Below are 576,716 nucleotides of genomic sequence, written 5' to 3' on the forward strand. Positions count from 1 at the left end.
CTGGTATTTGCAGTGATTGTATGTGCTGTAGAGTTAATATTAAATGTGAAGAGTATTTTAAATGATTATTTATGTAAAGTCTTCTCTTGCATAATTACATGCTAGTTGGCTTTTCTTTTATTTATCACGTTGTAAAAATTTGCTCTGCAAGACAGAAACTGTATTTAAGATCCTTCTTACCAATATATGTGTAGCACTGCCATTATCAGCTACCAGGTTTGCAGTAAAACCAACAGTTCAAAGCCACGTAGCTTAAGAGTGTGTAACACTGTTTTCTGCTCTTGTTTCCCATCCATGTAGAATTTCTCTCAGGAGTCTATCTGCTGATGTTGGCCAATAAGCATGGCTTATTTTGTTAGGCATGGTACAAACATGTATTTGATGATGTATCTTCCCAGAAACAGCTGTCTTTCAGTAAAAAGATGTGTGAATTCACTTCTCAAGATTAAAAGCACAGCAACCTGATTTTTCAGTATTCTCAAAATATATTAATAATAGATTTTCCACAATCTGTCAAAATCTCACCCTGACATAGTAACTGCTTATTAGCTTAATAAGAAATACAAGCTTTCAGCATTTGACTTGCATTTCAGAGAAGTGACTTACCCCATCTGAAGCTGTAGCCTTACACTTTAGTGCATTTTAATATTTTGAATTTTTATAAATATTGAAGTACATCTTAACATGCTTTAATAAGATTTAGAAAACGAGGCTGTAAGCTTTGGGAAGTCATCTAATCCATTACCCACCTCAATTTAAAATCAGCCGTACCTGAATTATTCCTAGCGGATACTTATCCAGCACAGCCAGGACAGGCAGCACTGCTGAAGCTGAAAGTACAAGGGAGAAATAAGAACTGAGTATGTATGCATATTGCAGTCTTTCTTATCTGCCATAGTAACACACAACCTGCACAAAGACGCTACTTGTAAAGTATATGTGTGTTTATAAATACGTGTATATATATATATATCTCTATATAAAAATAAACACCACATTTTTTAGACCAGGTGATTCTCTAGGTTGATACACTGGCATAGATGCTGTGTGCGCTGGTTTTGGTTTATCTATTGGGACTTCCCCATCAGTTTGCTCACTTGGCTACGAACTGAGCTAACAAAAAGGCCAGCATCTGATGCTTTCTAAGATCCAGAAGTTAAGGGATCTGTGTAACAGTGCCCATGTCCAGTTCCATCCTGACTAATGCACAGTCAATAAACTGGAAGTTAACAGTTGCTTCACATGAAAATATGACTGTGCACCTCACCCAGGACTCCAGCAGATTTGGTCAGGTTTGATCTTGGTATAACCAACCACCAAGACAACTGCATCCCTCAAAAGCTGGTTGCTGTATGAAAATGGTGAAGGTATGAAGTTACCCTTCCCCCTTACTCACTTTCAGGTATAAATACTTCATGTAACAGAGATACTCCCTGGCTGTGTTAGATGAGAGGAGATCCGTGGGCCCCTATGGCATTACTGTGCAGCAATTCAGTGCCCCCAGTACTTTCTACTTTTGCACTCCTTTAACTATGAGTTTTGAAGCTGCCTGCCAGAATCCTGGGATACTTGCCATAGTCGACAGCAGGTTTTAAAGATAAAATATAAGCCTTCACTTTTCTCATGTAAGTTTTGCAAGTTGTTTGACAAATACTCCTCTACTTTGACAAATACTCCTCTACTTTGACATATACCATTAATTTTTAGCTTTATTTCTAGCTAAAGTACTGCCCTTTAAAATGCAAACATTAATAATGACTTTGTTTCATTACATGGAAATCTGCCATGCTGTTAATGTGTCACTTTCCTATATACCATCTGCCTTGCCATTCACGGAGGACTTGAGGCAGCAATTGGTCATGCTATGAAATGTATTGCTCCCTGGCTGTGTATTCTCAGCTTAATGACCCCAAATGATTCTTCCCTCACCTTCAGCTAACCAAAAAGCTCCTCTTTTTCTTCTTAGGTCTGTAACACATCACTCCCATGCTACTCTTGAGTAAGCCTACTAAAAGGATTTTAAAAAGCCACAAAGCCACCTGAAAGGTTTCCACTTGTGCAGCATGCCTTCGGAGGAAGGTAGTCCCTGTGGCACAGAAAGATGCTGTGCAGCTTGTGCAGGATCCCCACTCCTTTCTGGATGAATACTGTTATATTGTTGAAAAGCACTGGCAGCATGAATAAGGTGATCCGTCAACATGGCTGTGTAAAATTTATGTTCATGTGATTCTAAGATGGAATTGTTCCATTTCATCAAAACTCGGTGGGTTTTAGAAAACACCTTTTCTCTGAATGGCGAGTAATTTGAAAAGGGTGCTCCAAAAAGCTATAGAAATTATTTCATTTTCCAGTAGCTCTTTTTGTGACGGTCTATTTATTTTTTACCACACCTTTCTAAGCCTTCTAAGGCTTTTAATGCCTGGATGTACTTATCCCCTGGGTAAGGTACTTCTCCCTTCACACTTGATGTACAGCCTGGCCATTTTCTGCTCAGGGAGTAGCAATTAGGCAAAAACAGGGCATGCAGTTTTTGGCAATATGTACCTGTCCCAAGAATCTGCTGTTACTAGGACTATACCCAAATCTGAGCACCTGCTATGTGTCTTCCTCGCCTGGCTTTTTGATCCCTCTTGTCTGTCATAAAGATGTCCTTGTCTCTGCTCTGCTGGGTTACAAAGTGCTCCCTATAGTGTAAAGGCTAACTGCTCTTAATCGATGGGCATGCAAATATACAGAAGAGCTGCCTCACTCCTGTCTGATAGCAGGAGTTAGAATATACATCCTTACTGAAGTATAGAAGTAGGCAATACTTTTCATTAGGCCAGCTGATGTGACAGGATCCTTGCCATGTTATACGTATGGGCTGTACTTTTGCATTCACAAGCTGTGACAGCAGCAGAGAAATCCAGTGGCTTGGTTGATTATCAAGCAACTTCATCTCCCAGTATTGTTCCACTAACTATGGCTCCAGCTAACTATGCTTGTTTACATCCATGGGAAGCCATGTGAAAATATTTTCAATTTGTTCATTTATCGGTTACTAGCTTAATAAAACATGCTGGCACCTGCTGCCATCTCCTGAGTCAACAGAAGTCCCAGGGCTATTTCCTGTACATCCAATCTGGCATCTATTATGACTGTAACTAGATTTGCAGCTCTTTAAGAACTCATGAATGGGTAATGAACCTTCAAAGCTGCGTATGGGTGCCAAGTTTTGGTTCACAAGGAATTCAGGGGCATTACACCCAGGGCTGGCTTCACATGCCTTTCAGGCATAATTGGAGAAGAATGTTTAATCCTTTCCCAAATAAGCAAGGGAGAGGGCCCTAGCACAGACATCCTCCAAGTCCGCAGCAATTACATCTGTACAGCTTTCAGCACTCCATCCTTTTCCAACAGCCTTCTTCCTTCCTAATGAGGGGGAGAACAGGAAAGCAAGAAGAAAAACATCTGCAAGGCTCAATATGTAGAGCTCTATGTTATCCCTTGTAAATCCACACAACTCTGCAGGCTTCAGCAAAGAATTAAGGTGGATTTAGCTACCTGTGGAGACACTTGGCTTCTGAATCTTTTTCAGCAGTCTGTTCCTCATGCGACCAAGGAGGATCTCTTTATATCAGCAACATTTAGTGACGAAGCTGTTCTGTAATGTCAGCAGCTTTTGTCAAAGGCTATGAGGAAATGTGAAAACTCAGAGCAGGAGTGTTTGATGGACCTTATTCAAGGTGGAAGTACTGCAGCTGGAGGCTTAGTTTCCCTGGTAAATGAATATAGTGAAAGAATTTCCTAGTATCAGTCTCAGTGTGTCTCTCCACTCAACTTGGAAACTGGTAAATCATGTAATATCAGGGGCACTTGCTAACCCATGAGGTTAAAGAGAAAAAAGTTATTTGTCCAGGACCAGGAAAAGGTAATCTAATTGAATCAACATGAGCTAGATTACATCAGACCTGATTCTAGCTTAAAAGAGGCTCATCTGTACTGCATATCCAGAAAAGCATACATGGATTTTTCTGTGTCTGAGAAATGTCTCTGTGATACAAAACTGAACTGGTAGCAATTTGCTCTATTCTTAGCTGAAAGTTTCACAGGTGTCAGTTATTATAGACTGACAAAACTATAATTCCATACTTGAAATTAGTACAGGTGTTATGGATGCAAACTGTTCTGTACAGATGGGTAAAATCAAGACAAACACAGGGGTATTTCTGTGTAGCAGATTAGCATGTGGAATTAAAAGTGTAAGTGGCCTGGTGAAACCGCTGTTCCCCAGAACTCCCAGATGCCCTGAGATGTTGGTAAGTGGTAGCAAAGAGAAATCTGCCTCTATGTAATTTCTAATTTCTTGGTCTTTGGAAGAACCTCAGTCAGCCTATTCCGTACGTCTCAACCTTGTCAGAGGACATAAGTGACTCAGACGTCGTCAGAGGCAATATATTTGTCACCTGGTTGGAATTAAGGCACAAATGAGGCCAGATGTTGAAACTCTTTTATAAACTCAAGTGTTTATTCCTGGAGAAAATGCAGGGAAAGAGAGAGAGAATGATCAAAGGAGTTGCAAGCAGATAGCCACCACCCATGGATCCAGCGACGTCCCATTGATCCTCTTCACCCAGGGTACTGCCGGTGGTGGGAGCTCAGCTCTGACCTCTCTGCCCTGTCCTTTTGTGCTCATGTTCTTTGGGGCATTATTGATAACTCACATACAAACCGTAGAGAGATGGTACTCTAATGATGATTGGCGTAGTTTAGCGAACACATGCACAGTTCCAAAGAAGGAGTCCCACGAGGGTCCTCCGGGTGGTCGTTATCTCTCATGCCCCTTTTTCACATACTCAGTCAGCTCAAGTTATACAAGTCTGCTAAGTGTGTTTCACAGTCTGTGGAAGCTTATCAGCCTCGAACAGGGAGGTCAGAATGGTCCTGCCTTCATGATATCGAAAGATAACATCCTTGTTCTTTGCTCCATTCACAGTTATTCTTGCAAATCTTTCATGGTCGAATGCAAGTGGTGTTTGAGACAAGCTCTATTTCTTGTTCTGACTCTCACATCATGATTATCCTGGTAAGCAACGTGGTTAGAAGCATCATGCACCATTGCAGAGGGACGAGGGGTTTCCCTGGCATGAACAGTCCCTCTGCTCTGTGGATTTGCCTTGAAATGCTACACAGCCTCAAAGTATTTTAACATATGTGAGACTCCAAATTGTTTATATATTATTTTTCACTACACATTTATGAGTACTGAAAGTAATTATGCCTTTCCTTTTCCTAGAGATGAGGAAACAGGAAGTAAAATGTGGCTTATCCACAGCCATCACATCTGGGTCAGGATTAGAAGTCTTTAAGGTAAAAAAACCTCAGCTCTTCAGACAAGAAAGGAACTAAATGGGAAGTTTCCTGTCTCCAGATGTGTTGTCTGTTACGTTGCCCAAACTCCTTTAAAAAAAATTATTGGCATGTGTGATCCCTACGCTAATGAATTCTGCCATTATCTATGGCAAAAAAAGGGAGTATTTCCTTTCACTGGTAAATGACAATTTTCATTAAATGTCTCATTTATAATGAGAGATAGTACAAAGTGAAACAAAAAAAAAAATGACTTTATTACTAGCATAGCTTTGTATGTAATGCTTCTCAGGACTCAGGGAAGGATGAAATGACAAGGCTGAAAAACCTAAATCTCTTTTATGGGCAAATCACTTTTTTCTGTCTAAGCATTTTCATTATCAATCTACACTGTTCATGTTATTTCAGAAGTGACTGAAATGAGCAGAATAATCCAAAACAAGTGTCTTTTGTATGTATGATGCCACGAAAATCTTTTCATATGACTAAAGTGGCTGTTTCTCATAACGCTATGCAAATGGGCACCCTTTGTAGGATCTGGTAACATAACATTCTCAAGTACTTCAGGGTCCTTGTTTGCCAAGTGTGAATTTTTAGCTACCAATTGATATAGCTTGATTAGCTACCTGTCTCTGAAAGTTTTCAACCTTCTTTAACCTTATCTAATCTAAGGTGACAACATTTATAGAAATAGTAAAGTCTTCTCACTCTCCATTTCATCTCTTAGGAGGTTTATAATTTAGCAATATTGCTACCTTGCCTGCTACTCAGCTGCTAAAGCTGAGAGGACTGGGCTTGGTCCAGGGACACCTTATTGTGGCCTTTCAGTTCTTAAAAAGGGCCTATAAGAAAGACGGGGAGAGACTTTTTTTAGCAGGGCCTGTTGCAATAGGACAAGGGGTGATGGTTTTAAACTAAAAGAGGGGAGATTCAGTCTGAACGTGAGGAAGAAACTTTTTACAATGTGAGTGGTAAAATACTGGCACATGTTGCCCAGAGAGGTGGTGGATGCACCATCCCTGGAGACATCCAAGGCCAGGCTGGATGTGGTTCTGGGCAACCTGATCTAGTTGAAGATGTCATTGCTCATTGCAGGGGTGTTGGACTAGACGAGCTTTGAAGGTGCCTTCCAACCGAAGCTGTTCTATGATTCTATGAAACTGTACCCAAAGTCTCTCCTGAAGCAGAGAAGACTTGCTGCTCATCAATGCGGTCTTCTGTACCCTCCTCACAAATTACAGGGACGATACCAGATGTTCCTAGACAAGCACTTTGCTCTTTACTGGATAGTCACACATATTAATTGATGCACCCACAGTTCTGCCTGTGCTGCAACAACAGCAGGTTAATTTGTGATTATTGTTCCATGCCATACAAAGCAGCCTATACCTTTGATTACCTGCGAAGTGACATTAACATGCAGCTTTATTTTCAGCCCCACTTGCATTACCACCACCAAAGGACCATTTTCTTTCTGTGCTTCACTGGCAAAGAGGAGGCCACCTGCAGATGCCACAGCTGGTCTCACAAAGCAGCAGCTTGGAAGCGAAGACAAACCCCACCCATCATTCAATGCTTTCAAGTAGTTTTAAATTCAGCATCAGCATCAAGGTGTAAGAGAAAAATCCCCGCAAAGACTCCACATGGAAGAACCCCGCGGTAGTCTTGGATTTTTCAAGGAGAAAGAGCCACTCCCTAGGTATATTTTTAACTGACTGTTAACACAAGTATTTACTATTGCTTAAATTTTTGTTTTATTTTGTTTGTGATGGGTAAGGCGTTTTTTTTCCAGCAATGGTCAAAGCTATCACCCAAATATGGGCTAAATTTGACCCCTACCTGAAGTACTGTGCAAAGAGCACACCTCTTGCCCACAGTGAACCGCAGCTATCTGTTTGAACTACGCTCCCAGAACGTCCTTTAACGTCCTATTTCATGCACGCACGTCTGAAGCCAGCAGGACTGGACAGACGTTGCTGCATCAAACAGCTGGGGGCGCTGGACCGGACCGGGGACCAGGACGACGGGAGGAGAGGACGGGACAGGATGTGCCCCTGCCCCGCTGAGGGCCGTGGCTGGCCCTTGCCCTCTCCTCTTGTACTCCCCCTCGGGTTTAGCTCCTTGCCCGCCCCGTGCCTCACTGCATCCCCAAACCGTCCCCTCATCCCCTGGCAGCCAGGCGGGGCAAGACAAGGCAGGGGCGTCCATGGGGACGGCGGCAAAGAAACGGGGCAACCACGTCGCACTCACGCTTCCCAGCACACACGGGGCGGACTTTCCCCCCCCACGCCCCGGTAGGAAGTGGCGTGAGCGGAGCGCCACCCGACGGGACAGGGGAGGAAGAGAAGGAGGAAGGGTACACGGTGTACAGCCCCTCCATCCTCCTCGACGGCCGGGGCGGGGCGCCGCTATGCAAATAACCCCTCCTGTCGCAGCCAATAGGAGGGCGAGCCGACCGGTGGGGGCGGGACTTTGCGCGGGGACTAGTGCTTGCCTCGACGGCGCGGGCGCTGAGCTGCAGCGAGTCCCAGGAGTAGCGCGGGGAGCCGGGACGGGTCTGCCGGGCTGCGCTGCCCTGCCCTGCACTGCACTGCACTGCACTGCCCGGGGTAAGTACCTGCGGGGCCGGGGAGGGCGAGACGGTGCTTTCTTCAGGGTCGTGCTGTACTCCCTCAGCCCGGGCACGCCGGTGTTGTCTCCCGCGACGGGAGCCCTGACGTGCCCCCGAGCGCCGCTCAGCATCACCTGGAGTTCGCGGGCGCCGACCCACCCTCAGCGGCTGCGGGACGGAAGGAGGGCAGCTCCGGGATGGGCTCCGCCAGTGATGGTCAGCCCATCCGTTCCCCTGCTGTCGGGGCGAGTCCCGGTGCGCGGCTAGTGCTCGTCAGCCGGCCCAAAGCAGCCGGCGAGGCGGGAAGTGCCGCGAGGCTTTCGGAGCACCTTGCACCTCGGTTTTGCGTAAGAGTAAAGGAAACTGCCCCGTATGAGTCGAGAGGGGAAGTCTGAAGCCCGGCGGCAGAGGATGGGGCTCGGGCTTTTGGGTCCAGAGGCACCTGGGCTGTTGTCGGGCAGCTCTGGTCCCTCAAAAGAGGCGAAAGGGATAGCTGGAGTTTTGCAGAATGGGGGAAAGCCAGGGGCACCTTCAATTATCAGTCTCCTCATCTAGTCCCAACAGGCATTTACATTTCTATCTGCCTCATTTGTCTGGCTTAGCGAGTATTAACATTTCATTAATAGTGCTCATATGTGGTTATGAATAGCTCCAGAGCAGATTTTGAAGGAATTCGGGTTTATATGCAAAATATAATAGCTTTTACCCCTTCTTGGGCATCATAATGGCCAGATCTGCGAGTGGGTGTAAAAGTAGCTGTTCTTTGATTGCTTCCTATTAACTGATATTCATTTCCTTTCCTGCCAAGAAGAATTCGTACTTGTGTATGTCTGAGATAACTGTATGTAACTGTGTGATACCAGGAAAGGAAATGACTAGAAGAGTATCACTGGCCTAAAACGGACATTCACACTTCTTGTTCCTGTTCTTTAGATGGTATTTTAGGAACCATTTTTTTAAGCTGTCAGGTGTCAAAATGGCAATATATGACTTTGTAAGAGAAGAATGCAATTTGAAGGGTGCTGCTTTCTTACCAGTGGTGTTACTTGCTATTTAAATGATTTTTTTTTTTTTTTATATTGAAGTGGTGAGACTACAAGATGACCATAGCTTTTTGTTTTATTATTCAAAGGTTTAACAGGCAAACAGACTAAAGATCATCCTTAAGAAAGGATGGTTTAGATGCCCAACACTTCTGATTGCCTTTTTCTCGTCTTGGTTTTTAAATTGCCTGCCTTGTATGACCACTGCTCTGAAACTGAAATTGCACAATAGGTCATACGGCAGATGTATCTGGTGTTTTGGCTGAAACTAAAACTGCAAGTTAACCTCTGTTCTCATAAGAGATCTTCATGAAGCATGGTGCATAAGTTCTCTTGAGACATTAAAATGGGGATAATGTGATAACTATCATCTGGGCAATGCAGATAAACATGATGCTGTGGAACACACAACTGCGTATTATATCACAGTCATGGAGATTTTGGGTGCTGTGGGGTTAGGCTTCATGCCTGACACCTTCCATTATAACAGTAACCAAGGTCTGCTCCAAAAGGAAAAATGGTAGCTGTTTTGATGCAGATAATATTAATAGAGAGGGAAGATAATCTGCTGGGTGAAAAGAGTCATCTGCATTGCTCCCCAGCATAGGCAGTGGGCCTGTGCTTGCCTGTGCTCACACATACACGTGCTGGACACAGTGAGACTAGGAGCAGCTAGCTCAACATAGATCTTGTGTGAAACAAATGGATTACTTCATGTTTCCAGTGCCAACACAGAGAACAAACTAATAATTTCTCTTTTTATAAATCTTTTATACATCGGAGTGCTGTGTCTCTCTCCCTGGTCTGCTGCATGAAATGAATGTAATTCGTCCAACTCCCCTTCCTCCAGGGCTGTATTTTCTGAACCATTTGGAGACAATGCCCAGTATGCTCCGACTTTCCCAGTGTGATAATGGGTACAGGATGCAGTATTCCAACTAAGGGCATACCTATGCCATGCACAGTAAAACCAGTCCTTCCCATGCCATCTCTAATATAAGACATTTCATTTTTTACAGTGGCATTATATTGTGAACTTGGTTTTTGGCTTGCAGTCAGCTATAACCCCACCAATGCTTTCCTGCTACCAGGAACTAGGTGTTCCCTACTATGTAAATCTATGTGAATAATTTCTTCTAAATGAACTGTACCAGGCTCGTCTCTATTGAATATCCTTTTACTTTTTTGTTGGTATTTTTCTTACTTGCCAATAAAATTTATCCTCCCCTCTGACAGCAAATGCTCTCTTCTGCTCCCTTCCAGTCCACTATCACCTGGAGACTGTAAAGGCTTATGTTTGATTCCACTCTCCAAGTCGCTAATGGAAATATGGATAACCTCTGAGTGTGACAGAAACCCATCACAATTCTGGCATATTCAAAAGCAGTTCTGACAGTGAGAAGACAACTGCTGTGTCAAACATGAAGGTGCTGGAACAGATACATTTTCCAGTATCTTTTACTTGTCCCCCTTATTTGCTTTGACTCTTTGGTCATCCCTGTAGTGCAGGGATGACAGCGCCTGGTGCAGAAATTACTGAGGCAGTGTTAATTTGAGCAAATAAGCTCATCTCAGCACCAAATGCAGGGTTACCACTTGTTTCCAGTTTTGCAGAGAAGCCATTTCTGGTTACACTTGCACTTTGGGCTGCCCCCAAAACTTGCTCTCCATATGAGCCATCTCCAGTGAGAAGCATTATTCCCAGCAAGCAGCAGCACTGCTCCTGCCTAGGGCTGTCTTTTGGTAACCCCTTCTTGGGGAGTGGGGGAACTCTGTGTGAGGGAAGCAATGTGGTTCTGCAGTTTCTACATCTGTTTTGATAGCTTCTGCTGATTGTGTTTGAGTATCTTGGTATCTCACATCTGGCCTATCATACACAGTGTTCAGCACTTCTCATCTAGACCATATTTCTGCAGTTTGTCAAGAGGGAAATATGTCACATCTCTTGACTTCAGAAGGCTTATCACGTGTGCAGCTTTTGGTTTATCAGCTATGATAGTTAACATGTTAATTGCCAAGATTATTCCTGGAAAACATTTACAGAAGCCCAGACAGTGCTGAACTCTACAGCTTTTCCTGCTACACCTTCCCTCTGTGCCATATATGGGTTAGCGTCAAATCACTTATTTTTGAAAGCAAGAATAAAGCTTGCTTGAGTTTTGTATATGCCCAGTCAGGAACACATTCTCTGAGTACCACTGGCTGGTGTGTCCCTAATCTATATATTGTCTCTACTTGTCTGGTACCTTGAACAGGCCTGTAAACACCCATGAGCTGCAAAATATGTCAAGTAATTGCCATAAAGCCTGCCAGCGCCTGACATGTCTTGGGGCTGAGCTGTGGGTATGTATGTGTGGCTGTGGGGTTATTTCCTGACTGAAACTATTTTGGTCCAGTTACAGTTGTGTAGATTTTGCAGTAGGATCCAGAACTGAGCCTCATGTGTACTGGCCCACATGAACAAATACCAATAAAACACCCTGTATTTAACGTTAAAGGGATTTTTTAAAGAGCATTTAATGTCAGATATTAACACTGCCTTACAAGCTTTAAATATATGTGTATTTTAAAAGGTAATGCTGTTGTGCTGATTTAAAAATGTCTGTAGAATGTGTTGCTTCTGACTGATGATCACATGCAGCCTCATATTTCTACTTGGATGCCAGCATAATGTCTTAATCACTTATAAATACCACTGCGTGGTAGCAATAGTAGTTACATAAATGTGGTATGTACATAACTATTTCACTGAGCCAATGTATTTCAGGGAAGCTGAGGTAATTAATTAGATAGATAATGTATGTACTCACAGCACTGTAGTGACAGCACTGCCTGTGAGTGTATCGTGTGATTTCCTTGTGCAGTGACTTGTAATGATCCCAAGCTGTAGTAATTGCCAAGAAATACATGGATGGCTGTCTCACTGTTTATGTTAGTGGCATGGCTCTCTCTTAACCATTTGCCAAGCCCATGGAGGTACATTTTTTGCTCCCCTAGCCTCCAGATCATTTTTACCTGATGACCTTAGTGTTCCCTATGGCAGGAAGGATGGGCATGCTGCAGTACTCAGCCTAAAGCACACTGCGCGTACTGGAAAACACTGAACGAAGAGTGATGTGGGATTGGTTTTCTCCCCCTCTGAGTAAAATACAATCCCGTGCATGTTCAGATACTTTTTTGTAATGGTGTTCTGGTTTTTGGCAAGCTGTGCACATTAAAACTGATCGGAGTCAGATCACAGGTCTCAAGGATTTCAAGGATTTAGCCGGTTTTCAATGTCTGCAGTTGCTAACTTTATATTATATATATAACATAACAGAATATATAGCTATATATTCTGGTTTTAGCATCCTTACGAAAAGGAAGTGGCTAAATTTGGGGTGTGCATTAGCCTTTCCTGTCCTTAACTTCCATTTGTACACAGAAGCATGATGACTGCTGGAGAGAGTTCCCAGTTTTGGGAAGGGTTCAAACAGCGCAACTGAAGACTTAACACTTTTCAGTGGGCCATCTAGTGAAGGTGGAGAAACTTTTTTTGTCTGCTGCCCTAGTACAGTCTAGTTTTGATACTGATGTCTGCAAAACCTGATGACCAGTCTATGGAAAGCACCAAGATGGTTAATCACATTGAATACATCTGGGAAGTACAAGATGCACCCTAGATCCTTGAATTTGCAATATGCTGTCATACAAAAATTGAGAATTACTTTATGTGGAAGAGATTGAGTACTGGTAAAGAAACTGAGTGAAGTCAAAGAAGAACCTTCAAAGCTATCAATATTCAAGCAATTATTACCTCATTACTTTAAGTTAGAGGCAACAAACTATTTGAATGCTATTTTTTTCCCTCTAGGCCTTTCCTAGCCTTTAAAGTAGGAAAGGAACCACTGGAGATGTGGAGATTCTGGCAACTGCAGAAATAGCCTGCAAAGAATAAATAACTTTTTCTGGCACAAATAGAGAAGTGGACACTTCATGTAAGCTTTTGGAAAAAGAAACCTGCCATGAGACATTTACAACTGCATACATTTCTCACTAGGGTAACTGAAAGTATAGAAGAGGTATCCTGCTCTATGCAGTCTTTGACAGCAACATGAAGTGGGTAGTGTCTGTTAGTCTTCAAATACATTTGCAGCTTCTTGCTGTATTTCTGTAGCTTTGTAACTGGTGCCTTGTGTTAACTGATGTATTTTCAGTCCTGAATATATTTTGTCTATTTTTAAACACTGCCCAATCCCAAAAACTCCGATAAGTTCCTTTCAGTGCAGCCGCAAAAAGACTTTGAAATGCTGATCTCTGTCATAGTTCTTAATATTGGAGTTTATATACAGATATGATCTTACAACAGCTCCAAAAGGGAATCTGTCCTAATAATTAGATTATGATTTTTGGTGTTTCCTTAAGCTCCTATAGATGAAAAGAAAGAAAAACGAAATTTGAGAAATTCAAGCCTGCTGTTCCACCAATGATGGGCATGATTGGGAAATCAGGGAATTTAGTCTGAAAAGATGACTAGAATTCTGCTGTAAGCCAATTAGAAGCTCTTGTGGAAAGAGGAAAACCTATTGTAAAAAATAGTCTGTTTTCCAAGTTAATTAATGTTATCAAATCTATTACTGGACAACACATAGCAGGCAAAATTATTAAATCTGGTCTAAGACCATTGTTTCCAAAACAGAAAGATACTAGAAAATTATGATTAAATCTGAGATTACAACTCTTAAATTAACAGTTTCAGCTGCATTTAACACTTCTTTTACCTATATATTACTTGAATTTTTGCTGCCACAGCAGCACACTATTTCTTTGTAATGGAGTGTGTTCAACTTAGCTAGTCCATCTGAGTGGATTTCCATCAATACTGCATCCTCTGCAGGCAGTATGGGAAGTTACTGGAATGTGCTGACGCACACTTGGCAATGAAGTAATTCTGCTTAGGAGCTGGTTATTCCCCAGTTGTTCATCACTTGTTTCTTGGGTCACGTTTATTGTGTGTTATTCAACCAAGAGCTCATGTCATTCAGAGATAGGATGAGCCATGTGGGTTTGTAGTAGAGCACAAAAGGACTTCTTCCTTCTGAGCGAGAGAATTGCTGTGATGATAAATTATTTTTAACTGGCTTCTTTTGGAATATCTGTTGTTCCTCAGATAGGCCACTTCAACTGAAGTGAAAGCTTCATCTTGTAAAGCCCTACTCAAGGATCAGAATGATTACTGACTAGACTCCTGGTGATCCACAAGCTAGTGTTAACTAGGAGCAGCCTTTTATGAGTGCTGTAAATAGGAAAGAAATAAACTGGCTTCCTTCCCAATGATGAAATTCGGATGATGTGCTGAAACTGCAGCGTTATTTCACCATTTGTCCCCAAACTGAGGTGTGGATGAAATATACAAATGTTAAAGCTGAAATAAAGGTGTGCAACTCTTTTGTTTCTATAGAAATAACTTTTCATCTTTATGTTATTTCATTACCACAGCAATGCAGGTATGTTCTGCAGGACTCCTATTGGTATGTGTGTTGGGCTAACAGAAAGGGGTTTTATGTGTATGCACAGGTACAGATTTTCAGAGCCAGATTTTCCTTTTCCATCTGAAATCACATGTCGCACACAGTTGTATGGGCTGCAGTCTTACTGCAACAGGACAGCTCATGTCTTTCTCATGCATCATGGAAAGCTAGTCATTATGGTAATTAATACCAAGAAGTAGCATGCCAACATGAAGAGTACTGAACACATCCTCAGCTGACTGTATGTACTTGGTGCGTGTCTGGCTTTAAAGTTGTAACCTCTACAGTCATTACCTAGCCTGTATTTCCTGTGTGTGAGAGTGTGTGTTTGGGTGTACGCACCATGATGGACTGCAGAAGGAACCCGGTTTTTACAGGGATAGATTTAGCTAGCTCAAAAATACAAACATGGAAGGATATGTTCCAGTTTGAATATGCACAGTATTTTAGAAGAAAATCAAACTAGCAGCTAATCTATTAAAACACACACTTTTAGAAATAAGGTATTTATACTCTTGGGGCTGTTATTCCAGAATACAGAGCAGTTGGTGTTTTGATATTCTAATGTGTTAGCTGTATCTTAAATAAACCTGTGTTAAATAAATAAGTCCTAAATATTTAGCACTCATGATCAAATTTGCCAACTTTCGACCTAAAGCTGAGTACTAGAACAATTTGGACTGGACTTCTGGACATTGCATAATCCAGCTCCCCTCAAAACACTCACAGGTAGTTCAGATTGCCGAGGGTCCAGTGGAGTTTTGAGTATCTTCAAGGATGCAGATTCCAAAACTTCTCCTGGCAACTTTCTAGTGTTTCTGAAAGTTTGGGAGGGTTTTTTTTCTCTCCTTTTTTTTCCCTACTATGTGGTTGGCTTTTCCCTTGTTCTCACTTGGGTCTGTTGCCTCTTGTGCTGTTGCTGTACATCTCCATGAAGGGTCTTCCCTTGCATTGCACAGTTGGTGCAACAAGATCTCCCTTAAGCTTCCTGTTTTCCAGGCTGAACATTCACAACTGTCTCAGCCTCTCCTCATACATCAAGTGCTTCAGCACCTCTGACCACCTTGGTGTCCTCCCCTGGGCTCACCCCAGTGTGTCCATGTCTCTTGTGCTGGGGAGCCCCGACACCCACACAGCACTCCAGATATTGACTCTCAGGTGTCAGATGGAAGGGGTCACTTCCCTCCACCACTCTTGCTTCTCCAGCCCAGGATGCTGTTGGCCTCCATTGCCACAAGGGCGCATTGCTTACTCATGTTCAACTCGATGTCCGCCGACACCAATGTCCTCTGCAGAGCTGCTTTCTAGCCTGGGAGCTCAAGTTACACTGCTGCGCGAGGCCCTATATGAAAAGAGAGATTGTTGCTCATTTTAAAGAATTAGTGTTATCCTTATATATATTATCCTTATTATTATTATCCTTAACAACTAGTAATGCACTATATATTAATACATTGCTGTTTTAATGACAAGCAATGCTATCAACGTGTAAGCAGATGTAAACTTTCCTGAGTAACAACAGCATCTGATAAAGGAGGTCAACCTTTCTAAACACTGATCTGTTAAACTGAAATTCTTCAGATATCTGTTCCCCCCTCCTTTCCCATGCTTGTTTGTGCATTTGTTTCAGCTCTTTAGTGTCAGTTTTGTCCCTGACACTATCCAAGGAATGGTGGGAAGTTACTGTCCTCTCTTGGGAAGCTCTGGTTCCCCTATGTTTGAAATGGGAATTTGAAGTGGGGAAAGACCTCTGTGGTGGCATTGCATTTGAGCCTGCTGTTTTTCTTATGTAAAACTCCTAAACGTTTGCCAAATTATGAGTTTCTCAAAGCAGCAGTTTGCAAGTGTCCCAGATAAATTTACTGTGTTTCTTGAGGTAAAGGTGCTCAAGAAAGTTGAAATCTAAACATTTTTGTGAATCTCACAGATCTTTTTGGGTAAATATTGCAAATGCTTACCCACAGAGTAATTGAGCATGCTATGGCACAAAGCTGAATAGCTGTTGAATTGTGTCCTCTGCAATTTGTGGTGCTTGTGGCCTAATATGATGCTGAAGTACAGGCAGAAAGTAATATTTTTTTGTCCTTCATCCTGTCCAGGAAATGTATGCAGATAAGGAAAAGCACCTTGAAAATGTGAAGTGGGAAGCTGGCTAGGTGGTGAACTTCAGAAACACAGAGAAAACAACAGGACTTGGGGAGAATAAAAAGATGTCCAAAAGTCCCTGATTTTGCAGGACTCTGAAGTCAGGCTTGAAGAGATGGCATCCTTTGGTTAGGAGCCATTACCCTGATGGGTACAGGTCCTCAGTGCAGAGTTAAAAAATCCTAATGTTGACTACCTTGAATGTAAGCTTTGGTATGTAGTTTCAAGTAATGTAGCTTTTGGAGCTAAGCACGTAGAAACTGGGAAACTCCAGGTTAAATATTCTCAGTGCAACTATAATTTGATTCTTCTATTCACATTTAGAATTGGATTCTACTGGATCTACTGGTCACGGAAGTTGTGGGTGATGCTGTATGTATCATTGGAGACAAGCTTCTCACACGTGGCCTCGATCCATGTGTTCGTTCACTGATGTCCAGCTTGTTACTTTACCATCTTACTCAGTGAAGTCCCCAAGGGTTGCAGCAGTGACCAAAGTCAGAAGGAGCTGACTTCTGAATGCACCAGGTATGAAAAACTGTGCTTCAGGTGTCTCAAGCGGGCATCATAACTCATCAAAAGTGATAATGTTGTCCTTAATCACTCTGGACTGAAACCTGTGTCTGTGGATGGGGCTCCTAGGTCTGCCTCCCCCAAAAGACTGTTATGAGCTTATGGAGCTTTCCAGAGATTTCACAGGAGAAATCCCTAAGGAAATTTACAGCAGTAACATAGTAAATGAGATTATCCCTTTATGTTGTACAAGTTTTATTCAGCACACACAGACTGTAGGCAGAGACTTGGTGGAAGTGAAAGCACATAGGCCAGTGTTTAATTGCATGATCTTCCTGTGTGTAGGCAACACCATAGTCTGAGGCCACACTTGGCAGCTCCTTTTCTTTTAATGCTTGACTTTTTAACCTTTCATGCTGTATTAAAAAAAAAAGCATTATTTTTATAGAGATGCTGCAGAATTAGTATACACATGAACTGACTACAGCATTAGTATCTTCTTGTTGTGAATTACCATGTATTTCCTTCTCCATTTCTTCCTATTTTTTTTTAATCCATCACCCTTACATAGTTGCGGGTGAGAAAGACAAGTTGCAATTTATACTTTTCAGGGTAGAGAAAAGGAAGGGTAGACCTATTCCTACAAAATCATGAGTTTATTATATGGCAGCTCTTAGTGTGTTTTTCTGTTTGTGTTTTTCAAGCACAAACAATAAACTGTAATTATTATTGAGCCAGCTGTCAGTCTGCTCTCTGTGGAAGGCTGATGAAATATAGTTTTTCTCCAGTTCAGGGAATAGTAAGCACAAAGACAACATAGTCCTGCACACATATGAGTTAGTTTACACGAATGGCACCTTGCTGCTGTGGACAGTCATTTTAAAGTCATAAAAAAACATTGTGTGCTGTTTCCAAATGTAGATGCTAAACACAAAAAGAATAAATTGCTGAATACAGCACATGACAGTTCAAGGATGAGGCTAGAAGTAGGATTGTCAGCTTTAGGGAAGCGAGTAAGAGTCATGAATGCAGTCAGATGAGCAATGTGAGTTGAACCTATGTAGCTTATGTTTTAAATTCAATTATCTTACATGTGTAGATTCCTGAATGAAGGCTATTCTGTCAGGATATTAATGGACTTTATTGATTTACATTGCTTGTAAAAGAAATGGTTTAAGTTGAAATTCACTTGTTTGCTTCAATGTAAATGTGATCCTAATCTGGATGCTTCTCAAGACCAGCATATACCCCACAATGAACTATATGAGCCCAGGGGGCTGTACCAGTGATGGCAGTCTTTCCCATCTCCTCCCTAACATCTTTAACACATTGAACAATCCCGTGAAACTGATTATAAACTTGCAGTTTTAATTCACATTAGATCTAGGCCTATTCTCCTGGGCATGTAGACATGTGACTTTTCTTAACCTGGGAATAACTGCTGATTCAATGAAGGGATGTGTTGTTCATGGCAGTAGCATGTTTGTAAATGCTGTGAATATACTTTAATTCCTGGAAAAACAAAAATGAACCCTGCAGACACAGAGATCAAGAGATGTCCTGTTTGGTGCTAATTCTTAACATGGTTCTCTTTCTTACTAATTTAAATGGGTCATGAGAGATACAGCTTTTGTGATGGGAAGTTTCCAGCTTAAACATACTTAAGTGAGACTTATGCTTTGTTACCATGTAACTGGTCTCTGCAGATTACTCATTCTATGTTTTTTTAATGAAATTTGTAGTTAAGTACATGTGAAGCAAACACATAGAAAACAGATACTGATCTGTAACACTGGTGTTACTTTATTCGTCCAGTAGGATGTTTCCATCATACAAAAAATAAGGGTTGGGTGGATGGTTTTATTTACAAAACGCTGCTAGCAGTGTGTTGTTTTGTCTGATGCTTGGTACGCTATGGTCAGTGGTTGCATCTGGAGGCCCTAAATGTGCCTTTGCTTTATTTATTTATTTATTTATTTATTTATCCTACCTTGATACTTTCCGCACCATTTCTCGAAACTTTTCTTTCCCAATGGTACCAGTAAATGCCATTTCTGGCTCTGAGAGGCATCCTAGTGTTTCCTCAGGAAAAGCAAGCTTAGAATGACAGAGGCCCTGTGACATTTGGGGCAGTTGATATAATGAAGGGTCAAGATCTAGAGAAGAGTTCTTTAATGAGCAGCGGTGGGAAGCATTCAGTTAATAACACATCTACACGTATTGATAGCTGAAGGCTTTCTATCATTTGCCCAAGAGTTTGGTTTTCTCTCCAAGTGAAAGACTAGCATTTGTGGTGGGGGACGACTGTCTAATCGAACTTTGGATTTGTCTTCAGGATTTGTTGTCTTATCTCTTGAACTTTTTTGGATTCTAAGTGTTGTAGTTTCCAGAAGAGGGCTCTAGCACCAGTGTTTTGTATCTGAGATCCATCAGTGTAAAACATACAATGAACAAATTAAAAATCGATATTTTGGGTTACCTTTCATGTAGTTATGTTATCTGTCATCCTCACTGGTCCTTTCCAGCTCAAAGTATTCTATGATGTAGTTATTAGTTATGAACTTTCAACACTTGTAAACCAATATTTTATTTACTTTAAACTTCTTTCCTTCTCTTCCTCTATTTACAGGCAGGATGAAGGACCGGCTAAACGAGCTGCATGAATTAGCCAGGTTGCACAACCAACAGTTTACTGAAAGTGAGGATGATGAAAATTCACCCCATGATGTTCTGCTTTATGAGACTGATTATGCATTGGAAATTCTCCACAACGACATACAGAACATCCGGACAGAAAATGACTATCTAAAAGAGGATGTGAAGCGGCTCAGAAAGCAAAACAACCGCTTTCTTACTTCCATGCGCCGTCTTAGTAGCATCAAACGAGATACTAATTGTATTGCCAGAGACATTAAGGCCCGTGGAGAAAGTATCCACAGGAAACTTCACATAATGAGAGATTTCTGTGAAGATGCAGTAACAAAATATGGGGCTATGTCTGTTATTGCCAGGGTAGCAAAGAACCACTACGTCGACCTAATGCACTCATTTCAGGGCGCCATGTTTGAATACAATGCAGCAGAGATGAACCAACGAGAGAACTGCAAGATTCGAATTCAGCGGCAGCTAGAGATCATGGGCAAAGATGTTTCTGGCAACCAGATTGAGGAGATGATTGAGCAAGGCAAGTGGGATGTTTTCTCTGAGAATCTCTTGTCAGAAGTTAAGGGGGCTCGCTCAGCCTTGAATGAGATTGAGACACGTCATAAGGAGCTTGTGAAGTTAGAAGGTCGCATCAAGGAAGTTCATGAGCTCTTTCTGCAGGTGGCCCTACTAGTGGAGGAACAGGCAGACACCTTTGATGTCATTGAGATAAATATGCAAAATGTCGAGGACTATGTAGGAGAAGCTAAAGAGCAAGTGAAAAAAGCTTTGGAGTACAGAAGAAAACACCCCCTCAGAACAATCCTCTGCTGCTGCTTATCCTGCTGCAGAAGATGACTGTCCCACTAAAGCTATCACAGACTGACCTGAATGTCTTCAAAATCAGGCACTCATTCCAGTGACCTTTTTCGAATGACAACCCCTAGAAATGGGGGACTATTTTGCAGTTGAATTTGTTCATCGTTTTTTAACTAAACGTGCTGAAGGCTCTTCTATTTGTGGCCTCCTAGAAATGTCGATAAAACTATTTTTAATCTGTTTTTAATTGAAATGTACTCTGTTGCTGTAACTAGAGGTGCAAGAAGATCTCTGCAGCGAGACTTGTTTCAGACAAGCAGCAACGAGGAATGAATGAGGGGCTGATAACTCAGCCTAGGGAAGATGAGAAATTTCAAGAAGTAACTTTATTATTATTTGTCTAAGTGATTCTGCAGGTGGTGCAGCCTTACCGCCTGGGGAGACACACTACACCACAGAATCAGGTTTCATTTTTAACTAGTTTGGAGCCTGCTCAATGCAAATACTTGAAGAGATTTTCACTCTGTTCATTTGAGAAAATACAAAGCCCGGTAGCAGGAGCAGGACACAGAACTAGTTTCTATTTCAACTCGATTTCCACCTGAATCTTAACAGAAGTAACTGCACCTTAAATGATAGTATGCACATTTTGCTCCATTTATGTGCAAGTGATTGCTTTTCTCGATTTTGAGTATCTACAACATCTTCAAGGTGGCTAGAAGCACTGCAACATTGAGGCATCTCACCGACTTTTAACTTGAGCCACTGTCTGCACTCTCAATTTCAAAACTGCCATGCTTTTATGCTTCTAATACATTCTTCTGCCAATAAACACTTCAGCCAGAAGAGAGGCATGCAGTGGCCTTCTGCAGCAGCACACACAAGAAGACAACTGCTGGGGAATCGAGAAGGCATTTTAGGGTTTCCTGTGCTGGCACATACACAGAAACAATTTTAGTGGAAGGATTATCCTGTCAATAGACTTCTGGTTTTTTAATAAGAATTAACATGGATTTTTTTTATGTCTATTTTTAATAGTACGAAGGATTACATTTATTAACACGCAATTTTACTGTACAAAACCTATGACTTTTCTCCCCCTATTAGGAAATCTCCACCTGGGAAGAAAGACATATTTCTTCCAAACGCCCAAAGAAGAAAGAAAACAACATTTTAATGTCATTTCAGTCCTCTTTTCAAACTTGAGAGTAATCTTTCCTTTTGTGTAAAGGGAGTCTGGCCAAACTAGATTTAGAATATGAGGAGGTAATAGAAAAATTGCAGCCCTGGAAACCATTGAAAGTCGTCAGTGAAACACGTATTCATGAGGTCTGGTGAGTGATTATAGCTCCTACTTCTGGAGGTTTTCCAAGTATTATATTTCTAGGTGGCTTCCTGATACACTGTGATCTATTGCTATCCTTTGAATTAATGCAGGACATTTTTTTTCAGAAGTTACTGATTTTTTTTTTAAACTGCTGATCCTATTTGTACCTATTTTAATAAATATATTTAAACATTTCAAATATTTTGTATTTGGGCGTTTTCCTCAGGAGATGTGCATAGCCATCTCCCTGCACCAATCACAATGAAACTTTTTTCTTCTGATCTTTTGAACACTTATTTTATATGTGAAAAAACACCCACGCATTTTGTACTGTTTATATTTATATAACAAAACGGCAAAATAAATTCAACTTCCATGCTTTCCATGACAATATCCTAGTGGGAAATGCTTCTTAGCCAGATGGGCTTTTTTACACAAATAAAGAGCTCTTCTCAGGAACTGAAAGTCTCTTTTGCTGAAGCACCTGTTTGTGATAACATGGAAGAGTGAGGAATGCCAATCTTCTAAACTAGAAGGTATTTTAAAAATCAGTGATGTCCTGATGATATCAGTATTATGCTTGCCTGAGGACCTCTCCAACAACCCCATGTTCAAACTTGAAGTGGGAGAAATGAGGGTGTTGAGCTGGCACCATTACCAGTAGCGTTGGTGCGACTCAAGAAGACAAAGTCATTTACGCCATAGGTATTGCCATTCAAGTCAATGGAACTGTGCATCTGTAGAGAAACACCCTAAACCTCCGAGGGTCAGCATGTGGGCACGAATCAATGAGGAATTAAATATGTATTTCATTTTGTCTGCATATTCTTAGCACTCAGCAATGCTTTTGATAGAAATGTGTACCTATATTTTTTGTTGGTTTCTTTTTTACACATACGTATGTCTACACATGGAATAAAAGATTTCATAAGAAAATATGAAAGTGCAGAGTGTTGTACATTGAATCAGCATCTCTGAGTAGTTTCTTGCATTGTGGAAGTTTAGTTTAAAAGCTGCTGGACTGATCTCTGAGTTGATGAAAGGAGATTAAACAATGCCTAAAAAAAGCCCTCCTAATATTTGTTGCCACAGTAAATCAAACGTGTTGCATATTGAGATAGACTTACTCTATTTTTTCCTATAAACCCCAGGAAAAAATTAGTTTCATATGTTCTAAAATGATTCTCTACTGCAAGAAAAAATAAAATCTATTCTGGCACTTCTGAGAGGTCTTGATGATTTCATTAGTAGATATGCAATGCTTATACTCGAATCTTTAGTCTGATTTGAGGCAAAGGGAAAGAAAGCAAAAGCATGAGGAAAATGTAATTGCAGACCTTCTCTGCAGCCTGTTCCTGCAAGGAAGAAACTGAGAATTATTGAAATACCAGCCTGAGACCCTTTAACTAGTTTTAAGTCACACTGTGAATAGAGGCACTTAAAAAATTATTTCCAGTAACTGAAGAAATGGTTCTCTTCCTTGCAAACATGCATTCATTGCTTAATACTATGTGGGGTTTTCTATCCCTCAGTTGTGTAAGAAATGAAATGTTGCCAGCCCACGGACTTGCCTAGTCACAGTTAAACAGACTGTTGAAAAAAGCTGATCACACTATAGTTGCAAAGCCTCATGCCACACAGGATGAGTGGAAGAAGATCATAAAAGTAGCTTGATGATATGTTAGCATACTAATAACAGAAACTGCAGAATGAACATCTTCATGCTTGCTGAGGAAAGCTGCCTTTTCGCTCTGAAAGTCAGCACAACTCCTATGGAGATGTGTGTGGCATATTCCATGGGTTGTTTTTTAATTTTCCCTCATGTGGCTGACCCTATAAGTGGGTTTGAGGGGAAAGTAGTTAAAATTTAAGGGGCTGCTTCAGCTTTTAGGGTTGCTGTTAGTTTGGCTTTGTTTCCTACTGAAAGCAGTAGAAACTTCACAAACCTCCCCTATCCCCTTCAAATCTCAGCCCTTCCTGAAGAGAAGGAAGGAGAGAAAGGAGAATTGGAAACCAGGCACACCTGGCTCCTTCTAAAAATATAAGACAGAATTGCATAAATATAAAAGAGAAAAAAAAAAAAAAAAAACCAACGTATTACAAAATATAATGTTTAATATATAACGGTTAACTTCCTGGATATGTGTATGAGTCTCCATTTCATCCTTTGTTTTGTTTTGGCTTGTTTGTTTTTTAGTTTGGTTTGGTTCAGTTCGGTTTGAGCTTTTTGCTGTTATTGAGCTTTTTGTTTTGTTTTAAATGGATTTAATCTTAGAGAAATGGCAGTGAAACGATCACTACTTCAAAGCAAGGGACTCAGACTATTGACACGCTTGCACACTGTAGCAGGCATCTCTCTGCATGTGTTTTGGGAGAAACTTCTTGACGTAAAGCTATAGCTCTAAGTTTAAGACATCTTTGATCTGGAGGCTGAACTGAGTAGCCAAGCTAAGCCTTTCTAATCTAATCTGCATTAAGGACGTTTTGATAGTTCTGCCCAAGTTGTATTTTGTAATTTCTTGAAAATAAAACAGGTTCTCTAGATTTTTGAACCATGGGAGATCTCTGGAATTTATTTGAAAAGGAGAGCTACATGTGGTTGTGTTTCCATCTCTAGGGAAGTATCACAGATATGATGAAGGCAGGAAACAGTATCATTTAACAGATACTGCATGTGATGATTAATCTATTTCCGACACAATGTGATTTGCACATGGACCCACGGTATTTGTTTGTCTAATATGTAAGAAGGCAATAGCAGATCTTTCTTCTTCCATGTTTTTAGCATAGTGTCTTTGTAATAGCTGGGCTGAAGCCAGCAACAGCTGGTGGAAGACTGCTCCACTGTTACACTTTACCTTACAGTGCATGCATTGTTAGGGCACAAAGTCTTGACAGGAAAAAGTAACATTTTCCTATGTTTCTGAGAAATAATGTTTGATAAGAATACAGAATGAGATAACCTAACTGATGATATTTCTCTACCCAATGCTTTGCTGCAAGACACAACCCTACTGAACAGGGAGCAGTGCTAGCCATGCTATGATGCCCATTCTAAGCACGATACAGCATGGTAAGTTCCAGACAAAGAGCTGTTCGTTCATTCATGGGCTCCAGCGAGTGACTAAAATTAAAGAAAAAGAAGGTGTGAGTTTCACATTTTTTCTTCATCTACGCAAAATGTTAACAATTCACTTTTTATTGTATGTGAGTATTTTCCTTCACAGGCATGCCTTGTGTACTGGGGGTGTCTGAGCAGTAACAGAGCTGGTTAGGTGGTTAGGCACCACCTGCACCCACAAATTCACAGCACAGACCACTTACAAAGGGCCAACTACAGCCAGGGTGTCCAGCAGCCAAGCAGGGTTATGTGCTCCTGTTCTTACCGGAAAGCAGCTGGCCTCTGTGGGCCTCCTTCAGTTTGCCAGAGGCTGCCAGTCTAGCCTCCCCAGCCTGTGTTGTACTGAGTTTCTCAACCCTTGGGGACAGGTTCGAAGGTGGCAAAGTTTAGTGGGATGCAGGATGACCATTCTCTCCTCTGGAAAATGGTCAGCAAAGATGGCAAGAGTGGGAGCCTGCGTGGTGACAAGGCCAGTGATGGTCCACTTCCTTGTTCCCACTCTTAACGCAGGGAGGAAGGGCAAGCTCCCAGTGCAGGCACTAACCCTGAGCATTGCAGTAGGCACTTTCACAGATGATGCATATAGTGGTGATTGGCAAAAAAAAAAAATCTTTCCTGTGCAGTATCTTTCTCTAATGAAGCACACTTGATAGCTTCAGTCTCCCTTGTTTCTGGTTTTCTTCTATGAGAAAGGGAAGAGCTACTGCGGGAAACAGCTGGCCATAAATAAGCTAAACGCCAATAGCTAACACCGCTTTTCCAGAGAGCACTTCTCAGTTGGTATTTCACTCGGCAGCATCGCTCGAGGGAAGGGGAAGCGGGCAGAAAAGCGCTGAGCTGTTTCACTTTTTGGTGCTTTGATCCTTATAGACGTAAATTCTCCCCAGCCCTCTCATTCCCCCGACCAACCACGCCGGCACCGCGGCCCTCCCCGGCTCTCCCACCCTCCTCGCTTCAGTGCGCCCATGGGCCCGCACGGATCGGCCCTGGGCCGGCAACCCCCATCCTCCCTCCGCGCCCCAATGCCAGCCGCGCTCTCCCCTCAGGGCCGGGCAGCGCCGCGCCAGCGCCGCGCACCTCCCCCGCCAGCCCCCAAGCCTTCCGCTCCGGCCCTCGGTCCCTCAGGGACGCCACGGCGGAGCAAGGATCCCGGCCCTGCCCGCCCGCCCGCCCGCTGCCGAGAGGCGCCGCTCGCGCCCGTCGCCCTGTGCGTTCTGCGCCCTCCGCGCAGGAAATCAAGGCGGGAGGGAGCCGGCCGAGGGTCGCGGGCAGCGGCGGGGTGGGGGTGGAAGGTGGGGGGGGGAAGCACCGCGTTGGATGTAGGAGCGGCTGGGAGCGGTTTCTGTATCTGCACCAGGATGGCCGAGTGGTTAAGGCGTTGGACTTAAGATCCAATGGACGTATGTCCGCGTGGGTTCGAACCCCACTCCTGGTAAAAGTCAGGTTTTTTTTTCCCCGGAGCCGTGCTGCTTCACCGGGTGTCCAGGCAAAGGCGCGGCCGCAGGGAGCTACTGACCTCGGCGGGAGGCAGCGGGAGAGCGGCGCTGAAGTGGGCGGGGGCCGGCACTCGGCCTCAGGAGCAGCCGCGCCGCTGGGCAGGCGAGGGCGGTGTGAGCCGGCTGCGGCTGACGGGGGCCTGCCTGCCCGGCGCGGCCGGCTGTGCTGGGCCGCTGGGCTCTGCGTTGAACAGCGTAACTTTAGCTTAAAGTTAGTTGGTTTCACAACTTTGAAGAGTTTATACAGTATATGTATACATTATATAAGTGTGTGTGTACATACATACGTTTTTTCGTGTCTCTGGCAGGCCGCTCGGGCCTGGCCCTCGGTGGCACCGCGAGTGTCACAGCCACGCTGTCACCGGCGGCGCGACAGGGCCGGGGGTGACGGGCTCAGGTCGCTGGGTCCCTACCGCGCAGTGGAGGCTCCCGGGCCGAAGGAGCCGCGGCGCGTCGGAGGCCCGTTCCCGGCGGCGGTGGCTGCCGCAGCTCCGCGCGGCGGGACAGGGCGCTGCCCTTCGGTTTCCGTTTGTGTAGTTCACGGCAGTTCTCCACACGGGTGCCTCACAACGGAACTGCACCCGCCCCTGTGATACCTCACGATGACTTGCCAGGCAGCGGGACTGGCTCTCCGGGGGCCTGTGGCACGCTGGGTGGATGTTAGCCCTCTGCCTTCGCCCACCCCAGGTGATCACTTGGTTGCTCTAAAGCGTAGTTTATATATTTTTGTGTAGCGTATTTTTTCCCCCCTCCCCAATTCCAAGCACTTTGAATGCTTTGAAGGCTGTATGACAACCTGACACAGTGCTTTTGTAGCGTGAATTGAGGGTAAGTACGTCATGCACCAAGGTATGGGATGAGGGTATGAAGGGTGTCTGCAGGTGTGGAACCTGCTGAGGTGTCCTCAGCCAACCCCAGTGTGTGGAGGGAATGCAAACCCTGCTTCTGGGATAATGGTCCCTTAGTGCTGCCTCTGCACTATACTTTGCCGGGGGTTCGACTGGAAGTTAAGCAGAGAGTGAGAAGGATTTCCAGACTAGCTTCCTGGGTTTATTTTATTTAGGAGGATAGATGTAGCAGCTGTAGTATGCGTTGCAATGTCTAACTTTCTATAGCACGCTTTTGTGGTTTGTTTGGGGTTTTTTGACAAGGTATTATCCTTGTGTTCTAGTATTTTGAAAATGCAGGAAGCACAAATCAAGTGCAGGCTGACACATTCTAAAATATTAGTGTTTGCCAGAGCATCTGGGTCAAGTCCTAATACAGGTAAATAACAGTTGTTCTTAGCCACTCTGTTCCCCAAAATTTGAGCTGACTAATTATAAACTTTCAGTTCAAATGTATCATGTGATGATACAGGCTAACTAAAAGATGAACTCTCAAGAAAGAGATAACTTGGGGGCCTTCATTGCAATAGGAAATAGAAGGTGAAATGTTTTAGACGGGATATTTTATTTCATTTGGCATCACAAATGTGGAAATATTATAAATGCAGAAATACGATAGTCAAGAGGGAGTTGTGGAGAGAAGTGTGGTCTGGTGGTGAATTTCTAGGTACATACGTTGTCTTTTTTGACTGTTTCCACAGTTAAATTGTAAATGCAAAACTTACTGTGCTTTCCAGAACTGTTCATTAAAAAGCAGTACTGCCAGGTTCAGCTGTTTTATTAAGTAAATGTTTGTTCCTATTCTTCACTAAGGTATGAATTAGTAAAAATGGGTGCATGTTTGAAGGTACATTTTATTTGTAATATTGTAATGGAAAAATGCTGCCCTTCAGAAACCCACATCTTTGAATACAAATTGTGTAGTCCTGCTTATGTACTTATTTATGAGCATGTGTACATATAGTAAATGCTCATGTAGATTTTGTGGATGCAGTGCTGATCTTGATGAAAGGTTGGCCCCAGCTATGTCAGTTACAGAATGAATTATGGCTATTCAGCATTATGAGAAAGAAAAAAGAAAACTAAAAATTACCACAGTTTGTACAAGAACATTAATCACTGACCAAACTGAAAAAAAAAAGGCAGTTTTTATGCTAAAGCAATATACAAAACTGGAGTTCTTGGTTAGAAATGCTTCTCTTACAGGCACAGCCCTTTCCTGACGAGATTTGTTTTGCGGAGAACTTCCCTCAGTCCTTTGGTGAAATCGTGTTCCCTGCTTTCTGTAATGGCTTGTTAGAGCACATACAGCTCTGGAATGGAACAGAAGGCTTTTGAAACTTTCCTGCTCTCAAGAAATTTCCATAAAATCTACTGGCAATGCGTCCCAACCCCTTTCTACACTTCTTCATAAAGAAAAGGATAAGTTGCTGGGGTTATTGATTTCTATTTTAAGTGAAGTGGCAGGGTGGTGTAATGTGTTTCAGCTCTGAAGCTGACTGTGATTTTGATTTAAGATTTTTATTTTATCAAGCATGTATTTTTCTTTGTTTTTAATAGCTTCCTTGTTAAACCCTCATAAATTATTGGTGGTTGGCTTTGTAATTTGATGTTCTTATATGCACTCGTTACACTGTGGCCTTAGTTCAAAACAATATTGCTTTCCATTGGGCTTCATTCTTGTTTTTCTACGCAGGTCATCATCTGTTGGATCTTTGCCTCAGTTGTTGAAGAAACTGGAAAAAGTATAGTGACTAGTGCTAGAAACTGTAATAAATGAAAGAGCTTCATAGGCACACAGTTGAATGATACCATGATGAATCAGGGGTGTTTCTTCTGCTACTGCAGATTTCCTGTCTCATGAGCAGCCAGTCAGTTCAAATAGATGATTCATAAGCAGTCACTCATTTTCATGTTCCTTATTTTGTGGTATCCATCTTGAGAGCCTCAGTCTGATTTGAAGGAATACAGAGCTTTTGCAAATGTAGGTGAAATCCATGTACCACCCTTATTTTAAGCAGTGTCTGAAAAAAACCCCACATATGTTTCTGAGCAATCAATGTCATTTGAGATACTTGTCATTAATATTTTCATACCTCAATTTCCAATTGTGTAAAATAGAGGTTAATAGAAATAGCTGTGTGGTTCAGTTGATACGCCGGAGGGAAGGGATGCCATCCAGAGGGACCTCGACACTCTTGTGAGGCGGGCTGATGCCAACTTTATGAAGTTTAACCATGCCAAGTGGAAGGTCCTACACCTAGGTCAGAGCAATCCCAGGCACGGCTACAGGTTGGGCAGAGAAGAGATTCAGAGCAGCCCTGCAGAGAAGGACTTGGGGGTGTTGGTCGATGAGAAAATGAACATGAGCCGGCTTCAGTGTGCGCTCGCAGCCCAGAAAGCCAACTGTATCCTGGGCTGCATCAAAAGGAGCGTGACCAGCAGGTCGAAGGAGGTGATCCTGCCCCTCTACTCTGCTCTCGTGAGACCTCACTTGGAGCATTGTGTGCAGTTCTGGTGTCCTCAACATAAAAAGGACATGGAACTGTTGGAACAAGTCCAGAGGAGGGCCACGAGGATGATCAGGGGATTGGAGCACCTCCCGTATGAAGACAGGCTGAGAAAGTTGGGTCTGTTGAGCCTGGAGAAGAGAAGGCTGCATGGAGACCTCATAGCAGCCTTCCAATATCTGAAGGGGGCCTACAAGGGTGCTGAGGAGGGACTATTCATTAGGGACTGTAGTGACAGGACAAGGGTAATGGGTTAAAACTTAAACAGGGGAAGTTTAGATTGGATCTAAGGAAGAAATTCTTTACTGTTAGAGTGGTGAGGCACTGGAATGGGTTGCCCAGGGAGGTTGCGAATGCTCCATCCTTGGCGTTGTTCTATGATTCTAAATATAACATTGGCAAAAGGGACTGTTTGAATAAATTCTTTCTTGTTCTTGAAGAATTCGGGTAGACATGTACATACTCTGGTCATGTTAGACAAGCCCATGAGTAGAATATCAATGAATTTGGATTATAACATATAATAAATAAGCTACCGATGCATGCTATGAACTGTGAAGGCAGTATTGAACAACCTGTTAGTCAGCAAGCACCACAGGATATGTGCTGGACATGATGGGAGTCTTATAGGAACACAGCAAGCCTTAGTTTAAAGGGGATCTAATCAGTAAGAAGGCAACCTGTTCTTGAAATATTATTTAGGTGATAGTTCAGTATAGTTTAATACTTTTAAAAAACTTTCAGCAGCTTTTTTTTCTTCAGTTACATTTTAGTATGTGATGGAAGCATATGTTATTAGTATAATACTATATAATACTATATAATTTGTTACTTCAGTTAAACCATTTTTCCATCAATCCCAGTGACCAGTATCTCATATTGGGGAAAAAAGTGTAAAAAGGCTGTGAAGTTCTTGGTCTATTATATAATGCTGTGTGTAAGATGATCAGTAATCTCTCTGATTCTTACTGAAGACTAGTTTAAAGTCTCTAAAGTAAGACTAGTCTCTGATGTCAGTGGGAACGACTGCATGTGAAGTATTTGGTAATTCTTGAATTCTTCTCATTTTGGGGCCTTTGTGGTAAAAAAAAGAGGGGTAGACTCCATTTTCTGGATTCTTGTTATTGTCATGATGCTTGATCAAAGATTACCACTAAATAGTATAGACAGTTGTGTCACTGTTTGTACATGTGCCTTTATACAGATTCATTCTCAACAGCTGCTGGGCTGCTCATCTGCTGACTGCACCTGATGTTACTTGCAAGTTCTTACAGTCATTTCTCAACAGACTCGATAGCCACAGCAACCAAGTGTCATTAGCAATGTTAGCTAATTCTGCCTCTTTCTCCAGGGCATTCATTACAACACACACTCCCAAACAGATCCTTGCAACATTTTATTGCTTAATTCTTTTTCTTGATTTTGATACAGAAAGATAAGAGATTTTCTGCTAGGTTAGGTCAATCCAAGCAGTAAGCTCTGGGGAATTGTACGGTGGTAGTAGCTTGACCGCCCTGACCATGGCATTGATAGAACAGAATGAGGCTCTGCATATCACTTAACTGCAGCACAAAGCCCTGCAATTTACTTAAGGTGCTGATGGAGGTAGGTTTACTCTTATGATGGACAGATGAGCCCTGCAAGCCTTGCCATGGTCACTTAAAGCATCATCACACCCAGCATTACCCTGAGGATTGCTCTGCCACAATTAGGGTGGTCTAACATAGCCATCAGAAGAGACCATGTGCCCATCCTTCAGCTGCCAGTTAGTGTCTTAACTTCAGTTAGTGTCTCACATTTAGCTCAAAGCCACCTTCAGCAGCAAAGGGCAGTAGCTTTCCACTGGGGTAAAGGGCTGTGGGTATGAATTGCCTTTTGCCAGTTCCCTCTCATCAGGAGTAATATGTGCAGGTGGTAACACTTTAAATCAGCACAGCATTATTACTGAAGGATGTTTCTGAAAGTGTTAAAAGACTGGTCTGTGCACTAAATCATCTCCAGTTTTGGGTTATTTTCACTTCTGATGGCTTTGCTCTGATGGCAGTGGCCTCTGGAACAAGGACAGAGCAGACAAGTCATAATTTACAGTACAGCAGCAAGGTCCAACAGAGTACTTTCTAAAATGCCTTAAAATGAAGCCAGCATAATGCAGAACGTTCCAGCCAAGATCCCTGGGATTTTAGAGCCTGGGCTTAAAGCACGCTAACATGCATTTTGGGGGGATTTTTTTGGTTGCATTGAACTTGTGTAAATTAACTGATTCTTTCTTCCTGCAAGGGAAGAGTTTTTGTCTGGAGACTGTAGAAAATGTGCACACTCTTCTGGAGATGGTCTTCCTAAATGTGTAATTACAAAAGTGCCTTCCTTTACCTATTGATTTTAGGAGAAGAATGCACTTTCCGGTTTCCTTCGTTTTCCTTGATTGCTGCTTCTCCTTCACCATCTGCACAACTGTCACCTTTCTGGGTTGGAAGTGCTACAGGATCTTCCCTTCAGACCTCATCTGCCTCATTTTTAAGCATTTGCTGAAGTGGTTCAAGCAGTTCTTGGCAAGAGATTACTTACTCCCCGACCGTGTGACTTGGTGGATTTGTGACACCTGTCTCTTGCTATTTCATCATGTGTTGCATACTTTGTCATATGAGAGTGGAATTGCTGGTGGGAAGTATGGGCTTCATTAATGAGTTCTGTTTCACAGCTAATCCATGTTTACTGATTGACGTGCATATGTATTTTAGTTTCACTTGTCCTGTCTTATACCTCTGTTGCTATTTTCTGTCACACTCCTACCTTTTGCATTTTATGTACAGATCCAGCTGGACTAGGAGTTAACTGTTGCTGAAAGAGGCAGAGAAACTATCTCTCCCCTGTCCCAACTGTATAGCACATTCTTACAACTTCCGTGTTGTGTCACTCGGTTGTTGATTATCAAGTAATATGTAACAGACAAACCAATTTATTTAATGTTATTGGATCTAAAATTAATCTCTGAGATTCATTATAAGAACCCATTATAATTCTCATTATAAGAACTTTTCTGTGAAGAAATGTGGAATTTGAGAAATTTTCTTCTGTGTTTTGAGCTTCCTAGTAGAGAATACAGATCCACTAACTGGTTTTACACATCACAGAGTGGCAGAGCCTGGAAGACCCCCCTGGAGATCATCTAGTCCACCTTCCAGCTCAGAGGAGGGTCAGCTTGAGCAGTTGGATTTTGAGTATCTCCCATGGATGAAGACTTCAGAACCCCTCTGGGTAAGCTGTGCCAGTGTTTGACCACCCTCACAGTAAATATAGTTTTTTCTAATGTCTTAAAAAGAAGTGTTTTATTTTGGTTAAGGCATTTTTGTATGTTTAAGCTTATCTCAGACTTACAGATCTGTCTGCTTGTAAATGATAAATGATTGTATGTTTTCTCTGTGCTTAGGCTTTTTGTTTCTGAACATCCCAAGATAAAATGAAGGAACTACAAATGCCACAACACCCACAAGGACACCTTCTGGATAAATGGGTTTGCTACCATGTGCATTTCATTGAGAGCTGTATTGGGAGAACAAAACCCCTGCAAAGATGTAAGCAAGTATTTCATTTTAGATACTGAAAGCAATTCTCCAAAGTTTTGTTGTCCAAATAAAGACCAAGGAAGTGCAATATTTAGGTCATAAATATGTAAGGTTAGTTTCCTGTAATAAATTAGTACCTGTGTCTGGTCTTAGCTTATTGAAAGCCAGAATCCTGTTACAGCATTATTTATTGGAAGACCATTCCGGTATCATAGAATCATAGAGTGGTTTGGTTTGGAAAAGACCTTAAGATCATCTAGTTCCAACCCCCCTGCCATGGGCAGGGGCACCACAATTAAAGTTCATGATCTACATGTGAGACTACTGTAATTTGATCTGAATTTTCCTTTAAAATGGTCTGGGAGCTCTAGCGTTAACAAATGACATCTGTCTTGTTGAGTTGAGGGAAGGTAATGCAACTGATAGTACTCAACTTCATTCAGTGCTATTGTCTGGCAACCTGATAACTACAGGTAAAAATTCTTATTCCTGTATTTACATAGGTATTAGTAGTCTCCTTCCTGAACAATCTTTGCTTTCTGGCTATGGCTAGTTATTCGTTGTCCTAGATCCAGAGGCCACCTCCAAATGAGGAGCTAGAAAGAGTCAACACAGTTCAGAAATCCCATTTATGTAATGCTTTTCAAATCCTTGTTAACGATATTCAGAAAATAAATAATTGATTTATTTAATTACTATGGCTTCTCTCTTTTATCATAATATTTTGGATTATTTTTTATTGTTTGCAGGATGATTTGCTTTGAGAATAGCTGATTTCTTGGCTAAATGTAATTTTAATTTGTATGTAGCTAGCTTAATGGTTTTCACAATCTGTATTTTGATATGACAAGTGCAGGTTATATTTATGCCAGTTAACAAATCATACAGTTTTCTGTGACTGAAAACAGACTGAGACATGCCTAACCTGTTGTACTGCATTCATTCAGGTGACCTGCCCCAAAAGTTACTTGACACATCAGTAAAGAAGAAATACTGAAAGCAACTGGATCCAGTTTTTGTGATGTCTCTGCCTGCCTAGCCCCTCTGAACAAAATATTTTTCTACCAAAAAGAACTATCAGGTAGGATAAGAATTGTGTGGTATGAATGCATGAGTCAGATGTCTGCACAAGGAGAAAGCAGTTGATGCCTCCCAATAGTGGATACACAGAAACATCATGAATGAGATAAGGTTTCTGCTCAGTAAGAAATTGTTAGGGTGAAAGCTCAGCCATCAACACAAGAAAAAGGATGTATATGGCAGAGAAGGTAGGGTGACTGTTATCTAGCTGAAATACTAACAAACTTGAGAGTGTTATGAAATAGAAGCTATGAATGAGATGGGATTGGGCATCTCAGAATTGTCATTAAAATGCTCTAAGACCAGAAGATGTTGTGGTTAGAGATTCTTTGCCTGTTTCTCTTGCTTTTCATGGTAAGTTGTCTCAAAGAAGGGTTTCATTAGAGTTTCAGCATGCTGCTGGCTTAGGTTGGGCCCTGCAAAGATTGTGTTAGGAGATCTTAAGGTGCCACAGCCCCATACAGGAGCCTCTGGGTCCTTTAGAGCCAGAGTTAGGGACAATGCCTCATATTCATCTGGAAGTCCTTAACAGACTTGCTTTTATAGCCAGGAATGGGCCTAGATTGTAATGTTAACTATATCAGAATGTGGTTTTATTTTTTTTAACAAAAATTATCATTCCAGGGTAATCTTAACTGTCAAACCAGGGTGTGTATACTTTGCATTGTGCATTGTTTCTTTTTATGTACTGTTTGTCATTAACGGTCTTGGCATGACTGCTTCCCAGGTAGTAAATATATTCTGGCATAATTAAAGCAGTTCCACTTCCTTTGCAGGCAAAACCTCAGAGATGGTATCTCTGGAGAGGGACGGTGGAACTGACGAGAAGTTGCCAACTGCTATTTAACTGTTTACCAGTATGCCAGGTACCATCTTTCTGAGTCACCATCCCTGACCACCTCTGCATTAACATTTACACTGGCCTGCTCTGGTCCATAGGTCATTATTTTGGCAACTGTAAAAATTGAGTTATAAAAAATTACTGTGTTTTTTCACCTTTTTTTTTTTTAGCTCATTATATATGTTCAGCTAAAAATAAAATACATTGGAGAAAGCAGTTTAAAGACTTGTGTTTCATCTATGTGAAAATCCATGTAACAGTATAGATAATTCTTAACAAGGTAGCTAGCTGACTTCCGTTAGTAAGATATCCGTATGGGATGCCCTTCTGAGGATATACCAAATTAGCTCTGCTGCTGCAGCCAGTGTTCATGGACATAAATTCATGGATGCTGAACTTGTTGCTGCCACTGTGTAAGCAGATTGTTTATCACAGAAGTTTTGGACAGGCACAGAAGCTTACTTCTATAATTAAAGTTGTAGCATCTGCACAATAGTTACACACTTTAAATTACTGTTCCTCAGCATCACCTCCCTCTATTGATCTTCAAATCTGCAGAAAGTGAAATTGAAAATACAAGCAGTTCAGGAAAAAAGATCCATTAAGGCTTGTAAAGAGTACAGGATACTGCATGGTTGCTAATGCAAGGGTAGGGCTACTATATTTTTTCCTATCTCACAGGAATATTGTAAGAGGCATCTTAATACTGTATGATAGAAAGGGACATAAATCTTTATGGAAAAAATGAAATTATGCATTAGTAGTTAGCCTCTGCGGCAGAAAAGACATAAGTTGTAAAGTCTTTGGAAAGCCCTTGTCCCATGGCACCAAGTCATTTAAATCACATTGTATTCTTTGGGGAATATTAGAGCTGCAAAAACTAGCCTGGCCATAACTTTGTGTAAGGGATAAATTAAACACAGCTATTGACTGTTTGGAAAATAAAGGCCCAGTTTGCATTAACAAGGTTGAACTGGATGATTCTATTTCTTTTGGAAAAGCACTTGGATCCTTTTTTCTGTGTTTTACAAACAAAAAAAAAGGGATGTAATGTTTCAGGTGACTGCTGCATTCTATATTTGAGCCTTTACTTGAAGAAAAAAAAGATTCAGGGATAACATTCTAGTACAAATGCTGAGGATATACCTTGTTTATTTCCAGGACCAATATTATTAAATGGATTTGAAAGAGAACCATCCAAAGATGATTTTTACCAGTAACAGAAAAGCTTTCTTGAATGGAGTGCTTCACATCGAGCATAATCATACTGCCTAAACAGACCCTATTTAATGAGATGGCTGACCTTAAATCTAGACATAACAGAAACTTGGATTCTTCAGTTACTTTGATTTGATTACATACTTTATTTATGATAAACTCCTTTAGGAGTGAAATAGTAGAAAATGAGCCCAGGGAAGAGATTGGTCTGTACCCAGCCTCCCAGTCAGGGCTGGCTATGACAGCACTGCATTGCTGGGGAGGAAAGATTTTTTGGATGTGCAAGAACAGTGAAATGCCAGCCTGGTGCAGAGCAATTGGGAGCCCTTCCTGGGGCCACAGGGCATGTGGTGGCCTCACCATACTATGGGGGTCCTGGGAGTACCTGTGCAAGCTGCTGATCCTGGATTGGGTCCTTTAGTGGCATCACAGTGCTTTCCACTTCCTCTTCTTCTACCATGCTGTGTACACCTAGGAAGTGCAGCAGCGAGTTTGGTTCCTTTGGCACAGTGAGGGGGAAAAAAAAAAAAGGCAGCAGCTGGGGGAAAACAGGTTAGTTGTGGCAAAGTGGTGTCGTGTTACACAGGGGGTAGGAGCCCTGGAACACCAGTTGCTCTTCGGAGGCCTCATGGAAGTCTCCTCCTGCAGCAGAGCCCAGCCTGCCCAGATGCAGTGGGTGGGTGGGCAAGTGGTGCTCAGCCACTGCCCTCCTGCACAAATGGAGATTAATACAGGCTAGTCAAGGGTAGGAAAGGTCAGGCTCTGAATGGGCAAACAAATCCATATCCTGCACCACTTCTGAGAGGGGATCCTTCTCTTTCTCATTGCTTGCTTTGCCTTTCGAAGGATTTATGTGTCCTTTCTGAATCCTTGTACTAAACACCAGATAGTGTGTGTAGGTGTGGAGAAAACTTTTGAAAGGATTGAAGTGGCTTACAGTCAGCAATGCTACCTTCTCCACAGGTAGAACCAACTCCTGTATAAGAAGGGTGGTAGAGCTGAGCAAAGAGTGGAGCTGAGCTGCATGATGTGACCACTTTAGGACTTACACTTCTTTATGATTCAGTTACTGAATCATGCCCCTGTTTCTCTGTTAGGAGGCAGAAGTCTACTTCTGTGAGTGATCTGCATCAGGAAACAAGTGCTATACTATAGATACCATGTCTAGGGAGAGCTTTCCAGACAGGCTTTCCAGGGAGAGGTACGATTAAAACACTAATGTGCTTTATATCAGTTCCTCTCTTTTTGTATGATACTGCTCATACCAAAGTCAGTGGGGGAATTCATCCATTTAAATGGTGCTTTCACTGACATGTCTGGCATTCATTTTTGTCGTGTTGACGTGCCTTCTGTTTTTTGCCCAGAGGCCACCTAGCTGCTGGTTGGTGGACATCCTCAGGTGCAGTAAGCAGACAGCACCCGAGTCTAAAGGAGCTTCTGATAGTCCAGCAGTTTCATGGTCAGTCTGGGTGGCCCCATAAAGCTGGGGTCAGGTCATGAGTAGAAAGCACTGTCAAGCTTCCAGCCTTACTGAATGGTTTATGTTTTGTAGTTACTTCATGGGAGAAAGGAGCAGGGTGTGGGAAGGTGGTAATGGCAACATCACCTATGATTAGGGTTGTCAGGGGGTCTGAAGGCTATATGAAGACTATTGGCACAAAGTCTGGGAACTGTGCAGAGCTTCAGGCATGTCCCGCCTTATGCAGAGCTGGAGAGCAGCCTGAGGGCTGTGACAAACCAGTCAGACTCAACTAAAAGTGGAACTATTTATGGGTGGTTGTCTGTTTTCTCTTGTGACTCGTGGATGTTGTCTCTTGTTCACCGAGGCTCTGAGCCCTATCAGTTTGCACTTAAATATAGCTTTCCCAGGTTTTCAAATCTGCTGTTTTCCCAGAGGAATGTCTGTTCATGGCATGTAGCCCTCCTTCTCTTTTATTGTACTGAAAATCATCTCACTCACTGAGTGTTGGTAGGTGTGGTAGACGACCAGCAGCCCTCTCTGTGTTCAGGTTAAGGGCATAGCGATTCATTTGAGCCTCTCTTTTCTGATGCCTTGTGCCTCCAGTTTCTTCATCGCAGCCCTTGCCATGATCCTGAAATATCTTGCCAAGTAGAGAGCAACGGAGGAGGTTTGCCTTCCCTGCAGTCTGAGGCAGGTGGTACTGGGAATCACAGAAGCAAGTGCATGCAGAAAGGGTAGTGTTGTGGCATGTGACGCCTACATGTACCCAGTTGTCATATATCTTTCTGTCACGGACAATGCCTAAGCGCATGTGCCAAAGCTGTCAAGATCAAGTGCTGGTTTGCATGTAATCTCTAATTTAGCCAAATACTGTGCTTGCAGGGAAATTTTATCAAGAAAAACCCAAAAGATTAGGCTAAATAATATCCATAAGTGACATTTTAAATAGAGATGTACAGCATTTTGTTTAACTTCATAATTAGTTACTGATATAGGTACTATAAAACATAACTTTATTGCATTTTTTTAATAAGAACATAATTTTCCACTTCTGAAAAAACTTCATTCTGTATGATTCCACTCTCAAAGCAAGCCTTACACTCACATAATTCTTTGAATCATTCAAAACTGCAGTACATTTATGCATTTGTTACTGCAAGTGTGCTGTGGCTCATGACTAATGGCTAATTCAGCTGTTGTCTCCTAAGTTCTGTTACTGTCACTTCAGGTCAGAGAGATCAAAGGTCTGGTATTTTAAGGAATTTGGTGCTTCTAGATAAAAACATTCTGCATTCCATGCATGTTCAATCTCTAAAGATAAGTAGGGAGGAATATGGTAAGCCCCTGCTATCTCTGTGGAAAGGATAGTCAGAATGTAATTTGTATAATTACCTTGCATGGTAGTTTGAGTTCATCAGCATACCTTTATTTTCCTTTTCTAATTGTTATAAAGCCTTTCGTACTTATTTTTTGTACTGAGTACATGAACATCTGATGCCTGCTGCTGTGAAAATTTTGTCACTGGAACAACTGCTTCTTGAGCACTTGAGTTCTTCAGGCAGAGTCCTATCAATGATTATAGCTTTGGGGCTTTAAACTGAAGCTATTTTAACATACGGTAATGTTACTTGATAGTTTCCTCTGGGAATCCCACCCACTGTGTTAGCTGCAAACAGCTATATGAAGAATGCTGTTCTCATGGCTCAAACACTTGTAATGCTGTCCCACCCAAACTAACCTCAGCCCGAGAATGACTTCTAATCCACAAATGAAATAAGCAATGGATTTTATGTTACTCTCCCTCTGATTTAAATCTACTTCTTCCAAACAAGTTAGTATTTAACTTTCTTTATTTTACTCTTAACAAAAATATAATCATATAGTTATAAAAAGGACAGGTATTGAGTCTGTTATTGTACAAAAGAAACACATCACTAATTGCTCTGAATTCTGTTAGTGCAATCAGATGGAACATGGAGTGTTTAAGGATACATTTTTCTAAGTGAAGGAGAAAACTGGCTCACATTAGGTGAAACATTAATGGCAATTTCACTAAAATGAAATCCTCTTGGTGCTGCAGTTCTTTCTAGCTGCACAGTAGTTTTAAAACTAGAAACCATCCTAGCCATTCATCCTAGCATGGTAGGAGGACTGTTTGTAAAAAGCATCAATTTCATCACGCATGTGCATGGATCACAAAATTCCAGAAGTGTCCCAAGTTAACCCATCATGATAATGAAGGATTTTTAATTTTATGAGAATCTCTGGGTAATTTCTTCTGTAATGCTTCTCCCCTCATTTCCATACTGCTGCTGCTAGCATTCTGTACCAGATGCTGTTCTGTGTGCATGAAAGCAACAGCCTCCTGATTGTTTTGTGACTGAAAACTTGACTACCTTTCCTAAATGTACAGTTAGTCCAATAAAATCTATTTCACATTTCTTCAAATCTCACTCCTTTTCTATCACTAGGCCATCCCTCTGACATTACTATTACAGACACCTTTACATGCTCTGTGCCCCAGATACTCCATCCTTTATTTTTCTTGAGTACGATGCTGTCCTTATGTGTGCCAGATGTGGTTAATACAGGTGTGTGACATGGATTCAGTGCTGTCTTATTCATTTGATATCTCTACCTCTTGGGGAATGTGACAGCATTTATATTCCTGTGGAAAATCTGTAAAAGTGGGGTCAGGTAATATTACTGTCATGTGCTGGCCTCATTGTCTATGCATACATAATCAAAGAGAGAGAGAAGGCCTGTTCCAGTTCAAAGAAATATTAGGTATCTGCCTTCTCTGTAGAATTAGAGAGAAACCTGTGCATGACAGGTAAGAAAAAGATGAGCTTGCTATCAGCTAGTAATATTGCTGTTTCTCTCCCCTCGCATACAGCAGCAACCAGATGGATGGAGGCAGTGGCCCTTCCCCTGTTTTCAAGGGAACTTGCTCTGTCCTGAGCAGTCTAGGTGTTTGACAGTTTTAAGTTGGTGTCTGAAGCTGCAGGTGGGATTCTGCTGTTTAAATGTAGCCCTTTGGTGCCACCTGAGATGCCTTGGGTGCCTATAAGTGTCTCATCAGCCCCATATGTCACCACTTCTTGAGTGACTAAATAGGACTGGATACCGATGTGTATGTTATTAAATCCTTTCTCTCTGTCTCAAAACAATGTGCAAAGACAAGAGCAGTTTGAGGTCACCGCCACTGGTTGTGTTGCCTGGATCCATTCAGCCATCTGCTTTTGGCTCTTGTTCTCATCATACTTATGCTGTGGTACAGGTTTATGCTTGAATGATATACTGGTGGCCAAAAGGGGCAATGCTTGCCAAAGGGGCAATGCTTTGGCAATTTTTGCCCTGGCATCCCACTGCTCCCCTTACTGCTGAAGCAGTCTGCTTTGGAGTCAGCTCAGCAGTGGTACTGGAGCAACAGACCCAGTAGGAACACTGAAGAGAGCAAGGGAAGTGTCTGGTCAGCTGGCAGCTACCCTGTGGCTCAGCACTGTCACAGAACTGCTTGGTTGGGCACCCACTTGTTCCTGCAAGTTGTCTTATCTTCGGCTCTACACATCCAAAGTAACGGAGCTGTTCCAGAACAAAGTGGATCACAACTGCCACAAAAGGCAAATATCGTCTGAAGATAAATCATGCACAGTCAAAGGAGCTGGGGCTAAGAAGTTAAATTTCAGGAAAGATAAAATGAATCAGAAAGCAAGCCCTTTTGAGGATGCATTGCAACACACGTTCTTTGACAGAATTCTTGCCCTAGAGCCCTCTGGCAGTCTGCAGACCTCCCCAGACTAAACCTAAGAGTTCCTGTATATAAAGACAGGACAGGCTCTGGAGGAAATCTGGACCTCTGTGAAAAGCCTCTTTGTGCCAGTCTGCAAGGGCTAGACAATTCTTAGGCAGCAGAACCATTAACAGGTACAACTCCTCCAGTGGTTTGGCTCTGATGGAACAGCAAGTGGCTGTCTCTGCTGGTGGTTCTGAGACCCCCACCCTGCAGCAAAGGGAGACTCTCAGTTACTCAAGCATCTGGCAAACATAAAGCCTTACGTAGCACTTAGGGCTCACTCTCCCTGACCTCTTTCTGCCTCTCCTGGTGCAGGAAGGTGGATGGTTTCCAGCTGAAACAGTGGATGGAAAATCCCTGCTAAGGAAGAAAAAGTAGAGGCTTGACTTTGGTAAAGACTGTATTGATGGGCTGGGGCCAAAACTAGTAAGGCCAGGGCATGGGCTGGTGCTGTCCCACTGTGCCTGATGCATGTGACGGATGCAGAGATTCTTCTGCTGCTGTCAGGCTGTGGGGGTGTGGAGCAAATCAAGGATCCTCACTGCTTTCTGTGGTTGTTCATTCTCACTGCACCAAGTGACTCTCAGGAAAAAAGCAGAGCTCAGCACTGAAACCAAGCTGGGCACCGTTTGTGTTTGGAGAGGTCCTTTAAGGAGAATGCAGAGAGCACCTGAATTACTTCACCACCCACAGAAATACTCTACAAATAAAGTTGTGTCATGTGGGAATGGTATAATCTTGAATGTGTATCGGGGAGAGCACCCAAAAATTAGTGCTACATTAATTATTAATGACAGCTTTGGCTGAATTTGAAAGCATACCCTAAAGATGAAAAGCAATCTTAGATTAGCAGTGTTTGTGGATCAGCCATAGGACTTGTAGGCTTCTTCAGGCATTGTTGAGAAGGTTTTGTTTTCCTTTAAATGTGGGTAATGTTTCTTTCCTGTTGCTAGTGTTACTCTGCCTCTGTTTATTGGTTGCTGAGTAGCAAATACAGGCTTCGGCTATCGTGGGAAAGAGACGTGGAGTGAGGAAACAGAGGAAGGCCCTTTGGAAAATTTGTGCCATTTGACAGTGTTACAAATGAGGCCAACAGATATTTTAAAAAGAGCTATTAAAGTGGTTTATTTCTGGCATCCAAAGAAGCCCTTACCCACTTGTTCTAAGGCTTGGGATGTTCTGCCTGTTGTGTTTCTCCCTCTGCCACAGACTTCATCTTCTGCAGGTTCCAGTGGAAGGTTTCATAACATACTGTTTGTTTCAGTCCCTGGCTCTGAGATCTTGGTGCAGCTTTGTACTTGGCGTCTTTATAAATAAATCAGTTTTCACAAATGAATCAGCTATTGTTTGAGGTGGAAAGAGTATTTTAATGGCATCTAAGTTAAAAATCATGATCTTTAAATGTTTTGTTTGGGTTTTTTTGACCTGCTGTAGTTACAATTCATGTCCAAGGAGATATAAAAAGAAATAGAACAAAAAGCCTCGCTGAGCTGCAGTTGTAACATGTATCCTCGTTATTATTATTCAGGACTCTTGGTGTAACCACAGGACGGAGGAGTCACGTTCTTTGGCAGCTGAGGTCTCGGCACTTCCGAAGCACAGGACTGAAATGGCCCAAAGCTTTTACCTGACAAGAAATAACAAGCGGAGGTATGTAATGGAGCACAGGGAAACAGCAAAACGTTAGGATGTGAAGAGATGCGTATGTGCCCAGATCTTGCTGGTCATCTCAAAGCTGTTCCCTGCAGATCTTGCCATAACAGTCCTGGAGGCAGACTCATTTGCAGCACAACCACCTCTATGTTTACCAGTGTGGTGGGCTGTGGACATCTCATAAGATACCTCTCAGAGCCTGCTGTAATGCTCTTGCCTATGATATTTTAATAGCTCTCTCTGTTTTGTTAAGAATGCACAATTGAGGCTTTTCTGATCCTTTTTGGCAAAGAAGACCCCTTTGGGCTCAGTCCCATGCTGGGAGATATCCAAGGTTTTGCTTTACTCTCTTTTTTGGAGTGAGACCTCCAGGAGCAGTCACACACCTCATTTCACACTTAAAATAGCAAAGCCCTTTCTGTGGAAAAGTAAATTCTCCCAGTTCCTGAGGAAAATAATGCTACTGAATAGTACCTTGTGGGCTTCAGTACCACGCAGATGACAGGGAGGACTCGCTTCAAAATACAAAAGCAAGAATGTAAAGATTGCATAAGAAAAAGCTAACAAACAAGACAGATTAAACACAAGTAAAAGCATCTCCCCTGGCTTGTGCCACCAGCTTGGCTGAAGTCAGGGTGAGAGGCAGGGTTGGCTATAGCAGGAGGGCAGAAGCCTTTACCCGCAGGTAAAAAACGTAGGGGTGCCTGGGATTGCAGGGTCCCTGGCTCGAATGTGTTTATTGAATCCCACCCAGACAGTCCAAGTAATGGGTGCCAGGGAGTTTAAAACACACAAACACTTGAAACAAGCGCAGTGATGAAGGGAGGAGGGTGGAGAGTGAGCCCACAGGGGTCTTTGCGGGGAACTGCGCTCTTGTGTTTGGTAACTTCCAAAGACATTTGCATCCCTAGCATGTCATATACTTGCTGAAATCCATCCTCGACTGCACTCCCCTTCTTCACATCCTTTGTCAGGAGTGTTTCTGGTCTGATGCTGACAGAATGTTGCTAGCTGGTGATTGCTACTTCAGGGCAAGGACACGATTTTATATTTCATGGTGAATGTTTTGCAGGATGTGCTAAAATTAAGTTTCATTCCCAGCTAGCTTTCAAAATCATACAGTTCAGTTTGCTGTTGTCTTTTTATTCATGTTCACAGCATCATATTTCAGACTAGATTTAAACTCTGAGTTTGCCAGAGCTTGGATACATTTGCGTTTTAAATATACATTGGTCCTTTTGACAGTAGTTACCGCATTTGTCAGATCATATTCACAGAGTTCTAAAACATACCTTCTGTCCTGGGCCAGGCACAAGCTCTACGGTTGAGGGACTTTACTGCTCTGCATTTACATACTGTCGAGCCCAGTGGCATTTGATCCTGACAGAGTGAGCCCTTTGTTACCTCTGTGCTATAAATAATACTGTCGTCCTATACCTGGTAAAGGTTTTTAAGATAAGTCTGTAAGTGCTTGAAGCAGAAGTGCTGGGATATTATGTTACACTTATGTTATAATGGCATAATATAGCCAATACTCTTAAGAAGATACTTGTTCTCACATGGTTGGAAATTTCTCTGGAAATGCTAACAAGGCTTTATTTTCTGAAATGCAAAGTCCATGTACGAGTTCTTTCCCAGCAAGGACAAACTCCAGCACTGCTCTCTTTTCAAATGCTTGGCCTCTGCGGGTCACCTCCAGCTAGATACATCAGTGATTTATTAAGGGTTTTCATTGCTCCCTCATTTTCTTCTGACAGTAACTCCAAAAAAGGATTTCTTTTTAGAGTAGGAAAATTGTTTCAATCATCTTTTCATTCAGTTTTTGGTCTCTTTCTTCGTTTCAGTGATTAAGGACTTGGCAGGGCTGGACTTCTTTTTTGGTTTGGAAGATAGCTTTGGAACATCCCAAAATAAATGATGTCCAAAAGTTTCCTCTTTGTCTGCTGTGATTTCAAAGCAATTTTCGTGGCTCAGTTCAGGACTGCCTAATAGAAGAAAATGGAGCAATAATTACTGCCTGCAGAGCTTGTAGCACAGCAGTTATTTAACTAGCTTATACGAGGAACTGGCAAATGTCTCTTAGAAAATTTCTCGTTCCCCGAAGAACTGTGTACTTTGAACCGAACTCTTTTCCTTAACTGGGCAGGTAATTCCTGTGGCAGTCAGGAGTCAGCCACCGCCATTTGCAGTCCTGCCTATCGTAGATGTGAAGCTCATCCGTGTCAACACTGCCCAGTGTGCTGGGTGTTGTGTCTCACCATCGCTTCTGGAGATCTTATCCATGTTCTCCTTTCAAACACTCCCAGTGACTAAAACTAAGTATCAGAGTACTCATCCCACAGTGCTCACTGGGTTCAGGACTCAGTCTTGGCCCTGGCTGCACAAAGCAGACAGAGGGCTGCACACACGGGGAAATGTCTCAAGAGGCACCCCAGCCATCACCTCCCTGCCAGTGGCACAGGGAGCAGGGTGGCTAGGCAAAGCAGCTGATCTCTGCCTCTGGGGCAGCCCCACTACTGCCTGCTCCAGGAGGAAACTCAGGAAGGGAATGAGCGGCTTCAGTCAAGATGATTTAAACCATTAGCTGATATAACTTTAACTGTACCTTGTGATAACTGACTTCATTAGGCTGAATTTTCATAAAATGAGTGTGAAAATGTGGAGTGGCACAGAGTGAGATGCCCTAGGCTGCAGAAATGGGCCACAGATGCCACAGCTGGCAGAGCATCTCCTTCAGCCACAGAAAACCAGACACTTCAGAACTAACTCATAACTAAAGTCTTTGGTGGCTATAAAACTTGGTAATTGATTCTGTATTCTAATAGGAGCTATTCATTTGCTCAGAATTAAAAATGTAGATACACATAAGCTTCATAACTAATGTTATCATTGTGACTTTGTTTTAGTTAAAAGCCAAAATCCTTGTCATTTCTAGGAAATAAAACCCCAATTAAAAGTTATTTAGGATTTCAGCACATAAAAACACTCTACATGCTTTGTAAAACAGGTGGCTAATGGTAATCTTGTAAGCCCAGTGATGCTTTCTAAAGGGTCTAAGGGCACACTCGTGATGACAGGTATGGCAAAACCTGGTCAAGCCTTCTCCTGGCCGTAGGCTATCTGTCTCTGGTTAGAAGCTGAATATGTGAGGGTTTGCTCAGGACAGAGAGTGTGCTGCTATGCAGCTTCTGGATTGCAGCTGTCTTGCAGCTGGAGAGATCAATGCCAAAGCATTTCAAGCCTGGCCCCTGTCTCAGCCTTGGTAACAACCCATGTCCACGTGTCATCTGGGGAGGCAAAAAACTCCACAAGCTGCCAAGTCTAGACTATGGGGGAGTTTAATCAGATGGAAAGTGTTTCCTGGTTGGGAAAATGGGACACGCCGTCCACAGCACAGGTTTCTGCTGGTCTGCTGGTGCTTTTGGTGTCTCAGGGGGTGCCATTATCCCAGTAAAGATGTTAATGAATAGTGTTTTCCAGCAGAGAGGGATTTTATTAACAATTGTGCAATCTTGTATGTAAAACCTTGAATTCTATTTCTAATTAGGGAACTTCTGAAGGGGTCAAGTACAAAGCATCCACATTGATCATTTAACAAGAAATGGCAAAGAAACAGTGACATGTACCTAATTGTTTGATCTAAAGTGAGGCAAATAAATGTAAAATATAATGATGGTTTGTGAAAAATTGTGAGGTGTTTTGTTCGTTTGTTTTTTTAATTTCTGATTTGGTTTGTGTTCATTCCATATTGGGAGCATTCACAGAGTACTAAGGAGATACTTTTAATTTTAGTAAGACAAAACTGCATCTTCTCCCACTGCCTACCCTTAAAATGAATACTTACAAAGAAACACCCTTTCAACTGGGAACTATTTTTATACAGTAGTGAGCGCTGTCATTTTTCAAGTGTTTCCAAATTGTTTTTGTCTAACTACTGTATAATTTCACCCAATAAATAATGTCCATATGATGGAAGATGTTATTTTTTTTCCCTACTGTATAGAGTAAACCAAGTTACTAAAACCAGCCAAGTTACCCAACTTTATATATTGTGTTAACACAGGAATCCTGTTCCCTATTCTAACCACTAACTGATAAACTTGCTGATGAAGTATACTTATTCTATAATTGTACAAGCATTAGGTATTTATGTGTCTAGCCACAAACCTATGCCAATGTATAGCATATCAGCTTTTCAAATGAGAATGGAACAGCACTGAAAAATAGCTATGAGTGAAAGAAAGATACAGAAAGACTGAAATAAACAGAAACAGAAAACAAGTTGTACTAGGAGTGACTTTGACTAGCAACTTACGGCTGCCCTTGCAGAGGATTGCCTCGCGGTGTTGGCCACAAGTTCATATATTCAGAGGTATTTCTGTTGTTGATGGTTTTCTTCTTTCCAGTCGTCTTTGCTGCAGTTAAGAGAGTTATGTTGAGAGGGTAAATTGATTAGTATAATTGCTCATTAATGCACTCTTATTTAATGTACTTTTAGAGGTTATATTCTTCAGAATGATGCTAAATTATGGTGGCTTCAATTAATGTAACTGCAGCCAAAGGGATGTCAGCATTTCTATTAATACAGTTCAATTTTCTGGGGTTTTATAATGAAGCTATAAAAAACCACTGAAACTTAAGATACACAGTTTTCATGTATTTTATGCACATAATAGTCCCTTGATTTTGATCTAATCAATAGGTATATCGAACCTAATGAGACAAAAATAGTGGAAGAAACCTACTGAAGATACAGATGTCCCTGTCTATGGCAGAGCTGTTGTATCTAAGTGATTTTAAGGTCCTTTACAACCCTAACTATGAGTCTGTGATTCTATCCCAATTTGTAGAAATGGAGGTACACTAAAGGGAATACACTGCTTTCTCTTTAGGTTAAACAGAAAGAGAAGGACAGAGAATGATAATGCAGGAGCAGTCAGGTGGACCTGTGGCAGTGCAGGAGATGGGCATTTTGCTCGGAGAGTATCTTGCACCCTAGGTCACGTGTTTATCATGATTGCCCCAGTCTGCCCCTCTTGTTTTCTGCACCTGGTGGCCCTTAATTCTGTGTGGCAAAACAGCCTTGAGTTTCTTAAGATGTGTTACAGTCCCTTCCACAACAGGGCTTTAATTCTTGGGGGAGCTCGGAAGGAGCATGCACACAAAGGCAGCTGAGCTTGGAATAAAAATAAGCAATCTAACATTAAAATCACATCCCAACCTAAGTAGCTTGAGGGTAGAAAATACTGTGTCCCCGTCCCCCTTTAAAAATTGTGCTAGGGCTGATTTTGAATATTTTTGTATAATGTAATTAGTTAACAACAAAGATAATTCCAAAGCACTTAGATTTCAGCAAAGAAAGGAAAATGAACAAGCTAAATATGTCTGACTAGTGTACTGAAGCCTTTCAAAGGTGCTGCCAAAGAAGTTGTAGATAAACCCGACCCAAGCTTTTAGAGAAATGTAGTCATTTTGCTCACAAGAGGAACATACAGAGAGAAAATGTTCATTTAATATGTCTCTTTACATATTTTCTCCTCGGATTAGAGATAATGAAAATAGTAAAGGGCTTGCAGTGCCTGGTTAGTACAGTACATTGGCACCAAAGCACCAAGGAGCTGCTACTTGAATTCAGATGCAATTTCTGCAGGAAAAAACCTCACGTGTCTGCTGCGTAATGGCCTGCCCAATCTGTTAACTGCGAGTAACAACATGATGGGCTATGTGGAAAGGAGAAATAAAGATACTCTACTTGCAAAGTATCCATTTGGTATCTCATGTCATCTTGAATATGGAATGGTTTCTGAAATCATGACAAAACATTGATGAATGGTCACATGCATTATTATAGCAGTCAATCTCAAGGTAATGAGATACATGAAACTTCTAGTTATATTGTAATCCTATCAACTATGAGTGCATTCTAAAAACAGAAATGCTAAGAACAAAGAAAAGACAAGGAGACAAAGTAAGGTGAGCTCAGAGCCTCACAACAGCATTGTTTTCATGTACTAAGGAATAAAGTATTTATCTACTAAGGTCAAAGCTCAAGGGCTCTACATCTACTCAGTCCATTTCTTCACTGCTTCTTTTTCTGTATTCCCCTTGTCCTTCCTTTCTTAACGTTACCTAAGGGGTTCATGGACTTTTCCTTTCCTAATTTATTCTGCATTACACAGAAAGGTAAAGTGTGCACCACATTCCACATGACATTAATGGTTTGCAGCAATCAAGATACTCGTAGATGAATGTAGGTTTTAGAAGTACAACCATGTGGGGACTTCGTTGTTTGACTTTAAAATTGTGCTAGTCATTATTGTCTCATTCTGTCAACCGCTGGGGTACAAAATTAGAGAGACCTATAGCATACACATGCACAGAATATTGAAGAGTAGGATGGGGTTTTCCCCTGATGGACTTGTGCCGAAAGACTCAGATATAAAAATTACAGCTCTTACATTGAGAAGCCTACAGTCTAAATAACTAGCTTGGAAAACTCAGGCTTTGATCAGCAGCTGAGTGAAGACGGCTCTGGAGAGGGGCATGTTTGAAACATACCAGGGAAAGAATTCTTCTGCTTCCCTGAGGTAGTGTGCACTCTTTTTATTCTATCACTCTTCTGCTGATGCAGTTCAAAGAAGATAATGATGTTACTTCTGTCTAAAACAGGAAAAAAAAAAAAAAAGAAAAAGAGGAAAAAAGTAAAAAAAAAGAGAAAAAAGGAAATGCCATCAGGTTAAACTGAAATATGTTTCTTTTTGGGAAATAATTCGTAGGTGCTTTTGCAGCAAGATTATAAAATCAGGACCTTGGGATTACACAGGGAGATTTGAAATGCGATATACCAGCTCTCTGCTCCTGTTTATCAGCTTGACTGCAGCTTTTAGCGATCAAAGTTATTGCTACCCGATAGCGGTCTTGTGTAACCTCTGTAATGACTAATCCTCTCAGTACAGCTTACGAAAGAAAGGGCTTTCTTTTCCACTTAGCATTTCCTTGCATCAGGCAAGCCAATGTGGTGATTTTGGATCCCTGGGCCCCGCATTGCTGCGAGATACCCAGCAGTGAGAAATTATGATTTTTTTCTGAACTGACTCTTGAGCAGCATGGGGTTACATGGGTCAGCACATCTCTTGTCCTGTTTATGGAAGACCTGTATGAAAAGCAGCTAGGTTACATTTGGAATCTGGGCTTCCTGCATTGGGGTGTGTTTTTGCTGACTGGGCATTGAAAATCCAGCATGCAGAGGGGACACGTGGGCAGAGAATCATGTTCATCCAAAGAGCAGCAAGGCAGAAGATAATGAACAAGCGGTGCTTCTCTAACCACAAACGCTGTTTCATAGTACAGGTGTCATCGTAATGTAAACAAAGAGGCATAAACACAGACTGTATCTTTCCAACACTACCAGCCTGCCACTCAGCACTGCCTTACACTAATGGGTATTGACACTGGTGGTTTCATAGAATGGTTTGGATTGGAAGGGACCTTCAAAGGCCATCTAGTCCACCCTCCTCTGCAATGAGCAGGGACATCTGCCACTAGATCAGGTTGCTCCAAGCCCCATCTGACCTGACCTTGAGCTTTCCAGGGATGGGACATCTCTTTGGGCAACTTGTTCCAGTGTTTCAGCACTGTCATGGCAAAAAATGTCTTCCTTGTAGCTAGCCTGAATCTAGCCTCCTTTAGTGTAAAAGTGTGAGCCCTTGTCCTATTGCTACAGGCCCTATTCAGAAGTCTGTCCGCATTCTTCTTTTAAGCCCCCTTTAGGTACTAGAAGGCTGCTATAAGGTTTCCTGGAGCTTTCTCTTCTTCAGGCTGAACAAGCCCAACTCTCTCAGCCTGTCCTCATGGGAGAGGTTTGATGGTGTTTGTCATCCATGATCTGCGATTCTCAACAGATTCACATCTTCAGCCACCACAACACTTTGCTTGCTTTATTATTATCTCTTTGCAAGTAAGAACCATTTAGACATCATGCAGGGGTTTGAATTAAGCAGATCAAGGATGAATTAACTAATTTGCATGGAATCACCCAGGAAACCTATTGAATGATCAGAACTTGGCACCTTCATCTTCAGGGCTTCTCTGAGGTGCAAAAATGTAGTGCACTGTCTGCGAGGCCTTCCATCCTGGGATGCAGAACAGTAAGACCCAGTCCCTGTTACACAAGTACTGCATAGATTAAAGTTGAGGAAAAATGTTAAATGCAGTTAAAATTATGATAACAACAATTTACAGGTAGCCTGTTTTTTTCTTGAGAAATCTTTTCTTTCCTTGGGGGAAATAGTGAAGTATGGGTAAATATAAAGGTTAGCTTGGTCTAAAATACACATAATTGTTGTTTATTATTGCTGTTTGTAGTATCTTGTAAACTCATGAGCTGTATACTAGTAAGAAAAGATACTTCTGAAAACAAATCTTCCTCATTTTAATGCTGCCAGCTTCTGTTTTTCTGGAGATACAAAATAAGTATGTTGCCAAGCCTGGGCTCCCTTCTTTCTTCTAGCTAATAAATTCTGAACCTTCTTTTCTGCAGACTGCTGGCCGGTATCTGGTTTTGTTATTAAGGCAGTGAGGCACTCAATGCTGGCAGTGCACCTAACTTTGGAAGCATTTTGGGCCAGACTGCTGAGGCCTGGTAGGTAACACTGAGGAATTACTGAGCTGCAGTGTCTGATAGCCCAGAAACTTCAAATTGATGCCACCACGATAAATACAGGCCATGTGCTCAGCAGCCTTACAGTGCAGGTGAGTACAGACTACTTGCCTGAGAAAACAGGAGTACGTTCATTCCCAGATTGCAAATGCAGCAATAAATTAATTAGTGTGAGTTAAATATTTTGTTAATGTGTGTGCCTGTTCATACACAGAAACTGACGAGACACCCAGCACAGCACACTTTTACTGACCCGTGCTGTTCCATCCTTTCCAGCATTGAAGTTCCCCTGGGGATGGGGGCCATCAATGACCCCCTGAGGTGGGGCTGGGGTACTGGGCCAAAGTAGGAGAGTTTTAGGAGAGCTATTTCCTGCTGTTAATCACAGAACAGTTTGGGTTGGAAAAGACCTTAAAGCTCATCCAGTTCCAACCAGCCTGCCATGGCAGGGACACCTTCCACTAGACCAGCCTGTCGACCAACCCGGCCTTGAACACTTCCAGGGATGGCGCATTCACAGCTTCTCTCGCCAGCCTGTGCCAGTGCCTCACCGCTCTGAACGTCCTGAGCGCCCCCCACACCTTGTCACGCCCCCTTGCCGTGCCACTTCGGAGTTAATGAGAAGCGACGGGGCGACCGAGCAGCGGAGCGCGGCGGTGCAGTGCCGTGCTGTGCCGTGCCCTGCCCACCGTGCGCTTCATTTCGAAGCGCTGCTCGACCGCGCTTATGCGCGTGAGGATAAAGGAAGGAGAGGAGAGGCGGGAGCGCACAGGTGAGGCCGGGAGGGCCCGAGGGGCGGAGCACAGCCGAGCGGAGCGGAGCGGAGCACCGCCACACTCACCGCACCGGGCAGCGCCGCCGCTCTCCCGGACGCGGCCCCGCCTTGCTCCGCCCTCTCGGCCCCGTCCCGCCCCGTCCCGGCCGGGGCCTCCCGCCCCCTCGGCGAAGGGGCAGCTCGGAGCTGGCCCGGCTGACAAAGGGGGCGCCGGGGCCGAGGGCGGCGCCGGGTGGGGAGGGGCGGGGAACGGGCAGAAGGAGGAGGGAAAGGCCGGGCAGCGGCTCGCACGGAAAGTTGTGGGTCTCCCAGCGCAGCTCCGCGGGAGCTACCGCTGCCGGCCCGGGCCGTGGGGAAGCGGGGCCGCCTCCAGCCGCCGTGTCCGAGGGGTGAGTGGCGGCGGTGCTGGGCTGCTGCCGGCGGTCCCCCAGCGCCCCTGGGAGCAGGGAGGGGCGGGGGGGGAAAGTTTGTTCCCCAGCTCCTGGCCGGTAAAGGGGGGCCGGAGCGCAACGCCCGCGCTGGGCGCACCTGCGGGCGGGGCGGGGGTGCCGGGGCGGGACCGGGCGCTGCGGGGAGCTGGGGTGAGGGGCGGCCCCGCTGCGGGGGTGCCAGGAGCCGCGCACCCCCCGGGTTCGGAGGTGCCGGCACGCCCGGGTCAAAATCCCCGCCGGGGGAGTGGGGACCGCGGCTCTGCGGGGGGCCGGGGAGCTGCGGGGCCGTGTGCGGGGCCCGTCCCTCGGGATCGCCTCCCCGCGCCCCGCACGGGGCTTCGTGGCTTCTCCCGCACGTGTCTCTGGGTCCCCGGGCCGGCCGGAGGGGCATGGCGGCCCCTTGTCCCCCGGCGGTAGCGGGGATCCCCAGCTTTGCCACCCCGCTCAAGTGGGGGTGTCGTGCTTGGTGCCCGCTGAGTGGTGAGGGTGTCACCTCCCGGGCTGTGTCCTGCCCCTCGGGGTTGTACGGATGGGCACGAAGTGCCCTATCACCCAGGGGTGGCCGAGGCTTCACCTTCATGGCTAGGGAACAAAGTGGCCCACAGCACCTCTCTATGCCTTCTTATTCTTTAAGTCCCACACGGCATCCCTCTACAGGGGCATGCACAGGAAGCAGCCGCTTGGCCACTAGCCAGTTGTCCAGCTGGTCCGTGGCTGCGCTTCCCATGTGGAGTCACGCCTGGTGTAGCCCATGGGGTTACGGTGTCTCTCTGTCCCTGTCTTGTAGGTGCTGGGCTGAGACCCTCCATGGGAACCCTCTCCTGACAGTTTTAGGCTGCGTCCGTGGCGTACCCCAGCCCATGAGCATGGCCCGTGTCTCCGACCAGGAGGAGGGACCTAATGGGGGACATAGCGAGTTCAGCGATATCATAAAGTCCCGATCAGGTAAGCTGTGGAGAAAAACACTGTTTTGCCTTTTTCTCCTCTCTGCGTAGCTTCTTCCATCAGCTTGCGTTTTTAAACAGCTTCTCCAAATGTTTTTCTGTCTGTATATTGGTAGTACAGTGAGTGACTGAAGCTGTTTGTGCAGCTGTCCTACAATTAAGTAATAGTAATTGTAGATCTCTCTTTTCTTTTTTGGACAGTGTTAGTCAAGTCTGTTTGTTTGGGATCCACCTCCTGCATTATAATTACCTCACTTTTGTAAATAACCACGCGCTTAAAGTGCTCTTATGCAACCTAAAGTTGGCAGCTTTTGTGTTTATTCTCAAGCGCTGAAAATGGCAACTGTGGCCGCAATACTGTACCTCCTAAAAGTGCATATTGCGGTAGTACTCGTGCAGTAAATTAACGTGCTTCCTCCTTAATGTAAAACAGTTGTCTAAGGCTACTCACTCAGGCATTTCCTCTAGCAAAATGTTCATGTAACGGAGCTGAAGGTTATTGGAAAAACATGGGGGGTGCTTTTGTTTGTTGTATATTTGAGTCTTCAGAGGCTCAGACGGATGCTGGGGTGGGTGAGGAGGTACCCTCATTTTAGCACTTCGGAGGGCAGAAGTGAGTTGTTTAAACCTTGATTGAAATTTGTGCTGCATCAAGAGACTGGATGCTTGCTTCTTTAGCCTCAAAGGCTCTTTTTTCTCTCTTCAATGCAAAGTGCTCCTACTGTCAGAAGATTTTCCTTCAGTACTGGAAGCCTAACTGTGTTTTTTTTTTGAATGTTCCATACATTAAGAACTGTAGCTCTTCAGTTGGTGGTGATCTGATATGTCATATTAAGTGGGACGTGGGTTTGAATCTGGACCCCACTGGTGTATGAATAGCTTGTTTCTTAGACCTCCTCTTTTTGAGGCAGTCTTCTTCTCAACTTCTGGAAGTGCAGTTTATGAAACAGAAATTCTTGTGGTTTTCCATCTTGAATTCTGTAGTGCTGGTTTACATTTACTGCTGTTATTTTGAAACCTTTGGACATAACTTTACTTGATTGTAAGTGTATAGTCAGCACCTCTGAGGGCTTCAAGTTTTGGGGTGGCTTGCAGACAGCTTGTATGCCTGTATGTACCTAAGTACTACAGTTCTATAGGATGTCTGAGGACACATGGCTGTATTTGAGGTTTTCCTTGGATGAACAAATTGTACAGTAAGTTCTGTTGTTTTGGTTAGGGCAGACGATTGTAAATCTCCCGTTACAGCCCCTTTAACTTTCTTCTTCTCTGTTAATGAGAAAATGATGTACGTTCTAATACTCCCAAGGCTAAAAGACTTGCACATTGAATTAAAAATGGCATATGAAGATTGATCTTAAATAATTCATCTCTTCTAAATAATACTCTGGTTTGGATCTGGATGTTCCATTCCCTATGAGTAAACCTGTGGGAGGGATTTCTTAATGAAAGGGCTGAGGTTTCCTGAAGTATAGATGGCAGCAAATTAAAGGCTAGTTGGGAAAAATATTATAAGCTAGTCTTCCATTTTTCCTAGATATCTGGAAAAAAGAACACTGATTTTGATAGAAAGGAAAACTGTTTTATTTTTATTTCTTTTTTTTTTTTTTTTTTCCTTGGGAAGACTTTTCCAGCACGGGATGTTCCTTAGAGTGTGACTGGAGTACAGTAGAAGTGTGATTACCTTATAACATACTCATACTTGGGGTAGCTAGGGGTCTGTTTGGGTTTTGAGGCTCTGGATAGCAGAACCAGGCTAGGTTTAGGATCTACACTTCCTTTCTTTTGTCATTAAAAATGGGCTGTTGTTCTGTTTCTTGCTACTCTATGCATTTAGTACCTGTGATTTGGGAATTCTCTAACACTTTGATTAAAGACAGCATGCAAATGCACATTTAATATTCTCATTTTTAAGTAAGATACAAACCCCACTTCTAGTGATTTAATATGTCATAATATTAACATGTGTCATAATGTTTTTTGAGTGCATATTATTCCTTATCATTTTTAAATAAGAACACTGAAATAGAGTTGACTGTATTGTTGTAAATGAATAAAGAGAGAGATGTGTAGTGTCCTCTGTAAAGATCACTTTCCCCTTTCTGTGCTCTCCTGGGCAATTGTCTGTGCCCTTTTCAACACGTTCTTCATCTTTTTGGGACAGATCACAAAGCTGTCAGGATATTGTGGCTATTTAAAAACATTCATCTTCTGAAAGTGATGGTTAAGATTCATGACTGAATCTTGTATTTTGTTGTTACTTGGAAGGAATTTCGCTTTTGGAGGTCAGGCCTTGAGGAAGAGTGGCACTAGGAAAAATGTATCCAAATATTTGGATACAAATGTAAACTTTAGTCACTAGCAGCCTGTGAAACTGAGTATGTTATCTTTTTTTGTGGTCATTGCTTTGGAAAACTGGAAAGCACCTAAAAAGCCATAAAAGTGACACTGTTAATACAGTGATTGGTTATTGAAAACTTGAGCTTTGATCTAAAGTTACTCTTTCAAGACTGTAATAAAACATACAAAGTTTCACGTCTGCTCAGGGTAGTGTGGTGCACATCCATGCCTGTTTTTATGAGCAGAACAAGCTATGTAACTTACTCATGATGACCTGTAACCTGTTGTAACCTTATCTAGGTGTTCCTGCTCTGGCAGGGGGATTGGACTAGATGATCTTTTGAGGTCCCTTCAAATCTCTAACATACTGTGATACTGTGTGATACTGTAATTGGGAAGCTACCAGCACACCATGTGAAGGATGTAGGAAAACTGCCAAAAGTCATATATTTTTCATAGAGCAGTCAAAATCACTTAACAGTGCATTGGATTTCTGTTTGTTGCTTGTACAGTAAAACCCCACCAAACCCCAAATGTGTGTGTGTCACAGGATTTCACAGATCGGGGGGGAAGAAGTAATTTTGTAAGTTTTCAATTCATCCTTTAGGGAGTTCAGACTGAGAGGATGAAGGATAAAACACTTTGAACAGAAATCCCCAGGTATTATTGATTATGTTGGAAATACCTTTACCTTGAGCAGTCAGCAAGAAAACTTTCTGTGGATGTGCCATATCTTGTAGCTGTTCTAAGCAATAAATGCTTGATTTTTTTCAAAGCCAGACAGTCGTGTGTATGTGTGTCCAGTAATACCGGGTTTGTGACTTGTGGTACTGAAAAAAGAAAGACTTATTTCTGTTGTCCAATTAGCATTTCCTATTTTCCTACTTTGGATGTGGCTCTTCTTTGATTAGATAGTTTGCTAGCACTGATCTACATGTAGCTACAAGTTATTTTTGAAGATCCATCTTCTGCACTTAGAATAGAATATGATGGTGACCCAAGCTGCCTTTAAAATAACTTTTGGCCTTGGTAATTATAAGGGAGGCTGCCTTATGTTCGCAGAAGAGCTAAGTGCCTCCATTCCTCCTGCAGCAGTGGTGGATGCTGATGGCTCCAAGTGTCTGATGTTTAAAGGGTAGGATTACTTGTTCTTGAGCAGTTATGTTGGGATTATATATTTATAATTAGCATTTATTTAGCATTATTAGCCTATATGTCTGTATGATTGCTTGCTGTGGAAAAGTGGTTTTCAGTTTTTTACTTCCCTAAAGTATGAAGTAATATATATGGAGCTGATTTATATCTTCGAAAAGCATCTTGTGCAGATAGGTGAGCTTTTCTTGTTGCAGTAGCTTTCAGGAAGGAATGCAGTGGGATGATTGCCTTACAGTGGTGAAAACAGTGCTGTCATCACTGGGCTTGAAGAACAGATGAGTCTTTGCTATGATTAATTATGGAAAAAAGACAAACTCACTTAAAATCTGTCATGTTAGCTTGGAATGGTAATATATAATTAAACAGTAAGATGTGACAGGAAAAACATTTCTGGAAGATTACTCTACGCCTCTGGTGCATTTTAAGATAAGAGTTCCTGTCTAAATTGAGGGGGACTTAATTCTGCTCATCTACCTTTCATTTTTAATTGCATTAAATATATTTGACTGAAAGACTGCTTTGAGAAATTGCAACTTATTTTTGGAGTTCTTGGGCAAGGCTCGTTCGTAGAATCTCTGCTGTTGTCTCTCTCTCTGTCTGTCCCTATGAAGAACTGCTTGCTTGGCCAGCAGCCCGCTTGCTTCAGGATCTCCCTGCCACACAGTGCCCCATGTTGCCTTTGAAACCAGTTCGTATGGTTGTGCCTCTTGCTGATGGGTCACTACAGGCTGAACATACTGCTTCTCATTTGTCCTTTTGGCTCCATCAGCGTGAAATGACGACCAGAAGTCCTTACAGTTGCAGGCAGATCCTTAGGATTCTGTCGAGCAGGTGCAGAGTTGGCATAGCCAGTTTTGCGTTGCGTGAACTCTTCAAGGATGTATGTGCAGGCAAGGTATGAAAAATAAGTGACAAGTTTGCTGCTCCTCATTTCTAGCCACTAAAATGTCTGTTTTTCAAAACTGAACCTTTAGGTTGCTGTAGCCTGGCTTCTTTCCATCGTTTGTATCGCCTCCTTTTCTTGGGCTGTCTGCTGGGGACAGATTGGATGCTGCAGTGAAGACAGTTCTAGGGTATTGCCTAGCATTTATGAAATGGCAGATATATAAGTACCAGGCTGGTTTCTTCTAGCCTCTTGATTGGTAGGTGAAGAAATAACATATGCTGCTCCATGTGTTTGAAGCACGATTTTGCCTTGGAATAGAAATTCATGCTCCCCAGGGAGGGAAAAAAAAAAAAAAAAAAAAAAGAAAAGAGCCAAACCATAAAAGCAGCCCATTGATTTGCGTGTGCTCTGCCAGGAAATGAGGGTATAACCCTGGGCAAGAGCTGCTATGTGAGGCACTGCATGTAGTGTCTTAAGTATTTCTAAAGAGGTCTGAAAGCTGGGCTGCGGAGAGGCAGCTGCAGGTGGTGTGAGACTCTCCATGGATGAAGATCCCATGGAGAAGGGGTGCCTAGGTGAGGGGCAGATCAGTAGCAATGGGAAGTTCCTGGCTCCACCTACCCCAGCGTTCTTTAAAGCTCATCTCCTCCTCTTAGCCCTTGAGTCTGGGAGAAGGCAGACTCTCATACATTATAGCAAAAATATTTGCATGTGCAAAGAAATTCTCCAATTTCACTGCATTGGGCAGCTTAGCAGAGAATTAGCTATGCTGTTGTAACACCTCTCGGTAACTGCTCCTAATCTGCCTCCTTGTCTTGACTATTCCTCCTAGCAGAATCAGTTGTCTATGGTGTGTGCTTTTGTGAGCAGGGAAGAGTAGTGCAGTATTATTATTAAACTCTTTCAAATGTGAGTGAAGTGAGGTGATGGGCTGGATGTGGGTGTGGAAAGGCAAGGGGGAAGAGCACGTGGGCTTGAGATGAACTGATGTTGCTTCAGGCCAGTATAGCTGCTCCACAGGTAGCAGCAATGGACTGCTGTGCTTAGAGCATGCATGGTCTGCTTTTCATGTGTTGTACAGTATCCCTCCTTCAAAGGAAAATGCACAATTAGAAGAGTGCAGCTGTTCCCACCCATCCTAGGAGCTGAGATGCTCTTAGCGCGAAGCTGGGGAGAGCTGCATTTATTTGGATGCCTTAATAACAGTCTGAAGAATGAATAACAGGGTTTAAACATAGTGAGGTGGGAGGGAGCAGTTGTGTTGGCTGACTTTTTATTGTGCTGGTGAAAGAATAAGTTTTAGGGCTCCATACTTTGTCAGAAGTCTGTTTCACATCTTTCCCCCCCTCCCCCAGTGTGTTTCTGGAATGGAATGGGGAAGCAAGCTGAGCTGTAATTTCAGAAAGTGACAGTATATCCTCAGAAGAAAGCTGGGAGTTTTAAAGGTAGCAACAAAAATAACAGGCTAAGAAAATAGAAGAGCCCTCTGGCTTCTGTAGGTTTGATAGAAGACAGTGATACAGCTCTTGCAAGCCATAGTTTTGGGAATGAGGCAAGAAACTACTGACTTGAAAATATACACAGCTGCAAAGTCAGCGAAACATCTGCCATCAAGAAGGAGTCATCGGAAACTGCCATTTATTTATTTATTTATTAGGATATTATGTCTTTGAGCCTCTTATTTGAAAGGACATCTGTACCACCTGACACTGTCTGTGGAGAGAGTGGAAAAAAAACTTACTTTGATTATTGGATGTGAGTTGGGCTCAGGCCTAAGTGGAACAAAAAGCCCAAACCAAACCTGAACCAAAATACAAACGCTTGTAGTTAAATTTTAGTCGCTTATTTGTGGGACCAGTGGGCTGGTGCTGGTACAGAGTCACTGGCTATGACTCCAGGTGCACATCCAAGCAGCCAGGAGGTTCTGACATGGCTGTAGATGGTGCCTGTGCAGGCTGGGCTGGGCACTGGCTGTCATTGGGAGGCTGCTGGGACGTGGTTGGCTGTAACAGGGAGGATGCGGGTAGTTACAATTCCTTCTGCCTGTGTGTGTTATGGGCTGCGTCTTCCCTCTGACTGTCTGGCCAGCTCTGGAGGTGAGCCTCAGCAATCAACAGTGAGCCTTGGTTAGTGGGGACCCATCTACAACCATGGCAGTGACCTTCTTCTGAAGGTTTCTTATGCACAGAAACCTGTTCACTCTTTGATAAATTGCATTTTTAGATGCTCATTCATCTGTTGAGTGCATGGGACAGATGCATTAAACATGTTGAGGTGCTGGAGAGGAATAACTTGACCATTGCCTAGCTTCACTGGGAGTTCTCTTGTAATGAGGCAGTTCCAGTGCTGGAGAAGCATTCCCAAGCAGCCTAGCCTTTTTCAGATTTGGGTTCTCCTGATGGGTGAAGAGCTGCAGAGTCTTTAGCTGGTGGGAGATGTGTTGACTGCATGTTTCAGTCAAAGACCAACTTCTGTCTCAGAAACACTACTTACATGCTGCTAGGAAAAATATGGCTACCTGACAGATAAGATACGTATCCTGAAGGTTATTTTGCTAATCAATACAGGGATTGTGCAACAATACTTTTAAGCATAAATTATTGGTAATGAAGGTCATTTCAACACTTTTTCCCCTCACCTTGTGGAAACCCAGGAGGACCCACCATTCAAAACCTCTTTAGAGACTTTGTAGAGGAATTAGAAAACATAGAAGGACACTCACTGGTTTATGCATTTAGTTGTGGAGAAACATGCACTTAAACTGTGAAAGAACATGCTTTGATGGATCTATGTAATTCATTCCACAAATAACTTCAGTTAGTTCCTTTGTACTCTTCTTTTACTGCCTAGCATCAAATGTGAGTTTTGCTCCCCTCTTAATTTAGGTCATGGCAGAGGACCAAAGGTGGAATATGCTCCTAAAATGTTATGTTACAAATTATTGATCAGAGAAGAGTGGTGTGGTGGAGATGTTCTGAAGTGTTTTTCTAGGTTTTATAGTTGTTGTTAATTTACCACACTGTCCTGGATGAGCAAAGAAGAGTAGTCTGTGCCTGAATAACAAATGGAGATTTATTCAAACATTTTATGGGAGCTTGCTGGGAATTGTGAAACCTTTTGGTTTCTATGCTATTTTAATAGCTATATTATAAAACATGATTGTATTAAGAGAAGAGAATAAATAAAGTAGTATTTCAATGCCAACAGACCTTTCTATTCCCTCTTTCTAGGTTTTCACTTCTGTTACAACTTTATAGTGCTGACCAGCTACGGTCAGCATAAATCATTCCCAGAGAGAGTTCATTGCTCTCTTTCTGGTTTCTACATGTACATCTTGTTCTTGGATGAAGCTTCTTGTGGAAATTCACGGGAACACATTGCGTTAACGCTTGCCTCTTTCTTGAGAAAAGACTTTGTGGAAGTTGAAAGTCTGGTAGTGTCCTTCTGGATATAGTTTTGCTCTCTCTGGGATAGTGGTGCATAATCTCTGCATGCTTTTCCTCTGTGCTCAGGAATTTTTCTCTTGGACTTTGCTGTAGTGACCAATTTAGAGCTTGCTGGTGTGGTTTACTGAGCTTTTTTTTTTTTTTTTTTTAATTAAATCAATTTTTAGCTAGTTTAATACACTTAATTTAGAATACAGTTTATTAAATTTAATCTGAGAGTTATTAAAGGTCACAGTACATGTGAAGTATTCACTCTGGTATTTCTGCTAAAAACGTGTTTAAACACTTCATCATCTGTGCAGAGGAATGGTCTGTTTGATGGAGTGTCAGACTCATCAGTACTTGGGTACTCAGGGGCGGGGATGCCGTTTCTCCCTCATGTACTGAAGATGGGAGCAAGTGCTGCAGGCTGCCGCACATCTCTAGCAGGCTGTGGACCACAAGCCCAGTGGCATCCTTGGGACTTTGTGCTATTGCCTCTAATTGTTTCCTGGGTGCCCCAGGAGAGCACAAAAGGTTTGTTTCTCCCCCATCCTCAACTTGAGCATTATTCATTATTGTTTGAATTCAGGACAAAAGGACACTTAAAGTCACCCAACCCCCTCCCTCACCCCAACCCACTGTCTGGTTTCACTGGATGTTTGAGAATTTATTAAAGCCTTGAAGCATACTTTTGGAAGATTATGTTGCTATCTTGATAGAATAAGTAAAACGTTGACCATTGTATTAATTTGGAAGTGAGTTTTATACTGATGTGCACAACTAGCTGTCCAAAATTGAACAGAAGAAGGGGGAAGGAAGAGTTCAAATGGGGTTGTGCCTATTGTCACAAATGTCATACCACCCTGCGTATTTTTGAAGGCTTTTGAAACCCAATTCAAGTTCATTATTTGCCCTCTGAATGTTGACAAATTCCTTCTTGTTTACAGGAAAAGCAGCATTAAAGGAAAGGAAATTGAAAGCTGTCTCTACTACCCTTAACTTTAGTGAGGTGCTTTACAGTCTCTGCAGGTGCCAGGCTCTTCGCTTGATGTTCTGCACTGCTGCTTCACCAGATTCCTCTTTCCCTCTTTCTTTTGCACCCGGTGAAGAGCAGTAAATGAAAAAGATTGGGCAGAGGTGCAGTTTTAGCAAATGCACCCCAGCTCTTGCAAGAAGCTTCTTGCTTTCATTTAGCAAAATGCCTGGGTGCATCATACCACTGCTGGAAAAACTCTTTATTTCTATTTATGTGTATAGGGAAACTGATGGCATCAGTCTGAGGCATGTTTCCATGGAGGTGCTTTTCTTTTCCCTTTCTGATCCAAAGAAAACTAGGATCAGTTGAGACTTACAGAGCTGTTGAGACACAGAGGTGGAGTGACTGCCGCATCAGCCACAGTGGTGTCTGCTGCTTCTCAGTCCTCCAGCAGAGCCTCTCTATGAATGACACATCTTCGGAGTTCAGAAAAATGCCTTTTTATGCCAAAAGAATTAATGCACTGTCTGCATCTTTCTTATGCATCCATGTGTGCATGGCAGGAGGGATCATGAGAACCTGCTAGGAGGTCTCAGGAATGACTCCGGGGGTCTTTATGTAGACCCTCCTCCAGAGAAGCAAGGCATAAACCTGAGAAAAAACACTAGCTTTAGATTCATTTATTTGCTTTTTTATGAAGCAGCTGTTTAGAAAGGTTTTCATTTAGGCTGTAATGAAGTAAGTGGTTCCTAAAACTTTACGAAACTTGAAGTTAATTAATTCTGTGTAATTTGTATCTTGTTGTTCATGTTTGTTTTAAGAGGGGAAATAATTTCTGTACTAGGTCAATGAAGGCTGTTCGCCTTGCCAGATCTTTCCAATCTAAGAATTTCCTGACTTCTCTGAGGCCTTTTCGTCTACCTGCAATCTGCTGGAGCAGGTTTTCTGTCACTGTATGGTAATAACCTCCTCTTCTCAGCAGGCAGTGTTAAATATTTCACCATTCAGGAGAGATAGTAGCTATTTTGCTTACATAGTGACTAACAGCATTGGGTGTGTTCCTCTCCATGAAGAAAATGCAGAGAAAAAAGCAATCTCCCCTCCTCCCCCCCCAAAATATCCAACCAAACAAAACAATATAAAAACAACAAACCAAACCCCTGAAAACAAACAAGCAGTCTTCCTAATTGAAAATCCTCAGAGCCTCTCTGGTTTAAAAAATCAGTTAATCTTGAGCAGAGCACACATGTGGTTTGGTGTGATAAAGCTCTTTGTGTGTCATAGGGTGCCATATCTATAAAGAAAGGAAGTTGCATTCATTCAAACAGTTTTGCTTCCTTACATAAGAGAAATGCAATGGGAGGAAAGAACAGTAGCTGGTCTCATGAAATGGGATGCTTTTGGGGGGTGATTACCCCTTGATGGCTAGTTTGGGAGTCATACTGCCTTTTGGAGAAATAGTCAAGTTAAAGCCAGGTGTGCAGTGGGGAAGGTGAGATCCTGTGGTCTGGCGTGTCTGAGGCATCAAGTGGGCAGTCTTGGTGGTAACAAGTACCTTTGTGTGTCACGCAGTATAACCAAGCAGCCTCCAGAATGGAAGGACCAAACTGGAACAGCGTGTACTGGAAAGAAGAAAAATCTCCACTCATCCATCTCCTGCTAGCACTAATGCTGGTCTGCTATCAGTTGTGAGATTTGGATATTTATAGCTCTCAATCTGAGCCTTCGTGTTGTAAACATACAATATGATAGTCTGCTCTCTGCCAGAATGTATAAACTTGCCTTGATGTATGCACCTGGTTGGGCTGGCAGAAATTGGGATTGAAAGAAGATGCTTTGGAGTAACTGGAGTTAAAATGTGGGATCTTGAGTGAGATGGGATATAGTCTGGTTTACACAGGAAAGGTGTTGTGGCGCATACAAACCAGAAATTCATGTAAAACATGATGACAATATAGAATGGCCACCCACTAATTTACAGCCAGGGTGACTTCACGATTGTGTATGGCATTGATTTTATTACCATTTATCTTGTTCCCAGGGATGACTTTTGACTGAATAAATGATATTTAAAAATAGATGTCCTGTTCAATTCCAAATATGATGATAATGCTTTCTGAACATGTTATGCAGTTAAAAATAATCACCGAAAATAAACTAAAAAGCCCCAAACCTTGCTTTTTGAAAAAACATACTTCCGTTCTTCCCAGCAGTTGCTCTTTTTATCTTTCTTTGTGTGTGTATGTATGTGCACACTCTTACTTAGCTGAAGTTCTTACTTGATCTTCTTCAGCTTCATGGTTTTTCTTCTGGTTGGAGGAAGACTGCAGTGACTGCCTCAATGTGTGCCCCACAGCATGTTGGGGGAAGAGCAGAAGAGCTAGAGAGGCTTTTTTCCTTCCTTGTGTCATCTCAGTATGAAGAAAGGATAGAAGGACAAATGTGACAGTGCTGGGACATGTCCTGGCTTGTGGTAGGGCTGTGTGCTGACACCTGGATACCCCATGCTCCTGTTTTTCAGGCAGCATCTCCCCTATGCTGTGAACAGAGGGCAGTTTGAGACAGTCTAAAAATCTAGTGAAACAGGTGGAAAATATCTTAATACTTTTTTCCTGTTGAACTCTGTCACCTCCCTGACCTAGCAGGCATTTTCAGGAAAGGAAAAAAACTTTCCTTGAGGATTTAGCTGCTGGTCTAGATCGTCTTCACAGAGGATAACTCCAGTGAAGACAGGGTTGTTTGCAGATACCTATGTGAACAAAGAAGACAGTGAAAGGTAAGCTGAAGGCAGTAACTGCTGATGAGAAACTCGGGGGCTTGGTGTACCAGAGCAGTTGGAAGAGAGCTTAGCTATGTACCAGAGCAGTTGGAAGAGAGCTTAGCTATCTACAAAGGGACTAGACACTGTAAAGCATCTTTCTGAAAAACTTAATTGAACAACTACAGTTTGCTGCTGAAGTCACTGAGCAGTTTGCCCAGTGGGTGCTGGTGGAGAAGGTCTGTAAGGTCTTCCAGTACCTAAGGGGTGCCTCCAAGAAACCTGGAGAGGGACATTTTACAAGGGCATGTAGTGACAGGGCAAGGAGCAATGGCTTTAATCTGAAAGAGGGTAGATTTAGATTAGACATTAGGAAAAAATTCTCCACTACAAGGATGTTGAGACACTGGAGCAGGTTGCCCAGAGAAGTTGTGGCTGTCTCATCCCTGGCAGTGTTCAAGGCCAGCCTGGATGGAGCTTTAAGCAACCTGGTCTAGTAGAAGGTGTCCCTGCCCATGGTAGAGGGTTGGAAATGGGTGATCTTTAAGGTCCCTTCCAACCCAAACCATCTATGAAACGCTGCATAGCTGGAGGGAGTTGTGAGGGCTCTCTGCCAGCTGAAGCCTGTGTAGCACCCTGCTTCCGTGCTGTGCCTGGGGCTTCGGCTGTCCAGCACAGTGAAGAAGTGTGCAGTGGTCACTCTTTCCAAAACACAGTCATGATGAAGGGGTGAAGTTTGTGGTGGTGCCCATCTTTACTGTAATTGTGCCTTAATTAGAGCCTTCGTGCCTTGTCGCTCTTGAAACGCCAGTTCAAATTTTCAAAGGGTTGGAACCACTGACCATTACCCCAAGCACCAGGTCACAGTGAAACGTGAGATGTGGCCCATTCCTGACATATTGCACCAAGAGAACACGTGCCGGGAAGAGCGTGAGGGGCCAGAGAGAATTGAAGGCGTATCTTAGTAAGTCAGACAAACCCCAACATGTTCGGGGCAGAGCATTTGTTCTGCATTTCTGCACTAGAGATGTACTATTTGATGACCATGTCTGAGGATGAAGGCCAAAAAACAAAGTTCAGCTTGTCCATCTGCTGCAACTGACACTGAGGCATCAGTACCAAAACTTGGTGCAGAAAAATGCTGGTCAAAGCTGGAGAGCAGGCTTGTAGTGAGCCTTGGTGTTTTTTCCAGGAGAAGGACATTGAAGGTCATTAATCAAGAGCTAGTGAAAAGGACCATTGCTCTCCTTTTCCTTCCCAAAAATAGAATGACCAAACCAAACCCTTCTGTTGCTGGTATGAGCAACCATCCAGCCACCACCCCTGTGTGTGGCTGCAAGAATGTGGTGTTACCCTGATAAACAGCTTTTGTATTGCAAGGGGGACTGGCCTGTGCACTGAGACAGTTCCGATAAATGTTTCCCACTGCAGGAGAAAGAGGGATTTAATTGCTGTAGTCATTTACCTGAGATAAGATAATGATCCTGAAATTTATGTTGGTGTCAGAGTCCAAATAAATGAGATGCTTAAAAAGAAGGGGAGCTTAGGGGTGTATAGAGGGGAATTATGTCGCCACATAGATAATAATGGATCCTTGAGTCCATGTTTGCATGGAGGAAATAAGGGGATATATTTGGTGAGCTGTTTCCTCAGTTTGTCTGGTACTATCAGTGGGTGCTGGTGATGCTTTGGCATCTGGCACTGAGGTGGCAAGTATGCTTGTAGGCTCATTATGCAGGATTATCCTGGTCAATCTCTGCTTTACATTCATTTACGTGGTATAGTCAATTGTGTGAAGTGAATGATGCAGCGTGTGAAGTGAATGATGCAGCGTGCGATGGTTGGCATGGTTAATGTCTGTTTCTTGGTGACTTCCTGGGTGAGGCTGCTGTTATTTGGGGCTCTTAAATTCCCACATGAATCATGTGCAGTGTGCTCCTAAATTCCTACACGAATCGTGTGCGTTGTGCTTTATGTCAGTAAGTGCAGCTGAGGAAGGTACCTGCCCCAGAGAGGAATGTGTGGTACTTCTGCTCCAGGGCACTTTCACATTGCAGTAACTCCTGCTTCTTGCAGCTACCTTAATGTTGCTTTTGAAACTGTCTCTCACTGGTTCATTTGATGCTACACCTAAATTAGGGGTTACTGGGTTAGGTCAGGGATCACTCTAGCGTTTAATGCCCATTTCTGAGGCAGAATAAATTTTCTTCAACAGGAACAGAAGAGGAAGAGGTGCATATAACCTGGTGGATTCTACGGTTTGTGGCTTTATGAATAGAGAACATAATCTAATGCCAATGTATTTGTGGTGTTCTGGGCAAAATATTGCATGTGAGGTAGTGGTTTCTTTGTCCATTGCCTGGGTAGGCTGCCTTTAGCACTGAGAGAATTGACATGAAAGCAGTGAATTGACTCAGAAACCCTGACCTGTTGTTGCTTTCACTCTCTGTTTCTTTTCAATATGATGTTGAAGAGGTCTTGTGCTGTTGTATTCATCCATGTATGATTCAGTGGCCTTAGTTTAGGTGATTAAACTTACTTTTGGATTAAGTCTGTGGCTGACAGTGAAATGCTTTCTGAACTAGTCCAAATCTGTTCAACAGCTTTTGGAGAAAATAGGATCAACCATGAACCTTGCTGCTGGAGCTGGCTAGGAAGAAGTAATTCATGTTGGAAATTGTACTTGCGTGAAGATTTTGGTTTTAGTGTGATTTGGGAAGAAAAATTAAAAGCTTGAAATTTGCTGCCAATTGTTGCTTTGGAAGTCCCGTTTCTTTTTGGGTGGGAGAGCTGGGGTGAAGTAGAAACCATTAGCCAGGTAGTGAAAATGGACTGTCTTTATAATGTTTAGGTAACTTGACTGAAAGAAATGAAGACTGCTTAGAAAGGTTTTAGTTATTTTATTTTTTTTTCTTTATTTTTTATTTTTCATGCTAGTTCTTGCCACCTTTTGTAATAGCTTCTTATTTTGGCCGTGCAGTCTCTGGCTTTAACTTACGCTTGTGTCTCCATATAATAAAAATACACAAAAATCTAATGTTCAGTTGCTGCATAGGAGAAGAAGGAAGGGGTTAAAGAACACAAGTTCTTCTGATACACTGCACTGTTGAAAAATGTTAAAGTACCATAGTGGTCATCTGAAATAGAAGTTTGTTGCCTAGAACCAGTCCAGTGTAGCCTGATTCTGAAAGTATTCTACAAAATTCATGTGGGTATGGGAAGGAGGAGAGACATTGTGAAAGAAATTGTAGCTCTTTAAATTTTTCTCTTTCATCAGAAAACAGACTTTTCAAACTGTATTTGGGTCCTTATATGCACTAAACTGACATGCTTTTTCCCTTTATACCAAAATGCACACAATTGTTTTCTTCCTCCTAGAGATTTGAGGACAGAAGGCAGAAAAAGGGGTTTTGTTCCTTACAAGATATTATGTCTGCCTGGCATTCTCATTTGCAATAAGGCTCCTTTCATACTATTCCAGCACTTGAAAAGGATCTTAACTTGCTATCCTGTTAAGAACCTCTTGTGCTGCCAGAAAAATGTAAAGAGGCTGTAGGCATTTGGTGCTCAACTCTCATCTGCAGTACAATGAAGAAAAGGAAATAATACATTCTTGGCTCTCCCAAATTTAGCAGAGCCAAAAGGTTATCAGCTGACAGAGTAGATGAATTGTAATTATGATAACTAATGTTACTGGAAGTCTTTAAAAAGCAATTGAATTAATTATGTTTGATCTTGGTGAGAATCTGTGGTTGTTAGGGTGGATTCTGATCTGGATCTAGTATCTGGGATGCCGTGTGGTGTAAGTGGGGAAAAAAATAATGTGTGTCAGTTGTGTGGGACTTGTCATTTTATCTGCTTTGTATCTGTATTGTGGAATACTTAATAGAGGTTATTATTTTTTTCCCCTTTCTTTTTATTCCTCTCCTTTTTGGATGAGTAAATTGAACTCTGCTACAGTTTGGAATCTGCAAGCGCTTACAAAAGCCTTTTTTGAAAGTCTGGCAAATTGTAAAATCTAGTTTCAGTGTGAATTGGCGTATAACATAGTTCGCCCTTTCTGCATATGGTGGTTATAGTTAAGAGTTATCAAACCTATTTCACAGACTTTTATTTCTATGTATGAGTATTCAGTTAATGCACAAAACAGGAACAAGGTGAAAATTTCTGGTGAAATTACTGTTTTTTAAACTAAGGCATCCTTTGACTATCTTCATCAAGGGGGACAAGCTAAAGTTTTTATTGTATACAGAGTCCCTTCCTTAACAATCTTTAGACATGTTTTTTTCTAGCCCGTTCTGCAGGACTTGTCTTATTATGAATGATTATCTGCTGTGTGTTTAAATATTGGTAGCATAGACATATAACCTGCTGTTCTACCATTCCAGTGCAAAAATAGTGCAAGCAGGTTTAATTATATCTCAGTACTAAAGGGTGGTGTATTAATAAAAGGCGAGTGGATTTTTCTTATCTAAAAATTTATCAAGAGCTAATCTAATGATTATAATTTGTTTTTTTCATCATAAGTGGAACTAGTTAAACAAGTCCTCTAAGCTTTAGGTAGTTTCTTAAAGTCCTGTTTCAAATTTCCTTCGGTAGAATAAACAACTAAATTGAATATAAATAATCACATATTTAATTTTGGAAAAGGTAATTTTTTTAAAAATTCTTGTTCATGTAAGAAAAAATATCTGCAAGAGACTGCTTTTAAAATGGCATTCTCAAGGAAAATGTATTTAACTTAAACCTGTTGAAATAGTGATGCAGAAATATCACCTTGGTCTTTGGTTCTTTGGGTTTTAATCTCTAAAATAAGATGATTTGCCTCTTGACAATGGATAAAAATTATAAACAAAACAGCGTCGGATCTTACATGTTTTTCCGCCATGCTTACCCCTGTGTCCCAGACTCTGTGTTTAGTGTAAAACAAGTCTTTCCGTTCCCAAACTTATTTTAGCTCTGAGCTGATCTGTGTATAGTGCTTGACCTGGAAGATGTGGATGGCTATCTTTAGCCTTGTTTAGCTTCCCTGCTTAGCTGGGATGTCACATTGTAAAGCTTTTGTGATGGTCTTTTGGTGTTTTGTTAGTATTTGATGGATTCTTGGAGTATAGGTGGTTGCCTTTCCATCTGTCTCCTTGCAGCTATTCATATAGAAACTCATTGTGACCTGATTTTTTCAGGTCTGTCTTCAGATTGATGGGTAAAAAATGTGCAACTAGGAGGCCAATGGAGCTTTATGCTCCATCTACAGAGAAAATTTTACTCCAGGCAGCTAAATAACATGGGATTAAAGTGTCCTCATGTCCTCAGAAGACCAACATCATGTTCTTGTCTTGGGATTTCTTTTCTTGTCTTAGTGGAACTTTGTTAAATTCTTGGGAAAATTTGTAGAACCTGACCTCTCGTTTCCATCCCAGGGCAGAGCATTAGTGCAGTGAGCTAAGCATAGATGTGGCTGTGTAGCAGCAGAAGAATGTTCCCTTGTTACTCAGGAATATCTTTGAATAGTTATATGGTGAATTAGCACCATAGTGTAGAGAAAGTGCGGCAGAAAATCTTTTGGGATCTTGTAAGCTGCTCCGTGCAAAGTTAATGGTTTCTTTCCAAAAGCACATTTTAAAAAGAAAAAAGGCACATATATAATGTGCTGAATAAGGATGTTGAGAGTTGAACCAGGCAATGTGTGATTCTGCAGAGGCATCTTGTGTATGGATTGTCATTTATTCAATCAGACCTTTTTTTTTAAAAAGTGCTTATACAGGGGAAAAGCTTTGTATCTCTTCCAATAGATGTCTGCATTTCACTGAAATTGAAGTAGTTGTGTTTTGTAGACCTCATTAAAGGTTTTTCATAAATTGCAAGTTGACCTCAGCTTTGATAAATCTGTTGGTCTGTTCGGAGTTATTGTCATTAATATGTGTCCTGGGTTCAGCAGTAGCAGTCATTTTTTCTCCTTAGTAGCTGGTGCAGCACTTTGTTTTTGACTTTCGGCCTGGAAACAAAGCTGATAACACCGATGTTTAGACTGACCAAGGTCTTTGTGAGTCTCATGCTCTGCCAGGGAGGGGGGGAAGCCGGGAGGAAGCAGAGACAGGACACCTGACCCAAAATAGCCAAAGAGGTATTCCATACCACAGCACGTCATGCCCAGGATGTAGAACTGAGAGTTCCCGGAAGGGCTAGTTCTCTGCTGGGTGGGGGTGAGTTATTGGTCGGCGGGTGGTGAGGTGTTGTATTCTCTTCCCTTGTTATTTCCCTTATCATTATTATTATTGGTGATAGCAGCAGTAGTGATTTGTGTTATACCTTAGTTATTAAACTGTTCTTATCTCAACCCGTGGGAGTTGCATTCTTTCAGTTCTCCTTCCCATCCCTCCAGGAGCGGGGGCAAGAAAGGGTGGGGGGAAGTAGACAGCGTAGTTCTAATTTACGGCCTGGGCTTAAACCACGACAATATGCTGTAGGAAGAAAGGTTCTTGCTTTTCATTTGAGTCAAATTCTTCATTTCGTGGAGATTTGAAGACTGCTCACTTTCTTTCCTTAATTTTCCTAAGCTGGCTTTCCTCTTAGAATGGCCTTTTTCTCCTGTGGCAAACTGACTGGGTTGAGGGGAGGCCTGCATTGGGGATGAGGAATAATTTCATTTGAATAACAAAGTCTGACAAATCTAAAGGAGCGATGTAGATTGTAAAAGTCAGAATAACCGTGCTGGCTGTTATAAATTACTTGATTTACAGTGGCCATGGTATTGCTAGGTAGAATTCTTCAATTGGGTAAGGGCAGAGTAATTCCAGTTTAACACCCACCTCTGCTCCTCCATGTGTGGATCACACCTGACCCTCTGCTCCACTTCACCCACCGCAGGATGCATGGCAGGGAACTCATGGGCCCAGCAGTGGAAGGGCTCAGTGAAATGCGAGCTGAGCTGCTTAAGGTTGAGGGAGAAATTATTGGTGTGGATTTTTTCAGGTGGGAAGGTAGGGCTAAGCTTAACCATCTGTAGGCAATTGAAATTCATGACAGAATATCAGGATATTATACTCTCCACCAGTCATTTCTTCATTAACCAGAGCTGTGCAAATATAACACAGTCTGTTAAAATTTAATCCCAAGAAATGACTTGTAAGCTTTCCAGCCCACAAGGCTCAGTATTGATGCATAAAAATGGGGAGTAGGTGGAAATGCTTGAAATGCCTTAGAAGCTTCTTTCAACTTAATATGAAAGCACAATAGCTGGGGAAAAAGAAAAAGGCAGTTTCTACACATAACATATGAGGAGTTTAGTAAGCAGTTCTGTCCAGCAGGTATTGGGTGATGGATTTGCTGACAGAAGCTGTGTCTTGTGTGCTTAAAATACCTGCTAATGAAGTTATTATTTAAGTATCATGTTGATTTGTTTGGTATTAAAATCTAATCCAGGTACTGAATTTTAGTATGGCTGTTCTTTCTTTTTACCCCCTTGAGTGTGGTGTTCTTCCATCCGCCTATCCTAGCCCTCCTTGTTATTTCTTTTAGCTATTTCTGCTGAGATATAAGAGTAAAGAAGCAGCTGTAACTTTCCATGTGTTTAGTTTTCCTGAACTTGATTCCTAGTTGGTGGAATTTCTTGAACCACTGAATCGCTTTTAAAACCTCCTTATTTCAGTTGGGTGCAATCTGTCAGTAGGGCTGACTGCTTGCAATGGTTCATCTCTCCTATTATCAGTCTTAGTGCTGTGTCTTGTGTTCCCTTAGTGAATAACCCTATATGTTTCAAAGTTTTAATGTTTTTTTGACTATGTTTTTCAACCTATGCAGCCTAACATCAGAGCTGCCTTACCAAATGGATCATTTTGCCCTCTTAAGGGAGGATGTTCCTTAGGATACACATACAGCTGATATTTGAAGTGCTGAAGACCTCTTTATGCTATAATTACCATTTTATGTCATTGCATCACGGTAGCCATGGAGTTTTAAGGAATTGTTTTCTCTGCAGGTGAAGCCTGTTTATACTGCAGCATAGTGGGTTTTATTCCTTCTTAATCAGAAGGAAAAACTGTAAAATCGGTGTTGTATTTGCCTCTTTTCTGCACTACTGATTGTCACAGACCTTGGGCTTGACACAGATGCATGTAACATTTAGGTTATCCATAGCTCAGATCGGTGCCTTTGTCAGGGAAATATCAAGAACATTCAGGAAGATCAGCCTTGATCTTTAGCGCTACAGCTTAGTTATCTTCGAGAAAACAAACAAATCATAAAAGAAAACACACAAAAAGCTTACCCTGACTTCCTGCTCCTTTCTGTTTTTTTTTTCAGTGCAGATGTGGACTAATGCTTTCAGAATTGGAAGATGGTAGAGCTTTCAAAGATTAGTATGTTCCTATAAGTTATTTTTTTCGTTGTTGTTGTTAAAACTAGTAACTGGGTATGTAGGTGTCACCTGTGACTAACTTCAGCAGAATGGCAACACAATTTTTGTTCAGTGGCAGAAATGTCTCAAGTAAAATACTGAATACTTACACACCTTAGTCTGGGATGAGCAAGGGGATGGGTTGTACCCACTGAAGTTATTGTAAGGGTTGGGGACTGGAGATGAGAGAGCTCCAGGGAAAGAAAGACTGTTCCTGAAAAAAACCCAAACCAAACCATGTTTAATGAGTTTCAGCCCCCAGGGAATGACATATTTTAAAAAATACTCCTGCTCTTACCCCTCCCCCTTGTAAAATGAATGGTAAAGTAAATAGAAATGTAATTACACACCTGTAGCTTGGATGTTTCTTCCTGATGTACAGAAGCACAGCCACTAAATAAGGTGGTAGTTTCTAACTGGTGGGAGAAGATGCAATGGGGTTGTTTTTTTTTTGTCATCATTGTTGTGTATGCTTAAAGATAAGACAGACAGGCATATAGGCATATGTATATGTAGATGTATATGCCTATGCCTGTGCACACATTTATGTACATAGACTTGTTTGTATTTTCCCTTCTGGGACTTCCATTTGGAAATGGTGAAATTCCTGAGAAATTATGCAGCCCTTTCAAGTTGAGAATAATTATACAGCGGTGTGCAGATCTGAGATTGTTAAAGTCTGTCTTTAACAAAACATTTCCAGTTGGTGGCTTGGGAGGATGGTAAATCCTCAGTTCATACTAAAGCATGTGTCTGTGCTGCTTCAGCCATGTGCTGGGGTGGAAGTTCTTGCATCCAGTCCTGTCACACCCCCCAGTATTCCCCTCCGCAACTTTACCTTCAGACTTGAATGGTACTTCTTTAGGTTGTGATGGGAATATTTTCCCCAGAATGAAAGAATGCCATGTGAAGAAAATCTGTTCTTGCTCATTCACTTATTATTAAAAAGCAATGCCATAACTTAGCTCAAGATAAATTATAGAACCATAGAATAGTTAGGGTTGGAAAGGACCTTAAGATCATCTAGTTCCAACCCCCCTGCCATGGGCAGGGACACCTTGCACTAAAACATGTCACCCAAAGCCCCGTCCAACCCAGCCTTGAACACCATCGGGGTGGAACATTCACAACTTCCTTATTATTATTAATCTCCTTATTCACAAATAATCTGAGTCAGTCACAAAAAGGCTCATAAGAAGGGAGAGAGATTCAGAACAGAAGTGTCAAACAGAGGATACATTCTTGTTGCCGAGTGCTAGCTTCGTGTGCTCAGAGACTGCATGTAGTAGGTACCAACAAGAAAGAGTACATCTCAGGCAAACAACTGAGAGAATTCAGATATCCAGCCTCTTGAGATAATATTTATTGCTGCTTCTTTCCTGCTTCCCCTCCACTCCCAACCCACCCCCTTTCCTGGCCAGCTCTGACAACTCAAATGAAAAACAAAACAATTCTCATTACTATTTATGGATATTGAGTTCCGCTACTCTGCATGGTTGGTAAGGTTAATTCTCAAGGTTTTCTCATGGGTACCTTGATTATCTGACATCTGCCAGTTTCTCTTGTATATATGCATTGTCTGGACATTGGGATCTGCACACTGGAGAGGCAGGTGTATTCACTGCTTCCTTCTAACTCTGCTGGAGAAAAGCTGGTGATTGTTTTTCTACTTGATCCAAGATACACTACCTCTCTTCTGGTGGTCAGGGTATGACTATGGAAATGCCTAGCTGTATTTTCCTGTCTTCCTGTATGTTTCTGTCTCCTTCCTTGTGTTACTCGTGTATGCGAATGTGAAAGTTGTGTTTGAGCTGCTCGACTGAATGAGCAGAAATAGTGGTGATTTCATGAACTTGGTGGAAAATCTTAGTTTCACTCTCAGCAAGAGGTCCCCACCCAGCCGGAGAGGCTTGCGCAGTTCTGTGCTGGTGGCTGTGCTGGGCTTGCTCCTGTGAGCTTGGCTTTGTTCTAGTCAAACTTTAATTCAGCCTGTAAGCATAATGTATATGGTTTCCTTATGGTTTCTGTTTGTACTGAGCTGTAAGTTCACTGCCATGTGCCCAGCTTTTTAGACAAGAGATAATTGCTTTATGATTCTTTTTAAATTCCATTTCCTGCATGCATTGTTTGTAAATCCTAGTCAAAGTTCTGGCAATGACTCGTTAATGCAAATATGAGACACACACAGTTCTAGTCTGCCTGGCTTCCACTTTCATAATGTGTTTTGTATATAAACACAAGGGATGTATATGTCCAGTGATCCATCTCTCCCCCTTCTTCTTTGTCTATCATTTGCTGTTGTTGGCACAGTTCCAGAGCCAGAAAGGGAAGAGAGACTGATAGAGCTGAACTCTGCAGTGCTTAGCTGGAAGGTACTTGGGTATTATAGTGGTGCTGTCTAGAAGACCTTTTGATGAAGGGGATCTTGGAAGTGCATGTTTTCTAACCTGGATTATATTAAAACCTGGCTTATTCCAAAATAATTTTGGAGAACTTCAGGCTGACAGTGCTGAAACATTTCTGGTGCGTTTCTTTGAAGCTGTTGTGGGTGTGATCGCTATTTTGTACTTGCAATGTTTACCAGGCCTTTCTAACATTATCCTGATGCGTGTGGTAGTTTGTTTTCCCCTTCTTTTTCTAGGATGATACAGCGCTGCTAAGAGTGGAATTTAATATCTGCTCAATTTTTTACAGATTGTGAAGAAAGCCTGTCACAGCTGGCTGTGATTATAGACTACTGCCAGCATGCTGGAATGGGAACTTCTAGGGCAAAGCAAGTTGAAGCAAATGAAATGGAAACTTCCTTATTTTTATAGTGGTATTAGCCATGGAGCTTAATTATAAAGTTTGAACTTTTTACCTTCAGAAAAAAGCCTGAAGCTGTGAAACATCTGGTTCCTGCAGGAGCCCTGTGTAATTTCTGTAGTCAGTGGGCTGGATTGGAAGTGATCACCTTCTTCCCCATTGCCACCTCCCAGTTCCTGCATGGTTTTGGGATTGCTGCTGCTTGAACCTTCTGCTCCCCAGCAGCAGCAGAACCTGACCATACCTTGTATCCTCCCAGTTCATAACAAATCTTTTTGCTCTTCTGTTCTGTAACAGGATGTGGGGTTTAGGGGGGAGGGGAAGTCATGCACATAAGCTCTGTGATCTGCTTGCTTTGTCTAATCCATCCTTGGGCTTTGATGGATGGGCGGGTCAAAGGATTGGTCATGGTGGGTGCTGTGGCTCAGAAGAGAGACAGGAGGAATTCTCTCCTGTCATCACTGCATGGCTTCCCAGCAGACTTCCTGGTTGGAGCAGTGGTTTTAGTTTGGAAATTGGCTGGTTTTGAGACTGGTTTTCTGAAGGAGTGGAACAAATGTCAAACTGGCTAAACCATTAGAGTGCCCTCAGAGGTTTTGACTGGAGCTAGCTGTTGAATGAATGGTCATGATAGTAACTGAAAGGAGCTCCTGCTGTTCCTATAGTAGTCATGAAGTTCTTGCTGTCTACAGGTGGACACATATCCCTGTACTGTCCTCCTCCATCTCTACCAAATTCTGAAATCTGGAGTTTGAAGTGTGCTGGAGCAATTCCACCCAATCTCAGGGGAGGCAGTGAGGGCTGGAGCAGGCCCTGGCCACTTCTGTAGGCTTGTTTTGTCAGCCAGAAACCTCGTGTTGTGGGTGGCTATGAGTCATGGTCTAGCTGGCTGCTAGAAATGCATTGCAGGGACGTGTAGAACTTAGATTTGCTGTGACAATGTTCTTGCCCCTCATGTTTGCCTGTACCTGCTTTTGTGTGCTGGTGGGAGGAGTTCAGTGGTCTCACCTGGTGCTGCTTGTAAGAGACAAAATGGGGCATGCAGTGTTTATTTTCAGTGTTGGTAGAGATTTATACTCACTTCACTAGGACTGTACTGGGATGCAGTGAACTGGCCTGCCTCATTGAGTTTAACCTCCCTTGTTGGAGGTTCAAACAGCTGATTAACAGCTGTATAGCTCATGGGTAGAGCAAGGGAAGGAAGATGAAGTTAATTATGGTGGAATAGGAGGTACAAGATCACAAGTGTGACAGCACCTGGTGATTGTGTGGGAGTGAGAAGACTGAATGAACTGTCTTGTTATTTGCTTTGAGAGCTGATTATTTTTTTTCTTAACAATATTGAGGTTTTTGTTGCTTGCAGGAGGAGTAATTGAGTAAATGGAGGCAAGTGGGGAGAAAAATAGGTGGTGGAAAACAGCAGGGCTGGGGGCAGTTCATTGGATCTAAAGAATTTAGGGTCAAAGTAGACTTCTCAAAACTGCTAGGTAAAATAGCTTCTTGACTCTTTGTGATTATTTGGCTGCATTTACACTACAGATACTTTTCAATGATCCAGGGCCTCGCATACACTCAGTAGCACAAGTTTTACCAAAGGCAGAGATAATTGTAGGTTTTTATGTTATTAAGCACTACTGCAAGCAGTTTAATTGCATCTGTATGAAGTTCTGTTTTTGAACCTTGCCACCCTTCTTCTAAACTGCTCCGCTTATCTTGCAATCTAACTTGTAAAGGTCTTTATCATGGGGATCCCCTTTATTTGGTTTTTTTCTTCTAACATGTTTATGATGATAATATGTAATGGGGGTTTGACTTTTTTGGTGTGGCTGACCTGAAGTGCTTTTGTGATTAGAAAGTGATTTTTTTTTTTTTTTTTTTTTTTTTGAGACAAGCTTCGTTATAGGGAGTGGAATGTGTCAGAGCTCAAAGTTATTTTAAAAACAAACAAACAAAAGCATCTACAAGCAGATTAAAGAAAACAAACAAAGCAAAAGGATTAATTCTATGATCATAGCACCAAGTAAAAAGAATAAAATAGCAGCAATTAAGTTTTTTAATGCTTCATCTGTAAAACTGTCTTAAACTGGCACAGTTACAGTGCATAAATAATGGAAAAGTTTATATGACAGTATAGCTGTCTCTCAATATGAATTGGATATGAAATTATTGTTAATAAAGACAGCCTGATGTCTGGTTGAATACAGGTATTATAGAGAACTGCTGAAATGTAGGGCAAGCTGAAGGCAGAGTAACAAAGAGCCTGAAGGGCTGCACACACGTGTGTGTTTTGAGTGAGTTACAACTGCCATACAACAATTAGCACGTTTTGCTGTTGTTCTCCTCCTCCTGTATTTGTATTGGAGTTTTACCAACCTATACGTCTAAAAAAGCTTAATGCATTTTGCCTCAGTATTAGCTTTGTGAAATTTAAGTGGCTTTTGCCTGTGTGTGCTGGCAGGCCTTCAGAGAGAGAAACAAGGTGCTGCTTTTCAGTAGGCACCCTGTTGCAGCTCAGGAACAAGAAGTTAAGCTAGTAAGGAAATCACTCTATGAGAAAACCCACTAAGGGCTTGATAAGCAGGAGCAAGAGCCAAGAGTAGGGTGGTAGGAAGGACAAGGCAAAGCAAGGAACAAACTGGCAAACTTGGAGTGCCATTCAGAGCTTCACGTGCTAGGAAGATTGTGGGGTTATAAAAGCCCATCTGCTGAATGGAGCGAGGGTCCTGAACACACAGATGGTGCATGGTGTTTCAGAATCTCAATCTATCCACTTTGGCGTAAAAACTTTTCTTCAAAGTTACTTATTATGTACTCATGTACTCCTAATCCTCAGTGTACTCACTATGTACATATGTTTAGAATACATGAAAGCAGTTGAACAGTGGAGGGATAAGACACTGAAACTGAAAGGGAAAAAAGCAAATTCTTGAGGGCTTCAGCTTCCAAATGTTTTTGTAAAAGTAATGAAATTTTATCGAGCCTGTTGTCAGGTTGTTGCAGTAAATATCAGGTGAGGGAGGGAGGAACAGTAGAAAAGCTGCTGTTCAGACTGTGGATGAGGCACTGCACCAGCTCACACTTCAGGTTTAAGGTGTGATGCTTCAGTAAGGTGACCAATAACATCGTTAGTATATGTGGTGTGTACATCTGTTTTTAAATCTCAAATTGCTTTATAATAAACTAGTAAATGTATGTGTTGTTGACATCAAATTGTTATGTGGGGATGCTGTGCTGCATGTGCTGCATCACAGTAATTGTGAAGGGGAAACTGTGTTTTGGTGCTTCATTTTTCTGGCTGGGGAATGTGTGTGGTGCCAGTCAGTCTTGCACAGAAAGACTTCTTTGAATCCTACTGTACCTGTGGCTTTACGCTTTAAGTTCGACTAATACTTGCTTCCATTGCTAACAAAAGCCATACTGTTGTGGCAGCAGTAGCAGAGTTCCTCATTTAACCATAGTATTTTGAGAAGTACAGATAGTTTTTGGGATGGATAGTATGAGATTGCAGGTTAACTTCTGCACAGTGCATGCTGGCTTTGCTTAGAAGGTTTCTGGGAGTTTTATTGCGATGTCTTAGTGGGTGGTGGCATTTGGAGAATAAAAGAATGCAATCCTTCTGTCCAGTGGAGCTTTGGTAATTACTCCTCCACACATTTGGGCTTAAATAACTGAGTCCAGTGTTTTCCATTCGACCTGGCAGAAGCCTGCAAAGTATATGCACAGAAAGCTTGCTAAAAACTTCTTGAAAACAAGTGAGGGTGTAAACATACAACTTTTTGCTGACTTGCAAAACTGAATCAGTTACTGCCCTTCAGCTGCTTGCTACTGCCTAGTCCTATTTCCACCATGTCTCCACTGATGGTACACACTGGTGGTTTGTGTGTGGAGCTGAGAGGGATGTCTCATAACCAACCTGCTACTTAATCTCTTATGCTGATGTGTGCACTGGGCTGGTCACCAGCCTCTGCTTGGGAACATGGGCAGGTGGCTTGAGATGGTCTGCTTTATTTGGTGACGCATGTGCACCTCTTCAGTGTGCTGGTTCTCTGCTTATCAGGCTGTGTGTAGGGTTACTTTTAGAGAGGCTTGTTGCTTTTTTGTGTGTGTTCAGTTGTGTGGGTCTCTTCTGCCTCTATGTAATGGTTCAGTTGGGCTGTGTGCTTTGTTTCTTCTACACTCTTCTTCCCTAGTCTCTTGATAAACAGATATGCTGTGCTAAACTGAAGAACCCTCCCTCTGAGAGTTTTAACTCTGCTTCTGTAGCCCTGAGAAAGCAGGTTGATGCTGTTTGTTGCTTTGCTCTTTGTTCTTACCTGATTTCCCTTGCTAGTTAGCAGTACAGCATGGTGGCTCTGTGTTGCCATAGCTGCTGCGTGATGGCCTCTGCAAGCTGACCTCAGGCTAGCTTAATAATCAGTTAATTTGCAGGTTCCAGTGGATTCAATATGTAACAAAGGACATGATTTTACCTCACTCTTTTTCTTGCCCTGATAATTGGTGAGGGAAGGGAGAAAGAAGGCCAGTAATTTTTAACAGTAATTTTAATGATGCACTTCTAGTATCTGACAACTGAGATGCAACGATTTTTTTTCCCTATGTATATATATACAGTCTTTGTAGATTATTATACAAACCAAAACATCTGATGTTGGATTATCTATTGAAATACACTCTCTGCACTCGTTGCAGTCTTGGCAACCTTAAACAAAAACACAATGATTTGCAGTTTGTAGCTGTTAAAAGGAAATCGGTGGCTGAAGGTTGTGAATTGGTGTGTAAGCTTTTAGCAGTGAGTGCAGTTTAACTGTTGGGACAAATTAACAAGAGGTACAGTAAGTCTGCAGTTAACTGGAGGCTTTAAAGAGGATTGAGCTGGAGCATGTGTTTTGTGTGTAGGTTTTTGTGTGTTTTTTCTTGTTTGGTGAAAGGATCTTCCATGAAAGTAAATCCTCGTACTGTGGCAGCAGGGTAGATAATTGCAAGATAGGTTTTCTGTAGTTTGAAAAATCATGAGGTGTCGCTCTGGCACTGTGCAGGAGAAGGAACAGTGTGGCACCCCCCATCATCAGCCGGACAGTGCGTGGTCCCTAGGGACCGTGGTGCAGCTCTGGACCATTGGCTGGGTGCTTGCATGCAGCTCTGTGCTGTGTCGTTGTGCTGGGTCCCCTACACTCAGTGCAGCCTTCCCGTGCTGCGTGAGCAGGCAGGTTTTGGTATGCATTTTTATTTCCTTCTTTTCTTTTGTCTGTAACTGCAGTGCTATTTCAGAAAAAGGGATGCTTGCTTTGGGTCCTTGGCAGGAGATAAATTTATCCTCTGAGGAGTGGAGAGTTTAACTGAAGATGTAATTGTGTTGGAAGTGTAACTGTGTCCTCTCTCTGCAGTTGCTCTATTTATTCTTAGACTAACTCCAGTCAACACAAATGAGTTGGAGTTCTCATGTATTTGTCAAAGTGTGCTAATGGACAAGAAGCTGTTTGCAGGAAGGCTGTCCTGAGCTGCCTATGGTCAGCTATATAACTAGGGAACATCTATTCTTCCCCCTCACCCCTTTCCTCCCTTAGTTTTAGGGTGCCTCTGATAGTTTCTTGCTGACTTTAAGCTTTCTGGACTAGGAAAGGACACTCTGTATAGCTTAGGGACCTCTCTACAATACTCTTGCTATTTGAGGATGGAATGGGGACGTTTGGCGCTTCTAATGCAGGCTTTCTGCAGGTGTCTTTTTGAAGTGAGCAAAGCTCCCCATCCCCAGCATGGGGATGGTGGGAACAGTTCCTGCAGAAGGCAGAGGAGCTCTGCACAATGCTGTCCCTCTCTTTTGCCTTCTGTGGCTTTTGGTTTTGGAAAAGGATGAATAAAATACAGTGCTGCAAACGGGAAGGGAAGCAGACTGTCTGGTGGGAGATGTTTAATGCTAGTTTTTAAAGTGACTGGTAATAAATATGTGTACATGTAACAGTTTGGTGGCAGTACACAAATAAATAGTGTGCTCTAAATGGTACAGGGGAAGAGTTAATGTCTTAGTGGGTGCTATCTGATCACCCATGCATCATCTCAAGGCATTAAAAAAGAAAAGCAAACTCCTAGATGTTTGGAGCTGCAGTTGGTGGTGGCACTCTGCTGACCACTGATGCCTCAGTCATTGGTCTGACTATGCCACTGTGGAAATAAACTGTGATAAATTTACCTATGGTTATCTCCCATCCTTCTCCCCAGCAGTAGATGACTGTTTTAGCTTTCAGGATGAAGGCTGGGTTTGCAGCCTTAGCTGTCAGAGGCACCCTCAGCAAAGGCCTGAAGGCTTTGCCAAGTGTAGGGCTGTATGCTTGCTCCAGAGTTGCTCTCCAGGCTTCCTCATGTGCTGTCCTTCCCCTCTGCCCAGCCCTGCTGGGTCAGGAGGATTGGCTGCTCCTGTCAGCTTAGCAAGGACTGGTGTTCAGAGGGTGTATATAGCATGTGTGTATATACATATATATGTATATTTGTATAGAGAGGGGACAGGAACATTGCATACAAAGCTTGTAGCCCCTCCTTCATCCCATTCTGTGGTACCTGAAGCTGGAAGGTGATTAGTACTTTGCTGCTGTAGCTGGTGAAGAGGAAGAGGCTCCTTCCACAGAGGAGCTGTCTCCTGTGGGGCTTTGGGTGTTTGATATATTCACTTACAGGCTTTGGAGTACTCTGAGTTGCTCTTCTCCTGTTGACAGGACTGTTCTTACTTTTTATTAGTGTGTACCCTGGCCAGGGTTTGTTAGCAGAAGTAGGCTTAACTAACACAAGCCAGAAAAGATACCTATGGAAGTGTGCTCAGAATTCAGTCAACCTACATGATTGCAATTAAGAATGAAATCTTGTAGGTTTCCCATTTTTCCTGCCTACATCTTCTAGTATGAAAAGAAGGCATCAGAAGATGCTTTCTAAGGAAAAATCCCTATGCAGTTTAGAAGGAAGCTTTGAGAGGTTTCTGTTCTTGGAGGCGCAAATATACATTTGTGAAATGTGTGACAGGAAAAGATACAAATAAATTGCTTTATTCCTATGCTTGCCTATGCCATTTGTTCCCAAGTTTTGGATTGCATCCTGGCACATGGAAGGCAAGGGAGCAAGATGTGTTTTGGAGGCAGTGCCTTTCCCTGCAGCGGTTTCTGATGCTGCTGAATGTGCTGAGGGCAGAGGTCTGTCCTGAGAGTTGTTCACCAGTAGCTCTCACAGCCATTTGTCTGCTGAGCTAAGCCCAGGCCACTGCAGCAGGGCAATGCCTGCTGCCAGGGCAAGTGGTATGGGCAACCAGGATGGCTGGTTGGAGAGGTGGGGGCACGGAAGTGATGGTCTCTCTCTTGTGCCTGGGCTTGCACATTGCCACTTAGGCTTCAGCACAGGGCTGTTGCTGAAGTGCATGTTATTTCACAGCATGCAAGCACACAAGTGCTGAGCTGTGCATCTGCCACGATTGTGATTTGTTTTATAAACGTGCCCATGAATGGGCAGGAACCTTGTTTCAGAAGGTGTGCTCAGTATCTTAAACAAGAAGCAAAATGCAGAAGGCTCCTGTGGACCTGTTGCCACTTCCCTGAGCTGCTGGAAAGAGGTGGCTCAAGATGCTTTGTGAAAGAGGGGGGTGATGGCTGTGTGTCATGGTTGGGTTTCACAGGTTTAACTAAAATGTAAGCAATGCTTTTGGAAGAATGTGCTCCACAGGTTTTCTCAGTATTTAGATTCAAAGTATTCCCTTCAGTATCTGTATACCCCCTTCCCCAAGACAGAAGAGGAACTTTGAAAAAGGCTAACTAAAAATCATGGAGATTCTTGAAAGCTGTCACAGTTTGTCATTTGCAGTTGCTGGTGTTATTTCTTTTGCAGGATGAGTCTCTTTTGCAGGATGAGTCAGTGAGTAATTTGCAGCAGCCGCAGACATGCTGTTTTACGAGAACCATGTGTGTGAAGTGCAGTGTGGCTGAAAAGCTGCATGCTGGAAGAGTTTGGTGTTGGAGCTGCCTGTGTGAGCATTGAGAGAATATCTGTATGTTATCTGTACTGCAGTGATTCAGCAGCTGCTGTACTCAGAATTATGTTCCTTTTCCACAGTAGCAAGGTCAGTTGCTGTACTGCTAATTCGCTTTTCAGGAGAAAGCATTATTGCTGACAGGAACCTGCTGTGTGAAAGGAGGTTTCAATAGAAGTGCTAAAAACTTTGTTATCCATCTGAAGTTGCTGTTGCTGTGAGTTTCCTGGAAGTGGGGGAATAAACAGATGACTAGTTTCCATCAAAATGCATCAGGCACTTGAAACATTACTTTAAGTTCCTGTCCTTGCCTTTTCAGCATCCTTTTCCTTAGCATTATCCTCTAAGCTCTCTTGCTTGCTTGCTTAAGCAAGCATTGTGCGATCTGCTAATTCAAAACGTGTTTGTTAGGCCAGCAAAAAAAAAAAAAAAAAAAAAGGAAAAAATCTTGTCATGTTGTTGTGGTGAAATAAAACATCCTGAACAAAATTATGGGGTGTTAATGTCCCAAAGCATGAGAAGCACTTAACTAGAAGCTCATTATAGCAGTGTTATAAAGGGTAGGGCTAAAGAGGTAGCCAAGCAACCCTACAAAAGAGTGTGCTCCTCTAGGAAGAAGGCGGCTTTTGGCTTATGCCTGATAGAGGAGAAAGGTGAAGGAAGAGCTCTTGTGTGTCCTTATTCTGCTCCCATAAGAAATTTTCTCAGATGGGGTTTATCCTCCTCCATGAAACAAGCTTTTTTCTGCAGGCTTGTCTGGAAGAGTGCAAGTTCAGAGCAGGGTTAACCAGGGCCTACTTGGAACAAAGCTAGAAGGAGGGAGGCTGTGAAAAAGGAGCCAGTTTCCTCTTCTCAGAGTCAAGGCATTCAAGGCTCTTGGAAGGCTCCCAGAAGGTAAAGAAGAAATGGAAACCAATCTCATTCTGGACTGCCTTGCATACAGGGAATTTTTATAATTAAAGGATATTGCCCTCTGCTCCCATTGTTGTTTGCCTCTGTGAACTTTAATTTACTTTGAACCTAGTACTGACTTCATATGTGCTGGGGCTGTGATAGAGAAGTGATCTTAAGTAATTATGAGCTCACCTTCAAATGAAAGGATATAGTTCGCTGTTGTTTTTTTGTTGTTGTTGTTTTCCCTTCTCTCTTTTTTCCTTCTCTTTCCCGCAGCCCCAACTCTACACTTCTTAACTTTCCCACTCCTTGCTGCATGGACTGAGCTGTTGATGGGCAGTGTTTCACATGTGAAGTGTGGCATTCAGACCTTCTCTTCTACAAGTATTGAGTTGCTATCTAAGCTCTAGTCCTGAAAACTGTGAAAGTAAGCTTATCATTTGTTGAGCCTAGCCTTGAGCTTCTCAACGCTTTGTAATACACAGGCAAGCATAAATCCATGCGATTTCTACTTACTAGACTTCTACTTAGGCTTCACTCTACTTCTGTCTTCCTGCTGTAGTTTCAGCTGGTCTGTTTGGCTGCTCTTTTTTATCTTACATGATGATAAGAAAACTAGGCCGTCAGCCAGCTGCTGTTGAACTATAATAGAGCCAGTGGTATGTGCAAAATTTGATTACTGCTGTCAACACCAGCGTGAATAAAAGAGAGCACGTACTCCAGCGGCAGAGCTGCTAAATAAATGACCTATTGAATTCGGTAGTAGTAGGGAGAAGACCATGTTCTGCTAATGAATGGAGTGGTTTATGGGTATAGGGTGTGCTAGTGAGTTTGTAAAAAAAAAAAAAAAAAAAAAAAACAAAAACAAAAAAAACCCAACACAACCAAAAAAAACCCCCACCAAAAACCAACGAAATGACAAAAAAAAAAAAATCCTCTTTTGCCTTCTTTGAAGGTCACTTTCCCCAAAAGCTTCCATTTCTGTCTTATCAGCTCTTGTGGTTAATGCATGGATTTCACAGCCAGTACTTCAGATTTTGGCAGAGGCCATAGCTTCACTTTTTAAAATTTAGCTTAAAAAATATTCCTGCCATCCTAAAGCTAACTTTTTTCAGATAACATTAGTTTCATGTCTGAACCTAAGAGTTCTGTCTCTATTTAGGCAAGAGATGCATTATGTTTAAATTAAAAACAAATAAAACCCTGCTTTATTAGGTTAATATTCTCATTGTATATTCTTATGTTGGGTTTTCAAAGTAAAACTTGGTGTTAGATAGAAAAGGTTTCTCTAATGTATGGGATAAAGTTGCTGGTGGCAGGAAGAGCTTGAGAGCTGAGTGTCTCTAGAAGCTCTCTGGTGAATGAGTGGTTTCCCTCAGCCCCTCCAGTATCTTATTGTTGAAGTTCAAGAGACTGATGGAGGCTCAGACATTGGTGTTTCTCTGACTGCTCTCACTGACTGCACACCCTTTCTTCGTTCAAGGCCAGGCTGGACGGGACTTTGAGCAACCTGGTCCAGTGGAAGGTGTCCCTGCCCATGGCAGGAGGGTTGGAACTGGATGAGATTTAAGGTCCCTTCCAACCCAAACCATTCCATGACTGAGGAGTGGGAAACCCAGAAATGTTGCAACAAACTAGCTAAATCCTGGAACTTGTACATATCCTTCAGTTTTGGCAAGTGTCTGATGGAGGGCATCTTAGTTCGTTTGTGTATGGCCTTGGAGTGGCAGAGACCAAAGTGAGATAAGGTTTTAGACCAACAGGAGGGTGCTTTTATGGAATGCAGGCAAGTCTTATCAAGACCTGAAAAGAGGGAGTTTAGGTGCTGTTGAGTAAGACTTCTGAGGTATGTGCATGGCTGCCCTCTAATTGTCTTTGTATTCTTGGTAGAGTTGACAGCATCTTTTTGTTTTGTGCTTGGCACAGTAAGGTTTATATTTGTATTTGCTATGGCAAAATGCATCCTTGTAGCTTGTATCTAAAAATAAGAATCTTAGCTTTAAAACTTTATTACCTTTCCATGTTGATCTTTTTTGCGTGGTCTGCAGAAATATTTAGATACAAATGTCTGTTTTAGCCCCCTGAATGTATGGTTGTCTTTATTCACAGAAACAAATCTCCTTTTGTGTGTCTTTCAGGCTTTAACTTTGAGGAATTCTCAAAACTGGAAAAACACCCCACCATCCACAACCCACAAAAAAAACCAAAGTAGGACCAACTCCTGCCCCCAGTAAAATGTAAAGAAAAATCTTATATTGATTTCCACACCACCCTCTCCCCCTCTGCTCCCCTCAGTGTCTGTCTGGTATGTGACACAGTAAACTGTCCCGATTGAATATTAATGAATGTTTGAGAGCTGTATTTAGAACAGTTGTCTGATAGCATAATACAATGAGACAGACAAATAGCATCTGTCTTTCTGCTTTTGAAACTAGTCCTCATGTGTACAGTTCCTCTCTGGTCATAGTGCCTATACTTCTGTGTTACAGTTAATCTCCTCTTGCATTCCTTTTTTCTGACTATTGGAGTTCTATGCAGTTCAATATCCTAAAGCATGTAATCTGGAATCACATCTTTCATAACTACAGAATTCAAAATCCTCTCAATTTGATTATAAAGTTGGCAGCAGGCTGTTGAAGGTCAGTCGATTGGTTTCGCCTTCTGCATTGGTGGTAAACCTAGTGTAAGGGCCCACTTGCAAAATAGCTCTGATGCTATAATAGCTTTGGATTATTGATCTTCTGCTTTACTTGGCTGTGGTCTGTCTTGTTTGAAATTGCAGGACAATGGAAATGGCATGCCTAATTGGAGTTTGTAATTTTTAACACGGAGGTTGATTTGTAGAATTTCCTTTTTATGCTGAAATCTTGCGTTAAAGTTTTCTTGTGCTCTTCTGAAAGGCCATTAAAAGATATTAGATGCTCACATTGCAGAATTGTTCTGGTTTCACATTCTATTCACTGTATGGAAAAAGTGTTATGGTAATACTGCAAGCTTTTTGCAAAGTAAATGCTGAAACCATCTAGGATTTTTGAAAATAGTATTGTATTTGAACGGAAGAGGAAAGTTTCCACCTTCTTTCCATTTTCTGTATGTAGAATTTAATTTGTCAGTGCTTTCAAAGCTAAAGGGTTCTTCTGTTTTCACAAGGAGTAACACAGCAGCATATTCATCTGCTCTTAAAGAGAAAAAAAAAAACCCAGCCCTCAGTTAGCTTGAAGTCTCTTACTTGTTTATGTGCAGCCTTTTAAAAAGTGTGTTTCCTGAATGGTTTTGTCAGTCACTGTGTGGCTGAATGTGTTGAACCCTCTGAGGAAAACCAGTGCTTTCCTCCCCCCGCCGAATCCCGGCATGCAGTTCTTGCACGGGTACTAGCGTGTACTTCCTCTGCATCTTCACTTTCCTGTTTTTCAAAGAGTGAGCTTGATCATGAGTGTTCAAACAGCCAGAAAAGTTGTGTGGAAAAAGCACAAGGTTGCTGCACCTCAGGATCCCAACAGACAGACCTGCTGCCCTCCCCTGGGTGAGTACATGCTTACGTATGATTTCAAGGCTGTGGTGAATGAAAGGGTCAGCCATGTGGGTCTCTGTTTATCTTCTACACCTCATGCAAGCTGCGGCTCTTTAACTTTGTTAAAGTTTGCTGGCTAACAGGGGCAGGTTGTGGAAGGCTTGGCAGGACACAGCACAGGGAAAGGCTGTTTTCTGTGGTGCTGCCCATTGCAAGTGCTGCACAAGCCCTGGCTGTGGCACACCTGCAGCCAAAAGATCCTCTTGGTAAAGCTTGTGTCACGGGCTTCCCTTTCACCTATAGCATGCTAACTTTTTCATGGCGCAAGTTTTATTGCTGTTCTGTCTAATTGAAAGTCCTAATGTCCACAATTTTCTTGAACTGTGCATTAAGTTACAGTGATTTCAGTATTTGGTTGTGTCTTGATTCTCTACAGTTCTGCTTACTGTGTCTTCTGAGACTTCTGAATGTGCAGTGCCTTCCCCCCTCACACTTTTTGTATTTTTCACACTTTGGTGATACCTCCATGGAGCAACATTTCCTGTGATTTGTATGCTTTGGAGGAGAAGAAATTAGGGATGTTTCTCTTTCTTTTTCTTTCTGGCATCCTTTTCTACCCGTTCCAATTGAATTTTCATGGATTGACTTCTGCTGCTTTGTGACCAGGGCCAAATAATATAGATTTGCATGGAAAAGGCAATTTGAGGATTCCCAGTACCTGTGAATATACTGTCTAGACACAATAATTGGCAGATGGAGGCTGATTATTTTGTGAGTTGATGTCAGAAATTCAGAGATGGAGAACCTGCTGACCAATGGAGAATTTGGTCCATTTGACCTGGCTTTAGATGTGGAGATTTTTTGGTACAAATTTGGAGTCTCAATATGGGTTTTTAGAAAAAGAAACAAAATTCCTCTTAAGATGTAGCAGTGCAATGGCTAACTTTAGAATAAAATGATGGGCTGGAACTCTGATCTCATGTATGTTTCCTTCTAGAACAATGAGTTGGATTTGGATATGCGCCAGTCTAGTTGAGAGCGGAAACTTTCCCTTTATGTTCCAGTCCAAACTCTGTTAAAACTGACAAAATTGTCAAGAAAGCTCAGGAATGTGAGTGGAGTTGCGTTCGGCTGACTCTGGAGAGGTCACTTAAATCACAGGTTGCAGAGATTTGGTGTTCATCAAAATCTGCCTGTATTCGACCTGCTAATGAGGTACAGCTGCAGTTGATCTCTCCTGGAAAAGTAGAAGTAGGAGGAAATCAGTTTGGTTTTTACCCTGGGCCATTGTTCAGGAGAAATGTTTTTTCTGGCTCTGTGTATATTGGTGTGGGCTTTTAGGACAATTTCCCAGAATTTTTTTCCTTTCTTCTTTTATCACTGCATTTTTAGAAAAGTATTATCTCAGCGAGTATTATAACCAGTCATGTAATCAACTGATGAACACTGCTATTGTGAAGGTTCTGAAATGTTCATCTATGGTATGATGGTGTGTGTATCTCTGAGTTTTCCTGTCTGTCTTTCAGGTGTTTTTAATGTGTAAGTGCCAGTGTGTGTACACAGGTAATACTTGGTGAAGTTTGTGTTTTTATGGATGGTTTCTGTGACTGGGGCTAGGCTAAGGTGTAAATCTAATTGAGTAGAAGCTGCTCAGGTGCTTTATATGATTGAGCAGGGTGCTTTTCATGATAGGCTCTTAAGAGCCGTTTAACTCCCTATGAACTGAGAGCTCTCAGTTTTTGAAGGCATGCATATCATAGCTGGTATATTGCAATTATAGTTTTTTTTAATCAAGCAGCAGGATTTTCCCAGAAAATTCCTTGCATTATAATCGTAATCTTAATTCTTTTGTAGAGTATAAGACCGTAGTTTTGCTTTTCAGGAGTGTGATGGTTTCTGATTCACTGCCATCTGCTCACTTTTCTGTTTTTAATACGATGTATATGGAAGCTGTGAGGGACTTGTGGCTCAACACTTTTTAGTATGACTTGTGCTGGAAATTCAGATCGGAGAGCCAAAAATCAGGAAAAAGGTAAAAGAAATTGAATCTGGGGAAGGGGGGGAGCCTTTCTATGAGAGGAAAGACTTTACAATGATGCAGTACTTAGAAATATTCAAGCAGGAAAAAAATGTGTGGAAAAGTTGGGAGGGGGGTGTGTGCATGTAATGATTTCTTCTTCACGTCCTTTGCTTTCAGACAAACCTGGAATGTAAGTAACAGGGAGATTTTTGAGAAGTTTAGGAAGCACCTTGTGCGCAGTGCTCTGGCTACAAGGTTTAGGGGTGGTTATTGGCCTGTAAATGCTGCAGAGTTAGCAGAGATGTGTCTTTGGTTTTATTGAGTGCCTGCTTGTTGTGAGAATTGGTGGGGGCTAAAGGAAGGGAGGCTGAAGCTCATATCTGATAAAGTGCGTGAGTGTAAATGCATCAGTTTAGGTGAAACCAAAATGGATAAGACTCTTCTGTCTTCTGAAGTCTGAACATGAGCATGTTTAGTCAGAGATTGGTTTAGGGCCTAAAAGATACTAAATAATAATTTAGCTTGTCTAGTGGGATGTCCTTCTTTATAAAAATCTAATCTTTCTTAATAACCTGGTAAGGTCTCAAGTCAGTGCTGAGTGCTGGGAGTGCGGTGGCACAGCTATGAAGGCATAGTGCCTAAGTGGAACCAGAGCTGGCTCTTTATCAGGGAGGGGAAAAATGGGATCTTGTCCTTTCTTCACCTATTTAAACACAATGGGTATTCTTTTTCATAGTTGTTCCATAATTGATATTCTTCCAGGAAAATTTCTGAAAGTCTTCCAGAAAAACAGTTGAGCTTTTTTTTTTTTTTTTTTTTTGTATTTATACATATTCTACTGATAGCAGTATTTGATGTGATTATTTTTATTTATTTTTTTTTCCCTACTTCCATCACCTCATTGCCCAGATGGATGTCACCCTGTCATTTGAGGCAAGGCTACTTACCCTATATTAAGGAGGTAGAAAAAGATGCCAACTCTGTGAATTCTTCTGAAAGAGTTTTTCTTGTAGTACTGTTTCTAAAAAAAAAATCAACTAGAAGCCAATAAAGCACTTTGCTGTAATTAAGCAATCTATGTTGGCATCTTAGTAACGTGCCACTAGATATTATTTTGTTCTGCTTTCATACAGGTATTAGCTGAAGCAAAAGAGATAATTTACATTATACTGTGTGAGCTAATTGTGCAGCCCCCACCCGAGTGATTAAAATAAGTGTTGGTTTGGGGTTTTTTTTTTTTTTTTTTTTTTATAGCAGTAGGAAATAATGGTAATGACATGATGGAGGCATTTTGCAAACTGATAGTTTAAGAGCATGTATTTCGAAGCTCCTCATTTAACTTCTGTTACTATTTGAGGCTCCCTTCTTGTCTCCCTTTTGGGAATCCCAGGAGCACCAGCCTGCAACTGCAAAGCTTCCTGTCAGGTGGGAAGGAATCTGTCCATGTTTCCACAAGATATATGCGCTGATAGCAACTTGAAATTATTTAATCATGAGACCACAAGCTGTTACAATAGTAAAAAATATTTACTATATTGTTCATATTACTGTAAGCTCTGGGTTGGTTAGTTTGCTTAGCAGAGCTGTGCTGGACCTGAAATCTGTTTGGTTTGAAACAGCTCTGGCTTTTAAACATGTGAAAATGGTGTATTTCCTTTTTGGCAGCAGGTGATGAAGGATGCGTTCTGAAATACAGCATAGTAGATGAAATGCATAAGAACAAATTATGAAGTAATTGCATCGTATTACATGTTTGTTTTTTGTGGCTTCACAAGAATTGACTTTCAGGTTCTGAAGGACTTCTTTTAAGCTCTTCATATGTATATTGAACTATTAAATACACATGCATACTGAGAAAGTGGAAAATATTTCTCTGCAGCTTTTGTAAACTGTCAGGGAGTGTTTTGCTATGGATGCAGGCTGTGCCCCTCCACATGGTGTTGGATGGACTGGTGCCCATGACTCACTTGAGCCGTGTGGAGAAACCATGTTCCCTCTGGCTGGTGAATAATCTGCTGCTGGTTCACTTTTATGTTTCCACTGAAATGTTCTGACCCTTAACTGGAGGGCTCCATATGCTTCCTGCCTTCGTCCCTGATGAATAGGGCAGGAATTGGCAGCAGTATGGCCTGTTATGTGACCTAATTTGTGTGGCGTCTGGGTGGAGCGGGGCTCTAATCTTCACTAAGCGGGTGGCTGAGAAAGTGAATTGCAGTAATTCCCCAGCTGATCCTCCAGCCGGTAAAAAGCGTGCTTGTGCTGAAAGGGAAGGACATGCCTTGTACTCTGACACTTGTTACGTGCTGTGATGAATTTCTATGTAAGCATTCAGAAAAGCAGCAAACAGTTCAAGGGTTCTCCACATAAATTCAGAAATGTGGTGGCTGACTTCTGTACTGTGCAGGGTGACAGTGCCCAGCTTTCCTTGATGTCTGCCTGGTTCAAACCTGGCACACAGCGCTGTGCTCTGACAGCTTTCTGTAATATTTGACAGATAAAAGAGCATTTAGTATCACTTGTGCAGATGGAAGCAGGACGGTTGTATCTGTCTTGCTAAATTTCAGTACAGAGTGGATTTTGTACTACAATTGTGAAATATCTCCTCTTTATTGAGGCACAATATTGCTCAGGCTTGCTTAACTGTTCTGGCTCTGATTAATTTGAAATTAGGACCTGAGATATACTAACTTGTAGTATATAGATGTGATGCTCAGTTGTATGCCTGGGATGTAAGGAGAGCATCCCAGATACTGGAACCGCAGCCATGTCAAAGATCATGTATTTCCCACTGTTCTGGTAAACTGGCTAAAAGGAATGCATCAAGTTTTTTAGCAATGAGGCTAACTTCTTAAAGAAATAGCCTGTAATGACCAGGCAGGTCCTGTCCCTGATTGTCCCCTCTTGTGCTAATACTGGTTCTAGCCCAGTGCTTTTGCGTGGTTGCACCTCAGCTGTCCCCTGACACCAAGGCTTCAGGACTGCCTGCCTTGGTTTGAAAGAGAGCATCCCGCTGGGCTTCCTGAGCTGGTGAAGTGGAGACTTTAATATCACTTTTTCTCTCAGCTATACTTTCCTACTGCTAGAATTGTATGGCTCAGTCATTTTAAGCTTCACATTATTTTAAAAGGTTCTTAGTGGTTTAATACCTTGTAATGTGAAATATTTTTAAAGCAATTCATAAAACATGCTGCACAGACCACTGAAATTAACTTCTGCTCCCAGCTTAACTATAACAAAATCAATATTTACTTGGCTTGTTTGACCTAAGTCTTTTTATATACAAGAAAAACATTTATTTCCACTGCTGCTTTTAAGGTAGCAAAGCGATAGTAAAGTCGATGCTTTCTGAAAGTAGAAAAATGGATCTGCTCTAAAGCTACTTTCTTTCTCGTATGTACAGTTCACTGTCAAATGTGTTAGGCACACCCCTTTGTAAAAAGTTAGTTGCTGTTTCTCCACTTCCTATGCATAAAACAAACATTATGAGCTGTTTAGTTGCTTAAATAAATATAAACTTTTGAGTTGAATATTTGAAAACTGATCTGTATAAATAGCATCCATTTCCTTTTATCTGATTTTCCTGTAGTGTAGGCCTTGCATTATACTTTTTGACTAAATAATTTGTTAATAATGCTTGTTGCAGTTTTCAGTGAATACATTTTAAGCTTCAGTTTGCTGATGACAGTTTGAGATTGAAGGTTATACACTGAGATTCTTAGCACTGTGTACAAGAAAGGCACAAAGTGCTGTCACCTGATGTCTCACCATCATTCCTGTATCTCACGCCATGAAATCTCATGTGAGCATTGCTTATCTAATCTATAAGCAGTAGCTTAAAAGAAAGGTTCAAAGAGTGGGTTATGCAGATAACTTCCTTGCAGGGACATGCCTCAACCTTTTATTTATGATCTTGAATGCATGTGGAGTCTGTCATGGTGATCAAGCTTATTTCTTAGTTTAATAAAAATGAGAGAAACTGTCATCGATGAACTTCAGTATCAAATGATGACTTAGTGCTAGTGTACTTTGCCATAATAAGCAAGCAGTAAATGTGCTGGGCAGTTAAATGGAAGCAAGCATTTTACCCTTGTTGTTTTTGACCTCTGGACAGAATTGATTATTCAAAAGTTAATGTTAGCAGCAAGAGTTGCAAATGGTACTATCTATACAGGATTAAACTGATTACAGTATACCTCTTGTATTTTTAGTTAATTCTGATGTAGTTTCATTCCTGTCTTTAATACAGTCAAGTGGTGTATTCTTGAAAAGAATCAAACAGCCTGTGATTCCCACTTCAGTGCGCAGAGCCAGTCTTCTATTGGAGGTTCTTTCAGTTTTGAGTAATTTATCTATTGGTGACTGAGGAAAAAAGTGCTTGTTTTAACCATTTGATTGATTTTTGCAATTGAAAGAGAAACAAAGATATTGCTGACAATGCAAGATACATAATCTTTCCAAGAGATACATTTTAGCAATGGATTAACATCAAAAACCAGTGCGGTTTAAATTCACTGTTAGACTCAGATGATTATGAGTGATAGGGTACAATACTATAATACACTTTTCTCCTATGTAGAGCATCCATTTTATTGATCTGGTTTGGTGTTTTATTTTTTTTTAATGTATTTCATGGTTTCTTTGAGGGTTTCTTGTGGGTTTTTGTTTGTTTGGTTTTTGTGGGTTTTTGTTTTGTTTTGTCTTTTTTTTTGTTGTATTTCTGGTTTTGTTGGGGATTTTTTGTTTTTGTTTTTTTTTTTTTTTTTGTGTTTTTTGATTTTTTTTTTTGTTTGTTTGTTTGTTTTTTTTTTTTTTTTTTTAATAGCAATAAAAACAGCTTCAAGAGTTTGCCCCCAGGAGCTGAGCTGGAATTATTTTGTGGCCAGGTATATTAATTCACTATCTTATCTGACATTCTTCCCTGAGCTAAGGGGAAAAATTTTTCTGTATAAATTGCAGTAAGTTGTGCCTTATCGCATTTGGTATTGTCTTTATTGATTCTGCAAAACATGTTTGCCATTCAGCCCCTGAGATGGGTTGACTTTGGTTTCTGCCAGATGCCCACTCAGTTCCTCCCTCACCCCTACCTCAGCTGGATGGGGTGAGGAAATAAGATGGAACAGCTCATGGGTTGAGATGATGACAGTTTCAGTCATGGGTGAAGCAGACTTGTTGGGGAGAAAATTGATTTAGTTTATTGACAATTAAAATAGAATAAGATGGTGAGAAACAAAGAAACTACAGTGCCTTCTTCCCTACGTCTCCCTGTTTTCCCAGGCTCAACTTTGCTCCTTCCTTCCCAAATCCTTGCCCTCCTCCCTGCCATGGGAATGAAGAAGTCTGCTTATATAAATTATATCTTCAAATAGATTTCTAAAAATTATTATTATCTGTGAGACAAGCTGGCTTTTCTTGGCAGACATGTGCAGTCAGTGCTCAGCAAGAGCATGAGCTTAAAAACCTGTGGTCTAAAAATTTCCAGATAGTAAAAATGGACTCTTGGTCTGAAACAAACTTAAGTATATCTGAAAATAAGTCAAAATATGATTTAGCAAATATGTTAATGCTTGTTGGGAGCAAGGTTTGGCTGAGAGTGTTTTCTTGTACCTTCCTTTATGGCGTGTGACTCTAAAACCAACACAAATGAAACCCATGCTGGGGCAAGTAGACTTGCATTAAGTATTTGCAGCATCTTGAAACAGACTTGATCAGTTGCTAAGCAAGTGCGATATTCTGCTGCTCTATGTGTAAACACTACTCTTGTTTTTAATGGCATCAGCTGAAGTAGTTTGCAGGAGTAAAAAGACTAGTTCACAGGCAGCTAAGCAGAAGTAGTGGATGTTTTCTAGCCCCTTTTGATGAAGGCCTGCCATGGTGTTCCTTATTCCTGTGTGCTGCCCCATCTTGTGCCCCCTCTGCAGCAGTCACAAAACTGCATGCCTTGAAACTGGCACTTCCCAGTGGCAGATTGAAGGTTCTAATAATGTTGTCCTAGTGAATATCCTTAAACATTATACACAGCAGAGTCATTGCAGGTAAATAATTAGCTATTGTTTTGACAGTGTTAAGGTGGTCTTTATCTGTAAGATATGAAATTATTTCCCTAGCCTAAAAATATTCACTCTAGCCATTTGGGGAAAAAAGCCTAAACAAACCCACCAAAACCAAACAACAGAGCCAAACATATCTGAGCGTATAAACAAATTATCAGTGTCTGGAGGAATTAAGAAACATAAGTATTCTTCATCAAGTTCAGTAGCTGAGCAGGGTGTCCTTCCACAGCTCCCAGTTCAATTAAACATCAGGTGTGGCACTATGATTAGATCCATAACCCCCTTACTTTTCATATAGCCTGTGGGAGCAGAGCAAAACTGATGCTGGCATTGGTAGAAGTTCTGTAAAATGGCTCAGACAGCCTGCAAAGCAATTGGTATTGTGGGAAACACTTTACTGGATCTTGAGGACTTTTGAGGCAACTAAAGCATCTTTGATTGGCTTGTCTTACTGTTGACTGCTTTGCAGTGGGAGAGTGCGCTCTCATGTCTTAGTAAGCCATGGAAGTTTTTTTCTTGCTTCTCTGTATATTCATTTTCCTGTTGTGTTCTTGTGCCAGCATAACTAAATTATTGAGCCCTCACCTTTTCAACAAACAAACCAAATGTGCAGTTGAGGAAGAGTTAAAACAAAGCTCTGAAACGATGACTTGGGTTGTCGAAGAAGTATTTTTTTTTTATTTGGGAAAGCTCCCTGGTATAGCTAAGTGATGTGGTGTGTGTTTTTAACTTAGAACAAGTATGATTTGACTAATCGTGTGGTGGTTTCGTGAGTGACCTTCATTTTCCTCCCTTTCTGTTATGCTTAAACATCTCTTTGAAGTTCTTTGATAAATATCTTCCGTTTCTCAGGCTCTTGTTTCATCCACTCCTTCCTGATGTCACTATAGTATGACGCTTCTGTATTTTTCTCTTAAATCCGATATTTTTGTGTCTTCACTGCTATCTGCTTTCTGTCATCATCTTTCTCCCTCCCCTTTCTGTTGTCCTGTGGCTTGGAAATTGACATGATTGAGGTGATGAATGTGTATCATAAGGTTGGAGGTGACACAATAAATGCAAACATCTGTGTTTCATCCTTGCTTACTCTTAATCTTTTGCAGTTCTTCCTCTCCCAAGAATGAGTGTCCTCACATACTGCCTTCTTGTATGGCTTTTCCCATTCTGCTAAAGGTAGAGAATTAAGGTAGAAGTTCATTATTTCCTGGAACATCTCCATTTTTTAACACAGTGTTCATGTCCCGGGGTAACAGGTAGTACAGCTTGGCAGCTGGAGTTCTGGGTCTTCTTCTGATGCTCCCTTACTCAGCCCAAATTCTGCATTTGAAAGGTGAGAAGGCTGGTAGTCACCCTTTGTTGCTGTTCCTTTTTGCAGCCATGCAAAGACTTAAGGAATAATAGTGAAGCATTGTGACATGAATAGAAACAGTGAAACAATGTGACTTTGATTATAGACAAGACTAAAGCTTCTGAGCTTTTATTTGTTTAGGTTTTGGGAAGTTGTTGGGTTTTTTGATTGTATACTTATCTCTGCAGGACTGGAGGCAAGTCTCTTGCATGTAGAAGGTTGTAATTAAATGCACAAAATTCAAACTAGCATACTAGGTTGCTAAGTCAGTTCTTAGTCACATTAATTCCTTTGAGAGCAAAAATCTTCACGTATATCTTCACGTATATCTTCACGTTTTTCTAGCCTCCTTAGAAGTCCTCTGTCTGACACTCTGGTGATTCTTCCTTTACTCACTTTCCTTTCACTCAGTTTTCACTTGTCATCTATAAAATTTCAGTTTCGTTTCAGACAGTTCATAGCTGGACTAAAAAGGTGCTGTTGGATAAAGCCAGAGAACTGTCTATCCTGCCTTTTTAGCACTTCCAGAGCCTTTGTTAGCTGGGCTGTGAAACTTCAAGGGGGACGTTAGCAATATTTAATAGAATAACTGCATAAAAAAGGGAAGACTGTAGCTTCTCGCTGTTTGAGTTATCCTTCAAATGTGAATTATCATTTCCAGGCCTATTAGACACTGGTAATGTTTCTTGTGCTGTTTGAGCAAGTAGCAGGTAGGTAGGTGACTGACATTCCACATGCATTTGGTCCTGCTACGCCAGCTCGCAGATATGTATGCAATTGCAGGAATTCTTTCTTTACCACTTTGATGTGGTAGGCTTCATCAATACTTGGGTTTTGCAAACAATCCTACTTCTTCCACGAGTTGGTCATATGAGTCAACAGTGGACAATCTGAAATATGAACAGTGCATTGCAGCTTGCTCAGTGGTGTGCATGAACTCATATGTCCTTCCATACACTGTTACTACTGTTTCATATTTCCTTGCTTTTTTGCAGCTTAACAGGTTTTATTTCATTTTTTATGCTGTTGCTTCGCTTATGTGTTCTGGTTAACAAAATATCCTAACTTTTAAAGATCAGCCTTAAAGGAGCAATAGTGTGGACAGTCAGAAGTGGTAGGTGACATCAAATTAAATATTAATAGATATTGAGATCTAATCCATATTATATTAGTTAAACTTCTATCATTGTGTTGTGGATGAAAATGTTTGTGGTGTTTCTTAAAAAAACCTGAGTGTTTTTGTGATTTAGTTTAGGAATTGTCATCCAAAGGAACAGGTGTAGAAAAATATCTTGGAATAGCTGTTTAATATTAATCTGTTTAAGGTTTTCAACTTTATTCATATTACAACGGTTTAAGAGGATGTGTTAAAGTGGAGCAGCTTAAAAGACCTGTGTAGGTGGGAAAGGGAATCTGACTAAATTGCAGCCATGAGAACATTAAGTGTCAAAAGTATTTGGTGGTTACAAAGCAGCTAGACACTAGTTGACTCTTTGAACATCTTGTGTCATATCCTCCTCTCTGCATGTCTTTGAAGGCAAAAGTACTAACTACCCCCAGCCAGTTGAATTGCCTGATCTTTGCCCGATGTATACATCTGTGTAATTGCTGCAAATTCACTGATGTGAATTTGAGTTAGAAGTAAGAAAAAAATGCCTGCCAATGAACTAAAGAAGTCACAGAGTATTACACACTCATTGTGCTGCCCTCCTGAGTATATATGTGGGGGAGAAGCCTTGGTGAGAAGCTAATTCAGGGCTAATATATACTTAGTCAAGGTTCTTGGGCCTCTTGCCATAGTAAGACCAAGCATATTTTATATATTGATCTTAGTTTTGCCTTGTGATGCAGATAAGACTGGCAGAAGTACTGAAGTTACTTGTGATAGTTAAGAATGCAGAATGTTGAAAATAAACTTTTTTTTTTTACATTTGTAGAAAGGATCTAAAAATTGAGTAGAATTATTTTCTAGATGTGTTCCCCACTTTCTCCCCCACACCTAGTTTGTAATATACAAAACTAAAGATTCAAAGACCAGTCACGTGAGGACTATAATGTCTTTAGGCGATTACCTCTGATTTCTATCTCGTAGCTATTTCGACTTGTTCATACCACTTGTGCTTTCTGTGATCGTAATGTTATTTTAATGTTTCAGAAATAACAACCTTCCTTTTATTGCTTCCTTTAAGGTGTTATTTCTATTTGCATAACCTGAAGAGTGTGAAATGCATTGTTGGGTTTTGTGTTTTTTTTTTTTTTCTCTTTACTACTGAGTTTTGTAGTTTGCCATAAGTGCATCATTTTATTGAGACTCTGAAATTTGAAATTCTTGTAAATGTGTATGAAGTTAATTTGTTATAGTAGCTTTCAGTTGGAGAAGTGCAAATGCATGTTAAATAGAAAGCAAGTTTCTCTTAACTCCATTGGGGAACCACATGAAAAAGTTTTGCTTTTCTTTGATAATGAGCCAGTCTTTTTGCATGCTTCTGGGATTGCATCCCTGCTTTATCCCCATGTCATTTCTTATTTGACCTTTCACCTCTTAGCAATTACACATTAATCTAGACCCCTCACAACCTGCTCAAATGTGTTGAAGCAGTTGGGCTTTGATTCACCATTCTGGTGAATCAAATGGCTGGTACTTGGGAACATTTACATGGGCCGGTCCGAACAAACAAATGTATGGTTGATTCTTGAGAGAACTGGGAATGTGCAGATAAAGTGCTAACAGCCAGCCTCAGACTGGGATGTCATACTGAATCCTGCCTTTGTACTTGAACAGCTCTTGTACTATCTGTGCTTGTATATAATGTACTTTTTCTTGGGGGGAGATTGGAAATGCTTGTTGAGTGCTAGTTGTTTATAGTAAGAAACGTTATTTGATGCTACTTGCAAATCATTTTTCTTTTGGGGTGGGGTGAAGGTGGAGGTGTGAAAGCCTTGGAAAAAAAAATCCCACTTGCATTTTGTGACCCGGCAATTGTGATCTTGTCCTGGCTTTTCCTGGGTGCTGATCTTACTTTTAATCCAATATGACACTGGAAATGCATAAATATTTTTATTGATCAAAGGATCTAAGACAGTATCCTCTCAGTTTCAAGATAAACCTTTGAATTGAGGAAATGATAATTTTATATTGCATCAAAAGCTTGTGTCTGCTGCAGAGATTGTACTTTGTATTTTGCTTTTGCTCTGCTTTATAGCCTCTCTTTTTACTAGTAGAAAGAGTTGATCTGCCATGTACTTACGCGTTCTTCCTCAAAATAAGTGAATTAAGCCAATAGAAGCCCTTCTTTGACACAGCTTTAGGTTATGCCCAGGAGGTTTTGTTAGTGATGCTCATGTTCCTTTTTCATATACCAAGCCAATGTAGTTGTGCCAGCAAAACTCAATAATGTATGCCTGTGTTTAGATGCTGACTTATGCCCCTTGGTGGTAAAAGCCTTTTCTTCAGACTTAACCCCAGTGATTTTTCCTGTGTTGCTAGCTAGTTTTCATTTTAGAGGTATCCAGAGATACAAGAGCCTTACGTATGAGGGGGAAATTCCTAAGCATTTGAATTTAAAAAAATTGCTGTCTAGTTAAGTGAAAGTTGCATCACAGGTCTGGTTTTAAAAGGTCTTGAACACTGGTACCAGTCTAATCTGTTAATAATAATCTGTGTTAGTTGTTTTCACATTGAATATCTGATGAACTTGTTTATGCCACTTGCATCTCTTCAACCTGGGTGCTTTGATTCACTGTTCCTATTTGATTTAGCAGTGGTTGCTTAGGGGAGTGGGTTTCTGTATGGAGGGCTGTGCTGGGTTTAGCCTAGCATGATACAGCTAGATACCATGTGTTTATACTTATTCCATAAGCACATCTTCAGTGGTGCTTCCTCTAATATACCTTATTTTACAGTGGTTTGCAGTTCAGGGATTTCTTCAGCCATAAATTGTATCCATCTTTTTATGGACTCTTAATTCCATAAGCTTATCTCTGCTTTTTTAGCCTATTTATACTAGTGCTCTCTTTTGTCTTGCTTTCACTGTGGTTACCATCATTAATTTAGCTGCTCATGCTAGTCATATTTAGGCTGCAAACTCCGTCCTCACTGAGGCATAGACACCACATGCTCTGCTGCAGGGACATTAACCTTCTGCAGAGGGCAAAACAGAAAGTCCAGCACTTGAAGCTCTTAAGCTACTTCAGCTGGGCAGCAGTCCACTGGGCAAGGGCTGTGAATCCTGAGCTTGTGTGGTGCCTGATTCCTTAGCACCGGGAAGGCATGCAAGAACCCATTCCAAAAATGCACTCAGGACAGGATTACACCTGTGAGTACAACTGATCTACTGCAGTTGTTGCTGGAGGCAGCAGTAATAATCTAACTTGTCATTAGGTGATCTTTCTTTTTGCATAGCCAGTTTCTAGGAAGGTGAAGGTGGTGTGCCTCTTCTGAATTTTACATGCCCCCACAAAACCATTTGATGTGTTAAAGTGACGGTAATCAAACCCCACATTTGCACAGGTTCCATCACAGTCCTCCTTAAAGTTGGCCACTAAATAACAAAAGCACAGGAATTGAGATGTGTGCACGTAATTCTTTTGCCTAAACAATGGGCTGCTGAAATCCCTTGGCTCAAGTTCTGCCAAAGGCCTGACAGACTCTGAACTTTGGTTGCTCTCCTTTTGACTGCCCTGTTGCTGTATGTTCTCCAGTTTTGATCACACTGCTTAAAGTGCCGTATCCTGAAGGAGATTTCTGTACCGAAGTCGGAAGTCTTCTATGGGCGCACATTGATGGTGATCAGTGGCTTGCTTGATTGCATAAATACATATTTTAATGCATTCTAGATATTTATTCTGCAATTGCCAAACAGAATTTATGTACTTCTTTACAGTTAACAGCAGTTAGTCGGGGAGGGGGTTCAACTTTGGGGCTAATTAGTTACTAAGCCAGGGAAAGAAACGTGAGTTTAATTAGGATATGGGATTGGCAGTGCCTCGACCTACTGCTGTTCTGATTAAATGACAAAAGAAAGGCCTTATGTTTGCCAGAAGCCTCAAGGAGGGGCCATTCACAATACTTTACTCCAATTTCTCTTTTATTCTTTCCTCATTAAGGAGTCTTGCTAAATACATGAATTTGATAATACACTCTTATGACTGTGTTTCTTATTGTCTCTAGAGAAAGTAGTTTCCTCAGAGTGCTCAAAGCTTTGCTTAGCATCATGTCTTTCTGCACAAAGGTTCCTCCTTTGTCAATGGTGCAATATTTCTTTTCCTTCGCCAGCAAACGAATGTGACTTGGAAATGAAATATGCAATATATCTCAAGAAATTGACTTGCCTTTTCCTAAATTTTCCTCACTAGGGCTTGATGACAGTACAAAACTCTTAACATTCTTTGGGTGAGTTGTGTGAAGCTAAGAGCAGGTGAACATAGAGTGATTGTTTCTGTAGTGAACTTACAAGAGTATTTTAGGCATAGAAATGAGAGTACTATGTGAAGCTAAGAGCAGGTTCACTTACAGTGATAGTTTCTTGATAGCGAACTTGCTGGAGTACTTTAGGGATAGAAATGAGAGTATTTGGTTTGTGCTACCAGATATTTTGGATTTAAATTCTTCTGTCATCCTGTTCATTCTTTTTGCTTGCTTCTCCTTTATGTTTAGAGCACCACTAGACCACATGAGTTTTAGGTACTTCCTTTAAACCTTCTGCATTTTGAGTTTCATCTTAGTCATTACAAAGGTTAATAGGCTGAGGTAAATAATTTACAGGCATCAGTGTGACTGATCCTTGACAAAGGAATGGTATAGCTAACAAAGCTCAGGCTTGGCCTGCCTGGAAACAAAATAAACAATTTATGGTTTTCTTTAAACTTTATTTGCCTGTTTTATTTCTGTACAGACAGGGCTCGACTTTGCTTCTAATCAGTATGCAACAGTTTGAGTTAGGGAATACTTTGTATTTGGGCTTACTCCACTTAGCACTGGAAGGTGTATATTATCTTTTTATTACTTCCATGGATGAAATGCAATTACCTGTCTGCTATATGTTTAAGTCTTAATACTACATTTCTAAATACCATCAGAGATTTGAGGCAGTCAAACCCAGAAAACTAATACCTTGACTTTGCATAGCTCAGCTGCCAAAGTTGCTGTGTTATGAATGTTTTCTATACTGGACTGCTAGGAAAGACTTAAATTCCATGGGGTTATACATTCCATTTGTTTTTAAATAACTCTAGTCTGCATGCTGCTGTCACTGAAATAGCACCTATGTGGTGTGTATAGGGAGGTACACAGTTAATGTGCTTGCAGAAACATTTGAATGTAACCATGTAATCTTTTAAATATATTACCAGTGCACACTTTTTCTTTTTTGGAAATCTGTTGATTAATCTGTTTCCACAAGGGAAGTAGGATACTCTGATTATGTTTGTCTTTCAATCTCCAGTACTCTCCTCCTCCGCCCTCCAAACTAGTTCAATTTGGATTAACTAGTGGGGTATTTAATCAAATTTTCATGTCATACAGCTAATTAAATAACTGCAGGTTGTGTGAAGATCAGTGGCTGGAAGAAGGAGAGGTCCTGAATGCAGTGCCTCCACTAAAGGAGAAATGAGAATACAAAAAAAGTAAAGATGTCTTTCCTGCTGCCTGATAGATGTCCAGTCAGCATCTGCAAGTGGGGTACGACTACCTATGGCCTGTACCTTGTTTGCTGGAATGGAATGAGAGCTTGCAGTGAGAGGCCAAAGAAGTCATGGGGAAGAGCTGGTGCTGGTGGGGTGTATACTAATATGGGAAACCAAGCATTATTAATCTACTTGTTACTAAACTGGAGCATGTAGTAATACGTAGGAGCCAGGTATTATTAGTTTACATCTCAGGAATTGGTTTCTATTTGTGGAAAAACCGTTGACCTGCAGAGGTTCTGAATAGGAATGACAATGGACTGTGGTGGAAGGTGATTTGAGCCGAGGTAGGAGAGAAGAATGGAGAAGCCTGGGAAACAAATGGGCCTCTCTAAAGGAATGGATCAGGAAAAGTTTTAATATTTGGGAGTAAAAAGACAGAGAATAGGGGATGAGGATGATTTGGGGTTGCAGCCTTTGGGTTTTTGGAAAAATAAGATAAGAAAGCCTCTGGCTGAACAGAGTTGAGATAAAGATTCTGGAATATGAGGGGACAGAAGTTCATTGTTGTGAATAAGAACTTTGCAGAGTGCTACTGTCTTTACCTGCCTGTCACAGAGAACAAAATAACTTTACATCTTTTGTACTGTGAACATTGTTTCCTGAAAATGTTGAAACAAGGTTGTTTGTGATGTCTGCCTGACTTGAAACTCTGCCATAACTGAGGTACTTGCACTTGCATATATAGAGTTTGTGGCTTGGCTTTCTTCTCTGTCCAAGTGATATTGCTTATTTGGGCCTGAGCATGGTCTCTGACATCTGTTGTGTCTCTCCTTCCTTCTGGTATGCAGATGGGCTTTTTGTGGGGACAACTCCTGTGTTATGCAGGAGATTATGCTAGATGATCACAATGATCCCTCTGACCTTGTATCCCATGAATCACCTCCACAAATGCAACTCAGCCTAATAATAGTTCCAATTTGGGCAGAGAAAAAAGAGCAGATGGCTGACTACAACTTGTAGAAAGCAATTCTGTTTTCTTTGTAACCACTTAAAAATTCAAAGATGTAAGCTGTGTTCATAAAAAAAAAAAAAAAAAAAAAAGCTGAAGTAAGTCTAGTTTGTGATTCTTACCTTTTATTTGTGTCTCTGAATGTACTCTAAGCATCCTCCTATTTGTGTGCTTAGAAACATCTTAATCACCAGATTTTTGACAGGTGTTACCTGCTTTTCTCTTCTCTTTACATGTGTCAGTCTTGTTGGTTGGAACCTCAGGGAGATGGCATCTTCTTCCTCTCCCTGTGGGTGAAATTTGCTCTTTGATATTTATGGAGGACATATAATCTAATCCACTCTCTCTCATCATAGAGGTATTTCTGATCTTTGATCATAGGCTTGCAAAGCTGGTGAAGAGGGCTAAAGTTGCTGGGGGAGGGGAATATCAATCCATCCTGCTCCTGTCAGTTTGGTGCCAGAGCCAGCAAGAGATGCCCAGAGCCTGGAGAGGGATCACAGGTCTGCAGGAGAGCACCTGAAGAGCATCATAAAGGAATTCCTTCCCCTCTGTCCAGTCAGTCGGGTTCACTGGGGGCCCAACTGAAATGCCCCTGTGCAAACGCATGTAGCATGGGGAATAAACAAGAGGCGTTAAAGACATGCACACCCCTGCAGGGCTATGATCTTATTGGCATCATGGAGACATGGTGGGATGGCTCTTCCAACTGGAGTGTTGGAATGGAGGGATACAGGCCCTTGAGGAAGGACAGATGGGTAAGATGAGGTGGGGGTGTCACCCTCTATGTCAGTGACCAGCTGGAGTGCATGAAGCTCTGCCTGGGGATGGATGAGGAGCTGACCAAAAGCTTATGGGTCAGGACTAAAGGGAGGGCAAGGACAGGTGATGTTACAGAGGGGGTCTGCTACATGCTGCTTGACCAGGTGGACTGAGGTGATGAGGTCTTCTATAGACAGATAGGAGCAGCCTCACATTCACAAGCTCTGGTCCTCATTCTGTATCTTTTAAGTTTTAGGGTTTTTCCTGCAGTGCACTTGTTGATAGCTGTAACCCTTTGCTCTAAAGATTTTGGCAGAATTTTCTTGCAGCCTTAGACCTTGATGTGTGGTCACTGGCAGGTTGCAAAAATATGTGCACAGATATATTTGTATGACACACTATGGCTTCCAAGGTCTGTCTTGCAGTGGGAACTGATGCTGCTTGGTTTGACCAAATATTATGGAGCCATTGCCGGCTGTTGGAGTGAAATGTGATTTTGCCAGGCTGTGGAGACCCCTTGGAACAGCCCTGTGTGGGTGTCGGGACACTGCCTCCAATACCTGGTTTTGTATTGTTGTCCTGTGAAAACAGCAGGGTTGCTGGCTGACCAGTGTGGGTCACCAGGCCTGTTGCATGGTGCTGCACCATTATTTCTGTCTCCTCAGAGCTTGCTATTCTCTCTAGCTTCCTTTTAAACATCATTCCAATGTGCTGAGACTGGCAGTGTGGCATGTTAGATTGCTTTTGCTGGGAGGTATGGAAACAGCTATTTTAATATTGCTTCAGCTGCGAGGTTGCTGTCTTCCAAGTTATCAGTTGCCGAGTGATTTGTTTTTTTTTTTTTTTTTTTTATTGTGAAATAAATGCAGTTTAGCTTAGGCTCACAGCATGGTTCAGTGAGAAACAGGGGTGTTCCTCATTACTCACCTGTGGTGTCTTGTTTTTGATGGTGTCTGCTGTTGGGAAACACCAGGGAGTTGAGGTGCAGGGGTTGTTTTTTTTGTTTTGGTTTTCTTGTAGTGCTGTATTTCATAGTCTGGTCTATACAAAGAATTTACAATTTGGGCAACTGCATTTTGTGTGGTAGTTGCTGTAGGCAGGTGTCATTACTTTTTGTTAGAAACGCTGTTAATATAACTGTGGTTCTGCCCAGCTGCTGAAGTTTGGAGAGGGAGAAGGAATGAAGGAAAAGTTTGTGCTCACCACTGATTGTGACATTGAAAAGGCAGTGTAAAGGTGAAAGCTTACAAGAGAATTACTTGCTGCTGAAGCCATTTGTTCTACCATGGCATTGCAAGAGAAGAGGAGACCTGCAGAGCAATCTTAACTTTTACTTTCTGTTTCTTTAAAAAAACCCCAGACATTCTTCCCCCTAAAAAAAGCCCAACCCAAAACTTCAGGGATGCTGATAAAGATTGCTCTGTGTTAATGAAGTCGGGGTCCTGTAGTTCTGATGAGCATGAGAGTGTCTTCTGTGAGCCTGGTGGTCATGAACTCCAGTGCTTTGTGGCTTCCTTAGCTTTTTGCTTCTTGCTAGTGTGGATAAAACCCATGCTGGTTTCCACCTTCAAATTTTAGACGCTTATTTTGTGTCTCTCTGTATGTGAATTAATCTGAATTTGGCAATAAGATACCTGCTTTCAAAATGCTTTTTCTATCCAGAAAATCCTGCACCTAAGAGTACAAAACTTCCCCCTTTCTTTTTAATGTCGTCAGGCTTTCAGACGTGCTAGTCCTGGGTGGGGCAATATCTGCAACAGATATTCTTGCTTGCCTACAGGCTTAGGCAAAGGGTTGTTTCTAACTTCGTTACATTCCAAGTGTCTTAATTGAAACCCACAGGGTAATTCCTTCTTTTATTTCTAAATTCTTTTGCTGAGAACTTAAGTAATGAGGCGGGGAAGGCAAATCTAAGTCTTAAAATGTGAGATGACCTTTGGTAACTTGTGCTGGAATGGTTGGGAAATTTCTGTGCTTTATTTGCGAATCTACTCTCTGTGCTTCTCCAGGGCACCTTCATTATAGTGCTGATCTGCCAGTTGTTTTGGGTGTGATAACTTCCATCTTTCAAAAACTAAATAATACAGTTCTGCCATGGAAGCATGTAATGTGTTTTGGGGAAATATGAAAGCTGGCTCTCAGTATGAAGCAGAGGTTGAGTAAAGGACAAACTGCAATCCACTGAGGCTTTTTTTTTTACCCGTATTTTCAGATCTTTTAAATTCCTTTTTGCCCCTAAATGTGATATTCACAAGGTAATAGACTGGACTTGAACTGAGGTTTCAAGGTGTCCCAATAAAATTAAGGGACAGTATTGAGGATGGAAGAGGTACATAGGCTATAAATGCGACTGTTGGGGGTGACTGAATGCCAGGACACAGGCTGGGCATCTGATCACAAGAGCTGGTTGTTTTGAGTATACTCCAGTTGCACGGACATACATCATGTTGTATAACAGAAACAGGCTTCAGTAAACAAGCATCTGGGATAGGAAACTTTTCTTCCCTCTGTTGTCATCACAAGAGTTTAATTTTGCATGTGTGTGTGTTTAGGTTTCTTTTTATTTCCTCTTAAAGGAACAAACTGTTCTGACATTGGCCATTACAAGTCCATTAAGTGACCGGAGTGCAGGCAGAGCCATGCTGGCAAGAGGAAACAGTCAGTAGGTGATGAAGCGGAATCTGGCCCTGAGTCAGTCCTTGGCTTGTATTGTCAGGCTGCAGCACTGTGAAAGGAAACACAAAGGGTTTAGCAACTTGGTGAATTTGTTTCTCACTGGGCTGTGACTTGCTGACATTTTTAATGTCTTGTGTGAGAATTTGACTGGCTGGAGTACCATGTGCGTTGCTGAATGGTAATATTGGATTTTTTGGCCAAATGTGGCTAGTTTTATTATCCAAATTATAATGTCAGCCCCTGGGGGTTAGTTTTACAGACTCATAGGAATCTAAAGAAAATTAATCTGAGGGATGAAATAACTTGTCGCTGTTTTGCTAACAAAGCACCAGTACTTCAGTTACAAATTTCTTACCAGCGATTTATAGCAGAAAGCTTGACACAACCCTAGCTCTTTAGTGGCCGGTTACAAAATACTAGTTTTGGAGGCTTTTATAAAGCAAATATGAAAGCAGAGCCTGACTGGGCAAGTGTCATCTATGGGTTTTATAACTGAGCAGAATGTTTTTGAAAGTTTGGAGTTGTGGGAGTTCAGATTCCTGGCTTATCTGAAGTAGAAAGGATGCTCTGATACTGAAGAGATAGTAGGGGTATGTACCTGTTCCTATTCTTTCTTTCACAGTTAAAGACTAGGCTGTTCATGTTTCTTGAAGTCATGGGTGTTTTGGTTTCTTAGTTGGCTGATTTTTACAGATTTCTTTTTTTGTTCGGTTTTTTTTTTTTTGTTTTTTTTTTTTTTTTTTTTTTTTTTTTTTGTTTTTTGTTTTTTGTTTTTTTGTGGTTTTTTTTTTTTTTTTTTTTTTTTTTTTCCGTCTCTCTTGGAAACCCTCTTATTGCAAAGAGGGAAAAGAGGCTATAGTTTTAGTAAATGTGACATATGCTACTGCAGCACACATAGGAGGACTACTTACACAAACTGGACCTGAGGTGTTGAGGGAGCAGCTGTAGGAGCAAGGTCCCCTGATGGAGTCCTGGCAGGCTGAAGCTGGTGTAGTGCTGAGAAGAGCTGTCACCTCCTGCCATGTGCGTGCCTGTGAAGGGGCTGAGGGCCCCAAGAATGGGGTGTCTAGAGCTCCTAGTACATAGGAGTTTTAAATACATTCCCTTTTCATAACTGTTGTTATCCTTTTACACAGTCAGTACAATTATTTTTGGTCTTTTTTTGTGCTTTGCCTTTATCATCTTAAGGAGTAAGCACATTAAAATAACACAAGACCTCAGACTTTGGGGCTATTGATTCTACTAGAAGCCTAAGGAAGGAAAAGGCAGAACGAGCCTTAGGAAAGCATCCTGGTATGTAGTTATGTACCAGTATGGGAGTGTTTGCAGAAAAGGGATAGAGGTTAAGGAATGATATTTAGAGAGAGAGAAGGATATTTAAATCTCAATACATTCAATACAAATAGTATTTGCAATTAATGTAAGACATTATTGAGAGTTGGGCAGAGTATGGGATTGACTTTTGTACAGAGCTAACTTTTTTTTGTCCAGCAGTGGCAGTTAATCATCAGTCTGTTTAGTTTGTTCCTGTCTCCTAAAAACAAGACAAAACCCACCATAAAAACCCCACAAACAAAAAACGGGAGGTGAAAAAGGTGTAAATATATTCAGTGTATTTGGAATTTGTATCTTGACTGCGTCAGTCTCCTGTGAGAATGGGTACTTGGTACCTGCTACCTGCTGGTAGATCCTATCTGTCTTTGGAAAGGCACTCTCATTTCACTGAGGGAATAGAGCAGGGTTAATGAGATCTTCTAGGTAATTGTATTCTTCAAGAACAACACCTTGAATGTCAATGAGCTGTTTTAAGCATGGCTTGCTGTGCATGCACTGTAGGTATCTTGAAGCTCTTTCAGAAAATTCTTTTTCTGCATTGGGCGTGAGATGCTTCTGGGTGAGCTCGAGGTGCAACTGAGGAGTAGGCTATTTTGGATCAGATTTGGATGGCAAAGAGGAGAGGCACAGAAGAATGAAACAATGGCTGCTGGCTGCCACATTGCAGCAAACGTGTACTCTTCCACATACCCTAGGGAAGTTTTTCAGCCATAGCTTAAAAGGAGCCCAGAACTGAGGTGTCACATTAAATTGATATGAACTTTTCATAAAGCTTATTCTTGCAGCTGTTGTGATGTCTCATTTACCAGTGTGGCTTCTTTTGTCTAGACTGAGCCATTGCTGCTATCCCTTGTTCATGTCTGTTGGGTGAGAAACCTAGTCATTTGTTCTGCTGCCCCAGTAGCCTGAATATAACAGATTTATGGCTAAATGTAGTAGACATGAATTGTATTAGTTTCAGATGCATGCTGGGCCAGAAACAGGAAATTTTGAGCTCATCTACCTAAAGAATCTTTCGGTAGTATTCTGTGATTTTTTTTTTTTTTTATTTTTATTTTTAATAAATGGGGTTTTAGGTACCCAGTGGGAAGCCTGGGAATTTAACGCATAGGTATCCTGCCCAGAATGTGCTGTAAGGCTGATTCTAATGCAAAGGAGCTGCTGTGGCCGCTAGCAAAGTTGAAACATTTGTGTGACTCTGCAAGTACCAAAGTCTTGTAGAGGTTTGAATGGCTTGACAGATTAGGCAAAGAATTCTCCCACTCAGTCAGGATAGTGTTTAATATGACCTATTTTGAGCAATCTAGGATTAAGAAGAATGCATTTTCACTCATTGTTTTCTTTTTATTTTCTCTCTTCAGATGAACACAATGATGTACAGAAAAAGACCTTTACAAAATGGATAAATGCTCGGTTTTCCAAGGTAATGTTGGGTTGAAAGTACTGCTTTATTTTGATTGATGGTTTAGAACAGCATTAGTTAAATGTACTTTTACTCCTGTAGGATACTCCTAATAAAATGTGTGATAAAACCAGATAAAATACTGTAGTGTTTGTCCCTCTCTGTTTCCCTGTGCACATAAACGTTTGATACTACGTGTCTCATTTAAGAAAAAGTGAAAGATTCTATTTATCCATATATTAAAACACAGTTATTTGCATGATGGTGTCTGTTTGTGTTTGATCCTCTTTATATAGTTTATTTCTACATGCAGTTTTCTGAGGGCATTGCAGGAAATTTTGAACCTTTGTTGCTGTATTTACTCTGTGCTGCTGAGTCAGCTTTACTCATTCAAAATACTCTGCAAACCTCCAGTTGAAGCCACCTGGTTTTGCTACTTGAGTCTTGGCTGTGAAATTTTGTATAATTACTTTCTCATTTTGAGTTTTCCTTGGTTCTCTTGCTTTAAAACGTTTCCTGTTTTAATTCTCTTTACTGACTGGAAGCTTATTGAGGATCTTGTTTTGGGATGAGAAAGGAAGTGATGGTTGCTTTGGGATGCTATTTAAAGCCTGGGTTTTATGCTGTTCTGCTGATAGTGAAAAATGACACTTAGCCCAGGAACACGGTGGCTGTTTGAAGTTTCCTTACTTTATAGTTTGAATGCATGAAGGAACCTGGGCTATTATCAAAGTAAACTCATAGTTGTTTTCTAGCCAGTATGGTGCTGCAAGTGGATAACTATAGTTTGCACTGTGTTAATGAAAAGAGGCATGTATGTGACATCCTGAAAGCAGGTATAAATATAGAAGCAAAGGAGTGCGTATGTGTAGTGTTTGGTTTGTTTATCTTCTTAAATACAGCAATGACAGTGCTATAGCAATGAAAGGCTGCCTCTGAAGCGCTGCCCTTCTGAAGTTCTTGGTCAGCAACGTAAGAAATTTTTGCCTTCCTTCCGTTCCTGTGCAACAGGACACTGGGCAATGCAAGGCTTGTGGCCTTGGTTGATTCACTTTGGCTTAGGTTTGTCTTGGTTGAAAGCTGATATCCTGCACTCTTCATCCAATGCATTCTTGGCTAGTTTGCTCTTCAGGGAGGAGTGTGTATGCATAACTGGCTGCTTTACACTTTGCTTTTGGCTACTGCCAAGAGGAAAGACAGTCCTTCAGGGGGAGGGTTAGACAGGGCAGGATTTTGTAAGAGGTTAAAATGTGGCGAGAAAAGAAGGCCTGTTTGTAGAGACTCTGACATAAAGATGGCATAAAGATGGAAATGACAGTGATACTGCTGATGTGCTGTGACTTGTTTGTATGCATTATGGACATCATGTTGAAATAGGTAAAATTGTTTTCAGTCTTTGCACTTGTACACCCATAGATATATTTTATAAAGTGGCATTTCCTTTTATACCATGTATTTGGACAGATCCTCCATAGCTCCTGGATTTCCCTGCCATATGGCATGTTCAGATACTCATTTGGTTTGAAGTAACTCTAACTTCATGGCCCATTAAACCACCTAAAGCTATGAAAGCCATGCTAATGATTAAAGAGACTTGTATAAAAGGACATATTCTGAACTACTGCACATCCAATTCAAACTTGAGCATTGCTGCTTTGCTATGACAAGACTGTGATTTATGAAGACTGGCATGTTCAGATTGCAAGAAAATTGCTGGTGTTAAATAGAAATCACCTCATGTAAGAAAGTCTGTTTTCAACTGTGCCTTGAAAATACAGAGAGACTGATTTCAGTCTTATTTGAAGTTTTTGCATTTATCAAGTCATTTGGGTTGTTTAAAATTCCTGTTCTGTAAACTAGATTGATTCAGCTGTGTAGTGGGATAGAGAGATTTTTAGAAGCCGGGTAAATGTAATCTGACTTACCATTTTCTTTTCTGCAGTGCAACTGAGGATTTTGTATGGAATTACAATGTTTGCTCAAAAAATTTTGCTTGTCCTTCCACAATAATTATATTGTCATTGCCCTTCATTTAAACACACAAAAAATAAGCAGCAAAGCCTCTATAAGGTAGCTTGGCATACAAAAATCCAAAAATTGCAATTGCATAATGTACTGAAATTTGCTGAATTTGATTTAAATCAATTAAATAGGGCTTTAAAAGGATCTAAAAGAGAGTGATGTCTTTTCCTTTTCTCATCAGAGAATAGGAAGATGAGTGAAACACAGTAAGTATTTCAAGTATGCTGTGAGGTATCTGCTTTGGGCGCTATTATCTCTATTCAGTATATTATTCAGTGAGATGTTCTAGTTCACAGTACAGTAACGTGTTTGTGTTCTTCATTTGAACTATGCTAGAACAAAACACATCTTATTTACATGTATTTTTTGAAATGAAGACCTGAATACATTTGAAGTGGATTGAGTCTTAAGGTCAATAAATGTACTCAGCCAAGCGTCAGTGCTTGCTGTAGAAATCTTTCATTTAGTAGAGGCATATGCAGTACAATTCTACAAGCCTATGATGGTTGTGTAGTAAGGATATTTTGTTAAAATTAAAGAAAATTAAAATAATTAGATAAATAGTCTCTTGTACCAAGCTTTAAGCAACAAGGAAGTTTGCGTTCAAATCAGTATTAATTCAGAGAATCGCAGTGCATCTTTACATTAAACCATGTGATGTTTTTCCTTACTGTGTTTTCCATTGCTCTGACCAGTCTAATTGTGAGATTTAGCTGTTTTCCTGTTGTACAGCTTAATTACCAATTAAGGCATCTAGTTGTATGGATGTATGCTCTTCAGAATCTTCAGAATTGTGTTTTCCATCTTTTTTCTGTCCCTTTTGGCCTTTCTATTTTTGTTCGCTTACACTTGGCAGTTCATAAGTATTAATGGATCTATTTTCAGAACACCTTTCTGCAATGTAAGAGTTCTCTTTTCACAGCTTACAGCTGTTGCAAATAAAGGCAAATAACACAAGTAGCTACTAATTTTAAGAGCCCACTCTGGGATTTAGGTTAGATTATCCAGAGGATTTGACATTTCTGTAATATCCTCATATAAACTAGAGCTCTTGTGATTCTTATGACAGAGCTCAGAGGGTTCATCTCTTCTGCAAACTCAAGCAAACCATCTAAAATACCTAGTTGGTTTTCAGATAGAGCTTGATCAATGTAGAGAAGGGACTTCAAGGAGATGCCTGTGTCAGCAAGGCCTGGTCTTAATGATCTAAGAATGTCTCTTAATCTGGCACACAGTGATTACCTGTAAAGTTGAGCTTTAAATGGTTCTGATTAGTTACAGGGGAACTCTTGGCTAAAGGTAGAATTTGAATTTAGGTCTGCAGGATAACTTACTGCTCCATTAACCATATGTTATTTGCTACACATAAGTAAAAGGAGGGTGACCAAAGATTGTGCAATCAACCCTAGTTTTGATGTTTCTAAATGTCTAAATAGTTTTAATCTGTACCTGTTTTCATGGCATATCTGCAGGCCTGGGAATTTTAGATCCGTCATACAGACCTTTGGACACTTTCACAGATAATTACACAGCATAGTAGCTGGATAGTTTCACTCTCAACTCTAGAAGCTTCTAGACTTGATAGGCATGTTGAGGGAATCAGGAGTGTTGTGTCCCACTTTATACTCTGCAAGTACAGTATTTTCTGCCCTGTTTACTTTCTTTGCTCCTACTTTCTAACCCACTTCTTTTCCTTGCCCCCCTTACTATTACACCCTGTCATGGCAGAAAGCTTGCCTGCCCAGCAAATCCCAGCAAATCTGGGGTTTTGATCACCCTGCCTGTCTCATTCCCACTTCTGTCTTTGCCACTTAGTTGCTTACCCAGCAAGACCCAGTTTTTCTTGTTAAAGCACTAGACCTGCTCTGTCTGTCCTTCCTTTTCCCCTTCTCCCACTCTACATTTCCTCGCCTTCCCAGCCCTTACAGGGTTTGATGCTTGTGTGGTCAGATTTGATTCTTGTGTGGTCGTGGTCAGTCCTATTTTTGCATCTCTTCATCTAATCAGTCCTAGCCTTGCCCTCCCTTTACCTTCTTGCAGGAGTGTTTGCTGGCTTTCATGTTCCCATTTTCCAAGGTGATACTTTTCCAAGTTTGCTTTCAGATTGGTTACTCTCTTCTTCTGCTATTCCTGAACTTGGCAGGTAGGACCCAGAGTCAGCTCTGATGACTGACTAATAAGAAAGATGATGCCCTAACTCTTAATTTAGACCCATGGAATCTGTCAGAGTCTGTTGGAGCTTAGGGCTATCACTCTAGAGGAAGCTCACATATCCAGTATGGGCAAATTGAGGCTCTTCCCTTTCCCCAGAGAATTGTGTCTTTGTTACGATATGGGAAGTTTTTCCACAGGGATGGCAGAAATGCTTTGTTGCTATGAAGGTTGTGCTCTGTAGAAAGAACATAAAAGCCTGGAAATGTTTGCAGTATTCAGTGAAAATGACATTGGATTTCACAGCCCACCCTAGTCACAAGTCTTGGGTATGGATGGCTGTTGAACAGAGCCAGCTGGGACATTGTTCCAAGGTGTCAGAAACTGCATTCAAAGTCCTTTCATGCCTAAGAGCTGTGCCTCCCATCCTTTTTTGTCATGTACTGCCACCTTTTGCAATCCAAGCTCTGAATTTCATTTCTTTTATCTGCATTTGCAGCATTCTCGTTGCATGTATTTCTGTGATACTGATCTTCCAGGTCCTGTGCTTGTGCCCTGACATCTGCATTGGTCAGCAGCTGCAGCACTGGCAGGACTTGAAGATATGACCTACCAGTATGGGTGAAGCCAGATCTCTCATTTTTACAGTGTCTTAAGCTTTCTCCTGCTCTGAGATGTTCCAAAATGCATTTCAGTTAGAGTTAAAGAGCAAAGAGGCTGAGGTGCAGCTTGGGAGCAGACTGCATCCTCCAGGGCTGAGCTCCAGGTTAGCCTGCAAGAAGACAAATGCTCAGCGCCGGGGCTGCAGTGTGTTTCCTCTCCTGAATCTGTTGGGTCCCCTCCCCTGGAAGGACACCACATAAAGATGAGAAAAGACAGGCAGTAGGCAAACTAGAGAGCTGTAATTGGAGCATTTTGTGCTGTGGTGGCTTTATATGCATTTTAAAATTAAGCCAGCCTTTCTCTCATTATACAAGGTATTAATTAATTTGCTAACTGCAAAGTCTTATCTAACTTTCTGGGTGGTGTGCTATAGAGATCTTTTCCAGCTTTTTTCTTCCTTAATTTTCTGCTTTCCTCTAAGGGTTGTTTTACCATTAATAGTAAGTGTCAGACCCCAAACTTCTGAGGGCAATTTGTTGCTCTAATGCTGTCTCTTAGCAAATGTGGTAAATCTTTTTAAAGACAAAAGCATACCTATTCAAGATAAGTAATTTCACATGACCTGAGATACCTGAGGCCAAAGACATTTCAGAAGGGATTTTTCTGGGGAAGGAGAATTATGGAGTTGAATGTGTTAGTCATGGAAGAAGAGAGATCAAAAAGATTGATTAGGCAATTTGCTCTGTCGAAGGAGACACCTAAGATGGCCTGTAGTCCTTTTTCCAGTTCAGTTTTTTTGGTGCAAGCAAGGAAATAATTGACTGCTGGTAAAATATTCTCCAGTCTAATTACTCCTGCTGTTTTCCACTGCTGAATTAAACCTTAAAACGTAACGTCACTCAGAGATAGACAGACCTTATGAAAAAATTTGGCCTTAACCTGAGAAACAACCTGGGTGGACAAGAATTAGTATTTGTATGAACCGGCCTTGAAAAAGCCAGTTTTGGTCTCCTTTTTATTTTTTTTAACTGGATTACTCAGTCCCTTCTTCTGAGAAGAGGTCAAATAACATGTGAATTAACCAAGATGCAGGAAAATAAATCTTTTCTTGTCTAATAGGTTATAAGATATGGTAAAAATGACTAATTTCTAGCATAAAAGCAATAGCAGTTCAGTCTCTCCCAGATTTAGTGACAATGTGAGAATTGCCTGTTTCCTGCCCTCCTTTCAGCTGTTCCAAGAATAGGGTGTGGACAGCATCTCCCTTGCTGGACTTCAAAGCTTGCTGTGGTATTATAGGCTGTAATTATTGCTGATTTTCTGGGCACTGGGATAGAGCTTGACTCTGATTTGTGGTCTCAATTATCATCCCAGTTGTTGGAGTATTTGTGTATTTGTGTTTGTGACCTTTCCAGCCACTAGAGCTGACCCTTGTAGAGGCACTGAAGCAAATCTGTCCCTTTACCTGTTAATCACTAACGAGACCAATACCTGGTCAGCAGGATTATTATTTTTTTTTAAGGAACCAAGTTACAATCTGTTTAGCTGTCTTAAAAAATAAAAGGGGGGGGGGGGGGGGGCGGGGCATGTGAAGAAAGGAGAAAAGACCTTCTGGTTTTAGAGAGAAATCACTGATATTGATAAGAAGTATGGTCCCAACTTCCTCTGCTGGTAATGATATATAATGAGGCTTAATTGCAAGCTGAGGTTAGTACCGTTACAGTAAACGTATTATAATAATATAAACTTATGTAAATACATTAATTGATACACTGAGGAGAATAAAAAGGACCCAAAAAGTTACTGATGCCTTGCATTTGATTTTGTTGCCTTGCTATGTCTGATGCTTGCTTTTATCTGTTTTCCCTCCTCCTATCATGTTGTCAGTCAAGTATTTCAGGTATTTTGTGGATTGAGCTATCTTTAGCTTTTCAGCTTTGCTGCTTCTTAACCTCACATCTTTCATCTAGTAGAATCAAACTTTCCAGCATATCTCTGTGATGAGTCTGCCTGCCCCTCCCCCCCCCCCCCCTCCAGTCTGGAGTTTTAAATAACTATTTAGTTTTTTGTAATTATTTTTAAGCAGTAGTAGTGATGTTTGGTCTATAAGGTGTTTGCCTCCTGTGATTGTAACATCTTATTTTTTACTTGGTATTTGAATTCCTTACTCTTGGTACTAATGTCATGTATAGATGCCACAACTACGTGGGTATATTCAGCATAGAGTAGAGCATACTCAACTAAAATACCATATGTCACGGTATAGCTAGTATTTATGTGCACTGGGCTGTAACTCTTGCATGTAAGTGGAAGCAGAATGGAAAAAAAGCATCACATTTGAATAAAAATACTTCTGTAAACAATGACTATGGTCTTAAATTAGAAATTGGCAGGATTATTTGTTGACATAGTTGTTTGCTTTTTCAAATGACCTGGTTGCTTTTGGAATTGTTTCCTGCATTGAGTTTCCATATACTGGCCTCATGATATAGCAGCACTTGACATGTTTCTTACTCTGTATTAGTCATAATAAAATGTAGTTCTTACTCCTTGTGTTGTTTGTAATCGAGTTTAAAAGTAGGTGGTTACCATGAGTTCCCTGGGAATGAATTTGAACACTACAAATGGTTCATGTTCTAGTTTAAGCACCCAACCTGTTCAGTATTTCCCGTTTCTCAAGAAGAAGGGGGGAGAGAGGTCTTTGCAGCTCTATTTTGACCTATTTATTGAGCATCTTATTGGACATTAAAAATAGCAATCTGTAGGTTAAAAATAATTAAAAAAAGACAACTCTGACTCTCATATAAGATTGGAACAATCTGGTGGAAAATCAAAATGTACTGCTTGTTATATCATTTTGGGGTGTTTTCGTGTTTCTGAGGTGGCAGATGATCTAAATGGCAACTAGGGCTTTTCCCAATACTGCTCTAAGCAGCCAGAATTCTGCATTCCGTTGGTGGCTGGTGAAGGTCATATGTATGCTTTTACAATATGTGTTACTTCCCTGGTGACAACCAGCATGCATTACTGTGAAACTGAGAGGACTTTTCATCCTGTTTTTAATGTCGTCACTAGGAGGTCTGAATCAGTATCACTGAGAAGGATGGGAAATAGAGGTGGATTATCTCTTACTGTCAGATATCTTTGGCATTCATTTGTTGGAAAAGAGTCTAATAATGTATCTTCAATAATTATAGATTTAAAGAACATGTAAATTCTTTTCAGCAGGTAACTATGATGACGTAAGACAAAACTGCATGTTTCTAGTTCAAAACAAGATAGACAGTAAAATTTCTGTAATGGTTAACTTTGCATATAATTTCATGTTCAAAAACAATATATAAAGAACATAAATGGCTGTAATAAAGTGATAAATAATAGCTTGTGGTTAAAAAAAAAAAAAAAGAAGCTTTGTGTAACTGAGAATTTGTGACTCCTGTTAATTCTCTGTAACTTGGTCTAATTAGATACAGTTCCCCATTAGTAATAAAAGAGAATTAAGAACGTTCTATTATAAAATGAATTTAGGAAGATTGTTGCTTTGCAGCTATGTGTGGCTCAAGTAGAGCAAACTGTGAATGTCGATGTCTAGTCTTTCTACTGTCAGTAGCATTGGATGACTCTTAAAAAATCTCAAAAATCTGATCCGGATTTTGTTTATATCTTCCTCTATTTCCTGGGAACGCTTTCTGGCAGAGAGAAGGAATGATTTCTGCACAGTCATATTGGCTGGCCTCGATGACCCTTCTTTGCAAGTAATCCTAGATGCACACAAGGAAGTGTGAGTCACCCTCTTAAACCTGATCCAGGTAGAGGGGTTGGAAGATGGCAAACGGGCTGCTGTAAGGAGGGGATCACTGCGTGTGGGCTGTCCTTTCGAAATGTGCTGATATCTCGCTGGAATATGCAGAGCCAGTGCCCGTAATGACTGGTCTTACCACATACGAGACCTCATGGTCACTACTCGAAGATCATTCAGACACCACTGCTGCTGGCTGTTGCCCCGTAAGAGATGAATCAACAGAAAAAGTGTTTTCTGCTGTGGATAACTAGCTAAAATTGTTCTTTGTCTCTGCCCTCCGCTGCTCAGGTTAGCACAAAGGCGGGCACCAAAATGTTTGTTGGAATAAATGTAACATGGTGGATTGGATCTGGTTCTGATCCTTATGCATGAACCCTGTGGTAGATAACAAATATGTCACCACACAAAATACATAGGCATACAAGCAGGCCTAGACCCAACTTCTGTCTCCAGCTTCTCTTTCTGTACTTTCCCTTGCTCTTCTTTCCTTTTCCTTTTCTCTTCTCTCTTCCTCTTTCTCTTATGCCAGCCCCTGTTGAAGTGAATAGTCTCCTTTCCTGCTGTCAGTGCCAGTTTACAGCACTGGGAAACCCACATGGCCTCTTTCTAAGCCTGTTGCTGTTTTCTTTTATCTCTTATCAAGCCCCTGTCTCTACTACGGCAACACTGTGTGCAGCTCTGCTGGCAAAGCCTCTCTGGCAGGCTGTGAGGGGAAAGGTTTCAGCCAGTGTTGGGTTTTTTTTGCTGTCACAGCAAACATAAGCAAAGCTGAGGAAAAACTACCTTCTGTTAACTGATAAAAGTGAGGGGGATGTGGATGCTTTACACCCTGAACTGACACAGTTCTCCTGTTATGCAGGGTGTCCCTGCCTGTCCTTTATCTTATCATTGTAGTATAAACTGGACCCTATTTTGTCTTTGAGGAAGGACCCATTATATGCCTCCTGTTTGTACAGTACTTAGCACAACTTAGGCTGCTCCTTAACTACTAAGCAAAGCAACCACGACTAGCCATTTGCCCTTGCTGAAGAGCTCAGTATGCTTTGTCGCTCAATCTTATGAGGCAGATACTTAGATTACTTGAGCCATTACGCTCAGTGATGGACTGCTGCTCCTTATGGGATGCTGGCAGGGGCTGAACTGCTTTGTACTTGTGTAGTCCTGAAGTGTGCAGAAAGTGAGTAAAATACTGTGAGCTCTGAAAAAGAGAAATTTAGATTGGCTTAGCATACTGTATACCAGGCTGGACTCTACAGAGGAAGGGAGAGAAAAGCATACCTTTTATATACTGCAGATACATGTACATATTTTTGTGTGTGTGTATCTGTGGGTACAGACTTTTTTTTTTATTTCAGGTCAGATTGCTTTCTGGACCTTAGGAGTGAGCAGTATGGGTGTGGGCAGGGGCGATGGGGGAACCGATCTGCACAGCCCCATGCCTTAACCTGTAGAGCGGGAGAGGACTTATGTCCTCCCTCAGAGCCCTAGCCCGTGCTGCAGCATGCCAGCCTGCCCCAGCACAGAGTCAGTCCCGGGGCCTCCTACTCCACCCCAGTGCAGCTCAGGGATGTGCTGCCTCCACAGGTGCCCTGTGATGAAAGTTGGGGCAGTGGACCCACTGGAACATGGTTTGGCTTAGGCTCCCTCACTTAGAAGCACAGGTCCAGCTCTATTGGCCACGTGTTGTGTTCCCAGATTGCCTCTGCCACAGCAGCCTCCCTGATAGCCTCGGTGGTGGGTCCTACACGCAAAGAGATGGGTCTTCACATCTGTTTTTTCCCAAGGAGATGGAGGTGATGGCAGCAGCCTGGCCTGCCTCTGGGCTGGCCTGTGCCTGGTGCGGGAGGGCATGTGTAGCTCTTCTGCCAGCATGGCCAAAGATCTTTTCCTTGTCTTCTCTTGGGAAGTGGATGTATGGGACCATCCCTTGGGTTGCCATTTTATAAAATTATTTTCCAACTCCTTTCTAAGCTGTTTAAACTCTAAGATAGTCACATAGCTGCCAGAGGCTGGGATACATAGCTGTTTTGCCTGGAAAAGAAAAGTAAAAGACTTCCACAAGCACATCAGGTTGCTAACTGCATCCCAGGAAAGCCCGGTAGCATCCAGCTGCACTGGGCACTGGAGGAGAGAGCAGTTACATTCCTGATTGGAGACTGTGTCTCTCAGATAGCAGATCATGTGTAGAAATGAGTGTGAAGGTGTGAGGAAAATGCGTGGGTGGGAGGAGGCAGTGTGAGCAGAGGAGAGTGCAGCACGTGCCCAGTCTCCTCTCCCATTGCGACAACAGCACTGAGGGCTGGCTCTGTGCCCTGATGGGACAGCTGGGGCTGCCTGGGTGGCCGCTGCCACCAAGTGCCTGCATGTCCCCCAGGTGAGCATGGGAAGCTGGAGGAGCAGGTTTCCCACCTTCCTGACAGATTATGCTGCAGTAGAGGTGGTGATGGGCTTGGCAGGGTGGGTGCTGCAGCCCTTTCTTAGCCAACATCAGTCACCCTGTAAGAGTAAAGTGCTTCCCATGAACTGAATTCCTTCCCATACAGAGCATTTTGCTAGACTTCACTAAATACAGAGGCTTTGCATATTGCTGTGTCTATGTTTTGAGGATAGCAGATAGTTTAATAAACCAGGAAGGAGTTGCTTAGATTGCAGAAATAATGTAATAGTTGTTAGCTGACTGTTTAAACTGACAGCAAGATGTGGTGCTCTGACCTGTGAAATGGAGAAACCATTCTCCTGAGAAAGCAAATCTGAATTATTTCTACTATCACAGCAGGGTGCATTGCAATGGGCTGAGACGTACCATGACCTGTCGGAGTGAGTGAAAGCAGGAAGTCATTCAGTTTGTTTTCATGTATGTGAAGTGAGGGGATGGGAAACGAAGAAAGGCTGTATACTCAACACTCTTGTAGCACTGTATTAAATGAGGCATCTTTCTACTTTGTCAGCAGATCCAAGTTTAAAAAAAGAAAATAAATCTGGACCTAAGACAATAAATTTGAGGATATGCAACTATAGCATTCTCAGTTTTGGTGTTATTAGTCGGTTATACATATGCTTTTTTTTTTATTCTATAATTATACAACTATAAAGGCTTTATTGCTCTTCTCTGGGCACATGAACAATTTCCTCATGCCCTTACCAACTAACTTTTAGTATCTTCCATGTGCTGATGCAAACCAAACTTGAACCAAATGTTGCTGTCATCTGGAGTAGCTGCACTATGGATAATCTTCTCCTGTTATACACCGTAAACTGTACATAAGGTTACCTGCATCTACTCTTAGGTATTCTAGTTCTCCTGCTCAAGCATGATTTAAAGGTTTGGTTATGTTGCTGTGCAGTAAAGCATCTGATTCATCTGCGAAAAACACATGCACTAGGAGGAATGCCTTGTCCCTTACTTTGCTAGAAAGGGTATAGCTGAGCTCAGGAAGTGGCAATAGGTAAATGGCAGAATGCTGTCAAACATTGATATTTAATGAATGCTCCTATTTGGTAGTGGTCTGACAGCTACATAGCTTTATACACCCCTTACCAAAGTATGTGTCTGCATACATATATACACATTTTTAAGCATGACTTGTAAAAGTAATTGGAAAATAAATTTGTCATAAAAATTAATCTCAAAACTAATTTAATATCAGATACTGGGGCTTTTAAAGTGTGTATTTTAAGCGACCTTAGTTATACAATTATTCTCAGCACTGTTTAGTTGGTTGCTACTGAGTTGAGTTACATAGGTATGTTTCTGTACAAGAGATTAAAATATGGCTCTACAGCTATTTAACTCTGGTTTCTTGTGATTAGTTTTAGTAGTATCAAATCAATTTAAAGTGTGCATTTAGGAAAAACTCTTATGAATTTTGGGAAAAAACAGGCTTGTCAAAAACTGATGCTCGGTGGGCAATTCAGCACTCATTCTGATTTGTTAGCCAGCATTTGGTAATTACTAGCAGCTGTCAGGGCAGGAGGAGATAAGTGAAAGTAGGGGAGATCTATGTCAGCTAAATCATGTCATGTGAGATGGGCCTTTGACAGCCTTCTTTCTGAAGAGTGATGTTATAAAGCCAAGGTGGTAAAAAAAGGCAGTACTGCAGTTTTAGGTGGTACTTAAAAAATATTTTTCTTCTCAAATTGGCACTTCAAAAGGACACTGAAAGCAGTAACTTAATTGATCTGGCAGCCAGCAGATGAATATTACAAAGCATATGCACTTACTTAGTTGCTGGCTGCCTGTGTCTTCTCCCCCTGCACTATAACGCTTTCCCGTGTTAACTGTGTTATGGTCCGAGAAGACAAACAGACTAAAAGGGAGGATGGAAAAGGATAACATGATTCTGCTGTCATCTACCACCATTCTTGTACAGGGATTCTCTACCCCGTAAGAAAATTAATATTAGAAATGTATGATTTAGAGTAGCTCTGAGTTTCATATCTTGCTTCTTTGTCCAAGGTAGACAAAATGATTAATTTGTTTCAATGTATATTACACCTTTTGATCTACTCATCTGTGAGGAAGAGTAGCAGCTCCTTACACAGAGGTCAATTCCAAGTCCTTTTTAGTTTTGTGGGTTTTTTTTGTTTGTTTTGGTTTGTTTGTTTTGTTTTGTTTTTGTCTGAGAGAATTTGTCCAAGTAGTTTCTTTCTGCAAAGCCTGTTTATTCTTCCTTTAGATGCAGCAAGACTAACACGTCCTTTCTCAAGTGACTCCTCAAACTTGCCGAGTTTTTGCTTTGCCATCCTTGCAAAGCAAATGTTAAGGCTTCTCCCCTAACGTGAGCCAGGATGTGCTGATTTGGTTTTGCAGTGCCAGGCTGCTGATGCACAGAACCATAGAGATGCAGAGGTGAAAAAAGACTGAAGAAGGGAAGGGTGCATTCCTGATCAGTATCACAGTCCCTTAGCTTTCATTTACTGCATTCAGTACCAAATAAGAGTGATTTGGAAGACAAAAAGTACCTTTTTCAGGGAGGTTCTGCTTAAACACTATTTTCTTACTGCTTTTGTTTCTTCCACAGAGTGGGAAGCCCCCAGTTAAGGACATGTTCACAGATCTGAAAGATGGAAGGAAGCTTTTGGACCTTTTGGAGGGTCTGACGGGGAAACCTCTGGTAAGAGAAATACATATAAGTTATATTCCCATTTACTGGAAGAAAAACCCAAACCAAACAACAAAAACTCCAACAAATAAACAAAGGACAAACCACAACCTGTGACATGTGATTTCTTAAATTTATTTATTTAAAAACCTATTCTTCTTGTCGTGTGTACTTGCCCTCTACAGTTCTAGCAAAATTCGCATGAGCTCCACTCATGGGGTATAGCGTCAGGCTGAAGTTAGCTGTGTAACCCTCTCTTGAGGGGTAAAGTACTGTTTAGCCATAGATGCAAAACCAGTGATGTTATTCACATAGTGTATATTTTTAATAGAGATCTTTTAAAGGTCTGCTTCTGGATGATCTGAAAGAGTAGCATTTATCTGGATACGTGTGTACTTTTTCTCATGAGCTCATGAAAGATCCCTCAAAGAAAAAAGAAAGTAAAAAAGATAATAGCTAATAGGTGATGCAAAGATCTGCATCCCTATTGAGAAATCCTTTGTGATCTACTGGTAGAAAAGGGCTGAAAACTACTCAAGTCTTGTTTGGAGAAATGTGTGTGTGAAAACTCTTCCCTTGCTAACATTCATGCCTCTTCAGATATGAGGCATGGTAAAACCTGTGCCATCACTTGGAGTTAAACTCTTGATTTCATTATTTGGAATAAATCTCAAATTCATTTATTTACATTATGGGGGACCTTGAGCCATTTAAAATTTAACCTTGCAAGCTTGCCTTGTTTTTTTAAACAGGTGCATTTCACTGGTACTAATGATTTGTGGTCTGATTTGAAGCATACTGAAGGCAACAGGATTTTTTTGGTTTCTCATTTTGATGTTTACCATGGTCCAAGTTCAGCTCTATGCTCTTGCATGGTCGTTTGCTGCCACAGGAGTTAAATTGAAGTGATTAAAAGCAAATGGAGTGGCAGGTATTGTCAAGAGTTGCAGTGTGGTTTTTTTTTTTCCCTGGTAATAAAAGGAAGGGAAAGTCAGGAAGCGTAACTTCTCAGTATGCAAAGATTTAGCTGGCTTTTGGTGCCAGGAAAGCAAATTGCTGCTTGTTCCCTCTTGGGAGCCAAAAAATTTCAACTACTCTGGCAAGCATTCAAACCCCGCAGATTTTCCCCAGGAACTCCCACTTTGCTGTTGTGTTGCCAGTTGATAATTCTGCAGATGCTGGGAATAAAAATTCTGGATGGATTTACTGAAAATGAATGGAAACACATTTTGAATCCAAGGCTTGTCCTGTGCCTTGAATTGGTGAATAATGTTCTGACCGTTTTTCATTTCTATACTGTTGTGGATGAACTTGTTAGACTTTTGTTCCTACCTAAAGAAAATACAAATTAAACTCTTGAGGAAAATCAAGACAAATTTCCTGTTTGGTCTGTCATTTTTTTGGCCTGTCAAGTTAATTCAGATATTAACAGATGATAATTTTTATTTTCAGCCCAAAGAACGAGGTTCCACACGTGTACATGCCTTAAATAACGTCAATCGAGTACTGCAAGTCTTGCATCAGAACAATGTGAGCATGTTTTTCCACAACTTTATTGTTAGATTCTTTAATTTATTCCTGCATGTAAATTCAGAATTAAGAGAATAAAGATTTTGGTAGCTAAAATGAGAACTCAGTGAGGTGGGTAAACTGGTCTCAGTTTTCTTCATTCGATGTAGAATTTGGATGTCTGACAATTTTGTGAAATCTTGAAATGCTAACTTACAAATGGTATTAAGTAAACTGTATTTTGCTGAGATATGACTGGAAGCTCTGCTCATGAACCTGGCAGGACAAAAAACTGATTTCAAGTGATGATGTATAACTTGTGCAAAAGTGCATGAGGGTCTGACAGGTTCTGTGTCCTGCGCTCAAAATGCAGGAGAATCTTTGCATTGAAATCTGCCAGCTCTGTGTCAAATCTGTGTTTCTGATTTGGAGCTTTGGTACCTGATCAGAAGAACAAACAAGCAAGCAAACCCCAATCCTTGAAAAACGAAAATTGTTTTACTTCTTTTAGATGGCTTTACTGCCTGGAAGCCAGTAGTGCTGTAGTAAAGTGATTTTGTTTTTTCCCTGAAAAACAGTTCCTGATAAGCGCGTCCTCTCTAGGTAGAATTTTTATTTACAAATGTCAGGTCACTAAAGTAACTTAGTAAGAACATTCTGGCAGTAAAATACATCAAATGCAAAAAGGGACTGACATGTTTATGTAAACTGCTGATCGAAGAGTGATATGAGCATGCTGTATAATACTGCAATTTCCCCTCCTTGTTGGTGGGCTAGTGTCATATTTCTAGAAAGTAACAAAAGTTAGTGGTGGGTTGTTTGTTGTTTTTTTTTTTTTTTCTTCTTTGAGGCACTGTAAATATTGACTCACTTTTTTCTAAGGATAAGTAATGAGTCTTTCCAGCTTGCAATTGACTGATTTTATGAAGATAATAAATGAAATAAAATTGAGTTGCAACGATTAATTAGTTCTTCCTTAAGCTGGCAGGATTCTGGGTTTCTAGATGTAAACAGATGGTGTTAGCTGAAGGTTGTTAGGGTCACATATGTGATTTATACCTACTGCTTAACTTCATTAGAAAGTGTGTGTGTGTGTGTGTGTGTGTTAGGCATTCACTGAGAAGTAGTTATGTTCTGTTGCCTGAGTGTTTCTGTGCTATATAGTATTAATAACTTGTGAAACAATTTATTAAAAGTATTTAAATATATATTGCAAGGATCAGACAAGCCTAGTGTGTAGATGTTCAAGTGATCCTGTGAACCTCATCCATCTGATGAGCAGAATGGTTCTAAGTAATTTGGCATTTTGCTACCCATTTTCTTCTATTACAGGTGAAAAATTTTTGCAATGGAATTATTTGCTTTTTGTGCCCTTGACCTTCAGTCTTGGTCTTGCTTTCTGCTCCTTGTGTTCTAGAGTGCTTTCCAGTGTGGTGTTTAATGATCTGCAATGGTGATTCTTTTGTCCTGTTTTTGCCAGTTTACCTTACAGTTTTCTTAGAATACGCGTCCAGTACTTGCAAAGAGTATTGCTGTAAGACTGGGAGGGAGCAATCCACAAATCTATAAGCTTCAGTAGTATGTCAAAGTGTAATTTGTGGTTCTATGTTAATTTTGCAACACAGTTTTAATTTGATTCTCCTAACCAAGAGACCTATAGGGAGCTGAAATAGTCAAGATATCTGAAAGCAATGAGGTTACAAGTACATTTTGCAGAACTTAAGCTGCTTGTTTGTGATTGCGTGATAAGAGGAAAAAACATGCATGGAATACCATTATATTTGTATGTGTCAGCAATATCCTCTAAAGCAAAATGGAATTTTATTATTGTCTATTCTGTCATTGTAGGCTACATTCACTGAAAGCCAGAATATGGGCTCGCTCTGTAACTGATCCTGTGACTGTCCCTATTGTTTAATTGCGTGCCACCTCCTTGGTGCAAGTTTTGTCCCTGTGACTAGTTCTCATCCCAATTGATATACAGATACGGTTCTTTGTGTAAGCTGAGGGGTGTTCCTGGTAGGCACTGTGGATAACAGTTTTGAAACAGAGATGAGAAAGGGAGAAAAAAGCTTCCCTATCAAAGTGAAATGCATGTGTTCTTTGCCTCTGGGAGTGGAGATGCTCCTGGCTCCAAGCTGTTTACAAGAACCAAGCCCCACCATCTGCCCTGTGTGGGAGTGTGTTGCAGCATCTGCTATACATGTAGATACCTCCCTGGGTGTATGTACGTCTTCTGTTGTAGACAGCTGTCCCTAGCTGGGTTTGTAGAGGCATGGTGGTAATTAGTGCAGTGCGCTGCTGCTGACTCCTCTAAAAGGTGCTTCAGAGTTAGTGCTGCTTTTTCTGTGTTGGCGGAATGGAAACTTGATGCCCCAATTCAGTTTAGACTAAAGTAGCACCAGGTGAGTAGTGTGGTGATGTTTCTAAGCTTTGCTTCTTCTGGCAGCTGAGTACCTGATGCAGGAGCAGGTAGCCTCTTCTCTCACTTACTAAAGTAATTTCCTTGTCTCTCTGTGTTTTTATGTTTTTGATGATCAATTAGATCATCACCAAGTCTCTGTGGGGTCCTATGCCAATAGGAAGCTTGAAAATTTAATTTTTCCCTTGAACTTTTGATCTCCTTGTATAAACTTGTTCCATTTGGATGCTGGTTCATGCAAAGAAAAAGCCTATTCTTAATTACAGAATTTTCATGGTTCTATAATATCTCTAAGTGTGTCTAGGAGCAGGACTGCTTACCTGTTTTTTGTTTTGCTTTTGTTTTTTCTTTAATATCAGACCCTTCATGTTTGCATTTCTGCTGACCATTTTTGAATGCTGGTATGAATCTGTATATTAGAAGAGAGGATGAAACTCTTCCAATGAAGTATTTTCTTTGGTGTTATCTTGTCATGTTGTTTAAGTGGTTGTTATGACAAATTCAAATAGACAGTACTTTTGTCCTCTCCAGTTCCCTCTTTCTAACTACTTCTTATTTAAGAGCACTTGATAATACGTGGCAGGACAGCCACGAATATCGGATGCGGTTGTGACTTGAATCTGTGATAACAGTGTTTAATATAGAGTTGATCTGACCTCTCCAGGTGGAGTTGGTGAATATTGGAGGAACTGACATAGTTGATGGAAATCACAAGCTGACATTGGGGCTGCTCTGGAGCATTATCTTGCACTGGCAGGTGAGATGCTGCTGGGAGATCTCTTCCTTTCCAGGAATCGTGCACATTGATCTGCTGGGATTCTAACAAACCTTCCTAGGGTTCTGGTGGCAGAATATACTGCTTCTATTTTGGGCTGGCAAATAAAGGCAGGCCAGTGTTTGGTTTCTGATCTCTGTCTATTGGCTGCCTCTTGTGATACGTATTCTCGTATGTGCTCAGTTGTACTCAGCCTCTCAATTTAGTTCCTGCTGGTGTTTAATTACAGAGAGGGTTTTCAGGCTGAAGCATTGTATTTATATTCCACAAGGCTTTTATGTACTTCTGTTTTACTATCTAGGTAGCTGCGTTGGACTTGCATCTTACATGCTGCTTTATAGGTTTGTTATTCAGTCTTATAGGGTGAATTTTGATCATGGTTTATCCAGGTACCTGGAAGGGTCATTGAGTTGACTTGGAGGGAATTTGGCAGATGCTTATGCATAGTACCCAAACAGCAAACTGCATTTGTTAGCTGAGCATATAGCCTCATCTTGCAGAAAACCTCTGCAAGCTGTATTTTTGGGGGTTGCTTACTGATGGAACTGCAGCACGAGACAGTGAGAAATACTATACCTCATGCTTAGTGTAGGCAGCACTGGGGAGCAGAGGAGGATTATAACCTAAGAGTAATGTGTCATTATTGCATGCAGCATTACTGGTTCTTGTAATCGGTAGAGGGCAAAGATGGCCTGGAGACTCCTATTCCCAGATTTCACGTTGGGAGTTAGATTCATAGCTTTTCATAGGAAAGATAATTTCATGATTTGTGAATAGCTTGGTTAGAAGGTTTTGTAAGCAGGGAAGTGGAGAACATGGCTGTAAGGTGTAGTTGTCGCTTTCTTGCAGGTGAAGGATGTCATGAAGAACATCATGTCAGATTTGCAGCAGACCAACAGCGAGAAGATCCTGCTGAGCTGGGTTCGGCAGTCCACGAGACCTTACAGTCAGGTCAATGTTCTGAACTTCACAACAAGCTGGGCAGATGGACTTGCCTTTAATGCTGTCATCCACAGACACAAGTAAGTAGCAAACATTTTATCTTAGACCTAGAGAAGTAAGCAGCTTTTTCCCCATGTCTTCATGCTTGAGCATTTGACAGCTTCTGTTTCAGTGTTTCAGTGATTCATTGTTTGTTTTGGGTTTGGTTTTTTCTGGTGATAACAATAACAGTAGAAGGATATTACCAGAGCCTCACAAAGACTGGAGGCAAAGCAGCAGTGTAACACTCTCAGTTCCTGTACATGCATGCACATTTGCTAATTGAGGTGGATTTACATCCCACTTAGTATGCATTACACAGTGAATGTGCTGAACTGGTCTCTGCAGGGGGGGTTGCCCACCTCCTTCCCCTGTACTTCCTTCCTCCTGCTCTCTCTCCTCTGCAAAGGGTAACATTTCTTCAGGCAGAGTTTGCCATATCATTTTAGTAGGAAGATACAGAAGCTTCAAAACGAAGGAGTAAGTCAACCTCTGTAGCTTTTCTTAGTTTTTGAATATACCTGGCTTGAAAGACAATATATGCAGCTCTTTCAGAAGATCTGTTGAGCAAAAGAATCAAAAGGTAATAGAATACTTCAGGTAGCTGTAGAGCATTCATTAGTTTGTTCATTATACTTTATAAGGAATATTGTTAAAGCTTCTATGCATAGATCTTTTGTGTTCTTTCTGATTTTTTGAGAACTCTTCAGTAGTTTAAAGAAATCATCCTTACAGACTCCTATGAAACTTTCATGCCATATTTTTGCTTTCTTGTTTTGAAGCTTTTTTTGAGATCTACCTCTGAGCAATCCATTCTAACCCAGCATACCTTAGATGAACTCATCTCATTGCTTTGCAGGAGATGACGGTTCTAAACCATAAATAACCATTTTAACATGGTAATGGTATGGTAATTTCTAGAATTTATCCAGACCTCCTGGCCACCAGGTATCTGGCATGGCAAGTGCTTAACAAATACCCAGAATATTTATACGCAGCAGATACAAAGTGTTGGCAAACGCATGTGCTGGTTTTGAGCCTGATGTTCTCTGCTGACAAGTGACCATCTAGCCTGTGCTGACTGAAACAGTAGGTTTCTGTCACAGGCTCGCAGGCTTCAGGATGTGTTTGCCTTGACATACCCATGTGCCTTGTGGACCAGTGCTGGCTTATGTTTAGTTTTCATGGAAGCGTAGGTTGTGCCTGCACCATGCTGAGGCCTCCTGAAAGTTTGGAAGGACTGTTCTGCAAAGGCAGAACAATACTAGCAGAAACTCTGTGGAGTTTCAGAAGTATTAACAAGTCCCTTCTCTGGATGATGTGGGCTATACTGATAGCTTTCATACCTGCATAATTGCCTGTGGATGCATAGCTCTGCTGCTGAACATGTGAAGCTTTGTGATGGAGACAGTGCCAGCTTTAGACACAAGTGAGACCTGGGAGAGCTGAGGGAAGCAGAAGCAGAGAGGTAGCAAAATTGCTTTCAAGTTTTTTGTTATCCTTAATGTGTTGTGACTATGTGCTTGGGCTTTGTGGGATCTGAAGTCTGTGAGCTCTGCCCTTTTTCAGAGCACTATTAAGTAGCAAAAGCCTCTGCTGAAAACTGTAGCTTGAGTAACTGTGCTTTCCTCTGGCTTCCCAAAATTTCGTGGTTACCTGGCTCTGCTGATCTCTGAGCCTTTTATTCCCTTTTCCTGGGAGCCTGGCAGCTACATGTCAGAATTCAGCTTTTCTGTCTCAGGGCACCAGCCGTTTAGCCAGGGAAGCACCATTTCCCCTACACGTCTGAGAAATCTTGAGCTGGGTTTAAATTTAGGTCAGCTTTGACAGAGAAGCTTTAAAGGGCACTTGCAAAGAACAAGGGGATTGGGGCAGGCTGCAGAAGGACAACAAAGCTATTTAGCTTGCCCAGACAGTAGTGCTTCCCTGCCTAAGGGCATTTTCAGTATTGCTTTTTTAATTTAGCTTAATGTGACACTTAATATAGGAGAATTTTTGTGGATCCCATTAAGAGATTTAGTAGTTTGCTTTCCTCTTTATGTATCTATCAACAATTGTTAGCCGTGTTACCTCTTGGCTATAATATCTAGTAACTTAGAAACACTTTCTGTACTTAATAAAATTATATGAGGTAATAGGACATTTAACATTTTACTGTGCTGGTCCCTTTAATTTCCTAATATTAGCTTAGTTCCTCTTTGAATTGAATTCTGGTCTTTGGTGTGATTTTCTTGCTTATAATAGGTAAACGACTAGATTGCATTTCATTAAAATTTGTGCTACTATGTCATTGTACAGGTAGCACATGTACAGTATACTTACTGCAATGTGCTTCTGTTTTCCACATTCACCCTATCTTTTTGCTTCTCAGACCCTGCTAACTTATGGCTTTGCTGTTTTACAAAGTGTAGTGACTTGACAGATGTTAAAGTGATACTCTCAGGTCAATTTACAACTGAATTAAGTATTAAAAGAATTAAAGGCAAGCCCATCTCTTCCTCCCCAAGTTCTGTAAAACATAGAATTGATAGCATTGTTTTAACGAGAAGCCACTATTACAGAGGAAAGGAAATATTTTAATTGCAGCTGTGCTGCTGTAGTACTGGGCTGATTGTGCCCTTTTGGTGTAGCTACCATTAGGAGGGGGCTCTGTTTGCTGGCCCTGTTTCCTGCTTTATGCTCTGCTCTTTGCCCCTGAGACCTGCCAGAACAATTTGGGCACATAGCTGGACTGGAGATTTGGTTTGGGTAATGCTGCTGTGAGATGAAGGCTGCTGGCATTGTAAATTGATCAGCTCCTCAGCCTGGTTTGCATTATGACTTTCATAAGCACTTCTAATGGGGTGTTTTTTTAATGAGGAGGAAAAAGGCCATGGGAAGGGTGAGTGAGCATGAGTGGACACTGCTGTTGCTCCTAGCTGTGATGGTGTGGGGTGGTCACTGAACTACATCACAAGTTTGGAATGAGACTGTCCAGGGGCAGTGACTCTTGATTATCCAGCGGAGCCTGATGCAGAAAGCATGTAATATGAATTAAAATGAAATAACAGTAATGCTGGGAAAGAAACAGTTGAAAAAAACCTGGGTCTGGAATAAATCTTAAATGGAGTTTGGTGATTTTCTGGTTAGTAATATTTAATGTCCTGTTGCAGTTGATGAGTATATTTATAGAATGCATGGAATGAAAGGTTGATGTTGTAGTGGACATGCAGTCAGTTAATTGATTTCTGCTTACCAGCTTCTCACCAATAAAAAGAAAGCACATATTTGTGTTTATGCATTTGTGTATGTGCACTTCTGTTTATTTTTTATATGTATGTTTATCTTTAAATTACTTGGTCAGCTACTTTCCTATCCATAACTTCACATTCTGCATGGTATGGAATTTTTTCTTCAGATAGAATTTACTATTTTCTTTCCTGCTTGCTTTTTTTCTTTTAGACCTGAGCTTTTCAGCTGGGATAAAGTTACAAAGATGTCCTCAGTTGAGAGACTGGAACATGCTTTCAGCATAGCCAAGAACCACTTAGGAATTGAGAAACTATTGGATCCTGAAGGTGGGATATGGTTATTTTACTTAACTAGAAGCTTTTTTTGACCTCTCCTGAAAAAATTTCTTGTATTGACATTTACTATGAATACGAATTCTAGCAGTTTTGTGCAGTGATATTTTCTTTCAAGTCCTTAAACTGGGGTTTAAAAGAGTGCAATTTGTAGGGTAAGAGTATGTCCGTGTGTGTATGCTTCAACTTCTTCAATGTGCAGGTTCAGGTTGACTTACCATTCAGAGACAGTATGCAGAAGGTGAAGGTGGTGCCCTGGCTTTGTTTTATTTTAAATAAGAGTTCTATTATGCAGGGGTCTGTGCTTCTTGAGATGAAGTAGAACATTATGTAGAATGGAATAGCTTAAGAGCTCACAATCTTTTGTTCCTTATATATACATGAATAGCAGGAGCTGCTAGAGCTGTGAGTACTTGGAGGATAGGAATGCTTACCAGGAAACTTTTATGGCTGCTCTTTAAAGTCCTTCATACTGACTTCAACATGTCAAACATGGCCTTTAAGTTAAAGCTTACTAAACGCTACTTAAGAGAAGAACCTATGATTTACACTATATGTAAAATCTTACTATTCTAAGTAATGATTTAGGAAAGCAGCATCTTCATTTATCTCTCCCCAATTTTATCTTTTTGATGCAGATGTTGCTGTACAACTTCCAGACAAAAAGTCTATTATTATGTACTTAACCTCTTTGTTTGAGGTCCTTCCTAAGCAAGTCACTATGGAAGACATCCGGGAGGTGGAGACTCTTCCAAGGAGATACAAGCAGGAATGTGAGGATGGAGAGTTCAACATGCAACAGGTGTGTTTGTCATCAAAGTTTGTCTGGCTTTTCCTGAGTTGTAATTTTAGCTGCTCTTCAGGCTTTGTCTGGAGAAGGCAGTGGAAACATGCCTTCTATTTTGGGGATCACAGTTGGGAAAATGTGAAAAATCATAGCATCTTTGTGGTTGACTTCAGTTGTTCTTCCTTTTTCTTCTTTTCTGAATCATTTACAAAATCCTGTGCGTTTAGGTATGAACTTGCGTTTTTGTTATGCTTTTTCTTCTGCGTCTCTTTCTTATTTCTCTTAGCAAGGTGGGGAAGGTGGCCCAAGTAACTGATTTTGCCACAGGACTTGGGGTGGTAGTGGTAGTGATGGGTTTTTGGGTGTGGGATCCACTCATTAGTGGTGACCGTGGCTTTTCTCATTAAATGTATCCATTTTAACATCATGTGAAGGATTAAAAGGCACCTTATGTTCTGGTTTTAGTATGATTTGGGAAGGCATCTTCCATGCAGTTCTGAGACATCACTCTTCTCTTGCTGTCTAGGCTGTAGCAGTTGAAGAGGAGCAGGGCAGTTCTAGAGCAGAGACTCCCAGCACGGTGACAGAGGTGGATATGGACTTGGATAGTTACCAAGTTGCTCTGGAAGAAGTTCTTACATGGTTGCTGTCAGCTGAGGATGCATTTCGGGAACAGGAGGAAATATCTGGTGATGTTGAGGAAGTCAAAGAGCAATTTTCCACTCATGAAGTAAGCTTCTCTTGAAAATTCATTGGGTTTTTGATGGGTGCTGTTTCTTTCATCTTTTTCTAAATTAAATGCACCTCTAACTGAATGTGGTGGGGGGCTTCTTGTTCAGGTGAGTTTTGATTTGGGTTGTGGGTTTCTTCTTCTTTTTTGTAGGGGGACTGGGCAGGCTTGAGGATTTTGTTGTTTACAAATAATAGCTTTTTGTAAGTGTAACAGAAGATTTATTTCCGAAGAAGAGAAACTTACAGTGAAACATGCTTTGAAACTTCAATTTTTTTTTTTTTTTTTTTTTTTTTTTTTAATCAGCTTTCAATGGCTGGCTCACTGGTGTCTATAATACAGAGACAGTCTGATCCACTTTGATTCATGCTTCTCTGCCGCCAACTACTAAAAAGCTTGGTCAGCCTTATGTCACTTGCTGTTAAATGAGGGCAGTGTTGAAAACGATAATCACGTCAATTTAATTCAGTGGTCTCCCTGTCCATTAGTATAGTTTATTTCAGAAGCATATGCTCTTGTTTCCAAATTATTCTGGTTTCCAAATTATTTTGTTTTGATTTTGTTCCAAGTCTGAACAAATGTTCTAATGGTGCTAGAAGTTTCAAGTGTCATGTTAGATGCTTTAGTTTTACCTTGTGTCAGCTTACTGTGTACAGTTGAATTTAAAATCTGAAAGCTAATCAATATGAAGATTTTAATTTTTATGTTGGCTTTTTTTTTACCTTGTGCTACAGTTTTAAACCCATGATCCAAAGGAAGAGGTGTTCTGGATTTATAGTAAATATGTAAATCTTTAATGTTGTTAACTCATAGGGATCAATATACTTTCCTATGATGTATTTCAGGTCTTGTTTTATGTTCTGTTGGCCGTATGTAAGTTTGTTTTATTCTCTTGGTGCATTTCTTCAAAGGCTCTTTTCTGACAAACGGCTTTTTCTCCAAGGTGGTCAGCTTTTTTGCTTCAATTATCTCTATTTTAGTGACTCCAGAACTTCTGTAGCTCGTTGAGAATCTATCAGAGAGGAAGAGGTCTGCCATGCTTATGTATTTGATGATGCTAGCTCATTCTGTAGCACTACTTCAAATGTGACAATTTATTAGGAAATTTAGAAATTCATAAACTCCCTTAGGAGCTCATACATCATGGTGACATGGCTGGTTGTACCATTTCCAGGGTTTTATGATGGAACTCACTGCGCACCAGAGCAGCGTGGGCAATGTTCTGCAGGCTGGAAACCAGCTGGTGGCCCAGGGAAATCTATCACCTGAAGAGGAGTTTGAGATCCAGGAGCAAATGCTGCTGCTGAACTCCCGCTGGGAGGAGCTCAGGGTGGAGAGCATGGACAGGCAATCCCGGTGAGTTGTGCCCACATCCTCACCTAGAGCTGCAGGACCAACTTCTGGTTTGTGACATGAAATCCACTTTTTTCATACTTTCCAAGGTGAAATAAAAGAAATTATTATAACTGGGTTTTTATTCTTATATAAAAGTATTTTGTGACTGTTATGTAAATGCGCCAGACTATATGTATGGTATCTACATATAGTAGTTACATAAACATGTGTTTAATATTGTTTCAGTAGTTTAAGTTCCTCAGTAAAGCATACAGTAGACATGGATAGCTATGTGTGTTTTACACAACCAAAAAGCACTTAAAAGAATTTTTATGGCCTGTGGTTTATTAAGCTACAAGCTGCATGTCAAGGGAGAAACCACATTTTGTTGCAGCCCTCAGCACAGGTTCTATTAGCAGCAAATTTCTGTTGCAATGAAGAATCCCTGATATAAATGGTATAGCTCACTAGCTTTTTGTTGAGGAAGGATACTTAACTGTGTTCCTTAGCTTAATGGGGAGCACTTCATTAGGTGATAGCTAACTGGTTTATGAATGGCCTTGCTCCTTTCCTATAGGAGCTAGAACTTAGTCTCTTTCCTTGGGAAAACTGTTTCTGAAATAACTCTGCCTACACTTCCCCCTGCAGCCTGCATGACATGCTGATGGAGCTCCAGAAGCAGCAGTTGCAGCAGCTGTCTGACTGGCTGACAGTGACAGAAGAACGCATTCAGAAGATGGAAACTCAGCTCTTAACAGAAGATTTGGAGTCACTTCAAAAACAGCTGGAAGAACATAAAGTAAACCTTTTTGTCTGTTATGTAATACATATGGGAGAAGTATTTGAAAGGTGTACAGTGGTGGGTTCCTTCGCTGAGAAACTTGATTGCGTCAGAAGTCCTATCTGGTTGTGAGGCTGCATTTGATGTGTGAAGGATGATGATGGGGTAGAAAGGAATTGGAAGTTTCTGGAAGTGCTTTCTTAACACTTGAGCACAGATGACTATAGCAGAAACTGTTATCTTCCTACTTCATGCAGGAAGGGAAACCTGTAAGGCAAACTGTGTTACCCTCACTTCGAGCAGGAAGTGAGGCCTCTCCAGGTAAATTGTTGGTGTGAGGGACAGTATAAAACATACTGTGGACAAACTTGCCTTTAATGACCAGCAGGCTGAAGACTTAGGGCAACTAAGATGATTAAGGGAGTGGAGCATCTCCCTTATGAGGAAAGGCTGAGGGAGCTGGGTCTCTATAGTTTGGAGAAGAGGAGACTGAGGGGGGACCTTATTAGTGTATATAAATATATAAAGGGGGAGTGTTGTGAGGATGGAGCCAGGCTCTTCTCAGTGACAAACAATGATAGGACGAGGGGTAATGGGTACAAACTGGAACACAAGAGGTTCCACTTAAACTTGAGAAGAAACTTCTTCTCAGTGAGGGTGACGGAACACTGGAACAGGCTGCCCAGGGAGGTTGTGGAGTCTCCTTCTCTGGAGACATTCAAAACCCACCTGGACACATTCCTGTGTAACCTCATCTAGGTGTTCCTGCTCCGGCAGGGGGATTGGACTAGATGATCTTTTGAGGTCCCTTCCAATCTCTAACATACTGTGTGTGACTGTGTGACTTGCACATTAAAATAATGCAGGAGTTAAAACTATTAGGAAGGGCCTCCCAGGTCACTGATTCCAGTCCCTGCTTTTACAGGGATTGCATCCTAAGGTAATGCATAGATTCTGCTCTCTGATGTGGCACAAAGTGTTTGAAGTGGTTTGTCTCTTAATTGAGTTTCCAAATGAGAGTTCAGCCTTTCTAGCTTGCAGTGGGGTTTTTTGAAGGAGAAAGATAGCCTTTTGAGACTTGTCATGGTTGAAGCTTTGGTTTTCGTAATCACTGCTGAGGTCTGACCTTCTTCCGAGCATGGGACATATCTCACGGGGCAAGAACTGTGGGGTATTTTTAGTCTCTATAATTTCCTGTGCTGCATTTGCATTCTTTCCTCTGTCTTCAAAGTCTGGGGAGTTTGAGGTGTGTTGTTCATAGAATAACTTAGGATATTCTGGGATGAAAAGTTATATTTACAGTACTGTAAAAGTATATTGATCTTGCAGAGATATTTTAGAGGTTGGCTTTAACAATGGAATCTATTCTTCTAGAAGTTGTATGAATACTTAAATCTACAAGTGATTTAAAACTCATTAGAGCTGCATGCTTTCTGCATTTTTCAATTATTCTTTTTTAATATCATGATCGGTTACAGCACTGTTGATACTTACAAGAATTACATTGTCAACTATTGAAAGACAAATGTTCTTAGTGATTTTTCCCTGTTTGACATGCCCTATGGTACTTGCTTATTAAGAATAATAGAATAATTATTCTATATAATTATTTTTTTTACATTAGAATAATGTTTCTTTTTATAGAAAACACTTAAGCTCTTTTACCTATAACAGTAGATGCATAGAAAGTCAATGCAGTTGTCATATGATTCTTCTAGTCAAGTATGGTGCATACAGCTTAAAGCACTCTTGTGTGTTTTCCAGCATTTTAACAGGATTGTTTTGAGTGCACTTCTAGCAATCTTTTGCTTACATTTATTTAAACTGTGAAGTGATTCCCAGTGGTAAAAATCTGTGCTTAACTGTTGAATCTCAAGTACTTTGCCACAGCAGTTGTGTTAGTCACTGTGGCCAAAACAGCAGACTGGCAAATGTAATCCAAGTTGGTAATCTCTGATTTGTTCTTCTAGAGCCTGCAGAGTGACCTAGAGACAGAACAGGTGAAGGTAAACTCCCTAACACACATGGTTGTCATTGTTGATGAAAGCAGTGGGGAAAGTGCAACAGCTATTCTGGAGGAACAATTGCAGGTAAAATGTTGGAGCCCTCTTTTTTTAAATCTACTAGCAGGCACTTAAAACTTTTGCATGTAACTGTATTCAAAATGTTCCTGTTCAAAGACTGTTTATTTTAGAAAAGTAATTTAATATTTTTTAAAGTCATCTTAACCTAAATAATTTTTAAATTTGCATATGGTAGAACCTGCAGAAGTGCTGTGGTGACTTTCAGCTCAATTACTGATGAGTCACACTGCTTGTGTTCCCACTGACCTGGGTGGTTGTATAGTGGATCCTTTCAGCAGTTTCATAAAAATGGGAAAATGCACAGTACAACTCTTTAATTTTCAGTAGGAAGTTAAAATCTGTTGGGGAAATACATTTAAGGGCATGAGCACAATTTAGCTAGGGAATGTCATTTGAAGTATTTTTCTATTTTTGTCAGAAGTTAGACTGTAACCTGAAGTATAGGGAGTGTGAAACAGAATTTGTTGAAACAAAATTCATGCTACTTTGTTGGCTCCTTTAGAAGTCAATCATACAGCTCACTGACTTCAGCAAGAGCAGAGAGAAGGCCTAAGTTGAATGCCCTTGAAAGTTTTAATGCCCGGCTTTGTGCAGTATGACGATGGTGATTACTGGCAAGGAGGTGGCTATAATGTAGAAAGAGGTTATTGTGAAGTAGAAATTATGCTTTTGAATATCTGGGTTTTGGGTTTTCTTCTGAGACTTATGAGTGTTCATGAGTTTCTTGCTTTTGTAGAGGCTTGGTGAGCGGTGGACAGCAGTATGTCGTTGGACTGAAGAACGCCGGGTCAAGTTGCAAGAAATTCAGCTTTTGTGGCAGGAGCTGCTGGAAGAGCAGGTTAGGAGCTCTTTAGTTACCCAGAATGACTTGTTGATTTGTGGAGGGGAAAACCAACCAACCAAAAAAACCACAAGCCCCTTTAGTAGGCTTTAACAGCTTTCAGAACAAACCCTTGAAAAACTAGATTTTGTGTCAGTGTTTGGGCTCCCAGTGTTTCTCGAGGAGTAGAGTAGCTGTGTAGTGCAAGAGGAGTATTTTCTGAAGGTTAAGTTTGAAAGTTTAGAGCTACTTATAAAATAATTCCAAAGGTAGCTTGCAAAATGGTCAAGAAGTGGGAATATCCATGATAGCAAAATGGCAGTGAATCACTAAGTGTTTGATGGTTTGGTAATTACAGAAATTTTCCTAATTAAGGTATATGTGCTTCCAGCATGGATACATGTACACAATTGTGCAATCAAATTAATCAATAGATGCTGTTTTCCAATTCAGTAACATAAACCACTTGGTCAATATAGTGAAGCATGCAGCTCATCTCTTCTTGCTGAGTTTAGACCAACAGTTGAATTATGAAGAAGGCAGCATTGTGGGTTTTCTGCCTTGGTATCACACATTTTACATATATATATTAAATGTACTGCTCAAACACTAACTGTGGGCATAAAAAGATATGCTAACGCAACTGCATGTGTTAGGTTTGCATGCCTAGTATGAGAGCTTGTTTTGTGTCTCAGCTTTAAATATTTGATGGCTTCTCCTTTGAAGGTTTTTCTTAAATATTTTCTTAAATGATGGTATTTATTGCTGTAAGCTATTGTTTAAACTCTTCAGTATACACACATTGTTAGATAGTTGAAAGAAGTAGAACAATACTGATATAGCTGTTGCTGTCAGTTACAGCCTGGTTTCTTTGACAAGGTTGTTTTGTCTGCATTTCTGGGGCTGCGTATGTATTTCTCCCTGACCCCTTCCATATCTATTTGCAGTATATTGATAAGCTGAATTTGCAGCTGATGTGACCTTGTTTTTAATATGGATCTGAGATTCAGATTCTTGTTCATATCATGCCAAGTAACTATTTATACATATTTCTTTAAAATACTGTGTTGACATATGTGTACATGCATACAGAAAATGGTGTGCTAACGTTTTCTGGCAACTGTTGGGCAAGATAAGTCTCTGAGTTAAGAAATAAGTATTCCTGAAAAGTCTTTGCTCCATATGTCAAGATACAGACAGTACCTCTCAGTCTGTGCTCTCAGTTTTGATGACCCTATGTGAACATGCTTCTGTCCACTCTGAATATTACACTACAGTAAAGAGTGTCATCTGCTGTTGGAGTTGCTTTGTGTTCATCTTTTTTTAATTTGTATATAATTACTATAAAAGTGAAAAAAAATAATCTGTGTTTAATGTAGAATCTCAGATAGCAAGTAATGAGGAAATAGTTTATCTTAGGTGGTTTAGATCAGCCTATGTTTGCATTCGTTCTTCAGCTATGAACAGTGCATTTATTGCTAACAGGTATGAATTACAGTTCTTTGTCCTTGAGAATTATCAAATGAGCTAAAAAAATTGCAATTTGAAGCTAATTAAAACCTTCAATACAAACACTCTGTTAACACAAAAGTAACTAAAACATTTAGGTACTATCATTTTCCATTTTGTCCAACCAGATGGAGAGATGAGCAGCAGTGATGCATTGGCCTTTTTGTGACTGCCTAGAAAATTTTTGGAAACCACATTGCCAAGTCAACACAATTCTCACCACTCGGGAAACAAATTCCTCAGTCAGTGCCAGATATTTCTTAGCACTGTGATAATTATGTTTCAATTTTCTAGGGACAGTTATCTTTGACTGCTGATTTAGCAGAAATTAATTGAATACATTGAAGGGTTTTAAGCTCCTCTTATGCATAAATATGTTGGCTGGAATACCAGCGTGATTTTTGCTGGGAGTATGTGGTGTTACAGTTTTGTTTCTCACAGCCTTATGGCATTTCCACCACTGTTATATTTGCTGTCTGTACATTTTGCGTATTAGTTTACATTGGCAGTGTAAACTGCCTTAACCCTTTGGCCCAAAAGTTGCTGTAGTCAGTTCTGGGACAATGCCAAAAATGCACAGCTAGACTGAGGAGCCTAGTGGGTGTTGTAGTGTGTTGTTCAGAGAACAAATAGGTCTGCCTTCCTGTATAATTTTATTTTCTTAAAGGCAGAGGCATACCAGTGTGCCAGTAGCTGTGCAACTGAGTGGGATAGAGAGCTGAGTATTCTACTCTGTGGAGATGGCTGTGCAGCAGCAGCAGTATATGTTGCAACATAACATAAAATTCATAAAATACTTTCTGATACCTGATGCCAGTTATTGCTGGAGTTCCCATAGTAGTGCTGTGTGACTGAAGAGAAGTGAGACCCAGGACAGCTTTCTGAGAAAAAAGTGGAAAAACTTCAAGACCCCTGAGTTTGTGCCAGGCAGAGCAAGCCACTCCAGCTTTCAGTAGTTAATGGATAGTATTTGCTGAAGTTATTTTGCAATTGGATGTAGGTACAGTAAACTACAGTCATTACATCAGTAAACAGTACAAATTTAGACTAATTAATATCTGAGTATTTGACTGACACCCTAGACTAAGAGCTCTGAATTATCAGTGGTGTAGCTTCTGTGAGAAAATGTTTGTAATCACAGAGGAAGAAGGGTGAATAACAGAAGAAACTGTATATACCATTTTGATATGTTTAACTGTAATATAAGTCCTACAGCAGTTTTATGCTGGATATGTGGTTACTATGAATAACTTTGTGTGCATGTGTGCACTCTGATATATTGCGAAATGGTTTTGTTGAAATACTTTTGCTGGAAAGTATTATTTAGTACTCTGATCTGATATTCCCCACCCCCCTACTCCCTTTAGTGTACTATTTTTGTTAATGCCAAGTGGAATATAATGACTGCAGAACTGTGCTTTGCATGCAGAGATCTTAAAGAAAGAGTTACCAACAGTGGTTTGACAAACTTGGGGTTTTCTTGTGCTATTTTTCTTATGATCTGCAGTGCTTATTGAAAGCTTGGTTAACTGAGAAAGAAGAGGCTTTGAGTAAGGTCCAGACAAGCAACTTTAAAGATCAAACAGACCTGAGCGTGAATGTTCGAAAACTAGCAGTGAGTATCGCTGTCCTGCTTTACCCTGTCAGATTTCATAGACTAAATGAATGGCAAATTACCAGTTTGACCCCAGCAGGAGCTGTGAATGCATGACACTTTGGAAGCCAGGCCAATATTCTCTCCTTGCCAGATTCTTTCACTTTAATTTAAAAAAAAAAAAAGTGTGTGCAGCTTGCTCCATGGTTATTCCAGGTTGCTGTGCCAAGCTTTGGGACAGCTATCTGGGATTTTGGACAGGGTTTTTTTGGGGCTTTGTTTGTTGTTTGTGTTTGGTTTTGGTTTTGTTGGGTTTTTGTTTGTTTTTTTTTTTGTTTTGTTTTTGTTTTTTTTAATAGTGTTACTTGTAACTGAGCTAATAATTTGTAACTTAAGAGATGCTGCTGATTGCTACAGGAGCTGTTTCAGCGATGTGCTCTTTTTAATAGTGTCTGTTAGTGCTTTGTTACACAAGGGAACTGTCTTGAAATCTATGATGAATCTGACTCGGGTGGTATATTCCCCGGCCCCCACCATGGAATTAAAAGCTAAGAGGCAGCGTAATACTTGATGTCATCTCTTAATGCTTTCTTTTAATTTCAGATTTTGAAAGAGGATATGGGTATGAAACGGCAAACACTAGACCAGCTGAACGAATTAGGTCAGGATGTGGCCCAAATCCTTGGGAATGGCCAAGCATCAAGTAAAATTGACCAGGATCAAGAAGAACTAACTCAGAGGTGGGACAGTTTGGTTCAGAAGCTAGAGGATTATTCTAACCAGGTACCTAACAAGGCTTTATTACTTCTTAGTTTAGATGTCTGTGTGTATGCAAATCTCATTGATACTGTCAAAAAAATTGTCCAGGCAAGTGCTTTGCATCAGGCTAGAGAAGTAGGTGAGTGCTCTTCCACATGGGGCTGACTTTATTTGCTGACAGAGCTGTCTGTGTTTTTTGGTCTTCAAAACCCCAAGTTGTTAAGCTGACTAGTACTATTACTCCTTTCTCACACAGATTAAGCTTCATTTTTCTGATGAATAAAGCAGGCTTGCCATGTATTAATCAATACAAATGCCTTTAAATATTGTAAGAGTGCTGGGACTGGATTAAATCTGATACTAAAAGAAAGCAAAGACAAAACCCAAACCCCAGAATAGATAAATAAATGGGAGTCATACAAGCATTTATGCTCTGTGAGTATGATTTCTCATCTGTTGAAAATAGATTAGTTGTTTGTTTGATGTGTCATGATGATAGCCGAGCTGGATTGTTAAATGTTTATTTTAGTATTTTGAGTGCTTGGTAATGTTTTTATTTAGGCAGAACGCCCATTGACTTCTGTGAGAGTTTTGACAGTTTTATGACTCATAAGCCCCTTTTTTGTGATATTAAAATGTTAATATGGTGAAGGCTGTGGAACCGATTCATGATCCACTTAGGATAGAGTGAATGTCTGAGAAGAGATCCATTTCAGCCACATGGCTTTAATTTGTTTTTCGTTTGAGTCAAAGCACTGGAGAGTGCCAAATCCTGTCTTCATCCTTTCACTCCCTCTAAATATCAAGCACATACTTAGAACTTACAGGTTGATTCCTGTGGGACTTACTTTATAAACCATTAAAGAGGTTTTCTATTGACCTGAGTGACTTTATAGGTTAAATCCACTGTGTATCAGCTGTTTCTGGGATCTAGGCTTGGTTTCATGAGGTATGAGTATAAAATATAGAATTGTATATATATGAGTATAAAATATAGATCTCAAAGGATCTTGTTTCTTTCTGTGAACCAAGCAATTATGAAAGAAAACAGACATAATGCTTATTTTGTTGGTGTTAGTTCATTTGGACTAGAATGAAATTCTGGTGAGCTGAGAACTTTGATGCTTGGCTTCCATCCATAAGAAGTGAATAATGAACTTTTTCTCTGAAATGTGTCTATGATACAGGTGCTTCATGACGGCTAGGTGTGATCATTTGTAGGAGTGAATGAATGGGCTTTTATGATTGAGAAATAAAAGGAACTAAGCAGTTTATGTTTAAAAATGGCATTGAATTCTTTTGCTGAATTATTTTGTATAGGTAACTCAAGCTGTGGGAAGCATAGGGATGTCACAAGTTTCACAGAAGACTGCAGTGGAAACACCATTGAAGGAACAGGTAGTGGTTAAACAATCCAGACAGGAGTTGCCCCCACCACCACCCCCAAAGAAAAGGCAAATCCCAGGGGACAGTGAAGCAAAGAAAAAGTGAGTATATATCACTGCCATTTTCCCTTGCTTACTAGATACCACATGGACTCGTGACTTTTGGTCTTAGCTTTTTACACAAGTAAGGAATACTTAAGTTGCCATTGTGAGTTTGGGCTTGGGGCACAGGAAGGGAATGTTATGTGCAGTCTTCTTTTTAGAGCAACAGAAAGTGTGCAGCTGATGTTGATTTCAAAGGGGAAATGGGTGTTCTGTTTCTCAAAAAATGCAAATCTTCAATCCTTTGTACCTCAGCTCCTTTGCTGAAAGACAGAATTAATTATATTTACTTTATTTTGGAAAAACATCTTCTCATCTTTAGTTAAAAGGTATTGTGAAAGTGCCAAGTATTTTGATTTATTTATTATTTCTTTTGATTCTCCATAAAATATATATGGAGAAATGGGAGAAACTGCACCAAAAAAAAAAAAAAAAGGCTCAGAAACCTATTCCATCTCCCTCATATTTAGTACCAACATTAATATTACAGTGGTGTTTCCTTTCACAAGTATACCTAGAGTGGCTGTCTGACTTGCATGTATAGAATCATAGAATGGTTTGGGTTGGAAGGACCTTAAAGATTATCTAGTTCCCTGCCACAGACAGGGTCACCTTCCCCTAGACTGGGTGGGGGTTGTGTGTGCACATGGGTGTCCAAGGCAGTGAAGCAGTTCAGCAACCCATCTGTTCATTCTCCCTGCGTGTCTTGTGAGTTGTAGGAATTAGACTTAGAAAGCGAAAGTGATTTGATCTTTTATCACTGTTTTCCTACAGTTCAAACTGCATTAAGGACAGGGTCAGTTAAAATAGGCTAAACTTGCTGATACTTTTGCCTGATCCCAGTTGCTTATGTTAAAACCAACAAATGGGCAGGAATTAGAATTTTGCAGGTTTTCCCATGAAAGCTTTGAGTGACCCTCAGCCACTTTTGCATTTGTTGGTGGGTTGTTACTGCATGTTAGGATTTACACTAATTAAGTAGTATGTTTGTATTGTGGCTTGACTTGTGGTCTGTATAGAATATCTGACCTTCTCTAAAGTTATATACAGTATTGGTTAATTTGGGAGTTGGGGCTTTTGAGTTGGTTTTTTTTTTTTTGTTTGCTTGTCTGTTTTTATTTTTTGATGGTGGTGAGTTGTAGCTTAGTGGCTTTAGGTGTATGTTAATATAGACACAGTCACTGTAGCCAAAAATATTAAGCTATAAGCTAATCTTTAGTCACCTAAGCACTCAAAAATGTTTGTCTACTGTCACTGCCATGAATGCATAAGCTGCTAGGTTTTTCTTCAGACTGAAGCGTGGCAGACTTTTACAAGATCTAGAACTGTTATTTGTCTTGTCCCTGACATTTAGTTTATTACTTTAAAAGTGCTCAGCATTGAGAGATCACTTTTGTGACTTATGAAAGAAACAGTAATAGTTTGCATGAAGGTATGTATAAAAAGGTTAAGAAATAAATTGCACCATGCATTCTCAATTTGCTCCTAAAAGTTAATACCATGGACATAATTATTATTATGGCAGGTTTTGGGAAATCTGTCTCTGTCCTGCTGCCTGTGAGCAGTAGCAATATGAGAAACATGAATCTTATGTGCAGCCGTACTGTTTTGGAATTGAGTAATGTGCTGAACTTTCACACTGTGTCTTAAAAATCAGAAGTCCTACCAAATAGGGAAAAATGACCAAAAAAATTGTCTGACCTTTTAAACCAGGTTTGATGCTGAAAGTGCTGAGCTCTTGAACTGGATTTCAAAATCAAAATCTGCCATTCAGGCTGCAGACATCAAAGAGTACAAGAAGATGAGAGAGACTTCAAACATGAAAGAAAAGCTGAAGGTAAAACGGGGAGATAGTGTTCCAGTGAATAGTATATTTTGTCTCTAAGCTGGCTGTCAGCTGGAGGTGTGGGCTGATCCACATGCTTTGAGGGGACTAAGTCCTTTAGTTAAATAGTTTCAGAACTGGGCATATATGGAAATCTGACTAGCTGGACACAAATTTTTGCTGGTGTTGTGTTGCACAGTCCACAGGAAATTTAAGAACATCTTACAGAATTCTCCTTTGGAGTTCTAATAAATGTCTGTCTTCAGGATTAGTATCTTTTCCACTAAGCAGCAATGTTTTGGTTCCATGTTTCACAGTTGGAGATGGGCTTGACTGACACCACTTCTGTAATTTGGCAGAGATGGACCAGTAGGTTACTTAGAGACTCCTTGAATCATGCTGAGACACTGCACACATTGTGCAGGTCCAAAGGGGTCTATTGTTATAATGTTTGGTCATGTTGTTTGCCCTATTAGTTTTTGAGAAAACCTGTTGGTTATGACTCATGTATATTACTGACCTGCAAGACAGAATATATAATATTCCAGGATTCTGTGGGATCCATGAAATAGTCATTTTATCTTTTATTCCTTCTGTCTCTGGAATATATTCTTGCCTTTTTTTTGTTCCATGAGCATGTTTTGCCAATGAGGGCTGAGCAGGCTTTCCTAATGAAGCCTTAGTGGAGCTTCAGCCAGACCTGAACCTGTTCTTGAAATCAAAGACAATACTTAAAAATATCTATAAGGAGACTCCTTCTCAGTGGTGTAGTACAAAATGGTGCCAGTAGGAATGTTTGGAACGGCAGTGCTGGTGGAAATAAAAACCAAAACAACCCTCCCAATAGTTTATTTATAGATCTTTCTGAATGTTTGTAGCCTTTAAAATAGGCTTCAAAATGAACACCAAGTTCCCATGAACAGCACTGCTTTTAAATGATTGGGTTCTAAGGGGGTAGGACAGTGTTTGTTCTTCCCAGCTACGCAAATAAATGTATGCTGCTTCTGAATTTGCCATAATAAGTCTAAAGCAGGGTAACGATCTGGGACGTTAGTTTTGAAAACATTTTAGTTTGGAGATACTTTGTTGTAATCACAGAGGATACTGAAGTTGTGGCCTTGTGAACAAGGAATGTATCTCTCCTCTGTGGGTGTATTATACCCATTGGCTCACACAGGAACATCCATCAATACTTATGACTTCAGGGAGGAACTTCTTCCTCTAAAAATCTTGGTAATCATATAGAATTTCTCTCACCATTTCCTTATGAAGGAGAGTGAAGCACTATGAGTGGATTACTAGCATGCTATAGTTCTTGTTATTTGGTCTTGTAGAGAACGGGTTGTTCCTTTCTACTGGAAATCTCAGCAGAGGCAACAGAAGTGAAGGGACTATTTAAAAATGTCTTTTTTCGACTGGTTCACATTAAATAATTACAATTTTTGGTCACAAGTGACTTGTTTCAGCTGGTGTCCCAATTCTGATTTCACACAGCAGAATTGTCAACCCTTTTATTCCTGCTGTTGCTGTGACTAGTCTGCTTTCCTGGTACTTGAGAGAGCTAACTCTTTTTGTGTTTGTTTTCTGAACAAACAGAGCTAGGATGCATCTTAGAAGGAGCTGTATCTGAGAAAACTGGAATGTGTTTTGGGTAGTAGTAGGAAAACACATGTTACTGGGGTGAGGGGGTGTGTGTGTGTCAAGAAAAATTACCTTTTCGATACTGTTTTGGTGTTCACTTTGTAGGTGATTGAAAAAGAAAGAGTTGAAAAAAGCCAAAAGTTAGATGAACTGAAACGAAGTGGACATATTCTTTTGGATCAAATGGGAAGGGGTAAGCAACTTGAAGGTTTTTCTGTTTTGTGATTTTAATCAGATGGCTTTCTGGGAAATAATACTGGAATATGCTCTCTCCAGTTAAGCATCGCAAAATATTCCTTTCCTCTCCCTCCATTTTCTGTCCTTCAGAGACACTGGTTATTGTTACTTTTGCTAGTTACTGATGTGTGTTTTGTTTTTACTGAAGCTTATAATGAAACAATATTCTTTGTTTAACGTGTGCGTGTTCATTGCAATCTTTTAAGGATTATTTTTATAGAAATAGAAATAATTTCTTAAAATGGCAGTAACAGGGTTTCTGAGGGTAGGAGCTGGTTTAATTCTAATTGTTTGGAGATTTTAGGTGTAAAGTTTTAAAATATAACTGCCCTGAAGTGGAAATTTTGAACCCAAATTTAAGCTTGATAAATGTGTGTATATCTTTTTATTTGTAGCTTGTTTTATTTTTGTAACAACTGTCAGTATGTTTTGATGATAATAGTCACAATTTATGGCTCAAAGGAAGAGAGAAGCCTTTGAGCCATAAGAAAATGGTTGCCTAAGAAAATGATTGATTGTCAATTAAAACACTTATCCTGGAAACTTATAATTAACATCAGTGAAAGTTGAATCTTTAGGTCTTGCCAAAATCTCGCTTCATAATGTGACAAAACTTCATCAGTGAAATGTGACTTTCTCAATAAAAGAACTTTCATATCATCCAGAAACAGTCTTTTAGATCTGCTATGTACTTGGCTTCTGGTGAAATTGCTATGACTTGGTAGCATTCAGACAAGTAAGAGGATGGTATCACTGCCCTGCATACTGACCAGCATCCCTTCTGGAAAATACTGATTTCCATTGGATTTTCCAACTGTCACATTTTTTCCAGCCAGTCCTTTTGCCTGGATGCCCTGGTCTGCTAAGCATCTCCAATCCTCCTCTCCTTGCCTAATGCAGCTGAAGGTTTTTACAGTGTGTGCTGTTGCCTTGAAGCTGGTGGCTGGAAGCCACTGATTTAACCTGGAGATTGGGTTGTAAATATTAGTAGCTGTTGCTTGTCTTCAACCCTGGACAGAAGTCCTACCTCCCCTGTCTCACTTTTATAAACCTGTTCAGCTGTAATAGGTCATGTCTATGAAACCAGTATCTGTTGATCATAATGAGAAATACATAGTTCAAAAACTGCTTTGTATCAGCAAAAGAAAAAAATACAGAAATTGCTTCCTAATTATTTGCCATTGTAAAGGTTGGGATCTATAGAAAATAACCTACAGCCCCTGGCTTTGTTCAGGTCTGCTAGTATGTTTTGTCCAGCTCAGAATGACAGCCCTTCTCTCCAAATCCAGGCCAAGCTATGCCTGTGTGGAATAATGTACAGCACTGGCAACCATTTCTGTCTTGGAACATGTACAAGGCCGTGCCATAGTGGCAGTGATCTATCGTTGCATGTATGCTCCTCTTATGTGGCTGGTTGCAGCTGCTGTGCTTCTGTATTATAGTCGTGCCAAGTATATGGCCAGTGTTAAGCACAGGGAGGATCTATGGAACAGAGCCTTCAAGCTCCCTTGTTCCAGCTTTGGCTGGCTGGCTGCCTTGACCAGAGCATTGGGCTCCACTTATGCTAAAGGAGTGCAGCAAAAATCCCTCCGACTCTCTAATCTAAATGATAGAATTGTTAAGTATTCAATTGACCCAAATATGCCTTATATAAAGAAGGTAGTACCTTGAAAGAGAATCTGCATCATAAACTTGCAATGGCAAGAATGTACATAGCCATGAAATTTCTTCATACGTAACAGAATTGTCAGTACTTCTGATGCTTGAGGAAATAAGCGCAGGAGGAATGGTTGGGAGGTCTGTTCAATTCTGCCACTGCATCCTCAAGTAATGCATTGATTTGTCAAAAAGATGGTGTAGCAAGTGTTTCATGTACTCACTGTGAGTGGGAAATAACCTCGTGTTTTCTTGTCTTGCTTTTTTGCTGTTCATATTAATCATGTCTACATTTCTCCCTCTGACTCCCAGGCTGACAGGATTTCCATCTACCTTTTTAATGAATTTATTGCTCCCTTCCATCTTACTGCTTCCCTTTTTCTTTGTGGAGTATAGAATCATTTCAACAAAAAACTAATTCACTGGAAGCTTCCTTAAAGCTTATTTTACATAATTCTACATTATCAGCATTTAGACAAAAGTCATGATGGTCAAGAGTCAGCTCATTGTTATGAATTCAGAAGTTATCAAAGGGAAAGAATGGAAGTGGAATATTGTGCTCTATTTTACTATTAATGTCGAAATAAAAAGCGAAAACACTGTTAATAATAAATACAGTTTTATGGATAGTGTACTTGGAATCAAAGCATTTTGCATGTTAATACAAGTGTGCACCTGTATTTGAAGAGAGGAAAGGTTAAATGCCTGTTAATCAAAATGTGTTGCAGTTAATATAACAAGTTGTATAATCTTTTCAGAAGGTCTTTCTACAGTGGATATAAAAACTGTGATGGAGAAAACATTGTCAGGCTGGAAAGATGTGGTTCAACATTTGGAAGAAGTGACCAGAAAGATAAAGTACCAGGAAGATATAAATGCATATTTTAAGGAAATGAATGATCTTGAAAAGACTGTAATTGAGAAGGATGGCTTGCTTAAAAATTACACTTCTTCAGCCTCCCAGCCCTCAGCAGTCCTGAAAGACTTATGTCAGGTAAGTCTGGCAAAACTTGGTAATTTTGATTAGAAGCTGTTAGGAGCACAGAATGCCCCAGAGGAGCTTAGCCTAGTCAGTAAGGTAATGTAAGGCAACTCAAAATTTGAGACCTCCAGGGCACCAGATTTGAGACGGAGATTTTGGACCCTATGTCACTTTAATGTTCTTGCCCTAGTAGTGTGGAAGAGCTATAGTGCAGCAGCTTACTAAAATCCTTGTGTTAACAAGGCAAGTGAGATATGATTTTGTTTTTAATCTTTCACAGCGAGACTTGACTCATCTTGCAAGCCTGAGTCCACAGTTGGAACACCTGAAAGCCACCTGCAAGACACTCACCTCTCAGCCCATGCCTCCAAACTTCATTCAGGAGAGCTTGAATAGCTTTCTTGAACACTTCAAGTTCACTCATCAGAAACTTGAGGAATGTCACCAGCAGCTGAAGAAAGGTAAAATGAATATATATATATATGTGTGTGTGTGTGTGTATACATACATATGTATTTTTTGAGCTGATGGAAAGCTCACTGAATTCTAGTAGAGTTTTACCACTGATTTTGGGAGGCTTTGGGTCAGGCTGACAAAATCTTTTTGTTCCCTAGAAGGATATTTGTATCACCTCCTCTGTGCATGCTACAAAATATATCGTTCCATGGTATTAGAAGTGATTATGCAAGGATGCAACATTCCTGAACTGACATTTAAGGAACTGGCAAAACATATTTAATGTGGATAATTTATTCTGAAAAGCTGTGTATCTCTGGCACTTAGAGAAATAAATAATAATGCTAGAAATAAAAAAATGGAAGATTAGGAGAACCTTGTAAAATTGAAGTGTGCATGTGAAATTTATTCTTTTTCATAGATGCTTTGAGCACATTAGTCATACATAATTCCTTTTGGAAATTTCATCTTTGAAGTGATTTGGAATCTGGCTTGCTTCTCAGGCACTTTTTGCTTGGGTTTTTGTTGTGTTAAAAATTTCATTACGAGCATTCAAACCAGTCATGCTGGCTTCTAAAGGATTTTAAATGTAGTGCACAAAATATGTAGCGCTGTTAATATTTTATAGCTGAATAGCAAGACCACAGATCTATAAGGATATTTTTTCCTTAGTTCTCATTTTCTTTCTGAGGAATTTGAAGGAAGTGTTTTGCTAACAGCCCAAAATGGAAGAGCATTAATACTTTATTCTGTGTTTTATAAAAATAGGCTCAATTACTGAGTTGTTAGGCCATCTATATAATGTGTTGCACGAAGCCTGCATACTTTTGATTATATCCATACAGAAAACTGTATGAATAATGTATCTGTCTGCCATGCTCAAATTATAGGGTATGATTTCATGCTTACTGTGAGGAATTATTATTTTATGACTGTTCTATGTTCATGTACTTTTGAATAATTTTATTGCTATTGTCTGTTCTGGTAATGATTACATGATGTGACAAAATACTCCGTAGTTTTTCATGCCGTACATCACTTTAGGCATTACTAGCATGTTTGAACTAGTCATAAAAACACCTTGCATAGTGTTATGTGTCAAATTTGTATTTGTGTGGGTTTTTTAAATGATCATTTCTCTGCAGATTGAGTATTGATAAAGAACAGAGGCAAATTTCATTTCAGGGTTTAAGCTGTTTATTTACAACACAGCTTGAATTGGTGTAAGATAAAAGAACTTCCAGAGCCATGTAATTGGGAGAAACAATTGGTGGTGTCACTTGAGCGTTTGTGAACCTGGAAGGCTTTGACTGACAGAAGTCTATCCCTTTTCATGGCTCTTCTATGAGCCTCTGAAAATGCCCTCATGGAGGGCAACTCGGCAACTCTGGCAACTCAGTCCTATCTCTACCGGCAGCTTTATGGGAATTGTGACTTTTTTTTTTTTTTTTGGTAAATGGAAGGCTTTTAAAACTATTTTCTTCTCCTTTGGGTTTTGCTGTAGGTTAGTGACAGTGCACCTATTTGCTTTTTTTTTTTCCCTTTAATCCTGGCTTTTTAAGAAGAGGAGGCTAGATAACTCTGATTCTCTTTAGAAATGCTGACTTATTCCTTAGTTGTACATGGTATGACAGTCCTGACAGTAAGCTGTTGAAAAGCTACCTGGTGAGTCACAACAAAACTTAGATTAATTTTTACTTGCGGCAGTAATGAAATTGCTTAGGAATCCAAGGCCAGAGAACATGCATACCACAGTATGGGTCTTATAGCCCAAAGCCTGTTTGCTGAAGTTTTCATTTTGAAATGCCAGTGAGGTGCTGCCTCCTGCCTGGGATTCCACAGAGGGGTGGCTCAAGCAAAATCTGAGATGAGAGTCAAAGATTGCAAGTAGAAGATACGCCATTCAAAGTTGAATTCTCTTTTCAGTCTTCCCAAATAGTGTATTTGTTCTGGCAACAGGCTGAAAGCTGCTATTTTTATGGTTTTGTGCACGTGTGTATATAAAAATGCCCAAATAAATACAACCCCAATCTCTACTGCCACAGTAATACATATGTTTATATATATATATAAAAATACTAGCTTTTATACTTACTGTATGTAGTGTGTATATTTAACTTCATAAGTAATATATGGCTATTATATAAGCTCTACTTTATATTCTATATGTAGTAGGTATCTGTGTGTGGTTGCATATAAATGGTAGATATGTCTAAAACCTCTTTAAAATGAGAAATACCAAATTGTGGGTATTTAGGCATGCAGAAGCCTGTGTACTGTTGATTCCACCTACCCCAAGAGATTTAGGTGCTCAGGTGTTAGAGAAAAAACTAAAGATGGGATTAAGTTTTTAACATTTTTTTCTTTTTTTTTTTTTTTTTTTTTTTTTTTTCGGAGGGGCTCTCATTGGATGTTTATTAATCTATTATTTATATTACATATATTTAACATTCTTTAAAGTAAAAACATTGCCACAGCAGAAGAGTTTTAGCCCTTGGAAGGTCTCATCAGGATTCAATCAATGCTTCACATGATTTCTTTTCTCTAAATTATTTTAATAACTTTGATTATGTCCACGTCTCTTGTAATTTGGGTCTCGTGTCTATTTTCTAACCTTGTATTTTGTTCTGTTACTCCTTTTAATGACACCAGAGACAGAAAGCCAGCCGAGCCAGGACTACATGGACTCTCTGCAGCGGCTGAAGGACACGCTGAGAGAGCTGGAGTGCCAGCAGCAGTCCATCACCAGTGGGCTGAGTGAACCCAGTAAGGTTGAGAAGGCCCTGCAGCAGGCAAAGGTAACTCTTACCTTTGCAGTGAAGTGAGGAAATTGCTTATTCAGCTACTGTCATCCTCCTTTCTCTTGCCTTGTTTTCAGTGCAATAACTAAAATGTTACTTAGGGGGAGGTTCATTAGTAAATGCTGCGTGGAAGTGGGATCTCTGGGGGTTGCTTACTGAAAGCTGCGTTACAACAGGCTGCTGAGGGACATGTCCAGGTTCTGCAAGCCTACAGACATCACAGCTTCCCTTGATGCCTGTGCCAGGAGATGAAGCCAAGAGAACTGGGTTGACTCACCAGGGAGAAGAGGAGACTAAGGGATCTCTGAAGTGTTGCAGCACCATGGACCACCCTGGTAGTCTTCCCAGTCTCTCTCCAACGTGCTTAAGTCTCCCTTGTGCTGAGCTGCCCTAAAATGGATGTCAGGACACTGGGTGAATCCTCTTAGGAGCTTGGTTGGATCAGGGTGGTGATCCTGTCCAAGGTTTGCTCCTTTGCTGCTGAGTGTGGTTGTGAGGAAAGCCGGGAGCCAGCTGCCCTTCTCTCCCTTGGGAGCTGCCTTTCAGCTCTCTCTGCCTGAGCTGCATCGCAGCCACCTGGTTAACAAATCATCTGTTTCATCCTGCTTGGCTGTTATGGAAGAGTAACTATTCTCTGATCTCTAGCTTGCCTTTCAAAGGGAAACAGTACTTTCAAGCCATAAAGGTAATTGATGCACAAATTCTGTCCAGTAGAGAAAGTATTTTGTTTCTGAATATTAACCAATAAAGTAGGGGGAAAATGTATGGATAACAGTTGCTTTGTAAATATCATTTACAAAGTGATTTGATAAGTGAAGGCTGGAGTGAGGAAATAGAATCCTGTGGCAGTGGTACTTTTTTTTTTTTTCCTTTAAAAAAACAAGACAAATATTTTGGCATGTGGAATCAAGCTTAATTCAGAAACACGTATTTTTCTCTATGTGGCATAAGGCAGTTGCAGGTGACTCTGGAAGAGCTCTTGAACTCCAGTTGCTGGGTAAGAAGAGGCCATGCGTGTCTTTATATGCTTCTGTATTCAGCAGAGAGTGATCAAATATGTATTTTAAAAGCCCAGTAAACAGTGGAGTTAATACTTTGGGGTTTTTGAAGCAGCAGATTAAAAAAAAACCAAACAACCCAACAAACAAACAAAAAACCCCCCACATTTCTGAGTTCTTTGTTTTTCTCTGTTAACATTGCTTCTGTATTGTTTAAAGTTGGCAGAGATTTTTCTGGTCCATGTGCTGGTTGAATTGCAATGGCATTTATTCTTTGGAGGCTTGTTGTTTCCCGCTTCTGCCCAAATCCCCTACTCTCCTTTTCTTCAGAGACTAATTGACCTGAAAGTACATGGTATGCCAGTGTGGAAGCTTTAAAGAGTGTGATGGGAAATGGGAACAAACCATGAATAATGACCTGCTTGTGGACCTGGGATTGCCCAGCTCGTTCTGTACTGTAGCAGGCACTGCTAAGTGCTTCAGGCATAGACGCAAGCCAGGGATTGACTCTGTTTGTGGCCCAGTGCACAGAAAGCACTTGCTTTGTGGATATACATCCCTCTTCTCAGTCTCATTGATACCTCACTATCTTTTTAGAGGAAATGGTACATCTTATCCTGTTTATTTCCTGTAAATACAAAAGAAAATTGAAAATATAAACATATCAAAAGAAGATTCAGTATAATACAGTAAAATATGCGCATGTCCCACATGTACACGTTAAATATATCTACTAGCAAAGTTAAATTAATGAAATTAGTAATGGTTTCATGTGTTCATTCAAAGTATCTCTCTTTAAATTTAAAGCAGGACTTAAATGACCAGTTTAATGAAGTGGCAGCGTATTTCATGTCTTGGCTTATACCTTCAGCTGTTATTTTTTCCTTAATATTAAGAAATCAGGTATTTTGGCTAAAGTGACTTTTCATACCAGCAATGCCCTAGTAAATATATTCCGATTGTATCCTCCCTGTATTCCAGTTGGAAGAGTAACTTTCAAAACTCATGTATCCAGTGCTTTTAATGCAATTAGATGTTACAATAATGTTACTTTACACAATTCAAAGGACGTGCTGAACCTGTTTGTGTGAGCATTAATGTTTGTTTTCTTTTGTTATAAAAATATATATATATCTCTGTGAAGGGAATAAAAAAAAATCCAGACCAACCTGAACACCTGAGATCCTGTTGTGTCTACACTGCAGTTTCTTTAATGACCTAGGTGTAGTATAGCCATTGCTTTGCTAACTTGACTGCTATGACCCTACAGCCCAGGAGAGGTGCGTGAGTGTGTTTAGCTATTTGTTCAGGCTTTAGAGGCCATTCTGTAATCTCTGCTACTGCACTGGTAGAGCAGCTGAAGATTTTGCTGCTTAAAAGGTTTTTTGGACATCTCTGCTGCAATAACTTTAGTAACTGGAATATCACTTTTCATTGCATCTGTTCTCTGCACAACAAAACCTTTGATGCACTTGCACTTGTATGTGTGTACCTCTTGTATGGCTAATACTGGAATCAGACATACTGTTTTTTTTATTTTTTGTTATAGGTGGTTTATGAGACACTGGAAGCTCAGAAGCCCAGGATAGATAAACTTGCTGAAGAAACAAAGGCTTTGGAGAAACATGCTCCTTTGGATATAAAAAAGGTCTGCACACAAGAGTTTAAGTATGTGCAGGGACACTGGGACAAGTTAAAGCTCAAGATTTCCAAAGATGTTAAACTGCTGGAGGAAATTACATCCAAGTTGAGAATATTTGAGGTAAAATGAAAGGATTTGTTTTGTTTTGGTTTTGTTAGATAATTGATTTGTTTTATAGCTCTTTGTGTTCTTGCAGGAGTCCCAGTGATACTGATTGAGAAGTGAAATGTTGGTGGGCCACTATAGTGGCAGAGGCTGAAAGCCTATATAGTGTATTTGTAGCAGGGTAGCAGAGGACTTTTAACATCCTAAGATATTATTTTATGTTCTAATAGAATTACTTTTCACTTAAAACTAGGATTACTTGTCTTTCAATCAGAAGCAAAGGTTACACTGAGGTTAAGTCAGCTGTGCTGTTGAATGCTCGATCCCACCAGTAGCTGTGTGCTCTCTAATGTGGTTGGTGTCAGATGCCCAGTGCCTTTGACATCTAAACTTGAAATTCTGTACCTGCTACAAAAAAACTGCTCCTTCAAGTGGAATTTCTGTCAACAGTAATAAAAAAATAGTACAGCCTGTTCAAGAAGGAACTAAAGAAAATGCTTATATAGTACAGTGAGCTTTCCAGTTCCAACAGATGGCCTCTGAAGTGTCATGAAGGAAGGTTAAAGAATTAAGATTAATCAACACTCTTACATATTTTTAGATATTTTTATATACACACACATGTGAAATCCTGCATGACAAAAAATCCCAATGGTTTAAAAATGAAGGGATTAAAAGCAGGGGTATTCAGATGTTTAACGCATTGATAGAGGAGAGAAAATTGCTTAAGTAATTTAACTGACATTGACTCAGTACTTCCTGGTTAGATGGTTTCTTTGTGTTTCCTATTTTCATGTTCCTATTGTATTTTAAGCTTCAAAAAGCAAGAAGGTGCTTTTAGAGATTCTCCATCTCTTGGGGTGAAGACACACGTGCATTAGCTTACAGAAATCTGTATTTTTCACATGCATTAAGCATCTTAATGTGTAGAATTATTTGCATTCTTTTCCATTTAACAGAGTGTGTATCACACAATTTGTAAAACAAAAACAAAACCCCAAAAAGGCAATTTGCTACATGCACCTGTTTTAGAACATTAGTGCCATGCAGACACACTACCACTTTTTCCCAAAGGTTTATTTCAGTCTTGCTCTTCCTTCTGAAGCAAAAAGCTGTTTCTAGTGGATATTGGATTCAAACTTGAAACCAAGCATTGGGGTTTTTGTTTGGTTTTAATTTATCTTAAGCCAGACAGAATTTTTAATGACTAGGCAAGAACAAGCGTGTTTAAGCTGAAGTTTGCATTAGGAAGGCCAGGTAATTGACATGCCTGGCATTGTAGTTAAAATTGGACAAGCCATTGCTGATGATAGTTCAGAAGTAGTAAAAGCCTTGTCTTGTCTTTTAAATACAAAACAAAAACCAACCAACTAACCAAGCAAACCAAACCCAAAGCAAAACAACTCACCCCCTTCCTATTCACCCTACCCCCAACCCCCCAACCAAACAAACCTTAAATCTGGAAGAAGTCATACTAAGGTAACAGATTGTAAGGTAATTTGTTTACTAAAGTAAACAAATGACAGTGAAAAGCAGAGTGGACACCCAAGTTTTACTTTGGGGAAAAAAGACTGGGAGGAAAAACTTGCTCCTGCTCAGACATGGTTTTCATTAATTGTTCTTTTCAGGACTTGAGCTGCTCGTAGCAGTGTGTGTGTGAGATGTGTATGTATGAATAGTGTGTAGTCCAGTCTAGGCTGGTGAACTTGTAAATGGAAGCTGCAAACCAAGCTATGAAGAAGAGGAAGAATTTTATGTAGGTTTTCAGAGGAAAAAGTGTGCATTTCTTTAGTTAGGTTGTATTATGTGAAGCATAAAGATAAAAGCTGTCCACGCCCCCCCTCTTAAAAAACATGTTCAAGAATATGTGTACTTGTGCACTTACATTTGAAAGAGTTTCTGCTTTTAGTCTGATTTCTTCAGACTCATCCTTCCATAGGTGATTGCAGCAGCCTGTGGGATGATGTGGAATTGTGGAGGAGCTGATGCTACTGTTCAGCAGGAGCTGACTGCCCAAAGTGAGCTGGCTTGTACAGGATCCTAGAAGAAATTAGCTTCTAAGGCTTAGCTAAGCCCTTCGTGATGAGTTTCCAGCAACCACTTCCTCATTAATTTTCTTCCTGACTTGACCTAAATGTACAATATCCCACTGTTTCTCATTCTCTTCCCTTCCCTCTCTTTCTGGTTGCACTTAGTTATTTAGCATGACAGAATAAATATTCTGCATGTAAGCCTGCCTCAGTTCTTCGTGCAACAACTTTCGATCTGTCTCTTTTGTTCCAATGATTGCAGCTTTTCAGTTGGCTTGATTGTCTATAGCTATATTGAGGAAGACCTACTTATATCATTGGTTTCAGCAGCACTTTTTTCTCCCTTTATTTCTTGTAAGTGCAGAACTCTTTCTGCACTTGAATCAAGTTCAGTTGAGTGGTCTGTACATGCACCTACTTTTCTAAATCACATCTTTAACTGAGTGAAGAATAGCTCCTGAAAACTGAAATTCTCTGTCATGTTTAACTTGAGAGTGAGGTACACACTGTGCAGTATTAGCATAGTAGGTTTTTAATTTAGTAATCAATTATGTAGTTTTTCTAGCCAAAGGTGAAGTGCCCTGTTCTCTACAGCTGTCCAAAGCGATGTTGTTTATGAAACACTCACTGAGAGATGGGGATTTTTATGCCCATGTGAAAAGCTATTGGAGAGCAGAGCATTGAAGCCTCATTCTATTGTATAGATCTGAGGATGGAATTTTGTGCTGAGATGTTAAAACCTTTCCTGTTACCTTAAAAAAAGTAGAGAAGCTGAAAAATCAATTAAAGCAGAAGAAACAATAGAAGTCATTATTAAATAATTGAAAATGGAAGAAATGCGTAGTGATGCTAGCTGTAGAAATATGGGGGTGTTTTCTTATGAACTGAAGTTTTAAGTGCACAGTTCCTGTATTTTCTAAATGTTTCATAAAGCTCTCAGTGATGGGCAGTCATGTATTTATATTCCCTGATTTTTCCTTTGGAAGGAGTGGTGCTAATCTATACAGAGATTTTTGCAGTCTAGCACTGTATGACTGAAAATGAGAATGTAGAACAAGTTGAATAAAAATGTTGTGAACAGTACTGGCAGATCAGGATGGAACTTGCACTGCAAGAAACACTGATACAGGAGACTCTGTATATGGTCCTGGTGCAGGCACTGAATAGGTCAGTACTGGAGATGTAATACCATAGACACAAGATTAGTTTGGAGAATGGCTGGACAGTATCTCCTTGATTATGAGAGGAGATGAAGCATTTGGGTATTAAAGGGTGGAAAAAAATTACAAATAGGGGAGAAAGGAAAAAAAAAAAAGAGTAAGTGGATGACAACCCTTGGAAAACGTAGTTATGCACAACTACACTCGAGTGTTGGTTTACTTTTAATGTTTCCTTTTTTCCTAATTCACCTTTAAAAGCTGGCATTTCCCAAAACAGCATTCCCCACATTTAGGTTTTTGAAAATAAAGTGAGTGTAAGTATTCTAATTTTAACAGTGAGCAGACAAATGAACAGTGCTTAAAATGTCCTTGTTAGCCTGATGAGCAAGTCTCTGGCAGATCTGCCTGTGGGTCCTGCAGCTCAGGTGGCCCTTCTGTGATTTGTGATGTGACAAAGGCTCCCCCAAGCTGACAACACATGCATTAGTGACACGATCTGTGTTTTACTGTGAGACTGTCTGTAATACTCATGTGATGGGAAAAATAGACAAGGCTTATTTTATCAGTTTTGTGTCTAATATTTTCTACAAGAAATTTTCTATATCTCTTATTCTGTGTTATCACAGCTCTAATACAATGTGGCTTGCTATGTCTTTGATTATGTATTACCTTCAGTTCCTTGAAATCTATTGCATGGCTGTACATCATGGTTTTTCTAGGTGCAAACAGGTTAAATTTCAACACATTTGATTTTTGTTCTCGCCAGAATAAATTATAGAAACTGATACAGTTTTTTAGTTCATGTCTAAAATTTGTGAGCTCTCGTACACCAACAACCTACACTGGGTATTTGACCATTCGTAATTATTTACCTGTGCAGTGCAGGAACATTTACTTCACTAAACTTTTACAGTCTTGGTTTGTGGTTCAGCAAGTCATTTAAATGTATGCCTAACTTTGTGAGTAATCCCACTCAGTTCACTCCAGCTACTTAGGTAAGTAGCTTACTGTAAGCAAGCTAAATTAGTTATATACTAAAATGCCTTTTCAAATGGCAACCTCTATAAATATGTATTATTTTACATTAAGCCATGGTTCACTGTTAAGCCTCCTGGGGTCTGGTTTTTTGGAAAATTATTTTCAGGCTAATCAGCTGCAGGAAATTTCCCCAAATGGAAAAGGAATGAAGAAAATGTCATGACTTTGACCTCTCATGGTAACATTGGCCTAAAAATAAGCATGATCTTAGTCTAATGGGGTTTCATTAGTGCAGAATTTTTTTTGAGAAGCAGTGTGTAGTGTATTGATCTTGAAAGAACTGTTATTGCAAGGTTTTTAAGGAAACTCTGTGCTTTCCTCCTCGGTGACATGCAGAGTAGAAGGTTAAGCTGATGAGCTTTAACTCAGCTTCTCAATAACAGTGCTCTGTGATGGCAATTGTGGCAGAATAAAAAGGTGCCATCTCTTAAACCTAACCAAAATGTCTTAAACCTAGTCCAAAAATGTTGATTAAAAAACCTTCTAGCTATGTTAGTAGAAAACGACAGTCACATAACTCAGTTGAACCAGAACAAAGAAAAGCTTTCTCCCTGCTCAAAGTTTGTGATTGTTTTGTTTGTAAGGATGATTGACGACCTCCATAATTCTGTGGGAAGGAGATGTCGACCCTCCTGTCTCCCTCCCCACCTACCTCATCGCAGGATAAATGGCAATTGCCAGATGTTAGGTCAGATAACTCTGAAATTGTGTATGTGCTTCCTTTTTTCCCATGTGCATTGCCCTGGAGCTGGTATTGGCCTCAAACAGCTAGATTTTTTTTTTTATGGTTAGTGTAATCATCTGTGGCATTCTTCTTTTGTGCCTGTGTTTCTCTGTAAGGGAATGGCTTTCCCAGCATAGTTTCAACCTGTCAGATATGTTCAGCATTACCCCCTCCTCTTCTCCCCACATATATGTATATATATATATATATATATATAGGGCCCTGTCTTTTCCTTGGAGTGCAGTGTGTCTCCTGGGCAAGTGTGGTGGAAGCAGTCATGTGGTTTCTGTTGTCAGGAAAATGTTATTCCCAGCCTTCAGCCAGGTCCTTCATATGAAGAGTAACCACCTACTTCTCAGAGCCATGCTTACCTCCTTGCTTGATTCTGTGTTTCTCTGTCGTAGACAGCCTGGAGCAGTGCTGTGTCAGTTAAACAGTGCTGCGGCATGGATATGAGAATATCACAATTGTGAATTTAATTTTCATATAAATTTGAGAATAGAAACTGGGAAGAAAAAAACAAAACCAAAAATTAAACCAAAGGTGGTCTGATTCAAAACCAAGGTGATGCTAGAAGCTTGTAAAATATTCTTTTGACATGGCTAGAAGTTGAAATGCAACAGCCATACATTCTTCATCATGATATTGTATCAACTCTTCATTACTATTTTTGATTTAGGCTGATTCAAAAGTCATTCAGAAGTGGATGGATGGTGTGAAAGACTTTTTAATGACAGAAAAGGCTGTACAAGGAAATACTGAAGGACTTCAAAGGCAACTTGACCAGTGCACAGTAAGTTTTGCTCTCTTGAGAAATCTTTTGAAATAAATAATGACTTTCTTCTTTATTATTTTGCTTGCTTTGTCCATGAAATATTCCGCAAAGCCCCCCAGAAAAATTGTCTTATCTTTCCTCAAGGCACATTTTAATTGGTTCTTTATGTGTAGCCATAACACTTTTTAGTTTTCAAAGGTCTTTATCATGTTTACAAATACTCATCTACAAGTTGACATTATTTCCACAGAAAATGTTTATATATTTTTCCCAATTTTACGATAAGGGAATTGAATTTGTGAGTGCTAAGTGCTTTCTGCATTAAACTCCCAAAGGCAGTAAAAATAAGCAAATAACTGTGATGAAGCTCCTATGGTTTAGGGATTGCATGTGCCTTACAAGTAAGGTTCCTTCCTAGCTAGTGGCACGTGATGATCACAAATATGCAGAATTTCTTCTTATAGTAAGTAATTACAGTGCACCTTCAAATGTTTCTTTCTGGGAGAAGAATGTAAGTGAGGTATGTCCGAAACATGAGGGTATTTAGTGCACATAATCTTCAAACTTGTATTGTTCTGGTGTTGACACTTGGCATGTGAGGATGGTTGTGCTGCATATATATATATATATTGGTTTTTAGTCACATAGTTCTGATGTTTTGGGCCACTGAAGGATTGTTTTAAACAATCTGGTTTTGAACACAGCATTAGTCTGTTTTTATACTAAGGTTTCTCTGGAATAATTAAGAATTGCAGAACTATTGATATTGTATAAATGCATGTGATTTCTTGCTAAATAAGGACATTTATTTTCTCTGTGTGCTCAGATGTTTGTCAATGAAATGGATACAATTGAAACATCTCTGAAAGAGATGAAAGAAGTGGAGTCTGCTTTAAGAGCCCAGCCTATTGCAAGTGTAAATACTTGGCTAAAGTCTAGGCTAGTGGACTGCCAGACTCAATGGGAGAAACTGAGCAAACAGGTGAGTTCTCCATACATTGCTGGTGCTCTTGCTTGTTACTGGTATTGGTAGGATGGTGAGGAGGTGAAGTGGTGAAACAGTGGGATGAGTATGTTTTACTTGTCCCACTGTCAAAATGGCTGAAATACAACTTGACCCAGTGAATCCTTCAGAAGTTCAAATATGTTAGGGAATACCAGCACAACAGTAGTTTTGTTTGAATACATGAATTTCTTGGTATCTAACTGGAAGGAGCACAGTGAAACTCTTTAATTGTAACTAAAGATTAATTTGTTCACTTTGCCTTATGCTGCTCTTTCTGGGGTGGGTGGGAAGGAAGACACCTTCTAATTCTGTTATTCCTGAAACCTGGAATATTATTCTGGTCCTGTGTAATTTCTGCCTGCTTTCAAGCACCTTTAAAAAATAAATGGTGATAAATAGACAACCACTTCAGTCTGGTGTATTTGGTTGTATCTTTTGGGTGCAAGGTTTCTGCTGTTTGTACAAACATACTTTGATTGCAATGCCTGGCAAGTATCTGTGTTAGAGAACCTGTTGATATAGAATCCAGATTGCCTGGGTTGTGGAAAGACAGAGGGGCCTGAAGGGTGTGTTAGTGAGCTGTATAAAGATCTACCTAACCATGTGATAATTGGGATCAGAAGTTTTCCTTCCCTCTGACTTTTTCCAGGGATTTTTACCAGCTTACATGCAATGAGGAAAAGGAAGTAATTTTCTTCCTTCCCTCAGCTCTAGATTTTGTTGAGATGCTAAAAAAGGGAGCATGAATTTGTGTGCGTAAAACACTTTATTAATTAAAAAAGCCTGAAAAGGTTTTGGTAGTTAAATATTTTAACAAAGACTAGTGTTTTTTCACCTATACAAGGATATTTAAGTAACAGAGCTGCTGTTTCTTTACCTTGGATTCTAGATCGTTAGTCAGAAAAATCGCCTGTCTGAAAGTCAGGAAAAAGCTGTAAATCTGAAGAAGGATTTGGCAGAGATGCAAGAATGGATGACCCAAGCTGAAGAAGAATATTTGGAGAAAGATTTTGAATACAAGTCTCCTGAAGAGCTAGAGAATGCTGTGGAGGAAATGAAGGTCAGGAATGCCAGGTCATTGTAAAGACCTGATTAAAGAGAAGCAAAACTTGATGGCTCTGGGGGCTGACCTCTGTGGAATTATTATCCATGTGGAAAGGAGCCCAGGTCATGACAGGAGTAATGGTATTTTTCAGCTTTGTGGAATTTCTGATTTTTAAAGCACAAACTGTAAAAGCAGATGTTCTATTTGGCCATGAAGGATAGGGGTTTCATAATGAATAGCAACTTGCTCAGCTGTTGAGCCAGGCTTACTATGTTCAGCACATGAAACAGTAGGAATATGGAAACTTATTGCAAGAGATGGAATTCGAAAAAGAAAGAAAAAGTGGTATTATATTATACCTGTATAAATTAGTGTTTGTGAAAACATTCTTCTGCTTCTAGCTGTTGTTGGGCTTCAGTTTCTTGTCCCCTAGATACAGCAACTCCACATTTAGAAAAGCAGTTTAGAAAAGTTCTTTTGTAAGGTCATCTTCTGTTCCTCATATGTTGCAAACAGTGATGCTGGTCCCTGCTTCTCTAATTTTGGGACTGGTGGCCAAAGAAACTGAGAGGAAGGAGCTATTTTTGTTTCATTATAAATTGTCAGTTGAATAGATAGTTTTCGTGGATGTATGTATAAAGTAAACAAAAATGCTCTCTGCTTCTAAATCTGAGAGTTCAGGCGTATCTTCACAAATGTTTTGACTTGTATGCCCGTTATGTAAATGAGTATCCACTACACTATTACTTGGTGGAGCATAAAACGAAGATTTTTTTTTTTTTTCTCTCCCTTACAAGTACTTTGGCAAATCTGTTTGAAGTTTTGAATTGTTCTTTTCTGAAGAGGCTTTCTGAAGCAGTCTTTAACAAGTGTTTTAATATGTCTATGTCCTTTGAAGCCATTTGAGATCACGTAGTCTGACAGCCTGCTGGACACAAGCCAAGAAAAGAAAGAACCCTCTTTTCGCTAGCAGATCGGAGAAACTTTGAGTGTATTTACCTGTGTCAAATCCAGATTACATTCTATACTTTTAAATCTGGCAGATATGTCAGCGGGACAGTAAGCTGTACTGTAACACTTGCATGTCCTCTTTCATTTGCAGTAAGGATATTATGCTGGGAGTACTCTCAGGACTGGGAAATAACATTCTTTGTATATTTGACCAGGAGCATTTTTGCATAAGGCTTTGAAAAATTTCTGGCCTTGCCTAATTCTGCTTTCATTTGAAAGAGAGTGGAACTCATGCTGACATCTGAAAGAGTAGACTTAAAATGAGGCTAAATGGTTTTTGATAATCCTGCCATAAAATATGTTCCCCAGATTTTTTCATTCTCTGCTTTTCCATTAACGTTTTTTTTTTTTTTTTTTTTTGCCTTACATTTAGAAGACATCTTGAACAATATGTGCAACAATGATGCTGTCATGTACTAAATTCTACCATAAAGTCTTATATATCAGAACTACTTCAGCTCCATGAAACTGTCCTTGAAACCTGAAAAGAAAGAGATATGGGACAGTCTCTTTTTCTGGAGATTTTTAGTTGTCCTGACAGAGACAGGCTTGGACTTTTCTGTGTGACCTGTCTTCCAGCTATCCTTCTTCCAGAATTCTGGTTAGGGCAAAATTCAACAACTGATAATGTGATTTCTCCAGGTCTGTGTGTTGGGAGTTGTATTGTGCTTATCCTTTGTATTTGTTACCGAGCGCCTCTCAGTGCATTTGAGTTGAAGGAATTCTTCTAGCAGTCCTTTTTGCATGTTCCTGTAGCTCATCCAACAGCTGTGGGAAAGGTCCTAACTTTGTAATTGCATGTGTCCTAGTAATTGCATGATCTTTCCTGGATAACTCTAGGAGATAATTACTGAGCTCTGAGACTCATGACTTCCTTTTTGTCCCCAATATGCTTGTTTTTAGCAAACCAACTTTTTCTTTTTTTTAATAGTTTTTTTTTTTCTTTTTCGTATCTGTATGCTAGTGTATAAATAGCACTGAACTTCATCTTTTTTGTTTTGAGTCATGAATGTTTAATGAAAAAAACATAAGTAGTAAATGTGACTCTATGTTTAATGCAATAGGATTTTTCAATGCTTACTAACATAAGCTAAATTCCATGCAAGTTCGTGGCATATGTTGTTGTGCTGAAACTCAAGAATACTTCAGCATCAACACTTCCAAGGCTAAACTGCTGGTCTTTGATTTGAGTGATGAATAACTGACCATATGGCACTTGAGTGCTGATTGTGTAATACATTCCTTTGGGCAGAGGGCAAAGGAGGATGTGCTGCAGAAGGAGGTGAGGGTGAAGATTCTCAAAGACAACATCAAGATGCTGGCTGCCAAAGTGCCGTCTAGCGGTCAGGACCTGGCAACTGAGCTGAATGTTGTGCTGGAAAACTACCAGCTACTGTGCAACCGGATCCGGGGAAAATGCCACACGCTGGAGGTAAGAATGGTAGCTCTCAACTTAGTAAAGTGGAAGCAAGTGGCACAAGAAGAATGGAGAAGGACACTGAAAATGCCGAATTTTATCACTGAATCCAGTGGCTTAAGCATAAACACATTTTGCTATGGCTTCTTTCCAAGATCACTTTCCCTTGAGATGACATCCAAAGGAATCCATGAGACATCATCTAGCTTTGCTTTTATAATCTCTATTGTAGTCAACACATGCAAATAAGTAACCTTGTCCTGCAGCTCTGTTATCAATCTGTGTTCTTCCAAAATGACGAAAACAAACTTCTAAAAAAACTTCTGAGATTAAAACTTGAAATATGATAATAAGAACATGTTGATTATAGATTGGGGTAGGTTGTGTATGTCCTGTCTTTCAAGAAGAGTGGATGCATTTTGTTACGTTGTTAAATCATTGTAAAAATCTGATTGTTAGTGATAAATTTAATGTTAATTTGGAGACTCCTATGTGTATTTTTCTTGTTTCTTTTTATGTTGCTGTTATAGTTGAAGGTTTTTCTGTTGACAGCTTACTGACCCATCACATGTTTTTGAATATTTTCTCTTTGCCTGTTTCACGCAAACATCTCAGAAACGTAATTTCTTTAAGCTGTTCATAGGGTGCATGAGCTATGCCTGGCATTCTAAGCTAATCTGTGTGTTTTTTCTGTTGCTCCTAGGAGGTGTGGTCCTGTTGGGTTGAGCTGCTGCAGTACCTTGATTTAGAAACAGCTTGGCTAAACAATCTGGAAGAAAGCGTGCAAATGACAGAAAGTCTGCCTGATAAGTTGGATGCTGTCAATGATGCTCTTGAGGTATTGTAGTCATTCTGTTGGATCAGTAACTGTTCAGATAGCTTTGGTTAAAAAAAACCCTCATAAATTCTATATTTCAATAGAATACTGAAATACGTGGAAAGTGGTGAAATCACCATCCCTGAAAGTGTTCAGAGGCTGTGTAGACAAAGCCCTTAGTGGCATGGTTTAGGGGTGGACTTGGCAGTCTTGGGGTAACGGTTGGACTTGATCTTGAAGGTCTTTTACAACCTAGTTGACCCTATATGTTGAATATTCTGGTTCTTCAGGTTAAATGAACATATTACTCTGAATCTGGAATGGGTATTTGTAAGATCTTCTATCAAAAGCTGAGTTTTGCTGTTCATGATTCTGCCATACTTGGTACCGTGATAAAACTGTATGCTCTTTCCTGTCCTGTGTAAATTGATTAATTCCTTCCAGCACTGTAGTGTAAAATGATGTGAATAGATGAGAAGTGCTGTGAAGCTTAATTATCTAAAGGAAAATGTCCACTGTAGTTGCCTTGTGCCGTCATGGATTAAGCCATAACTAATTCATGCTTTTAGAGAACTCTCAAGACATTTGAAGTGTAAAACTTCAGTGCATAGAGCCAGATTTCCACCTCTGAAAATGCAGTAATACTCAGTGTCTTGACCTTTAAAATTTTTTCTGTTAATTAGTCTCTGGAATCAGTCCTGCGTCATCCAGCTGATAATCGAACCCAGATTCGGGAACTTGGGCAGACACTGATTGATGGAGGGATTCTTGATGATATCATCAGTGAAAAATTGGAGGCTTTCAATGCCCGCTATGAGGAATTGAGTCACTTGGTAAGAATCTGGGGCAGGGTTTGAAGTAGTCTGGGTTTTTCAGCTCAGTGGTCTGAAATGATTCTTATTAGCTAGCTGAATTCGTAGATGCAGGACTGCAATACAGGAGAAGAGGGAAAACCTTCAGTGTTGTCAGCTGTTTTCAATTGAAAATAATGCCCTAATAGCAAGATGCTTTCTCCACCCTCCTGGACTTGAGTCAGGTTTTGTTTTGCATACTTGCACACCCTTGCACTGTGAGGAACCCCTGGTATTTTTCCAAGTAATTTTGACAAAAAGGAAATTCCAGTTGCAAGGGGGACAGCTCAGAAACTGAGGTTAATATTCACCTCCTACTGCCATAAATACTGATGAGCTGCTCACTGACTGTAAAAATAAGAAACATAAGTGACATTTTCACCCTTTAAAATAGCTAGGAAGTAGTTGCACTGAAATAAGGAACAGAAGGAAAAAATTATTTTCATTGCCCATGTATTATGTTGTCTCCTTCTTGTATTTCCCTATCCTGTACACCTAGCAGCAGACCTCTACTATGCCACTGTTTTTCAGTTACTAGTATGAATCACTGCAGGCTTCAAAAATTGTTGCCTTCTAAGGCTTGCTTTTGCCTTTTTTTTTTTTTTTTTTTTTTTAGGCAGTCCTCCTGGCATAGGATTTTTTGGGTCTCCCCTACCTTGGGTGGAAAGTTTAATATAATTCCTATTGAATTACTGCTCCATTTTGTTTCACCTTTCTGTCTCACTCAGGCGGTGAGCCGGCAGATCGCCTTGGAACAGCAGCTTCAGACCATGAGGGAAACGGACCACATACTGCAGGTCCTGCAGGAAAACTTAGCAGAGCTGGATAGACAGCTGACATCTTACCTGACTGACAGGGTAGATGCTTTTCAGATGCCCCAGGAGGCCCAGGTATTGCAGCATAGCTTTTCACTACAAAAAATACTGAAATATCTCATAATAGTGCTCAGCCTAGACTCGGTAATTCGAAAAGGCTTCATTTCAGTCCTGTGCTGATGCACTAGGTGATATCTTTTGTAATCTGAATTGGTTTCCTGTTTTAAGAAGGTTGTATTGAATAACAATCTTAATGGCTTTCAGTTTAGCAAGCTGTCACCAAACCCAGAATATTTAAAATCTGGTAGTGTTTAAATTTTACAGAGTGGATTTACTTCTGGTGGATGATAGGTGGTAAGCAGGTTCCTCTTCCCTTCCCTGCAAACGACTTGTAACGTTTTTTTCCTGTTTCTATGATGTGGCAGAAAATTCAAGCTGAGATTGCAGCTCATGAATCCACCTTAGAAGAGCTCAAGAAAAGTGCTCGCACTTTCCCTCCTGCTTCTCCTGAATGCAGGTCTCCTCGGGGTGGAACTCAGCTGGATGCTCTGCAGGTAAAAATGAGAGTCACACTAAGAATTCAAATGTGAAAAGCTTCTGGTTTTCAATTACACACTGCTGTTGTCAGCCTATAAATTGCTTGGTGCGGTCAAGCGAACCTCAGAAATAAATAGTATATGCTTTTACATGTTTTCATTAGGAAACAAGCAGTACTGGATGAATTGAGTAAGGAAGTTTAAGTTTCATAAGTATGTTTAAGTTTCATAAGTATCATGGGATAAAAGCTGCAAGTCAGAAAGTTTATCTGTTTTAGTAGAATGGATATTTTGAAAGTGTATGATGCAGAATTATAGCTCTCTTGCACCTCAGGTGGAGAGTAGGAATAGGTGATAAAATTTGGCTTGGCAAATAGCATTGCCATGTATACTGACTTGTGGTGGCATGAGAGGTGGGTTAGAATCTGGGGGGGGGGGGGGGGGGAGATGCTTTAAATGTTATTTTTTTTAAGTGCAATGTTAATTTAAGACATTCTATTAACATGATGTTCATTAAAATAGAGAAAACTCCGAGAAGTATCTACAAAGTATCAGCTTTTCCAGAAACCAGCCAATTTTGAGCAGCGCATGTTAGATTGCAAGCGGGTGTTGGATGGCGTAAAAGCAGAACTTCATGTCTTGGATGTGAAGGATACTGACCCAGATGTAATCCAGGCTCATCTGGACAGGTGCATGGTAAGTATGCAGTGCTTGGGAGTGTTTCTTTCTTGTGTGATTTTTCTTGCCTAAACTCTCTCCTGAGGAAATTTTTCTGAGAGTCCTGATAGAACTGTTACAACTCTTTGCAAAACACCAGCAAAACAATCGGTAACTAAAACCCTCTAATTCTCCTGTGTGAGAATGGGGACATAGAAGAAGTGGACTGTTGATCACAGATAGAGTGGAACAGCTGAGGTTTTATGAACTCCCTTCCCTGGTTCATTCTTATGTTATGGAGAAGTATCACTCCAGGGGCAAGTCAGCTTCGGTTTCAGTATTCGAACAAAACAAGTACTATGTATAATATCAAGTAGAGATCACAACGTTAGCCTTGCTACACGTGGTGATGCTACAGAGTGCTAAATTATTGGAATAATTCTTTTTCTCGGTTGGTGAAAATTAAAACCAGAATAAAATGCGGAACGTCGGGAGTTTGAAATCTGAGCAGACACTGCTCTTAATCCATGGCTCGGAGTTTAAATGCAGTCAGGGTCAGGTCCCCAAATGAAGCAAAGTCTGAAAATCTGCACTACAAATTGATCACTAACATACATATTTGTGTTTTTAGAAACTCTATAAGACCCTCAGTGAGGTGAAGTTGGAGGTTGAAACTGTCATCAAGACAGGAAGGCAAATTGTACAGAAACAACAGACAGATAATCCCAAAGGGATGGATGAACAGTTGACAGCATTGAAATTTCTTTATAATGACTTGGGGGCACAGGTAAGAAAAACAAATGTATGTATGAACATTTGTCTGCATATAAATTCCCTTCTTTATTGTTTTGATCTCAGATGCTGTTATAAGTTTGATTATGAAGCTGATTCCGTATAGGCTAGTGGCTATAATCAAAAGCAATCAGTTGAGAGATTAAGTATTACACTTAACAGTTCTTTAGTTGTGCAATGCCCCTGTGCTCACAGAGTGTTCCTGAAGAGAAGGTAGCCTCAAAGAAAGAAAGGGTCACAGAGGTTTCATCATTCAAGCAAAACTGGTCTGCTAGTCATTGAAGCCTTTGAGCATTTTTGTACCTTCTCTGTGAAATAGCCTGCAAGATAATTTGCTATCAGATTGTCATATGAAGTTTGAGTTGATGTAAATGGTCAGCATGAATTGTTTTAGGACGTGTCATGCTGGTTTGTAATTGTAATCCATCTAAAGGGTTGCCTGCAGAGGTTGTGGAGTCTACTTCTCAGCAAATACTCAATAGCCACCTGGACAGGATACTGTACAACCTACCCTAGGTAAATTTGCTTTGGCCAGGAGGTTTGGTTTAGATGATCTCAAGAGGTCCCTTCCAACCACAACCATTCTGTGATTTTGGTTGCCCTTGGTATGAAAAGAGAAAATGCAGGCAAACATGTATTTCCCATGAACTGCATTAAATATGATTTGAAAAATTTTCTTAGTAATGTGTAGTTATTTATCAAAGCATTTAAAAATGTTTAAACCCTTAGGGGATGGGGGGAAATGGGGGAGGAAATATGATTCTTTTCCTACCTAAATTAAGGCAGAAGTCCAAGCAGACTTATGCCTTTTCAGTGCTCTGTGAATGAAGCTGTGGATAAGTGGCCAGATCACATTGTTGAAATGGGCTCTAGGAAATTTTATTGTTGTAAAGTGGAGAATGCTCACAAAGGTGTGGATTCTAGTGGAACCTGTACATCTATAATGCAGAAAGCATGTAGACAAGAAATTGGGGAAAAGATAGAAGGGCAGAGTTACTTGCAAACTGATGTTATGATTTAGCTTATGAGCTGAGACAGAGGGCATTTTTTTGAAATGTCAGTTGATTCTGACTGCTATGGTTGGATTTATTCTCAGGTCTGTGTTAGTTTTCCCAGACTAATTGTGTAGCCCGTACGAAATCAAATTGATTATATGGCAGCAAACATCAAATTTCATATTCACTTTACTGAGATGCTTCCATGGGCAGACTAGATGTTCAGTGAATTTTTCTTTGCAGCTTTCTCCTAACAGGTCTATCAAAATAATAAAAGGAGAACTAAATTTTACCTGTGTGACTGACTGGATTCTATTTCCCCTTGAATTTCAGTTAAGCGATCATAATAAACAAAGTTTAAACATCAATTTGGTTATTAGAAACTACAAATAGTTGGTATGCAGGTTTCTTTGTCTCCTTTAAGTGTATCTTAATTTAAAATTATTCCAGTTTTATATGTTCTGCTTTATTCTGCTCTGTATAGTAAGATGTAGATATCTATGAATGATTTTTCTTTTCAGTGTGCTTCCCTAATGCAAGATAGTGTTATGATACAATGATTTTATATATTTGGGAGGATATTTCTGCTAGCTAGCACTTTTGGTTTTATTATCTTTTAAAATCTAGGTTTGTTTTCTTTTTTTCTCCCTTTTCTTTTTTTTTTTTCCTAGGTGACAGAAGGAAAACAAGACCTCGAAAGAGCATCCCAGCTGGCACGCAAAATGAAGAAAGAGGCTGCCTCTTTGTCAGAGTGGCTAGCGACCACTGAGGCTGAGCTGGTGCAGAAGTCCACTTCAGAGAGCTTGCTTTCTGATCTGGACTCAGAAATTGCCTGGGCCAAAGTAAGCACACTCTAAATGTGTATAGAAGAGATTTTTAACGTTATGTCAATACTGTGTAGAATAGTACACGGTATTTAACATAGGCTGTTAATTTAAATCCCTGTAAGTTGTTTCTAAACCTTTTCTATCATGAAATTTTAGAAGATCTAGTAGATGATTTTTCAGTACCGTACTGACACTTATCCGTTTCATCTCTGACATCTTGCCTCAAACTCTTAGTGAAATGTTAAAGGTCCTACTACATATTTGGTATGTATTTACATATATGTGGTGTATCACAACATGGACTCAAGTTGATGAGGAGATTCAAATCCAACTTTATTACAATCAAGCCCTTTTTTTCCCCTTTTTCGGTACTTTCCCAACCTGCACAAACATGCCGTGTTCAATCTCATTGGCCCCTGTAAAACCCTCCAGGTAAATAGTCCAATCACAATGCTGAGCGCATGCTGTCCACACGACAGCAGTTTTGCTCCCCTGGCACAGACCCTCTCACAACCCCCACATCGTCTGGCTCCAACTGAGACTCCCACCACAACGACATCCCTCCAAGGCTTGTTCTTCGACCTTCCCTGTCCTTCAACGTTCCAACTTATCACCCCAGGGCTTCTTAAGCATCTAGGCCTCAGAGCTCATTCCCAAACTGTTTTTCATGCAAATCTTATCGCCTTCACTCTCCACACATATATATTAGGTAGGTATTTAAGCAACTTTCTATATCTCTAGCACAGTTCGTAAATGTAATAACTATAAGCAAATATAATTTTGGGCAGGGTCAAATATTTTACTAGCAGAGGAAACTAGTCAGTGGCAATTTAAATGAAAAATTGAGTGTGTAACTTTTCATTGAAACAACTTTGTCTTCATAATTGTGACTTTGCAAAACAAAAAGCTCCTATAATTCCTTATTTTCTTTCATCTATATATTGGAACTATTCATGGAAGCAGGTGAATATGTTATAATTATTCTGAAGCAAAGTATGTATTTTCTCACACTATATAAACTTGTGTATGTAGTAGGTTGAGTTAGCAACACATCTCAGTTGATGTGGTTCAGTAATACTGATCTTTACAGTCGTTGTTTTCTATCACTTTTTACTTTTGGAGTAGGTCTGTGTACAATCTTGAAAGCTTACCAAATTACGAAACGATCTAATTATATCTTGTTCTCATCATTTCATTTGGGATTAACAATTATTATCATTGTACTTCTGCTGTGGCAGTATTCCTGAGATTTCTTTCCAAACAAGCATGTAAATACTTATTGAAATATACTTACTATATATTTGAAGGCAGTGGAAATAGTTCATGAGCTCTTATGCTGTGCCACCAGGAACCCTTTATGTTGCATATGAAGTTGTCCTTCCTGTCTTAAGGTTTTCTAGGCGTGATTTTAAGATGTAGTAACTTAGGTGTTTGTTTCTGTTTGGAAGATAAGAAGTTACAATAATATAATAAATTATTTACTTCACAGCTAATAAGATGCTCAAGGAGCTCCAGATGCTCGTTGTGATTAACTGCATTCTTCCCCACACTGTACACTCTTTGATGCTTTCTAAATAACCAGATATTATCAATAATAATATTATTGATCTTTTATGGCAAGAAGTGCTATTTTCCACATTGAAATCACATACTGATATTGAATAGATGACACAGTTGATTTGTATGTTTGTACACCTTTTTTTCAAAGAAGATTTTTCAAATTTTTTTTTTTTTTTTAGATTAAAGCTATTTAGAAACAGAGATGACTTTGAAAAATTATTAGAGCTAAAGATACATATATTTACATGTCTTCATGTAGGTATGTAACACTAGGGCTTCTGTAATACGTAGCAAGTGAATTGAACATCTGCACTAACGAGTGGTAGTGGTGGTTCACAAGAACATTCAGCCTTGGCCTACCACTTTTCTCATTGACAACTGTAAAACTACTTTAATAGAAAAAAACAGAGAAAACTGAAGTGTCTCTCGAAAATTGCATTCTCTGGTGCTTGATGGTGCAAAAACGAACCTTTTAAAATTGGACCTGTGATATGATGTGTTTGCTTTGCCTACATACTGAAAAGGAACTGAAAAGATATTGTAAAACAACAAAACGGAAAGGTCTCAAGCTAAGTTATTCAGGACACTTACATGCGTTGTGCATGATCACTCAAAAAGAGATCAGTAAATACATAGAGTGTGTATAAACAGAAAGTGATTCTACTTGGTTTATTTTTTTTTTCGTCAGGTGGAGATCATTTATGATACTATTTGTTTCCTATGGAAGTAAAAACCTGTCTCCCTTGCTCTTGTGATTTGTGATAGTGTGCAGTGCTGATGGCTCCTCTTGTTTCAGAATGTGCTGAGGGAGCTGGAGAGGAGGAAAGCTGATCTGAAGAGCATCACAGAAAGCTGCACTGCGCTCCAAGCTCTGGTGGAAAGGAGTGAGACTCCTTTGGAGGAGAAGCTGTGTGTCCTTAATGCTGGCTGGAGCAGAGTTCGGACCTGGACCGAGGACTGGTGTGACACCTTGTTGGTATGTTGCACATTGGAGAGAGATCCAGGGTGGTTCTCCCTGCACACCGTTGGAGCAATTGCAGTTCTTACTTGTCTCACTTAGCTGTGATGTGAGACTTCCATGGTCCCCCATAGACATAAAAGAATGTAGAATGAGTATCAGGTTACTCTGTAGATGGGAGATATGAGTTGAGGTTATAGATAATGAAGAAGATGAGAAACTGTTTTGCAAGTGTTAGATGTGCCGTTAGGCATTGGTGCCATGTGGTTGGTAGTAGTAGGTATTGTTGAGATGAAAATACAGAATCTGGATGTCAGGGTGATGAAACTAAGTAAATATCCCAGGCAGACAGTTAGTTTGACCTACTGGGAATAACCTGTTTAGTTGTAGAGAGTAAAACTAGCTTTAACTTTATTTTCCTTTTGCCTTTTTCCTGGCTTCAGTGCTAGGATTCTTTTTCTGGGTTCTTACTCTCCCTATACTTTGTGATGTAATTCCTCTTTTCTATAGAATTACTAAGCATATGGTTAGTAAACACTTTTCACGCATCTGTTTTAATTTTTCTTTCCTTTCTCCCTGCTTTTTATGTGCCATACATTGAATTTTTAATCTTTTGTCCTTACTTACAAATTTTGCTCCTTATACCTCTTTCCTGCTAATGTTTCATTACGTTCTCTTTTGCTACACCAATAATGCTAGCCTTTTGTGTTCACTTGTCATTTAGCTGTTAATACAATTCTTGCTACCCTGATGCATAGAGGTAACTTTTGAAATTATCCTGAAAGGGAGCCTCTATCATCACATATAGACTCAGCAGGTTGTGAGGCATACAAGCCTTCATGAAACTATTAATGGGCTTATTCATTAATTTGTAGTAACTGATTCTGACAGATTAAAATGATGGGAAAAAAGCCACCAGTTTATAAAGTGTCATTTGTTTTGTAACAGGTTAATTAGAGCCCAGCTTCTCTTTATGTAAGTTTCTATAAGCTCATGAATTTATTAATGTAACTAGAAAACAAAAGGAACTAGCCCCAAAGGATTGGTTTCCATGAGACTGCTCTTTATTCAGCCTGAAAGAAACCTCTGTGCCAGCTCCAGCATGAACAGAGTGTTTTTTGTGCCGATGGATTTCCTTGAGACCCTGATGATGGCTGTTTAATGGACAATTGGTAACTCATTAGTGGTGCTCAGCAAAGCACTTGGGGACCCTCTGTCAGCCTATTGCTCCTTCAGACAGCCCATAAAAGCAGGTGTTTAAGAGTATGCCAAGTCGGAGTTGAGGCTAATAGCATCTGTTTGGCTAAATAAATGGAAGAGTAAGTGTACTGTACAGTCTAAAGCTGCAAGTTTTGCTAAATGGACATGAAACAGTCTACAACTGGTGCTAGTACCACACTGGTGCTTTCAGATAGATAAGGTGTTTCTGTTTCATTCAGATAGTTATGGCAGTTCACATTCAGAAGCCCCTGAAATGGGCTGAAAAAGTGGAAACTTTGGTGTTATACCTACATGATGAGCTCTCTGCATCTTATCCAGTCCTACTGCGAGTCTGATAATGCAGTGATGTCCACATTAGTAGTCAGGTAGTTTACCCTTATTTGTAAATGCTCTAAGGATGATCTACAACTAAAAACATTCTAACTTATGCTCATGTCTGGTGATGAATGTCCTTGTGCTGACTTTTTAGGTTGAATTGTTCTTTCCCTAGGTGAAACTTCAAGTTTCTTGTTGTTATAGAGTGCAATCATAAGGCTGCTTTCTCTTTCCTCCTCTCCCCTAGTTTTGTTACTCTAAAAGATCAAAGCTTAGCAACCCTTTCTGGGATAAGAAGCTCTGCTTAAGCAGGATGGTACTTCTCTGAATCTGACAGTGTTGTTTTGTCACTAAGAATAATATGTTGTTTCTGTCTCTGGCACCTAATATTATAATTTCCAACTGCATATGAAAGCAGACCTAATTAACTTGTCTACAGTGTGGTGATTTTTCTTAAGAGGAAGAAGTATTTTAACGTAATCGGTAACATATCAAAACCAGACTATTACAACTTGTCGAATTTGGTGTAACCTCTTTTCAATAAAAAAAAATAAATGCAACATCAACTGCACATAACACACAGTATTGTATCTGCTAGTGAGAGCTGAAAAAATGGTGGGTTTTTGCTTGGCTGAGATGTGGTCTGGCTGTAATGTTGTAATACATTGTCTGTCTTTAGTTGGACAAACCACCTCAGCTATTTCTATTTCCCTTTTTGTGAGTTAGGAACAATATCATCAAAGCATCTAGAAAGAAAATTGAATTCTTGTAGATACTTATTGAAGGTGAAAGGTACAATCTAATTTTTGGTGTTCTTTTCCAAGGTGTATGCATAACACTTTATTCCATTGTTCTCCTTTTTACTTACAGTTGTGGTTTTGGCAGGGTTTGTTGTTGGGGCTTTTTGTGGATATGAGGATTTTTTAGAGTTTCTCTCACTGATGTATTTTTTAAATCTTTTTTCCAGAATCATCAGAGCCAGCTGGAAATATTTGATGAAAATGTTGCCCACATAAGTACCTGGTTGTATCAGGCTGAAGCCCTGCTGGATGAAATTGAGAAAAAGTCAGCAAGCAAAAAGGAGGAAACTGTGAAGGTAGGAAATGCTGCTGTCAAGTAACCACTTCTGGGTTCTAAGTGACATCAAGTCAGGTTTGTTGCCATATTTTATATATATATTTTTTCCTTTCCTAGGGTAATCATTTGCATTTTCTTTCAATCCTTAGCGCTTAACATCTGAATTGGATGATGTTAGCCTTCGAGTGGATAATGTGCGTGATCAGGCTATCATCCTGATGAACGGTAGGGGGGTGTCATGCCGTGAACTGGTTGAACCCAAACTCGCAGAACTGAACCGAAACTTTGAGAAGGTCTCTCAGCACATCAAAAGTGCCAAGGTGAGGATGAGCAAGCCCCAAATCATGCTGGCGTGTGTGTGTGTGGGTGTATCTATGCCAAAATGATGGCAAATAGCTGTGTTAGAACAACACTTCACTGCTTTTGATTCTCTTCTAAGTGTAGATATTTATATGCAAAAATTGACAGACTGATTTTAGACTGCCTTTTTTTTTTTTTTTTTTTAATCTGAGTAACGAGAACTTAAGTTGCAAGGGAAAATGTACTGATAACTGTGTTATAAAGATTCAGGAAAATGTATATATTGCAGTACATATCTATATGAGCTACAGAACAACACCATAAACTAATGTGATTGGAGGTTTTTTGTTTGCTTTCAGACCAAAATGCTGAGATTGAAGTTTGAAGGTAGAAGCTTAGTAATACCTATCAACACTGTGTCCAAACTATCTCTCAGTGTCAGATCAAAAACTTGCAGTTTGTTTTTAATGCTGATATCTGCTGGTCCTACAAACTGTTCTGCCTGTTCATGGAGAATTGGTTCAAATCATTAAACTGTGTGACAGCTCAGACAAAATTTCCAGCTTGAATAAAGTTTTATTTTGCTTTGCAGATGCTTGTTGGGCAAGAACGACTTCCTGTCACGTCAGAGCCCCGCGAGGTCAGAGTAGTTTTTCCAGACCTAGAAAAATTTGAGAGTGACATCCAGAGTATGTTAAAAGTTGTGGACAAGCATCTGGAGTTGAGTGGGGAAGACGAAAAGGTTTGTGAACTAACTCCCTTTCTATTTTGTCCATGTGTTACATTCCTCAAGACTGAGAGGGAATTCTTCTAAGAAAATCTTTTTAAGACAGGAGTAGAAAAATGAAAGGAATTGCTAGGTTGTTGGAAACACTGCACGATTCTCCCATAGTTTTTCCATAGCTGCTGCCTCTTGGTTGGTGCACTGAGAGTAGCTCATCATACTTCGGTCTGCATTTTCATCCTTTTTTTTTTAATTCAGGTGGTAAACTTGGATTTTCATTTATCTTCTCTCTTCAACTCAAAGTTGTTTTTTTTTATCAGGAATCCTTCCTGTAAAAATAAGAGTGCGCGAACTTTTTTTTTCTTCCTTATTTCTTAATGTCTGACTGTCTGAACTTGTGTTGAAATGATTACTTAATGCTGCTAAGACTCTTACTATGTGTTTGGCAATTTTGGGCCTCTTTTACACTGAATAGATTTTATTTCCCTTTAAATTTATACTTGTATGTCATATTGAATCACTGTTCATAGGTCAGGTCAGTGGATGCTTGTGAGATGAGGTACAAGTAAGAATGTTGTAATATAGTTTATAGGAAGTTCACATGAAAACTTGGAACAAAATTGGACTTTTTTTGACTTTTCCTAGATTCTTATCTAGTCTCTGCTATTCACCAGTATAAAATTGTTTTATTTTTGTTCATATCTAATTGCCTATGGTTCGTATCACGATGTCCTTGTTGCCTACAAAATTGGGTGAAGTCCTGCCAGGCCACTCTAGCTGCTTTCCTTTTAAGCACATGAAATGCTATAAACTGAGCTGGAAAGCTTAATATAAGTATATGGAAAATGGCATGTGTACTACAGAAAGCAATTTTTAAAAGTTCTGTAGGGAAGGACCTATTGCTATAGAACATATGCTTCCCTTTGTGCTGTTTTTATATTATGCTTTTCTGCTCTGAGCTTGCTTATTATTGTCAAGGAATGTTTAGAAAAATGGAGCTGAAGTCACAGCATCCTCTTGATGTGGCTGTCTACTGCTGCCTCATTGACTGAGCTTCAGGCAGGGCATCTCTTTATGAAGTTTATGGAATGACCAGGTTGGATTTTAGGATTTGGTAGTTGTGGTGGAGAATCTCTGCCTGAATTTGGCTCATGTTTGGATAATAAGCAGTAGTTTGGTACCATTGCTGTTAATATCTGAGCAGGTAATAAATTCATTTTGGAAACCATAGCTGAGCTTTCTGAAGATAATACAGAATTGTATCTTTTAGTTGGATCAAGAAAGAACTCAGATTGAAGAAGTTTTACAGAGAGGAGGGCAGTTCTTACAGCAGCCTATGGAGGACCATAAGAGAGAGAAGATACGCATACAGCTGTTGCTTCTGCAGAAAAAGTACAAGAGTTTGCAGGTATGATTATGATAGTAACTATAGCTAAAGCTCTTTTATGCATTTGTCCCTTTGTCATCCCACTTGCAATCTGGTTATGGCTTTTTTAGTGTATAAGATTCTCTGGGAAATAGCTAAATGTGCTTACAAATAGTGTGACTCTCTGAATCTTTGCAATCCAGAGTATGAATTTTGTCATTCCAAAGTTTTAGGGGAGTGGTTTTGATTTTTAAAGTCCTTTTCACAGCTTCACAGAGGGCCACTCTGTATGTATTTACGCAGATGGGTACAGACATTTGGACATTTGCTTTACTTGCTGTGTAAAGAGTGACTACATAGACACGTGTACACAAATATATTCATTGAGTTCTCAGCTGAAGAGGTTTCTGTGATGAATAAGTCTGCTTCTGAACTCCTCTTACTTCCTATGGAGAGGGTATTATCAGCAATTGTGGACTCTAGAATGTTGTGGTACTTTCATACACATGCTGTATCAAAAATGTTCCTGTGTAGAACAATGGGGATCTGTATTATACTGCTTTTAGCTCACCTGTTTGTATCATATTGGAGATGGTCAGGTGAGCTGTAGCTCCATAGGCAGGGTAGGACCCTCAGGCTACCTTTGATTACATGTCTGTGCAGATAAATAGGGTATAGCTATTAAAAAAGAAAAAAAAGGCTGCTATTGCATATTTTGTAATTTGCTTCTTCAAATGGATCCCTCAAGTATTTTTTTGATTTTTTTTTAATAAATAAGATCTATTCTGTTCACTACTTCCTTCTTGCACTATATTTTCCTAATGCACTGGACTGTAGGAGTGCAGACCATTTCAAAGGAGGCAGGTGTTGGAAATATCTCCAGTGTTTTCCCAGTATAAGAAAGAGCACGACAGTCTAATGAAGTGGCTGGATGAGGCTGAGCACCGTCTGCCAGGGCTGCAAGGTGTGGAAGATGAACAAAAACTACAGGTAAATGAAACTTTTTTAGGAGCAAATAGTGAATGCTCTGTATGAGCTGTAGAGATCCATACGTTAGGGTCTTACGGCTGTTTGATACATACTCGGACACAAGTGTTTTCAAACTGTCAGCATTCATTTTTCATTAGGAAATTGTCTGTGTATACTAGTTTGGGATTTCTCCATAGTCATCATAGGTCCAGAATGTCCCAGCCATCAGGCCCAAGTTTTAGAATGTGATCTGGGCAGTGTGGTTGACTCAGGACAGTTTCTCTTGTTAGTCTTGCTCATGGGGATTATGCTTAGCTCTTTCTGACACCCTGGCTCAAGCAGGGTATCAAATGGGATCACCAACCTTATTCAATGTCTGGTTGGTGCAGGTATGACAAAAGCCTTGTTTGAAGCTCAAACTCAGTGTCTCTGCAGCCTGTGGTCTGGATTTTTTTAACTTCTCTAGTGCTGCCTTTCATGGCCTTGAGTGCTTAGGGAGTGATAACTACCCTCATGATTGATACTACTGTATACAACAATTAATAAAAATGACAAAGGTTGAAGTATTTCTAATAATGCGTGTGTGGAGTTCTTGACAGTTTTACAACTGATTTAATAGGATGTCAGGGTCTGATAAATTTTACTGCCTAGAAAGCTGTATGTCTTTATGTCTTAATTGTTGAGACTACAGATACTTTCAGTGTTTCTTGTGGGGTTTCTTGGTGTTTTTCATTTTGGTTTTGGCTTGGGGTTTTCTGTGGTATAGTGGTTGCGTGTAAGGTTTTTTGGTGGTGTTTGTTATTTTGTTGTTTCGGGGTTTTGTTTTGTTTTGTGGTTTTTTTTTTTGTAATATTTTTTCTCCTTTTCATCCTTCAAAACACTTTGGCTGCATGATAATTACATTAATATTTTAGGCAATAACAGTGAGGAACCTTATGAAGCAGTAAGTAATTTCTTGGACAAGCTTGGGGGCTAGGCAATCTGTCAAGTACTTCTCAGCTTCTGGGTATGAAGCTTCATAATTAAAACTAATCAGTCTCTTTTTGACTGCTCTGTAACTTTTTAACCCCACACCAATTAACTTGGAGGCATGGGTAAAGTGCTCCAGTTCCCTCTAAGACTCACACCACAAAATCATAATGTGGTGCTCTTCATTAACAGCTGTAGCGCTATGTGGCTTCAGGTGCCTATGACAGCTGTAAAGCTATGGCAGACAGTCTGCTTTCCTTGGTCATGCAGTTTTAGCTATGAAAGCAAACCTTTTCAATCTGCTTCTCTAAAGAGAGGCTTTTTCAAATATAAGCCTCCCGTGCAGAGCTGGGCAGCAAAGATGGCTTCAACGTCTGTTTAGCTGTCTGACATATGACTGCTCTGTTGGGTTTCCAGCAGTTGCTCCTGGTGTATTGTGGTACTTGCACGAGCTTCTTGGGACTTGACTGATGCCAGGGAATTTGTTTGAATGAAATGGGGATCCATACCCATCTAAAGTAAACCAACATGATTTACTGTTTCTGTTTGACTATCAGCTGCTTTGAATGAATCAATTACTGTATTGAAAAGAGTGCATCTGGATGGTTTCTTTGCTGATGGGAGCAGTCCAGTTGTGCCACACATGGATCTTCCTTGTTGCTGTTGGTCTCACTGCAGTTTGACTGGTCTTCTTTAAGGAAGATCCTTTGCCTCCTATAAAGCCTTTTCTTTAGGGATATACTGCAGCTAATCCCTGGCACTGCTGGCTCCATTCCTGGATTACTGCATTTTTGCTATCTGGTTGCTGAATGGAGAATATCATGTAAATATGGATTACCAGAGCAATTACAATAAACTATTGATGGAGAAACGTTACCTTTGCTCAGAATTAGTTAATAATGTGTAAAAATACCCTTATAGTTCCAGATATAGTTTCTAAGTCTGGCTGAGTCAGCTAGAATTTCAGAAAGGGACCACAGCAATTTTCATTACTGTTGTGAAGCTTGGAAACTGCTGCTTTTGCTTCATGTGTCTGTACCTCCAGCTTTCTGCTATTTGAGTGGTAAGCTGGCCTGTCTCAGGTGGCCTTATTTTACTTTTATGGCTTGTTCTTTCACCTGGTTTGCTAATTGATCTTGAAGACCAAAAATGGCACCATACCATTTCTAAAGGAGAAATAAAGGGAGAAATATTTACAGATACCATCATTGTTTTAGATGAAAACAGTTGCTCCAGAAATTTCTTGGAGCCACCAGACTCGCATTATCCTCAGCACCAAGGGGATCCCTACTGCTAAAATTCTGCAACAGAAACTTCCCCCGTTTTTACCAGCTACTTGAACCCCTGAAGCTCGATGTACTGAAGGTGCAGTGAGCAGAGGAAGAGAAGCCAGTGTTCAAAATGAACAAACAGGAAAGGGGGGAAAAAAAGATTTCAGCTGCCAAGCTGGGGAGTAGACTCCCAGCTATGGTTTTAAGTAATATGTTGTTTGTTTTTGTAAATGAGTCTGGAGGAGAGGATGATGCTTGAAGGTCATATATACCTATATATTGATTTGCTGGATGTAGCTGGATCATACATATTCCTCATTCTGTATGCTTCTAAGGATTATAGAGTTAAGTGTCTCTGAAATATTTGTAACCCTTCTGCATAGCAGGTACTTCTTGAATAAACTTTGTTTTGCCACAGATCCTAAGCTAGAAAAGCCTGCAATGGAAGTCTGCATCTCCTTAAGTTGTCTTCTTCTCTAACCTTGCTTTAGTATTGATTTAAGTTGCTCTATTCTGATTTGGCTCAGAATGAAGGAATGGAAAAATTAAACGTTAAATTGCAGAGGTAATTAGTTGACTACAGTTCCTGAGAGATTTTCCCAGGTTTTAGAAAATTGTTTTGAAGTGGTAATAACTTTGCAGATGGTGAGTTTGCTGTTGCAGGCACAATGCAGTTTTTCCTATGAACTGAAACACAGACACCATCTTGAAGGCTTTTAAAGTATTATTCTTGTAATAAAGAAAACATGTTTGCTTGCCTACTGGGAAAGGTTCTGGATTACTTAAATATGAACTATAGGTTACATTGCCCACGGATATGTTGCTTACTGACTGCATTAATTAACCCAGAAGAAGAAATAAAATGGATACGAGACGTTTAGCTTTGGAAAACGTTTTTCTAGCAAGCTGGCTATGCAATATTTTGAGTGTGAGAGAGAAGTGGCAAGGAATGGTTGAAAAGTGAGAATTTTTAATCAAAAGGGTATTTATTTGCACAGATAACTAATGTGTGGTGATCTGAGATTCGACTGGGTAAACACTTTTGGTTAACATGTTTCTGTAGTTAAACATGCAAGGTAAATTATTTAATTTTATATCAATTTCTTGGGCAATGTTTTCCAAAATCCATTTGGAAGTAAGTCAGAACATCTCCTTGAGTTGAAGCTTTGGTAGATTTTGTGTAAAAGAGGAAAGGGGAAGAAAATCTGAAACCGAATTCTGAATTGCAGGTTAAACTGGATGCTAAGTATAGGAGGAAAAAATTTTTATTTGACCACTGAATTACAATTATTTTTAGGAGTTCTCATCAAGAGGCCTTGTTTATAGAATGTAAACTTGTAACTGAGTAGTCCTCTTTTTTCCCTTTTTCCCCTTTTCCCTTCACTTTTTCTAGGATTTAAAGCAAGATCAAATTTAATCAACATTCTCTGTCACCACTGAAACTAAAGTAGAAAAGGGCAATTGAGTCATCCAGTCAGATCTCCTCCTAAATAACCTTTGATTAACTTTTTTTTTTTTGTGAGTACTTAAGAAAAGAGTTTGCTTGCCTTCTTTTTCTTTGATTGCCAACCCCCCCCCCCCCCCAGCAAATGAAACCCTAGAAACCAGCTGCTGTGACATTGAGGTGTTTGATTTGTGTGAGAGGGTTGTGTCAAACTTCTGCTACTCTGTTTTTTTTAGTAATTATGCTGCATTTTAGAAGCTTCCAGTCTGCAATGCAAGGTAGAGAACAGCTGAACAATTAAAACTTGGCTGTAGTAAAGCACTAATGTGTTTGTAACACATATGTTCACCTTTCAGAAGGAGGATTGTGAAAGGAGGAAACATCATCTCAGTTATTGGAGGCAGCTGGAAGAGATTAGTGGTGGGGTGTGCTCTGCAGGAGCATAACCAGGAATTCACTGATTTGGAGAAGAGCAGCAATGTGGCTGGGGATGTTGCTATTGGGGAACCAGAAAGTTTCTGTCTATGTCAGCATTGGCAACAAGGGGAGAACAAGTTTGCTGCATGCCAACAGATGCTGTTTTCAACTTGTGCAAGTTTTTTCTAATAGGAGATAAAGCAGTGTGTGTGAAGTTGAAAGATAATAAAATGCAGTGACCTATTTGGGTGAAATCTAGATGATGGACTGTTACCTCTGTGAGAATGGGACTTGTGAGATGATGGAGAGTTAGAGGAAACACCTTGTGAAGATGTGGGCTGCTGTGCTGCAGCAGGCATCCTGGTGTTTATTCAAACCCTGGCTTGTTCCACGTTGCTGGGGAAAAGATACTTTGAGTTGCACAAGCTTTGTCTGATTCTTTTGGAGCTGGGACCTCTCCTTCCACAGGAAATCTTACCACTGTCTAAGCCCTGGGTTTTGCTCCAAATTTCAGTGATGGAAGCTAACAAAATATACACAGAGCCTCAAGAAAATGCGTTCAAGGAGCATCAGGGGCCAAGATGCTGGATTTGTAGCTAAAGCATATGGAATAGTTTATGGGTTTTACTGTGGTCCATGCATGCTGTACTGTTACTGCATCAAAAGCAAGGCTGAGTATTTTACGATGCTAGTCTGTAATACTTGTTTTCAGTAGACTAAATTTACACTTATGTGCCTGTACATCGTACTGCTTTGGTACGCAATAATGACTGAAAGCATGCTATGTTTGGTGGTAGAGGTCTTGTGGAAGTACAGCTGTGTCCCCAGTTCCAATACAGGGCTATCTACTTTTAAAAAACAAAACATAACCCCCCCCAACCAAACAAAAAAGAAATAAAATTCTTGAGAGCATTCAGTGCATGAGAGAAAATCCTGAATGTTCAATAAGTGAACATACCTTCAGTACTGCAGTCTTTTTCCTTCTGCATTACATATGCTGCATATGATAGATTCCAGTTAATTTGAGTGACATATTTGAAATGATCAGAAACATGCAGAGGAGGAGGATACAGACAGGTGTTTGCAAACAACTTGGTTAGTGGGGCTTGATATTTTACTGATTGTCAGCTGTGCTAGTGATTTGTATGTGTGCACCCAGCCCAGACTAATTGCAAAGTAAAATTCATTGGCTGAAATAGCTGTGAGCATAAATTTATTCTTTACACTCTTAAGTGTATTCTCAGCTGTTAGTGACTCATACAGTTGAGTGCCTCTGTTACTGCCTTGCTTGACACAAATTCACTGAGTACAGGATGGTGGCTTAGAAGTTGCTTGGATTCTTCAGTATTTGCAGGTAGGTTTATTATTCCATTGCTGATTTTAAAAAACTGAGCTGTTTTCAGAGATGGTAACAGAATTCTGTTGGACAAGAAAACTTTACAGCAAAAAGTTATTTTCAGTCTTTGGGTTATCTGCTTCACCTGCCTCTGCTACCTTTGACAGGCATGGCAGAGTATAACTTCTTGCAGCTGGCTTCCTAATGCTTCAGATCCAGGCCGTCATTTATGATCCAAGAAAAAGCTCAATTAAATTACTGTTCTTGCTTTCTTATCTGCTAACACGGTACTTGGCTAGGTAGCTTGGACTTACAGCCAGAGCAGATAACAGTTGCCAAGTTCTTGAGGAGTTAGTGTCTCTTATTGCTGCAGAAAGCATATTGTGGTACTGGTGGAACACTAATTTGTTTAAAAACTGATTGGGAAATGTGGGTGGAGGTGGTTACTGAAAAGAATGTAGAGAGGGGGAAAAGTGTGCTTCAGTAAATTGGTAGATTCTGGGAGTCCTTGATGGTGAAGGAAGTAGACAGTAGGTGTAATTACAACTAGATACAGGCTTGATTAAGAAGTGTAATTTCTGGAAACAGCAAGGATCAAGGTGAGAGAAACATCGGCGCCCTTCCCACTCCCTGGAGTCTTAGTAAAGAGTAATACAGAATCATTGTGAAGCATGGTATCTACTGCTTTCTAACTTTATCAAAATAAATATAGAAACAGTTCTCTGTGGACTTGCAGCTTTCTGAATTTATGTAATTTGCTAGAAATGCCTGGTTTGTCTTTAAATGTAAAAGTGCTTACTCTAAATATAGTCTACTGATTTAGGATTTTTTCACAAAACTGCTTGTTCTTAGAAATGTAAAATGAACTTTTGTGGTTTTAGGCGATTCCTGCCCAGCAGAGGTTAAAAGGCCCCTTTGCTGCAGGGGTTAGGAACTTGCCTTTTTCGGCTGAATACTTGGTTGAAATCAACAAAGTCTTGCTGGCCATGGCTGATATTGAACTACTGCTGAATGCACCAGAGCTTAATACTGGCATCTATGAGGACTTTTCAACTCAGGAAGATGCATTGAAGGTACTCCATTCCTTACGCATCATGTTCAGAGTGGAGAAGGGAGTAGCAGAAGAAAGAAGACCACCTTAGTGACTGTATAGCTGTATTTGTGTTTTTGCTCAGTATATGCTGGATCAATACACACTGGAAATTAAGTAATGAAGAGTTTTGTGGCTAATTTTTCCTTTCATGCAGAATCCGGATACAACGTGGAATGGTGTAGGAGCTGGGGGGGGAGGGGTTGGGAAAGGAGGGATTTAACTTCTGTTGGAGAAAATGTGCTTTTCATCATGCAGTCTACATCTTATGTAGAGATACATTAAAGCCAATCTCCTTATGTTCCTGCTTGGTCTCCTTAATATAGCTGCTGTTCTACGTGTCATATGAAAGCAGTTGCTCACATGGGAAGAGTGAGAAAAGGAGATTCTTGACTTTTATATGAGGCCACAGGATAATGGTGCCAGTTGTGATTAGCAAAGCATAAATTTGTGCTCAATTTTAAGCTCCCACTTCTCATTGTCACCCAGTGGATTTACTTTTGTGATTAATGATGAGGAAATAGTTAAGGATTTGCCCTTCTTCCAAAGGGAATGAAGGAATTGTGTTTGAAAATACTGAATCCTGCTATCAAATGTGAGTTAAGTATGTAGAAGTCTGTGTTGTGGTTAATTTTGATCACACAAAGGAGCATGATATGGAGATTGCCACAGAAAACATCCACTGGAATTGGGAATTGCACGTGGTATGGTGCAGTTTATATGTATCAGCGTGGGTTAGGAAGCATAGTGGAGTCCAGACTTGTGGCAATCCAGCTTTTCCTCTCAGCAAAAGCTACCTAAGCAGTTTCTGCAACTGATATACAGGTCCTTTAAAACCTTTTAAGAATTTCAGTCCATTTTTCCAACCTGCTTTTCTTTATGCCGAGTATATGCTTTTCTTTTTCATTCTTTCATTTCTTTTTTTTTTTTCATTTGGTGCTGGTTTCTAGTCTGATCTTGAAATTTTTGGATGTTCTAAGGATGTTTTTAGAAGAAGCAAATGGCAGAGCATTGTATTTTTAGAAGTGTTACTGTTTTAAATTCAAAATAAGTAAATTCCACTGTTTACATGGACTCTGTCCTCCAAATACCAAGGCACTTTTACAATAGCACCTTGTTGAAAGGTATTTTCACATCATAGTTCAACGATGTTTGAGGTAGATTGTTTTAACTTTGTCATTTAAATCTAAAACTTTTCTGTAGTTTATGCTTTTGCACTTCTATGCATATGGGAGGTTACATGAAGTGTAATAAAGTCAGGTATTGTCTCATTTTTTACATGAGTAAAGAATATGTACAGTGTCTTCATGACCCAGGGGCAGATTTGTTTAATTATGAAGATACTGCAGTTTTGAGAAGTATGGTGTGCCCCTTTGCCTCAGGAACAGATTGGATATATAAAATACTTCATACTCATCATAAAAGACCGGAGAAGGACACTTTCTTGAAATTGTGATGGACTATTCAATTCAGTTGCTAAAACTGATTTAATCTGTAAACTGCTGGTGGTCACGGTGTTACTGTAGATGCTGATTTTTGGAACGTTATTTTGAAGTATTTTAACAGTATTTTAAGTTTTTTCTCTCCTGCTGGTATTGACTGTCCTGATGGCTTGTCATTACTGTGCTTGCAGAACATAAAAGATATTTTGGATAAGCTTGGGGATCAGATTGCGGTTATACATGAGAAGCAGCCTGATGTTATACTAGAAGCATCGGGACCTGAGGCAATACAAATAGGAGATGCGCTAACCCAGCTGAATGCGGAATGGGACAGAATTAATAGAATGTATAATGATCGTAAGTGGTAAGTCAAAGATGTTTGGTTCCTGTGACCATGTGGTAAATATTTTATTACTTGAATATAAGCATTTTACAAATCTAATCTAATGATGAAGATAAAATTTGAGAGTAATCAGCTTTAATATGTTAGTGTGACCCAATAATTGACAGAATTAGTGAATGTTGAAACAGTTAACGTGCTAATTGTAGTTTGGGTATTTTTGTCCTTTATAAAATAGAATATTTTGTTGATAAGACATAAAATTTTTGTTTTGTAAAGGTATTGCAAAGCAAAGTTCTAGAAGAAAAACATTAAGACATCTTTTACCAAAGAATTAAAGAATGCTTTTGAAGGAGGGAAAGAGTTTGAAAGGATGGGGAACTTTAAAATACAGCATGTATGATAGTTGCCTATAATCTTTGTTGTAAGTAATGGAAGATTAGAGATGACCAGATTAGAACACTGTGGTTGAGAGAAGAAGAGAATATTGAAGTCAGTGCTTAGGAAAAATTTATTTCCTATCTCCACAAATATCAAACAGCTGTAATTTCACTTATGTCAGAAAGGGGAGAGGGGAAAAGTTAGACTAGGCTTTGATTTCTCCCCACTCCTTACAGAAGATATTCTAAACTGAAAATGCCTTCTTATTTGAATCAACTTTAAATGTTTAAAACCAAACTCAATACCACTTAGTCAAAGTTGGAACAAAGTGTGACAGAAAGGCATTTTAAGTTGGAATTGGTGAAAGTATGAAAGTATGTGTTCAGAAAGTTACCACTAACCTGAAGGAACTGCTGCTGCTGCTCTAAACAGCAGTAGACACTGAGATTGCTGCTATGCAAAAAAACCTTTAATGACTGAAAATTATTTTATGAAACTTAAAATTAAATGCAAAGGCTCATACTGTAGTTAATTTGCTTCTGTAGTATTTGCTTTTTAATAGTAATACAAGGTAATAGTTAGTGAATAAGTTCTGTAGAGCATGAATTAATGTTTAGCCATGTGCACTTGCTTTGTAGCACCAGAAGTCTGATGTCAAACATCAGTAGTGTATTTTGAAGAGATTGCTTTTAGGGAGAGTGTGTATTACACAAGCTGATGTTTTCAACTCAAAGCCCTAGTGTATGTGTAAGGATATAAAAGTCAGTTGGTGGTAGTGTGTAAGCAGAGACTTCTAGAAATTTTAGGCCAGTATATCAGTGTCACATCAAGGTTTAAATTCAGCAGGCAGTGTTGTTTCACTTTCTTTTTTATTTTTTTAATTTGAAAACAAACGGTGGTGCCAGGTAGGTAGCACTTGCTGTGTTCTTGCTGGCTGCCTGTGGTCACCTTCTGTTTTGGACACAACTGCTGCAGAATCTGGTGCCCATCTGTATTTATATGCCTGCAGCTATTTTGTATGATGCATGCTAAGCTTTAGATATGCATTTTTTCCCTCCTGTAACTTAATTGAAAAGCTTTAACTAATATTCTCCTTTTGTAAGTATGAGTTTAATTTCATTTACAACTTAAATTTGATTTCATTAAGTAGCCAGGGTTAACCAGAAACTTCCCATTGGAAAAGAGAAGTGTATCAAAGAGTAAGTTCAATGTTTATGATTAGCTGGCAAAATGCAAGAGATTACCTCTTCAGTTGGTTCACTGAATACAAATTAATCTTCAGCTTCATAAAGCTTGTAAAGCAGTGCATCTTAATGAGAAAAATATTGGGTGTGATTTTCATACAAAAGGGACTATTGGACTAGCAATTTCAGCTAAATGGTATGTAGCTTCCTGAATATATTAAGTGCTGCAATTTTAATTTTAGTAGAAGGCTGTACTTTGATTAATGAAGACATCATTAGTATCAATATTAAAAAGCTGTATTTTCACAGTATCACAGTATGCTAGAGATTGGAAGGGACCTCAAAAGATCATCTAGTCCAATCCCCCTGCCAGAGCAGGAACACCTAGATAAGGTTACACAGGAATGTGTCCAGGTGGGTTTTGAATGTCTCCAGAGAAGGAGACTCCACAACCCCCCTGGGCAGCCTGTTCCAGTGTTCCGTCACCTTCACTGAGAAGTTGTTTCTTCTCAAGTTTAAGTGGAACCTCTTGTGTTCCAGTTTGTATCCGTTACCCCTTGTCCTGTCATTGTTTGTCACTGAGAAGAGCCTGGCTCCATCCTCATGACACTCCCCCTTTATATATTTATATACACTAATAAGGTCACCCCTCAGTCTCCTCCAAACTATAGAGACCCAGCTCCCTCAGCCTTTCCTCATAAGGGAGATGCTCCACTCCCTGAATCATCTTTGTCGCCCTGCACTGGACTCTCTTCAGCAGGTCCCTGTCCTTCTTGAACTGAGGGGCCCAGAACTGGACACAATATTCCAGATGCGGTCTCACCAGGGCAGAGTAGAGGGGGAGGAGGACCTCTCTCGACCTACTGACCACCCCCCTTCTAATACACCCCAGGATGCCATTGGCCTTCTTGGCCACAAGGGCACAGTGTTGGCTCATGGTCATCCTGCCATCCACTAGGACTCCCAGGTCCCTCTCCCCTACACTGCTCTCTAACAGGTCGTTCCCCAACCTATACTGGAACCTGGGGTTGTTCCTGCCCAGATGCAGGACTCTACACTTTCCCTTGTTATATTTCATCAAGTTATTCCCTGCCCAACTCTCCAGCCTGTCCAAGTCTCGCTGGATGGCAGCACAGCCTTCTGGCGTGTCAGCCACTCCTCCCAGCTTAGTGTCATCAGCAAACTTGCTGACAGTACACTCAATTCCCTCATCTAAATTGTTGATGAATATATTAAATAATAGTGGTCCCAGTACTGACCCTTGAGGCACTCCGCTAGATACAGGCCTCCAACAAGACTCTGCCCCATAGACTACAACTCTCTGGCTTCTGTCCTTCTCCTTTTGACATTAGTATTTTTATACCCTTTCTGTTACTGAGAAGGATTTTTAACCAAGTTTATTTTTGCTCTTCCTGGTGTTGCAATAAGTATACACAAGAAGGCTAGAAGACTCTATCTTCTTAATCTTTGGCTTTTTTTCTGTCTCTGGAGTGGGAAGAGATTTTGACAGAATTAGGAAAAACATCTCAAGTCTGTGACATAAAAAGGATTTAGTTTTTAGAGGTAGTAATGATTTTGTGATTGAGTGCCAGCTAAATAGCTAAACCTTTAATAAAAGCTCCGATGTTGAATTAAGCTCTGTTTAGCTAAACTTCTAATTGTTCAACTAAATGCAGTTCACTTCAGTTTAACTTGATCAAGAGGAATCTGTGGATGAAGTGCTCTATAGGCAGATAGGAACAGCCTCACGCTGACAGGCCCTTGTTCTCATGAGAGACTTCAACCACCCTGACATCTGTTGGAGTGAAGGTACGGCCCGGCACAAGCAATCCAGGAGGTTCCTTGATTGTGTGGAAGACAACTTCCTTCTGTAAGTAATAGAGGAGCCAACAAGGAGAGGTGCCATGCTTGACCTCGTGCTCACCAACAGGGAAGGGCTGGTTGGAAATGTGACGCTCCAGGGCAGCCTTGGTTGCAGTGACCACGAGATGGTAGAATTCGAGATCCTTGGGACAATGAGAAGAGCGTGCAGCAAGCTCACTGCCCTGGACTTCAAGAGAGCAGACTTTGGCCTCTTCAGGAGCCTGCTTAGTAAGGTTCCATGGGATACAGCCCTAGAGGGCAGGGGGGCCCAAGACTGCTGGTTGATATGCAAGGATCACCTGCTCCAAGCTCAGGAGTGTTGCATCCCAACTAGAAGGAAGTGCAGCAGGAGGGCCAGGAGACCTCCTTGGATGGATAAGGAGCTGCTCAGGAAAATTCAAGGGAAAAAAGAGGCTTATAGAAGGTGGAAGCAGGGACAGGTGGCCTGGGAAGAATACAGGGATGCTGTCCGGGAAGCTAGGGACCAGGTGAGGAAAGCTAAGGCCCAGTTAGAATTGAACTTGGCTAGGGATGTTAAGGATAATAGGAAGGGATTCTATAGGTATGTAGCGAGTAAAAGACAGACTAGGGACAGCGTAGGCCCCCTTCGGAAGATATCAAGAGAACTGGCTACCCTGGATTTGGAGAAGGCTGAGGTTCTTAATGACTTCTTTGCCTCGGTCTTCACTGGCAAAGGCTCTGACTGCACCACCCAAGTCTCGGAAGGCAGATGCAGAGACTGTAAGAATGAAGACCTTAGGCCCACTGTAGGAGAGGATCTGGTTTGAGACCATCTTAAAAACCTAAATGTACACAAGTCCATGGGACTTGAGGAAATCCATCCGCGGGTCCTGAAGGAGCTGGCAAATGAAATTGCTAAGCCACTGGCCATCATATTTGAAAAATCATGGCAATCAGGTGAAGTTCCCGATGACTGGAAAAAGGGAAATATAACCCCCATTTTCAAGAAGGGGAAAATGGATGACCTGGGGAATTACAGACCAGTCAGTCTCACCTCTGTGCCTGGCAAACTCTTGGAGCAGATTCTCCTGGAAGGCATGCTAAGGCACATGAAAAACAAGGAGGTGGTTGGTGACAGCCAGCATGGCTTCACTAAGGGGAAATCCTGCCTGACCAATTTGATGGCCTTCTATGATGGGGCTACGAAACTGATGGACAGGGGTAGAGCAGTTGACGTCGTCTACCTGGACTTGTGCAAAGCATTCGACACTGTCCCACATGACATCCTCATCTCTAAATTGGAGAGACATCAATTTGATGGGTGGACCACTCGGTGGATAAAGAACTGGCTGGATGGCCGCACGCAAAGAGTTGTGGTCAATGGCTCGATGTCCGGCTGGAGACCAGTAACAAGTGGTGTCCCTCAGGGATCGGTGTTGGGACCAGTCTTGTTCAACATCTTTGTGAGTGACATGGACAGTGGGATTGAGTGCGCCCTCAGCAAGTTTGCTGATGACACCAAGCTGTGTGGTTCGGTTGATACACTGGAGGGAAGGGATGCCATCCAGAGGGACCTCGACACGCTTGTGAGGTGGGCTGATGCCAACCTTATGAAGTTTAACCATGCCAAGTGCAAGGTCCTACACCTGGGTCGGAGCAATCCCAGGTAAAGCTACAGGTTGGGCAGAGAAGAGATTCAGAGCAGCTCTGCAGAGAAGGACTTGGGGGTGTTGGTCGATGAGCAAATGAACATGAGCCTACTTCAGTGTGTGCTTGCAGCCCAGAAAGCCAACTGTATCATGGGCTGCATCAAAAGGAGCATGACCAGCAGGTCGAAGGAGGTGGTCCTGCCCCTCTACTCTGCTCTCGTGAGACCTCACTTGGAGTATTGTGTGCAGTTCTGGTGTCCTCAACATAAAAAGGACATGGAACTGTTGGAACAAGTCCAGAGGAGGGCCACGAGGATGATCAGGGGACTGGAGCACCTCCCGTATGAAGACAGGCTGAGAAAGTTGGGTTTGTTGAGCCTGGAGAAGAGAAGGCTGCGTGGAGACCTCATAGCAGCCTTCCAGTATCTGAAGGGGGCCTACAAGGATGCTGGGGAGGCACTCTTCTTCAGGGACTGTAGTGACAGGACAAGGGGTAAGGGGTTCAAACTTAAACAACGGGGGAAGTTTAGATTGGATCTAAGGAAGAAATTCTTTACTGTTAGAGTGGTGAGGCACTGGAATGGGTTGCCCAGGGAGGTTGTGAATGCTCCATCCTTGGCGGTGTTCAAGGCCAGGTTGGATGAGGCCTTGGGTGACATGGTTTAGTGTGAGGTGTCCCTGCCCATGGCAGGGGGGTTGGAACTAGGTGATCTTAAGGTCCTTTCCAACCCTAACTATTCTATGATTCTATACGTGTAAAGTGAAATGTGTGTATATGTATGGGCGTAATACTCTGTTGAGCTGTTTGTAACAATGCTGCCCCTGCCATGGACTTTGCCCCAGTGCTGAATGTTAAATTAGAAAACAGTGTCAGAAAGGCATAAAGTAGCTTGTTTTCTATTCATTGATTGCTATGCGTTAGCATTTATAAGGCAAATAGGACTGGTTTTGTTTGTTAACACAGTAGAACTCTCATTTTAGTTAAAAGCAGCCTTCTGACTGTGATAATTCAGCCTGTTCAATGCTGGAAGTTGTTGCCCTTCATGTTAAACTACACATTCATTTGAGGCCATAAAGATGATAATAATAATGAAATGCTTGGTAAATTATTGTTTGATTAGACTGCATAAGACCTACTTATGTGGGCCCACTGGTAATACAGTCAGTTCTATATAATCAAAATCACCTTCACTTATTAAATTCCAGGCACCAGTACCCCATGGTTTATGAATAATAATAAAAAAACCCCTCAACATAGCAATTAATCGTATTTCATGTTCCACACCATCTGATATCTGAGCCATTTTATGATAAAGCAAAAAAAAGGGTTCTACAGAGCAATTTGGTTCAGCTAATCAATCTTTTTAGGTGATAGAAACAAAAGTTTGCTTAGGACTGCCATTTTTTCCTTCAGCTGGAAGTTAAAGGCAATCTGTGCTGCAGGGTGCTATTATGTCAGGAAGCCTTCGATACTGGCAGTTAGTTGACCAGCCTCTCTGCTTCACAAGGCAGTTTTCTACTCACCAGAGTAGGAATTGTAGCCTTTTCACCAGAATGGTTTGGGTAATTTTTGTATACTTTGTTTTCAACAGTCGTTTTGATAGAGCAACAGAGGCATGGAGGCAGTTCCACTGTGATCTCAATGACCTCTCCCACTGGATAACAGAAGCTGAAGTGTTACTAGCTGATGCCCGAGGTCCGGATGGCAGCCTGGAGCTACAGAGAGCTGGGCTGCATCAACAGGTATGTGTGATTTGTTCAGAAAATGAGCAAGCTGGAAAAAGTCTATATAGTTTTCTATAGAGATTTGAAATGAGGCTGTGCAATTCCACTTTAAAAAGTGGTAGCTCTTGAAATTTCTTTTTCATTTGCTGTTTAAAACAGTTCTTGGGGAAGAGCTCAACTCCTGCTTTTATAGTATGGAGTTTGATGATGACTCTTAGTATGGATGGTTTTGAGATAATTTGGTATTTCAAATGTTGGCATAATTTTGGATGTTTTATAAGTTTTGTGACAGCTTTAAAAATATATTAAACAGTTAAGAAATAAGTATATTATTTTTGCTTATTTTCTGCTCATAATTTAAAAATTGGAACCCATCAATGGTCAATTATAACTTAGCAAATTATTTGCTTAAACTGACTTTGCAAGATCCTGACTTGCTTAAGCAGTCTAGAAAGAGAAGATTACTAAAAGCAGAATTTTCTCTTTAGCTAGACTACTTTCCTTCCTTCTAAATAATAATAAGAAAACATTAAGGATCATATTTTTTTTCCCTTTGGGAAATAAATGGCTATCCAAGAGTTAGATATGTGCTGTGAAAGAAATGTAATGTTCTATCTAACATAAGGTTTGTATCTTATTCTTGTTGCTGCTTGGAGGTATGGCTTTTTTTAGGGCATTTTCCTTATTGCTGATCTAGTTGCAAAGAAATTTTTACTAACAATATAAGGTTTTTGTAGTGGTTATGGATATTTGAAGGTTTTATTCTGACATCTTCTGGCTTGCTTTTAGTTTCATGGATTTTCTGTGACATGTGGGGACCATGGCAGCATAGCCGTAATTATCCTAGCAAAAATACTGGTAAGGTGCAGATAGTCAAGGGCATGGGTTATGAGAAGAACTGTTTAAAAAGAGTCATACCATCCATTTGCACTACCAGAAAGTGCTGTGCTTTAAGGGGAAAGGAATCGGGCATGAGTGTGGATTCTAGCACTAATAGTTTAAATGAATTCTTGTGATACTAAGTAGTATCTGGCAGCCTATTCTGTGTCATTATCTTTCTGTGGCACATTAGAAAATTGAACTAGATTCAACAACAGAATTGTAATAACTTAAATCAACAGCATCTGATTTTAAGTAAGATGTCTTTAAGTGCCTGTTTCAGTAAAATAATATGCACCCAGGATTTATCCTGCATATTACGAGCCACAGATCAAAGTCTCTTTAGGTCAGGAAAAAAAATACTGTGTGGCTTTTATGTTTCTGACAGGAACTTGAAGAGGGAGTCAGCAGCCATCAGGCCAGTGTTTCAGCATTGAACAGAACTGGGGAAGGGATCATACAGAAACTATCTGCTACAGATGGGACCTTCCTACAGGAAAAGCTGGCAGGACTGAATAGACGCTGGAAAGCAATCACCGCGGAGGTCATGGATAGACAACAGAGGTAATAAGTTCATCAGAAATTTGGATATCTGACCAGATCCAATGAGGAATCTTATTTAGAAGACTGTGGGAGACAGAGTGCATTTACTGTGTGCTGTCATTAATCTGAATTTTCCTGATATTGGGAGCTATGTGTTATGAACTGTCTTCCAGACCTGATTTCTCATAAATGTACCTGCAGCTCACTGCATTGTGAGTCTGTTTTTAATACAACCCACCAAATGACAACCACAAAACTTATTTTCCTAGAATTTTTCTTTGTTTTTAATATCATTTCATTGCTAAGCCAGACTTTTTAAGGAAGAAATGCTCAGCTTTCTCTGGCTGAAGCTGAACTGTAAGTATATTACCTTGATTTCTGTTTTTGCATTGTCAGAGGTAGACAAATTGAAACACTTGTGCTGTTCTTGAATTTCCACGATACTAAAAATTAAGACCTTTATGTCTGTGTTTGCAGTGATTTAATCCATCTGATTTTCTAAACAAAATGAAAATACATTTTGATGTAGCCTTAAATTTAGTTCAGAAGATCAAAGAGCAAGGTTCTCTGAGATAAACTTTCAATATATCCAATTTTTAGTGTATCTGGGAATATAAGGTCCTCCTCTCTGTTCTTACCACTAAAAAATATAATAAGGATAAATTCCTGGAACTAATACGGGCTTTTGGAGACTATTTATAGTCTCCAAAAGAGACTATTTATAGTGCGGTTCAGTTGATAACACTGGAGGGAAGGGATGCCATCCAGAGGGACCTCGACACGCTTGTGAGGTGGGCTGATGCCAACCTTATGAAGTTTAACCATGCCAAGTGCAAGGTCCTACACCTGGGTCGGAGCAATCCCAGGCACGGCTACAGGTTGGGCAGAGAAGAGATTCAGAGCAGCCCTGCAGAGAAGGACTTGGGGGTGTTGGTCGATGAGCAAATGAACATGAGCCGGCTTCAGTGTGCGCTCGCAGCCCAGAAAGCCAACTGTATCCTGGGCTGCATCAAAAGGAGCATGACCAGCAGGTCGAAGGAGGTGATCCTGCCCCTCTACTCTGCTCTCGTGAGACCTCACTTGGAGCATTGTGTGCAGTTCTGGTGTCCTCAACATAAAAAGGACATGGAACTGTTGGAACAAGTCCAGAGGAGGGCCTCGAGGATGATCAGGGGACTGGAGCACCTCCCGTATGAAGACAGGCTGAGAAAGTTGGGGCTGTTGAGCCTGGAGAAGAGAAGGCTGCGTGGAGACCTCATAGCAGCCTTCCAGTATCTGAAGGGGGCCTACAAGGATGCTGGGGAGGCACTCTTCGTCAGGGACTGTAGTGACAGGACAAGGGGTAAGGGGTTCAAACTTAAACAACGGGGGAAGTTTAGATTGGATCTAAGGAAGAAATTCTTTACTGTTAGAGTGGTGAGGCACTGGAATGGGTTGCCCAGGGAGGTTGTGAATGCTCCATCCTTTGCGGTGTTCAAGGCCAGGTTGGATGAGGCCTTGGGTGACATGGTTTAGTGTGAGGTGTCCCTGCCCATGGCAGGGGGGTTGGAACTAGGTGATCTTAAGGTCCTTTCCAACCCTAACTATTCTATGATTCTATGATTTATATAATTATACATTTTTAACATCTGATACATTTAGAAATGCAATAGGATTTTTCTTAATTGATTAGTTTGAGAAGTTTCATTAAAAATTTTTGTGGTTTTATGGGATATTTTCCTTTGAGGGTTTTGGGATGTTTCTAATACTTTCACTAGCCTTGTAGTGGTGTCCTGGGTTAAACCATGAAAAGTGGCTTACAGGGATTAGGCCTGAAGGTGTCATTACTCTCACATTTAATGTTTTCTGCAGTCTTTTGAAAGTCTATTTTGTGATATTTTTTTTTTTTGACCTTAAATTTATCTATTTTTAAGGTTGTTGTATTAATTTGCAAGTGTCTTGCATTTTAATGATGACTATAGAATCCTTTTGTCTACCAAAATGAATCCTTTAAAAGGCTCCAACCACTGAAAGACATGGCTGCTGCATCAGAGTATGTAGGACTGATGTACTGTATTTACTGCAGAAACACATGTGGGCTTTTTGCTCTCCTTTTTAAGGCTAAAAGGAGAGAATCAACAGCTGATAGAGTACAGAAAGAAGCTTGATGAGCTGCGTTGCTGGTTGGAAAATGTAGAAAATGCTCTGGACACAAGATTTACATTCGACCATGAAGAAAACTTGCAAGAATTACAGGCAAGATTGATTAGTGTGTGTATGTGTATGCACATGCATGTCTTGTGCAAAGCATCAGAATGTGGCTTTTGGGAGGGGAATTTTCACATCATAAATTGCCAAAAAAAATGTAAATATTATGGTCGTAGAAGACAGGTTTGTGAGAGAACTCACACAGGCAAGTGGCATCTCGAAATGAAGTTGGATGAGTTGATAAGTATGTTATCTAGCCAGAAGTTGGTGGCTATTTATCAGAAAGTGAGAAATATATGTACTACTAATAAAATGTAGTAAGTTGAATTGCACTGAAGATGATGTCCCCAGGTCAACTTTATAGTTGTTAAAACTTTAGCCAAAAGCTGATAAGCTTAAAATGCTAAGTAAGCACCATTGTCCCATTTACTGGGCAACTTTAATACTTTGTTAGATGTCTAAGAATTTGTTTAACCTGCTTTATAAGCATAAGGGGCTTGGTCATTTCAGGGGAGTTGGGTGCATATATACGTGTGTATTTTCCCTTTTAATTTTGTGTCTAGCTTTGACAACAAAATACCTTTGGTCTGTAGAATGTGTGAAAGACAATGTGTCTGGAATCCTAAAAAAATGGAAGGAATAATCAATTCAACAAGACTGCTTGCCCTTTTTTTTTTTTTTTTTTTTTTGTACATTGAGTAAGTAAATTAAAACCAAAGAACCAACAAACAAGCAAAAAAACCCAAACCAACAATTCAGGTGGAAAGGCTTGAACTTCCAACAGATCTGGAATCTTCCAACTTCAACAGCTTTATAGAGTTGTTGAAGTTGTGTGTACCCAAACAAATTGACTCGTGTCAGTTGAACATTTGCTGCCTGTGATAAAAGCTTACAAATCTTGTCATCTGCCTTAATATAGATGTCTGAAGTGAAAGGTAAAACTGGAGTAAGGGGGAGAAAAGCAGAATTTGCTAGAGAAACACTGGCAGGGAATTAGGTACCCTTTTGGCCTTGCAAAAGCATGAACATCTGTGCAATTTTGTCCATGCACATTAAGGAAAGGTAAGTTTGAAATAGAAGAGGTACTGAGCTACATTGCTGGGATGTTCAGAAGGGTGAAGAATTCATCTGCAAAGAAACTCAGCTCACCGTGGGGTTTTTTTCTAGTCAAAGAACAGTGAGAAGGGGTATGATGATGTGAGTAAGGAAATGTAGGGAAGGTGAGCTATTATTAAAGGGTGGTGTTAGGGAAGTAGGGATGAAGATGTTAACTGATCAGTTAGCAATAAATAGTCTGGGAATGAGAAGGAGATTTCCAAGTAGTTTCTGGAGCAGTCTCCAATTAAAAAGGATATAGCATGTTGGTTGGATGGGGCTTTGAGCAACCTGGCCTAGCGGAAGGTGTCCGTGTCCATGGCAGGGGGTTGGAACCTAGATGATTCTTCAGGTCCTTTCCAACCCAAGCCATTCAGTGATTCTTTGCTTCGAAAAGACCTTTTAGAGGTAGGTCTTTGAAAATTTAGTAAAGGCACTATTTGGTAAAGTGCTTATTGTAGCAAGCTCCTTTGTTCATTGATCTGCTTTCCAGGCTTCTGTTCCTATCACTTTCCTATGCACACCTCCATAGTACTTGTGTAACAGAGATCAGTGTAAATAGTGGGGTGGATAAACATGATGTATACTTGCTATTGTAAATATTTTAATTCTAGGGGCTTGAAAACAAAATCTGTGATTCCTACTCCACAGTGCTTGTCGTCTGTGGGCAAATAATAATGCAGTTGATTAAAAGTCAGTGAGAATGCAAGCATAAGCTTTTATTTTTCTTATGCAGGATCTTGCCTACACTTTCATGTTCAAAGAAAAAGAAGGCAGTGGGCCATTGATCAAAATGAAGTTGTAAAGTTATATTGAGTTTTAAATACCTTTAGAGTACATTTCCGTAAGAAAAAAAGTATCTTGTAGTGATCTACCGTGTATTTGTATAATGCATGTCAGAATTAGGCAGTCTTCAATTTCTTTTAAAAACGAATGCAGGCAACAATTATGATTGACAGTGCGATGCCTTTTTGGATATGTATGGTACGTCCAGAATTGATCAAACAGAAGCATCTTGTGCGATAAGAATCTGTGCATGATGTGAAGCTGTATAGCTACCTTGGCTATTTGCAGTTTTGTGGATTTTTCCAGTTAGCAATAAGTGTTGATATTTGAAAAAATGTTTTAGTAATTTCTAGATAGAGCATAGGAACTGAAATAGAAGCCTTTTTGGCACATATTTCCAGGGAAATTTCTAAACATTGGAGGTAAAGGAAAACTCCCCTGCTACTTAAGCATATACACATTTTGCTGCAGTCTAAAACTCTTCTATCCCTTTTAGGTCTTAAGTGAAGAAATTGAAGTACAGGGAGACAAACTGGAATGGCTGAATAGAACTGAACCTGAAGTACTTTTGGATAAAGATGTTGATCTTCAGGAAAAAGACAAACTTTCCAATTGCCTGCAGTCCCTCAATGTGAGGTGGAATAAGGTGTGCATTTCTTCAACACTGGGTATCTGAAGTTGAAAATACAGTAGTGTATTTGGAATGGTTGTTATCCTTCACATGTATCTGTGACATGTATATAAAATGTCTTGGAAGCCATGCAGGCACAGTCAGGAAAGGTACCCCAATCTATGTCTACATGAAACACTGGTGGACATTTTTCCATCAGAATGAGTTAGTTTAGCTAGGTTAGGGTCTTTTGTATTGGTTTTCTTTTGTATTGGTTTTCTTTTGTATTGGTTTTCTTTTGTATTGGTTTTCTTTTGTATTGGTTTTCTTTTGTATTGGTTTTCTTTTGTATTGGTTTTCTTTTGTATTGGTTTTCTTTTGTATTGGTTTTCTTTTGTATTGGTTTTCTTTTGTATTGGTTTTCTTTTGTATTGGTTTTCTTTTGTATTGGTTTTCTTTTGTATTGGTTTTCTTTTGTATTGGTTTTCTTTTAAACAGCTGGATCAAAAATATTTCAGGTGAAGCAAACAGTAATGTCTTAATTTGAAACTGTCACAGTAAATCTGAGCTGTATAGGAAAGTTGGACATTTACAGCAGTTAAGAGGAAAACAAAGATGTGTTAAATCTTAGTGAACAAATCTTATCAATTGTGTCTAGTATTCTTCTTCAGTATAACTGCTGTAAATTAGAAGCTTTAGTATTCAATCTCATTGGCAAGTATATGAGAACTCTTCACTGTTTGGAGTAAAACCAGATATTTTTTATCCAGTAGAGCCTGGAGATTTAAGTGAAAACTGAGCAGAATTATTGGGATTGTATTATGGATCAGAGTGGTAGCAATTCGTTGGGGAAAGGATTTTTTGTTTGTTCAGGGAAAGAAAAAGATCTGTTTTAACCTACTCACCCATGAAAATAGGGATTCCTCCCCCCCCCCCCCCCCTTGTTTATTACATTTCCATCACTGCCTTTTAAAAACTTTTAAAAAGCAATTTAGGAAAATTTGTCTTTATTACAAGAGTTTAGCACATTTTCTTTTAAAATTAGTTCTGTGTTTGTCTACTTTCCTGTCACTGACCACAAATCATGCTTTGTGTCATCTCTCCTTCAAAATGTACTCAAATAATGAGACACAGCTTTGAAGCTTAGGCAGTAAAAAACATGTAAACCTGTCTACAACAGTTCATTTATTTCTCTCCATGATTTAGGTAAGACACTGGAATGTACTGAAATAACAGTTTTGAGTACCTCTTGGCATCTTTATTGTTTTTAAATGATACTTTAAAAGAATTCTTTGATATATATTTTGGCATTGTAGCAAGCATGGTGTAGAATATTTTGTCTTCTAGAAAGCGATGGCATTTTGCTGTTACTATAGCTTGTCTTACTGTTTTTATTCCTCTCTGCTTGACTGCAGGTGTTCAGAGAAGTGCCTGCCAGAGTGAGAGAATTGGAGGCATTTGTTGGGCAGTCTTGTCTTGTTACACAGACAAAGCCTTCCGGTGAGTGACCAGTCCTGTTGTGTTTAAATGCATTGAGTTTAATCCCATTTGTGGTCAAAAGTAATCCAAAAAGGAAAACCTTCCTCATGAACTTAGACTAGCAGAAATAGGAAATGCTGTCCATCGCTGGGCTATATAGCTTGGGCTACCTTCACATTACTGTGGGAGAAAGAAGGAAACATTTGGTTAGGGAATAAGTTGCCCTACAGTTCAGGACTGGGAGAGTCCTTTGGGATTCTGTAAGAGTCTTGAAATGGAGGAATTTTTTATAAAGCTCAGGCCTCCTCCTCTGGAACCAGTGTACTAGGAGCAGATTAAAAACCGAAACAGCTATGTTTGTGACACCCTGCGGATTTGTGCCTTGTCATGCCATTCAGTAATTAAGATCCACAAGAAGCTTTCCCCAGCAAATTATTTGTAAAGTATCTCCAGCATGCAGATTCTCTGCAATCCTATAAATAAAGACCATTCTTCATCTTGCAGCTCAGAGAAGACTCAGATAGGTCTTTCTCATCTGCTAGATACTTATCTTCTTGATTCCTGTAGGGGAAGGTGTCTAAATATGACACATTCTTGTATCAGACACTGACACTGGCTGTCTTTTCAACTTGTTGGAGGCAGATCAGCAGAGTGTGAACAAAATGCCCAAGTCTCTTTTTTAGAAAACTAGATAAAAAAAGGCAGCCTTTGCCTGAAAGATTTTGCATCTTGAACTTCAGTATATTAACTTTTTTTTTTTTTTAAATTCGGCACCAGTAAACTATTTAAAGGAGGAAAGCCAAACTTTGTTGAAGTGTTTCAAAACCTTGATTCAGCTTGTTTTTCTTTTATACAGGGTGTTTAAGTAAAGCTCCTGTATTCATTAGTTGAAACAAGTATGTAATATTCATGCTTCATCTTGATTTAACTTGATATTTTCTCAGAACTGGAACACAACCAACCACAGCTTCTGAAGTGAATCCTACTGTTCAGCTGATTCTTCAGTTTTTTGCAGTGTCAGGTTAAAAAAGGATGGGGCTGAACTAGCAGGCATCTGTCCCTTCTTAGGACAGTTGAGTATTGCCAAGTCCATGAAGCATCCTATTGCAGTAGCTAGACTTACTTGTGCTATTCTGAGCTTACTTGTGAATTCTGAGCCAAGTGTGGGGGAAACCTTTCTGCCATTTAATACAAAAGTGAAGGAGACAATTATAGACATTTATCTTAAATTAAAGGGTTGGGATTTTATGCCTAATAAGGGTCAATTCCTTTTCGTGTTAAAGAATGTTTAGCTTCACTCCATTAGATTTAATGTCATTTTGCCTTTGCAAGTTTTCTTGTTTGTTTTTTAGTTAGCCTGAATCATTTGGGTCTTTGGCATGAAGTGAAATAATTTATAGCCTTAAAAAAAAAATTCATAGCCTTAAAAAAAAAAACACAAAGGGGGAGAGTGAATGCGGGGGGGGGGAGGGGGGAAGGGAAGGGAGGAATTCCTGGTTAGTTTCTGGTGTTTAAAATGCCCCAAATACAAATGTTGCTGAGCTTTCTCTGTAGATGCTTTTGTATATTTAAAGGAATCACAAAAATACCCTGTAATTCCCACAGTTGCACATGGCCATGACTTTTTTTTCAACAAAAACCCCAAACTCTGTTCCAGATATCCAAAAGGTGGTGCTAGTATCTTCTTCATCGGAAATTCCTGTTCAGGCTCAGCAGGCTTTGGAACTTTCTGCACCTGCTGATCTGGATAAAACTACAACTGAACTGGCTGACTGGTTGGTATTGATTGACCAGATGCTCAAGTCAAACATAGTCACCGTGGGAAATACTGAAGAGATCAATCGGACTATTGCACGAATGAAAGTATGTGTTTTTGTGAAGGCTAGTGGATTGGAAAATTGGCTCACACTTTAATAGCTTGTACATTCAGTAAATAACTTGCATGTGTTTAAAGGAAAAAGAAACTGTCTGCAATAAATGCGTAACTTGAAAATTACACTTTAAATGCCCCTCTTCTCTCTACTGTTTCCTGTTAATTCCTGTGTCGCTATGTGAGCTAGGAATTGCCTTGTTTTTTCGTTTGTTTTAAACAAAGCACATAGAAAATACCCCCTGAAAATGACATCTTTTGTGGAATGTATACATAGCTCATGCTGAATCCTTTGAGCACCTTCATATTTGCTCAGAGGGTGACCTTTATGATCCGCTCTTTAGTGATTTCTAATTAGTTTTGTTGTAGTGGTGTTAGACTAAACTGATTTCCAGGGACATACTAAAACGATTAACAGTTGTACCATAGATGCTTATGATGTAATTATTTATTTCTGTTGATAGCTCATACTATGCTGAGCCATGGGCAGTATTTGAGATATATGCTGTGGGTTCATTTTATTTGACTTGATATCAATTAACATGCGTGACTCTAGAGTAAAAGCTGCAGGCTAAACAAATGTTAAACTGTTTCTGCGGGTGTCTAACATAATCTGGAATTTGAAAGAATAATTTGATGTACAGTAGCTTTGGAAACACTTTCTTCTAGTATTGTATTTGTAATGTGGTCTTCTGGTACATTGCTGTAGTGAAATAGCTATGTTTTTTATGCAATATATAGTCTAAGTGTTCCTTTCTGGTTTTTTCCTTCTCCATCTCTCTCTCCCTTTACCACCTTCCCCTTTTTCAGTATATAAATGATCAGAGCTTGATAAGAGAAAAACAAGTTACAGAAGAGTTAAAAATAGATATTGGAAAATATTGTGCAATGACTGTGGTAACTGTGTGGTTTGTACAGGCTAACCTTCACCTCCGGATTTTCAGTAACTGTAATTCAGAATAGTTTTGCTTTTTAAAGCAGTGGTATAATAACGCGACAGTTCAAGGATTAAATAATGATGGCAACAGCCATCTACTCGTAGTGACACAGTTTTTTTTTATCTACAAATACTACAGATGATGTTAACTAAATTCTGCTTTTTGTACTTAAATTGTCTCCTAATTCTCAACAGATAACAAAGGCAGATTTGGACCAGCGGCACCCTCAGCTGGATTCTGTTTTCACATTGGCTCAGAATTTGAAAAATAAAACTTCCAGTTCAGACATTAGGACAGCGATCACAGAAAAATGTAAGTTTCTCTATTCAGTGTCTGCAAATACAACATTTCCATGGCAATAAAATAATCTTCATATCTTCTTGTTAAACTCTTGATTTTGAGCCTAGCTGAAGTTGCCTTCCTTGAACAAACTGAAAACTTAAGAGATAAATACCTTTTACTCTACCAGTCTAATGAGAATTGTCACTTGTTTTCTTAACCGGCCTTTTTTTTCAAGTACAAAGGTAAATATTTTTGCTGGGATTTCAAAATATCTTATGAAGATTTTGAGTTATTTGACAGACACAGACCCAGGAATAAGGATTTCTTTTATTTATTAATGAAAAGAACTAATTGTGCAGCTTTATTTTTGTTGAGCTATGAGGCACTGGACAGTTAGTGAAAAGTATGACTGTATCAACTTAAGGCGATAACTGTGCATGTACTTTCAAAGTTGTTCACTGATATAGCTTTTAAGTCACTGATCTGTATTTGAAAATTGAGCTTCCAGTTTAAAGGTCCCCAGCCTGTTTGAATTTTCCTTTTTTTTACTGGTACTTATGGAAACAAAACATACAACTGAAAAGACTGGAAAATAAGGGAAAATTTATTATTTGGACTCTTAAGCTTTGCTGGTTGCTACTGTTAGAAAATACATGCAGCAGAAAATACAGTATCACAGAATCATAGAATAGTTGGGTTGGAAGAGACCTTCAGCAGTCATATAGTCAACCCTCCTGCAATGAGCAGAGGCATCTTCAACTGTATGACATTGCCCAGAACCACATCCTGCCCAGCCGTGAATGTCTCCAGGGATGTGGCGTCTATCACCTCTCTGGGCAACCTGCTCCACTGTTTTACTACCTTAAGTGTAAAAAAATTGCTGCCCTATATGCCAGTACTTCTCTATGCCAATTACTGCATGGACAATGTGAATTAAAAACATAGTCTCATCAAGGATTCTTTCCAGTCTTTCTGCCTATCATACCAGACTGGTGCCTGTGCTGGTTTCGGCTGGGATAGGGTTAATTTTCTTACTAGTAACTGGTCCAGTGCTCGGTTTTGACCCTGACAACTTTCTGTAGGAACCTACCTGTTGAACCCACTGAATGCTGATGATACCAAGAGTTTCACTATTTTTCTGTCCTGTTTTGGTGGAGACTAAAGGAGGGGAAGTCTGTCAACAGTGCAGAGACTAAAGTTACCTTGGCCATTATTTGGGAAAAATATATCAAGAAATATTCTTTCTGTAATAATACTATGAAAACATCAAATATCCATTTGTTGCTATTGTAGGCAGCTGTTTCTCAGGGATATTTTTTTCTTTACAGCTTTGTGGGGAGAGTCTGCACACTGAAGAGGTTTTTCTCTGCTCATTAGCCAGCACACAGGGTTATAGCCTTTTTTTACTCCTGCTGGTTTTGCTTTTGCTATTTTGGGGAAACCACTGATCTCTCCCAGCAGCTGCTGGTTTCCTTGGAACATACTTTTTTATGCAATAGAGTAACAACTTTCAACTTTATTTTAATTTTTTTTTTTTTTTTTTTTTTTTTTTTTTTTTTGTATGAAAACCAGATTATTATTTGCTGTTGGGTTACCGAAGCGTTATTCTAAGTTTTCATTCAGGATGACCCCGTGTCACACCTGAAAATTAATCCACAAGTTGCCTAAGGGTTGAAATTGAAGGTTTTGTGTTGCACAGGTTGCTGAGTTTGTCCTTCAGTAATAGTTATTCTGGCAGCTGGGCTTTACTGCCACAGTCTTTGAGAGCCTTGTGAAACTAAACAGGATATTTTAAAATGTGTTGAAGTTAAGAGATCTTCCCAAGCAGATCAAGCATAATGGCTTTGTATAATTGTAAAAGGTTAAAATCATGGAAGATTGAAGTGACTTAAGTATCAAGTGTATTAGTTTTCTAATAAAACTGTACTCAGCTGTAAGATAAATATATTGGATGTAATTTTTTTTGCTTGCTTTTTTACATTCACTTTTGTACTTTTTAGCTCTTGTCATATAATGTGTTCCTAATAACTGTCATGACAGGTAATAGGGAAACTTGTTTCCACCTCTGTAGACCTTCAAGTAATATGCTTTTTTTTTTTAGGTCTGTAAATATTAAGAAAAAAGTTATGATGCTAGTCACTTCTCTCTGAAGGCAGATTTACTGCTTTCCCTGATACACTATTTTTGTCCTAGGCTCTTGTAATGTTTTTTTTTTAACCCTTGTTTATTGATTGATAAACAGGCTTTAAGCTTTATCTGTTGTAACTACTGAGAGAGGAATGGGATACTTGAATGAAATGGGGTTATCAATAACTTCTCTCTTCTGCTGTGTAACAGAAACCTGTGGTGGAATGAAAGTGCTAAAGTAGGTTACTAGCAGTCTTTCTATTTTGGCTAAAATAGTAGCACAGGTGTCACTAGACTGCCTTCAACACACAGTGGTCTGGAAAACTTAGTTCACTTTGTAAAAGCTATCCAGATCTAAACAGTTTTTATTTCTTTGTATTGGTTTATGTTGCAGATGCATGAAGATGACTTGCTGGTATGGCCATCACCCTAAAATTGTGCTCCTTGAAGCCCTGCTGGCATATCTCTGCAATGCAACCATGGCAGATTTGCCCTCCACATATGTGTGGGTCAGAAGTAAAATAACACCTTTTAAGTATTCCAGAAAGAATTAGTTGTTACCTGTATGCTGACCTGCTTAAACAAGAAGTAGCCAAACACCTGTATATTTAATTTGCTTGTGTGAAATATGTAAACTTCATGGGAAACTTAAACTGAATATGCAAACTACTGTATGTGATAGTGAATTACATTATTGGCTCTTATCCTGAGAATTAAGTGGTAGTTACGGCTACTTGTTTGTTTGCCTCAGTTTTTTCATATTCTGTATTGTCCTCCACAGTGGAGAAGGTGAAGAACCAGTGGGACAATACCCAGCATGGTGTGGAGGTGCGGCAGCAGCAGCTCAAGTACATGCTGACAGACAGCATGCAGTGGGATGAGCAGAGGCAAGAAATGGAGTACCTCATGGAACAGTGTGAGATCCGTCTGCGTATGCTTATGCAGGCCCCAAAGGAGATGCTTGCCAAACAGATTTCAGACAACAAAGTAAGATCATCTATACTTCCTTTTTTCCCTCATACCAGACTCCTTGGTCTGTGTAATGCTACTGATTTGACAATTCTGTCTCTTTTAGAGATGATATATTCTAAATTGTCTCTTATTTTAATATGTCAGAATTCCTTAGAATGTCTTTCTGGGAGGGAAGCAGGTGTCATGTGCACGTGTGTCTTTTTGTAAGTGTAGTTGAAATGAGTATAGTGTAGCATCAAATATGTGATACTATGCAAAAGCTTGAATATCAGAACAATAAAAGTTTAATCATACAGTTCCAGAATGTAATACGTATTACTTCATAAAAACCTATTAACAGTAGCTTAGTAAATCCTGGAATGAATGGGCCAAGGCATTTAAAATTATCCTGAATTTCACTTCTGATGGGTGCCAGGTCTATTCAACACTTCTTCTTTCTTCCTCAATCCCATGCAATCTTTGCTGCTTTTCATATCACAGTAAACCTGCTGTGATAAATCAATAAGTCTGATGTTCTTTGTCCTGGTGGCTGCCAGAAAAAGGGCAGGCTGTAGGTGGCACAGGATGAGAACTAAAGAGACAAATCGGTAAGGAGCGACTCTTACAACTGCAGTATTAGAACCAGGCTATAATAGTTTTAAAAAGTGTTTGTGTATACATACACACACACAGGCATATATATTAATGAAGAGATAACACAGGAGGGCAGCTGGGTATGGAAAGAAGCAGAGAGTAACAGCAGTAAAGTTGAGTGCTTTTTTTTTGTGTTTCTTTGCATGTGTAGAAGTTTGAAAATGGACTATTAGGTCTGCTTTGCTTTCTGAAGTGAAAGTAGGCCTATGCCTGAACATGTAGTACGGAGATCAGAAGATACAACTGGACATATATATACAGAAATACATTTTTGCATTTAGAAATAATTTTGCATTCCTAATTCTGTGAAGTCAAAGCACATTATGAGTATCCTGCCACAGTAAGCAAACACATCTAATATATTTTCTTCATTTGAAAACAAAGAACCCCGCAAAACAATGACATTAAAATCTCATGCTGTGCACTTCATTTATGCCACACTTAGCTGCCGCTTTTATAATTATTATCATAATTTAAACTTATTCATGCTACTAAAAATATGGAAGTGTTTTTACTTTTGTTGCCAGTGAAACGCAGAAGAGGACTTTTCTAGCCTTTGGCAGTTCCGGCAAATGTATTTTTTTTTCCTCACCTATTGGTGTTTTGATTGGTTTATTGTCAGGATGCTTAGTATCTGTAGATGGATTTTTTTAAGATTTTTCTTGTAAATGAGAATATGCACATTTTCTTGTTTAAAAAAAGGCAAACAAAACCAGAGGTGAAAAGAAGGGCTTTATAATATGATAAAATGCATTAAAAAACAATAGTCTGATTTTTATTTTATTCTGTCTTATTCTGGAACTGCTTTTTAGCTGTTAGTACAGGATTTGCATAGAGGTGACATCACGGTAGCTGCATTCAATGATCTTTCAAATAAACTTCTCCGAGAATATCGTGAAGATGACACAAGGAGGGTGAAGGAAACCACTGACCAAATGAACACTTGTTGGGTTAATCTGAACCAAAGGTAATTACAAGATTTCACTCTTTATGTAAGCTGTTCCTATCTTAAACTTGTATCCTATTATAAATATGCATGTGTATTGCAGTCTCTGTCTGCTTTACTGCTGCATTTAGGGCTATTGTGAATAATTAGTCAATTACAGTGAAGCTGTTTTGCGTTTTGATGATTGAAATTTCCACAGTTCACCATGAAAGGCTTCTGGTATGACTTTGCTTTCATGTGGTGGTTTTTCTTTAAGGGGGAAAAAAAAAAAAAAAAGAAGTGCTTCTCATGTTTGGTCTTGGGTTTGCTCATGGCTATTATTCTCTAGTCTTTGAAGAGTTTCTCTCCTGTTTCTTGATGTTGGTATGCTTTATGTATTTTAGTTTGTTGCTGTGCTTTCTTTTCGATAAGGCTGTAAGTATTCAGCTTGGTCTTCCAACACATTAATTCATTATGGCCTTTCATCTGATGGGAACACTTCCCTGAATGGGCCTGCACTTCAGGTTCCCCAGTATGATTGTTCTGGCACTCCCATCTAGAAAATACTTGAGCTATAGGAACTGAGACTAGTTGAAACTTCATGCTTTCTATTTGTCCTCTATTAGGACATACTTGCAAATATGTCTTGATGAAAACATGGTATTTCCTTATGCACAACATTTTTTTTCCTGCAGGGTAGCCTAATCTCTTCAGAAATTCTTTATCATATTTGACAGACAATTAACATGTCTAACTCAGTGCCTGCAGCTTAAAAGATGATATGCTTTGTGGTTAGAGGGACAGAAAAGAAAATTGATCCTGTGCTTATGGGAGTGGGGGAGATGCACACATACACAGACTTTGGTTGTCATACATGTGCAAGTGAAAACTCTTTTTGTAATGAGATGGCAGCTAAGGGAATAAAAATCTTAGGTAATAAAGCCTCCAAAGTTGATGTTATACCCAGGTGAGTGAGAGGAGGAGAACTTCCTAGAATCATAGAATCACAGAATGCTTAGGGTTGGAAGGGACCTTAAAAGATCATATATTTCTAGCCCCCCTCCAATGGGCAGGAACGCCTTCCACTAGATCAGGTTGCTCCAAGCCACATCCAGCCTGGCCTTGAACGCTTCCAGGGATGGGGCAGCCACAGCTTCTCTGAGCAATCTTCAGTGTCTCACCACCTTCATGAGAAAGATTAGATGTTAGGAAAAAATTCTAAATCTACCCTCTGCCATCTTAAAGCCATTCCTCCTTGTCCTATCAATACATGCCCTTGTAAAAAGTCCCTCTCTGGATTTCTTGTGAGCCCCCTTTAGGTACTAAGAGGCTTCTGTAAGGTCTCCCTGGAGCCTTCTCTTCTCCAGGCTTAACAAGCCTGGAGGTGATTCTCCCCCTCTACTCTGCTTTTGTGAGACCACACCTGGAGTACTTTGTCCAGCGCTGGGACCCCCAACACAAGAGGGACGTGGACCTGTTGGAGTGAGTCCGTAGAATTCTATGATTCTATGACCTGTAAAGTTGAAGCAGCTTATTTTAAAACTATTGCATTAAGAGACTGAAACTCCCCAGCTTGACACTGTGTAAGTTGGATACTTTGCTTGGTGGCTATTTGTGTTCTGTTTTAATGTTTCAGGGTGAAACTGTAGTAATTCTGTGTGGTTTTTCTGCCTCAGTAATGGATTATAGTTGGTGATTGTAATGTCACAGATGTTATTTTCTGACTTTCTTTTGATCAAACACTTGTATACAATGCAGATTTTTAGTTTAAAATGCAAAATTAGTCGTGTGGAACAGAAACCTGAAACGGAGCCACTAAAACATAGAGTTAGAATTTTCTTTTTCTTGGACATGGCTTTGCTAATAGCATCTGCTTAGACGCTCTCCACTATCACTGCACTAAGCGTAATTAGCTGCATTTGTCAAAGATTTTTCAGGTTCTCCTTACATTAAATTTTTACATCATGGAATTACCCTCTATTTTTTAGGCTGTTCTAATTTTTTTAGAAATCTTTGAAAACTTGAGTCATCTTCATATAGTGTGGGGTAGTTGTTAATCTGAAGTACAGAATTCTCCATCGTTTTCTATTTTAGATTTGTGGCTTTCACTGGAAGGAAAAGGAAGTATTTGAGTTTGCTTTGTAAAAGTTTAGCTCGCTACTGCTATACTTTTTAAAAGCACCCATATAGTCTTAAAACATTACTTGTAAGTCTGTTAATTTATGCTGCTGGAGTATGTATTTAGTGAAAGGAACGTTTTTCAGCTTTAAGTCAAATATCATGATACAGTAGGAATGTAATAGGATTTCATTCTTTAATTTAAACCAAGCAGAAAGTCTGAGAAATTAAAAGTTTAGGCTGAAGACGACATTCTTCAATGAATGTTATTAGCTACAAAGTACAGGTTGTCTCAATCCCCATCTAAAGTACATCACTAGTTAAACTTGAAGATCTAGGTCACTTCCAGTGTTTCATCCTTTGGAGCTTTTCTTTTTCTATGAAGGTCACTTTTATTACGAGTCTGTTCTTCCTGTTGTCATTCCTATTCTTCCATCTTTGGCCTTAACCCCCTACTAGGGAAGAAAATCCCTGCAGAGGGACAAGGGTTTGAAGTTAGAGCTCATAACTGCTCTTACTATACTTTTTTCTTGCTTTCCCTCTTGTGCTCTAATTTTTGAGCTGGTGCTTGTTATCTTTTCTGGACAATATCTATCAAGACATTTGTAATCTCTAGCATGCTATTTAGTACTTTTTTCTCCGGAGTGGATGAGGCATTCCAGAGCTTCAAGTGAGAAGCAAGAATGAAGGCTTCTTGCCCTGCTAGTCATTTACCAGCAGCCAAAACTTGTGCAAGCATGAAGTCGGGAATAATTCATGCAGTCTTATTTTGGATAAAGCAATTATTAACAAGTAACATAATCCCTAAGCCCCTAAAGCAGGGGTTACAACACTATGTTTTTGCAAGTAGTCTCTAGAAAATTCAGTTGGTTATGCTAATACTTAGGAATGTAAGCATGGCAGAATTGGGAGAAAATAGCTTTTCCATGTATCTGTCTTTTCTGATGTTTTAGTAAACCAGAGTACCTGCTTTGAAGCATCATCCTTTATGGTACTTCTTTTCTAAAAATAATATTTTAAGTACTTTTGAAATGCATGATTCTAAACACAGTGATTCCCTAATACTGTTGAGTATTACTGTTGCCTCAGCATGGCTAGGAGGAAAGTAAAAGGAGGCAAAGGATGCACAAGCTTGATGGGCCTGTCTAGAGAAACAAGTTCAATTTATGGGAAAATATCAAATGCTGAATGTTTTGGCATTGCCATACTTGAAATTAAATATTTACCTTGAATTCTTACAATATTATTAGTGCTTGATGTTAAATTAAATTAACTTCGTACTTATTTTGCAGCAGGATTCTAGATAGTAGCCTATTAGGGATTCCTGTACAGTGAGCTGGTGTGGGACAGTTTGTTTCTTCTGATTTTGGGAAAAGGGATACTGCAGAATACAGCCTCAAATGGATGAAATTTAGCTTGTCATGCTTTAATTAACATTGTTAATCAGAGCTTTTAAAACTGCTGACTAAAACAGTTTCCCATCTGAGTTTCATTTCAATGACAAGGAAACAGTCCTCTTACGCAGTAGAATGTGATCTGGTTGTTTTTCTAGGAAATCTTTTGAAGTTGCTTACCAGCAATATAATCCAAAGGCTTTAAATGAGTTCTTTACATCTTAAAAAATCCTCTTACGAGCAACAACTTTTGTGTTTGTACCAACCAGATATTTTTTGGATTGATTGAAAATGGGAACTATATTCTGCCAGTCTTTTTTTTAGATTTAAGCATGCTGAGCATTGCTTGACTGTTACGAAGGCAATGTATTATTCTGTTTGTTTGAGTGATAGTGTCAGAAGTCTTGCCCTTTAGCAGAGAGAAAGAAATATTTGACTTTTCATCCTTCAGCACTTCAATTCCTACAAATTTAGTGAAGCGTTTCTGCTCATTGTAGAAAAGGAAGCAAATATCTTCCAGACCCTCAGTGTTTCTACTCTGTGTTTTTTGTTGATGAGGAAATGCAAGCTTTTCACACATGGGAAGAACACTTCCACCATTTGGGGTAATGTAAGTCCATGATGGTAACACTCATAAAGGAGAAGCTAGATTTTTAATTAATAACTTAGTTTCTTCCACATCCCTTTTTAAAAAAGGGCTGTGGTATACGTAACCAGTTCAGAACATTTGCCTGTAGCTATAGTTATAGTAACCAGAGGAAGGGTGATATAAATAGTGAGAAAGCAAGCTGTGACAGATGTATAGTTTCTTAATAGAGGTAACTTTCAGATTTTGTTTTAGTAGTTCCATTGTGATGTATGTAATGCTGTATGTTATAATGGAATATTCTGACACGTTTCTTGTTTGCAGAGCTGTTGATAGGCAGAATTTCTTGGAGACTGAGCTGAAGACAGTACAGGCCTCACACAAGGATCTGGAGAGCTTTCTCAAGTGGCTTCAAGAGGCAGAGACAACAGTTAATGTTCTGGCAGATGCATCCCGACGTGAGAACATTTCTCAGGACAGTGCCTGTATAAGGGAACTCAGAAAGCAGATGCAGGTAAGAAGCTAAATAATACTGTTGTTATTCATGCTTTATCTCAATGGCAAATGTGATAAAGGAATACTGTCTACTAGAGTGCGGAAACCTGCAGTGTATTGGAAGGTGTTAGAAAAGCAGGATTTTAGAAGTCAGGTTTGTGAAGGAGGCAGATTTTTCTTCCTGTGTTTTGAAATATATATTTCATGGGTGTCTCTGGCAATGAGGGCTCTTCAATGTTCTTGGAGGATGACTGTATTCAGGAAGTGTATAGTTGATTAAATCAAGTCGTGTCTTATAATTGTCCAACCAAACAATTTAAATCTACCTCCCTCCAAGTAAAGCCCTTCTGGGTTAAGCTGACTCCTGTCCCTGCTGCTGCCTTTCTCCTGTTTTTCCAACAATCCAAGACATTGTCGTACTTGGATCATCTCTTCTCCCTCTCCTGCTGCCCAGCAGCTACCCAGCTGGCCTTTCTTCCTATACAGGCCTGGAAACCTAAGAAATAGCTGAGGAGACTAGCTTGTCACTATTTATAGTGTTTTTTAATATATGGATACCCTAGCTTATCTAAAATACAGATGGGAAATTCTTTTTCCTCGTCTTAAGAAACGCAGACTGGCTGAGTACTACATCATCTGGCTCTTCCTGTGTTTGCATATCCCACACATCTCTTTTGTGTATGTAGGAGGGAGAGAGATGAATTGGTTTCAGTCTGCATCAAGGATATATTATATTGTGAGAACAGGAGGAAAGGGTGTGGAGAACTGACAGACATTTCTTAATATTGTTGGGCCTGTAGCAGCAAAGGTTGAACATCACTGGCTAAAAGGATTTTGTGTTTCTATAATATATGAATTTCCTTTGTCCTTTTTGCCTGATGTGAATGCTGTTCATGTCATCTTTCTCCTGCATGGTTTAATTTTTTTTCCCCTTCAATTAGATTGCCTCATTTAGCACAGTTATTTTGATATGCACAGAAGTGGGCAGTTGGATAATTTATTAAATCCTGCATTCTGTGTTTGGAATAATGTTGTCTGTGGTCTAAGTTCATAGGGTTTGAACAGTTTATAATAAAAAAAAAAAAAGAGCTGCTTTCAGTAGTGCTGCTAATCTTAACATATCTACATTGAATTTAAGTTAAAGAAAGTTTAAAGTATCTGATAGCAAGCTGCTTAATGTAATCATAAGGAAGAGAACAATATATTGTGGAAGCTTCTATCTGTTGGGGATGACATGTCACTCACTAATATTTATAGGATTCTGGTCAGTCAGGTAACTCATCTGTAGGCATGTGACTCTGTGAATTGCTGAGATTAGTCTGTAATGGCAACACCTATGAGTTAATAGACTTTTTATTGGCAAGAAAACCCAAACTACTACTGTGGTGGAGGTAGGGGAGCTGAAACAGGGCCACAGGAAGCTAACAACATGTGCTATGTTTAAACAGACATTTCTTCATTACCTTGAATTCTGTCTAGTCAGTCACACTAAGGTAAAGCTGTTTCACAATGTGCTTGTTGGCTCTATGTAGCTGTGAAGTACCTTGGTCATGGAACATTGTTTGCCCTCCTTCATTGTGCTTTTATCTGGTTAAAATTGCTAGAGTTGTGCTGTGTGAGGTGAGAACTTCTGGGCAAGACTGCTTGCTGTGTGAAGAAGGTCTATAACCAGCTCTTGAACATGCCCATTGCTTCTAACCATTAAAAGGGCAGATGTAGATGCTTGGGCATAGCCTCCCCTTGTTCAGCATCCCATTACCTGATATCATCCATCTTTTTTCTGTGACTATGTGCTTCTACATACTGTGCACATGAACCATAATCGCTTACCCATGACTTTAAATAATATTGTGAGCTTTTTTCAACTACCAAAGGAAGCTAAGTAGAGCATGTCAAAGGCTGGCATAGCATAATGGCTTCCAAAGTTAACTTTGTTCCATACCATTTTTCAATCTTTAAATATTTAAATATAACTAAAGATGTTCGTATCATGACACTGGCAAACACTCCAAAATCAACACTTCTGTTTTCAAGTATTTGTTGAAATGAACTTCTGAGCGCAAACTGAATATCTAACGTCTTGTGGTACCTTAAAAAATCAAGCGCACTCCCTTGTAAGTTCTTAAGCTTAATATCTGATTAAACAAAGATAGTTCTTCCTGTTCTTCCTCTGTTGAGTGGTATAAAATAAGTGTTGGGGTTTTTTTGTGCTCTTTGTTGGATATGTGAAGAAGTATTTTTTTTCCTAAATGATTTCAAGAAGTTTGTAAGGCTCATGACTTTCTTTGCTCTGTGTGAAGATGCCTGTGCTCCCAAGGCCTGTGCATTGAGTAAAACTTTACTATGAGTTTAAAGTGTGATAAATTCTAGGTGAAATGTGCTGAATGTAGATGAAACATGATGAATTTTTTGTTGTTGTTATATGTCATCCATTTTCAAAATAGAATTGTCAGTTAAACTGACATCTTTTGTGTGTGCATGGGAGGGCTGTCCTCCATTACATTTTGGGGCTAACTTGTTTGGCTGAAGCTCAAGCCATTCAACAGTAGAACCAGTGATCTGGGCATCGTCGAAGCCTTGTTTTGCCTTCTGTTGTGACATCTGAGGCTATCATCAGTACTAGGCAAATAATACAAAGCTTGAGTTGTGCTAACCTTTTCTTTTTTGAAAAGGAGGAAAATTCACAATTATATCATCCGGCTTTTTAATTCATTCTCTCAGTATCTAAATCTTGCAGAAGACTTTCCTTTTAGGTCAGTGCCAAAACCCTCCAGTCTGGAAAATGTTTAGCAGCCACCTGAAAGAGGTTAAAACCTAATGTGAAACAAGATGCAGAAAATGAGCAAGGAAATAGTAAGAAGAAATGCTGGGCTGTTGTGTGTGAAGTCCTGTGCCTACAGATATAAAGGTGTTCAAAATAATTTGGAAGTTTTGTTCTGTTGTGAATTAAAATCAACATGACCAGTGGTGGGTTGTTAGTTTACCTCACTGTTTGATTCAAACTTGTGTATCAGATGGAAATGAAGAAATCAGAATGGAAAGAAGGTGGCTGGTGTGTACTGTTGCTTCTGTCTTACACAGAAGAGCTTTGAGCTCTTGTAAAGTCTTTTCTGAATGGTTCAATGTTTTTGGACTTGTGCTGCTTCATAGTTTTCCTCAAAAGATGTTTGGTAACAGCATGCCAGCTAGTGATGGTAGGCTTGAGCTGGTAGGTTAAAGAAACAGAGTTATAGTCTGATAGAAGAGTAGACATAAACGAGGAAAATTGTAATTATTTGAATGAGTGGTGGAGATGAGAAAAGAATGTGAGTCTCTTAGGATGGACAATGCGTGTGGTAAAACTTCTATATACGGAGGTGAATGAAGGCTCTGTTTCCTCAAAATAATGTTTTTGATGTTGGACAGATAAAGAACAAAACTGTGTGTGTGAGAGAGGTTTACCTGAGGACTGGTAGAAACATTAATTCAGTTCTAAAAATAAGGATGAAAAGGCTGTGTTAATTGAAGTGGGTGGGAAGAGTTTTTAAATGTCCTGTATGAAGAACCTGTACCTGGAATTTGTACCCTCAGATTGAAAGTGCCTGAGAAGGGGCAAACCAGTGTATAAAGCACGGGCATCTCAGCTATGCATTATCTAGCATCATAAGAACTTGTGATGCTACCTGTAGTTGGTGCCTCCATACTCTGGTGATTTTGATGTGCTTGAAACAAGTATGTACCTGTTTATGTGGCAATATACATGTTAAATAATGATTACTTGTGATGGTGTCTATCACCTACTGTGCTGACAATATTCACCCTGAACCTTTGCTACAGCTACCCCTCCAATATAGTTTTAAGTACATTCAAGATAGCACCTTTGGAAGAAACAAGACCTAGCTGTCTGTGGTTACACTGCAGTACTGCCACACCTAGGGGTATGTTGGCTGTGTTGCATTGGGAGTGCCTTGCTGGTAGCACAACACTGGCATGCTCTTCAATATCCTACTGCCATCCTTGGATAGCTTAAATAAATCTGCTTTGTCATGGTGAAAACACCAAAATGAAGTTGGTCTTTGGATTCAAGGGTGGCTAGTAAAAGGGGCAATGATGCAACTATTCTTTTAATTTATCAAAACCCTATTCTTTCTTGTCCTAATAAGGAATTCAGGAAAAGATTTTAATTGAAAACGTCTCCCAAAAATCATTCCTACTTCCCGGCACAAGTGAGAATCCTTTGAGATGCCTTTGGCTAAATTAGCTTCAGGAGAGTTTTCATAACAGAGAGGTTTACCCCCTGCAGTTTTTTCTTTTGTATTGGGTAATCTAGTTTTGAGAAGTGCCGGTGTGATTTATTAGGCTTTAACGTACGGCTGATATAATTAGGGCAGGTATCCCTCTGCTCCTCTCTCAAGATTTATAACACAGTCTGTTATTCACTCACTCTACAGCTCTGCCAGAGCTGTGTTCAGTCTGAGAACGAGAGCATCCTTTCCCAGAGCTTAGCCTGCTGATAGAAAGCAGCTACTAGGGGAGAGCAACTGTTGTGATACACTGGAGCCGTCTTCCTGAAGGAATTCCTTTTTTGTTCCTTCAGCTTTCAAGCTTAAATTAATAACATTTTCTGGCTATTTAGTGTACTCCTGAATGGTGGCAGAGGCTCAGCTGTTCAGCAACTTTGTTTACCCTCTGCATAAGCAAAGCTGAGCAGTACTGGTTACAATAATCTGTGAAGGCTGTTTATTTTTTTTTTTTTTTTTTTTGCATTTTTTTTTGTGGGGTTATTTTGAGGGAGAAACTTATGCTGTATCAACCCCCTTTGCCTTTGAAACGTATAAAGCCTGTGGCTTGCAAAAGCAGTCCCGGAAGAGAGCATGCTCAGAAAGCTAGCAAATCATTGTCCAGTGACCGGGAGGAAATGATAGTTGCTCTTCATTTATAATGCAAATTCTGAGGTGTCTTCAGAAGTGTGGCAAACTTAAAATGATGGCTGTGGTGAGAACGTCTCTGCAGAAAGTTGTGGTGTTGTTGCATCGTTTACAGAGGATGGCAGTTTCTTCTCCCCGTTACCAGAAGCTTTGCAAGGTAAGAAATGGAAGCCCTAAATCTTGAGTGTCTAATGCTAACTCTGTTGTCTTTCTGAGACAAAAAGAAAAGAAAGCAAGAATGGGAGGAGAGTCAAAAGTATCTAGGCTATGTAGTGTGTTTTTAAAGCCTGCGATGCTGTCATCTGTGTTTTGTTAAAGGATGTATATGTAAAAAAACCCTTGTGCTTTTCAGTGATAACGTATTAAAAAAAAGAACCAAAAGTGATCTCTTGGCTATCATTTAAGCGTGTGTAAGGAAACTGTTCATGATCAGTGATCTTCTGAAAAGTACTACTACATTTCCTTTTGCAAAGGAGTTGGTTAATTCTTGGTAAATGCAGTCCTTTAACTCCTGCGTACCCATTATGTAAATAACTGCCTTCTTCCATGCCCAGTGTTTTTGCTTTTGAGCTTGATGAAACTTTTAATTAGGAATGAGTTCTGCACACTAATATGCAGCCACAGAATTTTGTCTTTGCCTGCCTATACTTATAGAGTTCTTTCAGAGTTAAAAAATAAGGAGAAGTTGCATGAAAAGCATGTTGACATAGGCTACCACTCATATTGGCATTTTTATTGTTACCTGTTTTGGTGGCTGATTATTTCTGCTTCCACTGAGACTGTTTACCTTTGGTTTTGCACAGGTTTAATAGTTCCAAACTTTAATTCTATGGTAAGGATCTAAGCTACTTAGTAAAATTATTTTTTTAAGGAGATTGATCACTCACCATAAAAAATAAAAATAAAAAAAAATAATTTCCAACTGGTCTGTAGAGTCCACAAGTTAATTCTGGTGTGGCGCTGGTGCCTGTGTGGAATGGTCAGACTGTGGTGTGTCACTGGACTTCGATATAAGGATCCTGCTTTGTAACTCTGGTAAAATATAAAATTGGCGAGGTCTTCAGCTGTATAATGACATAACCTGATAGAAATTCTATTTGGCTGCCTTTGAACTTGTTTTTGTTTTTTTTTTTTTCTTTTTTTCTTGTTGCTTGTTATACTTTAAAACTGTCTGTGTTTTTTGGTGAAACTATGCATGAATTTTGCATATGAGGTGTGTGAATACCGAAGTGCATGACCACGTTCTTGTTCCAACAATAAAGCAAAGCTGTTGTACCTCATCATACTTGCTTCAGTCTGAAATGTGTTTTCTATTATGAGAAACACAAAAATTATGTTAAGTAAAGGAAATCCTACCTCTATATTAGAGTTTGGAAGTAAGAAAAAGGCATAATGGAGTATCTGGTTCGCAACAGTAAAGCTTGTAGAAGTTCTGTCACATGGGGAAAATCACATTGTTTTCAAATGGATGTTTCAGTGTGCTTTTTGTTTACAAAACTGTACTAAGAGGTGCATCTTCATTATGAAGAGTGAAAGACAGTAGCTTGTGTACAGACAAGCTATTTTAACAAGCATGCCTCAGTTATTCTTGTCTTTATCAATTCTGTCACTAAACAGCCCTGTTTGCTGTTGTGAATAAGGCAAGTCTTTTTTTCATTAGACATGTTTTGTAACTGTCTTCATAAGCACTAGGAAATTAAGTGCTTTAAAACCTATTTAATCACATTTTTATGTATAATCTTGTTTGTAACTGTTTGTCAAACAAGAACTATTTAGTGACTCTTGCACTAATAGTTTGCTAATTAGACTAAGAAACTAGCCAATAGTTGGATATTTGATTTGTTAAGTTTAAATCTACCCAAGGGATAGTAAAAAACTCTTCTCAAAGGCTGTTATAAAATGGGTTTTCTGATCGGGAACCCATGCAGTGATAGCCTCAGGAATTTTTGTGTAGCTTAAAATTAGCCGTTGTATGTTTATCTCCGTTAAAAAGTCAAGCAGCTTAGTCTTTTCAGATGCCTGTGCTTAGTTTACTGAAAGTAAAATTGGTGAACTGCCTGTAGAGTTAAATCAGACACTGATTGAAGAAAAAAGGAATGGTTTACAATCCCAGTCACTTCCAGCAGGTGTCAATGTAATGCAGTGATATATGGGAGTCTGATGATGGAAATGTTAGTACTTGATGAGGAAGTGATATGAAAATCCACTTCAGTCAGGAAAGATTTCTTGTACTGCTCTGTATATTTCTGTCTTTGGAATTTAACAAGTTTGTGCATGTCTTGTGAACTCTGCAGATACACTAATATAGTTCAGTTCTGCTGAAAAGAAGTATTTACTATGGAGTATATGAATTATTGCATTGTGTACAAAGTAGTTATTTCATAAACTACCATCTAAATGTTTCATGTGAAGTTTCTTCTGAAGCATAACAGTGTGTCAATGAAATAAACATTAAAAAAGTGCCAATGAAATATTTAAGGCAAATTCTTGAAGTTAGTGTTTGTATAAAACTGCGCTGTTTATAGAAGAATGAACAAGGCTTTATTATTGAACTGTACTGTAGAAAGTCAGTTCCTTTTATTAGCAGCTCTGCGTAATAGTAAGGCTCAGCATTCATAGTCTACATTTTGCAAATTTCTTAAAAGAAGAAACAAAAATAAACACTTCGGTGACATATTACAACATTGATGAAAACCAGGAAATCCAAGGTTTAGGATATTTCTTCTTTACTCCTTTTTCTTTTACTAATTTCTTTGTGCCAAGGTGAGTTTTGCCAGGTGTAATTTTTTACTCATGTTGCTGTTTGATTCTCTTACACTGAAATTAGTAGCATACAAGGGTGAGATGTATGCACTTAGCATTGTGTTGTCAGGACAATGTGTAATAAGTTTTGCCTTGTTGTTAGCAGGTTTATCTTGTAACTCTTATGTAACATTTTGACACTCAAAGTGAACAACCAGAAAAAAGGTTTTGAAGGGGCTGTCATCTGCTCTGTGTTCTTGCTAAAATGTGATTGTTCCCTAAAGTGTGTCTTATATAAGGTATACCCAAAGACTTAGATACAATTGTAAATTATCGGGAACAGTAAAAATCACGGTAAAGCTACAAATTGATAGATCTCTTCTGAGAGACCTGAAAGACATTATTACTTATGAAAATAAGTAATGTAGTATTGCAGTGTGTGTTTGCAGCCTAGAAAGTCAACCACATGCTGGGCTGCATCAAAAGGAGCATGACCAGCAGGTTGAGGGAGGTGATTCTTCCGCTCTTCTCTGCTCTTGTGAGACCGTGTTTACAGTACTGCTTTCAGCTCTCAGGCCCCCAACACAAGAGGGACATGGACCTGTTGGAGTGAGTCCAGAGGAGGCCATGAAGATTATCAGGGGGCTGGAGTACCTCTCCTATGAAGACAGGCTGAGAGAGTTGGGTTTGTTCAGCCTAGAGAAGAGAAGGCTCTGGGGAGACCTTGTTGCAGTCTTCCAGCACCTTAAGGGAGCCTGCAAGAAATCTGGAGAGAGACTTTTTACAAGGACTTGTATTGACAGGACAAGAGGGAATGGCTTTAAGATGACAGATGGTAGATTTAGGTTAGATATTAGGAAAAAAATCTTTCTTATGAAGCTGGTGAGATATTGAAACAGGTTGCTCAGAGAAGTTGTGGCTGTCCTGTCCAGGTTGGCCAGGTTGGATGGGGCTTTGAACAATGTAGTCTAGTGGCAGGTGCCCCCACCCATGGGATGGGGGTTGGAACTAGATGATCTTTAAAGTTCATTCCAACTCAAGCCATTCTGTGATTCTATGAAAATGAAGTAGAAAATTGTGAAGTTTTCTCTAACTTCCCCGCCAGAAGTCTCTGCCAGACAGGTGAATTATTACCTTGAAGTATGCATCCTGCTTGTAGAACTTGCAGTGGTATTTTTGAATTGCTGATATTAAGGGACTGAAGCATTCATCCACTGAAGAACAGATTGACAATCATAGTTAGAAGAGGGTATATTCTCATTTCCTCTGTGATTTCTTGAGAATAACCCTCTTTAAAAATAAATAATTCATAAACCCGCTTTATATAAAATGTTTGAAACCTCAAATGCTTTCCAACATGAGTCTTCACACTTGAACATACATGGTAACTTAGGTGAGTTTCTGACTTCCTCAGCTGTGAAAAGAAGTGTGTCAGGAACATGTATCTTGTGGTTCTTGTTTATGAATATGTGGCTTAAAATGCAATTCTCTCATCTTCTGATGTTTAATTTTTTTATGGCTAATGTTAAGTTTAGAAAACCGCAGGAAGTTAAAAGCACAGGAATGCTGAGGTCAGCCAAAACCCTCTTTTTGCTGTCATACTGTAATTGTGTTCCAGAGGACATTTACATTATGTTGAATTTTGCGAGTGAGAGTAAAGGCTCTGTTCCTATGAGATTTTGAAAAATATATAAGGTCATGGGATGGGTCAAAAAAAGCATGAAAGGCTGTGTTGAGGAATAGGTATCTCAGTCCTGATTCCAGTGAATACAGCAAAGAGTTTTTAAGTGTATGTGACTTCAAGTTGATTTAGAAAATAAATCATTGGCACTTGATCACATTCAGGTATGAAATAAAAGTAACCAAGTGTAGATGAAGAGAAGGCCTTACAGCAGCAATGTAGTGCATATTTGTTGGACAGTAAAAGGGAGAACAAATGTTAATTTTGGAAGCTTGTCCTGAAGAAGGCTGCTGTATTAAACTAGTTGTTGGCTGGAAAATGATGCAGAGCCTCTGTCGCCAAAAGCACTGCTAAATTATGCAGACAGTTTCTTTTTTTAAATGAGAAAATTAAGTCCAGATTCCTCAATATTGTTCTAGTCATATAAGGGACATTCTAATTAGATCTAGATCTAAGCCTTATAGAAGGAAGGAGGCCAGAATTAAAGTGTACGTTGGATGCAATGAGTGATACCTACTGAAATACAAGGAGACTAAAAGTGCACTGGTAAAGAAAAAAAGAAAAGGCTGTTTTGAAACAGGAGATTTAGTAAATAATATCTAATGATCAGCATCTTGTGACTTGAGGATTTACCTTTTTAGCAAACAACTGAGAAATGTAAATGGTAACCACCCCAGCTCCTAACACCCACACCTTGTTTATGTTGAAAATGACTGTAGAAAAAATGGCATCCATTCTTATTTTATGAGATAGTGTACATATAGAGGTGGAATGAAACATGACTTGGATGTATGGTAAATAGAACACCATTAATGCACATCTAATGAAGACTTAGAGCTTAAAGTGCAATGCAATAGCATGATGGTGTTTATTGACTGAAAGGACAAGAAAACCTTATCATTCAGAGAAACGTGAATTGGCTAAGAATGCACATGAGTCAATGAACATTTAAAATGAATGAGATGGACATAATTTCTTTTGAGATATGGATTAAAAATTGTGAAGCTGGAAAGCTGGTGAGAGAGCACTTGAAATGATAGGCATCTAGGAGTCTTTGGAGGTGGAAATTGATTTGTTACTGGCATTTATTGTAGAATAATCACTGAATGGAAAAGCTCTTAATGGCTTTAAAAGAGAGGTAGGTGAAGGCACAAAATGACCATCCAGTAAGTCAAAATACATGAAAACTAGAATATGGACAGCAAATGAAAATGAAGTTGGAAATGCTGTAGCCATAATGGAATTTAATTTTCCATTGGTACCAAATTGCACCTTTGTATGCAATTTTATCAGTGACAGACCAGGACAGTTTAGGGCTTTAGTGTATAGGCAAGATGTCAGTTGTTAAGTGCTAGCCATCAGTGGGGTATTGGAGGGATATTTTCATGTTCTGATAAACTAGAGAGAGATGAGATTCTGAGAACCCTCATCTTCTTCCTGATGAAAGGATAAGGTGTTTCATGAAGACAAGTGATTGCCACAGATGCAGAACCTGATTGTGATTTAAGGTGGAGCAGAGAAGAATGAGCTGAATTTCAAGGAGAAACTAGCTGGTAAAGTATTGGGAAGACCTCCTGACAGTGAGATTTAGGAGCTCACTAGGTCTTCCTTTGCCTCTCCCTCCTCAAAACCCATGTGTCCTCAGTCATTAAAAAAAATGTTTTGGTAAGTCCCCAGGCAACAGTTTAGTTTAGTAAGCTCTTCCCAAGCATAAAAGAACAAGGAGGTGATTTTAAAGAGCCAGCATGGATTGTAAGTAATGTACCCAATCTGATTACTTTCTGTGAGAAAGCGGTTGATGTTTCTTTGGGTGAAGGGAAAGCAGTAACATTCACCGGTTTTGATTTAGAAAGACATTTGACAGTCTCTTATAGTCAAATTGGGGATATATGGACAGAATAGATGAGCCAAAAGGCGGGAAGAAAAAAACTGGTCGGACCGTTCTTCAAGGCTTGGGGCTGTGACTGGTACTGTTCAGTATTGTTGTGAATCCAAACAGTTGGACAGAATGCATCTTCAGCAGGTTTGTAAATGATACCAGACTTTGAAGGAACAGACAATATGTTTCCATTCACTGGGGCCTCATGTGGGAGGGATAGGCTGACAGGAACCCCATAAAGGTTCTTTTCAGTTGGTTTTTCAACCCAACCAACCAACCAGAAAAAAACCAAACAAACCCCCTCTCCCTCAGAAAAAAATCCTTAAATTCTTGCACCTGTGAGGAAATAACCCAATGTGTTGGTACTGGCTGTGCTAGGAGGATCATAGCCAACAGATAGAAGTGATTATTCCTGTCTACTTAGCACTTAACCATGGTTGGTTTCAGGCTCCCCAGTTTGAGAGACTGGGGGGGAGAGTTCAGTGCTCAGGGGCTGGAGTGATGTAGGAGTAGAGGTGGAGGGAACTGTCTTCATTTAATTTGGAGTGGAGAAGGCTCCAGGGGTTTCCGAATGCTGTCACTGTCTATGTGGTGGGTTGTTAGAATAGAATATGGCGATGCAGCCAGGCTCTTCTCAGAGGTGCCCTATGAAAGGAAAGTGGCAGTGGGAACAAACTGCAGCAGGGGAATTGGGTGTGAGAGCAACAATTCTGCACAGCATGCGTAGCTGAGCACTGGGAGTGGATTGCCTAAAGAGGCTGTTGTATTTCCGGTTCCAGAGGTATTAAAAACTGTAGTGGATAAGGTCTTTAGCAGTCAGACTTAGCTTTGAAATTGGCTTCTGAAATTGGCAGCAGGTTTGACCTCCAGAGGTCTTCCAACTTGCGATTTTCTATGATTCTCTGTGCTAGTGCCCTATTAGCTTACGAGTGGAGACTAAAATAGTCAAAACTATAGTGCAGCTGTTTTCAGCTGTGACTGTGTTGCCTGCTTTTTATCAAAAGGAACTTAATGTTTTTACCACATGTGGAAAATTGTTACTACTCTGCTGATTTTTGATCTAAATCTGGGCCTGCTACGTGTCTGCTGTGTAGCCATAGCAAGTGTTCATTTCTGAATCCTTTTGCTGTAGTAACTTCAATGGTAACAATGTGGTAGAGTCAGGCACTTGTGTGTATCTGGATTCCGTGGCTGTGATGAGAAGGCATTTAAATACAGTGTAAAACTTCCTGTCATCTAACCTGCCCTCCCCCACTTTTGCATTTTCAGAAGATGTTTTTAGAACTCAAAAAGAACAACATACCACTAGCCCCTTTCAGAGAAAGGTTGTGCACGTCTTGAGAGATTAGACTGACATAAATGTAACTGTTTTGCCATTTGTCTAGTTATGGTCAGACCAAATGAAAAAGTGTGACAAATGGGTACTAAATGGGTAATAAATCCTTTTTTTTTTTTTTTTTTACAGAAGACTGTACTCCCTAGTGGTCTGTGTATGTGTCAGACTTCTCTAGAAATAAAATTGTTTCTCTAAGGTGAGAGAGCAAGGAGAAACAAAATGGGAGAGCACATAAAGCTTTATAAATCGGGTATTTCTAACTGCTGCACCAGTCATTCCTATTTGCAAGCAGAATGCAGCTCAACAGGGGAGAAGATGAGTTCTAGGATATAATTTTTTTAATAGCATTTCAGTAATATTTTGGAAGAGGGAAAAGGAGGAAAGAGAGGAGATGAGTGAAATATTTCAGACCATGCTTATAGAATCCTGTTACATATAAAGGCAAGTCTGATTTTTGAACTGAAAATATTTTGCTATTGCAGCATGACTGAAAATGAATATAAAATATGGCGTAGTTCTTTTAAAGCGTGATGTAGGTTTAATGGCAAAATTGACTTCCATGAACTTCATGTGTTTACAGGAGCTGGATCAATATTTGATATGAGACCATCTTACCGTAGTATTTTACCACAGTGCTTTTTGATTGCTGCCATTTTTCAGGGAGCAGTTTTTTTTCTTCTTTCCCTTAGGGCTCAATTATTCTGTCTGAATTCATGAAATCCTGAAGCAGTGGGTGCCTAAAAGAGCACAGTGCTTCACCAGTTCCCATCTAGAGAACTGAGCATCTGTCTTCTGCTTCATGCAGATCATTTAAACTGATTCTCAAGAAACCTGCACTTGCTATGTAGCTGAGAAAATCAAGCTGTTTGAAGCTGTCCTGATGCTGCTAGTTATCAGGGACTCTGGAAGAGTTCTACTCTCCCTTTTGCCTTCCCCTCTGCTTTTAATCAAGACAAACTGCTATGAGATTTCATGTTCCAAAGTTATCCTACAGGCTTCCTATTTTGTATCCCCTGCTTGCAGACCTGAGTGGTCCTCTAGCTGCCCTGAGATGTTTTCAGGCCGGGCACTCTTGATAAACTTTGCAGCAGAGCATTTCATTTCAACACAGTAGTAACTTATGTGGTCCCATATAGCTGGGTAGTTGAATGTGGGTGGAAGATGTCAGTGGCGTTCCTGGTAATTGATGTTCTGAGTTGCACTACAGAAAGTAATATTTCATAGTCATAGTAGAGGTGTATTTGCTGGTGGTCCCTGGTGTATGGTAAACATGGTAGGTGCTGCAAGTGAAGTAAGAAATCGAAATGCTGCTGATGCTGTAGATACTCTTCAGTGGCTGATGAGCCCTGTGTCCATGGGCCCTGTGTTGTGCTAACAGGGGAAATGCTGGCTTCTCTGCACTGGTATTTCAAACTACTGACCTGAAGAGAGCATCCTTTCTGGGGAGAGGGCAGAGACTTTGGTTTACAATGGTTGCTCAATTCTTGGCATTTCTGCTGAGACTGCTGACCAGTTAGTGCTAATTGTGCTGGGTTTTGGGATGTGGTCCTTGAACAGTCATCTGAGGTCGCTGCTTTTCTGTCTTTGGATTCAGTTTGACCTGTGCTTTTTTCTTTCTTTTTTTTTTCTTTTAAGGAGAATGCATTATTAACCCTGAATTTCTTTTGAATGTTCCATATAAAATACTGTAACTCTCTTGGTTAATATTCTTGCTTATTGTTTGCTACAAAGAGAAGTACTCGTTTGCTAGAAGTTCCAGCACTGCAGGCCAGTTGGAACAAATGCCTTCCTCCTCTTTCTTTCTGTTACTGAAAGCAAATTTTAAACTTTGAAGTTTACACGAAAGTTACCCACTTCTTAATGTTTGGGTTTCTCTGAGTTTGGGATGGATGCATGAGAAAAGTTACAGATTACGCAAAATCAAATCATCATTGCCTCATGCCCTCCCATTTATTTATTAGCAAGCACAACTTTTCTGTTTTGGAAGAGGGGAAAAATGGGGCCAGAAAGAAAAAGGCCTCTTGGTGGAATGTGACTTCTTTGCTGTGTATTTGCATCAGGAGTCAAGAGCAGTCCCTGCACTGTTTTCACTGAAATAGTGAAATATCTATTTGCAGGACATTACCTTTCATTTCATATAGCCCAATAGTGCAGTGGTAAATTAGCACTCTGCAAAGCAAAACCCAAACACACATTTTGCAGGTGTTTCTGATGGTTGGGTGACTGAAAAGAGGGGTGGAGGGGAGGCCTGTTCTTAGCAAAGAGCATTAAAAATGGCTTCAAATTATGATTTCAACAATTTTTTTAATTGGAAAAAACCACAATAAATCAACTCACGGATTTTGTGATTGTGGAGAAATCTTTGGAAGTTGTCTTCAGATTCTGAGGACTAGCAGGCTTTATCCTGTGTCTTTATCCTGTGTTTTTCTACATCTTAGTAGGTGTAGAAAAACCTCCTATTTAAACTATCATTCAATAATGCGCTTAAGTGGAAAAGTCTAAAATACAGTCTAGCTGTCTATATTTCAGGAGTGCTTTTCCTTTTCTAAAGCAGTCCCATAAATTGAAGGGACCAAAGTTATTTTCAGCTATGGTTTAGAGTCGATTCAATAAAGGAAAAGTGTCGGAATAGCATTGCTAAAAGTTAGAGCATGGTTTCTTTTCAACATTCCTGGTAAGTGACTGCAATAGGAGGGTAGAACTGTAGCCTGCTTGTTTAATACAACAGCTGTTTGAGCTTATCTACGGCTGCTAACCTGTTCTGTGCCATAAAAGAAAACATTCATTTGGGAATGGGAGTAGCTGTTGCTACATGTGCTGGTCTGCAGTAGTAGTTGTCAGTAATGTGTTTCAGTGGAATGATCTTATAGTGTGGCTGAAGAACAAGTAATTTTCTCTGTGCATTTATAAAGAACCTCTGGTTTTAGGTTGACAGGCTTTCTGTTTATACTAGAAGAAATGTGCAAGAACAGTTGCATGGAGATTCTATGTAAAAAGTAAACAACAGAAAAAGTGAAAACTGAATCATAGAATGGTTTGGATTGGATGGGACCTTAAAGATAACCCGGTTCCAACCCCCCTGCCATGGCCAGGAACACCTTCCACTAGACCAGGTTGCTCAAAGCCCCATCCAATCTGGCCTTGAACACTTAGGTTAATGTGTGGTTGGTATCATAAAAGGCAGTTGAATTTAGGAATAAGCCAAGGTTATGCTACAGTCTTAAGAAAACTGTATGATGCGCTAGGTTAAATATGTTAATCTTTAATATTCAAGATTACTAATTAGAATTTGCAGAGGCAGTGAAGATTTTGTTAGTGTGGAAATACAGGCTTTAACATTATTGACATCCAGTGAATTCTTGAGAAGGTGTATGTTCCCTGGAGACTCAAGTTGGTTGTGCTGACGATTAATGAATATTATTATAGAAAAAGAGAGAAATTATAGGCTGAGCAAAAATATTAACAGCTGCAAATCAGAAGAAATTAAGCCCTCTAACTCTGTTAATTTTCCATATTTAATAAACTTGGCTGTCAGCATGTTCACTGTAAGACTCTTGTGCCAGGTAAGAGCCGCTAGAAATTATGCCAGTCTATGTGCAAACAACCTACAGATGTTCTTTGAAGTGGCAGTTAAGGGCCAGTTTGAAAATAAAAGTGCTTAAATGTTACACAATATATAGGTTGCTAAAGGAGGGGAAACACAATCACAAAAAAGCTGGAAACAAACAAGCCACAGCCCAAAATAAAGCTACTGAAAAAGTAGGATTTCTACACATATGATGCATGCATCATGGTATATGTATCACATATATGATCAAACATTTTTTTGAAACAAGGACAAAGGAAGACCACATATATATAGAATATATCTCTCTTTTCTTGTATGAATTCAAGGGAAAGGAAACTTAATTGGTAGTTGTTATGATGTTGTGAATGGCAGATCTAGAACAGAATATAAGAGATTTTTAATCAGAAACTGGAATGGTATAAGAAGGCTCTAGGTGACGTTTTTCAGGCTTCAGTCCAATTATACAGGACATGTGAAAGGTAACTGTGATTTAAACCATCTTAGAAAGCCCACAGCATAAAACTAAGTATAATCACTTGCCTTGCTTAGCATTGCTTAATTTGATTATAAAGTATGTTTAGATTTTATGACTGTTTTGGTACTGTCCCAGTGTCTTTGCAAGAGATAAGTCTTTGGGAATGACATTTGTGTAGTGACTTGGGGAAAAATAAAATGAAATTAAAGACACTTTAGAAAGAAAAACAGCTGGCTTAGTTTATAATGATGGCATGAATTTCATGGTCTTATTTTTTCACCTAATGGTGATTTCCTGGGATGGTTTTTGAAGTTAGGGACAACACACTGTTAGACTGAGTGCTGGCAGTTGGTAATTTCTGTAGTTGGAGTATTGAGGCTTTAGTTCATAAGGCAGCCTGGAATTTTCACAGACAAAAGGTGGTCAGAGTAAGTGAACCTACTGGAAAGAAAAAATCCCATATGAAAAAGCATGACTAGGCACCAGGCTATAGAAAACACTCATCTGCCCAGTTGCTGTAGCGCTGCCTGTTTTGTTCCTGTGATACAACATTTTAGTAGATGCTTTAAGGTGAAAAACGATAGTTTGCTTCTGAACAAAACTGTAGAGAATACAGTTGCTCTCTGCTGTAGAAATACATTAGTGTCACTGCAACAGAAGAGTGAGAGATTGGGCTGGATGAAGCAACTGCTCTGGAGAATTTCTCAGTTCAGAGAGCAAATGAGCTTTGATCCCTAATCAAACTTGACATTTGTGTTGATTTATTTTTTTTTTAACCTTCCTCCCCCTTCCACAGACCACTAAAAGTTCCAGCAGCAGAAAATGAAAGCTTCTTGTTTCTGATACAGCCCCTTTTCAGACTTTTTTCAGTTTTTGTGAGTTGACTCTTTTCAAGCAGCAAGGCTGTCAGGTTTTGCACAAAGTAGTAAGAGATAAAAGATGCTACACCTCCTTTTTGTTAGCTTTTATGCTATAAATCTATGCAGATATACAGGCCAGCACTGCCTGTGGCTTTTTATGTAAAAGAAAGTACACTTTAATTTCTGTCAGTGGCAGAAAGCAGAACAAAAGGAAGTAAATAAAGTGCCGTTCCATTTGTTATTCTCTGGCTAATTTTATTCTTTATAATTTGATCACAGCCCTAGGAATTATGAATGCTGATTTCCCTTGTTACTGTAACTGCTTCCTAACAACATCCTTTGTGTGATCATTTGAAATTAATTTTCATACATGCTCCAAGGGAAAGTGGTGACTCCCTCTTCCCTTTTTTCACCTTTTCCTTCCCCTGTCACCTCTGTAATTGTTTGGCTGCCAAATGTGCCAGTTCCAGGCCTGCCAGCCCTTGCTTTTAGGCCTTGTGGTACTGGCTATTTTATTTATTTCTCAGTGTAGAAAAGAAGGAGAGTGACAAATGAAGTTCAGTGGCTGGAATGAAAGTCTTTCAATGACTATCCATGGCATGATATTGGTGGCATATGAGAAAAAAACAAAAAGCTGAAGTGATGCTGGAGTGCTTCCAGGATAATCCCATTTTTGGGAGGAGCATTGTTAACCTGTATACAGCTCCCTTGCACACTGCTGTTGAAATGATGGAGGGTCTTCACATGGCAGCAGAGAGATGAGGTGCTGGTAGATGTAATTCCAGTGTACTTATCAGTGCTCAAACCTGCAGGAAAAATTCCCAGTTTATCCATGAGCTTTTTCCTAAGAGAGAATTAAAAAGATTTTTTCCTGCTGCCTTCTGCAAGTGAAAATGTTGAACATATATTCAAGGGCAAGCTGATTTTTCAAGTAAAATACCTTAAATGTGTAATTCAAGGGCAAGCCAGTGTTAACACCTGTTGCCACAAAGCTCGAGTGCAGTTTTCACAGTGCCTATCTGCCTTCTGGTGTGTTTGTCTGAACCAGCATCTACCGGCTGCTTCAGTCTCTCAGGCTTCTAGCCAGAGAAAAGCTCAGTGCATTCAATTAAAAATATGACACACAACATGCTACATGAGATGAAATAGCATCAGTTGAAGTGAAATGCTGGACTCTTAAGCTGCGTGTGATAACTGGTTGTAAGTGGGGCTTATGTCAAATTTCTTTACGTAATTCAGAGGCTGGGCTTGTGGAGCTGGAATTTTTTGCTATAAAGACAAAGCCCAAGTGAAAAATCATAGTGGTAGTAGTCAGGCAGATAGTCTGATTTGTTTCTATAAAGACATCACTGTACCTAAATTACTACTTCTGCCCTGATGAGTGGAGAAAGAAAAAAGTCAAGAACATTAGTCATTTCACATAACTTAGAGAAAAGATTGGGTATCTTGAGCTGGTATATTTAGTGTCAATGGTTATTGTTCCCTTCTCTCTCCCTCTATGCCTTCCCCTTTCTCCATAGTCTTTGTTGATCCCCAGATTTCCTTCTGATTAGTCACCAGAGTTATTAATCTTCTTTCACGTGAAGAAAGTTACTTTGAAATTTAAGATCAGCTTTTGAATGCTACCTGGCTAAGGTTGTGTGATGCATTGGGAAGTTCTGTTCCATAAGCTGTCATTGGCCCTCCTAAATGACAGGAATAGGCTTCATACTCTGGGGAAGAGTTTTCTAAATGTTCACTTACTATCACTATTTGTGGTTGTTTCATCTATTAATTTCCCTCATTTAAAAGACCAAGTTGTCAGTGAATAAACTCTTAGAAATTCTTCCTCAGACTGCTAAAATGTTCTTTGTCCCTTCTTCTAGCTCTGCACCATTCCTCATCCCCCATCTGAAAAAGAAACCAAAAATCCCATTCCCAACAGGAGCCGGTGATGCCTGTGTAGCAATACCAATGACTCCAAAATTCGGGTCACTTGCCAGATCTTTGCTCCAGCTTTTTCTCTGCTGTATGGAAACCAAATGCTTCAAATCTGTCCTAGATTTTAAAGAAAACCTGCTGTGCCTACTAAGATGGATGTCTTAGTAGTAGTCTTATATTGCTATCAACTCTTATTATTTTCAGTGTAATACCACGGCTTGCAGCCGTGAATGTCTACAAAACGGTCACTTGACACTTAGCAGTGAATGCATTGAAATGCCACCTACCAACTTCTCTGCAGCAGGCAGTGCTTGGGGTCCCCTTTTTGATGAAGGAGGAAGCCATGGAGGAGGAAGCCCTCTTTCTTCATCAGCACTTTCCCAGCTGATGCAATGTGGGTGGAGATGTAACTGTAAACAAAGTAGAATGAAGCATTTCATCACTCTCCATTTTGGAGAAACCTAATGATTTTTCTAATGAAGAAAGTACCATGGGATCAAAGTGGCTGTATCCTGTATTTTCTCCACTGTTACATTTGCTTCTGTCATCTGGTTACACTAATAATTATTTTGAGACTCTGAAGAGTGAATATCACGAAAGATTTTCCTGTGGCACCACTGATACACAAGGTTTTTTAGGGCTAGACTGTATATAAAGTATTAAATTCCACCATGCCTGTGTAATCACAATGAAGCTGTGCATAGAAAGCAAAGCTGCTTCCTTATCCAGTCTTGTCTGTCATGATATTTTTATAGGTTTGTGAATGATGTAAGCTACATATTTCAGTCTGAGTGATAAAATGGATTTGATTTAAAATGAGAGGCACATTGCTATGGAGGTATATGATATGACTGCACCTGAAAGGACCTTCAAAATTACAAATAGATTTTAGCAAGAAATGTTCTTAAGACCATTTGCTTCTGATGATAGGCAAATATGTGCTAAATTTCTACTGGCGTTCAGAAAAATATAATAATATTATAAGTATAATAAGTTGTGTGTACTTATCATTCTGCCCAGCATTTCCGTTTGACTTTTTAATGTGTCAAAGATACTTTTTGTTAAGATAGAACCACCAATTTTCTGGCTTGCATATGGAAAGATAAATGAGCTATTTGGATATATATATATAGGTCATGTGATGTTATAAATAGCATTGGAGATGCACAAATTTAGATTTAAAGTGAGTGACTCTGGAAGATATTTCCTCTGTATTTGGGGAACCCAGTTATACATATGAGTTCACTAAAGAGATATCAAGTAGACATTTGAGGTGATGCTGTATCTTGATGATTCTCATACATAAAGAAATAATGTGAGTGGTAAGAAAGAGTGCAGATTGGAGAGCTCAAAGACATTATTGTGTCCCCTAATCTTACCCCAATGCTGAGATCATCTATACCTAGTCAATTCTAAGGTTATTTATTTGTGCCATCTGTTTTTAAAGACAGCTTTTACAGGTTCTTTTATGACAAATTAATTCAGCATTTTAAAGTCTTTACTATTAAAGCATTTTGTTGTTGATATTTAATTCTGATGTGTAAGTGAAATTTTCTTCTTTATAATTGAGAGAAGTATATGTTGGGTCCTTTTTCAAATCACCACATACCTAAACTTAGAGTTGGAGAGTGCATCCCCATGGTAGTTGCCACATTATATATTGGAAGAGCATTGCAATTTCTCCTTTCTCATTGCTTTTTAGACAAATTATCATTTACTCTGCTCTTCCCAGGGTGATTTGCTGTTCATTTAATTTTTTTCATAAAACTCCACACCAGTTTGTCCACTTGGAGCTTCACAGAATGAAAGGTGGTGGTGTTCTTCCACGTGTTTCTGATTAGCCTTATTGGCTCACATTCAGTGTGGGACCCAGTGGTGCAGCACTTAAATCTATCTTTGCGATGCCACCTTCCTGGTCATTACTTTTCAAATTGCCTTTGTTGTGTTGATTGGTGTTACTCAGTTATGGCACGGGCATGTTTGTCTTGGAGGTGTTCCTTCTTTCTTTTTTTTTCCTGGAATAATTTTCAAAATTGCCAAAATTTTTTTCTAATGCTTAGCTTTTTCCCAGCATCTTTGTAGCTGCTCCCATCTTAGTTATCTTTGTAAAGAGCATAAAAAAAAGAAGTTGACTTTTTATTATTCTGTTGTTAATGAAAATATTCAGTAGTACTGGAGTCAAGACAAGTCCCTGTGCAATCTCTCTTTATGTGAAACGTGATAATTAAATCTTTGCTACTAAATATCATTGCATCTAGATGCTACTAAATATGCTTGCATCTGGGACTGTCTTGTAAGACTTTTGACAATTAGTGAAGTCAAGATAAATGACACTTACTACTACTCCCATATTCCAAGGCTTGTTATCCTGACACTGAAGGAAATTAAGCTAATCTGACAGTTTGATTCAGATTGATTGATGACAAATCATGGAGGCTGTAGCTAATTTTCTTGTTATGCTTAAGGTGTTTATGATGTGCTTACTACTTTTTTTCACAGGAATTAAAGTAAAGATTATGGTCAGCAAATTCCTTATCTTCTCCTTTGGCCCATAATCTAACAAGAATTATATTTGCAATTTTCTGCCATCTTCTGTTTATGCTCAGAGTTATTATGCTAATAGCTCTTAGATATTTACAGCCTATTATTTAAGTATCCTTTGGCAAATTTCTTAAGATCCACCCAATTTGGAAAAGTCAAACCGACCTAATTACCCTTTGACCTCTTCTTGCCAGTTGAAGGTCAAGTTTGTGCTACTTTATCTCTGTGGTTGACTAATTACCTGAACCACAATATTCCTTACTTGTGAGATTGGAAACAAAGGAATGTATTGAACAATCCTTCCTCCTCAGCACAATTTTTTAATAGCTTCCCTTTCCAGTCTTGTTACTGGTTTGAATGCAGAATTACTGTTTTCAGAAAGTAACTTCACAGATAAAAACAGGAGTTAAGATATTATTTACTGCCTTTGTCTCTCTGTAGAGGAAATTAACCATTTCCTTAGTGAGATGTTTAATTTAAAAAATGATGTAACAATTTCTGGTGACGAAAGCTCACTTTTGTATTGTGAAGGAGATGCATGTGCAGATGGTGAAGCAAACTTTGGCAGGGCAGTATAGAATCGAGTCTAGAAATAACTTCTGACTAGTTTGTCCTGATCTCTATTGTAGGTTTAGAACTTGAATTTAGTTTTTTAAATGCATTACTCTTTTGTATGTACACTGTACCTAGCAGATATGGGTGCTTTAGAACTGTCCTTGTCACCTTCCCCACACTGGTCTGATGTGTTGGGGGTTTTTTGTGCGTTTCTTCCTTTGGTTTTGTGGGTTTTTTTCTGAGACTGTAAAAAGTGAATGTTGTATTTTGCTGCTTGGTGCAATGCTTTTTCTTATAATCTAGACATACCTACACTATATTTACTAGGAAAAGACCTTGTTTGGTTTGTCATATTCAGATGGAGACCTCAGTACAATCACTGAAGTTGTTTGGGTAGGCTTTTCTATCCCAGAGACACAGTGGCTCAGCTGCATGACTGGGCTTAGCAAGTTTCTACTAATTCAGCCTGCTGAATAGAAAGGATCTGCAGTACTTGCTGTATGACTATAGTCTATTAGAAGTTTTATATTTAGAGGTCAGAAAACATCTGAGTAGCATTTTACTTCTAGGAAGGAACAGACATTTGGTTGTTTTTAAAGCACTTTTTGTCTGCTTTTCTAGTTTTCTATAAAAGCAAGAAGAATGGGAAATGAAGTAGCATGGGGATAAAACTTGGAAGCAGTATTGTCCTCTCTTTTGGGTAACTTAAATTATAACAATTAAGAGTGTTGCTTGGTTTAAATTTATATGTGTCATATATATTCATTTCTTTAGTGTATTTCTAACTCTGTAAACCTCCCAAATAACTTAATTTGATTTTGTTGCTAGGCAGTATGTGTCCCTGCTGCCCTCTTCTACCGTACTCAGACTTTCCTTTATGCAGTATATGCAATGGAATTAGTGTGTATCTTTATCAGTTTTTGAAGTATCCTCTTTAAAAAAAATTAGTTTATGGTGTTGGAAAGCAGAGAACTATTTGGAACAAAGTTCACCCCCGTATCTTAGCTTAAGGATTTGGCAATGTCTTCATACTTAAAGGTAAATGTAGAAATGAATGATGTCCAGTAGCAATAAGAGCTACCTATTGTTCTTCCAAGAAAGGTTGGTGATACAAGGGTGTGTGTAGATGTTTCTGAAATTGCAGTGTAATGTCCAGATGGCACAGAAATGTAGGCAAGGATAATGCCTCAATTCCATCCCCAATGGGAAAGATGGCACTTTCTGAACATTTTCAGCTAATTGGAAACAGAGCTCGGAGCTCATCATGGAACGTATGTATTCACAGTGAATGGCATGTGGAAAATCAGCATAAAGAAGAAAAAAAAACCCACAACAAAAACTCTGTTCTGATCACTTTAGGCATGGAAAATTGCGGGGAATTAAAAAGGATTATGAAATTGTACATTTTACCTTTAAATACTGTGAAAGGCTTAGTAGTAAGTAGCAAATTGTTTAAGCATATGAGAAATGTTTGAAGACAGTGTATCTTCTTTTAGGTCTTTTTAAAGAATTTAAAACAAAAAGCTACATGGTATTTTCACAAACCAGGTTTTTCTGGAATACAAAATACAAATCTGACAGGCACAACTATTTAAAAAATTATTAAAAAATAACCCCCCAGAAAACAAAACTTAGGTAAATGTTACTTCAATACCTGATAGTAATGGAAAAAAAAAAAAAAATAGGAGATTGGTTTAACGATCTCTTAAATCAGAATTATGCTTGCAAATGTGCAGAGAATACCCTCTTCTTCTATGGCAGGCAACCTACCTTTGATTTGTAACTTGTGAAGTATAATGGAAAATTTGTCTAAATTTAGTCCAGTATTGAAGCTAAGGGGGGATTACAGGAAAATATATTTATCAGAAACAGCAAAAAAGGAACAAAATATCTATTAACTTGTCTGTGCAAATACACTATAAAAATGCCTTACTGTTATTGTTGGGTGCTTCCTGCTTTCATCTGTTTTCAACTTCACAAGCTGGAAGACAATTTTTGGTGCATCTCAGAGGAGGGTAGTCTTTGGTTTTGTTTTTAACAAGTATCAGCTTTATAAACAACTATAATAACTTCAAAAAGCTTATTCTGCTAAAATATGGTTGTTGCTAATTACTGCTGCCTCTCATGCAGACTCATATTGATGGTCTCTCTTGCTCTCCCAGTTGTCTATAGCCATGTTTTACCTTCTGCTTGGGCTATGGCCTGCTTTGAGATGCTCCTGGGTGTGAGGTTAACACAATATTTAATCATCACAAGCTGATCATGCCTTGCTGAAGTCTTAGGCTTAAACCGTGGAGTGATGCCAACAGCAAAAGCCTCTCAAAGCCCTTCTGTTGGCATTACTTACCAATGTCTGCCTGCAGTCTCCCTGTTTCTGTTTTTTGTTACAGTGGGTGGATGCTTAGTGTCTGGCCAGTCTTAAGTGAGTGTTTTTGTGCTTTTATTTTCTGTGCTTTCCCTCTCACATCCTCATGTGTCCATTTATAGCACATCTGTGTTTTCTGTGTTCTCAGTGGGAGAGGACATTTACCAGACTTGAGACAAATACAGTTTTCCAGCTTGAAGTGGTCATCATTTTCAGCCTTACTAATTTGCCTTGTTGAAATTGTCATCTTCTGTTGATTTAAAATTTTGGTCTGTGATCTCATGATTAAGAAGCTTAGCATGTAGCACAATCCAATATGAAAATCTTAAGAACTATTTAGCTTTCTTTTCACTTAAGTTCCCTGGTTTATGCATTAAGAGTTGATTTATTGTTTTGTTGGTTTTAAATAACAGTATAATCAGTAATTATGTCTGAACTTGTTGAAAATAATGAAGATAATGAAATCTTAAGCATGTGTAGCTTAAATCAACTCTATGATAAATGCATGGGGTGCTTACCATTCAGATAAATGTCAGTTATTTATGTTTGAGGTGTCACTGGAGGTCACTATTTAGCATCTGTTTAATAAAATTTACCTTTTTTTATAATCATTCTGTCTCCCTTGGGATAGGTATTCGTATTTATCTGAGCAACAGCCAGGGATCAGGTTAGAAAAACTAAAGCCCTGATAGAATTAAATTTGTCCAGCGATGTCAAGGGCAACAAGGAAAGCTTCTATGTGTATGTTGTCGGTAAAAGGAAGACCAGAGAAAATGTGAGCCCTGTCTGGAAATAAATGGGAGATCTGGTTACCCCATATGTGGAGAAGGCTGAGGTACTCAATGATCTCTTTAGCCTCAGTCTTCACTGGCAAGTGCTCCAGCTGCACTGCCCAGGTCGCTGAAGGTAAAGACAGCGACTGCCTGTGAGGTTTGTGAGTCACTGGAACAGGTTGCCCAGAGAAGTTGTGGCTGCCCCATGCCTGGAAGTGTTCAAGGCCAAGTTGGATGGGGCTTTGAGCAACCTGGTCTAGTGGGAGGTATCCCTGCCTGTGGCGGAGGGGTTGGAACTAGATGAGCTTTAAAGGTCCCTTCTGATCCAAACCATGCCATAATTAATTCTATGATTTTTATAGCTTCAATAAAGAATAAATTATTTAAGTCATTCAGAAGGTAGGGTTGAGTTATGTAAATATAAAGCTTTTCTAAAACAAACAAACAAGCCACTTAGAATCATTAATTTAAACTATCTTTGCCTCCTTTTCCTCTCCTTCTGTAAATTTTAGCTGTAATAAAGCAAGGCATTTTGCTAAGATGGAATAGGCTAGCAATTGCCAAATGTCTGCCTGCACTTTATGATTCTCCTTCCTACTGTACCATGAAACATTATGATTTAATATCCAAGTAGAGCTGTGATACTGTTCTCACCAAAACCACTTCCCAAAGTTACTGATAATTTTTTCTTTTTAAAACTTTTCATATTTTAAATAAGAAAATAACTTTTCTCATTTAGAGCTATAGCTTTACAATTACTAAATACACATGATCTTGAAGGATATGAATTTCAAGTATGTGCACTTTCAGATTCTCAATTTTCTATCCCACTGCTCCTGGTTTATGTAGGTAGGTTTCTCCTTAAGACCTTTCTGATAGGTATTCAGCATCATCAGACTTGTCAAAATGGGAAAAATCACTACTCAGGCTATTGTATGAGTTTCATATATTGTAGGTCACTTGCAAGAGAGCAGGAGTTAGGTGACCTACTAGTCCCAGTATAGTTGACAGTAGAGTAACTTAAAAGACCTTAAGTCCAGGGATTTCTAGGAATTTCCTCCCAGTTATAAAAGAGTAATAGTGACAGTTGTGTTGGATGATAATAGATCTTCAGCTGGAAGACTTTTGATAGAAATTATTTTCCCTAAAGTTTCTGTAAAATTAAAGTTTAGGCCCCCCTTTTTTTTATTTTTTTTTTTTTTAAATGTGTAGGCACACAGCATGTGTCTTAATATACAAAGCTTAGTTCAGTAAAATACAATAATGAAGGACAAAGGTGATCCACTGCCTAATTCTATTATAAAGTCTCTCTATTCTGCATTGTTCAGAGTGTAACTGTATGCAATGACTAAATAATTCTGAAATGTTACTAAACTCTGGTTTTGATATTTAAATGCTATTTTTTTTTTTCTATATTCATGGCAGGTGTTCATGGCAAAAGCCTCTGCAATATTAATTAAAAGGAGGGGGGGGAAGAAGAGAAAAAGGAAATATGGTATAAATACCAGTTTGTCTTGATTGGTGTTGTCTTACCTCTCATGGCCTGCCTGCTTCTTCAGGGCATTTGAATGCAGGAAAATCTGTGGGTGAGGGACTGAAATGAGAAAGATGAGATGTGAGAGTGTATTGCACAGGAAGCCTCGGTGTGGATAGAGGCAAGTAAGCAGGAGACAAACGTTTATTAATGATGACTGGCTTAAAGCCTTAAAGTCGATTTGATTCAGGAATCTCTTAGATCATTTTAGGATCAGAACAGTCAAAGGGCTCCTGAAGGAAGTATTGCCTTCCTTGTTCATGGGCATTAAATGTGCAATGATTTTGTCTTGTATTTTAATTTAGTCCTAGATTAACTGTGTTATGCACTGAAGGGAGGGAATTTTTATTCTTTTCTCTGCTTGTTCTATACATTAGCATTTTTAATGTGTTTCTGTAGACCCAAGGTTGTGTTTCTGCCACTGTGTGATGAAGAAGAATGGAAGAAAATGTTTGAGTTATCCACAATAGGGTCTTGTTATGTCTTTAATGACTACTGCTTACTTATGTTTGTCATAAGCTCTGAACTGTATCAGAATCTAAAATAGACCATTATGAGACTCGAAGGGAAAAACTGACTGTTGTAGGTGTTATGACTCTGCCTATCAAGCAGGAAAGTTAAGTAGTGTCAGCAAGTCCTGATCCCTAGAGCTGCTTGGAGCCACTCCTGCAGTGAGAAGGGAGTCAGGCACTTGTACCTATAATGCTCCTAGGCTTTGGGAAGACAGAGACATGGTAGCCTCTGTCATCCGTTGTATTCAAATGATATTTCTTATGATAAAAGCTAATTTGTTGATATAGCAACTTTTAAAATCATGTTAATTTGCATGAAGGAAAGAGTTTCCATGTGAAACACAGACCCCTCTATAGGAAATGAAGATGCCTGTAAGACTTTAAATACATGATTTGTAGTATGCATATGTATTTGTTTAGGTAAATACTTAGCCTTTATTGAAAGTGTGCTAGTGGCATTATGTGAGGAGACAGTTTCTGCCTGAATGTCTTTATTAAGTTAATGATATATTTGGAAATAGGAATAATTGATCTTTTTTCCTTGCCCCTCTGTTAAAATAAAATTTATAAACCAGCCCAATATTAATTTGAATTAAAATATTTCTTTCAGGGAGTGAATGGATTAAATGTCCTCTGTGTCAGTATGGTTAAATGAACACATTGAAAATCTGCCAGCTTCCAATTAAAACTTTACTGCTCCTTTGTTTTATCAGAAGTTCAATCACTAAATAAATAATAAGATTTGGTTTCTTTGCCTATTTTTTAGGGTGAGCAGCATGCAAGTTTTAAATATTGTCTTTAAGTTTCAAATTAGATCTGCATCAGGAAATAATATTTGTATTTTTAATATGGAACTGTTGTTCAGGAAATATTTTTGTTGCAGTGACCCAAGTAAAACAGTAGTTCATCTGATTTGTCATCACTGTTTTTCCAGACAAAAGTGTCAGGTCATGATGATTACCTTCACTTTGACTGAAAATTTGTAGTCTGCTGTCCCATAAGCAGTTGATCTTTGATACTTTTTTGCATAGTATTGTTGGAACTTGAAAACAACATGCAAACTTCAGGGCTGTCTGTTCTAAAATGGGTAAGCACAGAGTAATGAAAGGTGAGAGCTATATCTAGATGATACAATGTGTATGCCAGTAGATTCAGCACTTACATCTGTGAGGCAGTGTAGATAGTGGTGTTGTGGAACATATAATATCAGTTCACATGTCCTGTTCTAGTCCAAGGAAGTAAGAATACCTTTAGGTCTTTTCATGTTTACAATTTTGACTATTACCTGTCAGTGTTTAAAAGATAGAATAAAATGAAAATAAAAAAATACTGGCTCTCTGAGTTTGGTTTTGTTAGAACCTCCATAAAGCTTTAGTGGCTTCTCTGTTTCTATAAGTTTTCAGTAGCAGAGATGTCTTAAAAATCCCATTTGCTTTAGTGCAGTGGTATTATAGTTTTAAAAGGGACATGTTGTCAAATCCATTTCTCCTATTTGCTACTGCCCAGTTGTTAAATAGCATCCATTGATCTGGGCTTGGATAGCAGCTGTTGTAACTGACAAATTGCTTCTACGAAGAGTTGTTGACGGTAAAGAGCTTTTAGCATTCAGGTGGATTTTTCTGCATCTTTCATTAATGTATTAGGAAATTTTTTTCCTGAATTGTGTGGTTTTCCTTGTAACTAGTGTTAGCACCTCAATTTATTGAGTCCTTTTGTCATTATGTTTCTTTCTTGATTCTTTACTTGTCTGAGCCACTCCACAATGACTGCTGCTACTTAAGCTTGCTTTGGAGGATGAGACTGGTACAACAGTTCTGTCTCTTTCACACCATCCCAGTGACCTGGATCGTGAAGTTATTGTGGGCACTCTCTTTCTTGCAATTTTCCCTTTCTTGTGGACTCAGCGCTGCCTGGCTAAGTTTCTTGCTGTGTCATTAAAGGTCAGCCGTATTCAAGGATTTTCAGCAACCTCTTTATCTTCAGAACTGTTTAAATCACAATACTTAGAGTTTCTGCATTAGATTCAAGTGCTACAGACATGCTGTTGGATGTTCTTCAAAGAGTTCTGATCTCTCCAGGCAGTAGAGATATGGAAGAAGCCGCGACTGTCATCCACAAAATATGAATAGGCTTACAAAAATGAAATTGCTGTTCTAAGTAATTATGTTTATCTAGATATAAAGCAGCTTTTAATTTAGATGTGTTTGTGTGCATGTATTTATTTTAAGTGTAGGGGAATATTGACTTTGTATATAAGGCAGTCATTCTCACCTATGTCAGTCACTTGTCTTGACAGCAACCACTTTTTAATTTAACAAGACCTCAAGAGTTTGCTGTGCCTTAGGTAGCTGTTTGTCCTGACGTGTGCTCTGCAAAGCAGCTGTGCCTGGCCAGTAGGTGGTAATGCTCAAGAAGCCTCCAGTTAGCAGTGTGCTGCCTGGCAGTCAGTGAGTGCAAATGGATTCTTTCCTTAAGTTTTGATGTTCCTGGGGGCACGTTTTGTGCCACCTCAGACAGGTGTCTGTGGTATGACCTGAATTGGGATGTCTTCTGCACTGGCATTCCAGAGGTTGAGAGGTCGATAACAGTGAGCTCTTTAATGACTATTATCAATACAGGGTTTTTCATCACAGTTATATATTATTACAGAGTGCAATGTGCTTATTTTCTGGTAAATCTGTTCTTTTCAACCTTGGTGATGAGTTGAATTAGATATACAATTTGAATGCGGTTCTTTATATACAGTTTTATAAGATAGGGCGGTAAACTTAGGGTATTTGTTGGAACAAAGATGAACAACAAGGGCAGAGTGTCTCAAGCACACCTGAGAACTGGAAAATTTAGTACTTGAGCTGTCCAATTGCTTATTAAAATCTCTTTCTGCCTACTTCGTCTTTGATAGTTTGTCAATGCATAGCTTGGAAGTATTCTGTACAAAAAGTGATAGAGCTTAAAGAAAAAGTGACTGGAGAAGGCTGTCTGAAGACTGCCCTTGAAGTCACCGCTATAGGAGGTGGAATAAGCTGGCAGCAGCAGCTAAACATGTTTGTGGGCTATCTTCTGCTTGTGGATTTTACTGATGGCTACATTTTATTGAGATTTAGCAGAATCCCTATCGTTTGCTTTGGTTCCTTCCACACTGACACCAGTGTGGGCTGAGACTTGCTCTCCTTTTTAAACCTGAACAAGACCCAAGTTAAAATAGAGAGGTTTGTCTGGGTTTTTTTCATTTCAGAGTTTTAATAAGGCTTTTGAAACACACACACTTGCAAAAATCTGCTGAGAAAGTTTATGACGTTGTATTTACAGACACTTGTGAATAATATGTGCGTGGGGATGTGTTAATGTTGGCCAGCTGTACCAGAAGATCCTTGTGTATTTTGGCTTATACCGCCATGCATCTGTGTAAAGTGGTACAGGTAGTTCATGACTGCTGAAGGTCTAATGCTTAATCTGTTGAAAAAGCTAATGTCTCACAAAATGGAGTTTTAAAAATGTTCAATCTGTAACTGCTATAGTTTAGTACTTTATTCTTTTCTGTAATCTGTGGGATAAGGATAAAACAAAACAAACCAATCTAGAAATACAGCAGGCATCCTAGATACTGTTTTCCACCAAATCAACAGACCATGATGTTTAGAACAAATTAATCTACTTTAATCCAGTTGCAGTTTTCTGTTGGCAGTAGATTAATGGTTTTAATTCTCATTATGTAGCATTTATAGTGCATGATAAACATGGCACTTCACAGAAGTAGAAATTAAAACCTGAAGAACTTGCAGTTTTAAAGCAAGTGATAAATGTAGTGAAAAGTGATGAGAGAGAATGGGTTTTAGACAAGCAGTGTATGATTCTTCACTAGGTTGCAAGTTCATTTTTTGCATTTTTTTATTTTACTATTATTTTCTTAGAGAACAAAAATAGGTGATGCTAGTAGTAGAAAGCCTGTTTTAAGTAGGAAAGTTTAGTGCATTGGAAGAGAAACCTTATCCAGCCATCCATGCAGCAGGTAGGTGTAATGCAAAAAGTGGAGATTGAAGAAAGTCTCCAAACAGTATGTGAAAGTGCTTTGAAAACAAAGTTGGACAGTCGATGGTCATGTTACTTTGAGCACTAGAAGAAAACTGTTTTTTGCCAGGATTAACCTGAGTTGAAATAGTATGTCCAGAAAGGAAGAGGTATTGCAGCTAAGACAAGAAAGAAGCATGATATAGGATTGTTTTCTAGCAGCTGATGAGGAATACACACTTCATAATGTATGAGGAATGTTTGCTTCATGGGTAGACTAGACAGATAGAATAGTATTGATTTAAAACAATGATATAGGCACAGATATAGATACAGATAACTGAAAGGATGATGAGATCATTGTTTATGGAGTTGCTGGGTGGAAATAAGGTGATTGGTCTGCATAGTGTTATTGAAACAGATTTTAGCCACAGCTTTGACCTCTGTGGTAACTAAAACAATTCAAAAGAAGTAATCATTTAAACTATACCACTGTCGTGGTTTAAGCCCAGGCTGTAAATCAGAACCACGAAGTCTACTTCCCCCCCCACCTTTCTTCCCTCTGCTTCTGGAGGGACGGGTAGGAGAATCGAAAGAATGCAGCTCCCACGGGTTGAGATAAGAACAGTTTAATAACTAAGGTATAACACAAATCACTACTGCTACCACTAATAGTAATAATGATAAAGGAAATAACAAGGAAGAGAATACAACCGCTCACCAACCGGTACCTCACCCCCACCCTGCCATGATCCAGCCCTTCCGGGAACTCAGTTCTACATCCTGGGCATGACGTGCTGTGGTATGGAATACCTCTTTGGCTAGTTTGGGTCAGGTGTCCTGTCCCTGCTTCCTCCCGGCTTCTCCTCCTCCCTGGCAGAGCATGAGACTCACGAAGTCCTTGGTCAGTCTAAACATCGCTGTTATCAGCTCCATTCCCAAGCCGAAAGTCAAAAACACAGTGCTGCAAAAGCTACTAAGAAGGAGAAAAACTGACTACTGCTACTGAACCCAGGACAACCACTTGTTAAGAGAATTAACATGACTCATCAAATACAGTTCGTTATAGAATATGGTTTTCAAGCCTTTTGTACTTGAGAACAGAATTCACCCTAGTAGTACCTGACTTTCTTAGTCCCCTTATAAGTATCTTACATCTTGTCACCTCATGTGGCACTGCTACTTTTCACTCATTTTTATGTGAAGAATAATTTCTCAGTAAATTACGGGCTATTATCTGTTGGCCAAATAGTTCCAAATGCTGCATGAACAAAGGAATTATGCTGTGCTATAAATTCAATTTATCTCCTTCAAAGCCTCTAGAAGTAATTACTTCCAGCCCTGGTCAGCTAAATATCTAATTCAGTACTATTCTGGGAGTAAACAACTTGTTAAAATCTTAAAATTAAGGATAGTGTAATTGCCATAGACATAAAAATTGCTATAGAAGTAAACCCTTTGCCTTTAAACTATACCCATGAAATGAATCAGTTAATGCCTTCATCTTTTTTTTGTTGTTGTTGCTTCAACTCTTTCAATATTACCTCTGTTTTTGTTTCCCCCTTTTTTCTTGTAATAAAGCACCATCTGTTCAGTTGGCAAAAAAGAAAAAAAAGAAAAAAAACATAGAGCAGTATTGTATATTAACATCCATGAAGAAATTTGGGATGTGGGCAGTTAAAAAGATAGCAAGAACTATTGTTAATGCAATTTTATTCATTATTAACTCAGTACTTTTTCCCCATATAAAATGACTCTGGCATTCAAATGGCTAATTTTACAACTGGTGCAAAACCCACAGGAAAATTAATCAGTTGTATATAATTGCTGCATATGCAAAGAATAACTGTTCGGATGCATGTGGGCTTTTTCTGTAGGTGATTGTGCATTAAAATTCAGCAACGGTAGTTTAATGAGTTTCATCTTCTGTACGAAGCACTTCATAGTCTACCTGCTTTATCAGATGAGCAGCAGAATCCGTGAAAAGTTCCACTAAGGAAGGGAATGATCCTGAAAACTGGGGGAAGTTGTGTGAGGCAGAGGGCTGGAGCTGATAGCCACTGGTCAGTGCCAGTGGGATGTGGTGGCCATCTGTACCACCAATTCTGTTTAGATCAGAAATGGTTCTTAAAAATATCTCTCAAAGCAGGCTTGTTTCTGTTTTTTTGGTTAATATCCAAAAAGCATATTCACTGCACTCCAGTGAATTTGGAGTGCTGAAATGGGATACTGTTCTTAATGATGTGTGGATGCAGACAGAACTATATATTCAGAGTGGTAGGAGACAGCAGCCTTCCTCCTTGTTGAAGTAGACGAATAGGATGGATAATCCTTTAATGATTCTATACAACGGAAGAATGTTGCTTTCCATAGTAGTACAGTGGCATAGATCTGTTTCCTGAGATTTGAATATGGGGTGTACTTCTTGATCACTTAGGGGAACTTCAGAAATGCAAATCATCTGAGAGCATGTGTCTGTATGCAGAAATACTGATGCTCCCTGACCTGCCTTCTCTCTCTGTCTTGTGCCCCTTTATTCAAGCTTTGTGTTGGTCAACATGATGAGTAAGTTTTGTAGGGTAAATTTGAACATAAGCTTTGCTGCTTTTCACTTTGTGGTTGAAAGGAAGAAACTATAGATGTCAGAGGATTGACTCAATCTTTTTCTTACTGATTGTCAACTTTTTATTGCACAAAAATACCAGGAAAACTTTTTTAATATTGTCATGTTAAATACTGAAGTTAGGGGATGCTACAGTTAAGGTCACTTATGTAACCTTAATTTGCCTCGTTGTGTGCATGCATTATGATTCAGTCCTTAATTAAATGTTTCTGCTATCTTTCCACTCTTTCCTCTTGCTTATTTTAGTATGCAAAAGCCAGTACTTGCTTAATGAACACCTGCTCAGTGTTTTCTCTTCCTTGTTGTTCAACATGTGGCCCCATTCCTTTTTAGATTATGCTATTTGAACTGTTTTTTGAGCAGTATTTGTTAAACAAGTTTTTTTACAATGCTACAGAACCTTCTGTATGGCACTATAGTATTCAAGCGTTTCATATATACTAATGATTTTGGCTACTAGGCTGAGTAGTGTGGCCTTACCTCAATTTTGCATCTGGAAACAGAGAAGTAAAGTAGACAATAACAGAGAAGTAAAGCTATCCAATAGTTTCTGGATACTTGCGTTCAGGATAGGTTTTCTTACTTATTTTTAAGTGCTTGCACTCCATATTTTGCTTGTTCACAAAAAAGCTTTCATTGACTTCATAGGCAACTGCAAGCCCTTGACAGTCTGCAGACTGCTGCCTAGGGTCTGAAGTCTGGCATTCAAAACATGGGGAACACAGTTTTGCTTCTTTGAGGGGATGGGGGGGGGTGGGAGGGAGAGGAAGGTGAAAAAATGATTTTGACAAATGTTCCACAGGATTTTTGTCACAGAGGTGAAACAAGGTGTAGATAAGGGATCTTAATTATAAGGGTCTAGCCCAGTGGTATTAGACTAACCTTCCTTTCTTATGCTTACAAGAAAGTGACTGAAAGATGGTTGCCAATACTGGTCTTTTGTTGCAGACTTTGCACAGCATTTCTTGTTCATTCCTTTCTGCAAGTGTTGATCTTTTCAACCATAACCCTCCCAGTCCCATTTTCTTCCTAGTTCTGTCTTTTCTCCATGCTGGTTGGTTCCTATCCGCGTCATCTTCCTATGCATGTTGTCGTGGTTTAAGCCTAGGCCGTAAATTAGAACCACGCAGTCTACTTCCCCCCCCACCCCCTTTCTTCCCCCTGCTCCTGGAGGGACGGCGAGGAGAATCGAAAGAATGCAACTCCCATGGGTTGAGATAAGAACAGTTTAATAACTAAGGTATAACACAAATCACTACTGCTATCACTAATAGTAATAATGATAAAGGAAATAACAAGGGAAGAGAATACAACACCTCACCAACCTATACCTCGCCCCCACCCAGCAGTGTGCTAGCCCTTCTGGGTAACTCTCAGTTACATCCCCGGGCATGACGTGCTGTGGAATACCTCTTTTGGCTCTTTTTTTGACCTCTTTGGGTCAGGTGTCCTGTCTCTGCTTCCTCCCGGCTTCCCCTCCTCCCTGGCAGAGCATGAGAGTCACAGAGCCCTTGGTCAGAGTAAACATTCTGACCAGCAACTGAAAACATCGGTTTTATCAGTATTATTCCTAGGCCGAAAGTCAAAACCACAGTGCTGCACCAGCTACTAAGAAGGAGAAAAAGTGACTGCTGCTGCTGAACCCAGGACACATGTCCAAGACTTGCCACTGTGGATTTCTAATTAAGTCTATTTCTCTTTCAGTCATGCTTTTTTCCTCTCCGCGTTTCTCCTTACCTCTGGGTTTAAGGTCCTGTTTTCTTTTCAGGTTCGTTATTTGATTTCCATTCTCCCAACCTGCTCTTTCTGGTTTTAATATTGCAGTTATTTCCACAAGTCCAGCCTTTCTTCTGAATGCTGCACCTCCCCAACAGTTTGTTGCTCCCTTCTTTGCCGGCCATCAGTGTTCATTTTGACACTTTGGACTCTCACTACAACTCTGTGTGGAAAGCTTATGACCAGACTTGAAATGCATAGAGAATGCAAATAAATTTGGGAGAATTTAGGCTGCTAAAGCTTTAATTTCTCCTGGACAGGGATCAAACTTATTAATTTATTTATATATATATATTTATTTAAATCCTCAGAGGAATAGTCAAATTTTGGCGTATATTGTGATGGTGATTTGGTGGTGCCAGAATGGATAGAGGAGGCAACCCCTGCTTCTGAAGCATGCTGCTATAATTTCAGTACTGTTTTTAATACAGGGTGAAAACACTTTTTGTTCCTTTATTACAAAGGACAAAAACAACTATAAAAAGGGGGACATTTAGCTTGATTAAAAGTTTGGTGAAATGATGAGCAAAAGTAAAGGGTTTATAGTAACTGCAGGACCACCACTCTTACATTAAAGTCTTGTTGAATAGCTCTTCAAATAGCATAACTGGATGCAAATCTGGAATCAGCTGTGCTTTGTCAATCTTCCAGAGCTATGGGCTTTGTTCCAAAATTTATGTGAGAAGAAAATATGTAATTTGAAGAAGAGAAAAGGTGTAGTTATTTAACTAATAATTTCTGTTGTACATTTTTTTTTGCACACTGCAATTTAAACTTGTATATGCAGTTTCTCTGATCTGATTTTTTTTGAATGTGCATACTTTATAGTGAAATATCAGAGCTGTTACAGTTCTATAAAATACTTCTGTTCTTTAAGATAAACTTTTCCAATAGTAGAATGTAATTTGGCAAACCATATTACTTCCCTGCTGTTTATTATTGCTTTCTACTACAACAGTTCATTTGATCTGAACATTAATGGACATTAGGTTTTATTTGCATGTAGCTGTGTGAAGGTAAATGACTAAATCAAGCATTGAAGAGATGATCTATAGCATAGACAGCTATATGTCAACTACTCCTCTATGAAAGCATTTTTCTTTATTGCAGATTGTACTATGCTATTTCTGCTCATTTCTTAAATGCTTTTTAAGTAGGCATTTTCTAGAAGGGGGATAAGAGAGCTTGAAGATGATGACATACTATAACACTTCTGTTAAAATAACAAATACATTTTTCACTATATAATGTGAAATGCTTGAGGGAACTCTGATTACCAACATGGAATCTCAGTTTAAATAAAGCTTAAAGAAAATGATAGTTAAATTTTGTCCATCACAATTAGTCCCTTTCTTATGGGTAATATACTGATGCTCTTGTTGCTATAGTTCTTTAATATTAATCTTGATTATTGAGTTTTAGTTCTTTTTTTTGTTAAAGCGTGAAGCCTTTCCATAGTCATATGCTTCTGATGCAAACAGTTCTTGTCCTGGTCTTGCTAGATAAAACTGGCAGCAATTGTTCTTGGCATCTTTTTATAAATGTAATTTCTACACACCTGATAACATTTCTGCTGAATAATTACCCTACTCTGTAAAGAAAGTGTTCTCAATCTGTCTTTTGAAAGGAATGCCAGAGGCAACCTGGGGAGGGGGTTAATTTGTTATTTTTTTGGTATCTCGGACCTGCTGGTTTCGCTGCAAAGTGCACCTGCTCCAAAGATCCCGTGATCTGGTTCTGCATAGCTCAAAACTGGAGATCAAAGAAAAAGTTTGCAAGAAGAAATGTGTTTACGCTGTGACATTATAAAACATCTTATTAAGTTATTACTTTGCTATAAGGTTTTTGTTAAATTTTATAAGGAAAAAAAATGGTGGAGGCTTTTTTTAACTCAAATAGTCATACAGACATTATTGGCCTTCTGTCAGCATAGCTGCTCTTCTTTCATCCACCTAAGTGCCATTTGCATAGCAATAATTCACTCTAGTGGCCATTAGCTGTTGAAACCACTTCAACAAAGAAATACAAGAGCAGAATATGTGGGTTTGCCCCACTAGACTCTAGGGTTTTTTTTTTTCTCTCCTGTAGCTGCTTATTTATCTCTCTTAGCATGTAGGAGACCCAGGCACAGACTTTTGAAGGAAAATGGATACTGTGCTTGTGCACTTTGATGTAATAACAAATTTGGGGAAGTTGTTGGGGTTTTTTTAATCATTAAGTAAATTGGGCAAACCTCCAAACAAAGCAACACAAAACCAAAAAGCCAATCTACTTTTAGTGTTTGAATTTTATTTTGGAGCAAGTAAATGGTATGTGTAGAGAATGACAGGTGTGCAGGACCATGTATAGGTCATGTCACCGGTGATAGTTAAAAGTTGTGATGCTTGTGATGCTTTACAGTTGAGAAGTAGTTATACCCACAGACATTATATGGTTAATGTGAACCAAAGAATAAGGCCATATGTATATGTGAAAAACCTATGCATCAGAACTTCTGTGTTAAAATATTATATATTTATTTTTGCTACGCATGAGTATATGGAGGAGGTAAGTAAAGCTTTGCATACATGCAACGCTGCATTTGTTTCTTCATATGACTGAGGTGTGAGAGAAAATAAGTTTAAGTCATTAATGGGAATCAGTACCAGAGTTATGAGCCTGGAACAGACTCGGGTACTTCTGACTGAGGACATGTGGGCAAGACTGATAGCTGGGAAGGATTCAAGAATGCAGCTTGTTCCGTAGGCTGGGGAGCAGATTGCTACCTATGACACAGTTGTTTTACTGCTGCTGGTAGAGGTGTCCCAGAGCAAACAAGTTCAGATGGACAAGCAGAAGGGGATGGGTATATCTGCTATGTTGCAAATGCTCCTTCAGTTGAAATTAATTGTTTGAGTTTTATTTTGTAGGTGCAGTGGTGTCCCATGGACTGGTTTTGTTTCATTTCAGGTGGTTCTTCTCTCCCCTAGAGAAGAATATCAAATTCTCTCCCAGTATTTGGTATTGGCAAATAGAAATTCTCCTTTAAAAACTCTTCTTCGTTCTGAGCAAGCTTGAGGGGCACTCTCAAACAACAGTCTGAATAGAAGCAGTTTTATGAAGTAGGTACTACATGTTTTCATGTGTAGTAACCAGACTACTATAATGAGGTATTCTCATGCAAATTTTATAGGGCATTACTGAACTGGTGTTTGTGATGTACAGCATTTGTACATCATATGGTCTGCATATCCAGCTGTGGCGAAGTGGCAAATGTTATGATAGTTTTTAGGAAAACTACTCCAGTGTTCTGGAAGTTAGACCAGCAAATCTGATTTTCATATCAACAATAGTGCTGAAACCCACAGAATGAGACAGAATTAATAGGTATTAAATAGCTGTTATAAATTAAAGAGTTGTAAGCTTTTGAAAAGATGCCATAAGACAAAAATCTATCATATAAAGAGTCAGAAGGCCACTGTACAGAGCGATTCAGTCAACACAGTATGATTATCTTGCCAAAAACTGTTGATGGGTCCCTATATTAAAAAAGAAAGAAAACACAGGAGGGGAAGCCTCTGTGGTTGATGTTTTTATATTTGAAAAAAAATACCTAAAACCAACAAACAACCCCTTGAGCTGTTATAGAATATGAAGGAATATTTTTTTTGATTGTATTTCTCAGTGAGCGCTTATGCTTCAATCTATTAGTAAATGATTTGTGAAAAGAGAATGAATAGCGGGATGTTGAAGTGTACTGCAGGCACATATGTATTAAAGACACCAAAAATGAAACGGACTGTGAAGAGTTGTAATGCTTTCTAAGGTGATTGAAATGGCATATGAAAGATTGTCAGAAGAAAGGTTCCTAATTGTGTGTGAACAGTAATTGATTCTTAATTGGTCATACTTGAAAAATAAGGTCATCAGGGTAATTGTGAGTTAGAGTTTAGTGTTGATTTAGATACCTAGTTGTCTAAACAAAAACAACAACAACAAAAAAGTGAACAGAATTTTAGTAATTAAAAGTAATTAATAGTTTTCCAATAAAAGAAGAGAGAATGAAATGGAAAGTTTTCTTTATGGTACTGTGTGCCCTTAGTAAGTGTTATTACTGGATACTCTGTGATTTTTCTTTTTACCTTACCCTCAGAAGCATAGTGTTAAACTACAGAAGATACTGAGAAAGGTAAGCAGAGGAATCAGATGTCCTGGATGGCTTTTGATTGGGATGAAAGTAAATAAATTAAGATTCTCAATATGGGAAACCATGTGCCCTTACTCACCTCATTGAAGTCTATAAACTCTTTGAATAGCAGAGAGAAGATGAAGAGGGAATGATTTGTTCCGTATGTCTCCTAAGGTGAGAATGAGAAGGTATCTAATGAGGCAGCAAGTTATTAAATAAAAGGAAGTGCCTTGTCATATGACACATAATTAAATTAGAACTCATTTCTGCAAGGTGACAGAATGGCCAAATGTAAAAATGAACCTAGTGTTTGGACAAAATCATGGCAAAAGAAGTAGTCCATCAGGGTTATTAAACATAATGTTTGGGTAGCGTCTAATCCATAAAGTTTCCTGGCTCAGAAGTAGTTGAAGACAGGGAGACTGTATCAAAGGAAGGATTCCTGCTGTTGTATACTGTCCTGCACTCTTTAGCTTAACCTTTTATAGCTGCTCTGAAGTTACATTCCTAGCTGTGTGTCCTGGTTTTGGTCTTGAACCAGAAGGCAGAAGCATCCATTCATCCACCCTGCATTTATTTAGAAGCAAGCATAAAAAGCACATTCTTTCCCTGGAGAGAGACTGAATACTCATTTTTGAGTATTTGTTTGTATTTGTTCGACCTTTTCAGGTTTCCAATTGTTTACTTACTTTTAATTGATAGTATAGCACTATTATCAGAATGTCCTATTTTGATCCTCTCAAAACGCAAACTATGATTTCTTCTCAAAACTACTTTATGCTTTGAAATAATAATTGGTCAAATGGAAGTCTTCTAAATTTCAGGGGGGGTTGTCATGTTTTAGGCTAGGAAACTATTTTTGTCCTCTGAAGATGAAAAGGTCTTAATTGATATCTGCGAACTAACCACCTGAAAACCAGCTTGTAAGACAGAAGGGGAAAGAGAAAAAGGATTTGCATGGATCTAGAAATGTGTTTACAGGATAGATATAAGACATGCTTGCACAGGCACACACAAGTAAATAATGAATTATTCAGTTGCTAGAGCTGCCCCATATATTGCTCCTTACACACGGACTTACACAAAACAAAGTTAAACAGAAGAGCTAACAAAACTTGTTTGAACTTGGCCAGTTGTTGTGGGATGTTGTATCTTTTTCTATCCCCTCCAGACAAGCAAAGAACTTCCTAAGCCCTCAATTGCTAAGTGGAAGTCAGCCCAGTGTCTCTAGATCTCAGAGGTCTGTTTGGCAAAGGGGGTAGGGAGAAAGTGTGGATACGTGCATGCACAGATATTTTCAGTTAATCCCTTTCTAATTGGGTTACTGAGGAGCTCCATACTGCTGGCACCACCATGAGTTTCAAAACATTTGCACTTTTCCTATGGGAGCAGGTTATCAGGGTCATAATCTCAAGGTTTTTATTTAAAAAGTGCAAAGGAAGAAAAATTATAAAGGGAACAAAGTGCATCCTATGAGCCCTTGAAACAGAAGGCTATTAAGCTTTTATGTTTGACTCATGGGTTTTGAATCTTTAGTAGCACTTGACATTTGCAACCTGATAAAATAACCTCTTTCATTGAATTGCTGGAAATCAAAACTGAAATTGAGGTTGGTAAAAGTGATATTAAGTTCTGAAAATGCCAGTGCTCTCTTAAGCGTAATTTAGCCTTCTATGGATTGTATTCCCTGTCTTCCATGTTTTCAGTGAGATATCCACTGACTCCTTTGAGAAGGGCAAAGCAATGATTACTGGTGTGGGAATTTTCTATCTTTTCCATTGTTTTCTTTGTCTCAGTAGTTCAGACTAAGGAACTAATTTTTAATGAACACAAGTTCTTCTGATAATCCTCCCATTACAGTTTAGTGAACGGAGAGCGTAGATTTTTTAACTCCTCATCATTCTAAATGACAGCAGTTTAGTATCTAGCTAAGTTACTACATAGGAAAGGAATAATACAAATTAAGTAGATAATCTAAATAGTAATTTTACCCTGGTAAATGTTAGCATGTAAATGAAAACAGTCAAATTTTATTTTTTTTTTTGGCTTCATGATGAAACAGAGCAACAGTCTTGTCTCCTCAACTGTAGATTGAAGTCAGGGATTCTGCGTCATGAAAGAAGTTTCCCCAAGTCTTAGATTTTCTCTAAATACAAATATTTCATTGAGATCTGTGCATATGAGCTACTAAGAAAGTAAAAAGTATACTGACATATCCTGTGGAGTGAGGGATTTTTCCTGGCTTGCTCAAATGGCTTCTTGATGGAATAGTATCACTTCTTTTTACACAGTTTGCTGAGTTGTTTGTTCCTACCACTCCTATCAGAAGATTATGCTCAAATCTCTTTCCTCTGATGGTTAGAAACCTGAATGATCTATAAACCATGGTCTCTCCTATGTAGTTATTGGGAAAGAGAGCAAGCACCAGGAGAGGATAATTCTTATTCAGTACTTAGGAGCCCAACTTAATTGTTCTGGGTTGCCCTTTGAGTGGTTGTTTGTTTCCACTGGCTAAATAAATAGGTTGTTGGTTTAGTTTGTTGGGGTTTTTTTTGGAGGGCAGTGGGGAGAATTACTGGAACAGAGTATTTAAACTTGTCTCTTTTCTTCCTTAAAGAGACATAGATTTTATAAGCTACAAATATGACTATTACAGAATTATGAGCAATGTGGTAAATAGTGTTTTTCTGGAGTACATACTGCCCTAGTCTAACGTCATGCCAACTTCCACAGATGCCTCTAATGTAATAGTTGCTTAATGCTTGTGGAACACATAGTCCAGGAAAGATACCACTGGAGTCATTAAGCACCTACAGCTCCAACACGCTGTTCATTTGCTATGTTTAGCAAGAAGAATATTAATGTTTCAAGTGCAGGTACAGTGATAATAGTACTTCTGTTTGGCAGTGAAATGAAGATTTGTCCTTCAAACTGTGCAAGGGAGTCACATTAGGCACAACAAAAAAGTAGTTGAATGCTTAATTACTGCTGTAAGAAATTGCATATCTTGCGCTAAAGACTCCCAAATTATTAAATCACTTTAGCTGACATTAATCATCTCTGCTAGACTGTGACAATCATTATAAATAGGCTCTTGGTCCCTCTAGGGGTTTCCTCTAATTTCACTGCTGACTATATACAGGACCAGTGCGGAAAAGGCTATCAGCTTCAAGGGGAATAACAAAATCTTACACATTGGCTTGAATACTTTGCAGGTATTATACAGTTGGAGGGAATGTGTATATATTTTTGTCTCTCAATTTTTATTTTGCACAGTATTTTAAAATGTTTTTAGTTTCAAATCCTGACAGAAGGAAACTTGAGTATTCACAAAAAATTGAGTCACACCAATGTCTCTTCATGTTGGCAATGCTTTTGTGTGATTTCAGTAAAGTCAACCTCTGTGGGGATTGTTTAGGTGTCTTTAAAATGTGGGGTTTATAGAAATTTTCCTCTAATGTAAGGCTATTGTGAAAGTATGTCAAGGGTTGGTATATATATATATGTATAAAAGGATGCTCCAGCTGGCTGGCATTGTTTAAAAGTAAAGAAAGCCTTGTGAGATCATTAGTTTCTCTTCCTATTTTCCTCTTTACTATCTTCAATGTAACAGCCCACTATCTATCAAACCTGTTGCCCTATTTATGGAGACTTATTCTACAGAAGTACTTTGGCTATTGTCTTCGGGTTTACTTCCTTAGTATTGATTGGGTTCCTCCATATTTAGATAGATCTTTGAAATATTTGATATAGGCAGAATTTTTATTTATTACTAATAATGATTTTGCAAAATATTGGCCTGGATGATTGATCAGCCTTTTTTTTCTAGTATGAAACCATAGACTGGGGAAAACCAGTTATTGACTGCAAAGGAGAGGGCGATGCCTGTCTTTGTCATAAGCTGCTGAAATAGCAAGCTAATGGTGAAAAATGAATACACAGTTGTTCTTTAAACAGGTATACTTTTACCAGTTAAAGAGGTTTTTGTCATAATTACCATTTTTCTCTAGCAAAACTATGGCCAAGCTTCCTAAGATTGTGAAATGTGGACTTTGACTCAAAAGGCTACTTAAGAAGTGAATAAATACAAGTGCACGTAATGCAGGTGGAGTTCTGTTAATTCCAGTTCTTTCCTGCAGTAGTTGCCCATTCAGCTCTCTTCTGAGGAAGACAGTGCTTACATTTTTTGAAGCCATGACAGCTGTTTGGATGTATTTCCACCAAAGAATTTCTTAGAGAATAAGCCTTCTCATCAGGGCTCTAATCAGGGAGTAGTTGGGCTCACTGGTAATGAGATGCCTGCTGGGGAGTAGGCTCCCTTTATATGTCCCTCATAGGCCAGATTACTGGGTTCCTGTTGCATCTGGGAGGTTGGGGATTGAGAGCAGATGCTGTTAGTCACTGATGTTCCACATCCAACCCTGCAAAGGCTGGAGAGAAAAGTAGCAGGCGTGGCATGTTTGCTCACAGAAAGGTGCTTTGCTCTTTTGTTCTATGCTGAGCCTCTCCCGAGACATGAGCTGCTTTCTCAGAGTGCTGTCCTCTTTTGGAGCCAGTGGTTTAAGAATACAAGCCTGTGGCAGCAGGAACTAACCTGATCAACAAGCCTTGATGAAACAGAAGTGCTCACTGAATAAAACCTTTTGAATACCCTGTAATAGTCCAGTTTTTTACTTTTTCATAAAAATCACATTAATTTCACAAGTAAAACAAAGAAACCATTAGCTGCCTGTCAGTTGGTGTTGGTAAAAGAAGCATTTTAAGGAAATACTCACTCTTTAGTTACTTTGAATCATCTAAATTGAAATAATACTGAATAGGAAGTGCCAAGGATTTTAAGTCATCAGCAATGGATTGGGATTTTTATTCAAATCTAAATCTTTTGCCAAATTGAATTTACTTTTATGTGATGGTAAAGGGCAAATGAATCACTGAGGGTTGCACTGTGCATAGTGGTTTCATTATAGAAACTCATGTAAATGTCTCAGTCTGTGGACAGTTATTAATGCTGCTATAATCTAGAGGTCTGCCTCGTGTAATGAAACAGATGCATAATGGATGGTGTATTAATCGAAACTCTCCAAGGGCTAGTTTGGATCTTAGTCTCGTTTGTTTTGATTTTCATTAGGAAGCTGATTGTATGCGTGTGTGTCCGCATTGTGAAACAATGTTGTAAATCTCGTGTAGGGAAAGCAGCAAATGTATGTTTTCAGATGCAAGGACAGGAATTTCTCGTGTTGTAGAACATCTTACATCTTCTGAAAACTGATTTTTGGAAGCAACATTGATCAGCCTAATTAAGGGAAATGAAACTCCTGACATGACAGGCTTGATTTCATGTCTTTTTAACTAAGCTAGTTCTGATTTTTGATTTACAATTTTTCTTTAATGTCTGATGGAAATGAGAAAAGAAATTAACGTGTCTGCTGGCATAGTGGACAATATAGCTATTAATTCATTAAAGCACGCTTACCAGACTTTTTTTCTTGGAAATTCTTGCTGCCCATATATTTTCTTAATTAAAGTGTCTTCATTTCTTTATTTGAAATGCAAAACTAATAACTGGCAAAGAATATTAAATCATTTAATTTTGCCCTCTGAAGTGTATGTGCCTTTCTATATTAACAGAAAGAAAATAAGCGATTGGGTGGAATATCTTGTAATTAATTGAATTGATATTTTAATATCTGTAATATTCTTGCAATTACTGTAGTTTGTAGTGAGTAGAAATTACTGCTGGACTGCCCAAGAGGTTCAAGTAAACACAGATGGCGAGTAGGTGAAGCGAGCTGCCTTCTCTTTTACTTGTTTTGTGTCAGTGAACTGGCTGTGGCCTTCACTTGAGCAGTGGTGGAAGCTGACAGTCTCCTTCATTGCCATTTTGAAAGGAGGGGATGGATTCACATTTTTAGGAAGAAACTTTGAGCAGCTGTCTTATCTTCCACACGCCCATACTTTTTGACAGAATCAAGCACTTGCTTGAATAGCGATGAAATGCCAGAAATCCTCTACGAAAGGAAGGGAACCAAGAGACATAGTACATTGCTTGGCTCATTCATGTTGCCTTCAGTTGATTCCTCTTCTAGTCTTTGTGTATTCTTTATCTTATAATTTATTCAGGAACTCATGGTACTATATTTGTGGTGCTGCATGTAAATTGCTTACTATATTTATACCTCAAAAGATTTTGATATGCTGAAGGCTTCCAGTTCTTAGCATGATATAGAACCAGATCACAATCATATTTTGGTTGTTTCTCAAAGAACCCATAAAGCTTTATATTATTTTTTTTCTCAATCAGTATGATTTTCTTAGTTATATGCACAATATAGATATGTTAATTGCTGTTACTTTTCATTTCTACTAGCATTGTCTTACCAGCTAATTTTGAAAGGAACATAATGTAGAATTGTTCCTATTCATGTTCACTGGAGGTATTGTCAAAATCCTAAGTCTACATACTGTAATGTTCTGCAGAAATGAGAAATTCCACTTAACTTAGAGTTTGTGAATTATTTTCTCCACAATTAAACTGTAATTATGTTTTTGTATAGTGAACTGGTTTTCAGTTCATTGGTAATGCTAGATTGTCAAAAATACCAGTTGTTTGCAAAATGAATGGTAGAAGCGGGAAGGCAACTAATTCAGTCAAATAAGCTGTTACTTTGTATTTCTGCAAAGATGATTTTATATAGCTTGAAATTTTACATGTTGATACACAACCCACTGATTTCATAAAATGAACTATTTCTTGTCATGTCTTCATCATCAAAAGAATGACAGTCTTAGTGCAGATTTGCCAAGATTTTGGTAATGTTCTTTTTAATTGCATTATAGGATGCTGTTTTGCAAAAGATCATATCTTTCAAATGGCATTTTCCACAGCATTTCATTTGTTAATTGCTTCCATGGGCACCCTCATAATCTTTAAAGCAATAAACATTTCTACAGTAGTTCATATGAATGTTTTGCAAGGAGGGGAGGATGGCAGCAAATGTCAGCAAAACACTGCCCCCTTAATTTTTTTTATCAAAGTTATTTTCAATGTGTGGTATATTTACTGAGTATTGGTAAAAATCTTTGCATAAAATGCAGAATACAAAGTTATGTGGGAAAAGTTCTCTCACTTTGAATCATTATAAACTGCAAGTTAGATGTGGAGCTTGGAAAAAATCTGGACTGCTCAACAGTCTAAGCAATGTAATTTAGCTTTGCAATTGGCCCTGCCTTGAGCTGCTGACCTGCAGGGCTCCCTTCCACCCTGGGTGGTTCTGCCATTCTATGAAAGCTGAAGTTATGTTTGCTTTTCCCAAGCACTGCAGTTGCTGTCCTTATTGTAACTTTACTAATGAAATCACTGGATAAAACTGTATAAAACTGTATCAGACTGATTAGTAAGTGAATTGTAATAGTCACCCAGCTGGGTTTTAGCATTGGTTAACTGAATTCTTCAGGAGAAATTTATGTGGAAGTTAGAAGTATCTTTTGTATTTTCTGATTTAAATGAAACTTTTAAGTGGAATGACCAACTCTGTTTCTGGAACAGAGTGATCTCCTCAGCTAACTTAAACTGGCCCAGAAATGGTGAGGTATGCTAGCTCAGGATGTGTCTCATGTCTTAAACAGAACTGGATTTGTTTTTACAGCAGGAAAGAGGAGGATTCTCCCTCTCAAAGGGCCAGTCTGGTGTTCTGGACCCTGTCCCACTCCAATCACAGCACTGTTGTTGCTTGTAGCCAGGGTGTAGCTGAGCCCAGAAAGTGCTCTGTAAGCTGTACCTTATCTTCCTCCAGTGGTGAGTGCTGTCATTAGCAAAAGACCTGCTGTAGAGCGCACAGCTTGTTTGACCTAACCATGGACCTTACTGCTGAGACCTGTGGTTGTTTCTAGCCCAGGGTGATGGACAAATCGTGTTCATTCATACTAGAAAAGTCAGCCTTTGTACTTTTGCCATTCCACCCGCCATGCCTCGCTCCCACATCTTTGGATACTTGATAGGTGGAGGTATCTATGTTTGACATTTCAGAAATATTGATTGTTAATGTAAGTTCAGTGAGAGAATGAGGAATGAAAGCCCAATCTTATCCTACTCTATTCTTATGACTTATTATCTGTATACCAGAGACTGCTCTAGATGTCTGCTGTCTGTCTCCTTCCACCTCCTTTGAAATATGATTATTTTCTGAAGTGCTGTTTGAAAAGATGCTTGTAGACAGATGTTAAGAGCAAGGAGAGGTTGGATCTCTTAATGAAAGCTGTTCTGAAATCCAGTCTCTCTTGTAGAATATTTTTCTGTCCAAAGGAGCATCAATTTTCTAGATCAATGCTGCCAATGAGACCAGGAGGAAGCAGCATGAATTGTATGTCCTCCTGAAGGAGACAAAAGACATGTGAAACTATGTTTTTCTCCCTAACAAGATGTTTTGCTCCTTGTGAATCAATAACCCATCATGCTTCTGTAAAAACCCTGTGTACGGTCTTTAGATATTTTTTTTCTTGTGCAGTATATAATACAGAAACAAGCCTCACTTGAGAAGGATGGAATAAGTCTCTGTAGTACTGGAATTAGATGTAGGACTGTCCAGTGGGTTAAAATAATCTTTTCTCTAGGTGGCAACCAGCTCTTGGAAGATTTGGAATGCTCTCAGAAAAACCTTGAACAAAAATATATAACTTATCCTAAAGTTTATACAACTTGTTTTAGTAATTCACTATAATTCATAGTATTTTCTGGAGTAAAGACTTAGGAAGTGCTTAATTAGATAGGTGTTGTTCATAGTTCAGAAAAAAGGAGCAACATATTACCTGATCAGATGTATGTAAGGTGTTCTCTCTTGCAGGAGATGCATAGGTTCTCTTAAGAATAAAAACAGAAGTGTAAAATACAATATTGTAGTTATTGAAATTGTAGCTTCTGTTTATTCTATTTAAGATCATGCCACATCTCTGATGTAGTGAATGTGTTTTTTCTGCCTATGCCCTGCTTGCATAAAAAACTACCAGAAAAAAAACATCTTTCTGGCACTGATGGCACTAATGAAAGAGGAAACCAGGCATACTGCCCGAGCCTCTAGTGTTGAACAAATGGGCCTAGAAAATGGAAAAACTTTCCCTCTAAGCTCTTCTACAGGGTTTTAGAACTCTGCTGGATTGCTGGACCCTACAGTAGGGTGCATGAGTACATGCAAGATGTTTACTGAGCGAAACCAACTGAGGAGGAGAGAGTCAGAACTAAACATTGAGAAGGAAGAAAACAACCAATCAGTGGATGATACTGTGGTAAATAGCATTAATACTTTCCCATGAAGTAGACAACCATTGAATAAATACTGCATTAATCAGGAAATATCAAATACACTATATTGATGACAATGTTTCAAATTGCAAGCCTTGTATTGGCATTTTGAGAATTCTATGGATTAAGAACATTTCGTAATCAAAATAGGTGGCTGTAATAATATACTGGTGTCAACCAGGACACAGCCCCTCATTGGAATATATGATGATCTAAAATAGTAGGAATAATTTGTTTTTAAAAAGAAAGTGGGAGGAGGAGCAGCAAAAATAATTATCTTATGCTTAATACCTAAAGCATTTATTTTACAAATGGGCAAAAAAAATGAATAGTTCTAATACTGTGTTCATTTAGCTGCACACATCTGTGGAAGGTGAATTTTGGGGATGGCACATTGTAAGTAGCTTATGAGCTTCACAAGATATGATCACATTTCAAACAATGCTTATTCTGTGGAATAATCTTCTAAAGCACAAAATATTTTTTATGTCACTGGTGGTGGAGACTGTATGTTCTAAAAGAGGTATTTTCTTTTTAATATTATTCATAAACTTATACATGGAACTTCCACAGTGACACCGAACAATTTTTTCTATTCACTGTTTTCAGATTTAAATTAAATGCATTAGGAGCATTCAAAATATTCCTGGGTTTTTTTCCTTCTCATCTGCAATGCTGACGTTGTTTTGTAAGTTCATGATCTCGCTCTTGTCTTTGCTTGATCCCTGGTATAACTGTCTGGGGCTGCCTTTGCAGATGCTCATTGCCTCCACTTTACGTCTTGCATTAGCAATAATGTCTTTTTTCTCTTTGTTGACAAAATAATTATAACTCCAAATGGCATTCTCCTCAATTAATGATATATAGGAATGCAAAATACTTAGTGTTAACAGTTTAGTTGAGCTTTGATGTAGGCAACATTTTTGCTATAGACATCACTCAATAGGGTCATTCAGCTCCTCACAATTGTTAACTTTCCTGCTCTGCCAGCCTGTACTGAAGGCAGGTGGGCAGGAAAGGGTGTTTAGAGGAGGGGCTGGGAGGGATGCTCCTGGGCTGGCAGTGCCCAGTACCCTGGTATGAAAGTACCCAAGTGCTGGTGGGGCAAGGAAGGGGCCAAAAGAGTATAGTTGTGGTAATATTAATTTAATCAAGATAAATAAAGAAGGAGGCTCTTTATTTATTTTTTTTTTAAGTTGCTGTAATTAACATACCTCCTCCCCCCAAAGAACCATAGCTAGCTTTGTGTGATTGTGCTTATTTCAGCAAGCAGTTGACGTGTGCAAAGTATAGAAATTACTTGATACCTGATTATGTCTTGTGGCAGTGAACTGTGTTTGTAGGTCTATTATAAATTCATGCATTTCTTACAAATGCTGATGTATGATCAATTGATTTGGCAGTGGCTTATGGCATTGGTAAATCCAGTGCTTCTAACCAGGTGATATAGCAAAATTTTCCAGTAATAACTGAAATAAAAACCATACTAGAGCAAGAACATATTTTTTCATTGTGTTTTCAGTAATTTCTATAATTCATTTTTATAACCTCCCCATGCACAATTACTTGGTTTATCACAGTTTGTAGTGTAGCATTTTATAAAGTCTTGGGTTTTTGGTTGTTTGTTTGTTTTTTTTTTTAAATCTTACCCAAGTAGAAAATAATAAAAAAGAAACCTCCTCCACTACTTATTGCCTTTTCTCTTTTGGATTTCTTCCTTCTTTGCCCTTTGCTTTAACCATAAATCAGTATGCTAGCTGTCTCTACTGCTTCATTTGTTTTAATCATCTTTTGTATTATTTCAATTTTGCTCATCTCTGTCTTTTAATTATTACGTTGTGCTGCAGGTACTTCAGAAAATAGCTTAACATGAGCTTAATATTTCAATATGTGACCAAGAAACTTTTCTCTATATTTCTGTTATATGCGGAAGGTCCTTGAGATATCAGATGCCCTCTGTGGCCCTATTTTCATGTCAGTAGTTTGGTTGTAGCATGTAGCTCACTAAGTAATGAACCTAATTTGTTCTAAACCAAAAAACTATGGATGACTTTTGAATTGGTTTTGACTAATACATTCCCATAAATAGACTTTTTAAAAATGTGCTTGTATGTGTACAGAAAAGAATGCTTGAACCAGGTGATTAATACTGAAGAATCTCAACTGACACTATCGTTATCTCATTTAAAACTTGCATTTTAAGTTTGGTGTTTTTTAGTTTGAAAGAGCTTTACAAAATTAATCTCATCACAAGAATCTCCTTTGAACTGCTTTGAATTCAATTTATTTATGCCCTCATCATGAGCATCAGTTATGTTAGGAAGCTCATCTGTAAAAGTAGACAACTATATTTTCTGTATTCCTTGTTTAATTGGAGAACTTTGAAGTTGTTGCTGTTGCTTTTCTCTGCAATCAGTTTCAAAGAAAATTCTTTTCTGAAGGGGATTTGCGTCACAAGATCATGCATCATCTTCAGGACTGATGAGAGAACTCCCAGGGGTTCTCCCACTGTTGTGAATGAATGTAGTACTGTAATAGCTTGCAGAATCTGGAGACAGATGGCAGGTTTTTTTCTCTTTTCTGTGGAAAATAAAGATCTAGGATTTATATTAAAAAATAAATTATTGGTAAGTAACTGGCTTGTGTTCGTCTGAAAGAGACCTTTAATTGCCTGGCTGAGAACTGTTAGGTAGAAATGCTTTCCTTTGAATTAACTTACGTTATCATCATTGGTATCTTCCCAAACCATAATCCCATCAGCAAGAAACAGATTCCTATGCCTAAGTCTTCTATATGTCTTAAATCTACCATAATCAAAAGAGTGCAAAAAATATTATTGCATTGCGATTGGAGGGGTAACCTGCCTTTCTAAAACTCCTTTGAAAAGTTGGCTACTTGATTACACGTGTAATTCCTTTTACTTGATTCAGTGTTGCAGGATTTCTTTCCTTGATTTCCAGCTGGTGTCATTGGTTGATGGCTGGCTGATATCTTGAGCTTGTGACATTTTTTACTTTTCCTTCTGTTGTAATTCTTCTTTAAATATCAGATTATGCTTCTTTTTCTGGATAAATGGGACAATATTCTCCAGAGATAAATAATTCTCCTTGCTTTTAGTGATACTGGGCCCTTGGCTTGGATTCAGTTACATCTTTTCTACCTATTAATTGATCTTACTCTATCTCCATTGTGCTTCCAGCAGCTCTAAGTGGTGAAGCTTTTAGCTGCTCTTTTAGCCCGCTCTTGCCAAATGGCATTGAAAGGAATCACTGTAGGTGTGTTCAATGCAGCCTTCCCAGTTTTGATCCAAACATGACTTACATCATTAGCTCCTAATGAGGCATTTGTATTCCAGCCTGTGGTCAGTAATGTTCCCCAAATTCTGCACAGTCTCTCCTCCATGGTCATCAATCAGTGTGGTTAAACAAGGAAAAGGACAGCCAAGAAAACTCTGCTCAGTGGATATTGCACATAACTATGTTGGGGCAACTGAGACTTTAAAAAAATAAAGGCTGGAAAGAGAGGCAGATGCTTCTCATTTTATTAGTAATTCAGAGCTTAAGTGTATTTAATTTGTATGTGCCACTTAATCAACTGTGTATCCTTCTGTCAGTATCCTTTCAGTTGTCAGGAGATCATGCTTCTTGAACTTTCTCTCACTTGCTTAATCCTCAAATTTATCTCAGATTTGATGTGCTGCATGGCCTACAGTATCCTTGCCATGCTAAGACCAAAAATTTTCCTACACATGGAAGAACTTTGAAAATATTTTGAAACTTGTAAATGTTAAATAGCAGGTCCTTTCCAACCCTAACTATTCTATGATTCTATGTTTGCCTCAAATATTTCCTAATTTCTTCAGTTGTAATTTATTATGTTTTGGAGATCAATACTTCACAATTCTCACTTCCAAAAAGTAAGACTGGTAAGTGAAAGACTGCAAAAAACATTATGTCACCTTTCAAAAACAGAAAATGAAGCCACTTCTGAGATGTAAATTTGTAATATCAAGGGTCTGCATACAGAGCAGATCTCAAATGGAGCTCCTTACTTAAGATTTTTTTAACTTCTTCTCTCCAAAATACACTTTTTCTTATTGTTGTTTTAGAGTTTTGAAAGCCCATGTGTTCAGTTCAAACTTCAAGTTGGGAAGTAAATACTTGAAAAGCAGGTCAAATATAGCATCTGGCAGGCTTTTTTTGTTTCTGTTCCAAATAATTTAAATAGACTAATACAGTTACTTAAATACAGTAAACAACTGTAATTTGAAAGATTTTTTTATTTTAATTAGGCTTAATGTTTCTCATGCTCTTCCAGTTATTCCTCACTCTAGAGAATTTCTACAGAGATTTCCAGTAAGATCTTCCCTCTTCCAGTATGTCTGGCAGCTTCGCTGTTCTCAGAGGGGGAGGCTAGCTGGATGCTGCTCAAAGTGATCACTGCAAGAAAAGCATTTTTTTCATCTCATAGGATTAACTTCATCTGTGCTTTCTGATAATATGAGTCAGCCTTCAGTGCTCCTTTCTGTTGTTAGACACAATGGGAATTGGTGGCTGCTTTAGCCGAGACACTTCTGTCTGATTAACTGAATATAATTGCATTGGGTATGTTTTGGCAATTTAAGTGTTGAAAGTTTTGAAGATCTCAGAAATGAGAAAATTTAAAATATGTTATAAAGTATGGTTAAAACTTGATCCAAACCAGGTCTATTTGATTCAAATGCAGAGATGTGGGCACCTAAGAGAGTCTACTGCCATTAATAAAGAAAGTATTGTTGGTGTTGTAGTATATTTTCTATGTGTGCAGTGCTTATTCTGGTCTGATTTTATCATTCTTAGTATATACTTTAAATTATATGCATTTTCAAGTAGATTTTTCTCTATAACTTTACCTGGGGAAATATCAAATGGGGGACTTCTGCTAATAAGACAGCCTAACGCTACAATCAACAGTGTTCCGGTATTTAGCATGTTCCTGCCATTAGCCTAGGAGGTGCAGATACCCCTATGTGGTTTATTAAAATTCTGTGTGTTACTGAAAATAGTCTCATTAACTGGTGCTATGGGGAGAGAGCTATGAACACAGTGAAGCCGGCTGCAAGAAATTTAGAAGGCACAATTTGTACTCTTTCATTTCTTCCAGATGTTAAATAAAAGACGCTGTGAAGAAGGGGAGACTCCTTTGACTCCTTTCCTAGTTTAAACTTATAAGCCCCCACCCTTACTCATTCGAACTGGGATTTCAAGAGCAGTTCTTGAAGTTCCTGCTTCTGTGTTGGTATAAGACTATAACTCAAGTCAGTAATAATTATCTAAACAAGGACCATATGATGAAAATGGCATCAAGGCAACGTAGCTTACAGGAAAAAAAAAAAGTTTGGCATCATTAACTCAAATACAGTTTTTACGTTTTATATTGCAAAATTGTGCAGCCTTTTTAGATTAGGAATATCTATACTTTATGTGAACTTCTATATTTGACAGGGTTTATGAGGTTTATATGGTTTTTAAATTAAAATATCAAGCAAATTACAGCAAGGAAGAACTGTGTAGTCAAAATGCAGCTTTGCTGCAAGTGTAATTAATGTTCAATAGGAGCAATATAGATCTATTGTGACTGTATTAAAATGTGCACAAATGCAGTAATGATTAAAATTTCTAAATAGTAGAAAATAATCTGAAGATATTCAGAGAGAGATACTTTAAAGTTCCTGTAAAAGGTGTACATTTCAGTTATCGCTTATATCAGCTACTTATGCTACTCTGAGTCAGTATATGTGACTTTCCATTGATTGCTAGTGTGCCTTAAAGGATATTTTATTTCTTTTCATGGAAGTAGAGTACAGTTGTGGTACAGTTGATTGCAGACAGTTTCTGCATAATATATTCAATTATTCCATTTCAAATGCTAAAGAATTTTTTCCCAAAATGAGCCAAATTTCTTGATTGGGACAAAATAATTTAAAAGTTTTAAATAGTTTAATAAAGGTTAGAAGTTCAGTTATTAACTCCTGAAGCAAAATGTTTTTATCATTTTTCCCATTATCTGCCTGGAAAATTGCACTGTTTTCACTTGTAATTTTTAAGAAGTTTAATTGAACAATGTGTAATAGGTTAATAATTTAAAAAATAGTTAATTAAGCTTATTCTGGTTAGGCTGTTAATTATCAGCAGGATTAATTTCAGCTAAAATAAGGTACCTTTAAGCAGAGACATGAATTAAAAAATACAGACAGTAACAGCAAAGACTTAGGAGTGATTGAAAGGATTTTGCATAAACAAGGTGATAATTTTTTGGGACTTAGCATGTAAAATGGATAAAGGACTTTGATAGAGTTATCCATTTAATCCTCTTCAGAATCTATAGATTGTTACAATAGATTGCAAATGTGATTTTCTTATTTAAAAATAGCAAAAATTACTTGATACCTTGCATATTCAAGAATATTGCATGGAAATGGATCTTCACAACTTGTGTTAGTCACATGTCAAATAATATTGTGGTTGGTTTCCGCCTTTGGTTCAGTACAGATATTTGCTAGGTTGATGTACTGTTTAACAAGAATTAGCTTTTTAATTTGAAACACTGAAAGTCAGTCAGTCAAGTTAGCCCGCAGTTATGATACCCAGAAGAGGCTTTCCAGTCACTTGTATTACGGAGAATAGCATAGATGCTATTGATGCAGTAATTTTTTTTTTTAGGTTGAAGGTTTGCCAGCTGAGCTTTATTGCTTTAATATCTAACTGTTGGTGGACCTGATCTGCTTTTCCAATCCTTTTGTTGTGCACTCACCTTTGATACCTTAAAAACACAGCTGTATTTTTCAGGGGGTTCAATGTACCTACTTTTTAGAAATGAATTTACAGTATCTCAGTTCCTGTAATGCAGTGATAAATGAGAAGATTCTTGTTGCAGTTGTCCAGCAGCGTTTTCCACACAGGATGCCTATTTTTTTCAAAGCTGCCATAGTGTGGACTGTGTTTTAGGTGAATCTGTTAAAGGTGAAGAATAGTTTAGGCTGATTTTTGCTGTTACTCAGCACGTTCATATCTTGATCCGCATGGGCTTCCATTTAGAAAGCAGTACCAATTTAGCATTTTTTGTTCACTTTTTAAGGATTTCTTTTGTGCGTGTGTGTGGCTTTGTTGTTCCCATGGATTTTTGCAGGTGGATATTTTGAGAGCCATTAACAAAATCCAAATAAAAAATAAAAAAAAAATTATTGGTGATTTAGACTAGACCAGATGCTTATCTAGCCATCCAGAACATCAGCAGATGGTGACATGGGAAACATGGTGTTCATTGATTGAGGTTTATGCAGCAAGGGTGTGATGTTTGGATGTTTCATTTTCATTGTGGCAGGACAGCTGCATATCAGCATAACCATCTTTTCCATCCTGAAAAAAAAAGCAAGCAACAATCAAAGGGGCTGTGTGTTCAATGAGTATTGACTTTAGCAAATTAATAGTCAGGAAAATGTCGTACAATACTTGCAGAAGTATCAAAATGTAAATTAAATACAAGAGAAAATTGGGAAAAAAAAATCAACAAACATTCCTGTTTTCCAAGGGTCAGAGTATTTGCATTTCCTTGTTGTTGGTTTGTTGTTTGGGTTTTTTGTTTGTTTGGTTGGTTTTGGGTTGGTTTTCTTTTTTTGGAATGTCATTGCTGAAAGGTGTTAAATCTTATTAAATGACATTCTGGTTTGGTGGGGTTTGCTGCTCTCTTTCTTTGGAGTCCTTTGTTTTTGATATTAGAAAAATATTGTGGATAAATTTTACTTTCTTTTATAAGTCTACCATAGCAGCAACCTCTTCAGACGTACTGAAAATATAGCAAATAAACCCAAATTGGGTACCTGAGCCTTCCTGAATATCTTATTTCTTCATCTCCTTATTTAATAAAGCTAGCAACAGTAGCAGTTCTTCCATTCATGAATGTCAAAGTACTTTGCATGTGGTAATGAATTATGGTAGCCAAATTGTCCTTGTTTGATATAGCTAAGTCTTGAGGATCAGGTGTTGACCTAGGGTAACACAAGATCTCCCAGCAAAATTATTTCAAGCACTGAAGAAGAAGCAGGTATCATTCTTACTTCTGTCTCCTCTCTCTTGTCTTGTCTTTTCTGCATACCTTCACCTAGTGCCTTGTTTAAGTCTTTTCCAGACTGGTGTGGCTGTGTGTTGTTTGGACTTTTTGAAGAGATGGAGATGTAAATTGTCAGATGAGCTTGTCTGTGGTGGACTTTTATCCTGGTATCCTCATGCTTACTGACCTTTAGACTTCATTTTTAGTTATACACTAAAATGTTCCATAATTGCATGTTTTTCAGACATTATTGCTTTCTTGCACCAAAGCTGGTGTAAACACTGTTTTTCTTTTCCTGACAACTGGAAGTGCTTTTTCTGTTACTCATACTTGAGCTCATCTGAGATCAGTACAGCTTTTCTCCACTTTTTTGTTCTTTAATAGATATTGAGAGGCAACAGCTAAAACGGGTATAAAATCTTCTGAAATCACAAAAAAAAATTTGTGTGCTTCATAAGATATTCATGGTCCTCTTCCCACCCTTCTTTCATTCCTCATTGCAGTTTCACCAACACTGTTATATTAAATAAAAACTAATGCAAACTGATTTTAGACATGTGAATAACTTGACTTGCCATATTCTTCACTAGCAAAATTATATACTTAATGAGGGGAAAAAAGTTTTTAAATTTCCATAAGATCACAAAAGCAGTTACCTAAAAAAATGTAAAAAAAAAAAAAAAGCAGGTGTAGTGATTTTTATTCAATGAATGTAGCACCCTTATGGGAGATTGACCCTTTTATATTTGCTAAGGATACTCTTGCTTAGATTCAGCTGTAGGAAATGCAAGTGTTAATTTTCAACTCTTTTTGCAGCAACTGTTTTCAAATCTATTTTATATAGGTTTAAAGACTAGTTTATCATTGTGCAGAACTTGAGATACCAGTTTTGGTTGAAGAAGAGGTTGCTGGAAGTCTGTAGGTGCTTAAAATAACAAAGATAATTGCTGTACTCCCTCTATTTGGGGTATGCTTTCCTGATGCTTGTTTGCATTAACTGGGAGGGTAACACCCACATTTTGTGCAAGGCTGCTTTGTCAGCTTCCAGAAGCTGGAAGAGTTTCATAGCCAGGCAAGAGATTATCTGCATGTTCTGAAGCCAAAATAATTTCTGAGTGGTGGTGTGAGATTCTCTGACCAGAGAAGATGTATTTAGTTGCTACAACCCTCAGGCATGTATGTTAGCTCAACTTGAGTAGCAAGTACTTTTGGTCTTGGGTGGTGCCTGTGGCATATCACTTAGGAGAAGGGTGTTTGCTGCCTTAGTCAATAAAGAAGACTACTGTTGGGCAACTTTAATATAAATAGGGTACTGGCAGTGCAGGCTGATATAGAGATGACTGGTGGAAAGTCTTGTGCATACAGGAAAAGAGGTTAAAGAAAACTCAGGCTAAAACAAAGGCTGCAAGATCGCAGGCTAAACTCTCATTAGGGCTCAAGGAAGCCATGTGGAAGTTTAACTTGAGAGAAATTTATTGGGAGCCACACATCGCTGGGTCCACTGCTCGCAGATCACCTTTGCTTCAGATGAGCTCATCTGCAGATTAAATGAAACTTCATAAATTCCCTTTTTGGCAGAATTAAGAGCCCATTGACCCTGTCAGAGCATGGAATTTCAAACTTCCTTCTTAGACCACCAAACTCTTTTTTCCTTTTCACTGAAAGATGACTGTGAGCTTTCAGGTGACATTGTAGAATAGACTTAAATCAAGGAGAAGAACCGTCCGAGCTCAGCGTTCCTTTCTCCTTTCTCCTATGCTCAAGGTGATTTTTAAATGCCTTTTGAGTACACTGTGTTATGGACAAGGCAGCAATTATTCCTTGTCAAATTTATGGTTACTTGATTATTTACATCAGCTGAAAGAGGCCAAAATCAATGGCAGCTCTTTTGTGCTAATAGTGGAACTTCATTTTATCCCTGTCAGAGACTTAATTTGCCTCAGCAACTGCTATTGTCAAAGTAGGGCAGAGCCTCTTTCCCCAAAGACCTTAGACCAAAATTGCTAATGTTGCTCTACTCTCTGCTGTCCTAGACAAACAGAAAACAGCCATATAGAGAAAATGAACTTTAAAAATTTACTACTCATGAATGATGTCTGTTATTTTCTGGTTCTCTGTGAGATAGTTCCATCACCACCCTCGTGGATAGGTTTTAAAGTTGATTTCAGCAGGGCCCTGTTGTAAGCTCAGAAATTCTTCATTCAGTTTCAAATTAACATATGTCTTAACCTGTGATGGCTGGAGCTACCCCGAGGTGCTCACTCCCCAGGAGAGCTGTGAGAGTACTGGGGGAAAATGCACAACCTGTTATAGGGGAGAGATTTCGTTAGAAAGTGTTAGCTTGCAGTAATAACAGTGAAGGCTTCTTTGTTTTTAGAGGTGTCTGACACAATGGAAAGAAGCATATGTCGTTTACAGTGACTTTTTGGACCTATAGAATATCATTCTTTGGGCTTCATTTCCTTTCAGGCAGGCTTTCACTTGGTTTGCTTTAGCTATATAAACACTAGGCTTTGCTGAGATGCTTATTGCATTTAAGGTCCACAGTCTCAAGGGGAGTTGCAGATGGTCCAAGCTTGTTTTTTAACAAAACTGCTCCTTACAAGTCTGTTTGCTCTTGCACACCCTCTTTTTATGTATGGATGAGAAGCACAGAGGGAAGAGAAAGCACATATGCACAAATATATGGGTATTGTTCGTTCATTGGTAGTTATTGAGGAGTGTCAGAAAGCAGTCTGGAGTGGGTCTGAGATGATGACAGGTAGTACTATGGGAAATGCAAGCAACCTGAAGAACCTTATTCAGGGCTGGTATGTCTAAATATCCCTTGCTTGCATTTTGAGGAAACAATAGCTGAGCATGAAAGGTCATAATTTTCATCTTGCGTTAGTAAGCATACTGTCAATTTTGGGGTTTTGCTGTTTTTCTTAAAGTAACCATAGAACAGTAATATAGCTTAATATGTTGGACAAGTCACTTCATTAACAGAATATATTTTTATAGGTTAAAGGACAAACAAAATGCAATGAAGAGCTTTAGAGAGAAATGCAGCTTGCACATTTGCCTCATTCTTTCTGCCCTGAAATTTTTATAGCTTGATTTTACTAAATCTAACAAAGACACGGAGCTTTTCTTCAGCTGAAAAGGCTTTGAGTTTTCTGCATTTTCTCCTGACTGGTGTTTCTTCATTTTGTGTATTTTACAGTGAATTACCTTTTGCCACATTGAACCTTTTTCATGTTATCGCTGAATGGCTGATTAGGCACAAACTTCTCAAGTGGAAACTCTAGCACCAGAAGAGACCTGGAGAATTCAGTTCTTAGCCTTCATCCAACTGCATGTCATAAGTGGCGGAAATGAAAGGGGCAAGGGACCTTTGCCCTTCACAGCTGTTTGGATCAGCATATTTGAAATGTGTGTGCTCACCCATGGGTGTTACATGCCGTGCCTTACTGGTGCACTCACTCTTGGCCTTCTGTAGAAAGTGCATTTCAGTACTTATTTATTCCACACAGAGATGAACGTGCAGTGGTTTTTCCACCACCACAACTTAACAGAAGATCTTTTTTCTGTTTTATTCTTTCTGTGTGTGCTTTCTCTCCCCTTCCTTCCCTCACTGGCCCTTTAAACATGCATAAAGGGCAACAGGATTTGATCCTACATGGATCAACCACTAGCTCATGTATAATGGACTTGTATATTTCTTCTTTAACAGCATGACTGCCAAGTCTATTTTTCCTTACTCATACCAAAATTTTTCAGTGCCAGTCAATTTCTCGTGAACCCCCAAAACCAAAACTACCTTCAGGAATTTACTACCTGATCAAAAAAGCCAAAGTGGGTTGAATTGCAAATGCTATAAGGTGACCCAATGTTCTTGTGTCCTTGTGAAGCTGACTCTAACCTTCATTCTACCCTTTTATGTGCAAATTTTCAGCTTCCTTCCTCCAGCACAAACTCAGAGGCATCTGAAAAGTGGGTGGAGTCCTTGACTTTAAATGAGATTTGAATGAGAATAAAAGCATACAATAATTCAGTAGAAATGGTGCTTCTGACCAATGTTACACAATGGAAGCTCGGCCTGAATAAATTTGGAAAACCTATTTATTTCTTGTAAAGTAACTAGCAGTAAAATTGGGCTAGAAAAGCTTTAGGCATATTGTATTTAAATAAGCTTCTTGTTCAAGCCAGAGCTAAAGCTGCACTTATGGATAATGCAGCTTACATTTTATTTCGAGAGTAAATATTATATTATCATAATTTCAATTGTAAATGCTCTTTACTTCTGTCAACAGGCCACTGATAAGATCTCTCTGTGAGCCTCTTAGTTGATAAAATGGCACAGCATGCAGAAAGATAATAAACCTTCTGTGAGGAAATTTGGTTCACTGCTTAATAACTTTAGTCAGATGGGATGTTTCAAAAGAAAAGTGTGCTTGCAGCAGTAGCCCCAAGAAATGCACCAGCAAGTTCTGAGTACCTCTGCATGAGCATGCTAAAATCCCTCAGCAGTCTTCCATCTTGCATGCGTGTCTGTTCTCCTGAGCACCTTGTTTTCTGGGTTTTGGCTTACCTCAGACTAAGGAGTGACAGTGCAGCATTTGTTACATGCATTGATTTGTTGCATGGAGCTGGTGTGCGGCTGCCAGAAATGCTAGACACAGCCCGTTTTGGCCTTTGCTCTTTGCTTTGGTTTTGAGCATATATAAGAAGGTGATTAAGGCTTTCCCATTCTCTGTGTTCCTTCTGACTTCTGAATTAAACAGATTAGCAGCAGTTTTTAAGCTTTCTGAGGGTGTATCCTTTAAGACATTGATTACTACCAACAGCTTGAGTTGGAGAACATACTGAGAATATTCATTCTCATTCATCCCACAACAGGTTTGAGATTCCTGGAACAGAGCTAGTCAACATATCATATCATTTCATAGAATACCAGGTTGGAAGGGAGGGACCTCAAGTGATCATCTGGTCCAACATTTCTGGGCAAAAGCACAGCCTAGACTGGGCCAGATGGCCCAGCACCCTATTCTAACTAATCCTAGAAGTGTCCAACACTGGGGATTCCACCTGTTCTGTGGGGAGATTATTCCAGTGGCTGATTGTTCTCACTGTTAATTTTTTTTTTCCTCTAGTGTCTAACGGGAATCTCCCCAGGCGTAACTTGTACCCATTGCTCCTTGTCTTTTCCATGGGACTCCTTGTAAAAACGGGGTCTCCACAGTCTTAAACCACACCATCTGTCGTGGTTTAAGCCAGTCGGCAAGTCAGCCACTCAGTTTCTACTCCCCCCCCCCCCCCCGAGGCATGGGGAGGAGAATCGAAAGAATGTAACTCCCACGGGTTGAGATAAGAACAGTCCAGTAACTAAGGTATAACACAAATCACTACTGCTGCCACCAATAATAATAATGATAAAGGAAATAACAAGGGAAGAGAATACGATACCACCCGCCGAAAACAAGTCCGACTGAGCAGCCCTTGCCCTTCTGAGGACTCTCAGTTCTACATCCTGGGCATGACGTGCTGTGGTATGGAATACCTCTTTGGCTAGTTTGGGTCAGGTGTCCTGTCTCTGCTTCCTCCCGGCTTCCCCTCCTCCATGGCAGAGCATGAGACTCACAAAGTCCTTGGTCAGGGTAAACATTCTGACCAGCAACTGAAAACATCGACTTTATCAGTACTATTCCCAGGCTGAAAGTCAAAACCACAGCGCTGCACCAGCTACTAAGAAGGAGAAAAAGTGACTGCTGCTGCTGAACCCAGGACAGTAGCCATCCTTTAAATACTGGAACATGATGATAAGGATTGCCTTGAGCCTTTTCTTTCTTAGGCTGAACAAACGAAGCTCTCTCAACCGTTCATCATATGCCAGGCTTCCCAGTCCTTTCATTATCTTTGTGGCCCTTCTCTGGACCCCTTCCAGCCTGTCCACATCTCTTTTGTACAGCAGGGAACAAAGCTGAACACAGTATTCCAGATGTGGCTTTCCAACCACTAAGTGGGATAATGACGTCTTTATCTCTGCTGGTGATGCCCTTGTTGATGCAACCCGGCATCTTGTTGGGCTTCTTTGCCACAGCAGCACACTGTTCACTCTTATTGAGCTATTTGTAGAGTGAGAGGGCTGACTTCAGAAGTGCCACAGATGCTAAAGGTGAATTCTATAGATGCCATAGACTTAATCTTTGACATCCATCTGCTTTTCTGGGTTTTGTACTGAAAATACAGAAAATGAGTCTGGGAAACTGACTGTGGTTATTGGAATAAGTTATCAAATAGAAAGCATGATTATGTACCAGGCATTAAGGCAGACTGGGCTTTTTTTGTCATGTTCATCTAGCTGCGCTGAGCTCAGAATTATCTCATGAGAATAAGGGTGGAGTTTGGTCAAGCACCTTCCTGTCTCTCCTTCATATTCCACTGAGAAAAATCAGGCAGCATACTGAAAAGAAAAAACAAATTAATGGAGGAAAAAAGCAACCAAAAAATCTTTTTTCTAGTTTTACACTTAAATAAGCAAACACAAATTTACTACTAGCGATTATATATAGCAACTTTAGAAGAAACTAGATAGGAATTTTATGGTGTGTTTTTGGAAGGTGCATCTAAACAGGTGCTTTTTGCTGAGACCTTACATTCATTTCTCACTCTGGTAAATGCTGGGAATTATTTTCAGAGATTGACTTAGTGAAAAATAAAAAAAATAAAACAAAACCAACAAATCAAATAAACAAAATGAACAAAACCAAAAGAAAACGAAAAAGGGTGGGAGTGGAGATTAAAACAACCTGTCTTAAGCAAAAATGATAGGCCAGTCAGAGAACACTTCTTGCTGTGGGAGATGCCAGAAGTATAAGCAGTGTGACAAAAATACTGCTTTCAACTGTCCTGTTATTTAAGAGCATATGGTGGTCCCTTGAAAGCCCTTATTGTAAGTTTTAATGTGGGGATAAGATATAAAATCCAGCATATGGTGGTGCTGTATGTTCCCTCCGATGCTGTTTGAAAAGTGAAGACTTTTATTTACTGTTCTTAAGTTTTAAGGCCTTTGGATGTGGCTTGTCTCTGCTAACTGTAGGGCTTTATAACTGCTTGGGAACTGTATTTTCAATCAGAAACAGGCATTTTTAAAGGTGATCTGGGAAATTTGGACTTTACCTTTATTCTTTAACTTATTCTTTAACTTGTTTCATTTTTGCCTTACTGATTTAAGCAGGATTAATTAAGTTCTGATTACATGTGCATATAAAGTTCTAAATAGCACAACTGTCTCTCCTGCACGTGGAGATATCTCTCATGTACCTTCCGTGTGTTTTGAGTTCTAAGCAACAAATGTGAGAATGATGTTTCCTGTTTTCATGTCAACTGTGAAATAGAATGTTTTCATCTCTTAACAGCATTAAGCATTTGCGGTCCTTGATCAGAACTTACAGTTTTAAGGCTTTTTACATTAGCTGCAGCACTTAGTAGTACTTAATGTAACTTGACCTTAAAAAGTTTAAAAAAAAAAAAAAAGAGAATTGTTCTTTTTATGTGTTCAGTAGAGATAGAGGTAAAAATATTAGGTATGATATAAACCAGAGAAGCTAAAAAAAAAAAAAAAAAAAAAAAAAATCCAATTATTTCAAAAGTTCAGAAACAAACCCCAAAGAACCCTTAAAGCCTCTAACTTTCCTTCCACTTCTGATGCACAAAATAGTTGCTTTCACCTGGTAGCTCTTGAAAACACAAAAATTTAGTCACGTTTATTTGCATGTTAGTTACATTTTAAAAAAATCTAGAAGTATAGCTTGCATTATCTGACAGCTTTAAAAGCTGTTTGTGCTGCCAAACTGATAGAATGCATTTACTTAATCATCAGTGGTTGTCACAAGTCGACCCCTCTATAATGCATATTTGTGACTACTTGAAAGCTAATAAACCTCTCCACTTCATGAATATTCTATACTAACACAGATTATTATTAGGATTGTTTTCTATTCCCTCACCTTTCTACCCTGCTTTTGGGATTCTGATGCTGAGGAAGATGAAGAATAAAAAAGTGAAGAGAGAACAAATGAACCACAAAATGTCTTGCAGTTAAAATGTATAAATGTATTGAGTGTTATGAGCATGTTTAGACAATAAGATCACCATCGTTTTCATGAGGTGACATGTATGAGCTTTTGTGACCAAAGATCTAAGTGTAAATTTCCTAGAAATAGCAAGATGTGAATTTCATGCACAGCCTCTTCAATTCTGACAGAGTATTTGAAGTGCTATAGTGATTTTGTGCATCGTGTCTCTAGAGCCAAATGTTGCTGCTGTGTGGACTGTATTTATAGTGTCAAATCTAACTTCAGCAGTGGTTTAGGAGGAGGACATGAGGCAGTTCTCTTGTTGCAAAAGAACTTTCTGCAGAAAGAAGCAAACAATGTTCCCAAGGAGATGCAAATCTCTTTTCTAACTAATCACAGGTCTGCTGTGATTTCATTTTCTGGCCCCTGATGATTCAGGAATTTTATGTCCTAATCACTTGGTGGCAACTTCATTAATGGAATTTAGCTGAACTATTTTATTTATCAATGAAGCATTTACTAAATTTGGTAATAACCAGATGAGTTGCTTCCTTCTTATAGGGCTTAATCTTGAGAGAGGATTCTGAGGTAAATATGGTTGAGAGCATTCACCTAGCTGTATAATGGACACAAAGTAAATAAAGAAACTAAACAAGGCATAGATACAAGCTCAGAAACTAAATGGAACACAGTCAAGTTAGTTGGCTGAAAATGCTTGAAATATCAATTCTCTCACCTTAGTTTTGTAACTGTATTTTTCTGTAATCCCTGATAGCTATGCAAACTTATTACTGCGTCCAAATTCTGTAAAAGTAAAGATGATGGGTGTCACCTGCCAGAGCAGTCACTGCGGCTTACTCCAGGGAAAAGATTTGCCCAATATGCTAAATAGGATGAAGTTCAAAAAAGAGAAAAATAGCAGGTATTAGCATACTGGGCTCAATTATGCCTCTCCTGTAGCAAAACTGTTGTAGGTGTAGGGAAGTACTATGCTGCGAGCATAGGTGCCTGGAGGCAATTTTGAGCTTGGAAATCATAACACCTGCCAGGTACTGGGGGACAGGCAGCTGAGCAGAGGAGAGGATTTGCTGTAACTTTTAAAAGACATGCTAAATCTACTTGTCATAGTCATGGGAGGAGAATGGCTTCTTACCTTTTCATTCCCTATTTAGAAGTGCTTGCTTTGAACAGATGAAGACTCTCAACAGCACCTACAGCACTATGCATGACCTGCTTGCAGGAGTTGTGGAAATTCAGTTCTCTGCACTCTTGTCCTTCTCCGGTCTTTGCAGTACCTTCTCTCCCATTCCTACATGCTTTACACAGCTAACTTGAAGCACCTCACATCAGAAGAGTCACAACTACATTTTAGATGGTTACTTTCTGAAACTTCCAATCACTTCTGTTCTGCCTTAAGGTGTACCTGGCAGCTTCAGTGTTAGCATTACACACTAGATGTGGTAAAAGAATGTAATTTATTCATTTAAATTACATAACCAATGAGTTGGATGAGGGGATCATTACACACTTAGGGAAAAGAATTAATACTCTTTCTGAGCTACAAAATTTAAGCACTAGTCTTATGACCAGTTTTTAGAATTTAATCCCATTGTTTGAAAAAGAATTTAGATTACGACAAGGTTGTCCTATGGTATTAGTCATTAAGGCTTTTAAAATAATCCCTCCATGACATATTACTTTACTTTCTCCACTCACAGCAAAAAGTTCAGTTTGGTTGATGAGGCATTGTGGGTTGCTGCTTCCATGCAGCATCCACAGCATGAAAAAATTTAAATTAAATGTTAATGGAACATCCCTGTAGTCCAGGGTCATTGATCTTTTTTAAGTGAACTTTGGAAACAAACAAACCCTCAGTCTTCTTGGTAAATTAGTATGGTATACATTGCTAGTTCTTGATGGATTAGGAGATTGAGACCCTGTGGTTTGATGGAATTATTTAGTAGATTTCCATTTGCTATATTCACAAGAGTAATTTTCTTATGGTTGTTCCACTATGGCATGTTAAAGTTGATATAAAAGCACAATTCTTTAGAAAAGTTATGAGGATTCTGACTGCATAGACAACAAGTTATTTCAGAGAATACCAATTACACATTTTATACATCTTTTTAAATACAGATGATCATCTTGCTAATAGTTATGCTAGAAATCTAAAATGCCTTTTTATATATATATGTATATATATAGCAAATATCTGGACAATATTCAAATATAGAATTTAAAGTTCATGGCTGAAAACCTTACAGCTGAATCAAATTTTTATGACTCAGATTAGAGTTTGCATTGGATGGGGGGAGTCCAATCCTGTGGAGTGAAGAAAAAAAACAAACCACAAAAATAAACCTAAAAACCCCAAACCAACTAGATACACGTAATGCTTCTCATTCCTGAAAGATAAGGCCACTTAGTTAACTGAGAATATGAGGCAAGATAGCATAAAATGATACACAGGCAGACTGAGACAAAAGGTTGTGCTTGGGTACTTGGAGTGTGGCAAAATAGTAAATTATGCAGTATAACTGTAATGGCACTGTATCCTTGTTAGGTGCTTGAATCTAATGCCATTGCTTAGAGATAAAGTAGGAAGAGACTGTGATATATTATTTGAATGAGATTTTTAATCCACAGGTATTGAGTTAGTGCTATAGAATTTGAGATGCTCTGTGAATTATTTATGATAAACTCTGCAATTAAAATATGATTTTCATGATCTTTCCACTATTTGGGCTGAGTTTTTGTCTAAAAACTAGTAAATCAGCTTTTCATTGGTCAGGGTTTTTTTTACATGTCTTACGAGAAGTGTATCCTTTACCAAGTAATAAATATATACATAAGCCCGTCTTGTAGCAAATGATTTTTAAGATGTGTATTTAATTGAGCCATGTATTATGCATGGATTTAATGAGGCTTTTCTTGGACTAAGCTGTCAGGGAACTAGAAAACTGTTCTCATCACTGTCAAGAAAACCTTAAGGAAAACTCAATTTTCAGGTTGGGCTGAAATATTCAAAGTTCCATGTTTTTAACTTGGGAAACTGCATGCTTACTCTGAGTGTGGGTTAACACTCTATAATCTTTTCCTCAGATGCGCTGCCTTGGCAGTCTGTCATGTTACATCTCCACTAAGACCGTCACCCTCTTTTCAGTTTCACCCTGTTTAATAAAAGTGTAAATAAGTACCTCTAAGACAACTTGTTTGTTTTGTTTCTGTGCGAAGAGAGCAAAGTTAAAGATGCTGTTAAAGAGAGAAATACCATGAAGTGCCTTGTGGCTTGCTGATTTCCAGTGTGATTATCTTCTACATGAAGAGTGAAAACCAGGAGGAAAGGCACCTAACAGTCTTGGAACGTGGCTTCCCCAGCAAACTCTTTATAGACTGTTGATCAATAGGAACATTTTATTTAGTCACCAGTAATAACTAGGAAGTTACACCTGATGATGAAATACATGCTGGGCATGAAAGCCAGGTTTAATCCATACTCCCTGCTGCCTCCATCATTCTGTCAGTTAAGGTCAGGATTAAAACTGTCATGTTCTGATCAGTCAGTCCCACAAGTGTAATTTAAGTGTCAGTCTCTCATACAGTAAATTTCTTAATAGCTCCATGCCTGAAATAGGTGTAGTGATGGTGCTTCCTTGCATACTTGCCTTTGACATCTAATCTCTTCGAGATATACTCCAAGTATGAGGTGATACTTTCATTTTTTTGTGTTCTGAGTACGTTTTAAATGTTCTGGTTTTAGGGCTGGGTGTTTCTGTGAAGTTCAAAGAAATTAAACCACAACTTATATTCAGGTCAAAAACATTAAAAAATCATGGTTGATTCATAAAGCTGAAAGCCATGTGTTGTGCAAGAAGTTAAAAACAAGATGGAGGGGGGAAACCACCACAAACCACCCAGTCCTTTACTAACCTTTCATGGCAATGAAGCATTGCCTGTCACCAGGACTAGATTATCTCATCTAGAAATCTAATAAATTTTGTTCTTGAGATTGAAAGTCTTGTCTCATACCCCATTTTGTGAGGAAGGCTACAATCTCTCTGTGCTTACCTAATGCAGAACTCTGTCGCTAAATTGTCAGGTATTGCACAGGGCAGGCCACTGAATGTGATTGGTGAATCCATGCAAAAATATCTCCCTAAGGCAAACTGATACCCTCTAGTCTTAAAGACACACATGAAGAAAAAGTCAAACTGGTGCAGTGCTATGACTTTAAGGTCTTGGAACTCTGCCAACCCTTTCATTTAATTCATAATCTGCATTGCAATCACCACTGTAATAGATACCTAATTAGTAATTTGGGCAATCGTATTTACGTGACTTTTCTGTTATCTTGCTGCTTGTTTCTCTTTATTGAGTGAGCTTGATTTGTCCATCTCTTTTGATCAGTTCTTGATCCTTGGGGTACTCTTGAGTGATTTGGCTTCCAGCAGAGGTTATCAGCAAGCCTGTGCTGGAAGACTTCTGCTTAGTGAAACTTAAGTGTTGGTTCAGTTGATAATGAGCCTAAGCATAGGTCTGACCTTTCTGGAGCTATGTATTAACTCAGTATTTTAAATGCTGACCTGCTGTAGAAGGGAGAGGGCAGCTCTCCCTCCTGGTCTGATCAGATTGACACCAGGTATTTTGCAGGGCAGGAGAAAATACCAGGGTGCTTATGAACAAGCAAGTTTTTGTATTCTTGCCTGAAGCTGCATGTCTTGAATGAAACCAGGATGTATTGATTTGCTGTAACCACCTATTGACCTCTGCGTCCTTTACATCTGAGTTGCACAAGGAAACTCCATTCTTTCTATCTTTCTGTTGTTGTTACTGGTTGTTGTGAGTCACATAAGATATCTGTGTATAAACAACCTGGTTTGTTCACTCTTAAGGTTGTTGCTGCTGTTTATTTTGCCACTTTTCATCTAGAACCCCCCCCCCAACTTATTTTCTCTTTAATTTGTTTATAAAGCCAAATTGTGCTTAGTATGAGTTTTCTTGCATTTTTTGCACGTCATCTCAAGTATGAAGCAAATTCTTTATAGCATCTTTGTACGTATTTAATCTTATTTTGAAGATCAAAGTCTGAAAGCCATTTCTCATTTCTGAAATTGAACTTTAGAGGTGTGTATAAGATCATCTCCAAGTTGATCAGATATTCTTCTTTCCAGAGGTAATGGGATAACTTTTTTTCCCCCTTTTTTCCTGGTTTCAGTTTCATTGATTCTTCTGGTTCACTTGTTTCCAGTAGCCTAACATTCAGTTACTTCTGAATTTATACTTGATAGAAAAATAAGTGGAATTATTGATTCTTTATAATACTAAGTTCTTAGATGTAGAATTTTGCTCTTAGTTTTATAATGCCTGTATTGTTTTGCTAATTTATGAGGCTCTTAAGCCTGGATTGGCAGGGTGTGCAGTTGGGAACCCACACCTAAAACCAGTTGCTAGCAAATGTGATCATAGCTGTGTGTCACAGGTTGCTGTGCTGGCCTTCCTTTTTCCACCACTGATAAAAGTGCTCTTCTGTTCAAGTGCTCTTGTATTTTGCAGGCTGCTGTTAGTAACTTTGACAATAACTATAAAGTGCTGCTAGCTGGTTTTATTATTTTTATCCAGTTTCATTTTATTATTTAAGATGTGAGAAAATGCACCAAACTGCTCTAATACTAAAATGTGATGGGAAGTTCCATTGCACACGAACCTTCTGCAGCAGTACCTTGAATGTATTGGCAGTACATTGCTCTTCAGTGTCTTAAATTCCCATTTGTGGATCTTAGTATCTATAAGAGGATTTTGGAAAGAGGTTTTGTTAACATCACTGTTGGTGTTCTGCTCCTTTTCAGGTGTAGATCGTGTGTTTGCATCAGGGCTCACATATTTGCATGAGGACTTAGGCTCTCAGAATGTGAATTTCTTTGGACCCTAGCATTCAAATATTTCATCCGTGTGTAAGCTATAGTTTTCACTATAAAATTTTCCTTTCCAACAATGGTTGTAGAGTCATCTTAGTGGAAAATTCTGATAAAGCTGATCAGGAAAACTTTAGTAGTAATAAGTAATGTAAAGCTGTCTTAAAATGTACATTGTGTTTCTGGAGCTTATGATCCAACATTGTCATGTCTACAGAACTGTTGCCTTTACAAAGACTATATTCAATATGTGTCAGTGTAGAGCTTATTTCAGTTACTTTATTTTTTTGTCTACAAATTCAGAATTTCTCAAATACTGCAGCGTGCTTTCATGTGAAAGAGAGACTGAGAAAGTTGTTATTTGGTACAATTTTCAAAGCTGTTTTACTGGAAGCATTGATCCAACATTGTGTATATAGATTTGATTTCCTTTTATAGAATTCTTCAAAATTGTATCGATCTACATCAGAGGGCATTTGCATCTAATAGCATTGAAAGATCTAGAATATGTGATTTTTGATGACAAAAGAAAATTGGGAAGTACCCTATCTAAGCATGAAGCCTGAGAATAAAAGCAAAATTAATGTTGTATATTCGGTTACAGTTCTGGAGTTATGAAGCCTCATTATAATCCAGCCTGACACCCATTTTCATTTCATATGCACTAGCACCTCTGAAATGGATTTAAATGCTGTTTTCTTGCTGTTTTGCAAGGGTTTTTTTCCTGCAAGAGCAGCAGAAAGAAGCTTTAGTGTGTATAGGAATCAGGATCCAAACATTGTGTCTGCCTTGAAGGAGGAGATTCTCAAATGGAGATTGTGGTTAAATCTCTTGCAGGATAGTTTTACTTTTTCACTCCAGTGTGTTGTGGTTTTGTTTTCTTCTGTAAGTGGTTAATTAAAAAAACCAAACAGGTTTTGAATGCAGTTTTAGATACTGTCTCATTAAAAATCGGGCTTTTTGTTCTGTAAGCAGTGGAATAATTTCAGGCAATCAAACAGTTTGTGTTGACCTGTCAGTTGTGCACTGAAGCTGGTGAAGTTCTACTACCTTTGTTTGGAAAACTTTTCTCAGTTTATTGTGCAAACACTTCTGCAGTTTGTGTAATATGTCCATATAAAACATTCAAAGTACAAACAAAATAAGCAAAAATCCTGCTAATGCCAATGTTTCTTTATTTTGGTTTTTTTGTTTTGTTTGTTTTTTTTTTTTTTTTACCCTCCAGAGCTTAATTTAAAAATCCCAACCCATGGTGGCTGTATCAGCATAACCCACCAGCTGAGAATACTTTTAAAGACAATTTTGCCATTGGTGACTTTATTGATACTTCACATGACAGCTGGGTGAAAATAAACAGAAAGTAAAAGCAACACATGATACCCAGCATGGTCATAAGAGAACTGGCTGTAATGGGTTTTGCAAGTGATGGGTTGTTGGTTTGGTTTTAATTATGCATTTTCTGACTTGCTGGCAACTCTTGCTGAAGCTGGCTTTGGCGGTTGAGTAATGTGTGGTTGTACGGAAAGCATTAATAGCAGCTTAAATAGGCCTTCACATGCACACAGGGTTTCCAGTGGGAATGGTTTGAAATGGAGTGATTTCCTAGTAGCCATCCTTGGGGTGTCAGGTTTCCTGCAGGCGAGCAAAGGCTCATGTGAAAACAATCTGCCTGCACCAAGCCTGCCCTCGTGAGCAGCAGTGGGTGCATGTCGCCTTTGTGGAGCACCGATTGCTTTTACAGCTCCAAAACCTGTTTAGTGACTAAACAGCAGCCTTCCCTTTCCAGGGGAAGGAAGAGGGGCGAGTGTGGGTTCTTGGTCCAGGGTTTCTGCAGCCTTAGGGGTGATGGTGGTGGTTTTCCAGCAGGGAGGCCTCCAGGAAGGGGGAGTGTGCTTGGCTTCAGAGCAGCACCAGGGCTGCTGGAAGGGAGGATGCTGATTACAATAATAAACAAATGCTGGGCATAGATTACTGCACGGCTGTCAGAGCAGACAGCGCCAAAGGAGGAGATCCCCAGCAAATGCTTTAGAGGTTGCAGCAGGACCCTTTGCTGGAGATTTTTTTATTTCTTTCCTAAAGGAAGAAAGTGACTTTTTAGATTTTGTTTAATAGGCCTTGGCTGTTCTGTGGCACAGCATCCCGTGGGTGAAGTGAAGCAGGCTGGAGATGGCTTGGTTACTGTCATAGCAACACCAGCCCAGCTGCAAGGGAGGCAGGGAGAGGAGAGGTGGGCTCTTGTCGGGTCACACTGACGTGTTTCCTAGGCTGAAGTGTGCCTCATCCCATTTCGACTTCTCTAAAAGCTGGCTTTTGGTGCTTTCTATAAACGGAAGTTTCGTTGGGGATTTTTCGTCTTCTTTTTTTTTTTATTTTTTTTACTGTTTTATTATTTTTTTTTTATTTTTTAACTTGGAATGGAGCAACATGGAAGGACTTGCTCTTCCTCCCCACCCTCTGCATCCATCATATACCGGCGGATTATAGCTTCTCTTGCTTGGGGTCATTGAGATCAAACTTTGAGCTTGGGGCCTGCAAGAAACCATTGCCAAGGTGAGCTGGAGGCAGTCCTGGCTGGGTGTGGAGACAAGGAGATCCCCGCAGCACCATGGGGCCAGGTTAACTGCAAGGAGCATCACCCTGCATCAGCGGCTCTAGCCCAGGCACCCAGCCCATGGGAAGGAGTGGGGACAGGGAGGATGTGACAATGGTGCTGCGTGAACTGCCCCCAGGGGAGCCCAGCCCAGGAAAGGGGCACGTGCAAGAGTTCTTGGAGGGTTTTGTGACAGTATAGGTGGGAAAAAAAGAGGAACCTTTGGAAAGCTATAGACTTGGCTTGGAGGACGTACCAGGAAAATGTATGCTTCGAGGGACGCTTAATGATGATTGGCCTGAACTTCAGCTTACGTGAGTTGCTGACAAAATTGGAAAAGGTATGATAAGCAGAGTTTTATATACTCATGCCTTTGAAACAGGTTATGCTTTTGAAAACTACAACATAAAAAGGGTAGGTTGATGAGTTTTCTGTGTTGCTCTTAAGGTCCTCATGTGACCCCTGTTTGACTGTCTCTCGAATATGGAAGTCTCATGTTGCTTCTTTTCCCCATTTCAGGCCCTACAAGATTACTTTTAGAGCATGTGCTCTGATTGTGATCATCTTCTATTTTTCAAAGGAAATGATAGAAAAGTTTGGACTTTGCCAAGTTAAGGGCGTAAGGGGACTTCCAGGATGTCTGTGACCTTACTTCACTGTTGACAGAAAGGAAGTGCTCCACAGTTTTGTGTTAGATTTAGTTGAATGTTAGCTAAAATGTTAGAACTTTTTATGGCTTTTTTAAGTAGAATTGCTTCCAATGAATGCCCCACTTTTCCCAAAGTTTCATCTGTTGGTCTTCATGCTAATTATGCTTTCTCTTACCAGGACATTTGGTAACAGTAATGCTGAGAGGCAGGAGGCTTGGCTTTGCAGTGATTGCACTAATTAGTGAGACACATAAGATTATTCAAAACCAGAATGTTTTCGTCTACTTGTCAGCACTTCCAATGAAACCTGGACCTGTATGTTTGTAACCAGCCTTAGCTTGGCTTTGTATACTGTATTTTCTTTTTTTCTTTAACATTTCTCCATATAAGCTTCCTGTGCCCTGCAAGACCAGTCTGTAACAAAATATATAGTCGTTTATTTGCACATTAATATAAAAAACATAAATACTGTGGTCACAAAGCGGGAGAGCAGATTGTAAAGCCCAATCCTGTGGTATTCTTTCTTAAAGCTCTAAACTTAAGTATGTTCTTTTTTTAAAACCATACAAATCAGCACTGGTGTCCTGAACAGTAAAGAATGGGTATTACTAGGTCTCAGAAAACAAAATTAAGCTACTTTTTTTTTTTTTTTTGGATTTGTATAATTTTGGTTAATTTCAAAATCATCATTCTGGGTTGTCAGAAGACTGCTCTAAACTGGTTTGGATTTGTTGGAGTTTTTTTAAACTCTTGGATTTATACTTTCCTACAGTAGCAAACTGGAGTTAATGAGACAGATACTGTTCAGTATCCCACCAGCATGACTCTTCCAAAAGTAACAGCAAAAGCAGTTATGACACGATTTCTTCACTGTGTCGATTACTTGCTTCTCTCTTGCTCCCAGTCTGACAGCTGGGCTTCACTGTTCGCTTGTAGTTGCTGCTGGTGGCCTGTAAAGATTAGGACACATGCTGGACACTTTGAAATGCTTCATGACATGGTTAAGGCAGAAGTTTTGAAACCAATGTTTCTAATGTCTTTTGAACCATTCAAGCTTTGGCATTTGCAAATTCCAGCACTCCCCCTGTGATTTTGAATATTGCAGTGTCTTATTTTGTCTCATAGGAATTGATCTTAGCAATTCTCAACAAAACAAAACTGACAGGTCTCTCAGCTCTGCTGTGTTTTTTAGCTTGACGTTTACTGTGTCATTTTGTTACCTACTGTGCTGCAATTTGTAGCATGAAGTAGGTGCTTTGGTGCTGGAGAAGAAATTTAATGTTTTAGTTGGTGAACTCTGACCAGAGATTCTAATCTGTGCTCATGTAGCAAGGGTGGGTTTTGTTTGGTTTTGGGGTTTTTTGTTTTGTTTTGGGGTTTTTTATGGAGGGTATGAGGGAAGTCGAGCAGGTTCCCCTCCTCCTCCCCTGCTTCATCTCTCCCTCTTACTATTCCCTACACCCCCATCCTGTTCCTCCTGACGAGTTTGCTGCCAGGAGAAACAGTGTTGTGACTGATCCTGGCTTGCAAGCTACTTTCAACTTTCTGGATTTGTTAATATATGTTCTAAGGAGAGAATTACAAATACTGTTGCTGTGGTCGTAATGAAGAAGCCAGATGGCATTTGCAGAAGCTTGCACGGCACTCCCTTCCTATGCAAAGGCAGAATTGCATTACACTGGTGTGGGCAGGGCCACTTTGGCTTTGTTCAGTCACATTTCTGTAACTGCTGGAGTTAATATTGACAGATTTATGATGCCCATCAGATGTTGAGTCAATGCCGTGCGATGGAGCCGCAGAGGTTGTTGAAGGCAGGCTAGCATTCTCAGCCTTTCTAAGTGCACCATCATTCTTGTGCTGAAAGGAATCCTTACCCACACACCATTTGTCGCTATTAAGGTGCTACCCATGAGGTTTAAGTGCACATCAAGACAGCTTTTTGGAAACTTGAAGTGTCAATGCAAAGCTTTTGGTAGTACAAGCATTTGCAAATTAGATGTGAAAAATACCCCAAAGTGCTTTTTCCCAAAAAAAGTGATTTTTTTTTCTTCCTAGAATATCTGAGCCGCTTAAGTAGTAATTAAATTTCTAACATATCTAAAGCCAGTTGCTGTTTTGAATTGCTTTGATCTTATACTATAGTCTCAGTGGCTGTAGACCCAGTATGGTCTGTGTATAATGCTTTAGAGAGGTTTTATGTCTGTCTTTATATATTCTCTGGCCACTGATGGAGTTATAATAATGGCAATTCTGCCCAAGGGTTTTGCATGCATACTGCTCTTCTGAATGTGAATTCATTATAAACTGATTGCTTAACAGCAATTGCCACTGCAAGCCTCTGAAAGAGCATATTGGGATGAGTCTTTCTAAAGTTGTGACTGTTTTCTGACACTAGAAGCGAGACTGTCTGGATGAGATGGATACCTGGATTCTTCAGAGACTTTTTTTAAACTGTCTCTTTTTACAACAGCATTCCTTTCTCCCGGCTACCCTCAGCATTTGTAAAGAAGGGAGCAATAAAAGTCCTATATCCCTTTCACAATGGCCACTTTCATATGCCTGTATCATGCCTTTATTTTTATTCCCTCCTTAAGAGTCATCAAAAAGTAAAAAGCTGAGAGTGAAGAGGGGGCTAAAGGGAACATCTGACACAGCAGTGTTCCCAGAGGCAGCTGGCAGCAGAAGGTAAAATGTATCTGGTTTAGTATAGACTAAACAATATGCTATTAAAAAAAAAGAAATCCATTCCCTTGCTACTTGCTGTGAAACCTCAAAGAATGATGTTCTGGCTGATGTCGATGGCAAACAGTTATGTTCTTTGGTTGGCACTGAGTTTTTTTGTTCCAGCTGTTTCAGCTGGAAGAGTTTTCTGCAGTTACTTTGATGAGCAGTCATCACCTTTATTCCTGACCTCTAAAAGAGACGAGTGCAGCATTTCTGTAACTATGGCTTTGCTGACTTGAACATTGTCAGTGAAGGCAGTGAGCAGTCATTTTTGTGGGACTTGCAATTCCCTGCACCAAGTCTGCTGTCCAGTCAAAGGCATGATTTGTGTTGGGTGAAATAATACGAAACTTTCTTGGCAAAATAGCCTGTGGGTAACCTTTGCTGGGGAAAATGCAGGTTTTCAAGCAAATTTTCATTCGTAAGGAGTCAACCTCAACCCTACTCTAATTCCTTTTAAGATCCTCATGTGGTTCCAAAGCCACAGAAGTTTGCATGTTCTGTGGCTTGTACCTTAGGATTAAAATTACACAGCAGTCTGTGTGCCAACAAAAAACACTTCCAGTCCTGTAGCACAGCATCAGCATTGGACCTGTACATCCATTTTTTGCAAGCCACATGTTGTTTGTGTGCCATAACTTGCCATCCCTGCTCTGTGGTCAGATGTTTATTAAAAAACCTGTGAAATTCTGCTTCCTAAAACATATAAATAGTTAAAAATTGGGGTGGAATACTGAATTTGGTTGTATGTAGCGAGTTAAAAATACATTGGAATAAAACATTGATGAGTCCTGTATGTAACTGTTTTACAAACCCCATGAAGTTATAATTGGTATAGCATGCTATTGACCTTTTTCGTAAGAAACTAAATTGAGTTTTGTGTCATACCATATATAGCAAAAACTTGACTGAGGGATCCTGATAATAGAATCTATAATGTTATAGGAACATCTGCTTATTTACTTTACAGAGTAAAATAACATCGCTGTTTTAGATCTTTGTATCATAAAGCTCAGGTACTCGAGGATTCCTAATGGTGAGAATGGAATGGAGTAATATTCTGCGTGCTATAAAATGCATCATTTCTTCTACTTTAATTTTGGTGTGGAGATGGGGATTTTCATCCACTGGTTTTTACCTTCAGTGGAAGGGTTCAGGCCCTTTGAAGGGCCCTGTGTTGTTGGCAATGTACCAATGATGACAATATAAACAAATAAAATCTGAAAACAAGTGTGTGGAAGTAAATATGCTAACAACTTAGGAGGTTGCAAAGTGAATTAGACGCCCTTTGGAGCCATCATTCAGAAAAAAGGCACTAGAATGCTTGTTGTCATGGGAATGCTGTTGGTCTGGGGTTTTGTGGGGGGTTTTGTTTAATATGTTTGGGGAGGTGTGTTTTATTTGGGGTTTTTCTTGTTTTCTTGTTTTGTTTTTGTTATTTTAAAAGGAGTTTCTTTTTGCCTTTATAAAGAATTAATAGTTTTCAAAGGACAATTATTTCTACTGTTGTAACTGTTCAAATATGCTGACGGTCTGTAAGAAGGAAAAATAAAAAAAAGAAGTTTGATGGCTTTTTGACCTTGGAATTGGAATCAGAATGCTTGTTTCTGTTCAAATCTTTGTCATATATTTTCTTTTACCCTGGGCAAGTCACTCTAGTTTGCCTTTGGGCTTATCCAGTAGCAACTCCAACTGCAGTCTGCTATATCATAGAGTTCTTTTCAGAATTGCCATCTATAGTGTTACTTAGTGTCACATACCATATTTATACATTCTTTAAAGACAATTGTCATTGTATGGTAATTTAGTATTTTATTAAATTGGAATTAAAGCAAGAGATAGGCTTCTTATTATAGAGACAAGCCTTAAAATCAGTCGGGCTAGGGTGAAGTAGATACATACATGTCAATCTAGTTATTTCTTCTCCCTTCTATCTTTCAAAACTTTGAAACTTATACCTTAATTTATATGTAGGATGATTTTTTTCCTCAAAAGAATAGCTTTCTTCTAATTTAGGACCTTAAGCCTGCAAGCACTTGGGCATGTAAACAAATCTGTTGACCTCATTCCAATATATTTTCAATCCAGTTTAATAGATATCTGCACATAAATATTTGCAAAACTAGCAAAATATGGTATCTGTATAGTAATACCTCCAAAAATTAAATTGATAAAGCTATGTAACTATAGTTTAAGAACTATGAATTTCTTCTGGAGAGAAGTCCTTCTCTGTTTCCCATGTATTTCCTTAGGTTTCTTTATAGTTTGGATCACACACACACACACTCACCCCTTTTCTTTTTCCTTTGCTTTTTGTGCCATGCACCAGGGCAGCACTCTGGCCCAGTTCCCCTTTGGGCTGGACTAAGAACGAGTGCATTTCATGGTGGTATCCACCCCTCTTAGTGTGGCAAAAGCAACAGACTTCCCCCCTCCCCTGTCTTGTCCTGCATCCTCCTATGTGTTGCCCCTTTGGTTCTGGATATGGAAGTTTCCATCTGATTATAGGGAAGTCTTTATAATTGCTTTTTACGTATTGAAAAATTAAAATTGGATTAACTTTGATGAGAGTTAATTCTAGTTGGGACCTGAGCAGGGACAGTCAACTTCTTTCATTCCTTTTTGCATCATAGAGGATAGTGGAGAAGAATATAGAGAATCAATGATCGAGGAAAAGGCAGGAAACAGAAAAATAACAGATAACGGTGAACATGGTTTGGGATGTGTACAGGATGGATAAAGTTCTTCTTCCCACTTTGAAATAAGAAATTTTACGGAAGGTTAACCACAACATATTTACAAATCTCCTAAGAATTGAAAGATTATGGTAACACAGCAAGTAAAGGAGATTACTACCAGTTGCTACTAATTACAGCAGTCTTAGGACAAGATGGGAGCCCATCATCCTTGTTAGCCTTCCAACAGAGGACTATACCCAAAAAAAAATCTTGAAGACCTTTTATATCACTGTTAGGAAATAACTAACTTAATGTGTCAATCTGTTGCCATTAGCTGTCTTTCACATCCTGCATTCCTGCTGTACTTCTTTCATGCGCACATTGATGTGGGACATGTTATTTGGATTTCTTTCCCTCTTTTCTTTTGAGGACTGCGATGCACTTGCATTCATTAACTTTAATATCAGTCCTGTTGGTTTATCCATCAGCTGACAGTGCTGGGTTTTTTTCCCCTGGAAAATGGAAATCAGAAAAGAGAAGTTAATTAGCAAAGTTAATTCTTTGAACTGAGCTGTCACAACATGGCCATCACAGATGGGACTCAAGAATGTGAACAGCAGATTTACTGTGCCTTAATCAATGTAATATGATGAGTGGCAAATGCAAGAATCAAACCCATTTGGAATGAAACATTTTTAAGTGCGCATGCTTAAGTGTCCTCTCAAATGTAATCAAAGTTAGCATGTTTTGTGAAGGCTCTCAATAGCTTTAGAATGAATGTTGTGAGTGTAGAATGGAAGATTAGAGATTAGTTTCTTTTTAATTAAGTTTTCTTTTGAAGCTTTAAAGAGGCATAGAAGTGTAATTGACATGACCGGGCTTTTGTAGCACAGATCAGTGTATGATTAAAATTGTAAGTGCTATATGTGGTTGTATTTCCTGCTATGTGGTTTGAGCTGGTTTTCACTGGGTCTGCTTGTGCGTTGGAGACATAGGACAGGAGCTCCAAAAGTCTTCAGATAAGCATCTGATTTCTTGAACTGATGAAGATGCTGTCTTATTTGGGTTTGTTGATCATCAGACACTTATATTTCGGGTTTTCATTTAAAATGCTACTGTATCTGTTTTCAAAATTATTATTTTTATCAGAATGGTTTCAAGACAGTAGAAGTGTCTTTTTACCTCTTTTAAAGTAGTGAAATTCATGACAAAGAGTAGGTAGTTTTGCAAAGTCACTTAGTGGCTCAGCTGGAAAGCCAGAGGCTTTGCTGATGCCTCTCCCCGCTCCCTCTTCCCTCTTTGTCTCTCCTTCACTCACTTTTCCAGCTGTATCATCACTTTTTTTTTTGTTTTGCTTTCTTCCCTAACTGAAGAAAGCTTTCATGTTGTCTCAAATTCACAGCTACTTTCCCACTGTTTCCAGCTATTGTTTGTAGAACGTGAAACTGCCATTCTAAGATGCATGACTATGCATCTTGAGTATGGGAAGGTACAAGAGCCCTCTCCTTTCCTGCTCCTGGGAACACATGGAGATTACTGAGGAGTTGTCTGGAAGAATAAAAACCTTTCAGGGATTTCAGTTATAAGATTTCTTTTGCAAAATAAGTTCCTGTCACAATCTTCTTTGATTAATCCTGTTGAGACAGCCACTACACCTCCTGGCTCTCCACACATTTATATTGCTCTATTAGAGTATACATAGATGTATGGCCACTAGAAAGCATTGGCAGTGATGCAGGAAGTTTTGTTTTCTCTTAAAGGTAATAATGTACTTGTTTAGATGAAGGCAGCATCTATAATATGTCTCTGGAGGCACATGTTAGATCAGAAAATATGTTTAATTTCTGAGGAGAGATCAGTCAGCTGAATTGAAATCACAAGCACTTCTTTTTCTTTTCAGTATTTCATATGAAATTCAGATTATAATACATCCTGCTGGTTTATGTCTCTCTCTCAATATATTACAGGCCATGGTGTACAGTATTTTAACTGTAAAAATGGGCTTGTGGCAGCTGTAATCATTTAGCTGCAGTTTAATGAAAGCTTTTTTAGTTAAAAGCTTTCATTGCATGTGACCTAAAGCACTTCACAGAGTTTGAATTTCACCAGGCTGTGTAAAGTTTCTGCAATGTTTAATTTCAAATAGGAAAGAAACAACATAGCTAAGGCTGAATCTTTGCAGTTTCTTAGCAGGAAACAATTTCTAGTACATTTGGAAATGCTGCATTCTGTGAAATGCGTGGGAGAACAGTAGACAAATAGTTACCATCCGTTCTACAAAAACCTGCAGAGAACTCAGTGTTAATACTTCTAAGTCCAGTTTCAGTCAAGGATTTCAAACTCTTTTTCTAATGCTAAGAAAGGTGGACCTTTTATAATGATGTTAATAGGGTTGCAGGCTTTTCCCTCTGCTTCTCAGTCACCCAAGAAAGTCAGCCTATGTGCTCTGTCCTAATGCTTAGGTCTACTAATAAGAATAAGCTCTTCCCTCCTTTATTTAGAGAACTAAGATGTTTGGACTTTTCTCTTTGGTATTTCAGGACATCCAAGCTGAGATTGATGCCCACAATGACATCTTTAAAAGCATTGATGGAAACAGACAGAAGATGGTGAAAGCCTTGGGAAACTCCGAAGAAGCTGCCCTGCTCCAGCACCGTCTTGACGACATGAACCAGCGCTGGAATGACCTGAAGGCAAAGTCAGCTAACATCAGGTAAGTAATGAAAATGTCAAGACATGAATGGGGCACAGTTGCTGTCTTCTAAAAGGCTTGAGAAATATGACCGTGGCATTGAAGTGAAATTTCTGTTTTCTTCCATAAAGGACCCCTGAGCACATATATGAAAGATTGGTGCACTTGCTCACCATGAAGGCTTAATTGCTACTCTTCTCTCCAGAGATGTGCAGTTATAACTCACCAATCTGTACTAATTTTTCCAGAAAGTATGTTGAATCTTTCCTTATTGTAAACAGCTAGCAGTATTGATGTAGTAGTTTATGAATCTACAATTACTGTGAGGAGAAATCAAGGATTTGTTGTTGGTTTTGTTTCTACCACTGAAGTGAATAATTTGATAGCATTTGCATCTTAAGCGTCTTGATCCATATTGATAGTAATTTTATTTTATTTTTTATTGCTGCTCTTCAATTATGACATGTTTTAAAATGCATATTCATCAAGGAATTAATTTTATAATTTTTGACCCTACCAGTGCCAAGCACACTGACTGTCCAAGTGCAGTCATTGTTAAAGTCTTTGCAATGTCATTTTGGAAGTAGATATTACCATATTCATTAATGTGAACAAAATTCCACATTAAAATTAATTACACAGAAAAGAATTTCTGGAGCTTTGTTCTGCTTGCTTGTTGATTAAATGAAACTGTTCTTTTAATAGGACAGAACAATGTTAAACATTCATATGAATCTTCCAAATGGCAGAAAAATAAGTTGAGCTTGAAATTCAGGCACAAGAGTTTGAAAAAGTGAGAAAGAGAGAAAAAATGTGACACTTGCTTATTGTCTTCACTTATCCCAACACCAACCTGCGAAACAGTGAAGTGAAACAGGTAAATCAGCTCCACAAAAGCCCACAGGCAAAGCTGGAACCCGAGGAACTAACACTTGCGGAGACTGACTGCACCACACAAGTAGTTAAACACAAGAACTGTTAAACTTGGGCTGTTATGAACTCTACTCACAAATAAGTCAATGTGGAAGAAAGATGAAAACATGCTTATAAGATAATAATTCAGCACATGTGGAGCTCTAGCAAGAACAATTCAGTTGCTTGGCCTTTTCTGTGGTTGGTAATAATTTGGGAGAAATTGATGGCCGAAATAAAAAGGTCCTTTGAGCCATTTGTCCTGGTTAGCTGTGAGTTCAGAGGCAGTAATACAGACACAATTATTGTGCAGTGAATACTCAGAAAAGTGGGGGGTACTTGATCTTCTGAGTACAGAGCCATCTTTTCCCTTCTGAATGGATGTGGCACATGCTTCCTACTGGGCAGCATTAATGTTTGCAATGTTTGTGTTATTCTGCTGGCACCTCCAATGCTGCATAGTTACAAGTAGAAGATAGGCAAGGAAGAGAATACTGGAGCAAATATAAGACAAGTAAATAAACCTTTCAAATCTCAGTTACCACTTAGAAGAGCATAGCATTTCTGAGTTCCTATATTTTGGCCTCTTCTTTGATTGCAGTTCACTTTTCCAACTCATTCAAGAATGCTGGGAGCCTTCACAGGGAAATAACAAAGCACAGAGCTGATAGGAAGTCAGTGTGTTGATCTAGCTGCTTGCCTTCAATTTTTGCTTTCTAGGTCTACCTTTTTTTCAAAGGTGAATTGGAAGGCAGAACTGTATCGATGAGTCTTGTGAGAACAGCATATAACCATGTTAGGGGCTAGGGATGGTGATTGAAAAATCTGATTGTTTTGTTATGGGTTTTAGTCTGGGATAGTGTTTCTAAATGAAGGTTACTCTAAGCTTTTAAAAACATTTTCAGTTATGTGTACATTCTCATTATGCTGATTTTTAATTGCTGAAAGTACTGCTCTCCTGTAGAGGTAGTATGAGTTTTTCTTCATCACTTCAGTCCTCTGAGTTTGATGTTGCTAAGGTCATTGTGTTGTCTTTACTTCCTTTCTACTGTAAATAAAGGGAGTTACAAACTGGAAAAGCAGCACTCTCGTGACATACTTTTAAATTCATGGAAAGTACTTAAACCTGTACTTGTAGAGACTGTAACACCACCTGAGAGCACTCCTTGAAATTACTTGTAGACTTATTCACGCTGCTTCCTTTTTCTGTCTTTATTATCTTTACTCCCTGGAAGAAAAAAAAGCTGCAAGAACCAAATGTTTAGGAGAGATTCTTTTCTCCTGGGGCAAGAGGTGTGAGGGTGTTAGTGTCTGGGGGAGGGTAGAGATAAAAGTATGGGAGAAACAGCGAAAGATATATTTAGACCACCCACAAGTCTTTTTCATTCCATGTGTTCCCTTTTGGCTTAGCAGGAAAAATGTTACCTCCATAGAAGAAGCAAAAGCTGAGGAGGTCTCCAGATGTGAAGAGAGCCTCTCAGGGTCAACAGAAGGGGAATTATGTCAGAGCTGCTGTTCTTCTGGATGATTTTATTCAGCCTGGTTGGAGGGGGGTGCTCTCAGTCTGGTCAGCTGGATGGGAACATCTGTTTTTCAGGCTCATCCAGGATTCCCTTAGAAGTTCTTTTGGATACCAGGTCATTGATGCTGTGTAATGGTGTTGCTCCAACCAGTGCTCAAAACCAGACAATCATCTATAACTGACCTAAGATTCCTAAGCCACCACCTGACTTGGTGAATCCCTGGAGATTGCCGGTTCTTTTCACATGAGCACAAACACCTGATGCTTTGTTTCCAGGTTGTGTACAAATTCCAAAACAAAAGCCAAGAAATTCTGTCTTTGAAAGTACAGAAGCCCAAGACACATTTCAGAACTTCAAAATGTTTTATTGGCTCTCTTCAGTAATGTCTATATGACAAATACAAACTTGATACTAAAACTTCACACTGAAATGTGATTGGGAGTGTATCTTGGTTCCCTTGCTCCTGTGCAACATTTGCTTTGAATGGGGTTTACTGAATGTGTCTGTGTCCACTCCCCAGGAGAATTGAATGCTTGTGACTACTCTTCAGCTGCTGCTCCTGCGTCTCACTCTTACTTTCAGTATTGCTTTTGATAAGATTAGAAGGGTAGCATTCAGGAAAAATCCAGGCTGATGTGGTATGTTTTCCTCTTAACATCTTTCTGACCTTTCAAGAGAGGTTTGTTCACTTTTGTCTTCAGAGAATTTTCAAGTCCCTGTTAGTGTAGTCCATTTCCTTTCCACTCCTTACTGCTCTACCTCCACAAGTTTAGCTTGCACTGGACTTTGAAACCATGTGCTAGTAGTATTTTGCTACTGTCATTAATCTAGTATGCACATGGGTACTCATTTGTGGTAGATTACAGCATTTAATCTAGTATCACATGCCGCATCATTCACATAAATATTAAATGAGTGGGTTTTCACTATTAAAATTATTGCATTGTATGTTCAATTAACAGTGAGACACTGTTAGATTGTCCTTTAACTAGTTGCAGGATTTCCTTCCCCCTTAAAAAGCTCCGATTCATTCTGTATACAAGAATTCTGCTAAATAATTAGAGCAGAAACTTGAAGCCTTACAGCGTGACAGTTTTTAGAGGTGAAATCTGTTTATACTTGCTAGATACGGTAATAAATCGCGATTAACAGAGATTTCACTATCAAATGTACAGAAAGCTGTAGATCTAAACACTTCAGTTGTGGTTGCTTCTAGAAATTCATAAAGATGGCTTATTTTTAACAATCTGTGAGTCTAACAGCAAATCTGTAAATTCAAATGTGGCTTTCCTTGGCTTGACTGAGAAGAGAAATGACTCTCCTCTGCCTCATTAATAGGAGTAGAACTCTGTTTTCACTTCCAGAAAGGAGGGCTGGTTCTGAGTACTTAGTACCTGAGCTTAACATATACGGAATGCTTTGCAGCTTGGTATTTCTGAAGGCATTTTTGACAGAGTGTCAAGCTAGTTGTGAAAGGGAGAAGGTAAACATTGTACATGGACCATCCTGTGCTTTAGGAGCATGTCTGTGTGTGTGGCTGGGGGCTTCAGGGGCCAACTATAGTGAATGCTCCACCTGTGCACTGTCTTGCGGTAGAATTAATACTGTCTATGGGAAGTTGTTGATTGCCTTGAAAGTAGTTCTGCTTGGTGAGTACGAAAGCACTGAGGCCAGGAGAGCTGAGACAGTACATGTCACTCGGGAGCTGCTGGTCTGCAAACCAAGGCCTGCCAGACACTCTTCCTCAGTATGCATATAACTGCAAATGCAATAGCTTGCTTGTAATTCTCTGCAGGGCAGGATGCTGGCTTGAATTCAGTGTTGAGAGAAAAGGTATCAGTGAAAGCAATAAGGGATGATAAACAGTGATGCATGAAACTGTAGGCAGTAAAACATTGCTTCTAGCAAGTACTTAATTTTTCTTTTTTTTCATGTCAAGTAGTTACCTGATTGCTTTCCTGAATGAAGTAGAATAGGTTCCTTTTCCTAATGGTAGTCAGTTTATCCTTTCCGTAAATATGATCCTATTTTTTTTATTTTATATCTCCTCCCCCGTGCTCCTTACTGACTGATTTATTGGTTCATCTATCCTACTATCACTCGAAGATCCCAGCGTACCCAAACCTAAGCTTGCTTTGAAATTAACCTCTCAGCACATCACCCCTTGGATCCAAGTGTTGTCATAGCAGTCCCAAACATGCACTTTAAATGCCACAATGATACAAGAGAAGACAGATGATGTGAGTTACAGTGAATCAGAAGGATAAAAAACATGCACAAAGTAGGAAAAGGTAGGAAACCATAAAAAAGTTTGGTTCACTCGTCTGTCAGAAGCAGGGCAGGAAGGTGAAGAGCTGGTGTCCTACTACACTGAAAAGGATTTAGCTGTACTTCATCATATGTGTGGAGAAAGAAATTGTTGTTTACTGGTATAAACTAAGAACATGCCACTCTCAGATGATTCCATAATATAGAATGACTGCAGTAAAAGAGACGTAGTCAGTCCCTGTCAAAGATTTCCCTGCAGCAGTGTGTAGGCACTGCAGGGAGAAGCCATCAAGTCAAGGTATATTTTTAAATTAGGGAAGAAGGTGTTGTGGAATCCAGAGTTTTTGCCAATTAAACTGAAAGACAGATTCACTGTCTTAATTCTCTATAATTCACTATCAACTAAAGATGATGTATTAAATAATTTCTGTCACTGATATGTTCAGCAACAATTTACCGCTGATCACTGCTGGGAGAGCTTACTGCTTTTGCTGCTGGAGAGTCAAGGTCCTGGCACAAAAGAGTTCAGTTTTGTGGTGCTTTAGCTCACAAAATGATGATTGTACTTTGTGCGCTGCAGTGGTGGAGTCACAACAAAACACAGCATTTCTTTATGTTGCCTAAATGTGTAATTTTCAAGGTTTTAGATAAGATATACCATAAGGTATATATTTGTCTGTGTTCCCCCATTTTTCCTCTGCTTATTTGATTTGCTGTGCAAAATGTTATGAAGTAGAGGGGTTTTTTAAATGCAAAGTTACTTTGCAGTTAAACACTTGAAACATTCTTGTCTTAATAGTGGAGCAATTTTACTTGTTTATTGTATTGCTGTGCTGGTTTTGCCGTTCAGGGCTTTAAAGATTCCCTTACGTTGTTTCGCAGGGCTCACTTGGAGGCCAATGCAGAAAAATGGAACAGATTGCTGACATCCCTGGAAGAGTTGATCAAATGGCTGAATGCAAAAGACGAAGAACTGAAAAAGCAAATGCCCATTGGAGGGGATGTTCCAACCTTACAGCAACAGTATGACCACTGCAAGGTAAGTTGCTTGAGTTTCATAAATAGGCTACTGTGAATAATAGAATGAAGCAAATTTGAGAACAGAAGAAATGATAAATACTTCCTAGTTACTAATTTCTAGAAAAAAGCTCTAGCTCTCCACCCCTTTACTTCCCCACCTTGCCCACTAAAGCACAACTGAGATATTCTATTAATTTCATCTGCAGGATTTCTGATACGTATGTTCAGTCCAAATGCATCATTTTTTTTTTTTTTTTTTTTTTTTTTTTTTCCTGCTGTTTTGGGATATTGTTGGTGAAGTTAAGGAAGTTTTACAAACATAAAAACTGAACAAGAACTGTGAAAGCAATGTTGGATGTAAGTTCAGTAAAATTATGGGCTTTCTACGTGTTACTAAGTTGACCAGTAACTCCCCCACGCCCCATGCAGATTTATACTGCAAAGATGGCTCAAAACTAGTTTTGAGAGCTAAAACTGACCTGTGCCTTGTATTGTTGTATCTATAACACACTATTCCAGCTCTCTGATTTGCTAGTTCTGTTCCAGTTTTGTGCATAATAGGGTATGAATGCCCAAGTATTTTTTAACAATAACAAAATCTGTTGCATCAACAACATATCTTCATTCATGCAGAATGTAGAGTCTGTGTCACCAGCTACAATCAGTAATCATAAACAAGTTAATCATAAAAGGACATATTTACCATTAGATAAATATGTTCTAGTATGGCTGGTTCCATCTTAACATTGTATTTTTTCTTCTGTATGGTGTGAACAAGGAAAGAGAGCAAATGCAGCTTTTGTATAGCTAATTTCATAACATCCCTTTTACCAACACAACAGTGATGTCTTTTCTGCTGTGGTGTTTAGTGAGGGCAAAAACTGAGTTTAGGAAAACACTTAACTGAAATACTCACTTAGAATACTGTGAGAAACTACAGGAAATGTAGCCTGACGTGAACAGCACTTTCGAGACTTAACTCCAAAACATAAGAGGTAAAGGAACTCTGCATACTTTTCTCCTTAATTTAGTCTTTTAAAATAAAGTTATTAGCATAAACTAGGATCTTTGTTTCTTGAGAGTTCATCTCTTCCTGTTAAATCATCCACTTAAATCATCATGCTCTGTTCTCAGGCACATCTGCTGTGAATGTGTTATAATGCTCAAATGATGGATTGTTAGTGCCAAAGAGCAATAAAAGGCTGAAACAGATCCAGATATGTTTTGAAGGAGGTCAGTGGGAGGTGATAGATCTCTACAGGTCATTTTCTAAGGGCTTGCCTGTGTTTCATGCTAGATTATAGTATGTGAGTGATAATAACAAATAATAATGGCAATGCCTCACATTTGAGGATCTCAAAACAATTTATAAAAATGGGGTTTTGTAACTCATTACAAAGTAGAAAATTTTAGAAGCAATAACACTAAATGGCTGATTTGTGAACTGCAGCAATGTTGAAGGCACTTCTGGGTTGTTTAGTCCTTGCCCTTATATTTAAAGAATAACATGTTTTGTTATGTGTCGAGGTTAAAACTCTACTAAGTGCATTCAGGAGCTTAAAAGATAGTCTTCTTTTGTTTTCCAAAAAGGCAATATTCTTTCAGTGTCACTGTGAGTATTGGATATAGTCTGAGCCAGGTGTTTAATACTAGCTAAATCAATGGTCTGCAACAGTACAAAGTTAAAGCAATCCTGTGCATCACTTTGGGTATTTTGTGCACCTATGCAAGCAAGAGCACAATATTCAGTTGTGGGTATTTCTTAGATGATGACTAGTTTATTTTCTAACAGTTATTTTGGTAGGAACCAAAAGTAAGACAAATGGTAAGACTTTCCCATATACCATGTGATGATACTGTGCTATAACAAATGTGAATTATTAGCATGCTGCATTTCACTTTCTGTTGAAGTGTTGCTTATTAGTCATTGCCAGAGGAGGGGAGCTGGACCACAGCTGTCTGTTGCTTTGATTCTCCATGGCAGCACTTCACTGCTGTTTCGCTGCAGAGAAGCTGTGGATGCCCCATCCATGTAAGTGTTTAAGGCCAGGTTGAACAGGGCTTTGAACAACCTGGGCTAGTGGAAGTTGTCCCTGCCCATGGCAGGGGGGATGGAACTGAATGTTCTTTAAGGTCCTTTCCAACCCAAACCATTCTGTAATTCTTAGCAGGAGCTGTTTATTCCTTGCTGAAGCTGCAGTTTACTAATAAACTGCATCAACCAAAAACTTGTGTTTTATCAGGTTGAAAGTGAAAGCTGGAGGGGGGAAAAATTCCATAAACAAAACTCCAAACCCATTGGAAGTCCTTCTTCCTTCTTCTGCTTCCTCAGCATAGTTAAGTGATTGGTCAGTGTGGTTAGGATGTTGGATAAAGATGTGCCCTTGGTTGAGGAACACAAGTTTTATGTCTGTGATTATTTTTTTTTTTTATTGTTGTTTTCAAAACCTTATGCCAAGTCTGCCTTTTCATCAGATTCTTTATAAAATAACTTCATGTAATTCCACACTGTCAGTCACTCTCTGCCTTGTGCGGGTATCACTGACTAGTGTCACTTGCTTTGCATTTAATGTGCTCTTTTAAAAATATCCTGTGTTAAGCTGAAAGTTGTCAGTGCATATCCGAGGTGCAACTGTATCAGAGAAATACTGCAGAGAGATGACTTGATTTCTTACTCTTAAGGATGCTCCCTTTATTTTACCTCTCATTCCTGGCTGTCCTGGTACTTTTTTAAATGTTCCTCTGGCAACGCTTCCTCAAATGTTAAACCTTCTAAGCATTTAAACTTATTAGTAAGATTTGCTTTTTATCAAGTGCTTTTCTTATGATCCCACATTGAACTTCTGCAACACCACATCAGCAGGCCTGCCTGAGCAAGAGCTCTGCTTCTCTGAGGTGCTTCTGCTCTCCTCTTTCCTTGAGTTTCACCACCAAGTGTTGCTTTGAAGTTGTCCTCATGCAAACTGAGCAATTCAGTACCTCACTTCAACTTGTCTTCTCTGTGATCCTTTTGCTCTTATTTCAATTCAGTACCTCACTTCAACTTGTCTTCTCTGTGATCCTTTTGCTCTTATTTCCAGCTTGCTTACCTGATCTTGTCTTTGCTGGTACTTCAAAATGTGAAGTGGTGAAATAGCGGCTCAGCTCTGTGAGATGTGCACTCATGATAGTCTCATCTTCTGTCCTTTATTTGTCTGAGTCTTCAATCCTTCTTGTGTTAGCATTGGTTTTGCCTCTAACAATTCAACAATAATTCTTCTTATTAACCTACGTTTTCCCCACTTTTGGATACGTGAACTGACTTGTTTACTTCAGCTTAATGGTGCTAATCCTGTTGGTCTTCCCCTCTGTTAGTATCTCCCTTGCTCAGTGCTGGCTTCAGCTGTGTTAGATAAGCACGGTATTATGTGACAGTTTGGGTTAGCTCACATTGTTTATGTGCCACTGAGGTCTGTTTGGGCAGGAGGAAGTAAATGGTTTGCAATTCAATTTTTAAACTTGTTTTAGCTTTAAATACCAGTCATTCTCTTACACTTTAAAAGCAAACATTACCCACAGCAGTGTTAGTCACTTGAATCATTGCTACAGATTTAACTTATGTTTCCCACATTAACAGAAATTTTTATTAATGTAGTAAATACTTCTAAATTTTGGACTGATTTTTGTGTTCTTCAGCCAAACTTCCGTCAAGTGGTAGCAGTTCATAGTCTTATCACATACTAACTGCTATGCACAGAGAAATGAGCACATCCTGTCTGGGTATTGAGTTGTGCTCTGTGTCTTGCGGGGAAAGGGCAAGAGGAAGCTTAAATAAGGGAGCATGAATTTCCTATTTTAATTGTTCTCAAAATTTCTTTGCCTTTGAGAATAGGTTGTGGTGGCAGCCCAAGAACACTGAAAAGTTCATAAACGCGTCAGGATGCTGAGGGGAAGTTTAAAAGTACCTGAGTTAAAAAGCCATTGGTATGAAATGTGCCTATTACTTAAGGCTATGTTCACAATCCTGAAGTGTAGAACACAGGGAATAGCTTATAGGGAAAACATATGAAGGCAGCTGCATTTTCAATTTTTCCATAATCACAATTTCTCATCTTTGCCTCTTCTTACCAACTCAGGTTTTTCCTTTCATTCTGTTCTTTTCCAATCTTCCTTATAAATACTCATTTAGAGTTTTGAAGTGTGTGATGCAAAATTTTATCAGCTGCATAAACCGTGAAAGAAAACCCCAACCAAACAAAAAACCAAACCCAAATGAAAAGAAATCTCCACCTCCCCAAAAAAACAAACCCCTAAAAAACCCCCAGACCACTCATGAAAACCAACAGCAAAAACACCCAGAAGACAACCTTTATGCAGATATTTTATTCTGCCGAAAATGAAAAGCTATATAAGTAACACGAAAAATCAGTGGGTTGGTTTTGTGTGTATAGAAATACCTAGAGTCACGCCTCTGCACAAGAGGAAGAAATGCAAATGCTGACATATTGTTCTCCAGAGATGCACTGAGAGCTTTGTGTCTCTGTTCTGCTGGAAGAGTTCCTTACTGTAGCTTTTGGAAAGTATGCTTTTGCTAAAATACAAAGGCTGCCTAAATTATATAAATCACTGTGGTTTAGCTTTCAGGGAGAGAACAGGACATTTCAAATAAAGCAGAAATGGGTACCCTCTCACATAAATCCTGTTGGCATCTGTCTGCATAAATGAACAAATGTCTAGCTAATACTAAATAATGCATGTTTCTTGGATCACAGGGATGCTTAACTTAGCTTCATTTGAGCTCAGAATGAATTGGCCAACGACCTGTGAATGTTTGATTAGTGATTTTATATGTATGGATAGGTCATTAATATTTGCAGGTACTTTTCAGACTTCTGGGGGTTGCTGTCTATGTATTTTGCATTTTAGGCTTGGTTTGTTAAAGTAATCAAATGCTGAAAGTCTCAAGTATTTATTTGTTTTACTTAGCTATTGTCACTTTATAAAAAGTGTTGGCATAGCCAACTGGAAATTGCTTTCTGCTTATCCCTTCAGGGTGCCTGCAATTCCATTGTTTTCTTTTCCAGCAGAAAAAGCCTGTGAGGAAAAAACATTTTTCTAGCCTTAACTTTCTCTGTACTCTTTTGGTGTGCCTGCCTGACTTCAGGCAACGAGTTTATTCTTAAATTAGTTCCTACTTTAATTATTCTAGATTTGTTTTTCTTGGGTATTTTCTATATTCAAATCTGCTTCCATGTTAGGATTTATTAACTATTAGAATCACAATATGAGTATTCTAGTATCAGTGCTGCCCTAGTCGATGTTCTTAATTACAGTCTAGAAAGGGCTTTATTAATTTCATCATCTCATAATTAATTTCTCATGGCATAAGACATGAAGCATGTGTAGAGATGGTCAACTTTGTTGCTGAAACATTAATTTTGACTGAGATGCGAACTGTGAGGGGGTGAGAACAGAGAATTAAAGAGTCTGCGGTTGGAAGAGGAGGAATAATACAGCCTTTTGCTTAGAGGAAGAGCTGCAACTTGATCTGATGGACAAGGGTGTTTGAAGCAGGAGCTTGAATGATCTGTACCACACTGCTGTGAAGTGCCTCTTCAAAGTAAGAATGTTTTCAAAGTCTGTATGCGCTGTCATGAGGGGGAATAGTCTCCTCACTAGTAAATCAGCATTACTGAATAGTTTGAGAGCTCCTTAAGTAAGCTTGTAATGGATAGGACTTTTTAAGCACTCCTGAAGTTTTAAGTGCTCTCCATATTTGAGAATCCTGAATGTTGATTATTGGTGAAAAAGAGAGATTGCACTGTACAAAAAAAATTGTACTGTACAAGGACAGTACAATTCATTAAGCTTTAGCTGAGACTCTTTGAGGTGTGTTTAGGAGGAAGAGGTGGAAATTGTGGGTGGGTATATATTGTTACAGGAAAGGAGGAGTGCAGTTAACGCCTGAAGTTAAATGAGACTTCTCAAGGGGACCTGTCTGAGTTAAAGCCGTTGCTTGAGGATTTACTCAAACTGATTTGTGTTACATAAATGATTCAGGTGTGTATGACTCTGCTCTCCTGGGCTATTTCTCCAAAAGAAAGATGTGTAAACAAAAGCATGGCACAAAGAATGAAGTGTTAAATTAGGATGTCAGTGCAGCGCATTTTTTACTTTGACAAAAAATGTTGTTTCTGGTTGTATTGCAGCTTATTCCCAGAAGAGCAGTTGTTTTATGGTAAGTCAGGAAAGTTGCAATGGACCAGTACTTTAAATAATAAATAATCTGAATAATGAAAAAACTCTGTCAATAAGCAGAGTAAAGCAGGTTGTTTTACTGTTGAAAAAGCAATTGATAAGCATTTATTCAGTACAGTATTTATCTATTTCTGTGGCTTGGCTTTTTAATACTGTAATTTTTATGTAGGTATTTATCAGTATGTACATCTCATTTTGTCCATTTCTGAGGATCCAGTGTCTTCGTTTGTTTTAGTTGAACAGTCCTATATAAACTTTTAATACCTCACAGGATCTTTTTCAAACCACTGAATAAAGCCTATGTTTTTTTCAAAGGATAATCGTTATCCTCAAATATCTAAGAGGACGTTCTGACATTGCTGTGGAGGGAAATGTGTGTGACAGAAGTCAGGGTAATGCTGCAGAAACAGCACAGCTAACAGCATTTCTCTCTGTTCCTTAAAAGTCTGCGATGAGTCTAGTGCCTCTTTCTCTGGTATCGCTTGGCTCATGTCCCAAAAGACCACTCAGCTTCCATTATTATTAGTGGTAACCCATCTACTGCTAATGAAATCTCAGAATATCTTGATGCACCAGGGTGTACCAGACCATCTGTTTCTACTCCTCTGTCTTGAGCTGGAAGACCCTAACTGAGTGGCCTTCAAGTCAGCTGACCTTCAAGGGTGAGCCATGTGCATATCCAGTGAAGGGGGTGGAACACAAGCATATCAGTAGCCCATTTTTAATCTCTGCCCATCAGACAGCTACTATATTCCCTTAACTACCTCTGTTGTTCATCTCTCTGTGTTCTTCTGACTCCATTGTATCCTTATGAAGGTGTAGTGACTGGAATCTGCAGTAGCAATAGCATGGATATATAGGATGAAGTTGTATCCATGTTTTATACTGTAGTAAAACAATGACTCTGTGTCTTATACTTTCTGATGATGCTCAACATTTTATTGGCTTTTTTTTGTTGTTGTTGCAGCTGCATATTGAGCAAATTTTTTTCAGAGACCTGGCAGTAAAACTTCCAAGACCTTTTTTCTAAGCTGTAACTGCCCAGGAAAGTGTCGAGGGTTTTCAGTCTTGTGTATGCTTTTTTAAGATCAGATGGTTTCAATTGTATTAAACAATGCTGGGTATCACCTGAAACCTAAGGACATCAACAGATATGCTCCCACACAGGGCCACAGAAATGAGCTGGTACAAGGAAATGAGATAGGAGATTTCTCTGAATGCAAATATTTTTTTGTTGAGGTCTGTTTTTCCAAAGGCAGAGAGCTGGGAAAAAAAACCAGTGGCGCAGCAGCAGCCAATCTGTTTTTCCAAACTGCAGAGGACCACCAGAGAGCCACAATAATACAGTGGCCATTGCCTTTTTTTTTTTCCTTTTTTTTTTTTCTTTCTTTTCCTCCAGAAGTTTTCATAGCCTGTATAAGGTTTCTCCTTATACTTTATATAATGTATATTATATATTTCTCCTGCTCACACCTTTCTCATTCTGGCACTACTTGGAGATGCTTTCTGTATAATCACAGAATATTCTTGGGTGTCGTGATTTCACTGTCGTCTGTTCCAATAAATTGGACCAGTAAGAAGAAACATACTTCTATTTAGCAAAACTGCTGACTTGCCATTCAGGGCGTGGAATGGAGCTTGCAGGGAATACTTTGAATCTTTTAAGAAGCTCTTTACATAACTGACACGTTTCCATATATATTTTGTGCAAGTGTTAGAGGGCTTTATCCTCTTTCACTGTGTGTTCTCAAAGGGCAGAGTCCTCTCTGCATTGTTGTTTTGAAGAAAATTAAATGGGAGCATTAGTTTATGATGTTCTTTAATATACAGTAAGAGAGAGGATGCTGCCACTTTAAAATCCTTCTGAAACTTTGTCAGCACTTGCAGATTGGACTGGTGAAGAGTTCATTTTCTGTTAAGGATATCTTCATCTAGATCCTGCTTCTTGCTGCTGCAAGCAGACTCTTTAGGGGAGGAGAATATTTATTCCACTTAACTCCTCAACTATTGGATCCTCAATCCCTTGTTATTACAGCCAGTAATCCACCCTAGGAACGTCAGCAATAAATTGGAAGAATTGTGTTACCATGGCAGCCGCCCACTCCTGTTTTCATGCAGATTCTTCAGATTAAAGGCTAGGCTTCAACATGTGTGTACAAACTAGGGGAGCAAATGGGATTTTGGTTTTTCTCACATTTTTATAAGTTTTCCATTTTTGTTCTGCTGCTTTTTTAGAATCAGAAGAAATGAGAGTGGGTTTTTGTTTAATGACAAGATAACCTTGCAGAGGTTGTTTTGGGTGTTTGTTTACAAGAGCTCTGAACCTCAGCTGTTAGGTGTTCCTTGAAAGTTACCATAATCTCCATCTTCTGACCTGGGTTTCAGTGAGTTTCTGTCATCTGCAGTGGTTAGTCTGAGGGGCTGGGAAACTGTTGTGGAAATGTTACTAGAAGTAGTTTTGTTTTCTGATGTTCTGGTCTTCCACCTTTAGCAGCCAAATGATGTCAAAACCTAAAATGATGCTTAAAGATTTGGAGCTTTCTTTTTAGGAAAACTCTTAGAGGTTATGTTTGTGCTAACACATGCTTCCTGCAAAGTAAGCGTAGTGCTGCGCTTCAGTAAGGTTTCATACTGAGTTTAGAGTTCCCACTCCTACGCTTTGAGATTCTAGAGGGCCTTATACACTACTTAGATTTGTCCAAACCAGTTAGTTGTTATGGGGAAAAGACAACCGGGTTTTTAATTTCAGTCTGATTTGGAACTTGAATCCTTATCTTGTCAGGCCAGTAAAGATGACTCCTTTTCTAGTGTCACTTAAAGTATCATCAGTGATTGTCCACATCAGAAGACTCAGGGTAAGTAATAAGGTACAGGTACAATTCTTCTCTATAGTGCTGTACCTGATCGGCCTGCAGTATCTGAAGTTGTTCTTCACAGAGCTACTGTGATCACTTTGTTTTAATCAACAGTTTACTGATTTCTGTTTAGTACGATGTAATTAGAAAGTATTTGCTTGTGCAAGGTGTATGTTTCTTGGGTTTGTTGGGGATTTTTTTGTTTTGTTTTGTGTCTTGGTTTTGAAGTGGTTTTTTAGGCACCTCTTTTTTGGAAGGAGTGCAGTGTTGTGCTCACCATCACCCATTTATTACTGACAAGCTATTTTACATGCATGGTTGCTCATCTTGTAACTTTCTCCCTTGGAATGCGTGAGGGCATTTTAAAGCATCCTGTACAAAACCAGAGTTTGCTTGAAGGTCCTTTCTATCTTGTTTAATGATGATGTAACATTATGTCAGGGCTGGTAGTGAAGCAACTGTTTTCTGAAGTAATTGCAAGGTATATTAGCTGGCTGTGAAGTGTTATAACCCACTCTGCCAAATAGAGAATACGTGTGCAGTAACTTCTGAGACATGAGCAGCCTCTTCTGGTTCTGCAGTGAATGAGGATCGGCCTTAACTGTTTTGTGATTGTCAGAGACAAGGTACTATCATTGATATGTGATTGTGCTAATGATAGATAGTTGTTGTTTGGGTACCCCTATACCCTGTTTCTCTGCAGGACACATTTCAGGGACATATAGGAAGCTACATAGTTCTGTTGAACTCCTAACCTAACTCCTACAGCCTCATGGGGGCTGTTGCTTAAATGTACAGGCATGGCCTGTACCGAGAGAGAACAATTTAAAGATCTTCTCAAAGAAACTTAATAGCTGTTGATGCTAGTAATTTATTTTACACCATAATTTTAATCTTTTAGACCTTTCTTGTTAAATGAATGTATAAATGAAGAAAAAAAATATGTACACCAATGTTTGATGGTATAACACAATAAAACAATATTTTTTCCAGTTAGTTTCATATCACTGTTGTTGCCAATTTTGTTTTTGCAAACAAGTATTTATAAGATTTAGAAAGAATAGTAAACTAAACCCATAAATCATTAAATAAATATTCTGATACATTTATTTCACTTTCATTTGAATTTGGAGAGAGTTTTCTACTTTCCTTCTATATTACTATGTATTTTCTAATAAGTCTAATAAGACATTCTAATAAGTCTTAATGTAAGTAATACAATAGATTAAAAGAAAACACAGAAAACTTCCTCTCCCTTGAAGCAGCTGCTTTGCAACTTTCATGCTTGAAGAATTTCTAAAATGTAAAGAAAAATCTGTTGATTAAAGAAAGAGCCATGCTTATGATTGTATAAACAGTCATTAAAAAAATTCATACTGTTGTAAATGTATGATTCACTTGGGTGTAAATGAAAATTTTCAGTACCAACAGAGACTTCAATGAGTGAATCAAATCATTACTTTTAATAGTATATTTTTCATTATGTCAGTGAAACAGGTCAGCAAGAATTTAGAATTAGCTGTAATAGAAGAGAGAACAGTAAATGAGATTTTTAAAGAAACAACTGAAACAAATACAATTCTTTTTTTTTTTAGTTAAATATTACTTCAGGTCATATACTAAAAATCACCATCCCTCTTGCTCTAAGTTTTATAGTCTGTATTCATTCACCTTGGAATCAACCTGATATGAAGGGTTTTTTTACCTTTTTTTATTGTCTATTTATTTTAAAGTAATAGCACTTTGTGCATTTTCTCTGTTGTGGTTCCATCTCCTTTCCGAGTGATGACCCTGCCTCACAGTAGGTAGGTTAGAACTTTGTGTAAGCATTCATTACTTTAAAGGGATCAGATTCAAGACAGGGCAGAAACCCTCCAACTGAATAAAATGCTAAAAATATAACATTTTGATGCTCTGAAAGAAGGGGGAAGACTGGTGTGAATACATTTTTATCGTCAAATAAATGCAGGGGGTGGTAGGGTGTGATTTTTAGATAATTATTGATGGTATCTGACAGTTGCGCCCTGTGCTTTCTCTACGCATGATTTTCCATCTAGACTTCTGAGGCAGAGAGACACTGTGCAAAATGCTTTGCGCTGACATCAGTAATGTCGTTAGTGTGTGCCATCATGCTGGGTATGGACACTCAGGAGCCTTAGTGCCTGATACAGAAACAAGTCCCAAGCCTCTGACTAAAATGTAGACTTTGATTAACCCTTTTTTTTTTTTTTTCCCCAACTGCTGCAGTAGTGACTCAAAACCTCTAAACTGGGAGTAAAAACTATTACTGAACAGTTGTAACCTACGTATGCACCAGAGACATAGTATTTTCCATGTTTATTGCAATTTTTCTAGAGCTAGGTGCTTTAGTAAACGTGGCAGCTTGTATAAAAATGAATAAAAAATGAATAAAAATGAGAACTTGGGATGGTATGTGTTTATTTTAGTTGCGGGGATTTAGAAAGATTCTAGGCTTGATTCATTAAGACAGGCAGTACTTGGCTTTTTTATATAGAGCACGGTTGATTGGTTGATTTATTTTCCACAGCACTTTTAACATATGTAGAAATCTACATATTTTTCTAACTAAATACAGAGAGAAGGGAGATGTATATTCATCATAAGGATTGGAGAGTTCTGTTTCAGTATTTCAAAATCTCAGTCTGTTATGCTTTTGATGAAGTATTTAGCTCCAAACTTCTCATGATTTCAAGGCTGAGGAAAAAAGAAGAGTAGCTGTTGCTTATCTAAAGTGCCTGGAGCTAATCTACTCCTGTGAAGCTGACAGAAAACACTATTTTAATTTTGTTTTATTTACATTATGAAGCCTGGTAATGGTCTTCTGGACTCTTGGAAGAGAACGAAAGCTGAAGGAGGCTACTCTGTGAGCTACATAGGTTGCTAGAGGGAAAAGTGCAAAAACATGCAGGATTTGTTGGGGTGTTTCTTGTTTTGGTTTGCAATGTGGTTTGATTTGTGTTTTCCAGTCTTACTTGAGTGGCACAAAATGGAATGTGTTGAAACTGTGCTTCTTGTTTGTAAATATAAACCTGTATTTACAAATTATAAGAAAGGCTGGAATTAATAAAAGGTGAGGGAAGAAAGGGAATATAAAAAAGCTAAGGATAATTGCATATAGTGATAAAATTGCCCATATGGGCATCTGCTCTTGGAATACTGGATATGCTCATAATATCCTTGCTAAGTGAACTTAAGCTGGTGTTTGGGTCCAGGTTGGTTTAGTTGAGCAATGTGCTTTTTCTTCTACTGGAATTCTAGATTTGAAAATACATGATCAATTTCTTTGTGTATTGTGGCATGTTTTCCCATAGCTTAATTCCTGATGTCTTTCAGAGGTATGACAGCTGTCTATTAGTTAGCACAGCTTAACCTATTACTTTTGTAGTGACAAGATGATCAGCGCTGGAAAACACAAATGCAAGCTGGACATAAAGGTGCCTGTAGAGTTGAGCATACCAGTTTTCCATGTCAATGTGCTACACTGGGAAACCAACTAAAAGATTAACAACTATTTGCAATAATAAATACCCAAGCCGAACCCACACTGCTTATTAAAGAAAAGTCATCAACTCTGCCACGGCTTTTCTTCTGTGAGCATTGGTAGAGGTGCCCAGTGATGTGCTGTGATGGTACTAGCCTTTCTTGGAGACAGTACCCTGGTGAAAAGTTCCTTGAAAACTATCTCTAGTAATCAATGCTTAATTTTGTGTTCTCATTCTGCAAAGATCAATTCATTCAGCAGTGGTACTTGATGTCTGCATGCAGGTAGTATCAGAACTTACTATGTAGCATCTTCTCCAACATCAGTGATGTTCAAGCAATCAGCATTTTTCCCTGTCATGTTGTATTTGTGATGCTCAGAGGTGGTCCAGAGCTCAGGTGCAGCAGACAAGGCTGAGCAGGGAGGAGATGATGTGTACAGGCAGGGAGAAATTCACCAGAGTTTGAAGCTACAAGGCAGTCATGCTTGGTTGAAGTTACTAATTTTCAATAGGTCAGCCTCATTTGGGATGGTTTTCTGATGATCTTGTGCTCTTTTGTATGAGCATGCTGATAACGCCTTCTGACATTTGTGGCTGCTAAGAGATTCTTATCTAGTGAGCATGGTTGCTTAGCTGCAGTTACTGAAACCTTTTTTTCACAGGTATCTTCCTGCTTATGCACTTTGTATGGTGGTGGTGCAGCAACACTGGAAGAAGAGGAAGTTATTTATCTTAATACTGATCCAAAGTTGTGGAGTAAACTCACATGAAGTAGTGGCTGGTAGTAAACACAATATATAAGTCAAACAAACAAAATCCCACTGTATGTAAAAACAAAGATACTTTTCTCACTTCAGAGAAAACAAAAGAACAAACACAAGGCAGATGTGAATCACATTGCTTAATGCTATCCTGGAAAATGTTTGGGCACTAAGATGATGTGTGTGGTTTAAGAAACTGTATAGATTCAGCAACTAAACATGCTTACCCCATTTTGATTATACTTGTAGATGAATGTGAAGAGATTTCTAAGAAAGCAATGACTTATTTCCTGAGTTACAAGCACTGAAGCTAGAGCACTCCATGACTCAATACAATATAAATGCACTAAAGTGAAATTCTTTTACTGTTTTTAAAATCTGTATTTATGGTGTACGCTTTTGATTGAAGGGTTCTGGGGTAAGACACCAGAGTGTATGTGTCTTGCTGTACTGCATGTACACATTTTCACTTTTGGTTTTTTAATGGCTTTGGGTTGATATTTACATTTCTAGGAAATACTGTTATAAGTATGTCAGAATATTCTTTGCTACTCCTACTAGCACCTAGTTCTTGGTTTGAAGAGTCCCTGTTTTGGTTCTTAGTGTTATTGTTCAGACCTTCAGTGTTTTACTTATTGCTTCTATTTCTCACCATACTTTTACTAGATAACCTTGCTGTGGCAGTTTCTAAGTATTGAGGACTAAAAATAAAATTCGATTGTATGCATTTTTTTCTTCTAAGTGAGAAATTGTTTATAGTTTCAAATTCTTAACTATTAAGGAAAAGAAATTGTTCAGTAGATGCTGGGCATATTACATGCAAAATACTTGAATTCTTTGCCTGAGGAGCTTTAAAAAAAGCTTTTCGTGCTGGAGAAACAAAGTAGAGTAAAGGCATTAAGTGACTGAAAAGTAAGTTTGTCTTGTGATCTGGCTGATGCATTCGCCTTCTGTGGGAAATATCTGTGGAACATATCTGTGGAACTGAGTTAACTTCACTATGCTTCATGGAAGAATGCTTGTAAGTACTAGTCTTATTCACTAATTGACCCCAAATTAATGTCACTGATATTTAAAGGCTTATTTCTCATAAACAGAAAACCACTTCGCAGTCCTCCAAAAAAATGGATAATGACATTTGCAGTAAAGTCCAGTGGGGCTTTAAAAAAAGAAAAAAGAAGAAAACCCCTACACGAAACAAAACCAAAACAAACGAACAAACAAAAACCCCAAATGAAACACCCCCTCCCCCCAATTAACAATTTATCACTCTTACAGAATTATTTAAAACCATCACTGCTCAAAAAAAAAAAAAAAAAAAAAAAAAAAAAACACAACAAACCAACCCAAGCAAACAACAAAGCAATCAAAATCCCCTGATTAGATTAAAATCAAATAACACACTCAGTTGGATAGTAGGAGGGCACAACCCTGCAGATGGGTGACAATTTTTGAGCAGGTTTTACATAGTGTTTTTTAAATACATGTATACTGAATGCCTTGCAATGTTTTAATCCTCATTTCTTTTTGGTAGGGTTGACTGAAAGCAGTCTTTTTTTTTTTTTTTTTTTTTACTTATCTACTTAGATTAATTTACAGGTCCAAGCTGTGTTTTCTGTTCTGTTTTGGTTTGGTTTTTCGATCTCTTTGAGGGTATTTGAAGTTTTGTTTGTTGGTTTGGGTCAGGTTGTTTTGGGGCTTTTTTATGAGACATTGTTAGATCACTTATTTGAAAATGTAAAGACCTAGCAATGCTATTGTGTTGGACAAGTTTAATTAGATAAGACAGAAGTGGAGCTAAGAAAAAATACAGACTGTCGCATGTTGTGACATACAACACGTCACATGTTAGATGTTCCCTGTTTGACAAGGAAGAGGCTGAAACTCCCAGCTGAAGTTCTGTTGTTTGTTTTCAGTGTGATTCATGATAAAAGAAAGTCAACTGCAACTTAAGCAAACACACACCACCACAACTGTGTTGTGATACCTGCTGCATTGCTGCTGTGCCGTAGAGTATGTGACATATTACAGCTGGGTCTTGCTTTTTAATTTGCCCTTTTACTTTTCCTTCCTCCCGATGCCATTGGCTTGTACAGTCATGAGACAGGTGTCAAGTTCTGCTATTTCATGTTCCTGTAACTTGTGATGGCAGCTAGAACCATCTGAGGGAGATGATGAACCAGGGGTAGACAGTTTTGTTGCCCTTAAGGTATTCCTTCCTCCACATACACTTGGAGAATTGTCTGGAGTAGAATATTTCCCATCTCAAACACTGCTTATTTTTTTGCAGTGGTTTTACAGTATCTTTTCCCTTCTGGGCAGCTGTTGGAAATACTAGCACACGATCCAGAGAGAGGAAGTGTTGAAGTGACCAAAAGCAGAGATCCAGTATAATCTGTTATAGTAACCAGCTATATGATATAAGCTTTACAAACACTGTCAGTTTAGAGAGTTTTGAAAACGAGAAGCCATAGCAGAAAAGTGTAGAGCAAAAAGAGACAAGGGGGGGAGAGGTAGACCTTGATGATGGAAAATAACCAAGACATGGTGCAAATTTGACAGGAGAAAAAATTTCTGGGTTGAGCTCTGATAATTTTAAGCCCTTGTTTCCCCTACTTTGAGCATCATTTGGTTGACATAACTTCTGTGGCTGGTCCTGGTGACACAGGACCTTTGTTCTGAGCCAGTGTAGCTGCTCCTCTGCTGCGTAGGGAGAATCGAGCAGTAGAGGACAGATTGTTGACTGTTCAGTGATTATTCAGCTGTCTTTCTAGGCCATTTGCTTCTGAATTAAAACCAGACTGTTTCTAAGAGGAGTAATTAGCTTTGACAGGATTCTGAAATGATTTTCAGCTCCCTCTCATGTCTGTATACATGGATACATACAGAACTGAGCCCAAAAACCAGAAGAGGAAGACTAGAGGTAGTCTCAAATTGCAACTGGTCTCTAGAATTTTGCTGCTTTAGTATTCAGCTGGTCTCTAGTGTCTGTGCTTCCTCCTGCAGCGGGGAATATTCCTGCCCTTACACAACTATCAAACAGGTGATACTCCTCTGAGTCTTTTTGCAGTGATCTCACTTCTCATAACTGATGTCGTGTAGTACAACCCATTTTGTTTGATGATAGCAATTTGTCAGTGAGGACCCTGAAGTACCCTTGCACTAAGGAGGCTGACATTACAGGAATCCTCTCACGTATGGAAGATGTGGGCATGCTCACAAATGCCCATATTCATATATTGAACAAGTGTTCATAGTGCTACGTACTGTAAACTTGCTCTCGAGTGTCTTGAGTTTGAAATGCAATTACTGAAAATCTTTCTCAAGACCTCTGTAATGATGTGGTAGGTACCAGTTTATAGTAAAGTAGCTTTTGAGACCAAACACTAGACTTGTCCCATTGATGTTGTTTGAAGAAATGCAGAGGAAATTTTAGTCACCCAAAATAAGCAAAAGGTGACCAGACGTTAACTGCTCTTAACAACAATATAATACCCAACTTGTTAATGATATTATCTCAGTTTGAAGCAAGAATCTTATGGCCTGTTAATGCTGATAGTTCATCAGCACTTAGTAACAATAAAGGCTAAACAAATTAAAGCCTGTCTGTTGCTGGCAAGCAAAGAAAGATCGGGTTTTCTCTTTCATGCTAAACAGGGAGATGGTTACTGTTGCATAGTACAGGGAAATAGTGCAAGATGCTGCAGATATATGTGGTTACTAATGCTAATAGAATATTTGAGTGCTCTTGCTAAATTACATAATTATCCATTTAATATGCAGCAGCTGTTTTGTGTGTCTTGTGTCAGGCTGGAGGCATTGCATGTTAGGATGCAGAGAAAAATACTAAGTTTTTTTGTTCTTTAACCATCCCCCAGCTTTTCTTGTGAGCATTTTCTGATATGAAAAGCAGAAGTTGTACCAGTAGCTACCCATAAAGAAGAGATGTGAATTTGACACTGTGTTTGCTGTATAACCTCATTTGCTGAGGTTTATGTAACTGAGTAGTAAAACTTGTCCGAAGCTATACTGTTATATGCTCTGTACTGCACATTTTCACAGTTTGAAGCTAATTAGGGTTAGCACTGAGGACACAAATTTCTTTTGCTTCTTCAAAGAAGGTAAAACTTTGATGAAGATTGTGAAAGAAATGTAACTTCTGTTCTGTAGACAGCTCTACAAAACACTTTCATCTGAAATGGAAGGATCCTTATTTTGATGATATATTGCCTTGTCTTAAAGGTTGATTTTTAGAGACTATAATCTCTTTAAATGCCTTTGAAATAGACTCACTGCAGTGCTTTATTTGGCATTGTGCAATGATGTTTTCCCATGGGGTTGTTTGGGATTTTTTTGGCAGACAGTTTGAATTGGCATTGCATCTTTGCTGATTTCTTAATGTCACTCTCCTTTGTATGGATACCAGTTCTTGTACATGTTAAAATAAAGGTTCTGGTTTGTCCTTATGTTTCATATAAGCTGTTGTCCTGTTTCTGACAGGAGCCAGTAGCAGAAGTTGGGGGTATAGGCAAAAGAAAACGGAGCAAGTAGAGAGAGTTACTTCTCTTCCCACCTTCTGTCAATCAGAGATGTACATGAATGCCCAGTATACTTATGATGGATTACAGGATCCTTAGAGACTCTGTCTTCAGGAATTTGAAGCTGGCTTCTCCATGAAAATCCATGCTGTGTTTTTTTTTTTTTTCAGAGTTGCGGAGATAGTGAATTTTATTCTAATTCCATATACTTATAGAATGGAGAACTGTCTTAAAAATTACTGACAGTTCATTTTCATGCTGATTCCACAGATAGTGTCAACTTGCTTTTGTTTCCTCCTGTATAGCAAGATGCCTTCAGTTTGTATATGCTGCTAATATTAAACATTAAACAAATCCTTTGTACCAATAGGAATGGTACTTGGTTTTCGTATGTTCCACATAGAATGGCAGAAGGTCTCTCATTATTTCTTTTGGCATATATATCTAAAGCATCATGGTTTGTGAACCTTTTTTTTTCCTTGAAGGCAACATTTTAATTAAAAAAAAACAAAAAACAAAAACCATTTAATGCAGTTCACAGATACTACAAGGTTGTTTTTGTAATTAAAAAAAAAAAAGTGAAAGTAATGAAAGACAACAAATTTTCCTGCTTTGAAGATGGAAGAATGAGGAAACTGTTGGGATCTCCTGCATATACCATTTTCCATTTAGTTGACTTTGGTTTATGTTTTGGATTTGGTTTTTTTTAAGTGTAGTGCAGAGTTTATAGATCATACACTAATGTCAGAAGTTTAATAGTTATTAGGAAGTTGAGCTTTTTAAAGCCTTTGAGTCTCATCAAGCGATTTTTAAATCGCTTTTGCCATCTAGTCACTTGCAACAAAGAGGCCTTACTAAAGTAGTCTCTATGTCCTGCTAAAGTGATTGAGACAGGAGAGGTGGTATAAATTGATTTTGCTCTAGATCTGGATCTGTCCTCTTACCTAACTGTAAAAAATATTAGTTAGAAAATAATTGTGAAGTGTTTGCTACATTGCAGTCTGTCATCTTCCTAGTCTGCTGATATTAGTCAATGACAAAGGAATACCTGAATGCTTGAAAGGAATGACTGTTACACTGTTCATTTTTAAGATTTTTTGTGTTGTTACAGGAATATATCTCATCAGTAGCATTTCTAAAACCAGTAATAACATCAAGAAGATTGGAAGTTTCAAATTTCTCTTCAGTTTTACTTATCTATGGATTGGTGCTTAGGTGTGCCTTTCCTGGAGAAGCAGATAAGTACTGCATAGCCTGATCTTTCATAAGTGATGCAGAGAACTTGCTGGCTGTCTGGCCTCAAATGTGTTTGCAGAGTGGTAACCCAAGGACTCAATTAAACCAGGTTTCATTGAGCATATTACTGTTCTATGATGCACTGGGGCACAGTGAGCTATTTTACAGCTGTTTGTATGTGTGTGTCTTACAAAAAAAGCCCAAACCCTGTGGACTGCATAAACAATATGTAGATGATATTTTCCACTCCAGTTTGTTTTGAGCCTTGGCCTAGTGTTCAAGGATATTTCACTTTTGGAGTGCTGTTATTTAGATCTGATCTAAAATGAAGGGTTTGATCATCTGTAATTGTTAAACACAAGCATGTGTGTTAACATCACAACTTGCTGGTTGATAACCTTTAGTATGAACTATGTAATCATAGAATAGTTTAGATTGGAAGGAACCTTGAAGATCATCTAGTTCTGACTCTCCTGCCACAGGCAGGTTCACCTTCCACTAGACCAGGTTGCTCAAAGCCCCCTTCAACCTGGCCTTGAACATTTCCTGGGATGATGCGGCCACAGCTCCTTTGGGAAACCTGTTCCAGTGCCTCACCACCCTCAGAGTAAAGATTTTTTTCCTAATATCTAATCTAAATCTACCCTCTGTCAGCTTAAAGCCATTCCTCCTTGTCCTGTCCTTACATGCCATTGCAAAAAGTCTCTCTCTAGCTTTCTTGCAGGCCCCCTTATAACCCCCCTTCAGATACTGGAAGGCTGCTATAAGGTCTTCTTGGAGCCTTCTCTTCTCCAGGCTGAACAAGCCGAACTCTCACACAGTAATCTTCCTCTTCCAGAAAAATCCAAAGCAGAAGTTGCATGTTCATTTCTCTTTCTACCCTGCAAACCTAGTTATGACTTTCCTCAGGGTAGGATTTTTTTAAAAAACAAAAAGTCTCATCTTTCAAAGTTGTTGATACAGGATGGCTGTTGTTTTCCTTAGCAAAGGTTGGTGGGATTAATTTTCCTTCACCAAAAGCACATTATAGTCCTTTGATGTAAAACTGAATGTGTATTTACAGGCAGTTTGGCACCTGAAAATTGTTTCTATTGCTAGCAGGTTGATTACTGCTGTTGTGTAATAGTTTTTTTCTATTATTTTTTATTCATTTGTGTTGTCTTGTCCAAGCCATCAACTGTAATGATTATCGTAGCTTTTTTAGCTGTTTTATTACAATGGGTTTAGACCACAATATGCTCAGTTAAGTTAGAAACAGTCTGGATGAGCAAAAGAAGCCTTGTATTCTAGCAGATTTTGTTCTATTTTGTTTATATGATACTTTTATTATTTTTTTTCCCCAATAAAAACCTAGAGCACATAAAACAACCTACAGATTGGTGGCTCTTTAACAGTCCTGGTGAATATTGTCATTGATAAGAGAGTAAGTTTAGCCATAAACATAGAGCTCGGTCTTAGTACAGCAAAATGCAAAGTAAGAATTTAACATTAAAGAATGGCTTTCTTGAAGAAGGAAAAAAGGCCCAACAAAGCCAGTTCAGTGAACGTGTGCTACATGTTTAATAAACCCATCACGACAGGGTTCCACTAACCTTTTTTGAGAAACCCAGAACGGCTATAATTCTGAGGATTTCAGAAGTTCATTCGGTGGGGAATTTGTGTTAACACAGAGAGATCTCTGTCTTTTCAGATAACTTTTCTGTAAAGAGCAGTAATAATATTGTCTTAGAAAATCTGTTTTGAAGATAATGTCTTTGGCAACTGCTCAGGAATGCACAGTATGGGTTTGGTTTTTTATGGTATGGGCTTGGTTGTGTTTTTTCAATGTAGTTAGTTCTAAATCATATTAAACAAAAAATAAAAATAATTACAAAAAAATGCTGTGAGCATTCCATGCTTTACAGTGCCTAAGACTATGCTCTGTTGAGCCTTCCAAACTTCTCAGGAAAACCAAGGCTTGTTTATCATTGACCTAGAAACACAAATACCAAAGTTGCATTCTGGTGGGCTAGGAATTATGAAATCCACTTACGTAAGATTGTTGACAGACATTAATGAACTTCATTATGCCTGATTTTTTTGTAACCTTTGCTCAATTAAGCAGTGTCTCCCTTCTTCTCTAGTTGGATTTAGATCCTGTAGCATTTCTAGGGAATGCAAGACTTAGAACAGTTCTTCCTTCAGAAAAGACTACAGAAGTTTTTGGCGAATCATTAACTGTGTGAAAAAAAAAAAAATCATTTTATGTTTTAGGAAAAAATGTAGCATTGTACTCTTTAATTCAAGAATAACTTTCTATGTCTTTTCTTATGAAATCTGTATGAAAATTAGGTTTACCTCTGCCAGTACAATGTAGTATTGGATTCTTTTCTGGTGCATGAAGGAGTCCTTTCAAAGTCTATGAAAGGTTATGGTGACTGAAAACTTTCCAAACAGACTTCAAAATGTCCCTTTCTGTTTTTAAAATGCTGTAAGAAGAAATTGACCTTGCTGGTTTTGAGCTACTTTAAAAAGTTCAGAAGGAAGTCAATTAACCTTTCTTAGGGTGTCACTATATAAATTCATAGACACAGCTTGAGATTGTCAGTTTATTAGCTTTTAAGGTGCTAGTAACAGTTCATATTTCATGTCGGTAAGTCTCATCAGTAGGTGCTAAAGCATACTTTCCGTCCTCTTTCTCTTTGGCTATACTATTGTGAAATGCTTTGAGAATTAGATATAGATGCTTATTTCATGTAATTCATATCTGTTAATGCATATACAGAGGTGGGTGATATTTTGGTGAATACCCATGAGCACATGCACTCATCCATAGACCAGACTGGGAAGGAAAATTATTAGTTTAGTTTCCCTGTGCATGTAGGCAAAAAAGGAATTTACCTTGGAGATGACTTCCAGGTCTACTCTCACATTGAACCATTGTAGTTGCCACCTTGTTTGGACAGTCTGTATTGCCGCTACAGCAACAGTGATAAATGATAAACTGAGACAACTTACAAAAATGCAGCCTTTGCCACCCAGTTGTCTTTGGTCCTTTTTGAGAAGTCTTGTGAAAGTGATGTGGAATAAACCTACAAAACTTAGACTTCTGTTGGAAGTTCTTTTATTTGAACAAAAAATAATCCTCCAGCTTTCAGGTCTGTACCTGTATGAACCTCACTTACGTGGATGCAGGGGCATATCTGAGCTCCCTCCATCCTTGGTGGAAAAGCATGGGAACTGTGTCCATTTGAGGATGGTAAGACCACTGGTTGCCAAAAGAAGTTGTGGCTGCCCCATCCTTGAAGATGTTCAAGCCCAGATTGAAGGGGATTTTGAGCAACCTGATCTAGTGGAAGGTGTCCCTGCCCATGGCAGAGGGGTTGGAACTAGATGATCCTTAAGATCCCTTCCAACCCAAACCATTCTGTAATTCTATGATGATTCTATAACATACTCAATATATATTTATTATGGAGGCAAACGGCTTCCTTTTTTTCCACTCTGACTTTTGCCTTCCTTTCCTTATTCTGGTGTTGGTCACTGTTTGTCACCAATTATCAGAACATGTAGGATTGGGTCCCATGTGCTGCATGCATCTCTATATCCCCAAGTGTTAATGATTATATTAGGCACCATTTTTCTCCATTATTTCTCTTGCCACATAGATAAGTATGAAGCAATAAAAGGTAAATGTGGAGTGAGGAAGCAGGACTGGCCATCCTTGGCGGTGTTCAAGGCCAGGTTGGATGAGGCCTTGGGTGGCATGGTTTAGTGTGAGGTGTCCCTGCCCATGTCAGGGGGGTTGGAACTAGATGATCTTAAGGTCCTTTCCAACCCTAACTATTCTATGATTCTAGTGACTGCTTGCTCCAGGCCCAAACTGCACAGGGGCCTCAAGCATCCACTGTAGCTCATGGGGGAAAGAAGGAGGCTGTTAACCCAGGAAGCTGGGAAATAGTAACAACAAAAAAAGGAGGAAGAGGACAATTAAAAGCAAAGAGCTTCCTCCTAAATCTATTGTCCTCACCCAGAACTACTTTGTAGTTCTGCAGGGGCTAATGAGGAAACACACTTGCACCATAAACAACCGGCTGATGGACTGGTAAAGAAGATCACTACTGGTGCTGCCAGGAAAAAGCAATGGGTCATAGTGGTAGGGGACTCTACTTTGAAAGGAACAGAGGCAGTCATCTGTCAGCCTGACCCAGTCTCAAGGGAGGTGTGTTGCCTACCAGGGGCAGGGATCAGGGATGTTGCAGAGAGGCTGCGTGCTCTAGTAAGTCCCACATACTATTACCCACTTCTAGTGATCCATGTGGGTGCTAGTGATATAGATAGCGGTAGCCCAAAGAATATAAAGAAGGACTACAGAGCCCTGGGAGAGGTGGTTAGGGGCTCTGGAGCTCAGATGGTCTTTTCGTCAGTTCTCCAGGATAAAGGGGAGGACCTTAAAAAGGCTAGGAGGATTGACCAGGTTAATAAATGGTTAGAAGGGTAGTACCATAGTCAGGGGTTTGGGTATCTAGAATATGGGACTCAATTTAGTAGGCCAGGTCTGCTGGGGGCTGGTGGAGCTGCTCTGACAAAGAAGGGGAAGAGCAATTTTGGTAGGAGGCTTGCCAGGCTGGTCAAGAAAGCTTTAAACTAGATGTGTTGGGGGAGGAGGGCATCGTTCCATCCCAGCACACCCAGTCAGTTGCCAGCACCTATAATAAATGCTCAGAGCAATGTAGCTATATTCCAGCCACTCCAGCCAATGAGCCGGCTTCATTTGGAGCTCGGCTCAGATGCCTCTATACAAATGCCCATAGTACGGGGAACAAACAAGAGGAATTAGAGATGTGCACGTCTATGGGGGTATGATATAATAGGCATCACAGAAACATGGTGGGATGGCTCCTACGACTGGAGTGTTGGAATGGAAGGTTACAGGCTCTTTAGAAAGGACAGGCCTGGCAGACGGGGAGGGGGAGTTGCTATTTATGTTAGGGATAGGCTGGAGAGTATGGAACTCTGTCTGGGGACAGGTGAGCAGTCAACAGAGAGTTTGTGGGTCAGGGTTAAAGGGAGAACAGCGATGGGAGACATTACTGTGGGGATCTGTTACAGACCGCCTGATCAAGAGGACTGTGTGAATGAAGCACTCTGTAGACAGATAGGAACAGGTTCACGTTCGCAGGCCCTTGCCCTCATGGGGGACTTCAACCATCCTGATATCTTTTGGAGCGACGGTACGCCCTGGCACAAGCAATCCAGGAGATTTCTCGATTGTCTGGAAGGCAACTTCCTCCTGCAAGTAATAGAGGAGCCGACAAGGAGAGGTGCCATGCTTGACCTCGTGCTCATCAACAGGGAAGGGCTGGTTGGAAACGTGACGCTCCAGGGCAGCCTTGGATGCAGAGATCATGAGATGGTCGAATTTGAGATGCTCAGGACAGTGAGAAGAGCGTGCAGCAAGCTCACTGCCCTGGACTTCAAGAGAGCAGACTTTGACCTCTTCAGGAAGCTGCTTAGTAAGGTTCCATGGGATATAGCCCTAGAGGGCAGGGGGGCCCAAGACTGCTGGTTGATATGCAAGGATCACCTACTGCAAGCTCAGGAGTGTTGCATCCCAACTAGAAGGAAGTGCAGCAGGAGGGCCAGGAGACCTCCTTGGATGGAGCTGCTGAGGAAACTTTGAAGGAAAAAAGAGGCTTAGAGAAGGTGGAAGCAAGGACAGGCAGCCTGGGAAGAATACAGGGATGTTGTCCGGGAAGCTAGGGACCAGGTTAGGAAAGCTAAGGCCCAGTTAGAATTGAACTTGGCTAGGGATGTTAAGGATAACAGGAAGAGATTCTATAGGTACATTGCAAATAAAAGACACTAGGGACAACGTGGGCCCTCTTCAGAAGCTATCGGGAGAACTGGCTACCCTGGATTTGGAGAAGGCTGAGGTTCTTAATGACTTCTTTGCCTCGGTCTTCACTGGCAAAGGCTCTGACTACTCCACCCAAGTCTTGGAAGGTAGACTCAGGGACTGTGAGAATGAAGACCCTAGGCACATTGTAGAAGAGGATCTGGTTCGAGACCATCTTAAGAACCTAAATGTACACAAGTCTATGGGACCTGAGGAAATCCATCCGCAGGTCCTGAAGGAGCTGCCGAATGAAGTTGCTAAGCCACTGGCCATCATATTTGAAAAATCATGGCAATCAGGTGAAGTTCCCAACGACTGGAAAAAGGGAAATATAATCCCAATTTTCGAGAAGGGGAAAATGGATGACCCAGGGAACTACAGACCAGTCAGTCTCACCTCTGTGCCTGGCAAAATCTTGGAGCAGATTCTTCTGGAAGGCATGCTAAGACACATGAAAAACAACAAGATGCTTGGTGACAGCCAGCATGGCTTCACTAAGGAGAAATCCTGCCTGACCAATTTGGTGGCCTTCTATGATGGGGCTACAGAACTGATGGACAGGGGCAGAGCAGTTGACGTCATCTACCTGGATTTGTGCAAAGCCTTTGACACTGTCCCACATGACATCCTTGTCTCTAAATTGGAGAGACATCAATTTGATGGGTGGACCACTCGGTGGATAAAGAACTGGCTGGATGGCTGCATGCAAAGAGTTGTGGTCAATGGCTCAATGTCCAGCTGGAGACCAGTAATGAGTGGTGTTCTTCAGGGATCGGTGTTGGGACCAATCTTGTTCAACATCTTTGTTGGTGACATGGACAGTGGGATTGAGTGCGCCCTCAGCAAGTTTGCCGATGACACCAAGCTGTGTGGTTCAGTTGATACACTGGAGGAAAGGAATGCCATCCAGAGGGACCTTGACACGCTTGTGAGGTGGGCTGATGCCAACCGTATGAAGTTTAACCATGCCAAGTGCAAGGTCCTACACCTGGGTCGGAGCAATCCCAGGCACGGCTACAGGTTGGGCAGAGAAGAGATTCAGAGCAGCCCTGTGGAGAAGGACTTGGGGGTGTTGGTCGATGAGAAAATGAACATGAGTGGCTTCAGTGTGTGCTCACAGCCCAGAAAGCCAACCGTATCCTGGGCTGCATCAAGAGGAGCGTGACCAGCAGGTCGAAGGAGGTGATCCTGTCCCTCTACTCTGCTCTCGTGAGACCTCACTTGGAGTATTGTGTGCAGTTCTGGTGTCCTCAACATAAAAAGGACATGGAACTGTTGGAACAAGTCCAGAGGAGGGCCACGAGGATGATCAGGGGACTGGAGCACCTCCCGTATGAAGACAGGCTGAGAAAGTTGGGGCTGTTGAGCCTGGAGAAGAGAAGGCTGCATGGAGACCTCATAGCAGCCTTCCAGTATCTGAAGGGGGCCTACAAGGATGCTGGGGAGGGACTATTCATCAGGGACTGTAGTGAGAGAACAAGGGGTAACGGGTTCAAACTTAAACAGGGGAAGTTTAGGTTGGATATAAGGAGGTAGTTCTTTACTGTAGGGGTGGTGAGGCACTGGAATGGGTTGCACAGGGAAGCTGTAAATGGGCAATCCCTGCCGGTGTTCAAAGCCAGGTTGGACAGAGCCTTGAGTGGTACAGTTTAATGTGAGGTGTCCCTGCCCACGGCAGGGGGTTGGAACTAAATGATCTTAAGGTCCTTTCCAACCCTAACTATTCTATGATTCTATGATCTCAAATGAAATATTTCTCTTTATTTGATTATATTCTGTATCAGCTGGGGTAGATACATTATAAAGCTGACTTTATTATAGAGATGAGTCCAGAGACCAGAATACTCACTTTTGAAATTTTTTGTATATATGTTATATTAAATAGTGTTTGTCATGAAGGAGCAGATTTTAAACATGCTACACTTATTTTCTTTCTAGTTGATTCTTTAATGATGCAGGCAGCCGGTAGAGACTTTGTCACAACTTTGATCTCTGACCTTTATAAAAAAATCCCTCTTTCCATTCTTCAGGTTTTCTCAGTCATCCAACTTATTCTCCCCATTCTATTAAATGCAGCAGATGATTTAAAAAATTTCATTTGAGTGTATAAAAGTAACAGTTTTCCAAGCTCCAGGTGCAGAATAAAGATGACTAATTAAATGCTACAGGAGCTGCTGGTTGGCACATAAAGCTACAATGTGATAAACTGATATGAGTTACAGTAATGTGCATCTTTACTTCCTTGAAAGAGTGCATAATAAGAACTGATTTAAATATGTTCTGGTTTTAAGAAACATCCCATGTGTCTTCTTTGAAATTAGCTTTGCCTTCATCTGTTGGAACTATTAAGCTGATCTATGCCTTGAATTATTCTATGCAAGCCTGTACAATTCAAAAGAGAAAAAAAAGGCTGTAAATCAACATTGCATAATTTTGGAAGCCCACTTACTATGCCTGAAAGTAATTTTAAGATACAGTTGAAGGAAATAGGTGCTTACAGGATACACTAAACAGTGTAAATAATTCATGAATACCAAAAGTTTCTCTAGCTTTCTAATTCTTCAGGAGTGAAAAAGGCTGTAGCTACAAAGCATTTCCAACACATTTTGGAAGGCCTTGGTTTAGGCAAATCCCTTGTCTATAAATTCAGATGCTAAGTTAAAAAATGTTAGCTTGTGAGAAGTTTGTTTTTATATTAGAAATCATAAGCATCTCCACTGAAAAGAGGGCAAATGGTTTAGATTAACTTTGCATAACAGAATAAATGGTATATAATTTCCAAAGTTATAATGGGAAAAATATGTTTCATAGTTACTAAAAGAGGAACAAATAGATATAGAGTGTAAATAATTGGCTAATGGTTGTAAATCAGGGACCTAACACTTTTTGTTCTCTCCCTTGAGAGGATTGTGTTAGTGGGGCCCTGGGTTACTCTGCCGTAGTCAATTAACTTGAAGGATGTCCCTCATAACTGCAAAATGAATTCTGTGATGCTGTTCATAGTTGTTGCTTTGTGTGATGATGAATAAAACATTTCAAGAGTGTAGTTTTGTGAGCTCTTGTCCATCTGCCAGTGGAAGAATTCTTTCAAGTCTCAGAGGAGGATTTTTTTAATTATTCTTGGCTGGTGTTATTTAAGGTCAGCTCTGAAAACTGTTTGTGTTGACACTGCATCAGCTCACCAGATTTTAGGTTTCCAAGGTTTTCTGCTTCTTTTATAACAATCAAGAATGTCTAAAATTAGCGTTGGCTTCTCCAGGAATCTAAAATCCATGTCCTGGCTTATTTGCAAATGTATAGAACTTCTGGAAGTGTAGATGTTGCATATGGTCGTCTGTCACCTATTGGATTACTGATGGAAGTGAAGCTTGTATTTTAAACCATTACCTAATTTAGACTTGTAGTATAAATAGGGTGGTATGAATTACTGCCAAGGTTACATACAACCTGTTTTTGTATGATCGGTATAGCTTTAAAATATCATTGTACTTTTATAAATATGAAGTAGCATTATGTGGGAAAAAATAATTATCTATCTCTGTGCTCAGTGTTCACGTTTTCATTTCTCATCTGCATGCCCAGCAGGGCTCAAATAAATACTAGCATTCATGAGTTTACCTTATTAATAGGCAGTTTCAGTGACAAGTTTTCAGATGCCCCTCAAGTCTTTTGCCATATCATCACTTATTATTTATTTAATCTATGCCAAAACTCTAGTATTAATGTTCTCCTAATTTTCTCCCTGAAAAGTATAGCTAGCTACAGGGAAAGAATTCTCCCTCTAGCAGAACATGTGCTATGCTCAAAGCTCTACGAATGTTTTAACGATTTTCGTCCTTAATGACAAAAAAAGGTGTGCACCCATTCTGAGTGGCGTTGGGGAGATATCTTGCAAAACTAAATAAAACACCAAAATATGTTATTGCATTTCTTATTATATACAAATCTGTAATATGATAATCAAATTCAGTCTTGCAGCTTTTATGTTCTTTGCTGGGTTTTTATCACTTTTAGTCTGTAGTGTTCTTGTAGATGTGATTTTTTTTTCCAATGAAATCTTTCTTCAGTTCACTCAAGACAGGTGATATTTGAGCTCAAGATTAGATTTATAAGTAGGTTTCTTTTTTGTTCTGTTGCAGAGAGGTTTGCCTGGAAGGACAGGAGAGTATTGTTGATATATTTGGGTATTCTCACAGCATGTACTTTCATTGCTGTTTTTGTTTAGTGGCAGAAAGAGACAGAGAAATATATTGAATTTTGCTAAGAAACAAAGAATAAAGTTATGCAAGTCTGAGTGGATGTTTCAGAAATTATTTTTGCATCTGTGGCATAAGAAAAAAAAATATAAAGCATAATGTAGAAAGTCTATGGTGTGCTCAAAATACTCTTATTTACTACTAAATCACTTCAGTATTATGATTTCATGTACAAGATTTCTTTCATTCTGAAAGACTTCTTTTGTCAGGATAAGTTAATAAAGAATGCCATGGATGACTTAGAGTTGATGAGGGGCCAAAGTCTTAAATTCTTTGTGTTGTCAGCCTCAATTTGAACAATTTCAGTGGCAGGGATATAAAGAATTAAATACAAGGTCTCTTAGGTCAAACATGATAGAAGTTTTATTGAGGGTGATCAGGAGAAACTGATGAACACCCTATGTGAAGGTAAACAGGAGAGGGGAAAAAAGAAGTACTTCTAGAAAGATTTCCTACTTCACACTGAAGTTATCAATCCTCTCTGTTTCTGGCAACATCTTTGAAATTCAAGATTTTGCTTGTATTTTAATGATACATTCAGACAGACATTACTAACCAAAAGTCTTTAAAATGGGAAATTTTTGAGCCTTAATTGCACAGTAGTGATAGTGGCTTCCTGTCCTCCTCCTGCCCTGAGATAGATTCCTGTAGAGAGAATGTTTTCATGATTTGTAAATTATGGATGATTTTGAAGAGTCTTATTCTGACGTATGCTATGTGAAATTAAAATATTGATACATACTGTGCTGATTTGCAGGGATTCTTCAGGAATGTTACTTTTACAATACTTCAGTTTCTGTAAAAAAAATACTGTTTTTACAAAGCAGGGCTTCGTTTTAAATTGCATTTTTTGTTTCTTATTAAACATAGTATATACTGAATTCTGCATAGAATAGGGCTTAGTTGATTTATTTTTATTATTGCTATATAAAAGCATGTAGAGAGAACACTGTTCTGAAAAGGGTTATTTGTATAAAAACAGTGGTTACTGAAGATATGACTTTATAATGCAAGTTCCTAAATATAATGGAGGCTAGTGTATTTTCAGTGGCTAGTGTATTTTCAGTGAGTAGTTAATGTTAGTTTTGGTTTTTTATTTAATTTGGAGCAGAATTAAAGTGAGAAGGAATTGAAGGATTTGGGAAGATAAGGAGAATAAAGGAATAAAGCAGGAAAGAAGGTGGGGGGGATAACATTTTTCCTACTGCTAAGCTGAAGTCAAGAGGTAAGTGGGTTTTGTGTTTGTGGCAGTAAGAGACATACTGGTGAGAGAGAGAAAGTGGCATTTATGAGACATTCATAGTAACTTTTTCAACAGTTTTCTGTAGTGGAAATCACTCATTTTGTTGTATAATGTTGTGAACACTGACGAACTCCTTTTCTTAAGCTGGAATGGGGCCTGAGCAGGTTGTGTTAACAAAATAAGCCTTGATTTTGTAATGAGATCTAAAAAAAAAAATTATTGGAAAAATTAAGCATATAATTTTAATAATAGTTAAAGTACCTTCCTTTGTGTTTCTGTTGGTAGAAGGTAATACAAAGTAAAGACGCAAACCAGCTTCTTTCTAGGTGGGACAGATTTAAACTTAAAAAAACCTGAATGGAAGAAAATGGCCTGTAGGAAACATTATAGGCTACTACCTAGAATCATCGAATCATAGAATCATAGAATAGTTAGGGTTGGAAAGGACCTTAAGATCATTTAGTTCCAACCCCCCTGACATGGGCAGGGACACCCCACACTAAACCATGTCACCCAAGGCCTCATCCAACCTGGCCTTGAACACCGCCAAGGATGGAGCATTCACAGCCTCCCTGGGCAACCCATTCCAGTGCCTCACCACCCTCTCAGTAAAGAATTTCTTCCTTATATCCAATCTAAACTTCCCCTGTTTAAGTTTGAACCCGTTACCCCTTGTCCTGTCACTACAGTCCCTGATGAATAGTCCCTCCCCAGCATCCTTGTAGGCCCCCTTTAGATACTGGAAGGCTGCTATGAGGTCTCCATGCAGCCTTCTCTTCTCCAGGCTCAACAGCCCCAACTTTCTCAGCCTGTCTTCATACGGGAGGTGCTCCAGTCCCCTGATCATCCTCGTGGCCCTCCTCTGGACTTGTTCCAACAGTTCCATGTCCTTTTTATGTTGAGGACACCAGAACTGCACACAATACTCCAAGTGAGGTCTCACGAGAGCAGAGTAGAGGGACAGGATCACCTCCTTCGACCTGCTGGTCACACTCCTCTTGATGCAGCTCAGGATACGGTTGGCTTTCACAGTATCACAGTATCACAGTATGTTAGAGATTGGAAGGGACCTCAAAAGATCATCTAGTCCAATCCCCCTGCCAGAGCAGGAACACCTAGATAAGGTTACATAGGAATGTGTCCAGGCGGGTTTTGAATGTCTCCAGAGAAGGAGACTCCACAACCTCCCTGGGCAGCCTGTTCCAGTGTTCCGTCACCCTCACTGAGAAGAAGTTTCTTCTCAAGTTTAAGTGGAACCTCTTGTGTTCCAGTTTGTACCCATTACCCCTTGTCCTATCATTGTTTGCCATTGAGAAGAGCCTGGCTCCATCCTCATGACACTCCCCCTTTATATATTTATATACACTAATAAGGTCCCCCCGCAGTCTCCTCTTCTCCAAACTATAGAGACCCAGCTCCCTCAGCCTTTCCTCATAAGGGAGATGCTCCACTCCCTTAATCATCTTAGTTGCCCTGCGCTGGACTCTCTCCAGCAGGTCCCTGTCCTTCTTGAACTGAGGGGCCCAGAACTGGACACAATATTCCAGATGCGGTCTCATCAGGGCAGAGTAGAGGGGAAGGAGGACCTCTCTCGACCTACTGACCACCGCCCTTCTAATACACCCCAGGATGCCATTGGCCTTCTTGGCCACAAGGGCACAGTGTTGGCTCATGGTCATCCTGCCGTCCACTAGGACCCCCAGGTCCCTCTCCCCTACACTGCTCTCTAACAGGTCGTTCCCCAACCTATACTGGAACCTGGGGTTGTTCCTGCCCAGATGCAGGACTCTACACTTTCCCTTGTTATATTTCATCAAGTTATTCCCTGCCCAACTCTCCAGCCTGTCCAGGTCCTGCTGGATCGCAGCACAGCCTTCTGGCGTGTCAGCCACTCCTCCCAGCTTAGTGTCATCAGCAAACTTGCTGACAGTACACTCAATTCCCTCATCTAAATCACTGATGAATATATTAAATAATACTGGTCCCAATACTGACCCTTGAGGCACTCCACTAGATACAGGCCTCCAACTAGACTCCGCCCCATAGACTACAACTCTCTGGCTTCTGTCCTTCAGCCAGTTCGCAGTCCACCTCACTACCTGATCATCCAGGCCACACTTCCTCAATTTAGCTATGAGGATGCTGTGGGAGACTGTGTCAAATGCTTTGCTGAAGTCAAGGTAGACCACATCCACTGCTCTGCCATCATCCATCCACAATGTTATTTCCTCATAAAAGGCTATGAGGTTGGGCTTTCTGGGCTGCGAGCGCACACTGAAGCCAGCTCATGTTCATTTTCTCATCGACCAACACCCCCAAGTCCTTCTCCACAGGGCTGCTCTGAATCTCTTCTCTGCCCAAATGTTTGTTTTTAAAAAGGGTGGTTACACTTAACCCTTTAAAAAAAAGTCATAATTGCTGGAGAAAAAATACCTGAAATGAATTTCAAAATTTCAAATACCATGAAAATATCTTAAAGAATTTATATATATATAAAAAATTATTTATATATATATATGGCTCAATTGTTTCTGCATAATAAGGCTCAAAATATTTTTGTCTAATTTGAAGGATTTTTTTTTTTTTCAACTTATTATCATCATAGAAGTTCTAGTTATGTATCTTCTAAGTTTTAAACATATTAAATAGAGGACACAAATAAGAGGAAGTGTTTTCAAAGGAACGTAAAATACTTTTGCAGTTATTTCTAGCAGTTGTAAAATTGTCTTCTGTAGTTTCAGTAGATGGAATTTTATGTTATTCCAGCTGCCAAGAAAGAAAAAAGTGTGTTGTCGTAATCTAGGATATATTAGCAGTCCTGTTCATAGCAATAAACCCTTTAGTTTTACTTTTCTTTTTTTAGAAGTTAAATGTAGTAGTTTCTGTTATGTGTTTTTGAAACCTGCCATCACCATCTTTCTTGTGTTGAGTTCTTTAAGTCAATTCTGTAAAAATTACCCTTCTAGTCTTAATTAATTCATTGCCATTTCTGTTTTGTAAAATTTACATTTCATCTTGCATTCTAAATGACATGTTGGTTATTACTTATTCATAGATCTGGTCAGAGAGGTGAAAACAGAGAAAATGGTATGGTATCTGTTGTTTACAAGATCACGTTACAAATGGCATTCTTCTTTTCCTTCCCAAAAGGCACTGAGGCGTGAACTGAAGGATAAAGAGCAAATCATTCTCAATGCTGTGGACCAGGCACGAGTTTTCCTTGCTGATCAACCAATTGAGGGGCCTGAGGAACCAAGAAGGAGCTTGCATTCCAAAACAGGTCAGAAAATACTTACTTTTGGAAATGGTTAAAACAAGAGAAAAAGGACTTACATGTCTGTAGTACATATCTGATATCCTGATTATTTGGTTAGACTTCCGAATGTTCCAAGTCACATCTTGATTGCTTTTATTTCAAAGATTTAGCCTCAAAACATACTCTGCTTTACATGTGCTCACATTTTAATGGAACAAATAGAAAAATCTGAATTTCCTTTTCCAATTTTTGATTCAAAACACTAAAGTCATTATTTCTGTCTTTTCCTTTTTCTTAATAGGATAACATATGCACCTTAAGTGTAATCAGAATAGTAGTTGAAGGATGCACATACAATTACATAATTTTCCCCCACCCTCATAACCAAAAAATAGAAAAATATGCCAAATATCTGCGTAATTAACTCCTAGAATTATGTTTCTGATATAAGCTACAACATTATAAAATCTTACTTTCAATTACATAAGAATTGTTCTTGGTAAAGGTAGTAATCTATTTTTACAACAATATCAGTTGCTGTAAGACGTGAATAATTTACTGTTCTCTATAATTTTGCAAGATTATGCTATAGCTGCTTGTATCAGGAGTTAGGGCTTTTTTTCCTTCATACATCTTTCTATACATCTTTCTATACATCTCCATAGCAAACTTTTAAAGTTTCTTCAGTGGAAACTACTGATCTTTCCTGCATCTGTACTTTCTATTACTTCCTTGCAAATGTGGTTTCATATTCCCTAATTCAGCTTTGTAGATAAAGTTTGAATAGCTGCTGATTAAAGCAAATGAGTCATTTTTCCCTGTGATTAGTTCTTGTACCTTAGCTGCTATACTGTATCTTACTACTTCCTTTTTGAACTCCTGACTCCCAAAAAAATGATTTGTCTTTACTCTCAGACTTATTTGATACATTGCATTTCTAATGTTTTGGTCTAAATCACAAGCAACCCTGCAGTTGAAAAATAAGCAATGTTTGGTTTATATTTTCTCATTTTTTCACACAAAAGTTTGAAGTCACAGATTCTCCTCTCAAAAGCCATAGAACAACCCAACACAAATTATGCCAATCCATAAAATGTTATTAGTGTAAAATCTTAATTTTCTAGCAGGGGTTGATATAAGTGATTGAGTCAGTGCTGTCTGAAAGAGCAAAAGCAGACTTCAGAAAATGAGTTGCATCATAAATTCTTGTTTTGCAATCTATTGTAGTATTGTTGTTATTATTAGTTATACAGATGGCAGTGATAACAAAATAGCAGGGAATTTGATGACCGTGCTAAAGTGCATAACAATAATGGCCAGGCAGATGGTCTGTAACTGATGTATGAGTATCTCTTATCTAGTCATCATATTTGAAAAACGATCAAATATGTTCAGGCTGGAGAGTTTCATAGATGTGCATTGAACTTATTTTCCTCTTCTTTGTTCACACTCAGTAGTTCCATAGACTCTTGTTTTGAGCACGTGGTGTGTGGGTTAGTATGGGATACCAGCCAAACTCCCACCCCTCCATCCCCTCACTTCCTCAGTGGGACAGAGGCAGAAGATAGGAAGAAAAGGACTGAGAAAGCTCATGGGTCAAGATGGGGACAAATGTAGATCCATTACAAACTACCGCTGTGGACCAAACAGATTTAGCTTGGGGAAAATAAACTATTTATTGACATTTAAAATAAATATTTAATTATTGGTTCAATGGTGAGAATCAAAAAGAAAACACAAAAACCATAGCTTTCCTCCCCTCTTTCCTAGGCTCAACTTGACTCCTTTATTCCTGTCTCCTTTTCTCCTTCACTCTTGTTATGAAGACAGGTCTTGCTCAGCCTCCTCAACAGGGCAGCAAGTGGTGTGGGAAGGTGGTGCGTCTACAGGCAGCCTAGCAGTTTCTCACTGCTGCTCTCTTCTCCTCACCTCTTCTGGGCATTCCCTGGGAAGTATCTGCTGTGGAGCTGCTGTTCCTTCTCCTTGGACCCTGGTGTTCCCTCTGCTCTTTCTCCTTTTTGTTCCCTCCTCTTCTCTCTCTGGTGTTTTCTGCTGTATCCTAAATACATTCCCTAAGGTGCCACCAGTGTGGATGAGGGCCTCAGCTGTGCCCTATGATGGGTCAGCTGGAGCTGGCCATCCCTAGCACCTTAATTGCTGGCAACCCCAGCTGCCCCTCACAGAGACCCTGTGCACAGCACATAGCGGTACACAGCAGTGTACGGTCATGATTTGAACATGGGTTTGGCTTCTTCTAACATACAAGTAACAAAACCTTTGTAAGTCATAATCACATTAATTGGAAAATCACTATTTCTCAAGGTTAGTTCTCACCCATGTAATGGCAGGGGTGTTTAGGGGAAAGGGTTTTCTAACCTGCAGAGGGTAAAGTTGTAAATGATTTTTTTTCTGTTTTCTTCAACCTATCTCTCACCATCCACTAATTTATCTTTTCTTTTCGCCTCTTGCACTGTTGCAGGGACAAGGAATGTGAGAGATTTAGAAGAAAACTGATTAGAATCAGTTTTGAACTTGACTCATCAAGACGTATTTTAAGGACCTGTGCATACATACGTTCATTGTTCCTTCCAGAGAGAATATTAGTTATAGGATGTCTTATGATAACCCATTATTGTCTATAATATTCTTGCTAATTTCAAATATATCACAAGAATGTAAAATCAGGTTATGAGCAAGCCTTGTTTATTTTCTTCTCATCTTGGCTTTATGCCTCCTGTGTTGTCCTCTTACTGTACCCTGCAGTAACTGGCGCATTTAAACACAGTTCTTTAGCTTTCAGGAAGTGTCCTTCTAAGTTAAGCTTATCTCCCATCTGTCCTTTCTTCTGATTTTGTTTTGCCATGTTTCCACAGGAATAAAAGTGAAAAAGTGAGCTTCTCACTCTTCTTGCCTGTTTGGAGACTGATTGGAGCTGATTGATAAACCAGCAGGCCAGCTGCTGAATTTTATAGATGTTCAGAATAAGGAAATTGGAAATGCTTGCATTTTTAGCTTTCTTGTCACATGTCCATGATATAGGACAAAACTTAGATCTAAAAATTTAAATTATAATTCTCTATGGAATAGTTATATTTGTCATCTTAGATCCTTATACTGTTGATAAGGTTACAGGCTGTAGTGGCTTAAGCCCAGGCCGTAAATCAGAACCACGCAGTCTACTTCCCCCCGACCTTTCTTCCCTCCGCTCCTGGAGGGACGGGGAAGAGAATCGAAAGAATGCAACTCCCATGGGTTGAGATAAGAACAGTTTAATACCTAAGGTATAACACAAATCACTACTGCTATCACCAATAATAATAATGATAAAGGAAATAACAAGGAAGAGAATACAACCGCTCACTGACCGGTACCTCAACCCCACCCTGCAGTGATCCAGCCCTTCCGGGAACTCTCAGTTCTAAATCCTGGGCATGATGTGCTGTGGTATGGAATACCTCTTTGGCTAGTTTGGGTCAGGTGTCCTATCTCTGCTTCATCCCGGCTTCCCCTCCTCCCTGGCAGAGCAGGAGACTGACAAAGTCCTTGGTCAGGGTAAACATTCTGACCAGCAACTGAAAACATCGGTTTTATCAGTATTATCCTCAGACTGAAGGTCAAAACACAGCACTGCACCAGCTACTAAGAAGGAGAAAAAGTGACTGCTGCTGCTGAACCCAGGACAGTATCCACCCCTTATTCCATACCATTCACATCATGCTCAGATCACACATTTTCAATATACCATCAGTCCCATCTCAGTGCACTCTTTTCCTAGTGCACGGACCAATCCCTATAAAGCTGCTGAGTCCATCCGGTCCATGATGTTGGGCTCCATCTCTTGTAATAGTCTTTCAAAGCAGGAGAGGCTGTGTGCAGTGTTCACACTCATGAATAACCTGGGCAATAGTGTCTATTGATAAGTCCACCCCTCGATCATGAGTCCATCTCTATGTTGCATCTCTGCCCTGATGGCCTGAAGTGTTATGGGCCTACCAGGCTCAAAATAATTCACCCTCCCCTTCAGCAGTTTCTGCACCTTGGTGCTGGGGACTCCATACGGCTGCCTTCCATCTCCGATGCTTTCCCACAATACGGCAGGACCCATCAGTAAACAAGGCATACTGCTTTTCACTTTCTGATAGTTTATTATATGGTGGGGCCTCTTCAGCACACATCACCTCCTCCTCTGGTGACATTCCAAAATCTTTGCCCTCTGGCTAATCCATGATGACTTCTAGAATGCCTGGACGACTGGGATTTCCTATTTGAGCTCGTTGTGTAATTAGTGCAGCCCATTTACTCCATGTCGCATCGGTTGCATGATGTGTAGAGGAGACCCTGCCTTTGAACATCCAGCCCAGCACGGGCAACCTGGGTGCCAGGAGGAGCTGTGCTTCAGCGCCAATCACCTCTGAAGCAGCTCGAACCCCTTCATAGGCTGCCAGTATCTCTTTCTCAGTTGGGGTATAGCTGGCCTCAGGTCCTTTGTATCCCCGACTCCAAAAGCCAAGGGGTCGACCTCGAGTCTCCCCTGGAGCTTTCTGCCAGAGGCTCCAGGTAGGACCATTCTCCCCGGCTGCGGTGTACAGTACATTTTTTACATCTGGCCCGGTTTGGACTGGTCCAAGGGCTACTGCATGAACTATCTCACGTTTAATTTGCTCAAAGGCTTGTTGTTGCTCAGGGCCCCATTTAAGATCGTTCTTCTTCCGGGTCACATGATAGAGAGGGCTTACAATCGAACTGTAATTTGGGATGTGCATTCTCCAGAACCCCACAGCACCCAAGAAAGCTTGTGTTTCTTTCTTATTAGTTGGTGGAGACATTGCTGTTATTTTGTTGATCACATCCGTGGGCATCTGGCGACGTCCATCTTGCCATTTTATTGCCAAAAATTGAATCTCCTGTGCAGGTCCCTTGACCTTACTCCGTTTTATGGCAAAACCAGCTTTCAGCAGGATTTGGATTATTTTCTTCCCTTTCTCAAAGACTTCTTCCGCTGTATTGCCCCACACAATAATGTCATCAATGTATTGCATGTGTTCTGGAGCTTGCCCCTGTTCCAGTGCATTCTGGATCAGTCCATGGCAGATGGTAGGGCTGTGTTTCCACCCCTGGGGCAGTGGGTTCCAAGTGTACTGGACGCCCCTCCAAGTAAAAGCAAACTGTGGCCTGCACTCTGCTGCCAAAGGAATTGAGAAGAATGCATTGGCAATATCAGTCGTGGCATACCACTTGGCTGCCTTTGACTCCAGTTCATACTGAAGTTCTAGCATGTCCGGTACGGCAGCACTCAATGGTGGTGTGACTTCATTCAGGCCACGATAGTCTACTGTTAGTCTCCACTCTCCGTTAGACTTTCGCACTGGCCATATGAGGCTATTAAAGGGTGAGCGGGTCCTGCTGATCACTCCCTGACTCTCCAGACTACGGATCAGCTTATGGATGGGAATCAGGGAGTCTCGGTTGGTGCGATATTGCCGCCGGTGCACTGTTGTGGTCACGATTGGCACTTGTTGTTCTTCGACCTTCAGCAACCCCACAACAGAAGGATCCTCTGAGAGACCAGGCAAGGTGGACAGCTGCTCAATTTTCTTAGTCTCCAAAGCAGCAATACCAAAAGCCCATCGGTACCCTTTTGGGTCTTTGAAGTACCCTCTCCTGAGGTAGTCTATGCCAAGGATGCATGGAGCCTCTGGACCAGTCACAATGGGGTGCTTTTGCCATTTCCTCCTAGTCAGGCTGATCTCAGCCTCCAGTACAGTCAACTCTTGGGATCCTCCTGTCACTCCAGAAATATAGATGGGTTCCACCCCTTGACAGCTTGATGGCATCAGGGTACACTGTGCACCGGTATCTACTAGAGCTTTATACTTCTGTGGGACTGATGTGCCAGGCCATCTGACCCACACAGTCCAGTAAATCCGATTGTCCCCTACCTCTACCTGGCTGAAGGCAGGGCCCCTCTAACAGTCATCACAACGTTGGACACCTAAGTTGTGTTGAAAGGGATTATTCTTCGTTATCACAGGAGCTGGAGTAAAATCAGCTCTTCCGCTCCACCTGGGAACCTGCTCACCAGAGACTGAAGCTGCAGCTCTCATGGGATGATCAGCCTTGACCCTTGTTCTTATTTTCAATTCACGCACCTGTTCCTCCAAAGCTGAAGTAGGTTTTCCATCCCACTTCATCATGTCTTCTCCATGATCCCGCAGGTAAAACCATAGGGTGGCCCGTGGCATATGCCTTCTATATCTTCTGTCTTGAACAATAGGACGCCTGTTGTTAATAGCTGAGACATGTGTTGGTACGCGTGAGGAGCTGGATAAATCAGATAGATCGTCCCTCAATTGTTTGAGATCCTGGGACAGTTTTTCCACAGCTGAGATGATGGAAGGGGTGAGATTGTCTTCGAACTCTCGGAGTTTATGAATCATTTCATCCACTGTTAGTGGTACTACGTCATTCCAGGTTACTGTTGCCAATGAATGGGCATACGATGAGGGTGCATTCCATGTAAGTTTTCACCACGTGGGTCGTGTACATTCGACTTCATTTGGGTCTATGGGTATATCCCCGTTATTCGGTTTGATGTGATAGATCATCTCTACGATGGCTGATTCCCTCAGAGACTGGATGCCTTTGTCTAAAGTAGTCCACTTGGCCAAACGACTCATAACATCATCCTTGTATGGAAACCTTTCTTTCACAGCTGCCAAGAGCTGCCTCCAAAGACTTTTCTCTCTTGCAATTGCTTTGTCAATTCCCCCTTCTCTAGCAAGTGATCCCAGCTGCTTGGCTTCTCTACCTTCTAGTTCGTGACCATCGGCCCCATTGTCCCAGCATCGGAGCAACCAGGTGATGATGTGCTCCCCTGGTTGACGGGTAAAATCTTTTCACATATTCCGTAGCTCAGTTGAGGTCCGAGGTCGAGAAGTCACCTCTTCTTCTTCTTCTTCGTCATGTGATGATGACTCCTGATCAGATGGTGGCCTGGGTGGTGAATACATTGTTTCTTCATCTTGCTTCACCCTTCTTGCCTTTTTTGCTTTTTCTCTTGCGTACAGGGGCAATTGATATTGGTACGAATTGGTCCTCTGGTTTAGCTGCAGTCATTATCACTGTGGTTTGAGTAGCAACTGTACTTGTTGCTGGGGGTGGTGTAGCTGCTGTGCTTGGAGCTGGGGTAGCTTCGCTATCTGTTGCAGTTGAAGTTTGAGTAGCGGCTGTACTTGTTGCTGGGGTAGCTGCACTGTCTGTTGCAGTCGAAGTTTGAGTAGTGGCTGTACTCGTCACTGGGGCTGCTGTGCTCGGAGCTGGAGTAGCTGCGCTGTCTGTTGCTTCGCCCTCAGATCCAGGGACATTGTTTTCCTTTTGAAGGTGCTGGATAGTGTTGAACAAGGCCCGGTAAGCATAGGCAAATCCCCAGCACGTTGACATGATTTGTCCCTCTCTGGTATGACCAGGATGACAGCACACCTCATTTAAGTGTTTTACTAATTCTTCTGGATTTTGCACTTGTTCAGTGGTGAAATTGCAAACCACTGGAGGGGCCCACTGACCTAGATACTTGCCCATACTATCCCACACACCCTGCCACTCATGGCTGTCCAGCCTCAGGGAAAATCTCTCTGTCCCCCTATATCGTCGTCTAACCCCAGACAAGACCCAAACCTGACTCTGCTTAACTCTTGAGATCAGATGTAATGGTTGTGGAGAAAACACACTCTGTATGCGTGCCAACATGGTGATCCTCATCACAATCAGCAAACAGGTCTCAACAATATTAAAAGGCCACTCAAAAACTTCAAAACTCTCAAACGATGCTGTAAACGGTCTGGGAGGGGCACTGGGAGGGTAAGAGAACATCTCCTTCATAGGTTGACCATGCAGGAAGGAGAAAAAAGATGTGTAATTGCTAAGTACTTGTATTATATACTTCCCAAAGTATAAAGGTGGTGACCACACTGGGAACATAAGCCAGATCAGTTTCATGATCAATTTTTCTATTGTATTACAAGTCATTACCATAAAATACAATGAGACAATAACCTTAGCCCAAGCCCCACACTTGATAAACACTAACACAGCAAAAACTGGCTCTAAGTAAGCTACGGCATACTGAAACTGTGACATCAAGAGAAACAACTTTGACAGCCAATAAATTAGCATTGTGCCTTGGTCAGATCTGTCATTATCTCAACCCTTCAAGCCCCATGTTGGGTGCCAAAAAGAACTGTCGTGGTTTAAGCCCAGGCCGTAAATCAGAACCACGCAGTCTACTTCCCCCTGACCTTTCTTCCCTCCGCTCCTGGAGGGACAGGGAAGAGAATCGAAAGAATACAACTCCCATGGGTTGAGGTAAGAACAGTTTAGTAACTAAGGTATAACACAAATCACTACTGCTATCACCAATAATAATAATGATAAAGGAAATAACAAGGAAGAGAATACAACCGCTCACCAACCGGTACCTCAACCCCACCCCGCAGTGATCCAGCCCTTCCGGGTAACTCTCAGTTACATCCTGGACATGACGTGCTATGATATGAAATACCTCTTTGGCTAGTTTGAGTCAGGTGTCCTGTCTCTGCTTCATCCTGGCTTCCCCCCCTCCCTGGCAGAGCAGGAGACTGACAAAGTCCTTGGTCAGGGTAAACATTCTGACCAGCAACTGAAAACATCGGTTTTATCAGTATTATCCCCAGACTGAAAGTCAAAACACAGCACTGCACCAGCTACTAAGAAGGAGAAAAAGTGACTGCTGCTGCTGAACCCAGGACACAGGCCATGGGAAACGTAAAGGAAATGAGAAATAATATTTTCTGTCTCCAGGGTCCTACAGACTGATGATAATGGCTTTGCTGAAATTCTGTCCTTAAAATTCCACTGCTGCAGTGAGGAAGTGGAGATATTTTTTTTTAGAAGATAACATAAACTAACATCCTAGCATATTACCATAGGTCATCACACTGATTCTCACTGCAGTAGTGACTGTTTCCAGGATTCTGCAGTATTGTCAATGTCCTTCGGTAGCTTCTAGTTTTCTTACAGCAAGCAGTTTCCTAGCTTTGAAACCTGCTGTTTGGTAGCACAGGTTGTTGTCATAAACACATAATTTAAAATTAAGCATTTGCCATGTGTTACCTCCTCTTAATTGAAAGTGTAGGAAGCCCCATAAATAGCATGTGTTATAGGAGAAATATATTAGTAGATATCAATGAACTACATGCGTATACTTACTGTAAGCTTGTAGACAACATACTCACCTCTTTCAGACATAAATAAAAGTCAAACTTATTTGTTTCCCACCACTGAGCAAATTCAGGTAAATTCTCTGCCATAATTTTTCCTCTTAGCAAGGAAAATCAAAACGGAAATAGGCAGTTTACTGTTTTCTAATGTATATAGCAGTCAATTGTTCTATTTTCAAACACTTGTGTCTGTCCGTAAGCTATTGTGTAAAACTAGCTATTACACACACCTGGAATAGCTTTTTGTTCTCTGCTATGCAGCTGAGCTGAATTGTTAACAGCTGAGTATTGGAAATAGGATGGCCTGAGGCCATAGTGGTCAGTTTTGTTATGGTTTTGGTTTTGTTTGATTTCTTTTTTTTTCTTTTTTTTTTTTTTTTTTTTTTAACCATGAGGACCTCAGGATTTAAGCAGAGTTATATTAATTCCTGAACTGTATGCTCTGTTATGGTCCAGTTTTAGCTGAAATACTAGGATGCTTCCCAGGTAGAAGCCATGTTCTTCAAGTTTAACTATTGCCTTGTTCTAAAGACTCTAGAAACCAGTAAAGATTTGTCTGCAAGAGGATTTTCAGTTATGCTACTAGCAATGCAGATGACTGGTGGATGTCAAAGGTTAGGATGCTGCTTGAAAGAAAATTCCTTTCTTATACTCTAGAGCAAACATGGTTCTAAAACACTGTGAATGAGCCTCGAGAAAGCAAATTGGAAATTGCAGAATATTAAACAAAAAGTGTATAGAAGAGGAAACATGCTGAGGAAAACTTGCTTAGGATGTTCAAAAATTTCAGAACATGGGTGTTTCAAAGACCTGTTTTGTTGTTATAGGATGCTATCAAGTCAGGGAGCCCTACCTTTTATGCTGCCTGGCTATTTTCTGGTTTTATATCATTTTGGAATAAAATAGATGCCTTTGTTTTGTTCTGAAATGCTGTTAGGGGATGTATATCTGTCTCCGACAGCCTTGCTGAAGAGCTACCTGCCATATGTGCTGTGCCAGGAAAAAAATCTTTATTGATCTTTAGAAGAAATAGAAGGCTTGTCACAATCTGCAGTCACAGTGCTTTGGAAACATAGGATTAGTTCCTTACTTGGCTAGAGTAACTGGGATACTGTGGTGATAGCCTTCTTTCCACTAGTATTCTCTCTTCAGCAGGAATTGAAAGAAGACACAGTAGCTTGGTAATGCTATAACAGTACTGTTATATTTGGACTTTTCTGGGTTTGTGGCAGGAGCAGAGTAAAACTGAGTTTTATGTTTCTGGAGTAACACAAACATTGGTTGGGCTTCCGCTATACAAAAGTATTGTGAATTCATGTTGGATCACACCATTTATTACAAAATGGTGGCTTGATTTTAGTGAGAAGTATTCTGTGTGTTTTGATTATGTTAACAAATTACATTGGCTATGTTGGATAAATTCACAGTTCTCAGGATTGCTGTAATCTGTTGGGGTTTTCTGGAGGTAGATGCTATAGGACAACTTAATTATCTCTTTTAACTTGAAGCTATTTTCTCTTTGTTTCGTCCTTCCATGTCTTCCCCACTAGCATCCACTGGGAAATCAACAACCATTATTGAAGGATATGTATGTTTGCTAGCATTTTTCTCATTTGTCTTTATCTGGAGCCCATACTCCTGGGCCCTTTCCAGAAGTATTCATCATACATGAGGTTAACAGCTTTCATTTTCTATGCTTTTACAATTCTATCTTCGGCAGACTAAAGGTAATCTGTCTTTTATCCTGCAGCGACTTTCCTCATTCCCTATTTATTTAATTATGTTTCTCTAGTGTCCTGGGTTCAGCAGTAGCAGTCATTTTTCCTCCTTCTTAGTAGCTGTTGCAGCACTGTGTTTTTGACTTTCAGCCTGGGAATGGAGCTGATAACACCGATGTTTAGACTGACCAAGGACTTTGTGACTCTCATGCTCTGCCAGGGAGGAGGAGAAGGTGGGAGGAAGCAGGGACAGGACACCTGACCCAAACTAGCCAAAGAGGTATTCCATACCATAGCACGTCATGCCCTGGATGTAGAACTGAGAGTTCCCGGAAGGGCTGGATCACTGCGGGGTGGGGTTGAGGTACCGGTTGGTGAGCGGTTGTATTCTCTTCCTTGTTATTTCCTTTATCATTATTATTATTGGTGGTAGCAGTAGTGATTTGTGTTATACCTTAGTTATTAAACTGTTCTTATCTCAACCCATGGGAGTTGCATTCTTTTGATTGTCCTCCCTGTCCTTCCAGAAGCAGAGGGAAGAAAGGTTGGGGGGGGAAGTGGACTTTGTGGTTCTGATTTACGGCCTGGGCTTAAACCACGACATCTAGTTTGAAGAATGGTCAAGTTTCATAGAAGAAAACCTGAATGGATAAAGATGAAAATGACTGTGATTTTTCTCTGCTTTAACTACATGTGCAATAGATATTTGAATAGGAGAAAAAGGTGACATACTTCGTTATGCTTGCATGGTTGAGTTCTTGGAATCTGACTAATTGCCACATTTCCACACAAAAAAAGTTGCTGCTAGTTCTTTAAGCTTCCTATTCCCATCTCATCAGAACTAAGTTTTCTGTCCAGATTGTTAGAAATTCAGAGAATGCTTTTGCTGGAGTGATGCTAAAGACTTCATTCAGCGATAGTACTGCTTTTGGTTCTTCTGCTTAGGAGTTTGACAGGGTGCCATTGTGTCTGTTCAAATGCCCTGAAAGTTTTCATAATGGTTACAGTGCTGTGTCACCTGTTGTTTTTTGCTGCAAAGTTTGACTGAACCACAGAAGACACAATGTTTGACATAATGGGAGAGGGAGTAGGCATGAAATCAGGTCCAGTTCTAGTATATTTTATGAAGAATATAGCAAAAGTGAAAGGAAATTAATGCAATTTTGGCAAGATGGAGGGAGATCACTAGTTGAAGTCCACATAATGAAGATCAAGCACAGTCGCCTAGAATCAGATCTACTAGAGCCAGCAATAGTTTGAGATCTAAGATAATTTCTTAACGCAAGGAGAATTTTCTTTACTGATAACTTTCCTGGGTAAGTATTCTCCAAATACGTAAGCTTGTGAGGAAGCTATGTGCTGTAAAGTTCAGGCTTGAAAGTTTCCCATCCGTGGCACTCTGTCTCTGATAGAGACACAGAAAAGCTTTTGGTATTTTCATTATTTTGTTTGTGAAAAAAGAAAAAAGCTTATTAAAATCAAGTTTTGCCCATGACAGAGGCAGATTATGTTTTTTTGTTCTTTCTCCCTGACTGCAAGGTCAGATAATATCTTTCCTCTCTGGTAAACAGATGGTCCAGTGAATACAGGCTTTTCTTACTTTCTGCGCAGCTGCTGAAGTGGAGATAATGTAATAAGTACCATTTAAAAAAAAAAAGAAAGAAAGAAAAAAGAAAGAGGGGGCTATAGGAAAAGCTGATCTTTGGGAAGACTTTATATGAAGTGAGGACAAAAAAGCAACAACCACTGTGTAACCTTTTTTCGCACTATCTGCCACTGTGTGTAATAACAGACTGGTGAAACAAGTTCCAAACTTACAGAAGAAAATTCTCACTGTAATTTTTTGAGGCTTACAATTCTGTGCTATAAAGCCAGTGTCTTGGAGAATGTGTTATCTGCTTGGAAAAAAAGTAATATGCTGCTCATTAATAAGTTGAGTTGTCATGATGGAAAACACAAATGTTATGCAAGATGTATTTCTGTCTGAAATTAATAGATGCTGAATGGTATTATAGCTCATAAAAATGTGTGTTTAGCTCTTTTTCCCTAGCAAATGTCTTTTTAGGGCACGTTTACAAGCACTTACAAGGCTTTTATAAAATAAAGCAGTCTCACAGTGAATTAATAGTTTTGAAATAAAATATGTGGCATGTACCCTTGTACATGTACAATGACACTGATTTGACAAATGTTTTGGGTTCCAGTTCTATTGGGATACTTTTCTCACCCCTATCAATCTGAATCTTTTCCTTTCTCAAAATATGTGGCCAGCTTGTCAGGAGTAAAGCTGACTTGTTTTAACTGTCCAGACAAGTAAAGACAGGCTGCTGTTCCCCTCTTCTATTCCCATTTATTACTACAGCCACTTTTTTCTTAGTGATTCCACTGGGGCAAGCAGCATTCATTGAATCTATTGTGTCAGTACCTTTATAGATAACCAAAAAGTTTTGCAAGATTTTCAGCTCTTACTGAAGCTTTCAGTATGTCCCTTGTCAAGTGACAAGGCCGATCAAGTGACTGATCATTTTAAATAACCTGCTAGTAGTCTAGTTTAGAACTGTTAAGCCATTGTGGCTCTGGTAACGTATGATGTAAGCACATGATGTTGGATAAAAATGGTAGGTTGAAGCTTTGCATATATGTAACTTCTGCTTCAGTTTCTGGGTATAATGTCTCCTGTATTCACATGGTTGAGATGCCAACAAAGGATGCTTTCTCCCCGGGTCCGCAATTTTCTTTTGCCTTTCAATGAAGCTCAGTATTCCATTTCCTTTTGTAAAGCATTCCAATGCTAGGTACTCCATTCATCCTCATTTAAAGTCCTGCAGTTTTTACACCTGAGGCCTGGTTGTCCTCAACCTATAGCTGTATCATAGGATACCTCAACCTCAGTCTTTGCCATTTGCTGCAGCTTGCCTGCATGCTGCTATTTAGTGATGTCTAGATTGCTCATGGTCCCTTTGTAGGGACCGTAGTGGATTCTCATTCATTCATTAGTGGTATATTATCAACAGTGTGTAATTCCAAAATTACTTCCAGTAACAATTTCTTTGATATTGTTATATAAGCAATTTGTAGCTGTTGTTTTTTGTTTAAAACAACAGTTTTTATCTGAAAGGGAGTTTTGTTTAGAACTTAAGCATTATTTCTTTTCCTTTTTCTGAAATTTGTTGCAAACTTGGGCTAAAGATCATACCAGAACTGTGTTGTCCTATGATATAGTTTATTCTACTTTGAGTTGCTGGAATTCGAGAGACAAGGTATAATTTGTCACAGCATATCTTTGGTTTTCATCTTTATTTTGGTCTGCCAGTATTGCAAATTGTGGGTTACTGCCATTTCTCTATATCCCAGGGCTACATATATAATTTATCTCCCTTCACATGTGGTTAAGCATTGCAGGTTAGTTGTGAGGAGGTTGGTTTCTTTGTTTGTTTGGATATTTTTTTCCTCACAGATGGCATCTGGTTGTGTTGCTGAATACTCTTTTAGTATTTGTAGTCTAGCATGTGTCAAGACTAATATGGGCCAACTTTTTTAAAAAATACATAGATCTGGTGGGCAGAAGCTTTGATCTGAACAACTCCCTGTTACTTTTACATCTGGGAAAAATGTGCCTGCCCTTCTCAGCAACAAATTGAGCATATTCTAATGGTTTTTTTTGGTTTTTTTTTTTTTAAGTCTTGCAGGGACTGGAGATTTAAATATAAGCAATTAACTGAAATAATCAGTATCATCTGCTGTGACTACATCCTGAGGCTGTGTGTATGCCCACTTTGTCTTTGTTTAACATGAATGGGATTTCCGTGGTTGCTGAGTTGCGTGGGATTTAGACACATAAGCCTGAAGTTTGTGAGAAAGGGTGCACAGTAAGCTTGGCTCTTTTTCACCCAAAAGGTTCACTAAACATTTTCAGATTTGCTAAACCTATTTAAACCAGCCTTTTAGGACTTTGGTGTTAACATGGAAAAGTGAATGTAGAGCTGCAGAACCACTCAACACATAGTACTCAGTACACGTAGGTTTTTGCTAGTGCGAGACATCCTCGTGGTAGGGTGAAAGGTGGTGGTAAGTTATCCAGAACAAAGCACTTTTTTTCTTCTTTCTACATGAAATGGTGCCCAGATTGTCTATTGCAGTTTCTGGTAGGGAAGAGTGATCTTCCATTTCCGCCCCCCTGTGCTTTCAGAAGTGACAAACCAGCAGTAAGCTGCCTTTGCTTTGCGGCTATCATAATACATGGAAGTAAGAATAGTTTCCTGATTTCTGATCAAACTTTATTTTGTAATTAGGAGTGATTAAAGTTTATTTCAGTTATGGCAAGGTACACTGTCTTCTACCTTGTACCTGCTGAAATAAATTATCAGTTAACACTGCACTTACTGGCTTGAGTATGTACCTCAGGAGCACTGTCTGAACACTGAATAGGCACAAATAGAGCAGAAATAAACAGCGTAACTTTTCTTTCTCTCTGCAGAGTTGACCCCTGAGGAGAAAGCTATGAGAATTGCCAAAGCTATGCGTAAGCAGTCATCAGAGGTAAAAGAGAAATGGGAGAACCTAAATGCCAGTGCCAGTATCTGGCAGAAACAAGTGGACAAAGCATTAGAAAAACTGAAAGACCTGCAGTGTGCCATGGATGACCTTGATGCTGACTTGAAGGAAGCTGAAAATGTGAGGAATGGCTGGAAACCTGTGGGGGACTTGCTCATAGATTCATTACCAGATCACATTGAGAAAACTACAGTAAGTATGGAATTCCTGGGAAATATTTAGCCTGTGTGAGAGTCAGACCCCTACATTCTACTACCCCTAGTTATGGTACCTATACACATTGTACACTTAAATTCTCATGTGCAGGTTATAGTGCTTAAGTGATTGCATAAGCACATGTGATCAGCAAGCTATAGAAGTGTACAGAATATAACATTCATCAAATGAAAAAGATTGTGTTCTAGGATTTAAATATTTTCTTTCTAGAAATACTGTCTAATCCATAATTAGGCTATGGGTGTGTTTGGATCTTTGCCCGAGCACTGGATTATGATTGAGCCGAATCAGTTATCATTTTGGCAGTTGACAGTAGGCTCCCCTCCTTTTTGTAGTGGTGAGCTGTCAGATCTGTTTGGTCATCATGTATAGCTTTCTTAGAAAACATTGGGAGCTTTTTCAGTCATCCAGAAATATGCACATGATTTTAATTTCTGTTCCTTAACTTTCACAGACTTCACACATCTATTACCTATTTTAGCTTTTCACTTTTTAATCTCAAGAATGAATATAGCAAAACATTAGAGGACCCTGGGGTCATGTACTTGACCATCTATGTCTTCAGCATGAGACACTGGAGTTAAAAGAATGAAGAACTGTGGGCTACAACCAGTTTTTTTGCGAATACTCTTTCTATGTATACACAGCCTGTGGACTTATGAAATTAACACACGTCTGTGTTATTTCACGTATATCAATATAAGCATCCTCCTTCTCCAAACTTTGTTGTACATTCAGGTTTAATGGAACCAAAATCTTTAAAACAAAAACAGAGCTGACTTATATCCAGACTGCTGTTGATCTGAGAAGCGATATATCTCCTCCCCCGCTTACATTTTAGTATAGATACTAAAGCAAGCAATAAGATGTTGGTGCTGAATTGCTCTTTGTTCTCAAGTTAAGAAGTGGTTTGTCATATCTTGATGGTTTATTCTATAAAGAAGAGTAAAGCAAAGTCTTTTAGATTTTCATCGCTGCTCAAAAAACTGTAACATCTGCTGAAGTAGTATGGCCCTGCTGGCTGTCCAGAAGCCAAATGCTTCTGGAACAGAGGCTTCTGCTTGTCAGTAGGTTCCTTCTGTTCCTGGGCGGGATGATAGAGATTTTGAAGGGAGGTAAATAATTGAATTGTCTAAAGAAAATATTTTTCTAGTTGTTTTTGGCTTGTTGCATGATGTTTAATCAAGCCGTTTATAGGATTGAACAGTTAACAACTCACAGCAAGCAAGACGTTTGATGCATCTTCAACTGTAACTAAAATTTGCATCAATTTTATCTTAATACTGTATTTAGTTCCATTAAATTCAATAAACCTTTTTCTTCTTTTTAATCATTGTAATAGTTTTACTCTACAGCTGTAACCAGGTAAAACATTGTACTCCTTTTCCTTAGAAGATACATTCCTCCATGCTTTGCTAATTCAATAATAGCTTTTAAATTGATTTTTTTGTCAGCTGCTTAATCCTGGAAAACTGTAGTTACTGCATGCATTTTTTTCTTAAGAGCACTTTACACATGGTAGACTGCTAAAGCTCCTGATAGAGGATCATGTATTTCTTTTTGGAAAGAAAAGTTCTAAAACTATATGGCATCACTAAAAACTTAGTTAAATTGTTTTTGGGCACAATTTGGATATGGGCATTTGAGTAAATATCATACTCTTTTCTCTAAGGATGTATATAAAGGAGTGAAGGAGTTAATAAGAATACTGAAGTGAGTGATCATTCATTGCCAGAGAGCTGAGTTATGTACTTGAGTTGTTTAGCATAAGCTGCCATGTTGGGCAACTCAGCACCCTTTTGTGCTGCTCAGGTGTCTGTTGAAAATAAATGAATGCTTCTTACTCTTTTAGGCTTTTAGAGAAGAAATTGCTCCCATCAACTTGAAAGTTAAGACGGTGAATGATTTGTCCAGTCAGCTGTCTCCACTTGACCTTTATCCATCGTTAAAGATGTCTCGTCAACTGGATGATCTTAATATGCGGTGGAAACTTTTACAGGTATTCTTCTGAATGTGTACAGTAGGTGTGGGGGAAGGGATGCTCCTCTTAAAAAGAGGCATTATTACCATTTGTCCATTATTTCTGTCTTTAAGGTGTTACTCTAGTGGTACCAAAGCAACATAGGGAGCTGTCTTTCGTTCTGTAGCTTAAAAAAAACTTTTCCTTTCTCAGCAGTTTACTCACTGTCCCAGCAGTTTACTCACTCGGGAGACATTAATCTCTGGAGACTAAGGGGAACTATTGCTGCATGGTATTTTGTATGTCTTATAGCAGTATTTTTACTGCATAAATCACTCACTGAGAAATGGTGTACATATTTCTGCTGTGTTTCCAGCTTATGTGAATGCTGGTTTATTTTGGGTTTGAGCGTTAAGTTTCAGCAGGGAATTTCACTTAAAGTGACTTAAGTATTGGTAAAGCTGTAACAGGATGTGAGCAATAGTACATTTAGCATTATAAAACAGAAGAGGATATGCTGTATGAAAGATTCATATTGCTTAGTTATGATTGTTGTGCTTAAATGGTCTGAGAAAGGTAAATCAGTGTGCCTGATTACAGTTCAAACTCATGCACAGTTTCAGTGAATGATTTAATGAAGTTTCTTACATCAGTTAAAAATTCATTTATCAATTTTTGCACTTTGTCACTCTGTTTTTGGTAGGAAATACAGTGAGTCAGTTGCTATTTATTTCTTTACCTGGCTTCTAGGTGATATTAAGTGTTTGAAAGAATTAGGGTAAGGATGGAGGATCTGTCACCTCTCTAGCTGAGGGAAGTGGGACAGAATTTTCAAAACCTGGGCATCAGTTTCTGGGCTGAATGAGTTGCTCCTGAGGGGCAAAATTGTTGTGTCAGATCAGACCTTCCCTTTCCTAATATGGTAGTGGCTTTCTTTTTCTTTTTTTTCCTTTTTTTTTGGTTTTTTGTGTATGTGTCCTCTCAAACTGAGTTAACCAAGCAGCTAAACTGCTGCTGGGTTTGTGTCGTGGTTTAAGCCCAGGCCGTAAATCAGAACCATGAAGTCCACTACCCCCCCCACCTTTCTTCCCTCCACTTCTGGAGGGACGGGGAGGAGAATCAAAAGAATGCAACTCCCACGGGTTGAGATAAGAACAGTTTAATAACTAAGGTATAACACAAATCACTACTGCTACCACTAATAATAATAATGATAAAGGAAACAACAAGGAAGAGAATACAACCGCTCACCAACCGGTACCTCGCCCCCACCCCGCAGTGATCCAGCCCTTCCAGGCACTCTCAATTCTACCTCCTGGGCATGACGTGCTGTGGTATGGAATACCTCTTTGTCTAGTTTGGGTCAGGTGTCCTGTCCCCACTTCCTCCCGGCCCCTCCTCCTCCCTGGCAGAGCATGAGACTCACAAAGTCCTTGGTCAGTCTAAACATCAGTGTTATCAGCTTTGTTCCCAGGCCAAAAGTCAAAAACACAGTACTGCAACAGCTACTAAGAAGGAGAAAAACTGACTGCTACTGCTGAACCCAGGACAGTTTGCTAGTGCAGTTTCAATTAATAAACCAGGAGGAGACCATGTCAGCCAGTGAAGCAGTATCTTTCAAAATGGTTTCATGCTGGAAAGGCAGCTGTGAGATCAGTACAATCAAACTAAGACCTGCTGACTATGGAAATTTGGACAACAGAAGGGTTGGGAGGAGGTCAGAAACTTCAGCAGTCAGCTATAGTCACCATGAACCTACTATTATTCATTATTGATCTGCAGTACTCTCACGGAACACTGCACGAATATGAACATGACATTCATCAAGCCAATGAAAGAAAACGGTAGCCTTGAATAAGTGGATGTCAAATAAGTGCTATGACGCATGGACTGCCTAAATTTATATAAGTAAAAATTAATGTAAATAATTGGTTTTGTTATCATGGTTCTGGTGTTACAAAGTAAGCGCAATATGAATTTTGTGTATTTGTGTTTATGTGCAGATGTCTGTAGAGGATCGCCTTAAGCAGTTACAGGAGGCACACCGAGATTTTGGGCCTGCATCACAGCACTTTCTTTCCAGTAAGTTCTTTGACTTAACAGATGCATGTGAGATATGATGGCTTTCTCAGACACCGACTGCTCTTTACTCCAGATTCCCCTATGGCTTGAGAAACAGGAAGTTCCTCTACCATGTTATTGTTTACATGTTTTTCTAGGGGAGTTTCATCTTCATAACTCCACTGACATTCTCACTAGTGTGCTTCTCATTGCAATATCTTGCTGAGTTATTGTTGCACCTCTGGTTACTTCATTCTTTGTCTTCTGTTTGCTACAAGGTCTGACATTTGGCTGTTCCAGAATCTTTATGTGTTCATAACCACATCTTTTCAGCCCCTTTTCTTCAGTTTCCTTTTGCTTTGTGGAATTAGAGGCTTCATGACATACATTCCTGGAACCTCAAATAATGGGGTGCAGAAAGCATGCCTGCCTCAATTCTTCAAGCCTTGTCCTTTCATCATTTTCTAGTGAAAATTGTAAGCCTACAATCTTCCATATACTAAGAAGGCAAAAGCAGATGCCTTTGCTCCCTCATTCTCATTTGATTTGTTGTAGATAAGATAGGTTGCGATATCAAGATCTGTGTTGGCTTTCTGATGTTCTAGCTTACCTGCCGGCTTCAGAGCTCATGATATAAAACATTTGCCCAATGAGGTCTCTGGTTTTAACTGGAGGCTTCAATAATAAAGATAAATTTATTGCAGGAGTTGGGAAGTGAGCATAAAAATGAGCAGATCTGTCCCAGAGATTCTCAAGTGCTGTATGTCACTGTATAGCTAAACAGCTAATGTAATTTCAAAAAATAAATAAATCTCAATTTATTCTGGAATTGCATGATAACCATGTTTTCTTCTTGAATTGACTAGATTTTCAGTAAACATCATGGTAAACAACATGCAGTGTATTTAAAATATTAGCGCTCTTACGCTAAATAACAATACTTGGAGCCACTTTGTCTTTTTTTTTTAATTGACAAGCCAAACAACTTTAGAAGTGTGTGATATTTTTGGTTGAGTTTTTTTAAAACCCCACTAGAAGTATTGCATAGTGTTACCACCATGGTTTTGTAGCCCTTTCAATCTTGAGCTTATAACCTCAACAGTACACCAGTACACGTACATAATAATTTGTAAAAAGGATATAGATAGAGTGGTACCTTTGGCACTCTTGGAAAATGCCAGATTAATTGTTTAGGAGAGTAGTCAGTCTAGTCTGTGTAATTAAAACAGACTAGGAAGTAACATAGGGAAAACACAGTTTGCCCTGTTCTAGGTGGTTTGTGGAGTTCCTGACTTCACTCCTGTGTCACTGTTAAGTCTGTTCACTTCACCTGGACCAATGCAAATATTCAGGTGACTGGAATGAGGGAAAATCAGTGAAAAAGTCTACATGAAAAACAGGAAGATTTCCAGGCAAGGTTGGCTGGTACTATTTGCCTTGACCTGGATCATTTCCTTGATTTACCTTACAGCATGCCACTACAAATAGTTGTATTCAAAAGACTGTGTAGTGAACTGGCTTTGCTGTTAGATAAGACATTCATAGAATTATTTCCAAAGAGACTTATCAGCATGCCTCAGCCTTGCTTAGGGCATCTTCTCCAGGCTTAAGGGGACATTTGGTTTATGTTACATACAAAAGTCAAGAATGGAAAGTTAAACAGAACAGGATGCCTGTTGGTAGGTACCGCAAAGAGCTATAGCCAAGTAAGTACTGCACTCCTCCAAAACCAAATAATACGCAGTTATCCATTTAAATTATTTGCTCAAAACAAATTACCTTTCCCTCCCCACAACCTACAGCAAAAACTTCTTCAAAAAATCAAACCTGTTTTAAAAGCTTGAACTATACAGAGTTACAGAACTTAATACCTACAACTTTATATGAAGTCTGTTAAGTGAAAGTCAGGCACAGTAACTTCAAAGGAAAGTAATAAAAAAAATCATTAAATCTGGAAAAATGAAGGTTTTATCCTGACAAGTTGAAATAGCGTGTATTCTAAATGAAATTTTTCAAACCTTTTTAGCAGCCACAAATGACTTCTGTGAGGAACAAGTAAAGAAGTATTCTGAATAAAATAATCTCAAACTCCTAAACCTGTGATTATGATATGTATGTTTTATACAAATCTATATCACCAAAGCTGCACTGACAGCAGCTATTTTCAATTTACCTCACCTACCTGTTACTCTTGCTCCAAATCCTAACAAGAGACTATAGCTTGCCATCATTCCATTTTCAGATGAATAGCCCCTAGTTGTCATTTAATCTGTAAACTTTTTCTACCTGTTCATCAGATTCATTATGAAGGACCTTATAATTTCTCCAGGTTCAGCCTTTCATGGGGAAGGCAATCTAGATGAGATTATCTAGCACCCTGATTCCAGTCCCATTTATCTGAGCAGTGGCTAATAGTGTTTCTTTACTAAAAAGGCACAGTGCAGTGTTTATTACTGCTTTCGGAGCTTTTTGAACACCAATTACATGGATTCATCCAGACCATTGCTAAGCAAGTGCTTCAGAATATTTTTTAAGTTTAGCAAACAATATGATACTGGCTTTTCCTAAAGTGCCCTGCGATAGGAGGCTGAGGTAAAACAGTAGGCCACTACAGTCTATGATCCCTTTCTTATCTAAGCTATTCTTCCCCTTCCATCAGTTGTAGGCAATTGCTCTTTTTTTCAGTGCTTTTGAAATGGAAAGTGAGTTCCTTGCAAGTAAGTTAGTAATCAGTAAATTTTACGCATCCCTAATACAGGTAAAGATGAAGAATCCTTATTATCCGTGACTCTTTGCAAAGGGGTTATTTTGCTGTCTCTTGCTTTTAGATACAATAGCTTGGGTTTTGTTTGTTTGTTGTTTGTTGGGTTTTTTTGTAATTATTTTTTTTTTTTTCTAAAACCCATGATCCACTCATCTCTGTGGTGTTTTGCGTAGTCTTGAAAGATCCACGGTGCGCTAACTCCACATGTTCCCTAACAAATAGCCCAGGTCTTCAAGCGGCCTGCTCAGAGCATGTTTAAGTAGTGTCCAGCCTTACTAATATCTGCAGACCTGCTAGTGAATGCCAGAATCAGTAACTACTCTGTTCAGTTTTCATCAAGAAACTAATTTTAAATAAGAATGGGAATATCATTTTGCAGAGCTTCATGCAGCAGAGAGCTTGCAATGGTTTTAGAAAGGTTGTTCCAAAATAGGCATGGTATGACTTGGCCTGTAATAACTAATGGTTTAATTTATTATGTTGTTTAGTCTATATCAGTGTCAGTGTAAAATATCTATAGTTTGTTACAGCACGTAAATTGTATGTAAGCAAACTATGGCCAGATTTTTCTTCTTAGTTAGCTGACTTATTAGTATAGTAGTACCAGTGCCACCATAGCTGCCAAATTGCAACACTGAAGAAACTTTACCCGGTAACTATCTACCTCTTTACTGCAAATGTTATTTTCTTCTTTAAGTAGTGATAGGGAGATTTCTCTATTTTTCCTAGTGAATAATGTAGCTTCATTGGTTCCTGTAGTTTCCCAAATATTCTTCCCAGTTAATCTGTATTTCAGTAAATGAATGTTTCTTAAATTATAAGCCATGAAATTTTGTGTGGTCAGGGAAGAGGTGACAGCCATTAAACCCCTCAGGGGACAGCCAGCCAGGAGCAGGGAGAGACCTGCCTCTCTGCAGCAGCACCAGCCTATGGGGCATACACAGTTTAGAAGTCTTCACTGCAGCCTTGAGAGAGGTCTTAGGGGGAGAGGAGTTATTTTCAAATGGGTTTTTTTTAATTTTTCCTAAAGAGGGATGAACTCTAAATTGAGCCATGCTTGAAGAATATTACATTCATTGAGAGTTTAATTACTTGAGATCCAGTGTATGTCAAAGCTGTGTCTCACTTTACCAGGTTTTTAAGAAGTGGCGTTTAAGGAGTAGGCTTTTTGTCTTGGAAGTGTTGGCATGTGTGTATGCTTTAAATTCATCCCATTGTGATGATCAGTTATTCCTACCCATTCTTTTAATCTCTTCTTCTCCACTGAATCTATTGAAGTGAGTTTCTTCTGTAATAAACCCCTAATTCACCAGGTACTAGTCTGATAATTTCTGGTGGGACACATATGTACCTTTGGTTCTTCAGTAAATAGCTACTTTTAAGTTATGCATCAGCAGTCCTGTTAGCCTGAACACTTTTCCCCTATTCTCTCCTGGGATCTTTAAATAAGCAGAATCATGGTGTCATGTATGACTTCATGCCTTTTGGAACTCAGTGTGCAGAAGGCTTCTTGCTGTTATGGATGGTATTTGTGTATCAGACTAGCATAAATTCTGCAAAGATTACTACTGTTCAGCAAGGAGTCCAAGGACTGATTTTAATGCCTTTTTTGTTGGTGATACAGTGTTAATCAATATTTATTTGAGTTGCAAATGGGAGCTAAGGTTGGTAACTAATGAAAATAAGGTTGATATTTCTCCCTTTTGTTCTGTTGCTGAGCATTAATTATAGTAGTGAAAGCATTTCTTTTGAAACCTTAAACTGATAATAATTGTATTGTGGTAGGAAAACCAGTGTCTCCATTTTCATCAGATGGATAGCTTGCTTGCTCAGAATATATTATCCTTCTTTGAAGTAGAATCACCACATTTGTTTTGTTTTCCGGCTTGGCCTCAAATAGCTGCCTAGAATAATCTTGACAGATTGACATTGTTTTCTTCAGCTGATTTTCTAATTACTGAGAGTTGTCTGGGAAATTTTAATTGTAAAATAAAAACATAAAATAAAGATAATGGGTTAAAACTTAAACGGGAAATTTAGATTGGATATAAGGAAAAAGTTCTTTACTGTAAGGGTGGTGAGGCACTGGAATGGGTTGCCCAGGGAAGTTGTGAATGCTCCATCCCTGGCGGTGTTCAAGGCCAGGTTGGACAGAGCCTTGGGTGACATGGTTTAGTGGGAGGTGTCCCTGCCAATGGCAGGGGGGTTGGAACTAGATGATCTTAAGGTCCTTTCCAACCCTAACTATTCTATGATTCTAAGATAGGGGTTTTTTTTATTTAGGGTTTTTTTTTTTAAAGGTGCTTTCTAATAATCACCTTCTCTTTATTTCCTCAGCCTCAGTACAGTTTCCATGGCAGAGATCTGTTTCACATAACAAAGTGCCCTATTATATCAAGTAAGTTTGCATTGATTCTTTTCTCCTTAAGCATAACAGAGGGTCTTATTACCGCAACCTGGCAGAAAAACATAAGTACTGAATAATAGCTACAAATGTTATCAAAAGTTTCTCTACATAGTATTATGCTGCATATAACATGTATTTTTGTGTTTATTGCTTTGAAAATTGTATAAATTAGAAATATGTAAAAAGAAATCAATGGCAATCCTTAACATAAAAGCCCACTCAGATAGGAAACAGCAGAGATGCTACAGTGTTATATGGTATTGGTATTCAAGCTAGGCCTGTGCTTATGTGTGCGGCTCATCCAGAGTATAATATACTGTAGAGTAAAGGAAAAAAAGCTGAATACATAATGTATTTAAAAATGCAATGTTTATAACCTATAGCAGAACAGTGGTGACTAATATCTGTAGAGCACATTCATCATTCTGTACAAAATTCCTTCAGAAATAAGATGTATTGACTGTCCTGTTATTTTATTTACCTTAGGGAAGTTTTTATAATGCTTAATATTAAGGTAAATTTAACATTAATGCAAATATAAACAAAAATTGCACAAATACATTGGTTATGATGAGCAATGATTGAGGTATTTATTTTGAAAATGGTAGGGAATACTTAGTTGTGGAAGTGCAGAGATTTTGATGTGTTCTACTCTGAGCAGTCCTTGACTTGGGTATTCTCATTCCATCAATATTTATTCATATACTGTTTGCCAGTACTTCGAAGGTCAAAGATTGCAGCTTTGAGAGAAGGATAGCTTTTTGCCGGAGAGGTAAATGAAATTTTAAGAAGGTACAGTGTATAGTAAGCCAGACCCAGAGTAATTCGTTTAAGGCTGAAGGAAATCTGTGTTAAAATGTTATTGGTTTGAAATTGTAAAAAATGTAGGTTTTTGAAGTTGATAGGATGATTATGAGTTGGACCTGCAGATCATTCATTCTTAAAGAACATCAGTGAGGGCTTTTTACTACTGCATATTGCTCTGTCATAAATCCAAGTGTCACAATTTGTGCTTCAAATAGTTTATGAGTGCTTGAGATCTTTGAAGAGCAGGTACCAGCAAATCTATGTTGATCAAATCTGTTGTTATCATTCCTGAGGTGTGGCGGTTGATTTTTAACTATGATATGAAGATTTATTTTTTTTATAAAGGATCCAAGTAGTAACTAGAAAAAAAGAAAAACCTACTGTGCATATCCTTGGATTCTCTATAAAGGGATTTGTACCTCTGCTGAGAAGTTCTGCAAAAAGCAACAGAAAGCTGTGACACCCAGGAGGAGAGATTCCTCACTTAGTACCAGCTGGCAGAGGAGAGGGCAGAGATTGGATGTGGAGGCATTCTGACTGCCCAGACTCAAGCAGCAGCACAGTGAAAATATCACCCCTGTGATCAATGAAAATGATCACAGCAGTAATTCAAAGAAAGCACTGAAGTTTCAAAACTACAGAGAGCAAGAGGAAAACTATCCTGAAACAGTTTGGGTTTGTTGGTTGTTTTTTTGGTTTTTTGTGGTTTTTTTTTTTTTTTTTTTTTTTTGGGGGGGGGGGTGGTTGTTTTGTTTTTTTGTTTTTTTTTTTTTGTGGATATGTGCTCAGTGGGTTTTGAAAGATGGCAACTCATGTTCCTGCTTTATTTCATCAGAGCTGGTAGCTGAATTTGGGGGTGTTCACTAAGTGTGACTTGGACTGTGAGGAGATCTGTGGAGCTCCCTGTCACATTCACAGTTAGAAGACAGAGATAGGGTGGATAGTCCTACCACCACAACAGATAAAACAAGCTAAGGTTAAAGCCTCTGATCTGTGCTGAGCAAAGCAAAGATTTTTAACTACCATATTTCATGTATACCTTACTCCACCTCAGCCAGATTTCAGGGTTTGAGATATCTTTTTTTTTTATCATGATTAGTTCAGAAGAAAGTAGGTCTTTCCAGAGTGTGCAGCAGATGCAGTCCTACATGCACGTAACTTGGTGGCAAAGTATCCCCTGATACAGTGGACGTGTTCTGATAGTAATGTGTCGGCTGTCCTGGAGCTAGATTGAGAAATGAAGCCAGTCAGGGCTGAGAAACTGTCCTGGGTTCAGCAGTAGCAGTCATTTTTTTCTCCTTCTTAGTAGCTGGTGCAGCACTGTGTTTTTGACTTTCCTGAACCCAGGACAGAAACAAACCCTAGCATCTCTTAGAAATTGTTATAATGGTCTTGCACAGGAAGTTTGATAAAGGGGCACAAGAGCAGCACAAGTTCTGTGAGTGTCGAGGTCTTTATAAAACAGAGACCACTGGTTTATTTTGAGGATGAAGTGAAAAAAATTAACTACTGCATCTCAAAGAAGACTTTCCCAGTAATCTTTCCCTATTTTCAACATGATACATGCTGTTGATGCAATGTGTTGATTCTTGTGTCTTGAAAGAGAAGAATGATGTTACATGTAGCCAGTAGGATTTATTAATTTTAAAAAGCATGAGGAGGAATACTGAATTTCAGCAGCTTCGCAGTCTGACAAGCAGCATGACCTTGGCAGTTTTCTTCTCTTCTTATTGCTTACTGATCTAACTTCGATGTTGGCAGCAGCAGCTAGATAAAACACAGAGCTGTGACAAACAAAATGGAAAAGAACTGATTCTGAACTTCATTTGCTTTGGTATGATCAGGCTGGAGAGTACTCTTAGCTTTAAATATTCTTTTATTCCATTCCCAAATTTCAGATATAGTTTAAAGAAAAGAGGATAACAGTACAACACGAAAAACTTAATTGAATGTAGTGATTACATGAGCTTTTGTAATACAGTTCAAAAGAACAGTCATCAGGATTTAATGGTTTATTGATTTCTTAATATAGAAATAAATTCTGGGATAGAGGGAAAGAATAATTCTCCTTTTTGTTTAATTTTACTAACATCTTTGAATGAGGTGCCTTTATAAAACATGAGTGAAAATTATGATGAGCCTCAATAACTGTCATTCAAGAACAATTATGTTTACTGTCTTTACAGCAAGACTTGTATGTTCAAGGAGAACTTTTAAGGTACCAGTTGTTCATTTTACAGCAAAGGAGAGAAAAAAAGCCAGAACTAGGAGAATAAAAGTATCATTCAGTGATTGGCGGCTGAAAAATGTGAATTTTTAAAAATTAACTTTGAAAGGGAAATAAATGCTTACTGAAGTCAGGCTACTTTAATTCTGAATGAGAACATACACTATTCTTAGACAACCATAAATTCGTACCCTTACTTCATTTTGATTGCTTTTTATGAGTGTCTTTGAAGGAGAAATGTAAAATATTCAGAAAGTGACATAGCTGCAGATGATGATGTAGTTCTACCTCTGTTGAGTATTTAAAACAATAAATAAAGTACTGCGCTCTTCACAGTTTTATTGCACACATAGAATGGAGTTTAAAAAAAAAAGTAGGGAACTGCAACTAGAAAGCAGGAGGGGATTACTTTAGGAAGCAATGGATCTGTAAGGAGAATGTCAAAAAGATGCAAGACGGCTGCATTTTCAGATGAGCAACATTTGTCCTGTTTGTTTCCTGATACCAGAGGTAACTTGCAGTCACGCACATAGAGAGGAGTGTCTCAGGGAAAGAGGTCTTTAGCATGCCACAGCACCATGGTGGCTTTGTAGTCAGTTTGTTCTCCCCACCCATGTTTAGTAGTGGCTGGCATGTCTGCCCTTTCTGGGGTTCTATTTAATCAGGCAACAGAAGTATGTGAAAGGTTAACAAGCCACTGTACAAACTCCTCTGCCCCGTAAGTTCAGACAGAGGCAGTCTGGATTTGGGATATTTTGGAAAGAATTGCTATTCTGCTTGGCTGGAAGAAGGAGCCCAGGTTTGTCAAGGTGTGTGCGCCTGGGCTGTGGCAGATACTTGGTTGAACTGAACCTACACACATGATTTAACCTGTCTTTTTCACTTCTTGAGTTGTCTTACTGCATAAACCGCATTTTCCAAATGGCTTTGCCTCTGTTGATGTGATTTATTCAGCCTTTTTTGCGTCCTGGTTTTTTTTCTTACAACATTTGATAGGAGTTTTTGTATTTCTGTAGTCTCAGTCTTCGCTGTCACAGTAGAATTCAATCAGTGGCTACCTGAATCTGTAAGATCTCAATGCTGTTAAAAAGCAGAAAAAGCTTATTCTTCCATATTTTGTAAAAGAGGATGGGACTACTGAGTAGTATGGAGGAGAATACAGCACAGCAGGTGCAGTATTTGGTAATGCACTTTTATTAACAAAAGTGTGAAGTTTGAGCACAAGGTTTGGCAAACTTGCCATTAAATACACTTTTCATAGATTGGTTTGCAAAGGTTTGAGATTTAATAGAGTTGTCTGCTGCTCATTTATAACTATTTAAATCACACAGGTAAGTCATGCTTGGGTTCTGTAACAGAAAATTAAAAAAATAAAGCCTATATTGCATAGCACTTCAATAAAAATATTCTGAAGAGAAACAGAATAATAAAGGAAACACTAGGTATGATCATTAAACATCTTTGAGGAAAACGCAATGAACTGCAAGCAATGTGCAGAAAATATAATTACCCTGGCATTTCTCACTGTTCTTTTATCTGTAATTTAAGTGTTCTTCAGCTGTGTACCTTTCAATGCTATAAATTATTACATATTTGTATTGTGCAGAAGAAACAAAAGGGTAATACAGAAAGGGTCACAGTGAGTTTAATCTCATGCAGGGCATTATATAAGGATAGCAATTTCTTGGTGTAATCATCAAATTGATCAGTATCAAACTCCATAGTCACCCTGGTTACTTTTCTGTAATCCTGCAGAGGCTGGCATCACTGACATCTTAAAAATCCTATTTTATCCCCCTCCTATATCAGTATTTCCCTCAGAAAAGGAAAAAAAAAAAAAAATAATTTGCGGAGAAAGGTGATAGAGGTTTCAGGTTTTGAGTTTCTTCAATTACTAGTTCCTATGCTGATCTTTGTTTCCTATTAAAGAAATGCAATAGTACATTTTCTCTGGAGAGATTTCAAAATATCTGCATATAAATTGTTCCACCAACCTCTACTATAGATTAGCCTTGCAATGCATTATGCCAACTCTTTTTCATGAAACAGTATTTTCTAATGGGCTTAAAAACAAAAGAAAAAAAAAAATCTGTATCTAGATAAAGCACCATGCACATTTGTAAAGTGGAGACATTATGCCATTTGATATTTGGCAGGGGCAGCAAAGTCAGAGTTCTGAGTACTGTTGATTCATTACTGATCAGTAAAGATCTTGATTTCAGGTAACATTTTATGCAAATTGATTACAGGAGCAGAAAGCAGCTTAACATGATGATGCCAGAGTACTGCTTCAGTGTCTGATCTTGTGGTGTTTGCCAGTGATTATCAATACAGCATTAGGCCTTGCCTGTGCTGGGAAATGATAAAACCCCCACAAATCTGTCTCTAGTATTCTTTCATGTAGACAAAAAGCTAAAAAAGAAGGAATTGAATTTTATTTTTCCCCTCCACAACTCCATGGGCAGCTTGCCAATACCTGGAGACATACTACTTAGTTTCAACCAGACTGTTCTCTTGCTTCTAAAGATCAGAAGTGACAAGCTAGCTGTTTCTCAGCTCTGTATTTACAACCAGGAAGTGTTTTTAACATGGATTATCTTTGCCAATTATAATTAGAAAGCTGCCAGCAAACATAATGGATAAGAAACAGATTGCAAGGGTAAATGTTTGTCATTTAAGCTTTAGAGCACTTCATTAATATGTAGCTTTTAAAATTTGGTATATTTTATGGTTATAATGTTTATTTTTAGTTACTGAGATATGCACAAATGCATTTAGACTTTAAATTACACTGTTTCATCTTGTAAACTATTCATGGATGCATATTTTGCTATGTGGCTTATAACTGCATCAGTAAGTTTTGCGGAAGAGAGCTGAGAGACTCTGAGTAACTTCGACTTTTTATACTAGCCACTAAAAAATAACACTGAATGAATTCTCTTGTAGCTCAGTCAGTGCAACACTTTTAATTCTCCACTGACTGAATCAAGTGGGAAGATGTTAAATGTTTGCACCACTTGTGTTAATGCTCTGTAGACCTTCTCACTTCTGTCGTAGCAGAAATCCCTTATGCCACTCGCTGCACAGAATGAAATCTTGTAACTTGGGCTCCTGTGGACCTTGAAAAGTTCTTTTTATCTAGTCCCATTTGCATGCAAGATGAATAATGAGCCCAACTGTTGTTTGCTTTCACTCAGGGTAAATATCACTTCACTCTACAGGTAGTTCTTCTTGAAGTTAGTAGAGTATTTCCCAGAGAAGATGCGCCTTGGTGTGAGTGTAATTGCGACCTGGAACAGAACTACCACAGTGGTTGTAACAGAGAGGGAAGACTCAGTAGATTTGTCTGCTCCTGGCTAAATGCTAATGCTTGTTTTGAGTCTTTTCTGCAGTTCAGTGAGGTGACTAAGAATTATAAACTTCTTATATTTTTTCCCCAGTTACCCTGTCATCTTTTGTCTTTTAACTTTAGCATCATTCCAAATTTAGATTTCCGCTATTCCATTAGATTCTGCAGGTTTAGTTTTCTATCACTGGGAGTTACAGATTGTTTTCTATAGACAGATATAGAAAATGGGATTTCTTCACTTTCTTGGCAGATAACAGGGCTGGATTTTCTTAAGTTTCCTGTTGTGTCTCTGTAGTAAAAACAATCCATCCAATTCTATCTAATTACTTTCTGGGACTTATGGAAAATTATGGCCTCCTGAGGAATCAAGTTGGAGCTCTTTTCATGATGTAGTAAAATTATTTTGTCTGGAAATCTTCAGGAAATGACTGGAGCATTTTTGAGAATGGATTGCATACTGCTTTAGTTGCTTACCTTGGTTTAGCAACTCTGCTAACTTGTCAGTTTCTGGTCCTTTGTTCTAACAATGACATCTTTCACACATGCATGTAAAATACCTACAAAGTGTGTAATCTTCTTTGTCATTTTCCTTGTTTTTGTAGGTCTGATGTTATTTGTGTTTACTGAGCAAAGTATCACAGGCTTCTCTGATTCATGAGCACATCCGAGTCTGCTTTTACACTCTGGGCAATCACTGACAGGCCATCGTAGCTACTGTGATGCATGTATTTCTGAGTAGGTTGTTATGTCATGAGCTTGCATAAAAGGAGCTGAGAGATTGTGGTCAGAAAGTTTTCCCCCAGTTTCATCAAATCTGTCTCATCTGCTACAGACCACCCAGTACTGTAAAGTTTCTAAGCACATTTCTCAGTGCATCATCTGCTTGCATTAGTCTTGCGTCTAACACAAAAGATACCGTAGCTACAGCAGAGAAAGATTTTATTTCAAAGAGCTGCTTTACAAACCAAATCACCAGAAAGCACTTTGTCTTGCATGCCTCCTGTTTGGACCGCCTAATAAAATGAGTTCTTTCTCTGACAGTTTTATTTGTAGCATAGGAAAGTTGTCTGCACACCCATTTTTTTCTTCCTGTGAAAATCAATTTGCATCCACATAAAAGTCCCTACATATTACAAAATTGTTATCAAACAAAACTTTGCATTAGGAAATGTCGCTGTTGAGACTGATTCCTTCCCTCTTCTCCTGTTTTCTACAGCTCTCTTTAAATTTTGTGTCACATGTTTTTTTCCTCAGGTCTGTCCAGAGTAGTCTGGCTTGGGTGAATTTTGCCTTAAGTGAAGCTTATCCATGGAATATATTCAGTGGTGGTAGTAGCACTGCCCACAGCAATGGAGTTGCTGTCTCCTTTGACATGAACGGGCTGTTGAGCTGGTTATTCAGTCACCCTGAGCCCATTCCTCTTCTCTGCTGGATCACCGTACAGGATTGCTTAGCTGTTATGGATGGCTCCTTGCTAGGTGTTTTGGGATTAGGCTGGCACAATCATGTTCACCTTGTATAGTCATTTAGCAGCTGTCAGGTAGTACTGACTTTTAGGTAATTACAGACAACCTTGGATGAATTCCACCAAATGATGTTCATTGGGCCTCCATTCTCACATAATCCATGTGGCATGCAAAAGAACTGTGTTACAAGTTTTCAAAACCCATTAGTCTATACACAGTCTGATACAAATGTATTTCTCTTTCAAACAAAAATAGAAACAACAGTATTTTCTGGTCATTATGATGTATAAATTTCATGTTTAGTGTTTTTCTGTAAAGAGAAAATTTAGCTCTTCATGTATTTACTACATTAAATGGAGAAACATAATGATAATGCAGGATACAGACATTTTGGGTATCTCCACCTTTTCCTGTTTCATGTTAATCATGCACAAAATATAAATAACATCATTTTTGCACAGCATGTGGTCACAATTGAACTGATTTTTAGTCTTTCAGATAAAGCTGCTGCTGAAACTGGGTACTTAAAGCAGACAGTTTCAATAATGAAACTGTTGTTTCTTGAAAACCTGATTTAAGGAAATTAAGTTTGATTGGTAATGCCACCTCTTATTCATTACATATGGGTTTATAAATTACTTAGAGCCTGGAATCCAAATTGCAATTAAATCTGCCCACATCCTAATTAAGGATTACAGATGCATACTGGAGTATGTCAGTATATTTCTGGGAGGGCACAGAGAGGGAAAAGCTAGAAATTATCCAGGTATTTAAACTTCTTTTTTTTTTTTTAAATAAGAGAAAAGGTGTCTGTACCTGTCAAAATTTAAAATTTGTTGCAACGAAAAAGTAATTTCCAATCAACTTCTGCTATCAGTCCATTGTTGTTCATGTAGAGAGGCATTTGCTGCTAACAAAACCCCACAAGTAGGAAATAGATTTCTTCATGGAAACATATTTTTTTAATGCCAAAAAATAGTTAACTGAGGAATACAGGCTGTGATTCAGCAAAGTCCTTGCCATCATGGCTTATTTTGACATTATAGTTTCTAAGGCAGTGAACAGGATTCGACTCAGCTAAATTGCATATTGTTCGCATGCAGTGTTTGCACTAATATTTCAGAATTTAAATTAGTTAAATGTATTTTTACATACACCTATATTTAAAGTTTCTGTCACAGTACTGCCACCTACCTTCACATAGAAGTTTGAAGGTGTTTTAGTTCAGTCTTTTCTTAGAAAATTTTATATTTTTCACTTATGATGTTCATAGTAAAATCGCTGGACTTGGTCTTTTTGTTTGGTTGGTTGGTTTGGGGAGTATGGGGTTTTTTTTGGGGGGGCAGGGTTTTTGATCAGGTAAGTTGAGATGAAGCAATTTCCTTAAAACAGGCTTTATTAAACTGATTGCATATGGGATCCATTTCAGTGGGCAATTCAATGGGTTTTGTCAATAGAAATAAATTCTAAATTGTCACCATGATAATGGCAGCATGCTTAACATGATATTGCAGATATTTGGCAGCTTCAGGACTATTTTTGAGATCATTTAATAAATTGATCAGTATGACCCATTGTATTTTTCTATTTACTGAGGCTGTGTTTGTTGGTTTTTCTAATATACTGTAGGTTTTTCATGCCAGGTGTTTTGAGAATGCTGGACAGTCAGTTGCCTTTACCTTGGCATGGCATCACACCTAGATACATCCTTTTTTGTTATTGTCTTCATGATGATTGATTGGTGTGCCCCTTCCAGGAAAGTAATTGTCAAGCTTCTTGTTTCTCAAATTTCTTTTCTTGGCAAGGATAAACATAGTGCTGTTTCAAAAGTTTCTTTCTAGAAACTGCAGAAACACTGATTTAGATACTGGTATGTTTTAGCTTTGGAGTTCAGCATATCAGAGCCTTAGCAACCTCATTTAGAATTTGAAACATGAATGCAATTCATGTGATACTATCAAACTGAAACCAAATTAAAGTTTAAGTTCAGGAAAAATGTGTTCTCTCTTCTCCCTACTTTCAATTGTTTTAGAGAATAATCACAAAGAAGGGAAAAAGAAGATTTATACCTAAACTAAAAAAAGTTTATACCCAAAAGTTTATACCTATTTATACTTAAACTAAAAAAGAAATACATATTTTGTCTATGAACTTACATGAAGAACACCTCACAAAGTTGTGATGGTGCCAGACATACAAATGGGACCCATTTCAGAGAGTTAAGCCTAATGTTGGGGAAAAGCTGACTGTGGAGATCAGACTTAAAGCTGGAAAGGTCACACTAGTGCATGGAGTGTAAAGTGAAGATCATATCCCCTGTTCAGAGACCTATTGTATGCAGTGTCCACTAGTGAATATCAAAGAGTAATGTAAAGAAGGGCCCTCAGCACTTACTTTGCTTGGAGCCTACCTTCCCTTTGAAGTACATGTCCTGTCTCTGGCCCCTTTTTTTTTTTTTTGTTCTACCTGGTATAAAAGGGTACTTTCTTCACTGAGTTTTTAATTAAAAAAAAAAAATAATTGGTGATGGCAAATTACTGTGCACTCACTGAGATACAGCCATTTATATATTCCAACTGAAAATACAGTCCGCTACGTTTAATGGCAAAGTGCCATTAAAAGTCATTATTTGCAAACCTATGTGTGGAAAAACCTGCATACCTCTGTGTGTGTGGTGGGGAAATATGTGCATATTAACAATTTATAAATGGAAACAAAGGTGAAATACATGGTGTTCTCTGCTTACTGCTGTTAGATTTGCTAACCTAGCATCATATATTTTTCATCATTAGTTTTTAAAGGGAATGCTATGATCTTTTTATTATAACTTCCCTAATTAATTCTCTTTATAATTCAAATGTAAATACTTTGTGAGGCAAGATTGTGCAATCTTTTCAGCAATTAATATTGATAAATACAAGAAAAATGTGGCTTGTAGAAAGGAATTGGAGATTTCAGTAGACCTGACATAAGTTTTGACCCCTATAGCTGCATACTTGAAACTGTGGTGAATTGAAACAGCAGTGCTAAACGATGGGTTAAGTACTGCTGCCTATTCACTATCTATTCTGTGAGCAGTTGTGTAGAACACACCCCCTAAATGAAAATAGCTATTCATTGGGAGTGTGAATGGTGATCAGGGTTTCCATTGCCCTCAATCTTAAAGGTCCTTTCCAACCTAAATGGTCCTGTGATGTATTACAGGTAAAACTTAAAATCATTGTATGTGTTCTGATATGTGTTCAGATGTGCAAAGAAATAAAACCTCAGTGCTTTTTATTTTTACAATGATTTTACAAATACTTTCATTGTGCTACAGCACCAGGAGATTTTGCATTTTTACCTTGTTAGTGTGCCTCTTCGCTGCAAAGTCCAAGTTCAGCTGACAGAGTCGCACTTAGAATCAAAAGTAAATATTGTTAAATACAGGCAGGCTGTTGTCTGTCTAACTTTTTGGTTGAAAAATCAAGGAGCTAAGTGACTTGGATCATGCATTTTTGTTAAAGAGCTGAGGGATTTCTTGCCACTTAAACAGAAAAACAAAATATCTTTGGGGTTTTGTTCTTTGGAAGTGTATATGTGTGTTACCTGAAACTTTGATTACCTCATTGCTTTGTAGTCATGAGACACAGACAACCTGTTGGGATCATCCGAAAATGACTGATCTCTTCCAGTCCTTAGGTGAGTGAATTTCTTAAAATAAACCATTATGTGATGTTCATTCCATGAGTAAAACCTGCTTTGATTGCTGACCATGTCCCAGTTGTGTGTTACAGAGCATTACCCACCTTGCAATGAGACACATTTTGCATGAAAACTTCTGCCTTGATCATGTCATGTGTATTGCCTTTCAGTACTTTTAATTCTGAACAATATGCTCTGACTCTGTTGTTTAATGCAGTTATCTTGTTTATCTCTTTAAATCCGCTAGGAATTATCCAGTGATGCAGGCTGTCTGTGTGTTTAAAGCAGGATGCCTTCTGCAGTGAAATGATTTTTGTAATAAAGCAGAACATCTACGCTTTCAGTAAAGGCTAGCCCATATGATGGTACAACTAGTTAAATGTGCCCTGCTAACATCTACATTTACTGTGAAATGTCCCTTTCTAAAGAACAAAAGGGTAAAATACTGTGAAGTGAGGAAAAATATTACGATACTCATCTGTTTTTGAAATAGAGCTTATGGTTATCTTACTGTCCCTTTCAAAGCACTGTTTACAAAGGCAAGGCACAGAAATAGTGACTTAAATAAACTCTTTTTGTCTCTGTTACTTTGACCTTTGCTGCCTTTTGTTTCTTATATATTATCTGATGGAGCTGTAAAATATTTGAGAAACATACTGTATTTGAGCACTTGTCTGGAAAGTACTTAACACTGCTTAATATGTATTAAAACTCTTGTATATGTACTACATGCACCAAGGTAATGTTAGGATTTCTGGTGTGCCCGTCTCTGAAGGCTCTGGACTCTCAAGAGTCGCAAGGCTTTCCCTGAAGTTGGAATGGACTGAGGCCCCAACTTCTCAGTTTGTTTTACTTGTTCTATCCTACTAATTCATTGCAGAAAAGAGAAGGGATATCAAATTCCTTCCAAAATGTGAAATTCACATGTAAAGGAAACTTCCAGATTATTTTTAGGGCTGCTCATATTTCTGTTCTGCTGTTCCAGCTGACTTGAACAACGTACGCTTCTCTGCCTACCGTACAGCCATCAAAATCCGAAGACTGCAGAAAGCACTGTGCTGTGAGTTTGGCCTTTGAGACAAACTGTTTCTCTACAGTACTTGGGAAGGGAGGGTCAACTTAAATCTAACAATATTCATGTTTAACAAGGGGCCAGATACATCCTTGACAAATTGTCAACCAACAAAATGGCAGGAAGACTTGCCAATAGTATGTGTCATTGTAACAGGAGCTTGTCATCTGGCACAGTTTTAAGACCACCTTCAGAAATGCAGTCAGTGCTGTTCCTTTTGTTTGCCTAGCTGATTATTTCTTGCTACGGAACAGGTCAAATTCCCTTTGACTGTGATGATTTTTGACCTCCTTCTGTCCCATGAATGACTTCTGAGATAGCCAAAACAGCATGTGCTAGCACCTCCTCCCTGAGGAAGGGGAGAATGGTTAAGCCCTGTTAAGAATTCTGGTTTTGGCTGTTGCTTGGTGGTTTTAAGATAGGAAAAGGATCATCTTCTGTGCCCCTGCCATTCATTCTCTGGTCTGAATTACTAATCTACTACTGTAGTCTTCCATTGTATTTCCTGTAATTTTAACTGTAGATGTTTTTTAAAGGTGTTTGGATGCAAAATGCTTCAGAAAGGCTTATGTGCTAAGGCAAAGAAAATGTCAAAACAAATCACTAGAAAATGAGGTCATTGTAAACTGTAAAATGTGACAAATTGCTGTCACAGCCTCAGCATGTGTATAGCTGCAGAGGCCTTTTTGCTGAGAACTCCAAGGGCACACCTGAAGCAGGATGCACAGTCCCGCTTGCACATGATGGATTTTGACTTTGCAGTGAGGGCTGGTGACACAATATTAGTGCTATACAAGCAGGTTCAGGGTTATGTAATTTGAGAACTATACTTCGGAAAACTTTGCTGATGCCAGCTCTCCTTTCTGAGTCTTTGGTCTTGATAAGTGCCAAAACCCCATGGTTCTGGGGAAGTTACTCCCTCCCACCCCCCTTTAGAAGTGGGAAAGTAGTCAAGTTCCGTCTTGTTCTGTTTTTTGGAAGGTAGATTCCTGCAGAGACTAGTATGTGCATATGTACCTAAGTGTATTTATTTTTCAGGAAGCTGAGAAATGTTGCAGGCTGGAAAGAACAAATTCTTAGCTTCTCCCTTTCAGTTTATGTGGGACAGACATACTGAGAGCACTTTCCCACTGTGGCAGAAGAAAAATGGGGCCAGAGAGAGTATCCTGTGTTGCAGTCGTACTGGGCAGCTATATAGCACCAGACCCTGACTGTCATATTTTATTCTCATGCAGCATACTTTAGCTTGTTTTCAAGAAATTATATTGCCCCAGATACTGAAGCATAGTACTAGAAGACAAAAAGGGAGCAAAATTGTCATGTATATTCAGAATTCTGTCACTGATCTCTGCTGGGTGATTTAAAATATATGAATGCTAACAGGATTATCAGCAAGGTTAAGGAATGAAGATTAAGTCGCGCACCAGACTAAAAGCAAGAACTGTGTAGACTTAGCTTAGCCATGCAGTCTTTTAAAGGAACTGCTATCATTCACAAGGTCTTGCTGATACAAAAGCTCCATAGCAATGCCTGCCTATTTTCTGTAGAACTTCAGCAACCTCAAATCAGCTGCATGTAACTACTTGCTCCTGAGTCAGTCACTCATATCTGCTTGAACCCTGCTGAATGATGTGGTTTCTGTTTATAGTTTTTCTTTAGAAAAGTCTCCTCACTGCAGAAATTACCCTTGTGTCCATTTGGTGGTTAACAGCAAGACTGGGTGTTCGGTACATTCAAACAGATGCAAAATGGTACTGCAAAAATGCACTAAAAGCTGTGTATAGTAGGCTTCATGCCAGCAAAAGCATGCAAGTCTCAGGTTAGCTTTTCCCCATTTGCATAAACACAGTTTATTTAAAAACTTACAGAAATAATAGATTCACAAAAAAATAGTTTATGTCATGTTGTGATGTGTAGGGTTGGTGGTTTTGTTTTGGTTTTAAATATGCTTGAGAACTTTTTCCAGTATATTACATATTTTCCAGCCACTGTAGAAGATAATGGTGCAGTGTACTGTCAAATACTTTGGCTACCTCAGGTCAAACTAATGGCAAGGTGTTTGCAGCAATTAGCATTCTGCCTGTTTGGTAAATATATATAACTGGCATTTGTTTGCATCCTGAGAGATGGGCTTGAGGGAGGGAATTAAAAAAAGATAAAGCAAATGTAAAACCCCTGCAAGTCTGATGCTGATGCTGTAGAGTAGCATGTACCAGTGTCAGTGAGGGAGAGGAAAGGCAAGATCTGCAGGGTAGCAGTTCTTATTTTACAGTGATGTGAGGAAGGGTAGACTGGGTAAAAGGGATTTGGAATCATAGCATCGGCTATGTTAGAAAAAACCTTCAAGATGATCAAGTCCAGCTGTTACCCCAGGACTGCCAAGTCCACCACTAAACCATATATGAGGGCCTCATCTACACAGTTTTTGAACACTTCCAGGGATGGTGACACTACCACTTCCGTGGGCAGCCTGTTCCAGTGCCTGATCACCTTTTTGGTGGAGACATTTTTCCTAATATCCAATCTAAATCTCCCCTGGCGCAGCTTGAGGCTGTTACCTCTTGTCCTATCACTTGTTATCTGGGAGAAGAGACCAGCCACCTCCTCTCTCCTTCCTCCTTCAAGTAGTTATAGAGAGTGATAAGGTCCTCTTTGAAACTTCTTTTGACACATAACCTTATCTTTTGGTAGATGATCACTGAGTTCTTGAAAGATATGCTCATAGTGGTTAGTGTTGACTTCCTCCTACTTTTTCTGATGAACTTATTTTCCAGCCCAAGCTAGACTTGCCTAATTTGCATAGACTGCCTTTTTGGGATCCTTATTTAACATTATTGGTGGAGAGCAATTTACAACACCTCTGAGACTGTCGTGTTTCATTTCCTTTGAGAAGTGACATTTATAGTGTAGATGTGTTACTGACACTCCAGAAACAGCTCTGTATGAGCTTGGAATATACTTCAAGTTGTATACGCCGTAGCAAGGGTACTAATGTATTCAACTTTGTTTTTTTCTTTCCCTAAAGTCCCCTCTTCTATTAAAAACTGTCACAGAGGTTTATACCACCGTTTGACTTACACTATTCTTTCTTTAATATCAAAATAAGTTTCCCCTTTTCTACTTTGTTTTGTAAAAGGAATTAGAAGAGCTTGTTGATAGCTTTTTATTTTCACCATGCAAACCCCAGATTTTCACAATCATATTTGTGTGATTTGGGAAGCAAAACCCTTTTCACCTGTAGGATACCCATCACATGACCAACTGCTTATAGGAAGAATCCTGTAATAAGGGAGATCAAAATATTTTCCATGAAAGCATAGCATTAATGTTCTAGAAAACTACAACAAATAATTTCCCTGGGCCCGAATTTAGCAACCGCTGTTCAGTTAGTTAGGCCTCAGAATATTCTTACTGCATTTAAGAGAACATTGTTACTGAACAGTTTGCTCTTTTTTGATGCAATCAAAAGTGATAGTCACTTAATGGGATTCAGCTTTATGGTAAACGTGAAGAATCCTCTAAGCCAGTGTGTGTACATCTGAAGTTAGGATCCTCTAATTACAGAGATTAGTTCAGTGGCTTTTTAAATACTCTTCAGTCTGTGCAGTGTCATTATGGTGTTCTTGTTGATCCTGGTTTTTTAAATATATAGTGTCAAAATGCTGTTGACTTATCACAGAGAAGGGGTTTTCACTATAATATTACTTAATGAAATCTGTATCTTAGCTAATTTTCTGCAGCATTTGCTGCAATATGCACATGAACAAGTATTATAAGTGTTATGCTCAAGCATTTCTTATGCATCTTACACCTTTTTGCTTTTTTAATTTTTATTTTTTTTTTAATCCTCTTTCGTTAGTGGACTTATTGGACCTGAACACAACAAGTGAAGTTTTCAAACAGCACAAGTTGAGTCAAAATGACCAACTGATTGGTGTCCAGGATGTGATCAGCTGTCTCACAACCATCTACAGTGGACTTGAAGAGAAACACAGAGATATGGTGAATGTTCCTCTCTGTGTAGACATGTGTCTTAACTGGCTACTCAATGTATATGATAGGTAAGTAAGAAGTCTTTATACACAGTGTGTATCCCAGGAATTTAATATAGTATTAACAAAGTATAAACCATGGGGGCAGAACTCTGGTGATTTTTGCATATGTGATATATCAAAAATGCTAGACTTATGGGACTGTTGTCTATTTTTCTGAGTTACTTTCTTGAGGAAGTGTCCATGATAATAGAAAAATGATAAAACCTTGAGAAGTTCTTTAATGAAAAATTACATCTTTTGATATTTTTGTCTTAGTAATGGAAGTGCAGTTGCTTATAACGAAATGTTTCTTATGCTGTCCTGCTCAAATCTTTGAACTATCTTTTATACTTTGAACTGCTTTTATACTACTACTATCCTCAGAGGATATGAAAAAGGCCACTCCAGCAGCCCCTCATGATTTTGGCCAGTCCTTTCTGAGTCCCCAGACACTTCTTTCTTCTGCTGAATGTCAGACTCTGACCTCTCTGCACTATGTCAGCCTGCATGACCTAAAGTTAGTATGCTTTTATTTAGTTGTGATTTTGAGTCATGAGTTTATTGCTCATTTTTCTTAGTGATGTTCACTATTGTCCTTGCCCTTCCATAGTAAAAAAACTGGGAAAAGACTTGGTTTCTATCAGCTTCTCCATTTCATATGATGTATTGAGTTACATTGCTTGAGCAACAGAATTTCAGGACTCTTCTGCAGCTGACTAAAAACACAATAGTGCAATACATGGAGTGGTTGCTTTAGTTAGTCTAATTGGATAGGTGCTTTAGTTTGGAGTTATACACAGAATTACAAATCCAAATTTCTAAGCTGCATGAGGTTATTTACCAAATTTCTTTCATTTCTCTCTGTTTGAAGATGGAAAGGGCAAAATTATTTCTTGAATAAGGATAGAAATTCTTACACCTGGCTTTACGAGACAGCTGTTACTTGTTGATGTGTGCAATATCTTCACTATGTTCACTCAATCAGTGCCAGATTCTAACAGTTCACAGCTTTTTGCATTCTTCCCCTTCCTCTGCGCAGAGGACTACATGCCAGTACTCCTGTACTTTGTGCATATTTTTTTCTCTTATTATTTTAAATATTGTGGTAGGGGAGAGTGAAAGGGAGAAAAGAGTACATACAACAAGTTATCACTGATGTGCTGACTGTGTATTATGCTTTGGCATTCAAATATTGCTCTTTAATACCATGACAAACTTCGAAAAATAGAAGATGAATGTTTTCTGAGATAAAATTATCTTTTACACTCTGTTTCCTTGCTCCCCTTTCAAATCTATTCCAGGAGAAAAAATAATGCTGAAAGAATAGGCGCCAACTTTAAGCTGGTTTTTGTTTTGCTTTTTTTTTCAAAATTGGCCTTTAGGAAAGAGCTAATTTGTGTCTTGGCATTTCCGTTGTTTATTGCATTGGTGTTATACATATACTATGTTTCAAATCGTTAAACTGTCTACAAAAACCATGTTGGTCGCATGCTATTAACCTGAAATTTAATTACCGATTCACAGATTGATGGCAAACTAAGTAGTTCTTCTGACTTACCTATGGATGTCTTTGGCCCTTGAAAAGAACCAGTTTATTTTTAGAAAAAGTCTATTGTGTTCTGATGTTTTCTGACACATCAGGAATGATTCATTCGTCAAGCTGTGTAGATGAGAGAAACATTAAATTTATTCAGTGACTTTCACTTCTTCAAGGACTCAAAGGTTGTTCCAGGCAGCAACATCTGCCGTATAAACATTTTCCACACTTAAAGTTCCTTGGTTTTGTTAGAGATTTATTAAAAATAAATGCACTGCATTTTACAAAGATAGCTGTGAAAGAAATTGCTCTATGAAATCATTTGGCGAGGCCAGTGTTTAAATCATCCAACAGCAATAGCCAGTGGTTATTGTTCTGGATTATATACTATCAAATTTGCTAAAATCTCCAAACATCATTTATATGATATGAACTGATAGCTTTCAATATTAATGGCATATCTTAACGCCCTTGAAATAATTTGTTTCAGATATTTTAATCTGTCATACATAATATAGAATACATGTGCTAATTGTGGGTGATGACTCTATTTCAATCAGAATCACTCATGAAGAAACTTTCACACGCACTATTCTTAACATCTTGCAATGTTTGCCTGAATTCTTGTATTTCAGCTTTTAAATTTTCTCAGGATTTTTGAAGTTAGTATACTTCTGATAATGCCTTCTTTTAAATTGAATTTCTTTGGTACATTAGTCTAGGAAGGGTATCTATGTTATGGCACTAATGCTAACATTTTCCGTATGATCAAAGGTATCTTTCATGATCATTCTGTATGGCCCAGTCTTTGCCTGAAGGATTACAACTTTATTATTTCTTGTGGCACTGGTACACCTGGCAGATTCTAGCACCCTGCTGAGTTAATATCCCAGGCATTACCAGTGAGTTAATTTCAGCAAAATCTGAACCTCTGAGGGATGAGAAGGATGAGAGAGAGACCTGCTCAGTCAGCCTTGACTTTATGCCTTGGTTTTGATGGTAGCTGATGGAAGTTTTCTGTGTGCACTCCAATTGCATTCCCTGTGTTGATGATAGCCGTCTTGACTCAGAGGACTCTGCGGGAGCAGCTTAGCAGGCTGTGATAGTAGTAAGAAGCGCTCTATAAAGGACACGGCCGTAGAAAAGGAAAATTAGCTCCTTTGTCTGACTTCTCTGTGGTTGATCACGAGGAGGCAGAGATCTAACAGACTGCCTTCTGTTGCTGGGTTCTGTAGATAATCGATAGAGGCAGTCTGTGGTAGTCCTTAGTCACAATGTCAATGTTGACTAGCCTTGAGAACTCTTTGACAAGAGAAGTCTGAACTGAAGTGGGCTCATCTTTTTCCTCCTCCAATTTTCGTTGCTAGTGCCTGATGCTTTTATGCTATTACCTCACATCCCTGGGGAACATAGGGTTCCTCTGAGTTTGATATTGCTTACTTTGTTTTCTGTTGATTTGTCAGTCATCTTTATTGTGTGTTCCTGTTTGCAGTCTCTTATACTTAATCTTGTCCTCTGTCTGGCAACTTTTTCTTATCTGGCTAACTCCTGTGTGAAGCTGTGCCCATCACTGTATGCCCTTTTGGCATTCACATTGTTCACATACTTAGGTAAAGTGCTCATGTATTATATCTGGCTGTGCCATTGTGGTACTGCAGAATACTTACATAACATTATTGCTAAACAATAGTTTTGTATGCTTGTATGCAACAATCTAATATTAATTATACCCTGATTAGTACATTTATAATTTACAAGTGTCACAAGCCTCTGTTTTGACTATGGTGTAGACCGTGTTTGCCTGTCAAATAAGTCTTTGGTACTGAATCTGTTAGGACGTAAGAAAAAGGAATGAAGCTTGCATATGATGGTTGCATGATTTTGGAAAGCTTTTGGAAAGTTTGCTAAGCTAATTTTCCTGAAAGACATACCTGCTGATAGTTTAAACCCAGCCTAATGTCTGTCTTTAAATTTCTAAGGTGTTCGAACAGAAGCAGAAATGTTTGGTTTAGGATTTAGCACACTGTTCTGCAGTTGAGATATTCCTGTAGCCAAGTAGTACTAAATTGTATTATATGAATCCCAAATGCTCCATTCACCTGATGTAGAAAAGTTGGTATTGTAGTTGTCTCACTTGTTTGGAGTTCAATTGTTACAGGATTAGCAAGGGAACTGATGGGGCATAGCTTGTGTCAACTGCCACTGTTAGCTATCATGTCTTCCTCTCCTCTTCTGCATCCTGTAGTTCCAGTATCCCCTGTAGTAAGGTGTAGGATAAAAGTGGTCTTACTTTCTTTTCTGATACTAGAGCCATTTCTAACTTACCTTTTTTCCCCTCTCATTTACTTGTTGTTGTATAGTAGTGACAGTCATTAGTTTTTATATAAAGTCGCTTTTTTTGTTCTCTGCAGCTGTGTTGGATCTCTGAAACAGCTGTGAATGATTCTCTCTGCTCGGATGGAGAGTTCAAGCTATGCACCAAAGGTGTATGTGCTCTCAGTCCAGCCTCTACTCTTGTAGCATGGTACCCTCTTATGCCCCTGACCTTGGTCTGGTTAGCTGATTCTCCCACTAAACTATTCCTCTATATACTTTCAGCGCACTCTCCTACCATGCCTGGAAATGATGCATACCTTTTAACACTTATTTTGTCAGGTTTAAAAGTTAAATGACTTCTGGGTTCTGTGCTACCTCTTGACTGGCAGTGGATGAAGGCATATAAGCCAGAGCCTCCCTGAAGCATATGCAGAGGCAACAGAATCACCTAAAAAAGCATGGATTTGTTTATTTTCTCCTTCCCATCACCTCTCTTTGCTTTCCTCTTCCCCACTAGAACAATAAAATTACAGTTCATTTGAGGAAGGAGAAGAATGTCAGCATCACACTGTATGGTTAATGAATCCTTAGACTTTGTATTGCCTGTGGAAAGAGGGCTCACATATATCCAGAGGGACAAATGGACTTTAGTAAACAAGAAAAGCACCTGTGACAAGCATCTATAATGGTTTTACCGTGTTTCATCTGAAGATAGATCAGAGGTCAATAATGTGCCATTTTGATACTGCCTTTCACTGTTGTATCAATGGAGAATGGACAACTGTTAAAAGAGGTATAATGGTTCACTCTTCCCTTTATCAGGATCAGAGCAAAACGTATCTGAGCTGCTTCAGGTGGTCTTATCAATTGACCTTTTAATAGCAAGCATGCTTGTATTGCTATAGTGAATCCAAGTGGTGTGCTGGCACTTGATTCTAAATACTTGACCCATCAATCTTTTATTAATTGAAGAATTAAAAATTTTCCTGAACTTTCCAGCTGTATGGCTTTAATTTTTAAATGTTATCACACACAGCATAATTAGATGGTTGTGCTGCCAGTCAGAGACACCCTGACAGGCTAGAGAAAGGGCTTAACAGGAATCTCATGAAGTTCAATGAAGGGAAATGCTGAATCCTCTCCCTAAGGAGCAATTACCCCGTATACCAGTGCGGGCTGGGGGATGACTGGCTTTGCAGGAAAGGCCTTGGACAACCTGGTGGACACTAAGTTGAACATGAGCCAACAACATGTGCTTCTGGCAAAGTAGGGCAACAGTGTCCTCAGCTGCATTAGGAAAAGCCTTCCCAGCAGGTCAAGAGAGGCAGGTGATCCTCCCCCTCTACTCGGGACTGGTTAGACATATCTGGAGTGCTGGGTCCGGGATAGAAGAGACATGGACAAACTGGAATGAGTCCAGTGAAGTACCACAAAGATGGTTAAGGACTTGAAGTATTTTATGTATCAGGAGAGGCTGGGAGTTGGGACTTTCCAACATGGAGAAGAGACATTTCAGGGGGATCTCATCAATGTGCATAAATACCTGATAGGAACAGTAAAGAAGATGGAGCCAGGCTTTTCTCAGTGCTGCCCAGTGACAGGACAAGAGGCAGTGGGCACAGACTTAAAATTCTTCTTGAACATACAAGAAAAAGTTGTGGTTTTCTTTTTAATGTGAGAGTGATCAAAGAGTTCCACAGTTTGCCTGGAGAAGCTGTGCAGTCTCCATCCTTGAAGATATTCAAAACGCAATTGGATATGATTGGGAAATAGCTGCTTTATTTGACGGAGCAGGGGCATTAGTCTAGGTGATCTCCAGAAGTCCCTCCCAACCTCAGTGGTTTTGTGGCTGCCTAAGCTGGGCAAATTTAAGCCATTGAATTGGAAGTGTCAGTGCTACAGCTACAGGCTGGGGGGGAGGGAAATCTTGGTTTTGGTGTGCCATTTTTTACTGTGTATATAATTATAGTGCTAATAATTATCTGTTTCCAAGAAAAAGGCTAGTGGGAAATATGTTGCTCTTTAGAAAAATGAAATATTGCAGGCTTTGTAATTGTTTTTATAATTTATTGAGAAAATTGATTTTGTGCAAAGGAAGTTTTTCACAGTCCCTATAGCAATCTACTGAAATCTGGAGAAGTTTGAAGCCTCCATATATGTGTCCTGACCTGTTAGCTGCAAAGTTTTTCTGAGCTTATGCTTTTAACAAGCAAATGCTGTAGTCAGTCATGAGTTAAATCACAGCTGAATCCAGCTTTGTTTTTCCATTGAATACAAAGTTATAACACAAGACAACCTTACACAGAACTTCATCAAGGTTGCAGAATGAGCCATTTACATGTTAAGGTGTGCCAGAATGATGTAGTGTCAGTGACTGAAAAAGGTAATTCAAAGCTAGGATTGAATGTATGAAATAGGTGGCACTTTCATAACATTCTGGAAAATTGGGTCCACATTTTCAAGCTAGGCAGTAAAAGTAATGTGCATTTTTGATTAATTTGGCAATAATTTCTCTGTAGCTCTCTTCCAGCTTGTGGAATGGAAAAGATAATGCTGTCTATTCTCACTAGATTAAGTGATGGTTGTGAAGAAAAATGCATTAATATCTGTAAGGTGCTTAGCTAATTTACTGAGAGCCCAGGAGTAAATGAATAATTTTGTATTCAGCCCAACATTTGTGAAGTAAATCAGACAGCAGACCATATGTTGAATAGATAGGACAGAAAGAGATACCTAATAACCACTCCAGAAGTAAAGGATATATCACTTTTACATGACAGAAAGGAACAAAGTAATATTTGTGGTGATACTCACTGGTGAAACCTCCAAATAACTTTAAATGCAGGGTCTGTGTATAATATATACAATTTAACTACCATTCTTATGATTTTTTTTTTTTTTTTGCTATGTCTCAGCTAAAGACAAATTGCATTGTGGCTTATGATCTTTGAAAAAAGAAATTATCCAATCTCTTAAGAATGTGTTTCTGCACTGATATTTTGAACTTTAAAATTGTCCTTTTCCATGTGCCCTGGGTTTGTTGCTTTAGTACTTTTTTGAACAGTGTTTGTATTGCAGGTTTAAAATCACTTGTTTTTGTTACCACTTACTTGTTCTCAAGTTGCTTAAGGCTTGATGTGTAGTGGTTTGGGTTTGGGTTTTCTGTTTGGGTTTTTTTTTTGACATGTTGGACAAGATGAACCTGCAGTAACACTGCTTAAAAAGAACAACAGCTCCACATTATTTAATTACTGCATGTGGTTGGCTGTTTATGTCTTGGTATACATGTACAGTAAAGCATTTTAAACATAAAAGGAAAAAATGAAGTGAAAACAATGAATTACTGTGATATGAGTACACGGTTTTATTTTGCAGTCTTTGTGTTTCACACGGTGTAATAGGCTTTCCTGCTGTGTGCTTGTGTATTTTTTATTCTGTATTCCACATTATTAAATCATGTTGAGAGCTTTACAGAGCTAAATGTCTACCCTTTTGGAGTAGTACAAACTGTTTTGACATGTAAACCACTTAGAAGGCAAGCTGAGCTTTTTTAAGGGAAGAATTCTTAATGTGATTTGTAGTGTTAATTTGTTTTCAGATTTGAAGTGCATTTGAAGTAGAACTCACCAATGCCTTTGCATTTTTTAATAACTTGAGTTGGAATGAAATAAAATTAAATTGTTCTAAATTCTTATCTTTATTATTGCAGTGGCCGAACTGGAAAAATTCGAGTGCAGTCCCTGAAAATTGGCTTGATGTCTCTTTCTAAGGGCCTTCTGGAAGAGAAATACAGATGTAAGGAAGAATGTATTTTATAAAATGCTTGCTTTATATAATGAAGTCATGCACTATGACAAAACACATTGTAGAAAAAATTTGTAGTAAAACATTTCTCATGCCTGCAGGAAGGCATTTTTCTTGTAAGTAAAATAGAATTGTTGCTTTTTATTATCATCAGTGAGAGAGAAAGTAGTATTTATATCCTGACTGGAAAATATTGATGTCAGTTATGCATTGTTTAATGCATGTTATTGCTCTCCCCAAAAGCAAGGAGAATGTAACCATGTAGAAGCTAGAGAAGTATTCTCCTTGACTGATTCTATTGTCTTTTGTGTGTATGTATGTTTTGTTGGGGGAAAAATCAAGCAAGTCAATGTTGATTGGAATGGGTGAATACATCTGATAAAGCAAGGAAATACATCAAAATCCAGCAGTCATATTTTGTGATGTATGAGAATGATGATCTGAACTCTGAAAATAGTTTTCCAGTATGCATGCTTTCTGCCAGAATTGCACCACAAAAGTTTATATTATGTTTATTTAAGTAATTTTGGAAGGTTGAGAAATTCTGAGTAGTATAAAAATATTTCACAAAAATAATTGCAGGAGCTGAAGAAAATTCACGTTGTGGCAAACACCCCTGACAAACACAGAACAAGAGATTAAACACTATGTAAGAGCATCCTAGATGGACAGTTACATATTATCCACATAATCTTAAAATTGCTATTCTTTGCAGTAGTTACTTGACACATTGTGTAAACACATATAAAATATATAGAGACTGTGTTTGCCCTGTACCATTGGAGCTCTGCAACAATTTCAGCTTTTCTTAAAAGCATTTGTAGGTAATCTTGTAATCTTAGCTATTAACACTGAGCAGAAGTACAGGTATCTTATGCGTAAGATCATGTTTTGGCCATCTGATTGGTATACTGAGCCTTTGGGAGTTTTAGTTTCTTTACCTCATTTGACATATCTGTGAATAAATCCATAATTAAAGGAGCTTGGCAGAAATATCTTTGTTCAGTAATGACAATTCAGGGGGTAATCTGCCATTTGGTGTGAATTAAAAGGTTTTCAAAAAATACAGGAGTGAGGTTGTGGATTACAGAATGACAACATGCAAAAAGATGGCTGAAAAAAAAAAAACACCAAACCAAACTTGTGAATAAACACAGTAAATTGCTATCAGTAATGAATTAATGTACTTACAGTTACTGAATACAGGTACTGAAGCAGAACAAGGAGATTACGAGGTCAGATTCATTATGTTGTTGCTTTGTGTCTGGTCGTAAAATAAAAATGGTGGCTGCAGTTTTGTATAATCTATATTAACACATGGTGGTCTTTTTCCTGAAGATTGCTGTAGCAAGTCCTAAAAAATTGTACAGAAAAAGTCTCACTTCAACCTGAAATACATCTGAAATTGAAAGGGTTCCTCGGCTTCTGAAAGCCAAGGATTAATAGTCAGATAAAGCATCCTTTTTTTGTTATAACTTTTGATCAGTGGGCCAGGCTTTGATCAGAAAGAAATTTTGCCAAAGGAGAAAGGAAGTAATGGTGTCAGGTACTGGTTGGTGGCTTTGCAGTTAGCGTTTCAGGGTCCTCTGGCACAAGCTGTGTCACAGACTGATCTTTGGTGTGAGCTCTCTTGCTTGTTTTGATTTTGTCACACCCTACTACTGATCTACTGTTGAGAAATTTTCTCATATCATAGAATCAGCCAGGTTGGAAAAGACCTTTGAGATCAAGTCCAGCCATTTTAGATCTTAAAGAGAAAACTATAAATGATAAGTGGTTTCAAAAAAATAAGTCACTTGGAAGGAAGAGCAATATCCCCAGATATGGGTGCTTAATGCAAATTTTAGTCACTCAACTTTAGTGGTCTCAAATGTTCTAGGAAGGTGAAAGTTAATCATATCAGCAAGTGTTTGCAACAGTAAAAGTTCTCTGTGTGTGTGATTAGTCACAGCAGGTTTTATGCCTCGTTATGCAATCAGTAGACAAATGATGTCTCAGAGTGTGAATTTCCTAAGGAGCAACAGGAATTCTGTTCTTCCCTCCCTTTTCTTCAGCTTTAGAGGTGGAGAGATGTCATATCACTGTGTAATAACTGGGAATAAATTTGTGTGCATTTCACTCTTACCTGAACTCCTTTTTAATCCAGAAAGCCCAGGCTGACAGCAGAAACAGAAAACACACCTGGAGTTTTATTTAGTGTATTTAGTGTATAGATTTGTAGATTTTTGGGTCGTATAATTTACTGCATTAAAAATACAGGATTTGGGGTGAAATAGGGCTACTTCAAGTAGCCCAATCTCAGCTGTAAAGCAGTTCAGTTTTCAAGTGATGTAAAACATCCTTGGAATGTAATTTTTTTAGTTATGTTTATGTTCCTAATTTTCAAACCATTTGGAACTAACACTGTGATAGTTAAAAAAAAAAAAAAAAAGAATGTGGATCCTGTTTTTTAACAATTCAACATAAAACGTGTGTGTGGACATTTCACTACTATCTTATTACCATTTTTGAAGGAATCTAATAAACTTTTCAACATTTTCAAGTGTCCCCTTCTATACCAACCAGTCTGTACATTTTTACAGGTTTTTCAGTTTAAATCCCATTGGCTGTCATCCTGGAAATAGAAGTGTGAGGCTGAATTTGATTTAAGATTAACTGATTATTTTTACTTTTTTCTTGCTTCTGTTTTTTTTCTGTGGCTCAGGTCTGAATAATCTTTTCTTTCACTTCCCCAATCATTCTGTTTGCACTTTTGGTAGAGTCCCATATACAGTTTAACATTTATATGAATGTATTTTATGTGTAAACTCATGTAAGTATGTACATATTAACAAACTCCATTTAAGAGTTTGTGACTTCTGATGTTGCTGGTGGGTGATGTATGAGGTCCTTTTTCCCACTGGCATGAGTATGTTTGAGTGCTCCCTGTCAGAGGTAAAATGAGCTCTTCCTATATGTTTGCCACTTGAGAGCTGCTCTCACCTTGGCTAGGGAATATATTGCGAGGTAATTTAAGGAGGTAGGACAGAAAGCAAAAATATTTCAGCTTTCCATACCTTTAGCCTAGGAGCTTCTGCTCCTGTGTGTCATCAAAGACATTGAGGGTTATTGGAAAAGAGGATAGCATCCATGAACTCTGTTGCATATGGACACTCACTAGTCATGGCACAGCTGCCAGTGTTAAATTTTGGGGTTTTTTTTAAGTGAAGTGTTTTGATCGAGTTTGAGCTCTTCAAAGGTATTTGCTTTCCTACTTGGATCAACCCTAGCTATTCACTTTCCCTATTTCCTCTCCTGCCATGTAATTTTTTCCTCCTTTTACTACCTCCCCAATCAACCCAAGTTTTAGGGCTTAGGAAATGATTTCATCTTCCTCCCAGCTAAAGCAGTTAATGAATTGTTTTTCTTTTAGTGCCTCTTTCTGCTGTAGACTGATGCAAACAGAAAAAATGAAACAGGTTTTGTTTTTTTTTTTTTTTTTCCTATCAGGTTTTTCAAACTAACACTTAGAAACAGGAAAACTATCCCAGCCGCAGCTGAAGAAGCTAGCCAGGACCTGGGTTTGCCAGATGAGCCTGCAGCCATGCAGTACTTGTTCTGACACTGCTGTTCTCTGTGGGGCTTTTTTCCTTACCACTGAGTGCTGAAGATGCTGTAGCATTGTTTGACTAGGCAAGAAAAGTACAAGAACCTCTAAAACCTAATTCAGTCATCTGGATTTCTCTTTTGTGAAAATCCTGTCTTCTGCCTCAGCCTCCTTTGTCAAGATAAAAAGTGTGACCAGACTTCCTGAAGCACACTGGCAAAGCTTGGATATTGCTTCAAATGAAAAGCAAACCAATTTACACAGTATAATAAAAGAGTTTCTCTTGAGTGTTTCTGAACAAAGCTTTGTTTTGCAATCAGAAGTGCAGTCAGACTGAATTTTCAGCTTTCATTTATTTCTAACCTAGTAATAGTTATTATGGCCGAAAACAGTAGGGGAAAACTAGGGGAATAGTATAATTTTCTTTTTTTTCTTTTAAAATTACTTAGAGCTTTAATCCAAGCCAGCTAATGAATGCAATGGTATACATGGAAATTAAATCAATCTGGTGCCTCTTGTCGGTGTTGCAGATCTCTTCAAGGAGGTGGCAGGCCCCACAGAAATGTGTGACCAGAGGCAACTGGGCCTGCTGCTTCACGATGCTATCCAGATCCCACGGCAGCTTGGGGAAGTGGCAGCTTTTGGTGGCAGCAACATTGAACCCAGCGTGCGCAGCTGCTTCCAACAGGTAAGGTAACAAAGACCTTCATGTAAAAAAAAACACCCTCTCCCTGGAGTGTTAAGGTTCATTTTCACATGCTGTAAAAATAAGAGATTAATTTAAAAATGTCCACTGAGTTTTTGAACAGAAATAAATATGCTCCTGCAACTAAATGTAGGAAGTTATTGTGAAAATGCCGCTGTTAAAAGATGGTTTATGGTTTAGGAGAGGATCAAACAAATTACATTTAGCAAAAACATATATAAATCTTTGTGGTTTCGACAACATTGGCTGCTCTAAAAGCTGTTAAAAAATTTTGTAGCAGCCAATTATCCTGCTTTGCATCATTCAAAGCAACCTGATACTGTGAGAGCAACGTGATTTTCCCTGCTGGAACAGGACATGATCTCAGCAGAACAAGAGGATGATGTTGATAGTAATTTTTGTCCTTGTGCATCAGAAAATTATTTAGCATTATTTTACTGACAAAAGAACTTGTGGTTGCATGAAACTTCATGCATAGTTTTTCACATATTGTGAGCCTTTATGCAGCAAATCAGAACATGGAATAAAGCTGTCTTAGAGCCTGCTGTTCCGCTCCACACTACATGCAGGGGGTTAATTAGGCTGCAAGGAGTGTCTGTCTGTTTAAAGAAGATGAGAATTAAAAAGGGGATGTAATGGAACACAGCGCAACTCAGACTTTGTCAGGGATACCTAAGGCTCCGACTGTTTCCTAGTGATAACTATGCTGCTTGAGTGTGTTATTTCTGTCAAAGTGGCTGATTTTGAGTATTGTCAGAAATTATGTATAGACTAAAAATTCACTATGGCATATATAAAACTACCGAGTTTAATATTTCTGATTTTATTGAATCAAGCACTAAATGTTATAGTGAACTTTTAGAGCATTTTTCTTTTGCCATTCTTTCATAGACATTTCTACATTTTCAATGCATTGAAAAATTCAGTTGTAATAACTTTATTTTTTTTCAGAAGTATTAGATTCACTTCTGGACTCTGAGATGACTGGAAATGGAAGAGTGTTTGTCCAGATAATGAGTAATTTGGTAGATATTTGTGGAAGTTGGTTTCATCAATTAACCATGTAAAACTTCCTCTGAGGTTTTAATATTTCTGCTTCAGAGAATAAGGGATGGTTCTTGATGTATCTGTCACTGGCCTCAAGTGGCTCAAGTCATACTGAAATATATTATTCATTTGCTAGTGTCAGGCTTTTTCTGTCACAGAGGAATGATCTTTATATCTCTCAAGGATCTGCCCCATCGCCCATGCTGTTCAATTATGGGTGAGGGGCACTAGGAAGGTAGTGTTTAATTACTTTAAGTGATATTATGATTATCCTGATGGTAAGGTTGCATCCCTCATGTCACGTGAATAGCTCAAGTTTAGTCCCCGGTCATTAAAAGAGCATAGAGAAAGGCTGCAGATGCATGACAGTTATCTCAGACTAGTAAAAATGGGTATTTTGCTGGTGGGGAAATCAGTGGGGGATTTGTTTTGGGTTGGGTTGGGTTTTTTTCATGCCACTCTCTCTTACCAGCAAAATTTACTTGATCTAAGAATAGGTTAAGAAGCCTGATGTTGCTTCTTGTCACATGTTAACATTTAAGAATAACTTTCATTTTAAGTTGTGTTCTGTTACTTCCAGTGAGCTCAGAAAGATGATGTCTGTTCTTATTGCTGACAATATATCACAAATGCATTTGTGAATATAACACCTTTACAGGTAGCCTCCTCTAGTGGTTGCAACTTAAAGAGAATATGGAAGCATGTTTGCTTCTTAAAACAATCATGCTAATAATTTAGCTGTGCCATATTCTTGCAGTGATTTCCTATAAGTGGCAGATTTCTTTCTCATTATTTATTTATGTACCTGTTCATTTTGGGGGGGATTTAATGTACTGTCTTGAAAGAATACTGTGGGGTCAAACCACAATAAAAAAACCTGAATGAATGTCATGGCAATTAGTAGATTTTACTGGCTTTTAGCAGTCTGGCATAGATTCTAACTCAAAGGACAACCTGTCTGAACTGCAGAAAATCCTTCCCTTTCATGCTCCCTTACTTCTTTCTCAATTCCTTTCCTTTCAAAGATGGCTTTACTATGGACTTCATTACTCCTTTACTACGTGCTCCATCTTTGTTACCATCTGTTTACTCTGTCACAGCCACATCTGTTTAGTGCTCTATGCTCTTACTAACTTGTGTTCTTTATCTGAATTTTGTTTGAGGTTTTTTCTTGTATCCTGAAGCTGGTTTTACATTAATGTGGCATGGAAAGGATTGACACAGGTGGTTTGGTTTTGTTTGGTTTTTGTTGGTTTTTTTTAGTTGAGTTTGAAGTAAAATCTGCTTGTACGTGTTCTTTGGTTTTGTCGTTGTTGTGCTTTCCTTAATTTGAATATGGGGTTGGGTTTTTGTTTTTGTTTTTTTTTTTCTCTCCACAGAACCACAATAAGCCAGAAATAACTGTAAAGCAATTTATAGATTGGATGCGCTTAGAGCCACAGTCTATGGTATGGCTACCAGTTCTACACCGTGTGGCAGCTGCAGAAACAGCAAAACACCAGGCCAAATGTAACATCTGTAAAGAGTGTCCAATTGTTGGCTTTAGGTAAGAGGAGAGGAACTGGGTGCAAAACTTCTCTGAAAATATCCACTTTTAAGTCTTCCAACAAGTACAATTCTTTGGTTTGTTTCTCCACCGTTTTCCATGGGATCTGCCACCCATGGCAAGGCCACAGTTTGACATGAGCTATTGCCTTTCTGGCTCCTGCAGTACCACTGCTAGACACCCAATGGTCCTTTTACTGACCAGTATGTAGGGCAGGCTGTCATCAGGTGTTTTGGCATTAGTGGAACCAATAGATGGCAAATGAAGTATAAATGAACCCCATGTGTTCCATTATCGCAAGAATAAAAGGAGCTGATCAGTAAAAAACAGATGTGTCCTGTCTGCCTGCTCTCCTGCGTAAGGCTTAGGAAACTAACTCATGCCAAGCAATATTAAACACCCTTCAACACCAATCTTTCCTTGCTTAGCAGAAACATTGATATGTTACTGTGATGAGACTTGCACAGATCCTGTCTAAAGCATTAAACATAATCAAACTTCCATCTGTTCAAAGGGAGCTGTGAATTCTAAAAAATAAACAGCTGATACTAGGGATATTCTCCATGTTCCTCTCCTAAACAGTATGATTTAAATATGAATTATCATCATCGGGCATGAGATAGTTGGTACCTTTAGTACTGTAACAACTAAAATGCATTTGTGAATTGATTACTCCAGTGTATAAAATATTTTTTTTTTTAAACATCACTGACTTTTTCCTCTGCTGTGGTCATGTATTTGAGTGCATTATTTAGGAATGATATAAAGCAGGCTTTCTTGTAAGTGATTCTAAGACTTTTCTTTAGATATCTAGGCAGATGAGGTAAGTTTTGTTCCCCATACTTTCTGTTTCTCCTTTTTTCTGATGTTTTAACTGGTAACAATATGAATCCTAAGGTCAGGTTCATCTCATCTAGCTTTAGGCATGCAGGCATTAGTCTGATTGAGCTAGCAACCCTCTTCTTTTACTATAAATACAGATATGTGAGTGCTTCCAAAAGTAATTAATCTGTTCCAACTTTGTTGCCTTTCTTAAGAGGAGATGAAATGCTAAATGTTCCTATTTTTCTTAATGCTTGAGGGAGCATAGGGTGACAAAGGTCCAGCTCAGATATCTTTTAGATGCTTAAGTTTAATCTTGTACATTCTGAAATATTCTGTGTGGAGAAGGAGGACAAAGAGATAGACAAGGAGAGAATGAAAGTCAAAGGAATGGCTAATTTTAAACAATTTCTCCAACGTATTTAGAGATCTGCAACAACAGAAGCATCTAGTGTCTTAGCAGAAGGTAGATGTGGCCATTTAATAGACAGGCTCTGAGTAAAGATTATAAACAGGTGCATCAGCATCCTTAAAAGTGAATCTTTACATTTATAGACACACATTCTCTCGCAAAACAAAACATAAAACTCATCTGGGGAAAAATGTGGATTGGTACTGAAAACTGCTCTCAAGAAGCAATTTAATTTAAATTTTAACTTTCAGTAGCTATTCAATTCGGTTCAGTTATCTCATTTTAGTTTCATACAAATGATATAACCCCATCCACAGAACACCCATAATATAAAAAGCAGTGGGCGGAATCTGGAATTGAATTGTTGCTTTAGTCAGCTTTTGTTTTAAAAAAAATTATGTTCCTGGTGGCTGTATTTAATACAGAGGAATACTGGATAAGTTTGTAACCTTGTTTATACATATGCATGCTCTTAAAAAAGAAAAAAAGGGAAATAAATATAATTTTTAAAACTTATTTTTATGTTATTTTTATAATTCATGAGTTCTCAAAGAGTTTTATTTTCTGAAATTTGTTTAGAATTTTTGAGCATCAAAATTATGTACAAACATTTAAGCTAACTGGTATATGTAAAAACATATAAAAGTAAATCAGTCTGGTTTATATATGTTTTTTCTGAGATACCATCTGAATACAAAATAGAGGAAAAGGAAAACTAAAGCAGTATAGTTTTAAGTGAGTCTGAATGTTAAAGTTATAATTTTTCATGCTCCATCTATGAAGCTGATGCCTGTAAGATTTTCTGCTGTAAAGCAATTTGGGCAATAGATGATTGACATTGGCTCTCTGTATGGCTATAAGAGGCAGGAACTTCTTTTAAATACCCAGTGAGGTGACCTGTTTAGTGTAGGAAGGTTGTGTGAATTGGACTAAGAGGGCTACAGGTTTACTGTGTCCCACATAGCTGCTACTGTGGCACCACTGCCCCTGGGTCTGCAGCTGCAATGTGTGTTGGCTGTGCCATGTCCTGGTCACATACACACGCACAGTTGAAGGTGCTTCCTAAACTAATCCCAACAAACTTACTGTGTCCTTGTGTTGCTGCTGCTGAAAAGCAGATGATACCATTTCAGAGAATAATTTGCCTTCTTGAGGCTTAGTACCAGGTAAATATTAGAACTAAACTTAGGAAGCTCTAATCGCTTTGTTTAATATCCCCATAGGTACCGGAGCTTAAAACATTTCAACTATGACGTCTGTCAGAGCTGTTTCTTTTCTGGCCGTACAGCAAAAGGACATAAACTGCATTACCCGATGGTGGAGTATTGTATACCAGTGAGTGCCAATTTGTTGACTGTTCCTAAGGGGTTGTTTTTGCATTATTTGAAGTCTCAATGGTTTTTTTTTTTAGTCTTCTGTTACTTGGATGGTCTGCCAGGTTTTCTTTTTATATGTTTAGTAGGGCCTGTCTTTCTGCCTTTCGCTTTGGAAGTCGTCAGGGACTTTGCTAGTGCTGCTGATTTCATGTGGGTGGTGTGTGGATTATGTGGGAATGGGTAGAAGTATCCGCCTCCTGAGAGATTTGAACTTTACATTTGTTTTGTAAAAACAATGCTGGAATATTAATATAATTGAAGTACTTGTATACTTGCACATGCACACGCACTGTCTATATTGGTGCAAACATGTCAGAGGAAAGGGACTCACTTTACTATTGCTATATCATAGTAAAGAATATTTAATATTCTACTAATATACCTTAGTATTTTTTAAGGTGCATAATCTTTGCTTTCAGGTTCAGTATTTGTTTGCCTCATGAAAAACGTTGTTAGAAATATGTCATGTTTCATTCTGCTGAGTAATTACTGTTTACTGGGATATTTAAAAATTGGTGTGTAGCTGGGGAAAAAGAAAAAAAAAGATAACAGAATTGACAGTTTCTAATCAAAAATGGTCTGAGAGGTTTGCTAACAAGAATCAATTTTACAACACAATATTTTCCTAATGAAATTTCAGGCACAATTTGATGCTGATCACTTACTTGCCTCCTTAGCCAATGTACCCCAAACAATATGAGCATGTCTGAGACATATTTTTCTTAGATTCTTTTTTCTTTTTTCCCTCCCTGTAAAGTTCTCTCAAACCTCATCTTTAGTTTATATCATGGTCATGGAGCAGAAATAAAATTTTTTACTGCGTGTAAGACACAGAAAATTAAAGAATTAAGGTGTAAGGTGTGTCAAAATAGATAATGCTGCCAGTCCACAGAATAAGATACCCTTCCTGTTGCATGAGTCAAATACAGAGATTACATCTGGTATAGGGTATGGTACTGTCCCTAGAACAGGACAGCTTATTTCTGATGACTTCTAAGTTTTGTCTAGAAGCAGAAGATTTGATATCTGAGAGAAATTTTCAGTCCTTGTTAAACATGTTCACATTATGTAGCTGTGAGGCATTTCATTTACAATATTGTCATTCATACAGAAAAATACGTTCTGGAAATGGTTGGAATCCCCTCTGTCTCTGGGACTATGAACAGCTTGTATTATAATGAAAATTTCTGTTACTGCTGCAGAAAGAATATAGTTTTAAAGCAGTATTAAGTACAAAATAAGGTGACCTAAGGCAAAAGTCCCTTCTTTCCATGAAATATGGGAGGGATGAGGTGAATCCACTGTGAAATACTAAAGGGAATAAGATGACATTCTTGATTAAAGTGAGTGAGGGAAGGCAAATGTATAGGAGGTAAAGGAAGGAAATTGAGGCAGTTTAAAGTAGAGCAGAATAAGATATGGCATATAATTTAGGCGACACGCAAAATCAGAGGTCCAGAGGTCCAGCACCTATGTGACCCCTATTAATTTAGAAGGTTAATATGGGAGTTTATGGGAATTTTTCTAGGGTTCTGCTGGAAGTATGCTCTGCTAGCTCCTTATATGCCTGTTAAACTTCCATAATCAATACCTACATGCAGTCCATTTTAACAAATCTCATCTGAATTATGTTTGGAATAAAGAATCTATTTCACAGGAAGAACCCATTGTTTTTTGTTATCACTATTTGTAATAATGTTCTACATTTGGTGTACTTATTTGTTGCTAAACCTCTCCACATATTGAACTCATTTAATGCAAGATAATATCCAAGAATTCCAGTGAGTTACTAGAATAGCTTATGTTTAAATGGAATAATGCCCAAAAAAAGCAAGAGAGCTGCGTCTTTGGAGAAAAAACAAAATAAAATAAAATGAAGGTACCAAAAGCCAATGAATTGTTCCTTAGAATCCATTATATTATAGGACAGACAGCCTGAATAGAAAGAATGCTCTCTTTTAAACCAAATTAAAGTCTGTTGGTGTTAAAAATGTTACTTTTGTGGTTGATGTTGCAAAGCAGAGTACAAATACATGTACTCGTCAAACTGCATTGATAAAATCTAGTTTCTCTTTCTTACTGTTAATGTATATTAATGCGTTAATAACAAGAATAGTAGCAATAATTAGGGAAAGAAAATACATCCCTGGTTAATAAAGCTATCATTTAGAGCTGGAGTTTAGTCACAGATGAAGGGAAGTCATTTTAATTATCTTCAGGTAAGCATTTCAGTCTTAGTGTATAAAGGAATTTCTTAGAAGCTCAGTTACTTCTACTTAAATTTGAATTTATTTGGAGAAGGTCTAAGGAATCTGGTTTTAAAATTAAATTTGCAAGGGGACAATTCTGCATTTAAATGAGTTTAATGATAATTGCATCAAGTGAGAATTGCTTCATAATTTCAGAGTAGGACTATTTACACCAGATATATGTGTAGTTATTGCATCCTAATCTGTAATGCCATTTAGTATTTATCCTAGCTTGCAGTTTAGTTTTTTTGATGCTTGAAATGCAGAAATTCAGGAGTTTTGTTGGTTTTCTTTTCCCCATTCAGGATTTAGAGATGGGTGAGGTAATGAACTGGAAACATTACTGTCTCTAGGTAGTAGAAATGCAGAGTCATTGTAGTTATTTGGGGGGGGTTCACCTTTAAATACTCTTTCTCTGAAAAGAAGGAGAAAAAGGATTTTTAATACAGATGTTTCAAAAGATGTGTGTAAAATTTTTGTAAGATTTTCCTAGCATCTAATTCAGGAATACTGTTACATAAGTACCTTTATGATTTATTTTTAGCTTTTTTTGGAATGAAAACTATCTCAGTTCTCTCAGTAGTCATACTTCCGTTATATCAATGTGGCTTTCTGTACCAATGGTCCTTTGAATTTCAGATGGAAATAGTTATTGCACCAGGTTTTTTCTCCAGACTGTTTCCACTTCACAGCTCCTGTATTCCACAGTAAAACTATAAATGCAGCTTTTCTGAGGTAATGTACAAATATTAAACCAGCAGTTCTGAAAATTTTATCCTGAGTATTCTTACTTTCTGACCTCAGAGTATAATCAATTTTTGCAGTTCTGTACTACTACACTCACCTGGCACAGCTCCTTATTTTGAGAACTGTATTTTTGTAGCCTTTCTATAGAAAACGATGGCAGCAAAGGTTAGCCCCTTCATCTTCCAGATGACCAGAATTTTATTTCCCTGAAAGAGCTCAGAATGTGAGAGGCAAAACATCAGAAATTATTGATTGAATGATAGTTCACCCTAGACTGAAAATTTCTTTTCAGGCACAATAAAGCTTATCTGCAATTGTACCTGTTAAGACTTCTCCTCTAGGTAAGTCAGCTGAAAATTTAATTGCTACTGACATCCAGAGAAGACAAATACATCCCTGAACAATAAGCGGCCTCGGTGTTTTATAGGAAACTGACGTAAGTCAGTAGTTTCATCTTGACATGCTTATCAATGCACCAAGCATGTCGCTTCACTGTTATCAAAATGAGATTGTTCTGGGGGGAAGATGAAAGAAAGTAGCAGAGATGGCTGAATCCCTCTATTTTGCATGAGGAAAATTGCTTCTAGCTGTGGAGTTCATAGATTACCCTTTGCCGTGAGAATAGCTCTGCTGTCAGGGTAGTCTTTGATATATAGCAGCTGGGCAATGTGCTTTCCTCTAAGTCTCATTCTTATGGTTGCTTGGATAGCTGGCTTATGTGATCTGCTACCCTTTTGCAACTTAATTTGCTAAATTCTGAGATAAATTAGTTACTCTTGAAATTACAGCTTGGTTTCATTGGAGAAAACTAAAATGGACGCACAGTTTTAATCAATCTCTCCTCTTGGTGAGGAATTTCTGTGAAATGCCTCTATTTGAAAGTGGTCACAGAAGGATAATCTTCACCATGTTACACAGTGCAAACATCACTGATGTGGCAGTGACAGCCATAAATACAGTTGTTATGTCTTTTATAACCTAATTTTTGTGATATCTTCTCTCATGCCTCTAATTGAGGGATGTGAGATGCTTTGTTGAATGAGAATGAATGTATGCACTTAAACATGTATCTGAGTTATTGGTGAATTGCATTTTTAAGCATCAATTAAAAACAAAAAATAAAATTAGAGGAATGATGTATCTCCTTTTACATCTTACACTGAGGAGTTTGCCAGCCTCCATGACCTAGCTGACAGCTGCTTTAAGCTGCAGCTATCATCATAGCTGTGCATATTGTAGCTCTTACCCAATGTGGATCTAAGAATTTTGTTTTCCATCAAGAACTGTCAGGCTTATGGTACAAATTATACCAAATGTTACAGATAAATAAAATGTCAAGAAATAAAAATATGGAGATGTAAAAAAGGAGCTGGTTTGTTTGTTAAACTGCAAACCTTAAGATTTACCAATGCATTTGAAGAGTATCGAATTCAGATATCTCTCATTAGAGCTTCTATTAAAGAATAAACTAAAGTCTTTTTAAATGACATCAATATAATTTCTATTTCTATACTCATGTATATTAGAACTGCTCTTTGTTTTTATGTTAGACGTGGCATAAGAAATGTAATTAGGAGAATGATGACTTAAATGGAGAGTAGTCTTTTTACAAAGGTAGGTGCAGCGAAATGAATGGGAAATTGTTTGGTCTTTCATTATCACTTCTTATTTTTTCTTTGAAAAAAATATTATAGTAAGAAATAAATACAAGTAAAGGTATGATAAATATTGTATATTCTTTATTCACATATGGTTTTATATTTATGTTTATTATAATTTTTATATTAAATGTGAGTTAATTTAGAACTCTCTCTAGCTGGCTTATTACATTCTTGATGGTGCTTTTTTCTAACAAAGATTTGTTCTAATATATTAAAAATATATGCTAACTGGGATTTTTTAACTTACATATAAAAACCATGGCTCAGCATTTTATTTTTTCCACTGCTTTCCATGTAAATCCCAGTTTCTTAAATTTGTATTGGTTTAGAAGGAATTTTATCTGGTTTTAAATTGTGACTTATGACTCCATTTATGCCTGGCTGGTATACTGAAGAGTGCTAATGCCAGTTTGTCAGTTGTTACAGATTTTCACCTTGAGACCTTCCACTATGGGTGTTATTTTAGTTATTTGTGTGTGCCCGCCATGGATCTTAGTTATTCCTTCCTGAACTTTGTCTTGTTCTAAGAACTGACATTTTAAATCAAGTTTGAAAGCATGGTCTTTTGCTGAAATTTTCAGTGAAGGAAAGGATATTTTTTCTTTGCTTTTGAAGTAGTTGTGTAACTATGGTGGCATTTGTGCTATTGAGTTGTGTGGAAATAGTAAAGATGTCATGATATAAGGAAGTATACAAGCTACCTGTTGGTTTTAATTTAGTAGATAGATCCTACACAACAGTGCCTGAATATTCATTTTTGAAAGTAAAATATTGTAGTACATATCTGTTGGCATAATTTTGGATTTGATTATGTAGTGTGGTTATATGCAAAAAAATTAGACTAAATACTTCCAGGAGCTGCATCTTAGTTGCATGTAAATTAAAATAGTTCTTCCAAATTTGCTCAAATATCACTGGTTAGTATTTATTGTTGTAAGTCAGTACAAATTCATACTAGTCTTTCCAAGGAACTGGGTCAGGCTGTCATACCAAATAACAAATACACCAGAGAAAAAGTTTGGCAGCTCAGTAGACATTTATTTCTATAATGCGTAGGTAGTAAAACTTTCATTCCTTGGCCTTGGGACAGAGTTCCATCTGCTGAAGTTACTGTTGCGTGAGAACAAGCAGCTCTTTGGGCTGCCTCGTGTTCCTTGTTTGGATGATGCAGTGACTGGAGCAGATGCTTTCTGAGAATGATTTTGTGAGCCCTTCCTGAGTTCACCTGTATTAAAATTTGGGGGTTCAAACACATCATAGTCCCAGATTTTCTCAGTGTGTTTTTACTTGTTAAAGTCTCATGTAAGAAGTTCTTACCAACATCAGTTTGATTATCTGCTATTTTTATTGCTCGTCTGATCTGCATAATACAGTTTGTAACTGCATACATTATACATACATTAAAATATGTAGGTGAATAGGGAAGCATTTTTATGTTTTGCCAATGAGAATATAATCAGAGAATAGTTTGCCTGCCTGCTTCTAGGCCTCTTTGTAGTATGTAATAGAAAAAAATTACAAAAATGAAGTCTTTCATGCTGTTTTCCCTATGGATATCCATCCATTCTAGGATCTTTGTTAACAGGCTTCTCCCAAAGCAGAGGGTAAAGAGATACAATCTGTAGTTTGTTACAGGGTTTGGGCTGGAAATCTGTAGAAACCATTGCATATCTTCAGCCAAAACAGGACGTGAATAGCCACTTTACTGCAGTTGCAAGAGGAAATGCTTAATAGTAACTCTACATGTGATGGGAACCATTCTGTTTAAATACTCAGTACAGTCTGTAAGCACATAAACTTTAGAGGCATGCTATATACAATTGTTCCTTCCTGCAGATCTCTTTATTGCTGTTTTCACCTTGTATTTTATGCCTGCATGTTTTGCTTGTATCCTTGCTTTTGCAGCAGAAGGTAACTGAATAATATTACCAAAGCAATGCTGCCATTATTGCTGTGATTATTTCCAGTTAAATTAATTCTTAAAGCAGTTGCACTGATTTTAATTCTGTTCTAAACAACAGAAATTCATGGGTGAAGGGAAGGGATGGGGCTAAGTGCTCAGTTTTGCAAGAGTGTATTTGTAAAAGAAGTTGCTGAGGTTTTGGGTTTTTTTTTTTCTTGGTTTTTTTTGGTGTTTTTTTGGTGGTTTTTTGTTTTGTTGTTGTTGGTTTGGTTTGGTTAGGTTTGTTTGCTTTTTTGGTTTTTGTTTGGGGTTTCTTTGGTTGGTTGGTTTTGATTTTTTAAAACAAGCCATTACTGTTAGCTGGGATTTTTTCAACAGAGCCATTAACAAGTTTTTCTGTTGGTGGGGTGAGTCACAAGCTTCATGTATATGAGTAATTTGTCAAGATTGCTTTCAGTGGTATAAGTGTACCACTGAAACTGGCTTTCAGTGGCTAAGGGTGCCCTTGTATCTGGCACTGACTTGTATTTTTCTGAAATATTATTTTTTTCTGAAATATGATTTTTTTGTGTTGTATAAGACTGGTTATAAATATTTAGCTTAAGACTTGAACCCGTTTCATTTTTTTCTCTAATTTATTATCTAAGTAATCGATTCCAGTGCATTTATCGGAATTTGAAGCCTCACCGTTTTCTGGTAGAAGAGAATTTGTAGATGCATTATTATTACTATTGTACCATATTTCAGGACCCTACATGGCAGGGGGATTGGAAGTAGATGATCTTTAAGTTCCTTTTCGACCCAAACCATTCTGTGATTCTATGAATTTTAACATCATTAACATTTTGAAGGTTTTTTTATTGTATCCTTTTTCAGGACAGTAGCTCGTTAGTATATCAATGCTATTTAGCAATGTTAATTTTAATTTCTTTTAACTGTTTAAGACAACATCTGGGGAAGATGTACGGGACTTCACAAAGGTGCTGAAGAATAAGTTCCGGTCAAAGAAGTATTTTGCAAAGCATCCCCGACTTGGCTACCTACCTGTGCAAACAGTATTGGAGGGTGACAACCTGGAGACGTAAGCTTGATTATAGAGTAATTGCTTCTCGGGTGACCAGCTTATTTCGTTAAAAACAAAAAAGTGAAACCCGAGAAATAATCAAGAGCAGTTGTTCAGCCTTGTGCTGTATTATTTTCTGCTAATTGCTTTGCATTATTTGCAGATTTTCCCTGTTTTTTAAAAAGTAAAATGTTTTATACTTTGATTTTTGTAATCATTTTGTCATAAAGCCGTGGACTTTAGCAGGTAATGTTAGACAGGTCTGAATGGCTGTTTTACAGAGAATTTTGGGGGAAACTGGGCTTTTGGAACTTCATTGCTTATTTGGTTATGTTAAAGTCTCTGGAGTTAGAAATCTCTGAGCTAATTAGGTTATTACAGGCTTCAGAGGTATAGGCGGACTAATAAAAGAGAGCGCTCTCAGTGTCTCCACAGTATTATTTATGGTGCTGGCAGAATTACTCCACTTGATTTACTCATTTGGTAGTTGTCAGCAAAGGACACTCTTAAAAGAGCAAAATTAAGATGTGTTGACACGGCACTAGAAGTAGTTTCATGGATCGACTCTCCTTGACATCCTGGAGTCTGCAGTACTCTCATGTTCCCTGAACATACCACTACTTAGCTAGCAACAGTCAATGTGAAGCTTCAACATGTATGCTCTGCTTGCATGCAAAAGCTCAGTGCCATTGTACACACTTTGTTTTCATGACTGGAGGACTGTGTATTTTATTTACAATAAGTAAACAAAACCTGTGCATTAGCAGTAATCTGAAAACTGGCATTAATGGTGGCCTGGTTTCTAAGGAAGCAGCACACATTCAAATGTTAAAATGTTACTCAGTAGGGCAGTCTTCGGCTGCCACCAACACAGGAAAGCAAAGCTGCTTTGTTGCGTTGAAAGCTTGCAAATGATGCCAGAAATTGGAATGTCAAAAATGTAATCACAGGTCAGGATAAAACTCTCTTGGTTCAGTCATGTGGGAAATATACAGATAAATTGCCAGCATCATGCTGAGGAAACTGCTGGTATTGGTTCTCTCCCCTGCGGGTGGCAAAACTCAGTAATACATTCCTTTAAGTAAAAAAATAAAGGAAATAAAAAAAATCCTAAATAGTCAAGTGTCAGAATGTAATATAATATGCATTTACCTCTGATTATTTTTATGCAGAAGGAAAATAAGCACTGATAGCTTTGACTTATGGTGGGGGTTTTGTTGTTGTTCCCACACACACACAATTTTTTTATTTGTAAATATATTTTCTAGTTAGTTTAAAATGAAAGCTCTGGTACTTGAGCAGAATTCAGATGAACTCATTATGGTTTATGAACCAATAACACAAAATATTATTTTTACTTAACAAAACAAAGTTCGTAAGTCAATCTCCTGTCTCTCCGTGATACATGACAGTATCTGTTGCTGTCTCTTTTGGAGGTCTGTTGTTGCTGACTCAATCTGAGTGGTTTTCTGCTTAAAATATTTTATGTTTCTCCAGCTTTCTCTTGCTTAAATGGCACTAAAGTTTTGTTTCATAGTGTCTTTCTTTTTTTTCTTTTCTTTTTTTGGTCTTCTTTACAGTCCTATCACTCTCATCAGTATGTGGCCAGAGCAATATGAGTGAGTATGCAGAATCTCTTTCTCTGAAAGCTTAATATACTAGTTGTTTTCTTTTAGCTGAGCTGCGACTAATCTGATGTGCATGAGCTATAGGGCATGGCTGACCCAAAACAATAACCCCCTCGTCAATATTGTGAATTAATTTATTTGTCATCAGTCTAACTTACTTTAAAAATAATGTTGTTTATATCATGAATTGCTTCAGACATGTTCTTTTTATTTTGTTGTGTTTTTCTTTTTTAAACTAGTCCTTCCCAGTCTCCACAGCTGTTTCATGATGACACACACTCCAGGATAGAGCAGTATGCTACCAGGTAAGAGATTCACAGTTTCTCACCAGTAAATTGCATTTTGTGATTGATTCCTGCAGATTTTAATATACCCTACTATGGACATTATTTATTAAAATATATCCTACTGGACATTATTTATTAAAAGGATACAATTCTCTGTAATCAGAAGTAAGTAAAATGTTTTAAAATCATTAGCTTCTGAATAAAGTCATAGTAAATGTAAAATAGTTGCATTAAATCTATTGTCTGTTATCCAGAATTGAAAATGTTGCAGAATTACATAGGTGACTTGTAGGCATGTTACCATGAACTAGATCTGTTTGAAATGCTTCAAAGCAGAGATGATGTAAGTGGCCCTAGTCACTTAGGAGCTTGTCCTTACCTTCAAGGGAGGTGTTGGAGCACAACTTCCCACCCCAGCCAAGGTAGGACCAGGTGATCAATACAACTTCATCCTGTGTGTTGCTTTCATTTATCATCTTCATTCAAACCTGAGGAATATTAATAAATGTACAGATGTGCAAGTTTTCTCCATGCTAAAAGATGACACCAAAATTCCCAATTCTTTAGGGCCTTGCACACTGCTTTCAAAAAGAAGTTTAAAGATTCCTATAATAATGCGTAACACACTTGCAAAAATATATGTGAAATTAAGATATCTTTATAGTAAAGGAAATAGCTCTGTTTGGTGCAGTTGAATATATGTGCACATCATTGAGTGTTCCTAGATTTTTATGTATGTGTCTTACTGTACATAAGGTATATCTTTCCTAGAGACCTGAAAAGACAGAAAAATTCTGCTGTGATTTTAAAGAGCTGTATGGCTTTATATATACAATATAATAATCTAGTCCTTTTAGATTAATTCCTTCCAGAACAAGGAAGCATAGGCAGTGATTCTCTGTAATTACACTGGTTTTTGTGTTGTTTTCCAGGACTTGTCTGTCCACAGTGTGATGCTATTTGCCAAGCATAATTTCAGATGTTGCATGTGCTATATTTAAAAAGTATTCATCCTTTTTTGTTAGTCCAGCTTTATAAAATTCAAAAAGAAAACCATCTGTGGAAACATCTCTTTAACTAATTTTACCATGACAGTAGTGGTGATGCTAACGATAATTATACTACAGATAGAAAATATACTTGTTCTTTGTTGTTTGGCAAGTAGAATTAGTTAATCGTAGTACAAGTTTCTCATAAAAGTCCTATGGATTATAGGTTTTTGACACAAAATCTAGGAGTTTATTCTTATTCATATGTACCAAGATTGCCATATCTGAGCTGTTTCTAAGCAGAACTGATCTTCGCACTGCCTCTGTTCAAATTGTGCAGCATGTTTGTTCCCTGAAAGTCGTGGTCTTTCTCTGCCTTTCAGGCTCGCACAGATGGAAAGGACCAATGGCTCCTTCCTCATGGACAATAGCTCCACCACAGGAAGCGTGTAAGTAACTGATTAAGGCTGCTAGGAGCTTTGGTTATAGATGCATGGTACAAACTTCATAAGTTGTAACACAGCACCCACTTAGTCCCAGTGACAATCGCTAATAAGTATGACCACAAGGATGCCTGCATAAATTTCATTATTCCAAGCACCAATTGTAGAAACAGGTGATGTTCACCTGATGTTGTAAGGGAACTCTACATTTGTCAACCATTCTGCTTCAAAAGTGTGGATATTACACGTGACAGGAAAAAAGTCACAACTCTGTAAGTTCTAGTTGGTATTCCTTTTCTGCTTTTATTACAGCATAAAGAAAAAAAATCCTGTGTCAAAGCGGACAATGGAGTGGATCAAAAGGTTCTGCCCACTCCCATGACAATTTTCTTGTTGAAAAATAAATCATCTATAATTTGAAGCTTCTGCAGAACCTGAACAGTGCTGCTGTTACTTGTTTCTATTTAATTTTGCTGGCTGCTGATCGTCTCTTTATATGTGGGGATACAAACACAGCCCTACAATAATTTTATCAAGGCAATTTTTTTTTTATTATGTGTCACTTTTATTCTAAAAACTTTCATTAAAATACATTGATGAATCTGGGAAGCACAGAACCCTTTGAATTACTGATGAATTAAATACGGGATTTTTTCCAGTGTAAAAATAAATGAATGTTTTAACCTCACTGTATCATTGGTTTTAGTAATAAAATCAGTGTAGCAGGACTCTGTTTCTTTTAATTTATTAGTGAATGGCATCATCCTTTTATAGAGGAAGCAGAAATTGTTCTTGTTCAGTTTTAGTTAGAAAATGCTTGTGTTCTCAATAATGTTTTCATTTATTTTTTAAAATCGAATAATGAAATTATTCTACCTATGAATGTACTAACAATTTGTGATTTAAAATACTTTGCTTCTGAGAAGCACATGTAATCACCTTTAAATGTTTCCTCTTTCCTGCTTACTTAACTCTATTTACATAACTAATTAAGCTTTTTTCATGTGTAACTGTTTTTGTGTGTTTCTGTCATTGGCGTGCTCATCAGTGAGAGAAATGCAGCCAAAATACTCCCTTTTGAGTTCCCTTCCAAAAAAAAACCAAACCACCCCATACTGTCATTTGGCAGAAAAGCTGAAAACTTCAAGGCAGCTAAACGCCCGTACGCTTGATTGAGCTGTTTATTTTGCAATTAATGAGTCTACTCACATACAAAGACGAAACAACCATCTATCCCAAAGGTAAAAGAGGGGTCTATATGTTTAATTTTTACTGGCAAATTAGCTGTTGACTTTAATGCTATTTCCCTGCTCACCTATAAAAAAATGACATTTTGTTTAAGAAAAACAATGAACATGGCAAACTTGTATGCCAACATGGGAGAGGGACCTCTGAATTTGGGTCTCAGTCCTCTTGTCAAAATGGGACTGCCACACAAAGTATGCAGAGATTTAGAGGCCTAGGAGAACAAGAAAGTATATTTGTACCCAATGACATCTTCCATTTTATTTCCAGATAATAGTGCCTTATTTTACTAAGGTAAATACTGAAGTACTCACAAATTCTTCCCTGGGAAGCCTGTTCCAGTGCTTGACAACCCTTTTGGTGAAGAAATTTTTTCCAGTGATCTACAGAGCTAGGAAGTTTGGATCCCAGTTTGGATTATATGCCACCTACAGCTGGAACATTGGGAATTTAGGATTATAGTTCAGCTCTAATGTTATTATTTAAATACATTTTGACATAGAAATGAGCATGGTGTAATCATTCTATATAAACTGAATCTGAAGGAGGAATCTGAAATGTGGATGCACGTTTTTTCAGCTCAGATTGAACTCGTAATTGGAGTCCTGTTCTGTAATTTTATCTTTATTGGTCCTCAAGATACCTTCAGTTTATTGTGAACGTAGAACAGAGGCATAGTTGCACAAGTTACTGCTTTAGTCTTGTCGGGTTCACAAGTTCGTTAACAGTATTTTTAACACTCTGTGCTCCAAAGAGTATGTGTAAGAAGTCTTCTACATATGAATGACAATAAGAGAACTTCTGCTGTGAGTTAAACATCATGAGGTTGAGGTTTTTTGCAGGAATATTTTGCAATATGTCATTTGATTAAGAAAACATTCTTCAAGAAAATTCCTTGGGTTTCAACTAGCCTGTTGTCTTAAATGTCATTATGACTACTTCTGTCTCCTTAATTAAGCTTTTCTACCCCTAGCCTCCCCTAAAGGTATATGAATTCCATTAAAAAACATATTTTCCTCAATCAGAAAAATATTTGTAGATAGTGAAGTGTGGATGATTTTCTGGCAAAGAACAGCCACATACCCAGATCAGCAAGTGCCTACATGGAGTTCGATATGAACCAAGGAACAACTAAAGGTGAAGGAGGATGGGAGTGAGGCACTGGGAGTGAGAATCCCAGCAAGATAAGAAGGAGCTGGAATTTACTGAGTTGCTAAATTGAGGACTGTTGGAAAACTTTGAAGGTCAGGTTCTCACACCTGTGCTTAACCAATTATATGTTAGTTGTTAAGGGCCTCACAGATATGTATCCAATCACAATGTGCCAAGTTAGTGAAAACAACTTTAAGAAATAGTATATAAAGAGTTAGTTTTCTACAATAAACGGCTTTGTCTGATCACATTGATCTCCGACTGAGTCCATTCTGCGACAGTGAAGAAAAGTCATAGTCCAGTATGTCCAGCTTCTTCACAAACATTCTAATGCTCTCATACATGAGTTTTCTGGTTTAAATACATTGAATGAAAATCTTTTTCCTTCATGTTGTCTTCTCCATACATTATGGAGTTCTAAATGTTTAGGCTAGACTGTTGTGATGAATTTTCTTTGGCTTTATTTCATTCAAAAAACATTTGTTTCTTTAAAGCAGACTGGCCTCCTCACAAGTGAAGATGAGCAGAAGTTAAAAATGAAGTCTTTGAAACAAAGAATAGTGTTGCTGACAAAAAGCTCTGTCTCACAATTTCATTGAATCATAGAACTGTTTGGGTTGGAAGGGACATGAAAGATTATCTTATTCCAATCTCTTCCACTATACTAGGTTGCTCAAAGCCCCATCCAGTTAGCTAGGAAAATAGGACAAGAATGTAACTCTCTTATTTCTGTAATGTATGAAGTATCCCATCCAGCTCATACTGAAGTCAATTGCCCTTGCAGTAGTATAAATACTTTCTTTATATCTCTGAATGTTTAAATAGCTGTTTTCTGATTAATGTCTTTACCACCAGTGTCCTGGTTTAGCAGCAGCAGTCATTTTTTCTCCTTCTTAGTAGCTGGTGCAGCGCTGTGGTTTTGACTTTCAGCCCGGGAACAGAGCTGATAACACCGATGTTTGGTCTGACCAGGGACTTTGTGAGTCTCATGCTCCGCCAGGGAGGAGGAGAAGCCGGGAGGAAGCAGGGACAGGACACCTGACCCAAACTAGCCAAAGAGGTGTTCCATACCATAGCACATCATGCCCAGGATGTAACTGAGAGTTACTCCCGAAGGGCGGGCACACTGCTGTGTAGGGGGCGAGGTATTGGTATGGGTTGGTGTCTGATGAGGTGTTGTATTCTCTTCCCTTGTTATTTCCTTTATCATTATTATTATTGGTGGTAGCAGTAGTGGTTTGTGTTATACCGTAGTTACTGGACTGTTTTTATCTCAACCTGTGGGAGTTGCATTCTTTCCATTCTCCTCCCCGTCCCTTCAGGAGCAGGAGGAAGAAGGGGTGGGGGGGAGAAGTAGACTGTGTGGTTCTAATTTACGGCCTGGGCTTAAACCATGAAAACCAGTTATCTTAATGTCTACAACACTGTTGATGCCACTTTACACCCAGCTAAAGGTAGAGCTGGAGCACACTTGAAATTTTCTTAGGGAGCTGTGCACTCAGGTGCAGGAGTAGAAACAAGCAGTGAAGGCCAGTGGTACTTTTAGCTGGCATTGCCACATAATGTGTCATAAGTCAAATTGGAGCTCCAGTATGTAGTGTCTGAATACTTCAACATGATAGAAGTGGTTAAAAGGCATCTTGTCACAATGGGAAATTAGTTCCACTTGATGTTAAAATTAGGAAGGCAAGTAAGTTAAAGCCAAAGCATTTTGGAGTACCTTCTGAACCTTGTTCTCATAGCGTGAGTACTATTTACAATTTTTACATAGCATTAATGCTATTTACATAGCATTAGTACTATTTACATAGCATTAATACTATTTACAAGCAAGATATGCTTACTTTGACTAGAAAACATGGAGCCACAGGAAAAATGAAAATGATCAGTGAAGTGTGTTCATAAATATTCCCATTTTGCCATCTGAAATTTCATTTTGCAGTTTTCTTTTTTAATCATTACGAATCATTAAAATAATACAATTATAAAAATTGACTGTTGGGAAATCTGAATTTTTCTTTCCACAGCATAGTCTTGATGGAAAGAAAATTATATTTATTTTTATTGCAAATAGAATTTTGCCTCTTGCTTCCTCTATGCATAATGCATGTTTTGGAACAGAACTCTTGAAAATATATATCCACAAAGAGAATAGGATATTACAAAGGCCATTTTCTCTGGATTTCCTAATTGGGCTGCTCTTTTCCTTTGAGATGTATTACTTGTAAGTCTGACCTGAGACATCATTTTCACTGCTTTCTACTGTGCTGAAACGCTGAAAAGGAACTGCAGTCTTTGCTGTTGAATAACTTTGTGTACTTCTAGTTTTTTCTCAAAGAATGCAGGGTCTTCAGGATAATAACCACCATGAAAGGATGAGGAATTTGTTTTGAAGTTGTGCTTTTACTTTGGTTGCTGATTGCCATCTCTAACCAGTTCTCTGAAGGGAGTCACAGATTCTCAAACTGAAAGTGTTTGCATGGCATAAAGCATGTGTCACTCCCTTATGTTGTAGGTCATTTTGAAGCCCTGCCTTGAGACTCCCTTGTTGCTAATGAATCTGTTAATTCAGTCATGAGCTTTGTTACTGCACATTCAAAGTTCTGTTTTTTTGAACTAGTAATTTTGGAAGACAGACCAGGGGTGGAACACATGGTAAAAAAACACTTTTCCTTCGGAAGACTCAAGTTTTCAGGCATTTCTTCCAGCATGTGAAAAAAATCTACTTTCAGCTTCCAGGTGTGATGCCTAAAAAAGACTGGTCAATATTCAGTCTGTAACTTAAACTGCTTGATCCCATGAACCTTCTTGACAACATCAACAGCCTTGCACAAAAGAAGGCTGTATGTGTAGTTACACTGTACCACATAATTATTAAAACAGTGATTTGAACCCAGGATGATAAAGCTGTATTCTCTTTGCAGTCTGCTTTAGCACTTTTATTTCTGTGCACTTCTTGTTAGTAGCCCTACTATGTACCATGGTTTGAAGCCTCAAAAAGGGTTAGTTACATCACTTTGGCAAAACCTGAGTAAGGGGTGGGTTTTTTTTTTTTATCAAGATGGTTAAAGGGTGGAGAAAGTACCATGAGGCTTTCATGATCACATTAGGACCTGGGCCAAACTCCATTAACTGCACTAGGCCTTTGTTTTAGTTTTAACTGGACTAATACAAAATAACAAAGAGAGTGATGATGAGTTTCCCTGAGATCACTCAAGAAGTGGAGAAGAGCAAGCAATTAGAGGCTTTTTTCTGTAGGTTAGGTAAAAAATGGAGCACTGTTCTGTTTCTTTTTCAGCTAACGCTGTGAGATATCCCCTATATTTTTGAGGGACTTAAGTGCACATACAACCTACAACCTCAATCACATTTTAATTATATATCTGTACTTAATGAAAAATTCATTACACTTATGCATTTGAATAGGAAGATCCATATTGTCATTTCTTCTTATGAGTGTAGTACTGACTGCAGCCAAGACAGATGAGAAATAAGTAAGTGTACGTTGCTTCCCTTAAACTTTTGACTCATTGTTAAAAGCAGAATTCACTAATTATGTTCCTTTTTCAATTTCACATGTAAACTTTTTGCAACCCAGTAGTTAATTACAGAAGACAGGATAAAGGAAAGTGATATGCAACCAGGGCTGTTCGTACCTCTTTTTAACCTTTATATCATAAATTAACTAATGTGGAATAGAATGCCATGAACTCTTAAAGTGTATAGAACTTTCACAGGCCATAATTTTTCTTTTGTTTGGTTGGTTTTGGTTTTCTAGGTATAGTGTTACTTGATGCACATTTGTTTGATTGTAGTAGCCTAGATTTTCAAATCTCGATGACAAGTCAGAAAATGAAAGACCACATCATAGCTTTGGGTAGATAGTGAAAAGTTATCCTTGAGGAGAAATAGTTTAGTGTTGTTCTCCCATACGATGACTTCATAAAGTATGGAGTCTCTGTTTTGTAGTCAAGCAGAGAAGAGATTTAAGGGGTGTTTTCTTTCAGCATTCATACTGCTGCAGCAATTTATCTCTTACAAATATGAAGAGTTGACATTGTTTAGACCCAGCCATTTGCTCACCTTCATGGAGAGGAGAATCAAAAGAATGTAAACACCACAGGTTGGAATAAGAACAGTCCAATAACTGAAGTATAGTACAAAGCTACTGCTACTAATAATGGTAATAATAATAAGGGAAATGACAAGGGGAAAGAATATAAAACTAATAGGGGAAAGAAAAAAAAAATAAACACAAGTGATGCACAATACAATTGCTAATGACCTGCTGACCGATAAGCAGCCTGATCTGAGCAGCGATAGGTCCCTTTCAAGTAACTGCCCCCATTTTATATACTGGGCATGATGTGCTGTGGTATGGAATACCCCTTTGGCTAGTTTGGGTCAGGTGTCCTGTCTCTGCTCCATCCTGGCTTTTTTTGCCCCTTTTCACTGGCAGAGCATGAGACTGAAAAGTCCTTGATCAGGGTAAGCAGTACTTAGCAACAACTAAAACGTCGGTGTGTTATCAACATTGTTCTCAGACTACAGCCAAAAACACAGCACTGCATCAGCTAATAGGAAGGAGAAAAAATAACTGTTACAGCTGAAACCAGGACAATAGTATATATTTTTTCTGCTCTTGATTTATCCTTCTTGAGCAAGTGAACTTTTTTTAGTACATGGTATCCTTCACTTCATATCCATCTGACTTAAGGACAGAATCTGGCAACTGGGGAAGAAAGGGACACCTGTACAAAAGCAAACTCATTTGGGCATTATAGCATAATTGAAAGTGTCAGGACTTCTGTATCTCCCTACCAGAAGGTAGTTTCTATGTGAGTCAGGAGGAGGACAGTGTTATAGTTTATTTCTATCTCTGCATCATTAAGTAGAAGGATAAACTACTCTTGAAGAGTTTCAAGATATCACATATGTATATCAAAATGGGGAAAAAGCCCTGGAAATATAATGCTAATTCAAAACCTGTAGCATTATTTTTGCAGCATTGTCAGTCCTTTTGTGCAATGCACAGTGTTAGCTAGATACTGGGTGAGTCATTATTTTATGACTTCTTGGAGAATTCAGTGGCAAACTTTTTCTAATTTTATTAGGTAAATTGAGCGCACCAAAATAATCTCCTAAAGACTTAAAAATATCACCTATTTTTAGTAAAAAACTTCAAACAAACAAAAAACAAACCAAAAAAACCCTACCAGATAGCTTCTTTGGTTTTATGTATTTTTAAGGCATTTCAGATCAGTAATCTTTGGTTTATACTATCTCTGATTCTTACTTTCACTATTTCTTTTCAAACCATCAGGAGCATTTGTTCTTTATGCATGCATTTAAATAAACTGGTCTTTTACACTGCTACAGATCAATCTTTTTCCTTTGTATTGTCTTAGGTGTTGGTTGGGTTTTTCCCTGGTATATTTTTTAGGCTTATTTCCTGCTCTCTTTGTCCTTTTTTACAAACAAAAAAACAAAACCCCTCAGCTTGACAAAGATGTTTGCTCACATAATAAATTGTTTTACTGCTCTGTCTTTATCTGTGTTGTTTCATTGTTCTAGAGAGGATGAGCATGCTCTTATCCAGCAGTATTGTCAGACGCTGGGAGGAGAGTCGCCTGTGAGTCAGCCACAGAGTCCTGCTCAGATACTCAAGTCAGTGGAAAAGGAAGAGCGAGGGGAGCTGGAGCGCATCATTGCTGACCTTGAGGAAGAGCAAAGGTCTCATAATCATCCTACCTGGTGTCTGAATTTTCACCTCATTGTCTGAGTCATGCATGTACTATATATAGTTGGAGATGAGAAGAGATGGACCTAGGAGTCATGATTTTAGCCAAACATATAAAATCAGTCAAGGCATATGTCTTGCAGAGCCTAATTGTTACATAGAAGAGGGTGGGTCTGTTATAAAATACCTTATTTTCATCTCTATTTTCTTGGTTTATAATTTGGCGGTTTTACCCCCTAAACTACAAGTCAAGACATTGTTTTTGCGTGAGCTACTTGTGTTCTTAGATGGAGGTGATGATAATATCATTCGATATAAGGAAGTTTTAGGAAGTTTTTTTTATTTTAATTTGCTCAAGTCAGCATTCTCCTCCTCTTTTCAATATATCAGGAGTCTACAGATAGAATATGAGCAACTAAAGGAGCAACATCTTCATAGAGGAATAAACCCTCTTGCTTCACCTCCCGACTCCATTGTGTCACCTCATCATGCTGAAGATGCTGAGCTCATTGCTGAAGCTAAACTCCTAAGGCAACATAAAGGTCGCCTAGAAGCAAGGATGCAAATACTGGAAGATCACAATAAACAGTTGGAGTCTCAGCTTCACCGGCTACGGCAGCTACTTGAGCAGGTAGATGAACACTTACTATAACAATTATCCTAAATAATATTCTGCTTTAGAAAGGGAAAATATAACCACTGGAAGGGCTTTGTCTAGGCCAGGCAATGGAGAGGTTTCTAGAAGCTAATCTTCCCAGAGCACTCCTTTCTGAAATTGTCTTGACTTTCCCTGTAACCATTGCTATGGTACCTCTTCATCCCTCAGTGTGATTTTATTATTAATACTGTTATTAACATCCCTATGAGAACACAATTGTATCTTGGGTATGCTGCTAGGTTTTAATGAATTAAAAAGCAAGGGAAAGAAAATTATATATACCCTATTCCAAGTAGTGGTGCCAATTGCACCCTGTATGTGAGTTCAGCTTTCCATCTTTCCTTAAATAATTAATCTGTTGTCATGATTAGTCACTGAAACCTTTCTTAGCGTGCCAAAGACAGATGGCCAAAAATACATCTAAAATGCAAAAGAGCAATTTGTTTACATTAAAAATCCAGTTCCTCTTCAGTAGCATATTAAGAGCAATAAGCTACAGCAAAATAATCTGCGCATAAGATTTGCAGAAGACAAGAACCTTTTAGCAAACGTCAGTAACTAGAGTTTTTAGGGATTTTTGTTGGGGGCAAAAATGTTGATTGGTTTTGAAGCCAGAATAAGCACATCTAGATTATAAAAATAACAGCAGCAGCATCTACAAGGTGTTGCTAGAGATGTTAGTTTGTAGATCATGTGTGAAAGTTCGAATGATGAAGAGAAATTCATATGAATGTTTTGTCCTAACCGATCATTACACTCAGGTCAGAGTACAGTAAGTCAAGGCAGCTGGCTGTATGTTGTAGAGGATTTAACTAAGCCAAGAAGCAGACTACATAAACCAGGTATCAAAATGGCATAAGCTCTTGCTGTGTAGATCACGCTGTCATTACAGTGATAAAGAGTTTTGTTTGTTTCTTTGTTTCACTGGTTGACTGTGATTTTCCTAGGCAGTTTTGGCATGACTGCATTAAGATGCATTTGTTCCAGTGGCTTCTCTACCCCTCTAGCAGATTGGTTTTGTTATTGTTACTGTTGTTCCAGCATCTTTAATCAGTATTTGAGTAGCTTAAATATTTAACAGGTAAGATAACAACTGATGTAACCGTTAACAGTAATTCATGAAGGATCTTGAGAACTATGACCAATACTAAGTGTTTCAGAGAAGGGGTTAAAATCTGCTAAGAAACAGCTGTAGAATAGAAAACCAAAAGTTCTGCCATATCCCCAGTTGCTTTCAGCTTAGCACAAACATGTTCACACTTTAAAATTTCCTTTTTTTTTTTTTTTTTTAATGTAGCTGTGATTAGTCTTATAATTTTGTAATCTTTTCAGTATCCTTGTAACACTCTTAGGACCTTTAGGGTCGTGTGTTGAAGTGAGCAGGCAGAGCGGCAGTAGTTTCTTCCTATCAGTTTTGCCTTTGGATTTTTCTGGACATTCTGCAGCTTTTGGTTTCTGCCAGGGAAAGGTAAATCAGAGTTGACTATTTTCAGTATTTCTGATCATTTACACCTCATTTATTGTATGCTGTTGTTTATTTGATTCCTGTCCAAAATCTCCTGCCTCTGTGGGAGTCATGCCATGCTTCTGATTATTCCAAGTGCCATTTCCTAAGCTGTTCCTGTTTTTCTCTCTTTTAATGAAGTGGCTGGTACAAAGTCAAGTATATGAGAGGGTCTGCATTACCACTTTTGTAATGTATCTGTGAGTTTTCAATATGCCTTTTTACATGCTTTATTTAGCTATTCCCCTCAACGGGATTCAGAATTTGTAAATAATTCAAATTTTTAGTATATGTTCTTTACAACTCCTTTATTTTGACATTAATACAATTATGAAGCGGCACTGACTCCCATTACTGCCCCCTGAACTTTCTGAAAAAAATGACCATTCTTCAGCAGTTTGGCTTTCTGTCACCCACGCCATTACTGTTTATGGAAGTCTTTAATTCTTTCACTGCTTGGGGAAGGACTTTATCAGATGCCAGCTGAGGATCTAAGGGTATTTGCTTATTTTCCTTTTATTTGCTGTCCCAATTATTTTTTTTTTGTCAATATAAGGAATACCTTTTCTCATGAATGAGATGGATGATTTGCATTGAAGACTCCTGTAAGTCCCAACATCAAAACCTATAACAACTCTGTAATTCCTGTATTAATAATTACTAGTATTTAAGGACACAACTGTCTTACAGCCATTTCTTTGCTATGACTGGCATTTCATGGCATCTCTGTTTCTCTCCTCTTAACAGTAAGTCTCTCCATTTCTCCACTTAGGCTCCCGACTGTTTTTTGGGTTAATAACTAGCCACTGAATCTAAAATGCTGAGACTTTTTTCTCTAAAAGATGTGGAGTGAGTCTATCTGCACTCAGATATTTGGGTAGAGACTTAATGAAACTTAGAAACTTTTCTGCAGTCGCTGTTTAATCTAGATGAGAGCATTCTGTGACATTCTTATAGAGCACCTTTAGCAGAAATATGCATGCATCCTCACTGCACACTTCCCTACCTCAGGTCACAATTCTGAGGTTACCATACTATTTTTATTTCAGCAAGCCCAAAGGATTGGTAGCTGTCACACAGCATTGTCATTTTTTCTACCTGATTGATTATAGTGCCAAAGAGGAAGGTGAAAAAGAACTGGCATGTGACAACATTGATGCCAACATGTTAATGATACAGAGGGGGGAAAAAAAAGAAAAGAATCCATTTTCAATTTTTATTCTTCCACCCTTTTAGATACTGCGTGTACAAAGTAGAGGTAAGACCTATTATGAAGAGCATTTAAAGTCTGTCTGGATTTTTCTCTGCTGATCTGAGCTACTGAATAGAGATTTCATATTGGATTTGATAATGAAGTTAATGGGAGCTAAAATCATCTGTCAGTGGCTACATGATCAAACTCAAAGGCAGCGTAAATAGGGACTGTAGCTCCCTCTCCAACTTAAAACAGAGTAGCAACTTTATAAGGGTATAGGAGACTGTTTCTTTTGTAGCTGAGAGGATAAGTATGGAACAAGAAACTTCTGTAATGGATATAGTAAGGGAATTTTGGCAATTCTGAGGTTTTCTGTGATTTGGGGAGGGGGCAGGGGAAGGATCACACCCCTTTTTGGTTTGGTTTGTTTTTTACCAAAAGCAACAGAAGTCAAGGGAAGAATGGGTATGTCTCATCTATTCATTAAGCCAGAAAACGCTTCAGGCTTTTCTTTGGGAAAGACACCAGTAGGAGGCAGAGTGAAATAAAGTATTGTAGGTCTAAACTGGTTAAAATAAATATCTCCTTTGAAAAGCTTTAAAAAACTGCTGTAATACAGGAAAAGTACCTCAATTTCAGAAGAACTTATCTATCCCTTCATATTTTGGTTTTGCATAAAAGTTCAAAAACTCACAGAAACTGGACTTCTCCCTCATCCCTATAGAAGCATGCCCAGTATCCCTGCTTTTATTTATTCAGGAAGCAGCATCAGGCCTATAGAAGCATCTAGGTTGATTTTCTTATTATTTCTGGCTCATGGGTTGTCTGATGGGTTGTTCTAAATAAACTCCATGATGCCTGTAGGGACTTGATAATGAAAGTGATCACATTTTGAAGGGCTATTCAACTAGGGTCAAGTAGAACATGATTTTCTACATTTTTGCCTTTGGGTTCTCTCCTAGTAAAACTGTTAAATCATGTAAATGCATGCAGCTATATCCTCAACTGTTTTTCATTTAATGTTTTTCAGTATCTGATTATTATATTGAGGCATTTCTGCCACTAGCAGAACCCTTCCCTTTCTGCTCCAAACCTCACTCTTCATCTGCTTAACTGTATTTTCCTGGTTTTTGGAAGAAGTGGGTTTTGGTTTGTTTTCACTTTGCCTGTTACTGCAGTCACTGGAACTATGTCATGTAATATCAGTATATTTAAATGAAAATTAAGTCATCAGACATTGTCCTCTTATTAGAAGGTGATACGGGGTTTGGGTTTGAGTGGGGGTTTTTTTGTTCGTTTGTGGTGTCTGGGTTTTTTTAATCAGACTGGAATATTTCATTCTGCCTGCTGCAGCAATATATGGTACATCAATATAAAATATTCCAAGTATGTTTTGTTTGCTCTCAGTTTATCCACTGTGAAGAGTCCGCGTGCTCTGCAAGGCTTTTTTGTCATTTGCAATAGTACTCCTGAGTGGTACTAAATAACCTTCACTACTAACTCATCATTTAAGTTTGTAGGCATCTCCTTTCTATCCTAATTAATCTTGACTTTATAGTGCTTCACTACACTTGATCTAGCCTATGTGTTGCTATGCTACAGTTTTGTATAAAGTCAAGCACAGCGCTGATCTTCCTTCCTCAGTCACCTGTGCACCATTTGTCCACAGTTACTGCTTGAAGAGGGACAGAGATCCAGTCCAGGTGCAAGTTTGCATTTTAGATTATTCAGATTCTCTCTATCCATCTGTTTGTGAGGGGTGGGCAAGCAGCCACTCTGCTGCTGGAGTTAGCCATGTTGTTCTGTACTAAAATAACTCTTAACCATTGGAGAGTTTCCTTCATCTCTTTACCATTATAGCTCTAACCTCTTCTTGAACAGAGGTTCCTGGCAATACAGAATTCCCTGGGGTTAGTTACCCCAGGCTTGGTCTATTTAAAATCACCACACTTCTTTTACCTAGACTCTGCAGCCGGGTTGAATTCTGATACTGAACAGCAAATTGCTTAACTATTTGATAGGCATTCACTGTTCATAGGAGTATCTTGATGGTAAAACCCTTGACTGGATTGAAAACATTTCCATTTTTATTTGTCTTCTGTGTGCAGAACAATATTCCTTGATTTATTCTTTAAGTCAAAACTGGAAGTTGGTATTGTCATGCTCAAAGAGAGATGAGATTTGGAGGAGGAAAAAAAAATAATTGCTGAGGGCTCAAGGGAACATTTTCTTTTGTTTCTCACCACTGTATATGGAAGAAAAAACATCTTCCGTTGTTCAACAAGCTTCAGCTTTTTGAAGATTTTTATTTTTCTTTTTAAACTAGAAGTTGTCTCAAAAAATCAAATGTTGCACTTAAGGCTGTGAGCTGCAAAGGGGAAACTTGTACTGCCATTCTGTTTATTACCTCTTTCTATCGACTCTCATAGCTGTTCTAGGTACTCATTCAGTCTCAGTTTCAAAAAGATCTAAGTCATGGGTTTTTTTTATTATTATTTCTGTATCTGCTTTTTGACAAATTTACCTAATCTGCTCTTTAAGATGCTTGAAAGAAATTTGATGATATGCAATTTAAAGAGAAAATGATAGGGGCAAGCATTTCAGCTGAGATTCTATAACTACCTCAGATGTAAATACTATTTCACGTTTCTGTTCATTCAGAACAGTCATTTCTGGAGTTCAAATACTGTATTACTACTCTCTTCCTCAAAGGATTCTTCACAAGAAAGAAGGCAAAGAGGAAAATAAATGCCTGAATACGATCCCTCCCAATATTTATGAGTTGTTATTAGTGAAGAAGTGTTATGGTCTTTCTTATTTTGTGTCCATATATGTATACTTACATGTAATCACAAGCATATACTTGGCTACAACTAAATGTAATATAGAACTTAGGTGTTTGACTCTTCAGATGAATTTAAGAGTCCAAAAAGGCTTGCTTACAACACACTTTTCAAAGTACGCCTGGAGATTACATATTACACAGTTTCCTTCCAAATTTGGTATCCACCACGCTATTGAGAAACAGTGTCAGCAGGAGTTGATAGCTAGCTACCACTTTTTAGATTTAACAAAGTTCTCTTGAATCTTTTGTCTTCGCTTAGCCTGATTGTGAAGCAGTTTTGCAGAACTGTTCACGATCGAACAGTTGTTTCTAAGCATGATCAGTCATCCTAGTGAAGCTTCTTAGGGACCTTAGCTGAATGTCCTCTGTGTACGTGTATATGTACATATATATCCACACATATACATATATACAACCCAAATAATACTATTGCATAGTCTTTCTGTGTAGCTGGACTGAGTGCCTTGACAGACCGTTTGTGTTGTACATAACATCATTTTTCTATGGTGCATGCTTGCCACAGGCCATTGCTTTTAGCAAGACCATCAAGTGGAGTCTCATAAGAATTACACTTAAGTCTAAATTTTCTTTCAACAGGTTGTCAGTTTGGTTTTTCCCCCTCTAAGGGTTGTATAGACCTAAGCCAACTTTCAATAGTTTGAAGAAAAAAACAAGAAAGGGCACATAAAAAAGGAAAGGAGTGGGATGACTCATACAAGACTGCAATTAAATTCTCTAGGTACAATTTATCTAAATTTGGGTATTATTGTCTTTAATGTAGCCTGAGACTGACTCCCGGGTTAATGGCGCTTCCCCGTGTGCTTCGCCCCAGCACTCTGCCCTTGGCTACTCACTAGAGCAAGAGACAAGCTCACAGTTTCATCAGACAGGTAAGTGTTTTAATAAGATCATGTGCTTCGTGGGTCTGTAAATGACTCCTGAATAGGTCTGCTGGCATCTTTCTGAAAAGATTTTTAAGTCAAAGGGAACTGATCTTTATCATGATACTGTGAACAAGGCGAACTACAGTTGGAGCTGTTGCTTCCTCACACTTGCAAACAAACAGCTGCAGTATCACAAGAATCCACATGACTGAATTATGTATTTATGTCAATAGACTCCTTGATCCCATCCAGTTTGAGCAAGTGAATTTACTGGGCAAATCGATCCCTGCTGAAGGAGGAACCAGATTTCACTGGACTGAAACAGCCAGCAGCTGTTTGCCCTACAGTGCATGCATATACCCAAGGAATCTATCTGATACAGGAACAAACAGCCAGAACATGTAATTAAAGCTTCCTGATGGCTGTTTTAAAAATTCCTATGTATCCTCTGCTTATCCTGGTATTTTGATGATCCTACCCCTCAAAGACTTCACATCTTTAGGAATTATGGAGTATTTAAGTGTACAGCCTCTGCGCTTGAGGGGATTTCTTTCTTGAAAGATTATTTTAAATTCTCCAATATCAGAACTCAGTAATTCCACTGGGAATTAGTGAAATAATTAGCATTGAATGCTCAAAATCAGGGGGAAAAAATAAAAGATTATTCTCAAATGACCTTAGGTGCAATTTCATCCCTGTTTTGGTTTCAAGCCTTTGTATTATAGATTAAAAAAAATTATTTTATTTATGTGAAATCCAAGAAATTATTCTCTTGCATACAGAAAATTGTCATTCAACATTCACATGTGTTTTTAATTTATCAGAAAAAACATGGAACTTCTTCAAGTCTGATTTAATGCTATGGTAGATTTATGAGAGATGCCGTCTAATGACACTGCCAGGAACAGAGCCAGCTGTATTCCCTAACCATTCCCTTAGATAATTTTAAGCAGCATTTTAAAAAGTAAAAAGGGCAAGGAAGATTTTAACACTAGTGAAATCGCATCAGCCATTTCATCTAAAAGAGAAATGGTTTGGTTTGGGGTTTTTTTTCCCCCCAAAAATAATGGTGTATATTAGCCTGAAAGTTACACAACAAATCATTGAAAACTGGAAAAGAATTTTAATTGAGCAGCTACAGAATATAATGCCCTTGTCTTGTAAACCTTTTATTTATTTTAACTGTAAATTCTTCTATACTGCTTCTTCTTGGCAATTTCTTCTAGTTAAATTTTGGATGCAAGAGTTAAGCTGTAATAAAAGAGAAATGAGTTCTGCTGCAAATCAATAAAGTAACTTTCACCTCCTCTCCCAAGGCTGGCAATTATCAATGACAGTTCCTGCACATTAAGTTACAAAGGCTTCAGGTAGTGGTTTCCCTTGAAATATAAAAAAGCATTTAACTGGAAAGTTGGATGACAATGTGTTTCAGAACGTTTTTTGTCCATTTTTTTTTCTTTTCCTCTTTCTTCTCCTCTCCTTACTAAAATCCTTGGTGTCTTTTGTTGTTGTATCTGCAGATGACTTGTTAGTTCCACCTCATGATACCAACACAGATCTAACAGATGTTATGGAGCAAATCAACAGCACATTTCCAGCTTGCTGCTGTAAGTGTAACAAAGTATGTCTTGTATTGAATTGTATAGTATTGAATTTGAGGCAGTCTTTTGAAGAAAAAAGTCATTCTTGTCATACTGAGTAGGAAAAAATCTCTCTAGTGAGATTACTTCTCAGGATACACAAGCTAAATAATTCACTTCTTTAAAGCTGCTCAATAGAGACTATTTATTTGTGAAGGTAAACAAACGAATGTTCTCAACGTTTTAAGTAGAAGTGATTCACTATAAGAGAAGCTCCATATGGAATTTTCAGCTGTGCCCACATAAGGGAAAAAAGACCTTGAATTCCATTGGCTGCTGATACAAACTGTATGTGGAACCTAAATGAATGTAGATTCAGGATTTCTCTAATAAAACTTAGGTAATAGGAGGGACCATACCCCAATCCTGGCTGCCTGAAGTAGTTATTAAACTAAGTGACCAGAGGAAAATACTGTTAACACAGCACATAACACCTTTCCCTACTTAAATGCACTGAAAATTGATATTTAGTGTCTATTAACTAGAGAACAAAAGGAAAACCAATTAGCATGTCAGCTGACATACATTTCCACTATTCCTATTCCTTCCAGAGTGTCACTGCACTTACAAAAGTGAGGCCTTACCTCTCTAGTTCCAGCAGTATTTCATACAGATTGTTTGGTTTGGCAGGGAAAGTGAAGTGCCAACTTTCTTATTCATGTGTGGGATTGTTTTTTTTTTTTCTAATACATGCATGCATATATATATCTTCATTTTCAGCTCTTTTGCCTTAGAAAAACAGTAGTGAAAACTTTGATATATATTCTTAAACTTTCAAGTTTCAAATGCAGTGTAATCATGAATGGTCAATTTTAAAAGGTACAGGTGAGAAGGAAGGTGTTTATGTCCAGTCCTTTTGGAAGTATCAAGATTGAGGCTGTTCTATTCATTTGTAAACTCTGTGAACCCCTGCTAAAATACCCCTTTTTATCTCTTTAACGTCCATTGCTTGGCTGAGAAGAACTGCAGCACAGAAGAAGCACTTCACACATTCTGAGAAAGCAAATTAGGATCTAGCAAAACAGTGCTTGTTTCAGCTGTCCTTTGAGATTTTTCAGTGAGTTCAATAGTTCAGAGCCCATCTTTTTGCAAGTTAAGGATTTGATTCTGAGGAGCATCATGTCTTGAACTCAACAGCTACTAGAGCTACTCAGTACAACTCAAGGGCAGGTGCGTGCGTGTGTGTGTGTGTGTGTTCACAAATCAGTAGAAAATGCAACTAGAGTATCAATTCCTTGTTTTGCAAATTCCTGTCTTGCACATGTAAGGAGCTTACAGCTACCTGGTCTTTTGGCCTGAACCAATTTAGGGCAAATTGCCCTACGTCAGGGCAAGCTTGATAATGATGGCTGTTCTCTGCAGCCAGGAAACACAGAAAAAAAACCCAAAAACAACCAAAACCCTAATATCCATTCAACAGTACCCTAAATAATACTCGCAGGAGGGAACTGTGAGTGAAAACTGTGGCTCCACATCCTCTCATATTGTGAAGTGAATCTGAGCATCTAAGATTAAAAGAAAGTTCCAAATTTCACAGTTCCAAATTTCAGGTATTTTTCCCTTTGTCATTGGCGTACTGCTGCAGAAGTCAAACCAAACCAGCACACCCCAATTAGTAGGTACTACTTAGTTTGGTCTTCTTCAGTCATTCTGTAACATATCTTATTTGGGAGATTTACTAGGATTATATCTTTTTAACCATTTAAGATTCATATACTGGTTTAGAAGCCTGGAATGAGGATTATTAGTCTAGCCTTCCCAACAGAGTACATTAAATTATATTATTTTTGCTAGGGAAGATCATGACAGACCATCTAATCATTATCTTTTCCTGTGGGCATTTGAGATGGATCAGTCTTTCTGGACAGACAAACATCTAACCTCTTATGTAAAACTTCAACGATGCAGACTCCACAAACTCCCTAGGCAATCTGTTTCAAGAGCATCACTGTATTTCTAACCTTAAAAAATAATATCCTTACCCTTTTTTAATTATATCCAACTTAAACTTCTTTAGAATAGCCTTCATGCTCAACATGTGGTGTCCATTATTAATTTGATTTTTATTAAGCTATTTTTCACAAACCTTATCAGTACGTCTTCCCTAGCTTGGCGCAGCTTTCATTAAGGAGTTACAAGCATCTGAAGTCCTTCATAGATTATTTTTATCACATCTTGACTGTGTAATAGAGCTAGTCCTCTTAATTTGCTATATTTGTTTTTATGGGTTTCAGGTTATAATTTATCTTGAAATCAGTATTTCTGCTTACTCCAAATACCCCTTATGAAGCAACTATTCATTTAGTAAGGCCAGTGCTGCTTTTAATTGTGGTTTTGAGTTTGTTCTGGTTTTTATTCTCCAAATTCTTTGATTATGGATATAATGCCTCCTTTCCTTTCTTATTTATGCGGTTGGCCCTCAGAACTAGGCAGTTGTGCAGCAGTCTTGCCTGTGCATCTGACTGTGTTCCAGAAAAGAGCCTTCTGAACAGACAATATGATAATATACACTCATAGGTCTATATGGTTGCAAGTGGTGAAAAACGAACAATTCGTATCATTTACACATTCCATAATGCTGCAGATCTATTAAAAGTAAATTTTTGAAAAAAATTATGTATAGACCATTACAATACACTTCTAGTTAAGTATTTAATTTTTTGTATATAAGAGTCTGTTTGTTCTTCTATAGTTCATAGTCTTCCGATACTGGCTTTTTTTTTTTAAACTGCCAAGATGCATAATAATGTAAATTTATTTCTTTTTTTTTTTTTTTTTCTCTATTTTCAGCAAGTTTCACTGGCAGACCACAGGTATGAGACATCTTTACATACTTACGTAGTCATTGGAAGCAAAGTAAAGCAAGTGGAAAAGTTCCGTTAAAGCAAAGTGGCTGGGGTTTTTTTCCCTGTATTTTTCCCTAGAAGTCTTTGTGGAAGCTGGACCAATATAACAGGAAGGCTAAATTCTGGAATTTCCCAATTAACAGAAAATTCCTGCTAGTTCAGGCGTTACCAAGGTACTATGGTGTGCAGTTCTGGGATGCTGATCAGATGGAATCATCTTGATTCTATCAAGGCCAATTACTTTCAAGCCAGCATCAGCTTGCAAGATCAAAGCTGGTTCTTGCAGGCATCCATGTCCGTGTGCCATGGTGCCCATAGCTCCAGTTTTGTGAGTCAGATCGAGTCACACAGCATCTTAGGCATTACATGAAATTGCCTTCTCCCAGTAGGAAACCACTTTGCAAGTCCAAAGGAGAAATTTGGCTACCTTCACAAAAATGTGGAAACAATCTAATATTTAGATACTTGTTCTTGAAAATCCTACTGATATAAATTATCAGTTAAATTTCTGTTATAAGTAAGTAACAAATACAGGATGAACACTCACTGCAGGTTTAGGTTGATATTGAAGCCCATATATGACAAATAAGGAATGACAGAATCTTGTGTCATTGCGTAGTTCTTAGGAAGTTTCATTGTTAATTTTAAAGATTATCACAAATTGCGGTGCAAGAATTCAGAAAAATTAAGTGGTGGGGAAAGAGTCTGTTTAGTCTCCCAAATTGCTTCACCTTGTCCATTAATATTGTGTGTAGTTCTGGTGTCCTCAGCTGAAAAAGGACATGGAACTGTTGGAACAAGTCCAGAGGAGGGTCACGAGGATGATCAGGGGACTGGAGCACCTCCCGTATGAAGACAGGCTGAGAAAGTTGGGTTTGTTGAGCCTGGAGAAGAGAAGGCTGCGTGGAGACCTCATAGCAGTCTTCCAGTATCTGAAGGGGGCCTACGAGGATGCTGGGGAGGGACTATTCATCAGGGACTGTAGTGAGAGGACAAGGGGTAACGGGTTCAAACTTAAACAGGGGAAGTTTAGATTGGATCTAAGGAAGAAATTCTTTACTGAGAGGGTGGTGAGGCACTGGAATGGGTTGCCCAGGGAGGTTGTGAATGCTTCATCCCTGGCAGTGTTCAAGGCCAGGTTGGATGAGGCCTTGGGTGACATGGTTTAGTGTGGGGTGTCCCTGCCCATGTCAGGGGGGTTGGAACTAGATGATCTTAAGGTCCTTTCCAACCCAAACTATTCTATGATTAATCCACAGTTTTCAAGGTCAGAAAATGAATATCTAAAAATTCAGAAATATTGCTCTTCAAGTACTTTCTTGGATTGCAATATCTTGGATAGTAGGATTGTCTTCCCAAACAGGAATTTCTGAGAAGAATGGGATGAATCACACTCTACACTTCAGTTAACTCAGACTCCGTGTTTCAATCTGGATTAAGTTATGAGAATGAACTGAACTGTCATTTTTCAGAAAACTTTCCTCTAAGCAGGCACAGAGAGCACTTTCTGTCTTATCAGTGAATAATACTAACCTTCCAGAAAAGCATATTTATTTTTTTTTTTAGATCCAAGATTATTCCCAAATGGTCTTACTGCAAATCTACCCTTCCAGAATTATTAGAGAAGGTACATTTGTCTATTCAGAAACAGAATCCTGAAACAGGAAACTGGAAATAAGCTTCACATTTGAAGGGGCTGAGTCCAAATCCAGACTCTGTATACTCTCCATTTTTACTGCTTCGGTTTCAGATAGGACAGTTGCCTAAACTTTTTATTCTACTGGTGCAGGGCATGGAAAGTCTATAAGTCATACTTACTGCTCTGTAGACTGACATCCTCTGGGCCTTACTCAACAAGAATTTTAAACACTGCAGTACAGTAAAGTTAGGTTTCCCTTAAGTACATGCCTCAGTGATTTGCTGTGTCCTGGGCCAGTACATCTTAACTTTTTAAATATGGGATATTTACAAAAAGACATCAGTGTCCTTAACTGAACTGAACACAGAGTAGTTGCAGCTTTCTGTTTGTGTTAATGTGGTACTGGCATGGTTATTTCTCACAGGCAATGTGAAGTATTCATTTGGACATTGACCAGTGCTTCCTGATGTGCAGTAAAACCCTTTTCTACAAACCATCGATTGCAAGTTCCACTTCATCAGAAGACTGCATGGGACCCCGGAACATGCCTTTTGCTCTGACTGTGTGTTCTACTTGAAATAGTAAAACACTGAATACCCAAAGACAAGGATGTTGGTTTTATACTATCAGAAGTGTGTTCTTTTTCTTCCTCTTCCCTTTCTATGCAACTGTAAATTAATGAGCGGTGGAGTATTTGTCACTGATTTGTATAAATATACAGCCGGGGAAAAGGGGCAGGGGCTTTATATATGTTCTTTTTGATAATCGTAAAGAGAACTGCATAAGGAGTTTGGAGCAAAATGTTACATTTATACATTCCTTTCAGATCTTTGCTTTTACGTTGTAAAAATACCCTTAGTTGTATTATCACACATTTAATACTCTGTACTGATTACTTATATGCTGACCATCTGACCACACAGATTTCAGAATACCCTTCAATTGTTTTCAGGATGAAGTTCCCATAATCTGCATTATTGTTACTAGTTAACAAAAATTGCTGTTGGGTACAAGCTGCAGTATTTTAACTCCGTTAAACAAGGTAAACTCTCATTTCAAGTCATCATCCTCATGCACCACCAAAATGGTATTTTTAACTTTTAGTTTTTTCCAGCCAATACACTCCATTTGGAGGATTATTTTTTTAAGCCTTACTTTACTTTGAATCAGGAGATAGCTAAAAGAGGACTTAGATGATAGCTTAAGTTGTTTATACTAAGGTCTAAGTTAGTGTAATCTTTCCCAGCTTTGTTCAGAGACAAAGCTTTGCTGTTCCCTTCTATGCCAAACTTGCTTCAAGTTTTAAAATTTACAGTCTGTGAAGTAAAGCTCATTTCTGTAAGATCCCCTTCTTGTGTCAGCCTCTTGGAGATGAAGAGACAATTAGAAAGCCCTTTCCAATACTATTAGTGATGAAGCATTTTCTTAATAACTGCAATGCTCTTAAATATTACCATTTGGCATTGTAATCTTGCAACTAACTTTGTCTTTGAAATAATTTATTTATGTACTTTTAGTAGGGATAATTATGGGAAAGTTATGTCACTGATCAGCTGATGTCTAGTTTTAAAGTTATTAATAAGAGATTTTAATGCCTTCACAGAGTTTACGATGCTGCATGGGCGCTTGCTTTAATTTCAGAACATACCTTTAATTGGTAAAATTGCATGCAATATATTTCATGTATAGTGGAGAGAAACAAAACAGTGCTGTTCTTAACTATTACCGAAGGAAAAAAAATAAATCTCAAAATGGTATTGGAAGAGTTGTAAATTCTCTACTGCTACTGAAGAATGCTAGAGAACATAAGACAGCACGTCAGGAATTTCTAGTGCTTTTGTGAAGTGGTGCCAACTAGACTGTCATGCACCCTCAGTATTTGCTTTTGGAGTGCTGCTGCTCAGGGACTAATTTGGGCACAGCATTGACTCTGGTGCCAGTTCTTTCTGAACCCTTTGGCAAATTGTTTAACCACTCTGCCTCTGTTTTCCCATCTGTAAAATGGGGATGATAGTACTTACCTCTCAAAGGTGTTGTAGGGCTTGCTTAGTTAAGTGTCTGAAAAGCTCTATATAAATGCTAAGTATTACTTCTGAGTGAGTGCAGCAAAATTGTCAAGGTAGGAATAGAAGATGCTGGCTCCTACAAATGCTTCACCTATTAAAAAAAAAAACAAAAAACAACAAAATAAAGTAGCGTAGTTATTTGAGAAGACAAACCCCACACATTTTACAGAAGAGGAAAGCCGTGACCACCTTTCTACCTCAGACCTATCTTCATGAGTAGTATTGGAAATAGCTTTATATTCTGCTCTCTGCAAAGTACTTTGCTTTTATCAAGCTACATCATTCTCTAGGTAAAGAATCCTTGAAAATACCCCCCTACATAAGTAAAGAAGCTCTCAATAGTGAATTTGGTCACTTTTATTTTTGTTCTGAATATGAGATTATGTATAAAGTTGTTTGTTTTTCTGCCTGTGTTTGTATGCACCCTTTGTCCTCTGCTGCCAAGTAAATGCTGCTTCAAACACTACATTGTAACATTCTTCCTCTGAGACAATAATAAATAAAGGAATATATTGCAGTAACATGAGAAACAGCATGGAGTTCATTTGATGTCTGTGGTCTTCAAGGATGGCACTTCTCATTGCTAAATGCTGAAAACTTCATTCTTAAGAAGGTAATTTTTAACGGTATTGTAATAGGGTTGGAACTAGGTGATCTTAAGGTCCTTTCTAACCCTAACCATTCTTTGATTCTATGATTACTATATGCTAGCATTTTTGGAGCGTGATTTGCCTTTATATAAATGAGATTAAGCAGTGTTTTCTCCCCACAAATCTGTGCATACTTTATCCAGGTTTCCCTCTTTAATGATTTAGCCTGGAACACTTCTCTGTTGCATGACAGATATAAAATTTGATCATTGAGAAGCAGACTGCTTGTATTTTAAAACATTATACTACATAGTACGTAACAGCAATAATGCATGAAACCCTGACAGATATTAGAACTGTAAATTAGTCTTCAAGTTTTGATGACATTCAGTTGGTCAGTATGCTCAGCTGAAGCACAGCATTAGGTATTCAATCAGGAAATCTGAACTCAGCAGCCCTACCATGTGCTGGTTTTAGATATTTGCGTTAAACTAAACTAATGCAAATTGGTTTAATGAGATGTATTAGAACTACTGTCTCCACAACCCTAACAATTCTGGTTCCTCATAGTATTAGTTTATTCATTAAAATATTACTATTTTCAAACTCTAACAAATTGCGAATCGTAGGCGTCAAAGTAATAACATTTTCCCTCAATTTGTGAAAAGATGCTTAATAAGTTCAAGGAAAGAATTGGATTTTTTACATGGCATTTAAGTGATTCAGCAGTTAACAAGGGCTTTTATTATAGAAGCAGCTATCTATTGAGTCAATTCTGTATTTAGAATGACAAATGTGTCAAAGAGGAGACAGCTAGATTAAAGGATCTATTAAACAATAAAATCTGTCTTTTAAAAAAGTAAACATTTTAACTATATGTTGTTTGTTCGAGTTGAAGGCAGCAGAGGAAAGGTATGGATCTTTGTGAACAGTTTACTGAAGTGCTCAAATCTACAATATACACCCTTTGTATCCTGATCTCTGAGGTAACCGGTGCCAGAGCTCTGTAATGCTGTCACCTGTGAGGAAGGGACTCAGCTTAAAAATCACCCTTTAGTACTGTGCCATGAAGTTCCTGGCTCCCACTGGGGGGAATAGAGATGCACCACATCCCACCAGGTTGCCCCGGGGCTTTTCTCAAGGGAGCTGGGAAGGGCAGCAGGAGGCCATTGCAGCCTCTGGTCCTGAACAAGCAATGCAGTGGTATGTACTCCCTCACTTCTCTGCATGGCCTTTTCCTTTAAGCACTGACTAGCCTCATGCTGTTGTTTTGTCAGGCAAAATAAAGCCAACAGGATACTTTTTAGGAGAAGAATTAGGTTCTTGCTCCAAGCAGCTTTTAGTCCTAAATGCACACCTATCCATCGAACTGGGAGAGACACCCTCTCATGCAGCCCAGAATGGATGGGGAGGTTGATAGCGTATTTGCTTACATTTTTATTACAAAACACCCTTGAGCTGAAACATTACTATCAGATAAGTTCATTTTCTCGGAGAAGATGCAAGATTGATCCATATAATTAAAATCAGAGTGCAGAAGTTTCTGTACTATCAGGGCTTCATCTTTAGGGGAATTTCCGCTATGAAACAGTTCTTCTTGGGTGGTCATTCTTTTTGGACCAAGACAAGGCTCCGCAGCTGTTCAAATGTCAATAAATTAGACAGATAGTTAAATTATGAGACAACCAGCCCCACTTGGTAAGAGATACTGGACCCAGACAAGAACTGTCAGCATGCACAGGGACATTCCTATCAAACACCTGAGTGTCCTGGATCAGGAGTTCTCTCCTCTATTCTGTTATTTCTACAGTTGAAAAATGAGAAGGGAAAAAAAGCTAAATTCAGCCCAATTACAATTATATTACCATAATGGGCAAGCTATGGATTTATGCAAATGATCAAAATACTCTTTTAAACATTAACAGTACAAATTGCCGTTTGGAGAGAGTTTGCTTATTACATCTATTTTTTGTTCTCTGCTTTAGTACAGAGTTGCCCCTAAGAAAACCCTTCCTGAAGGTAAACATTTGCAGCACTGCAAAACTGAGTAATAGATCCTGCCCTAGTCTCACAAAAATGAAAATGTCATGCCATATGGCTGAGAATTCTGTTCCCACAACAGCAGCAACAAAATCAGTCTTTACAAATCCAGCTGAGGTGTAAATTAATAACAGTGGGGTATGAAAAAAATAATAAACTTAGTAGGAAAAAAAAAGTTATTTGAGCAGGAACAGAATCCATCCTTCTTACAAGCAAAAAAGCTCCCAGTAATAGTCAGCTACAAGGAATGTTCCTGTAGCCAGCAAAGGTGAAGCCTTCCTTGGCTCACGTGTCTCTGGGATCCTACCTTTCGTCTTTAGTAACACTTAAATTTTCCATGCTGTGCCAGCAAAAACTACACTCTTTGCAACTTATATCTATGCATTAGAAATAGCTGCATGCAAGCACAGCAGCTGCCTTCAGATGAGGAAGGTGGTGTTCTCATCAACTGCTTTTTCAAGTACTTCTGCCTGAGACACCCATAGAGGAGCTGCCAGAAGCGACACCAAAACATAACACTATCTGTCTTATCTCACTGCCATCTCTGAAACACAGCTGAACTATTCCTGCTCTTGTTAGTCACACTATTTATACATTCAAATAGGCACTGAAAGTGCTTAGGTTTTTGGCCTCTAATAACTAGTATTTACCTTGGAGAAACTGTACTTCAGAAATACTTATTTCCCAACTATAAAAGAAGAGCCTAGGGTAACTAGCTCAAAGACACATGTCCATGGCTTACAAATCTTATTCTAGGGTAACTAGGTCAAAGATAGATGTCCATGGCTTGCTTACAAATCTTATTTCTGGGGATAGAACCCATCTTGGTATTAAATAAAGCAATGGAGAATGTACAAATGTTTACACTTTGGTATAATTTAGAAAGAGTGGCCTGATTTAAAATCCAAAAACACCAAAAAAAGCCCCACCAAAAGATTCCCAACAAAACCCAAAACCCCAAACCAGAAAAAACAGCAGCATTGCAGCAACACTTCATCTGCACGATGGAATTCTTTTTGCCCCAACAGTAACTGGTACCTCTTTGACTGTGATTTAAAGTCATTGGAAAATGAGCAAGTAAAGGACAGGATCCCTTACCAACAATTTGTGTATCTTATAAGCTAGATTTAATGGAGTTTGGGAAAAAGGCCATATAAATGGAAAGACTGATCATCCACCAGAATTTTATATGGAAATAGGCAATCATTTCACCAAATACAGTAGCTTTCTGAATCCCAGCCCAGGTGAAGTGGAAGTCCAATGGACAGCTCATATAACTACAGTCCAAAATATTTGGTGTGTAACCTCACCCCTGCAAAACCAGGAACCCTTTCATATCCCACACCAGGCTTTGGCTTTCCTAATGCTATCCCTGCAGAACTGGGCAGTATTCCTATATTCCTCCCAGTCTCTGAACAGGGCAAATTCTGTTCTAAAGCCCCTGCTTTTTTTGCCTTGCTCCTTTCCTCTTGGGATCCTAAACTGTCATCTCACGGTCACTGCAGCTATGGCAGCCCTCAGCCTTCACGCCCCTTACTCGTTCCTTCTTTAAGAGTGGGAGGTCCAGCAGGGTCTCTGCCCTCACCAGGTCCTTAGTCATCTATGTCAGGAAATCATTATCGGTGCACATAAAGAAACTTTCCCTCAATAGCTGGCATAACTCTGAGCCAATGCACTATCTTGCATGACGCCCTGAAAAGAAATCTTTTGCCAAGAGAAGTATGACACGTGAGCAGGGAGGCTCCTTTTAAACACAGACGCTTTGATGGATTTTGTTCAATACCTCTGAAAGTATTTTGGTGAACAGTCGTGAGGAGCCTAATGAATGGCTGCAACACAGACAGGCACACAGGAAGAAAAACTGTCCAGCTGTATTTGTGTCTCTCCAGTCCCAGCAGCCCCTCTGGAATGGAAAGCATAACTCTGACCTACTTGCCTTCAGCAGGCTGTAATTACAGCGCCTATCAATTTTCTATAAAATACAGATGTGAAAAAATGGAAAACCTGAGTGGTTGAAGCGTGAGCAGAATAAGAATGTTATTTCATCCCCTAAATCCCAGTTTCTGTAAATGATGCTTGCAGGCTGAAAAGTAAAAGGTAGTTGAAATTGCATTAAAAAAATAAAATAAAAGTTAAAGCAACATTTAACTTTAGTATGAGATGAGCCAGCCTTTGTACATAAGATATATCATGGCATATCCATCTGCCTTTTGTTCTCCCCGAAATGTCTGCTCATTTGCTGAGGAAGGAAAATTAACAGTAGCTTTAGTGAAAGAGAATTCTTCTCGGTTTTGAACTCTCATTTGGTTTCTTACAGTGCAGCTTGTGCTACCCAGTTCGTGGCAAGGGCCTGAGCCAGGTGTCCAAACTGGACACAGCACCTCAGCCCCAGTCTCCCCAGATAGAAGGGACTAGTCACTCCCTTCAATCAGCAGTTTACAGTTCTAGGCCATCCCCCCCTTTGCTGTCAGATCACATTGCCTCAGGACAACGTATAAGGCTCCACAGAAAAGGCAGTAGGCGATACATGAGGGAACTGACTTCAAGGTTAACCTGCTTAGTATAGATGTTGGTGGTGTTTGGCAAAGACATTCTGATAACTATTTACATTCTTGTTATTGCAGACACTTTGGTTCTCTTTTCCTACAAATCACAGTACTTTTAACATTGTTTAGAAAAGGTGATTTGGAGATAATATGTCCTCAAATGCCACTCTCATCTCTCTCTTCTAGATTTGCTTTTGCAGGCACAGACTCAAATACATGGTTTTGGTTGGCTTCTTCCATTCACATAGATCACTAGCATTTGAACATGAAAAAACACCCCAAACCACACCTAGCTTTTTAATTAAAAAATCCATAATTTTGCCAATGCTGTTGTTCACTTTATTATCTCCCACACCCTAGAAATCATTATAAAGTGGACAAAACTGGTACACTTTCCATTTCTTTGTCCAAATCAATGCTCCTGTTGCAGATTAAGTTTTACTGAATCTTTCTATATTTTGTGTTTGATTATGGAAGTTATCTATAGGAACATCTTGATTTAAGAAGTTAGCCTTTTTGTTAACACCGGTTGCTGTGCTACTTGAAGTCCCTCTTTGAGACATGTTAGCCTTAGTCCTTACTCTCTAGAGCATTAGCAAAGCATCTAGGGTCTACTGTATATAGGATGAGTTATTTGACAACCTGGCAAGGTAGAAATCTAGCCTGACAACTTGGCAACAAAACTTACTTGTAAAATGACCTACAGTAAACTACCTTCGTTATAATACTAAAAAAACACACCCACAGATTGAGAAAACTCTTGCCCAGATGAAGACCTTTCCCCCATGCAAGTGTAGTAACAGAAAAGAATGACACTGCAGATATTATAATTGTGCGCAAATCACTAACCAATCATTGTAACCAGGAGTGTCCCATCTTGTAATTTTTGTGTATGAATGTAACTATTAAATCAGAATTGGGTATGCTTGATTTATGGGAATTCCATCTAGCATCCAGCTCTGCAATAAAGAAGTGCCTGCTTCAGAAAGATACATTGATGTTAAGGAGTTTTATTCTCCTGACTTTCGGTGACACTCCTATCAAAAGCTTCTTGGAAAGTCTGACTTAGAATAACAATCGAGTAGTTCACAACTAAGTTAAATTTCTTTAAGGCTAATTACATACACTCTCAAATCAGATCTCTTCGTGACATTGTTGGGCTTAGGGCTCTTTGTGGATCAATGGAAACCAAACCAGGAAGGCATAATCCCACCTTTCAAAGATGTTTGAAAAATACATTATCACACATACTGCAGCTTAAGCCTCTCAACTTTGTCTGCAGCCACTGCATATACTTGCTATGTTTTAACCCAGCTGCAAAAGAAAGACAAGTGATAAAGATTATAGCACATCTGTTTCTGCAGAGATTGGATAAAATATGGCAGTTTATTTAATGCAGTAAACAGCTTAAATGGTGAGAACGATTTTTTCTTAATATATTTTGCCTGAACAGCCAATATACACAGATGTGTAAGAAAATAAGGTGGTTTTTTTTTTTTTTCCTAGTTTCTAATAGTAGTAGTTATGCCCCTCTCAAACAGTATCCATCTAGGAAAGAATTAGATTAAATGATGTGATTAAAACCAAGATATTCCACACCCATTTACTCTTCCCTGCTAGACTGGCAGAAGTGAGAAGGCAACATCAGAAATACTAATACTAAAAAGCAGCATATCTAAAAGTTCAATGATGTGGACAACTTTTCCAGTAAGTAGTGGCTCAAGAAACAGTACAGATAATGATATGGCATTATTTCAGTTTTTATATATATATACACATACATACACACACACTGGAGACAATTATGTATAACAGGACTCGATTATGCCAATGACAGCTTAGCAAACGTTTATCTACAATAAAATTTAAAATAAATACATAAATAAAAGGTCACAGCTGGCTGCTATGCTGCCTTGGCACCAACCATGGAGCTCACTCCCCATGATGGCCAGTCTCTGCTCACTGGAGAGGCACCACCAGCCTCTTGGGGCTCCCACCCTGTCACAGATTTTGTCCTCCCCACCACGGGGCAAGGCAGGGAAAGTGGACTTCCCAGTTTGGGCTCCCTCAGCCTCAATCCAGAATCACTGAATGTTCTTGTTCACCAACACCTAAAAAGGAAAGCTGTGTTTATCTGCGGGTATTAGCAGCATAATGTAGGTAATTAAGTAATAATCACCTTAGAAATGTGCCCTTATCTTAGAGCAGGAGAAAGAACAGCGACTGAGGTTTGGGGGAATTATCTTCTCCTTTAGCTCCAGGGAACCAAGCACTAAATAAACATTCATATCAAAGTCAGTAAATAATTTGGCCAATTACCTGTTCCCACATCCCCACTAAAGTTTCTTGATTGAAGATTGCAAACATTTATGTTTAGCCTTCAGCTAAGTATTTAGAGTGACATATAGGAACTGACTCTGCATTAAAAATTCATCTGTGAGTTACTCTTTAGTGTCAATACAATCTGTATTCGTGTCTGAGTGGGGACATGCAAGAAACACTATTTTTCTCACAAACCATCTTCTACACATATAAGTGCAGGATCTGTCAGGGATTGAATTGCCTTTTTGGCTCCCAAAAATCTCTTTATTTGACACGGTTGGGTAGGCAAATTTAAAGTACGTTAGTACAGCAAACCTGATAAACCTCTCTGTTTAGAATTAGAGCAAGGAGTTTCAACACGCAGCAAAGAAGTTGCTTTTGCTAAAAGTTTCCTTACCGCTATATCTTCCTTCTCTCCCAAGACGCCCTAGAAGTGTTTTGGGAATAGACAGGCATCACTCTCCACCTCCTCAATCCAAAAATATACAAGCTGCTCTGTCAGTCTGTACTACATTACACACCTGTAATGAGTCCATCCTTCCCCCTGTTATTCCACCCATACTGTATTATACTTATCTTTGATACGAGTCAAAGAATGGATTGGCAAACCCACTCTCTGCCTCTGAAATCTTCAGCAGACTTAAGCATATTTACAACTAATGTAACTACAAAAGTGTCAGTGAAAGCCAAATTTCAAGCAAATTAGTTGCCAGTGGGTAATTAAGGACATTCTGGGCCAGATTTTTTGCCTTTGTTGTTGGCAGCACACAAGCAAATGTACATACATACATACAGTAAATTTAGACACATGGTGTCTAAATGGAATCTGATTAAAATAAAGACAAAAGTAAATCAAGCACTTTTGTATGGCATCATAGGGACAGCCTTTTCAGAGATGCTGTTTTTGCAAAGACTCTAAAAAGCAAAGCTATGCTCTGGCTGTGGGTTCTAGCTATTCACTTGCAGGAGTTAAGAACTTACGTGTGGTTGCCTAGGACTTCACACGACAATACTGACATGTTCATACGAGGGGAAAAACAAAACAAAAAATAAAAAAATAGCCTAAACACCATAATATTAATCCTGTTTCTGGTGTGCTTTACCCCCTGTCGTCATCCCCATCTCCGTCCGTCCGTGTGTCCGTCCGTCCCCCCCCAGCTTTTAAGGTTTTTACCTTATCCTATTTTTAGTGGAAACAATGGTGTCTGTTCATACCTGTTCATGATTCCTTTCTGTTCATTGGTAGTGCATTCATACTTGTAACTCTTAGTGTTCTCCTCAAAATTAGTGGTACTTAAAAGCTTTTTTTCTTGCAGAATTAATCTCAGAGGCTTTCTATTTCAAGTTGTTCCTCTTATGCTGCAAATATTGAAGGATGGATACATGGCAGCAATTATGAGCTCTATCTATCTGGGAGATATTTTTAGTCTTATCACAATGACATACTGCAGTCCAGAGTTAGCAATCCATGTCAAAGCATTTACAAGACATTTCAGGGGTAAGCACTTAACCACTGTGCAAGCAATGAGTTGAGGCTTAACCAGGTAATTTAATGAAACTAACAACAAAAGTTTAAGGCAGGCTTGATTTAATGTAGCTAGTTTTCTATTAGCTACCCATCCCATTTTAACAAACTCCCTTATCCCATTAAATATTTATATAGATAAATGCAGCTACATTTAGGTGACCAATATTCATTGTAAACATCAACTTCCAGGATGCTCCCCTAGCAGAAACACCTGCTGGGAAGAAAGAGATCAGTTTGTTTCGTTTAGAAAAACAAGACCTAAGGGAGTCCATGTGTCAGGTGTGTAGACTGAAGAGTCCAGAAAGAAATTAATCCATTTCATAAAAGAGCCTACTACTATGCAAAACCCAGTCATTTCTTGTCTGCATTTATTTAATGCTTACACGTTAGAAGATCTCTTCACTAATCTGTTTTATTTCAAGTTAATTACTCTCTAGTTTCTGTATCACCCATAGTCTGCATCAGATGCTTGGGTTGCCATCCATTATGCTAGTTTTTATAACTGTGAACTCCCAAGGAACAAAAAGATAATTATGGGACTGGAGCATCTCTTCTATGAGGAAAGGCGGAGATTCACGATCATTCAGCCTGGAGAAGGAACTCAGTGTATATAAATACCTAAAGGGAGGGTGCCAGCTCTTTTCAGTGGTGCTCAGTGACAGCACAAGAGGCAACTGGCACAGACTGAAACACAGGAGGCTCCCTCTGAACATCAGGAAACGTTTTTATTTACTGTGAGGGTGACCAAGCGCTGTCACAGGCTGTCCAGAGAGGCTGTGGACTCTCCATCCTTAAAGATACTTAAAAAGCATCTGGGCACCATCAAGGGCAACTGGTTTTGGGTGTCCCTGCTTGAGCAATGGGGGCTGGACAAGTTGACCTCCAGAGGTCCAACCTCCAACCACTCTGTCTGTGGAAGTATCTTAAGATTAAAAAGCTTCCTATTTAGACTGTCAGAAGTCTTTATGCTACAAATAAGCCTTTGTACACAGTTAAAAAAATAAGCAGCACAGAATCACATTGTTCAATGAAATGCTTTCTAGAAACAACCAAAAGCAACCCTTTCTCCAGTTATTTGAATCATTGCACCAGCTTTCTAATGCCTATCCTTCATTTTACCCATAATGCAGGAAACACAGCATGTTTTCAGCCCTTGCCTTCCTTGCTTGTTACTTATGGAAGTTCTCTGCCTTCCTCTTCACCAGAGGGGAGGATTCTAAACACCAGTACATGGTGGAAGGGATGGTATGACCTAAGCGTGCTGGTTTCCCAAGTTTCAAAATCGCTGGTATAGCTTTCATTCATCCAGTCATATTTGGTATGGAGTGCTTAACTCAGATTTATTTTTACCTTCCTGCTTGAGAGTAGCACCTCTAACCAACCAGAGGCATGCTGTGTCATGAACCTGTTATTTCACCATTAATGCCAGCGAGACAGAATGTTCCAGCCACCTCTCCTTCAACTGTTGTAGGTGCACTAAAGGCACAGCTGTAAGTGAACCCAGTCGCTACTCTGGAAATTATTCAGGAGTATGGAAGAGAGATGGTAATATAAAAAAGCTAAAATCCTTTCAGATTTTGATAAAGAAAGATATCTTTACAAGCAGGATAATAAAATTACAAAACCAAAACAAACACTCCTACTACAAACTATACATTATCAATTTTGGGTCACAGTACTAAATTGATTGACGTAAGATATGCTAATAAAGTAAAAGAAAGTTTATTTTTCCATCTAGCACCTGCCTGAGGCAGTTGAGCTTCAAGAAAGTTAAATTATTGTCATGTGGATATCCCTATGAGGGAGGGAGACACGGAAAAGGTAGGGGTTAGACAACTGATACAGTCTTCAGCTGCCCTCAGATCCAAAGCAGTATCAGGCAAAGGCGTGGGCATGCCAACTGCATTGTACCATGCCCAGCTGCACAAAATTTACCAATTTGAGGGCATCTTTTTCACCTGGACCCCACAGCATCAGACAACTGTTAGGCTGAAAAATGTCCTTTGCAATTGACCCCCAGGGTCTTACCAGAACTTAAATCCCTATCTCCAACTTGTGATCAAGACACAACATGAAATACCTTCATTGCAACTGTAAGGGGAAAATAACAGCAAGATCGACACAGAGCTGATATTTTCCAAGGGTAAATTATTCCATTTTAAGTCACAAGCACTCCTACAGTTCCTCCTACTCTCCTCCCTAGTTGCCCAACAGCAAGCCAAACCTTTGAAGCCCACTCAGTAAAAAAATTGCTGAGAAAAGGTTCTTCAGATTGCACTTCTGCTTTGCTGTTGAGAAACTCAATATCAGCTTAGCCTCATACATTGCCAGATCTGCCAGTTGTGAGCTCCAGCTCTTGTTTAAATAAGAGAAAGATACTAAAGGTGTGAAGGAGTCAAGAGAAGAGACAACTCCCCATTCACATCAGCACAAACAGAACTTTCACTGAAGTGTCTGTACTGCAAATACATTTAAGACAGAAAAGAGCCAAACCCTAGAACTGTTTGGCTGTCAGGGGAAGGTTTAAAGAGGGATTAGACCCAATTTACAGTGTAAGTTAGATTCAGAGGCAGTCTTTTGTCTCTCACCCCATCAAAAGTTCACAGCTATGAGTACTCCCCAGGTGGCTTCAGTTCCAACAACATCAGACTCAGATAAAGAAACCTGTTCTTACCAACTCCTTGTTTCAAGCCAGAGGGCTGGATTTTTTTTTTTTTTTTTTTTTTTTGAGAAAAATACAATATTCCTAAAGCACATGATTTGTTATTAAATCCCAATCCATACCTATAAATCCAGCATGATTTCATCTTAGTACAGTCTGTATATTTTATCTCTATTACTGGTAAAGCCTGAAAGGAATCAGCTTTTGCCCTGCAGCAGTAGATATTCTCTGGAAGCCCCAACTGTGTATCATCTACTTTTGTAACTTCATCCTATAAAAAAACAGGCAGGTACCAAATGCAGAACCCTCTTTCATATTAGTAAACCTTACAATTCGTCAGCGCTGGCATCTGAAGCTACAAAGTACCAAACCCACAGTGACAAACAACAAGAATTTACTGCAGCTACAACCAATTATTTTCAGTTTAAACTCTACCGTGCCAGATAAGGGACATATAATCAGATACCACTTCCTCACCTTCTCTCTCCTGAAGATAAAGAGAAGAATTGCTGCCACACAGAAACAACCAATCTCCCAGCCTTTGTGCACTGCCCTTCCAGACTGGGCTGTTTCCCCTCTGCCTTCCCCAGCCCCTGAGACCCAAAGACCATCACCCTTCCCATCCCACAGGAAGGCACTAGCTCATCTTACCATCAGCCCCATTCCTGCAGAGAGACTTGCACACAAACCTGAAAGTCACGAGGAAAGGGCAAAATGAAGTAGGGAGGGGCTAATTGCTGCCTCATCAGACACAGTTGGGAGCTGGCTGAGCCCTGGATGCTGAGAGTGCCCTGAGGTGAGGGCAGCTCTTCACAGGGCTTGTATGAACTAGGACAGCTTGCAGAACTGATTGTGTCACTACCAAATTTTTGGGTTTTGTGTGTTTCTGGCACAACTTCCCTGTTTTCTGGGAGAAGAGAGAAGCTGATGGCCAAACTGCACAGTAAAGCTGAATCCCTGCAGTGACTAAAGCAGACTGGAGATGTATGATGCAGCCCTGTTTTGACATCTGGGAAAACTCACCTCAGTTCAAAACTCACATTAGAGCATGCCTCAGAGAAAGAAAGCCTTCTGCTTTTCTCAGCAAACAGCAGATGATTTTTCCACCATGCTGGCACTGCAATCTCCCTGGGCTGTGTGGAGGGTTCCCAGTCAGTGATGTCAGCTGGTTAGGGCTGACCATTAATTTGGAACAGTTTGGTGCTGTGTTTGATTATCTTGTATTTTTTCTGGGATCTTTATTCCCCAAGGTTTGGTTAAACATATTTCTGATGATGAGGGTAAAAGACAGCACTGAAGAGATTGTCCCTCATGGGTTATAAATTTAATTTAGCAAGTCTAAATTCCACTGATCTAAATTGATTGAGTGTAGTCTAATCAAGTCGAAATTATTACCTTGGAGGAATGAATGATACATGTGTAACGTAAAGATACTGTTTCATTTTTTAGTTGAAGTCTATAAATGCAAATTGTACACTTATGTTTGCAAAAAGATGAATAAAAATTAGTGATAATCTGAAACAGGTTCCAAGGAAATGTCACACCTATCACCATGTAAATTATATACGACATACCTTGCAGAAAAGTATTCGTATTATGGTATTTTTGCATCCACTTTTAGGAACTGTTTCGGGTTTTTCTCAGTGTTCTTTGAGTGACAGCATTAGGCCAGCAAGGCCTCAAATGTGTCAAAAATGCTACAGAAGTGTCCTAAGCACGGAAAAACTGATCTAATGAGCCATTGTATATCTGGAATAAAATGCTGGATTCATATTTTTAACAGTCCTGAGATGAGTTTGTTTGCTGCAATCTGGTTTAGGTTGTGCCGAAGCACAGGAGCCAGGATTATGTGCAATGAATCAAATAAGGTTCACCAGACTCCATTGATCTGGATGATCACCAGACAGCTGAAGCTAAAGCATGCTATTCAGGTTGCTCCAGAGCTGGAAGTATGTACTAGAGCTTAGAAAAAAACAACCTTTCTTTTTCCAAGGCAGTAGATAAATACTGACACTGGAGATACCTTGCTATCTATAACCAGGTTTTTCATGCTAGACTAGCTGCTTTGTAGTATTAATGGATGGGAACATGCTTTGTATAATATTTGCTTCTGCAAAAGCAATGAAGCAAAGCTGAGAAAGGAGTACCACTCTGTGCTCCACTCGGTAAGTAAAGGCTTCTAATTTTCTATTAGTTCTTTTCTCCTTAACTTAAAATAAACCAACAATTCAAAATATATGGCTGGGATTATTGTTCTGCATTAATGCTATGCTTTTGGAGGATAGATATAAGTAAGGTTAGGTCAGCCCCTTTGTTTATAAAACCTGTTATTTAAGGATTTCTAACATAGATGTAATAAATATTTGTGCTATATATTGTATTAGATACTGTGCTGAAATTTGGGTAGAAGAACTGAGGAGATAATTTTTGATGAGTTAAAAGAGAACAAATGAAAAGAATGACTTTGCTTTCAAGTTGTATTTGGCAATATTCATTACCTTCTGCTCTCTTGGTTATTCAGTGTGTATGAGCAATGTGTTAGCTGTGTTTCATCTTAAACTCTTGAATCTGGGTACCTGTTGATACCTAAAATGTTCTGGTTTATAAATTCTACATTTAGCAACTGGGTGGGACAAAGGACGTAAAAAATTTAAGTTTTGTAGCTAAAGTGAGAAATTCACGAGTGGTGAGCGTGGGTAGGTAATCTGCAAAAAAGCAAAGAGCAAGGACACCACTTGTGTGCTTGAAAGGAACTTATTTCTTCCTTGCTCAGAGCAAGTCAGTGTTTGGAGCTTCAGCATTCAGCACATCCATGGGGGCACGCAGCCATGGTTCATGCCACAAGGTCCATGTCCCCGTCTCTGTACCCAGCAGGCCATAACAGAGTCAGTCTAAGGAAAGCAGAGAGCCAGAGTTGAGACACAGGAACCTGGCACGGGAAATAAGCCTGGGCACATGCACTGACATCTCAGGAGTCAAAAGCAAATCCCAAAGAACCAAAGTGCAATAGAGGCTGTGGAAGGGAGGACCTCAGAGACCTGCTGCCATCAGATCTGCAGTGCAAATGTTACCAGAAACACCAGTACCCCACCATTAGGAGAGCAACAGTCTATTAGTTAGGTAGTCACGTTCTGGTTAGATGATCTCAGAGGTCCTAGCAGCACCGCTCCTTCTTTCACAGAGCCTGCTGTGCCCAGACAAGCATATTGCTTCTCTGTGAGGCTCTGAGAATGAAGTGGAAGAAAGGTCACCTCTTGTATTCCCTTAACTCAGCAGTGCAAAAATGCCAGAGAGCAGTGATTAGTCACACTGCCAGCAGAAGTCAGCTGGGTTTCAGTACTTTACATACTGCATTTTTAATTTGGGGTTGGGTTTTCGTTTTTTTTCCACTATTATGAGTATAGCAAGAGTCCCATGTGATTTTTTAAAAATATTTTGAAGCTTGCAAGCCTTGTGCACCCCCTTCAGCATAGCTTTGCCTTGCTGAGAGGTATCAGAAAAATGACACACATTCAAGTTAAAGTAACAGGTAAAGCAATAGCTGCGTGTTTCCTGGAGTCCTCAGGTACTTCTGTTGTATTACTAATATTGTTTCCACCAGGAAGCCAGATGTGATACTTTCTGATGCAAGCCAAACATTAGGTAGTTGTCCCTGGATTTTCATATGGTTTCATGATACGCATACATGCACATGTAAAAAAAATGGTTTGGAGGAAAGTTCTTGTTTTGACTGTCCTGTTAGTGCTAGCTCTACTTAATAATACCAATAGAAGTCCAAGGGCCATTGATAATGCTTAAAATAAGAGTCCTGCTTGCTCAGCTAGCGTCAGAGCTAAGCAAATATTCTGCTTGGAGAAGCTGTGTCTCCATTTGGCTCCCTGCTGCCGAGATGTGTAACACATACCCTGCTTATTCAAGATGCTTGCTGACCTGTCGATAAGCTATTGTAAATAGGGTAAAAGTTTTGCTGTTTCTGCATTGAAACAACTAGCACAGTAGCAGCATTTGGAATCAATATTTGTCTGCAATGGCTACGGTTAGAGGGCTCATGTTACTCCTGGTTTTTGGTTTATGGATACTGCAGCTGGGTAGTGGAGAGTTTTCAGCTCTCCTTTTGGAAAACAATTTGCCATTCCTTAGGAGCCCTTTGTTATGAAGCTGTACAAATATTTATGAAGTATCAGTAGTATCACTTCTGATGCTAACAGGATTGTTAGAGAACTGCTGTGCATGCCAGTCACTTCCCTCTTCTAGATATTTTTATGCTGATGAGAGGGCGAAATGTAGTATAGATAAATGATGCCTCTCTTTGGCTGGCCCAACCAGTAACGCTGTCTATACAGAAAGATCTGTGAGAAAATACCTTTAAATTCAGATATAGTTGAAGGCTATCTTGATTGTCAATTACTTAATTTATGATTCTGCAGGAGTCACTGCTATGTGTAAGGGCAATAGCCATGGGGAGTGGGATGAATGAGCAGAATGTGAGCTACAAAAATTAGTAAACTGTCCAAGCCACCATTGTTGCTGTGTCAGGTGAAATAAGTGGTGAAGAGGCTGAAGATCCTCACATTCGATGCAAATTAACACTTGGGTATGGTAAGGATCCAATTTCTAGGTTTTCTAAGACAGGGACTGCAAATCAGATGTACAGGTTAATATAACTATAAATGTCTCTTCTTCAAATAGTGCACACTTAGAGATTATTTTGACTGAACATGATAGCTACAGATGACTTGTATAATTATCATAAAAAGTAAAAAAAAATACTTAATTGTTCTTAAGAAGTCAAACTTGTGAAAAATATCCAACATAAGCTTCATTTCAGACAATTTTGTTCCAATTAACGTTATGTATTTAGAAAATATCTCCTCAAATTAGAATTGATTTAGCCTCTCAGTTCAGCTCTAAAACATTTTTCGTGATAGCTTCTCTTCGTATTTTAATTGATTGGTAAATTACTGCAAGCTGTAACTGAGATAACGCTGCAAAGCGATGAAATCGGGAGAATTAAAATCGTAGAGCAAACATGCTAAGTTTAGTGAATTTTGAAGCTTGCCTTCTTGCTTTTAGCATCAAAGATTGACTCTGTCCTCTTCTCATGGAGTGTTTTAGGAGCAGACCTTTGGAATGCAGAGGTGTGAGCTACACTGAACTGTGTCCCCAGGAACATTCCATAACCACTACTAGATGAACTCAAGAAGTGTGGCTGAGTGACAGCTCTCCCATCTGTGCTGCAACAGTTTATGCACAGCCTGTGGAGAGTCAAGGAGAGACATGTCTGCACCTTGTACTGCTGGTGGTAGGAAGGCTGGAGCACAGTGGGGCAGTGTGGCTTCCTGTGCCATGTCCACTTTCTGTAGGACAGAACCGCTGAAGCAGTTGGCACTTTTCTCTTGTTCATGTGGGGGATTTGGGTTCTTTCAGTTGCTTGGGTTTGTATTTATTTTGCAAAATGAATCATATTTAGGAAAGTTTTGATATGCCAGTTAATTTTTTTTCTCCTGAACATGGAAAAGGAACATCTCTCCAAGATATGACAAAAATACTTACTTGACAAAAAATAGGTTAAGTCAGAGCTTTGGAATAGGCAGTTTACTGGGTAGCACAGTACTGTGTTCTGCAGTACCTTACTGAGAAACTCAAAGGCAGATAGGGTTGGTTTTCTCCTGTAATTTCTTCTGTCTGTACAGCTTTGTATTAATTCTCGTTACAGTACCTCACTTTACTGGTTATTTCTGTACCTTCATGATAATTGCACTTCCTACCACAGTATAATCTTCCTTCAGCAAATAGGTGTGTCAGATATGAAACTTATAACAGTTGTTTTTAGCTTTTATTCTTTTGACATTACATGTGTCAGAGGTGTCTAGGAAGCAGGTCCTACCATTTGCTGTGTATGGGAACACTGTTGCTTCCATGGCACCAGGGAAGAAGTCCAAGTTCAGGATCTTGCATTGGCTCCATAGTCTTATAAAACCAGTCCTAGTTACAAATCCTCCTCCCACATTTCTTATCTTTGTAAATGGATTTAGGCAACAATGAGATTTAAGCTGTATTACTTCTCCAAAGGCAGAGAGTAAATAAGGGAGATTCCTTTCTACAAATGTGATCCATCTTTAACTTGTGTTTGGATGTTCTAGCTTTTGCAGCTGCACAGAGCAGATGATGGTGATGATTAAACATATAAATATCTTGCGGCAGGTTATGTTCTTTAGAACCTACATACCAAAACTTAGTCAGCTGTCTGTGTGCAGTGCAAGAGAAAAGGATGGAGTTCTGGCTTGGTGGGAACTGGTTGCCTGTCCTGGGTTCAGCAGCAGCAGTCAGTTTTTCTCCTTCTTAGTAGCTGGTGCAGCGCTGTGGTTTTGACTTTCGGCCTGGGAATAATACTGATAAAGCCAATGTTTTCAGCTGCTGGTCAGAATGTTTACCCTGACCAAGGACTTTGTGACTCTCATGCTCTGCCAGGGAGGAGGAGAAGCCGGGATGAAGCAGGGACAGGACACCTGACCCAAACTAGCCAAAGAGGTATTCCATACCACAGCACGTCATGCCCAGGGATGCAACTGGGAGTTTGCCAGAAGGGCACGTCCTCTGCTCTGTCGGGCTCTTTTCCAGCGGGCGGTATCGTATTCTCTTCCCTTGTTATTTCTCTTATCATTATTATTATTGGTGATAGCAGCAGTAGTGATTTGTGTTATACCTTAGTTACTGGACTGGTTTTATCTCAACCCGTGGGAGTTACATTCTTTCGATTCTCCTCCTCATCCCTCGGGGGGGGGGAGGGGGTTGGGGGGAGTAGAAACTACGTGGCTGACTTGCCAACTGGCTTAAACCACGACATTGCCTCTATTTGAAAAGCCCTGGAGGAGCAGGACTTCAGGGCCAGGCTGGCAGCTGGTGAGTGTTCTTGGTAAAACCCCGTGCTTGCCCCATGTGTAGAGCCCCAGTATGCCTCAGTATTTGTATGTCAATGGCAGTGAGACAAGCAGAGGGACTTAGGAGTCTTGTACACATACTCTATGACTTACTGGCGCATGTCTACGAGAAAAAAATGCCTATCTATTCTGGGACTTTTTCAAAACTAAAATGTAAAATTCTTCTGCTTTCCAACAGCACATTCAGTGCAGTGAGGGAAGGAACTTCCTTTTATTTATTGAGGGTGTTAATGTAGGCAGCCATTTGAATGAGAAATAAACATCTTTTAATGCCAACTGTGAGAAGTGCCAATCTCCACTGGGGAACGTATGATTCTGTCAATCCTTTTTTGCAATGCAGACAGCTTCTTCCCACAACACCATCTCACTCACTACACTGCCAGAACACAGAACATCTGAAATATTGCAGTCAAGTCTCACGAGTCAAAATGTATCATTAATAATACAGAACATTCTTAGAAGAGACCTAATCCACTGCAATGAAGGGAGAGAATAAGATGTAGGAATGTAGATCTAAGGCAAACAAATATCCTTGGATCTTTACAACAAAGATACTGGGGGGGGGGGGTGTGGGGGGGGGGGGGTGTAGGGGTGTGTGTGTGTGTGTGTGTTAAAACTTGTTGTAATCAAAATAGGCACTACAAATATTTACAGTGCATTATTCATAATCACATATCACTGCAAGCAGGCGTCTTTTCGCATTGCTCTGTTAATGGACCAGATTTCCAGAAGGCTGCAATTTTGAATTGCTCTGAATTACCTGAAGCGATAGCTGTTTCCTTAACTTACGAATTCATTCTGATCACCAACTCAATTTAGAACCTCTAACTTATGATACGCCTTGTTCTGCAATTCATTCTCCACATCGATCATCTGTAATCATACTTTGTAAGTCACTTGGAACCAGTATAATTTAGGGATGAATTTGGGCCTCTTTAACAGCTGTGATAAAACAATACTTTTATTTTATCAAGTGGAGTGTGATTTTTTATTTGTATAACAGGTCTACCCTTCAACGAGTACACAAAGGTATTCCTGCATCCAGTAGCATTGCAACAGCTGATATCTCTATTTACTGTAATTACTCAGAAAAACAAAGTTTTTGATCACCATCACCTGGCTATCATTAGTGGCTCTGCCACATGCAAAGTTTCACCAGAGATTTATCTTGATGTTTTCCAAATTGACTTGAATTTTCATATCCATAAATAACTGCAAGCAGAGACTTGTTAACATGAAAGAGTTAAAGCACATTTTATTCGGTTCAATCTCTTTTTGCTAGGCTTACAACCAAGATTTTATTGTTGGGAATATACTTATGAGTTGTATAGAATGTGTTCAGCTAGCAGTTTTTTGTTCCAGAAAGTTGGCGCAAAATTGGCATGCTGCTTTAAAAAATTCCCCAAACCCTAGACCTGATTTTATTTCTTTTCTTACTCTGAAGATCTTTCTAAGCACTGGCAATAACTGCCATAGAATTAAAGGTTGCAGTAAAATAATTTTGTAGCTATCAAGTTTGCTTTATCTGCTCCATCTGTTCAGCAGGAGTTTTGTTTTCCTCTCAAAATGTTCTATAACTTTAAGATTTTATTTTTTCTTGTATTATTTTGTATAAGAATTTCTAAACAATGCTAAACCGTATTGAAATGCTTTCACAGCTGCATATCCAAAGGCATATGTGGTGTGGCACAACTTTTTTGAAGTGGTTCTTCGTGACCTGTGTTGAGCCTAGGATGGACTGCCAGAAGGGAAAGTTGAACCGATGTTTATCAGAAGATGTGATTAATCACTGAAATAAACAACAACAGCAAATTCTATTTTCTTCAGTCCTCAAACAAAAACTCATGATATACATGGAATAAGACTACATGGTCTAATGGCCCTTCCTAATACTAATCTGAGTAGCAGCCTCTGTGTGATGCCTCAGTTCTGTTTATCCTCTGTGGTACCCTTAAAGCAATCTCCAGTTGACTTTTGTTTCACTGAGAAGTTTTAGCAGCCAGCAAACCACGACTTACATGCTGAGAAAGCAACTGAAACAATCCAAGTGCAGACACATGAATTCTGTGTAACACTTGACTTCAAATTAAACACACAGCAGCGCTTGGAAAGCATAAGATTAAATCAGGCTCAGAGTGCACGTAGAGAAATTTCAGGTGAATTTAAAAAGTCATTTGAAGTAATGCTGTGAAAGATTGAGCTAAATTGCCTCTAATGATTTACTGTTAATCTACTCTGTCCAGAAACAATTTTTGCTGCAAAAGGTTATGAAATAAAGAAGCTTTTTTGTTTCTTTCCTGAAGGTAGCTTTTCTTCAGGACAGATGAAGACTTTTCTAGACCCCTCCACTTCTCAACATCTTTAAGAATTCTGGAGTTTGCTTTTTGCTAATGGGACCTCTAGTGAGGCTAGTGTGATAGCAGTAAGAAGCTGATGACTGTTAACTAGAAGATCATTAACACAGGGATTCATGTTATCTTTACTAGTTTAACAGACTCCCTGCTGATTCTGGGCAAGTATCACCTCTCAGCTTCCTCCTTTGAAGACTAGGGAAAATTCTTACACAGCTCTAACTGTACTTTCATTTTGCTCTGGTGTCTAGGGTGTTAGTACCTGATCATGGATGTGCTACCAGTAAAGGCAGAAGAAAGTTGTTGATGGAAAAGTTGACAGCTGTTTACAGCAAATCCTAATGGGCTGTCCTAGATTAGCAGAAAGGCTTGACACATTGATGTTTAAATATTTTCTCATGAATGTTTTATCACTAGCAGTAATAAGTCTTTGTATGTCAATAATTTTCTACTTGATCCCTCTGATTTTCTTTCAAATTAACTCATATTCTCACTTGCACTATCACCTAAATGCCAGATGCAGAAATCCACTGAGGCATATCTGTGTTGTCACACCATCGCTTTTAAGACACTCAGGTTTTGCAGCAGAACTCATGAATACATGGTAGGAGAATTGGCCCCAGCAGAAATGGTAGGCATGCAGGGGAGGACGATGTGACAGCTGGTGTGGTGAGTATAGTGGATGCCCAAGCAGGCCTACAAAGCAGACATAGAAGAGGCACATGTGGCTGAAGCCTCACTGAGCTGCTTGACTCACGGATGAGTACTGACATCCTGAGCTCATATCTGGCATCCGGAGCTCATATCTGTTTCATCTCAGAACCTGACATCCTCATCTTGGTTGTGGTCAATCACCTCATCCATTTTCTTGTGTTGCTGAGCTATGTGTTCGGATGCAGTGATGGCCATCTGCTTCTGAAGGACAGGTGAGAGGAGCTGAGGTGACTCATAGCACTTGGCCAGGCAGTGTAGTGCCACTGTTATCCTCATGCAGAGGTGAATCAAGCTCATGTCCTAACACTCACCTGGAGGCACCCTTTACACCTTGCTTTGTTGAGAGCTGACAGTTTATAATGGAGGGCACAGGAAAGACAAAAGGGACTGCCTCTGCCGCAGTGAAGCTCCTGGTTGTCCATCATGCTCAAGCAAGTCACTGACAAAATGCAGTGTTCAGGGGGACTAGAGCACTACCTGCCTTAAAAGCACTTCCAAGGTTTTTTTTCTGGCTTTAAAATTGTGCTCCTTTTCCCCTGGCAGCACCACTTCTGTAGCAGGGAAGCCTTTCTCCATGCAGTTACTGTGCTATTTTCCATGTCAGTGCATGCAGTTTAAGGTACCAGACTGAACAAACTGAAGAACTGCAGCTGGGTCCCTAACCAAATGCAAATGAGACAGTGTGTTGGAGAAGGCCAAAGATTAAAGCACCTAAAGTTAGATTTTCTTTTTTTCCTGGTGATTTCACTTCAGATTTTGCAATTTAGCTCTTGAATCTTCAGTTTAGGTGATCATCACATCTTTCATTTGCTAGGAGCATACCTTTCAAGTCCTCAAAACTAAGGATAAAAAGCCTTAGGCCTCAAATGACAGAATGTAACCCTTACTTTCTTTGCTATAAAAACCCATATTTTCAATTATTTTTAGACACTTCCTATGGCCTTGTAGAGGATGGTATGTGGAGGAAGTGGCTTCTGAATATTTAAAGTACCCTTAATTACTTGTGTGCACATAGTTGTGATGTGGAGGTCCAGCTGGCAAAACAAGAGGCGATAAATGAGGAAGTTTTTAGCCTGAAGACTGAAACTCATCATGGGACTTAGCATGTGAACTGAAGCAGCAGCAAATAGGTCAGCATACTTTCAAGAGTTTGGGCTTTGTAAGTCAACTTTAAAAGAATCTTTTCAAGCAAGCGGGTATTTGTAGCATATGGAACTTTACTTGTAAGCTGCTGTTGTCTCTGAGCATGTTAATTGTTTATTTATTTTTTTCAGTATCACAGTTTCTTCATCTCACACCCAGGTTCTCAAAAAGAATCTTATTTTTCAGATAGCATCCACTCTCAGGTAACTAAGCTGTCCTGTAGCTACAGGTCACCTTGTGGATTTGTTAGGGATGAATCAATTAATTGTATCTTTGGGGGGAAACTGGTATAGAAATGAGGTAAGAGCAGACAGCTGTATCACACTAGAGAAATTTGTTCTCTCTCTTCCTCTCCTTCTCTGGCAATGCATGTGTCAAACTGCCCACACATAAGTATACCTCTATGCCTTAGGCTGATATATAAATGAAAAATATGATAATAAAATGGTAGGTTTCAGTAACTTCAATCTAATACAAAGACTGCCCCATCATGCAGCCCTGCTCACATTGCCTCAGTTTGTGCATCATTGACCATGGGCAGCCTTGGTGTTCTGCCCTGGCCAGGCTACAGCCCACCTCTGTGGAGTGAAAGACCCTCTCTAGATCAGGCTTGCAAGACCTGAGCATGAGTTTTCCTGCTGTTCTCTGCCTCCTGGCTGGTACAGCAACAGGTAAGAAAACACCCTTCGTGTGTGCAGGGCACTCAGCAACCAACCCAGCCTGCAGGAAGAAGCTGCTATTCAGAGTAATGAAAAAACAGAGGGAAAAACAGGAAGGATTTTGGGAGTCTGAAGGGAATTGGTGGCAGTTTTCTACCATAAAGACAACAGGTGGGGTGGGAGTGAGGATGAGAGAAACAAAGTAGTGTGAAGAAGTGTGGTGACTCAGGGATTGCCACTGCTACTTGCGTTCCACAAACCCTCTGCAAAAAGCAGTGTATAATCACGGGGTTTTTTTGTTTATTACACAAAGGCTGCTAGGAAGCCCTAATTAGGATATTTATCAATTCCTGGGGGTCTGATCATCATAACTGAGCTGCAAGACTCTATGAAACTCAAACCCATTATTTACTGTACAAATAGATGTAAATACAGGTATGCACATTTTCTCACCAGTAGTCCTTGGTGCAATAATGACTCTGACCAGCTGTGTTACACAGCATTTCTTTAATATAACCTAATAATAGTACATCGGGGATTAAAGTAATCTTGTATAATTACAGACACAAGTAAGAAGCATACACTTGTGATTTTACCTTCCCTTCTGGGTTCTACCGTTATATGAACTGTTCCCAGAGTCTCTTTTAATTCAAAATGACCTACTTATCCGTAGACAGCTCTGGTTGAAATTACTTGGAGAAAATGAGAATGGATTACATTACTGACCTAACCAATTTTTTATGAAGTTTGATGAACTTTAAAAAAGGAAAATTTTATATGATTCTGTACTTTAGGGCTTCTTCTAGGAAATACTTAAATGTTAATGTATTACATTTTTGTATTATTCTAGATACAGATGGGATAAGAATACACAAAGAATCTTGATCATACATCTGTCCATGTAATTTTTCCAGGCAAAAATCATCAGGGATAAGATTTGGACATATTATCTCCAAAGAAATATGGAAATAATTTATAGCTACTTTGAATCAAAAGTGGAAATATTTAATTTCTGTAAGATTAATGCCAGGGGTTAGGACTGTATTTCCATACTTTTTATTCCTAAGTAATGTTTTTCGAATGGAAAACATTTTGTTAAAATTTTCTGGTTAATGACCTGTTGTGGATGAAGCAATAGTCTCAATTTCAAAAAAAGAAGTCTATTTATGCTTCCCATTTCAGCTTTTTGTGACTAATATGTGTGATGCCTCAGGCTACCACTGTTTGTGTGACAAGATGCCTATGTTGTTTTGTCTGAGCTGCACATGATTTCACTTCGGTGTTTCACAGAGCCCAGAGGCAACATTGTTCATGGAAAAGAATAGTAAATAGAAAGGATCACTGAAAATAGTTTATCTGTTCTAATCTATTGGTGTGAAAGCATATGCAGCCTGGGCCTGATGCGACACAGACAAGCCTTACTAGCAGTGAGGGATGTGAAGTCACCCAGTAACGTGGATTTTTTTATGGTGCCCAGAATCACTTCCCTAGGCTCTTCAGAAGAAGGGAGTGGGGGAGAAGACATGAAATATCAAAAGAGAGAGTATGCAGTCAGTTGCCCTGGTGAACAAATATTGCCACAACAGTGTGCTCTCCATCAGGAGCACCGTTTCTCATAATTTTGGCAAATGTGGATCTTGAATAGAAGCTAAACGGCTCAGGAACGACCTTTGTTTTGGTAAACGATACCTTGTAATTTCCTTCAAGGTCAGGATCCATTGGCATGGTCATGCCAGTGGATGCAGTTTGTGCTCAGTCCACAGCTGGGGGTCTTTCCATTGCCTGTAGTAAGAATGGTTTAAGGCTTTAGTTCTGAAATCAGTTTTTCCAAATATGTAAAAATATTCTCCTATATGAAATATTCACCATATAAGATATTCTTCCACCATGAAGACTGTGATTCTGCATGCTTTTCTGTTATTACAAAACGCTTTCTTGGTACTGAAGAACCAGTATTTACTAGGAAGTGGAAAAAGCAGCTATGTAGGCTTTTGTCTTTTTCAAGTTGAAAACTTGTTAATATATGTTACTGAACAGGTATAATGAAATAATGAGCAACTCACTTGCAGAGTGCCACAATTCTCAGCTAGTTAATTTTAAAATTTTAATTAGATCTTCTCTGGCATTTTAATTACTGAAGCCAAGGGCTGTCCATGTTCCAAGAGAAAGATGCAGTAAAAATCATGTTATTTGTGCAACTTAGCTTCTGATTCTAAAAGGCACTGGAAGAACTTCTCTAGGTTAGTTGATTTTGTTCAATATACAGGGTTCAGTTCTTCTACTGCATGTCTAATATGGTAATGATTCCCTGCATTAATTGGGAATGAAAACTGCCTTAAGGAATTCAGAGCAAGCATTGGACAGACCCATCCAAAGGATGAAAGAATGATACTGTGAATTTGTTTATGAATAAAAATCCTTCTGGTGCTGTTAGAAAGTTTTCTTTTGCAATAGATGGAGTATCCTTATCTGTGAAAATACCTGGATGGTTTAAAATATGTTTTTTCTACTCCAGTTCGCAGCACTTCTTTCTCAGTGTACTGCCTGACCGTGTTTCACAGAAACCAGGAGTCCTTTGGCATTAGAACCATATTAAAAATGGGGGTAATGACTCTTCCATCTGATCCAATCTGAAACATAAAATATAATGGCTTATTTTGAAAAAGCAACAGTACCTGCCTTATAGCTCCCAGGGGACTCTTTTAAAAATAAACCTTCCTAATAGCTGAGCTCAGAGAAGCAATTAACATCTTTCCAAAATTACACTTTAAAGATTACAAAAACCTTTGCAAAACCTTCTATTCTCTCTCTCCCTTGCACATCCATTGGGTTCTTAGCACAGTGTCCTCTTGGTGGGGTTCTGCCAGAGACAGCGGTAAATGCTGTCTCCCTTCACAGCAACCCAGGGGGCTCAAACAGGTCCTCCATGGCTGAGCAGTTCTGTGCTGGTGGGCTTGCTGTTTCATTCTAGGTCCTGTGCTTCATACACATTGGTCCATGCCTGGGTTCCACTCTTGTGCAAAGGAAGTACTTCTTCATCTGGGGAAATCTGGATGAGGACCAGCACATAAGGCATGCTGAGGTCCACACTGACTACAAAGTATAGATGCAACTTTTGCCAGGTCTGACTGAGCTCTGCTGTTCTTAGTCCACCAAAGATGTCCAAGTAGTTCTTCTGTGTCTCACAAACCTCTCCAGCTGCCAATGTGCTTCATCCTTGGCCTAACATCATAGAAAATTGGTCCTGTTGAACTTTGAAGAATGCTGTCTCTAGCAGGATACTGTGAGGAGGTGTGATGTGTGTAGAGAGAGCTGATGGCACTGATTGGTATACTCAAGGCCAGTGCCTTCTCCACAGACTATGTTACATTTTCTCTGTCACATTTTAAAAAAGTCCAAAAAGGATCAGCTACACAAGCGCAACCCTCTAGCCATGACTCAGGAATCCACCTTTAACAAATGTCTTGAAACAGGAAACCATGCTGATCACAGTAAAGATAGAGGGGATAAAGGCAATGCAGAACGTACTGAGGGCTCCTCAGCTGGCTAATACAGTAAGCAGCGCTTAGCATTGACGAAACATGGCACCCCGACGTGGAGAGAGATTTCAAAAACACCACATGCTTTCCTGCCCTACCCCACTGTCAGGAACTGAGAATTTTGGTCTTTACACAGATTGTGGTCCCTTTCCTAGCTGCCTTCTGGCGGAGCAATGTCTTAGTGATGTTTTCACAAAGCAGTAAATTGGAGCCCAGCTAGGTTTTCTGAGAGTCTATCAGACATGCTGTCCTCCATCAGGTAGGGTGCTCACACCTCCTAGTACACCAAACATGCACATAACCTTAACCTCTCCACATGCTATCTGCTTGAATCAGTTGTCACTATCAACACTCACACAACACAGCATTTACCAGGGACACAAACTTACCTGCATTCTGCCTTGCCTGACTTCTTGCTCTTGCCATGAGGCAAGTCTAGCTCTGCAGCAAGCATGACTAGTACTCCAACACAGGCATCAGATGCCTACTTTGCACTGCTGACACTCAAGTCAGCAGGACATTCTCCACCAATTTGCTGCTATTTCACAGAGACCCAGCAGAGAAACAGGGTCAGTACGGAGCTGGCAGGGAAGACGCGGGTTCTTCCACCCTCCTCTGGTTGCCTGTGATTATTAGCTCTCCAGCTCTTGCCAGGCTGCTGTCAGTCCTCGGCACAAAGCCAGCAGAGAGAAAAACCAAAAGATTGCTGGGAGACTGCTACAACATACAGGCCACTGGCCCACTGGCCACTGAGCAGGTGGGAGCAGAGCTGGAAGAGACCACAGAGGAGGCTGGGCAGGGCCCATGGGGCTTCAAAGCCCTGAGAAACAGAATGAAATAAATTTATGGATAGGAAGAGACAGGGAAAATAATATAAATCATGCATCCTGATGACTTCTTACACAATACTATGCAGGATTATGCCTTTCTCTAAAAATGTTTTAAATCCTGTCTGGTTTGTCTTTTGCACATGAAATGTTGTAGTGTCCAGCTGTGATTCCATCTCCTGCCTTCTTCTTCACCTAGGAATAATTCTTTTTCTGTATTCACGTTAACTCGAAGGAGATCCTAGTTTGTGTTAAAGTTCCCTCTTGAGTGTTTTCTAGAATTATGCAGACCTATCTACTTACCTTTTTCCTCCCATGCTTTTACCTGGTGTGAAATTTTCTTTACCTTTCAAAACTATGTAATTTTTCATATTTTTCTTAAATTACAAAGCTTAAAATTGCCCACACATGTCATCAGTCTAAGCCATGGTTATGTGTGGAGACATGGTGTCGTGGTTTAAGCCCAGGCCGTAAATCAAAACCACGCAGTCCACTTCCCCCCCCACCCTTTCTTCCCTCCGCTTCTGGAGGGACAGGGAGGAGAATCAAAAGAATGCAACTCCCACAGGCTGAGATAAGAACAGTTTAATAACTAAGGTATAACACAAACCACTACTGCTACCACTAGTAGTAATAATGATAAAGGAAATAACAAGGAAGAGAATACAACCGCTCACCAACTGGTACCTCGCCCCCACCCCGCAGTGATCCAGCCCTTCCGGGAACTCTCAGTTCTACATCCCTGGGCATGACGTGCTGTGGTATGGAATACCTCTTTGGCTAGTTTGGGTCAGGTGTCCTGTCCCTGCTTCCTCCCAGCTTCTCCTCCTCCCTGGCAGAGCATGAGACTCACAAAGTCCTCGGTCAGTCTAAACATCTGTGTTATCAGCTCTGTTCCCAGGCTGAAAGTCAAAAACACAGTGCTGCAACAGCTACTAAGAAGGAGGAAAAATGACTGCTACTGCTGAACCCAGGACACATGGTTAGCAAACAAAGGTCATGTTCCCATGTCTGAGCTTAATTAAGCACAGATTCTGTGAAAGTGAGAAAAAACACCAGTTATGTACAGTTGCCAGCAGTGGAAAAACCCTGGAAGTTAACCAATAGAGATAGAAGACCAGCTGGCCAACTTTGTAGCTAAAAATTGTCTGTGAACTAGGAACAGAGACCTTGAGAGGAGGATGTGTATATGAGCAGGGGAAATCACCGAAATGCACCTGGAATGTACCCAATGCTGTATATGCCAACCAATCACTACGGGAAGCTGTGTGTACGTGGCAGTTTGACACTATATATACCCATTATTTGAGCACAATAAACGGATCACTTTTATCAATCATATTGATTGTGCATGTGTTCCCTCCGTGCGCGACGACAGTTATGCAATTGTTGCTAAGGATAATGAACTTCCTACTACTCAGGATAGTCTTGAAATTTCTGTATTATCCAGGATTTCTATATTACCTAGGATTTGCAAAAATCAAGATACACAGCTCATGAGAATTTTTCTCACTGTGTTTTATAGCAGTTCTCCTATTTCCATGTGATATGAGGACAAGCTGGTCTGTTCTGGCTGTATCAATTTTATTACTTTTCCAGACTCTTTCCAGAATTATATATTTCTCAGATATATTTTCCTGGATTCATTAGAGCTAGGATATTACTCCCAATCTTTCAAGCAAAGATTGGCTTTCATATAGATTTATTAATTAACACCAGAGTTTACCCATATATTTACATTTGTGCACTAAAAGCGTTGGTTTCTGAAACAAATACAAGGGCTAGAAGAATGAGAATCTAATATTGTACATCTGTTCATGAAAATGGTTCTGTTTGCAAGTGAAAATATGCTCTGCTGTGTTAATGGATGTTGCATGAGCAGAAATTTAAACATAGAGCTCTTCCCTAAAACCTAGTAAATGTTACCTAGATGTAAGTATGTAGTCAAGGTTGCTTAATGATTTCTTCCATGATGCATAAAATATAGTCCACTCATAGAATCACAGAATCGTAGAATCATGGAATCATAGAATAGTTAGGGTTGGAAAGGACCTTAAGATCATCTAGTTCCAACACAGTATTACTATGTACTGGAAAACTTGAAAATCTGTCGAGGCTTTAGCATCTGTTCTACCTTATCAGATTTCATAGATTTTCAGCAAGGTAAGTCAAGTTACATGGCAGCTTAGAGCAGTCCATTTGGTAGACTTGTTGTCTAAGTATGGATATTACCAGCTCAAAAGATATTTGCACGGGACATTTGCTTTGAAAGGGCTTATCTAGGCAATGAGTATTTAAAAATAATTGCAATAACTTCATTTTTAAAGCTACAAAGCACAGATATTTCCCATGATTTAGAAATCTTTTTCTATCAGTCAGTGCTATCTTGCAAATTGTATGCATTTTCCAGGCCAAAACAAATGACAAATAAATATTTATTAGTATTTTCAGCCTAGGAATATAGCCTGTTTGGAGGGTATATTCTGAGTAAGCAAAAGATATATTTTAAGATCCTTTATTAACCTTATCCAGAATTTAATATAGTATTTTGAAAAGACCTGTGTTACTATCAAGAGTCTTCAATGTGTCTTTTTGGTTAATTCTGGAAGAATGCCTTAAGAATACATACCAAAAATTAACTGAACTGTGTAGCAATTTTTTTTGAAAGATAAAACTTATTAATGATGTACATAAAACTTAGAGGAAATATCTGCTAAATATTTCACATAAATTACAGGTCCATAAGATTTAAAGTCTATTACTTTGAAATATAATGCTGGTAATTTTATTTAATAAATGAAAAAGTCTCTGATAAGTAAATGTTCAGACATATGTGGATATTAAGTTCTCTGCTGGAAAGATCCTATATGATTCTCTAAAGCAATGAGAATTGTAAGAATAATAGAAATCTGTAAATGTGAAGGCCATAGAACTGGTGTTATTATCTTTTTATATCTGTAGTGACTTTATAAAAGTTTTGAACAGAAATTTATATAATTAATATTTTTTATGTGTTATAGAATAAAAAGCCATAATAACAATTGGTTTAAAAGGCAGAAGATTTTTATTTGCACTACATGAAAGCAACTAAGAATTACAAGAATAATTCCTCTATTTCAAGTTTGAACAAAGAATTTTATTGCTTCACTGCATCCGTAGTTTTTCCTGCCTTTTACTGTAGGAAAAAATCAATAGACAAATCATAAAAATGTTTGCTTTTCACACTTCTACCTTACCAGATTATACAAAGGAGAAAAAAGATTTTTAAAATCTGAAAATAAGTCTCTTCAAAACACTTGTATCTTCTTACAAATATCTGGAAAAAATATCTTTAAAAATAAAACTTAAAAATACCGAAGAATCATTTCATATCACAATAATATTGTTTTAAATAATTTGGAGAGGCACAGAGAACTCTAGACAAGCTCACTATTTAAAATTACTGTAGCCACATGCTTTTTCCATTTCTAGAAATGGGAAAAATGTCTTAGTCTCCCTCTTTCTCTGAAGCAAATCCTCTTTTCATGGATTTATATTACAAAATAAAAGAAATAGCAACACCATCAACTTCTCACTTTGTCATCTGTATCATATGCTTTCTGTACTGCACATTTAAAAATAAGAAATAATAGATGCAGATAAATCTTTGATTTTGAACCTGACACCAGTTTGATTTTTTGGCTTTTGAAGACAGTTTTGTCGATTTTATCAAGCAGTGATTATCAGAGCCCTGAGCTTCTACTCACATGGAAAACTTGCTTTTTACTAACAATTATTTCTCTTTACTAAGGCTGTCCTGTGAATACTGTTACCAGTAGGGTTTCACTGTGAATAAATTTGGATCTGAGGCCACCAAAAGGAGTTGTCCATTCTCTTTTGCATTCAGTACTATGGCTCAACCATGCAAAAATCTGCAAAGACATTGATTGCTGATGGCAGTGGTTACTTCTCAGTACTCACTGCCATTCAGCTTTAACCTTGGGCAGACCTTGGAGTTATACTTTAGCAGGCTTAAACCTGAATTCCAAGGCTTAAGAAAGAAAACCTGAGCTCTTAGAACTAGTGTCCTTCATCCTGATGTCTTCAGGCAACTGAATTGCTCTTAAAGCCACCGAGGAAGAAGTTTTACCTGTAAGAGTAACAGCACTTTCTCATCAATCAACCCATGAGAAACTCAGATGAGCTTGCTCTGGTGACTGATCTAAGGATAACCCTTTAACTCAGCAGGAACATGTAATTGCACAAGTCTTTTGACAGTTGCTTTTGTATTTTGCACCTGTACATTCCTCCAAACAAAAAGGAAATGCAGTTGGAATCACAAAGTATTTCATTGTCAAAGCTATCTTTCTTCTATGCTACTGTGGAAAGGGGAAAATGGATTTAACTTACTGTTGGGCTTGTTGTTTCAAAGGCCTGCTTTGTTTTTATATCAGCTGGGAACAGAAAGAATTCAAGAATGTAGGTTTTATAACAAGAAAATAATTCTAGTTAATGCTTTGAGACACTCAGTAAAATGATTTAAAGAAGACATGGAATATCTCAGGTAGTTTGGGAGTCCTGGTATGTTTCAACTCTAGGAACATATGCAAAATGCCAAAGAAAAAGAACATGTTTTGATTAAAAGGAAAAATACTAGGCTAAAGAGTGCTATCAGATGACCACCCACTTGGGGAAAAACCTTACCTAGTTTATTTAAGTATAGAAATAAAATTATAAATAAATTCTTAGGACATCTGTAAATGGGAATCCTTGAGGAACACTTGTCTTGAAGTAGTTGAATATTGCTAACAATATATAATCTTATTTTATATAAAAACTGTCTTCTATATAAGGTAAATTAACTTGTATTTTGTTTCAGAGCAGTAATATAATGTTAAATTCCCTAATTTCAGTTCAGTTTGTAGAACAATTTTGAGGCATATGAAATAAAGCCATTTTAGAGAGAACTAACTGGAAGCTTCACTCCATATATACACCACATGCACTCTAGCCTCAAAGGTGACAGAGTGGTCCAAAAAAAGTGTCTGGTCCTTTGGTCAGCTCAGTATAGCAAAAATGAAACATCCAAACTGTCTATGGAGTTGATGTAGAAGAATACGCACTTTCTTATCTCTTAGTAATAATCAGTATTATTTCAATCTACTGATTCACTCTTACAAAACCAAATTAATTGCTAATGAAATAATTGAATATTTGTGCCTATTCCTAATCCATTGTATTCTTATACTCCATAAAATAAATCCATGTGCTGCTCCTTCGGTGTGAACTGACTTTTGACTGTAAAAAGGCCCAACTTCAGTCTTGTTTCTTATCTTCACAGCTTTCTAATCTTCACAGCTTTCTAATCACATATGTATTAGCAAGTCTAAAACCCGCTAGGCATATAAATACTATATGCATTCCTTACTATCCTTTTCCTAAGATCTATTTGTATTATTTTATAAAATTACTTAGTGTTCTTAATGGTATTTTAACCATTTCTTAATACCATTGCAGTTTAAATTTCTTAATAATAATTCAGTAATTTATTTTATACCACTTCTTTATATTAGCTCTAATGTTACACAGTATCATAGGCCAAGTTTTATAGGTCTAGAATTGAGAGTTTAGATTCCTAAAGATGTCTATAAAATAGTCAATGATTGCCAGAAAAGAAAGCCTTTTCTTTACACAAGTCTTGAGATACTGTCTTTTATAATTTAATGCTTTAAATGGAGTTTGCTCTCAAATCTGACATTCTCTAAGACTTGTTTGTTTCTGTCCTTGATTGATATATCATCTTGGAACAAGACATCAGGCTGCCAGTTTCAAACCCAGGTTAACTGCTTCTGTGTTTTAAGACAGGCCATAGGCAACATGGGTTGTTTCTCAGATAGCTGAGTCATTAATGCTTTAAAATGTGATGTATTTTTCATTTTTTTATTAGCCTTAGTTGCTGTTTTCATCCTGCCTTCTCTTCCTTGCTGAGTCTTTTACCTGCTAATCTTCAAATTTCTTTCTCAGGATTCATTTATTTCAGAAAATGTTCCTCTGAAAAACAGTTCAAGAAATGCATGCAACAAAGACATCTTTAGTGATATATAAGTGCACTGCCCATTGTCCACCTGATCAGTTTCTGTATGCACAATGTGGTCCACTATCTTTTATTTCTGTTTATATTCAATTCAGGGACTTTTCTTTTCCCCTCCATATATTATTTATACACCCCAATGAATTTTAAAGCATAGTTGTACTTCCATACACATATAAAAAATCATAATGGAAACACTTTATATGTCTTTTGTTTCTTTATATTCAAATTATGACATTGATGCCACAGTGCTTTGTTTCAACTAAATTTTTGTTTAGTTCCTAAAGCAATAAGAATGTTTTCTGGTCAAATAAATAAATGACTGAACAGTGAAGAAATAAAAAAGAAATCTGTTTATTCACTTTACTTGCAGTATTTTTTCTGAACTTTTCTCATTGTGAAACACACATCTTTTAAATTAGATTAGTTTTCATCACTTCCCAATTTGCTAGATCTCTAGGTTAATATACTGCATGTCACAACTAGAAGCAGCAAATCATTGCAGAATAAAGTTTACTCTGTAGACTTTCCAATATTTTATTTTCTCAGATGGGTATAGAATTCTCTTATCCTCATTACCTGGATTAATATTGTAAGAAATTTTTAATATGATCATCCTAAATAAATTGAAAAACCTAATTTCTGATTATAAATTAATTAAACAGAGCAGATGATCCACAAAGATTTGCTATCTCTACATTAATTTAATCTCTTTGTTTCTTCAAGTCTGATTTTTCAAACTAATGATTAATCTGCACATCACTCATAGTCTTGTAATCTTGTTAGCATTTCTTCTGATGTATGTCTTTGGAAATCTTTGTTCTTAGCCTAGAGATAAGGCAAACAAGATAGTGTGGTGAATGGGACCTCTGGTGAGCAGGAGGATTCCTTTTCATTATCAGCTTGAATGGTAACTGGCAAGGTATAATCTCTGAGCATACTCAGACCTTTCCTTGCACTCCTCACAGTCTGGCTGGGCTTCATTTGTCGTCCTTCGTACTGCTTTTGTGTGTGCTATGCCTTTTCTTTCCCCTTTCAAAAAACCAAAAATGTCTCTCAAGAACCTTCCCTCCCGTTTTCTCTCTTATCTAGTTTTAACTCTTTAATCACTTTCACCCCTCTGATTATTCCTCTCTGGACAGTATAGCAAGATTCCCTTAGGCCTGTAGGAAGTCTCTGCCTTCCATTCAAAGGCAGTTTTATAGCACAGTACAATAATAACATTTAGAGGAATGGCTTCTAGGTTATTTTCCCTCAGACTTCAGGTAGAGAGATGATTTTGGAACATTTATTAATTTTAAAATGTTTCATGGTATGTATTTAGTGCCTGTTGAAAGCCAGTCTGGAAGCTCTGGAGAGAGAAATAATTAGCATGAAAAGCATACTGAATGTTTTGGAGACTGTTAACCAGCCCCACAACAAAACCAACAGAAAAATGACTCAATTATTTTGGAGACTCACAGATTAGGCTAGTTAAGTCTATAACATTTCTGCTGACAATAGCTCTCAGTTACAAGGGTAGATTCTTGTTAATGCTGGGCAAGCATAAAAATTTTCATATGGCTAACTACTTCTCACAGAATACAAAACATAATATGGGTGTATGCTCAGTGTCAATATATGCTGGATCCATAAAGTTTGTCTGGGACAAAAGGTGACCCTCTCAGCCTAGTTGTGTTTGTATTATCTTTGTCATTCAAGCAAAATTAATGTGGCTCTTTTGAGTTTACTCATTTAAAATGTGGCACTCAAAAACGCAAGAAATACTGAATTTCTAAATTGGTTGCTGATTACGAAATTGGATGATCGTTGCAAATATGACCCTGTTTAGATACTGCTTAGACATGAAAATTAATTCAATTAATAGAATCCATTATGAGAACAATTTAGCTGAATTCCATATGGTGGCATCTTGCTGTTCTCAATGATTGACTAAGATCCATTCATACAAGCTTCTTATCTCACTTGTATTAATACAGGAGCTCAAGGAGCTGGCAAATGAAGTTGCTAAGCCACTGGCCATCATATCTGAAAAATCATGGCAGTCAGGTGAAGTTCCCAACGACTTGAAAAAGGGAAATATAACCCCCATTTTCAAGAAGGGGAAAATGGATGACCCAGGGAACTACAGACCAGTCAGTCTCACCTCTGTGCCTGGCAAAATCCTGGAGCAGATTCTCCTGGAAGGCATGCTAAGGCACATGAAAAACAAGGAGGTGCTTGGTGACAGCCAGCATGGCTTCACTAAGGGGAAATCCTGCCTGACCAATTTGGTGGCCTTCTATGATGGGGCTACGAAACTGATGGACAGGGGCAGAGCAGTTGACGTCATCTACCTGGATTTGTGCAAAGCCTTTGACACTGTCCCACACAACATCCTTGTCTCTAAATTGGAGACATCAATTTGATGGGTGGACCACTCGATGGCTAAAGAACTGGCTAGATGGCCGCATGCAAAGAGTTGTGGTCAATGGCTCAATGTCCAGCTGGAGACCGGTAACGAGTGGTGTCCCTCAGGGACCTGTGTTGGGGCCGGTCTTGTTCAACACCTTTGTGAGTGACATGGACAGTGGGATTGAGTGCGCCCTCAGCAATTTTGCCGATGACACCAAGCTGTGTGGTTCGGTTGATACACTGGAGGGAAGGGATGCCATCCAGAGGGACCTCAACACGCTTGTGAGGTGGGCTGATGCCAACCGTATGAAGTTTAACCATGCCAAGTGCAAGGTCCTACACCTGGGTCGGAGCAATCCCAGGCACAGCTACAGGTTGGGCAGAGAAGAGATTCAGAGCAGCCCTGCAGAGAAGGACTTGGGGGTGTTGGTCGATGAGAAACTGAACGTGAGCCTACTTCAGTGTGTGCTCGCAGCCCAGAAAGCCAACTGTATCCTGGGCTGCATCAAAAGGAGCGTGACCAGCAGGTCGAAGGAGGTGATCCTGCCCCTCTACTCTGCTCTACTGAGACCTCACTTGGAGCATTGTGTGCAGTTCTGGTGTCCTCAACATAAAAAGGACATGGAACTGTTGGAACAAGTCCAGAGGAGGGTCACGAGGATGATCAGGGGACTGGAGCACCTCCCGTATGAAGACAGGCTGAGAAAGTTGGGTTTGTTGAGCCTGGAGAAGAGAAGGCTGCGTGGAGACCTCATAGCAGCCTTCCAGTATCTGAAGGGGGCCTACGAGGATGCTGGGGAGGGACTATTCACCAGGGACTGTAGTGACAGGACAAGGGGTAAGGGGTTCAAACTTAAACAGGGGAAGTTTAGATTGGATCTAAGGAAGAAATTCTTTACTGTTAGGGTGGTGAGGCACTGGAATGGGTTGCCCAGGGAGGCTGTGAATGCTCCATCCTTGGCGGCGTTCAAGGCCAGGTTGGATGAGGCCTTGAGTGACATGGTTTAGTGTGGGGTGTCCCTGCCCATGTCAGGGGGGTAGGAACTAGATGATCTTAAGGTCCTTTCCAACCCTAACTATTCTATGATTATATGATTCTATGATTCCATGATTCTATGATTCCATGAATATTGAGTAAATTCCTTCAGTGGAGTTCTTCAGATGTAAAATCAAGTAACATGTCAGACCAAGACATGTTGCATGGTAGTTCATCTGGAATTGGTGGTGTCTTCTGTCAAGTGTACAGTGCAAGCAATTTCCAAAACTTGATTTGCTAAACTGAATTTAAAGATGTTTTCCTGAATTCTGTTTTTGCTTTATGGAAAGCACAATACTCTTTCTCTAGCTCCCACAGTAAGAGGACAGCATTATACTAACAAAAACTGGGAGAAATGCAATATTCATTAAAATTCACAATGTATTTTTTGGAAGTGTAGCGTGAGTGGGTGCATTAAGGTTTTTCCAAGAAAACACATGCTTACTTCTGCAGAAATCAAGAGCCATAGTTATTGTGCTTGGTTAATTTAAAGAAGAGTTCGTAAAAATAAAGATTTGCCAGCAATTTGTTGCTCTTTTTGTGTTTGTACTTTGTCTTGACAGAATACAACCAACAGATTTAAAATGTACAACTATTGTGGAGAAAGTGCTAGAGGGCTTGGTTTTTGTTATGCTTTTTAGAACCCAAATTATCTAATGGATAAATTTATCCACAAATATTTCACATGACATTTGGGATATTGATCTATTGTTTAAACACAAATTCTTTAATACTTAACTCACCTTGACTCCTGTAACAAACTTAGGGCATAATAACCATGCATGTCTTCTGTCTGAGAAAAATTTGTAACTGATATAAATCACTGCAATAGGGTCAAGAAGTCATGATAACCTAAATGTCAGAGTTGCTTTTCTCTCAAGCAAGGATTCCTATTGCAGGTATATTGCCAAGGGTTCCCATTGCAGATATATTTATGAAAGTGCAGTTACATGCCTTCTCAAATAGGTGTTCTTTTCCCTTACAAATTCTTGTAATACACTGCTAAATCTTCTGGGATGCTTTTTTTTTTTTTTTTTTTTTCTTTTCCTAATTGATATTGACTTAATTTATTATTTTATGTAATATGGAAAAAAAGAGAAAAAAGCAGCACACAGATGGCTGAGCACACCTTTTCTCAATGTGCATAGTAGCATATCTTGAGATACTTCTCAGTTCAAGCTTCAGACCATACTGTATGAGGTAGTGATCTGATGATCTGAACTTGTGCAGCTTATCAGCAGAAAGCTCCCTACTCTTTTAAGGACTGCTGACATTGCTGTTACCACACAGTGCTGGAAACATCTGTCTTCTGAATTACAAATTGGTATTATAACATACTCCCAGCAACCAACTGATGTAAAGTATTTCCATGCAGTGTTTCCATGCATTTAATATTTACTTGCTGCAGTGACACTTAGGAATGAATATGAACTTTAGATTTAAACACAAGTTGCTTCTAGGGAGAGGGTGCATAACAGCAGCCATGAATTCTTCAGGAAACATACTGCTGATGTACAGAAGCATTAACAAGTTCTTTTTAAGATTAAAGAAGGGGAAGTCTTTTAAGTTATCCCTCGGTTGATAAGCTCCAACTCTATCTCTTCTCTTAGTGAAACATTAGCAGAGGAGCTCTCATGGCTCCCTGGCCTCTTCTGTTTTAGAGATGTGAGGATTTGTTTTCCTTCACTTTGAAAATTTGCTTTCCAGTGAAAAAGAGCTGTGAGTGGCATAATCCACTCACAAGGCAGGCAAGTAGGGTCTGAAGGTTGCCACTCTCAGAAATACTCTACAAACCTGCAAGCATCCACTTTTTCAGTGCTTCAGATCACTGGAGTGTCATTACCTACAAACACTATCTACAAAATGAGAAAATTCAACACATTCTCCTCTGTACTTTTGTGAACAAATTGCTTGGGTCTTGGGAGGAGTTAATGTCTGATCTTCTCCTGTGTGCAGTTTTTTTTTTCAGCCTTCAGATGGTCTCAATTCTCTTGCATTTTAGTCCTCAAAAATACATAATCTGAAAATAAAGCCAAACAAACAAGAGGTTTTAAAGCTCCACATATTAAGCGTTTATGCAAAACTAGTATCTGCTAATTAGGGACAGATTAATTTGGGCTTCTTGGAACAAAGTAGAAAGACACTATCTGCAAAAATACAAGTAAGAGTCCTATTCCAACTTTTCTGAAGATTGTGGTGTTCTAATTTCAGCAAATCCAGTGAGGAGCCAGTGTCAGATTCCCACATTGAAAAAATCCCATTTTCATGTGATATGCGGCTCTGAAGCTTTTGGGACTCATTTTAATTTTGAATTATAGATAAAGTATGTATTTGGCAAATGTTCCCTGATGCATTAAGCATAAAAAAAGGAAGTATAGTAAACTTTAGGTCTCCGTAAATACTTCCTGCAGAAACATATTCACTTCTGTGCATGAATGCATATGAGTGTCTGTTTCGATATTACTGACAACATGGTGAGAGCAACTAAAGAGAAAATTGAACACAACGACTGATCAGTTCAAAGAGAGTATTTTCTGATGTCTTCATTTTTCATTAAAGGGATAAACTTGAGACAGGCTTGTAAATGGGAGCTATATATTTCACAGAAAATAGTGCAGCCAGTGCTGTGGAAGCAGTTCCCAGTAGCTTGTTCAGAATCAGCTTCTGCTTTCTGCAAGGCCACCTCAGAAAGGAACCAGTGTAAAAACAAACTGTCAGCAAACAAAAGCCAATAACCATCCATAAGAATGACAGGAAACATTTTATTGAATGATTAGAAGATTAAAGCAAACTCATGGTGGTAACTTTCTATTTAAAATGCTGAAAAGCAACTCAAGACTTTATTCAAGGTTTAGGGTCTTAACATAAGATTAATTTTAATCCTTAGACCACCACCTTCTTCTAGAGATTTGGGCCCTGTTAACCAGACCTGCAAGGAGTGAATTTCTTTCAGCATGAGGCTGGAGTCAGGTCAGGTCTTTAAAAAAGAACAAAGACTGGTTTCTGCCTGGAACTACATTTTGGGCCAGTGGTTAAGAGACGTGTTTTGCTCAGCAAAGCGTTCCAGATGTGTAACTCTTTGAATTTGTCTGCTTGAAAAAACAGCATCAAAGGCACATCCTATGCAATACTATTGATGCAAAACCCCAGCTGGAAGAAGCTGACGGACTGCCATGAAACACATTCTGGTATTCATAAGTTTTGAATCTCTCTGCTTAGTTTTCTTCGCTGCCTGTGCCTTTTAATTGTCAATATAGTCTACAAAACACACTGGGCTGCTCAGAGTTGCCTCAGTGCCTGCAGAGTGTTAGAAAGGTACAGCTTAGAGATGGTTATTTTTAAACACAAGAGAAATAAAAAAAAGACAACTTGAGAAATTACAACAAAATGTAGTTAAAGCTTTATAAAGAGAAGAGTACATTCCATTGACCAGAGACTAAGCTTTACCAGCATAAATGCTGAAGCATTTGAAAACATTTCTGAAAGTGGAAGACCTGTGTTAACTTTGGCTGCTACTAATATTCATGTTGCAATGGAAACATAGCTACATACTGGAGCATATACTGATGTGAACTCCAGCTCGCACACTTGAAACATTGATGGTGTTCTGTAGAAACAATAGTAAAAAAGCAGACTAAATAGCTTATTTCATGTAAGTAACGTCTGTGAGTTCATATACTCTTGTTTAGAGTCTGTTAATATCTAAGCTGCGTTTAACACAAAGAATCAGTAAAGAAAAGCAAATGCGAATGAAAGTTTCTAACGTTATTCCCATAGAAAGACTTTGTGGGACACTGAAGGAGCAACTTCAGGTATTAAAGGTATAGGTTCAGTAGATTAAGTAGGCTCAGTAGATTAAGTATTTAGTGCAAAATATTCTCATAACATATGCCTTTGATCTGCAGCAGTGCCAAAGGTGGCAGCTCCAACCAGAGCAGACTCCAGTGGAAAGTTGCAGATTCCCACATGAGAGATTAGAAACTGATTTATCAGTTATTTTTGGTCAAAGGACTTAAGAAGCTGCTTAACTATACCTTGAATTACTCTAGTGAATTGAAGTCCTAAGTTCTGAGAAGTGAAATAAAGCTGAAGACACACAAAACAATTGGACAAAATAGAAGGGACATAGGGAATTCATGGGGAATTATGGGGTGCATGTGCAAACAATCTGTTCCCAAAGTCTGATGGCACTGATCACATTATTGCTTGGAACTGGCATCAAGAATAGTCAACTGTTCTGGGAGGTTGCCTAAGCAGGAGGAATTTATGCATTTAAGTTTCGAAACTTTGGTTGAAGCTGCTGAAAAAAATCTCATTGATTACAGTGATTTTATTTTTAGGCTTTTAGAAACTACAGAGCTTTATACCTCTGCACAGGCCTGTTTGCAATCCGTTCAAAGAATGACTTTTTAATGGACTGCAATCTCAATGTTGCCTTTTCTTCATGGTGATTTTGCTCACCTGTTCCACAACATAAATATCACATCTGTGTGTGAAAGTAGTTGCTAATAAACTGGTGCAATTCACAAAGCTAAGACTTTCCTGGTGTCTGTCTTTCTTTCACTCAATTTTTCACTTTCTCACCCTTTACTTCTTCATGCTGCCTTGTTAATGGGGCCTTTGTTGCTCACTAAACTTGAAGACAAAAAGAGAAATGGCATCAAAAGCATCTATGTTGTGCTTGTCAATAATGAGCTTTTTTAGGCACTTCAGGAACAGCAGTTTGATAGTCTTAACTGTTAATGGCTTAAAGGCAAATAGATCAGCTTACTGCAGAAAAAAACCAAAAACCAAAACCAAACCAAAAGCTACAGAAACGTTCATTTTCCAGCTAAGTATACTTATATGGTTTTATGTTAATCCTCTTGCCAAAGGCAGTATGCTTAAACATCAACAGACACATATATCAAACACAGAGTATTTTTGTATCTGCAGACTGAGTAATCTGACATCGCAATATTTTCGCAATAGAATATTCAATTGCTTTTTACTTATGTGTGTTGACTTACGTTCTGATGTTTAGAGTTGTTTGCACAGTCATATTCAATTTGTGAAGTGAAGGGGTGGATAATGCTCAGGAATGCAGCTGTTGTCTATCATTACAGCATTTTTGCTCTAGTGTGAAAAATGACCAAGGAAAATAGACAATGGATTGCAACTGGAGAAATATTCCTTAGTAGAACTGGACTTTTGTGGGGGGGGGTTTTGTCTTGGTTTGGTTTTTTTTAATTTTTATTTTGATGGTGCTTTGAATTTGCCTAAATTCAGGGAAATGCACATCTGACCTTATTTGCAGATAGGGAGTTTGAGACGTACAACAGAGTTCATGTAGTTAGTACATTCTACACCATAACAAGTGACCTATGCCTCTAGCATTTATTCTTCTCCTGTCTTTGATTTCTTATCCTCTAACCATTTTATGCTGAGAGATACTGTGTTATTGCCATAAAATTTCCTATAATTGTATTACGTTGCAGAGGAAAAAAATCAGTTAATTGCTCAATGAGAAACATCTTTGTTGGAGAAAGAACATTTTTTTTTATATTTCTGCCATATTTTTATTATGCAGTTATTTGTATGCACAGATAAAGCAGAGTTTATGAATGCAAATGCCATTTCCTCCTTTCAATGAGGTAGACTTATAATTATCTGATATATATATATGTTTATATTAGACCCATGAGTGCTATTAACGTATATTTTCTGCATCATACAGTAGAAGCAAGAACAAAGTGCCGTAAGTCATATTTGCACTCCTGGATTCTTGATTTAGCCTTTGGTCAGCTGGAAGCACCCTGTGTTTGCTTTGCATTACAGTTGGCTCCAACTTGTTGTGTTGGGCACTTAGCTGTGAATGACCTATACACTTAATTTCACTTTCCTTTGTGCAATCCTGCTGGCTCAGGACGGTGTGAACTATCAGCTCTTACTGATAGTGAAGAGCTATTACTGACTTTGTACACAAGTTACAAAATATCCTTAATTATTATTTTGAATTACTGATAGCAGTTTCTGTTAGTAACACATAAGAGATCTTTTGGCCACTACTTCATACATCTTCTAATAGCAACTTTTTTTAGAGCATACATTCTTTTTAAACTGAACTTCATTTACTTCTGTGGGTATTATACAGGATAATAGGAAATGGCAGCAGACATACTATTTTACAAACAATTTGAGGGAAATCATATTGAATTCCAGCAGTTATTCACAGATAACCATGTAATGCCAAATTTGGAAAAGATGACTACTTCCTTGTAGATTTATTTTTAGGGTGGCTCTTTCAAGCACCATCATCCATTTCCTGGGAGCAAACTCTTAATGTTGCCTCACAAGGCAATGATGTTTCTCTTCAGCTTTTCTTGACAATTTATTTTATTCTTCTAAGTTAATTATTTAATGGGGAAGAGCATCAAGCCAACAGGAAAAAGTTTAGATGAACCTCCTAAAAGAAAAAATATGATTGGTGCTTTTTTATTCTTGCCATTGACTTAAGTTCCTTGGCCAAGCTTTTTGCTCTCTCTACTTTCAAGCTTTCTAGTGTGCAAGTATGGAGTTCCACAGGAAGGCTGTTAAGAAAAAGCTGCATTGTAAGATTACAATCACTTGCTATGAGAAGCAATATATCTTACTTTGGATGAAGAAGGCTTGCAAGGCACCACTTCTGTCTGCTTGCCACCTGCAGTGCATCGGTTCCCAGGATCTATACATTGTTATGGGATTGATAACTACCAAAGAAGGCATTGCCTGTGAGCATTCTGCAGAGTGCACATTGGTCTCCACTCAAGTGGGAACTCAAGTGGGGTTTTGTGTCACTAGCTTCTCCTTCGGGCTATAAAAACTCAAAATATGGCCAATAGTAAAACAGGCAATACTTGTATGTGGAACAATGCAGGATGAGAGTCTGTTTAACTTGCCTCAACTTCTTACAATAAGCCATGGCAATACCATATAATTATTTTCCCTAGAAAGTCTTGCTAATGTTATATTTGTTTTCTCCACCTGGGGTGTTTCCGAATTGGCAGGGACCATGAAGATAATCTTCTGGGTTTTCATAGAATCATAGAATAGTTAGGGTTGGAAAGGACCTTAAGATCATCTAGTTCCAACTCCCTGCCATGGGCCAGGGACAGCTCACGCTAAACCATGTCGCCCAAGGCACTGTCCAACCTGGCCTTGAACACTGTCAGGGATGGAACATTCACAACCTCCCTTGGGCAGCCTGCTCTAGTGCCTCACAACCTTCACAATAAAGAACTTCTTCCTTATATCCAACCTGAACTTCCCCTGTTTTAGTTTAAACCCATTACCCCTTGTCCCTGTCCCTTGTCACTACAGTCCCTGATGAAGAGTCCCTCTCCAGTTTTGGACCCATTCATGTTGATTTCCACCAAATCAAAGCCTACCATTTGAAAAACAGTGTCTGACCAATATAATGTTTACTTGATATTTTGTTTCTTACTCAGAGCTTGAATATAACACTAATATTGACACTCAGCAAGAGGGATTACAGGTATCAGCTTTCATAACTGACGGTTTTTAGGGCCATTAGTACTTATTTTCAGCTAGTTTTAAAAAGTATTATTTTCATAATAATCTTAAGTGGCAGGTTTGTCCTTTAATTATTCTTTTTTTTCTGCTCTCCCCAGCTTTTTATGGTTACTGACAAGTGTATTGGGAAAAAATGGCATTTACTTTAAGAAGCAGACATCCACCTAAGAACATTAACTCGAAACCAGGAAATTTTAGAGCTTTTAATAGAAATTTCACTTTAAAATCTTCATATTCATTTTTAAGTCAGCCTTTTTAAACAAAATCCTTGGAACTTGAATGGCCTTGCAGAACCTGAAACATTTTGATGGTAAAACTGTAAAGGTATTTTATTCAGAGTAACTTGTTCTTGAAGTGAAGGTGAAAATTTCTCTCTTAAACAGTACAATAGTCATCCTGCATAGGAAAATGCAAGATTATGAAGACACAAACCAAGACAACATCTAGGAACTGAATTAGGCAAAATGCAAGAAGGTATGTCTTCCATTTAAGAGACATTTCTGGAAGAAGTTTTCACAGAGATTCCTTTTTCTTACTTTCTGAGATGTGATGAAAGAAGTCATTTTTTTATGATTGCCTTTCAGAGGGATAATTGTGAAGCTGCCATATCTCATGCCCTTAGAGACTTACTAGATTCTCATTCTCCATTGTCTTTCATGGTTTTAAAGACATCCACACCTATAAATGGTACCAGGTTAGGAGGATTGCCTCTTTTATTTCTTGTGCGTAAGGGTAAGCAACCTCAGTGAGTGGAGATCTAAACCATATTAAAGCAGAAGCAGAAGCAGCACTTTGGTAAACAATGGAATACGTGATAGTAAACTTGGAACAATTGCATGATACTGATTGCATAATATATGGTTGTTACTATTATGTGAATATGAGAATATTACGCTTTCCCCTAATACAACTTAATAAGTGCTTTGTCATTCATATGATTCATAATAATACGAATGGTATGATAGCTGGAAATCACATAGGTGTGATATGTTACCTGAATTGTGCAAGGTGATACCATGACTTGGTTGATTATTGACACTACAGAACCAAAAATAAAGCTAAAGTATGATTCTCATACAAAGATGATGTGTTGCCTAGTGAGATCTTCTGACCAGTAGGTGAAGTCAAGGGGGGGGCTTTTTTTGTGTGTCTGAACCAGTACTACTTAAACTGTGACCTATTGCCTGTAAGTGAGGGTGTCATAGCTCTTCAGGAGATGGGTCAAAATTATTCCAAGCAAAATAAAGAGTGACACTATACACTATCTCCTGCTTTCAAATACACTAACAAAACGGGAGGGGAGTAAGAGCAAACAGTTGTGAAAAGTTCACCAAACTGTTACTAGATTGTAACTGAAAACTGCACAGTTCCCCCCAGGATGGCCTTTGGTATATTCTGAAAAGTTTTGGGAGCTCCTGGATAACTTAAAAAAATGCAGGGGAGCCAGGCATTAAAAAGGCTGAACAGGACAGACTTAGAAAGTGATTTATGCTTTCATAGAGTCATAGAAAAAGTATCTCCTCTTGCAGTTCTCTGCTAGAAAAACAGAGTGTAATTAGAGAGAATTACCATCCTAGTTTTTGTTATTTGGTCTATTTTTATTTTTTTGTTGTTGCCCATTGACCTTTCATGATCTAGTCGTGTTGTAAAACTACTTCTGCACCCAGTCAAGGATTCTGAATCTAGACCCCATGTCACTAGTTTGCTTTCTGAGTCATAGAATTTCTTGAGGTAAACAGCACCCTTTTGTGACAGAGCACTGAATATAAATCACAAGAAATAACTCTTAGTAATATGGTTTACAGAGACCTTTGTTTCTTCACACCTCTCATTTAGTCACTTAAAGATGACCTGATGTGGCACTTCAGAACCTTTGTGCATTTATATCTTTTCTCTTTCCTTTTATGACCCTGTGTGTTGATTAAATGTACATTATTAGAGATATTTGGTTTTCATGTTGCTATTGCAACCTACTTGCTTGAACCAGCTCCAACCAGAAAAAAATAAGAACCTGAAAACCTTTGTTTGAAGTCTAACTTGATTTCTGCTTTTTATTGTCTATGGCACTAAAGCTGAGCAGAAAAATTCCAAAGGGAAAATCAGAAAAATTACACAGTATAGGAAGAGAATCAAGTCTCTGTTAGGGTAGGTAAAATCTGTTATCTTCTTCTGCATTCTAAGTGCTTAAAACCTTGTCCACCTTCCCAAATTGTTCCATATATTTTCAAAAAGGTACTTCCCACTACTCCTCACAAGCCTGACTTGCTTTATAGATCAGAAGAGTACTGTTACAATTACAAAATTCAAAGAATGATTTGGCATCATTAGCTAAAATGATCATTTACTTTTACTTGCGATATTCTGGAGGAGAAAGTAAATATATCTTGCAGCAAATTTGCAGGTTGCTACAAATATTTCCACTTTATGACTTCTTTCTAGTTTCAACTGGCAAATTACCTTTGTGAGAAATAGTTTCTTCTTTTGCTTTGCCTCTGTTTCTTTTCAAAGATTTTTCATGCACTTCTCATCTAATAGGTAGAATATATTGTATAATGGAAAGCAAGCTGCTGGATTTGCTGCAATGAAACCAAAGACTTTTAAGTGCTTTTTCACAGAAGAAAGGAAATAATTTGTTGGAAAAGAGGTATCCTCTGATTAAATACCTAAACATAATAAACAAAACCTTTTTAAGGTCCTCTGGTGACTCCAGAAACACAGAAGAGGTAATTATGAAACATTTTTTGTTTTGGGTTTTTTTTTGATTGAAAAAAAAAAAAATCTCTCCTGAAAAAAAGTACTCATGTGCATTTTATTTTTTGGTAGAAGCTCATGCAGAAAATGAGACACTGGAAAATTGCAAGACCAGTCTTGATGATCAGATTACAGTAAATTATTTAAATTCTAAAAAATAGCACAATGATAGAGAAAGCAATTTTCATGTACTCTGTATATGAAAAAATATAGTTTATGATTCTGTGATAAATCATCCCAAGTTTTTATAAATAAGAGTATCTTAAATGACTGTCCTGGGTTCAGCAATAGCAGTATCATTTTTCTCCTTCTTAGTAGCTGGTGCAGTGCTGTGGTTTTGACTTTCGGCCTGGAAACAGTGCTGATAAAACCGATGTTTTTAGTTGCTGGTCAGAATGTTCAGTCTGACCAAGGACTTTCTGAGCCTCATGCTCTGCCAGGAAGGAGAGGAAGCCGGGAGGAAGCAGAGACAGGACACCTGACCCAAACTAGCTAAAGAGGTATTCCATACCACAGCACGTCATGCCCAGGATGTAACTGACAGTTACCCGGAAGGGCTAGTTCATGGCTGGGTGGGAGTGAGTTATCAGTCGGCAGGTGGTGAGGTTTTGTATTCTCTTCCCTTGTTATTTCCTTTATCATTATTACTATTAGTGGTAGCAGTAGTGGTTTGTGTTATACCTTAGTTATTAAACTGTTCTTATCTCAACCCATGGGAGTTACATTCTTTCGATTCTCCTCCCCATCCCTCTGGGAGTAGGGGGAGGGAAAGAAGGCGGGGAATGAGAGAGAGACTGACTTGCTGACAGGGCTTAAACCATGACAGATGCATGCATCATCAACGACAAATTAGATTATATTATGTTCTGACAACTAGGGGTTGTGGAATTCCATTTTTTCTGTTTGAAAATGGTTCATGCAAAATTTTGCGTTCTGCAAATGTTTTTATTTTAGGTATCCGTTGGGTAGTATGGGTAGGTTATTTTAGGCTGTTTAACTGTTTAGTAGGTATTACATATGATATGCCTCTGGTTGTGAAAATAATGTGATGTATTTTCTCTCCCATCATTTGATCACTGAAATGACAAGAATTTTATGTTTTCCTTAGTTGAAATTGGTTTGGATTTTTGAAAAATTTTAGTTCATTTTTGAACAAAATTCATTGTAAATGTATTAGTGAGAACCTAAGTCAGATTGTAGTGCAGAAATTTAATAAAGGTTCTCCTAAATGTAAATATGTTCAGTTAAGGAATAAAGAACAGATCTCTGATTGCCTTTGCTCTGCTGGATTTCTGTATTACGTTATCAAGTTGCAATGTGACAACTAGCTGGGAAGAATTAGAAAAAAATAGAAGAATTATGTAAATATATAATAAACTGATTTTAAATGAAGTGCTCTTTTCACATGTTCACCTAGAATATAAGGTAAATATTTCTGTGTTCATTGACTTAAGGATGCCAAATGAAGTGTTCCATGTTACTGAATAACCTGCATTTTTTCCCTTAATCAGTCAAGTCAGTTTTAGGGGAAGAAATAGTTACAAGCTTAACCAGAAAACAGGCCAACTCTTCCTTTCCTCTGGTTCTTTAAACTTTAGAAAGTGTTCTGTTTGCCTAAAACTTGACCATGGTGCAACTTCTTAAATTAATGTTAATTTAATAAGTGACTTGCTGCACTACTCATGGTATGTGAAGTGGTATGCTGACATCTATTATCATAAAAGTAATAGTGGAAACCACTGAACCACTGCCTACATCTTGTCACAAACAGTTGATCGTTACTAAGATGACATGTTAATTAACCACAGCCTTTATCTGAAATGTAAAAAATTAAGTAACTGTAACCTTTTGTTAGTAAAACCACATATGAACACCTGAAGGGAAAAATAACTAAGTGAAGGCATTTGAAATACATGCCATTAATTCCATTGGGACTTGTCACTCTTCATGTGTGGAAATATGAGAAATTTTAGATATATTATGTGAGTTATACTCATTTCAGGTTTGTTTCTTAATGGATTTGGCTCTATTGGTGGATTTCTGAAGATATTGCCCGTACTTTTCTTTTTTTTTTTTTTTTTTTTGTTAGTTTGTACAAAAAGAACTTTTCTCAAATAACTTTGTTACTAGATGTTTTTCCCATCCCTGCATATGTGATGTGGACTGAGAATAACTCAGTGTTTTTGAAATGCAGCTGATATAAAAGTAATTTCATCCTGAGAGAAATACGAGAATTTTGAAGATAGTGAAAATGCTGAAGAAGGAAAGAAGGGTTTATAGGAAGAAGCTAAATAATTGCTAGCAATATTGTGTTTGCCTATGGTAGGGGAGAGACTAGCTGAGCAACTGACTTCGATCACTGGTATCCCATGACTATCCTATGTACTAGACATGCTTGTTATACCATCATGTGGTATGTATTACGGTGCTCCATTTGTTAAATCCTTGATTGTGTGCTCCTGGAATTGCTAGCCCAACATAAAACAGAACTGAGCAGCAACATGTAAGTTCCAAACCATCCTAAATTGCAATTCGAAGTGGATTGAGTAGAACAGCATTGGCGACAGTAAGAGTAGAAGAGTCATGTAAAGGGTTATGGTACTGTTTTCAGACAAAAGTCAGTGATGCTAAAGAACAGCAGTGTGATAAGACATCAACCAAGCAGAAATCACATGCACAAGTTAAAGCATATGACTGATTCCTAATGTTTTGTTTGGTATGTACTGCTGTGGTATTCTAAGAGCAAATAAATAAGAACAGCTTCTAAAATATTTATGTAAAAAATTATAAAGGACAAACAGGAAGGCTTACATTCTTATTGCTCTATATTGCTCTAATTATGCATTTGATATTATTTTACTTTCTTTACTTATGGTATTCACACCAGCTTTAACTTTCTTTTGCATTTCTTACTTCCTTTTTTAGCCTTTTTTTGCTGAGGCTCTGTAGCTCTGCAATTTAAACAGCAGTGTGTGTCCCTATTATGCTTCAAGTATTGTTTTAGTTCACTTGTGTTAATGAGATCAAGTAAAAAAAAGTGTCCCTGGCTTTCCAGTCAATAAAATTGCAAATTATGGGAGTTTTGAGAAAGACTAAACTTGTAGTAGGCCATGTATTGCTGAAGCCTTAGGATTGCATCCTGCTTAGTAAAATTCAAATTTCCAAACCCCTCATTTAACGTGTCTGTGTTCTGAATGAAGCTCAAAAATTCACCTCTTCATCTGTCACTGATAATTAATGACAACTCTTTAGGAATTAACCAATTGCTCTCACCTCTCCTAGGTATACCCTACATAGCTTGAAAGTGTAATATAAACGTCAGAGCTAGAATTAGTGACAGAAAAGATGTCTCCACAGTGAGTATTGATGCAGCATCATTCATATTACTCAAAACTTGTTTGACTCCTAGTTATTCAAGCAACAAATTTTAGCCAGGAAAGGTGAGAACTCAACAAAGTAAAACCCGTGTAATGTACTTGAAACCCTGACATTTCAGCTGGACAGTATTCAGCACTGAAACAGCAGGTCACTCAGATCTTCACTGTAAAAAGCCGCAGTGGCAGGCAGTGGATAAGAATTAATAGCTCTCAGGGTACTTTATTGAAGCCTCTGCTAACAACCGTCTTAGGAAAGAGGCTGATATATCTTAGCTCTGCCTTGTGAACTGGTAGTTGTTCTGAGCACATGCTCACAATCTGCACTAGAATGGATTACCAGCTCCCAGAACCTGTCCTCAGGCATTTGTGTTATCATTTATTGCTGGTTATAAGGAATTTTTGTGCATGCCATGGTTGATGTTAGCACTGTGAGAGCCAGCATCATTGCCTAAGGTATGTTCAGTCTCATACTCTGTGACTTTCACACTGTGAGCTCCATCGTCACTAATGTCAGCCTTTTTCAGGGGATTTATAATGTTCCTATTTGTCATTGAACATTTCCAGTCACTTAAGAGAAAGAGGTCAAAGAACAGAGTGCCTGAGGCTGTTACTTGGACACAAATGGCTGTTACTTGGACACTGATAGCTCTTCTAAGGACAGCTTTTCTTACTGCAGGAGAGTACCAACCCTGTGATTTTCACCTTTTCTGTTATTTAGGAAAAAAAAAAAAAAGCCCAACACATACTTTAGTTAAAGCTAGTCTGGGAATCTTTCAAAGGCTAAGTTTGAGAGAACCCAGGCAGACAGTACCAGCATTTCTTTATATCTCCAGTTTGGATATGTCAGCATTGAAAAAGGACCGCTTTTGAGGTTAACTGAAAAATAGTCCTGAGAACACCACTTACAAGGTCTCTTCAGAAAAACAAAGCAAGAGGAAATCAAATTGGAGCAAAGTGTGATCACACCAACAGTACTGTGCTTCAGGAGACTGCATTTTCGATGCATGTTAATTCAGGATTTTCCACCCACAGCTACAAATGTTGGGAACCCGTTTGTGACCATGACACTTAAAAATGTCTACCTTTTGGGGGTCTACATGCAAGATAGCTATCTAAACTCTCCATACAGTCAATAGAGATCTTGTACTCAGGGTAGTCGCCCTGACAGAGGTGCTTTGACCTCTTCAGTTGTCCTGGAGTTTCTGAGGCATTCACATAGCAGATGTGAGGCAGGACCTATGAAAGACCAGAGCCCTTCTGCATAGATTACTGAAGGACAGGAGGGGTAACCTAGGTCTTCTTAAATAGCACTCTCTGTCTTTGTTTAAACAACTAACCTCAGTTCTAGGTGTGTCCTTTAGAGAAAGGCAAATTGCTTGCTAGTCTCCATTGGCTATGTTCATACCTGCAGCCACTGAGTCGGTGTTTTAGATATCCTAAGGTAATTCAAAGAGCACTTCTGGACACATTTAAGCATCTGAACTGAGCCATAGATCTTAGAGTCTTATTCTTGAAACAAATGCCATCCAAGGTGCCTAACTATTTCCAGTTGCTGAGCTTTAATTGTGAAGAACCAGGTGTTTTTCTGTAAAAGAAGAAAATAAAAAAGCCTACTTCAGAAACTTTAATTTTCCATGGAAAATGTCAAGGAAATAAATTGTAAACCGAAGGACATAGTTTGGCACTAGCTGGAGACCTATTTAAAAGTGGTGGTACTGTAGCGGTGAAGGCCTTTCAGATCCTTTTGTTAGAAAGTTCCAGTACTAATAAAATACCCTCAACAGCATTTACAGAGATGTGGATAAATATCCCATCTCACAATTAGGAAAAGGAAGATCTCCAGAGTAGTTTGGCAGTAGCTGCTTTGCTCCTATCTCAAAGTGATTTGGCAGTACCTCACAAAACAAACAGTGAATTTAGTATTTACATTAAATCCTTTCCTTCAGCACAGCCATTTCTGACATTTTCAAGATACTATCATATTTTACTACCTCTTTTTTCTGAGGTTTTGTCTTTCCCATCATCTTTGTCCACTGCTAACTGACTGAACTGAATGATGGGCAACTTGAAGTAGAAAAATGTTAAGAAATCAGCAAGACTGATTCTTTTCTCATTGCCATGTTTTTCTGCTTTATTATATGTTCTGGCGGTTATGGAGATCCATCACTTAGGTATTTTATCTTCATCTTGAGCCTGAAATAGCAAAGAAGAGGCATTTCCTTTTTCCTCATTCACATGGTTCTTGCTTAATTTTAGCTTGATCACTGAGCAAGTCAGGTATTTGTGGTGCTCGTGTTTTTAAAATTCCTTATATGATGCTCTTGTGCTTCTCAGTGTCTTTACATTCATGCCAGCAATTCTGACTGCTGAAGGGCCTTTTAGGAAGCAATAATGATATTTCATATGTAGAGGTAGCAAGAAGCCACATACACAGATGCGTGTCAAACAGCTGTGCAAATCTAAAAAGGCACAGCAAAACATGAACTCCTTGAGCCCTACTGATTTTTATTCTTCACTGTATTACTTCATTACCTCTTGATGTTCCAAATGATTTAGTAGCTTTGTCTGTGATCTTCACTGGAATTTGATCATTCATCTTACACCTTTTAGCCAATAGCTCATCAGCATTTACCAGCATGAAGGGTCAAGCTAGGTGAAAAGGATGCATTGAATTTTTAATTTTTTTTTTTAAAGCACAAAGTTCCAAAGTATTTCTTGCACCTTGGTATAGTGATGAAGTAATTTGCTATAAATTATATGTCCATAATGGCTGGAGATATTTGGTGCCATGCTGGACTGAGAAGATCAGGTGACATTTTTTATAGCAGACTGCTCTGGTACCATTAACAAAGGAAATACCTCGTTACTGATTTAACTGTTCACTATTTGAACAGAAAGGGTCAATATGCTGTTCCCCAAGGCTGCAGAATAATTACGCAATTCTAAATTGCTTTTTATTGCTTCAGTATACAGCTGGAAGAGAGAAAGAAGACAGGAATCCAAGCTCACTCTTTCTTTCTCATTTTCTGCTGGAGTAAATATCTTGAGAAAATATTCTGCATGCATGACTGACATAAATCTGAAAGAATTTTGATAAAGAGACTGGATTATACAAGTAAAGTAGCTATTTCAGAAACCTCTCAGCTTTTGTACTTAACATTTTAGGATAGTGCAGTATATAGTGTAGCCACCTGTAATATGCCATATATAACATAGAAGGATATAATGCAATATAGTTCTCATTAGCCTAGGATGTTATATACTTTACAATAGGAAATAGAAAAAAGCCCATATATGAGAGTAACTTATGTGCATCACATAACAGTATAATGACACACAGTATTAATGCAGTATTGTCTGTGTTACTTCATGTAAATAAACATATATTACCTTAGTTACTTCCACACCACAGGCAACTTTAGCAACAGGCATTTTTTTAAGATTTAAATCCTTTGTGAGGATTTAAAAAATCAGTCTTTAGGAAGACACACTCTTCAGTTTGTCTCTATCTTCACAACGCAGTGATCATCTGAGAGTGTTCTATTCCAAGCAAGCCATCCAAGCAGGCAATTGTGTTTAAACAGAAGCTTTCCTTCATGCTAACATTTAATTTCCTTCCCCTCACCAAACCTCAGGCAAGACAGTAGCTGGTCTCTCTTGTCACAGTACTCTATGCCATGATGAAGTATAGTCATTCATATGAAACAATATAGTAATCAGAAGCAAATGACACCCTTTAAAATTACCATCCCAAATCACAATACCTAAAACAATGTGATAATTGCTGTCATAGGAACATGGGAAAAAATAGGAAGCTAGTCATTAAACAAATACTATAACCATTAATAACAAGTGCCATGTGAAATAACAATTTTCTACAAATCACAACCCTAGAGCTGCAGTGCAAACTGCAGGTTCCCTTTCATAAAGTAAGCTGGCTGCATACAGCTAGAAAAAAAGCACAAACATGCCAAAATATTTTGTCCATTAACAGGTTTTGTGTTGTGTTTTGTACACTACACGTTTCCCAGCACAAATATATGTTTCTATATGCCGCATTTAGCAAAGAAAGTTTGAATTTCTCCTTTGGCTTCTGGCCACAAGTAAACTGTCAAACTCAAGTTACTGGGCTTTACAATATCCATCTTCCTACATCTGTCTTTGCTTATGGCTAGTTTTGTACTTCACCTTTTACCACCTCTTGTGACCTCCTTATCGCTTGTGTCACTTCTTGCTTTGTTTTGCCCTGTAGAGTAAGTGCTTTCAAAGCTGATTCCCTTACCCCTCATGGCAGTTTCTCCTTTTTCCCAATAATGTAAACCCACATGTTCTTTTCCAAAGGCAGCAATCACCACATTATCTCTCTGTAGAAATCTTTTTGTGCCCTGAGTTTTTCACTAAGTTGTTTGGGCTGGAGAATACATCTAAGGTTATATATATTTCCCTTCTGTAAATATTCCAGAAAGGACCAAAGAGCACCCATGAGCAAGTAAAATTGCATGAATGTGTGGGACCTTGGTAGATGATGGCATATTTTCTTTTCTGAATGCTCATCACTGTAATTAGTTGTTTCACTTAGCTTTTCATATGAACTTTTTTATTTTTAAAAAGTATTTTTTCAATTTTATAATACAAATATTTTTGCAGCTTGATCATAGAGTCATAGAATGGTTTGGGTTGATAATTATCTTAAAATGTGTAAAGAAGCAAAATGAGCTATCTGCACTTTTATTTCCACCTGAGGGCAAACAGGAAAGCAGGGATCAATTTTACTCCCTTATTTTCCTCTCTACATCTCTTTGCATATTTCTGATAAGATCTGCTTCCTTGAAAAACAATACAGTTGCAAATCAAGCAAAGATTTTCCTCCTTGCCTCTGCTCCAAGACATACAGATCTTTCTTGCTGTGTCAGTGCTGCTCAGGCAGAAAACCCACTCAAAAGCAGTAGGTCTGCTGGGCAAGTATGGTGTATCTCACTTAGCTACCTGTCCAGTATGGGCTCTACAGTCACTTTTTGGGAGTCTGTGGTGCCTCTACTGGGAGGATCAGTGTCTCCTGCAGATTCCTGACCTGCTCCTGCCTGTACCGTGATTGAGAGGAAGAAGGAGAGGCAGCCTTGCCTTTTTTTGGTGCTTTTTCTCAGCTTTCTCAAGCAGGTGATGCTTGCTAGCTAAAGCTGTCCCAAGGAGAGCTGAGGCAGTTCAGTCCTCAAAAATTCTTTGGATACAGATACCCTTAGCTTGTTGGGAACTCATCCAGGTGAGCAGGGGTGGGCAGGTGAACGACTGTGAGAAGGTTTATGACTTGCACAAATACTTCTGTTACTTTCACAAGTTAATTTATGACACTGTGCAGAAAAAGCTATGACTGGGGTACCTACTTCTGAAGTGAAAATGCTTTCTTCCCAGTCTGCCTGAATTGACTTTGCCAGGACAAATGGATATTTGTTCAAGTGCACCAAAAAGTAACAACTCCTCTTGTTTTCCATTTATCTCTATCAAAGCAAGCAAATAGAAAGGCAAGTAAAAACAGCACACAAAATGTTTATTAACCTGTTATACAAATGACCCATGCAAGTTATATGCATCCGACTAATCTTTCAGGCACTATAAACAAGCTTTCATATGCTTCCACTTATTTCTATTTCTTCTTTTTAATGGTGATTTCCGAAGTTAAAAACAAGCCTCAGAGCTACCTCTAATTTTTATAGCAATGGCTTTTAAAATATTCAAATGGAGTAATTTATTTTTAATGATCTGTAGCTCTGAAAATTCAGGCAACATGCTTTATACTCTGCAGAAAAATTCTCCTTGGTCCTCAGGGCAAATTTGTATTTTTTCAGGCCAAGTCAATTTTGACAACCAAAATGTTTATTAAAAAGAGAGAGATAGAGAGAGCCGAGAATCTAGTGTTAAGAGCAGTGACTGAAAAGGTCCCTGGTGGCATTTTAAAACAGAATACTATTGAAACGGATTTTTAATTGCTTTGAAACCCTTCTGATCATCTGTACCTAGGAAAGGTTGGTCGGAAATATTCTTAAACAAGAATTACCTTCATCATTTACACAAGCTGGATCTTAGCACACTGTGTTCACATATAAATGGTGTTTGAGAATTAGACCTCTAACACAGAGACCACTGTCAAGTGCATCTTCTGCCACACAGAAAGTCCTGTTCTAAAAGAAGTTACATCCTATGACATCTTTGGTAAAGACTTTGCAGTGAGAGGTGAGTTAAATGAAAGACTCGCATGTTAAACAATTTTTGAAGGCAGAACAAGATGTAAGTAGCATCACCCAGAAAGGCATTTATTGATTATTGAGCTCTCCGTATTGAGGCCAGTGGAGGCCTATTTAGATTGTCTCCAAAATTTGCCCCAAACTCCCCCTCAGTTTTCAAGTTGATGTTGCTTCTATGTCATTTACTTTACCCACTGAGATAAATCATTCAGACTTGATACCTCTACCTAGTTTCAATTAAGTACAAGCACTGCCTTATATGCTCGTGGTTTGTCTACATGTGTTTCTGTGCTTGAACATCGTCGTGCTCTCCTTTAGCTGCTTGGTTAGAGTCTTTGACCTCATCATGGTTTTGGGAGCAGGGGCACTCTCTGGCTGCAGACTGGTACACAACACTGCTCTGTTCCTGTCTTCACAAAAACCTTATCCTTGAAGATGTTAAAAATGTCTTTCATTACCTGCAGCTTAGGTTTATTAAGACTTTTACAATATTCTCAACATTAATTAGATAATCTGAGTTGAATGTGAGATGAGAGGTCACATTTAATTTAGTACATCACTGATTCCATATCCTTCTTTTTCCTGCTGTCAGAGTTTGATATTAAAGCATCAAGCATGATATTGCTCACCACTGACTGAAACCTCAGAAGGGATTGCTAAACTCTCTGTCCTGTAGCAGATAAATTTAATTCCATGCAGTCATTTGTGGTGAACTTTCCCCCTTTCTTTAGTCTAGAAGAGATTTTCAAAACAAACAACCTGTGTTTCTGCTCATTTTGGAAAATAAGGGCTATTTTTTTTCATTTCAGGCTGAGAAATGCCTTACTGCTTGTGGCACAAGCAAAACTGGACTCAGGAAACTGTGTTCCTTTTTTTCCTTTACAGTAGGTTTCTATGTCAGAGAAATGGCCAAGATGACTAAGCCCAGGTACCCAGATGACAGGATAGTATTATATGGGCAAATACAGCTTCTGACCATTCCAAACAATCCAGACTTGCAGTGCAAGATTTCTGAAGGATATATGCAGAATTCTTCAAAATATTAAATTCCGGAAGCCATCTCAGAAGCAAGGCAAAAAATAAAGGGTTTTTTCTTCATTCTATCCCTCTCCTGCATCAGTTTCACTGTCTCTAGCAGTTTTGGCATGTACATCCTGTACGCTATGAATAGAAATGCTGTGTTGTGAGATTGCATTTTCTTGAAGTTGTAAGAAGTGAATCATGCCGATTTTTTATACAGAAAATAAAACAGGGCTTGGAATGTTTAGATAAATTCAAATAGAATAAAGGAGTTACAGTATATCACCACCTGTTTGGCTTTTCAAAATTTTTTCATTTCACGATTCACAGAGATAGTAATGGATACCATTCATCAACTGAATAAAGAATTGAGCCCCAGCAGCACAAAACATATATACATAAATATTATGAAAAATAAGCTGATTATTTTAATGTTCAGATCACAGTAATAATAGAGGTAAGAAACAAGTGGGAAGTGACTCAGGAAATCTCTATGCAAAGTTTTTTGGGGATGACGTTAATATTTTCACTAAATGGATGGAAGAAAACTGCAGCAAGAATTCCAAACATAATTAAAATTGTTCAACAATTTCAAGAAAAAACATTTTTCTTTAGGAGGAAAAAACTTTCTGTGAAAATATCTTTAATGAGAAGACTTTTTAATTTTTTTTTCTCTATTAAAGACAAGATTTTGCTTCCAGTAAAACATCATAAAGAAACACTTAAAATTACTTTCAGTTTGTTATAGTTTATGGCTCTTTAGAATTTATTTTTTGACTAGAGCAGATATATGATTGTTTTTCCCTCCCTTGTCACTTTCTTTCAAAGTGTCTAAACCATAATTTTGAATGTACTTGTTTACAGAGGCATACATTTTTTATCATAATAACAGTTTGCAATTGTCAATGGCTGCTTTCTGATGACAATTGCAAAATGCCGTAGAACACCTGATGTTCTTATATTAACTAGTTAGAGCATTTTAAGTTCACAAAAATTCTTTATTCCTTGGCTGAAGTACATGGAGAATTTTTTTGTTATTAGAATGAAAAACATGGAACTGTGGTCTCTTGGGTGTGAAAGAAGGTATTTATTTTCTCAGAGCAGAGGGAAACAATGAACATATCTGTATTTGTGTCATATACACCTAAGGGGAATAAGGAAAATGTGAATAGCCCATCAGAACTGTCAAAATATGAATGACATTAGTTAAAATCAAGAACCAGCAACAGATAAATTTTACCAACAGTAAGACATAGACTGGGATATGTAAAAAGCATAATTATACACTGAAAGAGCTGACAAAAATGGGCAGACATCCCTCTCCATTGTAAGAGACATGCTGACTCTTTCCTCTTTACAGTGTGTGTCCGTGTGCCCACTGATGACATTCTTTGCTTTGGTTTCTGTCATTTTGCCCAGTAACAACATCAGACTTACTGGACTGTAATCTGGGGATACCTACAGGGCCTCTTTTTAAAGACTGGTGTCAGGTTTGTCACACTCCATTTTTCCAACACCAAGGATAGCTGAAGTTATATTTTTTATATATATATATATATATTATATATATATTATATAATATATATAAATAATATATATAATAATATATATAAGTTATATTATATATATATAATATATATAAATATATACATTATATACAACAATTAGTTTAGCAACCATATATTCTGACTTTCAGTAAAAGTCAGATGTTAGCACAGATACAAACAATTTTTCCTGTATTGCTGTCACTTTATTTTTACCTTAATTTGTCTACAGACTGGTTGTTTATCACCTCATCATCTTTTTGGTAGACCTCTGGCCGCCGCCTTTAGTTTTCTTTTTTTCAACTTCGATAAGATTTTCTTCAGAATATTTCAATCAGCTGAATCCCACGATGTACAAGTTACTTTCAGTTTTTCCTGTTTAGACATTGTTTTAAGTTTTTTTTCTGTGATGTAGGAGAACAGGAGAAGAGAACCCTTTCTGTAGTGGTCTTTTTGAGGGTTGGAATATGTTCCCTGTGGGTTACCCATTTAACTACCCCTTTTTAATATCCTCTTTATCAGCTTCCTCAGCTTTACCTAGCTCCAGTTTCTGAAGTTAAGCACTTCCATGTTGGATATTTTGGTGTAGATGTTCTTCTCAGGACACTGAGCATGGATGCCTTATGGTCACTTTTGTGTCACTACTAAAACAGGTTTTGGAAAGGATTGATCTGCAACAGCACATCAGTACTTTTTGCAAAAAACTGTGATGCAGTTGGACTAATAAGAGCAGAGGACTAACAGCAGAATGATCTTCTCTATGATAAAGGGGGCAATCAGAACCTATAGTTATGTAAATATACTTCCAGATTGCTTTAGTAACAAGGGAAAACATACTGCATGGCAGTAGCATAATGAGATACTTGTTGATCGTGTGCCAGTGTTCCACAGTTGTATACGAAAAATGTGCTTTTTGCAGCTAGTTATCTGTTGCAGCATGCTGTACATAGACATAAACCACAGTTCCATTTTATGACAGTATTTTAATATTTTAGCAAACATGGTAATAGAGTAAATACTTTCTCATAATAATTAATAACTAATTACACAAGTTTTAAAGATTATCATACCGAAACAGACATTGTTTTAAATGGGGTAATTGCTCCAAGAAATTACAAAATTTACCTCAAAATATTTACACAGTCAAAGAGGAGTCAAGTGGCAAAAAAAAAATTATCAATGGATAAAAAATCATGATAATAAAAGTAACAGGAGCCTTAGGTGGCTATTTCAGATGTTAGTATCTACATGGCGGACACCTAAGATTGTGTGACATGGGGGCTTACTATAGCCAAGCTGATCCAGCCGGCATCAAGCAATGGTTCTGAGCAATTATGAACACTTGTGTGCATGCCATTTTCAGGAAGTAAATGGTGAAGAAATTTTATGGGTTTAAACTTCACTTACAGGTGAAATTATTCCTCTCTGGGGTTTAATCTGAGGACATACTAACACTCCATGTGATAGCAGTCTGTATATGAGTTTTTAAGTTATGTTAGAACTAATATAAAAATTCCATTAATTTCAAAATTTGACATAAAGATGTTTACTTTGACTGAGAAAAGTCATAGAAAAAAGTATCTTTTCATGAAAGCTTTTGTTCCATGAAAATGACTTCAGATTGCATTTTCCTAGGAAACAGTATAATATTCACCTTGTAAATTTATATATTAGTTATAAACATAAGTAACCCCTCACAGGAAAAATATAATGAGGAGGCAACCAGCCCTCTAAAGGAAATGAAGGCTTTGAGAACCCAGGCTAGACCTCTTCAGGAGACCACAATAATATTTCAGGATTTTGCTCATGTATTTTGTCATTACCATTTTTTTTGAGATTTCGACCATATTCTATTTTTTTTTTTTTTTTGGACATTGGAAAGCAAAAATACAAGTGCTGTTCATGTGCCTCATGGTGTTTCTGTGGAAAGCTGTACCATATTCCTATTTCAGTTCTCTGACGTAGTTTCACCTGAACTGATGAACTGGGCCTCTCTGCTCACCAGCTAAGACTACATGTGAAGATTATACTAAGATGAGTGAACCGCCTCTTATTTATCTGTGTAAACAACATACTTGTGTTGTCATCCATTCGGTCTGGCTGAACAAATCAAGCAAGTGGTTAAATGCATTCGAAAAAGTAAACAATTTTTGTTCCTTCTAGTTATATTCTTTCTTCAAAGTTCTCTGGTTCTACTGACATGGGACAAAAATGAGTGAACATCAGGAGGGCTATTTTTATGTAAGAAGGACATGACAGAAATCATTGGGAAAAGTATTTTCATCAGTCTTCTAGGCCAGTTTTTCAGACCTAAAAGATTTAGAAAAGAGATACATTCAAACCTTGTATGCTAAACCATTTTTCTAATTGAGATTTCCTAAGATGGTAGTATGACAATACTTCAGATATACTGTGCTTAATTAAGAGTGATATTAACAACCACTTTTAATAAAATTGCTATAAAATGTGATTAAATGATCTGGAAGTCAGGTACTTACATCAGTTAAAATATGCAGAATACAAAGAATGGTAAATGTTATCTGCTAGGGAGTATTAAAGGTATAGCTAAGTTTGTAAAAATGATCCCTGAGTGCTTGAGATGTATCTAACCTACTTCTAACGATTTCTTCTCCTCTTTAAAAGCAAATATTTACTGGAAAAATAGCATAATGAAATTCAGCCTGCTGTGGAGAGGTCAGTTTCAGGGACTTTTGTCCCTGTTGGCAAGTGACTCAGATGATAAATTGCCAGTACAAATCATCGGACTGATGCCTGGCAAGAACTGGAGCTGGCCTTGTTCAGTACTTTTTAATTAAAAGAATTATTATTCCTAATGGAAGAGTGTTGAAGAAGGAAGTAGGCAGAGGACATGACGAAAAGGGGAAAGTGCTCTAAAAGGCTCTTTTTCATCTCAGCCAAAACCAAGAGTCCTAATACTAATGAGGTTGGGAAAAGAAAGAAGAGAATGACCCTGCTCATTCATCAGCCTGATCACCTTAACACAGGCTTCCAGGTAGCTTTCATACAGCATTTCCCAGATCTTTCTGCAATTGTTGAAACAATGGTAAGGATAGATTACGCTGCCTCCTATTAGAGAATGGTGAGAGGCACAGCCTGAGATAACTTGAAAGAGGAATATTTTTAGTTTAAATAACTGAAGTTAATTCAAGCTAGTAAGTGTACGAACTTCTTGGGAAAGAGCCAAGGATTTCCATCTAGTAAAATGGCATCCATACCAAAGGAAACTGGAAACCCTCCAGAGCTACAGGGAAATTCTATGGTCTATTAAAACAGAAATATTTTGTAAACATCTCTGCTTTGAGGAACTCTGGTGGTGCCACAGGCAATAGTCTCTGCCAGCTTTTCTAGGAGGATGGTTTGCTGGGTGGGCCTCCAAAGTCTACAGCCAGGCAAAAGCCTGAAGGTGCCAGAACTCCAGGCAGGAAAAATAAAAAAAAAAAAAAAAGAAAAAAAAGAAAAATCTAGGACACAACGCAGACAATGGTGCTCCCTGTGGCGCTGTAAAACTTCACAGCCAGGTTGCACTTTTGAGAACATCATTCCCTTTTAAACGGAGAAAAATATCTGATTCCCCAAATCAGTATTCATTTAGACAGATACAGCCTTTTCCTAGTAAATAGCAAGCAAGCTAAAAAGCTGTAGCTGGGAAAAATAATTGCAAGAAGGGTCCTGACCCTTTCTCCTAATAACTAAAGAATATCCCAAACAGTTCACCAGTAAAAGGCAATGGTATTACCTAGGTTCTGTGAAAGTGAGGAAACAATTAAACTATCTAGGTGAAATAAGGAATGCAGGCAACTCTCTTGAGGCAAGCAAACCAATAAATATTCAGGAAGGTTAAAGTTCCAGTGAAGTTCGTATTTAATTCCACTGTTTCCTTGTTTATGGAGGCTATCTTACCTTCTGGAGTACATAACCCATGATATACCAGGCCAAACCATTAACATCTGAAACTACAACAGCCTTCAGTCCCTTTCCATATAAAAATGAAACTGAAAATGCAATTCCTTGGTAGTGATTCAGCCAGTTTCTTCAGGCTCTGGGTGATTAAGAAGCAGTGCTGGGTGGGATGGTTTTGCTGTTTTTTATCTTTGTTCAATTGGTGGTGTTGTGCACAGAGGTGAATGGAAAGAGCTATGATGAATGTTGTCTGGTTGAGGGAATAAGCTAAGTATGCTTTTGTTTTTTCTTATAGGGCTGAGGCAAACGATTTTTTCATGCCTTCATTATTAGATGGTGTGGCTAGATTCAAATTTAGTTAGTATCATTAGTGTTACTTTTATTAACTTAGTTCAATGTATTAATTTATTCTATTCATTCCAGCTTATGCACAGGAAAACAGTATTTCTCTCTCACTTTGGTAACTATATTTCTTGATTATTTTTTTTTCTGAAAGATCTCAGAACATCTTCTTTTTCGATTTCTAACTTCTTTTGTTCTGTCCTTTTTTCAATATGTCCTTCGAGCTCCATCAATGTTTAAAAGGAATGAGAAGACTGCCTCAAATGTATCCATTAAGAAAGCTTTTCAGCTTTAATATGATTTATTTAAAATATATAATTAATCCTTATAGAGAACTTTTAGCCTTGATTTGTCACTGTTCTTTTTAAAATACTGTGAAGATTTATCTTACATCTTTTCAAAGTCAGAACTTACAAGATGTATGAAAGGTATTATTATATTTTCAAGTAAAAGATCCTATCCTCACCAAACTGGTATTTCATCCTACAATGAACTTAAGCTTTTGTCAAAAGCAGAATGTGAGATATTTGTAAATGGGAAAGATAAAACTAGTCTAAATGCTAAGGGGCAGCGGGGGAGAAGGAGGTAGGAGGGAGAGACTGAAAGAAGAAATATCAGCTTCTTCAGGACAGATTGCTACTGCTAGCAAAGAGAATATGTCTGGTAACAGAAAACATCTGAAAGTCCTTTAGGACATACCAGAGGCCAGAGTGCTCTTACCAGGCCTGAGAAGTCTCTGTCTTGACCATGAATACTGCAACATGATCAAGCACTAGCTGATGCTGAGTAGAGATTCACAGCTACAGTACTCTTTCAGGATCTTCAAAACTACAAAGTATTCACGTTCCCTCTTAAAGACTCTTTGTGGCAAATAATGTTATAGCACTGCCTGGCAACTTCTATCACATTTCACCATTTAATATCCAAGTGAGGATCAACAACTGAGACCACACACTAACATAGAATCATAGAATCATAGAATAGTTAGGGTTGGAAAGGACCTTAAGATCATCTAGTTCCAACCCCCCTGCCATGGGCAGGGACACCTCACACTAAACCATGCCACCCAAGGCCTCATCCAACCTGGCCCTGAACACCGCCAAGGATGGAGCATTTTAAGTGCTCTGGAAAAACTAAGACCAGGCTTGTAAATTTAAAGGACACTTTCAATATTTTTGGGAGCTTAAAAGCCATCTGTCTGCATTTCAGTTCTCTTGCTATGGAATGGAGTGATTCATATTGCCTAGTTTCACAAGAAAAACTCATCCATATTTATCAAGTATCTCAGATACATTTATGAGAGCACTACCCTGTTACCATTAGCAAATACAGGTGGAAATCCCCCATGATTAAGTTTGCCAGCTCCCTCTAATGTAGGTGCATGCAGAGAAAGATAACGTCTAAGTTCTTCTAAGGTACTCTGTTAGCTCAAGAAACACAGGTCTGTGAGGCAGATCCAACGTGTCCAACCTTTCTGATGACACATGCAGGCATCACTATGATGCCATGTAGTAACAGTTCTGGCTTTTTTCTCACAGCTTTTTAATTTGGAAAATTATGCAAAAGAAATGTATTAAGGGGATTTCAGCACTCCAAAAGGCATGTTTGCAAGCTATGAATAACTGGAACTAAATTTCTAATATAATTAGAGAAAATAATTTGAAGCTCTGATTTGAATGGATTAATATTAAATATACTGAGAGTTAATTTCTTTATGGCTCCTTTACCTACCTGTAAATTGGATATGTTACCTACTCTCACAAACATGATATTTATTGATGAACATTTTGAACAGCCTATCTAAACTGCAAGAGGCACCATAAAGATATTAATAATTTTTCTAGTCATTCTAGAGTTAACTGATGTGTGGAGAATAAGACCAGAGGCTATACCACGAATAGCAATGTTATGTACTGATTAAGTCCTTGCTCATTGAATGAGACAGGAAACAATAAAATATGGTAATTTAATTAAAGCTACATCACAGTGCAAATGCACAAGGGATGGAAAGTTCTGCGTAGTCTAGCTTAACTTCTAAAACTTCCTGCTTTTGATTTTGCAAGCTGAATATTCTTCTATCTTAATGGGGACTTCTACTGCGCTTTTTTTGCTCATGTCATTGCTATTTATTGTGCTTATCAGATTGTCCTGAACAGCAATCCCTGTGGCTTGCAGCTCCAGGACTTTCGCAGCTAAAATGGTGAGGCCCAAGAAAGAACAGATATGACACTGCCCATAGCATCCTAGCTCTTCACGGGCAGGAGCAAAGTGGTAAAGATTCCTGTAGATGATTCAAGACAGTGAAATACAAGGTAGTCAACGTAGCTGTACTCGAAGCACTGAAGCAATAGAATCAGGGCACTTTCAGTTGTGTGAGTCTGTCTTACTTGACAGTAATTTTTTTTTTAAAAAAGGCTAAAAACACCAGCCAGTGATTATGCTCTCCACCGCTATTTAGTCTTGACTATACTGGTGAATTGATGGGCATGATTACTCGCAGTAAAAAAGCAAGCCACAGGAAATTTCCTTTAAGGTCACACTAAATCCTGTGAAAATAAAAATCACTGCTTGTGATTGAATGGGATTTATCCACAGTAATTAATTCTTTTAAACACCTAAAGATAGAAAAGATGGTTATTTTGAAACAGAAATTAAAACTTTTAAAATCCAAAAATGTCTTGTAAAACCATTATAGGAATTGAGGTAAGGTAACCTGTACTGATACTACAGGAAGACGATGTTCTCAAATATAAGGTATTTGGGGTGACAGCGAGCAAAGTACAAGAACGTCTAAATATGTGTATCTCTCAGAAAGCTTAGCTCCCTGCGAGTAACACACTGCTCTCTACCTTGGCAACCCACCAAAACCAGAATTCAATTGCAAGTTTTGATAATCCTTTCCCTCAGTGGGACATGCTCCAGCAACTCAGGGAATCAGACTAGGCTACAAGAAAAGAAATGTAGCTTAGCATGACTGCACAGGCTCCCCTAAGCTCCGAGCTAACATAGGGACTCAAGCTGAGCTCAAAAGAAATGGTTCTTGTTGAAAAACTTATTAATTTTAGCAGTTGTGTCTAACTTAATACATATTGATTTTACCTCTTGTTTTCTGGTGAGTCTACCCAGAGGTGCCTATGTGTTTCTTGTCAGGGAGCTGAGGGACTGTTGTAGCAGGAAAGGATGTCCCATTTGTCTGGCTCTTGGTTATTGGAAACTGCCTTATCCCAAGGTGACAAGTTTTTTTCTTCATTCTGATTGTATTTGAAATTTAATCCCTGTTCATATTCTGCTTGTGGTTTATCACATCAGAGCTGAGCGAGACTGAACAGCAATCCAAATTATTTTTTCTGCAATAATCATTCATAGACACAAACCTTCATTAAATTCCCCAAGCATAACAATTCTGACAGCAGTCCTATCAGACTTACACTGGTTCCTAGGTCTGGTAGGCAACTGATAATGTTATTTCTAACTTCTTTCTGTTTAGCCATCTTACCGCAAGCAGCCTTTGCAGTCCTGCTGGCAGGAATCATGTCTGTTTTACACTCATATCTCACTTTGTCATGCTGTTTATCCATATCAGTGTCCTGCAAAATTGAAGGTAGCTGAGATGCTTTTACAATATTTAATCTTTAGATTTTGGAAAACTCTACCTCAGCTGTAGCTGAAATTAATCCTTACAGGCCAGTCAAACTTCCCTGCTTTTGATTGATATGATGTGGGGAAAAAAAGTGTAATCATGAATATTGGTAGGTTGTGTATTTTCCAGAATGCCTTCTTACTTATGCATATTCTGCAGGAAGATCCAAGTATCATCTGGTACTGGCAAGTAAACCCTACAACTGGATTCCCCTCTAATGAAAAACTTTTGTATTTTTCATAATGTTTTTCTGGAAATGTGACTGGTTTTCAGGTTTGGGTTTTTTTTGGTTTGGGTTTTTTTGTTGTTGGTTTGTTGTTTGTTTGTTTGTTTGTTTTTTAAATATAGCCACAGGAAATTTCCTTTAAGGTCACATTCAGAACAACTTAAGAGAGGGTCATTTGCAGAAAACTGTGTCACATTCAGTTTCATCCCGCACAAAAAATCTGTTTACATCACTATCCTTAACCTGGCAATTCACTGCTTACTGCTGAATGTCTTAGAATTCATCCATTTTGTCTGTTCCCATCTGCAGTCCTTTGTACCCAGTGCTGAGACCATGTGTCAGGATGTTACTACCCAAGGGAGCTGTGGAGCTTTTCTGGGAGCTGAAGGGGCTAAAGCCCCTGCAGCAGAAGTAGATACAGTCAGTCTTTAAGGAAGCACAAAGTTAAGCTGCTTTACGCTATCCTAGGTTCTAGAGAAAAACTTTGCAGTTGAGCAAAGAGAGGCAAATTGTGTGGCATTTTTCTCTGTCTTAGGCTCTTTTAAGAAAACTTTGCTGCAGGGACAGGCAGCCTGGGAAGAATACAGGGATGTTGTCCGGGAAGCTAGGGACCAGGTGAGGAAAGCTAAGGCCCAGTTAGAATTGAACTTGGCTAGGGATGTTAAGGATAACAGAAAGGGATTCTATAGGTATGTAGCGAATAAAAGACAGACTAGGGACAACGTAGGCCCCCTCTGGAAGATATCAGGAGAACTGGCTACCCAGGATTTGGAGAAGGCTGAGTTTCTTAATGACTTCTTTGCCTCAGTCTTCACTGGCAAAGTCTCTGACTGCACCTCCTAAGTCTTGGAAGGCGGACGCAAGGGACTGTAAGAATGAAGACCCTAGGCCCACTGTAGGAGAGGATCTGGTTCGAGACCATCTTAAAAACCTAAATGTACACAAGTCCATGGGACCTGGTGAAATCCATCCGTGGGTCCTGAAGGAGCTGCCGAATGAAGTTGCTAAGCCACTGGCCATCATATTTGAAAAATCATGGCAGTCGGGTGAAGTTCCCGATGACTGGAAAAAGGGAAATATAACCCCCATTTTCAAGAAGGGGAAAATGGATGACCCGGGGAATTACAGACCAGTCAGTCTCACCTCTGTGCCTGGCAAGCTCTTGGAGCAGATTCTCCTGGAAGGCATGCTAAGGCACATGAAAAACAAGGAGGTGCTTGGTGACAGCCAGCATGGCTTCACTAAGGGGAAATCCTGCCTGACCAATTTGGTGGCCTTCTATGATGGGGCTACGAAACTGATGGACAGGGGCAGAGCAGTTGATGTCATCTACCTGGATTTGTGCAAAGCATTCGACACTGTCCCACATGACATCCTTGTCTCTAAATTGGAGAGACATCAATTTGATGGGTGGACCACTCGGTGGCTAAAGAACTGGCTAGATGGCCGCATGCAAAGAGTTGTGGTCAATGGCTCAATGTCCGGCTGGAGACCGGTAACGAGTGGTGTCCCTCAGGGATCGGTGTTGGGACCGGTCTTTTTCAACACCTTTGTGAGTGACATGGACAGTGGGATTGAATGCGCTCTCAACAAGTTACAGTCTTGCTCCTCTAGCAATAGATAGCACTTTACTTCATGTAATGCCACTAACTGACTGAAAAGCTTGCATACATATTATTAACCCTACTCAAGCTTGTAGAAGGATTTGTTTGCATTGATAGAAATATGATTCATGTGTTATCTGTATTATAGCATATATATACATTTTCTTTTTCTCTGAAATTAGTCTCCCTATCACAAAACTTCCTGTGTGTTCCGTTTACTTCAGGATGACTTCTGCTGGAATTTTATTCTCATCTGTCTCTGTCAGTGACATTATTCAGCAGTGTGCACACAGGAGTCTCTGTTTCCAACCTTGTTTAAGTGTATCAGTTATTAGAGTATCCTTATCATATGAGTCACCTGAAAAGAGCACTTTGTTTCACAAGTGATGCTGTAAAAGTCCAATGCTTTCATAATATATATTGTAATGTTGAGTGCAATACAATCTCCCATGGAGCTTCCCCTTTCAATGGCTTTTAGCTATTTCTTTTCATTCTCATTCGTTCTATGGCAACATTTAACAGGTTGTTTCATAACATATTAGATGTGCTAATGGGACAGCTTTCATGGATTTTGATTCTTCTGTACTGAAAACAATAGAAGGCAGAAGCTGAGGACTTAAACAGTCATTGAGACAAAATTTAGGGATTCTGTATTTATTTGTACCAGACAGGTAGTTATTAGTCATCTTTATGAAGGCTGAATGATTATTTCCCCTAGCTGCTGCTTTGTTATTTTGCAGTGAATATCTTTTCATCCTCATTCCCTCTTTCATAATACACAAAATCCATTCTCTTATCATATAATTTGTGGCTGCAAGCTAGTTGGCAAATTTTGGATAGGTTTTAGATGACTGATACCTTTTATATTGCATTTCAGATCTTCCGAATTGAGACTCAGGATTTCCTTTCCATCTATGCAACCATAACTTTTTTTCCCCTTGCAGATGCACTGTTTATCTGCAGTGTCCAGTAGCTCACTGTGTATTTCAAAAAGGTCATAAAGTTTCTTTTTATATGACCTGAGTTGTTTTGTGTCAAAAATAATTCAACAATCTTATATTGTTAATATACATATATATTGTTAATATATATGTTATCTATATGTTTCATATATATATATATGAAGATGAGAAATGTGTTATTCAGGAAGTGTTGTAATGCCATGATTTGGTATTTCAAAATGATTGTTTTAAAAATAGATCTATAGCCTGAGATGCATGCTATATCTTACATAAATTGGGATTATGTACAGAGTTTAAAATCTAACACACATATAAAATATTTGCATTATTATCCACCTAATCCAAGCCAAAGATACTCAAATATTAAACTTCCATTGAAAAGATATTATTGGTCTAACATCCTGATTTTTAAAACATTCCTTATCGTGGCAATTAGAACAGTGGATTTCAGTATTCTCAGTAATTAATCTTTAGTCTAAACTCCTTCTCTTGGAAGTTAATTGAATGTTTTGTCTCATCTCCCAAATGAGCAGAATTGTGTGAGAATATCCTAACATCTATCCCAGGCTACAAACTGCTGAGCATGCCAGGAGATGATGCACATGATACTGATATATATGCAGTCTGGGAGACAGACACAGTTGGTTCACCTAGGAGCGGTCTTATTTTTCGTGATGCTTTGAAACTGCATGGCTATACTTAAAAGTATTATGGCCATTTGCTTTCATATAATGACGGTTAACAGACAAGGCATGCTCCACTATGCATAGATAAATATAAACTCTTAGGGCTAGTCATTATTTGCTCCATTTAGTATGCAACTCTTTTATTACTATTACTTCTTAATTTCAAATTAGGCTGCAGCTATGACCCGTGGGAAAACAACCCAATTTTTCCCTGTGTCTCGTGTCATTGTATGTGAAGGAATAATGTGAAGCTATTTTTACAGAATGCTGCAAGGCCATTGGAAGTCTTTCCACACAACAGGATATTCCTCTGCTCTACTCTTAAACCAACGAGCCACAAAATGTTGATCCCTGAGAAGTCTGGATTTGACAGTGTTTAAATATGAGAGCCTGCAGTATGTCCATTAGAGATTTCAGAACTGGTTCTGAGTCTCTGTGGAAATTTATTCCACAATATGTGGATGGGATGTTAGAGGTTTTGGGTTAAAAAAAAAAAAAAAAAGGAAACAAGAAAAAGTTTTTAGACAGGCAATATCTTATTAAACTAGATTACTCTTTAGATCAGAAAGATCTCATTCTTATCTCCCTTTTCCCCTGCTTATTATCATCTCCTTGCTTATTATTATTGCCTAATCAAAAGATATTTGTTCTCTTCAAATCCTGTCTCATTACTTTAAAAAGAGGCAGTACAAAATCATCACATATTTGGAATAGTGCTTCTCATCTGCTTTTTGTCTCAAATCCAGTAGTGGTAAAATTTCTTTATAGCCCTGAAAACTGAAACAGTGCTCTTAGCGGAGTGAGTAGCTTATACTCCTATGTACCTCTCCTGGCTAACACGTCAATGTGGAACAGAGGAGTTTGCTTATTTGGACAGAATGAGAAGCCAGTTCTGAGGTCAGTTCCAAGAAAAGCCATTTTTTGTTGGTGTGAACACCTGTGCACTAGGAACTGGATAGGAGAAATAGTTCAGTTCTTGCCAGTTCTGTGGCAGCATTTTCCTCTTGCTTGGACAGCCCTGGTCCTTTGGTTGAACTTTTTATGCCCAGGCTTTATTTATAGTTTCTGTCAAAATGTGGTTGCATGTAGTCACAGCGGACATCAATTTTTTGTATAAATTATGCACATCTGATTGCATCCCTGATCTTTATTATAAGACTAACAAAATCACTCTAAACCCCCATACAAATGCTATTTTCAGTGAATTGTGCCCGGTTTTACATAATTTTTAGGCACAACTTTGCCCTTTAAGAGGCTTCTGTGTATAAAAATTAAGACCACTGAAAGAGCTTTCAATCAGAGGATGTCTAGTTAGAAGGAATCCTGTAAACCTGAGTAGTAGTGAGTAAGCCAGACAACTAACAGATTGCAGCTGTAATAGAGTGGGGTGGGGGAGAAAAACAAACCCAACAAAAAGCCAAACCATAAACTCTAGGGGAAGATAACCCCCTTGATTTAAAGATATTCCAGCATTAATCACAAGAGGCATGATTGTCAATGGTTATGCAATATAAAACTGGGTTTTTTTGTATCCCTTCACTCACTGTGGAAGTGAGGCATGAAGCAGTCACTTTGGTTCCTTCATCAGAATTTTCAAGTGCCTGATTAAACTGAGGAGATATGGGACATTGTCTTTTATCTGTATTTGGTAGTCTTGATGGTGCTGTGAAGGTCTGTAAGCTGTCTTCGCAATTTCTTTCCAATTCTGTCTACAAAAATTGTACTCTGCATTTCCAGCAATGTAGTATGTATAATTTCGAGGATGGTGTGAATATTTTATCTACAGACTGCTTCCTGCATGCAGTAGGGAAAATTCATCATTCAAATACATAAGCAACAATTTTCAAACAGGAGAAGGAGAAAGCAAGAATATGTGAGAAGAAATAAATATTTTTCCTACTTATATATGACGAAATGGTTTGCCACAAAAAACCCACTTTCTTTGACACCAAATTTTGCCTTTCTGCCTTCATTATAATATGAAAATGATTAAGAGCAAGACGAAATATTTCAAAAAAAGTATATCCAGGAAAGAAATAATTCCCAGTCTCAAATATATTAAACAACATCTGAGAGACTGGAACTAATTTTTATACATGTACACAGGCACAACCATGATATATGGGAAATGTAAGCATATATTTTTCTTTATAGGAGACACTTTGGCAAGAGTCATTAGGAGGAGTGATATTCTTATGCTACCTCCACCTCCTGAGCCCATACTTAAAGAGGGATTTTGAAAAATCTGAGATGGGAAATATGAAATAAAAATGAATGATAAAGACATGAAGTTGACTTAAACTAGAGCACTGGCTGAAAAGGGCAAGCCTACCATTTTCAGACCTGTAGTCTGTGTTGTGTCCTCCCTTGGTTATTCTCTTTCTTTTAGACCAGGCTGTTTTCAGACTGATTCAGCACCCAGCTGTGCAAATACCCTGTAGAGGAGAAGAGAAGGCAGCTGGGAAAGGAGTGGCCTGAACAATCAGTTTGGTTGCTTGTGCTGGCTTTCTACTCTCGAGGGGCTAAGGCAGGAGAGGGAAAGGACTGGATACTTGAATTTGCTTAGTTTATCAATAACGTGAAGTAATTTAATTAAGTATCACCAACTGCCAACTGAGTATCAAAAGGTTATTCAGTGTCTACAAAGAAATAGCATAGCTAGGAGCTGGTCCTTGGCTCCTGTTCAGAAATAAAGACAGGAAAAAATAATTTAATAGTGAAGATGCTTCAGAGTTATGAGAAAAAAAAACAATCAAGAAACTGCTGGATGGTCTTTTTCATGTTTTCGAATCAACAGTAATTGCTTTTCTGGTATACGTAGAATACACACTCAAAGAGACAAAGTACCAGGTTCAATGAAGGGAGAAAGGGGTGAAACGTAGTGGCCTGAGATATATAAGAGGCAATACTAGATGATCTAAGAACCCCTTCTGGCCTTAAGCTCAATGGAATAAGACTGAAAATCTATGGAGTTGTGTTTAAAAATATATGCAGAGTTGCAAAAATCTTTTACTTTCTTGGTTTATCAAAGGTTGAGCATTGGTGAAAAAATAAATTTATTCTTATTTAATTTTTTTTTCAAGCTTTTTCTGAGCAAAGCCAGAATGAATAGAATATGAGTAGAGCTGCTGTAAAGATACAGTAGGTACCACAGTAACTGTGGGTGGCATGTTTCAGACTCTCGTGAAGTGTGATTTTTTAGTGCTCAATGCTCTGGTGATAATTCCCTGGTCTTCTCTTCCTTGAATTCACCCAAATCTTTAATATTTATTCAGTTATATCTTGGGCAGGTGGGTAGCCGCAGACTACATGAGCCCAGCCTTAAACTAGAAGGCATCTATTTGTGGAAAGAAGCAAATGCCTTCCCAAAAATGTCTCCACCCACTTATTTTTGTTATTCAGTGCCGATATTGGTAATTTTGTGGCAAAAATACAATATGACTTGTGTACTACTATTTCCTACAGCACAGCAAATTGTGGGTTGTACTCAGTGTCTGATGTTACAATCATTAAGCCCATGGCTGGAAGGTCATTACAATTAGTTGAGGATTTAAGCTACTGCTTTTGCAGCACCGTCTAATGCAGTCAGGTTTGATTTACAGCTGTCAATATAATTCCATGAAACTTAAGGAATGCTGTAGAGAGAGCATATGTGTCCTGTAAAAGAAGCTCATATAGCTCCCATGGGTCCCAAGAGCCTAGACAGAAAATCACCAGTCTATGTGATAATGCAGCCAAGTATAAGTCAATAAAATTATCTAAAACTATCTTTGTTACAGTTTTCCTCTCTAAGATATTAGGTACCTAGGTATTTTATTATATGGCATGTAGAAAGTCTTACTAATAAAAGGATTCTTTTAAAATCATTCAGAGTTTTATCTTCTCCTTAATAAAAATAAATCACTAACAACTTGCCAGTGGCATGATAGAAGTTTTATTAAGTACTGCAGTAGCAGGAAAAATAATTGCAGCAGATTTAAAGTATGAATACATTACATGAATGTTATAGCCATTTTACAAAATAAACAGAACAAATTTGAAAGGGCAGATTTTATAATCAACTTCAAAAATCCGCCTGTACTTTTAGTGAAGGTCTGCTCCCTGAGCCTACAATAAGCTGGGGGACAGCAATGAAGAGTGCGTCAGTCAGCCCCTACTACTGACATCCATCCAAAAATGTGTCTGTAGCTGCTTCTGCCATTTGTCTGTAAACTGAAGTTGGTCTTTCTCTTAAACATTATATCCTTCTCTTTATTTAAGTGGCTAGAGGGTTTTGCAAGAAGAAGCTGGGAACACACATTTTTCAAAATGGGTATACCTATCTTTTCTGTTATTGAACATTTGCTCCTCAAGCCTAAAATGTTACCCCTTTTATCACTCAAGTTCAATGGATTTTTGAGACTGGCTTAGGTGCCATCAACATGTAACATAAATGAGAATCATTTACCTGCCTTTATGATGCAAGGATTAATTTAGTGTAATTTCGGCGTCTAGGTGCTCTCTAGTCAATGAAGAGAGAGAAACAACTCCAAGAGTCCATACATAAACGATACACAAGTAAATACTTGGAGATGCTTTTTAATTCACTCTTGTTTATGAAGACAACCAGGCAACATCACTCAAATTTTATGTCTGAAATCACGCTAGGTGAACACCACATAAAGTGCTTGTTCAGCACAGGAGACAGGAAGTAGCGCAGAGCTACCCATCAGGTCTCTGGGTTGCCCCTTGGTACCAACGATGCATCATAATAACCTCTTGGGTTTTGCACTGCATTTCTGAAGTCCTAACTCACAGAAAAGAAGGTGAATATAAATGCCCACTAAGACTACAGCAATGTGGCATTACTCATTCATTCATATACACTCCCTACCAGTTATGGGCTTGTAATGCTCTCTGTGGTTGTACTTGATTTTCCAGGAAGAAGAAATATCTTTCCTATCTACATTCCATCCTCAATACTAGGCTGTTGTTAATGGAAATACTTTTGTTAATAGGAAACAAGATTAGATGAAATAAAAATTAGTTTTTAACTGAAACTGTATGTTAGAATTTCACAACTGTTTTTAATTTTTTAGTAATCAATTTTACCAATTATTGTAATAAGGAGTACAAGTACTTAAGCAGTCAGAAGCTGGCAGAGCAGTGATGAGCCAAGTGGAGGGCCACGGTACTGTGCATCAGAGGGTTTGCCCATAAACAGAGAATTACCACTGGGTAAATAAAGCTTTATTAACCCTTGCAGCAGTGGTACAAAATAAACAAAGTCTTGGTTTAAAATAAATAATGACCTCTAACTGCTTTCTGTGGGTTCTGCTACTTCTTGCGCTCACTGCTGTGGATATTCAAGGCAAAATGTGGTCTTTCTGATTTTTCTTTTTCTCAATTTTCAGCTCATAAGAATCCCTCTTTTTCTCTTTTGCTATGCTAGATGAACCTTTGGCAAGAAAAGTCCTGGAGTTTAGCATTTGTAGTTAATGAGATAGGAATATCCTAGCCTGAGAGGACAGGCACACAGCCAGTACAGAGTCTCTGGTACGTCTTCATTCAGAGAAGCCTAACTGTGGCTGTACTCCACTGCTATAGCAAGTGAAGGGAACCAAAAAGGGCTGCTTAACAATACACAGCCAGTGACAGATGTGCCCTTCAATTAGTAGTAGAAATACTTTAAATCAAAAAGTTTTAGTTCCCTGTTCATTGATTTTGTAATCTCCCTGTGAAATCACTGGTTCCCTAATTGGCTGACGAAATTATTAGTTGATTCTGATGTTCATTTGGACTTTTAATTAGAAACTTTGATCAGATGTCATGTCGAAACAGGTTTCTGTCTGATAATTTTCAGGAGTCATTTTTTCCTGTGTGAACTTTTGGAGTGTTGTCTTCTCTGTTGTGAATGGATTCTCTATTTCTTTTTTAACTTTCTTATGAGCAATGAGCTGTTGAAAGTTCAGATTTTGTTGAATACAGTTAAATATTATTTTGTTTTCATTTGTGTCTAAAATATTCTAAGTCAACACTTAAAACATATTCATCTTGTCCCAAAATAGGCAGAACAGCATTTTAAATTAACATTTAAACAACTTTCAAAAAACTGAGATTAATCTGCTATAAAACTATAATTTCCATATTGAAAATAGCTTTAAAAATTAATCTTAAATTTTCCTCCTACTAACAATAATTTAAAAATAAATAAGGCAATGCAAAAGTTAATAACATCTTTCAGAAATATTCCTCAGAACCCCCCCCCCCTTCTAGTGCTAAACTCTTTAAAGAAAGGTCATCACCATCAGTATCTGGAAAACTTGCAATATATCTAGTAATACTTTTGCACACAAGCACTGAAATTTACTTCACAAAACCCGATTTATTGATGTAAATGAGCTGCATTAATTTTAGTTATGCATAAATGTATATGCTTCTGCCTGTGGGACAGTAGGAAAATGTCACCAAAAAAGTCATTTTTAGGTAGTTTATGTGAAGTTGCAAGCACATGAATGCAAAGTGAAGTGTCTCTGAAATAATTCTTATGCAAGCAATCTACTTCCCAACTGGGACCGAATGAGAGCAATGCATTTTACTGTTTTACTGCTCATGGGAAGTTGTTTCTCAGAAGGACTCTGAAGGCAATTCTGGTTGCTCATGAACCATAGAGAGTGATAATTTAATTGTATCACTAAAAATATAGGAGTTTAGGCTCTTCAGAGCTTTGTAAACTTTGCATCTGGCTGAAGTTATACTCCTAAACTAATTTTATCACACAATATAACACTAGGGGTTTTTTGATAATGTAGCAGTGAAGAAAATTACTTCAGGTAGCCTGCCTAACACATTTGGTTAATGATCATAACAGCAGGAAAAGATGCCTAATCTATATATTTCAGCACATTTTGCCAAGATGTGTGGAGTAGGTAAATATACCCTGAGCAGTATGGACAATATTAGAAAAGGAATCATATATACGTAATTTTCTATATTTTACTGTTTGGGGTTGCTAAGAGAAAATGTGATAATACAGGATGATCCTCTCATGGATACATAGTCTTTCGATAGCTACTGTTGTGATACCATTTCTTTGCAAAGCCATTTCACGCATGGGAAAATCTCTCATGGAGATTGTTTTTGTCCCCTAGGAGATAGAACTCTATGATAGTGGGGTAGAAATAAAATCCTATATTTTTCACGGGCTTCTGCTCCTGCCTGATGTGTGTGTATGTGAGAAGGATAGAGAGAAAGAAATATCACTCTAAATGAAGCTTGAAGCTACTGTGGAAAGACCGAAAGATACTTTATGATACTATTTTATTTGATTCCCTACTCTCTCTTTCTAGTTCTTTTTCACTCAGCTCTCCTCCACTTCTGCCCTGATCTGTCTTTTGTAACCTGTTTTTTTAAGGCATTGTTTGTATCTTGACTGTGGGCTTATGACCCACAAGTGGTATGAACCGTTTTCTGCTTTGTTTGCTTAGACTTTGGCTTTGTCTGTTCATGAAGGAGAGCCAGATCTCACTGTTGTGGTGGTATACTCTCCAGGGTGCTGCAGAATGGCTTGTCTGCTCTTTCTGAAGCTCTGAAATGAAGCACTATGAGCCAGGAAGTTCTGTGCTGAGCAGAATCTGAATCAGTAGCTGATCTATTGTTAGTTTTTAGCCCTGGTTATTATGATACCTGGTACCAACAGCTTCTGAGCTGGGGCTTTGGGAAAGGGAAATGGTTTGTTTGTCTCTTTGTTTGTTGTAATATTACTCTAGCCTGTCAATGCACCCAAGGTATTTTTCCAACTATTACTAATTTTTCCTCCAGATATCCAGTAGGTACTTGAATAACTTCGCATTGTAGATCTTGGGAGTGTGCTGGAAAAAAGCTCAAGTTGTTTTCACCTGAGTAAGAGCTTTGTAAATGGAATGCTTCTGCCTTTCTCTCAGGCTATACTTAATATGTGATTTCATCTTTTGTGTTTGTGCATTGATCTATCTTCACTAACTCTTTTTTTTCCCTCCTCTGGCTCAATCATGCAGTTGTCTGATCTGTAAGACTGATACCTAGATTCCTCCTACAATTTGTGTCCTTACTTCAGGTATCTGCAATCACTAAATGATCTTTCTTCATTAGAGGGTGCTGCCTGTCCATATCTCTCACTTGAGCAGGTATGGTAAGCACACTTGATCTTTTCTCATTAATGTCTCTCTCTCAAGGATGACTGTGAAGCAGTTCATCTTTCTTTATCAATCCCTATTCTCAGTTCCTAGCACCTGAATACTTCACTGGACTGCATTTTTTCCTTTTAATTCATTCTGGGTACAGGTGTCATCTCCTGGGCACAGCTGCATTGAATAACAACTGGAGATGTGACAATTTCAAGCTGTTCAACCTAACCTTTTCTGAGGGTTTTTTCTCTCTTCTTGAATTAGAGTCACATTGCAGCATGATAGCTTTGGCAGTATCAGCAGAGTTTTGGGTTGGTTTCTTTTTTTTTTTCCCAAATAAATAAGTGTAGATAAGGACTGAGGAGAGAAAGTGAAAAAAAGGAATACAGCATATGGTTGATAAAACAGGTAGACTTTCCTTGCTTTTCCGATAGCTCTTCAATAGACTGGTCATAATGATTTGTTTTTTAATTTCAGTATGTATCTGGACATTACCTGTGATTCAGAGTCTTATCAAACAGTGACAAGATAGTGCAGATGGGTACTGTTTTCAGTCCTTTGCTGCTATCTTTAGGTTCAGGAGTACAGCAATTCCCACAGATATGAAACTATCTATCTTTCAAACCCAAAAGCATTAAAATTAAACTGGGCAATATGTTAAGCCCATGAACAGGCTTTGGTATAAGATTACATGTGCCATCTCTCACAGAAGGGATTGCAGGAATTTCTCTCACACTGGACAAAAAGTTATAATTGAGGTTTTCACAAAGGTAAATATTTTTAAGCAATTTAAAATTTCAAGAAGGAAAAGTAGGATTCCTAAGCCTATAATATTTTCTTGCCTGTTAATTTATAAACACAATCATAAGAGTTTACTTTATGAAATATTTTGTCTGCTTTACCATATGTTGCTGGCTTACTTCCCCGTCCCTCAACAGAAATCACATTATGTAATTAAACAGAAAAAAGTCTGCCCAAGAGGCTCTGTCACGTATCCTGGTGAGCTTTAAGTGCTGAACCACTTTTGGGTGAGCAAAGATAGCTTTTCCATTTTCTCACTTCAGATGGGAAAAACCAAAAGCTCTCCTTGTTTCCAGGTCTAAAACCACACTGGAAATACTACCTAAATGCTTGTTTGATTTACAAAGGATCTTGTTAATCTAGGAAGATCATAGAATCATAGAACGGCTTGGGTTGGAAGGGACCTTAAAGATCATTGAATCCCACCTCCCCTGTCACAGGCACCTTCCACTAGACCAGGTTGCTCAAAACCCCATCCAACCTGGCCTTGAAGACTGCTATGGATGGGGTAACCACAGCTTCTCTAGGCAAGGTAGTCTACTATTTATTTTTTTGATGGTATTATATGTGCTATAAAAATAAATGCAACTTTTGGGGGGAAAAAAAAAAAAAAAGGAAGGAAATATTCCAGTTAGAATTCCAAGTTTTCCCACATCTAGTAATTTAAAATGTTGTTCTAAGATCTGCTACTTTACGGTATGGTAATAGAAGTTCAGCCTGAAAGCAGTTGGTGGAAATTCATGAAAAATTGCTATAGAATTATTGATGAAATCTTTTTTTGCAGTATTAGTCATATTCTGATTACATGCAAGTGAAAAATACTGGAGTCCTGGAGCTAGGAGTGCAGCAGCAGCATTTTTTTACTAATGGTCCTTTCTAAAATAGAAAAAGTTGTCACTATTTCACTGTTCTTTTCATTAGTTATCGTTACTTAGATAATACATTTTTCCCACATGCCCTTCTGATAATCTTTCTGACAAGAAAGCAACCTAATTATGGTGTCAAATCTGCAACGGAGAAGAATTCTCTTTTTGTCTAAAAGGTTTTTTTTTCCCCACTATCTTTAAAATAGTTAGTAGACAGACAATAGATACTTAAAAGAGACAAAAGACTTTTTTTTTGTCATTAATCATAATTTCTCATGCATTCTAATAATTAGCTGTTGGATTATACTATCAATGTATTTAAATGAGGATTAAAATCATTACATTCTGCAAAACAAACAAAATCTGAAATGAACTAATAAAGTCACTGCTATAATAATCACTAGTTTTATATGTGTGTGTAATAGATTATAATAGATAACAAAGGAAACAATACACTGGAAAATCAGATTAGGGTGACTACCAGAAAATAATGGCTTAATCACTAGGCATCATAGGAGAAGTTGCTAATGCAGCTTTCTGTTATCATTCTTTGCATGAAGCACTTTTTATAAATAAAAATCAGAGGTTTTTCTTCTCAGTCCAGTAATGAGATATTTAATTCATGTTAAAATACTTTTTTTTTTCAGTTTGTTTGTAATTTTGCTCTTACTCTGTATTTCTTGCAAACAGACATCCTTTTGCTTCTCCATTACATCTTTTATTCTGTGTAGAAGGTTGAACATCTTATGGACTTACAGTTAAGCAACTATATAGGTTTTGTCTGATATATATTTCTTTCTAAATATGTGTTTCCAGATAACATAGAATATTTAAAAAAATCCCAGATCTGGCATAAGTAGCACATGACTGATGTGAGGTTTCTAATAAGAGGTTTCTTTCTCAGCCTGAATAATCCAGTTTCCTTGGTCACTAACTTCTGATCCAGAAGTGCATGCAGAGACGGGATAATGATTCCAAGAAAGGCTGTTTTCTGAAGCTGATATTTTACTCATATTAATTGGATAGGGATGTGGGTTTCTGGGTATTTGATGTTGGTTTTTGTTCAGTTTGGGTTTGCTTTTTTTAATTTCAATAGCACTCTATAACTAAAATGTCCAGGGAATCTCCCCCTCCTCCACCCAACACTGGATAGCTGGACTGGAGATGGCATGGAGTACATTTGTTTCATAGTGTGTCTATTTTTCTCCTACTATGTTCCCTTTTTATTTATAGGATTATCAGAAAGTATGTCTAGTTCTGCACAACTATTTCTAGCTGTTTTGCTTCTGGAGAAGAGCTAGTTCCTGATCTGAGTACTTGCCTCTGAGGTATTCATCAGTGGATGCTGCAAGATGACTGAAGTCATTCTAGAATTTGGACCCCAGCAGCTGAGAAACAGATGATCATAAATCACATGGTCACATATTATATCAACTTCTTCTTATTTACTGGGAAAACCACTTTCATCCCCAATAAGCAAGAGATGAATAAATGCAAAAAAGAAGCCCTCCGCTATTTTTCACATTTTTAGTACGAATTTGTCTCACCCGTGTTTTGGTGTTTCACTTGCTGTCAATATCTATCAAATAAATTCACTGAGCAACAGGTCTGTGGATATTAGAAGACTGAAGACTATCTACAGGGAATAAAAGCCCACACCAATTTGATTAGAGGAACTGAAATAACCCGCTGTGTTCAATGTACAGAGCTCATATTTCAGACACTAAATATTCGAAGTGCTGCCAGCCTCAAATGTTCAAAACCTGGGATCTCAAAATACGTGAAGTTACTTCTAAATTGTCCAGATATTCAGCTTTCTTTGCAGTCGAAAGGAACAGAGATGCTACCCTTAACCTCATGTTTTAGGCACTTACCCAAATGTTACTTGATAATCACACAGGCACCTGCCCCTTTGTGATGATCTAGAGCTTGCAGGTCAGACACTTAGATTTCTACTGAAGAGTGTGGTACGCAATAGCACTATTTTGGGTGCTTCTCAACAGAAACCTAGCTAGTGATATACTAAACATCTTACTGGCAAGAAAGGTTACATGCCAAGATATGTTTGAACTCCTCTTTTTGGCATTTAGGGACCTAAAAGAAGATGAAATTCTGGTGCCATGCACCTAGTCATCATTGAAAAGACCATAAAATTTATATAGGTGGAAAGTATGTGGCAAGTTTTTTCTCAGCCCCAAAGAGGGCTACACAATTTTCATACTGAAGTTCGAGGCTTTAAGTATTCTAAATGAGAAGGAAAGCTTCCTTTGGTCATTGCAATGAAGTGATACATTAAGACATACAGGAAAACTATGCAAAACTGCACAAAATATAAAAAAAATGAAATACCAAGATAATGGTTGGGTCAGTTATTCAGGATTTGGAAATTGCTATGATTCTGTATGAGCCCAAAGAGAAATGTGTTATTATATCTGCTGAAGTTCTGTCGCATAAAGAAGGTTCTTCCATGAAAGAGGGAACACATCCAGATATATCACAATGTCACTTTATCTCATACTGTGCTACCATAGCATGGTGTTAGAGTACGTATGGTGTAGAGTAACAGGTATGTTAAATGACACTGACATAACAGGCCAGACAGTACAGACCTACTTGTCTTTATCCCTATGTCTTTCACAGCATTCCAGGAATACCAATGTGCATGTTTGCATATAAGAATACGTCACTGATTCAATTAGAGCGATAAGTAGTGTGTCTGCACTAGGGCAGAGAAAGTACATAGCAACATTTCAAACAAAGTGCCCTTGAAGACTTTCATCACTCATAACCTACTGTTCCCGTTGCCCTGTAAAAGGAGCTGTCTTTGTGTATGTTATTATTTGGACAGGAAGGTCATGTTTTTTGTTAATATGCTACTCAGGGCTCTGTGCAAACAGTAAAACATTTTGATAATAAAGAAGATATTAGAATTTTTTTTTCTTTTAGCTGTATCACAATGAACAGGAGCAGCTTTCTCTGCCCCTGGGTTAGTAAGAGAGATAGAGAGATTAGCAAGAGTGGCTGACTGCAAAGTTAGTTTTAGGGATGAGCAATCAGGGCAATTGCTTGAGATAACAGGGCCTGGTGGGGATCGCTGCAATCATTATGTGATTGTGCAAGTCCCAGTAGAGCTGTACAGAAAAAGGGAAACTGGCTTGGCTGAATTTGACCTTATTCTACTAGAGGTTTAACATTCCCCAGAAAGTTATACACTTAACACCCATCACCCCCACATTCCCATTAATATCTTGGTGGAATGGTACTTCAGGATTAAGAAACTGCTGTTGGCTGTTTGCTGTCAGTGGGGTCATCTCCACTTGTACAGAAAAGGAGCCTTAAATATTGTCTTGCTCAGAATGGTTCCACGAGATCCATTTTGCACAGCTGTAAGGAACAACAAAAGGTGAATGTCAAAGCAGAAGCAGTATGATTACGCTGCTGGGCTGGGTAAGCTCTCAACTAGAGGTTGGCAGCAAAATAAAGAAAAAGCTAATATAAATGCAGGGAATGCGTTATTCAGTACTTGATCATCAGCTGTAACAGAAGAGAAATTATGCTGTTTTCCGGGGCTCAGGCCCATCTTTTACGGTGGTTGTATTAAAAGTCTGAGCATAAACACAAGCAGGCAGGCTCAGTAATTGGAAAAGACAGACCTACAATAGCTTCTCATACTGCACCACACTTGCATATAAAAGCAAAATATTGGCTCAGATCCACCTTGTAAACCTGCTGCATTCATGAAGGCAATGCAACTGTGATTTTACCCTAAAAATAGACCCTCTGTGTCATTAATACTCCAGAATTCACAGTCCGTGCCATTCTTGGACTGTCCTCATCTGTGGTATAAATGCTTTAGGTAAAGGCAGAGGTTTTTTTGCAGTCCCTCTAGACTGAACATAAAGAAATTAAGAATGGTGAGATAATCCCATTATGATCAGATAAACAGAAAACTTCATTCTTTTGAAGATCTTCTGAACAGCTTCTGAGTACAGACCATCAGTTTACAGTTTCTCTCTTGGTAATTTATTGTTGGCTTTTATTGTAGCTAAGGAACAGGTCATAGACCAAATAATTGGCAACTGCGACATGCAGAACTGCACTCACAAAGATGTGTTTGTTGCTGGCTCCAGGGCATACAGAGAATTTTTTAAATTATTAACTTTATGTAATTATCCCCTTTATCTCTAAACCTACGGCATTTATGTTCAGCCCTCTACTGTCATCAATACAGTATATTCTCTTTTCTAAAAGCCTGGAGACTCTGAAAGCACGTGTTAACTGATGTTGACATTTATGTAGTTCATAACAAAAAGTCAAATAAATGTGCAATTGCCTATTGTAGTTGCTCAACTATGCAGCAAATCAAATGATGTAACCGTAATCTTTCCTTGACCCAGAATAACCTATAAAGCTGGTTTTCATACTTACTTAAAATTCTTACACTGTACACAGAAAGTTTAAGTCCACAATCTTGCCAATTCTTTGTTTTGGTAAATTCTAGGATGGGGCAGTTTTTCACTGGAGAATTCTATCGCTGCTAACACTAATCAATCAAACTCTGGGCATTGACAGCCAGACACCCAGTGGGAACAAATCGGGGTCCCAGACAATAACAGGTGATGGAAGATCAGAAGTACCATTTGTAATCGTAATGTTAAGCCAACCAAATGTGGACAGTTTAAACTGTAATTCTAAAGTTTTTCTTTGGGTTCACAGTCTATTATGTTTTCATTAGCATTTGCTTTTCCTCTGTCTCTCTATTCACTCTCTATTCACTCTCTATTTCTGTTCCCTATGACAGGTGAGTTTTGACTAATGATGTATTTTTTGTATCATTCTCCTGGGAAAGCTTTCTCGGCAACACTGCATTAATCAGGCTCTTAGCTGGTTGAATTTTGTCTCTGGCACTGAGGAGCTAGTTCTTTTCATTCCCTTAAACAGCCTCAGCCATTTGGCTCAGCAAAGACCTCTTTAAGGCTTCCTTTCCATTCCTGCCTCTTTCAATCTGCCAGTAGTCACCACGGAAACTTGATGGCACTGGGTTTCTCCAGTGTAATTTTATTCAGCTGAGTATGAGGAAATATGTGGTGCTTTTGACAGCGCCAGATGTGCTACCTTTAAATCTTTAGCAAACTAATGTAGTGAAGCAAAGCAATTTGAGAGCAATGGGACCTATCTACAGTCCAAAATGTCATCTTCTGGCAGGTGGGAATTTAACTTAATGGGGATGACCGGTTGTTGCTGTATTTCCTTTGCTGGTGTTTTTAAACAAGGGAAAAAAAGGATTTAATGAAAGTTCTAATTCTCATTGATTAGTGCAGTGCTGAGAAATAAGTCTCAAACTTTCTTGCAGTATGAGTCACTTTCTTGGAGAAATTGCTTTGCTGACCTTTATCTTTTCTCCTTTGCAATATATGGGCTGCTTTTTAAGCTGTTCACATATGTGATGTCACCTCATTCTACCCTTTGGGACATCCCACGGCAACCGTAGTAGCTGCCTACCTGGAAAAGTAACAAATACAGATACATATTTTGCATGTCTTTTGTTAATATATAACATCCAAACTCAAGACAAGTTAATATTGTGTGAGGAATAGTTTCTTCCTTGCCCTCTAGGAAACCATTTTTGAAATGACTGTTGTAAACAGAACTACTGTAGAAATGTCCCTGCAGTAAAGGCCATGTCTCTAGACCATCCTCACAGAGCTGCCTCTTAGTCTTTTGTTTATATAGGTAAATGCCCACCAGGACTGGAAGAGAGACCTTGCTCAGCTCCACATTAACAATAAATGTATCTGACCTGAAGGGTATGTTCATGCTGTAGTTTCCTAAACAGTTTCTCTCCTTCGCTTGGTGTGCTTTTGTTGTTGTGTTTGTTGTTCAACTTAATTTGATTAATCTTCCATCCGGGCTTCATATTCTTCAAATGGTGACCTCTTCACCTTATTTGCTTTCCTTTATGCACTCTTATATTTCTAACTGGTTACTTCTCTGCCTTACAAAAGCCTTTATAAAGTGGTATCATTTAACTCTATTTTACAATTCCTTCTGAGCTAGATGCTTAATTTTTCCTGTATTAGGTTATTCTTCGCCTTTCTGCAAGTCTCTGTAATACTTTTGGGTTTATATTTCTATTGTTTAAATCATAATACAAAATATGCAAATCTTTGGAAAACCTTTAAATTTACTGTAGTACTGCTTTTTTGCTGATGTTTCATTCCACTGCTAACACTGTTAGAAACAGGAGTGTTGTTGCCACTTCCAAAGGCCATACTTTAAAGAGCATGCACTAGTTTTTCTTACAAATGAATACAATTATATTAAATATTTCAGGAATTTTCGCTTTGCTTTCCAGTATTATTTAATCGGCTCTATTTATAACAATGCACAGGCTGTTCATGACAATGCTCACTTAATTAACACTATTTCAAACTAGAAAAAACAGCCCAACCTTTACAACCTTTTATTTTCATTACATTTAATGTCATTTTTCACCAGCCTTCATTAGCCTCATTCCTACCATGAGAGGACAGAAGGCAGAGTAAACCGTCAGAAATTAAATCTGTGCCCTTTTTCATCAATAGAAGTTTTGCTGTGACCTCTGTAAAGCCAGTTTTCTACACCAGTGTATGATATGTTAGTAAGGCCTACTGTTCAGAGGACACTGAGCCTAAATTCTATATTGCTTTATATAGTTGTATATGCTATGTATACAGTGAAACAGAGGCAAAATAATAAAGCTTCAGGGTTTGCCTCTCTCAGTAAAGAGAAAGCAGAAAACCAGACTCATGTATTGTTATTCCCAAATCACCTTTATTTTGATTTTTACAAGGCCCAGTTCTAGATCAATATATATAAACATTTCTGTGTGACTTTGACCTAAGCCCTACTCCAGTCAAGTATAACTTATGCAAAATTTAAATGATGGTGGCTGTGACCAGTCAATTTATGATCTCAGTGTTTTTACTTTTGGTGAAGCTTACAAGAATTACAGAATTGGAATATACGTATAGCAAAGCTCTATGCAGCATGAAATGCTTTGATTGCTTTGGCCTTTAGCAAATCTCTGGTGAGTCTTGCATCGCCTTAATCCTAATGAACAGGTTTTGTGACGTTATAGAATTATGTATTTCACATACTGACATGCCCATAATGAATAATATAGAATAATGCTGTCCACATATCCTTGTCACTAAATAATTTATAATCTACAGGCATTTCTGTATCATTAATATGTTAGGTGTACCTAGACAGCCAGACACATATTGTAGTCCACAGATTTCAAACCTGTACAGGTATTTTACAGGATACTGAACAGCCACAGACAAATAAGCTTATATTATTGTCTTCCCAGTTTCTTTGGATTATGTCTTTTCTTTCAAAAGTTATGCAGGCTTTTCTGAATGTAATGTTCATTGAAAATTACCCTCTTGCATAATCTTTTGGAGCATTCAAGGAGTCACTCTGCCAGTACTGATAGAAATTTAGCAGAACTTCATTTCTACTACAGCATTTTGAGCTGCTGAGGGGATTGATTATTTCATAATCACAGAATCATAGAATAGCTAGGGTTAGAAAGGACCTTAAGATCATCTAGTTCCAACCCCCCTTGCCATGGACAGGGACACCTCGCACTAAACCATGTCACCCAAGGCTCTGTCCAACCTGGTCTTGAACACCTCCAGGGGTGGAGCATTCACAGCTTCCTTGGACAACTCATTCCAGTGCCTCACCACCCTTACAGTAAACAACTTCCTCCTTATATCCAATCTAAACTTCCCCTGTTTAAGTTTTAACCCGTTACTCCTTTTCCTATCACTACAGTCCCTAATGAAGAGTCCCTCCCCAACATCCTTATAGGCCCCCTTCAGATACTGGAAGGCTGCTATGAGGTCTCCACACAGCCTTCTCTTCAGTTTTCATAGACTTGCAGCAACAACATGTGAACAAATGACTTACTTGATGGATTTGCTTGTATCAGCTCAATCAGTTAACAGTGACTCAGCATGGTTTTGACATTCACAGCAGAAATACTAAGTGGCCAAATTCTATGGCAGCTAATTTGATAGTGCTTACAGCATCTTTCCATAAGGACTATTTATGTGAAGATGTTGCGGTTTTCCAGCAGAACATTTATGAGAAATGTTAGAAGACACAGGAAAATCTCTTCTAAAAAAATTAAAGTTTCAGATCATGCATTTTCATAGCAATCTTCAGTAGAGGTTTAGATAAAGAAGATACGGATTGCTTCTCCTCATTTACTATTTTAAAAGAAGGTACATTATGGATTATGCAAACATGACTTTTTCTTGAACCAGATGTAAAATTAGGATTTCAATTTACTGTGGGAACAGAGAGTAATTTACTTAACTAGAGGTACAATGATGCAAACACATAGTTGAAAGGTCTTTTGCCTTAAGTAGCTGGTAGGAGCTGAATTTCAAAATATATTTAGGTCCCTAAAATATTACATATATAGTCACAAAAGATTATCAAAGTACTTATGTACCTAAATCACATTGTATCCAACAAAGATTAGATGCAGAGGCATCTTTGAATATCCTTGCAAGATACCTAAACGTCCAGCCACTATTACATTTCCTTCCTAATATCTTAACCATATTTTGGAGAACTTCTCCTGCGCATTCATCAAACACAATCTGTGTTCTAGCACAGACATTCTGACCAAAGGGAGTAGATAGCTGACCGTGCAGAGCCTTCCTACTCTGAAACCCCATTTGTGGTTTGAAAACCACAGACAGCCAGTACTACAGTGTAAAATCCAAGGGTTCAGATTCACCGGGAACATTTCCTGAAGAAAGAAAATGTCTTTTTGTTTCCTTCCTATCCTAGTAAGGTGAGAAGCCACAGTAGAGTTCTTCTGCAAGTTTGCCTCTATGCTTTCCCTAACCCCATTTTGCCATAGCATCATACAGTTGAGTAGGATGGGCATTCTTTAAGTTTAGAGTAAAAAAGAGGTTACGTTTGGTTTTGGCTTTTTGGGTTGGTTTTTTTTTCCAAGTAGACAGCCTTGGATATAGTCTCTAAGAATAGGATTAAAATTATCTGAATGCAGAACAAATTTACTGCACAGATTTCATTAAGCAACCGTCTTCATCCTTTTTGTACTCCTTTGACACTGAATGTTTTATCTTCCCTTTTTACATGATCTAGCCTGTTTTACCTGAGCTTCTTTCAGATGAGAGCACCTACCATGGTGAATCATGGACAGGGAAAAGATTGTGGATGTAGCTGTTCCTGACCCATTGATGCATTCTCATTAATACCCAAATGGCAATACAAGGGTCTTCAAATGGTGACCCTGTTGAGGAGACAGATGGGTGGTGAATAACCTTGCAAGCCAAAAAGCCAGCAATTCCTCAATAGCTATCTATAGTCATAATGGGTACAGAAAGGGCAAAGGAGGTATTAATAGGCATTTAACAGTTTTCAACTACAGTCTTTGGAGCTCAGTTGTCAGAAACCTCTGCAATTTACCATTAATCACTGGGTGATGCTTCCTGACAAAGATTAATAATCCTATATGAGCATACAGGATGGCAAAGACATTTTGACCCCATGTCTTCACTGCCTTGCATCTGAAGTAATCATTTATAGCTGTAAATAATTACTAAATTAGCAGTCAGTAAATGTTTAATCAAGGGACAATGCAAGGACCCAGGCTTTCTTCCATTTATTTAGTTATCTGAAAGCAATTTATGGGCAATGCTTGTAAAAAACAGACATGCAAAGCTGCAGGAACCTTTTAAAATTCTCTTTCAGCCTGCTTATGCAAGCAAAGGAAAGGCAAGACCCTGAAAAGGTCAGTTTTCCAGGTAACAAAGTGCTTCTTCTTCAGTCAGGAACTTGAAAGAGATTCTTGTTGAAGTTGAAAGCTTCTTTCATTTTCACTTTCTCATCCTGACAGCTGAAATGAACAATGTCCATCTTCTTGGGTTAGTATCTTTTCCCTCTCCACTTTGCAGTGACATGTTTTAGATTATCCACTCTGATTACGGAAGTCCTGCTTTGCTCCAATGAACAGCTGATTTCCTGGCTTCATCGATCAACAATAAGTGGTTTAATTTCTAACTCATCCTCAGTATTTTTATCAACATACTCTCTTCACAAGTGTTGCCTGCTCCTGTCTGGTTTTGTTTTCATAGTTAGATATTTTCTTTTACTGTATTTCACACCTGGTACTGAATGGCACTGGTTAACAGCTTGGCTTCTTTACTCTATGGTTCCTGTAGGTGGGACATCTGAAATACTGAAGGACTATATTAATCTTTCTTCTAAGGAGATAAAATCTGTGTCATCATGTTATCCATCTACATAACGTGTCTCTACCCAAAACCTTATAAATCCATTGGACAATTGTATTCAAATCTGTGTGGCAGCTCTCTCAAAAGTAGCTCTTACAAATTTCATGTTCCCAGAGAAACAGAGAGAGAAGGATCCCAGTGTGCCTTCACTGTTAGAAGGTACCAGTAAATCCAGAGAGGTGATACAGCTGCAAGAAACCAGGCTTCATTGCTTCAGCTGCTGGGAGGACCATATTTTAAATGTGCTGAGCTACTCTAAGTGATGTGGGGAGGTGGCTATGAATATTCTGTTTCCTTAACTCTTCTGTACCATGCAGAGTCCATGTCAGTGTTTTACTAATGGGGCAAAAGGACTCAGAAAGGGGTGCGACACCTGTAACCAGCACCAACCCAAGTACTCCAAAGTTGAGTGGCACAGAGTCTTGGTCAGGAAAGAAGGCAAGGGAACCTGGACGTCTGTAGCTGCCAGCTCAGGGCATCACATGAAGAATCGTGAATCAAACGACAGTAAGACTTTCAGAATTTCTTTAAAGATTGGCCATAGCATTTCTTTTACATAGTGACAGTAAAAAAGCAAGAGTTGGAAGGTTTAATTTAACTGAAAATGAGCCTGCAGGAAAGTAATAAAGAAAGGAAGACAAACTGATGAGAGTGGATCATTAGTAAAGCTGTTGCAGAGCTGGAAAGCCCTTTGAGAGCTTTGTTCTGGATAGTCATTGTTTTGTCTTTTTTAATTTTTCTTTTTTACTGGAACTGGATGGGGATTTAAAGATTAGAGTAAAACTGCTGTTGTTTTTTCTTCTGAAGCAAAGCTTTGGTGTAAAGACATTGGCTTTCTTCCTTTTGGAACAAAGAATGGATTGGGATTCCTCTTTGAACTGGCCTGCCTGGTTGCTCTCAGCCCCCTTGGAGGGGAATATCTAAAGCTATAGCTGATCGGCAACTGCACTGAACACAGTGGGGGAAAAAGAAATGACCTCTTAAGGACTAGGTCAGTGAACCAAAGCTGATATTTGATACAGGATCTCCTCTGCTAGAGATCGTACAAGCTAAAAGGAAGACAGAAATCTTGCTATCTTCTACTTTACAGAAAGGCAGAACAAGGGAGTGTGACTAGCAATAAAGCTTATGGATAAGGTGAAAACAAGAACAATTTTATTGAGATTATTCTAACTCATCAACTGGCCATGTGCAGAACTGAGAAATTTCAAATGAAATTATGATTTCTGGGCAGTCCCACCTTAAAACAGTCAGATGATTGTCCTGTTTGGGGGGTTGTTTGCATTTGTGTTTCATGTGTAAGGCCAAAGACTAACTGATTTATTCTCCTGCAAGTCAAGTTGGTCATGCAAGTAACACTCATGTGCAAGGAGTGAGACGCTTCCTACCTATAGTAAATGGAAAAACTTTCAAAAGAAATATAATAACCTAGAAATATTTCAAAAGAAATATAATAACCAAGGTCCATATATCATTTTACATGCAAGCTTTTCTGTGGGTAAACTCCACTCTGCTCTGGAGTCTGTGAATGGTGTGTACCCATTAGTGTAGCATCCTGCCTGTAATTCTTCTTGGTAGCATCAACTATGACTACTGATGCTGTCCAATCTCAGTGGCCACCTCCTTCATATTGCCTGTTATCTAATGTGCAAACGATGTCAGAAGCCATGGTTCAGGATCCTTTCTATTTGCTCTCACGGGCATCTCCAAGGAGCAGTTTTCTTCTGAAATGACAGCTTCAGAATTTCTTGAAATATGCTCTTGTGCCCTCTGTGGCCTAAAGGATGTTGGTTTCTAATCTTTCCCATTATTTTTTAGGAATATTTGGTTATTAGTATCCCAAATAAACTATCTATCTGTTGAGGGTGGGCAATCCAAATGAGCTAAGATTTCTTAGCACTGATTCAGAAACTAGTATTTTCTGTCGTTTTTATTCCCCTGTAGTTCTCAATCATTCACATTTGGGTCTTGGTCAAGTCATTCTGAGGAGGACAGTGAAAGAAGTCGTGGTACAAATTTTTTATCACAAGGCCTTGCCAGCCAGAGCAGTGTAGCTGAAGGTTTAGACATATAAGTAAAAGATAGTTAGAACTCTGTGAAATTGGAGTAGTTTGCAACTGAAATTGAGATCCTCGGGACAGTGAGAAGAGCGTGCAGCAAGCTCACTGCCCTGGACTTCAAGAGAGCAGACTTTGGCCTCTTCAGGAGCTTGCTTAGTAAGGTTCCATGGGATACAGCCCTAGAGGGCAGGAGGGCCCAAGACTGTTGGTTGATATTCAAGGATCACCTGCTCCAAGCTCAGGAGTGTTGCATCCCAACTAGAAGGAAGTGCAGCAGGAGGGCCAGGAGACCTCCTTGGATGGATAAGGAGCTGCTCAGGAAAATTCAAAGGAAAAAAGAGGCTTATAGAAGGTGGAAGCAGGGACAGGCGGCCTGGGAAGAATACAGGGATGTTGTCCGGGAAGCTAGGGACCAGGTGAGGAAGGCTAAGGCCCAGTTAGAATTGAACTTGGCTAGGGATGTTAAGGATAACAGAAAGGGATTCTATAGGTATGTAGCGAATAAAAGACAGACTAGGGACAACGTAGGCCCCCTCTGGAAGATATCAGGAGAACTGGCTACCCAGGATTTGGAGAAGGCTGAGATTCTTAATGACTTCTTTGCCTCGGTCTTCACTGGCAAAGTCTCTGACTGCACCACCTAAGTCCTGGAAGGCGAACGCAGGGACTGTAAGAATGAAGACCCTAGGCCCACTGTAGGAGAGGATCTGGTTCGAGACCATCTTAAAAACCTAAACGTGCACAAGTCCATGGGACCTGATGAAATCCATCCGCGGGTCCTGAAGGAGCTGGCAAATGAAGTTGCTAAGCCACTGGCCATCATATTTGAAAAGTCATGGCAGTCAGATGAAGTTCCCAATGACTGGAAAAAGGGAAATATAACCCCCATTTTCAAGAAGGGGAAAATGGATGACCCAGGGAACTACAGACCAGTCAGTCTCACCTCTGTGCCTGGCAAGCTCTTGGAGCAGATTCTCCTGGAAGGCATGCTAAGGCACATGAAAAACAAGGAGGTGCTTAGTGACAGCCAGCATGGCTTCACTAAGGGGAAATCCTGCCTGACCAATTTGGTGGCCTTCTAGGATGGGGCTACGAAACTGATGGACAGGGGCAGAGCAGTTGACGTCATCTACTTGGACTTGTGCAAAGCCTTTGACACTGTCCCACACAACATCCTTGTCTCTAAATTGGAGAGACATCAGTTTGATAGATGGACCACTCGGTGGCTAAAGAACTGGCTGGATGACCACACACAAAGAGTTGTGGTCAATGGCTCAATGTCCAGCTGGAGACCGGTAACGAGTGGTGTCCCTCAGGGATCGGTGTTGGGGCCGGTCTTGTTCAACACCTTTGTCGGTGACATGGACAGTGGGATTGAGTGCGCCCTCAGCAAATTTGCCGATGACACCAAGCTGTGTGGTTCAGTTGATACACTGGAGGGAAGGGATGCCATCCAGAGGGGCCTTGACACGCTTGTGAGGTGGGCTGATGCCAACCGTATGAAGTTTAACCATGCCAAGTGTAAGGTCCTACACCTGAGTCGGAGCAATCCCAGGCACGGCTACAGGTTGGGCAAAGAAGAGATTCAGAGCAGCCCTGCAGAGAAGGACTTGGGGATGTTGATCGATGAAAAACTGAACATGAGCCAGTTCAGCGTGCGCTCACAGCCCAGAAAGCCAACCGTATCCTGGGCTGCATCAAAAGGAGCGTGACCAGCAGGTCAAAGGAAGTGATCCTGCCCCTCTACTCTGCTCTCGTGAGACCTCACTTGGAGTATTGTGTGCAGTTCTGGTGTCCTCAACATAAAAAGGACATGGAACTGTTGGAACAAGTCCAGAGGAGGGCCACAAGGACGATCAGGGGACTGGAGCACCTCCCATATGAAGATAGGCTGAGAAAGTTGGGTTTGTTGAGCCTGGAGAAGAGAAGGCTGCGTGGAGACCTCATAGCAGCCTTCCAGAATCTGAAGGGGGCCTACGAGGATGCTGGGGAGGGACTATTCATCAGGGACTGTAGTGATAGGACAAGGGGTAACGAGTTCAAACTTAAACAGGGGAAGTTTAGATTGGATATAAGGAAGAAATTCTTTATTGTTAGGGTGGTGAGGCACTGGAACGGGTTGCCCAGGGAGGCTGTGAATGCTCCATCCTTGGCGGTGTTCAAGGCCAGGTTGGATGAGGCCTTGGGTGACATGGCTTAGTGTGGGGTGTCCCTGCCCATGGCAGGGGGGTTGGAACTAGATGATCTTAAGGTCCTTTCCAACCCTAACTATTCTATGATTCTATGAAAGTCACTGTTCATTTTTCAGGCAACACAGGTTGTGGTACACAGCATGAAAATGTGAATACCAAGGAGTTGTGTTACTGAAGGAGGAAAGTTTAAAGCTGGCTGTGCTTTGGTACCCGTCTCTGAAATGAAGAAAACTCTCTTATCTGCATGTCTAATTCATTACTATTGGTAAATGCCTGGAAAAGAATATTAGAATTTTTACTGTGTTTACCATGACAGTCTTATTTTCTTACTAGTCATTCAAATGGCTCACGCTCTACAGCAATTTCTCATTGACATGCATCAATGGATTGCATATATTTACATTCTGTATCCTGCTCAATATAAACTATGAAAGCAGATACGCTGTGGCAGCAGTGTTCTGATAAAGTATGTATGTTGCTTGAGTTGGTCCTGGAAATTCTTGATATGATTTATATTTCTCAAATTCTGTATGCCCAGGTTCCCAGTGGCAACATATATACAGCATGCGAATTTCAACGCCTATGCTCAATAAACAGATAGGTTTATTAAAAATTACTTAGCTCTGTTTAAATAGAATAGACACGTGAATTTGCGTGTTTTGATGTCTGAGCCTTGTTCATTCTATGTGTGTTATTTATGAATTTAGTGTTCTTTGGCAGTCAAGGGTAAAATGCCTGTTGTCCCTTTGCTGTTTTTCACTAGTATAAATCACTGTTTCCACATATAATGCCGGGTACATTTCTCAGAGGAAAAGATTGTAACCAGCTTTTTTTGTTGTTATCTTCTGCCTCTGCTGATAAGGCTTCCCGTATCATGCTGGGTTGTCAGAAAATTAACAAAATAATCAGAGCTGAATATTTAAAGTTCTGTTTTTTCCTAAGATTTATAGACTGCCTTGTTTATAAGGAGGAAAAATACAGCAAAAATAACTAACAATCTCATCACGTGGAGATTTGCAGGTAGGGTTTCAATTTTATATTTGACTTAAGAACCACAACAGACGCCCCTCCTTTTACAAAGCCTATCAAAAGTGTTAATCAGTACGGCCTTCTTGTGAGCTCCTTTTTTCTGACAAAAATATCCTTATGATCTTTTGGTCTGTGATAACTGGACTAATCTATGTGATTATGCATGCCAAAGTCGCTATACATCGTGTGTACAGATCACCAGTGCACACGACAGCTAAGCTTGCACATAACCTTTTAGATGTCCAGGCAAACTTATCCTAAGGAGTTTTGCATATTTTGCTACAGATCACTTAGCTTTCTGAATTACATTTGGCTTATTTTTGCCATAAAAATTTGAGGAACTACTTTGAATTTACTATATTAATGAAGAACACTGTTTGAAAGGAAAAGGTAAGTTCAGTGTTTTAATTACATTCTAATTTACATTTCCTGCTTTTAAGAAGAAGGTACAATATTTGATGCTCGCTTATCAGAGGGATGTCTTTATTGCAGAGGCCCACAGTCTTACCCCAGTGTTGGGATCTGAACTTTGTACTTGAATTTATATGTGGGGATCACATTGGAGAGTCCCATAAGAGAATAGGCTTCATAGAACTAGGAGTTAATGAAATTCCTTGCTGCTTATATTCAGTCCTAAATCTATCTGCAGAATTTCTTTGGTTCCTTCTGCTTACACTCTGATACTCAGCAACAGCTTGACCATGATTAGTATTGCATTTCTTGTATTATTGAAAACATTAGTAAAATATTCATTAAAGGAATTAAAAAAAAATTAAAAATTTCCACCTTAGTATTCTGTTATCATTATTTTTTTCTTTAAAATAATCTTCCTGAATACATCTAGGATGTTAATTTTGGTTACCTGCATGAATTTCATTATTAGGTGTCAATATACATTACTAAATACTGTGGGAAATCAATATGCTGTTACACCAAAGTACTTTAATTTTTACAGTCCTGTAGTCGATTTCCCACTGACTCCAGCAGAAAGTTTTTATCTTCAGCAAGTGTCATTTACAGTTCCTTTTTTTTCTAGCTTTATAAGTGAATTCCAGTTCATAGGGGAGCTTTGAAAGACATTCAAATGTTGTACTTTACACTGTAAAATTTGCAAGGGCTACAATGACTTCCACTGATTAAAAAAAGGGGGGGGAGAGAAGGTTGAATTTCTAGTTTATGTCATGAATAAAGCACTAGGAGTATATTCTTACTATCATAATTCAATACTCTGGAGAGTAGTGGCAATTGCTTTTGAATCAAGTAATTTGAAAGACATTAAATGAAAATAAATTCATACACAAGTGCAGAAGATAAGAGGGCCATTACTGTATCAGACCAACCAAGACTTACTTTGGGAGCTGTTTACAGGAGAGAGAAAGCTAACTCCTGCACAAGTTGTACACCAGTTCCTGGGGCTTACACAATTTCACCGAATCCTGAGCAATTACAGCTGGTAAATGCTGTCTCCCGCTGTCATGGAATGCAAGGATACAATAGCACTTTGGCTACTCCAGATTTTCTACCATTTCTCCCTAATCCTTACACATAAAACAGCTTTACTTCCCCTGGGCTTAAGCACACTAGACAAGAGAGGCAACAAGCTACAGCAAATACAGCTTTGCTGACTAAACCAGGAAGACAAAGTGGAACCCAGATTCTTCCAGCTTCTCAAGTTAGCTGTAAGACAGAGGAAAACCCGTAGACAAAACACTTTGTGTGGTTCCAAATTATCTCCACACTGGTATAAGCTATGGAAGAAAAAAAAAAACAACAAACCCTGACAAAGATTTTCCTATTCTTAATTATTAATGTTATACACCCAAGGCTTTATATCACTGTCTTAAGTATTTTGGTGATCCATGAGGTCAAATGGCTCTTCAATTGGTACTTTCAGCTGCTTCTAAATTCTGGATTGCAAAGAAGTATCTAGAAGCCCATACATGACAGCTGGGAATACCTCTGGTTTGTTTCTGCACTTCTTACAAAGGAGGAGGAGAAAAACTAGGATCAATGGTCTGCCAGCAGCCATCCAAAACAGAATGTTGAGGAGAAAACGATAAGGAGTGATGTCTACGACATCATGCCTTAAGGCAAAGAAGAAAAGGAGCAACATGCTGAAGGAATTGTTCAGGAAGACAAAGAAAGGAGAGCATGAGTTAGAAGGCAGGAGTAAAGGGGACAGGAAAGACAAATGGACTGTTAGAGAAAATTGAAAAGAAAAGAACACAGCTGGTTTTTTTTAAAAAAAAAAACAAAACAGTCTTAAAGACAGCTGCAGAGGAAGACCTTTTTCTCTTTAATTTTTTTTTCCTCCAAGTTATTGCTGGAGTTATTGTCATTGAACAAAAACCCCTATGACAATCTTAGGTAAACATGTGCAATGTGCTATGTAAAGTGCTTTGAACCTTTTATGCCTAGAATTCAGATGTTCAGATGGGATATGTTGGATATAATGCCTTTATTCAACAGCTAACATATCTTGTGAATATGGTATAATTTCAGTTTCCTGCTGTTAGCTCACAGTACTCCCTCTAAAGACTTGGCTTGAACACATTCTGCTATCACATCTTTTTGTGTTGCAACATCAGCACAGGCTTTGAATAGTTCTCTGCTTGGCATTCTCAGAAGTTTTCTTTTAGTACATTTTATCGAGTACCTCTCCATCAAAATCAGACATAATTAGTTACTGGCATCGTTAGATTGGGTATAAAAATAAATCTGCCATTTTAAGCAATAGTTTGAATATATAATCTCCATATAGAATGCTCACTACAAAAAAACCACAAACATTCAGTGGAAGGTCCTTGCACATATGGTCCAAGCCGTAATTTAGGGCAAGTGACTTGTCCTTAGTAGAGCCCACCAAAGGCAGCTTTTTAACAAAGGCAAAAAGTCTCATTAATTCAACAAATCTGTTTCTAATGTTAAAGACTAAACCCTGAAGTAAGGGCAGGAATAGAGTGTTAGCAAGTGTGGAGCAAAGTCTTCTCTCTCCATTCTAACTCTTTCTTCAGGTCTTTCCCCTGGTAATGTCTAGTTTGTGGCAAATTGAGAAGTCTGTAAATGCTGAACTGCAAAGGTAGGAAAATCCACTAGAAACTTAGAGATGATAAAGTGAACAGGATATTTTATTGCGTTGCTTACTCATATAAGGAAAAAAATGTATAGCTTATAAATAGAATGTGAATAGTATCTGCTAAAATAAAGAACTTTAAATTTAAGGCAAAATTCTGTTTCCATCTGCAACATTGTCTCTGTGAAAAATATTCTTCAGTATTTTTACTCTGACCTTCAAAGCCTTGCAATACGTACCTATTCCAAACTGAAACAAGAATGGAGCTTCAGAATTTGCGTGGAATTTGTGGGTTGTTTGGAATGTGACTAAATACTCAGAAGTTATTTGCATTATTTATTTGGTGGAAAATGAAAGTAGCAAATTGAGAAGTAGCTCCTAAATTAAAATTTCACCTCTGTTAACTCCCGCTCTTATCCTGTGTGATTCTCTTGCTTTTCACAAATACCAGTTCCCCTATAACCAGGAAGAAATAAGATGATACATCACAAATGATAATCACTTGTATACCCATTATAGAAGTGTCATGACATGGAGTCAATTTTCAATAAAGTTTGCTTATTTTTTTTTAAGCTTATTGTTTATTTCCTGCACCTTGCATACCAGATGTTGCCAAATAAGATGTCACCAAGTAAAACAGTAATCAGTATTTCTGCAAGAAAGACTTCTCAGTTTGTCTGTGCAAGAAGTAAAAGCAATGTAGTTATCTTACATTCAACAAATAATTTATATGATTTTTCTCCTGAAAATTTTCCGTATTTTTTTTATTTCTTAACATTTATGACCTTATTTCATGTAGTTCATTTGTATTATTAATTATAAATTATTCAAATATTAAAGGCGAAATTTCTGCATAGTTCAGGACTAATATTCAATTAGCATACAGTAATTAATAGCAACCTCTGTTACCTTGCTCTGGCATCAATGTTTTCACTTAGCTCATTTTATGTGAGATTTTCTAGCTAAGAATATGTGTGCACATTATTAATATGTGCAGATAGTATCTTTTGTACCATAGCAATACATGCCAGGAAGTGCCTGTCAAAGAGAGCCAAAAGCTGCTTTTGGATACAAATCAGTATTTAAATATACAGCATATTAATAGCTACATCTGACAACAATTCTTTTGGAATTAGTGTCACTGTCAGCTGGGTGAGAACAAAATATGAGTGGAGAGAGTGGTTCTGCTTCGTCCAAACTTCAAACTGATAGTGTTCCAGCTGGATGAGAGGTATCATCAAAGTCAAACTTCATCCCTTTTTGGGAAGGCACCTTCCTTTGGACCTGACAGCTGACAATACCTCTGATGAAAGCCTAAACTATGCTGAGAGATGTCTGCACTTTACAAATGTGTTAGACTGCACAGATGGTCCAACTACCTGGAATAGCTTCAATCCCACAGAGATAGAGGAAGGACACCGAGCAGGCACAGTACCTCAGGCTCCCTGCCCAGCTCAAGCACACGGTGTTGTGCTACAATCTCACAAGCAAATGTGTGAGACCTTCACATATGGGGCCTCTGGAAAGAAACATTAGTCTCACTGTGTGAGCAAGGTTTTCATTTCACAATGAAGTAACTTTTTACATGACCCACTGATTGACTGAAATCAAAGTGGTTTTGAGGTGTGTTCAGATTCTACATTTTCATCCAGTGCCCAGGGATATTTAATTACTTGTTAATTGTATTTCCACTTTTAGATTTTTTTTCCAGTATAGAATGAAATGGAAAGACTGTGATTATGTGATTTCATGTATCTCTGGATCATTTTCACAGAGTTCACTGAGGACTGCCTGCTTTGTGATCATTAAAAAGACTGTCATGGTTTAAGCCCAGCTGGCAACTCAGAACCACGCAGCCGCTCGCTCACTCCCCTCCCCATCCTCCCCCTGTTCCTGGAGGGATGGGGAGGAGAATCGAAAGAATGTAACTCCCATGGGTTGAGATAAGAAAAGTCCAGTAACTAAGGTATAACACAAACCACTACTGCTACCACCAGTAATAATAATGATAAGGGAAATAACAAGGGAAGAGAATAAAACCGCTCACCACTCACCAATTGATACCCAGCTCGACCCAAGCAGTGATCTAGCCCTTCCGGGTAACTGCCCCCAATTTATATACTGGGCATGATGTGCTGTGGTATGGAATACCTCTTTGGCTAGTTTGGGTCAGGTGTCCTGTCTCTGCTTCCTCCTGGCTTCCTCTCCTCTCTGGCAGAGCATGAGACTCACAAAGTCTTTGGTCAGAGTAAACATTACTAAGCAGCAACTAAAAACATCAGTGTTATCAGCGCTGTTCCCAGGCTGAAAGTCAAAAACACTGCACTGCACCAGCTACTAAGAAGGAACAAAATGACTGCTGCTGCTGAACCCAGGACAAAGACATAGGACACTAAGCCTTTTTGTTTCCTAATCTCAAAAATGACAGGAATATGGTACTGAATGTTTGTAATAATGCCACAGAATGCACAGTTAGGTACCTGAAGGTGGTATTCAAGAGACTGTGCCGTACTTTCCTAAAGGAAATGGCGGACAATTGAGCAGCTTGGAACAAGATACACTGATTAAAAACCCTGGAGAGAAAAAGGACTCCAAAGAGGGTGTTCTGTAAGGCCAACTTGAAGAGTGCTTCTCTAAAGGTGTAAATGTAACAAGTTGTGAGGAATCACCTGCTTCCTACACTTATCAGTTTGTTGAGAAAAGAAGGTACCACCACAGCTTACCTGCTGAACTCTTCCTCTCACCACAAAGTCTAGAGTTTAAGGGTTTTTTGTGAGTGGATCTTCTGCCTAGATTTTGTTCTTTTAAAAGAGTAATTGAGCCTCAGGTCATATGTCACTTCTGCACTGTTTTCTAAAATGCTAGAAGAGAGATACTTCTGTTTATTCATAAGAAGAGTAGTTGTATATATGGCACACTATAGCAAATCTTTCAGAAAATGGTCTCATAAACAAACCTTGTGTTTCTTCTAGGTTCTGTGTGCAATAACACTGCCTGCAGTCTGACACTGGCAGAATGGTTGTTGCTCTTAAACTGTCTTATACTGACATTCATTTCAAGTACTGAAGCATTATCTGTGAGACCGTACTTACAGCATGACGTGTTTAGGAAAAGTTGTCAGCATCTTGTTCTAAGAGCTGTTATAAAGCAGACTTTTTCAGGGTGACTTTTCTCCTATTAATATACTTAATCTGTCAGACCCATGGACTCTTGCCTACCCTATTTCTGAAAGTAGTACGTTGCTTGCTGAGTCAGGGAACGGAAAGAGGAGCTTTGCCACCCGAGAAAATTGGCAGCAAATTATGGAACACCAGGCTCTGGCACAGTCAACCAGCCATGACAAAAGCTTCTTAGCATTTGCCACTCCTTTTATTTTAAAGCTATGAAAAATTTTAAAGCAGACTTTGTGCATGTGTGTACCTATGGTCCTATGTTCCCTGTGCTTGTGCAAAATATTTGGTTGTGCATATAGGTAGTGCACCAATGATACATGTATACCAGATGAAAATGTGTATGCTTGTAAATGTGCAAAGAAAACTTTAAAAACTGGATTTCTGTTCACTAGATGTCTAGAGAGTGATGTGGTGAGTAAAGTAGGTTCAGAAACACAGGAATTAACTTGAGTCACACAACTGTATTTTGCAGACAGATAATACTAACTTCTTTTTATTTCCCATTTTCAGATTCCTGTTACCAGACAGACTGAAAAAAGTCATGTCAAAACATGGTGTGAAAGGGCTGTTCTTGTGGTATTTCTAATCAGAAAGGCACAAGACAATACGAGAAATCTAAAAGTAAAGCTTATGTTAATGATATTGCCAGCTCTTATTTCAAAGATAGAGATGTTTGGATAAATTTCAAATAAATGTTTGTAGGTTTCAATTTTGTTCAAGCTGTTAAGTCTAACAAGGTTCATGGATTGCTTTATATTCATTATCATATTGTATATATATATATGTATAATATACTCTAATCAGATACGAGGCATAATTGATATGAGGCCAGTACAGTTTGTAGCAGCAAAGCTATTAGCTTCTAAACAGAAATTAATGTTATGATACTTCCCAAATGGTTTGAATTTTGTCTTCATCTTTTGTTTTCTTCTCTTTAATTTTATTTGCAAATTAAGATAGGCAAAAAAAAAAAAAAGAGAAGAATGCAGACACCTAAATGATTAAGCTACACAGAAGAAGTTGCAGGCATGTGATAAAAGGATGTATTCTAACATGTAGTCTTTTATACATGTAATTTTGTGTTGCAGGTTTTTACTGTTGTAACAGATCCACAACTGTTTTCACAATAATGCATGACTCTTAGAAACTGCTGACTTGACTAAGGTTTTGTTTCCAGTCCACTTAGATCCTTCTTTTAATTGTCTGCACACAGTTTACAAATTATTTCAAAGCTTTTCTAGATCTCATAATTCACATTTTCCATTGCTATTGAACATTTATGCAGCTACTTCTTGGCTCTGAGACTCTTTGGTTTCTTTTGACCTAGCTATTTTTCCTCCGCTATTTCATGCACTTACAGGCTGTGATATCTCGAGAGCATAGCAAGGGGCTCCGAGTCTGTGGCAGAGCCTAGAAGTGCCTCCTTGTGTAGAGTCTCACAACCAGAGTCCTGTGCACTTATCTGTCTATACTATCACAGCTTTCTGAAAAGTTAGTTTCCTAGGAGCTTTCTCCTAAGTTTTAAAGAAACAAGACCCTGCTGAATAATGTTTTACTCTTTGGAATCAAGTGAAAGATCTATTATTTATAGGCTTGGGGTATTTTTAGAAAAACTTCAAAGATGTGCCCAAGATAATTATTTTAAAATGCAGTCAATAAAAACAGACTAGAACCAATAACCATCTCTCAAAATATGGCTAATTAAATAGATGACACTATGCAGATGAAGAATGTGCTAAATACACTGAATAGCTAGCCCCTTTCAAGTCGTGGGTCTAACACAAAAAGCTTCATAAAATGTTTATACATATACATATTTATATATGTACATATACATAAAAAGACAACAGTGAAGATATTGGCCATTAGCATGTAACCCGAAGTCAGTTAGAAGAGACTATCTGCTACTGCTCTGTTTTATAGCCTTGATTGGTTTTTGCTGTCCTGTGATCCTTTGTCAACCTGACACCTTGTGAAACAACCCTTTACACCAATTCTAAATTGATATATTACTAGCTCAGAACAGTGACATTTTTCTTGCATGGAAATGAGTACATGAGGACAGGAGCAAGGGCAAAGTTGTCCTGAGGAGCAGCATTCAAGAATAAAAGCCACTCAGAAGTGTTCTAGCATTATTTCTGCCTGTTTCCTCTTTAAGCAGTCATCATGGAAACAGCTGGATGGTGTTTGGGAAGAGAACTTAAAATAAATATTTTATTTCACCTGGAATTACTGAAGAAATATTAAATCTCATTTAAGAAGAGTTTAACATATTTAGGTTGCTTTTTGAATTTACAAGGCTGTTTCTACTTGGAATATAGCATCTCTTCCAAGCTAACATGTTGTTCAGTTTTCCAGCTGTGATGCTGCAAAAATATGCTTCCTCTTTTTCTAACTCTCTACAGAAATTTGACTCAGTAATACTAGCTGGGGATTTTATTTATTTCACCATGTCAAGAAACTTCTTCTTTTTTCTCTATTAGACTATTCATTTTTAAGATTATTATTTTCCATTTGAATGATCTTGAAGCTCATCCATTTGGGAAAGGCCAGCATGAAACTGCAAGTTTGACTTAAACTTATTTTGAGAAAGTAAATGGTACATTAACTTTGCACTGGCCTTTGGAAAACGGGTAAATTTTACCTTCCGCTTCAACTACTGATTTCTAAAACACATTTTCAAATGTTGTAAGGCAATCAAGCCTAATAATAGATGTCTTATATTTTCTTTAAAACCCAGGTAGATCACTGAAGTATTACTAAATGGTTCACCAGTGGGTTGTATTTTCTTTACAAGGCAGTGAACAGGCATGTTTCAGCAATCACGTACAGCTGCAGTCATCCCTACTCACAGGCACACACTTGGTGCTGAGGAGTTTGGAAGGAACCCTTTCTACATCTTTTCCTTCTTCCTCCTGTCACTGTGCTGCAGGCTAGGGAGGACAGCTTTGCTCCCCTGGAGAATCTGAGGTGGAGATCAAGGTCAGCTTCTTCTCTCCTGGTTTCGCCTTGTTCTAGATTGTCCTTTTTAAGGACATAGTCATGGATCCTTCTCATTTTCTACATTGAATCAATGGGGCTCTAGAATAACTCTTTGACTTCCTAAGGTTGCTCTGGATTTAACAAACTGCATAACTGCTGCATCAGATTTGACATTAAAGTGAGAAATTACCTGCAACCTACTAACTACAGCTCACAAGGACCTCGTTACAAGTCATCTTCCTCTAGCTATGAAGATGGTCTCATCTTGAATACATGGGAGGAAAAAAAGGAATAAACATTAAAAGGCTTGAAAAAGAAACATTCAGTGTGTTTAATCCTCTCAGAGCTCAGCCTGTAACACAGTGCACGGGGACTTCTGTTCACAAATCTTGTCAGCAAACAACAGATTTACGTATGTAGCTCCCCAAGGCACTACTTTCAAAATTGTTCTCCTTATGAATTCACTCCAGAAAAATCAGTTTACAATTCATAAAACTTACTCTTGGAATAAAAATCTTTTGGGAACATCAGTAGTGCTTTGCCACTTTAAGATCTTTTTCAAATGCCTCAGAAGTGAGTTCTCTGGCTTCTAAGACTGTCACATCCTTTTTCTGAGTAAGCACTTTCCATTTCATTTCTCTATGTTCACATGTTGGTTTGTGAAACTAGCATGTTCTGCTCCTGAATAAAAGATTTATTTTTTTTACACAAATATTTATTGTTTTTTTCAAACTGTAAATCCAGTTCTCGGTTGTGTTTATGACAACTGGTCAAAAACAAGCTTTACCAAAGAAGTAAATCAATGAGCATAACAAGAATATTTTGCAAAACAGTGCTTACCTTCACTTATTAAGGGGAAGAAAGAAATTACTTTATGACATCACAAAGCTAAATTTCATTTTTAATTGTCAATAAATGAATGTTGATTTGGCATTTCTGATTTCTTCAGTAAGAGCCACTCTATAAATTAAAATCATTTCAACAATGTAAACAACCTTTGCTTCTTTTAAATTTGTTTATCAATTTTTATGCAGTAATTCTACAAGTCAGTGTTTTCCTGTCAACTTAAAATATGCAGACAACTTTGTTTACAGTATCACAGTATCACAGTATGTTAGAGATTGGAAGGGACCTCAAAAGATCATCTAGTCCAATCCCCCTGCCAGAGCAGGAACACCTAGATAAGGTTACACAGGAATGTGTCCAGGCGGGTTTTGAATGTCTCCAGAGAAGGAGACTCCACAACCTCCCTGGGCAGCCTGTTCCAGTGTTCTGTCACCCTCACTGAGAAGAAGTTTCTTCTCAAGTTTAAGTGGAACCTCTTGTGTTCCAGTTTATACCCATTACCCCTTGTCTTATCATTGTTTGCCATTGAGAAGAGCCTGGCTCCATCCTCATGACACTCCCCCTTTATATATTTATATACACTAATAAGGTCCCCCCGCAGTCTCCTCTTCTCCAAACTATAGAGACCCAGCTCCCTCAGCCTTTCCTCATAAGGGAGATGCTCCACTCCCTTAATCATCTTTGTCGCCCTGCGCTGGACTCTCTCCAGCAGGTCCCTGTCCTTCTTGAACTGAGGGGCCCAGAACTGGACACAATATTCCAGATGCGGTCTCACCAGGGCAGAGTAGAGGGGGAGGAGGACCTCTCTCGACCTACTGACCACCCCCCTTCTAATACACCCCAGGATGCCATTGGCCTTCTTGGCCACAAGGGCACAGTGTTGGCTCATGGTCATCCTGCCGCCCACTAGGACCCCCAGGTCCCTCTCCCCTACACTGCTCTCTAACAGGTCGTTCCCCAACCTATACTGGAACCTGGGGTTGTTCCTGCCCAGATGCAGGACTCTACACTTTCCCTTGTTATATTTCATCAAGTTTCTCCCTGCCCAACTCTCCAGCCTGTCCAGGTCTCGCTGGATCGCAGCACAGCCTTCTGGCGTGTCAGCCACTCCTCCCAGCTTAGTGTCATCAGCAAACTTGCTGACAGTACACTCAATTCCCTCATCTAAATCATTGATGAATATATTAAATAATACTGGTCCCAATACTGACCCTTGAGGCACTCCACTAGATACAGGCCTCCAACTGGACTCTGCCCCATAGACTACAACTCTCTGGCTTCTGTCCTTCAGCCAGTTTGCAGTCCACCTCACTACCTGATCATCCAGACCACACTTCCTCAATTTAGCTATGAGGATGCTGTGGGAGACTGTGTCAAATGCTTTGCTGAAGTCAAGGTAGACCACATCCACCACTCTGCCATCATCCATCCACAATGTTATTTCCTCATAAAAGGCTAGGAGGTTGGTCAAGCATGACTTCCCCTTGGTAAAGCCATGTTGACTGCCCCTCATAACCCTCTTATCCTTGACATGCCTTAAGATGGCATCAAGGATAAGGTGTTCCATCACTTTCCCAGGGATGGAGGTGAGGCTGACTGGTCTATAGTTACCCGGGTCCTCCTTCTTGCCCTTTTTGAAGACTGGAGTGACATTTGCTTTCCTCCAGTCCTCAGGCATCTCTCCCATTTCCCAAGACTTGGTAAAGATGATGGAGAGTGGTCTAGCAATGACTTCCGCCAGTTCCCTCAGCACCCGCGGGTGCATCCCATCTGGACCCATGGATTTATGGATGTCCAGATTGCTCAACTGGTCCCTAACCCATTCCTCATGGACTAAGGCAAACTGCTCCAGTGACCTGACTTCATCTGAGGTCTCAGGAGTACAGGGCTCTTCAGGACTGCCTCCGGCAGAGTAGACTGAGACAAAGAAGGCATTCAATAACTCTGCCATCTCAGTATCTTCTGTCACCAGGGCACCCATCCCATTCACCAGTGGGCCAACCTTGCCTCTGGTGTTAGTTTTATCAGCTATGTATTTGAACAAGCTCTTTCTGTTGTCCTTGACCCCTCTGGCCAGATTAAATTCTAAGGAGGCCTTAGCCATCCTAGCTGCCTTCCTACATCCTCTAGCAGCAGCCTTATATTCCTCCCGAGTGGCCAGCCCCTCCTTCCATGACCTATAAACTCTGCCCTTCCACTTGAGCATACCCAGCAGTTCCTTATTCAGCCACGCAGGTCTCTTGGCCCTCTTCCTTGACTTCCTACGTGTCGGGATGCTCAGCTCTTGAGCTTGGAATAAGCAATTCTTGAATGTCAACCAACTATCTTGGGCCCCTTTACCTTCAAGCAGCCTTGCCCATGGGACTTCCCCTAGCAATTGCTTGAAAAGGCCAAAGTTTGCCCTGCTGAAGTCCAGGGTTGCAATTCTACTTGCTGTTATACTGGTCCTACCACACAAGATCCTGAATTCCACCATCTCGTGGTCGCTGCAACCAAGGCAGCCCTCAACCTTTACTGCTTCGACCAGCCCCTCCTTGTTAGTGAGGATGAGATCCAGCAGCGCTCCTCTCCTGGTTGGCTCATCCACCATTTGGATGAGGAAGTTATCATCCATACACTGGAGGAACCTCCTGGACTGTGGCTGGGTTGCTGTGTAGTCCTTCCAGCAAACATCAGGGAAGTTAAAATCCCCCACGACGACCATGGCCTGTGACTGTGAGGCCGCTCTCAGCTGCCTGTAGAAGGCCTCGTCAACTTCCTCACCCTGATCTGGTGGCCTGTAACAGACACCTACAACAGTATCGCCCCTGCCAGCCTGCCCCTTAATTCTCACCCACAGACTCTCAACTCGCTCATCCCCTGTTCCTGGACAGAGCTCAGTACATTGCAGCTGCTCTCGCACATAAAGAGCAATCCCACCACCCCGCCTGGCTGGCCTGTCTTTCCTGAAAAGGACATAGCCCTCCATGAGTATATTCCAGTCATGCGAGCTGTCCCACCACGTCTCTGTTTCCTGACAAAGCCACTTTTTCATTTTATTTATTCATCTTCTTTACACACATCGCTGTTTAATCCATTCCAGCTCAACTCATTTTGAAGAGAGAGAGCTGATGCCAAAAAATTGCATTTAAAAGTGCTGCCTATTATAGGTCATGAGTTTGCCCTAAGCCAAGAAGGCAGGATCTCTGAAGCTATAACTAGCACAGGAATAGTGGAATTATTTCCCCATACCATACTAATATTGTCCGGTTGTTGTCAACATTCTCCAACAGTTACTAATTGTCAGGGAATACTTAAGTGGTGAAAGATGTGAAGGGCTGTTGTGTTAGCAGACCGGATATTTTACTCTCAGGTCAGATACTTATCTACCCTGTTACCTTTACTTTTGACTTAAAATTTGTCATGCTAACACACCATTACTGACATCAGAAGTAGCAATAAAACAGGAATAATTCATTCACGTTATCCAGAACTTTCTGCTCCTAAGCCAGGGGACCAGGTGACTACTCCAGTATTGAGCATCCCTTGCTGAAACTGCCCACGGCCAGCTTCCTCCTTCTTGCAAGGACATACTGTAATCTTGTCTACAAATCCAGACACCAGGCAAAAAACCTGAGTAACTTTGGTTACAGTGGTGACTTGATGTAGCTTTTGATGAACAGGAACAGATAACAGATTGTACACATGACTTTCAGCTATGACTATGACTCAAGTTTTGCTGTGGGCACCCACTTTTGTACTTGAATAGTCACAGAGTAAGGGGCACTTTAAGCAAATTAATGTTATAAGCATTATAGTGTATTTTAGGTGAAACAAACCCAAGGCATTTTTAGAAAAACAAGCTGAAGCAGTAAACTGAAGAGGAATCCATAAATATAAATGTAATGCCAGAGGATCTCTCCTCTTTCCTTTTTTCTTTTTTTTTTTTTGTTTGTTTTCTTTTCTTTCCTTTTTTTTTTTTTTTTTTTTTTATTTTTCTCCAAGCAACACTTTATGTGAGGCATCACAGCACATCATAAATTATCTTCCAGCTAATAATTAACTTACTTCTGGCTAATACAACTTGCAAAATGACAGCATGGAGCTGCTACCAGTACCTTAGGAGGAAATAGTAATGACATGGCACTTCAGGCTGGAGATGAAGTTTATGAGTTTGTCTATCCCTTCAAATTGAACATATTAAAGCTTGCTTGTAGGGGAACAGGTATGAATATTTAAACAACTAAATGCATTACTGAATCTATTTAGAGACTTATTAAGAAAACCAGGACATATATCAGTTGTTCTGCCATTGATCACAGTCTCTGAGCTCACAGCTACCTGAATCTGATTGATCATGAGCCCTTAAAAAAAACCCCTATTTTAAAGCAGATGCAGAATATTTTTTTTATTGTCAAAACCCCACAAAATATTTATCAGTTTTTGTTGGCTGGATTTACGGAGGCTTTTGTGGTGTAAGGAGAATTCCAATTGAGGCTGCATTGAAGGTGGCAGAATTTGACAATCAGATTATTTGATTCATGTTGCAGCTGATGGTCTTGGATGACAAAAAGAGTTATTTTAAGATACTGAAATTTCCACTGTTCATTTTTTTCATGGAACAGGAAAAACTCACTCATGGGTGGCAGTTTCTCACAGAAGGTGTAAATAATAACACTCCAAAGGAAGAACTTTAGAGTTACCATTTCCCTTCCAAGCACTGAAGCAACATTAGCCACCTTTTCACCTTGTTCCCATGGCTTCATATAAATCTGATTCCTTTTCTATCTTCTTCAGAAGATCCCTTTCCTTCAAAAATCGTAAGTGTGGAGAAAGTCTGATATGCCAAAAAAAAAAAAAAAAAAAAAAACCACAAAAAACAACAACAACAACAAAAAACAAACAAAAAACTTTTTGAAAATGTCCTCATATCTACAGCCCTTCTCATTATCCTCCCATTCCCAGGCAATTAATTTCCAGCGCTGATTTTATTTTCCCTTCAGATATGTATCATGAACATAGATAGTTTCTTTGAGCCTTCCTTTAAGTTCTCAAGAGCAAATACCAACACATTGTCCCATTTGAGGATGCTTGAGGATCCATTGAGGATTTGGGCTGGTTAATGATCCCTTGAGAGGACTCCTGAATGACAGTCCCTGCCTTCCATTTCCATCTCTATCATCCTAGGTCTGGACCTTTATCTATCCTCTAGAGAGACAGGAGAAGAATCTGTGCACTGAGCTGGGTGCACTGAAGCAGTACTCAGACTCTGCAAGTTTTTATTAACAGTGAGAAGACTGCAAACAAACCCCTGGACTCCTAATGTAAAATCTTTCCTTGCTAGTTGCTTGACCTATTACCTTAGTGTGAGTCTATGCTGCAGTATATCTGAAAACCTTTGTTTAAGAAAAGACATAGGTTGAACCTTAAAAAAAGAACCTATAGGTCTGTGACTCCCATTCAGTAGGCTCCGTAATGATTTGATCTTAGTCTATAGTCTATCCTTATAAAATGTCCACTGAGTTCATATAATCCATGACTTTGGGCTCCATCAGTCATAACAGTCTTTCAGACCAGGAAAGTTGGTGTGTGGTATTGATTGTTACATGCTGAAGCCAGTTCTGATTCTATCACTTCTGTACCTGTCCAGTTTCATCGAAATTCATTCTTCATTGATCTGGGTGATTTTTACTTTAATACCATTGATATGGTGATCGAAAGGGAGCTGGGTTCAGATCCCTAAATCCTGACAATTTTACAACTTCGTTATTAAAAGTATGCAGTCTTCTCTGTTATCTCTTCTTTGCTGGGCACACTGAAAAGACTTGGCTCTTTGAAAACCAGGTTCCTTGTTATTGTCTCCATCTAAGCACTCTAAACACTATAACATGTTGGAAAACTCAGGCTATGAATTTTCCATTGAAAAAGCTGTTGTAAAGAATGAAACCCTGTTTGGGGAAAATATTTTATACTTTTGCTCAGTATGTGCTGCTGTAACATAGTACCACCAAATTGCTTGGACCAGTCAGTAGTTGGCAATGCAAAGTGTATGTGTAATGTTTTCCAATAACTGGTCCTTGGCAAGCAGCAGGACAGTGGAGATATTGTTTGAGCCCAAGCGTCTCCTGGCAAAATTGTAATATCTTTTTTTGCAATTCTTTTTTTACCTCCCTGCTTTGCAAAGATAATATCTTTTTTATGCTGCAGCAAAGATAAGACTTAAAACTATATATCGAAGTAAGCCATCAAAACAAAAGATAGGTCCTTCCTATCCTGGAAAAAACATGTCCTTGTCTTGCACTGGGGTGCTGGGTATTTGTAAAGTGTTACATATGAATATTTCAGAGAAAGATGGGGTTGTAATGGGGTTGATGAACAGTGGGATGTAGGTGCAGCTGAAGAAACAGAGCCAGATAATACAGAAATAAAGATGATGTAAAGAAAAGAAAGGAAGACAAAAGCTGGAATGAGCAGATGACTGTGAAAAAGAAAGGTATTTAAAACAGAATACAGTTCAACTTCTTAAATATAAATTACGAAATTCTGAACTGAAGTGGAAAAATACAATGAGATCAAAAGAGCCGATAAGAAAATAATTCAGAAATGAAAAAAAATGGGACTAGAAAAGTTGGAAATGGAAAAAGAAAGAAAAAATATAGTTGAATGAAATACATATCATATTTCTTTATTTTACATTACTCTGCTACTGCTGCTAGGGAAGAAGGAAAGATAGCTACTTTATACAAGGATATCATGGCAACATGGTAGTCATCTCTTGACTGTTAAATGTGTTGAAATCTCTAGATCTGTGGAACTTTTTTCCTTGTTTTCTTTCATTGTGCTGCATGCTTAATATCATATCATTTCCCGTCACATTGTGAACCAAGGGCCAAAAGTGGGGGTTTTCTGTTTGTCTTTTTTTTCTCTAATGAACTATGGGCCCACCACAGCAGGTCTGACTCACTCATGTAATATTTCTAGTAGGAGAACATTATCCTCACTGAGTCATTCTGCTGTTTGCATTATTTCTTTCTTTTTTTTGTTAATATTTATGTTGAATCTAAACCCAAAGGAAAAGCTTACCCTTCACTCTCAATTACAATCTTGGAAAGATAGTAGAAATGATAAATTTCTGGTATTGAAGACACTCAGGGGATTAACTCATACAATAATATTAAAACTGGGAAAAAAAATAAACAGTTGTGGGGTGGTTGGAGTTTTTTTGTTTGTTTTGTGGTTTTTTGGTTGTTTTTGGTTTTTTTTTCTCTAGGTGGGTGTATTGAAAAGAAACTGCAATGAAAACCAATGGAATCTAGCTCTACATCTGTGAAATTTAGAAACCTCAGCTGGCCACAGAATTTACATACCTATTAAAATGTCAATACTATGTAAATAAAGGTACACAAACTCAAATTTACTATCACGCCTAATTCTCATAAGATTTTTTTACAGGCTTCGGTGAAAAGGAGAATTCTAAATATAACATATTCAGTATCTGCTGTTTCATATGTGGAGATAATAAGACAAGGAATTTCAGGTTGCAGTTATTAAAAGTAATGATTAGAAGTAACAATAATAATAATCAGTGGCTTACTGCTAATAATTAGTAATATTGCTGGATTAGTTTTGTGAGCTGATCTGTCTTATTCTCTTCAGAGTATCCATTATTTACCAAAGTATTTATGTGGCTATCTTCTACATAATGGTCAACCTCTGCAAACCTTGCATCTTCCTCACAAACTTACCTTAGTCTTCTCTGCACTTCAGCTCAGCAAGTTGCTTCTCATCAGTTCATTGTTTTCCCAGAGCTTGCAGGGCAGTTGGCAGGTAGTGCTTTTGGTGGCTTTTGCGTTTTACTCACAGCTGCGTGTTTTCTCCATGCTACCAGTACCACAGCAGATGCTTCCTCATCAGCTGGTTCAGTCCTTTCCCACGGGCATTGACCAGTACAGTACGAAGGAACTGTGGAGCACTGGAAGACCCTACAGATGGGAGCACTGGAAGACCCTGCAGATGGCAGCCCTGAGGGTGAAGGAACAATAAACATCGGTGTTTTACATGGAAAACTAAGAAATGGGCCTGATGCTTAGGCATGCTTGTTCACCCTCTGAACAGCTCAAAGAAACTGCATATTTTTTGTGATAGGGGAAAAAAAAGGTACATTAGTCTATTTAAGTCATCCAGAGTTTTAAAAATACTTTACTGTGCTTCTTCAAAGGTGAAAAAATGGGCATTTTAAGCCTAATGAACAAGAATTCCTTCACATTAGGTACTTGTTCTCACATCTTATACCGAGAATTCTGCTCTTAGATTTATTCCATCATTGTATATAAAAGAGCAACTTACTGTTTTACTGATTTCCAAACTGTAATGGTTATAATTATTTTCTCTCTCTTAAAGGCTGGTTCTATTATCCCTGCAAACGTTTGTCTTCCTATCTTTTTTTTCCTGTCTTTTGTTTTGAAGTTACTTTTTATTCTTTTCTTTCTGAGAATGTAAGAAATATGATATTCAGACAGCAGAAATTTAACTTCAAGTCAAGATGACATATAGAAATATAAAATGTGAGAAATGGACAGAACAATGGTAAACTCCCCTATAAATCTGTATAGAATATCTGTCATGGACGTGGAAAACTGCTGAAGTTTAAAACATATATCTTGGCTTGTAACTTGGTTAAAACACTGATGGCAAAAATCTGTTCTCATAGATGAACAATAAATTGCTTGATGGTGGTGGTGTGTGTTCACTGCACATTCAACCCTTCCACCGACATCACTGCAAGACCCTCACTATGAGGACTGCACATCGAATATGTGGGCTGTGATAGCTTTGCTGTTAAGAAGAAGATGCCATATTCACCTGTACAATAATGATGACTTCTTTGGAAGCATGCACACACAAACCCTCTTGCTGAAAGGTAGCACTTTGTCAACTTCTGTTTCCTGTGGTTCTTGGATCTTTCTCAATGCACTGGATATGTTGAAAGTATGCCTAATGAGCAGTGTGCTGCATTTACTTCCTGCTAATGCATTACTGCCTGGAAGAGCAGACACATTCTCTGACATCCATGATACTGTAACAGAGTACCATCCTTCTGATTTAACTTCGAAAATATTGCTTATATCCCTGTGCCTTCATTTTCCTTTCTGCAACATGAGTACAATAGTACAGGCCATTTTTCAGATCAATGTCTGAAAAGTTTTATAAAAGAGCTTCTCTCTTTCCACAGTAAGAATCCCTGGCTGTAAAGGATAAATACCCTAAGTACCTTAACATCCCCCGACTGACTGTCTTGAAGTTAGCTGTGCCATTCAGTGAGAAGCATTCAATTCTTCTAATTATTACCTAGAAAAAATTGGGAAATAATTGCTGACTCTTGGGTTTAGTTTCGTTCTTTTACAGCCTAATGCTTCAAACTTAAGCATGAAAAAGTCAAGCCCTTTGAAACAGTTGATTTGACTTGGCACTCTGCTACTGTAGTTGTCTTAGCAGGCAATAATTGCAAGAAAAGCTTTTCTGGGACCACCTGACTTCCTCAAGTGAAGAAAACAGCCTGATCTGTCTTACTGAAAGCAGAATGATACCCTTTAGAGATCACCAAACAATATAATCTTTCTGATGTTTAGCTCTTCTCTTTTTCACGTAGGAAAGTAATAACAACAGCAAAAGCATTCAAAGCCAGGAAAGGATTTTTCATGAGGGATTGCAGAGGTTTTTTGCTGCTCACATCTCTTGTTTTTGCATGTTAATCTCCATGACAAGATCCTTGATACTGCTGTCATTGATATCAGTGTAAAACTCTCAATTTTTTGCTGGAATATCATCAAACCCTATTTTTCTGATGGTTTGAAAGAAAATTCATATTTTCTCATAAGTTTCATGTATAATTTCTTAGCCTCTGTCTAGAGGCATGGAGACTTCATGGGAGCTTAATTTATAAGATCCTTGTTATTGTCGTGGCAACAAATTACAACATCAACGTTCCAAGGACTGTATCGTTAAAACTCACAAACAGCTCTCAGGAAAGAAGAATACTGCTACTAAATGTCACTGAAGGCATATGACAGCACAGGAGGAATGGCATGAAGAAAGAACATGTCTGAAACTCTGCCTTTACATGGTGTCGTGGAATACCTCTTTGGCTAGTTTGGGTCAGGTGTTCTGTTTCTGTTTCCTCCCGTCTTCCCCTCCTCCCTGGCAGAGCATGAAACTCAGGAAGTCCTTGGTCAGACTAAACATTTGAGCAGTAACTAAAATCATCAGTGTTGTCAGCATTGTTCCCAGGCCGAAAGTCAAAAACACAGCACTGCATCAGCTACTAAGGAGAAAAAATGACTGCTGCTGCTGAACCCAGGACACATGGTTTTTCTACTCATTTTCCTATCTGTTTGAGCAGCCTTTGGTCTGCAGAAACCATTAAATCATTGTCCTGTGCCTAATAGTTCCTTTGGGAAAGTGTGCCAGAATACGGCACAATTCAAATCTTTTTTTTACTTAAATGTCAAATTACATCTCCTATTGTCACATTTTTATTCTTTTTTGTCATTCATCATGGTTCAGCCAGGGAATCTACCTTCAACCTTAAAAGTATCACAAGGAACAGCTGTAATTGCTCCATCACAGAGAAAGCCACTAGCCTATAATTCAGATTTGCAAGGCAGGCAGTGTGCAGACAGATCCCTGTACTCATCACTGTGCTGACCATACTTCAAGAATACCCACTGTCGTGGTTTAAGCCCAGGCCGTAAATCAGAACCACAAAGTCCACTCCCCCCCCACACCTTTCTTCCCTCCGCTTCTGGAGGGACAGGAAGGAGAATCAAAAGAATGCAACTCCCACAGGTTGAGATAAGAACAGTTTAATAACTAAGGTATAACACAAATCACTACTGCTACCACTAATAATAATAATGATAAAGGAAATAACAAGCAAGAGAATACAACCGCTCACCAACTGGTACCTCACCCCCACCCTGCCATGATCCAGCCCTTCCCCGAACTCTCAATTCTACCTCCTGGGCATGACGTGCTGTGGTATGGAATACCTCTTTGGCTAGTTTGGGTCAGGTGTCCTGTCCCTGCTTCCTCCCGGCTTCTCCTCCCCCCTGGCAGAGCATGAGACTCACAAAGTCCTTGGTCAGGGTAAACATTCTGACCCACAACTGAAAACATCAGCTTTATCAGTATTTTTCCCAGGCCGAAAGTCAAAACACAGCACTGCACCAGTAGAAAAAATGACTGCTACTGCTAAACCAGGACACCCACATAGCTAAAGAGAGTGACATAAATTCGCATATGCACTAGATGTGTGAGTTACAGCGGCTTCATGTTTCTTCTGAAGAAACAGTTCAACAGAAACATGAAAACAGCACCTTTAATTTTAAAACTAGACTCCCAAACAAAATCCTTATTATGTTATGAGCCTTATTGGCCTAAGAAGTGTAAATTCTATGTTCAATCTTTTCTATACAGAAAAATCCTTGTAAGGAGGTTAATGTAAGGAGAAGTTTTTTTCTTGCTAACATGCAATGGGAAAACTGACAATGCATGCCTTTATTTTACAGAACAGCAATAAAAGGTGAACAGTGATCAGTCATTCTCTAAGCAGCACTTGAAGAAGGATTGCTAACTCCATATTTCAATGTTTTTTTTAAATAAAAGTTAAAAAATAGATTGATCTAGTCAGATTAATATGATATACTCTATGTTAATTTAATTTAGAAATAGATTAAAAATACAGACAATCTTTGCAAAGGTGTTCATGCAGAAAGTCAAGGAGAAACATCTACACCAGAAAAAATTTGCTGTGTAGATAAGCCAATTGATACAGACAAGTGACCACAGAGTGCCTGAATGGCTGTAGCAAGTTACCTCTGCAGTCACAGGCATGAACACATCTTTATCCTGAGCTTGCTGCAAGATGAAAAGTGCTATCTTAGCTCATGGTAAAGTTGGTGTAAGATCATGCATTTTAGCTGCAGTCAGGGGAGCAGGGAGATTGTGAGATGCACATAGTATCTGGTAATGTGATTTGACTGAAGATCAGCTCAGCCTTAGTAACAATTGCTAGAGATTGTCTGGCCATCACCCTGGCATCTGCAGTGCTGTTACATTTTCTGCATTTGCCTTCATTTTTCCTCTGAACTGAACGAGCCATAAAGGACTAACAGCTTTGAAGATGGCCTCTGAAATGAAGTAAATGGAATTTAAACTGGTTTCTTCTGGTTTTTCTGTAAAAAAAGTCCTTTCTGGGGATTTTTTTAATTACCCCTTTCCTCCAATTATTTAAGACTCAGAGTTTACATAGCTGGTGCCTTGGATGAAGCTATCAGAAAAAACATACTCCCAGCTACATGGGCAGAAATTTCCTACTGTTGTTTATACTGACATGCAAAGATGACTTAAAGCATTTATTTGATGTTTTCTCTATGCTGCAGGAAAAAAAAAAAGAAAAAAAAAAACCCAAACAACTAAAACCTCACTTTTTCTTTTTTTTTTTAATTTCAAGATTAACTTTTTCACAACAGATTAAAAGAAATTCTCTCAGCTTTATAGTCTGATGAGAACTGTAACAGACAGGCTGAAGCACTTAGCAAAACAAACAAAAATATAAAGGACTCTTATTTAGGAAGAGATTTTAATTAATAGGAACAATTGCCAGCAGCTAATCTTTTATTTGCCTAGAGATGGCTTTATCTGGCTGCAAAACTATTTTAATTCATGAATCTATCTTGTCCAAATGTTCTGAATTATGTGCCAAGGAGACTTGAGCTCTGTCGGCACTAGTCTTGCTTCAGGGTTGACCATGCAAGAATTAGAATGTGATTCTATAAAGAAAGGGGCTCATGTAAAATACAAGGAGTCAAGGGAAAAAGAAATGCATTGCCTTACTGAGGGGATATTGACAAAGGTTAGATTTGAGTCTAATGATGCCAGTTTCCTAAGGGTCTCAGTATATTCAGTACATAGAAATTGGCTACAATGGCAGGTGATTTGAAGCAGTTAAATTATTCTTTGACATCTGCCCTCTTGAAGCATTTCCATCTATTGCGTTCATCCCACACTACCTCATTGTGGCTTCCTTATTTCATGCCTGGGAGTGATCTGCAATGCTTTTCAAGCCACAATGCTTCTATACAATGAGAGCACAACCCTAACTATGCAGAGTTCAGCTGATGAAGAGAAATGCAATAGGTGGAGACACATGAAGAAAAGCCCTTAGAGTCATTTTTTTACTGGCTAAGAACCTGGGAGGGAAGGAAAAGGTGGGATTCTCTGTTTGCACATCTTAATACGTAAAGAATTGCAGAAAGACTTGGGGCCTGTTTACACTCTGCAGTCCAGTAATGTTGAAAGGCATCCAAGTTAGTGATGGAGCTAAAAGCAGAGGAGCCAAAGCAGAGTGGTGCTGTGCCCAGGCTGAATTCAACTGTTAAGAAAATAACTAGCCCCAGTGGAATGTGGGACTAATGCAGCTATGCTTCTGCCAGGCCAGAGCTGGTATGTCTATGCAGCACTTCACTGAACATACTGTTATTAAACTCTAGGGGATCCTTAAATGTGGAGTTTGCTCAATGAACTGGAATAATTAGTAGAGCAGATAGCAAGAAAATAAATCTCTTTTGCTCTACAAAACAGAATCTCTGGCTGATGCTGCAGTTAAGTCCACCTTAAAGCTTTTCATATGTGCCCTACACTAGCCAGCCACCAAGCAGATCCCATTCCTCAGAGTGCTCTCTGTGTCTCCATACTGGTCCTTCTTCTGATGTGGCTCCCAAATTCATATTTCTTTCCTGCAATCTGACTAAATCCTTTGGGATCACTGTTATGGGTATGCACCTAGTATAATTTAGGTGAGGTGAGCTGGAAACTGTGAAGTGGAAGAGGTTAAATGGAATAAAGTGCAGGTAGGAAATGAGTGCTTTAAACCAGCCTAGTGCTTATGCTGCAAAGAAATTTTGTGAATAGCAGGATCAGCAAACGAAAGCCTTGGAACAGTAGGATGATGTTACAAGACTACAGAACACTGAGTTATTCTGCTCAGATTTTAGCTTGCTTTAAAGTTCACTGATATAATTATAGGCAAAGAGAAGATAAAGCTTTTATATCAGGATGTTAGGAGACATTGTTTGAAAAAGAAAGGGTAATCCTGCAATGAAGATTTACCTTAGAATTTGGGACAGACTCTGTGTGAATGCAGTTTGAATTTGCATTAGGGTTTATCTCTCCCTGCAGAACATGTCACCCTGGTAATTATTCATTCCTCCAAAGCCCCATTAAATTAAAGAGTTTATGTGAATTGTCTCTTATGTAATACAAAAAATGCTTGAAATTGAAGAAAATTAGTTTCCAAATAGGAAAACTGAAAGCTAACTGGATTACCCAAAGAGACGCTTTTTAATTAAAAGTTAATCGCTACCTGAAAAGATGAGTTCCTACACCTATCACCAACATAAGAAACACAAAGAGTAACTATTGCTGAAAGAGTCAGTGTTGGCAATATAGCTTCCCACTTGTCCTGGGTTCAGCAGTAGCAGTCATTTTTTTCCTTCTTAGTAGCTGGTGCAGTGCTCTGGTTTTGACTTTCAGCCGGGGAACAGTGCTGATAACACTGATGTTTTTAGTTGTTGCTCAGTAACGTTTAGTCTGACCAAGGACTTTGTGAGTCTCATGCTCTGCCAGGGAGGAGGGGAAGCCAAGAGGAAGCAGAGACAGGACACCTGACCCAAACTAACCAAAGAGGTATTCCATACCGCAGCACGTCATGCCTAATATATAAACTGGGGGCAGTTACCAGAAAGGGCTAGATCACTGCTGGGGTCAGGCTGGGTATCGGTTGGCAGGTGGTGAGCAGTTGTATTCTCTTCCCTTGTTATTTTCCTTATCATTATTATTATTGGTGGTAGCAGTAGTGATTTGTGTTATACCTTAGTTACTGGACTGTTCTTATCTCAACTCATGGGAGTTGCATTCTTTCGATTCTCCTCCCCATTGCTTCAGGAGCAGGGGAAGGATGTGGGGGAGTGGGGCAGTGAATGAACGGCTGCATGGGTCTGGGTTTAAAACATGACAGTACTTATTGGCACCCAACGTGGGGCATGAAGGGTTGAGATAATGACAGATCTGATCAGAGTGTGTCTAACACATTTGTGATAAGCATTCATTGTTTCAGATTAATAGTCACTCGCCACAATGCTGATTTATTGGCTCTCAAAGTTGTTGCTCTTGATCTCACAGTTTCAGCATGTCGTACCTCACTTACAGTCAGTATTTGCTGTGTTAGTGTTTATCTCCTGGGGGGCTTGGGCTAAGGTTCTTGTCTCATTGTACTCTATGGTAATGGCTTGTAATACAATAGAATCATCCATCATGAAACTGATCTGGTTTGTGTTCCCAGTGTGGTCACCACCTCTGTACTTTGGGAGATATATAATGGAAGTGTTTAGCAATTACACATCTTTTGCCCCTCCTCAGGTGGTCAGCCTATGAGAGAGACATTCCCACACACCCTAGTGACAAGTACAGCAGCTACTCAAACTCTGACCTCAGGAGACAGCGTAGCTACTCCAGCTCCAAGCACAGCAGCTACACCAGCCTCAGTGACAAGTACAGCAGCATCATTTGAGAGTTCTGAAGGTTTTCAACGGCCTTTGGGTGCCCTTGGGACCTGTCTGCTGATTGTGATGGGGATCACCATGTTGGCACACATACAGAGTGTGTTTTACCCACAATCATTTCATCTGATCTTGAAAGTTAAGCAGAGTTGGGTTTGGGCCTTGTCTAGGGTTAGATGACGATATAGGAGGACCAAGAGATTTTCCTTGAGGCTGGACAGTCATGAGTAGCAGGGTGTGTGGGATAGTATGGGCAAGTATCTAGTCCACTGGGCCCCTCCAGTGCTTTGGAAGCATCGGAGATGGAAGGCAGCTGTATGGAGTCCCCAACAACAAGTTGCAGAAACTGCTGAAGGGGAAGGTGAATTATTTTGAGCCTGGTGGGCCCATGACACTTCAGGCCATCAGGGTAGAGATACAACATAGAGATGGACTCATGATCAAGGGGTGGACTTAGCAATAGACACTATTGCCCAGGTTATTCATGAGTGTGAACACTGCACACAGCCTCTCCTGCTCTGAAAGACTTTTACAAGAGATGGAGCCCAACATCATGAACCAGATGGACTCAGCAGCTTTATAGGGATTGATCCATGCACTAAGGAATGATCTCTCTCTCTCTCTCTCTGTGGGTGTATATATATGCATATATATATGAGACAAGAGTGATGGTATATTGAAAAATGTGGGATCTGAGCGCGACGTGAATGGTATGGAATAAGGGTGGATACTGTCCTGGGTTCAGCAGTAGCAGTCATTTTTTTCCTTCTTAGTAGCTGGTGCAGTGCTCTGGTTTTGACTTTCAGCCGGGGAACAGTGCTGATAACACCGATGTTTTTAGTTGTTGCTCAGTAATGTTTAGTCTGACCAAGGACTTTGTGAGTCTCATGCTCTGCCAGGGAGGAGGGGAAGCCAAGAGGAAGCAGAGACAGGACACCTGACCCAAACTAACCAAAGAAGTATTCCATACCGCAGCACGTCATGCCTAGTATATAAACTGGGGGCAGTTACCTGGAAGGGCTAGATCACTGCTGTGGTCGGGCTGAGTATCAGTCAGCGGGTGGTGAGCAGTTGTATTCTCTTCCCTTGTTATTTCCCTTATCATTATTGGTGGTGGCAGTAACGGTTTGTGTTATACCTTAGTTACTGGACTGTTCTTATCTCAACCCGTGGGAGTTACATTCTTTCGATTCTCCTTCCCATCCCTCTGGGAGCTGGAGGGGAGGAAGGGGGGGAGTGAGAAAGAGACTGCATGGCTGATTTTAAACCACGACACCACTCTACAGGGGAGGGTTAAAGGGCTGCTTGACTTAGCATAGAGGAAGGAAAAAGTTTTTACAAACTCGTTGTTATTTGTAACTCCTTCCTTTTGCTTTATTTTCACTACAAGATTTCAGAAAGCAAGAAACATGGTCAGATGTAACTCAGTATTGTGATTAACTTTTGGGGTTTTTTTACAGTTTCCTCTCTTATAAACAGATCATCTCTGGAGTCAACCTTGTATTTGAGAAACGTGTTCTTGTTTTGGAGGACTCTCATGTCCAAGCATCTGAGGAATGTGTGATATTATCTGTCTGTGAGAACATAGTTGAAATGTGGCAGTCAAGGTTCAATGAACTGACACTTCTGTAAATTCAGTTGATTGGATCAACCTAGCACTTGACAGAAAAAAGTTGTGGAGGCACACTGGTCACCAACAATATAACTGCGGCATAAGTCAGTTTGTGCATCTGCCAGCTGTGCATCCCAGTTGTGAAATGGTTGATTTATAGCTTTAGAGGAGTTGCACTGCATTTTCCGTAACACATTCCATTTTCCTTATAATCCTAACCTGGTTTACACTGTAGTGCTAACTATGAGCTGAAAAGCAATTGTGCCATTCTGCCCACAGGGAAGGTTGAGACATTCTGGTAGAAAAAAAGTGATTCCCAAATTTTTAAACAACTTTGAGAACTCAGGAGTCAAGTCCTCTGCTGATGTAAAGGATTGCTGCACTTCTGTGTCTGCGGCTCCTGTTCTCCAAGCAAGCTTTTCTTTTTATGATAGCAAGGGGAAGCTTTTGTTTTTTGAAAATAGGCTGCTGTTCTGTGTGAACTCTGAATCGTATTTTTAATGCACAGCTTTGTTCACTTCCCAAATCACCTTTAGAGAGTATAATTGGAGTCCTTTTTGCTGAAGCATTTGACTTGGCTATATTTTTTCTTGCTGTTCAGCTCAGTGATGTATTCCACAGTGAAAGTCTTTTGGTCACTTCTTCCCTTTTCTGGGTGAGCATTTGTTGTAGTTTAAGCCCCGGCTGTATATTAGAACCACGCAGTCTACTTCCCCCCCCACACTCCCCAGAGGGATGGGGAGGAGAATCAAAAGAATGTAACTCCCACGGGTTGAGATAAGAACAGTCCAGTAACTAAGGTATAACACAAATCACTACTGCTCCCACCAACAACAACAATGATAAGAGAAATAACAAGGGAAGAGAACACGATACCGCTCGCCGGAAAAGAGAGCCTGACCGAAAGGAGAACGTGCCCTTCCGGGTAGCTCCCAGTTACATCCCCCGGCATGACGTGCTGTGGTATGGAATACCTCTTTGGCTAGTTTGGGTCAGGTGTCCTGTCCCCGCTCCCTCCCAGCCCCTCCTCCTCCCTGGCAGAGCATGAGACTCACAAAGTCCTTGGTCAGTCTAAACATCGGTGTTATCAGCTTTGTTCCCAGGCCGAAAGTAAAAAACACAGTGCTGCACCGGCTACTAAGAAGGAGAAAAACTGACTGCTACTGCTGAACCCAGGACAGCATTCCTATTGGGAAAGTAACCTGTACAGAATGTAGGAAGGCAAGAACACAGAATTGAAATAAAGCCTTCATTTGGTAATGTACACATCAAGTTAACATTAAAAGTGTGTTCATATTTCATGAGACAGGCTTTTACATGAGCAGAATGAATCAGATTTTTCAGAAGTAATGAACACCTGGTGCTAGATGAAAGTGCAGTGGTTTTAAATTGTGCAATAAATAGTAGTTATCAGAAAGGACCTGGAACCCACTTAACTGTAAATTGGGATCTCAGTTCCTCATCCTAGTTATTTCTTCATTAGTATTTTTCAGTGAGTTTTATTTATTTTATTCCATTATTGTCTAGAAAAATGTACTTCTTCCTCTGGTCCCCAAATACGGTCTATAACTGAACATATATATCGAACTCATTATCAATATGTAGCAGACACTTCAACAGCAACATGTTAGGTGTAATACCTGGATTACACAGATTAAGGATTATCTGCCATTGGGAATAAAAAATAATTAAACTGGTATAAAAGAGAGAAGCACATACATGCTTGTCACACACTCAAGTGACATTCTTGTGTATTTTTATAATTAATTTGTAGAAAAATTACAATAAAACTAGAAGTTCTGTTTCAGAAACTTAAGAAGCCTCAGAATGTATCCCTGGCCTTGAATGCAGCTGAACGGTGGGAAAACAATGAACTTTTCCATTCTGGTTTGCCTGCAATGATAAGAAACTGATGGAAACAAAAGAAGTCATTTTATTTATAAATGATTGAGAGATCATTTCTTCAAGATTACTGTCTCGTCTCAACAACTACCTATATGGGTAAGACTATTAAAAAGGAAGTGGGATTTCAGTTTATGGGTTTTATTGTTGAAGCAAGATTTGAGGTAGTATCTCCTTTGAAGAAAAATGTAGCAACCTTACAAAAAAGCTGATCTGCTGCCATTCTCATCTCTGGAAAACCATACGTGCTATGTTCCTTATTTACATACTGCTAAATATTAGACTGAGTTTATTGCAGGAAGAAAACACATGTGAATTAAGGTCAGAAATCTGTTGGAAAGGAAGTTTCTTTAGTTCTGCTGCTCATGAAAGGAATTACAAGTTTATTTGCTTTCCTCTGTAGTATCCAACTTTATTCTTAAAATAATCTTTCTACATCATTGATACAATTTAAGTGCCAAGGCACCATTCTGAACTCTCATGGTTTCTTCATCTGTCCTAGCTGGTGAATTAAATCAAATAAGTAATGCTAGTACAGCCATAGCAATAAAAAATTAACTGCATGGGTAAGATTCAAGATTTAGAGTGCATTTAGATGCTTGTTCCTTCACAGAATAAAGGTTCAGCACTGGAATGTGTGATTCATGTTCTTTACAGTGTACAAAACAGTTTCATCATCAAGCTGGAAGGCCAACTTGAAGATATGACCAGAAATCTTCATGTCCAGCTGGAACTAGCTTGGAACCAGTAAGGAACTGTTTTCCACTTTGCCTTCCTGCAACAGGGAGCTGAGAATAAACATCAAAACAAAATCGTCAATATGGTCACATATGCTTTGGCTCTCAGCAATGTCACATGTGTTATTGGTAGGAGAAATAAGAAAAACAGACTCTTTTTCTTCCTGCATATATTGCTTGGATACAGCACTGTAGATTCTCCAGGGTTTGCAGTACAGTTTCTTTCATTGATTGGAAGAAGTCAAAAAATTCAAAACTATAGGTAGAGGAATGGGAAAAGTGATACATTTTCTAAAATAAGATTCCTTGCAATGAATTCGTTACTATATAAATGATCCCTGCTGTTGCAAGAGATGATCTCCTTCAGGTTAGATATGAAAATGAGAAGCTGCTGGTCAGCCCTTAAGATTAACTATTCTATTATTGTTGTGTTGTTATTATTTTAAACTATTAACACTTCAAATTCCTATCCTTTGACAACAAAAAAAAATTCTATAATGTGCAGGCAAAATATTTAGCTCATCTTGTTTACAGCAGCATTAGCTATTATCCATAATTTTTCAGGAATGATCAGTCAACATCCTTTTAATCACCTCTGTTCTCTGTTTATTCCTTCAACATAAGAAATTTTAACTATGCTTAATAGCATAGTTAAATAATAAGCAGAATTGCTTTAGTAAGCAGAAGTGCTTATTCCTCTTAGTGATTATTCCCTTTTCAGTTTGGCACACATGGTGTTTCACTTTTTTGATTAGCTTTGTTTACACTCCTGAGTTCCTCCATTTTTTGTATTACAAACAAGCTCTTCCCATTGGATTTAACTAAAACTTCTGGATTCAGCAGAGGGGCACTTCCTGTCTCAAATGTACCTTAGGAAACGCGTGGTGTGGATTTCCACTGTCTGCAGCTTCCTACTTATATTCTTCAGTGTGATGGCAGTAGCCTATTTTTTTGTAATCAACGGTATTTTAGTCAAATTTTAATTTTTCTTAACTGTTACAGAAGGCTTTGAGAATGATCTTCATGTAGGCATATTAGTAAGATGCAAGCAAATCAACCTCAAAGTCTTGGTTGCTTCTGCATCTTGATGTGTATCTGATGCCTCACCCCTCTACATAAAAAAGCCATTATTCACTGGAGTTATTAAAAAATGCTTTTTTTTCAGAAGCACTTATGGCTTTTAGGGCATGTGTTCCATTGACCTTTAGTGTGCCACAAGCAAGACTAGCTCTCACTGTGCTGGCCTTCTGGGCAAGTTTCCAGATCCTACAGTAAATTGGCAGCTATAACTGTCAGTTAGTACTTAGTGCCTAATTCACTTTAGAAATGCTGTCTTTGTGGTTCTGCCAGCTGGGTACAGCTTATTCAGAAGTTAGGTCAGCCCCAGTCTCTTATTCCTGAAACTCATAGCTTTAAAAATAATATTCTTTGCCTTTAGAAGCCCATTAATATTAAGTATTTTTGAACACTAGGCACTTCTTGGCATGGCATTAGATGGAGGTGGTTAAAGTATGCAGACTTCTTTGAGACAATGCACTGTAGCTCAGTGAGAAGCCATACGCTTGAGACAAGAATTTCTGGTTGAAATTCTGTGATCTGTACAGTGTGGGATGTCAGACTAGTTATTTGCCAACATTGTTTAAAATTTTTTCTGCATGAACACTGCAATATTCACTGACCCAAATTTCATCAGTAACAATGATCTCATTATACCTGGAGAAGGAGAGTCTATGTTATTTTGTTGTAGTTGTTAATTTTGCATGAAGCTTATGTAAAAGGAATAAAACATTCAATATATTGAAAATTATTTCAATTTTGATCCAGTTTTCAGGCAAGTGCTTGTGCTGTGTAAACAAAAGCTAATATTCACAGTGGAAGAAAGGACAAAAAATTGCATAGGAACAGTGTTTACTCTGATATATGAATTTTAATGCTACTATGATATACAGCATATTCTTCTATCTTGCACTAGAGACATCATGCACTATAAATCAGACTTACTGGCTCATGAATTAGTAGGCTTCCAAGCCTATACTGACAGGACAATTAAATGGCCTAGAGAAAACTGTTTGCAGCCCTACACCAGCAGAGAAAGAGAGGAACACAAACGATTTATGATTCCCGTGAAGAACATCTGGTTGACTCAAAGCACCTTCTATCAATATTAATAATATCTCTGCATCCAGTGATGGTGACTATCACTGTTTGCTTTTAGAGATATGAATCTTGTTTAAGATACCCTGGATATGTGAAGTTAGTCACGTGGTAGGCTGGGAAAGAACCTGCACTTTCTGAAGTGAGCCAGTGCTCATGTTAGATTTTGGCTTAGTTATGTATGCCATATTTGTACTTTCTGGCTTTCCCATGATTATTAATAAGCAACGTCACTGATGTAGGCTGTTTTCTTTACCCCTAATTTCCCCTTCCACCAAGCATCTCTTTCCAGGAAGTCTTCTTTTGCTATTATTGCCCACATTTTGAAGAGTATTACAGTGACAAAAGCAATCAAAGCCATGGGGAGAACTAAGAAAGCTACTTAAATAACGTTTGACTTATTGGGTTTCAATAAAGATTCTGCTGAAATTCAGCTATGAATAAATACAGTACTAGCAAACGTGAGAGGCTTTAAAATGGACGTCGTAAAGGATTTTCATGTAGCAATCTGATTGCTAACCCACGCACACCATTTCTGTGGCACCCAAAATATGAATGGAGCCCTAACCATGCATAGGAGACCTATGCCTCTCATGAGACATAAGAAGAGAGTCAGAGCAGCCCTGCGGAGAAGGACTTGGGGGTGTTGGTCGATGAGAAAATGAACATGAGCCAGCTTCAGTGTGCACTCGCAGCCCAGAAAGCCAACCGTATCCTGGGCTGCATCAAAAGGAGTGTGACCAGCAGGTCAAAGGAGGTGATCCTGCCCCTCTACTCTGCTCTCCTGAGACCTCACTTGGAGCATTGTGTGCAGTTCTGGTGTCCTCAGCAGAAAAAGGACATGGAACTGTTGGAACAAGTCCAGAGGAGGGCCACGAGGACGATCAGGGGACTGGAGCACCTCCCATATGAAGATAGGCTGAGAAAGTTGGGTCTGTTGAGCCTGGAGAAGAGAAGGCTGCGTGGAGACCTCATAGCAGCCTTCCAGCATCTGAAGGGGGCCTACAAGGATGCTGGGAATGGACTATTCATCAGGGACTGTAGTGACAGGACAAGGGGTAACGGGTTTAAACTTAAACAGGGGAAGTTTAGATTGGATCTAAGGAAGAAATTCTTTACTGAGAGGGTGGTGAGGCACTGGAATGGGTTGCCCAGGGAGGTTGTGAATGCTTCATCCCTGGCAGTGTTCAAGGCCAGGTTGGATGAGGCCTTGGGTGACATGGTTTAGTGTGGGGTGTCCCTGCCCATGTCAGGGGGGTAGGAACTAGATGATCTTAAGGTCCTTTCCAACCCTAACTATTCTATGATTCTATTCTGTGTTTATAAATGCCAAATAAGGAGAACATGATTAAAGTGTAAATATTATAAGACAGCAACATAAAAGGATAGAAAGGGCAAAATGAGAGCCACACCAGTGCCTTATTGCTGACAGCTGCACTGACTAAGCATCCCTGCAATTGCTTGTATGTGGATGCCTTTATTGAAATATCTCTGGTTTTATATTAATTATTTCCATAGAAAACATGGAATTATAACAGTGGATCTCTTAGTTACTGGATGAAAAGCAGGAGAAACACTGTGGCTATTTATCAAACAGAATTTAAGTCAAATCATATGCAAGTGATCACCAATATAATATTTTTTCAAATGCCCAAGGTCCAGGTTTTTCAAAATCCCTAGAGAGCTATTCCCACTTAGCGTCAAAGATGTTCTGATTAATAGTTTCACTTAGCTGTTTAATCATTTCAGTAGTTAAAATGACCTTCTTATCAATTTTGAGGTTTCTATTCGGAGCAAAGCTCCTGGTAGTTTAATACTTACTGAAGTATGTTGTCACCTATATCACCTATGCTTCCCCTATGCTGTTCAGGTCCCTGCTGCCCCTGCTCTGGCCTGGAGCCAGTCATCTCTGGCTCAGGGCATACACTCTCACTTCCCCCAGCGGATCCCTGGAAGAACATATTTGCCACCCAGTGCTATGGAGAGATGAGGGGAAAGGTCTGCTCAGGACAGAATGGCATTTTTGCCAACCCTTCCCATCCCAGCAGAGTCCTGCCAGCTAAACTGCTGAAAATGGTCTGCTACCAGTGGAGTGATCCTAAAAATAATTCCTGTCTGATTGAAATCAAAGAGATGGGCATTTGAGTCCAATATCTGTTGTATTTGTGAGAAGGAAAGGAAGATCTATGTCTCCAGTGACTTGAGCCGTGTCTGGAAAAGATATTGAAAAAAATGATAGATCTGTCACTTCATAAGTCAGACAAAGGATGAGGTACAATAAATACCTGTGCTCATCCTCCTTCACTGAAGCTGTTTTTCATTTTGATTAGTGATTTTAAAAGCTCATTTCTTACTTTTCTGTTTTACCTCTAGGAAGGTTTTCCATTCTAGAGTTTCTATATACACATGAAAACAAAGATCACAATAGACCAATATATGCACTGAGACTAGAACTTTCTTTCTTCTCAAATTAAATAATGGTGGCAATATAAACAGGTGAAAGTATTTTACCAACATATTAGCAGCCTCAGGATCTGTATTAATGACAGGCTTTTTCAAGTCTGAAATGCCTCCTGGCTTTTCTCCAAGGTGTTTAAACTAAACAGATGCTAAGAATAAGGGAATAGTTTTCTTTTCACTCTCACTTTGAGACTTTCAAATTTTCATTGACTTTGATGATCTTTTTACACCAGGACACGTGAGAGAAGCATCAAGCCGAAGTCCACATGTAGCAGCAGGTCTGAAGGTTGAGCTGAAAATAGTATTATTGACTAACCCAATTCTATAATGAAGGATAAGTCAACCTATAACACTGACAGAAGAAATTGCATCCTAAGTATAAGTGCTTTCACTTTATTTTTGGCACACCTGTAAAGTTATTTCCTTCAAACTGACATTCGGCAATTCTGCATGAATTAAGCTATGCAAAAAGCAAACCAAAAGAACACTAACAAGTCATAAAAATTATATGTCTTTTCTGAGCTTGCTAACAATGATTCATGTATTGCTCTAAAAGCTGATTGGTTTTGTGAGTTGTTTTAGCTCAGGGAGGGGAAATCTGCCCAAGGACACATTTTATATTGTAGGCAAATTCAAAGACATAAGATGCCCACAGTTTTGAAAAGGAATGTGTTGCTCAAAAGGTAAAACAAGGAAAAAAGGATAACATGCTTGAGCTATGAAATTAAAAAAACCCAACTTGCCAGTTCTCTAAATCTAATCTAGAATTTTCAATGGAAGCCTTAAAAATTTGTTTTGATATATGCAGTTGCACTTATGGACATGTTTGAGTGCTGGACTTGATAGTCCAGCAGGTTAAAGGTAGGGACTTCAAGGTAGGACTCTAAATATAGGTTAAAAGTTGGATTCTAATCTTAAAGGCCTTTTCCAACCTAAATGATTTTATTATTCTATGGATGATTGTGTCTCTGGGCTGACCAGAGATTGTTGTACTGAGCCAAATAAACTGAGTACTTCTGGGCACACAATAAATGACCATGGAAAAATTAGAATGAAATTAGCAATTAAAATAAGTTGGTCATCTAGTTTAGCCCATTGCTCAAAATGCAGCAAAGTTCAAACCAAGACTAGGTTTTCTTTCACTTTTTCAAACAATCTGGCTCAGCATTTTGTGACAGGCTTTGTAATGTATTTGCTGTTTCCCATTTTTCTCATCATGTAACACCCTAGCTATATCTGTTTGGGAAAGCCATTGACCTGAAAGTAGTCTTAAACATGGAACATAGCAGTGTCCCTTTGTGCCTGAAGAAGGAAGCTGATTAGAGATGTCTGTGACAGATCACAGATGTGAAAGACTGCAGAAGGATTCTGGGTTTTGTGAAACTCAGGACTGAGCTGGGAACTGGTATTCTGTTGCATCCCAACCAAGATAGTACTCTGAGGATTAACAGTGCCCTCAGAAGCACCACACTGCAATTGCTGTCAAGATCTGTGAGACAAGTACAACAGAAAAAGAAAGGGTTTTAACTGCTTTGACCTGCAAGAACTAAAAATGCACTGAAAGACTAAAAAGGCTAAACAAGGAAGGGAGAAACTCAAATGGTATCGCTGAACACTTGAACAGACTTGACAATAATGAGAAAACATTGGAAATTATTACTACAAGTATATCAAACCTTTTCAGCTTTCAGCTTCCCATTCCCATGGCATTTTCAATGACATTTTGCTGGCTAAAGCGTGAACTGTATTGTAAATACTCTGGAGTCACAGGTCATTTGAGCAACTGCAGTTTGGGCAGTGTTTGTGATTACTTTTAGAAGAGTGCATGGAATGAAATAACTTAAAATTGACTACATGAAGCATACTTGTGATAATCGTATGTTCTCTGTACTCATGCTTGAATTTATCTTCCCAATTACAAACATTTCCAGGTTGCTTCTGACTTGTCTATTAAAATATACTTGGTGCTAATCAAAATTGTGCATAACCTACTAATCATGCTGTCAGCTGCTACTAGCTCTGTGGATATGGCAAAATTCAGGAGAAAAAAAACCCTTAAATTATATGGTTATCTAACCTGGTATTTGTTGCTGGGCTTATTATGTACATTCTAAAAGGGCAGGGAAAAGGAATAAACTTAGAAGACTTGGACAAATGTTACGAGAAGCTCCAAAACTGTGGTCAGGTTTCTAAATACCTGCACATGAGAAAGGGTAGCCAAATGCCCTTGCAAGACATGTTCCAGTGTGCTTTTCTAAGTAGTACTTAAGCAATCAATTTCAATTAACACACTGTGAACAATTGCATGTAAATCAGAAAGCAGCAAATACAGAAGCATTTTGCAGTGTAATAAACAAAAAAATTTACAATTTTTGTTTCACTTGAAAACATTTCCTACTATTCTGAACTTCCTGTTTTGTCTTACTGAATTATTTCATTATTATTGACTTCCATGCCAGCAGCATTCACACGCTTAGAGAATTCTCAAGCAGTGCTTTGTACATTCATGCACATTCATGCACACTTTCCAACACATAATCTTGACTGAAATGTTCCAGTGGCAGTCAACAGGGCAAGAAATATTATTACTTTTACCCCTCATACTGGAAATTAAGACCTGGAGAGATCAGGGCTGTTATTAGGAGTTCTGCAATTCATTATGCCCAGGTAAATTGTTACAAGCATGCAGAAGTCTCCTGTTTTCAGAGGGATTTGCATGAACATAGCACAGCCTGCATGGAACAGGCTGCAAGGCCAGATCCCAGTTTATCATTTAATGTCACTCAGAGATGTAGCTATGTGCACAAAGCATGAGTCCAGCAATACTAGCTGATTAAAGTTACTGAGAAAGAAACAAGAGGTATTTTCAATGTTGGTTTGTTTATTTGTTTGTTTTTCATTCAGCAGCTCATGGCTCACTAGTTATAATACTAAAATTCTGGAATAATTTCATAGTGCCTGTTAAATGCATGACAAACTGGGAAAGTGACAGCTTTCAAAAAGTAGTTATCAATTAGCAGGAAAACAGCAGGGTGAGGGTATGTAATAATTTCTCAATAAATCCTCATGGCCAGGCACAGCTTATGACGAAATCAAAGACCAAATACTTTATTCTTATATTAAACACCAACTGCAGTGGAATCTCAGAACAGAAGACTTTATTCTTTAGATCTGTATTTCTAAAGGCTCCTAAGCTGTTTCACAATTGCTGCTGAACATCAGTGCACTCAGATTGTTTTGCTGCTGCTCACAGGATGAATGGGAAACACCTAGAGGTAAGAACCTGCTTCAAACCAATTTACTGTCTCATTAATGGGTGAGACGGTAGAATGCTATCAATGGTTAAAAGTTATAACTCTAGTTACTAGCTATAGCCACATGAAGTTAGTCTTTCTGTTCTTGCCCCATAGTCAATGAAGAAGGAGACCTTAAAATATCAGCTACCTCCTTTTGTTGCAGTGGAGTGATGCACTTCACTTGTGAGAGAGAAGCAGCAGCATGTTTATTGATATAAAACCATGACTTAGCAAAGTTTGATAGTAAATGTGACAGTGGTTTAACAAGACTCAGTGGCAAGGTACACTTGATTAGTTACTGCATAGAGGACAGGGTCAGACAAAACTGTCAGGGAGACCCTCCCATTGAGTCATGATGTTGCTGATTTGGGGCTTTCTAAACAAAGAATCATAGTCTAGTTTTTGAAATGAGACGCTTATTCTATGCAGGGTGCTCAGTGGAAGTCTCCACAAATCAAGCACACTGATGACTGTAACTTTAAGCTATTTATACATTTTGACAAAGAAATCAATATCCATTGGTTGAGAGTTATGCAATTTGTTCATTAACTAGTATGCCATCCCTTACCGGTTAGAGGTCCCTCTTATTTCTCATGCTAATCAGGCATGCAGGCTGTCTTTCTTTTCTCTTGAGTCAGTGGGCTGTGAGTCCGTGGTCATGCTGCCCCCTGCCAGAATTAACTTTTGTCTAATTACTGCCCATTTTCTTTTGGGTAGTCATCCAAGGGTTGGGGCCTGATGTTCCTTATTATCAGTCCTGACTCATTACTCAGAGAAGCAGTGTATATGTTCTTGGCTTAGAGAAGTCTTTGAATGTTATCTCAGATATCTAGCAGAACTATGACTGGATTAGCATTGTTTTGGGAGATGTTACAAGCGTCAGTGAGGTTCAGAAAGGACCCCCTTGTGTTCTAAACTTCTTTTCGGAGGCATGTTTAGGTGCAGCTGGATCCAAATTTAATCCTAGACTTGGTCAACAGTGTATATCTAAAGGATTATATGTGTATAATCAATCATTTATCTCACTTAGCTAAGATTTCAACATTTAGCATGCTATTAATCACAGATATTAATAGCAAACAAATCCATCAGTTTTTTTTCACAGAAAAAGCTGAAAATTCAAGTCATTTTCCTGAACAAAAATTGGAGAAGACACTAAAAAAAAAAAAAAAGCAGGAGAGAGATACATAAAATCTTAATGTAGATGCTGATGAGTAGAGGTAGAAAATATGCATATTCAGTTTCCAGGAGTGCTAGTGCCATATCCACAGCTGATCATGGTAAGACAGACACACTAAAAATGTTCTACATGATGCATATAGAATGTATGCTAATAATGCTGGTAGAAGAACTGCAGAGTCCATACAGCTCTGAAGCTCACTAGAAGTATGATACTTTACAAACCAATAAAAGTCATATTCTCTCTCTCCAGAATATGGACATACACCTCAGCAGGATACATCTGTCAGAGTTAAATTAAGTGCAATAATAACACATGTAGGATTGTGAAGAAGTACTGGAGTACACTATTATGAAAGACATAGCTACACACATATTAAGGATTAACTTTATTTCCGCTGTCCTTTACATATTAAATGTAAATATATGCAAACACAGAGGTATAAGTGACATTTACCACTCTATAAAGCTGTTCTACAAATGGCTTTGTAGAATGACAGTATAGACTTTGGATGATACAAGAAGAGCCAAATAAATGATGCATGCAGTGGCTTAAAATGAACTTAAGAAAACTGAGATATCTCCAAGTGATTGAGAAGCTAAAGATGTCATCTGCTGAGACACAGGATTTAACTGGAGGTATAAGACAGAATCAAATAAGAGAAGTCTTCATTTGTACTATAGGAAATCTCATTAGGCTATAATATAGTACAGGAAAAAAAGAAGAATAAAAATGGCAAATTAAGAGATTTACTTTAAAGCAGGGGAAATGGGCTAGTAAATAACAACAACAACAAAAAAAAGAATCAAAGGAAAGAAAGGAGAAATTGGACAACATCATGCCTTTAAAACATGAGGAGGAAATATGGTTTAGAGGCACTGGAGCCGAAGAATGAGAATGGAGATTCAACCTCAGAGCTTGGAAAGCAAGGACACTTTGGGGTTATTTTTGTTCCAGGCAGACAGCAACATGCAGTAGGTGAATTTGGGTTCTTCCGGATCCATGGGCAACAGCAACTGGAAAGGCTGGCTGCAGGCAGCTGCAACACCTGTGCTCACAGAAAAAAGCAAAGAGCATCGCAAAACTGCATGTGTATTTTCCATGCATCATACTGGCGGAATCAGCATGCTTCATTTCAGAAGCTGATCTGTGGTACTCTGTGAGCAAGAGACATTTCTTCCCCTCCCAGAGTTTTTGCATTCACTGCCTTCCTCGGGAAGACCCCTTCATCCACCCAAACTCATGTCATCAAAGCAGTTTTCAATACTGACCTCCCTTTCTCCCATCATACTCAGTGAAGACTCTTCCGTCTATTAGTAGCAGGGCTTAGCCCAGTTTTTGTCTGCTTTCTCACCTAGGGTTCCTGTCCCTTGTGATTTTCGCTGCTCCTGGCAGAAGGCTTTTGCTGTCTCAAGGGTTTCATCTGCACTAAACCATTTCTCTGCTGCTTCACACTGCCTGCTGCTCTGTCCCTAGCTATTCTGCCTTTTAAGCTGTTATTGGTCTGTCTGCTCCTGATTTTGATCAATACTCAAGTCCTCGAGCCTTTCACTCACACCATATTTCTGTCTTTGAACCTCAGTCCTTTGTACCCTGTCTGATCCTGCCACTCTTCCAGCAGTGTTTGGAAATAATAAGTCCCTAACAGGGTTGACTGATTGCCTTTGTACAGATGGCTTGATCACACAAATTGCAAAACACGAGACAGTGCTTTTACCAGTGCTAGTAGGCAAACCCAAAGGCTGCACAAAGTCCCCAAAATCTTTAAGAAACTTTGTGACTTTCTAAAGAATCCAGTACCTCAGTTTCATTGGTATCTTTCCTGTGTAAGGTCCTCTTTCTGTGCTTACATTTTATCATAGTATTTCTGGTTGCAAAAAAGAATTGTTTTCTTGATAAGGGGGAGAAGACGGGAAAGCAGCTAGGCTGCTAACATGAGATGTGGGTAACTTAGTTCAAGTCTTTTTGACGCACAAGTGTCCTCATGTGATTCTGTGTAAATAATGGTTTCTCTGTCCTTCCAGTATGAAGGGATGGTCTTTCCTCACCAAAGTTTTGTAAGGATGAATACACTGAAGGTTTTGAAGGGCTCTGTCACTACATCAGTGTGGCACTGTAAGTGCCTAAGAAACAAAGGCAATTTATTATTCCTATGCCAAATGCCTAATGCTTTCTGGTAGCATTAAATATCCATGATTTCAGTAGCTTTGTTTAGCTTATATTCTCTTTCTTTCATACAGAAATGGCATTTACATATTCCCTATGCACTATTAAAGAAATATGTTACAATATCTGATGAAATGGAAAAGGCCCAGGTTCCTGCCTCCCAAGACAGGTCATGAGGATGATACAGATTTAATTTGGCTTTAAATAGGGCTGTGGATTCTATAGGAAAGAAGAACATTTTGTAAATGTCATTCGTATTCTTAATGAATATACATATCATAATTTTGAGTCTTCTGATTTTCTTTCCTCTCAAAAAATGTAAAAAGTGTAAAATCCAAGAAAATATCTTGGGCAACACTCCAAGTCCTTGTATACTTTATATGAATATTCATTTTTTAAAAAGCTATTGGGACTTCATACGGGTAAAGGGGCTTCAGGGCACTGATGGAGGCCACATGTTGGTGTCAACTTCTTTTAAAGTTTCCTAAGAGGCTACTGGCCTTAGTCCAATACCCTGATTAAGAGACTTCTCATTTGGCTTCACAACATTATGAAGGATTAGTTACTCTGATACAGAGGGGCAGATAAAGTTAAGAACAAGCTGGGTTCTCTATGCTTCATTTCTGAAGGTCTAAAACCCAACAGAAATACTGTTTAAAGCCTTGCTCTAACCTGCAGAACTACGTATATTTTGCCCTTAAGGAAGAAATTAAAAGGCTTCAGCATTTTCCCAAATTAAGCTAACGAAAACTTTGATCATGATTTAATTCACTGTGAGAGATTGCTATGATTTGATAGAGATTTGATTGTTCAATCTCTATCAGGCACTCATTTGATGTACAAAAGTTGTTAGATATTGCAAGTGGTCAGAACCACTAAAAATATGTTTTGCACATAGTATCTGACAACAAAAAAAAACCCAGTGCACACCATCAAATGAAAAACCCTCACATGTAGACTTTTCTCAGTGTAAGGGTGTTGATAAGCGCAGCTGAATTCCTTTAAAAAAGTAAGAAAAATGAAAGAGGATAAAGTCTATACCTTCCCAGAAATGGTAGTTTGTGTTTGTGCTGTTTTTCCCTAATGGTCACATGGAAGACTGGTAATAAACTACAGTTTCTCCATACAACTGTTCCGCTTTCATTACACACACACTGCTTTTTTTTTTTTTTCAGAAGGACAGATGCAATAAAAAGAATTGACTGGTCTTGATAAAAATCGATCAGTATAGCATGCTACAAGGACTTTGAAGTGCAATCAGCACAGAAAATACGTCTTACTTTGAATCTGCCAGCCTTGAGAATATCTCTTTAATTTTAAGCCACAGACATTTTAGCACGATGGATAAAAACAGACATCTAGATAACCTGAAAAATTAGCTTGGTAGAGAGCAACTCTAGGCCACTTATAATCACAAAAAAATAAAGCCAGCAATGACTTTCCTAAAGACTTCATAGATACTGGAGTTTTGCACAATTTTGTGCATTTTAATCATCATGTTTCGCATTGTAAGTTATCTGTCAGCTTTTTAGGAAGCCCTCCCTACAGCCTGCCACCTGTCTCATGGCAGCAGAAGAGGCTGCGATGACAACAATGGGGGGATGCACTGCTGGTCACAGCTGCCGGTGGGAAACGTTCTGAAGCATCCAAAGCATCCAAAGCTGGAACTCTTTGATTGAAGGGGTCGTCCCTGGAGGTACAATTTACTATTTAAATCTGTCAAAAGCTCTTAAGAAGAAGGTTTGAGTGCATCATTTGGAAAGAGTTTTATAAGAAAGATGAGTCTTTATAATGGCTTAGCTCAAAGATGTCCAGTTCACACAGTGCTTTGGGTATCTGCAGTTTCACAATATAAATGATGTTGAAAATGAGGCAGCAACATTTTTCTGCCTTTCTCCCTTCCCTTTTATTTGACAAATAAGTCTAGGAACAGGAAGTTTATGCTCCAGACTTTATGCTGTTTAAGTTCTGCTCAGTTTGTAGTGATAGCTGCTACATCTGGACAACCGCCTGCTGATCTCCCGGCTGCCTTTGCTGCTTTGATGGGACTCAGTCTCCCAGCCATGGCAGTGTCTAGAAGGTGGCCAGGATAAATACACAGAACAGGTTTGGCAAAACTTCTGGGGTAAAAAGTATATCTCCCTGGCTCCCACTGCTCAAACAACCCGTGCAGCTACTCCCACTCTCTCAGGCATCCCCCAGAAGAGCAGGTCTCAGTTACATTGCTCTCCTTTACTCCCTGCTGCCTGTCAGCTATGCACACAAACAATAACACTGCTGCATACCTTGCTGCTATTGCAAACCTATCAAGTTCAGACACCTCTCATGAACACCCTTCCTACACCTCCCCAAACCACACACTCTACCCCAGCAGCCCTAGGCACCCTCTCTGATGTACTCATAACTGTCAAAGTTGGTGCTTATCTGTGTCTTTCCTTAATGCTGTTTGTGGAAGGGTAGCTTAACCATAAACTGAAATTAATTGGCATGTAAAATTATTTGAAAAGTGCAGATTAGTCCGATAAATCATTTAAAGTGTCATGCATAGTGCAGCACAAAACTTGGTAGGGACAAGGGATGATTATCACAGGTAGGCAGGCCAGCAGACGGCTTGGGAACACTGGCTCTAAGAAAAGGATGTTGTTCATATCTCCTAGACTGTCTCTTTCCATGTTAATAAACAACTAATAGTTTAGAAATGGAAATGCCTATCAGTTCTTTTTGCTTCACTGCAGAGCCCATTAACATAACACTGACATTTGCATAACCACAATACTACCACATGCTTATATCTGCAGGGTCAGTTTAAACTTCAGTGTCACCAAAGCTGGTAAAGGGAGGCTGACAAAGTGTGAGGTATTTTCAGTTGGAGAATAATGATGCCCAGTTAGTTTCCACATATAAGTTCCTATGGAGTGTTTTCATAAATGTTAGGTTTAGCTAGGTGTCATGGTAAAAACTGTTTCTGTATAGGTGCAATTGTTCCTATACGTTGCATAGTAGTTCTGTGAGATGTGCCAAGTTCATAGGACTGTGAGATGTGCCAATATTTCATCAGGCTCTTTGTTCATACTCTGCTATTCCTTGGTGATCCAATGCATCAAGAAACATTTTATTTGCATTGAATTTTGCAGTTCCAAAGGGGATGGACAGTTCCTGTGTAGGAATGTGCACAGTGCCTGGTTAGAGAGCTGTGCTATTGCTACAGTTCAGGAAAAGAAACCATGAGCTATAACCAGATGGGATCAACATCAGAAAAGAAACTGGGGCATCAAGCAGGTGGCAGATGGAAACTGTCTGTAAGAAAGTCCAGATGGTCAGAGCTGCAAAAACGCTGTGCTGGAAAGGCTGGGCCTCCATTCCAGGACCCCTGGCATCTGTATTTCTTCTTGTAGTCTGCCTGAATTCAGTCTGTGTTCAGGCTGATCTTCAAACAATCACGGAGACCTTCAAAGGAGAATCATGGTTCCTCGTGA

At 39.1% G+C, this 576,716-nt stretch overlaps 2 protein-coding genes across 3 annotated transcripts; both read left to right on the forward strand.

Moving 5' to 3' along the window:
• The first annotated feature begins 7,850 nt into the window (after positions 1-7,850).
• STX11 (syntaxin 11) lies at positions 7,851-22,818 on the forward strand. 2 transcript variants are annotated; one of them, XM_080615654.1, is made up of 3 exons: positions 7,877-7,958; positions 16,983-17,186; positions 19,801-22,818. In XM_080615654.1, the coding sequence occupies exon 3, from the start codon at positions 19,806-19,808 to the stop codon at positions 20,670-20,672; it is 867 nt and encodes a 288-aa protein (XP_080471780.1). In that variant the 5' UTR covers positions 7,877-7,958; positions 16,983-17,186; positions 19,801-19,805; the 3' UTR covers positions 20,673-22,818. The 2 variants fall into 2 exon arrangements, with proteins under 2 accessions (XP_080471781.1, XP_080471780.1); XM_080615655.1 differs by lacking the exon at positions 16,983-17,186 and having other exon boundaries at positions 7,851-7,958.
• Positions 22,819-27,271: 4,453 nt separating this feature from the next.
• On the forward strand, positions 27,272-432,134 carry UTRN (utrophin). Its single transcript, XM_080615656.1, has 82 exons — positions 27,272-27,405; positions 28,671-32,639; positions 33,106-33,229; positions 33,402-33,546; positions 34,485-34,618; positions 35,394-35,483; positions 43,463-43,584; positions 54,240-54,397; positions 112,735-112,796; positions 126,375-126,467; positions 127,908-127,985; positions 131,051-131,143; positions 132,011-132,183; positions 135,584-135,699; positions 136,344-136,507; positions 137,019-137,222; positions 138,397-138,578; positions 139,206-139,356; positions 141,309-141,428; positions 142,159-142,260; positions 145,259-145,366; positions 145,949-146,128; positions 147,425-147,591; positions 149,305-149,428; positions 151,163-151,250; positions 153,709-153,944; positions 154,213-154,393; positions 157,041-157,186; positions 159,737-159,949; positions 165,566-165,679; positions 166,488-166,643; positions 167,557-167,727; positions 169,976-170,155; positions 170,844-170,978; positions 171,641-171,790; positions 172,537-172,698; positions 173,049-173,177; positions 173,682-173,855; positions 174,448-174,603; positions 176,275-176,445; positions 178,787-178,966; positions 181,452-181,580; positions 181,711-181,881; positions 182,454-182,603; positions 183,856-183,993; positions 184,789-184,941; positions 191,239-191,430; positions 193,081-193,253; positions 199,860-200,010; positions 201,260-201,435; positions 203,514-203,649; positions 205,979-206,128; positions 207,508-207,592; positions 209,229-209,434; positions 210,574-210,691; positions 213,570-213,775; positions 215,206-215,360; positions 219,741-219,930; positions 302,675-302,847; positions 308,412-308,568; positions 342,207-342,336; positions 357,762-358,030; positions 359,907-360,053; positions 362,018-362,096; positions 367,177-367,237; positions 378,715-378,776; positions 379,765-379,839; positions 383,711-383,912; positions 391,448-391,533; positions 395,659-395,816; positions 398,261-398,427; positions 400,885-400,996; positions 408,542-408,678; positions 410,241-410,279; positions 410,528-410,593; positions 411,948-412,013; positions 419,979-420,137; positions 420,535-420,775; positions 427,128-427,236; positions 428,751-428,837; positions 431,661-431,683; positions 431,795-432,134. The coding sequence occupies exons 7-82, from the start codon at positions 43,544-43,546 to the stop codon at positions 431,936-431,938; spliced, it is 10,686 nt and encodes a 3,561-aa protein (XP_080471782.1). The 5' UTR covers positions 27,272-27,405; positions 28,671-32,639; positions 33,106-33,229; positions 33,402-33,546; positions 34,485-34,618; positions 35,394-35,483; positions 43,463-43,543; the 3' UTR covers positions 431,939-432,134.
• The last annotated feature ends 144,582 nt before the right edge of the window (positions 432,135-576,716 follow it).

This window comes from Psittacula echo (assembly GCF_963264785.1).
Source record: "Psittacula echo genome assembly, chromosome: 4".
Classification (NCBI taxonomy): domain Eukaryota; kingdom Metazoa; phylum Chordata; class Aves; order Psittaciformes; family Psittacidae; genus Psittacula; species Psittacula echo.

Bases quoted from the DNA above. Each gene is read 5' to 3' on its own strand.
- STX11 (XM_080615655.1), top strand. From the start codon at position 19,806: ATGAAGGACCGGCTAAACGAGCTGCATGAATTAGCCAGGTTGCACAAC.
- UTRN (XM_080615656.1), top strand. From the start codon at position 43,544: ATGGCCCAAAGCTTTTACCTGACAAGAAATAACAAGCGGAG. The intron at 138,579-139,205 runs GTGAGTTGTGCC...TTCCCCCTGCAG, and splicing joins AGCATGGACAGGCAATCCCG to CCTGCATGACATGCTGATGG. The intron at 379,840-383,710 runs GTGAGTTTGGCC...CTCTTTCGTTAG, and splicing joins ACTGCAGAAAGCACTGTGCT to TGGACTTATTGGACCTGAAC.